Consider the following 576,716-nt stretch of genomic DNA (forward strand, 5'->3'; position numbering starts at 1 on the left):
TTTTTCTCTGTTTCAAATAAAAACATTTCCATGGTACATAAATAAGAAAAATAATGATTCAATTGTCAAAAATAAGAGTAAAAATCACATAGGTTAAAGAAAATACATGCATCATGGGAATCTTTTCTGATAAATAAAACAAGAAAATCTAAAGATGTGCAATGCCAGTAAAAGAGATAAATTGTGGTTTAACTTGAAAAATCTCCAGATGGTGTGAATTTGGCATGCTATTATTCTTTGAAAGTATGTTCCTAGCTGAGGGAATTGAACCAACTTGCTTAATTCATTAATTAAAATGTACTAATTGATAAAAATGGGGACATAGTTTCTATTTTCTAAAAGCTGCAATATTAAATAATTAGCCTCAATTTATCATTCTTCCTCCACTTCCCACCTTCCCTTGTGGGAGTGCATGCTTATGTGTGCTTAAGGACTAAAACATACGCAGTATCTCTTAGAACAAGTCTGATAAAAGAAAACCAAAGGGCACAGAGGACAGGTAACAAAAGCATGTGAGATTGCAGACCAAACAAAAAATGACTTAGACACAAGGACAAATGATGATCAAAGAAGGCAAATACAGCGAACACAAGCCTCTGAATAATAATGCCTACAGATAAATCATTTGTTTGATGATTACAGAAGTCAATGAAAGGAGTTTGACAAATGGTAAGCTCATAACGCTAAAAGCAAAATGTATCAAGAAAAGCTGAGTACTGAAATTGTCACTATTGGTGGGTGAAAGGAACTCCTGCTATGTTCCTGGTAGGAGGGTATACTGGTACACTTTTTCTAGAGAATATGATTATTTTGCGCAAATTTTATTGAAAAGATTTAACATATTTTTATACATTCCACATCTAAGAAAGATTTGTATAAATTTTCTGCTGCAAGAATGTAAATGATAGCATTTAGAACTTGAATAAATTAAGAGATGATTTAAATGTCTAATAGAGGATGACTGATTAAATTTGCTACAATTATACTATGGAATACTATGCAGCAATATCAATGATTTAAAAATGTTTTTAACAAGGAAATCTAGTTGTTACATATTGCTTAACAAATTGGCATGTTAAAAGAATGAGTAAATGATCTAAAACAACAGCTCTGGAGTCGGATGACCTGAAAAAAAGTCTGTATAAAAGCTTTTACCTCTGTCATTTACTATGCAAGATGACTATTCAAATTTCCAATTTCTTTTTCTGGAAAAAGAAGAATGAGTATACTTGCTACCTCATTGTGTTTGGGGGATATTAAAAAAAAAGGATAATGCATTCAATGTTCTTAGCATTTTACCTGTTGAACAACTGCACATAAATGCTGTTGCTAGGGGATCCCTTGGTGGCTCAGTGGTTTGGCGCCTGCCTTTGGTCCAGAGAGTGATCCTGGAGTCTCAGGATTGAGTACCACATCGGGCTCCCTGCATGGAGCCTGCTTCTCCCTCTGCTTGTGTCTCTGCCTCTCTCTCTCTCTATGTCTATCATGAATAAATAAATAAAATCTTAAAAAAAATGCTGTTGCTAGACTAGCATAAATACATCACTTGTAAAATATATACATGTTTATTGATACTACTAAGATACGCATATAGTTATAAACCTCAGCTGTTTTTTTCCTTCTCTCTTTGGGTTTAAGTATGGTTTTGTGTGTGTATGTGTGTTTGCTTTTTGGTTTGCTTTAACTGCATTCCCTAAATTTTTTACGTGGAGAAGAGTCTGAGTCAGGGGTCCCACTACAATAACTCTAATATCTCAGCTGCTTAAAAAACAAAATTTTATTTTTCACTAGTGTTACAGGTCCTTGGTGGGTCAGCAGAGGTTTCTCCAATCATCCTCATTCAGACACCCAGGCTAATGGATCAACCACCATCTCATATACTGCAAACCCCCATTTGGGGACAAGAAAGATGGCAAATCTCTCACTGCCTCTTAAGCTTCTGCTTCAAAGTGATGTACACCAATTTTGCTTCACATTTTTTTCCAAAGCCAGACACACACTCAGAAGGAGAAGCTCAATAAAAATAAAAATATATTCTTAAGCCAAAAAGAATTTAAAGCTAATGTGTAGCCTATCATAAGCCACTTTAAGTTTTGAGCAGAATGTTGATATGAGACTAGACAAAGTTGTCCCCTAGCCAATACCTGGAGGGCAGAAATTAGTATGAATAAGTGTGTGTCCATATCGACTGATGAGTGTCACCTAATTAAGTAAAAGGATATTTATAGGCAATAAGGAATAGAAATCAAGGAGCCACAGGATTAATAAAGAGTTTAAGAGATTACCTAAATTATTCCCCTGCTTTCAAGACATAATGATCACATTTAGTCATCACCAGCAGAAGCAAGTAATCTAATTTAATTTCCAGTGCACAAATGCCTTCATCTGGCCCCTGAGGTGGGCTGCACTGAGGAACATTCTACCAGGAGAATTTTTTTCTTGGCCCCAGCTAGCGAACAGCTGAGGATCTACGACTTGAGAACCGATGGGCCTTGTAATTGCTTTCCTCACTCATGTAAGCACAGCTGCAGCTGTCATTCATAAATGGCAAAGCTAATCCTTTATAAGTTTTCATATTGGCCATTTGCTTTAAAACACCCAATGCCAATGAGTTTGCAGAGGTAGCTCTGTGAGAAAGGAAGGGTCTCTGGCCACTGGTCCGAGCACTGGAATATCTCTCATAAATCCTTGGTCTTCATTCTCAAAATTCTCATATTTTGTTATGGTTCCCTGGGATATCACTCCACTCATCAATACCTCCATTTCCCTGTGAGGAAACTGGAGAAGCTTATTATTTCTCTCTAAAGTATTTTTAAAAGCTTAAATGAATTATAAAATTATAAAAAGTCTTGTAACTCTATACATATATTCAACATCTTTCTAACAAAATAAACTTTAAATATGTGTTATTGTTTAAAAATGGTGACTAAAACATTAGAGCATCCCTAGAAAGATAAGAGACAAATATGTGTTTGTCAGAGTCAACAAAGACTAATATCCACAATAATTAAAATCCACCATAATTTTATTACACTAACACCATATTTAAAAACTTAGGGACAAATGAAAAGCAACTGGTAACATATAGTGATTTTCTATGTTTGAGAGATACCTTATATGCTTTTCTTTTTTTTCCATCATATAATTTGTTATTTTTAAACAATGAATGAATGAATGAATAACAGTAGTCTGAAGGACACTAATTTTTAACCTTTGTTTCTTAAAAGCATGACAGGCTTACTCAAGCCCTCTGCCGATATTTTATTAACGCAGGTAGAACAGTAGTTATTGTTTGGGGTTGTTGGTGAAAAGGGCTCAAGTCAGAAATAAAATTTATGAAATGAAAATTTCCTTCTACCCAATTCCTACCCTTCTACTTATAATAAGTAGGGATACATATCAGAGTATGGGGAAATACCCATGGTACAAATAATCTTGGGGACTTTGTTTTCTACATAAAGAAAACTCTAAGTAGTCAAAAAGACAAATGACAACAAATACTGTTATTTGGATGTAAGGAAACTGGAACCCTTATTATGAACTGCTGGTGGGAATGTAAGATGGTATCCCCACTTTAAAGGCAGTTCAAGGATGCCTGGGTGGCTCAGCGGTTGAGTGCCTGCCTTTGGCCCAGGTTGTGATCCTGGAGTCCTGGGATCAAGTCCCATACTGGGCTCCTGCATGGAGCCTGCTTCTCCCTCTGCCTATGTCTCTGCCTCTCTCTCTGAGTCTCTCATGAATGAATGAATAAAAACTTAAAAAAAAAAAAACAGTTAAGCTCTACTTCAAAAAGTTAAACAGACTTACATACGACTCAGCAATTCCACATATATCCCCAAGGGAAATTAAAACACATACCCACACAAAAGTTTATACATGAATGTTCATAGAACATTATTCATGATGGTCAAAAAGTAGAATGTCCAAATGTCCACTAACAGATGAATGGATAAATATATGTGGTATATCTATACAGATGAGTATTAGCTAGCTGTCATAAGGAATGAAGTACATGGATAAATCTTGACAACATATGCTAAGTGAAAAAAAAGCCAGAAACAAAAGGGTCACATATTTTATTATTCCACTTATATAAAATATTCAGATTAGGCAATCCACAGGGACAGGAAGTAGATCAGTGGTTTCTAGGGGTTGACAGGAGAGGGAAATGGGGAGGAACTAGTAAGGCGCACAGGATTTCTTTTAGTGGTGATGAAAATGTTCTGTGATGAGATAGTGGTGATGGTTGCATAATTCTATAAATATATTAAAAACCACTAAGTTGTATACTTTAAAAGAGTGAATTTTATGGTATCTGAATTATATCTCAATAAAAGATACATTTTTCAAAGAGAAAACTGCAACATAAATTTCTGATCTAACATTCAGGTAAAAGGAAGTCTTTCTCTTTTTCCCCTTTCATGGGCAAAATGTGTAATAATTTCAATTACCAGTTCCTCCAAAGGCATATTTCATATTAACTTTGCCATTTCCATGTGGGAGGTAAAAATGCATTTCTTATTTTGATAAATCAAAAATAATGGAACCAGCTTTCCTCTAGATGAATTCTTCCTTCTCTTCCAATTTGTACTGATCTGGAAGCAAGAGCACACCCGAGGCTACATGCCTTCTAAAACAACATAGGCTTATTCAAAGCTATCTGTTTACGCAATGCTTTTTCAAAAGCCACCAATCTCCCCAGTGCAGTGTTAATGAATTTCAGAAATGTCAGCGGACAATTAAATGGTCTCATTCAGGGCAGCCCAGGTGGCTCAACGGTTTAGCGCCACCTGCAGTCCAGGGCCTGATCCTGGAGACCTGGGATCAAGTCCCATGTCTGGCTCCCTACATGGAGCCTGCTTCTCCCTCTGCCTGTGTCTCTGCCTGTGTGTGTGTGTGTGTGTGTGTGTGTGTGTGTGTGTGTGATGAATAAATTAAAAAAAAAAAAGGTCTCATTCAGAAAGGTTTTTTTTTTTAAGATTTTATTATTTATTCATGAGAGACACAGAGAGAGGCAGAGACACAGGCAGAGGGAGAAGCAGGCTCCCTGTGGGGAGCCTGATGTGGGACTTGATCCCAGGACTCTAGGATCACGACCTGAGCCAAAGGCAGATAATCAACCACTGAGCCACTCAGGTGCCCCTCATTCAGAATGTTTTAAGCAAATATCTAATTTTTTTCTTTACAAAGTATACTCTTAATCTCATTTATCTATTCACTCATCCCTCCACCACCTGCCCTTTGGCAACCACCAGTTTGTCCTCAGTAAGAGTCTGTTTTATTCTTTGTCTCTCTTTTTTTGTCATTTGTTTTTGTTTCTTAAATTCCACAGATAAGTAAAATCACATATTTGTCTTTCTCTGTCTGACTTGTTTAGCACTATACCCTCTAGATGCATCCATGTTGTTGCAAATGGCAAGATCTCATTCTTTTTTATGGCTGAGTAACATTCCATTGTGTACATATGCCACATCTTTTTTATTCATTCATCTACTGATGAATGCTTAGGTTGCTTTGGTATCTTGGCTATTACAAATAATGCTGCAATAACGATAGGCATGCTTACATCTTTTCAAATTAATGTTTTCATATTCTTTGGGTAAATACCTACTAGTGGAATTACTGGATCATATGATGATAATTCCATTTTTAATTTTTTAATTGCATTTCTGTTTTCTACAGTGGTGATACCAATCTGCATTCTCATCAATAGTACACAAAGGTTCCTTGCCTACATTTATTATTTCTTGTCTTTTTTTATTTTGTTATGCTAGGTGTAAAACACTGTGGTTTTGATTTGTATTTCCTGGATGATTAGTGATGTCGAGCATCTTTTCATATGTCTGTTGACCATTTGTTTATCTTCTTTGAAAAAAATGTCTATTCAGGTACTCTACCCATTTTTTAACCAAACTATTTGCTTGTGGGGTTGTTTTTTTGGCATTGAGACATATAAATTCTGTATATATTTTGAATACTAACTCCCTCTAGATATATCATTTGCAAATATCTTCTCCCATTCAGTAGGTTACCTTTTTGTTTCATTTGTTTTCTTCAAATGTTTCATTGTTCAGTTTTTTTAATGTAGCATTGAAATGACCTGAACTAAACTGAAACTGAACTGACATCAAAGATAAACTGATGGTGTAAGAGAGAGAGTGTGTGTGTGCATGCATGTGACAAGAAGAAAGAGATTATATTTCTCCGTGTACTTTCAGTAATGGAAACTGGATGTACTATTAGTTCTGAAAAGACTAATCTTTCCTTATTGAGGGATCTCAACTATCTGTTAAATAAGATATATGTAAGCTGAATGTATTTGATTCATAGGATCAGGAGGTGGTGACAAATCCTAAGAACCTTCACTTACCCCTTCCAGAGCAAGGCAGATCAGAGCTTCCTTGGCACTTCCTGATACTCTCCTCTGCTGACAGTGGGCAGGAACGTGGGTGCTCACACTTTTTCCCATACCAGCCTACTTTGCAGTCACATCTTCCACAGTTACACTGTCCATGACCTTCACAATGAGAGTGTAAAAAATATGAAAAAATAGACAATGAAGTCAGAATTAGTTTTCATTTCAACAGTGAATATCACAAATGAGCCAGGATCTTAATTAACACCATATTAAATACTAAAGCAAAGGCACATTTTTCTCAAGTTCTTAAATACTTGATTTACATTGATTGATCATGAGGGGTAAAGAAAATCAACTACTCCCAATAAGATAAACGGGTTCATAGGGCTATAAACTTGAATCCATCAAAATCCAGGTGTATGTGATTGTACTGGTCTGCCAGGGCCTAAGTGGAGTATTTGATGGATTTGGTAATTAATTCATGTGGAGAAGAGACAGGAAATTGAAAACAATTTGCTGCTGAAACATGTGTTATCTTGTGGAGAGCCCCATAATTTTTTATTACCTTTTTTTTTTTCTACACACTACATGCTCAGCCTAGAGACTCTTAGCCTAAAACCAATAACCTCTCTGGAGTTCACATTCCCTATGGATAATGTAGTATACACAAAAGAGGTCAGGAAAGATATTAAATTTTTTTACACATGGTCAGAGAGCCTGTAATGAATTGCGATAAGTAGTGGTATGGTACAGTAAAAAATGGCCTATGTATTCAATCAAATAAATGAGTCCAAATCCTGATCCTGCTTTCTACAGAATAGAGCTGGTCAAATGTCAACCTCTCTGAGGTTTAGTTTCTTCATTTTTAAATAAGATAATACATAATCTATCCACATTTATCAGGAAGTACATAATATATCTTAAAATGCTATATAAAAGTGAGCTATTGTTATTTTTGAGTCCACGTGTGTAAACAAGTAAGAAAAGAAAGAAAAGCGAGAAAGAAAAAGCATGAGCTTTTATTAATTCCTAATCAATATTCAGATACTCATTATCACAGATGCAGAACCCTGTGGATTTCTATAATTGCTGAAAAATGCATGATTTTTAAAAATTATAAGTAGGCTCCATGCCAAACATGACACCCAATGCAGGCCCAAACTCACAACCCTGAGGGTCAAGACATGAGCTGAGATCAAGAGTTGGATGCTCAACTGACTGAGCCACCCAGGCATCCCAAAAATGCATGAAAATTTGTAAAGGAAGTAGAATTATATTTTCTTTTTTTTTAGAATTATATTTTCTTTAAGTAAAATGAATATGATACTAATGGATGAAAATCTATACAATCTTGTCTTTGGCACCTGATATTAATAGAAATCATACAATATGGAAACTGTTCTTCAGTGAAGACTAGCCTGTTTTATCAAGAGTCCATAAGGTTTGTGGGCAGATATTTATCTTTTGAGTTGGAAGAATTGGACAATCTACATATAGGAAGCTTTTCACCATATATTAACCTGGTTCTTCTTGGAATAGATCATAAAATCATAGGTCAAAGTGGAATGAGATATTAGGGATCAGTGAGTCCAAATTTTTCATTTAATGCTATACTCAATTCAACATACATTTATTGATCACTTACTATGTAACAGGGTCTAAACAATAAATCCCTATCACCATTAATACTCTGCCTTTGGGCTCACCATTTTAAAGGAAAAGAAAATTGTGACTTAATAAATACGTATGACATGTCAATGTGATCATTTAAATCTTTAAATATAAGAGTTTCTCTTCTAATAGTTTAATTTATTGGCAATTATATTTCAGAGATTGTTGGGCTTTGTGGTTTTTTTGTTGTTTTCCCAGAAGTTCCTACCCTTCTTATCCATCCTCATGTAATTTAGAACAAAATTTCCAAACAGAGTTAATTGCAAATGGGTAGGTAAATAACAATTCTAAAACAGATTTTAACATTTCAAGTATGATTAATTCTGCTGTTTATAGAAGCCAATGGCTTTGAAATTCTTGGAGACAAGAGGTCTCATTCCTAGGACAGATCTGCTACAAGGATATTGGACAAAGTACAGAACACGCTGCCATTTTTGAGAGACTAGTTGACACTTTAACAATAACAGTGAAAACAGTTATATTGAAAGGGGGAAAGAAAGCTTCACTTTGAAAAGTTTAAAATAGCTGTGAATGTTAGACGAAAATATTCAGTAAGCAAAGATGCCAGGCAGTCCCCAACTACCCAGAACACTGCCACCACACACAGACAGCCAGCTGCAGTCCCGGTCCCTAGGCGTCAAATGAAGCAAGAGCCTGTGTAAAGGGAGAGCTGTGATTGAGGGCAGACGTTCCCAAGTTCTGTGGCTGGAATATAGGCTTCAGAGCAGCGATTAGTTTCTATCTCAGGTTCACTCACATGTCAACATTTAAAACAAAGCTGGTGGTAGAATGAAACGAATTCATGAAGACGGTTAGCAGTTACAAATAAGAGATTTTTAGAGTTAAGATCTGGTCCAATTAATAACAAAAGAAGTCAGATGAACTGTGGATGCATTGACATATTTTGAAAAAAAAAGTGTAGCTGCTCTAGGCCTAGAAGAAGAAATCTCTGAAAGTCTTTCACCAGGATGCTCCAAATTCACTTTCTATTTTCTATTGCACTGTTTTCTTCGCTTGGTTTTTAATCTCCTTGCTTTCCTCCATGAAGTTATGCCTTATTTCTATCTCTTCACTATTTCTGTGTTCTGATACAATCATGAGGGGGGAAAGTAGCCTATGCAGTCCTATATCTCTATTTCCTGTGCATTCATGCAGCCTCATGAACATCCTCAAAAATGAGTCTTATACATTTGTGTATCACCCCCATGCATCGCCAGCCCCAAGCACAGCTGGGAAGAACACACACAATGTGCACTTTTGCCACGTGTGTGATGAGCCCTAACCTCATGTGCCTTCCGCCTCAGCCTTAGCCTTCACCCCATCAAAGTCTCCATAACCCCACTGTAGTTCATTGCTTACACACTGGAATAAATTGATGAGACAGTGTCATTGTGATTGGCTGTAGAATGAAAGATTTTGCCTCTAAATAGGAAAATATCACAGTGGGAGCATATTATCTGGTTCAGAATGGCCACCGCTCCTCTTCAAATCACCTACTGAGGAGTCTCCTCTATATTATGGCATCTGAAGTCTACATCATTTGAACAAATTTGGGCTGAGGAAAGAAGGGTTATTAAAATATGAATGACCTAAGTCGACCATTCATAATCAATGAAATTCCTAAGAGTCAATGAATTCATGGCAACCATTCTAAATGGTGATAGCAGGGATATAGAATGTTTCTTAAGGGTTTAATTGTTTTGGGAAAATAGAAATATCTAAATCAAATGTCCCAATGAGGATCACAGAGAAGCAAATGTGGAAGTAATAAAGTAAGGTTTAAATCTAATCTAATAGGATGAAAAATTATATTGACAGTAGTTTTGCTGATCTAAATGTTTATTAGAGATGGGCTTAAAGCATAAACATAACTTTTATGGTAACAAAGATTATATTCTATATCTTTTATAACTCAAAATCACATGCTGTTCAAGTATATTTCAGAACATCATGGATCTCACTTTAAATGAAACTGTACTTTTTCTATAAAATCCTTTATGATATTGCATCAGTTGAGTTAGGAAATCACTTAAAAATGCATGGTATTGATATCAGATTCTGAAGCTGGTATTGAACCTTTCAGAGAAGACAAGAAATCATAAAATGAAATTTCAATTTCTCCCCTGGAGTTACTAGTTCCTCAATTTCAGTATGAAAGTTATGCCAAAGAGAGAGAGAACGGATCATTTTATAGGGATAAAATGAAGATGATGAAAATGCTCAGTTTTGATATATAAAAAAGAGTTTATAAATGATATCTGTTTAGCATGAAAATCCTTTTGACTGCCATAATATATGTGCCATATATAGCAAGCCTTCTCTAGATAAATAGTGAAAGACATATCAAAGAAGAAATTAGGAGATCTCTGCCTTCAGTCTAAAGTCACTGTCAACTTTCTGGCCCTCATTTCATTTTATCTTTAAGATGACATAATTAGAAGAAGTGAATTTTATTACCACACTGAAATTTTATACTTCCATGCTAGCTTGTCAAGTAGTTGATAGATAGATAGATAGATAGATTATAGATAGATAGATAGATAGATAGATAGATAGATAGATAGATAGATTTGGCCTCCAGGAATTAATTTTATTGCTTCTAACAAGTGTTACTTTATTTTTAATTTTTTTTACAAGTGTTACTTTAAAATCTGTAGGCAGAGGATCAACAAATACAGAATATTTTTTATCCCTGCTATGAAACATGTAAAGAACACACATTAGAGAATGGCTTTCAGAAGTCCTATGACCTGAATTAAACACACACACACACACACACACACACAGAGAGAGAGAGAGAGAGAGAGAGAGAGAGCAATGGAAGAACAACATGGTGTCCACTGTAATGGAATCGCAGCCCAATCCATACACATGTGCAGGCAGTTGGTATGATTGCCATGCTGGGCATGTAGGAGCTTTAAAGGCTCTCAGGCCATTAGAGGAGATGGTGTTGACACCAAAACTTATTTATTTTTTTAATCATTGTGCTCTTTTGAGTGAAGTCATCTCAGAAATATCAATCCAGGACAAATGTAGTGGCATCCATTCCAGACAAACATTCTTCTGCTGTAGAAGATATTTCTTTCTTTTAAAATGATCAAAACCACTCATGAACTGGAATCTGACTTTTGCAATTACTTCTTTTTTTTTTTTTTTTTTTTTTTTTTGCTTTTTTTTTGTTTTTTTTTGCAATTACTTCTTACAAAGGAATATGAAGACCACTGGTAGGAAAAGTTTGGGGGGAATAAATTAGCTCTAACTAGAACTTGTTATTTAAAAAAAACAAGTCCATTTAATGTATTTGAATTTTCTTTCAAGGCAATGCAAACTGAATATACTTAATCATGTCTTTCAGGTTTTTTTTTTTCCATAATGCTTTGGTAATCCACAGTGATAAATTTCCCCACACAATAGAGTTCTATCAAATGATTCCATTTTCCAAATAAAAGGAAAGCTAAGCCAGGACTAACCTTCTATTTTCATCATCTTGATAGGCAGGCAAAATTGAAAAATTGAGTTTAAGGTCACACTGTGGCGTATTTTAGCGATTACAGTATTTGGGGAAATAGACCAGAGTGTAAGCAGTCATTGGGAATAAAAGTTATTTCAGAATCAGGAGGTAGGGATCCCTGGGTGGCGCAGCGGTTTGGCGCCTGCCTTTGGCCCAGGGCGCGATCCTGGAGACCCGGGATCGAATCCCGCGTCGGGCTCCCAGTGCATGGAGCCTGCTTCTCCCTCTGCCTATGTCTCTGCCTCTCTCTCTGTGTGTGTGTGTGTGACTATCATAAATGAATAAAAAAAAAAAAGAAAGAAAGAAAGAAAGCTGTTTAAAAAAAAAAAAGAATCAAGAGGTAAACTCAGTGGAGCAGCGCACAGAACTGCAGTAACACAGAGAACAGTTGGTACACTTCAGGATGGCTGGTCATGCCCTGGTCATTTTAGTTACACTCCAATAGTTAATGTCTCTGAGGTGTGGTGTATGTGCGTGTATCTGAGTGTGCACATGAATTATATCTGTATACAAATTAATTGATACATACATATGGATACACACACATACTATATGAATGATAACAACAAATAGGAGTGAAAGAAAAAAATAAATAAAACATTTATTTAAGAACAGAGAGCAGGTTTTAAAATACCTGTCTTCTCTGAATTTACAATGTAGTAGGCACAAAATGTTTACATTTCAACGCATTATTGAATAGATAAATTAACTCGGTGGGAATGAATGAATATAATAAGACTGTCAATTAAAAGAGCAACTTCAACCAACCCACCGGGAGATTTCCCTGGGACTCAAATAAGACAAACACCCTGAGGATGGCAAGAATAGGAGCTAAAAATAAAGCTGCATTTTATCTGAGCCTTCTTATATCCCAGCCTTGCATAAATCACTAGAGAATACTGCCATAGTTGGGTTACCTCTGTCTCCCAACACAGAGGCACTAACATCCCCAAGAGTCAGCTGCTGGCATCCTTACTGTGGTGCAACTCAGATGGGCAATTAGGAAAATTGTGAAGACCGATAATTCACTAAACAGAAAGTGTAGAATTTGACAGATTTACTGAGAATGAAAAAATGCTGGAGATGGGTAATGGGTGCCTGCCCCAGATCATAACATCATTCAGAGAAGCTCGGGCTTATAAGAATTTTGAGCATCCAGAAGACAGTTCTTCCTTACCAAAGTAAAGTAAAATTGAAGATGTTTGTTTGTATCACTTGGAGATTCAATTACATAAGTACTTAGGTGCTGTATGTGTTTCCAGACGACACTTAATGCCCACGTGAACTATGTCAAGTTACTTCATTTTTCTGAACCTGAAGTTTCTTCCCCTATTAAAATGCAGGTAATAATGTCTCCCCCCGAGTTAGGGTGAACATAAGTTGGAATGAGGTGTGTGAAATGGACTAAAAGAGTGGAGTCTCTGTTAAAATGAGTTTCTTCTTCCCTAAATTCCTCCTTTTAAGTGTGGGAGGCAGGCTTGGGAACATTGGCCACACTCCACTCACTGCCACAAAAGGATAAGATCGCAATTATAGACTGGATGTCTTGTTGTCTGAACCACAGCCTCTTGCCCCATCCCTTCTCCCCACAGCCATGGGTCCACCCCCAGAGCATGGAGACCACATGTAAAGGGTTAAACTATTCTTTCTTTCCTAAGCAACTCCTACAATAAACCTGACCAACCACAGCCATAACTGCCCAACTGCGTCACTTTCCCTGAAATCTTCTAGGATAGGGATGGACAGAAAATATGAGAAATTGGAAAATAGGGCAGAAGGAAGAGATGAAGTGGAGAATTTCAGATTCCAAAGAGGCCTCCTGATGACCTTCACCTGCCCAACCTATAATGGTAACTCTGAGCCTAAATGACATGCAGTAGGAATTGTGAGCTTATGAAATAACTGAAGTGTCAACTGAATCTTCATTGCCCATCTTCACCCATGACCTCTCTCTCTCACAGTGAGACAGAATAGCACACAAGACCCGGAGTGGTCACTATTTTGTAGCTATTCTGAATTTTTCAACCCCACACCAAAACCAAGATCACGAGTTTATCAAGGAAGAACATACCTTATGTAAAAATTAATTAATTAATTAATTAAAAAACAGAAAAAAACCATTATATCAGAAAGTCACAAACTTTTAATTTTTATATATAGCCTGATTATCTCCTTTCATTTCCCACTTAAAATTGTATGAATTCATGTTTTACCTCACAAACAACTTTAAAATGGCATTATTAAATGACATTTCCTGAACTCTGATAGAGTTTCAATTACTTACTCTAAGGCTCTAACTTCTCATATTCAACTCTGACCCTTCACACTCACATATTCAGTAGGTTGAAAAAAAATATCAACTTTGTTTTGCCATTGGTTCTTTAGGCCCAGTGTGTCTAGAAATGAATTGGACAACTTCTTTCTATATTCCCCATTTCAGTAAATGGCACACATTTACCCAAACAACCAGACTGGAGACCTGTGAGTGTAGCACTTCGCTGCCTAAAACCATCATTAGTGCCCCATTGCCCTTAGAATAGTGTCCGGTTCTGCAACAAGGTAAAAAGACCTCCAGTTGTCTCTCGCCAGTTTTACCTTTTGTCACTTGTGCATTCTGGTGATAACTAAACTGATTCTAGTCCCCTGCACAGGTCACATACTTCACTTCTATTCTCTTTGCCTAGGACATGTTTCTCATCTCTTTGTATCTGCAAGCCTACCTTCTAGGTTGGGTAGGGGTAGACTATGTACATGGTGTTTGAAAACATCAGCAATGCATTAGCCATATGTTGCCTCTGTGAAGAACCTCATCACCTAAGTAAAATGTCAAAGAAGCCCATTCCTTCCCTTCCTCTGTAGGAGCCACTCCTACAGAGTTTATTCGGTTTGTTTGTTGCCTCTCTAGCCCCATATGATGTAAATTCCATGAGAGGAAGGATTTGATCTGTTGTGTTCGTTGCTATTTCCCCAGCACCATGGCCAGATGAGCAACCAATGAGACTATGCAACTCTCCCTTACCACAGTATATGAAAATTTCATGTTCATGTGGCAGTACTGTCACTGTTGTTTTGTTTTGGTTTGGGGGTGGTTTTTTGTTTGGTTTTTGTTTGTTTTTTGTGTTTTGTTTTGCTAAACTGAACTTTTTTTTTTTAAGCTGAACTTTCTTTTTTTAAAATTTTTTTAAAATTTTTTATTTATTTATGATAGTACACAGAGAGAGAGAGAGGCAGAGACACAGGCAGAGGGAGAAGCAGGTTCCATGCAGGGAGCCCGACGTGGGACTTGATCCCGGGCCTCCAGGATCAGGCCCTGGGCTGAATGCGGCGCTAAACCACTGAGCCACCCGGGCTGCCCACTAAACTGAATTTTCTGAGGGTAGAACCTGCAAGTTTCTATATCTCGTGGTTTTTTTTTTTTTTTAAGATTTTATTTATTCATGACAGAGAAAGAGGCGCAGAGACATAGGCAGAGGAAGAGGCAGGCTCTTCACAGGGAGCCTGATGTGGGACTCAATTCCAGGACCCCAGAATCACACCCTGAGCCAAAGACAGACGCTCAACCACTAAGCAACCTGGGCATCTCTATGAATTTTTGTATCTTTATACCCTAATATCTTAGGGTGCCTCTAGCACAGTTAGCTCTTGATAAATATTTGTCATATTAAATTGAAGTTTAAACAAACATTTTTTTCAGTAAAGAAAGAACCTTTACATTTCTTGAGATTCATAGACCTTGTTAACATTTTCATTCTGTCTCTTAGCTGTGAGACCTTCAGCAGGTTATGGAGCTTTCCTGAGCCTCAGTACCCCTGTTTGTAAAACAAGCAGGAATATATTCCCTACCTCATAGACTTCTACAAAAAGTAAATGCCACAATCTGGAAAGTGCTTATCACAGTGTCTGGCATAGAGAGCTACTCAAGATTTGCTGGCTGTCACATTTCCACTGGGTAGATAATGGTGTTAATAAAGAACGCTCATATATAATGAATAACAGAAAAATGTGAAGAGGGCCTTCCCTCAAGAGAATGGTGTTCACAAAACATTTAGGAAATTCTCCTGAGCATGAGGGATAATCAGAAGAGGGAAGCCCTTCTGCTGTGGGAAGTTCTAGCAGCAGGCTCTCCTCAGCAGGGCCAGAGAAGCTTCTGCAGCTGCATAATCATGATTAAATAGGGCAGCTCTTTCATCTCCCTTTGTCGGCAAACCTTCAGGAGACAGTGGAGTTTCCTATCTACTTACACGCCAATTAAGCACTCAAGTTCAAAAAGATGTATATGTATATGTTTCTAATTCCTGGATTGTCAAATATAACCGTACTGAAAATCTGTAACTCCATTTTTTGCTCACTGACACTTTTTCAGGTCAATTTGACTATCTTCTTTTTCTCTTTGTGCCTTGAGAATTTCTGGCAAGGTGTGCTTTTCCTTTGCTCTTAAAATTGCAAGCTCCCTAAAGTCAAAGATCATGTTTCCCTCCTGCACTGCTGGAACCAGTAGCCCAGACACTTACCAGACTCTGGCAAACAGGGTACCCTGGTATCTGCTCTATAAATGTTTATGAGATAAAATTTTTGAATCCACTTATTGGTATTTTTTTTTCAAAATTTTATTTGAAATGAGAGATACAGAGAGAGAGAGAGAGAGAGAGAGAGAGAGAGAGGCAGAGAGACACAGGCAGAGGGAGAAGCAGGCTCCCTGTGTGGATCCCAGTGTGAGACTTGATCCCAGGGTCCTGGGATCACACCCTGAGCCAAAGGCAAGTGCTCAACCACTGAGCCACCCAGGCATCCCTACTTATTGGTATTTAATCCTACACTAATCTGCAGAATAACTTGAGTATATAAATTATGTCAAGGAATTCATGCATGAAAATATCCACAAGAACTGTATTATATGAAGTTCTGTAATATATGAGCACAGCTGTTCTGATGGTCCCCATCATGGACACTGTCATTCAGTCTGCTGGGTTTGTATGTTCAGAGATGAGCAACAGATACCTGGAGGAGGTGGTTCTCTTTGGTGAGGAGTTAGACTAGTTTTAAGAAAGTCCTTTCATCTCTCATCTTCACCCAATGTGTAACTTCTCTGAAAGTTTTCCAAGGTACTCACAGGAGCTCTGTGACAATCAAATGCTTTCCAATGCACATATTCAGTTCATTCATTCATCTGTTCATGTTTTGTTTTTGTTTTGTTTTGTTTTGCGAGAGAGAGAGAGAGAACATGAGCAGGGGATTAGGGGCAGAGAGAGAGAGAAACAGAATCCCAAGCAAGGTCCACGCCCAGCACAGAGCCTGACACTGGACTTGATCTCACTACCCCGAGATCACAACCTGAGTCAAGAATCATACGCTTAACAGACTGAGTCACCCAGGCCACTCCACAGATTCAGTTCTCTTACAGTTTCTGTGAGAATCAGAATGAAGCTTGAAAATAGGGAAACAAATTTTTTCCTTTTTACTTAAAAACAGGAATGAGGAGAATAACGTACCTGAACAGAAGTCATCGGAGTATCTGTCATAGACAGCCCTACAGTCCCTCTCGTCACATTCACAGGTGTCCCCGTGAATATCTCCCCAGTCTCCAGTTGGGTCAACATCGTGGCAAGAACACTCACCACACACACAAGTCCCTGGATGGGAAAAAAAATTGTATATAGTTTTAGTGAAGAAAAATCATGGAAGAAAGCATCTGACATATTGCTTTTTAAAATCTTTGTTTACTGTATATTTAGAAAATACATATATTAGAAAAAAATTCTATCAAGGAAAAATACCATCTAAAGTGGACAGTAGAGATTTTTAATAAACAAAAGTCTGTATCTCTGTCTATAATTGTGTGGGATGTGTCATTAGCACAGTACTGATTTCTCTCTAAAATAATATCAAAACAGAATGGATAAAGAAGATGTGGTTTATGTATACAATGGAATATTACTCAGCCATTAGAAACGACAAATACCCACCATTTGCTTCAACGTGTATGGAACTGGAGGGTATTATGCTGAGTGAAATAAGTCAATTGGAGAAGGACAAACATTATATGTTCTCATTCATTTGGGGAATATAAATAATAGTGAAAGGGAATAGAAGGGAAGGGAGAAGAAATGGGTAGGAAATATCAGAAAGGGAGACAGAACATAAAGACTCCTAACTCTGGGAAACGAACTAGGGGTGGTGGAATGGGAGGAGGGCGGGGGGTGGGGGTGAATGGTGACAGGCACTGAGGGGGGCACTTGATGGGATCAGCACGGGGTGTTATTCTGTATGTTGGCAAATTGAACACCAATAAAAAATAAATTTATTATTAAAAAATAAAATTAAATAAAATAAATAAAAAATAAAATAAAAAATAAAATAATATCAAAACAATGAACATGAGTTAGAATCCTTGCCCTCAAGAAACTTGCTATCTATTCAACAAAAAGAAAGCAATGAAAGGCTGTAGGGTCATGTACAAAAATGTAAACTGTTGTTATACCTGGATGTTTAAAATGTATTTTAAAACACCCATATCTGTATTTTAAACATTGAATACATGTGGCTCTCATATAGAATAACCGATGCAGGAGCAAGGATGAGGATGGGTATATGCTAAAGTGAGTCCAGCATAAAACCATAGCACTGCAAGACATATATCCCACCCTTGATTAGCTGTGTCTATAACAGGTGTTTTGGCCTTGGAGATATGCTAACAAAGATGAGGTAGGTTTGTGCAGGGATTGGATTCCATTGTCCAGGAAGCAATGATGGGGAAGAGTATTAGGGGAGACATGGCCAGTACCTTTTGAGAAAAAAGGACTCCTGGCAGTACTACCCCCAGCTCATCTCCAAGAACCCCTGAGTCTCACTACTACCCAGCCTTATTTGGGCAGGCTGCTTCTTGTTTGGCTGTTGGCAGATCTCCACATTGGACAGTTCATGGGAAAGGGGAGGTAGGAGGCAAAACTGCAGAGAGGGGGCACGTAGTGTGTGTTTCTGAAGGACACCAGTCTCAGAGCCCACCTGCTGCAGAACCTGGCCCTGCACCACGGCCCTGCCTATGCCACGGTCCAACCATTTCCACTTTTCTCCTCTCTCTTTTGCAACACCTAGATGGCTACTCCCCATGGGAACACAGCACAAGCTGCAGGCGCTGACATCCTGATGGTGACTACTGACCCTATTATATTAAGAAAAAGGCCCAGGCACAATAAATCCTTATATAGTAAAAGAAAACATAACACGAATTGGTATGATGTATAGTCAGACCAATTCTGCATACATTAAAAAGACTTTTCTTTATGATTTTTTTTCTCTTTATGATTTTTGCTCCAAGGTCAGGCCTTTTGCTTTCCTTTCCCTATGAGCGGAAATATGACCCATTTTACTCTTCTGTATCAATATTTTAATGCCAATTTGTAAAAATATAAAATCTGGGAAGCCCTGGTGGCCCAGCGATTTAGTGCTGCCTTCAGCCCAGGGCCTAATCCTGGAGACCCTGGATCGAGTCCCACATCAGGATCCCTGCATGGAGCCTGCTTCTCCCTCTGCCTGTGTCTCTGCCTCTCTCTCTCTCTCTCTCTCTCTCTCTCTGCCTCTCATGAATAAATAAATAACATCTTTTTTTTTTAAAGATAAAATTGGTTATGTGTTAAGGTTCTCCATGTAGGTGTTACCTATTAAAAAGCACCATTCATTTACAGAAATGAAAAAAAATATGTAGTTTTCCAACTTCCTAGAATTTTATAATTTTATAGAAGGAAAAATGGTCACTCATTTATGTCATCAGGTTGGCTAGGAACAGTCTCACACAGCCCTCTTTTATCTACCAGAACAGCTAATAAGGGGAAAAAAGATAAGTATTTTCAAGGACTTTTTAAAAAGTGTTTAAAACTGATTTGATTTGATATGAACAATTAACTCACTTTACATTACATTTTGGTAATACTAATATATTCTTAAAATTCATGTCAGAGGTCAGCCTAAATTTTCGATGGCTACCTGACATGTGGTTTCTGTATCTGTTCAATATCATTTTTATTACTGTAGATAAAAGTTAAGCAACTCCAGATCAATTCTGAATAACAACCAAGACTTCAATTTACTCATAATTAAGATAAGAGAGTTTCTTGAATACTCTCTAGATAATTAGATGCTCATGCTGGAAATGGTTCTGTTAGTCAAGAGATGTTTAAAAAAAGTATCTACAAGAATCGCCTTTTAGCTGTCCCATGCTATTTCTGGATGGCCGCCAAAGAAATTACAGTCCCTACATTAACTATTTGGTCAGTGAAGCTTAAAGAACTATACAGTAACTTTTTTATACTTCTGCTTTGTTACTCAAGAAAAAATTTTTAAAAAGAAGATTATTGGTGTGGCAAATGGGGACTCACATCAAAGTCAAACACCATGAAAGATAATTTCCTCCCACCCCAAAGGAAATCCAAAGAAAAGAGGTGTTAACAATTAAGAGCTTTGTTCCCTCCCCCAATCCGTAGTAATGTGATTGAATGACACACCTCTATTACTGCAGATTTTGCCATCTGGAGACGTGCATCTTCGCTTGCTCTCCCAGGGGGTGATATCACACTGGAATTCACATTTATCTCCATGCCAACCAGACCCGCAGTAACAGTTTCCACAGTAACACTTTCCATGGCCTTTACCCAAAATGAATTTTATAGAGTGAGGAAAAAAATGCAACTTTTAAAAGCAAAATTAACTTTCTACCTCTTGGTGATCATTTTTGCCTTTTGAAATACAATATACCTGCTCTATGGTGTTTGCTTAAAATAATGAAGTTACATATTTGCCCCTAAAATATCATATTTGCACATAGACCTACATAATTACACACACATAGCAAGCCAAAGTGTCCTCTAACTTGTCCTCACCAAATAACTCATTAAAATGAAAGAAATTTCAAGAAAGGACATGAAAGACTGTGAAAGCTTATCTATTACCTTCTGATCTCAAAAGTACGCATCAAAGTCAAATGTATGTAAGCATTCATTCTAAGGGCATTTCTGGAACTGGTCATCCAAGTATTCCATTTGAAATCAACCACTGAAAAACCAGTGATACACATTTACTTGGATGCACATTATTAATGACTGAACCATTTCTTAAACTGGAGGAAATATTTCATCTTTCCATTCAACCGTTTCCCACATGCTGTTGTGTTCCGCCACGTGGAAAAGAGTTTTTCGGCTAAATCAGTGTTTACTACTCCTTTAAGCCAATAAAATACCATGGACCCTTGACCTCACAATTAAATTCCTCTCCTATTTGTCAATGGGACAGAAATGATAGGTAAGGATGTCCCATCATTTTGTGTTCTGATGTCACCACACTCTCTTTGGCTCCTGCCTCCTATTAAAATTTACCCTGTTCATTTGTACCTACTTCCAAGCAACCCCTAATGAACTGTCATATCCTCACTTACTACATCCATACCTAGCAATCCTACAAGTTCCCAGAAAGTGCAATTCTATTAACCTCAAGTCACTTCTTAGGTCCTCCCTTTCTGTAGTTATGCCACCCATCCATGAACGTGTGTTTGTTCTTGTAAAGAAGAGGTTCATGCTGAATTTTGCTGAGTCTATTCTTTTTGTGTCATAGAAATGTATGTTTTATCAGAGTCTACAGCTAAAGTCTTTATTCTTCCCTCTCTCTTCTCCTGCAGCCATAATTGCAGAGGGCCCATGGGAAACTGATCATCAGGCCATCTTTCTTTCTAAACATTAAGGCATTTCTGGCTCATTGCAGGAGTATCAGTAGGGCCTGTGGAATCACACAAGAAGGGAGAAATAAGATAGAAGATTCTGGTCTCTTTTGCTAGTCTCGTCCATGAGATTAGGAAATGCAAACATACATCAGAGAGATAAAGGGAGAGAATGAGAGAGAGAGAGAGAGAGAGAGAGAGCTAGAATGCAATATAAGAAGAGGCAGGGACCTAAACACAGGATGCCAAGTTCTCTATCTAAATGAACTGTAATTTGAATTTCCATGGAAAACTTCCTATTAACCTAAAAGTCAATGATCATCTATACAACAAATTTTCATTTTAATTCGTTCACTTAGGCAAATGTAAGGACCATCAATGATTTCACCAGTGATAAAATATGAAAGCTATACATGTTATTTATGAACTAAAAAATATCTCTCATGTACCCACACAAAATATCACATCCCAGTGCTGTCTCCTCAGGAACTTACACTGGAAAACAGTAAGACAACTGCGTACTAAAAGCTTTTCTAGAAGTCTGGTTTTTTAAAAGATTTGATTAACTTCTTAAACTAGAATTTATTTCCCTGTAATTTTAGGAAATTTATGTAAGGTGCTACATACATAAGGATTACCACAACATTAAATAATCCCAAATCTACATTCTTCGCACCCAATTTCCTTGTACATTTATAAAATTCAGAATTGAAATAGGGTTTTACTAAAAAAATCATTGAGATACAGGCAAATAAGGAAAGAAGAATCGGGGCAGCCCTGGTGGCTCAGTGGTTTAGCGCCGCCTCCAGCCCAGGGCATGATCCTGGGGACCCGGGATCCCTGCATGGAGCCTGCTTCTCCCTCTGCCTGTGTCTCTGTCTCTCTCTCTCTCTCTCTGATGAATAAATAAATAAAATCTTTTTTTTAAAAAAAAAAGGAAAGAAAAATCATGTAAAAAAACATTTGTTTGTAGGTATGAAAAATTAAGCAGATATCCTCACAACCCAAATGAAAATAATGTTAATAAGCCACATCTGGATAATTGAGATAAAATATACATTCCAGACAATAAATATAATTCTTTGCTTTGTGTAAACTGATGGAGAAAGAAAATCTCCTTTTAGTTGAGGGTCTGCCTTCAGCTCAAGGCGTGATCCTGGAGACCCAGGATCGAGTCCCACATCGGGCACCCTGCATGGAGCCTGCTTCTCTCTTTGCCTATGTCTCTGCCTCTCTCTCTCTCTCTCTCTCTCTCTCTCTGTGTGTGTGTGTGTTTGTGTGTGTGTGTGTCTCATGAATAAATAATAAAATCTTTAAAAATAAATAAATAAATAGTTTCACTGATGGGCTGCAGAATCACCTCTCAACAGACTGGTTTCACGCGAATGACATGTAGAAAGAGTGACAATCCCAGTCAAAGTCACCCCCAGAGGATATTTACTGGACTGCTGGTGTCTGTGGTTCAGAGCCTTTGCACCATGAAATTGCTTAAGCCTCAAACAAATGCAAATGGTACTGGTGACAAGGTTGGGAGTCAAACATTTCCTGTTGTATTGCTTTGAGTTAAATGGTTATATTTACACACGCAAATAGACTTTGCTTTGGTGGTATGCATCGGAACACACTAGCCCCAAGCATGTTCCTGATTCTTTTTTGATCCATAATTACTAGAAATGAAACATCAGGAGGATAAATATCAGGAGGAAACATAGTATTTGTGGGTGGATTTATCTAATTGTTCTGATTATTCTGCATTAAGCCCATTAACGGAATTGTCTGAGTAGCCTCTAGCTTAGGTCATTGCTTTGAAAAACGTAAATGTTTGTGTTTTCTGTTTTATCTTGGTGGATTGCACAAGGAAACCAGAGGTAATGAAGCAGACCTAAAATACAAGGGTCTGGATGACCACAAGAATTGAAGCTGCAATTTGTTTTTGTAGACAGAGGGACAGCTTGTCCTAAGTTAGTGAGACTTTATGGCTCTCTGATTTCTCCTGTCCCATTTGCCCCTTATCCTGCCAGGGAAAAATACTCTTCTGAAATCACCCACCCTGCATGCAGAATAGGAGTCCACACATTGGAGTCCTGTCAAAGATAAATGAAATAAACAATTATTTATTAATGGAGAGATGAAGCCAGAGGTAACCAGGCTGAAACGTTTACATTTATTTAAACTGGAGGGGTTCTCACTGCTGTCTACTTTCCTACTAAGCTGTGCTAGCCATGGTTGCAAATCTAAACTCTGGGAACAGGCCTCCAGATAGGTAAGCCAAAGAGAAGGACACTCTGGGTGATGAGGAGGGGTTCTTCTCATGAAGCTCCAAATTTCAGGCACTAATAACAATTCTCCAAGGGGTGGGGGCGGTAGCAGGTGTCAACAGCACAGTCTTTGGTTTCAGACAGACAAGAGTCTAAATTCCACAATTGCCAGAATGACCCTGGGTACATTACCCAATGTTTGTGAAGAACTTATTGCAATGCTTGGCACCAGGAAGTGTGGCACATGCAATAACTAGTTCAACAGAAAAATAGATTGAGCAATGGTGTTAGGAATACCCTAGAAATATAGAAAAGATCATGAAAAATGTTATCTAAGTATGTGAAGGGGAGGGATAGATTGTAGGCTAGTAATCTTTTTGGCCTCAAAGTCTCCAATAGGACATGAAACAATTTAAAGGCTTCTGATTTAGAAAGGGAAATAGAATGAAGTTAATACATGCAATTGAGAGATCAGGAGAAAAGTGACAAAATCAAAGTGGCCGTGGTAAGCAGGGAAGTTGAAGTACTGGTAGGATCACTGTGGAATCACACAGCTGGTCTGTTGCCATAATGACCTGGCTCCTCTCTGGGAAGAGTCCGATTTTGCATTTAAAAAGTACTAATCTAAAAAAAAAAATAAAATAAAAAAAATAAAAAAAATAAAAAAAAATAAAAAGTACTAATCTATCCTAAATGTCTTATATAAGGGGTTTTCTGAATAAGCATAAATTCAGATTAAATGAGTAAACTTAGTGTAGAAATGTATACAGAGACAAAAGTACAATAAAACAGGTGAAAATCAAGTTATTTACTAATTTCTGTGCAGTTAGTGTACCTACCTCCACATATTTCTTCTGTTTCATCATCTATGCATTCTCTATCGTCACACTCACAAAATTTACCATAAACGAGGCCATTTCCATCTGGATTATCACACTTACACCTGCCACAGTGGCATGTACCTAAACCATGAAAACAAAGCAAAAAGTATTTGTTAAATGCATATAAATGATCACTGATAATTTTTAATCTATTTCTTTCAGAGCCAGAGACAATTCAAGTCAATTTATTATTCCAATTTTGTAATTCTGTGGGTAGGATGAGATAGATAACAACATTCTTTCTTGATGATTATAGTACAGCAATCATATTTTATGGCACAGAGCTATTATGATTGACTTCTAATAGTTTCATGAATGTAAATTTGACCTCCCTAAGTACAGAGCTACTTTATACATGGCTATGTGATCAATGGATGAGTGACTATCTTGTGATTACACCTGGGTCTGAAGTGAACTAAAGCAGAAAATTCTAAGCTTTGTGAGGGAAGTAGTCTTGCTTATCTTCCTTGCCAGTATTTATTCAATGCTTTGCACAATATTTGAGCATACTATTCATATAATAAATATTTGTGGAATTCATCAAATGCATAAATGAAAAACCTAGAATCTCCTAATAATGTCACCTCCACGGTGTTAAACTAATCCACACATTCTTATGACAGTGGGACCAGAGCAAGTTTTCTTAGGTATAGAGCCTGGGGCCTCGCCCAAATTACAGGGTGGCTCAGAGTGACACAGAGGCACTGGAGTCACCTGGTCGACCACACACCATAGATTCTGCCAAGGTTGAGGATTTGACTGCAACCGCTGAGAGGGATTTCACTGAGAGGAAAACAGCATTCAAATGATCATGAGAGGCAGAGCATCCATTTAAGTAACTTCCTTTTGAATACTCATTTTTCCATTTTTAATTGATCATCATAGAAGCCAGCAGATATAAACTGAAACTTTACCACTCACCAGATACCATCCTAGACTTTGGAAACACAACGGGAGATCAAGTCAGCCATAATCCTCCTCTCAGAGTTTTATACGAGTAAACCAATGTGATAAAATAAATGGAGAAGTGCAAAGTGTTGCAGAAGAGCTTAGCAGGGGATTTAACTGAAACCTGGTGGTCAGGCACAGAGCTTCCCTGGGGAAGTAGCTCCAAAATGACATACTGAGAGCAAAGTAAAAGTAATAGGCAAGAGAAGTGAGATGTTGGGGAGGCCCACTTCCTGCAAGAGACACCAGCAAAGGCTCTGTGGTTAAAAAAAAAAAAAAGGAAGTAAGAAGAAAAAGTCAAAGACAGCTGAAACATAGAAAATGATGTGGAAAGTGGTATGAAATTAATAAGACACCTAGAGGTGCAGTTTCCAGAAGTCTTACAGGTCACGTTAAAGATTTCCAACTTTAATACAAGAATAACGAGAAGCCATAGAAATACTTTCAGCCAGTGAGTCAGATGATCAGATACGCATTTTACCAGATTACACTAGTTGTCATATGCATAATGAAGTGAAATGAAGGGCAGTGGATATGAGGACAGGTTATTACATTTGTCTGCAGGAAAGAAGATAGAGGCTGACCAGGGTGATGGCAGTGAGTTAGAAAGAAGCAGAGACTGTCAGGGGTATTTTCAGGAAAAAGAACAGATAACTCAGGGACTGCCTAAGTGTGGTGAAGGATTGGGAAGATCCAAAGATGATACTGATGTTTGAATTGAGCTCCTGGATACTGGCAATTTTGTATGTGATGGCCCAGAAAGGGTATGGATTTTAGACAAAGGTGGATTTGTAGCCAAATCCAGGTTTTAGTAGCTAGTATTATACCATGTATAGCCAGTAGCTATACATTTTTTAGGTCATTATGTCCATCTTTAACTCTCAAGTTGCTGCTCTACAAATAATATCAACCTCACTGAGCTGCTACAAGAGCCCAATGGTAAACAGATCACCCAGCCATCTTTCTGAAAACACTGTGCAGTTACATCATAGGCTTTCAGAAACCTTTGGGTTCTTCATCTCCTCCCATGAAGATACTAAGCATAGTAGTCATGTTCCCAAACATTTCCTCCAGACTCTCTGTATATTGACCCCACAACATCCTATCTTCATGCCCTCTGCATGATTCTGTTAGCCAGGTCATTCACAATTAGCTATTATCTTCAAAGAGTTGTGTTTTTCTTCTCACAGTCACATAGAAATGGTGATTTTGCAGAATTTGAGCTAATTCTTTTTCTTCCTTGAGAATACTCATACGAATTTTATGTTTATTAATTTTCCCTTTCTTGTGTGTGTGTTTTTTTCCCGAAAATATTTATTTTATAAAAGTTCATGTCAAATTGAAAACTACAATTCATGGTACTGCCTCATCTCATTTTTTTTCTCTAATTATCACCCTTCTTTTTCATTTTCACCTTTATTCATGCTGTCTTACAACCATCCAAACATCTATTCATTAAATTTTCTTGCTGCCTATTATATTGTTGGCAAAGTACCAGGTGCTATAGGAGATAATAAAATGAATACAATTTAAAACTAAGTAAATCACAGACTAGGAATAAAAAGCTTAGATGATCAATAATTGTTACACATACATGAGACCAGATGATGTAAAGTCATTTGCAATAGATCTGTGACAAATACTGTATAGAAAGTATAAACCTCAGTCTGGCTCTGTGAAGGAGAAAAGGCACAATAAAGGAGCAAGTTCTTGAGTTGGCACTTGATATATGGAACGAATTTCAACAGGTGGAGATGGAGAAAAGGCTTTCAATGTTGAGAAAGAAGCCTCAGCTAAGGGATAAGGATGTGGAATTAAAGAACAGTGCAGAGTTTAGCTTGATTTCGGAGAAAAGGATCAGTTGAAGGCAGGGAGTAGAGGATCAAGAATGTTGGCTAAAGACTCTAGAATTTATCTGTTAGAATACCAGGAGACTGTCATGGTTTGGAAGCGAGGTGTAACATCGTCAGAGCAGAGTACGCAGGAGCTGTTTTCAGGAAAGATGGAAAAGAACAGACTCTACCTCTAAATTCTACAACTTCTCACTGACACCGTGACAGACAGGCTCACTCACTCCCAGCCACACATCTGAACCATATCTGGCTAATGTGGGACGTTTACAACAGCTTAGAGACTTCCTGTCTCATCCACCAAGTAGAATTCACAACTGAGGCTCCAAGATATGGCAGATGGAAGCCCAGGCAAAAGTGACAGACTCCTGTGCTCATGTTATGTCATACTACTTCTCTTAGTTGCCAGTGAGCTCAGTCTTTAGGACTGGTCTGCTTTATGCTAGATTATTTTTACTCTGACTTTTCATCCTAATAAAGCTATCTCTCTCTAGGAAGTCTTCCTTGTCTTGAACACCACCCATACTCTTTTGCAATGGCAGTGGAGCCCCACGTTGCTCTGCAGGCTATGCCTTGCTTTCTGCACCCCTACAGAGTCAGCTTCTGGAACACCTTCAGTCCCCAGATCCATCTCATCCCACCCTGCAGTCTTAATGCCCCAGTCCAATTCCCTCCTCCTCTCCTTCTGCCCCAAGCTGCTTCCAGAAAACCACATCATGATATAAAGGGGAAAGGATTAGTAGAGAGAACTCAGAGCCTAATGCAGTTTCAGAGGAATAGTCCAGACAGGCTAGTAAAAATAGACATTAAAAGAAGCCATGTGAGAATGAGATTGCTAAATTCAACTTGAAAGGCTTTCATACTGAGTAGAGAGTAAGAGTGAAAAGATTAAGTGTAACACTGAGTATGAATTTACCTTTTGGTGCACCAATCCCACATATAGTAATTTATCCTGAAGATACACCTCCAAAAATATGAAAATACATATGCACCAGTTCATTTTCTGCATTAATATTTGTAATTTCAAAATATTAGAAAGTGCCTAAGTGCCCAATCATAGGAGACTGACTGAATAAATTATGTCACCTGTATAGAGCTGAGTCCTATGCATCTGAAAAAAGAATGAGCAATATTTCTATGTACTACTGATATGGAGTGAATTCCAAGGGATGCTAAGGTGGCAAAGGCAGAGTACAAAAGAGCATATACAGGACAGGCTGGGTGGCTCAGCGGTTTAGCACCACCTTCAGCCCAGGACCTGATCCTGAAGACCCGGGATGGAGTCCCATGTCGGGCTCCCTGCATGGAGCCTGCTTCTGCCTCTGCCTGTGTCTCTGCCTCTTTCTCTGTGTCTCTCATAAATAAATATAAATCTTAAAAAAAAAAAAAGAGCATATATAGCAGGTTACCTTTTGTGTAGGGAACAAATGAAAAAACAAAAACAAAAACAAAACAAAAAACACATACAACTATTTTTCTCTATAAAAAATTAACACATACACAGATAAAGCAGCCATGAAGTTGGTTACCCCTCAGGAGAGAAAGTTTAGGAAGAGAATGATGATTCACTATGCTTTTTTATATAGTTTTGACTTTTGGCGGCCTGTTCATGCTCTACATATTGCAAAGTAAAATAAAATCAATAAGGATGGAAAGGAAGGGAAAAAAATCCCTAAAACTGAAAGCAATATGAAGTAAATAAGCTGAATTGTATTCCAAATGAGTACAATAACTGCACTAAGGGGAGACAAAAAGAAAGAAATCCAAAGAACTTACAAGCACAGCAATTAACTAAGTATCCCAATCTTGAGCATGGCTTGGGTGGGATGGAAGTAGGAGAGGGAGTCAATTGCAAACAAATCCGAAAATGTTTTGGTAGACTTGTTTTGTATAGTGGTATGCATGAAACAATTCTAAAATCGATTTTAGATGTATGTAATATAGGATTGAGCAAATGAGTAAATACATCCATGATGTTGGGAGCCATATTTCTCACTGTGAAAAATAAGCAAATATGGAAGGGAAAAAGTAGGAGATAACCTTGTGGGGGTGGACTGGAGTTGGATGTACTGACATGAAATCCTGATTTCTAAAATATGTCTTTGTATCTATGTGCATGCACATGTATATATATGTTCATGCATGTTTACTAGCCTATTTACAGAAAGCGTCAAGAAACAAATTCATCCCAGTAGAAATAAACATCCCTAGTGCTCACTGTTGGGCTGGCGAGACTGGGAACCTCAAAAGGGCCCACCCAGGCCAGCAACCTCCCAATAACGCTGCCTTGCCGCCCTACCCTAACTTAGCTTACAATGACCTGTAACCCTTGCCCTAATGGAATGCCGCCCTGCACCCACCTTCCCACCGAAAACTCTTTATAGACCCCCCTGCGGTTAGCCTGGGCGCGACCTCCCCGCGCTACTTCCTCGCTCTCTCCCTCCCCTGCGGGCCCCATTAAAAGCCGGTTTCGTCCTCGGATTGACTTACTTCACTCAGCATAACACCCTCCAGTTCTGTCCACGTGGAAGCAAATGGGGGGTATTTGTCTCTTCTGATGGCTGAGTGATATTCCATTGTGTACAGAGACCACATCTTCGGAGAAGGACATTCTATGGTCTCATTCATTTGGGGAATATAAAAAATAGTGAAAGGGAATAAAGGGGAAAGGAGAAAAAATACGTGGGAAGTATCAGAAAGGGAGACAGAACATGAAGACTCCTAATTCTGGGAAACGAACTAGGGGTGGTGGAGGGGAGGAGGGCGGGGGGTGGGGGTGAATGGGTGACGGGCACTGAGGGGGGCACTTGATGGGATGAGCACTGGGTGTTATTCTGTATGTTGGCAAATTGAACACCAATAAAAAATAAATTTATTAAAAATAAAATAAACTAAAAAAAATAAAAGCCGGTTTCGGGCAGCCTGTGTGGCTCAGCGATTCAGCACCGCCTTCAGCCCAGGGCCTGATCCTGGAGACCCAGGATCGAGTCCCACGTCGGGCTCCCTGTGTGGAGCCTGCTTCTCCCTCTGCCTGTGTCTCTGCCTCTCTCTCTCTCTCTCTCTCTGTGTCTCTCTCTCTCTGTGTCTCTAATAAATAAAATCTTAAAAAAAAAAAAAAAAAAAAAGCTGCTTTCAACCAACTTTTGCCTGGCTTCTCTGTTCCACTTCACTACTGATCGGATTAAACCTGACACAATTTTTATTTTAATACCATTCTTCACCTAAAGGAACCAAGGCTCTTTAGAGAAATGGTTGATTCCAAAGCTGTGGCAAATCAGGTACAACATGACTCTGGAATATTTTGTTATGCCAGAAAAGAAAGGATTGCTGAAATAAAACAAAACAAAACAATGGAGGCATGTCACAAGGACTGAAAAGCTAGCTTGAAGGGGCTCCAACAACCTCATCTGGGACTATCTGAGCACCAGAATAAGTGTAGTAATGAATAATAATCCATTGAAATAATAGGAACTGTGATTCTGAATGGACAATAAATCACTAAGTAAATGAAATATCCAGTAATTGTTGTTGTAATAGAATGTTGAGTACCAACCAGTAAATATGGAGAGAATGTTGGAATTGATAAATCATCATTTTTCCATCGCTAGTATAAATAATGGATCAGCTGAAAATCATCAATGGATGGTAAATCAGGACTAATTTTTTTAAAAGATTTTATTTATTTATTCATGAGAGACACAGAGAGAGAGAGAGAGAGAGAGAGAGAGAGAGAGGCAGAGACACAGGCAGGGGGAGAAGCAGGCTCCATGCAGGGAGCCCAATGTGGGACTCAATCCTGGGACTCCAGGATCATACTCTGGGCCGAAGGCAGGCACTAAACCGCTGAGCCACTCAGGCATCCCTATCAGGAGTAATTTTGATGAGGATGTAATGTCTTATAATTTCTAAGAGTTTCCCAACAGACTGCTCATTTGTTACAAGGGCAAAATCAGTAATTACAGAGCTGAGACAACAGACAACACCTTGACCATGTGATCAAAATTAACCTCACCAGTGAGAGCAGATGGATATCATGGACTTCCAGATGACACATCCTGAGTATACAAAATCATCTATTTGGCAATTCAACTAAGAATGTATGACATGAATCTAATCATGAGGACACATCGGACAAAGCCAAACGCGTAATATTCTATTAAAAAAAAAAAAAAAAAGAAAGGTTGGAGACAGTTTTCTTCAAAATTTGCTATGCTATAATACCATAGAGTGTGGAAATAGTCCAGATTAAAGGAGGTTAACCAGAGATAACAGCTAAATATAACTCTGCTCTAGACTGGATCCTACAGAGGTGGGGGAATGATGTAAAGGACATTGTTTGGTCAATAAATGAAACTGGAATATGGATGGTAGATTACATAAAAGTATTATACCAATCTTTAAAAGAAGGCAGAGGCTCAGATATCTTAAAATTGTGCTTTATTTTTATCAAATATGCTTCATCATCTCCTGAAATGATTCTGTAAATTTTTCCTTTAAGGTACCTTACTACAGCAAATCCCATGTTCTTTTACTTAATGTTCAAACATTTGTGTTCCTAAATTAACCCCTTTTGGTTATAATGTATTACTAAAAAGAAAAAAAAAAACACCTCTGGATTTGATTTGAAAAATAAACAATAAATAAAGCCAAAAATAAAGAACAAAAAAAAAAAACAGAATTCAAGCTTTATTACTTATAGAAATTTAGAAAACCTAGGGATCCCTGGTGGCGCAGCAGTTTAGCGCCTGCCTTTGGCCCAGGGCTCGATCCTGGAGACCCGGGATCGAATCCCACGTCGGGCTCCCGGTGCATGGAGCCTGCTTCTCTCTCTGCCTGTGTCTCTGCCCTCCCCTGCCCCTCTCTCTGTGTGACTATCATAAATAAATAAAAATTTTAAAAAAACATTTAGAAATTTAGAAAACTGGACATTTTCAAAAGAATGAGGCTATATATGGTAAGCATGTATGTGTGTGTGTGTGTGTGTGTGTGTGTGTGTATAAGTGTGCATGGAAAGGTGGGTGTTAAGAACCAAAGGCAGAAAAATCCTACAGTCAGAAAAGACTAAGGTGCTGGAAAGAAGCAAGAATATCAGTGAACACAGAAAGTAACCAACTATTAAGACCAATTTGTCATGCTTCCCAATCTATCCACTCATATCTTGCTTTGAGTATGGCCTTGCTTCCCACTAGCAAAACACTCTTACTACACTTAATCTTCACAGAGCAATTCACTGAGATCAAAGATTGTGGAAAGATACTAGCTCTGAACAAGGAAGGACTCTATCTACAATGGGAGCTCCCAGAGGAAAGATGCTCTTGTAGTCAAATACTTGCTTTTAGCATGCAAAACAATGGCTCCCACACAAGGCTCTCCAAAAGAATTTCTGGGAAAGCTTTAAAAACCCACTGCAGCCCAGACCACACTCACCAAAATAACTCAATCAAACCTTCTACCTTGGGACAGGAGCAATCTTAAGTTCAACCAGCCTTAAGAAAAGTGGACTCTTGAGGCTCCATGTCCCCAAATATGAAAGGAGTATTTAAATATAGTAACGCCAACTAAGCATTATTGAAAACAAAGCCAGTTGCTTTGTTTTATATGGACTGGGTAGTTAATCTTAACAGTTTTACAATAAATTTCTAAAAAACATGTTTTAAAGAGATTTATTTATTCCTGAGAGACACACACACAGAGAGAGTCAGAGACACAGGCAGAGGGAGAAGCAGACCCCAGGCAGGGAGCCTCACATGGGACTCAATCCCGGATCTCCAGGATCACGCCCCAGGCTGAAGGCAGCACTAAACCGCTGAGCCACCAGGGCTGCCCCCCCCAAAAAAAAACATTTTTAAATAACTTCTATAAGATGTAAAAATATTTTGGCCAAACATAAAATCTTGATGTCACTATATTTTCCCATGAGTTTCATATCTAGTGCATCTAAAGCTTCTACCAAATTAAAAAGGTTTGGTTCTATTTGATGCTAAGGTATAAATTCCAAAGCACCCTTGATCTGTAATAGAAAATAATTAAGTCAGCTTATATAAATCCTGTTTAAAAGATTTAATCCAGCATTCAAAATCATGGCTCACAATTTACATAAAATGTTGTCGGGGTGTTGTTTCCCGTGAATATCCTGCTTGAAGAAGGCATTTGGAACAGCTGGAGAGCATCAAACTTGCCAGTCTCAGCAAGATGACATTTTCCCCTATTGATTTATCTGCATTTCATTTCAGAAAAATATACTCAAAAGCAGTCTCTCTCAGAGGTTCTGCATTTCTCAACGCCTACCTATTTCCATGAAAAACCAAAATGTGATTATTTAAGAATTTTCATAGAATAGAATTCTTACCTGCATTAGAGCAGATGACATCTTGAGAATTCTTGCACATCTGGTTACTCTTCTTCTTTGTCAGGTCACAGTGAATTGGGTACTGGCACGCATCCCCAAACCAACCTTCCTGACATTTGCACTTGCCACAGTCACACTTACCATGGCCTGAGGATTTAACAACATCCAGTTAGACTCGAATTATTTTCCAGAGAAATCCATTATTGTAACTGAAAGTCTTAAGAGTGACATTGGCTCAGGATTGAGCTATAATAAATTCAAACACGGGGTTGAGGGTAATGCTACTGTAGACAGTATAATGAAGTATGTGGATTTTATTTTAATAATCAAAGTTGATAAATCATTCTAAACCCATTAATTAATTTATAGAGACACAAAAATAAATAATAAACCAGAAGTTTAATTGTACACTTGGTCAGATAATTTAGACTAAAAAAAATCTATTAAGCATCTCTACATTTAAGATACAAAAGCCCAATAAAAATTATTTCCACTTAACTATATTTTATAACACATAAAACCATCAACTCCGAATAACAAATTTTACATGAAACTCCACCAAACCAAACATTAGCTTAGATTTATTGGAATTTAGAATGTAGTAAAGTTTAATGGATATATGAAATATCATCTTGGAATATGATTGACACAAAAAATAAATACATATTTTCTCTCTTAATGAGAAAAGTTGGTTCAAGAATCAAAACAATAAGGGCCATAGGCATCTACATCCACAGAAGTTTCTCAATTTTTCATGTTCTCAAATCAACACTGTGCTATTTTTATTGTTGTGACAATTAACTTTATTAAGTTTTAGTTGATGAATCCTACTAATGTTCTTATTAACTACACACTAGTCCTAGCAAAGTGCAGTACATGTACAATACTTGACTCTTGTCCTGAAGTAACTTAAAAAGTTCAAAGTTGAGGTCAATATATAAACAAGATGGTGCTACCTTCAGCCAGAAATGTTTGTTATACCCTGTGTTGAGCAGTATGTCTCCTATAGAAATAAGAAGGGAGAGACCCTATGAACTTCCTTAACCTTTAACTGAGTCTGGAAAGGTGAGCAGAGTTTGGGCTGCAAGGAGAGTATTCTTGTATTACTCAAAATAATAATGCTATGTCCCAATTCCTGAAGTTCACAGACCACAATGGAATGGAATCACTGATTTAGTGCCAATAGTCATTCAGTGTGGCAGCCAAAATCTACATGATGAAGTCCAGATGGTTGGTCAGAATGAATGGCTCAGAGGTGTCCCATTTGGGCATGTTCAGCAAAGCCTGACTCTATGATTGGTTGTGACTTTAAACTCCTCTGAATATTGCCCAGTCCATGAGAATATTTCTATTCCTGTTGCATTTTTCAAAGTAATTATTCTATTTTGCAAACAAAACCTTACATGCACCCTAATTGTAATTCATCTTATCCAGTGCACATTACTGTCAAATCGATTGTATCATTTTGCATTCTTGTCTGGCCCTACCTGATACTGTCAATCTCGGCCAACTTGGTATCATTTACAAGCATAAGTGATCTCTCCTGCCAACCATCCAGTCTATTTATAAAAGTATTAAGCAAAAATTCTTGAAATAGCTAAGTCTCTTTTTGTAAAGAAGTATCTTGGTAACTATAATTACTCTTCAATAATATTAGTGTATTAGGTTGAACCACATGGATCACCACTGTTCTTAGTTTAATATCAGCTATTTCTTACAGTCCATCCCAATAAAATGTGGCTTCATACCTATTGAAAAGAAAATAAAAGTAATTTAGAAGATAATGAAATGCAGTAGTAATTATTTGCTGAATCTAGAATAAAAGAATACTTGACACTTCTTTTATATTGGATGGGACATCTCAGACCCTGGCTGAAGGTATATATAACAGAAATAATGGGTAATGGTGGGCAGGCCAAAGGTTACATATTTTTTATGGGAGGGGGTAAATCTTAGAAATAAGGGGAAAATAAAGAAATGTACAGATGAAAGGGAGAGACTCCTCTATCTCAGACTGACCCAATGAAGCATTAGTAGAAGTAATATTCTAAGGTGCTCATACCCCAAAGTTAGCTCATGGAGGCCCAGGATCAAAAACTCCTTCCATAAAAGGTTCTGAGGTAAAATAAACATGGGAAAGAGAACCACTATATTCTTCTTTTAATAGATCATAATATAAACTAGCACACTGAATTTTCTTCATATCCTGTTGTGAAAAAGCTATTTAAGTTTTACTCAGAATACACAGTATTTCTTACTAGGAAGCCTCTTTTTCTTATAACCTATATGGATTTCCTATACCACACTTAGACAAACACTGTATTAGACAATGTGCTTTTAGCTTTTCATTTAGCATCTGGTTAGAGGTGAAGATGACAGCTAGTGTAGGACAGAGTCATCTGCCTTTATATTCTTGCTAAACTTTATACCCAATAAAGGCCTCCTTGATTCACTTTTGCCCATTTAGGAAAATTAATAGAAATCAATTTTTTTACTGTCAAGAATTATCAAGTAATACCCTAACCAACCTAATTTGGAGGTAAATATATAACTATTTTTAAGATAGAAAATTTTCAGACTATCTTACTCTTTCTCTACAGTTAGTAATTTCTTGAGTAGAGCTCATTTGCTACATTATTGTACTCATATAGTTCATCTTCATGGTCACAAATATGGCTTCAAAAAACATTCCATTTGTCAAAATAATTTACCTGTTGGGAATAGATGGCCAAGAGAATGACAGCAAAACTCCCGAATCATGAGGCCCATAAGAGGCTCTGATTGCCCAAGGTCGAAGGATGGTCTTTGCTGCTACATGAAATTCTACCCAGCAAAGCATTCACCATTCCAAGCTGTCACCATTCAACTGCCCATTTGTTTCTTCTCAAGATAACTCAATTTCCTCACTTACAAAATGTGGCCTTAAAATGAACAATATGCTGGCAATAAATCTATTGGCCTTCAAATAAGTTCCCAAGGAACCAGGAGAAAACACACACTTAAAACAAGTATGTCAAAGAAATACCAAAACAATTCCTACCAAAGTAATAAGGAAGAAAAAGTAAATGGCTATTCTTGTTGCTTCCAGGATTGTCAGTGGTATAGCCAGTCACTAGAAAGGAAAGACGGGCTATAGAGGAAGGTAAAATCCAGTATTTAGTTGATCTCCAGTTCAGGGGAAGCATATGGATGCCTGGCGGCTTTCCACACTCCTTCCCAGAGGTGAGCAAAGCCTTGCCTTGATCTCCGCCAAAAAGGAGAGGTATCCCAGCAAAGACAGAATGAAACTGGGTTTTGTGATTTTTTAACCCCATCACCAGCTCCACCATTACTTCCAGATCCCTTTTACCTTAGGAATGCAAGGAGGGCACTTGACGGGATGAGCACTGGGTGTTATTCTGTATGTTGGCAAATTGAACACCAATAAAAAATAAATTTATTATTAAAAAATAAAAAAAAATAAAGCAACCAGAAGAAAAAAAATGCAAAAGCTCTAACCTATCCACAGGCAGTGGTGATGAATTAATTAGTGCACGAAGGAGAAGTTGATGCTTTTATTTTTATTTATTTTTTATTTTATTTTATTTTATTTTAATTAAAACAAACTGTAGGGCAGCCAGGGTGGCTTAGCGGTTTAGCACCGCCTTCAGCCCCGGGCGCGATCCTGGAGACCCGGGATCAAGTCCCACGTCGGGCTCCCTGCATGGAGCCTGCTTCTCCCTCTGCCTGTGTCTCTGCCTCTCTCTCTCTCTCTCTCTCTCTCTCTGTGTGTGTGTCTCATGAATGAATGAATGAATAAGTAAATAAATAAATCTGTAAACAAATGGAAATACTTGACCAATATTGAAGAACTTTTTAAAAAGTCAATTAACCATTTGTATATACTAATGAAAAATAATTGTACTTTTCTTTTCCAAATAAGAAAAATACTAATAAAAACAAAGGGATCAGCACCAAACTCTCCTCCAAGTCTACAGATACTTTGGATACCTTGGATATCTTTGGATACTTTGGATAAAAACAAACTCCCAAAACGAAAATGCCCATCAGATTAGCTATACATCTTTGGTTTCAAGTCTTAGAACGTAAAAAATAGTTAGATAATAGATGTATAAGTAGGTAGGTAATAGGTATAAGATGAATGAATAAAGAAGATGTGGTATATGTATTCAACGAAATGTTAGTCACCAGAAAGAAGGAAACCCTGCTGTTTGGGACAACAAGGATGGCTCTTGAGGGCATTATGCTAAAGCAGAAAGAGAAAGACAAAAACTGTATGATCTCACTTCTATATAGGAATCTTTAAAAAAAAAAAAAAAAAAGCCCGACTAAACAAACAAAAAAACGCAAGCACATAAAAAAAAAGAGATCTGGTTTGTGGTTTCCAGAGGCAGGGGCTCAGGGAGGGAGTCAGAGGAAGGTGACATCAATAGGTACAAAGTTCCAGTTAGAATAAGTACTTGGTGTATAACGTACAACCCGAGGACTATAGTTGGCACTGCTGTATGGTATATGTGAAAATTGTTGAGAATGAATCCTAAGAGTTCTCATTACAAGAGGAAAAAAAAACATTGTTTTTGTACCTATGTAAGATGATGGATGGTCGTCATCTCCCAATGGATGTAAGTCAAGACACCATGCACCAAACTTACACTGTACTGTGTGTCAATTATATCACAACAAAACAAAAAATCCTGATTATTAATTATTATTTCATGAATCTTATTTATTTTTAACATCTAGACATTAAAAAATGATTCTTTCTGGGGGCCAAATAAGCTAGTGGCAAAGCATTCTAGAGCCTCATGGTAACCTTGAAACAGATATTTTAATTTGAGCACTCAATTGGCCCTATGAATCTATTTGCTTTGGTCAAATATGTAAATTCCCATTAACTTGCATTGTGTCCTATTTTCCAGCGCAAATGAGCTCACTTAATAAGAGACATACTCAAGTTTTCTCCTCTTCTTTCTGAGCCACTATAAGTTCCATCACCTTCTCATGTATAAGAAACAAAATAACTATGCCACATCTAGAATTCTAAGAAGAGTGTGAAAGGATCCTATATCTACTATTACAGTTATGTCACAATTTGCAATAGAAACTTGGCACTTTCAAGACAGGGCACCAGTCCCTGGCTTGATTCTCAGGCTAACAAAAAATGGCTTCTTGGATATTTCTCCTTCCCATTCCTGAGAGCATTATGATGTGAACAATGGAAGAATCCTGTGAAGAAGAAAGCTTTGCCCTAGAAAATAAAAAGTCTAGCCACTAATCAGCCATGTGACCTTGATCAGGGAAATAGAAGAGAAGAAAGGAACACCAGTAATTATTGTCTTCCAGGTACCATGATGAGTACTTTATACAGGCTAGTCTGCTTTATTTCTAGAAGGAGCCAGTGAGATAGATTTTTGTTCCCCAGTTTTACAAATAAGAGGACTAAAGTATAATTAGCTTGCTCAAGGTCACAGAGTTTATAAGCTGAAAAGCTGTGTTTTTTCCATTACAGCCAACATTGTCTGTGTAGTTGCAGTGCAAAAGACTTGAAAGGACGTTTTCTGTTCTGGGAAAAGTGGTGTCAGTAAAAGCCTTGGATTGATGGCTTGACAGTACTGTTTTTGTTTTTGTTTTTTTTGTTTTGGTTTTTTTTTTTTTTTTTTTTTTTTTTTTTTTGCTGTTTCCTTTTGGAATTCACATGCTCCAAATTGGATTATTGGTAACCCTTGGTGAAAGAACTCTATCAATAAAATTATCAGATTTTACTACTTAAAATTACATAATGCTAAAGTTGGTAGAAAAATAATTCAGGCATTCAGTCACCTAATTTCTCTAGACCTCCATTCTCAGCAGCAGAATTAAGAGATTGGATGACATAATCCTTACATTCCTTTCATCTGAAAAAAATCCACACTATAGCCTAAATTATTTTTTTTCTCATAATGAAGCAAAGTACTTTCTTCAAATGGAGCACTCAGCATATTAAAACAAATCTTGTTTGCTACTGAAAACAATTACGACACAGAATTCTATTTGTTATTCAGAGCATCCATTAAAATACTATGGATTATACTAATATGTGTATTTTTAAAGTGAATTTGGGTTACATATTGATAAAATCAGGAGATTTAAAATGAGAATTCTGGTAACTTGAGACTGAGGGATGAAATATAAATTATAGCAACGCAAGACACAGTATTTTGGTTGGATCTTAGGTCGTCAATTTCATAAATTCAAAGAAATAGTTACATAAGTTATTTCAAATCACACACACACACACACACACACACACACACACACAATTTTGGGGATTCAGGAATCCTAGCTGTTAGTATAGATTCTGGCCTTATGACCTTCAGGAGACTAGTCTTTGAATTTTTCTGGCCTGGTTCTCTGTTTTTGGTTTGGCATGTTGAATTTATGTGAACCCAGTATTTCTCAAGGGACGCAGGGTATGTCTCTTTAGGGGGCACTAGTGAAACTGTCTTCCCTCCCTGCTTCATCTACACTTCCCAGGAAGCTGGTGTTCTTCTCTACCTGTAACTCCGTGACAGTAAGAACTTGTGCAGTATTTCTCAGGTGTCTAGAGAGGGAAGGACAGAAGGAAAAGGCCTCTGGACAAGATGAGGGAAGTTTTCTCTTCTCTTTTCCTCCTTCCAGTTTCCACCCCTAACATGCTATTCATCAGAGATCTTTACAGAGATTTCTTCACTTTCTTCTGCAATTAAAAAAAAGGGGGAATAAATAAATAAATAAATAAATAAATAAATAAATAAATAAAGCCTAACTTTCTTTAGTTTCAGCCTTGGCATTTTGCCCTATGTTGGGGTATTCTATTCAGAAGCGTCTCTTAGTATCAATTATACCGAAGGACAGAAGTCACTCAGGCCTTAGAAACTTAACATCCACCAATATCTCTTAGTCAGTTGAAATGAAATGAATCACCTCAAAATGTTGTAACCAGAACAGGAGACCTGAGACCAGTGAAGTCTCCTCAGTTTTACTCATGAAGAAATGAAGCTCCACACTCACCATTGTCCCTTTCCTATTATAGATAAATGTATGTTCCAAGGAATCTGGTTAGCAGAGATGTATGTATGTATATGTACATATCTGTGCTTATTAATACATACACATGTTCATATATGTATATAAGTGCATATATAGGACTTAGCAAGACTCTAAGTTTTGTCTTTTAATGAAACACTGGATGATGAGATGGTATTTGGCATCCTTCACAATATTGAGATTTTTTTCTGAATGTGTTGTATGTGTATCTTCAATAAAAATTAATAACATTCTCCATCTGTTATTGTTAAGTTTCCTCATCTCAAGTTCTACTAATTGTCTATAGAGCAAACTCTACATGTGCCATTATTCCCATAGCCATTAAGGAACTGTGCATCAACTGGGTGATGAACAAGGACCTCTGTCTCCCTGACAAGGTAGGGTAACACAGGGCCTCAGAGCACATGTATATGGGTAAATTCAACTTTTTGAGATATGTTCAAGAGTTTTGAAACAACTTATTTAAGCAATAGGTTTGTAAAGATATAAGAAAGATTTTATTTCTTAAGCTAGATCATGGAGGCATCATATCATTTAATCTTTTACATTTTACATAATATTTTACTCAAAAATCTAAAAAGAAAAAACATATCTGTTAGAAGCAATACTCCTGTAAGTGATAATGTTAGAGTATGGTTTTGGGACTGTAGCGGCATTCAGGAGATGTGAGAATCCTTACTCATAGTCATTAGACACTGCACCAAGGAGACAGAGTACTATTCATCTTTCCAATGGGAGGGTCTATGAAGAGCTGGGTAGACTGTGCTTGGTTATCTGAATGGGAGGACACTATCATCAGAGGCTATATGCTGAGCTAGTGTGTCTGGTGCAGAGAAGAGCCACGAAGGGTCTCCAGGAAGCTCTGTCTCCTGCCCCCTACCCGTTCCAGTGGGGGTGAAGTACGGGACAGAGGGAACCAGAGGAGAGATCCCACTGCACACCCCTGGAGAAGACTTGTACATTTTCTCTAGATCCGCTTAGAACAGCTTCAGTAGGACGGAAATGTCTGTAAAAGCTGCAAGTACCTGACACAGGCCACCAATCATCCTGCTAACCCAGGAAGGTGCAGGAGGGCAATCACAATTTTTTGGAGAAGTAAGGTCACTACCTAACAAGTGCTTGTAGTAAAAATGCGTTGATGGAATTTCAAAGACTGCCAACCAGAGATCAAATGAAAAGCACAGATGTAGTAAATGGCAGGCGGGATAGAAGCCAGCAACCACAGAACAAGACATGAGCAGGGATAAGGAGCCAAAGGCAGTGCCCTGAGGGCCATGAGCAGTTGATCCCCGAAGACCCTCTACCTCCATTGACCTTGTCACTTTCACTCCAGGGAAAAAACCTCAAATGACTGAGTTACCCAGAATCATATTAAATAAAGTTTTATCATTGGTAGCTTGGGAGCTGTTACAGGTTGAATTGTGTCTCCCCCACAAATCCACAGGTGGAAGACCTAACCCTAGTATCTCAGAATGTGGTCTTATTTGGGCAGATGTCATTAGTCATTGCAGATATAATTAGTTAAGATGCTCTCATACTGCAGTATGTGGGTCCTTAATTTAATATGATGAGTGTCCTTCTAAAAATGGGAAATCTGGATACAGAGAACATCATGTGAAGATGAAGACAGAGATTGAGACTGGAATGAGGCTTCTACAAGGAAAGGATCACCAAAGACGGCCAGAAAACCTCCAGAAGCCCAGGAGAGAGACATAAAACAGATTTACCCTTCATAACTGTGCTGATACCTTGATCTGAAACTTTTAGCCCCCAGAACTAGGAGACAAAAAAAGATGCCTGTATTTTAAATTATCCAGTTTGTGGTACTTGGTTATGGCAGCCCTAACAGATTAATACAGGAGCTCAAGGTATTGTCTAGAAGAATTTTAGAAAAATAAAGGTTTATCATTTTACATGTCTGAGTTTATGGTTTGCAAAAGTAATTGCCACCCACTGACCTATTCAGCACATTTTAATCAATATGCTTCAGAGATGATGCCCCAAATAATAGCTGAGGTTTACCTGAATGTTGTGCCTACTATACCCAGGACCATCCCAAAGGTTACAGAAGAAGTCAAAAATCTCTGAACAGAAGTATATATAGTTCTTTGCTAACTTGTGTCTAAAGTCATTAGGGAAAGAAAAGCTGTAGAAGTCCCCCATCTAATGAAACACCCTGCTTAGGCAATCACTGAGAAACAGGCCAAATGACTCTTCATGGCTTATCGCTCTCATCATTCTACTTGAAATTCTTCCAGTCCCCAAACTCTGTTTTCTAGAAAATAACACCACTTCCTTAACCTGAAAAGAATACCACATGTCTCCTGTTAGCTCCATTGCATTACTAAATTCTTGGGGGCTATGCAAATCCTCCCCTAAAGCTTTCAAACTATGCCCAAGAATTAGACCTCATAAAAAGTCTGAACTTTTATAAAGAGTTTTTGTAAAGTCTACTTTTTATAAAATCTATTTTTTAATAAAGAACTCTTTTATTGCTCCATAAATAAGTCTGTGCAAGGGCTCAAACAAAGATTATCTATGATCACCTCATAATCTTCAAACGTTTTTATCAAGTAATTCTTTGGAATGTTATTTTCTCCTCATCCAACTAAAAAGCAGCAGATGGCAACAATTTATTTTTTTATTTCCTTCTCAGTTCAAAAATTAGCAAACATTTATATATTCAGTTAACTTTACTATAAATCCACTAATTGCAATAATTTCCTTTTCTACTAACTCAGTAACTCCCTAGGGTACTTCTGCTCTAAGCTGTTACAAAGTAGGTAGTTAATAAAAGTTGTTGACAATTTGGTTGAGTTAACTGGAAAAAAATGAAATCATTCTCTTCCAAGCAGGTAAAAGGACATTAAATCATGCATTTTCTACAAAACAAAGATCAGTCACCAGGAAAATACATATCAGTAGTTGGCATGGAGACTAAATTGAACTCATTACTAATAATTTTTAAAATTCTTCAGTAACACATGAAGTATTTTATACAATTTGAAAAGCAATTCATGGACAAGGTAAGAAATACTTTAACATGAGTTAAAAAAATGTTTAGATTTTAGATTTAGATTTCCTTAAAAAAATGTTTGAAAACCTAGATCAGTAGACAAAAAAGTAAATTGGAAATAGAGTCATAGGGTAAGCAATTTTTTAAAGGATATAATACTTTGTTACTCTGTTGGATTATCCCTACCTCATTTGTTGAGGAGTAAAAACTGGACATGGCTCATTTGACAAGGTAGAGCTCCTCTAGAAATCTATGAATATTAGTGAAGAGGCAAACTGTACTGAGGTGTGCAAAAAGGAAAGGAAAGGTTGCTATAACAGCCAGTTATAGTTGTTGTTTTGAAACCATTTCAAGCTAAACCATCTGGAGAAAGAGAAAAGAGTGTGACAACAGTGGTGGCCATTGTTCCAAAGAAAAGGATTCATGTAAAGAAAGATATGATTAAGTTCAAAGCTGACCCACCCCAGTCCAGAATGCCCTCCCTGTTCTTGACCATGAGCCATGTCATTCCCCATTCTGAAAGTCTGGTTATTATAATTCATGATAGATAAGCTTCACTTATTAAATTTACAAAGTATCCCATTTTTAATCATTCTAGATGATGTATCTTGTCTTCCTTTTGGCATTGGCATACAGATATTTACTTTAGAAAATAGCTTTACCAAGGTATATTATAATGCATAATAACAAATATATATTAAACTCTTGAGTGACAAATCACTTTATTCATATTATCTTGATTATCAAAATGACATGAAAAAATAAAAAACAAGTATTACCACCTTCAGTTATAGAAGGGGAAGTTCTTGGTTAACATCTTTAAATGATTCCTCCAAATGTTTAACAAGCTCTCTAGGTTCCCACTTAGTTTGGGTACCCTCAAACTCAGGAGCGAGAGTGAAATGATTTCCCAGATTTCCTGTCCTCTTTATCCTACCTCACTCTCATCTACCTTGCCTTTCTCTCTTGGCCCTAGAGGCCACATCAAAGTCCATTCCTTTTCAGGGAGCCTTGATTTCTTTGCCTTCTGGTTCTTTGGACGCCTATTTCTTTCCCTACTTTATTTTAACTTCAACGTCATTAGTTAACACCTTCCCTTTATACTATAAAATTGGACAAGTGTCTCCTTTACAAAATGTAATCAATACTGCCTCTATTAACCTCTGTTTTAATTTAAATCTCTATTCCAGTCCATTCTCCCTTTCTTATTCCAATCTCCAAAAAGATGTTTCTCTCCCAATCTCACTTTTTTGCACATTCAGATTTCAATCCCATTTATTGACATTTTTCCAACTGAGATGACTACTAAGCTTTTCACTCCTTAATTCAATTGACATTTAAATCTTTATCTTGTCATTAAAATTTTAATAGATATAGACATTTGTTTCCAAAACTCTATTAAATACATTCCCACTAACATTTGTTTCCAAAACTCTATTAAATACATTCCCACTAACAATGAGGATACACCTGCCAACAAATAACAAAGAATATTATCAAATAACCTGTATCAATCTGAGCATTAAAAATTATTATTATTATTATTATTATTATTATTTTTTTTTACTCCTGAGCTGGGGACCTTCCCTGACTACTCAGCCCAGAGCTAATGCTTGTCTCCACCCTCAACCCGTCTCTAGCACCCGCTTCCTTCCTGAGCCTCTCTACCTCATCTCCACCTTACTCCTTGTTTCCAGGATCCAACCAAAATTTGAACTTTGCATTTAGTTGTTATTTCTTTTTAGTCTCAAGATTTAGAAAAGCCAAATTAATAACAATGACTCTTTTGGAGAGTCAGGACAGTTGTGTTGTGGAGGGTCTCTCTTTCTGGATTTGTTGTCTTGTTGTCTCTTCATGATCTGACACAGGTTAGGCATTTTGGGGGAGAACACAACATGGGTGGTTATTGCATCTCCTCCTGAGGTGGGCACATTATGTCAGGTGGCCCCATTGTGGGGGCTATTGAACTTGATCATATGGTTGAAGGGTGGAGTGGATATTTTGTTGTCATCTGTCAACTGTGGATGAATTTAATACCTTTTCATTGGTTTATAAATCAATTTTTGTTTTATAAACAGAATCATTTTTTTTGGAGAAAGGAACTAATTACATTAAATATAAAGATTAATATAGGATAAATTCACAGATATACACAAATGTATAATATAAAATGAATGTTGATTTGAACTACTATATTTCTCATCAGAATAATTTTTCAGATGGTTATTTTGTCTTGTCTTGTTTTAAATATATAAGATCTGAATCAAATTAATGTTAGTAAAGTAAAAATAACTATTTTTATGTTTAGTTATTTTTTTCATTTAGGCTTTAAAATTTATATGCACAAAGATTATTTTGTTTTACACTATCAAATTCTTTTCTATACATCTAAAGAAATATTAAAGGGAAAACTTAACTTTTTGAATATCTTTAACACTGAATGAACAAAAAAGAACACAAACAAATTAAGCTTTTACTCTAAAAAAGAAGTCATAAAATAACAATTCTTAGGAAAGAATGAGGAAGGACCCATTAAAGATGAAAGTAGAAATTAATAAATTAGAAAAGTCATGCAAACAAGTGAGATAATTAATAATGAAAAGGCAAAGCCATTAGCTATCATGATAAGTACAAAAATATGGAAGACAGATGTTCACAGAATATAATAAGGAAAAAGGAAAAGTTAGCAACAAATTCTGAGAAAAGTAAATCACTGAATATGTACGTAACATAAATAGATTATACATATGTAAAATTCTGATACTGAGTATTTTGATTGTTATTATAGTCTTAGTCTGAAGTTTTGGGTTATTTTCCTTTTTTTTACAAAGTTTTCAAGTGAGAGATTTATTTTATTATTTATTTATAAAGATTTCATTTATTTATTCATCAGGGACACAGAGAGAGAGAGAGAGAGAGAGAGAGAGAGGCAGAGACACAGGCAGAGGGAGAAGCAGGCTCCATGCAGGGATCCTGATGTGGGACTCTATCCAGGGTCTCCAGGATCAGGCCCTGGGCTGAAGGCGGTGCTAAACTGCTGAGCCACCCAGGGATCCCCTCAAGTGAGAGTTTTAAAATCTATAAACAACAATGTCTTGTTTTGTGTTTTATTTGATCTAGATTGAATTTTATTTTTAAAATTATAAAGAACTACTACTCTAATATTATTTCAGAATTAATTTTCTTTCAAATTTTTATACTATTTTTTTTCTTATGTCACTTGCTGGCACCTTCAGTTAAATACTGAGTAGAACTATGTTGTGAACATCCTCATCTCATTCTTGATAGTGAACAATTTTCTATTTATTTTTTAATCAGACTGATAAACTATATATTTCTGGAAATTGATAGATTCAGCTATCTTGCTGGATAATCATTGTTCACTATATTTTTAAAACGATGCTAAATCTGCAGGTAATGTATGTATTTTCATTCATAACGTGTTTTTATTTTTTTGTTTCTTTGTTTTTTTTCATTTTTTTATTACTTTGGTTGTTTTTTTGTTTTTCCTTCATTAAGCGTGCTTTAAGTATCTAGTTTCATAAACTTAATATTGGGCTTGCTGTGTTCTGTCTACTATTTTTATTTGTTTTCTATTTTATTCACTTTCTCTTTTGCTTTTTTGAGTTTATTATGTTATTCTTTACCTTACTTTGGGGACTTAAAATTTTAGTTTGTTTCTGTTGTTTTATTTCTGCTATATGAACTGTTTGTTACACAATATCATAAATATAAATGGGTATAAGAACTACATATGGTTTAACATCTGCCAATGAAATAAAAGCCGTTGTACTCACCACTCAGATAAGAAGAATAAGATCACAGTGAGTAATGAACTCCTTATAATACTCTACTACAACTGCACCAGCTTGAATTTTGTCTTAGTTTTCTTTGCTTTCCTTTACAATTTTATTGCATTTGTATACATGTATAAACAATGGTTTAACTTCAAGTATTTTCTAATTTTTATAATAGGATCATACTGTATCGACTCTGTCACTCAATGTAAGAATTTTATAACATAACTTTTTACTCCATATAATGTTTATAAGAGTCATCCATTTTGTCTCACATAGTTGTATTTAACTCAATTTCATTTAATATATCTCATTACATGATTATTTTTTTAAATTATGCTTTCATATGTTGTTGGATTTTGGGTTTGTTTCCAGTGGCTGTCAATACCAATAACATGACTGACTATAAGCAGATGAAATATTTGAGATTTTTAACAACTAGAAATAACCCATCAGGACACAGGCCAACCCAGAAGCTCCCTGATAGCCTCTGGCTGCACTCTTCAGTTGTTGGATAACAGACAGATCCTAGATATTAGAGAGATCCCAGGGGAAGGCCTGCAGTGGACAGAAAGACAGAGGATCTTAGGAAATCTTTTCACCAACTGCTAGAGAAGTATTTCAAGATTAACTACGGTTATGATGTAATCAACACAGACCATCTGAATATCACTCAGACTGTAAACATTCTTGAACATACTGCAGAACTCCTCTGCTTTGATTCTTCTTCTCTATACCGTCACAGAACTCAAGTGTTGGCTCAATGAGAAACAAGAAAGTTTTATCATGTTCATTACTGTATCTACAGTGCCTAGGAAAAGTACTTATTAAAAATTCTTACCTGTCCTTTTTTTTTTTTTTTAAAGATTTTGTTTATTTACTGATGAGAGACACAGAGAGAGAGAGGCAGAGACACAGGCAGAGGGAGAAGCAGGCTCCATGCAGGGAGCCCAACGTGGGACTCCATCCCAGGTCTCCAGGATCACGCGCGGCCTGAAGGTGGCACTAAACCGTTGAGCCACCAGGGCTGCCCTCTTACCTATCCTTGATAGAATTTCTTTCTCTGGTACTTTCTCCAAGAAATGCTGAGTATATATTCTCCTATTTTTGATGTTTGAAAATATCTGTCTTTTGTTGTATACATATCTGAACTATATTTGCTATATAAATGTTCCTGAACAAGTTGGTGTGTTTGCTTATTTGTATTTAGCCTAGTTCTCCCTTTAAATTCTTTATCTCTCAGCCCAATAACTTCACCACATTATATTTTATTGTGGGTTGATCCATAGTTTTTTTCTGGGACATGCTGTTCCCTTATTACAGATTAAAATGAAAACTCAAATAAAATAAAATAAAATAAAATAAAATAAAATAAAATGAAAACCCGTAGTTTCAACAAAGTACTCCTGAATTATATAATTGAAAAGCATCCTAGCCTATGTTTTTTGTCTTCTATAGGTACACTAAGCATGGTTATACTGGGTATCCTTTTACCCTCCTGCATATATGATTTTCTCTCTAATCATTGGTATAACACTTGGTTATTTTTTATTGTTTTTAAAATTTTCTTTATTCCTAATTAGCCTGAGAAGTGTCTGGTTTTTTTTTTTTTTTGCCTCTATGTTCCTTCCTATGACTTTTTCTTCCTCCTATATCCTATATCCCCCCACATATCCACCACAATCAGTTCACTTTACTTTTTCAGAGGCAGCATGATGGAAATAGTCAAACTCTGTAATGGTACTGTAGGTGTACAAATCCCTACTCAATAATTATGGTGTGAACTTGAGCAAGTTATTTAATCTCTCTGTGTATCTCAGAATATTCAGCTGTAAAATGGGAAAAAATATTTGCATTTCAGGGCTGTTATATGGAATAATATGACAACTGTAAAGTGCTGAGGACAGTGCCTGTCACATAATAAAACACTGTGTAACCATTTGTTAAATCTTTAAAAAAATTCTGTTTTATTGCAATTTTATCCTTGAGTACTTGCATCTCTCCTTTGAGCTCTTGTTGCCTAGAAGCAACCATTAGCTGCTTATAAAGAAGTCTTTCTTTTTAATTTCATAACATGAAAAATTATTCATATTTTTTATCAATTCCATAGTACAATTATCTTTCAGGTGTTGTTTTATTACCTATTTTGGTTTGTTATGTTCACATTCTGTATTTATTTCTTGTATTTTTTTCACAGACATATGCCAATTTCCTAATTATTATTCATCACTGAATGAGAGAGATTTTTCCTGGAATAAATTTGAAAGGATAATGTGGAAAGGAACAGATAAGTAAACTTTTCTATAAATATTGCTTGGCACATATGTGTAAATATTTTATTATTAGTTCTAAAGGTAAATTTGATGAACTAAATGTTACGTGAATATGTAAGTTGAAAAGATATGGCCATAATATTTTCTACCAACTTTTGTTTCTGCCAATAATTATAAGTCAGTGCTTCTTCTCGCCTTGCATTGTGTATGCTTTCCTTCTGCTTGAAAAGCTCCCTGACTCACAATTGGGACAGGAATATTTTCCAAGCTCCCACTATACCACATATATATCTATTACTTCACAAACCCATAATTATTCCCTTACATGGCTCTCTCTCCACTAAGCTATTAACTTCTTTAGGATTAGTACTCTGTCTGTCATATTAATTTTATATTCTTGGTTCCTATCCAAGTTTCTGGCATATAGTAATTGCCCCTACAAAATGCTTAATAAGTACACAAATGGTGAAGGCTGCATAAAATTACTGTCCAGGTTCACACCACTTGTAAATAGTAAAAGTAGAATATGAATCCAGTTTTTCCCCCTCCGAGTCAAAAAACTATAACTTTCCTTAGTTATATCAGTATAAATTAAAGGACTCGATTCTAGGTCGAAAACCTGTTTCACATTCTTCAAGTGACTCTTGCAAATGACCCTTATTCATTCAAACACTGATAAAATAATGGTATATGGTTTGCATAGATATTAAAATACACTTTAATTCACATGAGATTTTAAAGCTTGGATCAAATATAGTTTCTATATGTGTAGCCAAAGTTTTATTTGAAATTAATAAACTCTCATAAAAGTATTGCATAATAATTTTTAATTAAGCTGCAACTAACCAACTATAGATAATTATAACTAAAACTCAATTGCTTCTCATGCAATCTTATAGAATCTCTTATTTCCTTTTCAAATGAGGATGTAGACTATATTTAGAGCCCATTCTAAAGTAAAATGCCTGGAAGTGATTATACTAATTCAATAGTTTGTGATCCATAGGACAATTTTAATTCTTCCAGACACAAGAGGAAGATTACTGTTCTGTAATCATTACATGAAAAAAATGCATAGTTTGAAATCAATATTTTTGCCTAATTAGACTCATGGAATCAACCTTGAATCTAGGAAGTTCAGTGAAATTATCATATTACTGCATATTGAATGAAATAAATTGTCCAGTTGTCAAAATTTATACTTCCACTTCAATTTAATTTTTGCCAAAGTCACATCATGGCAACCACATCCCCTAAATACCACATATTGTTAGCCTTAATAGCTAAACTCAAAGCTTTTCTTTAAAATGTTATATATCTCTAAAGACTAAGTTGTATGTAAAATTATTTTAATCTAAATATAATTCTATCCCCCTTAAGGTATATATTCTATTTTAAATATTACCTAAGTTACTTGGCCAAAATTTGTTTTAGTTCTTGTTCTTCTCAAATAAAGAGTCAGAATAGCCTGGGAAGCTAGTCTCTGACTTCTAAGATTTGCTTTCCAGCAGTCAGAACTGATATAATTTTTCTATAGTAAAGGCTGTTTATACTCAATTTGATTAGAATCTTGCGAATGTCATGATTCAGGAGACTGATCGTGGAATGCAACAAGGAGATACCACTTTAACATTGTCATCTCTATATGCTCACTATCCTAGTAATATGTGTAATCACACTGAGGGAGAAAGACCCTAGATGCTAAAATAGGTTTAGGAAATAATGTGTTGAAAATGTAGATTATATTCATCATAGATAAAAATATCTACATTAAAGGTCTAAGCGTCATTGGTTTTTTGAATATACCAAGTATCATTGTCCTAAACATTTTTCAGGGAACAATTATTAACAAGAGATTGTAATAAGTTAATTTGACCAGAAATCACCCTGGTCAAGGGTGTTTAAGATGATTTTGCTAGTGAATTACCATATAGGAAAATAATAGAGGGCTTGTATCAATTTATTTAGAAATTTTCATGTGACAGATAAGTTAAAATAAAACAAAACAAACGGTAAGATAGGAGAGTGCTAACTTTCACTGAGTACCTAAGATATACAAAGCCCTACACGGTTGTTCCCATTTGTTAGTACAGTGAATTACTTACAACCTTATGAATTAAGAAAAAGAGTGACAACATATAGGCTCAGAGAGATCAACTAGCTTTTCTCAAATCATACAATCTGATTCAAACCCCATATCCACGATTTTGTCTTTTCTACCGCATTTCCTTCCTTCAACAATCACTCTCAATTTTGCCTCTTTCAACACAACTTTGAGGAATACACATACCTCCATGACTAATTACTTTAGAATTAGCTCTGTTTAATGTAGCAAGACATTGGGACACCTGCACCCCAGTGTTCATAACATTAATGTCCACAATAGCCAAACTGTGGAAGAAACCATGATGTCCTTTGATGGATGGATAAAGAAGATGTGGTGTATATATACAATGGAATATTAGTCAGCCATCAGAAAGGATGAATACCTACCACTTACATCAGTGTGGATGGAACTGGAGGGTATTTTGCAGAGTGAAATATATCAATCAGAGAAAGACAATTATACAGTTTCACTCATGTGGAATATAAGAAATAGTGAAAGGGATCATAAGGAAAAGGGGGGAAACTGAGTGGGGAAAAATTAGAGAAGAAGACAAACCATGAGAGACTCCTAACTCTGGGAAACAGACAAAGGGTTGCAGAAGAAGAGGTAGGTGGAGAGATGGGGTAACTGGGTCACAGGCACTAAGGAGGGTACATAATGAGATGAGCACTCAGTGTTTTACTATATGTTGGCAAAGTGAATTTAAGTAAAAATTTTTAAATTAATTTAAAAAGAATTTTATCTGTATAGAAATAGTGTTATATAATCTTACCTTGATTGTTTGCTAGAGAAAATGAATGTGGCTTTATGTATTTCCTTTTTTGGAAACTTCATGGTTCCAGAAGTTTAAAAAAAAAAAGAAAAGAATACAACCTTGTACTAGTAGTATTCTTGACTTTGGGTAAAGAAGGGTAGTTAATACTGACCCTAAAGGAAGTGTAGCTTTATCTTCTGATAATTTGCTAAGGCAAAATCTTTTAAAATTTAGGATCACCAACCTTCCCCAGGTATCCACATGTAAGAACCAGGGAATAAACAGAAGGCCAAATGCAAAATATTTGTCAAGACTAAAATACATGGGATGCCTGGGTGCCTCAGTGGTTGAGCATCTGCCTTCAGCTCAGGGTGTGATCCTGGGGTCCTGGGATCAAGTCCTGCATCAAGCTCCCCTTGAGGAGCCTGCTTCTCCCTCTCCCTGTGTCTCTGCCTCTGTGTCTCTCATGAATAAATAAATAAAATCTTTTAAAAAATAAGCTAAAATACAGAACTATCCATGAAAAACATACTTCAGAAACTCCATCCCAGCAAAATTAAGCCTAATGTCAATGTCTGATTTACAGCTCCTAAGAGTCATACAAAATGATTCAGCTTGAACTTTCAGAAGCATGATTATTAAGAAAAGCTTTGAATTGGGAAATCTCACAAGGAAAATGTTTTTGTAATTCTCTCTACCTAAATTTTGAGAAGCCAAATTGTCTTCAAAGAGCTTAAGGACATCCTGAGACATATTTTGTTTTTATTCTTGTTGTGGCCACTCTCATTTGTGAAGATTATGACAATTTTGTCAACTTGTTTTCAGTTCTGGATAGATCTCAGGAGAGCTGTCAACTTGCTCTTAAGGAATGAATCTAGATCCACATAAAGTTTAGATAGTTTCCACAGAGACATGTTCTGAGTTAGCCTAGATTCCAGCAAGTCAAGAAAGTTGAGAAAAATTTCTGTAGTTGTGATTTTCATAGGGGTTCAAGGATGTTAGGGAAGAGACTAAAAGTTCAAATTAAATTAATCTGAACAGGATGTCTTTTGAAATTTGACCATTAAACTTTTAATAATTAAAACTAATATCATTTTAGTTTTAATTAGTCAGGTTTTAGATATGTTCTTGTAATTTTATAAGTTTGTTCTATAATGATGGTATTCAGCTCTGGCTTAAACTCAGTCGAATGTTGCTATTAACACACAGTTACTGAGAATATGGTACCTCAATTATGTATTGTTAACACTGCTTCCAAAAGGAGTTTTTTATTTTCTATTCCAAATTATCCTAGGTTACTTTAATTACATGTATTCAAATAACGATGTAATAAAAACTGGACCTAATGTTAGGAGTTAGGACCTAATATTTCTAGACTTCCACTGATAACTATAATCATCTTTTTGATAATGAAACACTATTATTTAGATTCATTACTTTGATCAATCTGTCCATTTTATTAAATCAGTGTTATAGAAAACAAAATATTTTGCAAGGCAATAGTCTGAAATTGTTTTATTTATTTTTATTTATTTTTTTTAATTAATTTTTATTGGTGTTCAATTTACCAACATACAGAAAAACACCCAGTGCTCATCCCGTCAAGTGTCCACCTCAGTGCCCGTCACCCATTCACCCCCACCCCCCGCCCTCCTCCCCTTCCACCACCCCTAGTTCGTTTCCCCGAGTTAGGAGTCTTTATGAAATTGTTTTACATCAATACATTCTCACTTTATAACTTCATATTCAGAGAAGAATTTCATATGTTCAACTATTTTCCTTTCCTCTTTCTAATCTTAAGTATGGGGACTGAAGAGGATTTTCTAAGGAGAAACACTATTTAGAAAATCTGCAACAGGGATGCTGTTTGTAATCTATTGAACTAACAATTTAGAGAGAAGCAAAGATTAATATGCAATCAGCATAAAATATACTAACACTGAATTCCAAAAATATACATTAACATATACTTGGAATCTATTAAAATATACCTAAGTATCATTAAACTGAGTAATTGTGAACTTGATTTTTAATTTGCCATGAATAAATGCACTACTTGTCCGATAACATATTTAATATTTACTCTGTAGGTTCTTAAAATAGAAATTAGCTTCCCAGATAAGTAGAGAATTACCACAAATGATTTTTTGTGCTTATTTATAGCTTTTGTTTTAAAAACTGCACTTAATGGTACCCAAATAATTTTTTAAAAGTTAACATTTCTTCTTCATATAAATAGCTTACTGCCAGGGGATAATTTGAAAATATTGGTTCTTTAAATAGAGGTGTATACCTTATTTTCAGGTGTACACCTTGTCTTGAATCTTTAAGAGCAAATTAAAAAGTATAAAACCTTTGAGAAAAGTCCAAATCACTTACGAAGTGCCTACATTACTTAACAGATAAGGTAAATTCTCCGCAAAACTACAAAGTAAATGGGTATCGCAGACACCAACAATCCCTGTTTATCCATATGCATTACCCTTCCAATTCTGTGAAAACCTACTCAGTGAGTTTGACTTTACATGATAATGTTGATGGCTAATTTTTATTCCTTTCAGTTTATTGCTTTAAAACATCACAGTATCTGTTAACTAGATTTGGTGATAATTTTGCAACACATACATATATTGAATCATTATGTTTCACACCTGAAACTGATATAACATTATATATAAATTATATTTCAATAAAATTTAAAAAGAAATATAGTATCTATCCCAAGAAAATAGGAGGACCTGGATAAATACTTAACAACTGAATGAGTGAATGAATAGTAATGATTATGGAAAGCTAACATTGCAAGTCTAAGCTACAAGAAGGAATTTTAGTCTAGTAGTGGACTAGCAGAAATATCAAGCCCTGAAATCTTAACATGTAAGTAATTATTTATGTTTCCTAAAAAATCTTTTAGTTACTTTTTAATTATATGAAGTAATATTAAAGAGCTCTGATTTAAACAAATTAGTATAATAAATGTTAATTAACAACTGAAGCTAAATATATAGTTCAGATATTTCAGTTGAATGTAATGAACTTGGCCATCATTTAAAGTTTATCCCATATGCCTCCAAAAGTTTTGAAAATCAGTAGAATTTTCCTGTAATATATCTTTTTAGAATTGATTGGAACTCCTCTAGTAGTTTCCATACTGCAAAAAAACAAGATAAAGAATGAAATAAAGAAGAAAGAAAGAAGAAAAAGAAATCTTCAGGGTGCTTTCAAACATCTGACGTTACTTTTCTTAGTCATTATTTTGACATGATCTCAGACCCAACCAAACACCATCATATGTGTGTTCAAGAACTTGGAATATATGGTCAGTCCAAAAAGCTCACTGGAAACTATTGCTGTTCACATACCACATGTTCCAGAAATGTGTTTTTAGGTGTTTTAGGTGTGTTTTAGGTCATTTACCACCACCAAAAATCTCAGCAGTATATTCCACAGACCCATACCTAACTTTCTAAAGAATTGCTCAACAGCATTTGTGAAATCATGTAGCTGATAAATATTCATCATATATTCTGAGTTACAAACAAGTTGAAATTTAGAGAATAAATTAGATTCCATTCTTGTGTTATTTTTTTTGTAAACTGAGAGCTATATATGAAATTATTAAACATATACAAACAATTTTAAACAAAATATTAAAAAATACCAGGACATGAAATAAAAAATAATATTGATTTCAATTACAGGGACGCCTGGGTGGCTCAGTGGTTGACCATCTGTCTTTGGCTTGGGGTGTGATTCTGCGGTCCAAGATCGAGTCCCACATTGAGCTCCTCTGCAGGGAGCCTGCTTCTCCCTCTGCCTATGTCTCTGCCTCTCTTTCTCTGTGTCTCTCAAATTAAAAAAAAGTATAAACAAATTTTACTTTCAGTCCTGGTTTTGGAGGTCCCCCATCAAAAGAGAAGGTTCTGGAAGCTAGGAAATAATGACAAAAACAATATTAGGTGAGAACCTACCTAAATGAATTCCTGTGTGGAAACAGGGGGAGGAAAGATCACCCTGATACATGGAACTCCATTATGATTAGAAAGTCATTCCCCAAAACAGGCATATAATTATTAATATTGTTGAAATTACTCTTTAAGAAGTATAAGATCTACTAATAGTCATTACTTTATAATATTCTAAAAAAAAGAATTATAAATGCCATTTGATTCTCTGGCAATACGTTATCTAAATATATAGCCATTAAATAGCATACTTTTTTCTTTTGAACCTCATTTAGTCATCCTTCTACACTAGGATGTGTTCTAATCTAGTCTTAATATGACAATAAGGCTTGTCCAACATAAGTAACTATAAATGTAAAGTTCACCATCTATCAATTTTCCTTTCTGTCATTTTGGTTATCTGAGGTTCACTCTATTTTATTATTCAAGAAGTATGCATGAGAAAATATTCCTTGAGTTTTTGCTCACATAGAACAGTCTGTGCTTTAGATATTGGAAAGTTTTGCTGGACATAAAATTATTGGGTGATGTGTTTTTTCCTTGATTATCTTAACTATATTACCTTATTCTAGAATAAAACACAGCTGTCAAAATTCTGATTATAATCATATTTTCATTTCCTTATGTCATTTTTTTTCCTAAATACCCAAAGAATTTTCTTTTTCTTCAGTACTTCAATAGTTACATTAAAACATATCTTGGTCTTTGTTGATTTAGATCAATAATCTCAGATACTTGGTATGTTCTTTCAAGGTATATTTTAATCTTTTTCTTTCTTTTTTCCACTACAGAAACTTTTCCTTGAATGATAATTTTTCAGAATCTGTTCTGTCCCTCACTTTCATTTTCTTCTTTAGGGATTTCTTATTTCAGAACTTTATCCTTCTTCAGTATTTATCACTTATTGTCAAATTCTTTTTTATCTCTTCCCTCATTTCTTTCTCATTTTCAAAATTTTCCTACTTTTCACCTCAGATTTCTCTTAGGGCTTTATCCATGTGTTTATCTGTTCTGGTGGTACTACAGGTTAAGTCTTCATTTCTAAAATATTGGGTTTGTTTTTGTTTTTGTTTTTTCATTTCTATTTTTTTCCCTGTGTCCTAGCACGTAACTTCTGGGTTTTCTACTTCTATTTTATGATGTTATTCCATGTCTTGCATTACTTTCTAAATGTCTTAGTCTTGAAGTATAAACTTATCATTTTGATTTCTTCCATTTGACATGTTCTTAATTACATCTAGGATGTTATTTATCTCCTTATTCTTTGTTCTACAATATCTTGCTATGAGATTTGGTCTCAATTTTTATAGAAAGTTACTTTTCCCATAAATTTTAAGTTCAGAATATCTTTGCTACCTTAACAGAGATCCCTCTTCTGCTCTTTTCATTTTAAAAACTACTTAAGGGCGCCTGGGTGGCTCAGTTCGTTAAGCCTCTAACTTTGGCTTGGGTCATTATCACAAATTCTGGGATCGAGCTTCAAGTCAGGCTCCCTGCTCAACAGGGAGTCTGCTTCTCCATCTCCCTTTGCCCCTCCCTCTGCTGTGCTCTTTCTCTCTCTCTCTCTCTCTCTCTCTCTCTCTCACACACACACACACACACACAAATAATTAAAATCTTTAAAAAATTTAAACTAAAAGTAAAAAAATAAAAACTACTTAATGATGTCAGAAAATGCTCATGATATAAATTTAATATCTGGAAAATAAACAGTTTATATCTAAACAAACCATGGGTCAATAAGAAATCACAAAGAAATTAGAAATATTTGAAGCAAAATAATAATCACAAAACAAAATAAAATTCGGAAAATAAAAAAATCTATAATAAACATTTCTTTTAGGAAGCTAGGAAGAGTATAAAGTAGCACAGAGAAATTAATAAATATAAGAGCTAAAGTAAATTAAAAAACCAACTATAGGGAAAATCAATGAAACCAAAAGCTAGTTTTTTGGAAAGATCAATGAAATTGATAAACAACATACACTGCTAAAAAGAAGATGCAGATTAAAATGTTTAGGAATTATAGTGGGCTTAATTACAGATTTCTTGAATGTTGAAAAGGAAAATAAGAGAATATTATGAACAGCTCTATGTCCTTAATTGAAAATGTAGATGAAATGAACAAGTTCATTGAAAGACAGAAATAACAGAATCTGACAAAAGAGGAAAAATCTTTATAACCCTATATCTGCTAAAACACTACATTTATAATTAAGTACTTTTTCATGAAAGAAACACCAGACCTAGCAGCTTCACTGGTGGTCTATCAAAAATTTAAGAAGCAAGACTTCTATACAAACTCTTTCAGATTTATAGAGGAGGAAAGAATACTTAACGGCTGATTTTATGAAGCTAGCAACACCGATAACAATACCAAATATACAAGAATAAAAAACTCCAGACTAATCTTTCATGAAAAAATATTAGCAGATTGATTCTATACATATTTTAAAAGAATAATACATAATAATAAACTGAGGTTTATCCCAGGAATGCAACTTGATTTAATAATCAAAAATATAACTAGATAATTCACCATGTTAACAGAATAAGGGAAAAACATACTACACAATACATGCAGAAAGATCATGTGACAAAAAGTCCACACATATTTATAAGCTTTCAAGATCATAGTAACAGAAGGGAACTTCCCAAACCTGATAAAAGTCATCTACAAAAACCTGTAGCTAACATAAGCATCATTGTGCAAGACAGAGAACAAGGCAAGGCTATCTATTCACCACTTCAGTTCAGCATTATGCTGGGGTCCTAGCCAGTGTAATGAGGCAAGAAATAGGATTAAAAAGCATCCAGATAGGGGATCCCTGGGTGGCGCAGTGGTTTGGCGCCTGCCTTTGGCCCAGGGCGCGATCCTGGAGACCCGGGATTGAATCCCACATTGGGCTCCCGGGGCATGGAGCCTGCTTCTCCCTCTGCCTCTCTCTCTCTCTCTCTCTCTCTCTCTCTCTCTCTCTCTGTGACTATCATAAATAAATAAAAAATAAATAAATAAAATTTTTTAAAAAAAGCATCCAGATAGGAAGGTAAAAATGAAAAATGTTTCTTTGAAGACAGCATGATTGTTTATGTAGTCACATCCTAAGGAATCTTCAGTTTAAAAAAAACTCTTAAAACTAAGTGAATTTAGCACATTTGCAGGATAATGGTCAATGAACAAAAATCAGATATATTTCCATGTACTACGAACAACATATTGGAAAATGAAATAAATAACACAATACATTTAGAATAATATCCAAAAAACATGAAATGCTAAATGCATGTATGCTAGAAATTACAAAATACCACCAGGATAAATTTCATTACATAATTTCAACATTTACCATAAAGGTACCTTAACCAAAATAGTGTGGTATTGGTGAAAGGAAAGAAACACAGATCAATAAAGCAGCATAGACGCTTGAAATAAATTCACAAATATATGGTCATTGATTTTGACAAATAAGCAAGAACAATTCATTCTTATCTCTTATCTCATAGATTCCATTCTCTACACCAAAACTAGAGTGATAAATTTAAAACAAATTAGATCCTATAACGACACATTCTTGCTTAAAATCCTTTAAAAGCCTCCCATTATTCTTGTGATGTGACACAAACTTCCTATCTTGACAGAGGCGACTGGGCTCTGCTGGATTCTCTGATTTCCTATTCTACTAATTCTCCCTTGCTTCTGCCCTACTGTCCTTTTTTCTACTCCTCAAACACTCTTTTAAGTTAGGCATGCATCAGGGTCTCCAATTTTGTTGTTCTTTTTGCCTGCACTTACTCCTTCCAAAGACTTTAGCATGTTGGCTCATTTTCAAAATTTATTTTCCAGTAAAAATAGTATCACTTCCGGGAAACCTGCTCTAACCAGTCACTTGGAAGTAGATCTTGCCAGTCACATCTCTGTCATGAAATTTCTCTTAGGCATCCCTTTCAGAAGTGTCATTCTCTGAAATCACTTTACTTAATTTCTTATTTATTCTTTGTCCTCCTAATCTAGAATATAAGCTTGATGAAAGCAGGAACTCAACACATTGCTATATTCTAGTCCCTAGAACAGTGTCTAGTACATAGTAGGTACTCAATAAATCTTAGTTTGAATTTAGTTCTAAGTGTACACAATTTCATGTGTGCACACGCACATATCACCTATCTCTACATAGAGCAAAAAGAAATTATACAAGTAAAACACAGCAGATTGCAGCCACTCTGCCTTCTAAAGAAGTGACAAATATTCATCACAATACTTAATACTTTGAAAATCAAATAAAACTTAATACATTTGAAATGATGGAGGAGTAAGAAAGAGACCTAATTTTTTTCCAGATATGAAACTACGAACCACTATATTGCAGAATAGTAGCCTCAGGACAAAATAAGGTGCCCAGGAAACAGGTAGAAAAAGGAGCTTAAGAAAATGTAGGTCTGTGTCAATTTCATTTTAATTACAATGGACAGGATGACCCCAACTGTCTTTTATATAGGACCTGTATTTTTCCCCCAACAAAATCCTTTCTTAGAAGTTTCAGCTAATTGTAATTCATAACTATACAAGCTTTGTGAACAACGCTTAAATGAAAGAAAGGAATAACAAGCAATAAAAGCACATAGATCGGGATATAAAGAAGATTATCCCTTACTACTTGTCATTCTACTCCACACGTACCTGATTCTATTTTTGAATAGTAAAGTCTATACATGAACATATTTCATCTTAATAAAAGAGAAAACTTTCTAACAGCCAAAACTGTTGAAAATGCATTGGGTACCCTTGCGAACAAAGGTACCCACCTCTGTTGCTAAAGGTGTTAAAAAAAATTAGACAAGCATTTTTAAAAGAAATCTGTAAAACTCTAATCGTAAGTAGCTAATTCATTCATTCATTCTTTAATTCAACGGACATTTAAGCAGAGAGCCAAGCCAAGTCTGCACCAAGGTCAGTGTTAGATCCTCTGAAAGAGGTGGCAAGTCCATATGCCGATGAATCTTCATATACCACCTCATACTTTAGTAGAGAAGACAGATATCAATCAAATAGCTACACAAACCCATGTAAAATCACACCAGTGGAGATACTATATGAATACATCAGTTGGCCTAATAACCATCAACATCCTTCTCAAACATGAGATGGCTTCATTTTTTTGACATTCCCTACTTTAGGTATCAAGCTCTAATGTCTTATTTTAAGTTTTTGATTGAAAAATAGTTGGAAAAAGAATGAGTAAGAAAATATCGACTGTTCCAACCCATTTCTATCTCTCACCAATGAAAGAACTGAATTATTTCCTTTAAAAAAAAAGTAAATCGTGGGGCATCTGGGTGGTTCAGTCAGTTAAGCATCCAACTCTTAGTTTTGGTTCAGGGCGTGATCATGATCCTATGAGTTGTAAGACAGAATTCTGAGTCAGGCTTCACACTCAGCAGGGAGTCTGCTCCCCCAGTAAAATATATAAATATATCTTTCTTTAAAAAGTAAATTATAATAGGGGTAATGTGAGATGTTTATATATAATCTAAAGCATATCATCAATAGTATTTGTGTGTGTGTTTTTTTGTTTTGTTTTTTTAAAGATAGGCTATGCTCTTGATTGGGAGAATTTCCAGCAAGGGAGCAACTGTTCCTGCCATATAGCTCCTGCTGAATGCATTAAATTAACTCCCAGAGTAGAGAAGAGCAGGCAAAAACAAACAAACAAACAAACAAAAGTTTTTTTTTCTTAATCTCATTAGAAAGGCATAGATTAATCACACTTAACTGCGGTAAAAATGGTTCTGTCACCTTCTTCCCCCCCTCTCGCCCACATTGGACTAGGGAGTGACAACTCATTTGGCCCACAGTCTATAATTCTCAGCCCTTGCATTTCGCCTCCACCACACAAACCCATCTGAGGAGCAGTGAGGAAAGCTTTTGGGAAAGTCATCATAGTCCCGCAGCAATTGCTCACAACAGTGTGGAATGGCTGTCCCTCCCACAAGCTGGTCCTGAATCACTGGGAGTGATACATACTGGTTCTAAGACAAAAATGAAGATCTCTATAATGGAGCAGCACATGAGCACATGGCTTTATTTTCTTTTACAGCCACAGATGGCTGATACACAACCGTTTTCAGTTCAAAATGTTGTCAAGAGAATACAAATAAGTGACCCTGAACATGAACAACACATACTCCTCCTGTGAATAAGCAAAGTGTTTCATTTTTGACATTTGAGAAGTCACCTGCATTAATAACAAGTCTATGGTTTCCTATCATGAAAAACAAGCAATCTTGGATTAGCATTAATCCAGACCAAGAGATTTGCTGTCAATAAAAGTACATGGTACTCTTGTCAATATACACTATCTAGATAGTAAAACCTCATTAACTTGACATTCAGCTAGCAAAAACACTTTCAGCTTCCAATGCAGTGGGTGGCACGCTGCGCACTCCAGGCCATCTTCTGACCCAATGTCGTTCGTCCGCCAGAAAGGCAGGGAGCCGGCCCGGGCTCCCGCAAAGAGGACCGGGATGGTCTGCCAAAGAAAGGAAGTCATGGGAAGAATGAAAAGGCTACTTTGTTTGCCATCCCCCCCGGCCTTCTCTTCTTATGAATAGGTAATTTAGGGTCATTCACAGATTACTGAAACAGTTCCAGCACTTAAGTCAATTTCCTAAATCTTGGATGTAGGTCCAAATATTTATTTCAAGGACAAAGGAACTAGGGTGAGCAATCAATCACTTTGTTTCACAGAACAGATATGTTCTAGGAAAGGTAAAGAGTAGATTTTCATAGAGCATCATAACTTCCATTTAGATTACACAAAAGGAAAAAAAAAAACCCTACATGAAATCTTTGGATGAGAAATGAATATGTGTTGGGATGTGTCCACTAGCACTATTTTGCCTGCAGCTGGACAACCAACTGCTCTCTTCCTTTGAAGACGTTGCTTCATTTTCCTAAAATGTTGTCACTGCTCTTCTTTGCCACTTGCCTGCCTAGACCAAACAACGTCTTTTTGTGTCTGCATTTAAAGCTTTTCAAAATCTGACTTTTTTGTTATTTTCACTAAATGTAAACATCATGAGCGCAAGGAGTCTTGACTTGTTCCTGGCGTCCAGAACTATGTAGATGGGATGCAGAAGATACCAGCGCATGGTAGATATTCAATAAATAATTGCTGACTGAATAAACCCCCACCAATATCCCATTTAAGAGCCTCATAACTTGAATATATTTCAGCTTAATAAAAGAAAAACATTTCTAATGGCCAGAACTGTTTTAAATGTGTTGGGCACACTTGTGAAGAAAGGTTTTCTCTGTTGCTCTGGCTTCTCAGCAAGTCACTTACATTCTCAGCTTAAACTTGCTCTCCTTTCCTGCATTTGCTAAATCCCTTGCTTCCAGTGATGTCTTGTGATGTCTCTCACATCCTGCTAGCATCCCCATGGAGTCAGCAGGACATCCTGAACAGGACAGTGATTATCCTTTAAGAACACGATTAGATGCTGTCTCCTCCATGGAGCTATGACAATGGTGTAAGGTGGAAGCTGACACATTACTTGGTGTGTTTTCCTGCCAAAAGATTTCTTCTTTAATTTTTAATCCCCTAAGAACATTGATTTCCTCTACCACTTGCCACTATTAGCTCATTTCAAGGGCTAGCGCTGAAACCCTCCAATTGTGAGATTAACACAAAATAAAGCTATCTTCCAGAAAGCACAGCTAATGGTCTATCAAAACATAGAGGACATTTCTGAAAAATCATTTCATGTGAAATTTTGATCATACTAAAGCACTTATTCTAACATGATTGTCTTCTTTCATATTAGAAAGTTTTAATGAAGTCCCACAAACATTTATATTTTTTGAGTCTTAGAGTCTTCCATGCTATGTTTTAAGAGGCAATCTGATAGTAAAGGGAGAAAAGTAGGTGAACACAGAAATTGAGAATTTGAGTGCAAGTTCTACATCATCTATCGCAAATCCTTCTCTTGCTAGGCTTTGATGTTATCACTAGGAAAATAAGCCTAATATTTCAACCCTTATCTCAAGATGTGCATGCACATGCACACGCTCATGGATGACAAATTACTTATAATTTACAGTCATAAACCACTGTATATACACATGACATACACTCATGAGACAGTCCTATATTAATGAAGAAATACACAACTTAGCACATGAGACACAGATGACACTTTCATCCCTTCTACTAAATGGACACACCATTAGCATCAATATTACTATCATCATAATCAAAGCATCATCAAGAGATGATTTATGACAGGGACACTAGTAGAAGCTTTACAGGATCATCCCATTCATCCTAAAAGTAACCATATAAATACATGTTGTTTTTTACTGTTTGCATTTAGGAAGGAAAACTCAGTTATTTACTCAGATTACTGCTAGGAATTAAACTTATATTTGTCTGACTGCAAAGCTTATATTTATTCCCTTTATTCAAAAGAAAGAGAAAGAGAGAGAGAGGTCAATAGGATACCATATTGGACAGTGTAAATAAATACCTATCACTGCATATATATCAGGCAGCTATGGGTAGACCATGCTCCCCTTAGCACAGCACCCTGTATCAGACATGCAGGTATCACAGTACTTTTTGCAGGGGTCTGGGTAGCAACCATCACATTACCTTCAAAAAGTTTATCCCAAAATATTTCCAAGCTCCTCTTTGTAATCCATTATGAATTTGAACGTATTTAGTATTAGTGCATGCCACTAATTTTATTTTCTATATTTATTACTTTCTAGGAAAAGGAATGTCTTATTATGTGTGCATGGTGGAAAGGATTACAACAGTGAGCTTCAAACATCACAAACTGTCTTCATATTGTATGGAAGTGCTGAATCACTATACTGGACACCTGAAACTAATATAACACTATGTTCACTATAATGGAATTAATTTTTTTTAAACTTGAAAAAAAGAAAAAAACATCTGTATGTCTAAGTATACTGGTTAAGAGGGTGAAGCAAGTTTTAACCTCAATTAACTAGCTGAGTGAACTAAACAAGGTGGTTGAACAGTTTCCTAATCCACAAAATGGAGACTGTCAAATTAAACAAGAGATTGTTTATAAGGTCTTCACATGGTTCCCACATATATAGGCACACAACTAATGGATATTCTTGTTACAATAATAGTAACATAAATTCTCTCTATGACTGTTTGACTTGGCCTTTGTAAGGGAGAGGCATATTTTCTTAAGACCAAGGTCTTAAGACCACACCTGCAGGTTTCTGAGTCAGACAAACTGGGAATCGGTACTTAACAATGGTGCTAACCAATAAATGTTCTTCTCCCCTTGAATTGGCTTCAAATGTTAACTAAATTGAAGTAATTAAACTAAACCAATAATTAAGGAGAGGTTCTAAATGACAAGAGACACAGCACTGATAGGATTAAGACAAGTCGGCCCTGTTCTGCCAGAAGCAGCACCAGTTGATACAATTTTAAAGGTGATTCATACTGTTTAGACAGATGACAAAATTACCTGAGGAAGAAAGAGACAAATTAGATTTATCTAGCAAAATAATTTGGAGTTGAATGTTTATGTTAATATCCTCATTAGTGATAATTTTTAACCAAACAATTCCCATGCTGAAAAAAGTTGCTTCAAGATAAGGGGCACAATTTCATGGTTTCTAAAAAGAACCTATATAACTAACAACTAAAAGAAAGATACAGGCTTTTGCCTAAAGAAGACACACTGAGAATGCCTGGGTGGCTCAGTTAAGCATCTGACTCTTGATTTCAGTTCAGGTTATGATCTCTGGGTTGTGGGATTGAGCCCGCATCGATCAAACTGAGCAGTCTGCTTGGGATTCTCTCTCTCCTTCTGCCCCTCCCCAAGCTCCTCTCCCCTCTCTCTCTCTCTTCTCAGTAAATAAATAAAATCTTTGAAAAATATATATAAAAGAAGGAGACGCCCCTAGTTTTGCTGACCAGAAGGTCCAGTTTAATATTGGTTCCTTTCTTAACATTTTCATTTAACATCATGCTCAGTCCCTTAGAAACAGCAAAGGCACAGCCATTTCCCCAAATGTAGGGAGATGGGGGAAGAGAAAATGTTATTGGTGTTTCAAGGCAGACTCCAGCCAGCTAACCTCAGTGCCTCATACCAGGACCTGGTGCAGGAGAAAGAAAGGGATGGAACAGGGTGGGAGGGCTATGCTGAGGAAACCCAGCAGACCACTGATCCATCATGGGACAGTGCTGGTGTATGCTTCAGTAGCAATCCAGAACAGAACCCTCTCTAGGCCTACAACCATGCAAACATTTTAGTACCATGCAAGCCCCCTTGGGGTTCATTTACAATCCCAGGAAAGAATCCTAAATGGGCCAGGATCAACCTTCTACCACACTGGCTGAATTAAAGGAGTTGGTATGCAACTCATAATCAAAATGAAATTAGGTTGTAAGGAGATAACCTGTGTTTTTGGAACATCTGAGTCTGGGACTAAGATCCTTGTCCACTACACACATCCAGATATATGATTATGATATCATTAAGCAGTATTGGTTTATAAAGGACAAGCAGTGTATGTTCTCATTCATTTGGGGAATATAAATAATAGTGAAAGGGAATATAAAGGAAGGGAGAAGAAATGTTGGGAAATATCAGGAAGGGAGACAGAACATAAAGATTCCTAACTCGGGGAAACGAACTAGGGGTGGTGGAAGGGGGGAGGAGGGCGGGTGTTGGAGGGGAATGGGTGACGGGCACTGAGGTGGACACTTGACGGGATGAGCACTGGGTGTTTTTCTGTATGTTGGTAAATTGAACACCAATAAAAATTAATTAAAAAAAAAGATAAAAAAAAAAAAGACAGTGATTCTTGCACTTGGCCCCATATTGTAGTCACCCAAGGGTTTACAATCCTGATGCCTCGTTCCAACCACAGACATTCTGATTTAGTTGGTTGGTGATGCAGCTGGAGATTTAGGAATTAAAAGCACTCTCAGGTGGTTGACAGGCATGAACAGCCAAGGTTGAGCCACCAATGTTCTAACGTAACGTTTATATTTTATTTTTCATTACAGAGGTCCTCCAATCCTGAGAAGATAAAGATACGCATCAACAGCTTGAAAAAAGAAGGCTTCTAGGTACCATTAGTGGCTTTAAGAACACCAATAAAAAATAAATTTATTATTAAAAAAAAAAAAAAGAAGAAGAAGAAGAAGAAGAGCTACTTCTATAGGTTTTAAGAGCTGGGCAATGCAGGTTGTCTCTCTGACACTGTCTCCCTATGCTGGGAATTCAGTTTTCTTGAAGTCTTTTGCCTGAAATGTAAATATCAAGTATTGCTAGGGGCAGAAAGAGGCAAATTGAGTTTGGTATATCAACAAGTAGTTCCTTTCTTCTCACACCCAGAACAAGTGAAGTGAAAAGCCACATTTCTCCCTGATGACCAACAAGGCTTAATGTCACCTTGGCTACAGGAATACTGGCCATAGAAACTTTTGCAAATAAATGTCAGGAGAAGCTTTTGAGTCAAAGCTCATTTTATGCCAATTTTATTTCACAAAGTCTAGAGTAGAACAAACTTTCTTTCTAAAAGGAAAATACCTATAATTGGAGCAATATCTAAACATGCTGAATTTCAGCAATTAAGTGATCTTTCAGGAAACCTAGGAACCAACCAGTTTATGTGGAACAGTTTGGGCATATTAATTAAAATATTTCCAGATATTTTTTATGCCTAAATAACAGAAAGTTAGAAGTAGTATGACAATTAATTGCCAAAACTTTTTTGAATGAAAGCTACCTAAACCCAGAAAAATTTCCTTGATTTTTAATTCAAAGACTTCTATGAGGAACATAAAAACATAGTATAATTAGCTTGTGGGTTATTGTGATATCCAGTGATTATCAAAAGAAGTTTTTCATCTTTTCTTTTGCTTGTGCCTATTCTGAGACAAAGATTAGTCTCAAAAATACAGTTAATTACCAGCTGCAATACTGTGGGTTTCCTTGAGCAGAAATGGAGTCAACTCCAAATCCGGTGAATCACAGAGATGAGCTGGACTAGATTGGTTACTCTGCAGTTGTAAATACCACTAACTCTATTTGAATTTCCAAAATAGACTTTATACTCTGATACTTTCATATCTATGTCTCATTTAGACATGGTAATCTAAGCCTGAGGAGTACAGTGTTTTGTTTTGTTTATCACCATTGTCTTGTGCAGAGAAAGAGGAGAATGTAGAAAAAGCTTGGCTAGAGAAATATCAAATTTCCAGATTAAAACAGAATTCATAACACTGTTTAAACTATTTCAAGAAGTACAAGATAAACCCAAATTAGCTCTATTTTGTTAATTCTTTCTCTAAATAAAAAGCAAAATAATTCTTAGACCAGAAGAACATGATGGAAAAGAGGGGGAACAGATTGTTTTATTTACTTCTGCAACAATATTTCAGTCTTACAGTCAAAAAGACAGCATCTAGGTGTGGGTGTATAATTGAGCTAATCAAGCCTTCCATGTTATTCTCTTTGATGCACATTTAAGTGCAGCAGTAATAACTAATGTATTCTAGAAAAAAAGGAACTGAAAAAAAGTAGAATGGTTAAACTGCATTTTCAGGGACTGATGGTAATTGAACTGTGAGTTAAAAACATCAGAGAAGACCAACCTGATGACTCATGGGAAATGCTTCACCTGCATTCAAAGAGCTCCTAAAGATGCTGCTTTCCAAGTTTGTTCTGCTGCAGACTGCAACATTTCCATTAACTGCAAACTCTACCCTTCACTGAATGCAGAAATGTGCCTGCATACATCTAGGGACAGCATCCAGGTGGTCAGGGCCAGACACATGACCATAGCAAAAGAGAGACATGACAAATGTATCTACTGCTAGAAACCCAGAGAGTCATCCTGGTAAGCATCAGCTCCTGGGACTGGTTTTCGGCTAACACGACTCACCAAGAACCAGTGGAAGGGTCCTCAAGGAAGCAATCCTTTCCTCCTTCTCCGCGGGAAATATCCACAACTCATAACATTATTCTACTACTAACGCCCACCCAAAGAAACCCAACCATTTGTTCTATAATTTTGTGTACTATCAAAAGCTAGGCTAACAAAAATACCCACAGTTTTATCTCAGAATAATGTATACAGCTTGTGTGTGACCAAAAAACTATACTCCAGTGACTAGAGTCAGCTTTATATCATTCATAAATACCCAATGGATTTATACCCAAATTGACTGATATCATTATTTCTTATGTGGAATCACTGAATATTAAGTATTTTAAGTCTTCATCATGGTCTCCAGAAACAAAAACGCAATCATGTACACAATTTAATCACTTCGTTCTAGTGAAAGTGTTTAGTTTCTCGTTTGTTTGTTAAAATAATTTTGCATAAGAACAGTGGGTTTGGGACAGTTCTCTATAGATAACAATATCCTAAAATCCCACAATACTTTTTATTTGATGGTGAACTTTATGTTGGTTGCATTTTGTATTTTTGTCCTTGGAAGGAATATGGGAGCCCTCTGGTGGCCAATATTAATGGACTCATTAGTACAACCCAGATTCTCCTGGCCTGGGGCATCAGGAGCAAAGTTGAGTGCAAGGAACTTAAGTCAACCAAGTTCAGGTACATAAGAGTGTGCTCACATGTCTTCACATTTCTAAGATAATATTTTCAAGGGCTGTTTCAGACTTGAGGTTAAACTTTCACATAAAAAGTATATCAGAGAAATTGAAATTCAAATACTGAATGCAAGGTGATTTTGACAACAGCTACAGAGAAAAAAATGGAAGATTTCATAATATTAATAGTTATAATTAATTTGTTTTTATATTTATTATCACTTGTAAATATTTCTCTCACTAGACAAATGACATCAAAATAAAAAAATGGGAGACTAGAAATTAACTCCTAAAAATGACTCCTAAATAAAAAATACTACTACTGACTAGATATGATTCATTAAGGAGCACCTTGGTGACGTGGAGGAATGAATGTACTTCCAAAAGTGATGAGTTTTTTTCCATGGGAGACATTTATTCACTGGAGGATATTAAGTCATGGTAATTTCAATGATGAAACCAAGCACGTTTTTAACAGATGTCAACAATGTTTTGGCCACTTTCAGATGCACATTTCCCTTTATCTTCAATTCAGAAATAAATGTATATTTAATTATTAAGCTCATATAAACCAATCAGCACATCTCTCTATATAACACAGAAAGATGGAGGATACATAGAAAGGGATATTTATTTATTTATTTATTTTAAATTTTTATTTATTTATGATAGTCACAGAGAGATAGAGAGAGAAGCAGAGACACAGGCAGAGGGAGAAGCAGGCCCCATGCCCCGGGAGCCCGACGTGGGATTCGATCCCGGGTCTCCAGGATCGCGCCCTGGGCCAAAGGCAGGCGCCAAACCGCTGCGCCACCCAGGGATCCCAGAAAGGGATATTTAGATACAGGCTATGTTGCTTCTAATTTCATAAGTGCCCTTTTTTATATATATCATCACATGGAAACCCAACATATATTAAGCCTTAGAAATGTTTAAAATCTCATGATACGAAGCAATAAGTAATAATGCAGAAAGTATTGCAATTTAGGGTATTAATTTCATGTAATTAAATTCAAACAAACGAATGTTAAAAATATATATGCTCAGGGCAGTATCTTATTCCCAGTTACTGCAGAAAAATAAAAATAACTGCATTATTCACTATAAAGTTGTGCTTTGAGATCAGGAAGTGTTGCATGTGAGACATTTCCCAAGATTATTTTAATCTAGAATATTGTTAGTCCAAAATAATTACTGCAGATGTGAATAATACATCCTGATTAAAAATTCATTACTTGTAGGTCAATTTCAGAACTTGATTTCACAGGGTCAATGGTTCTCCATTACGCTGAAGTACAATTATGAAAGCCTGCATTAAAAGCCTTAGACTTACAAATATAAGAGAATTAGAAAGGCACAGAAATTCTAGCCCTAACCCAAATGCTAATTTTAGTTAATAAAAATAATTTTAAGGAGTATATAATTTCCCTTTAATCAAAATGATAATATTTTCTTAAAGACATATTAAAAAATTAGGGGAATTTTGGTATTATCATCATCATGAACCATGACATTATTTGGACACTGGGTAATAATGGTCTTACACTTTCGTATACACAAGAATCACATGGGAGGCTTCCTGGGTCTCCAGACTCCTTACCCAGAAATTCTTACTTATTAGCAAGTCGTATGTCGTGCCAGCCTTATGTCACAGCAGATGTGTACCCACCAGACATCAGTGTCACCTTCCGAGAGTATTCCACATTTGTTACAGCTGGCAGGATAAAGGCAACTCTTTATCATCTTTATACCTTCCATAGCCCTTTGAACACTCCCTGGAATATCATCATTACTCACTACCTGTTGTTAAGTGAAAGACGGCGAGATTTTTAGGGAAGGAAGAAATCCCAGACAAAATGAATTCAGCAGCACAAATGAAAGGATTTCCTGCCACACACATGGGCAGGACACCAAACCACTGCTTTATCCTGGTGCAGGAAACGCCTAAGCAATTCTTTTAACATATTCAGTTGTAATATTTTCTGAATGCTAGCTTCAGAGAATGAGGCACAGATGTGGGGACTGCGAGGGACCCTGGCATGTAGATCAGCTTCAGGGAAGGTAATCATAGATGAGAAGCCACATACCTCAGAACATTCAAAACAAAACAGAGGTTGTCACAGTCTGTTCAGACTGTTATAACAGAAGCACCACAGAACAGTAGTTTATAAACAACAAAAACTTATTTTTTGTAGTTCTGGAGGTTAGAAAGTCTGAGCTCAATGTGCCAGCAGATTTGGTGTCTAGTAAAGACCCACTTCTTGATTCATAGATGGCTGGCATTTTTTTGTGTCTTCATGTGTTGGAAGGAGGAAGGTTGCACTCTGGGATCTCCTTTATAAGGGCACTGATCCCATTCATGGGGACTCTATCCTTATGACCTAATAACCTCCCAAGGGTCCCATCTCCAAATACTATCATACTGGGGATTAAGACTTCAAACATGAATTTTGGAGGATAGAAACATTAAGTAAGTGGTCAAAGAATAACCACCTTTCCCTGCAATGCCCGTGGCCCTTTAAAGATGGTTCATCTGCTAGGAATGGCCTTTATGCTTGCTCACAGACTTTTAATAATAGTCCCAAAGTTCTATAGCTCCTGCAAGATGTTGATATGTGCACAAAGGAACAGGCCAAGCTAACACTTCCGAATTTGAAACTTGTCAAGCAGAAAATATAAAATCTTAAATGGAGGTAAATTTTAAAGAGAAAAGGAGATGAAAATGTCTTGGATGCTGAGTGGCATAGGGAAGACACCAAGATCCGGAGTGGATCCAGAATAGGAATGGAAAGAGGAATTAGAGGAACCCAGACTGGAATAAGCACCAGATAGAAGTGAGAGGGAAATGCAGAATCACTTGGGAAATACAAAACTGAAAACATCTTAGTCCTTAAGCGTAGGTCACAAAATCATATATTTCAGGGCTCATAGAATTTCTCAAAGGTCATCTAGTCAAATTAAATTTAAGTTAGATTATTTCCAAGATCTATAAAGAACTTATTAAACTCAACACCAAAGAAACAAACAATCCAATCATGAAATGGGCAAAAGACATGAAGAGAAATCTCACAGAGGAAGACATGGACATGGCCAACATGCACATGAGAAAATGCTCTGCATCATTTGCCATCAGGGAAATACAAATCAAAACCACAATGAGATACCACCTCACACCAGTGAGAATGGGGAACATTAACAAGGCAGGAAACCACAAATGTTGGAGAGGATGTGGAGAAAAGGGAACCCTCTTACACTGTTGTTGGGAATGTGAACTGGTGCAGCCACTCTGGAAAACTGTGTGGAGGTTCCTCAAAGAGTTAAAAATACACCTGCCCTATGACCCAGCAATTGCACTGTTGGGGATTTACCCCAAAGATTCAGATGCAATGAAACGTCGGGACACCGGCACCCCGATGTTTATAGCAGCAATGGCCACAATAGCCAAACTGTGGAAGAAGCCTCGGTGTCCATCGAAAGGCAAATGGATAAAGAAGATGTGGTTTATGTATACAATGGGATATTCCTCAGCCATTAGAAATGACAAATACCCACCATTTGCTTTGATGTGGATGGAACTGGAGGGTATTATGCTGAGTGAAGTAAGTCAATCGGAGAAGGACAAACAGTGTATGTTCTCATTCATTTGGGGAATATAAATAATAGTGAAAGGGAATAGAAGGGAAGGGAGAAGAAATGTGTGGGAAATATGAGAAAGGGAGACAGAACATAAAGACTCCTAACTCTGGGAAACGAACTAGGGGTGGTGGAAGGGGAGGAGGGCAGGGGGTGGGGGCGAATGGGTGACGGGCACTGAGGGGGGCACTTGACGGGATGAGCACTGGGTGTTATTCTGTATGTTGGTAAATTGAACACCACTAAAAAATAAATTTATTAAAAAAACTTTAAAAGAAAAAAATAATAATAAATTTAAGTTAGATTAAATTGTAGGGAAACTCAAAATTCCCAGCAATAAGTGCTAGCATTAATCAGAGGGGGTATTATGTCAAGAATATTCTCTTTGGTGTTTTCATCAGCACCCCTTAATAAAAACAGTCTATAAAGAAAGAAGCAGCAGTACCAGATCAGTTCTTCAGACACAGACATAATTTCAGATTAGTACAGCAACATTTAAATTAACCTGTAAATTGAAAGAGGCATTGCTCATTTTGGTGTCTGAGTGAAAGAATTCTCCTTCCTTTAGCTGATGCCTTCGAGGAGTCTCTTTGCTCTAATTTTCTGTTATAGCATAACAAATTCCCACGAACAGACTTAACACACATTTATTATCTCACAATATCTTTTTTTTAAAAAGATTTAATTTGTTTATTCATGAGACACAGAGAGAGGGGCAAAGGCATAGGCAGAGGGAGAAGCAGGTTCCGTGCAGGGAGTCCGATGAAGGACTCAATCCCCAGACCGGGATCTTGATCCCCAAACCTGGGATCACACCCTGAGCCAAAGGCAGGTGCTCAACTGCTGAGCCACCCAGGTGTCCCTATCTCACATTTTCTATGCAGATTGGAAGTGTGGACACTGCTTAGCTGAGTTCTTTGCTATCAGTTTCAGAAAGCTGGCATGAAGGTATATGTCAGGCTGTGTTCTCATCTAGTGGCTCAAATAGGGAAGAGTCCACCTGCAAGCTCCCTCAGGTTTGGTGAAATTTATTTTCCTGTGGCTGTGGGATTTATGACATCTGCTTCTTCAAAGCCAATCAAGGAGGGAGAAAGCTTAGCTACTCTGAATCTTTAACTTCAGAGAAGGTCTGGACCTTCCTTTAAAGGACTAATGGTATTATTAAAGGTATTATTATTATTATTATTATTATTGGTATTATTATTATTATTATTATTATTAAAGGACTACTTTGATTAGGTGACTTCTATTTAGTAAAATCTGCCTTAATACAGTTTCAAAGACAACAAAATGGGAACAAATACATCAGTAAAATCTTTCACCTTTGCCTTGGTCATTAATATAATCATTGAAGCGACATAATCTTTGTAATATTCTACCTGTTAAAGGCAACTCCCAGGTTCCACTCAAGGAGGATGGATTATGTGAGGATGTGAGTCAGAGGGGTTCCTTTCGGGTATATCTGCCATGCTACTTTACACTCATTTACTCTTCCTTTATACTTCCTTCTAGAGTTCTCATTTATAATGCCTAAATAGATAAACTCATAATTTCTGAAACCTAAAATCATCTTCCATTCTATTCCTGGAGTTTTTTTTTTTTTAAATAGAATACAAGAGAATGACTATTTTTTAAAAAGGCAAAAAGTGAGAAAAACTAAGAAATCAACACAGGGTAGATTTAATTTCTCTAGTATTCTTTGTTCTTCCCAGGTCACTGGGTAATCTATGTCTAGGCAGGCCCATTGTTAAATTAAATTAATTATCATAGTAATTAATCACAGTTACAAAACATTGGTGATTTCACTTTGACCTGAAGTTAGCAACAGAAAACTCGAGAAGAGTACTTTTCAAAAAGATTACTCTAAGGGCTTCAGCTAAGGAATATGTTAGCATTTTGAAGGGTTTACAGGAGTGCATGTTACCTCCATTCACTGTAGGGTCAGACACTGAGGACAACTGGCTTCCTGCATTGTAAAAGTCAAATTTCACCTCATCCATCCTTGTCTATGAGAAGTCCCTGTGATCAGTTCCAAACCTACAATCAGGTCCATGTACAAATCTTACCATCTAATATGAATAACAATAATATTTAATAATAATTAATATTGAAAAAAATCACAACATTGTTCTATGCAAACCAGGTTTGATGACACCATTCCATTTATAACAGGGGCATAATTAGATTTGTGAATACAGTTAAAATGAAGGATGTGTGCTTGAATATGATTTTCATACTTGCTGAACACTGGTACAAAAATATCCAAGTATATAAGACAAAAACCCCTTAGTTTTATGGTCTATATTTTTGCCTGTGATGTGTTTTATTACCTACTAATATGAGCCACTTTCAAATTTGATAAAGAAGATAATCTTAAAAGCCCTCAAAACATAGTTTGTAAAATAAATTTGATAAAGGAAGTATCTCAAAGAATTGAAATCTTGAAGACATCAATGGATTAAAAATATAATGTTCATCTGGTCTTTGGCCAAGAACTTTCTTATCAATGAAAGAAATCACTAAGGTAAAATCAATCAGTTCAACTACACAGACATTTAAAACTTCTAGCATAGAACACAACAGTGTAAATTTTATTTCAAATAATATGACCAAGAGGGAGTATCCTTAATGTACTGAAACTTAAAAAATAGTTATAAGAAACAAATCTCTAAAATTCACTGGCAAAATATTAGAAAAGATTTAAACATGAAAATATTCAATTCCAGTGATGATGTGATAAAATGGAAGCTCTCACAATTCCTGGCAGAAAAGTGAACTGGAACAGTATTCCTAGAAAGCACTTTGGCCAATGTACAACATTCCATACTTGATCATCAGATCTCTCCTCTTTTATTAATTGATACAAGGAAATTATCAGAAAGGTAGACAGAAATTTTTGTGCAGAGAGATGTATGCATCACTGCAACTCATATGGTGGTAAATTGGAAGGAAATTAAAGGCACAGCTTTGGGTGAATCTATCACATAACAAATGTGTATAAAACATTAAACCTCTGGAAAGTGCTGGGTCCTGTGGATATAGCAATTAATGAAACAAAGTTCCTGATCTCAAGAAGCTATCCCAGTGGGGGAGAGAGCCAAGAGAGGCAAGTGAGTAATTAGATTGTCAGACATGCTAGAAAGAAAATGAACTGGGTGGTGGGACCCAGAAACAGAGAAACAGAGAAGCCACCTGTGACTCTTTGGGCAGATGAGGTCTCTCTGCAAGGATGATTTTGAACTAAATTTGAAATGTGTCAGTGGGTCAGTTTTGTGAACAGCACCAGGAAGAGGGCTGAAAATGAAATAAAAAGTACAATGGCCAATACACACTTAAGAGTTTGATGTATTAAAACTACATTTCTCAGATACCCTTGCAAGCAATGCCTCACAGGTGACCTGTTTTACGAAGCAGATTTTAAAAAACAATAGGATCAAGAGGAACTTTTTTTCCAAAAGCTTAGCTGTGTCAATGATTCTGTGAGCTTGCTATACCCATGTCTCCTTAAAATACTGTGATTAACTATAGGAATGTTGCTGTAGTTAACATCAGCTATACCAAAACATATATAAAGATGACTAGAAAGATGTCAGTCAAAGAACTAATGGTTTCCTAAGGAAGATGTAAATTGTGCTTTCCCTGCCTCACATTTTTCTGTATTTTAAAAATATTAGAGAATTTTTATATTTTTTATCATAAGGAAAGATTTGAAAAGTGCATGTACTAGAAATAGATATTACTTGTGGTGGGATGATAAGGAAAAAATAGTTTATCTGTTCAACAGAATCATATAAATAATTATATCAATAAATATAATCATATCAATAAATATATTTCTGAATAAATAAGTCATTTATTTGTTCAACAAGTATTTTCGGAGTGTTCACTCTGTGCTAAGCACTGTCCTTGGTGTTGGGGTTAAAGCAGAGACCAAAACAAAGTGTCCTTCCTTCATGGAACTTCTTGTGCAAAAAGCAGAAAATAAGCAAATAGCTCTGACTTCACATCAGATTGACGAGAAACCAGTGTCCTCCTAAAGATTTCATGAGGTCAAGAAGAAAAGGGTTTGCTCTGTACACTATGTGGGAAGCCAACCAGGGCATAGAGAAGGCACAGACTTCAAACATATCCTTTAGCCACCAGGCTTTCTTCATTTCCTCTTCTCCAATATGGATAGTAGTCTCTTCTCCCAAATCTGCCAACAGCTCCCTGCCTTCCTAATTGCCTGCCACCACCACCCTCCACCCCTGCTCTCAATCTCCCATCCCAGCCAGGGGCATCTTTATATTTCCTTTCCTTGTAAAGAAATCTTAGTTCTCCCAATTATACCTTCAAACCCATGTTCTCTACACACAAACAAATGACTCTCTTTAAAATCCAAAATCCAAAAAAAAAATAAATAAAAAAAAAAATAAAATCCAAAATCCTCACATATTGAAAGCCTGTCATGTTTTCATGTTACACTGAGTAATCAGTTCAGAGTCAAGACAGGTCTCAGGAGACAAGAATCCTACATGTCACACAAGTGATTTCAAAGGAAATCACAAATCAAATGTAAGTCATAGGCCAAAAAAAAGAAAAGAAAAAAGAAAGAAAGAAACTCTTGAACCTGAAGCAAATTTTGTCTTAGTAAGAAGAGTCTTGTTTTCTGGTTTGGAGATGTTTTGCGAAGTCTGAGGCAAAGGGTAGGTAAAGAGCAAGGAGGTAGAACAGGGACACATCGGCACTGCCTATCTGAATGTGCCCTGCTTGCCCATTTATGCACCTGCTCCTTCACCCTGAATATTTGGCACATCTTCCAAGCATCCAAAAACCCTGCTGCATGTGGTCTTTCACAGTTGGCTATGGAAAAAAATGCCTACTATCAAAATCCCAGTGTTATTCCGCCACATATGACTCTACAAAATTATCTCAAAATAAACAAAATGAAGAAAATATGGCATTGTAGTTGACATATTTTAGTTTTCTCTTTAACAATCAACTAAATTTTTTTTTCCTATCTTCAATGTCACAGACATTATATAAAAGTAGAAAGGCATGCCTCCTGGTATTTTGTCCTGAATCAAACCAAGGAGTAAAATCCAACACATCAGGAATGTCTTGTTTAGCTCAGCGGTGCATTATCACATTTCAGGACATGTGAAGTATTCTCAAATGTCCTCAGGTTAGCTCCATATTGAGCACATTGCAGTCAGCCCATCATCAAAAGAATATTCACTTGGTAGGAAAACCCACCTCTTCAGAAGTAGCTGTGCCTGTTGGTAACAGATCTCTCTCATGTCCCCACCGCACTGTCATCCTGGGGCTGGCAGGAGCCAGGAAAGGGAATTCAGACACTGGTGCTCTGCTGCTGCAGAAACAACTTTCAAACCTGCAGACGGAGTCTCAGCAAGCCCACTTTTTTCTGCCATCAGTTTAATCATCTCTGAAGAACTGGATCACTGCCTCCTGAAAGTGCCCTTGACCATGTGTTTGGTGGTTGAGTGAAACAGTGGTATCATGGCTTCTTCGAGTGTTAGCAAGCAGGAAGAGAATGGGAAAGCCAGCTACTTACTGACAGTCCTTCATACCCATCAGACCTTTAGTCGGCATCAGATGGGGTCATGGGAGATAACGGAATTAAGAATATGGTTTACTACTGTGGGTCTGGGAACACAGAGGGGGAATACTTACTTTTTTCCTTTATACACTACTGTATTCCATTTTTTAAGAATGACCTAGAGATGTCGTATTAAAATAAAATACAGATGGTGCCCAGCTTACAATGGTTGGACTTAACAATGGTGCAAAAGCAATATGCATTCAGTAGAAACCATACTTGGATTTTTGGATTTTTATCTTTTCCCAAGCTAGTGATAGGTAGTACAGTCCTCGCTGGGCAGCTGCACTGAGCCTCAGCTCCCAGTCAGCAACACGATCTTGAGAGTAAGCAACCTATACAGTGACAACCCTTCTGTACCCATATAGTCATTCACTTTCAGTACAGCATCCAATACATTACATGAGATAGTCAATCCTTTATTATAAAATAGGCTTTCTGTAGATGATTTTGCCCAACTGTAGGTAATGGAAGTGCTCTGAGCATGCTTAAGGTAGGCCAGGCTCAGCTATGTCTGTTACATGTATTAAATGTATTCTCCATTTATAATGGGTTTATCAGGATATAACCCCATCATAATTTGAGGAAGGTCTGTACAAAAATAAAAATATTTTATACATCATATATTTTTCAATTTATTATATTCTCTTAAAATCCCTTTTATTGAGAATCACGTTTCTGGGCAAAGAAGCAGGTCATTTCCCCAATCAAAAAAGCCTACTTATCAGGACAAAAGGCAGGATAGAAATTCCATTCTAAGCACTCAGAGGTTTAAACTTCTTTGTTTGGGTACATAAATGTCTGCCAGATGTTTTATGTAAACCCTTGGGGACTAATATCCATGGTAACAAATCAGTAAACAATAAGATCCATAGTGTTCAATAATTATGAATTAAAAGAATAGAAACCCAGCAAAGCTCTAAATTTAAAAAAGAAAATATAACACAAAGCCTTAATAAAATCAGAAGAAAATACAAATATAAGGAAAATAAATTGATGAAAATTAGTAAAATTGATCAATACATTCAATAATGTTACTTTATTTAAAATATAACCAACCAAAAAAAATATAACCAACCAAAGGAAGAGTAAAACTCAGATATTTATGAAGAAAAAACTAAGATCATATAAAATAAAATTATTGTTGAAAATTAAAAATGCAGATTAAAACATTTTTACCACTAATAAAGAGCTATAAAGTAATTCAATGGTAACACAATTTTAAAATGAAAGGTTTAATGTACAAGCAATTTTGAGGTAAAGTGCAAATTAATAAGATTTACTTAAGAAGCAGAAAATATAAATTCACACTTGTGTGCTCAGCATCAACTGGACCCACACTGCAATTCCCTATAAGATCTAGGGAACAAAAGAGACTGATATGAACATGAAATGTGTGCTGCCTGCTGTAATAGGAGTAATAATAAAAATCCTTTGTCTCTGATCCAGGAACCTCCTGTCTTCTGTCAACAACCATAATACTACCAGGCTCACTTGTTAGCTTGCAAGGAAGCAAAAGCCTCAGCTCCTTTCTGTTCTTGACACTGTTGTATTTTGTCACCAGTGTATTCCCAGCATCAAATACAGGGCCTAACGTACACCAAAGCACTCAGTAAAGATTGAATAAAATAATGATACTATTAGAATATTATTTTGATATTCATTATTTTAGTCCTTATCACTCTCCTAAATCTTCCAGGTAGAGCTAGACACACCTACATAGGGTCTCTAGGGCATTAGGAACATTTCTTTCTCTCAAATATTTCATCACATTGTGCTCTATATATTCATTCACTTATTTGTATCTTTTGCTAGACTATGAGCTCTTCAAAAACATACACATCTAGTACATAGTAGGTACTCAAAAAGTGTTCATGAAATTGATAAAAATGCCACTTATGTGCATACTCCCACCACAGGAATCTTCATGTTCTTGACTGTCAAAGCCAAATGACTTGGAGAAAAGTACAAATACCCATTTAGACAATTCTGCTGACAGTCCATATAACAGTGGAGACATCTCATTCAAATACATTTTCTTTGTGTGAATGCACTCACTGTTAATTTTGGCCTTTTGTGAAGGTCTCAGCTTTAAATGTTTATAATAAATAAGTAGGCAGGCTTGAGAGTTGGTAACAGCTTAAAGCACAGCATGGACACCCAAAATGTCTCCGTATTAAACACTTCATGGAGAGATGACCTGCTGCACATTCTATTTTGCCCTCACCTTCTTCCACTTACAGAGAATTATCCTTAATTGTACAAAAAGGCTGTGTGATGCTGTTTTTTCTTTGACATTATGTGAATGTGTCATTTTCTGCAAGTATAGTGCAGTGCACATTAGAGAAATTTGTCAGGTATATTTTCCCCTTAAACACACACAAGATAGAAGCAGCAGCTACCAAAGCAAGTTAAAGCAATGAGTCAGCCAGTCAGCTATCATCTGCCATATACTACTTTGGCTTCTTCAAATTCCCTGCCTGCAAAATAGGTACAAAAGGCTCCTGGCTAAGGTGGAACGTTCAAGCAACATATTTAATTTCAGTATTTATTTTAGTTCTCTCCCCTCACATAAAATGTATATACAGGATGTGTTTAGATTTGTATTTCTAAAGTAAATTTGTGAAAATGTTGATTATAAACACTAATATGTAAGGATAATAGCATTTCGATGTTCTTGATGAATACATTAATGCAGTTTTTAAGGAAATGCACAAAATACTCATTTTATTCCTTAATGGTATTTTACTTGTGTATAATGTTAAAATGCACTCTTATTACTGCATTTAATCTTCAAAAAACTCCCCTGAGATTTAATATAAAATAATAGTTAAGATATTGGGTGCCATGATTCCTTTCCATCTGCTTTGTGCCTCCAGTAACCCCATCAAGTACTGAAAGGATGAGCAGTTTTATAACAAAAATAGATCTTTTTTTAAAATTTATCTATCCTAACCATAATGCTTTTGACAGCTCTCCTGGGAATATATCTTTATAAAGCAAAATGTTTTTAATAATTATTCCAACATTCAGCGAAAAATATGTTTTCTTTTACAATGTTTTTTTTTAATTGGTTGTATCTTTTACAAGTTGAAGAAATGCCCATATTTTTAGCTCTAACCTAAGCTTTCCACATAATCCTTGCTTTACCAGGTCACAGTAGGCTAATATCACCACTAATGTTGCAATAACCAGGATTTACAGATACCCAGATTTGAATACTCCTCTTCTTCTCAGTGACCATCCACTACGTGCTGCTGTTTAATTTCTGGTTGTTGTGCTGCCCAAAGACTCTATTCTGTCACCTTTAACAGCAAAAGAGGACAGTCTCAGCACTGTCATTTGTCATCTCCCCATGGTTTTAGTTGTAGAAGGGAGGATTTTCCCCCACCAGGAACTAAACCCCCTCCCCTAGAAAAGATACTAGTTCTCTGTTTCTAGTGGTTCCTAATTTTTTTAAATAAATATGAGATACATACCCCCACAGCCATATCGGAGGTCATTTCAGGGATGCCCATCCATGTCATATTCAAAGGCATGCTCTCTACTAACCATAAATAGACATGTTGCCTCTATCCAGGTTAAGGGGTGAGTTCTCAACTCACTGAGTTCTTTCCTTGGTCCCAGACCCCATAGTAGGAACATGGTATGTTTTCCTTCATTATTTCAGAATATCACTTCCCATTTCCTGAGCCCTGATTTCCAGCTCAAATTCATTTCACACTGTTTCACCGGTCCAAGATCCCCTTCTGGGAAGCAGGTACCTGGTGAACCCCTAATAAATCCTCGTATCTGAAATGGTTATACAGATGAAAGCCTCCCACCCCTGACCATCAATACAAAGTCTTAAAAAACAGTAGGTTCACAAATTTAGAGAAAAAAGTGCATGGAGCTAACTTTATTTCTTCTGGTATTCTGGATCCTTTTGCTGAAATCCTGATTTTTACCTCCCTAAATTTTTCAGTAAAGTCAGACCCTGAAGACTTTAAAATTGATTATCCCATATTTCTTTTACCAAATATGACATCTGGCAGGTTGAAAATAGCACTTGCTTCCAATTTTGTGCCAGTCTGAACAAACCACTATCAGATTAATGCTGTTTTATTGGGTACACATAAAATAAGTTCCCAGGAGCACTGCATTTAAATCAGGGAAAGGAAATTGTTAAAGTATATAATCTGTAGATGGAAAGGTATAATGGAAAAAGACTGGGGAACAATCCATTTCACCTCATTCTCTCTCCTCTCCCAGGGAATGGCTAGTGGAGAAAAGAAATATCCCGAATCATTTTGCTTTTTCCTTCTGTCTCAAATGCTGTAACCAGGCATACAAGAATTTGGGGGAAAAAAACCTCTGACATTTTTACTAGTAACATTCTCTTTGCATTATGTCTTCTGGCCTACAGTATAGGCACTGTAGAAACAAATATTTTGATTTATTCTTATTTGTCTCTCTCATAATTGTCAACACAAGGCACTGAATATTAAAACTTATCAAAAATAAAAATAAAAAAATAAAAAAAATAAAACTTATCAATAAAAATGTATTTAATTAGTAAATAGGTAAACTGGCCTATCTATGCCCAAATAATCAAATCAACCATAAAAGTAGCAGTTCTTAAAAATGAGTTTCTAGGTCACGAGAAATAAATATAATTACAACTATGTCTTAGAAACCTAAAATGCCATTCTAAATGTTTCAAATGGAAGAGAAAGGGCTGATGTATGCTCAGTACCCTATAAATGCTTGCCAGGTCATGAATAAATGAATGACAGAATGAGCAGGAAGACGTTGGTTACTTTTGAAGCGAGAGAGTGAGGTCAAATTTGGGATGGTTTCTGGTGTGGCTTCACACTTCAATTTCTTCACCTAAGAGCTGAACCTTCTAATAATGCAATTATGCCATACATGGTTTTGTGTGATTTTCTTAATCTGTTCTTTATTTAACAACACATTTTTTAAATTGGAGAATAAAAATACTAATTTACATAAAAGTTAAAGACTGTTAAAAGCTTTAGTATTTATCTTACATACGGCCATCTGTCAAAGAGCAGCAAATTTTTTTTGAAGTGTATGCTTATGAAATCCAATCAATCCTTACACTATGGTATCCCCTTGGGGGCCAGTCCACAGTCTTACTTTGCTTTGCCCACATCCACTTGACTCCACTAATGGGACTAATCCAAGTAATCCTTTCTGGTCAGGCAGATCACTGGAGCTCTTGGGGAAAAGGATATACACAGAGTAAGCAGAACATAACTGGCTCACATCTGATCGTAGGTCCTCAATTTCTTCATCTTTATGGTAAGGGATTTCCAAAAATTAGATCATGAGGCACTCAGGAAACTGGTAAGGTAACATATGTCCCCCCCAAGCCATAGTTGGCTCACCACCCATCTAAAAGCTCGTCCACGAGACCTTGGAGAAATCCTGACCTCACGGAAGCCCAGCAATGAACAGTACAATGTATTTTATGGATGAAACCAACCCCAATAGAAGGTGGAGCCCAAGGTCATACAGCACTTACAGATCTTTCAACCAGAAATCATAAGTGAAGAGTAACTTTAGGGGCCATTGGGGGGTAATCCAATTCTCTGGAACACTTGATGGCTAATATCTAAGAGTCATTTGTCTTTGCATAAGATTTCATTTTGCTCTCCTACGATCAGTCTATTTCAAGAGAGGGTGTCAGTGTCAGGCATCTGGACTCTCAATGGGAAAATGCTTCCTCAGTTTTGCCTAGAAACTGAATCACTAGAAGAAAGATAGGACACCACATGCCACAGAGTCACATCCATCAGGACCCTGAGATCTAGAGGATGAGCTGGCAAAGTATGATTGGAAGCACTAGCTATGGATGGCAGGGACAGCCTGACAACTCCCTCCACCATGGTCAACCACTGTGGTGAGTACTCAGTAGAGAAGGGCATGCATTAGTTTCCAGAAGGCTGAGCTGCCACAGAAAGACCAGGAACTGTGAAAGTACTTCCTATCATCTCCCTGTTTCATCTGCTTTCCCTCCAAAAGAGTAATCAAATTCAGGCCATTTGAATGCTTCCTAGATCAGACTCTAGGACCTACAATACAAGTGAGGTAGGAAGGCTGAAGACATCAAACCAAATGGCAGGAGCTGAGAGGTGAACTCAAGTCAAATCAAACTCTGTCTCTGCCTTGAAACAGAACCAGAGGCACCTGTTAATAATCACAATAATAACCACTGAGATATATACCACTTTGCTGTTTAAAAATAACCTTTATTATTTTACTCACTGTCAAGAAGAAGCAGGAAGAGAAATTAAGTTAAATTGTGAGCAATTTCAACCAGGTAACGAGTGGAGTAGGATTCCATGCTTTATTTGCTTTTGTCCTAAAAAAAATCCAAGGCAAAACAAAAAAAAACAAGGCACTTCCAGTTTGGATATTGGAGCCAATTCAAATCTCTCCACTAGACACAGAGCTCCCAGAGGATTTATACATGTGCCCAAGTAGTTGTGATTATTATTTCTTTGGAAAAGGTTGTTTGCCACCAGGATGCCTCTTTTGCACCTGTGACTAATTGAAATGAAAGGTAAGTGTGGGGGATGCTCTGACCAACTCAACAGTGGGAAAGGGGACCTCCTTTTCCAATAGGTAAATCTACTCAAGTTCTCTCTACTTGTGAGATATTCAGAAAAATTAATTAGTAAATTATTTTTAAATTTTATGTAATTTGGAAGAATAATAAACTCACAAGGATTTCATGGCAGTTGTTTAATATTCAGAGAGAACATTAAGCTCCCCAGAAGAAAAGATCCACACAAATATAATAATATAGCATAATGAACCTGATTGACAAAGAGCAACATGACATTTTTAACTTGGCAATGTTTTATTTAATTGCATCCTTATAAATGAAACTTTCATTTCCAATATTGGTCAGCAGGAATTTCACTACATTAAACACACTATTATAAATAGGAATCCAAAGGGCTCTGGTCACAACTATTCAAGAAAGCAATTTATAAAGAGATATTTCATGATACATTTTATTGGACTTTATGCTAGTTTGTTGAAGCCTGCAGACAGTGGTGAAAAATTATCCTCACCATGACTGATTAAATAAAGGCTATTTTGAATCTACTTTCTTTATCCTTATGGTTATATCCTGAGAGACCACAGAGAATTTGAGTATTTAGTAGACCACTTTTGGTGAGTGGAGGTGCTGCCAGGATAAGCCTGTAGTCCAGAAATGGCATCAGAGGTAGGGAGTGGTACCAGGGAGGCCACTGGGAAAGCCAAAGTGAGGGGATGGAGGTCTGAAACAGCAGAAGGTGGAAATGTGTTCCAGGCACAAGGTTCCATCTGAGAAGCAAATTAAACTACACAGATACCAAGCCCTGAGCCACGTCTTGTCTCTTCTTCTTCTCCCCAACTACTTTTATGAAAAACTCTAAACACACATATTTTTTTTCCTTTTTCAGGGTCATCCATGAACAATCCCTATGGGGGCATTACAAGTAGAAAAATCAACTGCCAAAGTCTGTTTATTTATATGTAACTCACATTAAGGGGATAGGGACAACACGAGAAATTTACTGTCCAAGTGGAAGTGGTAACCCTAGATGACTTCCCTTGTTCTCTCTGATCTAGTTCCAAAATTCAGCCAAACCATTTTTATAATGAAAGTGACAGAGAGGAGTGCCTAGGTGGCTCAGTTGGTTAAGTGTCTGCCTTCCGCTGAGGTCTCATTCCAGGATCCTGGGATGGAGCCTTGTGTGGTCAGGGCTCCCTTCTTAGCATCCCTGCCTCTCCCTCTCTCCCTGCCCCTTCCTCTCCCCTATTCATGCTCTCTCTCATAAATAAATAAATAAATAAATAAATAAATAAATAAATAAATAAATAAAATCTTGAAAAGGTAAAAAAAGAAAATGAAAGGGAAAATATGAACATAAAGGAAAGAATATTTCAGTGCTAGCAAAGTCTTCTTTCCTGCCCCAGTTAAAAACATAAAACACTGGACAGCCTTCCACTGTAAAGTAGTCACTGCTGGAGCCTTATATACTGTTGATATGATAAATTTTGTGCCAGATGCCTATGTAATTGCAGGTGCAAAGGCATAGCATAGAATTAAAAGTACATTAGCAATAACAGGTGCAATATCCAGCAATGGCTGTTCTTTAATTCATGGAGTAGAGGTTGTATACCACAATAAAAGGTATGGGGTAGATGCAAAAGGAGTCTGAAGTTCTTATTTTTGCAGATAGCCAGGGAATGACTAGAATGTAGTTCAAGACACAAACAACACAAAGTAAGATTGTGCTGGGGGAGGACATTCCAGAAAGCTGACTAACTCATACTTCATAGCCATGCATACAAGTACACATCTGAATACATTATTTATATTATCTATATATTTCTCTTTTTACAGAGAGAGAGAGAGATGGAGACAGAGAGAGAGAGAGAGAGAGAGCATGTGTGAGGAACAGAGGAAAAGGGAAAGAGAGAATCTTAAGTAGGCTCCTTCCATGCCCAGCTCAGAGCCCAACTCAAGGCTCAATCTCACATGACCCTGGGATCATGACCTTAGTTGCAATCAAGAGTTAGACTCTTGCTTAACTAAGTCACCCAGATGCCCAAGATCACCTGTATATTCCTAAAGAGGATGATGTTCCACCTTTTAATGAATTCTCTTATTTTTGTAAAATCCTAAATCCATGATGAATCAAATTACTTGAATTCTAAATGAATCTCACTGAATGCTTCACTACAGATCTCTAGGCATAAACCAAGACAAATTGCACCCCTTCCCAAATGTCCTGGAAAAGCACACCAATGTATAAAGGTATTTCACTGGTATTAAATGAAATACAAAAGAATAATAGTCATCTATACCTTTATACAAAAATATGCATCATATTTCCACCCTAAGACACACCTTACATAATATTTTAACAGTCTTGGCTATGCATTCTATTTGAGAAATTTTTTAAAAGCACACTGAGATCTGTAAAGGAAATACAATGACCACACTTTATACAAGAGAATTCTCATCACATATGTGGAAACTAAGGCCAGCCAGTGGAATTTCGAAAGAAATGTAAGTTGAAAGTGGAAACCATTCCCAATAGAAGTCATATTCTATTCTAAGTCATATTCTCAGGTAGAGAACATTTTTTTCAGTACTAAATTAAAAGAAGTGCAAGAAAATTTTTAAGTGTTGGATTAGATCAACTAAATTAGGATGTGAATATTGATAGTACCAAATCACATGACTGAATGGAAAATCTTACTGACTGAAATCCTACAACAGAACCAGATGCTGTTGGAAAAACATTCCAATCAGAGGTTGGCATCAAAATCTCCCCCACCTCTACTGAGACTGTCAAAGTATTAAACCCTACATAAGGAACACTCGGTTTTGAACCTGACAGCAGGGAATTTTGCAGCTGCCTGAAAGGAAAATCCATCTCAGCTGAATTACTTTGAAAAAAAGAGAGGAACGCTATTTCTCTCAAGGACTCTTTAACATCAGAATCAATTCCCAGGTAATTTCTCTAGAGACCACTCAGTCGTCATCCAAAGGGACCGCCCCTAAGGGGAACTACATGGCCACAGGGGGAAATAAGGACACCATGTGCTCTCCCAGCTCAGGAAGACAAGGGCCAGGCCACGTGGGACATTGAGCATCTTTGAGCAGGACTCTCACATGGCCAATTTAAGTGAAAATGCACCAAGCAGAATCAAAGTTTTTCTTTCATTTACAGCTTCGCTCTATGACTAGTTTGCTCAATTACATAGAACTTTTGGAGTCTCAGTGCCTTCCTGGTTTAAAGGTCCTGGTCCACCCCAAAAGGAAAAATAGACAGAGCCAGTATACACTTTGGGGATGGTATAGGTGAGGAAAGCAGAAGGCGAAAGCAAATGTCTTCTCCTTGTACCTAAAACATCCATTTCCTAAAGCTGGTTCTGTCAAATGCTACCCATATGCCCACACCTTAGTTTCCTAAAACTCTCTAGGCTTTAGATTCCTGACCTATGACTTAGGAATTTAAAAAGACTTTAACTAAAAGACAAAATGTGAGGAATAAAAAAAAAATTATTTTATAGTACTGATCTTAGTCCTTGCATATTTGTGGTCAATTAATGTTAGTTATAATAATGAATATGATACTTGTCAGGTAAATTTACTTACAGAGCCAGAAGACCACTTTACACAGCCTCGGTTCTAGATTCTTCCATCTTGTAAGGCTACTTTCCTCTCTTTACCCTCCGCATCAGATCTCCCATTGGGAAGGCAGGATCCAGAGCCTTTCCTACTCTGGATGTTACCCTCTTCCAGGTTCCCTGAGGCTGCCTTGACTTTCTGGAACTCCCTGGCTGTGGTGACCAAATGCTTGAGACTCTAACCCCCCAGAGTGTCCACTCTTGTTGTATAGATCCTGTTTCCTTCATCCCCCCACGTTCCTCTCTAGGCTTTTAAGGACACCTTTGTTCAGGATAGGGCAAGAAGCTACCACTAACATATCTTCACTGGCTGAGAGTGAGGACATAGGTGAGGACCACCTACCATAGACTCAGAAGAGGGAGAATTTGTTGTGTGGGGAATATAATATTCAACATAATGGTCTTTGACATGTATGTCTATGGGTGATTACCACCATGCTAATGAAAATAATGGACAGAAAGAAGTTGAGGATGCAAGATTTCAGGGAAAAATCAAATGCCATTGACACTGGTTATTGATATTGGAAAACCCAATAAAACAAGAAGAGGAGAGACTGAAAAATACATTTCTTCTCCGTAGATTATAACTAATCATAGCCATTCATGGTAAGCCATTTATCATTCATGGCTAATTATCCTGCAGCACAAGCACAGTTATGTGTATTGTTCAATATTAAAATCATAGAACCAGGATCTTTAAGCTTGACAAAGCTTTCGGGATCACACATAGGTCAAGCCATTCCTTTCACAGACAGGGAATCTGAAGTGAGAAGTTAAATGATTCTCTGGCTCCCAGAGCAGTGCTCAAGCAAGGGGAACCCCAGCCCAGGGCTCCATTCCTTTTGGCCACTGCCCTGCCTGGGAGCTTATTTACATTTGAAGCAAATAGGATTTGTTAAGAGTGTGAAATTTCATACTGAGTACTATCTGTTATTTTGCAAGAGAAATAGGTTTTGAACCCTGATTTCAACATGTTAATTTTTAGATATTAGCAAATCATTCCAGTAGAAATCTTCTGTGAGAAATAGTAACTCTAGAGTATTACAGACTGGGAAATAGAGATTTAGGGCAAAGGTATCTGCATAGATAGAAGTTCTGGAAACATGCTGGTGGGAAAATTAAAGAGCATTAAGAAAACCAAAGAAGACAAAGAGAGCTTTTGAAAATGTTCTCCTCCATTACAAAATACACACTGTAAGATAAAAGATATTAACTTATCTCAATGAGTTTCTTTTAATCTAGAGTCATTGTCTCAAGATAAAGGGACATTATGCCCTTTTTGTAACTTGTATAAATTTACCTATCCAAAGGGGAAAGCTTCTTCCTAATCATGTCCCAGACAGTAACCATGAAATCCCACACATCCCTAGTAGCTCCAAGTACAGACCCTTATACTCCTTTTCAACATCCCTGTCTCAGATCCACCCTATGGGGGTAGGCAGGCTCCCAGTACAGTAGGATGTGAAAAGTACCAAAAAACATTTGCTTGAAAAAAAGTCTTCCTTCTGCAAATTACTTGTTTTTTCAGAAAAAAAAAAAAAGGCAGGAAGCCAGAAGATTGATACTCAATAGCAGCAGTGCCATTGAGAAGTGCCATCCACACACAGATTAAGTCCTGAGGATCCCTGAGAGGACAGAATGAGGACAGGTACATTTTGATGAGAGGACTCTAGAAGCCTGGGGAAGAGGGGACTATGTTTATGTCTGCTGGCATACAGAGAGGGCATTACCTGTGTGGGGGCTGGAAGCAAATGTGAGCTATTTTACAGTTATGTCAATAGCGACTCAGTCCCTACCATCCCTATGACTTCAGTATCACATATTTCTAGGGAATGGACTCCAGGGGATTTTATCCTCATCATCATTCCTGCCATTTAAATATTTTAGATTCAATAGTCTTCCTAAAATATTAATTTATTTGGGACATTTGGGTGGCTCAGTCGGTTAAGTGTCTGACTCTTGAGTTCAGCTCATGGCATGAACTCAGGGTCCTGAGATCAAGCCCAAGTCAGGCTTCTCACTGGGCTTGAAGCCTATCTCCTTAAGATTCTCGCTCTCTCTCCTTCTCCCTCTGCATCTCCCCATCCCTGGGTCATGCACATTCTCTCTCAAAAAAATTAATTTATTTGGAATATATGATTTAGAATTAAAAATAGTCAGAACCTTCCATGCTTCCCTGATCAATTTATGGACCCAAAGGCCCAAGTGAGGGTTCAAAACCCTCCCTGACCAACTAGAAATGTTGTCATGGGTACTAGAGAAGGATAGCACTTGCCTTGTGTCCTTGTCATCCCTCTTTAACTAACATGTTCTTATTTCCTAAGAGTATGTATCATACTGTTGTAATCATCTTGCATTATAAACCAATATTAAATCACAGGAAAATTATAAAGTAGGAAAAAAGCACTTATAATTTTACCAATTCCACCTAGTTAGTATTTCACAGAATTTTTCAAGTTTACATGTGTGCATACATACCTTTCCCATAGTTGAGTGTTGAGTACACATACAATAGTAGTTTGAGCTTTTTAGAGTTGATTTCACATGTACACATACAAAGTCATCATATTTATCATTTTAATGACTATTATCACCCTATGCAATTGTGCTATAATTTATAATTTATTTTATACCATTGAATAAATAATTTGTCTACAACTTTCACTATTTCAGGCATCAATGCATTAAATGTCTTCATGTATATAGCATTTTCCCTCTTCTGGGTTATTTCCTTAGGATAAATTTCCAAAAGAGTTTTTTTGGCTCTAAAGTTAGCGCTATGTGGGAAAGTGTATATGAAGCATATGTAATATAGCAACATAAAACATAATATAAATTTGTAAACACAATTTATTTGTGTAGAGGCGTGTGTGTATCAATATACAGGCATGTGTGTAGAGAGTGATACAGTGACACACTCTGACTAAAGCATTATATTTTTTGATCCCTTTCAAATTTTTACTAGAAAATAATGATAACTTTTTCAATAATCACTAATCAAGGAGGAAACAAAATCTGAGAAATAGATGAATAGTCACCAAAACCTTAGTGTGATGACTGATTTAGAAATTGAAGACAAACTTCATCTGAAACATAAAGCTAATTTTGAGACCTTGATAGAAAGCCACATAAGCTCGCTAGATTTCATTTTTCTCATTTAAAACAGAAACAAACAAACTACAAAGCTGTGGTCATCAAGACAGTGTGGTACTGGCACAAAAACAGACACATAGATCAATGGAACAGAATAGAGAACCCAGAAGTGGACCCTGAAATGTATGGTCATCTAATATTCGATAAAGGAGGAAAGACTATCCATTGGAAGAAAGACAGTCTCTTCAATAAATGGTGTTGGGAAAATTGGACATCCACATGCAGAAGAATGAAACTGGACCACTCTCTTTCACCATACACAAAGATAAACTCAAAATGGATGAGAGATCTAAATGTGAGACAAGAGTCCATCAAAATCATAGAAGAGAACACAGGCAACACCCTTTTTGAACTCGGCCACAGTAACTTCTTGCAAGATACATCCACAAAGGCAAAAGAAACAAAAGCAAAAATGAACTATTGGGACTTCATCAAGATAAGAAGCTTTTGCACAGCAAAGGATACAGTCAACAAAACTAAAAGACAACCTACAGAATGGGAGAAGACATTTGCAAATGACATATCAGATAAAGGGCTAGTTTCCAAAATCTATAAAGAACTTATTAAACTCAACACCAAAGAAACAAACAATCCAATCATGAAATGGGCAAAAGACATGAAGAGAAATTTCACAGAGGAAGACATGGACATGGCCAACATGCACATGAGAAAATGCTCTGCATCACTTGCCATCAGGGAAATACAAATCAAAACCACAATGAGATACCACCTCACACCAGTGAGAATGGGGAAAATTAACAAGGCAGGAAACAACAAATGTTGGAGAGGATGTGGAGAAAAGGGAACCCTCTTACACTGTTGGTGGGAATGTGAACTGGTGCAGCCACTCTGGAAAACTGTGTGGAGGTTCCTCAAAGAGTTAAAAATAGAACTGCCCTACGACCCAGCAATTGCACTGTTGGGGATTCACCCCAAAGATTCAGATGCAATGAAACGTCGGGACACCTGCACCCCGATGTTTCTATCAGCAATGGCCACAATAGCCAAACTGTGGAAGGAGCCTCGGTGTCCATCGAAAGATGAATGGATAAAGAAGATGTGGTTTATGTATACAATGGAATATTACTCAGCAATTAGAAACGACAAATACCCACCATTTGCTTCAACGTGGATGGAACTACAGGGTATTATGCTGAGTGAAATAAGTCAATCGGAGAAGGACAAACAGTGTATGTTCTCATTCATTTGGGGAATATAAATAATAGTGAAAGGGAATATAAAGGAAGGGAAAAGAAATGTTGGGAAATATCAGGAAGGGAGACAGAACATAAAGACTCCTAACCCTGGGAAACGAACTAGGGGTGGTGGAAGGGGAGGAGGGCGGGTGTTGGAGGGGAATGGGTGACGGGCACTGAGGTGGACACTTGACGGGATGAGCACTGGGTGTTTTTCTGTATGTTGGTAAATTGAACACCAATAAAAATTAATTAAAAAAAATAAAAAATAAAAAAAGTCAAAAAAAAAAGTTTCAATGCAATCAGTTATCAATATACTTAATAATGTTGCTGGAAATACAGAAAAAAACACAATCAAATTTGCAAATAATGTAACACTAGAGCAATAGCTAGAGTACCAAATAAAAGAACTATGATTCTTATGAGCACAGGGTGGTATATGGAAGTATTGAATGACTATATTTATATCTGAAACTAATATAACACTGTTAATTGGAATTAAAATAAAAACTTTAAAAAAAGAAAAAAAAAGAAACAAACAAACTAAACAAAACAGGAATCTCTAAATCCCCTGTTTGCTTTCCGGCTCTTTATTCATTCATTTAGGACTACCAAATACACACATGTTGTACGTTACATCTTCTCACCATGGATGGTACGTAAACACTATGTCCTCCCAAAATAGCTGAATCGTGAGATATTTAGGTGAATGATACTGAAAGAGAAACCTAAATATGTGCTCTTGGGTTAAATAGAAACATAATCAATTAAAATGTCTATATAAATCTAGCCTGGCAAATCTCTTTAATGGATCTGAGATTAGAAACCAGCAACAGATGGCAGCATGTTTCTCACAAAGCCAATTTCTCTATAACCTTGAGATTTTGAAAGGTCCCCAAAGAAGCAAATCAGATAGGCTCTTAACTGGGACTGTCCTTAAGACAGATGAAGCTAATGGACTCATGTCAAAGGAAGAAGATGAGATTGATGCTCTATGGACTTCAGTCCCCCAGGTGCAAGGACAATTTGCCATCAGGCATGTAGAATAAATCTTTGGGTGACTGGGAGGACAGATGTGGAAAATACATTGGCAGGAGGAGCAGGTGATGAAGGCCCAACTCACATATGACTCTGGAGGAGTGTTGCTGTGTGGTTGAAGCTTGTCCTGGACAAAGAGGAGAGTGTGAGGATGTCAACTTCCCCGCTCAGAGGTCAGAACCACCCCAGACCATATAAGTGAAAGCAAAATTTAAGTTTTAGCCAAAGACTCTCAAAACACAAATTACTGCAGTGTCGAAAATTGTAACAGTACATGACGCGAGGCATATTAAAATGATTTCATGGGACATAGCTTAATTTTTTTTCTTTTTTTTCCTTTTTCTTTTTTTATTTTCTTTTTTTATTAATTTTAGTCTTTTCATAAAGGAAGTGAAACTTGGTATCTTCTTAAAGTTTCCCAGCCTTCATTAGATTAACCACCCTTAATCAAATCATTGGATGGTGGACAAAAGATCCAAAGTCAGGAGCTCCATTGTTATTAGCTAAAGAAGAGAATTCAAATAGCCCTTTATTTATGAACTACTATATGTTCTCTTAGCTCAAGATATCAACTCCTATGAGTCAAAGTTTGAAAATTCTAAGGATGATTGGAAACCTATTCATTCCACAAAATCCATCATTACCACCACCCCTGCTACTAATTCATTCGCTTATGTATTTATCCACTTACTGTGCAATAAACTTTATAGAGCACCTATTATGTGCTTTGCAAAGGATTTGCTCCCAGAAAATGCCTGTGTAGAGGGATTATTGTTTTCTTCATCAATGCATTTATCCTTAGGCAGCCTTAGGCTTCTCCATCTGAACGTGGAAGGTAAAAGAGAAGGAAGAATTTTAGGATTATTAGAGAAGCGATGTAAAGAGAAAAAAGGAATTAATATTTAGCCTCTGAAGTTCAGATGATTGCATGGTTGGACAACATACTTCGGAGCAGGGCTCTGAATAGTGGCTTCTCTACATTCTTTTGGAGGCCACTTTTTAACCTACCAACATCTGAGGCTGGTGACTTAATCCTAGTGTTTTATATAATGGATTTCCCAGGAGCACTGGAAGGGGAAGTAAAATAGAATCTAATGCTTTCAAGCTCTGAGGAATGCTGGGAAAAGAAAGGCAAAGAAAAGCAGGACCAGAGAAGGCAAGATAGAGGAAGTAGATTCCCCTTTTCTCAAACAATAACAAAATCACATCCTAAATTAATAACTATTGAGCATGACCACAAATATAGTCCTGTATTTGAAGCAGGTGAATTTCAAAAAGAAGGCATTGTGTACATATCAGATTCTTCAATAAGAAAATTGTTTATCCTGGTGACTCGGCATGTAATCTTATAAATCACTTGAAATCCAAGTGAAATATTTAAAATCATCAAAGGCACGTGAAACCTAAGAAAATGCCAATGTATGATGAGTGGAAGTTGTTAGAATGCGTGTCCAGACATGGGTCCCCTACCAGTTTGTCTAAACTTCCCTTCAAATGCAACAATCTGAACAAAACTTCACAGCTTATACCTGCTTACATAAACCTTCTCATGATGAGAAAGGGAAAAAAAAGTGAGTTAATTGGAAGGTCTCAGCATTGTAAGGTAATAGGTGCTGTAATGGGGACTGTAAGATGGTCTAAGGAAACAGGAGAAGATGCTTGTCGAGACTGGTCCCAAAGAACTCCACCATCCTGCTGACCTGGCAGAGGAGAATGGCTGTGAAGGAGCCCAGTGCATTTTATTTACATTCTTTAGAGACAGAGAACCAGACAGAGATTCATTAATGGCAAAATTCAAACACTTTTAACTCATAATGATTTTAGCATAGTTAGAAGTTGAAGATACATAAGTGTGTACAAATGATTGAGCAAAAAAGTCTTTAGATCATCCCTATAGACTCTTCAGCCAGAAATGGAGAAAGATCTTACACCTGCAATACACTCGTACACCACTCATTAACAATGGGGCCAGTGTGAAAAGAAACTTTAAAGATCTTTATTAAATGTCGATAAATGTCTTTTGCTTTTGGGCAATGCTGATTATGGGAACACTAAGGGACTCCCAGCTTATCAACAGAAGAACATGTTATTCTATGATCCTTTCTCTAATGACCAAGAAACTCTGCTCACTTTCTCTGCAAGTCTGTCAGACTGAAATCTGAAGCAAGAAGATAAACAGAGTCAGAGCTATTGCATCTTAGATTTGTTGTATTTTGTCAATGTATTTTTTGTAGGGTCGCTCCTCTGCACTCATTTACATGTTCCTACACCTCTGAAGCTATCACATCCCAGAGATACAAATCCCTCTCATTCTTCAAGCCCTGCTCAAATAGTACTCCCGCACAATAACCCCAGCCAGAATGATCTCTTGCACTGTACATGGACAACAAATTACTCACACCTCTCTTAACAGCATTATTTTAATCAGTCTCAGCTTCACGAGCTTCAGGGTTAGACTGTTCTTTTTGCTTAAGAGGACTCTGTGTGTAACAGCAGCTCTGTAAGTGTGTCTTAGTAAGCACAGGCTGCTATAACAACATAGCATAGCCTGGGTGGCTTAAGCAACAGAAATTTATTTTTCACAGTTTAGAGGCTGAGAGGACCACCCAAGTTTTGTCTCTTGGGGAGGGTCCTCTTCCCAGCCCAGAAATAGCTGCCTTCTTACTATATCTTTACACGGTGAAGAAAGAGAGCTCTAGTGTCTTTCCCTTCTCATAAGGGCACTAATGTCATCATGGGGGATGTACCTCATGATCTACTCACCTTCTAAAGGCCCATCTCCCAATACCATCATATTGATTGTTAAGGTTTTAACATAAATTTCGAGGGAACACAAACTTTCAATCCATAATAAAATGCTAAGTGGAATTAAACATATTTACCTGATTAAATACTCCCATCACTGTAAATAAGTGCTTGAGACAAAATCTAAAATGAGAACATTTGTTTTTCACTTGTTCTAAAAGCTAGCAATCTATACACCAAGACCTTTTAGTCCACCTCTGACTGGTTTCTATTTTTTCACCAGAGTCAGACAAACTGAATGTTATTTTATCTGTGTGCTTCAGTATTTCAGTGTCCTTTGATGCCACTGACCTCTTACCCAGCAGTGCATTCAGGTTTTTTTCCTTTAATGTAAAAAAAAATAAAACAAAGGTTCACCAATTCCCTTTGTTCAAAATGGATCTTGCCAGATATCCCTCGAAAGTAGACTGCTCTAACATTATTTCCATTCACATTTTTCAGAAAACTAATCTTTCTGCTACAGATGCAGATTTCCATTTACAAACAATTATTCTGCACATTGTCGCTCAAGTATATTTCATTTAAAATATCCAATGTTTATTAATTCCCATGACGGGTCACCTTACATTATTTCACTTAATCTTCATATGGATACGGTGAGATGATTTCCATTCTTCCCATGAGAAATAGGCTTAGAAGAGGTAAAATAACCTGCTCAGTGTTGCAAAGCCAATCCAAGATAGACAAGATTCTATATATCCAGTGTTTTCTAACCCTGAAGCCCATAAATATTCAACTACACCATCTGGTCTTTCCAAGTCACATGCCAAAGCACTGAAGGGGAACTGAAATATATTGAAATATATATGCCATGTGTTAATAGATGAGGAATGATTCCATAAAAATTTCATGGGTGGCAGTTGGGGGGGAAAACCTGTCATCTCAAAGCTGTATATAGTTTATGTCTCAAAAGAAGTGGAATTTGATCCCTACTTTGGAACATGATTTTTGTTTGTTTGCCAAGTGTCATTAATTATTGCTTGTAAGGAAGAAACATTATCACTGCTGTCAGAACAGCGATATGGTATGCTAGGTACGTAGCATAATGTCTGGGTACGTGGTATATGTGCAACAAATAGCACCTTCTATTAAAATGTCCTATTCTTCAGTTTACAGACAAGGAAAGTTGTCAAGCAGGTTTAGAAGCTTTTGCATCCTGACATAGATCTTACAAGGTAGAGTTGAGAGTGAGCTTAAGTCTTCCTGGTTACAAAGCATTTAACCTAGAAGTGCCTGGGTGACTCAGTCAGTTGAGTGTCAGACTCTTGATTTTGGCTCAGGTCATGACCTCAGGGTTATAGGATCAAGCCTTGTGTTGGGCTCCACACTGAGCATGGGGTCTGTTTGAGATTCTCTCTCCCTCTCTCCCTCTGCCCTCCCCCCCTACTTAAAAGTAAAGGAATGAACACTGAAATACCATCCACTCTTTTAAGTCAAAATGTAGAGTCTGAAAAAAAAATGTAGAGTCTGTTGAATACATATGACGCTAAGAACTATACTCCCTTTAAAAGGACACAAAAGAATGAGCACTTTGCTCTGAAAAAGACTATACCTTATAATACAGAAAGCTATTGCTCATTTGACTTGAGCCTCATTTGGAATTACGTACTCTCCCACATGCCAGTGCACAGGCTGGCTCCCTGGTTTGAAAGGCATGGGTTGTGTAATCCAAATGTCAGTATCTGCATTTCTTGGGGCCCCCAATAAATTTCTTCTGCAGTATCCCCTCTCCTATCCCAGCCAAGGCCCACTTGATTTCCTCCTCAAAACTCCAGGATTTCTATTATCACCACCCCCTTGGTCTCGACCTTTCTGTATGGTTGTAGACAGCTCCTCCTATGCCAACTGCCCACTGAACATAAATTTAGTTAACTATTCATCTCTCTAGGCACTACTTGAGTTAGGGAGGTTAACCCTTCTTTCTGACCTGAATGAACTGGAAGGAAATAAAATGTGTAAGTTGATTTGGACATATTTTTAAGTTCCCCACATTCATTTCCTTGAAAAGTACACAAATTCTTCACTTTATTTAGGCTAGTGCTTTATCTGAGCATGACGATTACCCAGAACACTGGTTCAATAGACACATTTATGAAATATACTTCTCTAGAAGAAGGGTGTAGGAACTGATGACAGAAAAACACCACAGCTAATACTTAGGGTCACCCAGGCTTGGAAAACACTACTGAAATAATTTAACTATTCATCAAATATATTTTTAAAAGATTTTTTTTGCAAATATGATTATAATTGCCAACTTTATATTTTCCCTGCCAACTTTTCAACAGTTACAACCATATTTTTAAATCCTAATTTCCTCTTTTTTAGTGAGGTTGGTGCAAACCACCAATCCAGGCCCTCTATTTTAGCAAGAGGGTTGGTAATGTGGCAGGTTTGGTATTATTTTAGGTCACAGTACAAGGACAAGCTGTTATCAACAGGCTCCATATAATTTCCTGTGCTCCTCAGACGTTTCCCAGCAACTGACCTGACATGGCTCAAAATTAGCTCGAGCAATTTGACAGGATCACAACACCTGCCCTGCAGCTATAACTACACATTTCTCTTATGAAATTTAATGTGTTCAGGTAATGTGCTAAACTTGCACATTTATCTGTTAAAGATATAGTCACAAAAAGTAAAATGGGTTATCAAAATCACTGGGAATACTTTGACGCAAGATATTACGAAAATATATCATAAATAATATTTTATTATAAGTAGTAACCTTAAGAATGTATTTAGGTAGTTCTTTACATATTTTATATATATTCTTCCCCATTTGCAACTTAGAGAGCATTAAAAAAAACAAAAACAAATAAAGATGACTCTGGAAATCTACAGAATGGCCATTTTTTGTGTAAAATGAGCCTAAGTAAAATGTGGAACAGTGGATGTGTGCTTATGTCCCTTACAGTGTTAAACACACAATGATTAAATAAAGGAATAGTAACACAGAGAGAATAGCAATTAGCATGAATGATTACAGTATTATTCTACAATATCAAACATGATATTAAATAGCTCATGAGATTTCTAAAGCTGCAAGGGGGTCTAGACTTTTAACATATTAAAACCTATGTTGCAGATCTGCACTATTTACCATTATCTTTCATTTCTTACATAGTCTTTATTCCTAGTCACTTAATCTCCTGCTTTTCTCCATGTCTCCTTGCCACCACCACTTTTTTTTTTTTTTTTTTTTTGGTCTTCTTTGCAATCACATGCCTCTCCCTCTATCTCTTTTAAGGAGATCTGAATAAAATAAAAAATATATTATCTTTATTGGTCCATGTAGTTACAATCCAGATTTCTATCTAGTAGCAAAGACTCAGTTCAAGGTGAAATAATTTCTCTTGTCTACTGGAGAGGGTGTTGTGATGGGTAGCAAAAGCTGTCAATGGCCATACTATGAAGCCTATCCCAGGGGAGGGAGAGCCCGCAGGTAGATCCTGGTGGTATCCTTTGAGTTGTACCCAAAGATAGATTTAGTTCTAGATCACTGTTTCTCAGATTTTACAATGTATAACCTAAAGGGCTTGTTAAAGCAGAGAGATGACTGAGCTTCACAGTCAGTTTCTGATTCAGTAAACCAGGAAGGGGGTGGGGCAGAACTTAGAATTTGCATTTCTAACAAGTACCCAGTTGGTGCTGGCTCAAGAACATACTTTGAGAAACACTGTCCAGGTATTTCATTTAAGTGGGGGTAAATTGCAATTTTTTTTCTTAAGCATGTTTGGGTTGGGTTTTCTATTACTTGGACCCAAAAAAGATATCCTACCTGATACATCTATGAGTATCTGGAAGACACCTGCCCCCTAAATAAGCCTGAATTACTTCATCTTAGAGTTTATACATTAAAAGCCTATGAAGAAAAAAATAAAAATAAAAAAAATAAAAGCCTATGAAGGAAACTCATAAGGCAATTACTACACAGACTACCATACATTTTATAATATATTTAATATTTTGAATATTATATATTCATTGTATGTTATGAAATTTCATACCATCTTGTGATCAAATATTGGAGGTACACAAAAACTAATACTTAGATTTTCTTTTCTGTATAACAAAAAGTTTCTGATATTTTCAGAATTTTATTTTGATGAACTTAAATTGAAGCCATTTTTACATGAAAAATATAATTACCAAGACAGAGCTGATTTTACTTTGGATAGAGTAAGAATACTACACTTAAACAAGTTGCAACTAGGGTTTGTTTAACATACAACCTATAATTTCATTTCTCATTCATCTTTTGCAATCCTAATGAGAGATATGGTTATCTATGTCTAAAAAGTCAGTGTCCTAGACACCCCAAAATAGGAATACATATTAAGCAACAAGAAATATATCTGTATATAATCATTTGTGCAGGAGTCCTTACATTTTTAGTCTTCTGGGTCTTAGTACCCATTCATTCTGTGATAAACTGCAATCTTTGGGAGTGGATGTACCCTTTGGCCACCATGCCCACCTTCAGATGGCTATTCTGCAAACCATTATTCCTGCTCTTTTTGCCCTCAAAACATTGCCTTCTCAATTTCCTATGTATGGCCCAGAAGGAGCCCCTTCTACTCTCCCAGGTGACAGATATATGAAGTATTTAACCAGGATGAGAAAGAAGTACTAGTGCTTAGCATCATAGCAGGGGAGGAGTTCTCCAGGAGACCAAGACATAACCCTTTAATTTCCTTTTTTTTTTTTTAATTAATTTTTATTGGTGTTCAATTTACCAACATACAGAAAAACACCCAGTGCTCATCCCGTCAAGTGTCCACCTCAGTGCCCGTCACCCATTCCCCTCCAACACCCGCCCTCCTCCCCCCTTCCACCACCCCTAGTTCGTTTCCCCAAGTTAGGAGTCTTTATGTTCTGTCTCCCTTCCTGATATTTCCCAACATTTCTTCTCCCTTCCTTTATATTCGAAAGATGAATGGATAAAGAAGCTGTGGTTTATGTATACAATGGAATATTACTCAGCAATTAGAAATGACAAATACCCACCATTTGCTTCAACGTGGATGGAACTGGAGGGTATTATGCTGAGTGAACCCTTTAATTTCCAATTAGGAAGAGGCCCAGGTGTCTCTGGGGAAGGTGGAGAGGGAGGCTGCAGGACTTGGAATATTGGGAAACTGATATGACCACAACATTTTACATTTACCAATAAGTCTTGCCCCCACCTCCCAGCTCAACCCTCAATTCCTGCCAATTCCATCACATCAGTCTACTTAGCATCTCCACCTTCCTTTCCCTTTTCTTTCTATGGTCACTATCATAATTCAGAATATCATTAGTTTTCACCATTAGCATTTAAAATATCTTATCGTTCTGTCCATCTTAAGACTTTTCTCTTTCATTTCTTTTTTTTTATTTATGATAGTCACAGAGAGAGAGAGAGAGAAAGAGAGGCAGAGACACAGGCAGAGGGTGCAGGCTCCATGCACCGGGAGCCTGACGTGGGACTCGATCCCGGGTCCCCAGGATCGCACCCTGGACCAAAGGCAGGCGCCAAACCGCTGCGCCACCCAGGGATCTCGACTTTTCATTTATCCTAAGATCAATGTCCCTGAAATTGCCACCTGGAAAAGACAATTCTCTGTTCACTATTACAGGCCGTGGGCTGTACACATCATTGGTTTGGTACTGAAAGGCTCCCTGTGAGCGGCTCCCAATCATCTCTGCAGATTTTTCCCTTGACAACCCTTCTGAAAGCACCCATTGACCAAAGTGAGCAAGTGTCCATGATATTTTCCAGCTTTAGATTCTGCTTATTTCCTCCCTCTGGCGGGAATGCCAATCCTCCCATAGCCACTAGCTAATATCTTTCTTATTTTCAAAATAGCTTAAATTCTTCATATGCATGGTACTTTGTGCCTTTTTAGTTTATTTTTTAAAAGATTTTTATTTTATTTATTCATGAAAGACACAGGGAAAGAGAGAGAGAGGGAGAGAGTCAGAGACATAGGCAGAGGGAGAAGCAGGCTCCATGCAGGGAGCCCGACGTGGGACTCGGTCCCGGGACACCAGGATCACTCCCTGGGCCAAAGGCAGGCGCTAAACCGCTGAGCCACCCAGGGATCCCCTACTTTGTGCCTTTTTAATACTGTATTATAGTAGATTTCAAGCCTACCACTACATATTCTAAGAAAAAGGCTCCTATCTTTTCATGTCTATAGCCCCTATAGCTACCAATGCAGAGACTAATTCATAGTAATTCCTTAAAAAATACTTGGTAATTGAATATAAAAGTGACATAATAATTATATACATACAACACTAATATTTACATCTTCTGTTTCATATCTCTGGATAAATTCTTGGAACTTTATATATGAGGAAGCAGCCCACTTTCAGAGCTTCAATTGATTTTTTTTTCAGATTTTATTTATTTATTTGTGGCGTAGAAGGGGCAGAAGGAGAAGAAGAGAGAGAATGTCAAGCAGACTCTACACTGAGCCCAGAGCCCAACGTGGGGCTTTATCTTGACTTTGAGATCATGAGCTGAGCTGAAATCAAGAGTCAGATGCTTAACCAACTGAGCCACCCAGGTGCCCCCAGAGTTTCAACTCTCAAAGATAGTGACTAATTTATATGGGTACACTTTCTAATAATTACACACAAATTTTTATCAAAGATATTTATACTCATATGGACTTCCAATAAAACTGTTTTAAATTTCAAAATCAATCAAAGTTTACAAAAAATTAGTCCCTAAACGACCTACAGTTCCTCATTAGGAATAGGAAATATATTCTTCAGTAAGTTAACGATCCACCTAACAGTGTTGTCAGTTTACAATGGTTGACTGACCAATCAATACTTGTGGGACAGCTCACACAATCTAAAACTTTTTACATTCTCCTTCTTAAATAAATGAATTCTATTGTTGTTTAAAATCTGAAAAACAAAAAATCTGAGTAATACCAAATATGTTGACTGATTCCATCGCAATTTCGAAGTTCTCAGAAGATAAATTCCAAAAACAGTATATTCAAGTAACCAAACACATTATTCTACATAAAACATTTTTTAAAGTACAAAATGTGTGAAAATTGAAGTAATTTAGCAAAAAGTAGGTATGTGGCTTACTAAGTGTGCATATGAAAACAGACAACTACTGAACCTGCCTCATGACATATCAATATTCTGGTTATCATCAAATCACTGTTTTATAGTATTTGGAGCATGCATTTATGCAAAGACCCATTGGAAGATGTCATAAAATGACAGATTGGGTATATTTAAGTGCAGTGGAAAGAAACACCCTTTGACTCATAGGACATTAAGTCTATATTTAGGGAATTCATTTTTATGAGGTTGATATGAATTTCCTCACTAAAGATTAGCCTCTGGATATATCTTTGCTTTTCTCTTTTTAATTTTCTTACCTCTTCAGAAAACTCTATATAATTTACTGTATAATTAATATGGTTACATTTTAAACTGAAACATATTTACCTCCAAATTAAATTTAAATATCAGATATTTATAACCACATCAATCAACTAATTTCACTAAGGAGCCACGATATCGGAATACCTATCTATGTTAAATCTTGTGGCGGATAGAATACGGGCTGCCAACAACTGAAGCCTCTCTTGCCATGTCACCTTGCAGTGTCCAGGAGAATGCAGAGCACAGATACAGGGCTTGACTATCACGCCTTTTGCCCAACAGTATGTAGACATAATGTGCAAGTGACTCAAGGCCTTAAGGAACACCCTTTATTTCCTTTTATCCTCTAGTGCTCCTGTGACCCACTATGATAAAAGCATACCCCAACAGCGTAAGAATAACATGGGGCTCCGTCTGCACCCTGGAATTCAGCCTTGCCCAGCTGAGTCGTAGCTGAACTACACACCCAAGTAGGAGAAATAAAGATCATTTTTGGTGTTTTCTGGTAAGCCACTGAGTTTGGGATAGTTTGGGATAATTTGCAGCATTCTTGCAGCAATAACAATGAAGTCCTAAGACATAATATTAGAGAAAATTCACTACTGCTTTTGAAAAGGACATAATTTAATTGCAGTGATATGGGAATGGCCTGATGATAAGATCAATAAAAACAGTAAGAGTAGCTGCTGATGAGAGATTACAATAAGCCAGGGATTTTCCTGAATCTTTACCCTCACAATAACAGTATGAGATGAGGAAACAGTTACGAGAAAGCTTATTAACTGCCCAATATCATGTGGTTCATAATGGGCAGAGTCAGTTTTGAACCTACATCAGTTCTTCCCCTTCAATACCATTCTGCTTCTCACAGCTTCACACGTAGAAAAAGCATTTAATTATTGCAGATTAATACCACATACACTCATTGGAAATTGCAGAAAGGAAATTTAAATATTCTTGGGCATCTGTCATCTGGTGGCATTGTGCTAAATGGAATAAGTTGACACAAGGGTGATTGATGGCATAGTTTTGTGTCTGACAAAACACAATCTTAAACATTCCATTTAATCTTTCTCAGGCTCAGCTCTTTGTCTTCAAAAAGGCAAAACAATCCACCCAGTAGGTTTACTGTGAGAATTTAACAAAGAGGCATAGAGCAAATTCTAAATAAATAGTAACTGTGTTATCATTACCTTATTTCAATTCCATAATAACACTATGAGATACATTATTACAATTAAACAGATGTTTCTTAAAGTGTATCCCATATAACATTGCCCTTTTAGAAAGGAATTATTTAAAAAAAAAAAGAAAAGAAAAGAAAGGAATTATTTTCCAAACCATCATTACTTCCTCCAAATAACCCCGTAAACATCCTTCAGTTATTCTTCTAACTCATGCTTGGTTCTCTCGCTAGTTTGACTAGTATTCTTCCATGTCAAGGGCATCAGAAACTGTCATGTTTTTTGGCTTGACTATTATGGTTTTGACATGGTTTTTGATATTTATTTGGGGTACATTTCAAGATGTGCACAAATATTCTTTTATTTTATATTAATAGGCTATGTGCCAATAGTTGGGAATTTAACAAACACCAAATCTACTTCACAGAATGTTAATGCCTATATTACAATATCATGCAGGTATCATAGGCATTGGACACTCATTAAATAATTTGTGAAAGTGAGAGTTCTTGAAATTCTCAGAAAGTAAAGCTTTCAAGGTAACCTGAAGGTACTAGGACATCTCTCTGTAGGGGTCAACTGTCCGAAATGAAAATCTTTCCATCCCTTTCCTGAAACAGAGGACACTGGACTCAGCACCTGCTGCTTTCTGATGCTCCAATCTTCCAGCTACCAATGCCCTGCCTTCTGCTAGTCATCTTTCTGGAGATGTTTATTAAATGCTTGTTGAATTCAACTTCACTAAAGCTCAGAGAAGTCAAGCGAATTACACAAGGCCATACAATAAGTAACAACAGTGGAGAAAGAATAGTTTGTTTTGCTTTTTAATTCCAATTCCCAGGCATTTTCCAGAGCAGTTCCCTTTGCATTTCCATCCTATCCAAACCTGCTCACTTAGCTTTCCCAAAGGAAAGATTACTAACTTCAATAGAGACTACATTATTAACAGACCAATGCATTGCCACTCCTAAGTCTTAAAATCCTACATCTAGCATATTAGCAGGGATGAAATAAAGAAATAGAATTTCAAGAATCCTTGGCATACTGATAAGTGACATACTCACCTTCAAGGAGTAAAGTACACCCTCATGACAATCCAGTCAAAAATGTCCATATTTCTATAGACACTTGTCTTCCCTCACTGTGCATTTCTGCTAATATAGTGTGTAGTGTGTGTGTATACATATATACATAACATGTATATTTTTATATATTATATCAAAAAATGCATGTCATTTGAATGTCTGGATTTCATATTATGAGTAATTGTAAAAGAGCAAAAGATAATCTTAAATATGATGTATTCCTTTTTAAAAAAGATTTATTTATTTATTTGAGAGGGAGTGAACATAGGGTAGAGGACAGCAGAGGGAAAAGGAGAGAGAATCTTAAGCCACTCAATTACTAGCAGACTCCCCACCAAGCACAGACCCCAATATGGTGCTCAATCCCAAAACACCAAGTTCATGACCAAAGCTAAAATCAATGGTTGAACACTCAACAGACTGAGCTACCTAGGCACCCCAAAAAAGTGATTTATTCTTAATAGCCAAAATAAAACTAGTTAATGTCCATGAAAGTAACAAATATTCAACTCTCCTATCTACATTTTCTTTTGCTCTTACAGACCAGGAAAATCAAAGATTATAGAAAAGTTTCTTCCCTTGCTGACTCTGGGGAACCCTTATTTTGATAAGGGTTGGTGCTAAACACAATCATTCTAAGAATATCACTTACAGCTGAGAGAAATACTCTTTGTTGCTATGACATTTGGTCCCAATGCTTTCTGCTACACAGACTTCTTTTGATACTAACTGAATAAGGTGTTCTTCTGCCCCGTATTGGAGCTTGTCAGTGTCTTATCTCTGGCACAAGGTAGAAATGAGAATGAAAACAGCTCTTCTAAGAAAAAAATCAACATAAGATATATTTTTAAATATAAAAATGAGGTCCTTCAAATTGTTATTTCAGGACTCCAAGTTCATGAAAATATTTTCCTTAAATATGTGATTTCAGGACAACTTTAACATGCTTGAGGAGAAGCCTCCTACTGATTTAGGGGGCAAATATTTTTCAGGGTTCCCTAATATGATAGCTAGAGAAGAATAATTTTGACTACCCCTTAAAACTTATATGAGAATTGAATAAATTCACATATACAAAACTATTTTCCAGCAAAGCATACTCAAATAGAAATAGATATTTTCCCATTATTCTTGTGTATTACTAACACAGCATTAATTTTAAAGCTCAAATCCATCCAAGCAGGCAATTGAAGTCTATCCAGGACACAGCTAGAATCAAATATTTTCCCTCTTAAAACAAATGAATTATTTCATGTCAAGATGATTCTTAGAGCTTATATAACTAATGATGTTGACCAAGAAAAAAAAGTCTGTAACTCGCCTTTTTTTATTTTGGAGAGAAAAAGGCATAAGTGGCCAAGTCATTTTGTTTAGAAAAATAACCAGTTTTATCTAACTATTTTGCACAGCAGAAAATGATAGCTTTGAAAGAACAATAATGGCCAATAAGGAAATACATTTACCATGTTTTGATTGTCTGATTTTGGCTCCTTACTCTCTCCCATTGACTAAATCATGATTTACAGTTAAGGCCTTCCCATAAAAGAAGTTTCTAATAAGCAATATCAAAATTCATTGACCTCTTTTTTTAAAAAAGAGGGGTTTTGGTCTGCCTTTCCCCCAGGAAGTATCCGGATAAAATAGTAAGACAGAAAACTAGAGTGGGTAATGATTCACTTGGAATAATTTGATGCTTGAACTAGTGACTATATCCAATTAGGATGATAGGGCTCTTGGCAGAGAAACTTGTCTTACGGCATGAGTTAGGAGCGAGGTGACACAAGGTCAAGCCAGTGAGCATCCTTATAAAGGTCTTATTTTTCTTTTCCCTTTATAAAGCCATCATTCTTCTACCCAGCCTTAAGTAAGATGATTTAGAGTAGACAGAAGAATGAGTTCTATTACAAAATATAGTTTCTTATTTGCCAGGAAATGTGATCCTCGAAAAGACAAAGCACTCTTTTCCAAAGAAAATGAGATTTGCAACCTCCTTGCAGCTTTCTATCTTTATCAATTTAAGAGTTAATGGAAAATAGGTTGAGAATTTACCTGTGCGGGGGGGCCTAAAAACACCCTGGTAAATCCCCTTGGCATTCTTAGTCCTTGCTGTACCCTATTTCTCCTCTTTCTTAGATGTGACTCTTGACCTTGAATTCCACACCATGCTTGGAATCTAAATTTCCCTAAGGACAAAGGCTTCAGATCTCCCAGTTCCACCTGATTCGAAGTCTCCCTGTGCCAATATCAGCAATGCATGAAGACACTTTTATTAACAGTCCTGTTGGCTGATGACTCCCTCACGCATGTACGGGGACCCAGCTCACTCTAGTGGAAATGTCTTTGTGTACATTCAAGAATGAGGGGGGCTGCAGAACTGTGTGCACATATGTGTACAAACATGTGTGCACAGTTTTAAATTGGAGTTTGAAAATACTGCTTAAAGTCCTCCTACATCAAAAAATAAAACTGGAAGCAATCAGAATGTTCACTTAGGCAAACTGTTTAATAAAGCAATATATCTGTACTCTAAGACATCATACACATATTAAAATTCTTAATCATCTATAATCATCTATAGTAAACTAAAATGAGAGCTGTGATATTTTCTTAAGGGGAAAAAAAGGCAAGAGAGGGAGAGAAACAGACCTCAGAGAGTGTGTGTTCACATGTTTATTACACATTATAACCATGGGAAAATAGGCAAGTGCACCCTACATTTAATATTAACTCCAGAGGTTATGCTGAAAATCATACTAAAGAGGAGTCCCAGTGCACACACATTTGACTCACCTGAATTCTTTTACACGTGCTTACGCAGTGAAGGTTAATACTTGGTGATAAAGGAAGGTAGCACAGTAATTTAAATAATGTAAAGCTTCTGTCATTCCATTCAGTGAGTGGAAACCCCAAGTAGGGGCGAAGAAGAAGTGAAAGAGATGGGGGCTTCCATGGGCTGATGTTCTTGCTGTGTGTCTCCTGGCAAGCATCCCACCCACTGAGGAGCCCCAAGAACAATCCAGCTACTACTCCTCTCAAATCCAACCAAAAGCTAAAAATGGAGTAAACACAGAACCAGCCAAGGAGTAAACATTCATTTCCTAGTGTTTACTAGGCTAGACTGAGAGAGGGTGTCATGGACTGGAAACAAACAGCTTTCCTTGGAGATTTGTCAGGGTAAGTTTAAACTTCATATGTTTGATTTTGTGCTGATGTAGACTCTCATCTCTGTGTAAAATGCAACCCCACTGTACTGATTTTTATCCATGCGTTTACATATTGTGTGTCTGTAGCAGACACGCGTGATGTTTTGATGAATGTTAAGTACAGATAAATAAATGGAAAATGTAAAAAAATATTTAAATATATAAACAATGTTTGTGTTCTCTCTGGTAATCTAATTCGGTTTACCAGATTTTGAAAAATTACATCGTCTCATAGAAGATAGCTAGGCAAAAAAAAGCAGTATATGTTGAATATATTAACTGGTACAGGGAATATGCGTCCATCACTGGTCACCCAATTACTAGCAAAGACATATTTCCTTTTGCCTTAGCATAATCCCCTTAGAGATTCTAGGATTAATAATGGTAATAACAACTCTCATTTAGAGTGACAATTATGTCAGCTATTTTATTAGATGCCTCATGTGTATTTTCTCACTTAAATTCTGCAATAACTCCGCCCCAGAGTGTTAATTGTATCCCACTTTAGTGATGAGCAAACTGAGTCTTACAGAATTTACCAAAACTGCTGGAGTCCACATACCAGGTAAAACAGTGTGGAACCCAGCCCTACCGGTGTCACAAGCTCAAGCTCTCAACCCCTATACAAATGCTACCCTTGCCCTGTTTTAATAAACTTGAACTTTTTGAATAAAACTGTTGTTTCAGAAAAGGTGATATTATAGCTGCCAGAAAACCCCAAAATGACAAGAGCTTAAGCAAAAGTTTATTATTTTTATGTGTAAAAGCAATCCAGAGGCAGGCAGTCCAAGACTGGTGTGGCAGTTCCATGGTGTCTCCAGAAGGCCAGATTCCTATCTTGTGAGTGAGTCATCCTCATAGATGGCCACCACGTTCATCTCTTGATCCCAAGGGGCAGTTAGAAGTAGGTACATTCTAGGCAGTAAAAAGGGTAGACGGGCAAAACACATACCTCCCTGAAAGTCAGCTCCCTTTGAATTCATCTACAACACCTCTGCTTACATCTCTGTAACCAGAATTTCATCACATTTCCATACTTAGCTCTATGAAGGAGGAGTGGTTTCAAAAACCAGGTGTTTTAAGAACCAGAATGATTACTATTCAATATTAAGTTGTTTATAGATCTGTGATTAAACTACCCCATCTCCTCTGTTTCCAGAACATTCAGTAACATTTATTGAATACTCAAAAACTCTGCAAAGGTGAGTTGTTTTGATTTTGTTTTGTAATGTACTGCTTTTCTTACTTTTGTAAGTTGAAGGAGTGGGCTCTGGGATCAACCCACTTGAGATTAATGCTTTAGAGGAGATAAAGGAACAGTCAGGAAATACAGACATCTCAGTGGAGGTAAGAATCAGAAGCAGTTACGCAGAGTGTAAACTCTGCAAATGTGCAGAAATCTTAGGGTTTCCAGTAAAGAAAGTGACTAAAACCTCCAGATTAAAAGACTAGCCACACACCACTTAGGGCATAACTCTAGAACCATAAATCAGAGTGAAGATTGCAGGGACAAGAACACAAAAGTCAAGTTCCTAAGACAAAGACAGAAACTAGGGTCAGAATCTTAGATATCCAGTGAGCTGGAACATGACCCATTGAGAATCAGGCTTGAGATGGCCATGGCTGAAAGCTCGCCCAGCCATGACACTGTGGAGCAGACAGTTCAAAAAATTCACAGTCAAAGGAGGAAAAGCAAACATAGGCTTAAACCCAGAGGAGGATATAATATGGAAAGAAAATCAATTCTTGGGACACCTGGGTGGCTCAGTCAGTTAAGCATCTGCCTTCAGCTTAGGTCATAGTCTCAGGGTCCTGGGATCCAGCCCTGTGTCGGATTCCCTGCTCAGTAGGGAGCCTGCTCTCATTCGCCCCTACTGCTTGTGCTCTCTCTATCTCTCTCAAATAAATAAATAAAATATTTTTAAAAAAAAGAACATAATTTTGGAGGAGTTAATATCTTAAGACCAAGTATCACACTAGGATAAAAGAGAAGCATCTGACATAAGTAAGCCCATAACTCCAATGACTTAGTAATCACTCATGAGTTTTTGCATAATTATTATCCTCATTGATAAAATTATTACTTACCCCTGTCTCATAAATAAGGAGACAGAAGAGACAAATGTTTGAGTAACTTGCCCAGAGCTCCACGATTGGCAAGTAATAACATCAAGCATTGAATGTAGGACACTGCTGGGCTCTAAGTCACTCTTCATAACTTGGACCAGAAGCCTGGTGTTCCTTATCAGCAGTGGTGTAGGAAAGACTAGGGGCAGGGAAATTAGATCATGAAGATGAGCTCTGAAAGGAAAGAAAAGACTCACTACTTGCATCCTAGATGAAGGGTAAGAACAGCCAGGTAATAATGGGGTTGAAACCACTCTCTCTTGCCATTCATACACATTCCTAGCATAGCATTACACATGTACTTAGCAAGTACACATACACAGCATTCCTCTTGTACTTCACAGAAGGATGGGAGGAAGAATAGGAAGGATAAGAAGACTAACAGCCTCCAGAGATGTCCACATCCTTGCTCCTGAAACCTGTAAATGACGTGCCAAAAGGAACCCTGCCAGTGTGATTAAGATTATAGATCTTGAAATGGGAAGATTATTCTGGATTATCTGATAGGATCCAATCTAATCACATGACTCCTTCAAAGGTCAGATTTCACAACCTATGTCTGGGGCCCAGAGACCTGAGCAGATTTTTGGGGTTATGATACTAAGAGACAAGGGATGTCAGTTTTAGTATCACATCTCAAAATATATGAAAGACTTCTGAGAACCCTATGAAGGAGGTTTTTACTTTGCCAATTTAAGATTTGTAACATAAATAAATTTGCTCCCATATGTTCCCTTCTCTCTCTGGGAAAATTCTACTGGAAATAACCACTGAACTTCTCATATTGACACTATTTGATCTAAAAACCCTAATGTTATAAATATGCTCCTCTAGATTATCAAAGTATGGGGATGGGCAGCCCGGGTGGCTCAGTGGTTTAGCGCCACCTTCAGTCAGGGGTGTGATCCTGGAGACCTGGGATTGGGTCCCACATCAGGCTCCCTGCATGGAGCTTGCTTCTCCCTCTGCCTGTGTCTCTGCCTGTGTCTCTGCCTCTCTCTGTGTGTCTCTCATGAAAAAATAAATAAAATCTTAAAAAAAAAAAGTATGGGGATGACCCAGTCCAAAGACAAGGTATCTCAGTTTCTCCACAGTAGAACTGCAGAGGACCAGATCCATATAAAGCAGTACAGTTGAGAGAAAGTGAAGATGAAAATCTTTCATTCTGAGGGCACCTGAGTGGCTCAGTGGTTGAGTATCTGCCTTCAGCTCAGGTTGCAATCCCGGGGTCCTGGGACACAGTTCTGGATCAGGCTCTCCTCAGGGAGCCTGCTTCTCTCTTTGCCTATGTCTCTGCTTTTCTCTCTGTGTCTCTCATGAATAAGTAAATAAATATTTTTTTAAAAGAAAATCTGGGGGATCCCTGGGTGGCGCAGCGGTTTGGCGCCTGCCTTTGGCCCAGGGCGCGATCCTGGAGACCCGGGATCGAATCCCATGTCGGGCTCCCTGTGCATGGGGCCTGCTTCTCCCTCTGCCTATGTCTCTGCCTCTCTCTCTCTCTCTGTGTGTGACTATCATAAATAAAAAAAAAAAATTTCCAGGTAGAGGGGTCTTTAAAAAAAAAAAAAGAAAATCTATAATTGTTGTGTCACTTGAGGTAAGACAGGATGCATTTATCCAAAATGGATCAACCTACAAGTACAGAATTCACAAAGAAAAGAGGCCTGCATGCAGGTGAGCTAGTGGTGGGGAACCCCTGAGTGTATTCTCCAAAATTATGGACACTTTAAGACCATGATGAAAACACATGTGGAAACTGGAGTCTGTCTGTTCAACACAATCATTGATTGGATATGGGATGTTAAAAAACAGACAATGCTCTTATGTGCCCGGTGTCCCGCGCAGGGGCGCAGAGGGAATATAAAGAAGAAGCAAGGATGTAGCAGTATCCCAGTACCCAGGGTAGCTGGACAGAGTTAAAAGAGTGGGCAAGTGAAATAGAATATGGTTTGAAGGAAGGAAGAGAGGGTGAAAAATGGAAAATAACTAAGGCAAAACCAAAGAGCGATTCCACAAAATAGGCTAGGAGGGAATTACCCAACTATCTAAGAAAAATGCAACTGTGAGGAAAAGCAAATCAGTCCTAAGATAGACTATAAAGAACAAGAAAATCCAGTTCTTTTTAAAAAAATAAAAAGATTTTATTTATTTATTCATGAGAAACAGAGAGAGAGAGAGAGAGAGAGAGAGAAGCAGGCTCCATGCAGGGAGCCTGATGTGAGACTCAATCCCGGGATTCCAGGATCACACCCTGGGTAGGGCACTCAACCGCTGAGCCACCCAGGCATCCCCAGTAAGCCCAGTTCTCATGAAGAATCACATACAATTCTCCTACCATTTATTTAGCAGTATAAGAGTCAGAAATATCTGCAAGAAAAAAATTAATATTGATATATAAGGGATATTTCCATGTATTTTAATTATTTTTATATTATGTGTGTTTGTGTACATAAATTAATGTTTATAAGAATGTTTTATACATAGTCTGAATAAATGTATAAATGCATAATTATATGGATACTAAATATATTTATACATAAACATAAAAATTATTCTGAATAATACAATGCAGGATGCAAGGTTCTTTATATCCATAAAGATGGTCCAAAAAAAACGAATCTAAGTTTCAAAGAAATCATGACTGGCTCAAGGTTAAGGATTCAAACAACTGAACCCAAGTTGACAGTTCAGACCTGATCCGTCTAGATCCACTGCCAGTCGAGTCCGGACTCATTCTGCTAGCCATAATTCTTCATTTTACAGCAATTTCAGATTAAAAATAAGCATTTTTTCTTTAGTAAAGGTTTTTAGCCATTGATTAGGAGTTACCTGGTTCTTTCTCCTGACTCTTATTCCATCAGTTCCATCATACACCCAGGCACTGATTTAACATCTTATTCATACGTGTACTAAAGCATGTTGGTTGTACCTTCAACAATGTTTAAAATTCATCATAGTTCTATCTTATTCTCTATCTCCTGGACTACCATTTAAATAGCATTTAAACTGAGCTCCTCCCCATCAGGTGTCTACTTCAACCTGCCATGCTGTCCAGCACCCTACCCTGGTACTTTTCATGACTCAGAGTACTAACCATGGCTCTCACATTCAAATCTCACCATGGCCCCTACAAGCATAAACTTCCCATTCAGGTTCAGAGCTCTCAACAGTATGTCCAACTGTAACTCAAAATACCTTCTACTACTTTCCCCACAGCCCTAAGATCCAGCCAAGCCAAACCTAGAATACTTCGCTTCCCACATGCCTTTCTGCCTCTAAACTACTGCTTAGATTTTTTCTTCCCTCAGAATTCCAACAGTCCCCCATTTGGACCAAAAGCCTCCCAATGCATAAAGATGTATGGCAAAAGCTACCTCTTTCTCAAGAATTTTAACCACAATATTTAATCTCTGCCTCAATGAAACTCTCATAGTCTTAGATCATCCATACTGTTTTGTCTAGCCAACTCAAACTATAAACGAATCTTACATTGATATCATACAATGAAAAGTTGTAGAAATTATATTCTGCATTGTATTACATGCATTTGGTATTTTCATCTCCCTACTCAATGGGAAATTCTCATTTCCTCATCTTTATGTCCCCTTCAACAGCACAGGGTCTAGTAAATATACAGTACCTCATAAATATTTGTTCAATTCAATTCAATTAGCTCTTCCTGGTTACTAAAACTAAAACTCTTCTAAGTGATATATTTCAAAAGTGATTAGAAAAGATTTTAAAAAGACAACATTTAATTTAAGTGTAAGCATATCTGTTCAGGGGGTGGATTCAGGGACCTCTTGAAATATTAGCTTAAAGTTTGTTTTATGTAACCACTTTTCTCGAAGAAATATTCCACCCAAATTAGTTGACTTCTCATTTGACACCCCCCCCCCCCACACACACACACACAGGAATAGTCTCTGGGCCAGACCTTTACTTTACAGAAGTTCAAGGAAGAAGATTCGTGTGCCATGAACAAGTGGACACTGGATTATACATTAGTTATACATTAATATATATGTAATCACTTTCAAACAGCCTCAGACTAAAATAAGTATCTTTCTTATGATTCACAGTGTAAGAATCCCAATGGACTTAACTTTAAAAGGGCATGGTGTATCTAATACAGCTGCTCTAAGGCTGGGCCAAAACAGTTATCCTTGCTCGACCTTTTGAGCTTTGGATCAATAGCAGGCCCAGGCTACATTAAGAAAACTAAATTGCTCTCACTGCATCAAATGTCCAACAAATACAAAGCCAGGCTATCTATTTATTCATCCACACATACTAGCTCACCTTTGTGCATCACTATAATATTATATGCATATACACATATTTATATGTATTGAGCACTTTGTGAAACACTAAATGTTTTACATGTGTTAAAAAAAAACATACCAATCCTGTAAGATAGGTATTTTGTTATTCTTATTTTACAGATGAAGAAATCAAAACTCAGAAAGTTTAATTGCCCAAGTTAACACAGCTGTTAAGCGGTGGGGCTGGGATTTGACTCCTTGAAATTTCCCCCCTAGAGTCCAGAGTATTAACCACTCTCTGATACACTATCAGAGCAGGATTCTGTTTTCTTCAAAAAGGTGGGGAGGCTTCTGAGAACTACTCTATTTCTAGAAAGCACCATAGAGGTAAAGGCCCAGGTGCACATAAAAACATCAAAGACAACTCGCTATGTTTCTATCTTAGCTACAATATACAAACTTTTTGAAGAGAAACTGAGAAGCTACATTCAAAATGTACAAGCAGGCAAGCTGGCAAGGTAGCCAGACAACAGTGCTATGTATAAAGGTGTCACTGGCCTGACAAAGGCCATCAGAGCATTTGCAGGGGCAGATCCTGCACCAGGCCCAGTAGTTCAGGCCCCGATTGGCATCACTCACAAAGATGAGAATGGGAAATGCACACAGTTATTTCATTCAGCCTTGGAGTAAAAAGCAGCATTTTGCCTTCTACAGGATTGTATCCATATGCAAACAAAACCATGCATGACTTAGTGCTGCATTTGTATCAAGAGGAAAGAATGCAGTGACTAACATGTTAGGAGTAAACAGCAAATCACTTTCCAATGGAGATAAACAAGGCCACCATAGGCCATTGCATTCCCTCTGCATAGCTTTTACAGAAAGGAACCAGATAAACTTCTTCAACAGGCAAGTTTTATCTGATGGCACCCAGATAACAACTGGTTTCACCAGTTGAAGACTGTGTCATACTTCTTACTTTTTCCAGTGAAAGAACAATTCAAAAATGTCCTGAAAAAAATGTGTTCAGAACTCATGATATTGAAGAGACCTTGCCAGAGGCAGTACAAGCCAGAGAAGCCAGGTAACAGTCAAGTCTGGAATGAAATATTAGACAATACTTAGCTTTCATTCCAAAGGGCTGCCCTTAATAATACTGCACCTCGTCATGAGACTGACAACTTTAAAATAACAAGCTGTGGCATTCAGGGTGAGCTACAGTCTTTACAGGGTAAACGAACCACAGAGAAGCACCTGTGCCCCTCCAAATTACTGACACGGCTACTTTTCCAAGGCCAAGCAGTGTGCATATTAAGTACTCTCACTATGCATTTTCGGGCCCAGGTGCCAAGAAAAAACCATTTTGCTACAAACCTGTTCTTCATCTCTGTTAGTGTTGGACTCTTACTCTTAACTACATTGTGGGTAAAGGAAGATGTGATTATTTTTCCCCCTACAAATCTGCCAAACCCTGGTTGGAATGCATTGTGTTGTCCTTTTTACTAAGGGAGGGCCTGCACCATTCACAGAGACCTAACAGAAATTCTGGCCTTAAGTAAATGGTATGTTCTGGTGAAACTGGTTTAGAAGAAGGGTGTTCTCTCCCAAGAAATATCTTGACCTATTCCAGTATCACAACCTGAATCACTCCTTAAAAATGTCCAAGAGAAATGAATTTCTTTTTACTCCACCCTCACAAAAATACCAAGTTTCACTGCAGCTGAAAACTTCAGGGCAGCTGCAACAATGCAAAAGCAATCGCTTGGCTTATGTTGTCCTTGTCACAGTTTCCGGACACGCGCTCCTACCTGTGAACTCTAGAATAAGGAGGGAAATCAGAATTCAAAGACACGACCTGGGCCCCTTTTTAGGACATTTAGGAAAATGATATTCTCCTGCGTTTCCGAAGAAGAAGGAGAAGGAGAAGAAAGAAGAAGAAGAAGAAGAAGAAGAAGAAGAAGAAGAAGAAGAAGGAGAAGAAGAAGGAGAAGAAGGAGAAGAAGAAGAAGAAGAAGAAGAAGAAGAAGAAGAAGAAGAAGAAGAAGAAGAAGAAGAAGAAGAAGAAGAAGAAGAAGAAGAAGAAGAAGAAGAAGAAGAAGAAGAAGAAGAAGAAGAAGAAGAAGAAGAAGAAGAAGAAGAAGAAAGAAAAAGAAATACAGGCTTACGTTCTGCAAAAAAAAAAAAAAAAAAAAAAAATTCTTGAAATTCGTGACTGGGGCAGAAGAGCCCACCGGATCGAGTCCGTTTGGGGGGAAGCCGGGAGGTTCCGTCCACAATTAGGAGAGTCAGAATTCAAGTGAGTGCAACGTACCAGCGTGGCTTCCGCTCCCCGCGTGGGCCTGGGGCGGAGGCAAGTGTTGCCACAGGTGATTGCAGAGCCCGGGAGCCCGGGCGGGAGGCGGGGCGGGGTGGGGGCGGGGTGGGGGCGGGGCGGGGCGGGGCGGCCCCAGGCGGCCCCGGGGAGCGGCGGGAAGCCCCGGCGGGATGCGCCCGCGTGCGCCCGCTGCCCCTTACCTGCGCAGGTGCTCCCGTCGTAGGTCTCGCACACCCACTCGTGGCACTCACACAGGGGCCCGAAGTACACGCCGGGCTCGCTCACGTGACAGATGCAGACTCCGCAGTCGCACCGGCCGCGGCCGTGGCACAGAGCGCCCCCTGGGGGCTGCCCGGGCGCCCGGCAGCGGCGCTCAGACTCGGCGCGGGACAGCCTGCACGGGGCACCAGTCCCACTCCTGCGGGGCGACAGACCACAGCAGGGCCACGGTCAAGAGCCGACTCTACGGCATTTGCTCGGGGTCCCCGCCTGCACCCGGTGCCCACCCTACGGCGACATGCAACTGCCTAGTCGGAAGGGAGCGTGCGGTTCCACATCCCTCTGCCACCGCGCCCCCCCGCCCGGCCCCCGCTGGCCACCGCAAGGGAAATGACCCTGACTCAGACCAAAGTGTCGGAGGGGTGACCCGCACGCCCAGGCGGAGGACCGCCTCCCAGGTGTACAGAGGCGATCCGGCCCAGCCTCTCGGTGGCTTGCCGCTGACTCTTGCACATTTAGATTAAATGCGAATAGATGCAAAGTATGACATTTGGCTGACTTTTCGGTGCTCTTTAAAGAGTCCCATTGCTATCTGATGGCCAGGGGCAGCCGTTTTAAGAAAAAGAAGAAGAAGAGAAAAAAAAAGAAAAAGAAAAAAAGAAGAGATGAATATGGAGGACCATAGCCTAGGGCATATTATTTTTAAAAGTTGCATCAAGCAGTGCTTATAAACTATATTTTTAAGAAGTTTAGCTATGATTATGTGTCTCAAAGTCTCTTTCAAAATGCAACCCATTAATGTAGTACAGACCCTGTGAAATGATTCTGTTAGGCTACGAGCACACACACAGGTACACAGAGCATTACCTTAGCCTCAGGGCAGAAGTTCCTCTTGGGGTGGATTAAAATACGGGGAAATGGCATATTTTTATTTATTCACTGTCTTTTTCCGGAGGAAAAGTAAAAGGACAGACACGAAGCAACACACAGTGCAGATATAAGGAAAGGAACAGGAACAGGTTGAAAACAGTTTATCCCGTGTCCAGCTTCCTAACTGCTCTTGGCTTAGGGCAGCCATCCTGCAAACTTGAGCCCTGCCGCGCAAAGCAGGGCAGATCCTTCTCAAAAATAACAAACCAAACTTACCTCAGGGATGGTGAGAAGCTCTGAGGAACAGCTGACAGCCCCACAATGAGAACAGAGGACACCAGCAGCAAGAAGTTCCTGAAGCCTGCGGGACGCATGCTGAGCTCCTGGGGCCCTGCAGTCGAGCTGAGCTGCGCTCCTGTTGGGTGGGGCTCCCGGTGGGGGGCTCCGGGGGGGTGGCAGGGAGCGGTGCCACCAGCAGGCCGCCTGCAGACCGACCCACGGACACCAGAGCGGGCAGGTCCGGCCTCTCTCCGGAGCCGGGAGTGCCTTGAGGAGCTGCCTGCGAGGATTTGGGCAGAGGCACTGCTTTGGGCGGGGTGCTGGTACCAAACCCCTCAAGTGCAGAGTCTAGGCAGGGAAGTAATTAGAAACAGTTGTACAAGCAGATGGTTTATTTTGACATTAAAAAAAAAATGTCCTGTTCACAGATTTGGGAAAATCGTTTCTTTCTGCAATGCAAGCCCCAGAAATATTTGACAAGGGAATATTTGGGATAGTTGATATCAAAGAGACAGATAAAGTAATCCCCTAGATACGAAGGGGCCGGGGCGGAGGGTGACGTCAGCGAGGACACTTGGGTGGGGAATTACTTTCACCAGAGGCTTTTCAGGAAGGTGCACAATTTGGGGTATGAGTTGTGTGGGGCCAACGCAATCGACAAGTACAACTTTTTCTTGAACTTTTTGTTTTAAATGATGAATCATTCATTTCTTAAGCCTTTGAAAAGTATGTCATGCTTCTGGTTGTTTGGGCCAGTAGTATATCACACCACATTTTCCTCTTGTCTTGGATGGTTCAAATGTAGGAGTCCCAGATTCACCCCATTCTCCCTCCTGTGAACAAAATATGGAGAACAAAATAAAACATCTGATTATAGTGTTGACTACACTGAAAAATCATCGGTGTCATTGATTAAGCACCTACTATGTGCCAGTCACCTAGTATATTTTATCTCTAATATTAACAATAACTACACATTCATTTACTAATTTGGCAAACACGGGTTTCGCATCTGTCAGGTCCCAGGCTGTGTGCCAAGATAAGAGAGGACACAACTAGAGAATTAAAGAGGCATGATTCCTGCTCTTGGAATCCACTGGGCTAGTGGACATCAATCAAAAACACAAATATAAGGGCCGCCTCTGTGGCTTAGTGGTTGAGCATCTGCCTTTGGCTCAGGTCGTGATCCCAGGGTCCTGGGATTGAGTTCCGCATCAGCCTCGCCATGGAGAGCCTGCTCCTCCCTCTGCCTATGTCTCTGCCTCTCTGTGTATCTCTCATGAATAAATAAAATCTTTAACACACACACACACACACACAAAAGGACAAAGTGCCAAGAAAGAGGAATACAGTTACTTCCAGAGTAGCTGGAGGTACCTGATCCAGTCAAGGTGATGACGTTTGAGCTACGAATGAGGGATGAAGACAAGTAGTCTGGGTGGATCTAGGTAAGGGGTAGAATGACCTCTTGCTCAAAATTTGTGCAAGAACTTAGAGTGGGGTTTCTGCTGAAGTCTGTGGGACCTCAAAGCCCCATACACTAAGTGATCACCTGGAGGGGGAGGGTAGCATGAAAGGATAGAAAACATTTTTTCTTTCCTCTAAGCACCTTAGATGCAATAGTTCCTCACCAGCTAGAACCATCCAGGCTGCAGTTCTGTGGTTTTAACATCTGGATAAGCTGTTACAGGATGTTATTTCTTCCTGCTACTTACACAAACAGACATAAGACTAACCCCAGCTTTTGCCTTGAGAAGCAAGAAGGTAAAAAAAGATCCTCTGTAGAGAGCCCCCTCCTTTTCTCCTGCTTCTTCAATCTCCATTTATTCCAAGGGGGATGTGGGCCACATCCTAGCTGCACAGCTGAGCCCGTACAGTTGACCCTTTGTCAACTCTTAAGCCTTCATGGACATGCTGTTGAGGGAATTGCCATCAGGAAGACAGACTGGAGAAGGGTGTGCACTGGCCAGAAAGTAGTCTAGACAGAATTCTGGAGTCCCAGATACTTGGAGTGTGGTTGAGAGGGAGTGACATAGTCTCTGGGTTGGCTAGTTCCCTGGGTCACATGAACTACTCATCCTGGGGGTGGGGGGAGGGTTTCTGGAAGATAGACAGAAGGAGTCACTAAACCAGCTATTCTCAAAGTATAATCCGTGAACCAGCAGCACCTGCAGCACGTGCAGCACCCGCGAACTTGTTAGAAATGCAAGTTCTTGGGATACCTGGGTGGCTCAGTGGCTGAACATCTGCCTTCAGCTCAGGTCATGATCCCAGGGTCCTGGGATCAAGTCCTGATTCAGGATCCCTGCAAGGAGCCTGCCTTTCCCTCTGCCTATGTCTCTGTCTCTGTGTGTGTGTGTGTGTGTTTCTCATGAATAAATAAAATCTTAAAGAAGAAAGAAAGAAAGAAAGAAAGAAAGAAAGAAAGAAAGAAAAGAAAGAAAGAAATGCAAGTTCTCAGGCCCAACCCCAGACCTACTGAATCACAGGGTGCCTTTAACAATATCCTAAGAAATCCACTTGCACATCATGATTTGAGAAGAAGCCTTGCAAAGCACAGAGCCTGGGGCGGGGGCCACGGATGCCTAGATCTAAGGGTGATACTTACACTCACTCCTAGTTTAACTTCCGGTATTTATCCTTTCCCAGCCACGTGGAACCCTGTGAAGACATAGGAACACACTCTCCTGCCAACATCTAAAAACCTTGGTGACTCAGAGAATATGGGAAGAGTAGAAGGGAAGCATGAATTCCAAAGCCTGACAAGGAATTTGCAGTGAAAACATGGGACTTGTAACAAATGAGTCATATCTTACTTACTTTTTGCGTATTTTCTGAGGGGAAAAAAGGAATCGCTGTGAAATAGGGACCTGATGTCTGAACGTTTCTTCCACGAACTAGAACAATTTTTTTTTACCCTGTGATATTTTCATACAGTGTGGTGTGCAACAAGGAATCTCATCCTTATGAGTGTGCAGCTGTGAAGTAAAGATCGGATGTCCTAGGTAACAGAAAACATTTAAATGTTCAGATCATTATATTACTGTGACTCAGAAATAATACTCCCAATAAGTTGAAATAGTACTATCATGGCTGGCTTGGTGACTCAGTAGAAAGTCGGACACACAGAAACTCTATCAAAATAAAAAGAATAGCTTCAAATTTTCTCCTTTTAGCAAACTTCTATTTTATTTTTTTTCTGCCAAAGTAGTAAATGCCTTAGAAGTGCCTACTTTTCCTCTCTCCCCGTGTGCAGAAACCTCAAGGACGTGCATCCTAATGAGGGTGGATGCAGAGCCCAGTTTCTGCCTGGAAAGCCCTGAGGTTCTCACTGACCTTGCAGACCTCGGGGCAGCGCCAGGGAAAAGGCAGTGGTTTGGATTGGATGTTGGGAAGGAGGACTCCCGGCATCTGGAATCAAGTTCCTAGGGATTGAAAACATCTTAGTTTTGAGTCCTCGGGTCACAAAATCATAGAATCTCAGGGTTCAAGGGATTTTTTTTTAAAGGTTGTATTGGTCCAAAATTAATTTTTTTTTTTTTTACAATGTACAACATACCTGATGAATGATTAGGTAGATTCAGAAGACTACAAAAATTAAAGGGAGCACGTTTCTCTTTGAGAACAGTTCTGACATTCTCACCCCTTGGCTTCAAATCCACTCCTAATGGTCATTTAAAATAACATGCTGGCCACGAGGCTTGCTTAAAATATTTTAAGATATAATGTGTGTATTTCCCAGTCCCACCACCTATCTACATACACCCCCCAATAATTCTACACTTCTCGAGATAAACATTCTCATTTCCATCACCTCTTCTTCAAGAATTACAACTTCAAGCCTTCAAAACCCTGATTTCTTGGGGTTTTTTGCAGTATCTGGTGCGGATGTAAATTGTGACATGCACAAGTGAAACCATAGCGGAGGTGTGGTCTGATGTGTGGGCAACTTTTGTTTCATAAAAGGCCCCCAAACATAGAGGGCAAGTAGAGCCTGAGAAACAGGCAGGCCACTCCAGATTGGTAGGCAGCAGGTGTAATAAGCAGAAGAACTTACTTCAAGGCCTGCCTTGGGCAGCTGCAAGACACACAGATCTCCACACATGCCTGCCAGAAACTTAAGTGTTGATATGGAGGCCTTAGCTGGGTTCAGTCACGTACACCATCCAGATGGTCTCAAAAACACATGGCTCTCTCAAGGCTATGTCCTCAGAAATTATTCCCACTATGGGAAGAGTGAGCAGAACGTACATTCCAAGGACAGGAGAGGGGGTGATAAGCCTCTGATTGCCTGCAGTTAGCTCGTGGGTCTCCCAGCTGCCACGTCTTCACAGAGGCCTCTTCCAATAGGAACATGTTGGTGCTTTCAGCATTTTTCCTTCATATGTTTCTACTAATAAGCTGAAGATTAGCTTCTTGACTGTCTCATTATTCCAATAATGTGCTTGTACAAGTATATTCCCCCCAAATACAAGTTGATATTTACTTTGTTAAGTTTTACCTGGGCTCAGCTCTTTTAACCAGATTTTTTTTTAAAGATTTTATTTATTTATTTATTCATGAGAGACAGACAGAGAGAGAGAGAGAGAGAGAGAGAGAGAGGCAGAGACACAGGCAGAGGGAGAAGCAGGCTCCATGCAGGGAGCCCGATGTGGGACTCTATCCCAGGACTCTGGGATCACGCCATGAGCCAAAGGCAGATGCTCAACTGCTGAGCCACCCAGGTGTCCCACTTTTAATCAGATTTTATCCAAAATCATTATGGATACTGTTTTCATATTTCTCTCATCCTTTTAAAAGTAAACATGATGAGCACACTTCCTCCATCTTCAACCACAGAATTAATAAGGTAGTTGAAAAAAAGTAGCCAGAGGACCGTCAAACATAAGCAAGACCATTCTTCAAGACAATAGCAGTCCCCTAATTATTATATATTGAACAGGCAGTCCATCTTCTTACCAGGCTACAGAGTTGTCTACCATCAGTCCATGTCTTTATTTCGTTCACAAGAATGATATATAAGATCCCATCAATTGTGTTACTAATCTTAGTTTACCCCTGAAAACTTGGGTTTTCACTACCTTTTCTGCCAACACCTGAATCTATGTGAGGCAGGAACATATTAAAAGATGCAAAACATGAATACTAGGTCTACGAGCCAACAATGATGCAGAGGATATAGTGGCTTCTGGATCAGTTGTCAAATGACATTTCTGAGCTCTTGACATCATGTAGATATAACATGAATCCAAATAACACCAGCCTTTTTTCTTATATTCTTAGGTTTATTAATTATATAATTTCTTTGCCTAATTCCTACAGCCATAATTCTGTTATCTTTGATTCCTCTCTACAGTTCCTGTGGATTCCTCCTCTTAGTAATCCAACCTCCCATTTCAACATCTTTACTGTCTTTTTGTTTTTCTCTTAAGCACCAATGCCATAGCTTCCCAGCTGGCCTGGATATATCCAGTCTCATCTTTCCTGTCTACTCTTAGCCAGCTCCCTAGGAGATCCTCCTAAAATACAAATTTTATCACCTCCTTTTCTTATTGAAAAATATTTTTTTTCTTATTGAAGAATGTTTTGATAGCTCTCCATTGGGTATTAGCATAAAACTTAAGAACTCTATAATTTTACACAAAACACTCTATGTTTGGATTCTGACTATCTCTATAGTGAATGCTCAACCCAAATGCCCACTCTAGCGCCCATACACACATCCCCTGGCTGATGGCTATCCACAGCTGATAGCTCACAGCTGCACCTCCCACTGGGAATTGCCCTAGGCTTCAGGAACAGCCTTCACTAAGGCTGATCACTCAGACACAAGACAGTCTCCTAATCCCCACTTGTAACAGTATTGACATCCTTACAGCCCTCATATGGGTATTGTAGAGCTCCGTCATTGTGCTTCATGTCAACAAGGCAGAGACACTCAAAAACTGAAGGCAGCAAGGTATGTGAGATGCTAGGCTGAATGAGAAAAATTTTTAGAAATATGCACATATGTATATATGTATGTATTATTCCCTACCTCCTTTCCTTCCTACAATCCTTCCTCCCTCCTTCCCTCCCTCCTTCCTGTCTAAAACTGCTCTCCTGACCAAGCATCTTTTATTTTCTTGGCGGCTTTTACCAGGGTCTAACATTATGTTTTCCCATTTATTTACCCACTGTGTATAATCTACCACTCTCCATTTATTTTTTAAAATTTTTATTTAAATTCAGTTTGCCAACATATAGTCTAACACCCAGTGCTCATCCTATCAAGTACCCTCCTTAGTGCCAGTCACCCAGTTGCCCCATCTCTAAAAATAGGGCAGCTCTATTTTTAACTTCTTGAGGACCCTCCACACTGTTTTCCAGAGTAGCTGTATCAATTTGCATCCCCACCAACAATGCAAGAGGCTTCCCCTTTCTCCACAACCTCTTCAACATTTGTTGTTTCCTGTCATGTTAATTTTAGCCATTTTCACAGGTGTGAGGTTGTATCTCATTGTAGATTTGATTTGTATTTCCCTGATGGCAAGTACCATTTCCCATTTAAATGCAAACTCCATGAGAACAAGGATCTTTGCTCTCTCATCCTTTGCTATAACTCCTGTACTCTGCAGGGTAGAATCTCAACAAATATTTGCTTAGAGAACGATCGAATGAACAATGAATGATTTACAGAAGTTTGATACAGCTTGATTAAATTCAACAATTTGAACTAAAAGAGAGAATTTTGGGTTTAATGGAAAGAAAGAATCAATACATTGTGAAGAGATGAGTTTAGGCAAGTGAACTATAAATATCAGAAAGAAAATTATATGTCATGAAAATAATCAAGAACAGTAATCTAGAGTCAGATAAAGAACAGCTCCTACTGTATGTATGCAAGCTAATTGTTGAATCAATTAGAGTCAAGTTTGAAGTAAAAAATAACCTCATTTTCACTCAAAACCCACTTGGATAATATTTTTAGTCAAAAGGAGGCTTCCAGGTTTTCAAATGGTAAAAGGTACACCAAAGCTTAAGAAGGCTAAATATTCCCGGGCAGCAATAAAAATAAGTTTAAATTTCCAAGAAAAAGAACTTTTCAGCTGAGCCAGAGCTGTGGAATGAAAAGGTGTTTAGTTAACATCTTTTCCAGACATTAGTGCAGAACCAGAAGGCATTTTTTTTTCCTCCCACGTAGTAAAAACACCTGGAAATATCAGGAGCCCTTGGGATAAGAAATGATCTTACAGCTTCTGAGTATTTTTGCAGTTCTAATTGATGCTAAAGGCAAATTTTAGGAAAAGAAAAAATCTAGAGGTTGTTTTCATTGACTTTAGGGGGAAAGAAATTTCTCACTTCAATATTATTTAATCCCTACGAATAGACTCTCAGTTCTTAAAGTCATGCTCAGCTGTTAATCAATTAATAACAACTGGGGGCATATGATCAGGGGTGGACAAGTCAAGAGAACACTGGACTATTTGTTCAGTAAAGGGTTTCTGATGCTGGTGTTTTCATCAAGAAGCTGTCTGATCTTGGCTGGCTTCCTTACCCTGATGAATTTCAGTTTCCAAAGTGGCATGATTAAGGGAAATGTTGGTTCTCTCCAATTGTAAATTTCTGTGACTATATTTTCTTTATATATTTGTCCAGAACCTTCCAGGAATAAAGAGGAATAGGAATATAGATGTATATACATATATATGTAAGCAAATATATATTATTATATAAATATTATGTTTATATAATATCATATTCTATAAAATATAAATGATATTTAAATAGCACATAATATTTTATATGAATATTTATATATTATATTTATATATATTTGCTTACATATATACATACCTCAGAGATGGAAATAATAGAAACTAGTACCTAGTTTTCTGATAATGGGTTTTTGTATAGAGCTGGTTTATATAGTGAAGTCTCCAGAAGTTAAAAATATTTCATTTATGTGTAGTTTTACTTGAACTCTGTGCCAGGGCCTTTTCCACTTTGTGGGCTGGTTTACAAAGCTGCTCAGTAGCATTAACCTCTTGGTTTCTTCCTCGCTGTAGCAATACTCAGGGGTTTCATGCAGTGTATACCTGAGGGTACCGTCTTTTAAAACTGTTATCCACATTAGTGCTTCCATTATCTTCACTATCATTCCAATGTAAGTAGGACCCATTCTACATCAATCAGGAAAAAATAAACCCATTCTACATCAATCAGGAAAAAATAAACAGACTAAAGGGGCATTACCTACGAGATTACCTAGGTAAAAACAGTGAAAGTGAATAAAGGGGAAAGGAGAGAAAATGAGTGAAAATATCAGAGAGGGTGACAGAACATGAGAGACTCCTAACTCTGGGAAATGAACAAGGGGTGGTGGAAGGGGAGGTGGGCGGGGGGTTGGGGTGACTGGGTGATGGGCACTGAGGGGGGCACTTGACGGGATGAGCACTGGGTGATATGATATGATATATGTTGGCAAATTGAACTCCAATTTAAAAAAGAGAGAGAGAGATGCTTGGCAGGTTGTGAGCTTGTTCCTGAGCCAGGTGTCGTGCCTTGAGTATGTTATCTGAGGCAGTGATAAGTACTGAGAGAATAATAACAGCAGTATAAGATCCTGTATAAGAGCTGAACGTTTTCCCACAATAATATGCAACTTATAAACTGAAAGGATAGGTATAAAAAACATTTTGTGAACTTTGATATAATTTGTTTGACCAAACAACGTATAAGCATTTTCCTATGGTGAAGAAAATTGTCAGCAAAACCTTTTCTTTGCATAAATAATGACGAATTTCAGTCTTAACCATTTCAATCGATACAGGCCTGGTAATCAACACAGATAAATTACTGTAAATACCAATTAAATTGCTTTAGGGAAAGGGAGAGGGGTAAATGAGGCCAATAACTAAAAAGAAGAAAAAACAAGTAGCTGAGTAAGAACTGGGATGATAAGCCAGTTTTTCAAGAGTGAGCAGCTCATTATTTTGTCTGAGTAACTCAGGGGATGACTACTTCTCCTTCCACCTTCTGCTTTCCCCTTGTGTACAGCAACACTATAAATTACACTGGCCTTTCAAACTCTGGCTGCAATGGTCAAACAACTAGGTTCCTTAGTTAATTCTCCCCCTGCATCAATTGCGTTGGCATTATAGAACCAAATGAAGCTTCGTATTTAACAACTGAAAACCTAAATGTCTAGTTCCTGGTGTATGGAAAGGATATTGAACACAAATAGAAAATTGAGTTCATTGTTTCATAATTATGGTATTTTTAATTAACTTTCTTCCTAAGTCTACTTACAGTTGATTGGCTATAGCTGTGGTTAGAAGGGTAGCCTAGACTTCTTTCAGTTGATGATAAAACTATAAAGTGAAGCAATAAAACCTTAATTTGATGATTTAACTAGTGTATTTTCATTTTTATTGTGTTAGTTCTTCCAAAGCTTTATTGCAATGGCTTAAATACCTAAATTCTTTAGGATTGGCGAAGTAACAAATAATTGAAAGCTCAAGTCCATTTACTTTCATTGAGAACCTATGATGTGTCTGTCACTTCCCACGCTATCCATTCAAGATCCATCATCACTTCATGTACCATACAGAAAGACAAAATGTGGCCAACTAAACTGTGACATGTTTTATTTTATACTTATCAGTTAGCTGTTTTATTTTATACTTATTGAAAGAGATCTTTTAGGCTTATTTAGAAGTGCATTTATTTTTATCATATCTCTCTATTCTATAAATAAAAGAGAAAACACAAGTGAAATAAATTGGTTGAGATATTCCTAACACTCCTTTGCAAAATTCAACCATTCACTATTCAACTTAGAATTGCATGACTGTATTTTTTATACTACATCATCCTCTGTATCATTAAGTGTTGACTATGCGATTCTGCTGAAAACAATCTATCAAAGAAATCAAACCTCTTTGGTGCTAAGTTATTAGCATATTTGTATAGCTAGCCAAATTTCGGTTCCAGCTTCCAAAATCTTGCTAAGCTCTTCTGAATCACTGTGGTCCATACCTGGTCACCACCCCCATTTGGTTCCAAGATTGCTCTGCTACTGTCTCTGGGATTTTATTCCAGGAGGCTGACAGCACATTTGCAAATTTCAAGGTTAGAGCTTTTGACATCTGTGTATCATCATGACTGCCTTGGCCAACAGATACTGCAAGATGCCATCAATTGCCATTGATCTGATTTCAGATTTTTCTTAAATGTGAAAATAAATCATAGTTTTGGAGGTGGGTATAGAAGGAGAGAGAGAGAGAGAGAGAGAGAGAGAGAGAGAGAAAATCTTAAGCAGCCTCCATGCCCAGGGTGGAGTTCAATATGGGGCTCGATCTCACAACCCTGAAATCATGACTTGAACCAAAATCAAGAGTCAGGCATTTAACCTACTGAGCCACTCAGGCGTCCCCAAAATTTTTTCATACTTTTTTAAAGGTTTTATTTATTTATTCACGAGAGACACAGAAAGAGAGGTAGGAACACAGACCTGGGGAGAAGCAGGCTCCTCGAAGGGAACCGAATGTAGAATTTGATCTCAGAACCCCCAGACCACACCCTGAGCCACCCAGGCATCCCAAATTTTTTTCATATTTTGCCTCTGAGGATCAACAAGATTGATATTTTATCTTCATTCTTACAACTTCATGTGATAGAAATCTGTTGCTCACAAAAGTCAGGCAAATAAACCAAGATGACAATGTTAGTTAATTATAGATAAGGCATATGTGCATAAAGTCAGTTGCTTCTTTTGGAACAGAATTAGTCTTCGGTCAAATGACAAAGCAGGTGAGATTTGTCCCGCACTCTTCCCTTTTCCATTTAGCTACTTTCACTTCCCTGTCACTTGTCCACAGGCAAGTCAGTAGTCTTTGATTCACCTTGAACACTGGAACGTTCCATACCCTTGCTGTAGCAACATTCACTGCCTGTGATCATTCAGCTATTCATTCAAAAGAAACACATTTAGTGTTCATTTATTAAGTGCCATCAAGAATGATACCAGGATTGAGATCCAAGAACAAATATCCACAAAGAGGACAGATCCAAGGAATGTTTCTCACAATTTCTAATATTTCTCATGATTACAAATGTGGTTCCTATTCCATCCCTACAGTCAAGGATATTGGGTCACACGCTCCCACAACTTCTCACACCTTGCATTCAATCATAACCTTTGCTTAGAACCCTTAGCTTTCTAGCCAAGGTCATGCTTTTGTTGAGATAGCGGATCACTGACTGGATAAGTATGAGGTAAGGAGCGCAGCCATTTCTGCCCATACAGTAAGCTCTAAGGGATGATCACTGCGCAAGAGCTTCCTGCGGGACTAGCAAAGAGCAATGTCAGGTTGGCAGAGTAGTCTGACGGCTATCTGCCTTTCCTTTTCCCAGGAGTTCCTCCCTAACAAAATTTCTGGACTCCTCATGCCTTCCCAATGTGTGCTTTCCCATCTGCAAAATTTTGCTTTTTCATCCACTCAAAAAGGCCCTCTCTTCTCTTCCATGCAGTTAAATCTTCTGGCTTTTTGGAAATCTATATGACACCAACGTCTTCCACAAACAAGTCTGTTCAGTCTCCTTCAGCCCATGTAAAAAATCTCCATGATCTCAATTTATGTTGGACTTACAGTGACAGTTATTTAATTTCTATGTTGTAATATGACTGCCTTATATGTTTCGGTTACATTTTCTCAACATCCTAATGGCATCTATTACAGGTAGCAGAGCTGTCCTGCCCAGGTTCCCTTAGATTAGAAATTTTTATTGGTGTGGATGGAGCCCCTTTAGTGTACCTTCAAAGACAAGCACCTGCAGATATTCTTCTGGCCACCACCCTTGGACTGTTGGGGCCACTCTGCGAACAGGTGCCTGCAGCCAGAAGTGCCTGCTGTTCATTTTTATTCCCTCACCATCTTTCTTCCCACAACCTTGCTTACTCACCTGAAACCAGTTGGGGAAAAGCCCAGCAAATTTGCCTGATTTAGACAACTCTGAGGCAAAAGTTAAAGCTAGTATCCCTTGTGTAATCATGATAAACCTTATTCTCTGTGGGTCTTTTGTCTAAAATTGTACAGTTGTCTGCCTTCTTCCTCTCGCCGTGCTGCTTCCTCCACTTCCATGTCAATCTCCTCTGGGACCACTTGCTTTAAAATTAATTGCACATAAATATTCATTCCAACATCTGCTCCTGAGAAATTCAGACTAAGATAACATATATGTTTTCTGTGTACTACATGTAGCACCTAACGTTCTGTGGGATATGTTAATTTAAACCATAAGCAATTACTATTATTCAACTGTTTATGACCAAAAAAGGTAGTCATTTCCAGTGATCTACGAGTTGTGGCTCCATATTGAATAATTCATCAAGAAGAAATGAATTACTTAATTTGGAGAAAAAGTACATTAGGCCAACTTCAGTGACTTCCTTTTCAATTAAAAAATCATATACACATAATAATAATACATAAACATATACACAAATACATAGCAGAATTCATGTCAAGCAATCATTTTATATCCACTTGTAATATGACAAAGGCAGGAAATAAGCTTCTGTCAAAGAATATGATTTCTGATGCCTTATTTGGGAAAATGAATTAACTCTTCAATCATTGGATTTGGAGAAGACTCTTGATAACAAGAAAACCATTGCTTGAGTCCTCAAATTTAGTTACAAAGACCCATTACACCAATGGCTTGATGTAATAAAAACACAGCAAACAGATCACATCTGTAATTTTTATTTTGCTATATAACATTGGGAAAACTTTATAAATTTTTTCCAAGGAGATTCTTATATAAGAAAGCAACAGTGTTTTTGGTATAATTTAGTTATCATCCTGCCTAGATGTGGATGCTGAGTCCAATGGCCTCTGAAGGCTCTTTCCAGTCTCACAATGTGAAAATGTTTTGAAGACTAATGAGGACATACTTATTCAACATCATTCTCTATTTTATTTTCACACTAAAATAGGAAGCTTCGGTTCCCTGGTGGTTCAGTAATTAGACATTATCACGGCTGTGTTTTGAGATTGGTTTCTGGTCAGAGAATGGAAAATTTTCAGCTCCTAATATAAAAATATTCTACTGCCTCACTAAAAATACCTATTGCATCCAAGGGAAATTATTCATACAAAGCATTAAAATTTTCAACAATTGAATCTGTGAACTAATTGGCATTTTGTTAATTCATTAAATAAATACTGATTAAATATCTTACCAGGTAAAAACATACTAAACAAGGAAAAATAGAGATGCAGAGGCTTATAATATTAGATTACTTTATCTAAGTGTCTTAAAATCTAAGTGGCAAGATACATGTTTATAAATAATTTTAATAAAAAGATAGGAGACAAGAAGAATAGGTTCAATTCATCCTTTGTAAATATTAATGTAGAATAACCTATCAGGTGAATATATTTCCTGTATCTTTCACAAATTTCCCTCAGCTACTTATACTCTTTAAGAAATAGTTGTATTTTGGTAGATTCCAGATGTAAACATCTCAACACCAAGTTTGCAGGTTGCCACTAGGGTTAGTGAGGTGGAATAGTTTGGGAGACAAACTAATGACATTTCTTAAAGAATCTTTTTATTTACCTAATCTGGTTCCAAATGGCTTTGTCATTTTTTTTCCTCCCAATGATATATTTTCTCATTTCTCTTTCTCACTTGGTGGATGGATATCTTCCATAAATAGAAGGACTACAAAATATTAAGAAATCTGTGTTTTCCCAAGACTCACTGACTTTAAAAAGTAGCATAAACCTGACTTCATCTTGTTAAATTGTATTTTTTAATTTCAGCCAAAACAGATATATGTACACATATATATGTGTGTATAAATATGTGTATATTAATATATGTATATGTTAATACTTGTAGAAATAATGTGATGTAAATAAACCTTCACAAGGAGCATTGCTACTATTGTGCTGAGCTTGAAGATAACCATATTACTCACCAGGCTGCACTATGACCCTGGGAAAAAACAGATTGCATCATTCCTACCTTTGCTCACCTGAACCCAAGCTGTACAACTAGGTCATCATGTTTAAAAAAAAAATACACTTGAATGTTGGAGCAGCTGTCATTTCTGAAATAAGAAGTCCAGAGCTGGTAACATTATTAACATGTATCCCTTCTGTGTCTTGAACAAGAATTGTAACAAAATGTATAAAAACCATGCCTGTGGGATCCCTGGGTGGCGCAGCGGTTTGGCGCCTGCCTTTGGCCCAGGGCGCGATCCTGGAGACCCGGGATCGAATCCCACATCAGGCTCCCGGTGCATGGAGCCTGCTTCTCCCTCCGCCTGTGTCTCTGCCTCTCTCTCTCTCTCTCTGTGACTATCATAAATAAATAAAAAATATTAAAATAAAAAAAAAACCATGCCTGTGTGTTCTCCATTTGATAAACCTAGCAATAATTATTTTCGTAATTTTATCAGCTGTTTGTTTCCAAAGTTTTGGGAAGAATAAAACCTGAATTTTATTTATACCAGTAGGGCCTGGTATATGTGTTGGTTTGAAACCTCAGGAGTTGCCAGGTGAAATGTGGAATGGGCTCCAGCATAGAGAACAAAGCAGGAGTGAAGGAAGGCCACTCCAGAACAGTAGGTGGCAGGTGATAAACAAGGGAACTTACTTATCCAGAAGCTTGTCTGGGTCGCCACAAGATGAGTGGATCTCCACACCCTCTTGCCAGAATCTTACAAGGTTAAATAAAGGCCTTCTTTGGTTGCAGTCATGTATACTATCCAGATGGTCTCAGCAACGCTTTGCTTTCTTAAGACTGCGTCCCGGAAAATGGTTCTCACTGTGGGAATGGTGGACAGAATGTACATTCCTAGGACAGGGTAGGAGGCGAGGAGCCTCCAATTGCCAGGACCAACTCAAATGAGCAGAGGAAGGAGCCAAGGAAAGATGCAGGCATCAGATGGACACTGGTTTCTGCCAGGACCAGTGGGGAGCTCTGGGAATGAATGATACCAGAGTTGGTCCTCTGGGAAGCAAGAGGCTGGGTCTTGGTGCAAACTTATCCATTTGTCTTTGGCTTCAGGCTGCTGCTGCCAGGGAGGCAGCGTAGGCACATCTTCCAAGTGAAGTCATCCCCCATTCGAAAGAGCACCATTCTCTGAATAAGGGGGCAGCTATGAGAAGTCAGCATTAATCCTAACAGCAGCTGTGGATGGGTGCCCTGGCCTGTTAGAGAGGCTTGGGTGTGGCATTGACGGGATCTAGAACCTCTCTCCCTTGTCTTCTCTGTGTCCTTCAGATCTATATGCTTCTCGTATTGTTTATTCCCTCCAGGAACAGTTTCTTTGGGATTCTAGTTGGTTCCATTTCCTGGACAGTTTACCAGAGGAGATTATCAAGACGAGCAGCGCCTACTGTTGGCAGCTCGCCACAGAGCTCATAAGTGATGCTCAACAGCCCTCTTATCTCTCACTCCTTCCAGATCCCTCACCTGTGGGCTAGGACCTTTGGGTGGCTTGCCTTGCAAAGTGCCCTAGCCCACCAATCTGGTGGTGGTTCCTGGGCCCCTGGTTACCACAAACTTACAAGATATTTTATACAATAAATGAGACCTTCAAGGTTATTTTCAGAACTGAAAGATTTACTTCTCTCTGGTAGAAGCTTTAATTATGAAATAGTACATACATCATTTCATTACCAAGTGACTCTCCTGAAACAGGACCTTTGTTTTCAGAAATCTACCAGCTTCTCTGGGCGATTGGCTCAGTTACCACTCAGGACAAGGCGACCTCTGCTCAGTTCCCCCAATAAGTGCTTCACTGGTATTATTGTTTACATCTTATTTCACAGTCTTTACTCTGAAAACATAGTCTGAAGTGGAACAACATGGTGAGTTTTGAGTCTTTTTTAAAATTAATCTGTAAAGTAAGCATAATGTGAGGACCACACTTACTTTTTGCTGTATGATTCTCCAATTCCAGCTTGTCCTCTGGAATCCCTCCTCCATGATTAGGCAGCTTATCTTCTCATAAGAGAAATTGATTAAATTTCTTCCTCCAACATATTTCAGCCCATTTTAAGAGTTATAGCTTCTATCTGTTTGAAGTTTAATGTCATCTTTCCTTCTTGTAGTTGCTGTTGAGCCATGTGGTAAGCCTATCCCCTATGACTGATTTATAAATGCAAATGGGAACTTCTTGAAACAGTAAACAGCCTCATGACCTTGGAAAGACCTCAAATCTGACTCAGCAGATGGTTCTTGACCACCTAGCTGCACTCACATGTTTTTCAGTGCTTCAGATAACATAGCTACAACTTAGGTTCAGGGTTGGTCTGTCAGGATTCCAGAACTTGTCCAGTGTCCATATGATGATGGAGATTCATGGGGCTTATGGGAAAGGGAAGAGAGTGGGCAAGTCCATTTTGGCCTATTAAGAAAGAAATGATCAGAGATCAGTGCCAACTACCGGAATGACCTTGCTCAAAGGGATACTTGTTTGATTAAGACAGATTCTCCATAGCTGCAAGACTCATTCCAGAGATCTTTAAGCAGAATTTCCATGGAAATATTTAAGATCACCCTAGTGATCCTTATTATCAAGAAAGTTTAGGAAATCTTGCCTTAAGGAAAAAGTAACATGTAAGGTGTCTTCCAAAGCCTTACAATATTTAAGTGGTGAATGAATGTTGCGTGGTTGCCTGGAAGCTGATTCATGAGGAGACAAGACGACCCCCCAGAGACACTCAATATCATGCTTCCTGCTGGCACATCTAGGAACCACACTGCGGTAAGCCTCCCTCAGGCTTTCTATCATCAAAATGCATCTATTCTGCATAAACTAAATTCTGAACATGCTAATCTATGAGTTAGCAAGCACTAGATGCCTCCTGCTTAGCCTGTTTATATTTTTAAAGTAGGTCTTTTGGACCATCCATTTCCCTGCCCAAAGTGTCTTTAACAGAGAAAATTTAATCATATCAAAATTTAGTGGCAAGTGGGCCATATGTGAACCCTGAAATCACACATATAAACAAATGTGTACAGACTAAAATCAATCTTAACCTCAGTGTCATCTACACATAAATCTAATCTAACAGAATCCTGGAGTCAAATAGGTTCCTATATTCCCATAAAGCACATGGAATTCCCTCCATGGATGTTTATTTTTATTTTTTAATTTTTTTTTAAATTTATGTTTAGGTAAGTAGGCTCCACATCCAGCTTGGTGCCCAGTGCGGGACTTGAACTCACAACCCTAACATCAAGACCTGAGCTGAGATCCAGAGTCCAGCCCTTAACTGAGCCACCCAGGAGCCTGATCCCCCATGGATATTTAAATTTCTCTTTTAGCAATTGTTATTCTTTTCTCAGCTACTCACTATGGTGTCAAGTGGGATACTAATTTTAGGTGGAAATAAGCAGTAGGGACAGATGAGAAAAAAAATCTCATTTTCATTACATTCTTACTATCTTGAGTTTCATAGTTACTGCCATTCCAAAGCCCTTGCCAGACTATGAACACAAATTTCTCCAATTCATAGTTTACTGTCTTGGTAGTACATTAGCCTGGCTTCATCCTCTGTATTGTAAAGTTCCCTGTGTTTGACAGTTCTCTGTTTGACGGGGTCCCTTCCCTGATCCCATACTGTTGAATACAGATTTAACTGTACAGGCTCTCACACTCAAATGCCTCCTGGGGCCAGGCATTGAAACAGGCTCGTGGGTAGGAGCAAATGGGAGGAATGTGCCTCTGTAAAGGAGACACAGGACATCTCCAGTGGCTCTTTGCCATATGGAAATGTATACTTGACCCAGCCAGATCTTCCTATTTTTCAGGACAAACTAAAAACCTCATGACTTTCAATGTCGGTAATTGATTTTAATTTGTCAAAATTGTTTTGCAAGTCAAACAACACACATCTGTGAATTATACTGAACTCAGAGAATAGCAAATCATTCTCACTAAAATACAGCAATAAATATAGTACAGAGCCTGTTGGCTTTCCCTAATTTTACTTACAAAAAAACACAAGGGATGATGAGCAGATAGAGGGATAAAGTGATTTTGGAACATTAAATATATGCCTTCCATGATGATTGTCAACTTCCATATATGCTGACTTCTTACAGATTCCAGGAGGCCTGAGGTCAGCTTTTCCATTACTACTTCATTGAAGTCCATGGGTTCCCCAAAACCTTTTACACCTTTCATGGGATTGTTTGGCACCTATTGGTGAATTATAGATACTTACACAGCCGTAATTTAATCAGCGATGGAGAAAGGTCTGTAATGCCTGATTGGTGAGGAGTGGTGCTAAGATCAGTAAAATTGATGCCTTTATTACTTCATTCACATTTGTAAATCTTGATCTTTAATTATTTAATTAATAGGATTTTTTAACTGTTTATTCTGACTTGATGAATTCTTAAAAAAATATGCACAGCTATATATTTTAGAGATAGAAACTGAAATAAACTAGCATTAAATCAAACAATTGAGAGCCATGATTTAAGATGATTAAACAAATTGTTAGTTTTTCTAAACAAATTGTTTATGGATTTATTGTTGATTAAATTACTTTCCATATTGCATTGTGAAGACTATTTCCACATGGTTTCATCATTTATTGGGAACTTAGATTTTTATATAGTTGGTCTTTCTGAAATTTTCAGATATTTGAAAACATTATCCTACATGTTTTTGCGTCTCATGAAATGCCAATTATTTTTAAATTTCCTTTAAAAAATAAGGTGCTAATATTGGCCTAAAGTGAATGGATTGTGCCTAGGTTTCTTTTCTAGATGTAACTTAATTAAATATACATAGCCAGAGAATACATTTTAAAACTGTGCGCTTGTGACTTTACTTCCATCCCCTGGGCTATAATATTTTCTGATAGGGGATTTTTCTTTGTTTAGGAGTTCTGCTTTCATTCAGTTTCTCTCTCCTTCTATTTATGCCTCTGTGTGTATGATGTTTAAATCACTCCTGAAGGGTTCCTTGGTGGGTTTACTATCTCACTGCAAGGCAAGATGCCAGCGCCTGATTGGACTTTTCAGAGAGTGCAGCCCAGAGAGAAGATGTCACCTGGGCCTCAGTATGGTGTTGAAGATTACAAGATTTCCTAAACCTGGTCAGCTGGAAGCCTCAGAAGACATCAGATGAGGCTTCTTGTCCCCGTCACTTACCGTGCATGGAAGTAACCATCGATTTTTGGATGGACATCGGCGCCTGAGCCACATAGCGAAATATTTTAAGGGGAAATGCTATCATGTTTAGAAGACTATGATATAAAGACTCCTAACTCTGGGAAACGAAGTAGGGGTGGTGGAAGGGGAGGAGGGCGGGGGGTGGGGGTGACTGGCACTGAGGGGGGCCCTTGAAGGGATGAGCACTGGGTGTTATTCTGTATGTTGGCAAATTGAACACCGATAAAAAATGAATTTATTATATAAAAAAGGAGACTATGATAAATGTCACCCATACACTCGTTATTTCGCAATTTCGTCCTCAAGGGTGAAAAGTAGTCCGCATCCTCAGAAACTATGTCCAGGAAGACCGGGTCACTCACAGCCGCACGCGCTCACACGCGCGCACACGAGCCCCGCCTGTGCCCCGCGGGCGCCCAGCTCCGGTGCGCACGGCCGTGGCCGCGCTCAGGCCAAGACCACAAGAGGAGCCTGCGGGGGAGAGTTAGCTGTTGCTGGGAGACTCCCTGCAGGTGGCGGCCGGAGGGAGGGAAGGCACCTGCCAGCACTGACCCTCCCGCTCCCCACCAAGGGCGGCTCAGGCCTGCTTTGCCATTCCCTCCCTCCAGCCGGCTGCAGCTCTGATTTAAAAAAAAAAAAAAAAAATAAGAAAAGAAAAAAGAGAGAAATAAAAGACAAAAAAAAAAAAAAAAGAAAGAAAAGAAGGAGCAAAAAAGAAAAGAAAAAAAAGCCGAGAGCCAAAGAGCCCTGTCCCCGCCGTGGCCGCAGGCCCCGCGCCCGCCGGGCAGCAGCGCGCCTGCACGCCCAGCGCAGAGCCGCGGCCCCGGCCGGTGGCGCGCGCCGACGGAGCGCGGGAGGTGAGGGACGCGCACCCGCGGGGGGGCGCCGCGCCTGGGCCGCCGCCGCCGCGCCCGCGGCACCATGACCGCTGCGAGCACCGGGGTTACAGGTTGGTCGCGGCCGCCCGAGGGCGGGGCGGGGCGGGGGGCGGAAGGGGCGCTCCTGCCTCCGCGGGGAGGGGAGGGGGAGGGGACGGGGGGGACCCGGGACCCGCCGCGAGCCGCCTGCCCGCCCCTGCGGCGGGATGCGCCTTCCCCGCCTGGGCGGCGCTCGGGTGGGCGCCCGAGCCGGGGCCGCCGGGCGCGGGCCTGCCCCGCTGGGCACCCGGGGGCAGGTGGCCCGGGATGCGGCGGCTGCGCTGCGCTGCGCGGCGGCCTCTCGGCCCGTGAGGGCGGGCGCACGCGGCGGGTGGGGGGCAGCCCTGCTCCCGCAGGTCTCCGAGGGGGCCGGGGCCGGGGCCTGGCCCACCCCACCCTGCTCCTGCGGATTGCTCTGTGCTTCGGGGCCCTCATTTTATTAATGGGCCTGGTTGAGCAGCTGTCATTAGGGTGGCCACACGGGCAGCAAAGCAGTGTCTGCCAAAGCAACAGCGTTTCGTCACTGAGCCCTTAAGAGACTGGCTCGGATCTTAAGATGGGCCCAGGGCCCTGAACAACGAAGAGGGTGTCCCTCTGATTCAGAATTTTTTCCCTAAGGATGGCTGATAACTCTGAACTCAGGTCCTTATGATTCTTGAGATACCATAGGATCAATCTTTCAGTTTCACGCATAATTGTCAGGGAATGTGTTATCAAGGACGCCTACTTGTGCACACGCAGGTTTAGGCCCCTATTAAGGTGATAGTCTTCATCTCGTGTGTGTGTGTGTGTGTGTGTGTGTGTGTGTGTGTGTGTGTAGTCATCAGCTAGGCCCAGATTTCCCTGGTGCTGAAGTGGGTGTTGGGTACCAGTGACTGCTTGAAAAAGGCCAAGGATGGAGGAGACTAGCAGGGATCAGAAATTAACACGTGGCTATACTTTGACAGTTTTCTGATTCCCATTTTCATAGCTACAACTGTAATTTGACTGGAAATTAAGTAGGAAAGGACAGGGTGGAGTCTGGTGGTTATTCCCAAGGCAAGTAGAAAGCAGCAGTGGCTTTTTACATTCAAAGACCGAGTTTCAGCAGTTCTAAATAACAGTCATAGCTTCCTCCATCTCTACAACAAAATCCTGTTTCCTAATTGGTGGGGTTTTGTGCAGTGGGCCTCTCTAGTTTGGATTCTTATTCTTCTGTGGTATCATTTTGACTCAGCTGTGGCTAAAACCAAATGAAGTGAAGGAACAATCAGGCTTGGGAGAAAATTAAAAAGTGAACAGGCTCCTTGCACCCCTTTCCTGTTCACAGAAGACACGACATCGTGGCAAAACAGATGTGCTGTCCCCGAGAAGGACCATGCTAGAACCTCTAAAAACTGAAGACCAGTCATGTCTTGTGAAGTGGCGGTCATATAGTTACAACGTTAGATATGACTTGAAAGATATTCAAAAGAGGAAAGATGTACTCTAAAAAGAAAAAAAATCTTCCTCAACATTATATAATTTCCTTGCAGTTTAAAGACCTGAAGGTTTGAGTGGCATTTTCTTCTTCTTTGAGGGTGGTATTGCTTTGAAGTGTGTTCCATTTCCTTCTCTTTCCTGTATTCATTATGTGTGCACGTGCACGTGTGTGCACACACCTGGGCATGCACATACATATTTGTCTGGTCATTTATCAGTGATGCTGCTATAATTTCAGAATTTTCATGGCTGTGTAAATTTATCTCAGGGGAAGAGTCACATGTGGATTTCGAGTTTGTGAAGAAAATACATTTATCCACAACATTATATCCTCCTTGTAAGCCAGGCATTGGGCCAGGAGCAGGGGGTTCAGTGACGAAAAGAGAGCCAGACCCTAAAATCTATCAGGAAAGACAAATATGTAATCACTGGATAGACAAGGAGGTGTCTTATTTGGTGGTTTGGGTTTGGAAAATATGACCTTGAACTTAAAAAAATGATGAATTGTCCCCCCAAAATGGTATCAACATTTTAAAGGTTAACTATCATGGTTATGGTTTTTACTTTCTTCAAAGACCCACACAAGAAGCTTTTACACCTCAGAAGTCTTCATATGCAAACATCAAACATTTAAAAATTTATCCTTTGAATTTTAAAATACTCAGACATGATAGCAATGACAGAGATAATAGACAAAAGAGAATAAACATCCATAGTCCTAATAACTGAATACAAATGATTATAATATCTATGTATTTGCTATAGTATTTTTAAAACTACATGACTTTGTATAGTTGGAATCATGCTATTGTATAATTTTTATACTGGTCTTCCCATTTAATATTTAGCATAAACATTTTTTCATTCTATACAGTATTCTCACTTAAAAAATTTGAAATAGCTGTATATGACTATGCCCCTGAATATAGCCTCACTTCTATGGCCGTACCTCTGGTCATTGGACATTTGTGGTTTTCAGTTTTTCATCATTACAAATAATGTCCTGGTAGATAGGGTATAGGGATTTATTTTTATTGATGTTATTTTGTTCATAATAGATTCCAGACAATGATATTCCTGGGTTATCAAAAATATTTGATAATCAAAATTAAATGGAATCTCAAAATTATTATGGATATGCTGAGTTCCACAAAAAATAATATTCGAGTTATTTTTCCAAAGATATACATTTGAATAAGATGTTTTATCTGCTTTCTGCAGTAAATCTGCCTTCTTTTTAGTATTTGTGGATTACTTTCCCTCTTTTACAGGAATAAAGGAAGATAAAATGATATCTTGGACATATAACCTTTGCAGTATGTAAAGACTTGACCTTTAACAAATTCATCTAAAATCAGGATGATAAAATACACTTCTTGGTGTAAAACTAAAATAAGAATGTTATAAAAGTGGTTAAGTGGGGGGCGGGGGGAAAGTAAGTAAAAGCAAGGTCTTTTAGGAATAATGATTTTTGAGCCCAGGACTCTCATTCTGGTTTTTCCTTCAGTAGCAGACTTCAAATAAATGATCAAAGGGCTTTATATAGTTAGAAACCTGTACCCCACAAGCACAGGGAAGAGAAGTCCATTTGCTTATGGGGTGTGGACTCCGAGGCATTTCTGGTAGATTCAGCACAGATGGAACTGGACAGATGGGATGGATGGGCAGAGTTAAGGTTGAGGCCACAGTTCCTGTTCTACTTGTGTAAGAAATAAGGAACAGAGCTCCAGGCAGAACTCCTTCATCTGAAGGAGTGAAGTCTAAAGTTGACTTCTAAAGCACCATCTCCATGAGACCCTGGGGCAAGCACAGCCATACCCGATGGAAGATGTTCCAAGGACAGGGACTGACCCCATTGTCCAGAGAGAGGCACAGGACTGGGGCTTCCAGGGAGAGAGTCAGGAGTTGAGAAGACCAAAGATCAACATACCATGGCCAAGGAAAGCGAGTCTGCAGAGACCAAGAGTGGGACTTCTCTCCAATTATGCAAAGGAAAGAGGAGGAAAGACTTTATTTGGAGCAGGATGATATGTCTGGAAGATAGCCAACAGAGACACACAAAGAAATGCTCTTCCTGACAGGGAGATCAGAGCAAATGGAGCACAAGCCACATTCTAAGTGAAATATAATCACTGTTTTCTTTTAGATGAAAACAAATAACCCAAATATGCAGATGGAGATGGGTTATAATGGACCAGGAAAGACTAACAGAAAGTAGCTAACATGTTGTTATAGCCTAGTGAACACTTTGCATCTGAAGAACTGAAATAGGAAAAACATCCCATCAGTATTCCAATCAAGACCTGGTGGGCAAAATGGGCGAAGGGGGTCAGATGTATAAACTTTCAGTTGTGAAATAAATAACTCATGGGATGTAACGTACAGCATGGTGACTGTAGTTAATAATACTGTGTTGCATATTTGAAAGTTCCTCAGTAAGATCTTAAAAGTTCCCATCACTAGAAAAAAATTGCAAACTATGTCGATGGATGTTAACTAGACTTACTGTGGTGATCATTACAACAAAAAGAAAAAATAAATACAAATGTTTATCTACCTACAAAGGGAACATTTAGATTGCCCTCCTATACTCTTTCCAAAATTAAATCAAGTGGCAAGCAGTAAAATAATACCCTGAAATTGTATAATTCTGAAAAATACCAGAATACAATTCTCATAAGATATTAAATGTGGCTCAGAAATGACATAGAAAAAAAGATGAAGGCATACATATTAGGCAAGTGAAAGAAAAGGTGAAAGAATGTAAATAACAGTTGTTTGAAAAGTGATTAGATGAGAATAAAGGACCTTGAAGCAATAAAAGTATCTTTAATAAGGTTATAATTTCAAGTCGTCTGGCGATACCAGTGATAACAGCAATATAATCCTTTTACCCCAAAGTATTCTTATGTGTGTCTATTTTAGGAGACATGGTCCCTAGATGCAGTGTTTTCTCAAGGGTTCTGTGACCTACAATGGGATGAAAATCATCATGTCAGCTTAGGAAATAAAGAAAAGAACCCAACAGAACTAGAGAGGACAGGAAGGAGGAGGCTAGCATTGAAAAAATTGTGGGTGAATTCATTATAAAATAGGAAAGCTTTAGACGTGATAGAAAAAAACTTAAGAGCCATAGTGTTCCAGTCTTTGAGGCTTATTCATCCACCTGTGGATAGCTCGGACTAAAGAATGAGATCAAGAAAAAGGAGAAAAATAACAATGAGGATCAGTGAAGGAGAGTGTTGGAGAAATTGGGTGTGCAATCCTAAGGATGAGTGACTGGAACCAGACTATCATGGTGGAAGCTGAGAAGTGAATGGTAGATTTATCAACAGAACAAATGCTAACAGATCCTGGTGATCAAGCCAACAGAAGGAAAGGGAGGGTATGGGGAGGGTGCAGGTGGAAAACAAATCCAGGATTTCAAGCTCATGTGATTGACTGGGGGCGTATTTGTTTGTATTTACTACTCCTAGAGAGAACTAATTACTTCTTTATCTTTCAGGGAGCAGTATCTATTGGTTAAATCATTTGCTTCATTATTTTTTTAAAATCTGCTCTTCTATCTTATAATTATGAAATCCATAGGTCAGCTTCATGGATCACTTCCAGAGTAGAGAAAGGATTTTTAAAAATTACTTACTATTTCTAAAAAGGATAATTACAGAAGCCTATATCAGACAACATACAAGTCAGTGATGGCTTTAGATACTATTAAATATATATCACAAAAGTTGAGGTTAAAAAATCCTGGCTAGTGTAAAATTGGAAGAAGAATCCTAAAATAGTTAAGGAAGTTAAGGAAACTTACATAGCTATGCCTCCCAGGAGCTAGAACACAGAGATTAAGATGAATATTGTGAATAGGGGATTTAAATTTTTAGAAATAGGCCTTGTTGGATTTGGAAACACCTTTTGCTGAATGAATCTTTACATTTCTCTCAATTTGGTATGTCAATACTTCATAAAGAAAAATATATTAAACCCCGGGGAAGCTCAAAACAATTTTCTGCTGTTTATTAAGTAAAAAATCAAAGAAATTTAAAAACTCAGTTAGTTGAACTAGACAATTTGGTTTTGCTTTCTTTGTTTCTAGAAATGAATAGCCATTTTCAACGTATATCCTAGACTAGAACATTGTAGGAGAAAAGCCAAGTAAAAGATTTCTTAGTTATGTTCTCATAAGACAAAAACCAAAATCCTATTCTTGTATATAAAGTATATTCCATATAGTTATTTTTTTAGTAAATTCTGAAGGTCTCTCAGGAAAACTTAAGAATCGAATATACTGGATGTACATAGTTATAAATCAAAATTTTTGTCTCGGAATTCTATTTTGCCTCCACTTTTTAGAACTAGTCTCTCTTATTTTTATCCCCAAGCAACCAGTCTTGACTCTGAACTATAAACTCTGGAAGTGTTAAAATGCTCTTCTGAGCCTCTAGATCAGTGACCTCATCACTAATTGGGACCACTTATGGGAGAGTGTGTTAGAATTGTCTGAGAAGGGTTTTTTTTTAAATACCATTTCCCCATAGAACACCCCAAAAGGTTCTGACTTGGTATGCCTGATGTGAAGGATGCCTGGGGTGTAGAATGTTTAAGAACCTCCCTGGATGACTCAAAAGCTCAGAAGTCTTTGGAAACTACTATGTGGAAACCTTTCACCTTCTTTGTCCAAACTTTATAGATTTTTATTATCAAATCAAATAACCACAAACAAAAAAATAGGTAACTCCTTTTGAACTGCCATCCTCTTTAAGAACAGTATGGTAAAGTTTTGAAAAACATTATTTTAAACCATCCATTTTCTTTGTCCTTTGCAGATTCATTACAAGATTAAGCAACCACAATAAAAATAGATAATCTCCTTTTCTGATTTTTCATAATATTTAAATGATAATAGCAGTTTATCAAAATTAAATGCCTGTCACTGAACTCTTGGGAGATGAAAACACCCAGAGCCCTGCTGCCATGTGGAGAATGAGAGAACCTCTTTAGGACTATTTGGAGATTAAGAAATGTGACCTTCTCATAGTGGTGATTTCTTTCCTCTCTCTCTCTCTCTCTTTTTTTTTTGTTTGAAGATTTTATTTATTTATTAGAGATAGAGAACACAAGCAAGGGAAGGGGCAGAGGGTGAGGGGCAAGCAAGCTCCCCGTTGAGCAGGGAGCCCAATGTGGGACTTGGTCCTAGAACCTGAGATGGTGACCTAAGCCTAAGGCAGACTCTTAATGGGCTGGGCCACCCAGTGTCCCCCTCTGGTGTTTCTAACTCTGACATTCTTTTACTAAAATTTTCTTATACCAATACCGCACCTAGAATAAGTCACAAAATTATAAATGTATATCCTTTCTAAAGTTGGAGTGAATGGCAAGGGCTTGTTAAGAGCATTGATTGGATTTTCTGAGTAAAGGCTGGAGAGAGGCTTATTGCCTCAATTTTTACAATACAGTGATTAGGTGACACAAATACAGCCTTGCATCCTCTCCTGTTGCTGGGCCAGTTTAGTTTGGGATGCAGGGTATAACAGCAAAGGGGTGCTGGGTCATCCTAGTCAATCCTGAATTCCTTTCCAAATCCAGTGATCTTTAAAGGTCAAAGAAAATGCAATTGTCACAATTAAAAATGAAACAAAACAGAATTCTTAGTGAAGTCATGAGAGTTTTGAAGCATTCGTAGAAAGAACCAGAAAAAAAGTAATATGCTGTTTTTCTTTGGGGTTTGGGGAGCAGAGTCAGTATAAAAAGTGGGGCACCATTTTCTGGTTTTAATCAGTGTACTGACAAAAGGAACAGAGAAAGAAAGAGCTGGGTTTAGAGGTGGCATTTTGAAATGTTTCACTTCCTCTGCTTGGTGTCCCAACTTGGGTGGCCCCTGCAGTCCTGCTGAGACTGGACCATGCATATAACATTCTGTTTTTACAGGGCTACATCCTGATTTAGCAAAGGCCAAGTTGTAGATGAGTAAGCACCCAAATGAAAAGTGCATTTGGAGAGAGTCAGAGAGAGCTCGCTGCTGTGACCCCAGCGGTCAACATTTCAATGATGGCTTAGCTCTCCTGCTAAAGTGATGTGCTCTGCTGATTGCTGGATCAGACATAAAACTCAGGATACTTTGAGAGAGGAGACAACAGAGCCACCTGCCTTTTCTGCAAGCAGAAGCCCTATTAGAGGGAAAGATGTGACTGGCCCATAAAATGCATGAGCAAAGGGGACTGATGACAGGCTTGCTTAAGAGTGGCCTGTGATGACTGACCTTGCAGCTCTAGGGGCAGCCATGCTCAAATTTGGTTTTACTACTCAGACATCGAGGAGGCAAGAATTGGAGAATCTCCATCCTTGATCTCTGGGAAAGATGATTCTAATCACCAAGCCTTGGAAAAATCAGACTGAAAGAGAGCTGAAGATCATGGGGGTAAAGATCAGAAAGTGACCTCGGGCAGGGCACTTCCACCATCTCTCTCAGTTTAACCTATCAAATAGGAGTAACAGAACACCTGCCTCACTGGGGCAGGGCAAGAAGTAGGCGAGATAATCCATGCAAAGCTCTTAGCCTCACACATCATAAACTCTCAACAAATGTTTGGTGTAATTTGTGCACACTTCACAATTAATTATTTTCACATTGTATTATTTTAAAGAAGTCACAAATGAATTTTATCACTGTTGCAAAAGGTTTGAAATTTACAAAAGTTCTTGAAGTTCAGATTGCCTAGATTCAAACTTGTTTCCAACTCATATGGATTTGGCTAGTTTGCCTCAGACTTTGTAATCTGTACAATGGAGATAATACGAAAAACTACTTCAGAGAAATTTTAAGGCCTTGGAATTGTGCCTGGCACAGAGCCAACTTTCCATAAATATTTGATTTCATCTTTCAAGTGGAGAGAACAAAAGAGAATACCTAATGCTTAAGGCTTGATTCTTTTCTAATATTATATACAATGGTATATGGACTACGACCCTACCCTAAGAATTGATCACATGCATAAAATTAGGAGCTGCATCAAGAGTGTGAGAATAGATTTTGTTATTGGAAATTTCTTGGGATGGAATGTATTGCAACTCCAGATGGTGCAAGAATACTATCTGCAAGCTTCACAAAATGTAGTAATTCTCTCTGAGAACATCCATACAGCAGCCAGCCACCTCTCAGGATGGTCCAATGGATTATTATTAGAAACTTTCAGATTAAACAGCTACTACTTGCTAACTTCTGATTGATAGCTTCCATTTAGTTTGGATTTTCCTTGCTGCAAGAACAACCACTACAAAACAATATCACAACCTTGATTGTGTTCTGAGTTGTGGATTTTGAGTATGGCAGAAGGACTTCATTTAAGAAGTATATTCTCTGCAGAATGCATTTATTCTTTTGCCTAGGTGTCATTAGTGGGATCTAGTTTCTATTTTCACATCCTTAGCATATTCAGTCAACTAATTCATGAGACTAGGGGTGCCTGGGTGGCTCAGTTGGTTAAGTGTCCAACTGTTGATTTCAGCTCAGGTCATGATTTCAGGGTCATGAAATTGAGCCCTGAATCCCGCTTGTGCTGGGTGTGCAGTCTACTTGAGATTCTCTCGCTCCCTCTGCCCCTCCCCTCATTGCATTCAGATGGGTATGTGCTCACTCTCTCTAAACAAAAGAAAAGAAAAAAAAATTTATAGGACTTAAACTCTAGGAAATTAAGAAATCTGCCATCTGTAGGAAATTAAGACAGCTGTCTGTTTCCTATGAGATGTAAGATTATCAAATGAGAGTTGGTAAATGCTTTTTTTCTCATTTTTTTTGAAATTTAGAGAAACGATGATAAAAGCATAATAGAACATTTCTAGAAATCACCCTCGAGGAAAGACTGGATAATGAATAATGACTTCAGAAACCTGAAAATGACATTTAGATAGATTCAATGAGACTTTTTAAAATTCTTGCCAGGAAAAAAACCCCCACATTTTTATAAACATGTGACTCGAATGAACCATAAAATGAATCATATAATACAAATGGATTAAGAAAATAGAAATAGAAAAAATAGAAATGTCTGCACTATTTTCACAAAAAATAATTGATGCCAAGAGAGTTTATAATCACTAGGTTGTATGATGAGACTATGTTGAAAAAGTAGTTTTCTTTTTATTACCACTCTTACAGTTAATTTTAAATTTAATAGTTCTGTAAGCCACATTGTCTTGGTTAATATCTATCCCTGACTCACCTCTGTGCCTAAACTCTCTCATCTGTGAAATGGTCCTTGTAAAAATGGAATGACATGATGCACGATGTGCTTAGAACAAGGCCTGCTACCTGGCAAACCCTCAGTAAACATTGTTGGAAGGAGTCTGTTTTTACATGGCAGTTGATGGATTTTGAGAGGAAATCTACTGATGACCTCATAATCCTTATCTTCCAAATCATTTCATCACACTGTTGTGTTTTTTTTTTTCCTGTAGATTTCTGTGTGTGTGTGTGTGTGTGTGTGTGTGTGTGTATGTATGTATATATGTGTGTTTGAGGATTGTTTTCTTCTTTGTAAAGCATTCAGACTGGAAAGTATACATTCAGCTTCATATCAAATTATGTCTGTAATACTTTTCCTGAAACAGTTTTGATTATTAAGATCAAAGGCAATTATTGAGCACCACTAAGCAAGGGATGCTGGGCCGTTGGAGAATGGATGGGAAAGTGCTACGTATGAGGCTATAGAGGATTTAAGGGGTGAGCTCACAGAGGTGGCCGTGGATTGCTGAGACAGTCCAGAACACTGATCTTTGACCTTTGTTTCACAAAGCAGAGAATCAAGATGATCTGGGCTTGCTGAACTAGGGAGGAGTTTCAACCATTCAAGATGGAACGAGAGGACACTCAGCTGGCAGAGGAGGTGCAGTGCAGTGGGGCTCCACTGTGTCCTGGGATCAGAGGAAGGATGAGTGGACAGGGTGGATCAGCATGAGGCAGGGCAGATTTTGGATCACAGAAAAAAAAGACCAAAATAGCGGGGTTTGTTCCCTAATTCAAGCATGGCATAAAATGCGTGATGCTATATTCATTTGTTCTGAATGGACCCCTTCTGTTGGGAAGGAAATTTGGCCAGCCAAAATGTAGAGTCTGTATTTACAGAAATAATGGCATTTGGCAGTTCCAGCATCAGGAATAAACATCCCCTTTGTCTTCAAACTGTTATTATGATGTGCTGAAGTACAACGGAATATTTAAATATGCATATGGAAAAAGGCAGAAAACTTGTTCAAATATGGATATCAGTGGTTTGTTGTTTCGGGTTCTGCAGCCATTTAAACAAAACAACAACAAAAAAAAGAGAAATAGAGATACTTGAAATAAGAAATAAGATTGTAATGCTCAAAAATTTTGATAACATCAAATTCAGTTGTCTTCCAAAATATGTGTTAATACCTTTCTCACCTGCAAATTCAATGTTGATACCTAATCTAGAAAGATGTGTTTTTATCTGTTTACCTGGCAAGGCCTTGCACATATAATGATGTAAATGAACTTAAGAGACAAGAAAGACAAGGAAAGGCAGATGTTTGAAGGTAGTGTTTATTTACAGTTAGGATTTTTTATGCATGCTTATTTATTGACAGAGTAAGATGTTCTTAAGATACTCCTAAATGAAGGAAAAAAAACAGCTGGTTACAAGACAGTGTTTATGCAGCCATTTTAAAATAAATATATGCATGGAAAAATATATATGGAAAAGAAAATAGTAGAGGTACCGTCCATATGCCATTGGAGAATAAGTGCCCCAGCTAAAGAAGTGTCATGAGGAGAGGGAGTATATTTGATTATTGCTCTGTCTGCAGCACTTTGCCCTGGGGCTACCACAATATATGCACTCAACAGATACTTTGCAAAAACAATTGAGTTCTTAGAAGTGGAATTCCGGATGGCTTTCACTTTGTTCCTCATTTTGTTTTTATGTTTTTTTTTTCCTAATTATCCTGCATTGCTTGTGTAATGAAAATAAAATAAAATAATTTTTTTCATTTAATTTAAGATGTAGGTATATGAGATCTAGGAAGAGACCAGTAGTCAGCTGTCCTGGCTTGTCACATGAATCTCATCATGTCTGACAGTGCATATACAGGTGCATGTTGGGAATCAACTGTTTAATAAATACCCCTTGCCCAGGGAGGTAGTGTAGAACTAGCAGTAAGTAGTGAAAAAAATAATAATACCATTAGATGGGATTTGAAGGATGAGTATGCATTGGTGAGAGGTTCTCCTTTGATTAATCAGCTGTTTTGCCTTTAATTAAACATGTTGTTGCCTGTGTCAAGAGCACAGGGCATTGGAATTCTAGGAGAAAAGAGACCAAGTATGTTTTGTTACTGCTAAATTCATATCACCTAACACAATAGTTGGATCAATTTTTTTTGAATGAATGCATGTTAAGCAAGCATGGATGAATGAGAAACTTCTGCTATCAATGAAGGCTCCTCTTCCAAAGACCTAACAATAAAGCTTGGGGTGAGGAGCCCAAAGGATAGTATTGAACATTTTGTTTTCTTAATTTCCTTTTAAAAACTCTGCATGACTTAAGCTAGGGGATATAAAGAACTGATGTGGGATTGGTAGCAGACCACGAAGAGGACACAGCTGGAATAAAGGATCGGAAGTTACCGAGAAATTGGGTAAGGGGGTGATGGGACGCTTAGCTAGTTCAAGTGGAGTGTGTAGGTCTGAGTATGACTGGAAATCCAAGTAAAACTGGATAGGGCAGAGTGTCTTTACAACACAAAGTCACAAAGGCAGGCAGTCTGTGAGTTCCAAATGCCTTTGCTATTCCTGGTGTGTACCTAGCATATGTCACAATGCCTGATACCGAAGTAGATATGCTGTCTCTTCTGTGTGAATGAATGAATGATAAACTAAGGGATAGGCTGAAGTTTTCTGTGTTATAGGAGAGATCAGATCAATGTTCTGGGAAGTTGATTTCTGATAAAAAGGACAGGACATATTAGAAAGCTTGATGTTGGTGGCAATCCAGACCCGAAGTCCATGGCTGAGCAAGGATTCTAGTAATGGGGGCTTAGGCAGAAGGCCATGTTCATGAGGACATAGAATCTATGTAGTCCTTCTGCACATGTGAGCATCTGCAGTCAAGGACCCGAAGAGCTCAGGGCAGTAGGATCTGAGAATTGAGAGGAAAGGGTGAAGGAGAATGGCGGACTGATAACCACCTGTCCTGTTGAGTTTCAAGTGGTGATGGTGCTGGTAAGGCCTGTATCTGAGGGTGAAGCAGCAGCATAGATGGACAACTCAGGAGCCAGACGCCAACAGAACAGATGCTCATTTAAGGGGTTAAGTACAGAGGACAGACCCAAGGGACAACAGGTAAAGGACATACTGTAAACCATCATTTAGAAGATAGAAGATTCAAAAGAGTTTAATGCAAACCTAAGAGGGTTACAAGGAGAAGAAATGACCCTAAGTGTTGCAAGCACTTCGCAATTAAAGAAAACTAAGTATATTAATTGCAGGTGGTCAAGTGAGAGTTGGAATGTCCTAAGGAAAGTGTATGCTGATAGAAGTAAAATGTTGCTATCACAGAGTATAAAACTGGATTGTAACCATATAAAAGGGAGCAGTGAACCAAAATATCTTTTCTCTTGGCGTTGCCATTAGCTGTTTCCAAGTAAAAGATTTATCAATGAATATTCTATAACTGTGTAGCCTTCTCCCATTATTGAGCCATTAATACCAACTACTTTTAATAAGGGTGGAAAAGCTACTGGAAGCCTTGCTTTTTAAATTTAGTGTACTGCCTTATGAAGCGCACTTCTGTAAACAGAAAAAAAATATATTGGGTTATAAATACATCATAGTGATAAGGCTACGATACACAGAAGCAATTTCCTATCAAAATAATCAGCTTTCCTAGGATACTTAAATATCCCTGCTAGTCTTTATCAGGGGAATAATAGGTTTGCTGTACTCAATTATATTGATTCAACATGAATGAATGTGTAAAATCATATTTCTGTGTAGAAAGGAACATTTTTATAATCAACTGCCTCAAATTAATTTTGAGTTCTTCATATGTAATTTGAATTTACTTTACTACTTGGGCGCTTAACATAATGTTTAATATTATTGAATCAGCCAAGATTTCAGTGATTCAGGGGCTAGTTGTTGAGTTTTAGTGTATGTGTGTATTAACTAGGTTCCATGGAAGTTTGAACACATAGTTTTCTTGGGCACTGTTTAATTTGGTGGCATTTTCACAGTAGGTAAAATTAGGGTCAAAGTGTATGACAATATTATTCATCATGTGTGATTTTGGTGGGTCAAAATAGCTAGCATAGGGATTTAATAAAAAATAATTCTGGATGTCTACTTCTTTAGATAAATAAAACCATAATCAAAAATTGGCTTTGCTTCAATTGGGATGTTTATAATAAAAGGGGCATGGGATTCATATATGAAGGTATAACATTCATATATCAAAAAATTTTCAGACTATAACTTATGGCCAGATCATAAGAGCAATAAATGTCCATTGATAAGTCTCTCCACTGGCACAGCGAAAAAGGTATTATGGTTGGTGGCTAGGTCTATAAAATGTCCTTGTATCATCTTTGAACAACTTTGTACAACCACTCTTTATTTCCTTTGTATTGTATCATTTTTGAAGGATTTCTAAAAGATTCTGTATCCCATTTTCATATACATAGGAGACTGTCATTCAAGAAGCATCCCAAATTGAGGCCACCAGATGTTTCCCTCCATAGTAAATCAGAGAATAAGCATAATTTGAATATTCTGCATATATTTACATATCGATGTCAAGAGTCCCTAACTCCAATTATGTAAAATAAAATTAATTAGTGCAGCCTACTGCAAAGCCCATATTCAAATCCAATATTCTGGGTAAGATAGTGTAGAAACACCTACCACATCTTAAAGCCAATTAGCATGATTTCTCCTGGGAATCAGAGGGCTGGGCAGACATACCTACCTAGGTACCTCAGGGAGAGCCTGGACATAGAAGGAGGCACCCAAACACAGAGAATCAAAGTCAAAGCTGATTTGTTCTGAGCTGCCGGGGCTTGTTCTCTTTCCCAGTGAAAATTGCACCTGCATAAATTTACAGATACTAACACATTCTAGTTCTTGCATTCCTTTGAGAACTGAATGGTCCTCACTGTCCTTTGGTTAGAGTTCGGTGTCTAGCCCCAAGTAGCCGCAGGTAGGAGAGCCAGTGCACTTTCATGGTGGCAAAACTACTGTGTTTTCCTGACTTGGCATTTCCACAGCAGTGAGCTGCCTGGACCTCTTCCTTCTCTTTATCTGCCTTGTGAAATTCTGATCAGTCCTCAGAATCAGTTTGGTCCCTGGCAAACACTTGGACTTTGTAGTCAGATGTAGATTCTTTTATGATTCAAGTTTGCTGGAGTAGCCTTGGTTGAGTTCTTAACCACCCTGAGGCTGGAATTTCTCAGCTGGCAGGAAAAGACAAGATGTTTTCCTGTCCATTGTCAGTGGTAAAGATTTACGTAAAATGCCATTGCTAAGTGTCCCAGATATAGTATATACCCAAAAAACTGTAGCCTTGCTCCTTTCCTTTGAGACTAATCCAGGTGTTAGTCAACTAAATCTGTCTGTGGACTCAGGGTAACCAGAGCCACCTGCCTTTGTGTCTCTTCTCCATTATATCACAAGCAGGCATCTTATCTCTCTGGTGAGATTTAGATTTACTTCAAGGTAACTGGAAGAACTGGAGCAACCCCAGCATTTATAAAAGAAAAAAAAAAAAGAAAAAAATTTAGAGCAAGTTCTGCCCCATTGTCTCTGCCCCATATCCTCTACGTCAAGGACAAAATTGGCAATTCTGTTTGAAACTATCATTGGAAATAGACATTTGTGAGTGTCACATTGAATTAACCCTGGGGGAAATTCTGAGGAAAGATCCTAGTATTTCAAGTGGATCGGTAACCTGTGCTCTGGCACAGAGTGCCTCTAAGTAGAGACGGCTCTAGGCCTCAAAAAATGTTCTACTAGTATATATATTCAAAAAGGCAAAGCTATTCTACCCCAGTTAGACTAGACTAGTGCTCTCCACACGGGCAGGCAAACTGTTTAGGCAGTGCACAGGATGATCCATTGGGTTGAGAGGAAAAAAAGCTCAACTTGGATTGATATTTTTATCTTACCCTTTTATAATTTCTTCTTGCATGCGTTTATTATATTCTGTGTAGTAGAACATGTGTATAATTAATGAATGCATATGGATACACGGGGGACTCCGTTTTTGAAGTGCTCAGGGTAAAGATGGTTTAGGTGACTAACAGAACTGCCTTTCTTCCTCCAGACTGCAGTTTTGTACTTGCTCACCAAAGCTAACTTCAGCATGCTCAAAAGGAAGCAGAGCTCCAGGGTGGAGGCCCAGCCAGTTACTGACTTTGGTCCCGACGAATCTCTGTCCGACAACGCTGACATACTCTGGATTAATAAGCCAGTAAGTTTCTTTTTTGAAGAGTGGAGAAGCACATGCTGATATAAAGGAAATTTGATACATATAATTCAAAAATCACATCCCTTTGGCTTTGAAATGACTGTTTGAGGTGCAGTAGAATATGGATGAGTCTCAGAGTCTGGAAGTGAAGAATAATTCAGATGAAATAAAGAGGTACCACCGGGAGTTATTCACATAGGAAGGTCTGCTAGGTGGTCTGCTCCCTCCTTCCCCCCACTGCACATGCTGTTCTCAGAGTCATGCCATGCAGTGATAATGCCACTTCGCAGACTGATCCAAAGCTGGAGTCCCAGATGAGTAATCTGTTCTATCATGTTTCCTTTACTTAGAGATCTGAGCATGCACAAATGTGTGAGGCGATAATCACATGTTTGGAATGAAAGGTCACCTCCTGAGTCACAAGGTTTGAGTAAAAGTAAAAGTTAATGAGATAGTGGATAGTGTCTCTGAAGAATTCTGGCACCTTCTCTGCCTGATGAAGCTAATGAGAACTTGAGGCGAACATCTAGGACAGTATCACTGAACAGAGAGCATAGCAGCCAGAAGGTGGGATGGCATGTCCACAGGTCTTGGAAGCTCAGCCTTACCACAGCGGGTGGGCTCCACTTCAGTACCGAACTCACAGCAGAGGCTGAAGTAAGGAAATGAACTGCTACCCTCACACTCATCGTCTTTCCCTTGACCAGGATAAAGATCACCTGCCCATGTTCCTGGCCCTTTGCGGTCTTCTCCATCCATTCTGCCTTTCAGACTATGTGTCCAGCATGCTCACATTTTTTCCTGCATTCCCGTTTCTGTTCACATTGCCCTTCTGTACAGTCATTGAAACATCTCTCTTACCTACATTGCAAATTAAAATGTGTTTACACATTGAGGACTTTTTATAATCTGGCTCTAACCGCCAGCAGAGCAACTGTGCTTTCCTGGACGTGCACACTGACCACTTGAGCCTCATCAGCGTCTTCCCGTTCCTCCAAGACATCCAGCCAGTTCACATTGCTTCCCTGCCCAGAGGCCTTCCCCAGCCTCTGATGAGTCAAGTCCTCCTGACCCATTAAGGGCTGGCTCAAATGTCAGCCCACTCCTGTCAGCCTCTGAATGGTTCCTCATTTAACCCTCTCCACAACATGCAGAATGAACCTCTTCTCTTTCCACTTTTCCTATTTTTACATTTGTATGTAAGTAAAAATCTGTGTTACATATAAATATAAATGTATATTATGCATATCAGACTGCTAAGTAGTGATGAGTCAGAAACATATTTAACATATTTGTGGCCCCAGAGCCCTACATAATTTCTTACCCATAGTAGGTCTGTCATTCATGTTTAGAAAATGGAACAGGATGGAAAATAAAGCATTCACTAACTTTTTCTGAGTGTCCACCAAATATAAGGCTTTCTGAGAACCTCCAAGAGGTACCATTATAGATATAGCCATGGAAGCAGTAACTAAAATGATTAATGTTTAATTAGGATTCTTTCTTTAAATTCAAAATAGATTTGTTGTGGAAGAGCCCATCTTTTGAAGCTCTTTTGTGTAATTAGATCCTTTGTGTTGGAGATCCAGATCAAGCTAAATTTGCACTTTATTGAAGGTCTTCCAAATTGCATGAAAAGTGCATCAACCCTTAAAATGAATTGAATCATCAGTGACTTACATGGTATAGAATTAATGACATTATGTCTTCATGCAAATATTATAACTGTCAGATTAATATTATAACCCACTCACTAGCCTGCAAGTGTCTGAATCTCCTCAAAGTTCTTGACAGTCTTCAATTTTTCATCATGAGTGCTTCTAGCTTGCACAGCTGAGAAGACATATACCATGAAATTGTGACATCTCTTTCAGGGGGAGTATAATGTTAGAGGATTAACATGACTGCAGATACATCCAGCATAATCAATAAATAACACATTTAAATTATGTTTAAGAAAAAAATAAATTATGTTTAAGAATTGTGTTCTAATTAACTAGTAATATAAATTTTGTGGGGGTAGCATGCAGATGCCATTTACTAATTTTTTAGCTTCGGTGTTAGTTTTTATAATAAAATACTCTACATGAGGGATCGTATTTCCTGCACATACACACATGTATATGCACACACACAAACACATGCCTATACATGTTTATCTTTATGTTGAAGTTAAGGAAAATCTTCAGACAACATGTGCACTCCTAGAACTGCACAAACACTTTTTGGGATTTTAGAAAAGCTATCAGGGCTAAATTTCTACAAAATGTTCTCTAAAATGTGGAAGAAAGTCCATTTATTATCTTTTGAGAATGTGGGATGTGGTCAGATTTTTGAAGTATGTTGTTTTATTTGAGAATGCTACATATAACATACAAATGGAAAGAAAGCCTGACACATGGGAAGTGCTATATATCAAGTCATTCTTAAAAACATGGGCAATCCATGAGGATAGGCCACTGTGCTAGCTACCAGGGAAGTTATGGTAAGTATAAGTTTCCAATTCTAGGTGCACCCAATATATAAAAAGTATAAAAGTAATAAATAGCACATAACATTTCTATATAAGTAAGGTACTGATTGCCCTGTTTTAATGGGATCAGAATCTCCTTATGTTGTGGTCCGATGCCTTGGAGAGATCAGAGGCATTGCAGTAGCCTGCCTAAGTTCACAACAAGGCCCTGGCTCTCAATAACTCCAGGAGCACAGAAAAGTCTTAAGAGACTTTTAACCTTCCCATCTTAGTGTGTTCATGTGGAAATTAGGCGGCTTTCAGAATTAAATGATGTAAAATATGTGAAAATATTTAGCACGTTGTATGCACTTAACAGACATAAGTTTCCTACTTTCCCTTCTCCATGCTGGTGAGATATTTTAATCTCAATATCATATTTTCCAAATAGAGTGGTTTATAACACAAGTTTAAGATCTCATTTTATGGTGTCAAAGGATAACTTTGGACCATTTTTTTTTCAGTGGGTTCACTCTTTGCTGCGCATCTGTGCCATCATCAGCGTCATTTCTGTCTGTATGAACACACCCATGACATTCGAACACTACCCCCCTCTTCAGTATGTGACTTTTACTCTGGATACTTTACTGATGTTTCTCTACACGGCAGAGATGATAGCAAAAATGCACATCCGGGGTATTGTCAAGGTGAGTGTCCTGTAAACAAAATGCACTAAAAATCTAAATTAGTTTAATAATATTTTCATATTAATTTCAACAAAACAAAACATCTCTTTATCCATACTGAGGTTTTTAAAAATAGGGCATAACTCCAGAATTGATGAAAATATGATGTATAAGAATATTTAAAACGTCAAATAAATTGTGTAAGACACAAAGCCTTGGGATATCCAGGAAGGAGGAAGATAGTCCGACTGGCAGCTTCATGGCCAGAGTAGGGTCAGTTATGTCACCTACAGGTGAACTCATGGCCTGGCACTGTGGTTGGTCCAAGCTTGGCACCTGTGGATTTATGGGATGCAGAATAAATGTTACATGATCAAATTACAATGTGACAATATTCAGGATGTCATTAACCTGAAGTGTTCTAAAGATATAAAGGAGTGAAAAGAAAGGACATGATGTGGAAAGCAGGAGTATAAGAAGAGGAAGGTATGGCATGCAATTGGCACTATGGAGAGATAAGAAATAACAAGAAAAAGGAAAAGAAGGAAAAAGCAAAGGAAGAAAAGTTCTGTCAGAGGATATCCCTTCTATATACTACTAACCTTCACACAGAGGATAAAAATATATAGATGATACTGTCTCTCTAAAGTATTTGAAGTTATGCTATTATGGGAGCCATTGGTATAGGGAAATAGTATGGATATAAGGGTTTACAAATGATAGATTTGACTCAAATCTTAGCTTTCCTTTACTGGCTGTATCAGCATCTCTAGTTACATAATTTTGGTGGTAAAGGGCTTTATTTTGTACTAGGATTTTAAGAATCTAATGAGATGATGCATAACATGAAGTTACTCATGGGTCAGTGATTCTCTTTATACGTAATTCATTGTGTGTTATTCTTAAAAGAGAGGGATCACAGTCAATGCATTACTCTTTTCATTTTTACCTTTTAAAAATCTTTTTATTTTTTTTTTTAATTTTTTTTTTTTTTATTTATTTATGATAGTCACAGAGAGAGAGAGGCAGAGACACAGGCAGAGGGAGAAGCAGGCTCCATGCACCGAGAGCCCGATGTGGGATTCGATCCCGGGTCTCCAGGATCACGCCCTGGGCCAAAGGCAGGCGCCAAACCGCTGCGCCACCCAGGGATCCCTTATTTTTTTATTCTTAAAATTTATTTATTTTTCATTTTTTATTTAAGTTCAATTGGCCAACATATAGTATAACACCCAGTGCTCATATCATCAAGTACCCTCCTCAGTGCCCATCACCCAGTTACCCCAATCCCCCACCGACCTCCCCTTCCAACCCTTTGTTTGTTCCCCAGAGTTAGGAGTATCTCATGGTTTGTCTCTCTTTTTAATTTTTCCCACTCGGTTCCCCGCCTTTCCCTTATAGTCCCTTTCACCATTTCTTATATTCCACATATGAGTGAAACCATATGATTGTCCTTCTCCAATTGACTTATTTCACTCAGCATAATGCCCTCCAGTTCTATCCACGTCAAAGCAAATGGTGGGTATTTGTGTCTTCTGATGGCTGACTTAATATTCATATATATATATATATATATCACATATTTTTAATATTTTATTCATTTATTCATGAGAATACACAGAGAGGAGAGAGAGAGAGAGGCAGAGACACAGGCAAAAGGAGAAGCAGGCTCCACTCAGGGAGCCCAACGTGGAACTCCATCCTGGGTCTCCAGGATCACGCCCTGGGCTGAAGGTGGCGCTAAACTGCTGAGCCACCCAGGCTGCCCTATATATCATATCTTTAACCATTCATCTGTTGAAGGACATCGTGACTCCTTCCACAGTTTGGCTATTGTGGACATTGCTGCTATAAACACTGGGGTGCAGGTGTCCTGGTGTTTCACTGCATCTGTATTTTTGGGGTAAATCCCCAGCAGTGCAATTGCTGGGTCATAGGGCAGTTCTATTTTTAACTCTTTGAGGAACCTCCACACAGTTTTCCAGAGTGGCTGTACCAGTTCACATTCCCACCAACAGTGCAAGAGGGTTCCCCTTTCTCCACATCCTCTCCAACATTTGTTGTTTGCTGTCTTGTTAATTTTCCCCATTCTCACTGGTGTGAGGTAGTATCTCATTGTGGTTTTGATTTGTATTTCCCTGATGGCAAGTGATGCGGAGCCATTTTCTCATGTGCTTGTTGGCCATGTATAGGTTTTCCTCTGTGAAATTTCTGTTCATGTCTTTTGCCCATTTCAGGATTGGATTGTTTGTTTCTTTGCTGTTGAGTTTAATAAGTTCTTTATAGATCTTGGATACTAGCCCTTTATCTGATATGTCATTTGCAGGTATCTTCTCCCATTCTGTAGGTTTTCTGTTATTTTTGTTGATGCTTTCTTTTGTTGTGCAGAACCTTTTTATCCTGATTAAGTTCTAATAGTTCATTTTTGCTTTTGTTTCCCTTGCCTTCATAGATATATCTTGCAAGAAGTTACTGTGGCCAAGTTCAAAAAGGTTATTGCCTGTGTTCTCCTCTAGGATTTTGATGGATGCTTGCCTCACATTTAGATCTTTCATCCATTTTGAATTTATCTTTGTGTCTGGTGTAAGAGAATGGTCTAGTTTCATTCTTCTGCATGTGGATGTCTAGTTTTCCCAGCATCATTAATTGAATAGACTGTCCTTTTTCCAGTGAATATTCTTTCCTGCTTTGTCAAATATTAACCATAGAGTTGAGGGCCCATATCTGGATTCTCTATTCTGTTCCATGGACCTATGCATCTGTTTTTCTGTCAGTACCATACTGTCTTGATGATCACAGCTGTGTAATACAGCTTGAAATCTGGCATTGTGATACCCCTGGCATTGGTTTTCTTTTTCAATATTCCCCTGGCTATTCGGGGTCTTTTCTGATTCCACACAAATCTTTAGATTATTTGTTCCAACTCTGTGAAGAAAGTCCATGGTATTTTGATAGGGATTGCATTGAACCTGTAAATTGCCCTGGGTGCATAGACATTTTCACAATATTTATTCTTCAAATGCATATGCATGGCATGTTTTCCCATCTCTTTGTGTCTTCCTCAATTTCTTCCAGAAGTGTTCTGTAGGGTATAGATCCTTTACCTCTTTGGTTAGGTTTATTCCTAGGTATCTTATGCTTTTAGATGCAATTGTAAATGGGATTGACTCCTTAATTTCTCTTTCTTCAGTCTCATTGTTGGTGTATAGAAATGCAACTGATTTCTGGGCATTAGTCTTATATCCTGCCATGTTGCTGAATTGCTGTAAGAGTTCTAGCAATCTTGGGGTGGAGTCTTTTGGGTTTTCTATGTAGAGTATCATGTCATCTGCGAAGAGGGAGAGTTTGACTTCTTTGCCAATTTGAATGCCTTTTATTTCTTTTTGTTGTCTGATTGTGGAGGGTACGGCTTCTAGCACTAGGTTGAATGACAGTGGTGAGAATGGACATCCCTACCATGTTCTTAATCTTAGGGGAAAGGCTCTCAGTTTTTCCCCATTGAGAGTGATACTCACTGGGCTTTTCATAAATGGCTTTTAAGATACTAAGGAATGTTTCCTCCATCCCTACACTTTGAAGAATTTTAATCAGGAATGGATGCTGTATTTTGTCAAATGCTTTCTCTGTATCTATTTAGAGGATCATATGGTTCTTGTTTTTTTCCTCTTCTTGATGTGTTCTATCATGTTGATTATTTTACAAGTGTTGAATCACCCTTGCATCCCGGGGATAAATCCTACTTGGTCATGGTGAATAATATTCTTAATGTACTGTTGGATCCTGTTGGCTAGTATCTTGTTGAGAATTTTTGCATCTGTGTTCTTCAGGGATATTATTCTATAATTCTCCTTTTTGGTGGAGTCTTTGGTTTTGGAATTAAGGTGATGCTGGCCTCATAAAATGAGTTGGGAAGTATTCTGTCCCTTTCTATCTTTCAAAACAGCTTTAGTAGAATAGGTATTGTTTCTTCTTTTTTTTTAATAATAAATTTATTTTTTATTGGTGTTCAGTTTGCCAACATTTGATAGAATTCCCCTGGGAAGCCATCTGGCCCTGGACTTTTGTGTCTTGGGAAGTTTTTGATGACTGCTTCAATTTCCTCGCTGTTTATTCATCTGTTCAGGTTTTCGATTTTTTCCTGTTCTAGTTTTGGTAATTTGTGGTTTTCCAGAAATGCATTCATTTCTTCTAGATTGCCTAATTTGTTGGCATATAGCTGCTCATAATACATTTTTTAAAAATTTTTATTTATTTATGATAGTCACAGAGAGAGAGAGGCAGAGACACAGGCAGAGGGAGAAGCAGGCTCCATGCACCAGGAGCCCGATGTGGGATTCGATCCCAGGTCTCCAGGATCGCGCCCTGGGCCAAAGGCAGGCGCCAAACCACTGCACCACCCAGGGATCCCTCATAATACATTTTAAAAACTGTTTGTATTTCATTGGTATTGGCTGTGACTCTCCTCTTTCATTTGTGATTTTATTAAATTGAGTCTTTTTTCTTTTTAATAAGGCTGGCTAGGGGGTTATCTATCTTATTAATTCTTTCAAAGAACCAACTCCTGGTTTTGTTGATCTATTCTACAGTTATTCTGGTTTCTGGTTCATTGAGTTCTGCTCAAATCTTCATTATCTCTTCTTCTGCTTGGTGTAGACTTTACTTGCTGATCTTTCTTCAGTTCCTTTAGGTGCAAGGTTAGCTTGTGTATTTGAGTTTTTTCCAATCTTTTGAGGGAGGCTTGTATTGCAATGTATTTCCCTCTTAGGACGGCTTTTGCTGTATCCCAAAGGTTTTTAACAGTTGTATTTTCATTTTCATTAGCATCCATGAATCTTTTTAATTCTTCTCTAATTTCCTGGTTGACCTGTTCATCTTTTAGTAGGATGCTCTTTAACCTCCATGTGTTTGAGTTTCTTCCAAATCTCTTCTTGTGATTGAGTTCAAGTTTCAAATCATTGTGGTCTGAGAATATGCAGGGGACAATCCCAATCTTTTGGTATCAGTTGAGACCTGATTTGTGACCCACTATGTGGTCTATTATGGAGAAAGTTCTATGTGCACTTGAGAAGAATGTGTATTCAGTTGCATTTGGATGGAAAATTCTGTATATATCCGTGAAATCTATTTTGTCCAGTGTATCATTTAAGGCCCTTGTTTTTTTAGTAATGTTCTGCTTAGAATATCTGTCATTTGTTGAAAGTGCCGTTTGAGGTCTCCTACTATTAGTGTATTATTATTTAAGTATGTCTTTACTTTGGTTATTAATTGATATACTTGGCAGCTCCCACATTAGGGGCATAAATATTCATAATTGTTAGGTCCTCTTGTTGGATAGATCCTTTAAGTATGATATAGTGTCCCTCTTCATCTCTTACTACAGTCTTTGGGATAAAATTTAATTTATCTGATATGAGGATTGCTACCCCAGCTTTCTTTTAAGGACCATTTGAATGGTAAATGGTTCTCCACCCCTTCATTTTCAGGCTGGAGGTGTCCTTAAGACTAAAATGAGTCTCTTGTAAATAGCGTATAGATGGGTCTTGCTTTTTTATCCAGTCTGGTACCCTCTGTCTTTTGATGGGATCATTTAGCCCATTCATGTTCAGAGCAACTACTTAGAGTAACTATTGAAAGATATGAATTTAGTGCAATCATATTACCTATTCAGTCCCTGTTTTTGTGGATTGTTTCTTTGGGCTCCCTCTTTCTTTTACATAGTTCCCCTTAATATTTCTTGCAGATCCAGTTTTTTTTTTTTTTCAGTTTCTGCCTATCGTGGAAGCGCTTTATCTCTCCTTCTATTCTGAATGAGAGCCTTGCTGGATAAAGTATTCTTGGCTTCATGTTCTTCTCATTTAGGACCCTGAATATATCCTGCCAGCCCTTTCTGGCCTGCCAGGTCTCTGTGGAGAGGTCTGCTGTTAATGTTATATTTCTCCCCATATAAGTTGAGGATCTCTTGTTTCACATTGCTTTAAGAATTTTTTCTTTACCTTTGAAATTTGCAAGTTTCACTATTAAATGTCGAGGTGTTGAATGGTTTTTATGAATTTTTTGGGGGGGTCCTCTCTATCTCTTGGACCTGAATGCCTGTTTCCTTCCCCCAATTTGGAAAGTTCTCAGCTATGATTTGTTTAAATACACTTTGTGGTCCTCTCTCTCTCTCTCAGCCTCTTCTGGAATCCCAATTAGACATATATTCTTCCTTCTCAAGCTATCACTTATTTCCCTAAGCCTTTTCTCTTGGGCTTTTATTGTTTTTCTCTTTTTCCCTCAGCTGCCTTCCTTACCATCAACTTCTCTTCTATGTCACTCACTCTCTCTTCCACCTCATTAACCCTAGCAGTTAGGACATCCAGTTTGGATTGCATCTCATTTAATCTATTTTTAATTTCAGTCTGATTAGATCTTAATTCCGCAGTAACGAAGTCTCTAGAGTCCTTTACACTTTTTTCCAGAGCCACCAGTAGCTTTATAATTGTACTTCTGAATTGAATGTCTGACATCGTATTTAAATCCAAATTCTGTAACTCTGTGGCAGAGAGTATTGTTTTCGGTTTTTTTCTTTTGTGGTAAATTCTTCCTTCTAGCCATTTTGTTCAGTGCAGAGTGGCTGTATGAGTGGGCTGAGTCAAAAATATCAACCACGACCTAAATAAAATATACCCTAGATGATTCCAAAGAGGTTAGAGACCAGAAAATAAAAGAAAAAGAACAGAGCAAAATAAAAGGACTGCTAAAGTGAAAAACAAATTTTAAAACAAAGTAATAAAAATAAAAACACAAAACACAAAAACAAATAGGAAGAAAAAGGAAAAGAGGAAAAAGGGGGGATGGTGGTAGTGAGGAAGTGGTAGTGGAGAGGGAATGTAGTCTACCTGAGGTGTCCTAGAAGATGATCCTCTTGGCTCTTTTTTTAATTTTTTGATACTCTTAGTTCTGAGTGTGTTTTGTTTTGTATATTAGAAGATGCTCAATCCCAAATTTATATAAACCAGCAATACTTATATAAAGCCTCAACCCTGACCACAAAAACATAAACAAGATAAAAGAGGGGGGCAGAATAGGAAGGCAGAGAGAATATTATCTCACAGAATGAACCAACACATTATTCCACTTGGTTCTGAGTGCATGTTGGTTGTGTTTTAGAGGGTACTAACTTCCACCATTGTAAAACAAAACGAGGCAGGAAAACCAAAAACCAAAAAACAAATGCCCATATCTCATATATGTACCAGAATTAAACTGAATACATTGAAGGGTATCCAGAAGTGAAAAATATATCTAAGACATGTAATTGTAGAAAAATGAAAGTCAAAAAGGAAAAAAATTAAAAATGAAGAGCTGATAAAATATTGTGGTTAAGGTGGGAAAAGACAAAAAATATTGGAAATTTTTAGTCAGATATAAAAACAAGTCATAATGGAAAAGGAAACAAAAAAAGAAAAATAAGGGACCCTCTAGGTCTATATACTATTTTCCCTTGATTTTCCCTCAGTTCTGGAGCTTTCCAGGGCTTATTGGTCAAGTACTTGCTCTTCCCATGTTCTTCCAGCTGGTCTTCTGGGGGAGGGCCTGCTGTGCTCTCAGGTGTGTGTGCTGTTTACCTCATGAGGCCTCTGTTCCCTAGCAGCCCGCCACTCCCAGGTGCAAGGTGAAACAAAGAGGAAAAAAATTGCAGTGGCCAGCTCTCCAGCTCTGGAGTCAGCTCCCTGAGAGTAACTAACCACAGTCTCCCAGTCCACACTGGCCTCTCAGTAGGGGAGTGGGGGGCAGAGGTGTAGGAGCGCTGACCTGCACAGCTTGGGGGCACCCAGTGACAGGAGAGTTCTCAATGTCCTGTGCCCGATTTCCCTGCTGAGCACTTTTCTGGCAGGGAAAACTCCAGCATGGATTTTTAAAGTTCCCGCTTCTCCAGGGCCAGGCTTTCCTGCCCTGGAGGCTTTTCACTGCCCCACTTTAGCCCTGCTCCTCGCACTGCCCACTTTATTCTTTTTTATTTTTTTTCACCTTCTTCCCTTGTTAGAAGTGAAAACTTTAGTCTCTATAGCATTCTAGCTGTTCTCTCTTTAAATCTCAGGTCGAATTCATTGGTGTTCAGGATGTTTAAAAAGCTATCTAGGTAACTAGTATCTAGTTTGTGGGACCAGGTGAGTTGAGGACCCCTACTCTTCCGCCACCTTCCCCCTCCCTCCTAAAACCCTTTTTATCATGGAAAACTTTAAGTTTACACAGATGTAGAGGTTATAGTTGTCATGAATCCCTGTAACTCAGTATCAACAGTTATCAGTAGTGGCCAGTTCTTTTCATTTTAGAGCAAATCTGAAAAATCAGATTTAAAATGTCAGAAGTAACTCCTTATGCATTACTGAATGATAAACATTGTTTTTAACATAACCATCATGGCATTATTGCATCTAGCAAAATTAACAATTTCTTAATATATGCCAGTACCCAAGTCATAAAGGTGAAATACCCAATTGTCTCAAACATTTCTTTTTATATTAAGGTAGCTTCTTTGAATCAGAATTCAAACAAGCTTCACAAAGTGTGTTTGTTATATTTTTAAATTCTGTTTAAATCTTTTTATGCCAATTAGTTCTCAGCCCCACATATCCTGCAAAAAAAAAAATTGATCCATTGGGAAAATGAGTCTTGTAGAACATTCTACATTCTAGATATAGCTAATTGCGTCCTGGTAGTTCTGTTATTAGTTTATGTATACTCTATATTCTCTGAACCATTTTGACTTTGACCAGTGATGTACACAGGTGCCTCTTTCCCAAATGGTCACCACAAAATAGTTTGTAAAACTTTTGGATATTTGCCAATCTGATGGTTGAGAAATGGTAACTCAGTGTAGTTTTAAATTTCCCTTTTCAGAGTGAGGTTGAACCTGATGGTATACAAAGACCATTTTCAAATTGTTACTATTTTTCACTCAAGTTTTAGGCATTTTTTGTTTGGGAATATTAGTTCTTTGTGACATAAATTGCATTTACTTTAAGCATTTATCATTTTTCTTTGCTCATGGCTTTTTTGGTCACACACACTTCTTCCTATTCCAAATCATAAGCTGTCTTTCCATTCTGTTGAGTCTTACAGGACTGTTTGATACTTCTCCTTATATGCATTTTACACATTTTTTGTAATGTTTATATTTTGGTATTTATTTCATCTTTTTGCTGTCAATATGGAGTCTTATCTTCTATTAAGGATTCTAATTTGCTGTTATTATTTTAAATGAAGACTTTTGATTTTTATGTTAATATTATTTCCTGCTACTTTTCTAAATTTACTAAATTCTTATATTACTTATAGTAGTTTTTCCATTAATATTTTTGGTATTTCCATATCTTTATAGCATATAGAAATAAATACAGATTTGTCTTTTTATTTTCAATTCAGATGCCTATAATTGCTTTCACTTATTTAATTGGGTCAGCTCAATTTCAAATAGTATTAGAGGCAGTGAAAATCTTTGTTTAATCTGGGACTTATTTAGAACATCTCTAATATTTCCTTATTAAGTAATTTGAAGGATTAGGGTTTGAATAATGTATATTTTATCAGATTAAGAGAATATTCCAATTTTTGAATTTTGTATCATGAATAGCTTTTAAAATTTGTTGATTATTTTTCTTTTAAGCTCTTATAATAGGGTAGATTTCCTAATATTGAGCCATCCTTACATTCCTAGAAAACAATGAGTTGAGTCATGACAGTTTTATTCTAGTTTAATGTGCTATTTGATGATATTTGTTATTTTGTTCCTTGTTTTAATTTTGTCTAATCTTTGTCAGGTTTTGATATTAGACTTTCCATGTGTGCATATACTCCTATGCTCTAAAATAGTCTGAATCATCTTTAAATTGTTATAACTTTAAAAGTTTGGTATAAATCTCCTATGAAACCATCTGGTCCTAGTGCTTTTTTTTTGGTAGGACTCCTTTCTGTTTCTGTGTCTTCTGTGGAAATTGTTCTGTTGAGACTTGCTTGGTCTGTGGAATCTCTTTGGTGAAGTATACTTTCTTAGGAAGTTATCCACTATTTAGTTTGTTTCATTTATTAACAGAAGATTGCTTACAATAATTTTAATTTCTCTGGTTTGTATTTTCTCTGAATTTTGAATTTTTTGTGAGATTATACTTTCTTTTAGCTGGCTTGGCTAGCATTGTTTGTTTTGTTTTGTTTCATTTTGCTTTATTTTTTTTAAAGATTTTATTCGTTTATTTGAGAGAGAGCATGGCGGGGCCAGTAGAGGGAGAGGGAGAAGCAGACTCCTCACAGAGCAAGGAACTCGACATTCAGGGCTCCATCCCAGAACCCAAAGATCATGACCTGAACCAAAAGCAGACACTTAATCATCTGAACCACCCAGATACCCTTCATTTTATTTTAGATTAGCCAATTGGTTTATTTATCTTACTGATTTTTAAAAAGTACTAGCTTATTCATTCATTCTCACTCATTAATTTTTGCTTTTACCTTTCTTTCTTTCTTTCTTTTTTTTCTTTATTTAGTCTCCTTTTTTCAGTCTATTTCTAGATTTCTTAAGGTGTTTCACATTTTCATTTCTTGAGGTTCTTAAATATGTTACTTCATCATTTTTGGTATAATTGTGGCTGTGAGAATGTTTTTTTCCTTCTATGTGATGTGATCTTTTCTCTTAAATATTGAGAGTCTTTACATTTATTAGTGAACTCAGCAGAATTATGAGAATGTGTCTTTTGTTGACTGTTATGGAATATACTCATCACATGATATTTATTTTATTTTATTCTGCTTCATTGTTCTTCAGGATTTCTTTTAAGTCCAGTTACACCAAGTCATGTTTTAGTCATTTATTTCCATCATTTTCTTAATGTGTTTCTTTTTCTTTTTTTCCATTTTATTTATTCTGTATTCTGTTTCCCTTACTGTATGTACTCCCCATGCTGTCTTTTCAATCTTGTGTTCCTTTGAGTTTACTTCTCCATCTAAAATGATTTTTTTTCCATTTCTTTCTAATTCTGGTGATCTCCTGAACACTTCTCTGTCTTTTTTCCCAGTCTCCTGTTATTTAGACATCATTTCTTTGCTTTCCTGTTTCCAGTTTTGTGGCACTTTTTTAGCATCTATTTTTAATTTCTTTTGATAACTTTGTTATATTCTACTACAGTTTTTATCTGCTTTGTATGTTTACTTTTTTGTGTGTCTTATATTTTTATATGTTATTGGGTTCTTCTACATATTTATATGACTTGATCATACATATTATATATATAATCATAATATATGATTATGATATATTCATAAGGACTTGATCATAATCATTTTGTTTTATTACCTTTCTTGCTATTGTTCATTTGAAATGGAGTTTCTCCTGCTTAATGGGTAGAGTAACTTCCATACATTATCAGTTTGAGGGTTCCTTCCTCTGTTGTTACCATGAAGTGTAAAATATATAGCTTCTCTTTACAGCAACCATCCCAGGTCTGGGCTGTGCCTCCTCTGGACAGCTGGCCCTCTTATCAAACCCTGTCCTCCTTATCTCCTCTGTCCCTCTCATTCCTTCCCTAGCCAATTTGGATTCTACTCCAGGAATTTTTCTTTAGCTTGGGTCTCTGGTCTCCTAGAAAGGAGTTTTTATTAGATCCACTTGGAAGATTAGGATATTCTTTGTAGACTGCTATGTTACATTTCTAAGAATTTTACCATTTATTCTCAGGTTCACTCTCTGAGACTTCCACTAAGTGTTTTGCTAGTATTTGTTAGTAGTTTTGGTGCTGTGAAATTCTTGGATCAGCCACAATTTCCCTGCATGCCTTCCCTCTACACCTTCCCCAAACTGGGGTCTTGAGTAGGTATTACTATTGTCAATAGTTTGATCTTCATTTTGGAACACATTATCAGTTAGTTTCATTCAAGACTATGTCTGTGGATATGTTTCTCTATGCTATCTCACTTGCTTTGTTTTCTTAGGAAATTTGGGAAATTCAAAAAAACTCCCATCGTGATCTTACACAAATTAAAGTCAACTGCTTAACCTTTATAGTAGTTTATTTAGCATATACTTTGTGTTAGACACATTATGACCAAAACAAAACAAAACAAAACAAAAAATTCTGGCTGTACTATTTTTTTTTTAAGAAAGTGGTAGGGACACCTCCTGGGTACATTGAGTGAATGAGGCACTGGGAAATTGAGCTTCAAAAGTGTACTCCAGGAAGCTCTGAACTCAGGGCTGCAATGACCTCAGCTCAGGTCACACCTGTGAAGTGTGGTCCACATACTACCACTGCTGACACTGTGAACATTGCCCCAGGCCATCTCTGTCTTTCTCCTTAGAAGTCAATGTTCATAGTTCTGAGAGTGCATATCTGATTGGCCAGATTACATTAGGATCTGGAGGAGAAGTCTTGGGGGGAAATGCAGTTCGATGCACCTGATAGTGAAGAGATAATGGACAGGAGTGAGCTTGGAAGTTTGTCTGCGGATGCATTTATTAATTTCTCGAGCGCTGCTCTCAAAGAATTTGTTATTGCCTGACTTCTGTCCTCTGATTTCATTGTCATAGTGGCTTTTAAACAGAGATCACAAATACTTTGGAGTTTGTATTAGTTACCTACTTCTTCCATACTAACAACAAACAAGGGCTTAAAACAACAGAAATTTATTGTCTCACAGTTCTGGAGGCCACAGGTCCAAAACTAGAATGTCAGCAGACCCATGATCTTTCTGAAGATTCTAGGGGAAAGAGGAAAACAAACCTCTCCTTGGTCTTCCTCACTTTAGATGGCCCCTAGCAGTTTTTGACATTCCTCAGCTTATAGCTGTATTGCTTCAGTTTCTGCTCCTGTCTTCACATGAACTTCTTTCCCTGTGTATCCTCTCCTCCTCTTTTAAGGATACTAGTCATTGGATTTAGGGCTCACCCTAATTTAGCATGACCTCATCATAGCTAATTGTATCTTCGAAAGGCCTTATTTCCATATAAGGTCACATTCTGAGATTCTGATTGGACATGGATTTGGGGGGCACACTGTTCAACTCACTGCAGACTTAGTTTCAGCTAGCTGCTTGACCAGCCAGCTTGTTGCTATTGTCAGATTTTATAAGAAGCTTTGAAAAAAACTTTCTGAAGTTTATATGGTAATTCACAGAAAATTGGGGTAGAAATACAAAAGAGAGATTCAGTTCAGGATTTGCACTTGAAAGAAACCATCAAAGCCACAGTAATCTTAATGTATTTGCCAAGAAACAAGTAAACTCAGAGAAACACCGAGAGCCTATTGTGAGTACAGTAAGCATGAACCCCAGGAAAGGCAGCATGGCCATAGTATGTGATCCACAGCCCACTAGGAAAAGATGTTGATTTATGGGTGCAGTGGGCACCTTCCATGCCTCATCCAGTAGATTTCAGTTGTGATTTGAAGATAATCTGGGTCTTTCACAAAATTGCTAGACCAGATACTCTGAGCATTAGATTTAGATATGTCAAGTGCCCCAAATTGATAGCTAAACCAGGAGGTCAGCTCAGGGGACTTGAGATTTGTGCAGGTGCCAGAGGCGTCTTTATGTCACTGTAACTTCACTCTCAGCACAGCCTAGCCCTGTTTTGAATTCTATGATTCTCCAGAGGGCCTTGGATGACCCCAGGGCTTGTGTGCATTGGTCATTCAGGCGATGGCAATCTTTGAATATTCATTGGGATTATAAATCACCATGTGTTGATTTGAGATTCCAACTTGAATGAACAAAAGCACGACATTTCCTAGAATAAAAGTTTTGTTTTCTGAAGTTATTTAATAAATTAAGACTTGGATTTCACATCATGAGCATGACAGTAGACATTGCAATATCAGAGTCTAATGATGAAAAGAACAGAGGTGGACTGAATATATTCATACCAAGTGAACTGAGTACCAAATGAACAAAGGTTTTAAAAGTTCAAATATTAAAAGTTGCAGCAATCATTAAATAATAAAATATTTGATTTATGACCAGGTTGTTTTTGAAACACTCTTAGTCCCGTCTAGTATTTTCTGATTTCCATCAATATTTGGATGATGAGCTGTTGACTAAAACTAAAAGTGTTGTTTTAATTTTCAATCCGTAAGAATTTAAAATTGAAAATTAACATCAAATACAGTTTTTCTGTTTTTAATTTAGGAATTCTTGAATTAAACACAAATATAATGCAGATTTTAGTAATACTGTCATGCTAACATTATCTGGAAATAATCATTGCAGCCTCATATCTTATTAAAACTAATATTCAGTGTTCAAATGCCATCTCAGATTTGGGTTAAATATAATTAAATAGGAAGTCTGATTATCCTGAACCAGGCTTTAAATTTATCATCTTATTGAATTTTCACCCTTGGGGCCCCCCCTGTCCCAGGTCATGAATTTGTTCTCATTTTTGTAATATACATTTCTGCAAACCTGCATGTTATGGCAGACACAGACCAGAGTATATTGGACTTGAGATTACATTCTTGTATTTAAAACTTAACTTACTTTCCTTTGGATATATACTTAGAAGTGGGAATTCTGGATTATAAGGTAGTTCTGTTTTTAATTTTTTAGGAACTTCATAATTTAGAATGAGTGTACCAATTTACATTCCCTGCAACAGTGCACAAGGGTTCCCTTTTTTCCACATCCTCCCCAACATTTGTTATCTGTTGTCTTTTTGATAAATCCTAACATGTGAAGTGGTATCTTATTGTGGTTTTGATTTTCATTTTGCTGATTGTTAGTGAAGTCAAGTGCCTTTTCATATACTTCTTAGCCATCTATATGTCTTTTTTAGAGAAATGTCTGTTGAGGTCCTTTGCCCTTTTAAAATCAAGTTGTTTATTTCTTTTTGCTATTGAGTTGTAAACATACACCAACAACTAAGTCATACACCTTGGGCAGCCCGGGTGGCTCAGTGGTTTAGCGCCGCCTTCAGTCCAGGTTGTGATCCTGGAGACCTGGGATCGAGTCCCATGTCAGGCTTCCTGAATGAAGCCTGCTTCTCCCTCTCTCTGCCTGTGTCTCTGCCTCTCTCTCTCTGTGTGTGTCTCTCATGAATAAATAAATAAAATCTTAAAAAAAAATAAAGTGTCATACCTTTAAAAAATAAGTTGTACACTAATATATATGACTTACAATTTTGGATTATATACTAAAGCTGGAAGCAAACCATAAACTTTTCATAAAGGCTTAGTTTTAGAAAAATAGCATCTGTTACAGTACATTTGTGTTGCTAATTTAATTTTTTGACTCCATATTTTTGTATTTGTATATTTGTTTTGGTTTACAGTTGCATGAGAAAAGTGTAGGCATTTAAGTTACTCCATAATAAAACATAACAGCCTGTATAGGGGCTGTATGATAATTTTTTAGAGGATCTCATGTTACTCAAGTTTGAATTACTATGCTCTCCTCAGTTAACCCTACTATATGTTTTTAAACATTTATTAAGCACCTGTCTGCTAAAAAACTTATTTTTCATAAAATATTTCCATATGGTTTCCACCTTAATTCATTTTCCAATAGTACTACAGTTACCACTCATTCAACTTTTTAGTGTCTTTACCCAGAAATTTTGCAAATACGTGCTGTGTTTGTTCACTTGTAGGACTTCTGTGTTTTTCCCATACATATATGGGCTCATTTTGTGTGTGTGTGTGTGTGTATATATATATATATATATGTATATATATATATATATAGTTGTGTTTTAAGCATCAGGTTGCACTTTTCTTAACAAGTTTTCACATTGTTTGTAACACAGCTGTACAATTATTTTGAATGGAAATCATACTATATGCACTGATTTCCAACTAATATATTTCTGTGGAACAGTCAGATTTAGTTATTCATTTAGTAACACCAGTATGTCATATGACTTCTATGGAAGACAACATGTCAGTCGATGTACGTATATGTCAGAGATTTGGGGAATTCTTGTTTTTTATTTTTGAAAGAATGTTTTCAATGGATAAAACTATGTTAATCCATAGAAAATGCTTATAAAAGCAAACCAGTGTATTGTTGCTTATAATCATATGCAGTGCTCTAACATCATACCTAGTCTGCTTTAGCAATGTTATGGCACACCTGAAATTCATACCTAATGCTTAAGGTAATGTGATCTAATAGTAACTTAGTTTGTAGAAGCATCTATAGCAAACCAAACCAAGAAACTTTGTTTTTCAAAACAAACGTCGTAAAAAACAAACAAACAAGCAAACAAAAAAACAAACGTAGTGCAGCTAGTATTGCCCACTAATTTTATTGACCTCGTGTTTTGCCTGATATATTAAAATATGCATAAATATAAATTTAAGATACTTAAGATACAATAAAAATATAAGAGTTATGTTCTCAAACCCAAGTACAGTTGCCAAGTTTCCCTTTAATCATTCAGACGTTGATTGGAAGACTTATTATAATGAGCTTACCGCCCTCAAAGAGACTAAGAGTAGAGCCCTGTCTTCAGAGAATGGCTGGGCCACTTTATGGATCAGACTTATAAAGCACATGTAAGCACTCCTCATTATCTGTGTCTGATCTATTCCAGCAAATATATTTCAGCATATTTTCAGAAAACTGGAGCCTATATTCCATCAATTTAAATGGGAAAACTAATAATGCATTACAGAACCCCCAACCAACTTCTCTAAATGTCACTAAATCACTCTCTAACACAAGATAACAATCCATTTGTACATTTCTGTATAATAAACAGCATTTAAAACACCTATCACTCAATTATTTGTACATATTAAATTCAGAAGTGGGTGTTTTGTATGCACCAAACGAAAGCGGGAGCATGTGAACTTAATAAATAAGCAAATAAATAGTATATGAAAGGACTACCTACCATATTTGATTAAATCTATGTGGTCATCAGTAGTAAGATGAGGCATCACTTTACACCTCTTATGAAAGAGAAAGTGCTGCTAATTATACTTTGATTGTAAGATGTAAGATTGTAATTGATGCATTGATTACAAGATACATCCTAAATTTAGAAATGTTAAACTATGTTGGAGTGGGATGGGAGGGTAGTGTGTCTTAAAATTGATGAAATAAGATCAAGTGACTGAGTTGGGAGACTCCAGTCTTAGGTCCTGTGAAAAACTAACCTTCTCAGGGAAGATAGGGAAAAGGAAGATCGTGATGCACTTGACACTTACCTATTAAGTGGATGATCAATGCCAGCACAAGATTGAGCTCAAAAGAACAACAGAGCTATACATGCATTGTACACTGTACCTTCTTACAGGATTTGTGGGCAGCCTCAGTGTTTCCAGTAACACACATGCTGATTCTTTATCATGGTTCTTCTAGTTACATAGTGATTTGGGACTTCAAAAATTTTTAAAGACAGTTCTTACCGGAAGACATGTATTGTTTGAAAGATTTCACATCCTTTATAATGTTCCCCATGCTTGAAGGTATCTGCCAATTCATTCCCATTCCCAAATAATTTGTTTCTAATTACCTCCCCATTAATTCCTATTCTGACAAGCATTCTAGCTCACCAGGTCCCTGGAGATAAAAATAAACCATTTGAGTGATAGATGTTTGTGGTATTGTAGGGCATTCCATGTATTGAAGACTGCAGAATCTGCAGACAATTATCAGTTGTCTATTTTTCATCTGGCAATATACCTAGGTAAAAGTAACATGCATGCTCTGAGCACTGTTGAAGTGATAAATAATAATGCTAAGGCACAGTGACAGATGGGCCCTGGGAACTGGGAACAATAAATCATGTGTTTGGAAAACTATACCAGGGCATATCATTTTGTAACTGCAAACTATATCCCTATAAATGTCTTCAGATAAATGTGTTTGGTTTCTCTGCTTATTAAATACTTGCATGGCAATTTAAGTGACTCTCTTATACTGCATAATTGATTGGCAGCCTCTGAGTGTTTACCTTTGTAAAAATTGACAGACAGCTCTTGAATAACTCCTCAGCCACCAGCATGCTGATTTCTGCTTATAGCTCTAGCATTCTCTCCATTTTTGTTGATGGAACAAGCAAATTAAAACCTTTCTGTCATATTTAGGTGTTAAAATTTCTTGAGTACCATGTGTATGAGGGTTTGGTTACATATTTTGGAAGTAGAGAAAAGGATCAGCTTATTATTTGCAAATATTATATAACTCAGGTATTAATACAGTAGGATTTTAAAAGAATATAGACATACTTCACCAATTATGGTTAAAAGTTTTTAACAAACAATCAAAAAGAGAATTTGGTAAATGTGTCAGACAAAATGTATTATGAGATTATATTTCAAAGCGTCAGGTTCAAAATCTATATTTTATTTATTTAAAGTTATTTAGACTTATGAAGCCTTAGTGATTCTCAGTAATGATTAACATGATATAAATATCAATTCAGTCATGTTTACAATTACATTATAGTGCACAAATTATGTATGCCTAGACCCAATTCCTGTTTGCTTGGCATGTCAGCTCTGTGTAGTCAAACGGTACGCATCCAGGAAATATCCAAAAGTTAATTTTATCTGTGGTTTTTCATGATAATACAGGGGAAAAAAAGTCTTAACTTTAACGTATTACCCAGAAAGATAATAATATATCTTTCTATCTTTGCCAGGAATCAAAGAATCATTTCTTTTAAGGAACAATACTAATTTCAAAGAATGGATGTGTGATGGGATGCATTCAAGAGGCATTCTTACTATATACATTGTAATCTGCAGAAACTCTCTGAGATAATGTACAAATCCTTACCTAATTCACTCATTTAACATCTGCTATATGTCACACTCTGTGCTAGGAGCCTGAGATTGTCTAGTCTCAAGTTGTTATGAATCTTCAGAAAAGACTCAAATATTTATGATGGGGACAGACTATTTTTTTTAATGTAGCACCAGAGAGTATGTTTACAGAAGATTTAAGTGGGAAACCCAAACTTCACAACTGGAATTGATAAACAGGAGGGAGTAAACTATAATTCATTCAACAACAGGTGGGAATTACAAAGGACAATTCTATAAGTTACACAATAGGAACAGTTTTTATACACATGAGCTGAGTGGCTGCTTGTTGCATTATGTGTGAGCTAAAGCATTAATCAGCCTAGGCTATGGCCAGATCAGAGTCTGGAGGAAAAAGTTGGCACCAACTTGGGAGAATTTTTCAGGAAGACAGACAAGCATGAAGAATAATGAGCACAGACTGGGTGGCTCAGTGGGTGAAGCATCCAACTGTTGGTTTCAGCTCAGGTCGAGATCTCAGAGTTGTGAGGTGGAGCCCCATGTCAGGCTGGTAGCTCAGAGAGGAGTCTGCTTGTCGTTCTCCCTCTGCTCACTCCCTGCTTTCTCCCTCTCTCTCATAAATAAGTAAAATCTTTTTAAAAAAGAATAATGAACACTAAAAAGCAAAACTTAAAAATTAAAGTGGGGGGTGAGAATCTGAGTGTTACTGGTTTTTGTGTCCTAGCTCGCTGTACCACTGCTTATTAAAGGTTTTTATAATATTAAATGCCTCTTGGGAACATGAGCCAAAAAGTAATATACAAAACTTATGCCCAGTGGTTTATTTCACAAGTCAAAAGAAGCCAGTTCTAATTCACTATTACATACCATCTAGTGTGTGGTGGTCTTGTTGGCAACAGGTAAATGCCACAATGAATTCCTGGAAAGTCTAAAGCAGAGCACATTCCAAACAATGCAACTGAAATGTCTTCCTTTTCTAAAGATTTAACTTACTTATTCATGGAAGACACACACAGAGAGGCAGAGACATAGGCAGAGGGAGAAGGAGGCTCCCCATAGGGAGCCTGATTTGGGACTTGATCTCAGGACCTCCCGGATCACAATCTGAGTCAAAGACAGATGTTCAACCACTGGGCCACCCAGGCATCCTGTGAAATGACTTCTTAATTCAGAAATAGTTTTCTATATTACATAGTGGAAGTTTTGCTAAGCCAGTTTATATAATGTGAGCTCATTTGAGTTAGCACTTCGTTCGCATACTTTATTTGTGATCCCCACCAGGGCTTTTAAAGTGATTTTAAATAACCCAACCTTTTATATGGCTTATAATATACTTTAGGTCATTGTGGCAACATCAATTTCCTTAGTAAACAAATATATAAAGTAAGTAAGAAATAAAAGTTCAGTCAACTCTATTTTGATAGCTTTATATTCTAAATTTGTGGGGCCCCAATTTTTCAAAATTGACTTTATTTGTGCCAACTTAAGGGCAAGTTTTGTTAAAGCTAAAATGTTAAATCTTTTATAAGTTTAATTTTGAAAATCTATTTTAAAAAATATAATACTTGAACATCAGTTAAAGACATATACAGGTATAATGTGAATTTTCTTTCACAAGAACTATCATTGTTTATCACTTTTACAGTTTAAATAATCCTAAATATAATGAGATCTCATCCTGTATCTTACTGAATGTAATTTGTTACTAAAGCAAGTTATGAGGAGCAAAGGAAGTTAATTGTAGTGACACTTTGTATAATAATTTTTAATGACAAAAAATAAATAAAATAATACTGTTTGGGGAAAATACCATATAAACTCATCCTGTTAGGGGTCTGTGTACCCAGTGATCCCAGTGATCCTTTTTCTGCCTAACATTTACTTTTAATCATTCCTATTTTTAAAGTAGTTCCTTTTTTGGTCTTTTCTGTTTTTATTTCTTTTCTTTTTTAAAGTTTTTAAATTCCAGTTAGTTAACGTAGTGTAATATTAGTTTCAGGTGTACAATTTCTACCTGAAATACAACTTCTATATAACACCCAGTGCTCATCCCAAGTGCACTCCTGAATCCCCATCTCCTATTTCCTCCATCCGCCGCCCCCCCCGCCCACCTCCCCTCCGGTGATCATCAGTGTGTTCTCTTTAGTTAAGGGCCTGTTTCTTGGTTTTCCTCTTTTTTCCCCTATTATTGTTTATTTTGTATCTTAAATCTTATATGTGTGTATATATGTATACACACCATTCATCAGTTGATGGACACTTGGGCTCTCTTATAATTTGGCTCTTGTAGATAATGCTGCTGTAAACATCAGAGTGCACGTATCCCTTTGAATTAGTATTTTTGTATTCTTTGGGTGAATACCCAGTAGTGAAATTGCTGGATCACAGGGTGGTGAGGAATTTGAGAAAGGGGAATCTTCTATACTGTTGGTGGGAGAACAAACTGGTACAGCCACTCAGGAAGACAATATGGAGGTTCCTCAAAAAGTTAAAAATAGAACTACTCTAAAAGAGTTCTCTGCTGAGTCCCGTAAAAATTTCAGTTTTTGTGTTTGGAATTCTTTGCATTTTTAAAAACAATCACAGCTATGCCTAATTCTTAACGATCAAGTGATATTTTTCTCTTTCTGCCTAACATCCCAGTAAAAAAGTATATTTTTTATTAAAAGTCAATTTGAAACTACATTTATTTTTCTTCATAATACTTATCAATATATATTGTATATTTAACATTTTTTAAACTGAGAATGTAAATCACATAAGGGCAGGATTTTTTGTTTCTCTTTTCACTCCTGTAGCATTATTGCTTTAAACACTGTCAAGATCATGAAGGTATTCTATACATTGAGTGAATGAATGAATGAATGAAGAGAACATTTGCTTGGTATATTAAGAAACTCAAGGGAATATTTAAAGTGCAACCTTAAATAATTTGTATTCATTATCTTGTGGGATATCCATTAAAATTAGGCTCAGAGAAAATTCAATTTTATGTTGGCCGTATTCTATATTCAGATTCTAATTAATTTCTATTTTCAGCTAACTATGAAATATACAGGGCAAATATGATGCTTGTAGTAAAAGATGTTTTGTGAAGTTTTGAGGACAACCATCATATCCTTAAATTATTTATTTATATGTGATTTTGTGTGTGTGTGTGTATGTGTGTGTGCAGGCATGTTTTGCATGCACACACACACTCAGAACCAGTGGTACCCCGAGTGCAGTTTTTCTCTTCATGAGGCTTAAATCACCATATGATGATCATAACACTTAACAGAGTCATCGTCCTCTTAGTTACTCAGACTCCAAGCCTCAGGGCTTGCTTTCAATCTCTTTTGTGACTTCTCCAATATATGAATTACCAAATTTGGTTGATCCTCTTACTACTAGGCATTTGGGAACTAGCATTTTTTTTTCTCTAAACTCTTCATATAATTAATCTCCCTATCTCGTCTATCACTGTTTATAGATTTATTATAAATTATTCCATCTTATGCATTAGTTGGATGTATAATATCACTTTTTCCATGGAGGATTTGTGTGTGTTTGTGTGTGGTGTGTGTGTTTCAGGAGGCATTATATATCCTCTCGTGTAAAGTAGATGAGTCCTCAGTGTTACTTAGTTGAATTTATACTTCACATCTGGGTCAGATAATGTACATTAAATGGTTTATCATACTGTTAGTTTTTTGAATAATATAAACTATTTCTGAAAATTTCTCAATGAATCTTTTTGATAGCCTATTTATTACTAAAGATAGATGATTCTGGAAATTATTTTATTTTCCTAAATATCCTACAACAGATTTCATCATTTTATTTGAAATTGAAATCTTGGGGATCCCTGGGTGGCACAGCGGTTTGGCGCCTGCCTTTGGCCCAGGGCGCGATCCTGGAGACCCGGGATCGAATCCCACGTCGGGCTCCCAGTGCATGGAGCCTGCTTCTCTCTCTGCCTGTGTCTCTGCCTCTCTCTCTCTCTCTCTGTGACTATCATAAATAAATAAAAATTAAAAAAAAAAAAAAAGAAATCTTGGCTTTCTGTTCCCATTTTTATTCTCTAAGCTGCTTCATTAAGAGCTGGTAATGATAGATGTCACTGAATTCAAAATTGAGTTTCATGGATTATGATGGAGTTAGTGACTTGATGGGGAAGTCCCAATAAAGCAAAAGACTTCCTAATTAGGTTTCCAATTCTAATCTAATGAGGGTTTCCATTTTGATATCTGAAAGGATTTTTTTTTCCTAAAATCCCCACTGATGAAAATATGCATTCTAATGTCAGAGTAGATTCATTATTAAAAGATGAAAGTAATATGTCTTAAGTCAATATATGTTTGACATATTTGATAATGAAGGCAAGTTTCTCCTTCATGTTTAACTTAGCTTGTGGTGAATTTGTGGTTAATTTCCTACTAATGGTGGTTGATCCACAGGTTGAAAGGCCTTCATGCTGACCATTATTGTTCTTGGTTCTTGTAGGAAGAAAGCTGGGTTAGGACTTTACCTGCCTACTGAGTGGGATGACCTCTGGTTTCTTAAATGGTAGTATCTGTGTGACTAAGAGAAGAAATAGTGATATTTTATGTTTGTGTGAATGTAAAATTTTCCATGCATAGCTCTGCAGTTACTTGTGTTTTATAAATTATTTTCTTCATATAAAATGCCATTTAAAATGCTAAAGGTGTTCCTTTTGAAAATCTCTTCAATTGTGATACAAAAATTATGAATAGCTTATACTCAACTAGCACTTGATCCTTCTTTCCACAGATGTTTTTTGAAATTATTAATTTTGCGTGATAATTCCATGTGAAATTTATTTTTAGGGGGATAGTTCCTATGTGAAAGATCGCTGGTGTGTTTTTGATGGATTTATGGTCTTCTGCCTTTGGGTTTCATTGGTGTTACAGGTAATTAAAACTTTAAATTACAAGGGCGTATTTTCCAAACTGTGCACTGTTTTGCATTGAAAATCTAAGTAAAAATAGTAATGAATATATGTCAGATGTGAGGGTGAAACTTTCTATAATATTACATTATTTTAAATGTTTATAACTTTAAAAACATTTAATCATTGTCAGTCACATCTATGAATTATTTCTAAATCAGACATGAATTAATACTAGAGCAAATTATTCTTATTAAAAAGATGTAAGAACATACTTATTGAAATAAAGGACAGAACACAGCAATATTTATGTATCTGTAGAATAAAAAATTGAATTTAAAAATTAAAATTCCAGTCATTTATGTGACTTAGTCCTCACTAAAAACAGCTGGCAAATACAGATATATTGGGATGAACATAAAATACCATATTACAAATAGAAAATGCCTTACTATGCAAGATGGGAACATATATTAAAAACGCCTAAAGGTGGGATTTTACTAGATAATAGAATTCATTTCCATGCATTCATTCAGGCTTGATTTTTGCATTTAATTCAACTCAAGTTGCCATATTCATTAAAAAATTTAGAATAGAATAAATTCACAGTCCATCCTGCAAAGTCATCTTAATGCTTATTGATGAGCTCTCATTTTTATAAAGCTCACCTCTCCAACAATCTGATTTCATCCTGCATATTAATGTGTTCTTTTCCATTTAATAGCTGTTATATGATTGACAAAACATTTTCTAATTATCATTTTGCCTCTGTTAGTAAATGGTACAATTCCTTTTTATTTTTTTATAATAATCTTAACCCTGTTTCCATGACTTTATGACCTAGCTATTTAAAAAGTTCCACCAAAGAACATTATTCATTAGGAAGACTCTGCATACTTATTCTAAGTTGGCACTAGTTTTTGTAATAAAAAGTGTGCTTCAATGGATTATATGGAAAATGAATAAGAGTGATAGCATTTACATTAGTTTATGTATTCATTTCTCTGAAGATAGCTATAGCTTCAAGATGGGTTCAAAAGAGAATTTATTTCAGTGGAAAATAATACAGGGCAGAGCAGAGTGCAGGGTGAACCTTCTGATGCCATCTGAGTTTGTCATAAGTACAGGCAAAGCTAAGGGAAGCTCTGAGCTTGTTTATTCTTACCTCTTAATTTACAGGTATTTGAAATTGCTGATATAGTTGACCAGATGTCACCTTGGGGCATGTTGCGGATCCCACGGCCACTAATTATGATTCGGGCATTCCGGATTTATTTCCGATTTGAGCTACCAAGGACCAGAATTACAAACATTTTAAAGTAAGTGCTGCTTTTATTATAAGTTAAGGAAAAAAACTTACGACATTTTTGTTAAGTTTTGCCTACTTTTTTTCCCCCCTAGGCGATCAGGAGAACAAATATGGAGCGTTTCAATTTTCCTACTTTTCTTTCTACTTCTTTATGGAATTTTAGGAGTTCAGATGTTTGGAACATTTACCTATCACTGTGTAGTAAATGACACGAAACCAGGGTAAGTTTATCCACCAACTGCATTATAATCTACATGATTAACAAGAAAGTTTCTGCAGTTTTTATGAGAAAACTTTGTCTAAATTGAACAAAAAAAGTATTTATGTACACTGTTTTATATCCTCTATTTCCTCAAAAAATTTTAAGACAAATATTCAAGGCAAGTCAGACTGAAAAATGTAACCTCATGGGAAAGTAGACTAAGCAAATTCAAAATGTGCATTTGGAGATTTTCCTCAGTGTGACAGAATGAGGAGTGTGCTATCATAATACCATCTGAGTATTTTCATTTCTTATTTAAATAAGATGGAAATGAGAAATGGTAGAACTACTTGGAAAAACAGGCAGTTTCTTAGAAAGTTAAACAGACACCTTCCATATATCCCATTCATTCCATTCCAGGTATCTAACCAGGGGAAATAAAAACATATGCCCATAAAATAGACTTTTACATAGTGACTGTATTTGTAATAGTCCAAACTGCTAAAAACCCAAATTTCCACCAACAGATAAATGAATAAACAAATTGTGGTATATCCATATGATGAATACTGTTTAGCAATAAAAAAGTATGAGAAATTGATATATACAACATCTTGGATGGATCTCAAAATAATTATGCTGAGCAAATGAAGCCAGATGAAAAAGATTACATATTCTGTGATTCTGTGCATACAAAATTCTAGAAAATGCAAGCTTATCTGTAACAACAAAAAGGAAATCAGTGACTGCCTGGGAGTAAGGTTGGGGAGAAGAATAAAGGGTTACCGGAGGCATTAGGAAACTTTAGGGGTTAGAGTGCCTCAGTAGCTCCGTCAGTTAGACATCTGGGTCCTGATTCCAGAATAGACTCCTGCATTGGGCTCCCTGCTCAGTGGGGAATCTGCTTCTCTGTCTCCCTTTGGCCCCATCCCCTGCTCGTGCTCTTTCTTTCTCTCAAATAAATAAATAAAATCTTAAAAATAAATAAAGGAAACCTTTGGGGCTAATCAATATGTTCATTATCTTGATTGCAGTTCTGTGCACATGTTAACATTTATCAAGCTGTACATTTTAATAGGTGCAATTTATTGTATGTCAAGTATATCTTACAAAAACAGCTTAGAAATGTTTTAGTGTAAAGCATAAATCTAAATTTCTTCATACATTTAAACAGTTGTTCCAACACTATTTATTGTGTGCTGTTATGCACTAAATTTAATGCTACTTTTCTCATTTACTAATTCCCTGTCCATATTTGGGTTTGTACCTATTGTCTCTGTTGTGCATAATCGATCTCTTTGGCTATCCCTTCACCAATATTACACTCCGGAATTTATCTAGATTATAATATGGCTGTAGGCATGGGGTCACTTTCTAGCTTCTGCCTTACATAAGCTCTGGAAGGATCCAGAGGGTTTTCTGCCTCTTGTGAGCATGAAAACTCAAGCTCTTAGCTACTGGACACTTAGCCCCCATTCATACCACTATTTTGTCAATTCATGTACTTCCCTCCCTCCATTTGTAGTTCTCTCTTACCTTTTGACCTTTGGGGACCTGTTTTTCTTTCTTGTAAGCCCAGATATGCCTTTTTAAATGTTACCATTTATCCAATAGATCTAGTTGTTTGTAATGGAAAGGGTTGAATTTAATATAGCTCAGTTTGCCAGAACTAGCCCTCTGGTACTCATAGCTAATTTCCCCCCTATTTTTCTCATTACATTGTGAAGGGGAAGGGTGAAGAAGATTCTTCTTAGGGCCGGTGCCTCCTTCTAGAACAGAGTAAGTACTTAATAACGATATGTTGGAGGCATGGTGCATCGTATATTATATTTAGACAGATGATAGTAACATTGTGACAAATGGATATAGAAGAGGAAATTTAAAAAACAAAGGGAGAAGAGCTGCTGAATGGGATGATGGAGAAATAGTTAAAAAATAGAAAAGCACTGCTAAAAGTAGAGAGAAACAGCAAGCTATCACACACAGAATGGGGAAGTTGAAGGAGGAGGTGAGTATGGAGGTTGGTTGCCTGTGTGGGTGAGGGAAGAGACACATGCGTGGAAGAAAACCTGTAGGCAGTTGTTTTTTTTTTTTTAAGTGTGTGTAGGCTATAAAATCTGTCTAGATTGTTCCATGAATGAATACCCAGGTGAGGAAAAGATATTGTGTGGGTGGGAAACAATAGAATAGAAGCGAAGAAGGGAGAAAGCTTCCACATAAGAAAGCTGCTGTGTTCTAATAGCTTCGAGCACAGGAAGCTGATTTAAAGTTTCCATTTTATTAAAAATCAAGTCGGAATGTGAGAATTCTAAAGCTTGTTAGAAGTGTAAAACTAGCTGGAAGATCAGGCATCCTGCTGGCAAACTTAACAGTGACACATAAAGTACAGTACAAAACAGGGAAGAGGTAAAGGAGTGCCTCTGACCTCAGGGCCCTTGCATCACTTCAGAAACTGTTCTTTGCCATCTCCTTACCATACCCGTACTAGGACATGAATGGCTTTGAAAAAAATATTAAAAGTCCTCTTGTATTGTGAATATTAGCTCCAGCTCATTATTTTATCCTAAAAATGGAGTTTTCTGTGAAGAATCACATACAATTTGGCAGAATTTTTAGTTACTCTAGACACAGCAGTTATGGAGGAAGGTCTGCATTTCATTTTCTCTTTCCCATATTTATAAAACCTGCCCATTAGCTTTATGTACATACACATATATTTTGCCTTCCTTTTATGTGGCAATTGCTCTTTGAGAGGAAAATAGGTAACTAGCCACAGGGTAGTAATGTTGCTCATAATAACAATTTTCGTAGGTTTGATGATTCATTTCAAGGACCAATCACTTGTTCCATTTTTATTTTACTTTTCAGTCAGTAAACTCAATTTTAGCATCTTACTTAGAAGCAGAAAAATTGTTGATGCCATTTTACCATTAGTTCTAGCCAGACATTAATTTATTTTTAGAGATTTAAAAACTGTCCAGAGTCAAAATAAAATGCATAAAAGTCCCAACTAAAAAAATTTCCAACCTTTTTGCTTCCTTTTGTTGCTTCTGAACTGGGAATTTATTATAAACATCTCTGGATATCAAGCCACAGTATGATGGCAGTGTTTCCAGCAATCAGTGTTGCCTGTCACTGTCATGACCTCATTTCTCTTAATTGTCCTTTACAATTGTCCGATTTCTGCTTAATTGATTTGCATGTGCTATAGCCTAATAATGGGAGAGCTTTCAGGCAGAGCTATGTCTGTTCAGGAACCTGTATCTCCTGCTTTCAAGGCTGATCCCTGGAATTGATTATGTATAATCTGTTAAGAAAACAGGATAAATAAGGAAGCAACTCAATACACACAGTCTTGCTTTTAGATGCAACTGGTTTCTTTTAAAGAAGAAAGAAGGGAGTCTTAGCTTTGTTCATGGTAGCATTGCTAGTAAAGCTTTGGCTTCTTCTCAGATAATGAATGGCGACCTAAGGCAATTATGAAACAGGTAATGTCATTTAACTATGCAAAGCACTTCATATCCTAAAGAAATATGAAAAGACCAATGGCCTATGGCAGAAACAGGTGTTGCAAAATGCCAAATGTGATAGCAGAAATCTCCTAGAAGCTGTAAGATGAGCATGTAAAAATGATCTGGTAGGTGAAATAGAAAAGATGAAGACTTTTCTGCCACCTTATTACCATTTCTGAGAAAGGAGAGAAATTTATTCCTAGCTTAGTATCAAATAATGAAATCTTCTTCCCAAGAGTGAGATAATTAGAAAAACTCTAAAGTAAGCAAATGTAAGCATTAAGTATATGGAAGTTTCCTGTATGGAGAACAGGGTTCAATCTGGGCTTCCAGTAAATACTTATAATGGCTGAGCCATTGGTTCTGAGATGTGGAGGTAGGAGACAGCATGTCACAGATGCTCAGGACAATCCTAGTATGTCCCTGCTGTGGCAGAGTCATTACTAATAGCTTTCTTTTCCATGGGGGGTGTTTCAGGATGGTCATCCCACCCAGAGCAGCTTGTAGGACTCAGTGGTACCACTTAGCCTACAGACAATATAGAGTTGGATTTGGGTTAGTTTTCTATTGCCGATCCCAAATATTATTGGCAATTATGCTTTAGGGTACTTGGAAAATAAATGAATTATTGGCTTATGAATTCTGTTCATAACATGATGAAGTATTTTGAATGGAAAGGTCAGAAGGATTAAAAGTAGAAATGCAGTGGAACTTAAAATATTAATTTTTAACTTCTGTGGACTTTATCAAGAGGGAATTTTGTAGCATATGTAAAATCATAACTACCTCAAATTCATGCAAAGGTCTTTGAAGTCTTCTTGATTTATATTTAAACCTTTTTTGAAGGATGAAGACAGACGGCTATGTTTAACTTAACAGAATTCATGCAGAGATGTCTGCTGGGTGGGAGATGCAAGAACAAATTTGGATAAATACATGTTGGAAAGATTTTCTTTAAAATATTTATTTATTTTTTAATATTTATTTATTTATGATAGAGAGAGAGAGAGAGATAGGCAGAGACACAGGAGGAGGGAGAAGCAGGCTCCATGCCAGGAGCCCGATGTGGGACTCGATCCTGGGACTCCAGGATCGTGCCCTGGGCCAAAGGCAGGTGCTAAACCACTGAGCCACTCAGGGATCCCCTCTTTAAAATATTTAAATAAGAAATGAAAATACTCTGATGGGTGCATGTAGATTTTTAACTAAATTAATAGCATCATTTGTGCAGCACCTATTACATCTTACATATTTTGCTTCTATAACTAATATTTAGAGCAGCCTGAAAGGGATTATTTCCCCCATTTTGCAGATAAAGACACAGTCCCAAAGAGATCAAATAATATGTTCATCTGGTAGGTAAGTGAGAGCACCAAGAATTGAAGTCAAGTCTGACTTCCTAGCCCATGCTTATCTATGATTTCAGCAACTACTACATATTATAATCCCACATTCATAAATCTATGTGCACATATAGATCCACATCCATATGCATAAACTCTTTCTATGGCAGAGAGAAAATGAAAGTCCATGTGATATCTGGTTTCTTTCTATCCCCGGTAGAAGTTCTGATACAGGGGATTGTGTCCCATCCAAATCTGAAATAGTGGCATACCATATATTTATATTACTGTATTGCATCTCTTTTTAAATCATTGTGCATATCCATCTCAAGGATGTGGCCCACCTGAGCCACCAATTAAATCAACCTTTCATATGCTATGAATTTTTAAGAAATTAAACATAAGTAAATATTTCGGAATAAACTGAATTCCCGTATGAAAATTAATACAAAAGTGATTTTCACCAGAACAGAAAAAATATGTCTGTGTCTCTAGCATAAAAAAAACAAAGAAAATCCTCCATTTTGAGAAAGGGTCTTAAAGAAATTGAGTTATTTCTTTTGATCAGTTATACTATAGCAATTCTTTTGACCTTACTTACCAAAAGAAGAGAATGTAATAACATATGTCATAAAACTCTTACTTACTACTAGTAGTAAATGACTTTTACTGAACAATTGATACCTGTTATCTTCTCATTTAATACCTGCATCGACCTGTTATTATGTCATATTCTATTTCTACACTCTGTATTTTAGCCAAAGAGATAGAGCCTTAGGGAAGTTAACTAAGACATTTAAGATGAAACAATGCGTAAGTGGCAGAAGTCAGGTTGAAACCCAGTTCTCCCTGACAGTGATTTCTATGCTTTTAAACATTCATATCTATACCTTCATCAGTATACAAGATGATCTTCAACATGCATGTGTGTCCAGAATATTTGAAAAAGATGTCTAGTTTCCCTTTGGCTACAAGGCGTACATGCTTAGGAGACAAGTTCAGAACAGGGTGGATGAGTATGTGGCTAGGACAGCTTGTATTAGGACTGAATTCTGTCCTGGGACTCCTGATCATATTATGTTAATGGAAAATGAGGAGCACTGCCAATTCAGCCCCTCGCAGACAGCATTCACTGTAGTTGCCTGTGTAGAAATCATACCTAGCATCATTTTGATAGCTCAGATTTAACCTGACCAGTCTACTTTCCCTCCAATAGAAACCACAGTCACGTGCAGTGACCATAATAGTAGCACTAGCATACATTTGGGGAGTTCATTTCCAGGCTGCGATCTCTCTGATAGGGAGAATTACCTGGTGAGCTTTGTAAAATACAAACTCACAGCCACATCCATGGATTCATGTTTATAGCAGGACTTAGATTCTCAAAATCCATTGGGTTAGAGACCAGTGCTGGAAAACCTTAGTTTTACATTAAATCTCCCAAAGATGTGTTCTATATAACACAAATTTTGCATGGCTTCTTCAAAGATAAATCTGGAGTCTTCAAAGAAATGCTCAGCTTTTAGCTGCTACACCTCTACCTGTGGAGAACTTGAGTTTCCTTTCCCTGAAGGCTGTTTCTGTAGAAATGACTAAGAAGCACCAGAGGTAATCAGAGACTCTTGTCATTCTTCCAAGGAAGCAAGTTGTCCATATGTTCTGGGATCTGCAGGACAGTCATCTCAATTTTACTGATTCAGTGACTCTTACCCCCTTAGGTCTAGCGACTACGCTGGGAGGTATACTTTGTGGTTGAGGGTATCTGGGGACTGGGACTCTGGCACTTTCTACATCCTTCCCTGGTCCTCACTTTTAAGGTAGCTCCATGTTCTTAGCACCATGGAGCCCTGACATCATTTGACCCCAAAGGATGGAACCCTGTTGGGGTGGGAAGAACTGCTGCTCCCCAGCTATACAACTCAGCCAAACCATGGCCAGAAAACATGAACATATTTGGAGCTTCTCCTTTTTTTAAGATGTCATTTATTTATTCATGAGAGACAGAGAGAGGCAGAGATACAGGCAGAGGGAGAAGCAGGTTTCTTGCAGGGACCCCACGATCACGCCCTGAGCTAAAGGCAGACTGTGAATCACTGAGCCACCCAGGTGTCCCTGGAGCTTCTCATATGTATGAGGCACTTTGTATTCCTGGCTGCTAATCCATAATGTGATCACATAAGTTGGGCATGATGAGCTGTATGAAAGAGAAGAGGAAAGAACTCCTTGCCACATATTAATTAATTGGCAAAATCACCGACTGAAAATCTATAATCTTAGCCCCAAATTCTGTTTGGCCATTCTCTGCCATGCCTACTGACTTCTTACGGATAACTTCTCACCCTGGATCTTGTAGTTTCTCAAGCAAAGGGGAAAAGAGTTACTACTTAAGGACTAGATTCACAACATCAAGGGCAATAGTCTTTATCTTATGACTTCAAAACAGTTTTCACATTTCCAGTTTGGAACTAATCAGTGCAACCTCTGTGTCCTGGTACTTTATTTTTCTGATGCTCTTTGAAATACATTCATGTATTTCTCATTGCCTAATCCTTGCCTAGATCCCTGTCACACATGCTGTCCCTTACACGCATCAGCAAAGTAGTGAGTGATATAATTAAGGGAAAAAAGTTGGGGCAAATATATAATTAAAGAACTATTTGGATATAACTATTTAGGTATGGTGACCATTTAAAATATTTGTTTTCAAAAGAAAATAATGTTTTGTCAATTAAGTTACATACACTATTTTAAAAAAATATTTAGTTTTACCATTTGATGCACAATGAATTCAGTTCTTTATGGTGTGGCATTGTCTATTTAGCCATTAAGGAATGGATTAAGGAATGGAAAATCATATTAAAATACTCTCAACTTAGTAGTAAGGGGAAATTCTTAGAAAATGTGCCAGATTTACTTGTTTATAGAAAGTAGTGTGATGTCAATATTATTTCCTGCCTCAGACTATTTGTCTTGTTTTGTAGTCACTGTAAAAGTCTAGACAGAGCAAGTAAAAGTTTAAAAAAATCAATAAATAGTCTCTTCTCTGCAAATTCCAGGGTGGGGGTAAGAATTCCAAAGCATCCAGCAGTAGCAGTAGCCAGGCCAATTCGTAAGAGCTTTTAATTAATCCTGAAAGCAGAGGCCAAATAGGAGTGAAAATGAAGCCAGATGATACTCTGGAATGAACCCAAGAGGCGGGTAGCCGCCAGAGCAGGTTCACTGTCAGCACAGGAAACGGACCACCTCTAAATGCAGGTCTAAGCTTTTAGCAAGAAAACGAGCCTTGTTTTTCTGCCTGCCACTAAGAATGAAGCAAGCAATGCCCTAAGTAAGGTATCAAGGGTGCAAAAACTCTGTGTGTGTGTGTGTGTGTGTGTGTGTGTGTGTGTGTGTGTGAGAGAGAGAGAGAGAGAGAGAGAGAGAGAGAGATTCACTCCATGGGTTTAACTAGAAATGCATTCCTCTATGACTTTTCCTGAGAACATACAATATAAATAGGAGAGAAACTTACTGAAGTAGTAAATAACAAAATGCTCTTAGGTGTACAGTGTTATCTGTTGCATATAGATTTGCTATGCTGCGTACTTCCTTCTTTGTATCACTGACAGTTTCCTCATGGAATGCAAACTTCAGAAACAACATTTGTTGTAGCTGAGCCTCTATGAATATTTTCTACACCAAATGGACCAAATTTTGCTACAAGAACTCATTGTTCTGCTTATGTTCAGTTCTTCAAGGGAAAACAGTAAAAATATACATATATAATTAAAAATCCATGTATCTATCTAACTATAAATTATCATAAGTATATTTTGTGAAAATCTTGCAAATAAGTAATGACTTCTTTTGTAAATTAGTGTTTTTGACCTTTTTAGCCAGTCTCTCAGACGAGGGACAGATTGTAGTCAGCTCAAAGTACAGCAGACTCACTGTGTCAGTTTGGGGGTAGCACAGATTTTTGTCTTTTTCCCCAATATGCCAATCACTGAGAATGTAGTTTGAAAATTGTTTGGTATGGTAACAGGTGCTTGTTTACAGCCCCTGAGAAAATGCTGTGAATAGCTACACCTACCAATGAAAGGGTAAAAACATTATTCTCTCTCTCTCCTGTGCACATACAACATGGGCTCTGGCATTTCTACTTTCCAGGATGCCAGGGCGTGTATCCGCCCTAAATCGAGTGTCTGTTGATCCTTTAGTGGTCACTCCAAGCAATGACCCCTTTGAAAGCTCTTCCCCGTGCTCATCATCTACCACCTGCAGATTTATGTGTGATGTTTCTACTTGATGCTCTTGTAATGCTAGGAGCTGGTAGCTGGCTCTCAGAGTGCTCATTATGCTTTACTGTTGTCATTACTTTCCTAGCTAGTAAAGGCTCTGATTTGGGATTATCTTTTGGGTCATCTCCATTCTTAACATGTTGTGTGGCATAGAATAGATCTTTCAGATTTAATCATTTTGAATGAATGGATGGAAAAATGAAATAAAGTAAGAATATGGGGAAAACACTTCCTGAAAAGGGGCTAAGTAATGATAAGCATACTTATGTTCATAAGTGACAGTAGTTCAAAGGCCAAAACTAAGTGTGTTGCAGCAAGCAGTGACAGCAGTCTGATATTAGTAGAGAGAGATGACATTGCAAGTAATTGAGAGAACAATTTAAACACAATGTCTTAAGCTATTGCATTTGGCATTGATGAGTCCTGTGGATAGCTGAGAACAGAACACAATGGGCACATGGTTCCCTCTAATTATTACCTTTTTTAAAAAATATGAAGGTGTGAATATGAAGTTGTGGGAATTGCCTTTTTTTTTAAAAATAGGAAGGTGTGAATATGAAGTCATTGTGGGAATTGCTTTTTAATAATAGCTGAAAAGTTTCTCATTTTACAAATGAAGAAATGGAGGCTCAGATGATCGAAGTAAATTGCCTAGGGTAATTAAGTTGGTTAATCACTGAACTGAGATGATAATCTTTGTGTTCTGATACACAGCTCAATCAGTGTTCTCTACTGGCAGGAGTAATGATTAACTGGAAACCATACAACTCTTAAATACTGAGGTATTGTTTGGGACTGTAATATACAATATTAGCAACAAGTTCAGAACATATTTTCTTAGATCTCAAACTCCTACATAATGTTATTTATAAATAGGATATTTTGTTAAGAATTAAAAAATAGGAGCGCCTGGTTGGCTCAATTGGTTAAGCCTCTGACTCTTGATTTTGGCTCAGGTCATGATCTCAGGGTCATGAGATCAAGCCTTGAGTCAGGCTCCACACTCAGCTTGGAGCTCCTTAAGATTCTCTTTCTGTCGTTCTGCCCCTGTCCCCTGGCCTCTATTAAAAAAAAAAAAAATTTAAAGCATATGCCAGGCAGATAATTCTTTTGAAAATAATTAACTGCTCCAAAGCATTCCAGCATTCATTTTGAAACATGGAAATTACTAAAGCCAGAGTTTAAAAAAATGGAAAATCCATGCCAATTTTTAGATATCACACTTAAAAATTGTATAAAAACAACAGGATCCAATTGTTGAAGAATTTCCTCTGTAGTTACTTTACAAGCAAACAAACACATAAATAGATTTGCCATAGGTTTAAATAATGGTGGAAAGACACATTCCTTCAGTTAGCCAAAAAGTAATTATGATAGCATCTACTGTGTATTACTCAAGGATCTTAGAGAAACAGAACCAATAGGATGTGTATATAGAAAACAATGAGATTCATTATTTATTTATTTATTTATTTATTTATTTATTTATTTATTTATTAAGATTTTATTCGTTTATTTTAGAGAGAGAGAAAGAGAATCTCTAGCAGACTCTGCACTGAGCACAGAGTCTGCCATGGGGCTTGATCCCAGGTCCCCAAAACCATGACCTGAGCCAAAACTAAGAGTCAGACACTCAACCAACTGAGTCATCCAGACACTCCAATGAGATTCATTTGGCTCATGTGATTGTGGGAGTTAGCAAGACCAAAATCTTCAGAGCAGGCCAGCAAGCTGGAAATTTCAGAATGAGCTATTGTTGCAGTCTGGAATCCAAAGGCAGTTTGGAGGCAGGATTCTTTTCAGAACACCTCAGTATTTTTTCTTAAAGCCATCAATTGATTAGATAAGGTCCACCTACATGATGTAGAATAATCTGCTTTACTCAAAATAATTTGATTTAAATGTTAATCATATCTAAAAACATACCTGAGAAGGTAACATTTACATGGTGTTTGACCAAACAACTGGCACCATAATCTAGCCAAATTCACTCATAATTTAACCATCACAGACTATGTGTCAGGGAATATATGGAATTGGAAGTTACACTAGGGAACAGTTGAGTTTGGAAGACATCCAATGAACAGCTGGCCACTCAAACATGAATTACACACTTCTCAAATTCCAGAAATGAAAAGTATAATAAATTATGGCAAGAAGCCTAACCCAGTCTGAGGGCCTTGGAGTGGCTCCCCCTAAGAAAGTGACCTTCAGGCGGGGGCCCAAAAGCTGAAAGGTGGGTTAACCAAGCTAAGATAGCAGGAGAGATGTCTGAGCAGAGGAAAAAGTCCTGAAGTAGGAGGAGCATGCCAAGAGCTGGGAGAAGGCCACCATGGTTGGATGCTAGGACACTTGAAAGGGGGAGGAGCTAGATCCTTCAGGATCTTATGGATGAAATTTGGCACAAGACAGACCTCAGGTGCGTCTGAGATTATGAAAAGTCTGTCTATATGCTCTGTGGCTAACAGATCAGACGGTGCTAAGAGTGGCTACAGGACAACCAGGTATGGGACTAGATAGTGGTGCAGGTGGAGGTGGAGATGGTGGGAGCTGAATGAACTCAAAAGATATTTTGGAGGATATTTAGAGACACATGACAACCAGTTATGGGAGTTAAAGGAGAAGTTAGATATCAAGGAGATTCCACAACCTCAAGCTTACTCAGTACTTTGAATGAAGTCTCATGATGCTATTTGTTATGAAGGAATGTTGATGAAGGAGTCTGTGCTCAGTAAGAGGTGTAGAGTTGGAGACACGTGGGGTGTAGCTGGGTGGAGACATCTAATAGGTAGTTGGACACATAGCTCTGAGATTCTAAAAGACACCTTGAATGAGAGAGAATTGAAACTACGAAAATGGATTTGTCTGCATAGGAAGAGAACATCATGAAAAAAGAGAAGAGGCTCAGGACCAAGCTCAGAGTAACTCAGGACTGAGGGCCGGTTAGAGGAGAAGATGGAAAATGAGAATGACCTGAGAAATGGGGACAAAACTAGCATCTTCCAAGTCAGCAACATTGCATGTCTCTCCCTAACCACAACTGGGAAAGGTTTTCTGTTTTTAAGGACTCATGTGATTAGGTTGGGCCCACTCACATAATCCGGGATAATCAACCAAGCTCAAGATTTTTAGCCTTGTTCACACCTATAACCTTAATTCCATTTACCATGTAACATAATATATTCACGTGTTCCAGAGACTAGGATGCAGATATCTTTATAGGGCTGTATTCTGGCTACCACCAAAACAACTATGTGGAATGCTGCTCAGAAATCACAGAAGATAAAAACTGAAAATGTTCCAGTTGGATGTGGCACAAGGAAATAAACAAAAGCAAGTTCAGTGGATTAGAGATCATGAAAATAGGCTAAAAATTAAATCAGGGGGATTATAAGTAGATAATTTTTTCAAGAGATCCAACCGGGAGTAAGGAATGCAGGTCTTGAAACTCACTTAAGCATGAGTGAATATTTATTAGGGCTGGAAGAATCATTGTCTATATTTAGAGTTTGGCTGGTTGTAGCAAGAATTCTAGCCTCCCTGATTCCAGAGAGCCTCTTGTTTTATCATGAATATCTGAGGGAAGATGAACAAGGAAATAATTAACATTAACAAATAAGAATAAAATCTAGAAGAATCTTGTTAAGTGTGACAATGAAACTAAGATAAATAGCAAATATACATTCTGAAACTTTGATGTTTATTTCCACTTTTAAAAAGAGTAATCATCATGTGGTTTTAGATACATGAGTTCCAGGGCAATTAATCAGCTAATAAATGTGTCTCTAACAAGCATTTGCTAATAGCTTGATGTTGGCAAAAATAATATGTTTCAAATTGGCTGCCTCTGAAGCCAAAAGATTTCAACATTGTATCTGTGTTGGTGAGGGTTGTGCTTAAAATGAGAATCAGTGTTAATACAAAAGAAAAATAAATAAATGGAATAAAAAGGAAAAAATACTGTAATACTTATAAACCAGTAAAAGCATAAGCATAACTGTTAACAGTTGTTGAGTGATTAACTTTTTCCCAGTTCTATTCTGAGAGTTGTACGTTAGCTCATTTAATCATTAAGACACTCCTACAGGGGCACCTGGGTGGCTCAGTCGGCGAAGTGTCTGACTCCTGGTTTCAGCTGAGGTCATGATCTCAGGGTCCTGGGATCAAGCCCTCCACACACACTCAGGCTCTGTGCTCAGTGGAGAACCTGTTTCCCCTCTCTATCTCCCTCTTCCTCTCCCCCTCTGCTTCTGGACTCTCTCTGTCTAAAATGAATAAATAAATCTTAAAAAAAAAGAAAAAAAGACGCTCCTACAAGTAGATGCAAAGGCTATCCCTGGCTTAGAAATACGGAAACTGAGACAGCACACACCAGGACTCCAATCTAAGCAGTCTACAAATTTCAAGCTATCAACAGCAATGGGTAACATCTCACACTTAGTGTCTACTGAGTGCCCAATTTGAGTACCTTACAAATGTAAGTCACTACTGGTTTGCCAGAGCCCTGGGAGATAGGCATTTTCCTGCCATCGCCTGAGAAAGAAACTGAGGTACAGATAGGGGAGGTCACACATGGAGTAAAGGCTAAGCTAGAATTCACATCCAGCAGACTGGCCCTAGAGTCCAGTTTCCTAACCAAATCACCTGAAAGGTGATGTTTTCTGAAACTTTTTCATGTAGACAGTATTTTCTGAGATCTTGTTGCTGTTGTCTTTTTAAAGTCTGAGAAATGAAAAAAATTATTGATTTTGATGGGCTTCCCTCTCTGAACTTCACCTTAGCCTTCTTTGAGACCTGGGTGATTTATAAAGTTTCTTTCAGCTGTGGAATCCTGTGAACAAAATGCTGTTGGCATCATGTGCCTGAGTTCCTTCTGTTCTTTTTTTTTTTTTTAAGATTTTATTTATTTATTCATGACAGACAGACAGAGAGAGAGAGAGAGAGAGAGAGAGAGGCAGAGACACAGGAAGAGGTAGAAGCAGGCTCCATGAAGGGAGCCTGACGTGGGGCTTGATCCCGGCACTCCAGCATCAGGCCCTGGGCTGAAGGTGGCGCTAAACTGCTGAGCCACCGGGGCTGCCCTCCTGTTCTTTTAACACATCTTTATTGTTGTGTTTTTACATGTGTTTGAATTGTATGCTACATCATTTTATTATTGTAATGATTGCTTACATTGTTTATGTTAAGCCTTTATTGAGCATTATTGTTATTATTGAGCATTTCTTTATTGTAACATGCTGGGTGCTAGGCTGAAGTGCATTCCTTGGTTTCCTGTATTTAATCTTCACACAAGGCTTTGCTTCTAAATATGGTTACTTTGCCTAGCTGACAGACAAACGGAAGAAACACTTAGAACTTTATTCAAATCACACAACCTGGGCAGCCTGGGTGGCTCAGCAGTTTAGTGCTGCCTTCAGCCCAGGGCCTGATCCTGGAGACCCAGGATCAAGTCCCTTGTCGGGCTCCCTGCATGGAGCCTGCTTCTCTCTCTGCCCCCCGCTCTCTCTGCCCGCCTCCCCCCCCCCACCCCACCCCCATCTCTAACAAATAAATTTTAAAAATCTTAAAAAAAAAAATCACACAACCAGTAATTGGCAGATCTTGGGATCAAACCCAGAAAACCTTGTTCTGAAACTCTGAAGTCCAGTCCCCTTACCACTTTGCCCTAATGTGTGGGTTTCACATGAGAAAGAGATCAGATGTAAGCAAAGATGGATACTTACTTGACCTGTATATAAAATGGTGAAATGAGGAGGATATAAATGATGTACCTGCCTAAAATCATGTCTTTCTGATGTAGCCAAGTGGTAATTTCCAAGTGAGAACTTTCCCCTTGAGTTTTGAATGTGGGGCCAAAAGAGAAGCTTAACATATGACTAGAGGGAACAATTCTTTAAATACTTCTTCCCTAAGCCAGTAGATTATGTCCTTGCCTCTAACAGAATCCTGAAGGAATACAATTGGGATATCTGAAATGTGGGTGAGGCTTTTAGAACTTTGTTTATGACTGAGACAGAAGTGGGTGAGGTGTCACCAGGCCTGGAGTATGTGCATGTAGAGGTTGGAATGTGTGTGTGCATGGTGGCCTCAGGCAGGTAAGGGGTCACAGAGAGTTTGGTTTCAGACTCTAGAGAAAGCATATTATATATAGGGAAAGAAGTGGCCAATTGAATTTAAGAGAGTATTAAAGAAGAAATATGACCCAACTCGTCTGCCTCGATTTGGTCATAAGCTGAGGGCCTGTGATTGTCTTGAGGATGGTCCCCACTTAGGAAATGCCTAGAAACGTTGAAGTAGTGGGAAATTACTTTTAATAAAATCATGGATTTAGAAGGCTTGTGAAGTTGTCTAGCCTAAGCTTCGGCCAGTGCACAAGCCATGTGAATTGCCTCAGACAGCAGCTATTCAGCCATTCAGTTAAAGGTCAGCCCAGAATGAGATTCCACAACCATCATTCCAATGATGACCAGTACTCGCTCCCAAGAAAGCCATTACTTATCTAAATCCTTGTACGTCAATTTAATCTCCACCTTGCCCTCCAGAATGATGAAACAGGGATATATCACCATCCACCTAAAAGACCTTCATGTTTCTGGAGCTGTCACTAAATCACCCCATAATCTCTCTTTTTCCAATGCTATCCCTTTGGTTCCTTCAGTCTCATCCTTTTTGTCTGGTTTCCTTTCTCAACTGCACATCTGCCAACACAGAAGAAGGCCAAGTGTCATTTATGAGATTCATAGTAGTTGTACCAGATGGAAAATGACTGTCATCATTTACTATTGCTTAGAAGTGGAGAAGTAAAATATGTGCCCACAGTTAGGTTAAGCATTTTGTGAATAACAAGGAAGCCCCAAGCATATTAACATTCCTTACAAATTTACAGGAAAATTCTTTCTTTGTTTATCTGGGTCTTGATCCTTAATGACAAAAGCAATATTGGTAATAGTAGTCTTATAAAGTGCTATTGTGAGGATGAATCAGATATCATTTGAGGATGTTTACCACTCATCAATGCTATGAATACCATTCGTAATCAGGAACCTTACATCTGTGTCCATATGAAGCAGCTATTGGTGAAGGGCGATTACATTATTCATTTTAATCAACATTTATAATTGTCGAAATTGGCTAACCTTTTTGTAATTTGTCCACAGAAACGTAACCTGGAATAGCTTAGCTATCCCAGATACGCACTGCTCACCAGAGCTGGAGGAGGGCTACCAGTGCCCCCCAGGATTTAAATGCATGGACCTGGAAGACCTGGGACTTAGCAGGCAAGAGCTGGGCTACAGTGGCTTTAATGAGATAGGTCTGTCTGTCTTACCACTAAAACACATTTTCAGTTTCTATTTTACAATGTTTGTGAAATGGAGAGAATACTTATATGATTGATATTTTCTGTTAAGATTGGCTATATAGCATTAAAGATTTTAATCGTGCTCCTAGATGATAATATATTCCACCCTGCAGTCTGCAGAGTACACCCTGCTTATCTGGATGGTTACTCAGCAGTGTTTGTATAGAGTTAAAGATCCCTGATTTTAGATTATTTTGATTCCTAATTATAGCACTTAGAAATACTTCATTGAGCAAGGTTCAGAACTTGTTGATTCAAAGATAAATAAGACTTGGTTTCCTTCCACATGTAACTGTACCCCAGTAGGCAAGGTAAGTTTTACATCTCTGAAATAGTAGCCATTGAAGAATGCATAAGAGCTTTCTGGAATAGAAGACAGCTAAGGAAATACTTAATGAATATCCATCAACTGTATAATAGATGTGTGGGAAGTGCTTACACATGGATATGATGTTCTCAAATGTATGCATTTGTTTCTGGTTTGTCCTGTGAAGTCCTGAAATGTGCCATTATATATAGTAATGAAAGTACTTAGCATATGCTGTTTATTTGATATCATTACATTTATTACAACTCCATGCAAGTTGCACAAATTTCATTATTGAAACAAAAGAACATGGAATTCTAAACAATTGTTTTATGCTTTGAGTATTTGTCTTGGCCAGCTCAGGCTGCCATACCAAAATAACATAGACCAGGTGGTGTGAATAACATAAATTCATTTCTCCGGTCTGGAGTCTGGAAGTCCCAAGATCAGGGTGCCAACATGGTTGGTTCTGGTGAGGCCCCTCTCCTTGCTTGAACCCGGCTGTCTTCTCACCATGTTCTTACATGGTGGTGGGAGTGGAGAGAAAGAGAATGGGAAGAAGGGAGGGAGGGAGGAAGAGGGAGAAGACCCTCTGGCCTCTTCTTCTAAGGGAAATAATCCTTTCATGAGAGTCTCACTTTCATGACTTTATCTAAATTGAATCAACCTTCCAAAGGCCCCATTTTCTAATACTATGGCCCTGGGGGTTAGGACTTCAACATGTGGATTTGGGATTGGGGGGAGCACAAACATTAAGTCCATAACAGAATTGTTATCAGAATCATTTGAAAAAAACAAACAATTTTTCCTTAAAGTTTCAAGGCCCAGGTGCATTTAAGAGAGTTCTAGACACTTTAAGCCAGGGTCTTAGAGAAAAATCTCAGTGTGTAACAGGGTGATAGCTATACTCCTTTGGAAGCCAAATCTATTTTGTGACTTTTGGTGTGGTTTCATATCTCAGTGGGCAGCTGTACAATGAAGGATTTCAAGGCCTGGGAAGAGAGCATGAGTTCCTGTCAACTCTGATGGCAACTGCTATGAACCTAGCCAATCAATCTTTGCACATCAGAAACAGTGGCTAATAAATCTTCCTCTCACCCTGGCCTTCAGTCATAGCAGCTCCCAGATGGTGTCATGCAGGATGGCATAATGAGCTCTGGGCCAAGTACTGGAGTTTCAGAAAGAATATGTGAAGGTCTTGCACTGATTGAATGCTTTTCTGGTATATGAACTAAACCACAAAGCTACAGCCTTTGGATAGAAGAGAATACTGAAAAACAAGTAGTTGGTACTTGAAAAAATGAGTTTTGCAAATAACATTCCTAAATTGTTATTCTTATATTTTAATATCCCTCAGAGGTGGATTTCCAGCATTGAATTTAGATGGATAATCTTTCATCCCTTTGGCCAATGATATAATTTCTTAATGTCAAAAAATTTCGAAGCCAACAGATGTGGAAGCATTTCAATTTACTGTACTCTCTTAAACTTATCTGGCTTTGTAATCAATCTTACATTCTTCCCCTCGGCTCCTACGAGCAGAGGACTTTTATGTATTATACCAATGACTTTCAGGGATGAGCAGGAAATCACAGGTGTAGAATAGGAGATGGGATATATAGATTTGGTAAACTGATGGAACAAGCCCCAGGAATCCTAATAGCTGAGGTGCAGCTAGAATGCATGGCTTGTTAGAGCCTCTAGCTCTTTCTCTTAGGGGCTAACTGGGTGTCCTCATGTCTTAGATGGAGGGTGGCCAGCATTCAGTAGTGAGGCTGCCCTTGCACAAAAACGTCCAGTCCTTTCGAAGCATGTTTCTTAACCAAATCACTTCCTGGCCATTTTGAATGCAGCAATTGTGTCTCAATTCAAAATGCTGCATTATATTCAAGTTTATTCAACTTTCTTTGCTATGATTTATAATCACTTCAACCAATGTAGGGTACTCTCATTGCGGGAGAGTTTCCTCATAGAGTGTGTTGGCTTGAGAAGCCTAACTCAGAGAGAGAACCTCCCTGGGGGCAGCAGGCCCCCACTAAGGCAATAATCTTACTGTTTATTTGCACATTTATCTCCCAAGGATTTAAGCTCCTTGAAAACAGGAAGTACATCTTTTCATCTTCATGTCTTCAGGGCCTGGTGCACTGCCAGCCTCTATAAATATTTACTAATGGACTGAACAAAGTATATGTCCTTTTGAATTTAATGGTGACCAGTCATGTTTGTGTTAGGATATAGAGCCATAATAGAGAATTAAGTTGTTTTCTTGTTGTTCTTTCTCGCTATTTTGTCTCTTTTTGTTGGCAATACTCACTATTCCTCATGACTTGCTTTTCTATACAAGCTTAATTTGATCTGTTTGCTTCTTTTTCTTAAATGATGCTTGAGTTCAGTGCCATTGTATGACTAATGGTTACATAATGAAATGTTAACTTTATACTATAATCAAAAAAATTTTAAATGGTCACTATAGTTCAGGCTGAAATGCTCTAATATTATGCATCTCTGTAGATACACAAATTGTGAAATTTTAGATCATCTTTAAAGGCTTTATGAAAACAAAATAAAATTTTCCCCAAAAAATGAGGAAAAGAAATTATTTTCTTAGACATACATGATTATCTCTTTTTGCATGCAGTTGAATTTAAAATAATTATAGCCTAATTGTGGATATATATTTGACCAATGTACTTTATATGTAAGTAAGCATGTTTAATTTAAAAGGAGCACATTTCCTCTTCTTACTAATCAAATTGTCATACAATATATTGAATTTTAATTCACTTATAAAATTTCATTTATAAGTTGCTTTATGTCTCATTAAAATTTAATATTGATGATGTTGAGAAGCTGAATTTTCAAAATATATTAAAAGCTAGAGCCATTAAAGTAGAAAAATTACACAGAGCTCCAATCATAAAATAGCAAAGTAAAGACACCTTAACATCTCTAAAATCATCAAACAGCAAGGAGACTGAGAAACAGAAATGCAGTTTTCATATTCAAGGACTCTGAAAAATCTGTAACTAATAAACCACACATCGGAGAAGACCAGGTGTCTAACAGAATACTTCCTGAAAGGGTTCTGGCTGCTGGGGACCTCAGGCAGAGCCAGCAGAATGCTGACATTCTAAAATAAAGAATATTCCCAGAGGATCAGAACAGTCCTGTGTTTGAGTCCGGGAATCAGTGTGTGGATGACCGTGGGAGCTTCCTGGGCTCCATGTGGCACCTCAAAGTGGAGGCCCCTGTTCCTACAAGCAAGTGGTAGAGAAGTAAAGAAGAAGATAGACCCTCAGTCTGAGGGACCCTGATGATGCTGACCCATGTTGATGAATACAAGGCACAATTGCAATACAAGGCACCTCACCAACTTTGATGAATACAAGGCACCCTACACCTTAGGATGACCTGGGGAGTCTTTTAAAACACTCCAGTTCTCAAGCACCACACCCAAACCTGTTAAATGAAAACCTTGGAAGGATCCAAGTCATAGATGGTTTTTAGGAGCTCAAAGGTGTTCTAATGTACATGCACAGTTATGAGCACCTGGACTGAGACAGCTGTGGTTGGTACACACACAAACACACCTATCTTAGAAAAACAAAACAAAACAAAACAAAAAAACCCAAAAAAACAAAAACCTCCTTTCTCTCTCCCACAGTGCTACGTAACAAATACCTGGCCCTCTAAAATTGATTTCACAGGTGAGTAACAATCAAAAAGAATGAAAACCATGTCTATAGAAATGCATTTTTCGGTATGTTTAAAACTGAAAAAAAATATGCAAGAGGTATAATCTTTAAAATTGCAGAAAAAGACAACCTAAATAAATGGATTTAAAGGGCACAACTGTCTCAGTAAATGAGCAGAGGACAATCAGCACTGAGGCATTTCTTACTAAAGTTTCTGGAATTCAGAGTTAAAGAAAGCACCCAATGGGCATCCAGGAAAAATTATCGAGTCAGTTCCTTTTCTTTTTTTGCCGAGCAACGCTCAAACAGGAGTAGCCCCAGGGGAATCTGATCTCCAGTCAGTTCTAAGGGGAGCCATCAGAGACAACTGAAATTGTGTCAGAACTCAAGTCTAGGGTATGAGGACACAGGGCTCACAGAGCTCTCAGGGAAACAATGTGTCCAGCTCATTTGAGTTACTGTTGAAGAAACCAAGAATTCAGAGAACTTCATTTTACATGAAGACACTCAACCAATCAAGCCTAGTCATTTTGTGCAACATCTGAATCATATAACAGAGGTATATGTGCACTTGCACAAGAATGCCTTACAAAGTAAAACATCACCTATTTTAGAAAAAATTCAGAGTTCAAGATAATGACCTTGGGGTTTGGGTCATATCTGTACTATATAGTAATATGGTGACCTTGAAAAAGTAATTAACCTCTTCCTGCCTCAATGTCTTTATCTGTAAGATGGGGTAAAGGATATATACCTCTCTTGTAGGACTGATGTTAGAAGTGACTGAGACACTGTACTTAGAACACTTGGCACAGAATGAGCACATTATGAGCCAGAAATTGAGCTGCACTAGCAAAATGGGAATGCATCTCTGTTATTTGAGGAAGAAAAGACAACTTTAATAAGAGAGCAGAGCACCATGCTTTCGGATTAGCATAGCCATGTCTCATGTTATTCCCTTATGCCTACTCAGATTGCTCAGAGCAAGAGGGGGGTGGAGACAAGATGTACTTCACCTTGTTTTATGTTCCTGTTAACTGACAGCCCACATTTTATCTCAGTCTGATCAATGTACAGAATTCCAGAGGGCCAATTTTTGGCAGTATTTGGTCTTCATTAATCAATTATTCTTCTCTTGTTATTCTTAGAAATATATTTCCTTTTGTCCTTTCTCTCATTAGAATCTCATCCATACTTAGCCATGCCATGGAATTTTCTATAGTATCATTGAGCTCCATGCCTATACTTTCATTTATCCCTGTGCCTTTGAGTTTTCAAGCTCACATTGAGCCACTCCCTGTCTTTAGGCAGATTGCCAATAGGCTCTCCTTCTGTAGACCTCAGAAAAACATCCCTTGGCTCACTGAACAAAAGCCACTGCCATGCTATTTCTTGCATGGTCCTCGTCACTCTGTGGTTTACGTTCTGTCCTTCCATAAATCCCTGTACCAAAGGGTGATGGAGATGCTGCTTGCTTTTCTGGCCCTCTCTTGCATTTAAATACGTTTCCATCTTTATTTCTGGGCACCTTTCCTGCAACCCACTCTTAGACCCTCAACTAATGCAATCCTTTCCAAGATGTTTATCTGTTTACTTGAGACATCACATATTCCCCACATTCCAAACCTGTGGAGGAATATACATTATTGGAAGGACATATTTGGATCACAGAATCTGTTTAGCAGACATTCACATTCTGTGATTGCAGTGAGAGTGGGGGTGAGGTGAAGCACATGGTAAAAAGGTTTGGGGACAGATGAGACCCAAAACCACTATATTCTACAGGTGAAACCAAAACACCACATTAAAGTATCTGGTTTTGAAAATGTGTCTTACTTCCCTCCACTTTCTGAGTACTAAACCCTCTTTCAGGCAGCGTCTCTTTTCCTCTCTGTTGCCACATGCTTATCAACATGGGAGGCATGCAGTCTAAGACATTGTGATTTTCTGCAATGGCACTGAAAGTTGAAACTAGAGGAATTTTAACTAGAAAAGATAGTAGTCATTTGGTTCACCCACACAGTTTTATTGAGAGGGCCACTGAGCATCAGAGTGAACAAGGTCAGAGTTCTAGAGAATTCCACACAGAGGCAGGGCTAAACTCACTTCTCCTGATTCATAGACTCCCACTAAAACTTACCATTTCCTGCAGACTTTTTACAGCTTAGATCAATGTTTAATTAAGAATAAAGCTAAAAAAAATACCTTGCGAAGTTAGTTGTAATCTTAATTTTGTAGTAGAAGGTTAGCATCACTCATCTTTGGTAAGACAGTAAGTACAGAAGAAACTATCCCAACAGATGTGATATGCCAGTTAGAAAAAAAGCAACAACACATCTATCACACGTGGGAAGGAAATCACAGCAAATGCCATTAAACTGGCAATTTACTTGTCATGATCTTTCAAGAGAGGTAAGAAATTGGGTACAGCAGATGAGTACAAATCTATTCAGGTTTGAACTCTCCATTCATTGAACAGTCAGGTAAAAACAAAACATGTTCAGAGTTTTTTGTTGGTTTTTTTTTTCCTGTCTTTACTTATTTTTTAAACTTTTTATTTTGAACTAATTTTAGATGTACATAAAAGTGACAAAATAGCACAGAGAGTTCCTTTTTACACATTACCCGGGTTCTCAGAATGGTAACTTCTTACACAACTGTACTACCTCATTACAGCTAAGACATTAATGTGACACAGTGCTATTAACTATAATATACATCCTATTAAATTTCACCAGTTGATCCACTAATGATCTTCTTCTATCTCAGATCCTACCCAGAATCCTACATTGTACTTAGTTGTTAATTCCCTAATCTCTTCCAATCTGTAAGTTTGTCAGCTTTGTCTTTCATGACTATGCTTTCAGAAGCATAGTGCTTTCAGAAACACTATGTAGAATGTCTCTCAATTTGGTTCTATCTGGTGTTTTCTCATAATTGGAATGAAGTTATGATCAGACTCTTTCCATAATGTGTGGCTTCCAAGAGGGAAGAGAAGTTAACTGTCTTCTTTTACTTATTTGTTATTTTTATTTTTATTATGTAAATTTCAGGTGTACAGCTTTACAATTTGAGATTTGTATACACCCAAGTGATCAAAACAGGTTTAGTTTTGATAGAACAATCCAGGAAATGACATATAAGGATAAAATTCATCCTGAGATGTCACTTAGGAGGTAAATAGATATCAGACATTTCTTGTCATTAACCTTCAGAATCACATGAAGAAAACACAGAAGCCCAAAGTTGTAAAAATCCATAATAAACTAAATCTGATTGAAATAATTAATACAGATAGAAGAAGTCCATTAGCAAAATCAAACCATAAACAGGACATTCTGAAAATAACTAATAGAAAAAAAGTTATACATGATTTTAATGCTACCTGGACTGAATGTAGTGACTGTTTTCCCAATTCTTTATATGCAATAGTCAAAAGTAAAGCCAGGAAATAACAAACACTATGTTCTTATGGTGAATAATTACCCATAGATTATGTTTATTATTGTAATTACTGTCATAATTTAGGACAAGCACAGCTATCATTTATCGATTACTTACTATGTATCTAGCACCAGGCAAAAGGTTTGCTATCTGAGGTGTTTTTCATCCTCACAATAAACCCATAAGGTGTCATTATCTTCAATTAAAAGTGAGGAGAATAAGATGAGAAAGAACTGATTCGCCCAAAGTCACACATGGGCCACAGTTGGGAGCCAAGTCTTGCTGCCCAAGTGCTAAGGTCAAAGTCTGCATGATCTGTGAAGTCAGCAGTGGGCCACTGCCATTCCTCATGGCTTTTCAGGACAGCTGGTTCATTAGAGGGTCTCATTATGATAGAGGAAGGGACATGTCCTCCAGCATGACAATCCACCAGACATGCTGCTTTCCCCTCCCATCACCACGTCTCTGGGACAGAAGGATAAGTGTGAAGGAGGGTGATGGTGATGCCTTGGGCAAACTGAGGACCACTCAGTGCAGGTCTCTGGCTTGCCATCTGTCCTCCCCTGCCCTCCTGGCATACTATATGACAGAGTTGGCACATTATAAATCTGATTTCTATGTAAGAATTGACATATGAAAGAATATACCTGGGAGACAGTGCAGTTTTTTTTAAAAAGATTTTATTTATTTATTTATTTATTTATTTATTTATTTATTTATTTATTTATTTATGAGAGACACACAGAGGCAGAGAAATAGGCAGAGGGAGAAACAGGTTCCCTGCAAGGAGCCCGACGTGGGACTCGATTCCAGGACCCCTGGATCACAACCTGAGCCAAAGGCAGATGCTCAACCACTGAGCAACCCAGGTGCCCGAGACAGTGCAGTTTTACAAGATAATTTACGGAGTTATCAACATTTGGGCAAAGATTCAAGGCAATGGCAGCAAAAATAGCAAGTATGCTTTTGATACAAAATGAGATGATAGACACAGATGCTAGAGATGTGGGAGAGAACATTGAAATCAAGAAAAATGGGGCACCTGGGTGGCTCAGTGGTTGAATGTCTGCCTTCGGCTCAGGTTGTAATCCTGAAGTCCTGAGATCAGTCTGCATCAGGCTCCCCACAAGGAGCCTGCTTCTCCCTCTGCCTATGTCTCTGCCTCTCTCTGTATCTCTCATGAATAAATGAATAAAAAATCTTTAAAAAAAAAAAGAAATAAGAAATATGGTATTTGGTATATTGCAATCAGGTTCACACTTATTTGAGGTAAATTTAAAGTTCCATTATGATTTATGTGCTTTCTATATGTACTTTATAGCTGTGTGCATTAATTAACTTTCTTTCTGAGATTTAATATTGCTTTTTATTTTTTTAAGACTTTATTTATTCATGAGAGACATAGACATAAGCAGAGGGAGAAGCAGGCTCCCCACAGAGAGCCCGATGTGGGACTTGATCCTGGAACTGGATCATGCCCAGAGCCAAAGGCAGATAGATGCTCGACCACCAAGCCACCCAGGAGTTCCATTAATTTTGCCTGTTAAATACTGCAAATTAACCAACAAGTTTACTTAAAGTGATTTTGAAAATGCATATTAATTCCTTTATTAGATATATGATGTAAAAATTATTTACCTTATTGGTCCTTTCTATTAATAAAATCATAAAGCTTTCCTTATATGCCTTCTTTAAAATATTAGGCCTTTAAAACTACAGGTCATTAGGATCACATAAGTTACTATGTGGATTTGGGATGCATATACAAATATAAGGTGATGACTCGTAATCTTTGAAAAATTTTTTGATGATAGGTGAATGAGCCTTTTGATAAAATGAAAAAAAAATTCACAGTGACTGTAGTCTGCCAGATTCTCATATACTCCCAAGTCACTTCTGAAGAAGGCTATTATTGAATCTGGAATTCGGGACTGATATTTTTTTCCAACAGAAAATATATTTTAGCTGTTATCCACTTTGTGGTATTTTCCTTATTTGACTTTGGGTGGTATTGACGACAAGGTACAGATTAAGCTCTCTGTATGAGTCATAAATCAGTTTTATCAAATATTGATGAGAAATAGCATCAGTGGTTTCTTTCCTCACTCGTAGTGTTCTCTGCTCGAAACTACCCCATTTCTTGCTGAAATGGGATTGCTCATAAAGCCACCTATACTGACCTAATGTTTAAGTTTTAATACAGGATTTGCTTTACTTTAAAATTCCCCCATTTTTTTTCTATTGGCATTCCATTACTTTCATAATTGTCTCCTGTAACATCTGATATTAAATATGGCCATAAAATGTGATGAAAGAAAATGACTTTTACTCCAATCATAGAAGAATGTGAATTGAACTTTGCTGATGATGCTGCTAAAAATTGATTCATAGATTTAAATGATGTTAAACTGTATTTCATTCTGCAGTACGTGATATCAGAAGAAAACTTTACAAATGAATAGAGAAAGGAAGTCGTTATTTATCTATAAGTATGATTTATTGCAGAATGTACATTTTTATTGCAGTTACAAAAAGACACAGTAAAGTCTAATTTGTAATATATATGTAATTGAGATTTATAATACTTTGTGGAAAAGCACCAAAGACCTGTTTTCCCTGCATTTATCTTTATGTGCAGTGTTGCTCTTGGAATTACTTATCGATTTTTATGAAAACACATATTGAAGAGAGATCTGGGGTAACAGAATTCAACCAAAAGTGCTTACCTGAATCCTTGACAATTCTATACTTGCCCTCTGAAGGAATTCATTTGTCACAGGACAAGGAAGACCTGATATATTTTTGTTAAATAGAGGACAAAATCATGAGGCTTTATCCCTGAGAGGTTTTATCCCTGGGTCCAGGCATCAGTAAATGCTCTCAGGCTATGTGCAAAGATCTGTGCTTGAAGATTTCTTTTTTTTAAATAAGATTTAATTTATATATTCATGAGAGACACAGAGAGAGAGGCAGAGACACAGACAGAGGGAGAAGTAGGCTCCCCAAGGGGAGCCTGATGTGGGACTTGATCCCAAGACCTGGGATCACACCCTGGGCTGAAGGCAGATGGTCAACCACTGAGCCACCCAAGCCCCCCTGTCTTGAGGATTTCTAAAGGAACTAAGGCTTCATTAGATTCTCAAACAGGGTCACAGACTTACTTAAACTGAAATTAGATATACATATACTATTCAGAATATTAGGAAGGCAGGGGGTCTAAAGATAGAAATTGCAGACGTGATTTTTAAGAAGGATATCCATGGTCTGGCATCCAGCAGGTGCTTAGGAGTTCTTTTTGAATGGATTTAGAAGAGACAGCTGGGGAGGGATTTGCCATCGCACAGTGAAAGAAGGGATTTTAAAAGTGGATTTTGAGGGCAGAAGTCATGATTTTTTTTACACTGAACATGGAAGACAATTTTGGAAATATTTAGTGGTTTCCGAGAAATCAGCATGTTTATAGTTACATTTTAAATATTTGTAGATGACAAAAATAATACTCCAAATAGCATAAGAGGTTTTAATGAAAGTAATAAATTCTGCCACAGATAATTCCCTCCCTTCTTTCTCCTTTCTTCCTTCCTTCTTTCATCTTTATCAGTTTCATGGTTTTTAATAAAATGCTTTTAACTGTCTCCCTGCTAATAGACATTTACATGATTTTCAGTTTTTGACTACAGTGATTGTGTTGAACACATGCTCACACACACATACACACACATATATATCTTGTGTGCATGTTTTGTATTTTTTAAAATAGGTTCCTAGGACAATTTCAAAGTCAAAGGGTATGCTCATTCTTTTATGATTTTATTTATTCATGAGAGACACAGAGAGACAGAGAGACAGAGAGAGACAGAGACACAGGCAGAGGGAGAAGCAGGCTCTATGCAGGAAGCCCGATGTGGGACTTGATCCCAGGACCCCGGGATCACACCCTGGGCTGAAGGCAGACGCTCAACCAGTAAGCCACACAGGTGCCCCTATCTTTATTTCTCAAAAAGATTATGAGAATTAATATCTTATTGTATGAGAGCGAATTTTTAAAAGCATAAAGGATTCTCTTTTGATATGCAAACATATTGAAGTAAAAAGAAGTAGCAGATGCCATATTGTATTTTGTCCTCTTCTGAACACCAGCTGCTCATTTTCTTTTTCTTAAATTCCTTCCTCCCCTTTTTCCCTGGAATGCCTCCTCCTACCAATACATGACCCACCCTGCAGGACCTGTGTTCATGCAGCTTCCCATACCTCAGCAACACTTGCCCCTCCTCTCTCTGAACTGTGACAGTTTGTCCATGGAAGTTAATGCTTCATTCTGTTTGGTTCCCACGTCTGGTGTGTGTGTCTGTGTGTCTGTGTGTGTGTCTGTTTGCATTTTACCCTTTTCTTCCCAATTAACTCATCAGATCCCAGAAGCCTCAAGCAGGAACAAAGCTCCCTGTACTTCTTGGAATGTACTTTCTAATGCTCAATGAGCCCATTATATACTCAAGGACAGGTTGATCATATATTGATCATATATGAATTTTATATTACATACACTGCCTTTTTAAATCATTTTGTGGCAACTTAGTGATAGAAAATTTAAATAAAATTCAGATACAACTCCTGGCTTTTAAGTTCATTCCTCATTTGAAATTAAACGGCATCTGCCTTATGCCAGATATTCACATGAAACAAATGTGAACAGACTAGCACAGAAGTCTTGTGTTGACAGTCAAAGACACTCTCCCTGCTGGTCATGGCAGTCAGTGGAACAGAATTCCCTTGACAGTCTATGAAATTAAATTAATTTCACCAACTAATCGGTTAGACCAAAAAGGAATAATGCCATGTAGGAAAGCCCTACCCAGCTCTTCCCTCAAGGCCAATGAGGTCATAGGAGGGCCGACTCCTACCTCTCCTGGGGTTACATGTTCTAATACCTGAGCCCTGCTTAGCAAAACTGTGTTGACAAGTGCAGAGCCTCCTCCTCTGAGGGGAAAACTCTGTGGCCCTTGAAAATGGGTTTCTACCCTGAGCCACACAGGGCTGTGGGAAAGTAGCTGGTGTCTACCCTGAGGGAGGCCACTGGTTTGTGGAGACAGGAAGTCTCTTCCCTCTCTTCCCCTTTATGCTCCTGGACCCCTCAGCTCCCATGCCCCTAGGCCTTGGGATTCAGGGATGAACCTGAAGATACTAAAACATACTTAATATACCAAGATAAAGATACCAAATAAAATAGAAATAAATATATAAAAAATAATTTTTAAATGCCTAATAAATATTAGTCGCCACTATTAGAACAAAGATAACTACCACAGTTGCCATTATGAAAATTATTGTTGATCAGATTCATTTCTAGATAATACGGAAAAAGTGGGATGTGTTCCCATTTTCATGAAAGTATGAGAATTTTTGGTGAATACATTCTCATAATAGATAGAAAAGGAGATGTTTTCATAAATAAGATACTCAACGAACATCTGTTATGTATTTAGGCCAGGCATCCAGGGCCTGAAATGTAATGATGTAAGTCACTATAACCAAATTCCTTCCCCCAAATGAGATGTTAAAATAAAATGAGAAATGAAGGTGAAGTAAAGCTGGGAGAAAGGGTTGGTGTTTAACTGTGGTAGATCTTGCAGCTATGGGCCAGGTACAAGAGCGCATGCCCCGGTGTGCGTGCCCACACATCTTTGTTGAGTATGAGTACAAGAAAATGAAGCATGAATGCTCTAATTTGCTGCAAGTCTTATCCTCTCCCTCGCCCCCCACTTGCCTTGTATCCAACATTTCTCACATTTATACAATCTGCTTAACCTCTGAGACAAAAGCTTTTGTTATGTCTGATGATCGAAAATGCTGGCTTGAGAATTAAGTTTTTATTTTAGCTTTTGTTAAGGTTTTTAATGACATAGATTAAGTATACTGCCATCCTTTTATTCCTGGTCAGATATGCCTCCTTCTTATCCACTTTTCTGAGAATGTCTTTATCTTATTTTTTACTAATAGCTTGACTGAGTATAGAACTCTTAGTTGGTAATTAGTTTCTCCCCAAACTTTGACATCATTTCCTTGTATTCTGGAATATAGCCCTCCTGTGAGTCTAATTGTAGTACTTTAGTGTTTTTGTTTTTATGTTGTTGTTATTGTTGTTGTTGTTGTTAACATATCTGTGTTTTTTCTTTGATAGTTTTTAAGATTTACTGTTTGTCTTTGCAATGTTATGGCCTTACTTACATTTAGGCATGGCTCTTTTTTTATCTAGTAGGTGTTTTTTTTTTTGTTTTTGTTTTTTGTTTGTTTGTTTGTTTTTGTTTTTGTTTTTTGCCTAGGAGACTCATGCCTTTTCTTCCTGGAGATTTTTGGGTATTATCTTTACAAATACTGGTGTATTGTTCTTCATTCTCTCTATTCTTTATTTTCTAGAATACTGATTACAGCTTGTTAAACCTTCTTCCATTTCCCATGCTGTAGATTTTGCTTACTAACTTCTGTCTTCTAACTTTCTAACTTCTAACTTCTCTCTACTTAGTGCATTTGTCTTCTCTACCCTTCCATTAGATGCCTGGAACATCTTTTTGTATCATTTACATGTCTCATAAAGTTGTTTATATATTTTCTTCCTCAACTTCTTTGCTGAACTCTGGATAATTTTCTTCCTCAGTGTGTCTGCTCTGCTATCCACCTTATTCATGGAACTCTTTGTCCCAACATCTACAACCTGTTTATCTAGATTTTCTGTTTAACTTTTTCGGATATGGCTGTTATTTTATGTCATAGCTCTGTTCTTACCATTTTCTTTCTAACCATTTATCTCTTTAAACATTTTAAACATGTTTTTTTAATATGTATATTTTTATTGAGGTTTGATTTGCCAACGTGTAGTATGACACCCAGTGCTCATCCTGTCAGGTGCCCTCCTCAATGCCCATCACCCGGTCACCCTATCCCCCTGCCCGCCTCCCTTCCACTACCCCTGTTCATTTCCCAGAGTTAGGAGTCTCTCGTGTTTTGTCACCCTCTCTAATTTTTCCCACTCATTTTCCCTCCTTTCCCCTATGATCCCTTTCACTATTTTTTATATTCCCCGTATGACTGAAACCATATAATGATTGTCCTTCTCTGATTAACTTACTCCACTCAGCATTATACCCTCCAGTTCCATCCATGTTAAAGCAAATGGTGGGTATTCATCCTTTCTGATGGCTGAGTAATATTCCATTGTATATACATATATATATAGACTACATGTTCCTTATCCATTCATCTTTTGATGGACACTGAGGCTCCTTCTTTAGAATTTCTTTATGATTCTTCCCCATCTTCTAATTCTCCATTATAATAGTTGATTTTCTCCAATGGTTTGTAGTGTGTTTGGCTCTAGTGCAATTCCAGTGAAGGTTTCTTTCTATCTGAGGTCAGTGTTGCTGGAATTCCAGGATTAGTAACCAATTCTGGACTAGTCCTTATGTTACCTTCATGGCTTGTGGGAGGAGAGAGGAGAGACCCTTGAGCTACTGTAGTGTAGAGGACAGTGTAAATTTGGAATATACACTTTGATTGGCTCAGGTTTGGGGTCCTAGTGTCTCTTAGGAGATTCTTGGCCTCTGTGTGGATCTGGACAGAAGTCCAGCAACTTTCTGCTTGCCTGACCAGGAAAGCAGTGTTCTTCTGGTCTCCATTTAAAATGCAGAGCAGCCTTTGTCGAACTTCCAGCTTTTCAGACACACCTGAGCTCAGCATCAGCCTCCTGTCCTCCAGTAGCAGCAGAAGCCCAGCCCCCAGCCCTTAGGGTCATATTGACTCTGAGTATATATCTGTGACCCATCTAGACTTCAGTTTCTGCTCATGGCTCTCATTCTGTGTTCTGTCACACTCTTTGCCCACTGGATATTGGGCTTGCTTTTGGGCTTATTTATGCACTCCAAAATTATTTTGCTTTATTCATCTGTTTCCTTGTGTTGGTTGGGCACGGGGTCAAGAGGATGAAGGAAGGAAGTTTCTAAATAAACATAGTCCAGCAAATTGACATGAAGCCTTATTTTATATATGATGTATATGATAATTTTCATAATTATGCAGTTTTTCTTTCTCTGATATCATGCACACCTATTTTTATATTCAAAAATATACTTTATGCATTTTCAGCATGAATTCTTAAAATTTGGTAAGTATATATGTACAAGAATTTTTAATTTTTACAAAATTCTATGTCAGTATCATTGTTCTTACTTTTTTGCCTTTGAATTTTTATACTAATCTCTATGCAGCCTGGTAAAACTATCTCTCTGCACTTGCTATGTGTAAAGACAAAATCTATGAGGGGGAGAGTGGGGACTGCAAATAAGCAACAGTAGGGATTGAGCGCTGAGGTTAATTAAATCCTGATGGCTTGAAACTGGGGTTCTTAATCTTCATATTAATTGCAGCATATATTCATATGCCTTCTCCCACCATGTCAGTGCTTTAGCAAGTAAGTAAAAAAAATTAAATGAAAATAAAATAAAATAAAATAAAATAAAATAAAATAAAATAAAATAAAATAAAATAGCCTAATCGGGATTTACCTAAATATAAAACAAATAAAGGTTCTTAGGCAATTCTTACTCATGTGTGTCTAATAGAAGATAAGCTATATTTGCCCAGGGAGTTATATTACTTTATTTTGAAAGTACTAGTGACTACAAATCTTGACACCAAATTGAAATTGAACTGAAGGAGACTAATTTTAAGTAAAGACTACTTGGAGGATCCCTGGGTGGCGCAGCGGTTTGGCGCCTGCCTTTGGCCCTATCATAAAAAAAAAAAAAAAAGACTACTTGGGGCTAGGTATCACAGGTGAGGAATATCACCTCCTCATCCTATCACCACATGCATGACATTAACTCCACCTAACCAATGCTGAGATGCAGAGAAGGAAAGAAGTTCTGGGGATGAGGGGCAAGTCTGCATTCCTAGTCTCCAGTATAAAGCTACAGATGTGGGCATCCTGTGGGTGCTCAGGTGGAGATAAGAGAAGGACTCAGTTTCAGGATACAATCTGTAACTTAGTAGTGGGTGACATAGGACAAGTTATTTAACCTCCCTCTGTCTGCAAAATCAGGGTAATAATTATACATATCTCAGAGACTAGTAGATTCTATTATTCTCATGCTCATGCCTAAGAGCCCCCAGTAAAATTTAACTATAGTCATGATTGTCATTTTTTAAAATTTTTATTTATTTATGATAGTCACAGAGAGAGAGAGACAGAGAGAGGCAGAGACACAGGCAGAGGGAGAAGCAGGCTCCATGCACCGAGAGCCCGACGTGGGATTCGATCCCGGGTCTCCAGGATCGCACCCTGGGCCAAAGGCAGGTGCTAAACCGCTGCGCCACCCAGAGATCCCCCCATGATTATCATTTTTGTTAGATATGTTATCAAGTAAACGAATGAGTGAATTATAGAATACACTATTCTAAGATCACACAAGTTAGAAAGTGAGAGAAAAATCATCCAATATCTATATTCTTTCCAAGATACCAGCTTACCTTCTTTTAGTCTTGGCAAAACACTTAGGCTCATACAACATAATTTAACAATATATTCACATTTTATTGTGCTAGTGTATGCCGCATTTACTGGTATATTCTTTCCTCCATGTGCATTTTCCTGGAATTTTCTCTGGAAATAAAATGTTAAATACTTTCCTAGGGACCCCTGGGTGGCTCAGTGGTTGAGCACCTGCCCTCAACCCAGGGCGTGATCCTGGAGTCCCAGGATCAAGTCCCACATCGGGCTCCCTGCATGGAGCCTGCTTCTCCCTCTGCCTGTGTCTCTGCCTCTCTCTCTGTGTATAAAATCTTAAAGAAAAAGAAATATTTTCCTATTTCCTGAACTGAGATGCTGCCAGTAAAGCCAATTCAAAGCTGAGATGCTTTGTCTTTGCTAGGCTTCTAAAGAGTTAAAGCAGTGCTGAAGTTGAATGTTTGCCATTGACTAGAGCAGGAATCAGCAAACCATGGCTGGTGGGCCAAATCCTGCTTACTGCCTGACATTGTAAATAAAGTTTAATGCAACTCCATGCCTATTTGTTTATCTATGGCCCATGGCTGCTTTATGATGCTATGCAGGTTTCTACAGTTCCAACAGAAATCCTATGGCCCCCAGAGCCTACAATATTTACCATCTGATCTTTACAGAGGAAGTTTGCCAACCCCTAGACTAGACTAAAGGTAGGAAAAAGTGCTCATGTCATGCTTAAAAAAAAGATTTTATTTATTTATTTGACAGAGCAAGAGAACATAAGCAGGAGGAATAGCGGAGGGAGAGGGAGAAGCATACTCTTTACTGATTGCAGCAGAGCCTGACTCGGGGCTCAATTCCAGGACACTGGGATCATGACCTGAGCCAACGGCAGACACTTAACTGACTGAGCCACCTAGGCGCCCCCTCATGCTTCTTTTTTATTACATCTATTATATCTTCCCACAGCTGCCTAGACTCCTTGACAATCTTCATGTTTGCCTCTTCTTATATCCCTTGGACTTAGAAAGCCAGAGATCATAACACATCTCTGATTTTGTCTAGGTTCATGAGAGCCCAATACTGGCCTTCCTTCCCCGAATCAAAGTTCCTTAAACTCTAAACAGGAGATTTGCAAAGAAAGGTTATCCTGGTTGTATATAACTATGAAAGTCACCTCCTCTCTGTGGTCTCATAAATAAACAGGCTACTGCATCTGTGATTGGTGTTAAGAAAGGAATTTTTGAAGAATAGGTGACACACTAGATATAAAATCCAATGAATCTTGATTGGATTTAATCAGATAGGTATTCTTAATATGGGGAGAAGTCCTAATGGTTAAAGAAATCTGCTTTGAAACTCAGAATCAAAATACTGTTATTCCCCAGTGCCTCATTCTAGCCAGAAAAAGTTACTGAAAATGAGTAAAAGAAGGGAAAAAGATTATTATATTTACAAAAGACCAATAAAAACAACATAAAATAGAATTTCTGAAGACAGTTTGTCTGGGAGATGTAATTTGTTCATTGCTATGTTGCACTTACTGGGGTTTTTGAACTCAGGAATGTCTGAAAGACTTGACATGGACGGTCACCATTTCTGAGCAATGATTCAAGTGAGGATTGTAGGCTTCTTTTTTTCAAATTATTTTTGAAAGTTAAATTTAAGTTAAATTTAGTTAACATATTCTGTATTATTAGTTACAGGGGTAGAATTCAGTGATTCATCAGCTGCATATCACTCCCAGCACTCATCACATCACATGCGCTCCTTAATGCCCATCCCCCAGCAACCGTCAGTTTGTTTCCTATGGTTAGGAGTCTCTTATGATTTGTCTCCCTCTCTGATTTTTGTCTTATTTTATTTTTTGTTCCCTTCCCCTATGGAATATACTGTTTTGTTTTGTTTTGTTTTGTTTCTTAAATTCCACATGAGTGAAATCGTATGGTAGTTGTCTTTCTCTGACTTATTTCACTCAGATAGTCTTCTGATAGTCACTCATTCACTTATTGATTCAGCACATATTTATTGAGAACCTACTACATGTTAGGTACTATGTTCGCTACTTTAAGGCACCAAGTAAGCGCTAATACAGAACCGCAGATGGGTGGCATTATATTTTCATTTTATTAAAAATTCATTCTTGGGACACCTGGGTGGCTCAGTGGTTGAACGTCTACCCTTGACTCAGGCGTGATTCCGGGGTCCTGGGATCGAGGTCCACATTGGGCTCCCAAAGGGAGCCTGCTTCTCCCTCAATGTCTCTGCCTCTCTCTGTGTGTCTATCATGAATAAATAAATAAAACCTTTTTAAAAATTCATTCTTGCCTGTAAGTTAATTTCCTCATGAAAAGATTACTTGTTTCAGGCTTTGGTACTCCAATTGTGTATTTAATTTTTTTGGCTAGCCTAAGGATAGTGCTTGATTTCAAGAAATAAATTGCCTAACAGGATTTTCATTGAATTTTTTTTTTTGAAAAGAGGAAACTTGTAGGCCAAAACAACAAATAAAATCTAAACTCATGTTATTTAATAAAACAAGGTCATTTACGCATTAGCAGAGTTTGGTAAAGTCTCAAGTCTCAAGCAATTTTCTAAAATGAAACTATTTTCTTCTTTCAGTCAGTTTAAAAGAAATGCCTTGTGCTCATTTTTGGTGGTGGGGGTGAATTGAATTTTATAAAGCTCTGTAAAATGAGGCCAGAATGAACAGAAATTGAGTCAAAATAATGGATGGCACATCTTACTGCTCTTACTGTCTTGTTTCTGGCCGCGCCACATTCTAACCTAAGGGCAGACACCTGGAGGGATTCATTAGCTTGCAGCTGTCCGTGATTAGTCTGCAAAGACTAAAAAGAAAATCAGCCACAAGAAAGCCACTGGTACTGGTCTGGAAGATGAACAAAGGAAGGCAGCAGCTGGTAGGGAAACACACAGTTGGCTGAGACCTTTTACAGAGGGGTTGAGAGGCCCTAGGCCCCTGGAAATGGAACCTGGGAGAAAAGTCTTGATGGCAGACAGCCTGGAATCAAGGGGCAGCAGCTGGCTGTTTTGTGTTGAGGAGCGACATTCAAGGGGACTTACAAGTTGTGTTGTACCAGCGACCATTATCCACGTTAGTAAGGGAAGAGATATTAGCATTTATTCAGTGCCTACATTGTGCCAAGTACCACAAGAGGTGCTTTCACCTAGTCAGTCAGCTAAGCTGGTATGCAAAGCAGCCCTTCCGTGTGTTAGCTTCTACGGGTCAAAGTGTAGCCTGACAGGTGGAAGTGCCTCTGGCCATCTCTGTTTCTACATTTGTTCAACACATTTCATAAAATCAACCTAATGTTCATTTCTTATCTGTAGTCTGTACTGTTTCATGTGGAAGATGCATACCTTTTGATACCATTCTAAATTGGTCAGTCTGATACAGAGCCATCATGAGGCTCTAGACAGACAGCAAGGTGTTAGGGTTGCTAGGGACTGTCTTGTGCAGAAGCTTAATCCTTTGAAGAAAAATATAGCGTGCATAAAGGTGATTGTCAGGGGGGAAAAAGAGCTGCTGGATAAAAAAATGTTCTTAAAGTGTATTTATTACATAACCTGGTAAAATATTTTAAATTCTGGTATTACTAAGTTTTAATGGTTCCTTTTCTTTTTGCAGAAGGGAAGCCCACTAAAATGTTATTGATATTATTTTATTTACTGAGTTGAATATTTGCTGTGTGGTAGTATAAGTTATGTCATCATAATTTACTCCTCTACAAGCTGGTTGAGATGTGTGATGAGTACTCAAATTATTTTAATTGATAGTAACCCAAAGAGAATTGTGAAGTATATAAGTGATTTTTTCCCTGATAGTAAAATTTTGACCCTCTGATTGCATAATTAATAATTATATTGATAAGTATATTCCCACAATGTTAATATACAAAGCTATTAATAGAGTAAGTTGCATTTCCCTTAGATCTCTGGGTGATGAGGCATTTTGATGAACTCAGCGTTACACTTTTTATTCAGTACAGACTGTGGTGTGATACTGCACAGCAAAATGGCAGAACACAAAAGTAAGGATTGGGGAAAATACCATATCTTACCAAAGACAGATGAGTATTTCAGACAGTGAGTATGTAGATAGGCCATCCACAAAGTGAGAATCCTAGGAAAAGGATCACTTGAGAATACATAGATTCATGAGTTGCTTGTTAGTACATATGACTACACCCCTCATTTATCTCACCTCCCAGATTCATGGCAAATTTGAGGCTGATTTTTCCTTCCCATCTAGAGTCCATTAAAAGCTCTGTTTTTATAGGTTGTGAATACTAACCAATAATTGAGCTGAGCCTGCTGAGGCTATCAGCAGGATTATCGGATGATAATATTTACATGTGAGACTTTTTGTTCTATCGTTTAAATCAGACAAATAGTTTCAGGTGTATTTTTTAGTCTTTAGCTTTTTCTCCAGCTTTATTGACATATAACATTGTGTAAGTTTCAGGTGTGCACTGTGAGTTTCTCATATATATATATATATATATATATATAGCCAAATGATTACAGTATAAGGCTATTTTAAAAAACTGATTTAGGGATCCCTGGGTGGCGCAGCGGTTTGGCGCCTGCCTTTGGCCCGGGGCGCGATCCTGAAGACTCGGGATCGAATCCCACGTCGGGCTCCCGGTGCATGGAGCCTGCTTCTCCCTCTGCCTATGTCTCTGCTTCTCTCTCTCTCACTGTGTGCCTATCATAAAATAAATAAAATTAAAAAAAATTTAAAAAAAAAAAAAAAACTGATTTAAATGAGTGCAATCACCATGGACTCAGGAAACACAATCTTAGAAATAATTTTTGAAAAGATGGAATAGTAACAAGGGGCCTGTGGAAATAGAATCTAAGAACTTCTGCTGAATCAGTAAGGTTGCACTGCATTGTTCACATCCAGAATTGTGGAGTACAGATTGGTTGGTGATGTCAACAGATTATAGCATTAAATTTGTAATTTGTTTGGCAAATCTTGACAACTCAGGGATATTTATTCTATTTAGGACAAGTGGCTGTGACAAGTGACGCATAAAAATTTGAGTTATTTAAGCCTTGTCATCTGCTAAGATTCGGCAAGCTCATTATTAATAGATCTTCGTGTACTGCCTACTATCCCAAGTTAATTATTTCTTGACTAATGTTTGGTATATTGATATGATTAACAGCTGTTTTATGTTAAGTAAGCATGTATTAAATGAAATCACAATGTTACTATGTTATAAGAAACTTAAGAAAGATGGTGAATTATGATTGTTATTTTGTTGGAATACAATTTTAGAATTTTTAAAGATTCATTCAACAAAACAGACTTATCTTTAAAATATATACACTCAGACGTGTTTAACTAAATTATTTTCAATAATAAAAATACTAAATCAGCTATACTGATTTAGTATACTATACTAAATCAGTATAGCTGTTTAAGCAAATGATTCCTGCATAAATCACATACGATAGAAATGAGGGAGGAAACTATGTTAGATCATTGACTTTGATTTTCTGCTAGGATATAGACTTCAAATTAAAGGCACATCAAACATTGAACGGATGATTTCTTTGAGAGTCTATTTAAACATACTAAATTAATGGATTGAAAATATTTTTAAAATTCTTGTTCTTTGAGGTTGGTATAAAATCATATATCAAAGTAAGGAATTTTACACTGATACTGATGAAGTTACATACTTTTGAATCTAGCAGTTGTAAATGTGACATGTTGTAAAATGTATTGTGTACACTGTCAAGTAATTTACACACTATTATTTGCACATTTTTATCATCTGGACTTTTTTACTTGTATATTTGTGCATTGTCAACTGATTTTCATAATAGGGAGAATCAAGGTATATAATTATAAATACATTTGTGTGGATTCTGTATATCCCACATGCAAGTATACATTCACATGCATATACAAACATACTCCATAAAACTAGATCCAGGTAATACATACAAAGGCAGTATCATTGAAAAGATTAATTGACTGGAAAAAAATCCTATAAGCATATGGTTGTCCTGATAGTGATATATGAATAGATATTGCATTTTTTTTAACGTGTTTGACTTGTAAAGTGAAGGAGTTCTATAAAACTTTAGAGTCTGCTTTATAATCCATATGTTTCTTTAACTTTAAAAAATTCAATTACATAAGAAATAATTTTATTCTTTTTAAAAAATGTTAAAACAGTGGTCTCTTTTGATGACTACGTCCAATTTTGGTTCCCTTTCCAGTATCTCTAAGATAACATTATTATGGGTTTGAACTGTATCCTTTCAGACTTTAAATTCATCTGCATATGGATCTGCATAAGTATGTTTTCGTAAGATATACATAGTGCTGTTTCCATATTATTCTCATGAATAAATATGCATTTTCTTCATTTAGTTTAGCACCTACGTAATCTTTTGTTCTAAGACTGTCAAACATTTTATTTGGTCATTCTACAACTGAGGGATGTCTTTTTCTCTTGAGTGTGATTACTAACATTGGAGCACTAAATATTTTTGCATGATTCTTCTTGTATAAAAGATATGTGGAAATAGAAGTGCCAGGTATGTATGTTTTTACTTTTAATAGATACTTCTAAATTGGTCCTATAAATTTCCATTATCATTGAGTATGTTTTCCTTCTAACATGTCAATATTTCATGATCCCGAACTTTTAAATTTTAGCCACTCAAATGAGTGTGAAAAGATATTTCTATACCTTTTTAGTAATTGGTGAGGTTTTTTATCAAGTCGCATCTTCTCTTATGTTTATTGGCCAATCAGATTTCTTCTTCTATAAATTGCCAGTTCATATACTTTGCCCATTTTTCTCCTGGGTTGTTTGCCCTATTCTTATATATGTTCTAGATACTTGACTTTGTCTGTCATTTGTTTTCAGGCTGTAGTACTTTACAGTTATGAAAGTATAAAATGCTAGAAGCCTAGAACACAGAAATGTACAAGGGGTTCTAAGCAGAAGCCTTGTTCTAAATAAGGATTTGGCTGGTGGGAAGAAAGGAAAGAAAAGAACGTGAAGTATCATAGATGAAAGACTTAGCACAAATGGGCAATGCAGAATCAGTAATGATTTTGTCATAGTAAGAGCACCATAGAATGATATTGCCACCTGTATCCTGATTGAGAAAAAACCCAACAGGGCTGCTCCATAGACTGGCAAATCTCATTACTACTTTCTTCTAACCCTGGGGAAGTATTGCCAGAGTAGAAAAAGTTATGTGGCAAAGGATGATATTAAGAGGATGTTAGAATAAAAAAAAGGGGGGTGCCTGGGTGGCTTATTTGGTTGAGTAGCCCGCTCTTGATTTGAGCTCAGGCCATGGTCTCAGGGACCTGGGATCAAGCCCCACCTCAGGCTCTGCACTCAGCTGAGTGGGGAGTCTACTTCAGGATTCTCTCTTTCCCTCTCCCTCTGCTCCTCCCCCTGCTCTCTCTCTCTCACTCAAATACATCTTTAAAAAAAGAATTTTAAAAAAGGAGAAATAGACATAGCAAGAGAGACAGATTTGATAGCATAAGAAATAATACTGAATAAGTTCATCTTGGGCATCTGTTGGGAACAAGGATGGAGCTCTGAAAGCTAACTGCCATCGGTAACAAAAAGCCTTTGAGACAGATTCAAGAACATGAAAGACTGGTAATGGCCCATTCCTTACAATCAGTGTCTTAAAAGGCAGTAAACTGTCTAATGGGATATAAAAGTAGAGCCTTTTTTTCTTCCTCCACCCTAATATTCTCCTATAAAAAGCTAACTTTATATGGTGCTGGAAATAATAGCACACAGCAAGAACTATGCTATGTGGCATTATTGAGCATCTCAAGTGTCAAAAAGGTACAAAGCCAAAAACCAAATGACTTAAGCACAGAAAATGTCCCAGGATTTGTGATTTTACTTTTAAAACAGAAATACAGAGGGGGAAAGAACCCAACTGTAATCTAAAATCAAACCTAAAATGACAGCCAGAGATTTTCTAACACATACTTTATTTATGAACATTGAGAACTCCTAATTTCCTCATGTTCTATTAATTTCAGTAACTTGTAATTTGAGGAAGCTGGTAAAATCTTATAAAATTCTTCATAACTGAGAAGCTGCCCCACATATAGGTAAGATCTTATTTGTTCTTGTTGTAAGCTGAATACCTAAAGTATACTGAATAACCTAGTATATATGCAATACAAACAAGCACAAAAGGGTGGAAGATAGAACTTATCTGGATGCCCATAAAAGATCTCCTCACACAGGAATGAGAAATGAGATAGGCAAGGAGAACAGGAGACAGTCACTATCATGGGAAACATAAAAAGAATTTGATTTCAGGGGTTATGGCCTTGAGATTGATTTCAAAAGAAAAATGCTTGTTTACAAATACATAGATTCTCAGGGAATATATAACTATTTTTAAGAAAGTATATTTTATATTGATAAATTTTCATAGCATTGGACTATAATATAAAAGTAAAATTATAACTAAATATATTTCCTAATATTAGTAGAGTCCACATTTTAAAAGGCATCTAAATGCAGCCTTGTTTGCTTCCTATATGTACAAGAAAATCCTTTTTTTACACAAGTGAGTATTTTCTAACTAGATGAGTGCTAATGTGTACAGAAAATATACACGGCTGCTTGATTTAAAATGTTTGTCTCATAACAAGAGTAAAATATATATACTAGGAATGTTTGAAAGTGTAAAATAAAAGTGTGTAACAAAAAGAAATCCTTTTGGAAGCAAGGTTTATATATTTTCCAAAAATGAAATATAATAAAATATATTTTAGTCCAGTATTCTGAACGTGACTAAATCTCTTTGATTCTGGAAGTAATACACTTCCTGAGCATTTCACCATTTAAAGCAGAACATTTGATCTATTCGATGGTCTGGAGGGCCTGTATGATTGAGTCAAATCAGTCCTGATACCATCACAGGTCTGGCACAGGGTGAAGTGAGGCTCAAACCAGAGGGGGCTGAGAAGAACAGGCAAGAGAGGTCAGAGGAACAGAAAGATCCTCATGATGAGGTTTGCTGAATATAGCAGCTTAGGAGTGAAAAAGTCCAACTGCCAGCAAAGAAAAGAGTTTCTGAACACTTCTTATGTCTGGCTGCACACTTGGGGGTTGCCTCCACTCACCTGCTAAGAGCCTCCCCTGACAGCTTCATTATTTCCCATTCACATCCAGCTTGAGATGCATTAAGTCTGCAGGTACTTCCCCCTAAGTAGAGCCAGGTTATGATTCCCAGTCTATATAACTCATGGTAACATTTGGCCACACTTTACCCACAGTTGGGTGTGCATTTGGTTCTTACTTCGGTTCAAGTTTATTGAGTTTGAAGGGTAGTTGGAGATTTGTTTTTATGGGTCATCTGTAAGCTTTGAGGAAGACCACTATGTATGACAACAATCTTGCCCAGTGTCATAGTTATTCTACAAATGGGTTATTTTAGTTATACCCACAAGGCTTTTTTAAAAATTTAAACATTAATTTTGAATTTTAGGGATCTCTTATTGGTAAGTTACCAAAAATGGTAGTGTTTTCTTAAGGAATCTCTGATCTGGACTTCCTTAGTTCCATATAATTCTTGTCTCCATCCTGCTACTGGTAAAATGGGCATCAAGTACACAGATCTTGAATTTAATTGCATTTTTCTGCTTAGGAGCCAAGTCATTAAAAAAAATGATGTCGGATATATCTCCCTAACTAAGAATGCTAGATGCTTCTTCACATAATTAGATTTCCCTAACCAGAAACATTATTCTCTGATGACAGTGGAAAATGCCAAACACACCAGCTTCACTGTGTTCACCTAACGAGGGCCTTGGTAAGGGAGTCTTAATTTCTTCAGAAAGAGCAAATGGAACAGTAGGATGATCATTTTCTGTTTTTGATACCAGCATAATCTCATCTTGCTCTTGAGGTATATAGTTTGTCTGGGGATAGAGTCTTTCTTCACTTCTCTTTATTAGACATAGACTAAGAGGATGGGATAGAGCAGATGAAAGAATTTGCAATCTCCTTAGGCCAATAGATTTGTAAATTATGTACTTCTGTGTGCTACAAAAGGACCAAGAAAGGAGCATTTTTCTCCCCTTCACTATCACAGGGTCATCCCAGAAGAAATGACATTTTAGTGAGTGTCTAAAAAGAGAGTAGAGAATTCTTTAGCTTTTTCAAAAAAATATGGAACAATTCATACATATAAAAAGAGTCAACATAAGCGGCATATATGCTTATGTAAGCATAAAGATAAAGAAAAATAAACACTGGTTAACCCATCAACCCAACTTATTTTTTAAAAGATTTTTACTTATTTATTCATGAGAGACAGAGAGAGAGAGAGAGAGAGAGAGGCAGAGACATGGGCAGAGGTAGAGGCAGGCTCCATGGGAAGACTGGACCCCAGCATCACGACCTGAGCCAAAGGCAGATGCTCAACTACTGCCACCCAGGTGTACCTCATCAACCCAACTTAAAATATAACCTTCCTAAAGTCTTGAAATTCCTAGGGTGGCCCATGGCCCAAATAGAGATGACTATTCCAGGAGAAAGTGTGAAAGATCAAAAGAGAATTAAGCACATTCCATATTTTGGGGATAACACAACAACAGAAATTACAGCATAAGACTCTTAAGTAATTGGTTTAATCAGTTTTATCATAGGAAATCTTGAGTGATACAGGATCTTATAGATATGCTAGGTGGACATGGAGGCCCATGTTGAATAGTGAAATAGTAATCAGGGAGCAAAACTGATTACCAGAGCTAACTAGACCATATCATATGGGTTTAAATCAAGGGCACTCCCATGGGTGAGAGAGATCAGGTCTTCCAAACAATGGCCCTGGTCTTCATTTTTCACATGTAGATTAGTGAGCTAGTGCTTAACCAGGCTGAATCAGACCAAAATTCTCAACTGATACTGTAGCATCTCCAGAGGATATTTAATTCATGCTTAAAATTTCTTGCCTTCATCTCATAAAATTATCCTTACTTATAAATATTTTCCATATCCAACATTGTTATTTACATCACATTATGTTTTCTTTAAAAAGTCTTTTGTAAAATAAAGTAAGTGGAAACAAATTTACCATATCCAGAACAGCCTTTCTAAATATTTGGCTAAACAAATTCAGGTAATAGAAAGCTCTTTAAGTTCACCCAAACTACATTTGACTTTGGAAATGCATAGAAAGTCCTAAAGTGAGGATACCAAGAGGAATTATATTGAATATTGTGTACCTCAATTAAATGTTTAAGAATAACAAGAAACATTTAGGTTAATTATGGTAGGTAGTTATAACACTTATTTTAAAAATGAAAAGACCTTAAACAATCTAAAATTACATCAAATATTTTATGTTTAGCAGCATAAAATTACCTAATTATCTGCATGTGCCAGTGAAGCAATTTTTATCATAAATGTATTCTGTATATAATTTTTTAAAATCTATATAAGTTTTAAAAATCAGTAGGGGCTATCTTGATCATTTTGTCCCAACTTTTCAGAATTTTAGAAAGGGACCATATAAACTTAATGTTGTTTGTTTTTTCTCATGTGATGCATACAAAAAATTAAAACAAGGATTTTCCAGGGTACAGGTATAAAAGAGTACATTCTTTACAAGAAACCATAGTGCTGACAGATGGCTTAAATTTCCATCCAAGAAAAATTTAGTGCTTGAACTTCAGAAAATGGAAAATTTCTTTGCTGGGCTTCACATAATATTTTCAGTGCCTATTGAAAGTCAGGAAAGATGAATGTGGAAATAAGATGTTCTTGAAAACATGACATAAACAGGTAATTTTGAGAAATCACAAGAAATATCTGTCCAATTAGGTGTGTAGATGGAGAATAAATCTGGAATCCTTGGAAGACTCTCTAACCAAAGTTCTTCTCTCATTGGTTCAAATGAAATGCCTGGGTACTTCCCTAGGAGCTCCTTGATGGAATCTGTGTAGTTCAATTAGATTAGGGACCATTTGAACTTGGAAGGATACAATTTGATCTACTTGCTAACTAGTATGATGATTTTGACCATTATCATCTACTGCTGTGTAGGAGAGGAACAGGATGGGATATATACCTTCTGATGAGAGAAACATGACTGGGTAGCAACTACACTTTATAGTGCCTTTCCACACATAATCTAAATATCCTCACTTGTTATTCTTAATATCCACACATCAACTGAAAAAGTATAATTCATTTTTTTTAGTGTCAGAGTTATGGTTTCAAATTGAGTATTGGGTGGCTTAGGTTATCATGCCATTTAACCACACTGAATGACATGCAAAGAAAGCAAAGGAAAAGGTAATAAACCCTGTCTGTCCATCAGTTATTTCAGAAGAAGTGCTGGGATTTGGGCTACATAAGAGTGTAGTTGGTAAGAAGGAAAAACAAGATTGGCAGTTTTTGTTTTTTTTTAAAGATTGGCAGTTTTTTTTTAACATTTTTTTTTAATCTTTATTTATTTATGATAGTCACAGAGAGAGAGGCAGAGACACAGGCAGAGGGAGAAGCAGGCTCCATGCACCAAGAGCCCGATGTGGGATTCAATCCCGGGTCTCCAGGATCGCGCCCTGGGCCAAAGGCAGGCGCCAAACCGCTGCGCCACCCAGGGATCCCAAGATTGGCAGTTTTAAAAGGAGGAGTCAAGTCTTGCCAACTCTGAGCACCTACCTCTACAGAGATTATTATTTTTCTCCCCAGCTTAGAACAAATCTACATTGGCATTTCTAAGTATATTCTTTCTAGTATCTGCATTTATTATCATTGAGAAACATTATCATTAGATTAACTGAAATTAGTGATGACTTGGTACTATTTATTATTGATTAATCATCACTAGAAATCAATGTAAAAGCAAATTAATTTTAATGGCTATTTTGAAAGGCTGTATATTTATGAGATGGTGTGCAAATTCTTATTAGGGCTGTTTTCCTCTGTTTTATCTTAACACAGAATTTCTCATGTAATTTCTGTATGGAAACTTAGTATAAAAAAGAATATCAGCTCTGAATCCAGCCAGCCCTACTATCTATCATTCAAGAGAATTTGTCAGTATTTTCTGAAGGATAGAAATGTGAAACGGCATTGAAATTAGGTGCTACCTGGGCAGCCCCAGTGGCTCAGTGGTTTAGCGCCTCCTGCAGCCCAGGGTGTGATCCTGGAGACCGGGGTTGAGTCCGGCGTTGGGCTCCTTGCATGGAGCCTGCTTCTCCCTCTGCCTGTGTCTCTGCCTCTCTCTCTCTCTCTCTCTGTCTCGCATAAATAAATAAATAATTAATCTTAAAAAAAAAAAGAAATTAGGTGCTACCAGAGCTAATCTAATAATCCTATCAACAATCAATCAATCAATACATATACACAGTTTTTAAAAGGAAAGTAAACAAGATTGGAATCAATGTCCTCTTGGTGAGTTTGTTGATAGGTTCCATTTTCTCTTTGGAAAAGTTTGTAGCATGTCTAGACTTTCTAGGATTCATGGTTATTTTCATATTCGCCATTTTTCTTTCTCAATATCAATGTCTCATCGACTTTTTGCTGGTTTAGGAATACTTCTCCTTTTCATCAATATTCTTAAGGATTACAACTCAATTATTTACTGGCGATTTATTTGCTATTACATAGTGCTCTTGAACTCATGTGGTTAGGATACCTTACCCACCTTTTGTATCCATCATGTCCCTTAATCAGTCATTCCCTTTTGGCTGTGTCCTATCCAGGTTGATGATGGTCTTCTCGAAGCAGTAGATCAATCACTCCCTTTTTTTCTCCCCATTCATGCTCCACATTGCTAGAAGCCATTATTAGAAATTTTGCAAATTGCAACCTCATTTGCCAACCTAATGTGTTTATTTTTTTTTATTTTTTTTTGTGTTTATTTTTGGTTACATACCCAGCTTTTTGCCTTTAGTACATCTTACTTATGACATATGAGCTCCTCAGACAGTCTCTAGGTAGTTAACTTGGTTTATTTAGGAATTTCTTCAGCTTCTTTATTGGGATCATTTGTTTTTGTATTGACTAGGAGTTACTCCTAGAAACCCCACTCTGTCTCGCCCCACCCCCACCCCCAGCCCTTTTCATTTGAAAAGCTCTTCTCTTTATTTGAAAATCTCTTCCTTAGGTTTTCATTGGAGATGATTTCTAGGAAGCAAAGGTTTTGGACCTCCCCTGTGCTGTACCCTACCCACCAGTGGGAAGTATGAGGGACTAACAGGTATACCGTGGGATGAGATCTTAAGGATCAGACAACCCAACAGATCTCAAAGGCGTTGAAATGACACATTAAATGCAAAGATCTATTCACCTGCCTTTGTATGGGATCCTGCTGCTCTGGTGTTCATGGAATTTAAATGATGGGTCCCTGTCGTGTTAGTGCATTTGTGACTTAGGTGATTCACTTTGATCAGTATAATTTGTGATAAGTATTCAGTTGAAATGCATTTGTCCAAATGGAGAGAATAGAGAACTGAGTGATTCCTGGGCATATATGGGTGATGGAGGAAAGAGATGTGCTGTAGTGTGGCTGCCCCTGGTGTGGTTTTATTTCACTAGTCACTAGAAAACTCACAGTGATAGAACTATGTGGGCTATAAACTATAGACACCATCTGCCATAGAGAGAACACATGCCTCCTGCATTAGGAAAATGACTCCTGTTCTTACATTAGTCTGGCCCTGCCTCACAATTTCACATGGACTCCCATGGTTTGGGGGGCTTTTTTTTCTATTTCTCTGATTCATCCAGCTACTTAATGACTAATGAGATTTTTACACATTCCATATTCTATTATCTGGTTCAGTGCTGATCTTATTTTCTTTCCAGGGGATGTGGATGTGTTTATTTACTATTCTTCTGAGTTCCCTTCCTGGCCAATTAGTTATCTGAGAAAGTAGTTCTATTTATTCAATATTCAACAATTATTTGTTGGGGACCTGCTTTGATATAGTGAACAAAAGAGACAAAAAGTCTTTGCCTTTGTTGAGCTTACAAATTCTGCAAGAGGAAACAGGAAACAATCAAGATAAAGAAGTAAAATAAGCAGTGCATTAAATGGTGGCAAGAAGAAAAGGAAAAGCAGATGAAGAAGGAGAGGGGATGCTGTGAGATGGGATTGCAATTTTGGATAAGGTAACCATGAAGGCTACCTTTAAATAAAAATGTGATAGATGGGAAGGACCATACACGTGGCTCTCGTGAGGAGGAATGTGCAAAGCAGGCAGGAACTTTCAGTGCAAAGACCCTGAGAGGAGAGCATGCTCTATATTTTCTCTTGATATGAAGAAGCTTGTGTCTTGAGAGTAAAATGAGAATCTGATCAGAACTGCAACAAGGGGCAGATCATGTAGAACCCCTTGCCCCCAGGTCAATGCAATGCATTTGGCTTTTATTCTTAAAGCAAGATGGGAAGCCACAGGAGCAATTCTGAGCAGGGGTAAATACTGAAGCTGATAAGAAACACACTCTTACTGGGTTACTGGGTTGACAACAGCAAAGGAGGGGACCAGTCAGGAGACTTGTAATAATCCACATGAGAGGTGGTGGTGACCTGGACTAGTGTAGTAGCAGTGGGATTGTGGGGAGGGTTCTGGGTGCTGATTGAGTTAATGAGATTTACTGACAGACTGAGTATTAAAAAGGAAAGATCACTCCTGGGTTTTCAGCTTGAGTGATTAAATAGAGTTGCTGTTAACTTCCAGAAGAACATGTGTGCTAGGGGAGATGAGGATTTCAGCTTTGGCACATCTTAAATTTGAGGGATTTGAGTAGATTGATAATGTAACAGCTAGTAGAATTTCTTCAATTACCTTTTCTATTTTAAAACAGAGGCCTTAAAAAAAAAAAAAAAAAAAAAAAAAAAAAAAAAAAAAAATAAAACAGAGGCCTTGACTAAATAATTAAAAATGCACCTGATTAAAAAAAATGCACCTGATTAAATCTTAAAAACGTAAATTCTTGACTGTCCAATGACCCGGTGAGACTTGTTCAATCTTGGGCAAATAAAGTCAACAATGGCTAAGATGAGCATATTCCCTATAAAATAAGATGATCAGATTTGCAAAAGCTTGGCTGCATGATTGAAATTTCACTTAAGCCACATGACATTATTCTAAAGTCTTGCTAAAAATCATAAAAAATACTGCCTTAGGAATTCTGTGCTAATAGATAAAATGAATATAGTTTGGTTCATGTGCTAAAGTAGCCAATGAGTAGGTTGTGATTGACAGTTAAGGGAATCACACTATGTAGGGTGATTGTTCAAGCTCCTAAGCAGTTTTTTATCTCACTGAGATGGCCATCATTACTATCATCAGTTGTGAGCTCAAAATACTTTTGATGGTTTGCCAAAATACATCCTGTTCCAGTACTAAAAGGTTTCTTATATTTCTTTGCCTAGATGAATAAGGTTTAGACTAATGGTTCTTTCAAGTAAGTGAATTTCTGTGGGTGTGACTAACATTAGAAATGTTGCAGTGTGTGTGTGTGTGTATGTGTATGTGTGTGTGTGTTATTCTTTGGACTTTGCCAATATCTTAACATCTTTCAGCAAGAAATAACACTCCGTTGGCAAGTATTTTAGAGCACTGAAATGAGATAAAGTATAATTCTTATTCTTGAGAAATAATGTATTGCTTCATATTGTTGAATCATACCATTTAGTGAAACCAAAACCCTATATTTAAAAAGTAACAATCTCATGTTTAAAGTATCTCCTTTGAACATTTTAAAGAATTTTAAGCAGGTCTTTATGTGACATTAAATTGTTAATTTTACCTTGTTATTTAAGATCAGTGGTTAGAATTCATTCTTGGGCCAGGAGTATATGTAGAGTATGGATTCCTGTGGTTCAGCATGCCAGTAATTTAGGGCAGGGTTAATAGAGTGGTTTTTGTGGGGGAAAATAGAGCTGTTTTATGGAAAGCCTTTCTGAACTTTGCCTTGTTTTAGTTCCCTGAACAATCAAATCTGCTTCACATATTTGTATGAGATCCTGAAATGTCTGTATATTAAGTTTTAGATACCGTATTTTTCTAGACAGACAGTCCCCCAGACATGAGCCATTTCTGAGAACAGTGCTCATGAAATAAACTACTTTGAATTTTAGTCTGTGTGATAGTTGGGGTAAAGTAAGCTTACGAGAAAGAGAACTCAAAAATGCAATGGCGCAAGTAAAATACAAGTTCATTTCTTTCTCAAGTCATAGTCCTGGGTGGCTGAGTAGGTGAGCTCTATCTCACGAGGTCATCCCAAAGGACAGCATGTGGGGAAGCCTTGCCATCCTCACCACACATTTTCCTGTGGCTTCTCAATTTATAGCTGATAAAAGGGAAGGGAAAAATGAGTCCAGCAAAAGGTTTTTGTAGATGGCTTGGCAGTTGCCCACATCAGAGAGAACTTTGTCACAGGACCACACCCCCTTGCAGGAAATTCCAGGAAATATATTCTCCAGCTGAGCAGCCTGGGGAGAATGACAGCAGTATCTGCCACAGGCTTGAATATGCAAGGGACAAAATGCCCAGTCGATTATAAATATCTTCTAAAATTAGCCATTTAATTGAAGTAAAAACAAATCTATTTTTTATGTAAATCATTTCTCTATTTTCTGCTCTACTTCTCAAATGATTATATTTGCACCACAGAACAGTTATAGAATTTCAGCTAGCATAGCTAAATGGCCAGCAGGTACACCCGAAAACTACATGAGTCACTTTTAAATTTTGTGTCATTTTGATTTATCTAATAGATTTTCTAGGTATGTGGGAATAACTGTGCTCAATTTTCAGTGTTTAATATAGAGTGAGAAACTTTCTCCATCTACTCTTGTCAGACAATATGAAGAACAAGGTGGGTGTGGAGAGATGGTGAATGTATGCTCTTTCCTTACCCCAAACAAATATGAAAGAGCGACTATGAACCCAAAGACACAGGGAAGAATTTTCATCTCCCCTCCCTTCCTTTTCCTTGGGCTAGTCTGTTTAATTTTAAAAGCAGAATTTTGCTTTCACAAAGTATACCAGACAGGAATTTGTTCAAATTCCTCAAAACCAAGCCAAGAAAATTTTCAGAAAGTTCAGACATGCGTGGCAGAGTGGAAAGAACATAGTTGGAGGAAAGCATGGGAATACTGCTTCAGACCGTCACTTCTGAGGGAACTTGGGCAAGCTTCTTAGTCTCACTGAGTCACACTCTCCCCATTAATGAAGTGGGGGCAATAAGAATGAACATGGCAGTGTGTTGATATAGAATTAAACCATATAAAAGGCCTACTGTGTAGCAGGATGGTTCTCTCCATCTGTGTAAGTCTGTGAAAGTCCCAGGGAACTTATTGTCCCTCTGGCTTTGTGGCCAGGAATCATCTTTGGTTTCCCTGGGAAGAGCTGTCTCATGCAGCTCAGGCTATCAGCATTCTTCTGAGAGCCTAACCATCTCATGGGTTTTTTTCCCCATGAGACAGGGGGGAGCTAGGCAACCAGACATCTCCGTAATGGCACAAGAAAATGGAGCCGAGGCCTTGTTCTGGCTGAGAAGTTTGTGGTAGTGAAGGCCCAGAATAAACAGCTCATGCCTGCTTATTGCCACTAATATTTATGGAACAACCTTGTTCATGGGCTGCATGCCTGGCCCGTACTTTTAAAAAAAAAAAAGACTTTATTTATTTATTCATGAGAGACACCCACAGAGAGAGAGAGAGAGAGAGAGTGGCAGAGACACAGGCAGAGGGAGAAGCAGGCTCCATGCAGGTAGCCTGATATGGGACTCAATCCCGGGTCTCCAGGATCACAACCTGGGCTGAAGACGGTGCTAAACCGCTGAGCCACCCAGGGATCCCGCCTGGCCCATACTTAATTCTTCCAGCAACTGGAGATATCTCTTCAAAACCCCACTTTTTTAACCCCACAAATGTCAGGGAGCAGCCTGAGTTCTTAAAGGTCAAGAAAATGTACTTGAGCAGCACTTGTGTAGATCAAGGCAGGCACCACCAGGTGGAGAGGATGGACTGAAGATCGTGTGTACGAATCCCACCCTGACATTGCCTAGCCACACTACTTTGGGCAGATGACTTGACTTGTCTCTGCCCCAATTTCTTCTATGTAAAATGTTATTAATTGTACTAACAAGGCTGTGAGAAGTAAATGAACTGAAGCCTAACCTGTGCTAACTTGTCACAGGGATCAGCCTTGTCAGTGAATAATGACATATTGTAATGTTTGGAATCCAAGGTGGGGGATGCAGATCTGTGAGCACCAGCAATACCTGTCCTCAAGGATTTACCAATGTGGAGAGAAGGATGATGGATTTTTGCATCTCGCAGAGGACCCTTCCAGGGAAAGGGTCAAATGAGGCAATAAAATGAAGATCTTGCAGGGAAGAAGTAGACCTGCTAAGCTAGAGTGATGCTTAGTGGGAGGGGAGTTGGGAATGGGCAGCCACTCTGCCCAGTAAGAAGCTCTTAATGGGCGTGGTTAAGTAAGGGCCACGGAGCATCCTTTGGCAGACAAAGCAAGTCTTCTGTCCCAGTATTGGGAGCCCTGATGGCTGTTGTGGGTGACCAGTTGGTCCTGGGCACCATCTCTTCCTAGAAATTAATGCAAATGGTCCACATCTGGATCCCCTCCAAGATGGCAAATGAGTAGCCTGGCCAGCTCTCAGTCTGCTGACCTCTGTAATTGCTATTTTCTCATTGTCCAACACACCCATCCCTCTTATGCCTGTTTCCTCTTTGATGGTTTCCACAAACCCCTCTTCCTGACCTAACCTACTCTCTGCTTCATTACTTTCATGTTTATCTTTACATTATGTCCCAGACTCTGAGCTCTAGGAACATGATGGTGAGCAAGACAAAATCACTACTCTTGTGCTTGCAGTCCACAGGGTGAGGGAAAGTAAACATTAAACTGTAAAACTTGGAGAGACTTTTAAAAAGACTACATTCTACTCATAGAATAAGGTAAATAGTAGTGTGTTCAACATTGCAGAGGATTGATTAATGCATCCCTTAAAATCAAAGCTTTTGGGGAGGAGAAAAGCAAAAGATTTCTGGGTGTGAGTTTTTCATGCAAATAAGACTGAACCTTGAATATCAGTCTTTTGACTCTTGTCTCTTTTTAAAGTAAGAGGTATTCATGAATTCTAAGTCAAAATGCAGGGGTTTAAAGGCTAGAAAGATTAAATGGGCCAAATGAAAGAGCCTTTTTATCAAAGTAGCTATGTCGCTGATAGAAGTCCTTATACTCCTTTAAACTTTAGTAATTTGGGCAGCTCAGGTGGCTCAGTGGTTTAGTGCCACCTTCAGCTCAGGGCATGATCCTGGAGATCCGGGATCAAGTCCCACGTTGGGCTCCCTGCATGGAGCCTGCTTCTCCCTCTGCCTGTGTCTCTTCCCCTCTCTCTCTCCCCTCTCTGTGTTTCTCATGAATAAACAAATAAAATATTTTTAAAAAAAACTTTAGTAATTTGTGCTGGAAATGTAATATTATTAGTCCATGAAGACAATAGCAAATTTATTCAAGTTTAAGACAATTATAAAACACAGCTAACATGAGTAGATACTTATTCCCAAGCCCATAAAGAATCACCATTAATGGGAAAGGCAGAGTCATGGTGTCAGTCAGATAAGAGAGTTGAATAAAGCATCCAGTGTTGTTGAATTAATCCATGATGGAAGTTCATTAAAAACTTCTATCAATTGTATAATGCCAGGTTGTATCAGCAAATAATGATAATAACAATAATGAATGACTTATGGAAGAGTGTGCTTATACACCTGCTAAATAATGAGTAAAAGATTATTAAAGCTTTAAATAATACTCCATACTCCAGACATATTTTGCTGGGTATTAGATACTAAGTAGTATTTCCAGGGGTGATTTTTCTGCAGTTCTCCTGACTAGGGATGAAAAGTTCACCCCATCAGCCGCAGTGCAAGTGTCTAATTGCTCTTTTAATGTCCTGAGCCCAGATGCTTGCTAGAAAGGAATGATTATTGGCCATAGGAACTCTGGCCTGGTACAGCAGTCTTGCCAGTGTGCCTAATGAGAGCATAGAGAGACTTCATTCCAGGCATAAGCAGGCCAAAGCTTTTTGGCTTTGGTTAAGTTTGTTGTGCTATTATATAATGGATACTTGAACCACATCCCATGAGTGACTGTTTTTTCCTTCCTCTTTCTCCACTGTCTTATTATCACTGTGTTGTCTGTGTTTAATGTTGCCCGAGTTTGTTGTTAAAATCAAGCAGAAAAACAGGCAGATGTTAAGGTGTAAGAGAAACAACTATTAGTGAAGGAAATGACACATGGCACAGCAAGATTCTGACATAGTGACTTGAGGCCAGCCCGGGAGGCTTAATTATCACAACCTAGTCTAACTTTGTGCTAATAATGGCCTTTTCATTCCTAAGCTGATACTAGTATATGCGTCAAATTGTGATCAAGTGGACTAGCTTGTGTATAAGTAGAGAATCATGCCTCTGCACACACTAATTTAGAATTCTCATTTTAATCAAACATGCTCATTTATCCATGCTATTTCTGGCCCATATCTTAAATCAAAAAGAAGTTAGTTAACAGCTTCTGGTTTCTGCTCCACCATGTAAAGAGCTTCAAATTTGCCAATCCTGTTTTCACAAGAAAGCAAGCAAAACAAACTGAAAATCAATAATTCTGAAAATCAACAATGCTTCTTAGGTCTAACAGAGAACTAGGGTCACAGGGCAAAGCACTGCCTTCAAGTTTGAAGAGACAACCAAAACAGGGAATCATAGTTCTCCAGGAGGAGAAGCCACTAGAGCCAGAGACACTTATACTATAATTGACTAATTGCTGAAGGATGAATATAGTCTAACTTGATTTAAAAATCCCTCCAGTCTTGGAGGTGGGGAGCACATTTTCGTGACTTTTACCATCAGGAGCCCTGCCAGGTTCTTATGGTGAAGATCAGATGAAAACTCCCCCATGCTTCCCACAGGGGGAGAGGCACAGTGACCATGCTGAAGTAAACCCAGAGCCTTCTGTTCTCCATGATAAAGCCGTGCTCTTAAGGACATCTACTTTTTCAGAGTTTTGTCTGATCTAGAAGGAGAGCAGGTGGATGACTGGAGCCCCCTCTGGCTTTCCTGTATCTATCACATAAGCTGCGAAAAAATAGGTGAAGAAACTCTTCTGGAGGTCACAGCCTAGGGCTCAGCCTGAGAAAACAGAGATTTAATTATAGGATTATAGAACATCTTTCTTCCCCAATACTTTATCATCATATTAATGGCTCCAGAATAACAACTGGATTACAACTCAGTTGCAAGACATGGATGCTATTTAAGAGGTATTTCTAGGGAAACCTAAAAACAGCAAGAGACATAGAAACTAAGACAATTGAGGAAATTGAAATATCTAATGCCTTAAAGACAGCCTATTCCTCAGCCAGATTAACATGAAACCTCACACAAAAGGCCTTTCTACAGAAGTTACTGTTACCTAGTACATCATGTTCAGCTTTCAATGAAAAATTACAAGCCATGATAAAAGTGAAATAACACAATCTGAAGAGACAATGCAAGCATCAGAACCAAACTCAGATATGATAGGGATTTAATAGCTGCCAAATAATTTGGAATTTAAAATAGTTTAATTAATATGCTCAGTGCTTCATTGGAAAAAGTGGACAGCATGCAAGAATAAATGAGCAATATAAGCAGAGAGATGGAGAGTCTAAGAAAGAATCAAAAGGAAATGCTAGAAATAAAAACACTGTAACAAATGAAAGATAGGCTCATCAGTAGATTAGACTGTATTCATAGTTTAGAAGACTTGACAACTGAGTCAAGAAATGATGAGATAAAAATATCTCAATAGAAACTTGACAATGTGAAGTGCAAAGAGAAAAAAGAATGAAAACAATGGAACAGAATGACAAAGAACTATAGGACAATTACAGAAGGTCCCACATACATGTAATGGGGATACCAGAAGGCAATGAAACAGGAAAAGGACCATAAAAAATATTTGAAGTAATAATGGCTGAGAATTTTCTTAAGTTAATGTTGGACATGAAACCACAGATCAAGGAAGGTACCAAGCAGGATAAGCACCAAAATATCTACACCTGGATATATTATATTCAAATTGCAGATAGCCAATGAAAAAGAGAAAATCTTGAAAGAAGCCAAACGGAAAAAAAAAACCCACTTTACCTGTAAAAGAATAAGGATAAGAATTATGCTGGACCTCTGTTCAGAAGCTATGCAAGCAAAAAGAGAGTAAAGTGAAATATTTCAAGTGTTGAAAGGAAAAAACCCAACAACCTAAAATTTTATATCCACAGAGATTATCTTTCAAAGCTGAGGAACTTTGATCATTTCTTGCAAAGCAGTTCGGCTGGCAACAAATTCTCTGATTCTGTTTAACTTTTTCAGTTAAACAGTAACAGAATCAGAGAATTTGTTGCCAGCCGAACTGCTTTGCAAGAAATGATCAAAGTGTTTTGGAGAAGGAAAATGACACAGAATAGAAAATCAAATCTACCTAAAGAAGACTTAAGAAACAAAACAGATGAACAGAGGGGAAGGGAAGAAAAAATAAAATAAGATGAAAATAGAAAGGGAGGCAAGCTATATGAGATGATGAACTCTAGGAAACAAACTGAGGGTTGCTGAAGGGGAGGTAAGTGGGGGAAATGGATAATTGGGTGATGGGCATTAAGGAGGTCACTTGATATAAGGAACACTGGCTGTTACATACAGCTGATGAATCAGTGAACTCTACCCCTGAAACTAATAGTACAGTATATGTTAACTAACTTGAATTTAAATAAAGAATTTTAAAAGAGAAAATAAGTAAATGAAAGCAAATAATATACTTTATTTTTTATTCTTAACTGACCTAACAGATAGCTGTTTGTTCAAAATAACAATAGCAACAATTTATGAGATGATCATGGCTTATGGGTAAATGAGTTGAATAGCAACAATGTAATAGTGTACAGGAGAAAGAGGGAACATTCTATTATAAGGTACATACACTATCAATGAAGTAGTACAGTGTTATTTGAAAGTGGACTTAGATTTGTTGTAGATGTATATCATACACTGTAAGGCAACCACTAATATTTTTAAAGAAATTATGTAATAATATACTAAGGAGTAAAAATGGAAACATATAGAATGCTCAATTAAAACCAGAAAAAGCAAAAAGAGAGAGACAAGATAAAAAATGTAAAAGTGCAATGAAAAGGAAACAGTTATAAATATGGTATGCGTTAATCCATCTATATCAGTAATCACTTTAAATGTGAATGGAGTAAATATCAATAAAAAATTAATATCAAACCATATGCTGTCTACAAGAAATATATGTTGACTATAAAGACACAGATAAAAATAAAGAGATGGGGTAAATATACCATGATAATACTAGTAAAAGGAAAACAGAGGTAGATATATCAATTTCAGACAAAACTGACTTGAGAACAAGAAAAATTGTCAGGGAGAAAGAGAGGCATTACATAATTGAGGCCAGTTTCCAAGAAAACAATCTTCAGGGTGGATGCATCTATCAACAATGCATTAAAGATATTAGTCCTTCTTAATTTGAGATATAGACTGAACACAATCCCAATCATCCTACATGTTGTACTGAAGATATCAAAAACTATTTCTAAAGCTTAAATGGAAAGGCAAAAGACCCAGAATAGTCACCACAACACTGAAGAAAGACAAAATCAGGGGTCTGATACTACTTGAATTAAAGATTTAATATAAAGCTGTAGTATTCCTAATTGATAAAACAGGAAGCAAACGAGATGCCCCTCCATAGGGCATAGCTTGAAATAAACTGTAGTACATCCATCCATAGTCAGCAATCAAAATAAATGAGTTGTCAAGCCACCCAGGGAGACAGAGGAGCAGTAAATGCATATTTCTAAGTGAGAGAAGCCACTCTGAAAGGCTATGCATATACTGTATGTTTCCAACTATATGGCATTTTGGAAAAGGCAAAACTGTAGAGATAGTGAAGAGATCAGTGGTTGCCAGGGGCTCATGGGAGGGGGTGAGGGTCAAATAGGTGGAGCATAATGGAGTCTTAGCATGGTGAATCTAAACTGTATGATTCTGTAATGATGGATACATATTATGTATTTTTCAAGACCCATCTAACTGTAAAATACAAAGAATTAATCCTAATGTAAACTATGGACTTGAATTAATAATAATAACATTGGCTCATCAGTTGTAACAAATGTATCCCACTAATGGAACTTGTTAATAATAGGGGATAGTGTGCAGGGGGAGGGGATAAATAAGAATTCTCTATGCTCTCTGCTCAATTTTTCAATAAGCCTGAACTACTGAAAACTAATTATAAGTAAATGAAGCCTATTAAATTTTTTATAGTTAATTTATTACTATTTATTCACATCCTTATCTCACCTACAGAGTTCCGGTTTACATTAGAAATGCTGGCCAACTAGGAATATGTAGCTCTTGCTTCCTTAGTAGCACAACTTTTAATGCATGAAAAATGTTTCTCAATTTTAGTATAATCTTAATAAATCTAAAACTGTATCTGTGACATATCCAAATAATAAACCTAACCCAGTTGAAAAACTCCATTTTTAAAACATGTTTTTAGCCTTAAGAATTTATGGAAGAAAGTAGACAGCAAATACAAGAAAAATGTTGTGAATATTTTTGTGCACATACATCAATGTGAAGATATTTTGCAAAAAAATTCCCCATGTCTAGTTTTAAATTTTTAATAATTAGTTAAGTTGTAACTATTCAACTATAATATTAGTATGGATTATATTAGAGCATCTTCTTGGTTTTTTAAAATTTATTTTAATTCCAGTATAGTTAGCATCCAGTGTTGTATTAGTTTTAGGTGTACAATACAGTGATTCAACAATTCCATACATCACCTGGTGCTCATCATGACAAGTGCAGTCCTTAATCCCCATCACCTATTTCACCCATCCTGACCCCCCCGCCCCCGCCACCCATTTCCCCTCTGGTAACCATCAGTTTGTTCTCTATAATTAAGAGTTTGTTTCTTGGCTTCTCTCTCTCTCTCTCTCTCTCTCTCCCGCTCTCTCTCCCTCTCTTTCTCTCTCTCTCTCTCTCTCTCTCTCTCACACACACACACACACACTCTTTCCTTATTCATTTTATCTTTTAAATTCCACATATGAATGAAATTATATGGTATTTGTCTTTCTCTAACTAATTTCACTTAGTATTATACTCTCTAGCTCATCCATGTCCAAGATTTAATTCTTTTTTAATATTCTGTTCTGTGTGTGTGTGTGTGTGTGCGTGTGTGTATCACTTCTTCTTTATCCAGTCATCTATTGATGGACACTTAAGCTGCTTCCCTATCTTGGCTATTGTAAATAATGCTGCAATAAGCATAAGGGTTCATATATCCTTTTCAATTAGTGTTTTTTTTAAAGATTTTATTTACTTATTCATGAGAGATACAGAGAGGCAGAGAGAGAGAGGCAGAGACAAGAGAAGCAGGCTCCATGCAAGAAGCCCGATATGGGACTTGATTCCGGGACTCTGGGATCACACCCTGAGCTGAAGGCAGACACTCAACCACTGAGCCACCCAGGCATCCCTCAATTAGTGTTTTTGTATTCTTTGGGTAAATACCTAATAGTGCAGTTGCTGGATCATAAGGTAATCTATTTTTAACTTTTGGAGGAACCTACATATTGTTTTCCACAGTGGTCACACCAATTTGCATTTCCACTAAGAGTACACAAGTGTTCCTTTTTCTCTACATCCTTGCCAACATCTTTTGTGTCTTGTGTTGCTGAGTATAGCCATTCTAACAGGTGTGAGGTGATATCTTACTGTAGTTTTTATTTGCATTTCCCTGATAATGATGATGAGTATCTTTTCATATGTCTATTGACCATCTGTATGTCTTCTTTGGAGAAATGTCTCTTCATATCTTCTGCCCATTTGTTTTCTGGGTGTTGAGTTTTATAAGTTCTTTATATATTTTGGATACTAACCCTTTATTAGATATGTCATTTGCAAATATCTTCTCTCATTATGTAGGTTGCCTTTTAGTTTTGTTTATTTCTTCTTTTGGTGTGCAGAAGCTTTTTATTTTGATGTAGTCCTAATAATGCATTTTTGCTTTTGTTTCCCTTGCTTCAGGGAACCTATATACAAAAGTTGCTACAAAAAGTTGTGACAGCTAATGTCAGGGAAGTTACTGCCTGCTTGTGCTTTAGTTAGTACTGCCTAATTATTATATTTGGCATTTTTAGGTCTCTAATCCATTTTATTTTTGTGTGTGGTATAAGAAAGTGGTCCAGTTTCATTCTTCTGCATTTCCTGTCCAGTTATCCCAACATTTGTTGAAGAGACTATCTTTTTCCCATTGGATATTCTTTCTTGCTTTGTCGAAGATTAATTGACCTATTATTATGGCTTTATTTCTGGGTTTTTTATTCTGTCCTATTGTTCTAGGTGTCTGTTTTTGTGCCAGTACCATACTGTTTTGATTACTACAGCTTTATAATGTAACTTGAAGATTTTGCTCTTGTTTTCAAGATTGCTTTAGCTGTTCAGAGTCTTTTGTGGTTCCATACAAATTTTAGGATTGTTTATTCTAGTTCTGTGGAAAATGCTGTTGGTATTTTGATAGGAGTGGCATTGCATTTGTTGATTGCTTTGGGTAATATAGACATCTTAACAATATTTGTTCTATCAGTCTATGAGCATGAGATGTCTTTCCATTTCTTTGTATTGTTTTCAATTCCTTTCATCAGTGTTTTATAGTTTTCAGAGTACAGCTCTTTCATCTTTTTTGTTAGGTTTGTTCCTAGGCCTCTTATTATTTTTGGTGTAATTGTAAAGGAGATTGTTTTCTTAATTTCTTTCTACTGCTTCATTATTAGTGTATAAAAATGCAACAGATTTCTGTACATTGATTTTGTCCTGTGACTTTACTGAATTTATCAGTTCTAGCAGTTATTTGATGGAGCCTTTTGAGTTTTCTATAAAGAGTATCACACCATCTGCAGATAGTGGACGTATTAATTCTTCTTTACTGAGTTGGATGCCTTTTATTTCTTTTTATTGGCTGACTGCTATGGCTAGGACTTCCAGTACCATGTTGAATAAAAATGGATCCTGGCAACCCAGTAATAAATTCCACTTGATTTTGATGAATGATTCTTTTAATGTGTTATTGATATCAATTTACTAGTATTTTGTTGAGGATTTTTACATATGAGTTCATCAGATATTGGCCTACAGTTCTCTCTTTTTATAGTGTCTTTATCTGGTCTTGATGTCAGGGTAATGTTGGTCTCATACAATGAATTTGGAAGTTTTCATTCCTTTTCTATTTTTTCGAATAGTTTGAGAAAAATAAGTATTAACTCTTGTTAAATGTTTGGTAGAATTCACCAACATCTTGTTTTTAGTTTTATATTACCATCTAAATTTTTAAATCTTTTTATTGTAAATCATGGAATTTTATATTTATCATAACACAAATAAGAACTTTATTTTTAGTTAAAGCCATATGTTATTTATACTCATATTTATTGTAAATTACATTTGGTTAATATCACTCAGCTATCTTTCTTCCTTCCCACTTAGACCTGATTCAGTTTTAACATGCCTCTGTGAACAAGAATGTCAAATTATTTGTTTCTAATTTTGGTTGATCTTCTGATCCTGTGCCAATCACTAAGTCAGTCAGCCTTCCTATTAAGATTAAAACAAATTTTCACTATTGTGGCTATTCTGAGGTAGATGGACCAGGTTTACCTTAGAGTTAATTCTTATTTTTTATTGCTTATGCTTGATGATACAGAGATGTGACTATATGTGTCTCAAAATATCAAGACAAGAAACTCTTAGTCCTTTTTTCCAAATACTTGTTTCTAATTTTTCATTATTATGAAATTCTAATGTCATATCTATTAACTCTCTAAAAATTACATGAAATTCTGGCCTTTTTGCCTTCATTTCTTTTGATTGTAGTTTCCAATAAATTTTTCAAAGATGGGTGACAAAGCTAAAACACTCTAAGATAAACCATATTTTTGGCATTATATGTATTACTTGCTTTTTGAGAAAATTAAAAGGCTACTAAATAACCTTTATTTAGTATATTATTGGTGACCAGCACATATCAGCATTGCTATATTCAATCTATGGAGAGCTGAGGCTCAGAATGGTTAATTGGCAGGCCCAGTATCAATAGATAAGAAGTAGCAGACAAATGGAATGTTAGGGAAGGTAGCTAAAAGCTAATTGTGACTAACTGTAGGGTTTTTTTTTTTTTAAGTCAACTAAAAGCAAATTTCCAAGAATTTCTTTAGATCTGAAGTCAAGGCTTCTCAAAGGCAGAGGGTAACAGGTATCTGTTGTGACCTCTTCTTTGCTGCTTTCATTCCCAGCCTACATGGAAACAGCCCAGCGCCAGAGGCAGAGAGTGTTTTCATTGGCATGTGGGCTCAGCGTCCTTGGAGCCGTTCTACTTTAATACCTCAACCTTCCTGCCAATGTCAGCATCCGGCCTTGTCAACACTTCTTTTTCCATTTGTGAATACTGTAGTTAAAGCTTTCACCTCTCCTTTTCTAGAAGTACTTTATATTTAGAACTTGGAAGTTTAGAAACTTTCTTCATCTGAAAAAAATACACTTCAACCAAGAGTCTTTATTACTTATTTAAAATGTTTAACTTAGAAAATGGATGGAACATACACATGCGTTTTCCTATAGGCCCTTTGATCTACTGCAAAACTTTAGTGCTATGAGTGAGGACTAAGGTAATAAAGTGATTTCACCAGTGAGGCAACGTGGTGCCAAAAGAGTGCTTAACCGTAAAAACAAAACAAAATAACCAAAACAACAACAACAACAACAAAAACTAAGCTAAAATTTTTCAATCAAAAACATAAGGCTTTATAAATACATTTTAAAATATTTAGAATAAAAAAACATTTAGAATGAAAGAAGTCCTTTTGTGTTTGTTCCATGTTCTGGAATAGCAAATAAAATGTGTTGTTTTGTTTTGTTCTTTTCATGGCCACATGACAATTCTCAGGCTGAATATGTGTAGATTATATGAACATGTAGACAAGTTCTATGTAAATTATTATAATCATAAGATTACATCACTGTCATTCAGGCAAAGTACTTGAATTAATTATTTTGCATATACATCTTAGTAAAATCAAACATGATCCCAAGAATCATGTATACCACCACAGATCCAACTCTTAGGGTTTGCGTGTGCAGTTCACGTGAAAAGGTAAATGATGTGGGGCAGTTTGGTGGGAGAAAGACATATTATAGAAAGTTACAGTGAACCTCACAAGTGACGATTGGCCAAAATAGCTGAAATATGTGGTTAAAATGTGTGGGAAAAAGTTTACACCAGAGAGTGGGGAAATTGCCAGAAGTGACCCCAAGCTATGAGTTGTGGTTGAATCAGAGAAGCCACCATGCTATTAGAAATTCAGTCTTGGCTGCTCAGATGCCACTGTTGAGACTTAGACCCACGCGTGTCAGGCACTGTTCAAAAACCTTCTTTTCCACACTCTGCTTCACAGTCCCAACAGCCCTGAGTTGTGAGCATGGACCACAGATGAATCCATTTTTTTCTGTGTTTGTCCTTGATTATAGAAAATTCCTCCTTTTGATTCCAATGCAAAGCTTGTAAAACATGTGTTTGTGGTTTGTCTTGGAATAATTCAGAAAATGTCACTCTAATTTTTGATGAAGAAAATTTTTGTTCCATTTATTTCATTCAAAATATGTGATTTTTATTTTTAAAACTTAATTGATATCTTGTAATATATCATTCTGCAAACTAATTCCCCCCAACCTGGGATGCATGTGTGCACAGTCATCTTATAAAATTACAGGAAGTAAAAACAAATAAGATTTTTCTTCCAACAAAATTCATAAATATTAATATTATGGTACCACTGAGCTATCTACTATGTGGCAAATACTTTTATAAACAAATGGTGTCTTAGGATCTAGGATGTTAGCCTCCAAAAATTTTTAGAGATGAATAAAATATAAAATTCAAATGTAGACTATTGTAAATATAGTCCTGAAATGTATTTTTAGGTCTCTCCTTTAGCCTAAAATTGTTTAACCTCCAAACTGTCATAATAAGCCTAAGGAGAAAATTTGAGAAATCCCACAACTGTTCCTTTTTCCCCTGTGTCGAGAAAGGAAATTCAATTCAGTTCAAAATACTTAATAAAGACAAATCATGTGAGGCCCTGAGCTAGGTAGGCACCGCAGCGTAGAGCTACAGAATCAGAAAGATTGCCAAGTTAGAAAAGTGATTCTCAACCAGGGGTGATTTTGCCTACCAGGTGATACTGGGTAAGGTTTACAAGCATTTCTGGTTTTTACTACTTGGGAGGTGCGAGTGCTATTGGAGTCTAGTCGGTAGGAGTCAGGGATGCTACAGTGCACAGAACAGGCCCCCACAACAAAGCGTTATTTAGTCCCAAATGTCACTAGTGCCAAAGTTGAGGAACCCTGGTTTAGAGCATCATCCAAGACAGTAATATTTCAGGATTTAAATAACAGTGAATTCTACATAAATCCAAACTGACAAGACAACTTATCTTTCAGTGGCTTCAGTGAATTTCCCCCTGAAAGTATGCAGAGCTCTTCTTTTCCTATTAGTTTTGTGGTTTCATAAGAATATTGCTCTGTGAAGCAGTTCTAAAGTTTAAAAATAAGATTTAGTTGGAGAGCAAGTTATATAAATGCAAACATGACAAAACAAATGAACACCAATGAAGCACAACCTATCCTATCTTGAACAAGTTGTATTTCTAGTAATGGAAACATGCAAAGATTAAGCTCTTTACATGTGTTCTCTTATTTGAGCCCCTTTCAGGACCTAATATTTGATCATTGCAACCATAGTCGCTAAAATAAGGATCCATTTGGAGACTAAGATGAGGATTATATCCTTCCACAGTAAAATATACCGGTTAACTGCAGTTTATTGAGGCACTTTTAGATCACAGCATTCATGGGTAGTGGTAGAGAAACATGTCACTTTTTTTCCCTTCCAGCTGAGGGGGATGCTCAAACTGGAATCTAGTAGAGGAAAAGCCAATGAGCTGATCTCTAAAAAGGGTGGGATCCAATTAAAGTTAGCCAGAAGAACCGAAAGAGCAACTTAGAAAAGTTTGAAGGAAACTGATATTCTTGAGTAGCAAGAATACAGTCATTATGCCCTCCTAAATGAGAATCTGTGCCCTGGTAGGAAGTGAAGCCAGACAATCCGATCTATTTCATGAAAGGTACAGCAAGTTGAGAAGGTTGAGGACCAGGTAAGAAAACGAGGAGGGGGAGGAGTAGGAGGAGGAGGAGGAGTTCCATATCAGTGGAGGGATTAAAGTTCAGGAATGTTGCCCCAAATATCCTAATATTGAGAGATAAGATGGAATGGATGGTCCTAAAAGGAACCTTCATGGTTCTATTGGGAATTCTGAGCATGGGGGTAAACGTTATTGTCCGTACGAAGGCCTGATATACTTACGTATATCACCAACTCTAACTGTCCAGGTTTTTTCCACAATAGATTGAGTATCACCATCATTAGAATAGCACCACATATATTTTGTGTTTGAAGAGGAGTCTGATGGTGGGACCCCAGGTTAGTAGCTTATTATTAGTTATCACCACAATCTTGTGGCCTTGTTTTTGAAAGTTGAATGACTCAGTGGTGTTGTGTAACCTATGACTAGAAGAAACAATAGGGAATATTCCCAGAACACAATTTATCACTTTTTTTATGGAAAAAGAGCAAAGATAGCCAAGCAATAAGTGTGTTACTAAAGATGTCAAAACAATGGAAATATAATTTTGTTCAGAGCTATAAAAAAATCTGCTACTATGTCTCAATACATACAGCCTGTGGAAGGTTCCAAAGTATTTATTTTCTAGATGTAGACTAATGGGTCTATTTATCCACTGAATTCAAACTACCAATGGGAGAGGTCAGGAAGGATGAATGGAATTAGGAGAATTGATGAGATGTCATTGTGATTTTGTTTCCTAGACAACTTGAATTTGTGCTTTGAGGATTTGGGGTCCAAGAAGAAGAAGAAGAAGGAGGAGAAAGAAGGGGAAAAGGAAGGGGAAAAGGAAGAGACATATCTGTAGTAGGATGACCTACATGGAAGAGGGATGACATACTCTAGAAGTATAGGGACCACTTCCAGACTCTTGTAGCTTGCTATGCTTTACAAAGCCAAGAGCAAATTTCATAAGGACAGAGCCAGAGCCAATATCCAATGGAATGGGTTGCCCGATCTGAAATGGGGCTGCCTCAAGAGCTTATGTGTTCCATATCAGTGGAGGGATTAAAGTTCAGGAATGTTGCCCCAAATATCCTAATATTGAGAGATAAGATGGAATGGATGGTCCTAAAAGGAACCTTCATGGTTCTATTGGGAATTCTGAGCATGGGGGTAAACGTTATTGTCCGTACGAAGGCCTGATATACTTACGTATATCACCAACTCTAACTGTCCAGGTTTTTTCCACAATAGATTGAGTATCACCATCATTAGAATAGCACCACATATATTTTGTGTTTGAAGAGGAGTCTGATGGTGGGACCCCAGGTTAGTAGCTTATTATTAGTTATCACCACAATCTTGTGGCCTTGTTTTTGAAAGTTGAATGACTCAGTGGTGTTGTGTAACCTATGACTAGAAGAAACAATAGGGAATATTCCCAGAACACAATTTATCACTTTTTTTATGGAAAAAGAGCAAAGATAGCCAAGCAATAAGTGTGTTACTAAAGATGTCAAAACAATGGAAATATAATTTTGTTCAGAGCTATAAAAAAAATCTGCTACTATGTCTCAATACATACAGCCTGTGGAAGGTTCCAAAGTATTTATTTTCTAGATGTAGACTAATGGGTCTATTTATCCACTGGAATTCAAACTACCAATGGGAGAGGTCAGGAAGGATGAATGGAATTAGGAGAATTGATGAGATGTCATTGTGATTTTGTTTCCTAGACAACTTGAATTTGTGCTTTGAGGATTTGGGGTCCAAGAACATGCTATAATTCCAGTAGCTTCACAGAGATATTTTTGGAGCAAGCTACATTGTTCTGCAGTAAGAGAATGTTTTCTATCCCCACATGCTATTGTAGAATCAGTATTCATTTAACAAAATGTAATCTTTTTTAGTTCTATAATAAAATGGACCAAAAGTATTCTTGAGTGTATCTAGAAAAATATTTTGTATGTACAATATATAATATTTTCTGGAGCTTCCCACAGTGGATCAAACAATAAAGGAAGACTTTCCAGTCTGTATTTAGTGTGCACTTTGAAATGTATATACGTGTCTGTGTTTTAAATGAATTTTGAAAGTCAGCAAAACATAAAGTCAATTATAAAATTATTACCATGGCTTCCGAATAATTGGTACAATATTCACAATGAAGAAGAATTGCTTAAAAAAAAAAAGGCAGGTATTTGAGAAAAGCCTTCATATGTCTTAGTACTATGACAATTATTTAGTTTATCAACAATTCTTGAGTGCTCTCAGGTACAGACATGAAAGATAGTTTTAACTTTGAGTGCTTACCAAGTTAGCTAATTAGTGCTAGCAAGGGAGATAAATGACACACCAGGACACAGGGTAAGTGAGGTGACACAGATGGGTGCCGGGCTCCCCGGGAGGTTTGAGAACCTAGTGTTGCTTGAGGGCAACGGAGGTGATCAGGGCTGCCTCGCTGCCCAGGATTCAGCTATGTGAACCAGAGAGAAGCACCAGGGCAGGCGCCAAACAAGACAGCAGTTTGTGCAAAGTCATGCAACCCGCTCTAGTTTCCTTCATCAGCCTTGTCCACTTCCAAAGAAAATAAGATGATCATAAGCTTGATTTTTGTCAGTTTAAATGTTGGCGAATAATTGGGAAATCTTTTTAAGAGATATTTTCTTTTCACACACTTTGCAAAGTCAGGAGCCGAAAAGTGATGAGGAAAGTCTCATCCAGTTGCCTTTGCTCCTGCAACTCTTGGTAGCTGCCTCACAGCCTTTGATCCAGGATAGCTGACAGAGAGTTCTGGAAGCACTTCCTTCAGGAGTCAGCATTGCTCCGGGAGTTATTTGGTTACATTTTCACAAATGTCTCATCTCTTTGTATCAACAGACCCTGCTCTTTGAGCCACATGGTGGGTTTCTACTTCTTTCCTTTTCTGTGTGTGTCACAATAGGAAAAATGAAGGAAACTCTTTAAGATCAGAACGTACTATTTTTTTTTTTTACTTACTCCCAATGGCATCTTCCCTGTAGATTTAATAAAGAAGGACCAGAACAAATATTGGAAGGATAATTCGATGTTCCTCTCAAATTTAACCTTACATTGACAGTGCTCATATTTTACCTATAAATGCTCAATTGGTGAAATGATTAAGCTTTAATAGTTATTCATCATGGATTTCTGTAGCCACATTTCTGATTTAGTCCAAATAACTAGAAGAAAATAAGGAACATAAGTTACTTCTTTTGTGTGAAAATTGTCTTTCGTATGCAGTCTACAAAAGCAAAACATTGGACATTTTTAGTACATATGAATCATTAATGAAAAGAGTCATTTCTGTTTTCTCTTGGCATTTTATTTTTTGTGCGTGCTCTTCTTCCTGAATCTTTCCCTTCAAAGTCATCTCCTTGTATGAGTTTCTCAGTATGCTATATCCTTAGCCACCCTAGTCCTTCAAGGAAAAAAATGGACTTCATTTCAACTAAGGATAGTAGGAGAAAATATGCTCTTTTGAAAGTCCTAGTCTCAAACAAGAGAAAATAAGAGGAAGATGGTAAAGGAAAAAGGAGTTTAAGACTTGGAACCTGATGGTGTGGGTTCAGTTTCTGGTTCTAACACTTTCCATCCCAGACAAATTCATTAACTAGTGACCTTCACTTTGCTCTTTTGTAACAGGATGTGCTGGATAATATATGTGCTCTTATACACACGTACCCATCTACCTGCCTAATTAGAGGTTTCCTTAGCATTAAATATGTAAAAGAGCCTTGAAACCAAATATGATTTACAAATACTAGTTGTTATGGCAACATCTTTCCAAAGTACAAAATATGATTGTATGAAGTTACAATTAATATACAGTACTTAGCATTCACTAAATGAGAATATGCTTTCCTTCTTTCTCAGCTTTTCTTTCAAGGCTGCTCTATGTCCCATTTGTCCCCATTTACTGCTAGGCTTTTCTACTGTTCTGCACACTTTGGTTCATTGATGTTCCAATTATTCTTCCTGCATGCACAGACTCAGGCAGCTGGCCATCAGCCAACTTAAGTAACCCTCTTCTTAGTTTGGACATCTGATTGTATACATATTCTAGTTTTATTTTTTAAATTTTTTTATTGGAGTTCGATTTGCCAACATATAGCATAACACCCAATGCCAATCCTGCCAAATGCCCCCCTCAGTGCCCATCACCCAGTCATCCCAACCCCCCGCCCACTTCCCCTTCCACTACCCCTTGTTCATTTCCCATTTAGGTGTCTCTCATGTTTTGTCACCCTCACTGATATTTCTCAATCATTTTCTCTCCTTTCCCTTTATTCCCTTTCACTAATTTTTATATTCCCCAAATGAATGAGATAATATAATGTTTGTCCTTTTCCGATGACTTATTTCATTCAGCATGTAATACCCTCCAGGTCCCTCCATGTCTAAGCAAATAGTGGGTATTTGTCGTTTCTAATGGCTGAGTACTATTCCATTGTGTACATATACCACAGCTTCTTTATCCATTCATCTTTCGATGGACACCGAGGCTCCTTCCACAGTTCGGCTATTGTGGACATTGCTGCTAGAAACATCGGGGTGCAGGTGTCTTGGTCTTTCACTGCATCTGTATCTTTGGGGTAAATCCCCATCAGTGCAATTGCTGGGTCGTAGGGCAGGTCTATTTTTAACTCTTTGAGGAACCTCCACACAGTTTTCCAGAGTGGCTGCACCAGTTCACATTCCCACCAACAGTGCAGGAGGGTTCCCCTTTCTCCACATCCTCTCCAACATTTGTTGTTTCCTGTCTTGTTAATTTTCCCCATTCTCACTGGTGTGAGGTGGGATCTCATTGTGGTTTTGATTTGTATTTCCCTGATGGCAAGTGATGTGGAGCATTTTCTCATGTGCTTGTTGGCCACATGAAATTTCTGTTCATCGGTCTTTTGCCCATTTCATGATTGGATTGTTTGTTTCTTTGCTGTTGAGTTTAAGAAGTTATTTATAGATCTTGGATACTAGCCCTTTATCTGATACGTCATTTGCAGGTATCTTCTCCCATTCTGTAGGTTGTCTTTTAGTTTTGTTGACTGTTTCTTTTGCTGTGCAGAAGCTTCTTATCTTGATAAAGTCCCAATAATTCATTTTTTCTTTTGTTTCTCTTGCCTTCATGAATGTATCTTACAAGAAGTTACTGTGGCCAAGTTCAAAAAGGGTGTTGCCTGTGTTCTCCTCAAGGATTTTGATGGAATCTTGTCTCACATTTAGATCTTTCATCCATTTTGAGTTTATCTTTGTGTATGGTGTAAGAGAATGGTCTAGTTTCATTCTTCTGCATGTGGATGTCCAATTTTCCCAGCACCATTTATTGAAGAGACTGTCTTTTTTCCAGTGGATAGTCTTTCCCGCTTTGCCAAATATTAGTTGTCCATAAAGTTGAAGGTCCACTTCTGGGTTCTCTATTCTGTTCCATTGATCTATGTGTCTGTTTTTGTGCCAGTACCACACTGTCTTGATGACCACAGCTTTGTAGTACAACCTGAAATCTGGCATTGTGATGCCCCCAGCTATGGTTTTATTTTTTAATATTCTCCTGGCTATTCGAGGTCTCTTCTGATTCCACACAAATCTTAAGATAATTTGTTCCAACTCTCTGAAGAAAGTCCATGATATTTTGATAGGGATTGCATTAAACGTGTAAATTGTCCTGGGTCGCATGGACATTTTCACAATATTAATTTCTGTGTGATTAGAACATAGATAGGTGGATATTAGTTTTATATCCTGTAATAACCCCTTAATAACAATGTAATCTATTATAGTGTGAATGTTTATAGTTTTGTGAATAACAATATATATCATATTTCTCTTGCAAACAACTTTAATTCAGCACTATACTTTTTATTTATGTTTTCCCTCACAAAATAATATTAAGCAATTATTTTCATTTTTTACAATAATAGTACTTAAAATTTTTTCAGTACTCTGTGTCAATGCTTTACAGAAATGAAATTATTTAATCTTTACAGCCCTGTGAGATATTATTTACCCATTTTACAGATGGGAAAAACAAACCACAGAAATGATGTCTAGGAGACATGATATCATCATAGTTAAATATGCAAGGCCTCTTTCCAGAATGGCTGGGTTAATTCTACTTCCCCTGTTATTATCTGTATATTTTTAGATAAATTACTTATATATGCTTAAATTTTCCCATCTATAAAATGGGGAAATAATAACCTATCCCTCATAATGTCATGGGAATTGAACAACTGTCTTTCTCCTGACTGGCATTTTAGGTTCTCTGAACTGTATAAAAAATCTGTCTGCATATATTTTGCTTTTCTTTCTTTCTGTCATCAGTAGTAGCATTTTCAATGAGACAGTTCTCCCAGACAATACAAAGTGCTATTTGAATGATTTACTGTCTTATGTTTCAGTGTTCAGTAAACACCATAGAATCTGAAGACAGGCTCCGTCATATTAATTTTTGGAGCCTAAGGAACTTTAGTGTCCCTATGGGAAAGTCACTTCAGACAAAACCCAGTTCTCAAATTTATTTCATTCTGGCTAAAACTATATCAAGGGCTTTCAGCACACTCAAAGTGTTAAGCCCCAGTGGCAAGCTTAGACTGTATGCATTATTTTTTATTATAGCTTGGTTTGAATGTTCGTTTCCTTTTCCAAGCTCTTAGATGCATTTAACAGCTAAAGATAGAACATAAAGTTCTTTTATTGCTCATGAAATTGCCCTGGCTTGAAGTCAGAAACAACTTTTTTTTTTTTAAGTCAGAAACAACTTTATCAAAAATCCTAAGAATGAGAACACTAAATTTTGCATATGATTTTTGTCCCTTTAAAAGAGTTTTTGTCATTGAGAAAATGAGCATGGATGAATAGTGATTGTTTTTCTGAGAAGTGTTGCCCCATTTGCAGAGTCTCCTGTAACTCAGTCTGCTCTCCTGTGTCCCTACAGGCACCAGCATCTTCACGGTCTATGAGGCCGCGTCCCAGGAAGGCTGGGTGTTCCTCATGTACAGAGCTATTGACAGCTTTCCCCGCTGGCGCTCCTACTTCTACTTCATCACTCTTATCTTCTTCCTGGCCTGGCTCGTTAAGGTACTGCAGAAGCTCCTCCTAATAAAATCTGTTTTCTGGCAGTCTCTGCAGATCTCTTGTTTCCTTTCTATTGCGCACAGCTTCCTCATCCCCAGTCTTGAGTAAACGTGGTTTGTGATTTTCTTTCAGAATGTATTTATTGCTGTCATCATTGAAACATTTGCAGAAATCAGGGTGCAGTTTCAACAAATGTGGGGATCGAGAAGCAATACTACGTCAACGGCCACGACGCAGGTACCGTATGGGAGGATGATGTCCTTTCCCATCAGAACACAGTCATATCAGGCCTAACCCTCAAAAGGCCTTGATAGAACTTGGGAATGCCCTCTGAGAAAGGCCTTCTACAGTTATACCCACAGAGGGAGGTATTGAGAAATGCTGGTGCAAGGGCCTGAAGCCAGAACAATCAAGTTAGGCTTTCTGGGTGATAGGGTAGATTTGATAAAAACCAAGATTGTCACCACATTTGCTATGTACTTTTGATTTGATTTGGCCTTTTTAAGTCTTTAAAAGGCTTGCAGATAAAAATGGAAACTGTAGAATTTTCCATTTTTATAAATACTTATTCATGTAACTGAAAAACAATATAATGGCCTTTATGTATAGGATTAGAATTATTTTTGGAATAGAAAGTATATTTCAGGGGGATCCCTGGGTGGCTCAGCGGTTTCGCGCCTGCCTTTGGCCCAGGGCGCGATCCTGGAGTCCCGGGATCGAGTCCTGTGTTGGGCTCCTGGCATGGGGCCTGCTTCTCCTTCTGCCTGTGTCTCTGCCTCTCTCTCTCTCTCTCTCTCTGTCTATCATAAATAAATAAAAATAAATCTTTAAAAAAAGAGAAAGTATATTTCATTCAGCACGAACTCATCACGATATAGTAAATTATGAAGAAGACTCCATAATGCATACCTGTGATTTTTGAGGAATCACTACACATTCAGAAGGGTGGCCCTAATGCTTCCATGTAATTGAGATTTCCCTAGAATTTAATTATAAGTATCAGGGCAGTTGTTACATAGGAGGGCAGTCCAGATCCTATGTCTTTGTTTTTAATTTTGGTTTTGTTTTGAGTTTGTTTTTGGGGGGAGGTTCTGTTTTTGTGTTTAGAAAGAGGAAAGGTAGGTTTATATATCTTAGTCTAGTTTTAATCTTTATGACTGAGAGAGAAAAAAATTCCTGAAATCAAGAATGAAATAATTTTAATGCTTGTGACTATTATTTTAATATTCATTTTTAAGTGAAATGTAATATAACTTTGTAAATATTTTAATGTAACTTCATAAATAGTAGTCTGTTGACAAAGATATTTGTGAAAGATCCAAGGCAAAAATTTTACCCTGAAAATCTTCAAATTGAACTTTTGTTAACTAAATGCTAAAATGCTATTAAACATGCTAATATTTGAAAAAGCCCTATGCAGCATCTTTATGGTGTTGTGAAGGTTTGAATTGTCTAGCCAGCTCATGATAGATGAAATATCATTAATATTATTCAATTTTGGCAAGCACCTATTCAACCTTTTATGAGAGTTTTTTTTAAGTTATGTAAGTTATGTCACAGATGATGTGTTAAAAAAAACACATCTAGTTTTTATTTCTCCTGTCATCTCATCTAGTGAACTATGAGAAATAATAAAATTCCAGATCCATTCTGGCATGTCTTTTAAGTCAGGTGACAACCTCTGGAAGGTGTGTTTTCTGCTTTAGACTTTGAGAACTAAATGGAGCATAGATCTATGAACTCAGCACAGAATTTACATTCAATGTTCCTGAGAGATAACCTAAAATGTCTTTAAAACCACATCATGCTTATTAAGTAACTCTTATTTATAAAGCCACAGCTGTAAAAGTAGTGTTTGGAAGCTCCACCAAATCAGCCAGCAGTTCTAATAGAAAGTGAAATGTGAAGGGGACTTTCAACAAAGTTGTGCAAAATGGTTTTGATGCAAAATTATACTTAATCAGGAGGAATAAGTTGGTAATTCAGAGGTAATGCGTCTAGGTATTCAGCAGAGGTAATCACACAGAGAATCATGAAAAACCTTCATTAAGAAAAATGCTGTGGCTGATGATCCAGTTGCTAGGCAACTGAAGCTCCTGCCACAGAACAGCACTTGGGCTGCCTGGCAACAGGCCCCGCCCAGCCGGTTGCCAGCCACCAGACAAGTGGCCAAGAGGCTTTTGTGTCTGGGGAAAGGACGGGGGCATCGTCTCCTGTGATTTTGTTACATTTGTAAAATCTGAGAGAACTCTGGGCCTAGGGGCCTCTAGTTGAATAGCTTAAAACACTAAAACATTAGTTTCTACTTGTAATAAAACAGATAAAGCATTAAGGAAATAAAACAGTGATGGGGTTGTATTGCAAAGCACATGGTTTTTCAGAAATGGAGTCATTTCTGGCCATTCTTCAGCAGGTGGCACATTTGCAATTGTTCTGTATTAAGTTATCTTTACCACGAGCTAGGAGGGTCCCAGGCTTGGTGGAACTTATTGGTGTCTTGAGGTCTATGGACTTTCCAAGAGGGCTGTGTGTTTAGAGAGAAGATTATACATATTAACCAGATAATTAAAAGGCTTTCTGATATCTTAGGCAGTTTAAAAGGAATTGTCTCTGATAAAGACTGTTCAGAGGCAAAAGAGAACCAGTGATGAGAACTGGGTGGGTTTTTTAAAAATAATAATAATAATAACAAAGCAACCTGCCTTTGACTCACAGCATAGAAACAAATTACAGAAAAAAATTAATGCCAAAGTACTTGTGGAGTTCATAATATGACATGTAACAGGAAAACAAAGAGAAAGTGAAGTGGAAAATTTCAGAGCAGTCATCATCAGTTTGCCTGAGCTCTGGTGGCGAGAGTGGCTTTCTTGCCTGCATAATTATTAGCCGTGGGTCACTGTTGCCACCTGCTCAGTTATATATCGGGTTAAAGGCCAAGATACTCATGCATCTGTGATAACAATGGCACCTGCATCACTCAACCATAGGACTGCCCATGCCACAAGTGTGTATGTAGGGGGATTGCCCCAGAGCTAGATGTTGGGATGCACAGATGTGCTAGTAGAAGACGTCCTGGACTCAACATCTTTCTAGCGCAGACCTTTATTCTCACTCCTTAGATACTTCCCCACAGACATTTGTCACCAGGCATGTGGTCTTCCCATCCACACTGACTCACGGTGGGGATTCCACTTTGCCTGGAGAAGAACTGAAAGGATTGTTAAACTTTAGGGCCACAGAGTCTACATTTATGTTAGGTATGCTGATATGAGACTCAGGGCAGGCTCTGGCAATCAATGCAGATTTAACTTTATGTACTGATTATGGTCCAGTAGGGTCCTATCAAGGAATGTGGAGGGACAACTGGCAGCTCAGGATTTGAGCCCTGAGTATAGTCCTGGCTTTGACTATCCTGTTGTCTACCTCACATAAACCATGACATTAACCAATCTAAATGCTGTCTTGTAATTCAGAGGACTATAGAGAAACTGGACATTGAACATTTCTGCATTTCCTTCACTTCATTTTATACAAAGGAATGACCTTGAGAGAACACTTTTACTAACAATTAAATTGATTCATTTGATTTTGGTCAACTGGAAAAAAATAATTTGACAGAGAAAATTAGTCTGCTACTGATCAAAGCAAATATATGCCCCAGGGATCCTCTGTACTATGATGAGAAAGTATAGGATGCATGTCCAGAAGATTTGTAGCTAGTGACTGACAGGGTTGCTTTTGTCGTTTCTCCTTAAGGAGACACACAGAATTTTGACAGGAACTTTAAAAGACACTTGAAAAGGTTTGCATTTCAACCAGTGTATGGATTCTCAGAATGAGCCTATTCATGGGGATGTGCTTGATTCTACCACTAAGAATACCTGTCAAAATTCATTCTAAAGGGAATTAGAATCCTGCATGTGGGCACCTGAGTAAAACAATTTGTAATTGGCATCTTTGATCAAAGAATCTATGGGTAAATGTGCACCTCTATTTTGTCATTTAAAAATATTTACATGGTATATGGACAGATGGGAGCTACAGTTGGGGTGAGCACAGAATAATGTAAAAATAAATCAGGATAATGCTTCATGGGATAATTAAGTTGAGCAGATGTGTAAGAGTATTTTGTAGAATGTCATATAATAGGTGCTCTCTGTATATGTTTGAAAGTATGAAATAAGTAGCATACTTGGCAAGGAGCCCTTAGTGCAATCTTTGAAAGGTATTGATTCTAGGACACATAAACATCTGATATGCCATTTTTGAATGGATTTTTGTAGGTAGGAATTGTTGAGAACTCTCAATTTAACTACTAAAAAAATGTTTTCTAAATAAAAAAATACATATTATGGTCTGTGAATTTTGGCACTTGTTCCTCATCACCTCACTTATTTTATTGAAGGCAAGTTCTCTTTCTGCAAATGATCTACTACCTCTCCTCCCAGGAATTCTAGGTATGGGATTTTTGCATCATCCCATATTTTCCATCAATAATTACCCTTTTGAACACAGACTAATGTGAGGACATTAAAAAGTATGGCAAAGAAAATGTTTACTTATGTGTATGAAATTATGGCCTTGGACAGGAATAAAGATAGCTTACAGTTAGTGTCTTAGAAAAATTTTTAAAAATCCTTAATTTCACCTTATCTCACTACCAACTCGCCCCCCCACACACACACACAAACCCCTAAGGAATTGGAATGAAAATATACTAGTGTAATATTGATGGATGACTAATTTTTGAGGTGGGTAGAGTATGTAGTAAAATAATAATCCAGGCACCCAACAATCTAGTTATCCAATTCAATGAATATCAGATTTTAGTATCCTATATCATTTTGAATTTCATCACTTATATATTTTAAGACAAAAAAAGCTACTTTTGCCTTTATAAATATGTACATAAAATTTATGGGATGCCTCGGTGGCTCAGTAGTTTTAGCACTGTCTTTGGCTCAGGGCGTGATCCCGGAGTCCTGAGATTGAATCCCAGGAGCCTGCTTCTCCCTCTACCTATGTCTCTGCCTCTCTCATTCTCTCTCTCTCTCTCTCATAAATAAATAAAATCTTAAAAAAATTTTGCTGAGCAGATTAAGTTGGCCCAATTAAAATAACTTCACAGAGTCTACTACGTGATATGTCAATCTCCTACCATTAGAATAACACCACTCTTTTTCCTTGTGCCACATGCACACTTCTTATATAATTTATCCTGAGAATACTTTTCTGTTGGCTCAGTGAGGAATGTCCACTAAATAATGATAAAAATTTACCACTCCTGGTTAAAAACACACCAGAAATAATGCTTTAGAATTCTAATTTTCATTTTTTTCCAGGTCTGATATGTAATAATCAATTACCAACATAATAAGGATAAAATACCTCCTTTAAAGTCTTGTTGAGAAGAATATTTGGGCAATTATATGCAAAGCACATGTAAAGCAGAAAGGACCTGATGCATAGCAAGTGCTCAATAAATGCAGGCTAGCAATTGCCATTATTCTTGTTATGATTATTATTCACTTAAGTTTTCGGTCTTCAAATGAACATAATTGGAATGAATCATGTTCTAAATATAAATCCATAAAAAGACAAATTTTTGATAACATGAAGACTGTAAAAGCTGGAGACATAAAGTAGGAGTTCTCGATGTTCCTTATTAAGTGTCTCTGACTCATCTCCCTCTTTGTCTTGAAGATGTTTCATGAAGACGCTGCCGGCGGATGGCAGCTGGTAGCTGTGGATGTCAACAAGCCCCAGGGACGCGCCCCAGCCTGCCTCCAGGTGCAGTACAATATCATTTTTAATTTAAAATTTTTAAAAATTTATTTTATACAAGGAAATCCACAGCTCTCCAAACTCTAGGTCTGTCCAAATTTATGGTCCAGGACTCCAGGAGTCAGGGACAGTATTGTACTCCATCCTGTATTCCCAGGACCTACCTTTTACTTTTTTTAGACATGCAGCAAAGATCTGGTCAATTTCAAGTGCATGAAGGCACACAAGTAAAAATGGCATGCCAACTGTTAAATCAGTGAAGAATTTTGTTGTCATATTAAATGTCATAAAAGTAGTCTTCCACAAAGGCCTGAATTATTTAAGGGGGGGGCAGTCACAATCATAATTCACTTAATTAAGTACCTTACCAAGTACCTGGGAGGGCACATCTTTAATAGGTAGTCTGTTCTGCATCTGCAAGCTGTCTGAACAATATGACATAATAAAGATGCTTCCTTACCAAGCACACCTGCAGCAAATACAAAGCCATGGGATTGCACATTGGTCCTGGGAAGTGATCAGGGATTGTCCCATCGGGTTTTGGGCCAGTGAACTTTTTTGGACTTATATTCTTCCCTCAGCTCTACTTAAAGCCCAATAAACTCTTTTTTTTCTTTGGTGGACTACACTGACACCTTCTCTTGCTTTGTGCCCTGTGCCTGCCCCTAAATATCAGTAATACTTATTCAAAGCCATGTCACTTTTCTAGAAGCAGCATCCCTCTTGCCCCACTGCATTTTCACTCTGTCCATTTCCGTATTCTTTAAGGGTGAAAAGTCAAGCCATGCCATCATGGGGACTGAGAACTGACCCTCTCAGATAATTTTATTTTCTTCACACTCTTTGATTTTCAGTTACAAATCCTCTTCTCATGAAGGGCTGATTTTATTGTTCTTTATATCTCTTCCCATAATTTGGGAAGGCTTTGTCATCTGTTTCAGGATAAGAACATGCCTTCCTTCTTTCTTTAGGGTTGTTCTCTAGATGAGGGCTCATGGATTTTTTTACTCTGAATCATTACTGGGGTGGGGGTACATTCACATGGCCACTTAATCATATAGTTACTTGTTTCTATAAGTTAAAAGAATGGAAAGGAAAAGAAGAAGAGTTTACAAGAATATTAATGATATCTAATGTTATTTTGTGGCTCTCTTTCTGTTTTATATTGGATAGTGACAGTGCTAATAATTAACTCTTAAAATTACCCATAGTATCACCGTTGCTACTGACAGTAGAAAGAATGACAGCAATTGTAGCTTCTTGCCTAAAAAGCACTTTTATTTAAGTTACTCAGTAATCCGTCATCTGATATTTGCTGATACTAAGAGAACCCAGAACAAGACAAACAAAGCCCTTCTGCCCTTATGGAGCTTACTGAAGGGTCCTTCAGGGTGGGTGGAGAAAAACCAGCATCGAACTATCAATTACAAAATTAATGAGGATTTTAAAGAAGTAATGCAGGATGTTATGGGAATATAAATTTTGGAGTCCTTACTTCTCTGAGAGGTCAGGGAAGGCCCTCACTCGGTATAGCCCAGTGATGGAGAGAGACAGGCATGCTCCCCCTCAGCCTTCATAGATGTGGAGTTGGAGATCCAGAAGGTCTGGGTGAGCTCCTAAAGTTGCATCTCAACCAAATGGAGAAACTAGAACCTATACCTGGGTCTTCTGGTTCCTAGTCCTGTGCTTTATCCAGTGGAAAAATATGTATCAAGAAAATAAGTTTGTAATAGAAAAAATCAGGCCAGCTATGAGTATCAAATCAGTCTTACTGGGGCCCTGAATACATTGCTTTAAATGTATTCATTTAAAAGGCACCTGGGTGGCTCAGTCAGTTAAACGTCTGCCTTTTGCTCAGGTCATGATCTCAGGGTCCTGGGATGAAGCCTCGAGTGGAGCCCCCTGCTCAGTGGGGAATTTGCTTCTCCCTCTTCCTCTGACCTTCCCCTCTGCTCATGCTCTCACTCTTTTTCTCTCAAATGAATAAATAGAAAAAATCTTTAATAAATGTATTACATGCTTGTGAATAGATGCCTCAGGGTTGCAGTCTGGAATTAGAAAGCAAGTTAGCCTCTTTATCACAGATTTGAGATGACAAGAGATAAATGGCCAGGGGAGTGCAATGAGGAGACAGAACCGTACAGGGATATAGGAAAATAAAGTTCAGTGGAGAGGTGGGTAGATGTTAGGCTAGAAGTATGCAATGTGGCATCCAAGAGACCTGCATATTAGACACTTTTGTGACAATGGCAGCATGCTTGATAAATTTCATGGATGATGATACATATGGTTTGAAATGAAGGAAAATAAAGTCTGACATTTCAGCATGAAGGTAGTTCCATTTAACTCAGCTTTCCATGTTTGGTCCTAAATCAACCTTTCCAGAAGAGCCCATTTGAAGGAGTACAAATGCAAAGTGGAATGGCCAAGGGATCAATCTGTTTGCAGTGGGCATGAACTATGAAGAGAGAGAGAGAGTACATTTCCATGTCTTAATGAAAAATTGATTAACCATTCATCAATTAATTAAAAGAGAAAGAAAAAGAATTAAGTAAAGAAAAAATATTTAAAATAAAATAGTATGGAATGCTCATTGGCTTTTACTAATGACTAATGCCATCTAAAACTAGGTAACAAGGAGATTTTATATGAATCATCTTCTCACTTCTGTCTAGAACTATAATGATCTCTCACCCTCAAGAACAAACAGTAGAATGTATCACTTCTTTTTTTTTAAATGAGCAAAATGTGACATCACATTCTCCTAAAACATGTATTAAACTATAGAAATAACATTTAAAAATAAGTATTTACTTTAATTCCTCCCAATTTATCCTCCCTCATCCTCTCCCAGAGGTAACCTGGAGGTTAACAGTAAGAACCAGGTTTTCTAAGATCCATTACTCCTGCATTTACATTGTATATCTCTTATAAACCAGCATTTCTGCTTCCACGAGGCACTGTCATTTTTTCATGTTTCTTCTTTCTAGAACACTTCCTCTCCCACTCAGAATTCAGCTCAAAAGTCACTTCCGTAAGGAAGCCTTCCTCATCCTCAAAGAAGATTATCAGCTACCCTGGTTGTATATTTCCCATTCTTTTGTGTTTATTTTTTATTCTTTTTAAAGATTTTATTTATTTATTCATGAGAGACACAGAGAGAGAGAGAAGCAAAGACACAGGCAGAGGGAGAAGCAGGCTCCATGCAGGGAGCCTGATGCAGGACTCGATCCCAAGATTCCAGGATCACGCCCTGGGCCGAAGGCAGGTGCTAAATCACTGAGCCACCCAGGGATCTTTTGTGTTTATAATAACTTTAATAAAATAAATTAAAATAGTATAATTCATTATTTAAAGTCTGTTTAGAGGAAACTCCATGGCAATAGGAGCGACAATGGTCATGATCACTGCCAGAAGTATTCCTGACACATGGAAGAGGCTCAGTTGGTGTTTACCAAACAATAGAAAAGGAGAAAGAAGGACGTGGAACCTTCTTGGCTTGTGCAAGTATTCATTGGGCTTCTCATTTAGAAGCAGCTCCATCTGTCCTCTTGGTCTTGTTTCTAGCAACCAGAAATTGAGTGGATGATGACAATAACATTATTTCTATACAAGAATTTATTTCTAAGTCTAAAACAAGCAGTACATAGGGAGTTTGTAGAAAATACCCATCATAGCTGGATAACATTGGATGCTTTTGCTAGCGTGTCTTTTTTCCAATATGGTGGCAGAGCCTTGACAGATCCTAGCCTGACTTCTGTTATTTCCCTCAGCTTTCTGAAATTTTTTTTTATCTTTCCAGCATATGAAATAAATAGATCAAAATTTAGAAGAGAAGATTCAGTCAGGAATAACAGTTGAAAAGAACCAGAGCCAATTCCTATCTTAACAAAAAAAGGTGGAATTTATTGGAATGAAACATATGAATAGCTGTAATTAAATTGACTTAATAATTTTGCCATCATTGAAATAAATCAGAAAAATTAAGTATCAATAAATATTTGAGAGTTGGCAAACTGGTCACCCAGAGTCCCCATTTGGGTATTAAAGGAACTGTTGATTTTGTCCTGAGAGTGGAACTTCGTTTTAAAATTTGACGCCAGGTTTAAAACAGAATATTTTACCCAAAAACCCATATATCCTACTGCTTTGATAAAATACGTAATCCATGAAATATATTACAATATAACATTAGTTCACAAAGATAGTATAATAGTAAGTCATGCATAAATTTCAATTGTTTCAAAATAGTCTTTCCATAAATTTTATGTTTTCAAAATTTCAAAATTTTAAAACCACCAACTCAAAATAAATGGAGATTGGCTTGAATGCCTTTGTAAGTGAAGGGCATTTAAAAATCATCTCTGTCCTTGTTTCAGGTGACATTGCTTTGGATTTGCTTACTTTCTTCATTGGTATTACTTCTTATATTTTTACTATCTATTCTGTTTTCTGTATCCTACTCTAATTTATTGGTACAAACATCTACATGTATTTTCTGCCACCATAAGTAAATTAAGTAATTTAATAAAATAAGTAAATTAAGTAATTTAATAAAATAAGAAATTAAGTAATTTAATAAAATAAGATTGACTGATGTGGCTTAATCTCCCTCTTACTGATAAACTAAATATGTGGTGGGACTGATGTTTCTGTGATTCTGGGTATTTGATGTATTTTTCTCTCTCTGTATGTATGTATGCGTGTATCTAAAAGATAAATATATGTGTATATGTAAATGTACTATGTATTCCTGCAGTGTAAAAATATATATGCATGTATATATGTATGTGTGTATATATAGTTTTTTTTACATTGCAGAAATAAATATTCCACTGAGCAGTGATAGGATCTGAGCAACAGGATGTTTTTTTAATCATTTCCCTACATTGCTGAGCACACACACACACACACACACACACACACACACATTTTACCTCATTTCCAATGCTACAATCATTATAGTATCTCCGCTTCCTCTTTGCATATATTGATTATGGAGCTATCAAATGAGTTAGGAAACTTAGAGGTCTTCTTACTCTTCTGCGGAATATTAGACGCTATAGAGCCATTTGTAGAAGAAAAACTAGGCACCTTTGGTCTGCAACTAGAAACTCTACAAATTCCACTCTGTGTTCTGAGACACGAATTTTTAAGTGTAATCAAAGCTATAATTATAACCATAACAAGAGTCCTATATAGACATGCAGGGAAATGATTCAATTTGGCACCCTTAGGGTGGTCTTTTCTCGTTTCATAATAAATGAAAAGGCATATGATCTTAAATTTAATTGCAAAACCACTAGTTCAGAGCAAGACTAGCTAGGTTATGAGTGGTGAGCCCTATGGTAACATTTGTTAAAATGTTTAGTTGATTAACTTAGTGTAAACTTCATTAACTTAATTTTGCTAGGGTGTTTTTCATGTTTAGCCAGTTATTAATGAAATTCATATCACGTTTACTAAGGAACTTAGCCACAGGAAATCTATGCAATTCCTTATAAATTCATTCCTAAGCTAAGGACAAATAAATGAATCTCCTATACCCCTGAAACACCCCCTCTCTGCCTCGGCCCTGTCTAGAGTGTCTTTTTGCTTCTTTCTTTACTTCCCTGTGCACTGCTAATATGCTCTTCATTCTGAGGTCCCGCCCCTTCCTGCCATTGGTCCTTATTATGGGAACAAGATGGGTGGAAGTGACAAGAAAAAGCCTGAGAATAGGGATTAGCCAAGCCCAAGACCCAGTTTCCTTTTATTTTTGTGCTACAACTGCCTCCAGCACGTGGCTTCTGATCCCCTTCCCTCTCACCCTTGTCTCCCCAGCTACAGACACCTTTCCTTCACTCCATGAAGTAACACCCAGTACAGCATTGTTCCTGAGGGAGAATAAATCACCCTGTTGTAGTCTCTTTGAGAGTAGGCTCTGGAGACAGACATATTTCAGTTCTGCTATTTATTAGTATGATCGTGGGCATATTTCTGCAAAATAGGAGTAGTGCCTCCTTCCTCTGCTGTGAGGAATAAGTGAGAATTTATGTCCTACTCAAGAATTGGTTGCAAGGAATGGATCTTATGCTCACAGGGAGCCTTTGCATCTAGTCAGATCTGCCAGGCAGCTCTGCTTTCTTTGTCTTTGTCTCTCTCTCTCTCTCTCTCTCTCTCTCTCTCTCTCTGGGAAGACACATAATTTCTCATCTTGTTTGGTCTGTGCATCTATCTGTTTTTCTCCTTGAAGACTGGCCTTATTCTGTTTCTTGCACAGTGTACAAATGTGTCTGTTTGCAGCTGAGTTTTGTGACCTCTCATTCAAGAGCTCTAGAGACTCACCAAGAAAATATCCAAAGATGGGTTGGAAGCTGGGAGACTTTTGGTTTCCCAAAATGGGAGATAGGCCAGAGGCAGCTGATCATGGGAATGGAAAGGAAGCAGCCAGTCCACTTAAGCAAAGTATTCCTACAGGAGGAACCCAAAGTTATTTTCCCTTCTTAATGGCTTCTGAATATCTTGCTTAGTCTCTGCCTACAAGAGCCACTCCTCAACAACCCTGTGAGCTTCATGAAACAGGTGGAGGAGGGACATAACTTTTTGGCCATGTGAGTAGTGGGACTTGACTTCAGGAGTTATTATTCAGGGGTAGGTTTCCTATTAAACTTTTAAGTTTTGCAGGACTTGGGAAATCTTTTAAGGGCCCACAGACCATTATGGTCTGACCTGAAGTTCAAATCACTCTCCATAGGATAATTTCTTTGAAAAAAACACCACCTTGTTTCCATATGTTTACAAGTGAATAGTTTGTAAATCAGAACCATTTCACAGGATAATATTCAGTCACTTCCTTGCATTAAAAATATTAGGAAGTAACGTAGAGACACAGATGGGAAGATTACCTATGTATCCATTATTAGAAATAATAACAGCTCCCATTTATGGACCTCTCCCTATGTGTCAGCCACACTGTGTGTTCGAGGTATTAAATGATTTCATGTTCATAGCAATGCCACAGATGTAGATGCTGCTGTGACCTCTGTGGGACACATGAGATGGAGACCCAGAGAACTTAAGTAATTGAAGGTCACACAGCTGGTTACTGACTGGGGACTCGACCCATGCAGTCTACCTCGTATTTTTTAACTACTTCATTTCCACAAGGTGTATCATCCTCCTATAAAAATATACCACAATTTGTTCATCCATTTATTCATTCTCCTATTGATGGATGTCCACTGAGGCTGGTTTTTATTGTTTCACTCTTGCACAAATTCGAGGCCACTGCCTGTCCATGTCTTTTTGTGCACATGTGTGAGAAGTATTTGAGCCTATGTAGTTCAGAGAGCACTTGTTGGAATAGAGAAATAGCCTTAGACTTTCTGAGACATTGCATCATGGCTCCCCAGTTTCTAGTGCCACTTTTTACCCCTAGCGGCAACTTGTAAGAATTCTCAGCATTTAGCATCCTTGTCCACAGCTGATACTATCAGACTTTTACACCTGATGGTGTGAAGATATCACATTAAATTTAGATCTCCCTGATTAGTCTGTGAACATTGAGCATTTTTTGTCTAGATTCATAGGCCACTTACATTTTTACATTTTTTTGCTATTCATTCCATAGATACACCCATTTATGTGTTGATTTTTTTTTTCAAACAATTTTCAGAAGTTCCATGCAGTTCTAAAGGGCAGATCACTTCTATCTGAGAAGACAATGAAGTATTAGAAAGATACTTCTAATGGCATCTGAATGCATGTTTTACACCTCTACCCTCTTAAGGCAATAGTGTGGTTCTGTTATGCGGTATTACCGAAGCTATCTAGAAAGTTTCTTCAATGTGTTCTTCATGTGCATCTCAGAAAAGTGAAAAGGTATAGTTGAGTCTTTTAACATCAACCAGCTACTTAGCTATTTAAACTCTGTTTTAGCATAAGCAACAGCTTTACAAAGAGGTAACTCTAATGCATGGTAGAGTTCTGTTAAATTGGAACCTCGGTCCTCAGCTGCCACTGTGACAAGCAGTTTCTCTCCTGCCTCTCAGGTAGGAGTTTTCATCTCTTGACGATTGACAGATTTGGCTGCACAGTTGAGCCATCTTCCAAAACACACCCAGTGATTTATTACCGTGAAGAAAGTCACTGACAAGAAAATGAAATTATGCATGAGACCTGGCATGCTCGAGCTCAGTTTTGCTCTGGTAACATCGTGTGCCTCCATCTGTAAAGAACAGAGATAATAGGCTCTTACCATAAGTAGGTCAAATGGTGGCAAAATTATTACTCTAGTGTTTTAATGCTCTTTGAGAAAATTTCCATTGAAGGCAAAGATTGGGGGAGGTGGACTGTGCGATATGTGTGTTTCAAGTGATAAAGTGACATCTGAGGCACTTTTCAGACATCTGTCTTCTTAATGAACCTTCTCAGAAACTGGCAAACAATCTCAAGAACTGATTGAACCCAAGAGACTGTAGCTTCCATCCACAAGCAGATCTCTGCTATGTTTGCAGACCAAGATAGCAAGATGGTATGGCTCAGCTGAGACTGACCCTGGAGTACATAGGATGATTTGCTAAATCTCTCAGAGCCTTGGTTTGCTGACTTGAAAAATGGGGATAATAAAATCCCTCAGGGGTTTGTAAGAATTGGAAATGATGTCTAATGTGGTGTGTGGGATGCAGTGATCACAAGGTCATAGAAATTACTGTCATTACTGTGAGCACACTCCCCAACTGTTCCCTGTCTCAGACTACTCTGTACACTTGTAGAGAGCCCATGCTTATGCCTGTATGTGGTCCTGTGACATCACAGCCTTGTTCCAGCCCTGTTTCTGCTTCTTAGGAGCATCTGTAAGAGTCCAACAGGCATGCGCCCACTTGTCATGAGCACAACGCCCCTCTCATCTTGAAAAACCAAACATACCTCTCCCTGACCCATTCCCATGCAGAAACCAGGCCTTTCCAGCCTCTCCAGAAACTATGAGGTACCATCAGGTCCCCCCCCCCCAAAACTGACTTGTCCACAATTCTGTCATGAATTCATTCTTTTTGGTTTCTTTGAATCAGAAAGATCCAAATCAGGTCAAACAAAACTGCCTCAATACAGTGATTTCTGACTCCTCAACTCAGTTTGGTCACTTTCCTCCCTACTTCCAGTTGCTTCCATTATAGCTTTCACTTGATAAACACTTGGCAGATGTTTGGGGGATTATATCTAAGTGTACACATATACATGCTTTTATGTACAGAACTACACAATCTCACACACAGCAACACAAATTCTTACCCTCCTGTTATACAGGAGGAAAAGTTCTGGGGGATTAAAAGGAATAAATAGTATTCTATAAGAACCTGGAATGAGAATTAAGAATAGGAAGAATAAAATAGCTAAAGACAAAGAGCATAAACAAAAGGTGTAAGAAGGTAGTTATAAAGTTAATTGAAAGAGACCTGTTAATAGTCTTGAAGCCAGTTAGGGCCAAATTAACTAAAGAGAGGAGCTGATTGTATAAATTTTCAATTATAAATATTACATATATATTTAAATATTCAACATGTTTATATATATAAATAGAATATTATGTATTTCAAATAATAATTATTTTTAGAATAGAGACCAGACATAAAAAATAAAAAAATAAGATAAAATTAATACTGTTTTTATTGATTAAATGGTTTTGTGTCTTTGATTTTTAAGCCTCTCTGGAAGAAAGAAATACTCAGAACATCTTAAAAGTCTTTGCGTTTCAGGTTATCCCAAACTAAATTCCTATATTGTTGCATATTTTCATCTTCCAGTTTGCATAAGTCTCATGACTCTTTGATATTAACATTTATATTAATCAGGAGACATTTACTAACTTATGCCAGGCATTTGTAATATAGTCTTTGGAGACAAATTTCCAAGAGATATTTGTTACATTGTCACCTTTGGAAAAAATGAAGGATACGTTGCTTCTCTTCCAAATCTGATTTCTGAGGTTAAATATGCAGCCGTCCTTCAAGTCTCTAACCATGGTTTGAAATCGCTAGGTATTTTTTTCTCAGCGTTCAGCACAATTAGTGTGGATGAAGGGTTTGGAGGAGCAGTGTGACCCCCACCATGCCCTACGGCTGACAACAGGTTTGGATAGAGTACAAAAATACTTGTCATTTCCTAGTTGGCATAGTTCTTGCATATTTTTTTTCAATACCTCAAATTTGTTTTTCTCTCTTTCTTAAATAATTTAAGTATCTCAAAATGAATCTCCCACTTTGAGATACTCAAAAATTCTTGCTTAACTCTACATTCATCAAATGTAACAACCTCAGTCTTTTATTGTGTCAGATCTACAATTTGTTTAAAATGACTGCTATTTAACTTCATTTTTGAATTTATTTCCCTCTTTTTTTGTGATTTCCCTCTTGAATTAAAAAAAAGTTTTATGTTCACCTGCCCACCATTTAATACTAAAAATAAAAATAAACATATAGAAGTAAATCTGAAGTGATTCTACATATAGAAATTTTAATTAGCTTTGGGAATGTCAATTGAAGTGTCCAAAGACCTTAATATCATCATAGTTTAAGCGTTCCCTGTCTAGCAGCCTTGTTTTGGACCTTCCTGACTTTTCATTAAAGTACTCATGAAGACTAAGAAGAATTCACAATACTGATAACTCAGATTAAGAAAACACCTTTTGTCAAAATCTGGTGAGACTAGCTTGTAACTCTATGACCTGTGGAGTGCTAGTGAGAATGTAGAAAATTTTAACGCTTGCACTCTGGCATTTCACTTATAATTGACTGTAAGTCAGAATCAGAGGGCTGTGAGGAAGGGACGGTCACTAATGGACGCTTATTGCTGGAATATGTACACTGGCCTCCTAAGGCAGTCATCACTCTGGGTCCTTTTGTGTCCAGGGATAAATGGTGCAGGTCCTTGGAATATGCAAATAGAAGATGATATTACTTAAAGAGCACCTGAGTGGCTCAGTCGGTTAAGCATCCTACTTGTGATTTTTGGCTCAGGGCATGATCTCAGAGTTGTGAAATTGAGCCCCGCATTGGGCTCTGCATGGGGCATGGACCCTACTCGAGATTCTCTCTCTCCCCCTCTCTGTGCCCCTCCTCCTCCTCTCTCTAACAACAACCACAAAAAGATTATATTACTTGAACTTCAATGTCCTAATTTGTTTTACTTACTTTGCATTAATACACCTAAAAAATTAGCATCAAGAGTGAGAAGGTATATGTGAGTGTCCTTGGCATTGTGGGGAATGATGGGTCTGTAAGTATAAGAATGAGATGAGATAGATATATATATTTCATCCAGGCTAGAGTAACAGGAAGATACCAGAGAGCTGGGACAGCTGGGTGTGGGGCAGTGGTGTGCTTGCAAAGTTTAAAATGTTTAGTAACCATCTTGAAGTAGGAGAGTCCTGACTGGTAACATTTGCCAATTAACATGGTGTTCCCACTATGGCCAATCTCTAGTTAACAACATGACTTTGAACATGAAGTTAGGTAGAGATGTACACATTTGCAGCTCCAGCACACCACAGATGGGGCCAACTGTGTTTCCCAACCACCTTCAATCAGAGAGATGTCTGTGTGTGTGTGTGTGTGTGTGTGTGTGTGTGTGTGTGTGTGTAGTAAAATTTTTGATGATCTCATCTGAAGTATCTAGTTTCCAAGGTCACTAGACAGGGGAAGAGAGAGAAATCTCTGAGCCATACTATTCATTATCCTAATTTATCCTCATTGGGCCCTCCAAGGCCACAGTTTTGATTTGTTGGATGTTTGCCTGAAGAATCTTCAGAATCTTTAAGGCACTATCTTAAAGGCAAAATTACTGAACCAATTAATAAAAATAGCTCATATAAAGCACTCAAGCTAAAAATGGAGTAGCATAAGATCTTCCCCAAAATCTATACACCCTCACGGTCCCTCTCAAGATTGGTTATCTCTTCCGTGTGATTTCTCCTGTTGTACCTCCTTACCTTCCTCACAAGCAACTGATGGTATTTCTACCTTTAAATGCTTAGAGTGTTTTCAAATATTGTAGTAATAATAATAATAAGAGTCCTGAGTGCAAGATGCCAGCTTTGGGCTAGATTCTTTATATTCATGTTGCAACCTAGAGATGTAGGTGCTTTGACATCCCTTTCTCATATACGAAAACTGAGTGACAAGGAGGTTAAATCATGCACAGAGTCCATATTCGAATTCAGCTCAGCCTGTCTTCAAAGTTGAGATTTTTTTTCCTGGAGATCTTACCCCCTCTGTAAAGAACAGATCATCTTCAGCTTTCAAATACAAGCTTCACAAACTTGTTCCCTCTATCTACTCACAAACACTTAATGAAGGAGCTGCTGTTCCCTTTTCTTTAATACATAGAATAGCATCAGACACATTTGACTGCCTGTTAGAAGGCAAGAGAGCTCCTACTTTGGACTCAAAACTGCTTTAGTTAGACTACTTCTTAACTCTTTCTAACTCTAAGTCCACTTGTCCTTACCTTGTCTTTTTTCCATATGTGAAAGGGGTTAACAAAATATCTATCATGCAGGGTTGTTCATTAAATGAAATTTTTTATATCAGCACGCAATATGCTTGGAATGAAAATTGTCACAAACCAAGCACTCAAATGGTAGCTCTTATTTTGATAATATGTCTTACTGTCAATTTAAATTGAGTGAGGATCCCTATCCATATTTGGTGTAGACTCCACAGTCTCTTAAGAACATTCCTTTCATGGTAGGACTCAGAAATAATATAAAGAAAAGGGACCTTTCTCGTTTTTTCTGCTTGAGGTGGGGCTCAGTATCATGCTGCAGACCCATTGTTTAATCACACATTCTGAAACAAAGTAAGATGCAAACCTTGGTTGTCCTAATGAGTTTACATTTGTAATTAGAAAATTTACAGAGACTCCTACTGGCATATCACGTTGGGTGGAACCCAAAAGGTAGAATTTTGTAGTACTGAAGCTTGTATATAGTCAGGTTTCATAGGAGATGTTTTGAACTGATATATGTCAAAATCACAAACAATATTTGTATTAGATTCCTATTCAGCTGTAACACATTACCACAAACTTATTGACTTACAACAAACATTACATATAGTTCTGTAGGTCAGAACTCCAAAACGCGTTTCAGCTGGCTAAAATGAATATATCAGGAAGGCTGTATTACTTCTGGAGATATAGGGAAGAAACTATTTTCTTGCCTTTTCAAGATTCTAAACAGTACCTGCATTCCTAAACCTTATGAAAGAGTCTGGGGTGGTCTTCATAATCCTCCCCCCACCCAATAATGACTGAAAAGTCAACACATACTTTTGTCTTCATGAACCTAGTTTATCTGGGTTTTAATCTTGGAGAGTGGGGGAAGATAAGCATTCATTTTGTGATGATATATCCTAACATATTACCATAATATTCCAGCAGGTATTGTTCTAATCTGTTCAGTGATTATAGACTTTTAGAGTCATGAAATTGTGAATTTCTGAAAAAAATTTGTAGGTCACCCAGTTTAAACAACTATTCAAGGAGTATCCATTACAACATAGCCTCTCACACTTGAATATGCACATTAATTTATCAGTGACCTTGTTAAAAATGCAGATTCTGATTCAGTAGGTCTCAGGGATAGGGCCTGAGAACATGCATTTCTAATATATTCCCAGGAAACTCCTGATTCAGGGACCACACTTTGAGTAGTAAGTCTCCTGAACATTCCTGACAGATACTGCTGCCTCGGAGATGGTTCTGCTATAGTCTTTTATTTGTATTTTGGTAATTCCCACTGTCACATACAATTGTTATTTCTTGGATCAAAGCCAAACTAAAAATATATGTAAAACTTGTCTGATTTTTTTAAAGATACAAACCAAAGTGACATTGCAATTGAAGGGAACCTTAAAAAGTTGAATATGTATGCAGGATTCAGAGTTTTATATTATATATAGAAATATATACATATGTGTATAATATATATATATATACACATGCATATGTGTGTTTATAGGTATATATATCCACATCCATGTTAAATAATTCTGAAAAATCTCAAGTTATATAGTATTTTATGGAACTGACTCAACTTTAACATTTCCCTTTACATTAATTCTTATAAGAAAATAAAAAATTAAAGGCATAAATTAAAAAATTAAAGGACATAAATTTGTAATGTCCTAGAGATAAGCCTGGGTCTAAATGTAACATTTTTAGCCCTCCACATTAAAGAAACTGACAGCCAGCCAACATCGCTTGGATTGAGTTGAGCTGAAGTAGACCACGTCACCAGTTCTCACTTCAAAGCTAGAGTTCTGGGTCTCATATTCAGATTTAGCTACTACACATACTGATCACCTTAATTCTTATTTAATATTTGAAAGTTATTACTTTGGATAAAGTCAGCTAAGAAATGGTGATTATAGTGTATCAAAATCCATTGTAAGTGATTATTTTAATGACTCTGTACCAACAGGGACACATAGACATCCAGACAAAAAACAACCTAATTATAATGACAGCACCAAAGTGAAGCTGTGACAGTTACAAAACCAATTTAAAAGTTTTTTGACAGCCATGGCTAAAAGCTTTGTTTGGATCTTTCAGTAATAACAGTTTACTTAAGACACAAATCCACAGCCAAGGAAAATAGAGAGAGTTGTGGTTTTTCTGTCATGCAGATAAAGTAGAAAGCATTTGAAATGTTTTTAATAGAACATTATGTGGAAAAGAGTATAGAAAAGGAATAATCATTATGGAATGTAACTCTCACAATTCAAGAATGACCAAATAACAATAAAAATTCTAATAAGTATAGAAACTTGCCAACTGATTTGCTTATCTGTGTTATGAAGGTCAGTGGTTCCTGCACACAAATTGATTTGCATTTAAATATGTTGATTGGCAGTCCTGGAATTTGACTTTGTATTACCTATAAAATAAGGTCAAAGGCACATAAATGTAATACCTCCATAGCCTCAGTGACACAGAACCTTACTAAATATTTGCTTTTCCAATAGCTCTGACATCTCCCAAATTATTAGATCTTTCACTTTTATTTATCTCCCTTGGTTCTGGACTCAGTCAGATATACAACATAATTAATTCTTTGACCTTGGGCAATTAATTTCCCCTTCCTGGACAGAAAAAAAAATATGCCTGATCACAAAATTGCATTTATTTTTATTGCAATTGTAATCTTTATAGAACACTTATAATATGCAAGCACTGCTCTACACATTTTACAAAAATTGACTCATTTAAAATGATGACACCTTTGGAGTGGCCATTGTTATCTCTACTTTACTGATGAGAAAATGGAGGCTCACAGAGGCTTAGCTAACTTGCCCAGGACTGCAGAATCTATATGTGTTGGAATCTCTGCTCCGTGCAATTTGGCTCTGAGCCCACATCCTTAATAAGTGCCGGGTACTGAGGGCCATGTGCAATTACATGCGTGGATGCATATGACAGCAGCTCAGAAGAGGCAACCCTGTTTCTCTTTTCCCATCCCCAGGTTCTGCTTTAGTCAGGTGCTTTTCACTGCAAAAATTGAAGAATTCTCAGGTCAGATCAAGTGTGAGGATGGGTGCTCCTATGTGCCGAGAAGAAAAAAGGCCTCAACATGTGATGGTGCTAGTCTCTGGGCAGTTAGCACCAAGGGATGTGATTTCGTGGTTTGTTGTTATGTGCTCAGGTCCTTTCAGTAGGTTAGCTTCTCTCTCCTTTTTTTGCTGCCCAAGGCCTTCAGCCTGTACTCCCTCTCCTTTTATACATTGTGTACCCACCATGGGTGGTGGATCCCAGAATGGACTTTAAACAGACTTGGATCTGGAGCCTCCTTCTATTGTGTCCTTGCTGTGTGATCTTGGACAAATGACTTAATCTCTGAACTCACTGGAAAAAGTGAGTAATACATCCTGCTGTGTAGAGCTATGGTGAAGATTAAAAAAGATAAATAAATAACATACTTAAAGTATGGCCTGGAACATCATAAGCATTGAATACATGTCAGCAATCACAATAATAGTCAATTTTTGGATGGTTGATTATTTCATCCCAGAGTAGGCAGTAGTGTTGGGGTTAAATTGCAACTCCACCTGCAATATTTGTGTGACAGTGGGAAGGTTATTTTACTTTGCAGAGCCTCAGTTTTCATTTCTATAAAATGGGGGTAATTTCCCAGAGTGGCTTTTGTTAAGAGTCTATCTGTTTTGCCTCCTCAGCAAATGATGCGGTCATCAGTTTTCCACATGTTCATTCTGAGCATGGTGACTGTGGATGTGATAGTGGCTGCAAGCAACTACCACAAAGGAGAAAGCTTCAGAAGGCAGTATGATGAGTTCTATCTTGCAGAGGTAAGCAGCCCACTCAGATGCAGATCACCATTCAAGGTAGAGGTGAACCTCTGATGGGGCCTTTTGTAAACATGAAAATTAATATCAATTGCTTAATTACCTGACTTTGACTGAAGCTGATTCATTATCTACTTCTGAAGTGTTTCTTTGGCCACTGTGTTGCCTGCTTCATTTTCGTAACTCTCAGACTGAGTGACTTCCCCACCATGTCATGTTGCCAAGGTAACCCCCCCCAGCCCCTGCTCTTACTCTTTTGAGCTTGCTATTTTCCTATCCACCTCTCATTTTCTCTCCTTTCTCAAGTTGTGTTTAGTCTGTTTCCTGCTAAGGATGAGCAAGCACAGATTCAGAAGATTGTAAATAAGGAAGTCATCTCAGTAATACCAAGGAGAGGGCAGGAAGGAAATTGAAACAGATAACACAATAATTTCTGTACTAGAAACTGAGGTGTGACCACCTACACTAAAGATACCAAGTCAGGAGCAGGTAGGTTTAGTGATTAAGAAAGCATCTTCTAGCACCCTACATATCATACTAGAGTTTGGGAATAGTACTTCTTATCAATTGACTCATTTTGTTACTAGTTGATTCTTAAATATTTTAAAAGATTTTAATTACTCATGAGAGACACAGAGAGATAGGCAGATATAGACAGAGGGAGAAACAGACTCCCTCCCGATGCAGGACCCTGGGATCATGCCCTGAGCCAGAGGCAGATGCTCAACCACTGAGCTACCCAGGTATCCCTGATTCTTAAATAATTTAATGACATCTAGAGACCACTTTTTTAATTGTGAAAAATTATTTCTAAAATACAACTCAGAATTCATTGGTGACATTTTTATGGAAAAGCTTATTTACATATAACTCTTTAGAAACCCATTTTTCTTTTAAGTGAGGTAAGCATATATAGCTGAAGGACACTTTAAGAAATCCAAAATATGAAAAAACAAACTTAAAAACAGAAAAACAGTAATTTGACTATTTTTATTATAAAAGCATCTTCCATGTAAAAAATCCAATTTGCCATATAGTTGAGTTCTCTAAAATATCCAGAATTCCTCCAGTACATTTAAAAATGGATTTGGTTCATAAAAATTCAATCCACCCACACATAAACTTTTTAGAAAAAGAACTGATGGGATATACCTATTGAATGTTAACAAGAAACTTTTAAGGAGTCACTTATGAATTCCCCTCTTCATAGAAGTTTGTTGCCTGTAACAAAATATCAATTATATTAAACGTTTACTGTGATTTGATGCTGCCTAATTGCTATGTTGTATGTGGAGCTTACAGTTTAGCAAGAAATACAGATAGTAAACAGTAAGTGTTTTATGCTGTGGGGTACCAATGACAGGAGCTCATGAAGAAATTATATCCAGCCTGACACTTGAAAAAATGGGTATAATTTTGCTGCAGATCTAGCACACAAAGATTAGATTGTCATTAAAAACACAAGGAAACATGGACCAATAATGATATTTGCAGGTGAATTTCTAATGCTTGCATAATGGGATGGCAGCCACAGGGAGAGTCAGGTGAGAGGACATCTAACCCTGATGTAATATACCTCAAAGGAGTGTTGAGGAGCAATGGGTAGGGCATCTCTTCCTCATCCACGTGCTATCCTACATGGGCCATATAGGAAACTGGAGCATGAGCATCATCTTCTGGAAAGGACTGTGGTGGAAGCCATACATTTGAAACAGAAGCAGCTGAGGCAAGGATTTAGGAGGAAGATTAAGTGAATAGGAATAAGAGAATGTAGAAGAAATTACTTAACATGGAACCAGACTCAAAGATTAGTTAAAGGCTCTGGGTGGAGAGAGATAGGAAGATACATAAGGCAGAAGAATGATAGTATTAGGACCAGAGGTTAAAGGGTTGATGACAAAATGCCTGGAAATCAGAACAGAAATGGCTATTGGTGATTGAGATTATGCTAATCTCTCTGGAGTGAGTTGTATCTGCTGGTGAAGGAGTCCTGGATATTGGAGATTACGTTAACATTTCTTCTGTAGCCCTGCCCAAGGTGGGAACTCAATTTAGTGATACTAAATCAGTCCTGTAGAATAAACACAGGGCCATCCACTGGGAACACAGAAAACAGAATCCTCTGGCAAATTTCACCTTATTTTTTTCACATATAAAATTGATCTCTTTCCTACTGTGTTTATGTATGTTACCTAACTGATGAGCATGCAATGCCAATAAAATTTCAAATAATTTAATACTATAGAGTTCGCTGATACTTTAAATGCCTTAGGAGAATCCAGGTGTAGTTGATAAATCCTTATCATTTGCTTTTTGTGTATAGTATTAAACAATTAAAAAATAAAGCAAAAAGCCAACCAGACAGGATTCTACAGCAGAATCTAACATTTGTTGTGTCTACAAATCATTGCTCCTTCCCAAACACTGAAAATAAATTTAATTTTAGTAAAATAAGTAGCGATAATTTCTTCACTTTCAAAACCATGTGGACATTGCTTTATTCTTGAACTACTGAAGCATTCAGAATTCATTTCACTTCTACTGACTGATTTTGAGTATCTGAGCTTCCCAAAGCACATTTGACCCTTATACAATAGCATTATCACTGCTCTATATCAGAAACTTGTAAATGAATCCAAGTAATTTGTTCCAAATGAGTATTCCTAAGTTATTCTAATCACACTTACTCTTTTATAAAATACTCTCTTTTTTAAAAGTTTGCAAGGACATTTTGAGCTTTAAGTCAGGGTCAGCAAACTTTTTCTTGGAGAACCAGATTAACAAACATTGTTGGCTTTTCAGGCCACAGGCTTTTTGTCTCAACTACTCAACTCTACCACTGTTATACAAAAATGAGTGTGGGCTGAGAATGATGGTGTTCCGATAATACTGTATTTACAAAAATACAGTGGGCTCAACCTTGGGTTAAACTATAGAAACAGAGAGTATGTCAACTAACATCTTTATATCTTAAATTTAAATATACTAATACTAAACAATAATAGCTGCCATTTGGGGGAGATTCTATTATGTTGCAAGTACTTTTAAAGGATTTCATTATCCCATTTAATTCTTAAAATAGCTGTAATAACAAATTCAAGTGTATGGGCTATAATGATTCAATATTTAAGGCATAGCATAATACAATCTTTTGGAAACTTTATTTTTAAAATAGATCACAAATAGCCCTGAGCTTTCAGAGAAGTAATTTCTTGAGTTCCCACATATTCCAGGATAATTTCAAAAATTCATAATAAACCACTCTACCCATTAGAGTCAACTTGCAGTCTAAAATACATCCTTTAAGCATAAATTAAGCTGTTTAGCTTCTGTTGTATAACTGGAGACCAGTTTTGCTTCTCTGGACGAACCTAAATTTAAAATTAGTAAGAAAAAGGAAAAACATTTCTTTGCTTTTTTAGGTTATGTATAAACATAAAAAGGTAAATTTACTTTCTTTTTTAAGAATTTTTATTTTTAATTCTGATCTTAGATAATACATTATTAATATTATACATAAAATCAATTTTATAATGAACATAATTATATTTAAAATAGATACTCTCATTTTCTTAGTAATAAAACTTGAACAGTACTTTTCTAGCATTATATAAAAATATATAAGTGTATCCCCATAAGACTGTATGTTTAACACAAACTTATCAGCACAGTGTTATGCACAGAAGATTAACAATTTCAACAAAATTCCTCTTTTAAGAAAGTCACGAATTGATGGGAGAGCTAGCACAATGAAGCAAGCAATGAAGAACAGCATTTCTGGTGAAGAGAGAGGTTTACCTTTTTTAGGATGTCTCTTCGGTTTCCTGTATTTCTATGACAGCTGTGTGTTTGAAGCAGAAAGGCCTTTGTAAAGTCTGGACTGTTTGCCATCTTTCAGAAAGTCATCTTTTCTAGAAAAGTAGTTTCTGTGTCCCTCTGAAGACATTTGGCTTTATGATATTTGTCAAAATGAAATTAAATGAAAGACCCGTTTATTTTACTTCCAACAAAATCTGACACCCATATTTCACCTCATTATCACAAGAAACGACCAAATTAAGAAAGTGACTCATTTACCATAGCAGCAATCTTTCATCTTATCATTAAGTTTAATATCATTTTTGGAAATTTTCCATTAAATAATTTTTTCTGACAATAACATTTTTAGTCCTTTCTTCTAAAGGACTTGGACAGTACCGTGTTATGTGAAAAATTATATAATAATGACATTTTCAACTATTCAATGATCCATTTCAAAAGTTTGCTCTTAATGTAGAATATGGACAGTACAGTATAGATAAAGAACAAGTGATTTACAGACACCTCTAGAGTGATGCAGATAGTCATTTACTTTGGTGTAATTTAATCTGAATTTCATTTAGGAAAATAGGGTTACCTGAATTAGATTTCTTGTGACTTTTGTACTATGATCTTCTTTTGTGACAAATATGCATTCATTTTCTCATAATATCCATTGTGTTTCTTTGCAAATATGAGATAGAGACCACAACACAAATCTTGGATAATACATTTCAAATATCTTTCCTACATTTGGGCAGCACTACTACCATTTTATCTTCTCAGACCTGCATGGCACAATCAGCTCATTTATAATTTGTCACCTATAAATGTTCATACATTATTCATTGATTTAAAAGGGCAGAACGATTTCTATTGTTATATTTACATTATGCATGTCATTTTCCATTTGGTTATTTTTCTCCTTAGTGTCAGAAATTTGGCAATCATCTTACTGTTTTACCTGTTCACATCACAAATCCAATTGCAAGTTCTTTTAGAAAACAAGCATTTTAAATTAATTTCTCATGCTTTGCACTCTAAAAAATTATTTTCACGAGTGATGCGCTTTTCTGGAAACATATAAAACTGTTTTTTGGAATAACTCCTTTAATTTTTAGATATATATTCCATTATTGGTAATTTTCTTGAGGACAAGAGAGTACGTTATGGTATATATTAAATGACATAAGTATTATTATAAAATTAAAAATGTGGAGAAGAAATAATAGAATATAGTGCTTGAGGAACTCCTATAGCCTGCATTCCTGAAAATATTTAACTTTGCTATGGTCACATTAAACCAGATACATCTATAAAGTATGCATTTTCAACAGGGAGTAAAACACCTGTAAAGGGGTAAAAATTGGTTCTTAGGGAGGCAAAAAAAAAATCTTACTATTACAAGACTTTTTGCCTCCTTAAGAACCAATTTTTGCTCTATTTATAGAGTAGAAATAGATATGTGAAGTATATAAACAGATATATAAAATATCTTTGGTATTAAGATTCCATATGGCATGGTGTTGGGAATAAAATATCTAAAAAGACTCCTGGTTGGGAAGGAGGGGGTGATCTAAAAAAAAAAAGATTGGAAAACACTGATATAGGAAAATTTTTTTAAATAAATTTAGTTTTTTTTTTTGGTGTTCAATTTACCAACATACAGAAGAACACCCAGTGCTCATCCCATCAAGTGCCCCCCTCAGTGCCCGTCACCCATTCACCCCCACCCCCCGCCCTCCTCCCCTTCCACCACCCCTAGTTCATTTCCCAGAGTTAGGAGTCTTTATGTTCTGTCTCCCTTTCTGATACTTCCCACACATTTCTTCTCCCTTCCCTTATATTCCCTTTCACTATTATTTATATTCCCCAAATGAATGAGAACATTTTGAGAGAAATATTTGTGTACTGTTTCCAAGTTATTTCAAATAATGTGACAATATTTATGGAAAGTTTATCACACTTACAGATCTTACCTTCAGGGCGCCTGGGTGGCTCAGTCAGTTAAGCCTCTGCCTTTGGCTCAGGTCATGATCTAGGGGTCCTGGGATCAAAACCTGTGCCAGGCTCCCTGCTCAGGGGGGGGAGTCTGCTTCTCCTCCCTCTGTCTACCATTCCCCATGCTTCTGTGCACTCTCTCTGTCAAATTAAAAAAAAAAAGCCTTTACAAATCTTATCTTTGCTCTTGAAAAGATGAGTTTCAACTTGCAAGCACTCACACATAGCATAATGTGCTGCAAGGATGAGAGACAGAGGAAACATCCTAGGGCATCTTGTCCATGTGGCGGGCTGTGACATGAGGAAGCACAGCAATGGCACATGCACTCCCAGGCCATCTGCCTGGGATTTGTGGAAAGCCCAAGACTGGACACATTTCTAGATGATTCTTCTGAGCAGTCCTTCTAAGTATTGAGGTTCTGCAGGCAGCCCTGGGGTCTTCTCCCTTTTGTATGGCCAACAGCACAACCCTGGCAAGTTCCTCTCTGTCTAGCTATTGTCAAGGCTCATTTCGCTGACACAAGCTGGAGCCACCCATTGAGAAGTGTTGCTCTAGCTTCCCCCTTAACTGCTCCTCTCCTCTCCTTCTAAACTGAAATCCTGCACTAAACCTTCTAGCCTCCACTAAAATAGCTGATGAGCAGTCAGCTAATTTAATTTTCTTAAATCCCTTCTTTAATTCCTGACATAGTTCTTCCTTACCCCAAAGTAACCCATAGGATAAGTAAGTTACATATATTTTCATGTATAACATTTTTCATAAAATTTTACCACTTTGGGATTATAGTTTCTCAGAGAACTAGAATATTATCTTATAATAAGTAATTAATAATGTTAAAAATGAGGTATTGTTTCCCACAAGTACTAGAATCAGAAACTCCAGGAGGAATATGAGTGGGAATATGGTATTTACATATAATCACATAACAGTTTGCTAAATCCTTTTTTAGTGGCCATAAGAGGGTTTGAAAAGCATATAGGTTTTCCCACTGAGCAAATAATAATGCAAATGGATCCAGCTGCATATTTAATCATGAAGTATAATCCTTTAAAGAGATAATTCCATCTGTCCTTTTGATAGCGGATGCAAAGTTAGCAAAGTGATTAGTTGTATTTATATATAATTTGATGATCTATTTGGATATATTTCAGGTATTTATTAGTAGTTTCCAACTTTAAAAACAAAAAGACACTTTGATATGGATTTCATTCTTTCCTCTGGAATGCAAGTTTGAAACTACAGGTGAAGACTAGAAATGCATGTGTAGGTGCCTGTCATTGCTCCCTCTGTTATATGACATCCAGGTCAGGCTGCAGGTTAGACCCTTAGGTCCCATCTGTGTTTTCAGTTACTCCAGAGATCTCCAATGTCTGGAGGACTTCTTTCATATTGTTATGAGACTAAGAAGCCAGGGCTAGAGAAAACTTGCCTCTTTGTTAGGACTTATGGCAGAGATTTAGATCCCGTGGATGTCTGGGGCTGACCCTGCAAAGGAGTTACACCTGCTCAGTGGTTGCTTGTGGTCCAGAGAAAACCAAAAGAATCCCACTGATCTTGATGAGCCAGGAAGGGAGCATTACTAGAAGCTGAATTACTTCTAGGTAGAGGCAGTTGGAAATGGATTTCACCAGCCTAAGAGGAGCCTTGACATGGAGCAGCTCCCTCCCGTGGTTGCCCAGCAGATAGACCTTGAGTTATTAGGTCACTTACCATAAAAATGGTAAATAAGTAAAGAAAAAGTATTCTCCTACAAAGGGACCCAGAAATTGAGGATGAAACTCAGAAAACCAAGATGAATGAGTACAAGAGTTTCCCAATCGAGTACAATTGATGGAAGATATAATAGGGTTTGTTTTGTTTGTTTGTTTGTTTTTAATATCTCAAGCATAGGCAATTAAGGCACAAAACAAATTTTCTGAAACTTTGGTTAATTTTCAAAAAATGAACTGAAAAAGGGTATGATTATTGTTGAGAAAGAATGATAATATGGGAGATCAGGTGGGGTAAGAAAACCTCAAAGAAATGGCAGAAATCATCAGGGGAAAAAGCAAAAGAGACTAGCCACTCTGATGTGACCAATACAAGGCCCTGAAGGAAAAAGAATGGATAGAAGAAAAGTAATAATGAATGAGAGAGAGAGAAGTGTTTCTAAATTGAGGAAAAGCATAAATCAGTAGATTGAAAGGAGACAATAAATCTCAGAGAGATTAAATGAAAAAAATAAAAGGTACATTCCTAGGCATATCCTGGTGACCTTCCTTGGTTACAAGCATAAAAAAAAAATTATTAAGCCTCTGAACAGGCTTAAATAATCTGCAAAAGCAAGATAAATATACTGTTCATCTACAATATTGAAAGGTAGAAAACGATAAGTCAATATATGCACAGACCATTGAGAGGAAAGAATCTGTATGCAGTCAGGATAGTCATGTCCATGTTAAAAATGCATTTTGGTGGGTAATGGGTGTTAAGGAGGGCACTTGATATGATGAGCACTTGATGTTATATGTAAATGATGAATCACTAAATTCTACTCCTGAAATCAGTATTACACTATATGTTAACTAGAATTAAAATAAAAATTTGGGGGAAATGCATTTTGGATAGGGAAGGTTTAAGAGAGTATACAACCTGTAATATTTATCTGAGCAAACCACTCCAAAGTATGCTAATTGTAAGTATATTAAAGAAGTAGCAAAGGAAAAGCAAACATAGAGACTGACAAGGAAAGAAAAGAGATGGGTGTCAGATCCAAATGAAAGATGACAATAAAAATGTCACACCAAAATCCTTGGGAAAAACAGATAGTTATGGTTCAAGAAACTAGAAGTAAATATGTAAACAATTTTTTAAAATCGGGATTTAGGAAGAGGCATGACACCCATGAAGCATGGGGTGATAGATAAACATGCTGCTAAATTTGTAGATGGCAAGTATGTGAGGGATGGGTGAGCAAGTAAATTTGTATGGGAGAGGAGCTTATTATTATTCCATTTTGATGCAATAATTTTAAAAAAGGATAGATTGATTTATGACCATTGGGAATTGAACTGGGGGATTAGAAAAGCAGAGCAAAATGTTAAAATTAGTGGGGAGAGGAGGGAAGGTGGAGAAATCAACAACAGTTCAACCACATCAGAAAAGACAAGAAAACATTAAAAGATGAAATAACAATGACATACAAAAAACTGGAACTAAGACCAAATCTAATTATGGTACATTAAATATGTATAGGTTGAATTTTCCTCTCAAATGACATAGAAATCTGATTATGCTTAAACACAAACTCAAATATATTGATCATAGGAAACACATACAGGATGGCCCCAAAAGGTGACTGAAAATCATCTCTCAATGAAACAAGTAAAAGTGACACCTAAAATATTTAAACACTTTAAATGCTTAGCAGAACATGCAAAAGATTAAGGAATATTCTCAAGGACAAAAGTTAAATGTGATATGAGTGCAGAATATGAGGTAGGCACTAACACTACAGCTACCCAAGAACATTTGTCACATAAAACTTTCCATTTTAAGAGCTATAATCAGGATAAAAGAGGCTGTGAAGGTGAGGTGCCAGGACAGAGACCCCTGCATCACATAGGACACCTAAGGTCTGTACTTCAATGAAAGTAGGAAAAAGTCCACTCTCAGAAGAATATGATGGGGAAAGCTTCAGTCTTGACTTTGACTCCAGATGGATAGATAAAGAGTAAGATTTACTGAAAATGTGTCAACACAAGCCTGCCCTCACATGGGGTTGGATTTCCCATGGATTGTACCTACTCTCAAAGATGAGATAATTCCTTTTTTTAATGGTTAAAAAACATTCCTTTTTAATGTATTTATTCGTGAGAGAGAGAAAGAGGCAAAGGCAGAGGGAGAGGGTGAGGCAGGCTCCTCACAGGGAGCCTAATGCAGGACTGGATTTCATATATGACAATTACTACAAATAGTATAAATAACATGCTATGCAACAAAATCCAGCAAGTTAGCATTACCATCTAAAGACTTATTCCCAGGAATATATAAATGGTCAACATGAAGGACCCTTGTGATATATTTCATTGCCTCAATGAATTAAGAGCTAAAATCCTGTAAGTAGAATAGGAAGAAGAAGAATGTCCTTAAACATGGTAGCAATTAATTACCAAAACCCATTGCAACCATTATACATGAATGCTGGAAAACTTCCTTTGAAAATGGTAGTAAATTATGGATCCTTCTTACTGCCAGTTAATCGGAAGTGAGTATTACAATACAGATGCAGCATTATAGCTAATGAATTAATACAATTAATGCCAAAATAAGTCTTTAAAAATTTTATCTTCATTTGGAGATGAAATATACATATTTCTATAACTCAGGAGGTATTATTTAAAATATTAGAATTAGAAGAATCTAGTAAGGCGGTTATAGAAAATCAATATAGATAAATCAATAGCTTTTTTTCTCCACTGGAACTAACTAGGCAGAAATGGTTTAAAAAAAAAAGTAAAAAAATGCATTTACATTAGTTATCATGATAATAAATTCATAGAAATAAATTTCACAAGCAAACAATAACATCTTAATGGGGGAAATTTTTATTAAAGAACATAGTCCAAAATAAATAGAAAAACTGTGGTTTTGGATATGAAGACTCGGTAGTAGTCCTTCTAAAGTCCTATTTTGTTTTAAAAGGTAAAGAAAAAATTTGAAAAGATGAAGATAGAAATATGTGACCATATAAAATCTAAAGTACTTGTAGAGCTAATGCCACCAAATTTAAAAATCAAACTATTGACTAGGGAAAAAAAATATTTGCAGTTCATATAGCAGACAAAGATTAATGTCCTTAATATCAGCAGCTCTGAAAACTGATAAGAAAGATAAAACGCCACCATAGAAAATTGGCAAGGTTATGAACAGGCAAATTGTATTAAAAAGAAAAATCTAAATGATCAATACATATATGAACAGATAAGTAAAGGTTTGATTAAGTTTGATTACATCTGGTGGTAGTACAGATTTAGGACAAGAAACCCTTTCCTACCTTGCTAGAAGGCAAAAAACTTACTATAATATCTTGAAAGTAATCCCTTAATATTGCCTAAAATTTAAAACATGCAAAACTGTCTTTTGCTCCAGCAATGCCAGCTTTGAAAATGTATGTGTACATATAAAAGCCCAATAAAATACCAATATTACATAAAGATAGTTGGTGTAGTCTTGTTTTAGACGTAGTGAAATGCTTAATCATTTTCCCCTGATGATTCCCTATCAAGGAAGTAGTACCCTTCATTAAATCAGTAAAGAAAATGTTGAATTAAATAAACACTGAAGACTTCTGGGTAAAGATGGCAGAGTAGGAGGACCCTAAGCTCAGCTTGTCCCACAGATATGAGTAGGTAACACCCACATCAGTGTAAATAATCCAGAAAACAACCAGAAGACTAGCAGAACAGGCTCTCCACAACTAAATGGAGAGAAGAAGTCACATTGAAGACAGTAGGAAGGGCAGAGAGCTAAATGAATCTGAGGGACTGTTCATGGGAGGGAGGGATGCCTGAGTGTGGAGAATTGTCTTCATGCCAGACACCAGAGGTACAGGAAGCTCACATAAGGAAAACAAATCCCCATAATTTAACTTTGAAAACCAGAGGGGTGTAATTTCAGGAGTTCTTACAATCACTGGGGTTTAAAACCTGGAACTTTAAAAACCAGCAGGTTTTGCTCTGGGAGAGCTTAGAGGACAATAGGAAACTGAGTCCCCACCCTTAAAGATACAGCACAAAAAAAGCCCCAGGGAGATACAGCATAGAAACAGCAATTTGAAAAGCAACTGAGGTTTATGGAAGGGAGATTTGTTTATTAATCATAGAGCATGTGCTAGAGGAGCAAAGGTCCTTGGGAGACTTCAAGAATAAAAGAGATGACAGGTGCAATTTCCCTCCCCTACCCCCTAGCCAAGACATTTGTATACCTGTGGGAACCAGAATGGGGAAAACATTCTCCACCTAATATGCTAACAGCATGTCCCATCCATGAGTTTTCCTGCAGATCTGCCCCTTCAGTACACCATTGGCTGGAACCCATCCAAAGCAGTGCCACAAGCCTGGCAGTACTTAAGCAGCCCCAATAGGGGTAGCACCACCCCAAGTGACTCTTACCTTGGAGAAAAGGGAAGATAACCACACACACCAGTCAGCTAGTTCCAGCAGTGGGTTGGGGACAGACATCTGGTCTGACTACTGGCCCCAACCACCAACAAAAGTTTCTCAGGGGACAACACAGGGAACCCTACAGTTTGGTGCTACTGTATCTCTAGAAAATGCCTGATATGATTCAACTCAAGCCCAGGGTAGCCCCAGAGCAGCCCACTAACAACACAGGGACCAAACCCTGCCCAAAACAGGCAAAGAGAGTGATTCCAGATGACTAGACTGAAGGCAGAAATGACTTAGCCATAATACTAGGGCACACACAACATACATAGGAGATACCCTTGAAGCACCAAGTACTGGTGAACAGGGGACATTGCCCTGCATGGCAAAACATAGTGACAAATTGAGAATTTTAAAATCAGCAAGAAAAAAGAAAGCAGTTACATAAAGGGAAAACCCCATACAGCTATCAGATGATTTTTCAGCAGAAACTTTTCAGGCCAAAAGGGAGAGTCATAATATATTTAAAGTACTGAAAAAAAAACCCCTGCAGCCAAGAATACTCTATCCAGTAAGGCTATCATTCAGAAATGAAGGAGAGATAAAGAGTTCCCTAGACAAACAAAAGCTAAAGGAATCCGTGACCATTAAATGATAGCTCTACAAGAAGTGTTAGAAGGAAGGAAAAATAAGACCACAAGTAAGAGTAAGAAAAGCAGGAAACACAAAGACACTAAAATTAAGAACATCTATAAAAATCAGTCAAGGGATTCATAAAATAAAAGGATATAAAGTATGACACCATACACCTAAAAACATGGAGGGGAGAGGAGTAAAGAATAGATTCAAATTTAAGCAACCATCAACTTAATATAGACTATTATATGCATAAGATGTTAGATACAAACCTAATGATAACCAAAAGTCAAAAACCAGTACTATATATGCAAAAAATAAAGGAGAAAGGGCTCCAAATATGTCAATAAGGAAAGCCAGCAAACTGTGAGAGAAGAGAGCAAGAAAGGAACCAAGAAGAAATACAAAGATAACCATAAAACAAGAAACAAAATGGCAATAAGTACATTCCTATCAGTAATTACCCTGAATGAAAATGGAATAAATGCTCCAATCAAAAGACATAGCATGAGAGAATGGATAAAAAAAAAAAAGACCCATCTATATACTGCCTATAAGAGACTTATTTCAGACTTAATGTACATTAAGTAAAGGGATGGAAAAGCACATCATGCAAATGGAGGTGAAAAGAAAGCTAGGGTAGCAATATTTATATCAGACAAAATAGATTTTAAAGCAAAGACTGTACCAAGAGACTTAGAAGTACCCAATATAATCATAAAGGGAACAATCCAACAAGAAGATATAACCATTGTAAATATTGCACCCAAAATGGGAGCTGTCAAATTTTCCCAACACCAGTGGGGTTATTGAAAAGAGACTTTTTCCCATTTGATATTCTTGCCTCTTTTCTCATAGATTAATTGAGCAAATAAGCATGGGTTTATTTCTGGGCTCCCTCTTCTGTTCCATTGATCTATATGCTAATTTTTGAGCCGGTGTCATACTGTTTTGCTTACTACAGCTTTGTAGAGTATCTTGAAATCTGGCATTCTGATACCTCCCATTTTCTTCTTTTTCAAGATTGCTTTGGCTATTCTGGGTCTTTTGTGGTTCCATACAAATTTTGAGATTGTTTGTCCTAGTTCTTTTACTTATTCCTTACCAGTTTGGATGCCTTTTATTTCTTTTCCTTGTCTGATTGCTTGGCTTGTATTTACAGTACTATGTTGAGTAAAAGTGGTGAGAATGAACATTGTTGTCTTGTTAGTGATTTTAGGGGAATAATTCTCAGTTTTTCACTGTTGAGTATGATGTTACCTGTAGGTTTTTTCAAATATGGCCTTTATTATGTAATATGATTGGAGGAAAAAAATCCCTTCTGATACTCTATGTTGTCCTAGAAGAAAAGAGGGAAGCTTTCCTCTATTACTGTTTTCCATTAAATCATCTGATATCTTCTCAGAGGGATTTGTTTGACTAATTCCAGCCCTCATTCTTATGCTCTTTAATTCGAAGTTAATCTTATGTATTACAACTTAATTCCAGTTGCAAACTTCTTTATAGAATGCATTTTCTAACCCATAGGACAAGTAAAGGAAAAATAACATGCTATGTTTATAAGTGTATTTTATAACATTGGTATTTGTAATAGTAAATTCATAGAATTAATGTGATAGATTAAAAGGTTGTACTCATTAATATAGTAATATTCATTGTTAATTTTCTTAATTATTATTAAATTTCTTAATTATTGTATATATACGCACACATAAATTGCTTGATATAGAATCCATATTTCTTTGCTTGTTTATGTGGCCCAAAACATAAATGAGACCTACACTTTCTTATTTTAGTTTAATGATGCTTAGTAATATGCAAATCATTTTATAATATACCATGGGCATTATAGAAACTATCTTCAGAAAATCCAAATTATGGGAAAATGCAGCCTTTCTGTGTATATAATATTCAAAGAATGACGGTGACTTCTACATAATACCAAAAAGTGAATAATAAAGAAATAATACCACTTCCACTTTCAAACACTTAAGATTTTTTTTTTTTTTTTTTTGCAGTTAGCAAGAGGGTTTATTGGACGTTTGCGCAAACGGGCTCTCCGCCTCCGAAGAGGAAGAGAGCCCCGATTAGCAATTACAGGCATCTTTTAAAGGCAAAAGGAAAAACACTTAAGATTTTAACACATTTTGCTACTTGCTTAAGATGTATTTGACCTGTTATACTCTAGTTGGTGTTTTTCAAAACCATTTTTTATAGCATGTCATACTAGATCCTTGTGGGCTTCTCATTTTATATAATAGCAGCTGAAATTCACACATTAAAACATGTATGAAATATTTTGAAATAAATTATAGTTTTAGGTTTTAGTTTCACTGTCTCTTTGTTCCTCCAGGTGGCTTTCACAGTACTTTTTGATTTGGAAGCACTTCTGAAGATATGGTGTTTAGGATTTACTGGATATATCAGCTCTTCTCTCCACAAATTTGAACTACTACTCGTAATTGGAACTACTCTTCATGTATATCCAGATCTTTATCATTCTCAGTTCACATACTTTCAGGTAATATGAATGTCTATTTGTAGAATTTTTTTCTTCCAGAGAAAATAGCAGTCACACTATAACAACTACACAGAATTATATTAAGTAGTTATATATAATTATTATACAATAAACACAAACTTGAGATGCGCTCAATGACACCTTCAGTACCAAAAATTCATTCATAATTCATTACTGAGTTAATGAAAACTGAAAATGCACAGTAATAAATGGAGATGTTTTAGGTGTAATTTTCTCAGATGAAAAAATAAAGTGCATTTGAACTTCACTAATTTTATTTATTGGTGATTCCAAAGCTGTTATTTTCAGAGCAATTTTAACTTCAGCTGCCAGATTACAACTTGAGACTCTGTTTCTAATACCTTGGGAAAGGACCTGAGAATATAATTCACAAAAATGATAACAAATGTCCTGCATATGTAAGTGAAAAGCTGAGCTCTAGTAATCACTGCCAAACATATTGAAATCACAGAGGATACCGTGGTTCAAGCTTTCAGTATATCAACATTTTTGGACATAAATCCCTTGTCATTTGTTGGGTTATATCTTTAGTCTTGGTTATCATAAGTGAGGTGGCTGGGGCAAGAGATATACACACATTTAAAACTCTTGATACAAAATGCACTTCCCAGTCATGCCATTGTATGTTCTTGGGTGCTGCTGTCTAGATTTACAAAATCAACATGAGCATTTAGTACTTACATTTGAGAATCATTGTACATAATTATAGAAAATATGCCTGATAAGCAAAACAACAAGATATCTTTTTTTTTTTTTTTTTTTTATGATAGTCACACGCAGAGAGAGAGAGAGAGAGGCAGAGACACAGGCAGAGGGAGAAGCAGGCTCCAAGCATCGGGAGCCCGATGTGGGATTCGATCCCGGGTCTCCAGGATCGCGCCCTGGGCCAAAGGCAGGCGCTAAACCGCTGCGCCACCCAGGGATCCCAACAAGATATCTTTTATAAACCTATGAAGTCAACCAAATTAAGAAAAATATTGATGCCCATTTCAGCAAGAATATATATGCAAAATATATTCAGGCCTTTAAAATTCCTATAGTTTCTCACAGATAATTTTCTAGTAAAAAGATATAGATTACAATTTTGAATACAAATCTATTTATTCTGGAATTGTTTGTGAAAGAAAAATGGGAACTTTTAAAATGGTGAACATTTGAGGAATAGCTTCACAAGTCATATGCAAATTTGACCATAAAAATAATGACTATCATGAATTTGTGATTACTTAGAGACATGATTCATTATCTCTAGTTTTTTTTTCTACTGGTCTATGTTTCACAAAATATCTAAAATTGATATTCATGGTTCTAATGATTTTACATATAGAGAGATATGGTCAAATAATACGCCATCAATGAAGTTTGTAATTTCAGCATTGTCTTTGATCCTGGATTATAATCTATAATAGTTTAATTTATGTTAATGGTTAAATGATTTTCATTTGCATTTCCCTATATATAACCATGTTTATATTTTTCTAACGAGATAATTAAATACTACCTCAGTTATTATATGGCTAAAATATCCATCTCTGAAGAAGTTCAGAGATTTTAGCAGATTCACAGATAAGAACCCACTGTTCTGAACACAATGGCTCTTCTTGGGCCCACTTTGGTCTCCCTTGTGAGTCCTCAACTTCTCATCTGACTTGGCTGTTTCTCATTATGTTGGCAACATGGCATGAATTTCACATTTTCATATTTAGGTGAAGTCAACAGTTTAGTACAAAATGACTCCATTTATAGTATCAGTTATCTCTGAGAACAATTATTGGTGTAATTCATCTATTTATTCAAATTGATATTTACTGAGCACCTACTATGTGCCAGGCCCAGTTTCAGATGCAGAGGACAGAGATGAACAAACAGAGGAAAACCCCACCTCAGTAAGCTTCCATTCTTGAGGGCAAACAGTTCACAAACAAGTACACATAAGAATGTGGAATAAAGTGGTAGAAATGTTATAAAGGAGAAACAAGAGTAAAAGGGATAGATGTGGGGGGGGGGGTGGGTGCTAGTTTAGATCCATTGCTCATCATGGCAGCCCTCTCCGGAGAGGTTGCTTTTGAGCAGAGACTAAGAGAAGTGAAGGGGCAAGCCAAGAAAACCTCATGGCACCTGTCCTGAGGTGAAAACATGCTTGTTTTCAATGTGGCTGGACTGGAATGAGCAAAGAGCACCATTGTCCTATAGGAAGAAATAGTTTCACAAAATGCTACAGCTGTAACACCCGGGTAATCATGATGATGTTGGGTGGTATTTATTGTGTGTTTGCCACATGCCAGGCACTGTGCTAAGTGCCTTGTGCTGTTCATTACTCACCACAATCCTGGGAGACAGAGAGTATCCATGCAAACTGAGGTCCCAAGACATTTGATACCTTGCCTAAGACCACATAACTGGCAAGTGGTGGAAACTCATTACTAAGAAATTCAATTTCATATCTATATTCTTAGCCATGCAATTTCTAAAGTATCTCACTTGTAATTAACAGACTGATCCTAAAGAGACAGACTTAGAAATATGACCAGGAGAATGAGCTTTGGAAGCAACCACAAAATGTTCTACAGTGCTTATCTTTGAGAATATGTTTTACTTTATTCCATATCTGCGGGAACACAAAATCAAAAGGCTTTATTGGATAAACAGAGTGAAAAGCATATTTATCCCCAAACAAATGAAAAGGCATAACTAGAGTCATTGATAAGGATTTTGCCTTTCCAGAGATACAGGCTTACCCCTTTGAAGATGTTGATCAAATTGGCCATGTAGGAATCGTGTTAAGTTCTGCTTCTTCCAGCTAATGAAATATTAATTTATCAAAATTGCACAGATGTGCAGAGGCTGTTTTATTATAATTTGAGATAGAATTCAAAATTACTTAGACAATCTTTTAAATATGATTTTAATACATGTGGAGGAAACCTGCTATATTGAAAGTTGAGCTATAAGCCAGTTAAATTGTTCCTTTAAATGTGCCTGGACTCAGCTGTTAATTAGATACTGAATCATTTGTGTCTGAGAATAACAAATCTGATAAGAATGTGAAATCTTTCCATGTTATTATCCTGTATATTAATATGAATCTTAATATTTTAATAGCTCACATGATAAAGTTATTCACTTATTATTTGGAAAGATGACCTGAGTGTAATATGTTCTGATTTGGGAACATGTAATTTCTAACAGGAAGACTGGTGGTTTAACCATAGCATGATGCTTACTTGGAACAACATAATTTTTCAAGTAAATTTTCTTTTTTTCAATATTGCATGAAGAAATTAAAATTAACTACTAGGAAATATGCATTTTCTCAATTCTTTCAACATTTGTCCTTTAGTTTACTAGACACGTGGTTACATTTGTATTCTGTAGACAATAGGAATGATAAGGTTCACCATCAGTATTTGCTGTTAATTCAAGTTCTAGGGGAGTAAAAGTGGCTTCAGGCATGGCATGATGCAGAAGCCAAAATGGTATCGTAAGGTCTCAATCTATATGTTCACTCACCTTTCTTCTGTGTCAGTATTATTCTTAAGCTGGCTTTCTCCATGTAGTGGCAAAGATGGCTCCTGGAAGCTCGAGAGTTCTGTGGTCCTTACAGTAGTGCCCACTGGGAATAAAAAATGACACATGTCTTACAGGCCCAACAAAAGTTCTGAGGATGACTCAGGTTGTTGTGGATACTTCCAGGTGTGGATCGTGGGCATCATGGAGTCCCTTTGGGACCTCACGAACCAAGAATGGAGCTGGAATAATTTGCCAAAGGAAAATCAGGAAGAGTAGGAAGCTAGGGATGCTGTAAAAATCCAAAGATGTTATTTTATCTGTGTAAAAATTAAAATCTAGATTCTAAATCATTTCCTGTTCTTTACTGGATTGAAAATGGACAATTCATTTTTCTTCTCCTGAGAAGATTTCACAGACAGCTTGAGCTCTTACCAACCTGGCTTAGACAGCCATTTGTATTTAGCGTATTTTATATATGCCCAGACCACTGTTTTTCTGTTTTTCTATAGCTGCTCAAATGGAAAAGTGCGATTTATGAAGTCCTGTGAAAAATGAGGTTTTCGTGTGAACTTACATAAGATTCAGTGTAAAAAAAATGATCACGTATGTATGTTTTTCTGTCTCACAACAGGTTCTTCGGGTAGTTCGACTTATTAAGATCTCACCTGCACTAGAAGACTTTGTGTACAAGATATTTGGTCCTGGAAAAAAGCTTGGGAGTTTGGTTGTATTTACTGCCAGCCTCTTGATTGTTATGTCAGCAATTAGTCTGCAGATGTTCTGCTTTGTCGAAGAACTGGACAGGTTTACAACGTTTCCAAGGGTAAGAATAAAAAATGCAGTCAATTTAATTCCTTCTTGCTATTTTAATAATAATGGTTAACATCAAAATAATTTCCCTTTTAAACAGTGGTTCAAAAATATAGCTATATTTTTGAGAACTTGGAATAATTCAGTTTTGATATGTAAAATGCTCTCTTCTGCAGGGGGCAGGCATTTGAGCACATTGTCAGCATTGTCCGATTATGCATCAATTCTAAAATTCTGGAAATAGTCTAATAGAATGAGATGCTGAAACCAGACAAGATGAAAGCTAGGGCTCTTAGCACCTATAGATGAAAATATAGCAGAATTTTTAAATCATTTTTTTGTGTCTGTGAGAATTATCATTTTAAAATCTGTTTTATAGTTCATATATTTTATGTCAAGCATAATCTAGGGGGTTTTTGATTTTTCCATGTAATAAAATTCATAAACTCTTCAGATTTGAAATGCCTTTAGAAGATTATCTAGTTCATGCCTCTGCATTATCATTAGAATTCACTTAGGCTAAAAAGGAAGTTAAAAATCAATCAATTCATAAGCAGAACTCATGTAGAAAACATAGCCCTAATCAAAGATTCTGAAACTTAACTCTCTGTGGATTTAGAAACATGAAAAAACATAATGACCAAGATGAAAAATATATTTTTTACCATAAGCTGAAATAGTAAGGCCTATTATATGGGAAGGATAATTTTAGGGTAATAGTAGGATATAATACATTTTTAAAAAATAAGCCTTGAGAGCAAAAAAAAATATCTATACTGGTAGACTAATGAAGCCTGGTTATTTTTTTAAATCTTGTGCTAAGTTTGTTACATATCACCAAGCATTTTTTGAGTGCATATAAAGAGCCAGGCAGTTTTGGTGATCTTAAGACAGAATCACACCTGTTTCTAGTCTTCAAGATAAAGGCAAGTACAAGGTGCTCTGGGAACCCAGAGGTAAGGTCTATAACCAGGAATGGAAAAATCCAATAAAGCTTCTTGAAACAGGCAGTTACTAAAAAACTTGTACATAGCTAAGTAGGGGAACATGGTGGCCTAGGTTTGGGGCCAGCATATGCTAAAGGTTTGAGGTGAGCCATTCTTGTTCCAGAACCTAAAGAAGAAAGAAACGTCAATGTGAGAGGAGGACATAAAACCAAGAATGTTTTAAGTTGGGTGAAAGTGTGATTGATTGGGTTTAAATGCTGTTGAGAGAGAGTGAATAGAGGGCACGGTGAAGATGTTATCAGACACAGAGGACAGGAGCAAAAGGTTCCCAAACGGGCTGTCCAGAGCCCAGGCATAAAGACTGGCCATAGATAGATATTGACCTGTCCTTTGTTCAGGTGGTGATGTAGGACAGCAAGCCAAACTGAAAGTCATAAGGAGTCTTTGTTCACAAAGAAATTACTGCCACAGTGCAAGTAGCAGGCAGAAATAAGCACAAGCTTCCAGCATTCCATGTTCCCCACTAAACAGCACTGGGTGAGTGTCAATTGGGTCATAGATGTGGTGAGAAGAATAGAGAAAGATGCCTTAGTTGAGGCTCCCAGGTGATGCACCCTTGGAGTAAAAACACCTGGGCCAGGAATTTGGCGGCCTGGAATGGAGGGTGCTGAGTTTCTGCCTGCAACTTCCTCCAGAGAGGACCCTGCATTGACTGTGCACCAAGTCAGGTGTGGGGATGGCAGCCTTCCCGGTGAGCCCTCCAGGCAAAACTTCACCAGTGCCAGTGGTCAGGCCACATGGGATGCTGTGGGCCTGGAGCCAGAGTCTTCAACATGAGGCTCAGCTCTTCCTGCAAGGATGAGGGGATGAAAGCAGAGAGGACAGTGATGTCACTAAGTCTCTAGTCTGCCCCTTCACAGGGGAAATGAAAATTGCAGAGCGCCACTTTCAGAATGCCACAAGACTGTCATTGTCACAATCTATCTCTGAAGCCAGGTTAATTCACACAGTATTGAAAGCCCACTAAGAGTCAGCCCTTGTTCTAGCAACAGGGGAACCTAAAAAGAAAAGTACCCTCAGTCCCCTTCTTTATGTCCACAGTCTTCTCTTAATTTCTAATCTTACCTTCATCTTTTTACCATCTCTGATAATCTCATGTCACTGATTTTATATCTCTTACCCAGAACCTCTTTGAGCCAGATGGCTTTTGGAGTTCATAATATTCCAGATGTTATAAGGGTGATATCACCCCCTTGTTGATCTGCATTGTTTGAGCCAGCACCCTGTAATTAACCACTAATGTTTCTAAGATAAGGACAATAAAGAAGTCTTAGGTCAGATTGGATTTCAGCCACTAACTGAGCTACGAAAGAAAGAAAGAAAGAAAGAAAGAAAGAAAGAAAGAAAGAAAGAAAGAAAGAAAGAAGTTTTAGGTATTTTCAAGAACTTTTGAATATCAAAGTTGTGAATAAGGGCTGTGACATGTATAAGAAGGTATTGCAGATAATCTGCACGTTTTGTCTTACAGATCTGATTTCTTATCACTGCTCCCTCACTATGTAGATGTATGACACTGGCCAAATTAGTCTTTAAGCTTTTATTTTGTCACATCAAAAATTTAGGTAAAATAGTATTTTCCTCATAGCATTGTGTGTGTTGAATAATATACTAAACCAACCCAACTCTGAGCTTCTAAAGCATTTTTAAAATGTTATAATCTATGTAATACTTTTGAAGTCAGTATATTAGATTCCATGTGAAAGACCAGGCTGCTTCAAAGCCATCCAACTTAGGCCCTTGGGATTTGCTCTATTTTCCAGCCATAATAGTAATCAAGTAGCATTACGTTTTCAGGTCTCCAATTACTCAATTGTGCCTTTCTGCCTGATTACTTTGACCATCTTAATGAAAGCAGCCCAGCGACTATGGGGCCCCCTAATCAGTGATTCTACAGCTGACAGGGTTGACAGCCTAAATGTATGAAATGACTAGGAGTAGATTTTTCTTTGCACATGAATGCAATTATGAGTTAAATCCCTGAAAAATAATCAAATTTTGCAAGAAATGTTAAAAACATTGCAGCTACAAATAAGTAGTCATTATCATTCCCAGTCACATAAAGCACCATTCTTCGTGCTACTTGCCTGATAGGAAATCATCAGAGAAGATGGTTAAAAACACCTGACAGTTGATCCTAGATTTATGTTAGAGCAATCATCTGAGGGGCTTACCCCCTTCGCTTTTTATAGGACATCTCCCTTGTTACCCAGTGGTTGGATATTGAAGTGGGTTTGTTAACTATGGTATTAGCTAGAGTACACAACACATCAGTGGTGGGAGCCAGCCTCCAAGATGGCCCAGACTCAAGTAAAGATGATAGAAACAAGTGCTGATTTTTCAAGTTCCCATTTTACTTTGGGATGCATCATGTGACCTTTTTTTACACTACTTAGAGCTATGGGATGCAGGAGAGTAAACTGTGCACACTTGAGAGATGCTGGGAGAGCACCCACCATGAAGAAAAGAGTCCAGCAGAGGTAGGACCAGCCTCACTTGGCAAAACAGCCTCAGTCTCTGCCCAGGGGAGAATTTTTCTGTCACTCTTTCTTGAACCAGATCCTGACTCAGCCATGCAGGTGGCATGGGCTCCCTAGAGAAATAGGACGGGTATGAAACCGAACACTGGACTTGATTGCATCCTGGGCCCAACAACCCACTGTGAAATCCTCTAAGAGGACCTGACATGGACACATGGATGGTTTCCCAACCCACATTCCATAAGAGGAGTGCAGAGGGGAAGAGGAAATAGCAGCGTGGGCACATTAAGTGCCTGCCCACTGCTCGGCCCTCTGACAGAGCTCCAGCCACAGTGAAAGTTCCCAGCTACTTTCTGAAATACTTGAAGGTGATGAGGTCCTAAAGGATCTTTCACTTGCATTATTCCACAAGTTCTTTACTGAGCCTTCCTGCCTCAGGTAGCTGCTCTTCAACCATTCTCCATTTGCAGCAGAAATTAAACTGTCTCATGGCACCCTCCTGTTTAAGATGTTTCAAGGTCCTCCTCTCCCTCAAGATAACAAACATTTTAATATGGTTTTCTGTATCTTTTTTTTCCTCTATCTCCAGTTATCTCTTTGACCTCCTATTTCAGGATTTCCCCCACCACATCTTTCAAAGGCAGAGAGGGCACCTATCTTGCTCAGTAAATCCCCCCTCACTTGGCACAGCATTTGCTAGTGAATAGGCTTTCATTGAGGAATGAATAACAGCTCCAGACCAAAGCAGAGTTCCCTGATCCTTCCACACTGCATCAAGGTCAGCATCCCAGATTCATTCTTACACTGCTGTTCCCCTCCTCCAGGAACCACCCTACCCACCATCACCCTAACCCTTAGCCCATCTGAAATGTCTTTATAGTTCTGTCAGAGAGCTTTGACAGGAAGTAGCAGAAATCTTGAGTTCAACTGACTTGAACAATTGGGAAATTTCTCACAAAATTTGAGATTAGGTAGATAAGGTAGATGAGACAGAAGGCCACGACTCTGAATCTTTCACCAAAATTCTCTCAGTTGTGCGTTAAATTATGTGCCCCCAAAGATATGTCGAAGTACCCCAAATGTGACCTTATTTGGAAATAGAGGTGATAAAGTTAAAATGAGGTCATTAGGGTGGTCCCTGATCCAACATGACTGATTGTCTATAAAGAGAGGAAATTTGGTACTAGACACAGATAGACATGGAGGGGGGATGATGTGAAGACACACATGGAGAAGATAGCCGTGTGATTGGAGTGGCATCTGCAAACCAAGGACCTCCCATGATTGCTGGCAATTGCCTGAAGCTAGAAGAGGCTGTGAGAATCCTTCAGAGGGAGCATGGTCTTGCCAACACTCTGACCTCACCCTCCTGAGCTGTGACATGTTAAATTCCCTTGTGTTAAGCCACGCAGTTTTGGTGCTTTGTCAAAGGCAGTCCAAGCAAACTACCAACAGTTGCTTTCTTGGTGTGTTGTCTTCAGCACAAAACAGATGCTAACAGTGTTAGCAAAATGGATGCAACATTTCCAGAATTTTTGAGAAAATCTCAAGGAAAAAGAGGGTCATCTCCACCCAGGTCTCCTTCTTAGGAGCAAGGACACCTTTCCCAGTACCATTTTCCACTTGCCCCAGCAAACTTGCTGTCATCACTCACTGACAGGATCAGGTAACTTGGTCATTTCTGAAGGAATCATTGACCAGATGACCAGAGTCAACAGGATTGGCTTAGCTTAATCATGTGGGAAGGAATGGCTGTTGGAGAAACAAGCACAAAATCACTACAATGGTCAGACCCAGAGTTTGGACAAAATTTCTCTCTCGCATCTTTCATCTCCAAAGCTTTTATACATCTGGTGCAAACAGATTGTGTAAATAGACGTGTGTTAGGAGGAGGGCTGGTGTTTAATCTCTCCTAACAGAGGCATCTGGGCCCCAGCTCTTTGTCCACATAGTACCTGCAGAGCAGCCAGCAAAGGGCCTGGAACAGAGTGGATTCCTGCTCTCCCTCTTTTGTGGCAGAGGTCACTTTCTGTTACACCACCCACCATCAACATTTATGCAAGCTTCTTTTGCCTCCACAAGACCATGAGAACTTGAGGGTGTCAGCTTTGTGCTCTCCTCTCTCAAAGCATTAACCAGGATGCCAATGCCATGGGATCCAAAGCATCAGGAAGTAGTCAGGGCAGAAACAATGAGTGGAACCTCAGCATACAGTCCTGTGAGTTGGGGAAGAGAAGCTTGAAATTTGTCATTGGGCGGGGGGAGTGAAGGAGGATATATTGATAGAATTTAACAAAACAGCTTTGTTATCTCAACCAAGAACTTCCTCTCAGAATTTGGACCAAACAGACACTTCCCTGCTAAGACAAATCCCAAGGAAGATCAAGCCCCACTGTGAGGCAAGATATCCCCCAGTTTTTGTTTTGTGGGGACTAATAGCTTGTGTTACAAGGAGGATAATTAGATGAACTTTTACAGCTTGTACAGGTCATAAGGACTAGTTGACATAAGCAAGAGCCACCAATCTTTCTTTAACAAGACAAAAGCAAATTGCATGTTTCTCGTAGTTGACTGGCAAAAGCTTATGCATGCAGTTTCACTAAGGCTTTGTTTAGTTGATCCCTCCACTTATTGTACAGATAACTTGCCTCTAAGTTACTACAACATGTGCAGTAAACATCCACTCTACATCTTTCACCAGCTCAAAATCGTTATTCCTTTAAATCTCCCGCTAAAGTAGTAATGTACAGGCCTCATTTGTTCTCCAGTTCTACAAATGGGAAGTTTTTAATTCATAAGCAATACATTACCCTCTGTAAGAACAGGTACTTGAATTTTAATATATTATGCATTTCATATGTTTTCTTAATTTGCATTCTCTAAATGCTAATTACTTGCTCTGTTGAATTTTCACTTATAAAATCATACCCAAAACAGTTATACAATATAAGCAGTAAATGCTATAAAACACTTAATTACAAATTAATTTTCCTGTCTCCTCTCACCACCAAAATGGCTAATCATGCCTTTAGTTGTACTGGAAGAATTACTGAGAAACTGAAAGAAACAACTTGTTCCTTAATTTTTTTTAATTTTTTGCCAGATAGTCTGACTATATTTCAAATAAATTCAAGGTATGTTTTATCTTCAAAAGTATAGTTATTAGCTAAATCTTTATTAATTTTTGTTTTATTCTTTTCATGTATTTTTAATTTTTCATGGAATATTTCAGAAATGCAAAGGTATGTAAATAATAATGAAATGTATTTTTCTGTGGACACACACAACTTGATAAGCATGCTAGTAGTGATCTGAAGTCCTTGAGTGTCCCTTCTTCATCCTCCCTTCCCTTTTCCATGGAGAAACACTTTTCTGCATTTGATGTTAATATTCTTAGTGCATTCCTTTATGTTTTTAGTGCATATAGTGGCATCAACTGAAAATCACATCTTTTCGCAAGTACAAATGAGTACTTGTACTGCATGTTTTTTCTTTCCCTTGTAGTTTAATATGCAACTATATATTGCATTATATTTATAATGCACTATTAATATAATCCCTTCACAATTAGTTTCCCCATTCTTCTATGTGGTAGGTGTATTCCCTGTGGGTTTCAGTAGGACTTATGGATATGGTGGAATTTCACTTCTTTGGGGCACCTGGGTGGCTTAGTGGTTGAGCGTCTGCCTTTGGCTCAGGTCATGATCCCGGGGTCCTGGGATCAAGTACCAAATCAGACTCCACTCAGGAAGCCTGCCTCTCCCTTGCCTTTCTCTGCTTCTCTCTCTCTGTGTCTCTCATGAATAAATAAAATATTTTTTAAAAAAAAGAATTTCTCTTCTGTGAATAAGCTACTAATCAGTTAATTTGGAGTCCATCAAAAAGTCCATTATCTTGATGTGCCTGACCCACTCAGAGGGACGGGGCTCTTGGAAGAGGCATTGATGCAAGAGTCTCTTGTTGGCTTTGATGACGTAAGCTTTCATGTTAAAAGGCAATGTGGCTAGGACTTGAGCCTTTAGGGGCTGTGTGCTTCAAGAATGCAGGATCCTCAGTCCTACAACCATAGGAATTGAATTTTGAGAACAATCTGAATGGGGGTTGAAGAAATTCCAAATGAGACCACAGCCCAGCCTATACCTTGATTTTGACTTCTGAGATTCTGAGCAGAGAACCCAGTTATATTGTGCCCCCATCTCAACCTACAGAAACTGCAAATAATAAATGACTATTGTTTTAAGGTGATGAATTTGTGATAATTTGTAACACAGAAATATAAAACTAATGCATGCAGGTTTTGGATGGCTGCTCATAATATTTTGTAACTCCAAATAGTGCTCCTCTGAACATTACAAATTAAGCTGTACACATGTGAAATTCTGCACATGTGGATGTTTTGGGGGGATATGTAGCTAATCATAGAATTACTGAGTCTTAGAATAAAGGTAACTCAACTTTAGCAGGTATTGATAATCTTGCATTCCAGTGTAATTTCTTCAATGTATCTGCTATCAGCAGTACATGAGAATGTTCTCTGCTTCACAACTCAGCAACATGTGGTCTTGTCAGGCTGTGTTTTGCTTTCAACATTTAGCTCTTCATTTAACCTAAATTGATTTTTGTGGTTGCTGTGAGATAGGGAGCAATCTTATTTTATTTCCTTTGGATAACCCATTGTCGCAGTATCATTTATTGACTAGTCTATCCATTCCCCATGGTTCTCCTGTGCTGAGTATGTCAGAATAGAATTCCATATGTGTGTGTCCTGATCAAGACACAAAAACTTTTTGATCTCCTTTTGCCATGGAAATTCTTTTGGTCAATCTCTGATGAAGCCCAGTGAATATCCACCCTTACTCAAGTATCTCAGTTAGCAGCCTCCAGCTTTCAAGGGTGACTTTGCCCCTTGTGCCTGACAGTATATGAAAAACTGAAATCTAGTAGAGACCATAGATTCCCCCTAAGATTGCCTTTTTTTGACCCAAACTGCTTATTAGCTTTTCATCCTAGGGTTTCCATTATTTCTTTGGGATCTTAACTAGGCCCTTAAAAGGATGCATTTTAACCAAATGCGTTTGTTGCATTTTAACCAAAATTTGGACGGTTTTTTAAAATCAGTTTTTTCTTATATATGATCAGACACTGAGGTTCACTAATATATTTTTGAGAATAAAAAAGTCATTACATTGACTGTCTTTGAGATGGATAGATTTCTTTTTTTCCTAGAGGTGCAGCCTGAGGCTAGGCCATCCCAACATCAGCTTTCACCATCTGCAGCCTCATATTTGTTTGCATACAGATATTATCTCCTCTTGATTCTTGTAACTTCCTGTTGATGCTCCTCTAATCTGCTACACCATTGAAATCCATTTTCCACAAAGTATCAGATGGATCCATTCACAATGAATCCTAGGTAAATTGTATGTGTTTTGTTGTTTATAATTCAGCCCACATCCTCTGTGTGATGGAACCATGAGGCACACACACATAAACAAACATACTAACTGCCCTCTTTAACTTGTAACATAGTCAAGAGTGGAAGGAAGAAGTCAACTTATCCCACAGTAGACACATAAGAAAGAACTCACATAAGCCAGAAGGTGAAATATGATATCAAAGATGTTATGGAGAATTTTAAAATTCTGAGAACCTACTGTGTGATAATCACTGAGCTTACAAATATCACCTCATTTTAATAAAAGGAAGAGTTTGCTTCAAGGATGGAGGTTTGCAAAGCTTTATGAAGAGTGGTCTTTAGGGCTGCATATGGTCTCAACAGATAAGAATTTGGGTAATGGCATTAGATGAGAGTATCCTTTATCAGGAAGACAGAATGAGTAAATCAGAGATGGGGAGAATCACAGGGCCTGGAAGGATGGATGAGAAAGGAACCACGGTGTTGGTTTGGAGCCAGACAGTAAGGTGTTTTCAGAGGTTGGAATTGTGACACGGGGGAGCTGTTGAAGATTTCACTCTCCCTCATTTTCTTACTGAGGATAAAAGAAGAGCTATTTTAAGGAGGGTTACACTGAAAAAATGTTACTTCTCTAAGTAGTTATTTTCAATGAACAACATTCATTTTTATTGACCAAAGACAAAAAATTTATAATTGAGGACTTTGTAGTGCCATCAGGGGAGGGGAGGAAGGGAGGTAATTTTTTATTTTTTCTGTGTGGGTGTTACTGGTCAAGTCTCCTACAATCTCTTAAAGTTGGTTCCATCTGAGGCTTTAGGCCAAATCCATCCTTGTCTGGATCTAGATCTGTTATAGAATCTAGCACTCTGCTTTAAAATTTAAAGTAATTTAGTGATATAGCTTAATGTAACCATCTCACCATCAAAACTGTAAAATTAACTTTATTCTCTTTCCACTGTAACATCAGAGGGGTTGGTTGGAAGATTTTTCGTTTGTTTTTTGTTTGGGTTTTATTGCTATTTTCTCTCCTAGATGAATTTCTTTTTTTTTTTTTTTTTTATATTCATTTTTTTTTATTAACTTTTATTGGTGTTTAATTTACCAACATACAGAAAAACACCCAGTGCTCATCCCGTCAAGTGTCCACCTCAGTGTAGATGAATTTCTTTTTGTGGGTGATTCATCAGTGGCATAGTGATAAATTAATATTCAGTGCACTTTCTTTTAAAAGACGATTTTTTAAAAAATAATAAATAAAGGGCAATTTTAATGCAGCATGAATCACACAGAGATGACTGTCTTTCCTGTTGTGTGTTGACATCATTGGCCCACTGAACCGCAGTTATCAGAATTATTCCTTGAATAACGCATCCTCATATTCCAACCCTGAATCCTAGATGAGCACTTCTTGGAGAGTACCTTTTTTGTACCTCATCATGTTTTGTTTTTCTAACAATCTTCTCATTTGCAGTTTTCCAACTATTCATTGCCATGTTACATTAATATTATTTTAATAATCAATTGACTGCATTCCACCAACTTCAAAAATAAACGAGAGCCATTAATGAGGAACATTTGCCTCAGGATGAACTTCTATAAGGATATTTTCTGATGAAAAGGTGATTGTATCATCAAATACTTTGTTGAGCCTTGCCTACAAAAAAATACAGTTTACAATTAGACATTTCAACTGTCCTCTCATGACTACTTACAATTCCCCATAAGTAAAAATAGACTAATAGGACATATTTTAAAGAATAAGCTGTAATGTAATAGGCAGTCAACAAGTAGTATAGTCAGGGGTGTTCTTAAATGTCATGAAAACCCAACTTCTTATCATGACACACTAAATACCTAGCAGTAATCAGATAGCCCGATGTACAAGGGTGCTTTAGAAAATGAACACTAAGTACTCAGTTTTCTGTATTGCACAGAAAGTTTAAAAATAGGCCCCTTTTATTTTGTGAATCCCTTGATTGATTTTCATAAGTATAATTGATTTTATTGCTTTTGTGTTTTCACCTCCATAGTGGTTTTATTAGTGATTAATCTGCTACATTTATATATGTTAGCATTTACCTGTGAGGGGTTTTTTTTCCTTTCATAATATTCTTACTTCTAATTATAGCCTTTTCTTTCACTCAAAGAACTTCCTTTAATGTTTCTTGTGAGGCTGGGTTAGTGGTGATGAAATTCTTTAACTTTTGTTTGCCTAAACAAAGAGAAACTCTATCTCTCCTATTACTTGTTGCAAATTTCATCCTTTCAGTGCTTTGAATATATCATGTCTCTTCTTGATTGCAATGTTTCTGCTGAAAAATCAGTTGATAGCCTTATGGGGTTTCTCTTACTGCTTTTAAAATTCTCTCTTTATCACTACTTTTTGCCATTTTAATTATTATGTGTCATCTTGCATTAATCTTGTTAGAAACTCTCTGTACTTCCTGGATGTAGATATCTGTTTCCTTCCCCAAATTAGGGGAAATTTCAGTAATTATTTTTTCCAAATAAGATTTCTGCCCCCTTCTCTTTCTCTTCTTCCAAAATCCCAATAATGTAAATATTATTATGCATGATGATGTCACTGAGTTCCCTAAGTCTATTCTCATTTTTTTATTATTATTTTTTATTTTTGCTCTTCAGCTTGGTTACTTTCCATTACCCTGTCTTCCAGATTACTGATCTGTTCTTCTACATCCTCTAATCTGCTAGTGATTCTCTCTAGTATATTTTTTATTTCTGTTATTGAGTCTTCATCTCTGACTGGTTCATTTTTTATATTTTCTATCTTTCTTTTTTGAAGGTCTCTGTGAAATCTTCCATCTTTTCTCAAGTCCAGTGAATATCTTTATGATCATTACTTTGAATTCTTTATTAGGCATATCGCTTATCTCTATTCATTTATCTCTTTTGCTGTGATTTTGTCCTGATCTTTCATCTAAGACATATTCCTCTACCTTCTTTGACTAACTTTGTGTTTGTTTCTATGTATCTGGAATGTCAGCTACTTCTCCTGATCTTGATAGTAGTCCCAATTGCAATTTTAAATATTCTTCTTAGTCCTCTACACAAAAACACAAATAAGTATATATATGTAATACACAGATACACACACACATATCAGAGAGATACGACGAACTGCCAAACTATTGCCAGCATCTGAAATCACTTATAATTAACTATTCCATATATGAGATTAAGCCCAGGACCACTTAATGTGATGCCTAGATCCACTCTTCCTCACTGCCCACCCTTTGGGTATAACACCCAGCATGTTAATGAGCCCTGAGCGAGGTGTCTACCCTTGCAGACGACTCTCTCCAGCCTTATTGGACATCTTTATAAATCAATTTTTAAAACCCTAAATTTTCAGGAAACATGATGGGATAAAGTTTACATATGCATCTGAGTGAGCCGAGTACATGTGTGTGCAGACTGAGGACTGAAGAGATGAGGGCAGCTGTATTAGACAAATGAAAGTAAATATCTTACATCTTGTTATCTTGTATTATGCAATATATAAAGGGAAAAATAATATAGGCCAGACAGGGACTAGATATAGAAAGAATCATGGTAGCTAGTTCAGGCTTAGGTCTGTCATATTGCTTCCATTTTCTTGTTGTTGTTATTTTAGTTTTCCATATGCATTTAATTCAATTCAGAACCCCAGGAAAAAAGCAGTGGGCAAAGGACAAAAATCACACTTCAAACCAATGAGATGTACTAGATACATTTCTGTAAGAAAAACTAGAAATTTGATGAAACGTATGCATATTAATATAAATGACCAAGAAAGTGTAGACAATACCACATATTCTTTCTCTGGATAAGCCACATTTTTCAGACTGAGTGAAAAGAGATAGTAAAACCAATGGGGCTTATAAAAAGACATGGCAAAATAAAGAAAGGGGACACTGTATTGGAATATAAGAAAAGATATATTTCTGCATTATTCAACTATATAAAAATTATTAAAGTAGTCTTAAAATTGCTTCCATTTCAATAAGACATGCAAAGAAATGTTTATTGTATTTTGCCGTATTCCAAAAAAAAACATGATGTATCCATTAAGGATTATAGCCAGGTCAAATAAATTTAAGCCAAATTTAAGAGAATTAATCTAAAAGGAAAATAAAAACAAAATTACAGTGAACACAGAAACAAAACCCAAACACAGATGTGCACCACGAGGACGTTCATGTTTGCTGGAGTTCATGTACAAGTGTGACTCCCGTTTTTCTAGCAATATAGACTTAGGTAGACAAAAAATGATTATGAAGTAAAAACAAACTACTTTGTAGAGAAACATTATTATTCCTGATTAAGTTAAGAAAGACATTTCCCCTGGAGTCATTATTATCAATAGTAATAATAATAGTAATAATAATAATTTTAAAATAGTCACTATTATCAATAGTGATAATAGTAATAGTGATAACAAATTATCAATATTATCAATAGTAATAATTGTCTATGCAACTTTTTACATTTGAGGCCTTCTGACAATAAGTTTTCATAAAGAGAGAGCAAGAGGGACATCTGGGTAGCTCAGCAGTTGAGTGTCTCCCTTTGGCTCAGGGTGTGATCCCAGAATCCCGGGATCAGTCCCGCATCAGGCTCCCTACATGGAGCCTACTTCTACCTCTGCCTATGTCTCTGCTTCTCTCTCTCTGTGTCTCTCATGAATAAATAAATAAAATCTTTAAAAAAAGAGAGAGAGCAAGACGTACACATGTACACACATAGATATCCACATATATCTAATATAATCTCCCAAACATCCTATTAAGGAAGTATTTTCCCCACATTATAGATGTTATAAAATAAATAAAAAGCAGTGAGGAGCATCATCAAAAATTGATGAGAACCAACAAGAAAATGTATCAGGCTACAATAATAAAGAGTGTTATTTAGGGTTAACATACAAATGAATAGGCAAACATGCACTAAAAAGACCTTTGGCAAAGAATGTATCCCAATGAATGCTTACAAGACTAATTATTATCAAACAAGCAATATTGGGAATACAAGAATCTCCTGGTACTATGTATCAAAATACCTTCCAGATGAATTAGAGCAAGGGTATTTGAAGTGTGAAAATGTAAAAAACAAAGAGAAAGTATCATCTTTCACCTTGGATGGTCAAGAACTTTCTAGGCCTAAAAGAAGAACAAATTTAACTTTTCAAACAAGTCAAAAATAATGTCCATAAATAATTTTTAAGAACAAAGGAAAACATGACAATACAACGTTAATTTATAATGCATGTCAGGAAGAAAGTGTTGAATGGACAAGATCTGTTTTGGTTTTTTTTTTTTCTTTTTTGGTTAATGGTGATGTGCACTGCTGGCAGAAAGTCCTCTTACATATTGCACGTGGCAGTGAACATTTGTGTAACTCTTCTGAGAATCCGTTTTTCATTATATATGAAGACACCAAAAAGCATTTTTTTCTCTTTGATCTAGTGATTGCATTTCTAGAAATCTACTTCAAGAAAATAACCAAAGATGCATACGAAGATTGATCTTCAAAAAAATGCTCTTTGTAACATGATTTACCATTGTGAAAATTTTGAGACAACTTTAATGTCCAATCACCATGCAATATCTAAAGTTTTAAATATGGTGGCATGTCACACAGTTATCAAAACTATATTTTTACAGACTAACTTATGAGATAAACCATACGTGATGCTAATGATGATAAAACATTAAGCAAAAAAGCATAATAAAAACTATGTTTATAGCTGAATTCAGTTTTATTTCAAATACACATAAATGCCCAGAAAAAAAAGATAATGTACCCCTTTATATATCTATTCTTACCAGAGCCATAACAGTTGAATAAGACTAATTTTAGTCATATAATAAGACTAATTTTAGTTCATGACTTGTAAAATCAGCTTTATTAAAGTCAGATCATTTCAATTAAACATTTATTTATGAACAACTATCAAATCTATTTAGAAGGTATCAGAGTACTAAACAATACTATCTGGAAAAAAGCAAGGCTTTGAAATCTGTGTTTGTGATAGAAAAGAAGAGACAATATAATTTGCAGTAAAGCCCATTATTTGTGAATTTAGTGAAGAAAAATGGGAAATCGAAGCCCAGTCAAAGAGAACCAAACAATGGCAAAGTCCTTCTAAAGTATAGGGTTTGGGTTTTGTTTTGTTTTTGTTTTTTTTTTTTAATGCAAAACTAGAAGCTCTTTCTTACCATAGTTGATTTCTATTCAAAGCCAAATAGAAAAACCTTGTTCTTGAGCATTAGTATACAAACCAACAGCTAGAAAACACTGAAACTTCCTGTGTAGGCTCCGTGGTATTTTCTTTACAGAAGTTTTCTTAATAAATCTCCAGCTTATTTAACAACAGGACACACATCAGCCCTTTCAGGAGCCCTGTTTCTTTTGTATACATTCCTAAATCTTTTTTGCACCAAAAGTAAAATGTCAACTTTCATCTGCAATTTTGTAGCACATATATGCCAATGAAACGCATCATTTATATCATGAAAATTTAATGACTGACATTAGCAAAATCACTAATTAAGAAATAGGGCATAAATACTCCCAGAAACTTGACAGTCTGTTCTATGAAGAAAATTAATTCAGAAGTTTCCTATTTGCATAAACCTCCAGGTCTCATTTTCACAGCTGTTTGTTCTGTCAGCTAGATGGTTGCATTTCAAAATTATTTTAACATAATCGGTGGGAAGTATACCTTTCAACTAAAAATATCATACTCTGCAAGAAAGATTGTTAGGGAAAAATTTAAGTTCACTCAGTTCATCTTAATATTTTTTTCCTTAAGATAAATGCTCCTAATATAGGAACTTTAACATTTAAATAATAAATGATTAATATATTTTTATTATTAAAACAAATTAAAATTCTGTGATTTTAGATTCTCATGAAAAGGAAAACATTATGTCCTTTCCATATGGAAAAATGTTAATGAGTGGAGCTATTTTTAGCAAGGAATAGAAGATCCTATGTTTCATTCATCAATCGAGCATAATATGGAGTTTTAGACATGTACCCAGTACTATGTTAGACAAAGAAGGTAAAAGTTTTAAATATTACATTGTTTGGTTTAGTAATTTCAGTTATGAAAGGAAATCAATTATTAGAGCTTAAGATGTCTTGGACCTGCAGTGTTCAAAAGGACAGCAGGAATTTAAAAGCAACAGATCCCAGCCTAGAGAGCCACCACCAGCATTTGCTCCCTGCAGGCCTAGGTCAATCAGTAAGGCTCTGCTCTTCAGTGGGGGCTACAATATGTACCGTAATAATAATTCACAGGGTTATTGTACAAGTTACTCTGCATAATGGACAATTAACTGCTTCAGGAGCTGTAAAGCACCATGTAAATGCTAGTCATGGTTCAGTGTCTCTCCTTATGTCATTTTGATCTTATCCTGAAAGAAATCCCAGGAGACTACAAATCTGTGATTTTGTCTGCTTTGTCATTAATGGTATTATGTGTAAAAGTGAACTCAGGCATGGCCATTTGAAAGAAGAGAGATGTTTGGATACACCTACAGACACTTTTAAGACTAGAAAAAGATTCACAGGCTTTTGCAAATGAGTTTTTGCCATCCTTCCTTTTACTCTTGAAATTATATTTAAGTGTAGGCTCTACTTAAAGTAATTTGCTGCCGGAGTAGGCATAACGTTCTGATGTCTGCTTTGCTTCTAATTACATTCAAGCTCATTTTGACATTTAAGGCCAATTACCTTAGTCTCGATTCAGTAAGGCTTTTCCATAGTGGTCTAAAATTTGACCAATAACAGGCCTTTTCTCCCTCCCTCTCTTTTTATTCATTTAAATGGAATGCTTGGCAACAAGTACATTTTAGGAATTATAGAAGTGAAATAAATAATGTGGGTTCATTTTGGAAAAAAGCAAATAGCTGCTTGACCTTTTTTTGTCAATATAAAAGGCAGTCACAGAATTAATTAAAACCTTGTTTTAATTTTTATTTCTTTCTCAATGACAAGGAATAAAGCATAATCATTTTACAGAGAGATTAATGTCTTAAATATTTCACTTCTATTAAACAAAGGTAACTGGTTTCAACAAATCTCAAATTCCAAAAGAGTTCGTAAAAAGAGAGACCTTCATGGTCTAAAACCTTTACCATTTAAAAGTCAGTGGTAACAAAACTCTCCATAACAGGGCCCTGCAACAAAACCCAGTCAGTGTCCCATTGTGTTTTCAGATCTCCATGTATGTGATAACTTCAAGCACAGCTCCTATTTTATTTAGCGGTCTGTTATCAGTCCATTTGCTAACAACATGATTTTTACTGTTTATTCAATAAATACATGGATGAATTAGCAGCACCAAAAGGCAATTTATCAGCTCTATTAGTAACAAAACACTTACTGTAGCCTTTTTCTGTAATTTATAGGTAAAATATAGTCTGGGAAGATGGACTAGAAAATATACTGTGTTAAAACAAAGTTTTCAAATTGACTGCCAGTTCCAATTAATAGATCATAAAACAGAGACATTTATAGCTATTGAGGATATCCAGGGAATCATTAAGTTCAAAGATAAAATAAAATGATACCATCCAAACAGTCATACTTTCAAAATCACATATCTAAAAGGACATGTATTCTTAAAAACATAGCTTATCCAATGTAATTTTGAACTTTATAAAAATGGAATCACATTGTAACATAAAGAGTTTTAAGTCCTAGAAACTATATGCGAATTCTGAAATCCAAACAAGGGTTATTAAAGTTGTTTTTCCATGGGAGAGATTTTTTTTTAAAGATTTTATTTATTTATTCATGAGAGACAGAGAGAGAGGTAGAGACAGGCAGAGGGAGAAGCAGGCTCCTGGTAGGGAGCCCAATGCAGGATTCGATCCCAGGAACCCAAGATCATAACCTGAGCCAAAGGCAGACGCTCAACCACTGAGCCACCCAGGCATCCCATTTGAGAGAGATTTATTTTTATTAAAAATATTACTTGTATGGTGCTTTCATGATTATAAAGTGCTCACACATATTTTATTTTGATTCTCAAAACAGTCTTTAGAGTGATGCTATCACACATTGGAGGAAGCTCAGTGTCAGGATGGCTAGGTGTTTCACCCAGAGATACTAAACTGGTCAGCAATTTAATCTCACACACAGGCCCAGTGACTGCAGAGCTGAACATTTGGTTCTTTGCCTTACTGCTCTGCCACCAAGAGCAGGTCGAGGTCTTATACTCAGCTCATTCAACTTCTATTTTAAACGACCCTCTTAGCTCTCCCCTCTAGGAAGGTTATCTCTTAAGAGTGAGGGCAAAGATGAGATGGATGAAGTTAGATGACAGATGACAAGAAGTTTTGGAAAGCTTGTGGCTAGAAACAGAATCACCGAAACACAGGAAAAAGGCTTCCTGAATGGTATTGAGGCACCTTTGAAAGCCAGGGGGAGGGGATCCTGTTTTCCTAGGGGTAACTGTCTCTTTAGAGCAGCCAGAAGGGTGGACACAGCCATGAGGAGTCAGACATCACCTTGGAGCTGCCATTTTTCCTGCCAAAAACCAGAGCAATGAAGTATGGGGAACTGGGAAAAGTGTAACTAAATTGATGAACCACAGAATTCTGTCTTGACCATTAAGGAGGAATCTGAAGTAAAGAAATGGCTACTGTCAATGGCTTTGACATTACAGCGCTATGTCTTCACTCCAGATTTCAAATCCACAGAGTTTTTATTTACGGATAACTTAGTTTAGCCACAGTAAGTGGTTGCTCTTAGAGCTTTATTTACTGTAGATTTTAAAATACATTGGAAGTGTCATTTTTATTGTTTTTTTCCACCCCCACCCCCACAATTCTCCATAAGACCTTGATCTTGTCAGTCATGATTTTGCCAGCCAACATTAGGTAAGTCCAACATTTACTATTTATTGATTTCATTTTAAACATTACAGATTTTAGGAGCACCTGGGTGGCTCAGTCAGTTGAGTGTCTGACTCTTGTTTTGGCTCAGGTCATAGTCTCATGGTTGTGGGATGAGCCCCATGTCAGGCTGTGTGCTGAGCAGAGACTGCTTCAGATTCTCTCTCCTTCTCTCTGCCCCTCCCATCCCATTCATACACCCTTTCTAAAATAAATAATCTTTAAAAAATATATTACAGCTTTGAGTTGTTGAGCAAGTTTTAAATAAAATATAAAACAAAATATTAGAGGATCATGATGTTAGTGAGTTTTTCAGAGGATAAAACTCCCCAACATATGACTACCGTTTGAGTGGGGAGGAAAAGGAACAAGGACATTGAGTAGGTGACTAATTAAGGCAATTAAAATGAAAGGAGGTGTCACTTTTATGCTCCGTGAATACCATCAAGTCAAGTCTTCTATTTTAGGGCTGACTGGTAGTAAGACACAGCAGGGAACACTCGCCATGAAAAGGTTGAGCCACTATATAAGCTGTCAAGTGTATTTCATTTCAAAAGCAAACCTATTATAGAGAAAGAGTTCTTGAAACTAGATAAAGATAGATAAAATAAATGGGTGGTATTCTTCTCCAAGTTTTAAAATGTTTGATGTGTATCTTTTTCAAAATAAAATAAGTATCTGTTTTTACATATATTTGAACACAAAAGGTGAAAGGCATATCAAGTCAAAGGGAATTTTTATGTCCACACAGAAACCTGCATGAGAATGTTCAGAGCAGCATTACTCACAATAGTCGAAAAGTGGAAACAGCACAAGCACCCATCAACTGATGAATAGATAAAATGTGGTATATCCTTACAGTGAAATATCAGTTGGTAGTAAAGTGCTGATAACACACTACAACGTGGATGAACCCTGACCACAGATTGTATGACTCCATTTATAGGAGATGTGCAGAATGAGCAGATCCGTAGAGACAGAAAGAATATTGGTTGCTGAAGGCTGCAGGAGGGAGGAATGGAGAGTGACTGCCAATGGGTACATAGTTTTTGAGGGAAAAGGGAAATAATGTTCTTAAATTAGATTGAGTAATGTTGTACAACTCCACAAATAAACTAAAAGCACTTAATAGTAGACTTTATTGTTTTAAAGATTTATTTATTTCTTTATTTTAGTGGGGAAGGGGCAGAGAGAGAGGAAGAGAGAGAATCTCCAACAGACTCCCCACTGAGTGAGGAACTCAACACAGGGCTCGATCTCAGGACTCTGAGATCATGACCTGAGCTGAAATCAAGAGTCAGTTGCCTAACTGATTGAGCCACCCAGCAGCCCGACACTTAATTGTACCGTTTAAATGATGAATTTTATGATATGTAGAATATATCTCAGTAAAGATATTACTTTGAAAAGTTCAAAGGAGAATATTTACCCCTTTCCTAGTTCTTCAGTCCTCCTCATTCCAGTCTCCAAAGTACTAAGAAGTTTATTTTATAGGCTTTCAATCATTTTAAGGCACACAAGAAAACATCTAGATTTGTATATTACATATGAGATCATACTGTGTATTCTGCTCACTATATGTTGACCAAAACTTGAGGTACTTACCCATCCTACTTTTTAAAATTATTTAATTATTTTTTTAACCTAGACTGATACCCACACATACTCAAAACCCAAAATATACATTGGGGCATCAAGTTACCAAAGGACATCCATGATATCTTTTTAAAGGGTTATGAATTGCTTTGCAAGGCCTAGACAAAGACATAGCCTATTTATTTCAGTAAAGGGAAATACTCTTGCTTTGCTTTCACCTAACTCTAATAAAAATAAATAAATAAAACAGCTAATTATCAGCCAGAAATTTTACACCAGTAATAACCACACAAAGGCAAGGCCACAATTTCATACCATTATCTTTTAATAGCAGCTACTTGAAAGGAGGGAGGCAAGGGGGAGAGAAAGAAAAATATCATAGAGAGAGGATTCACTCTCTAGGCTCATGCCTCAAGCCTGTTTTCCAGATGTTGAAAAGAGAATAAAATTGGAAAAGCAAATCCTAAACATGTACTCATCTCCCTCAATTTAAGGAGACCGGGCCATGGGAGCATGACAGGCCTGGAAAAAAGACAATGAGAAATCCCCAAGTGTAGAAGTGACTTGTTCCAGCTGTTTTACCAGAGGCAAAATAAAATGCTAGATCTCACCATTTTATTTTTCCCATCTAGGAAGAAAGCTTGAGAGTGAAAGCAAAATAATCCTAACTTCCAAAAATGAATTGTTTCTCACAATAAACAGAAAGTTAGCACAACACAAGTATGAAGAGGAAAGAAGAAAACAGAAGCCAAGAGGGGACAGGTGGCCCTTGGGGCAGGGTGGTAAGGAGAGCCCCTCTTGTCCTCTCCCTCCACACGGAGAACCAAAACCAGCAGAATGAGCCTATCTACCCTACCTTGGAGATGGCTGGAAGCACCGGTGAATCAGAGGATGCCAGCACCTAGGGACTGATAGGTCTGGCAGCAATAAACATTTCTGGGACCTATCTGAATTGAAGAAATGCCTGAAATTTGATATTCCAAGCATAACTTCCCATAGCCCCAGCTAATACTTCTGTCTCTGCAAAGTATTAAGGGGGGATGAGATTCTGCGATCACTTTCTGACACTACAATAGAGAGAACAAAAGATCTAGATAAGAAAGCTAAAAATGAAGATTCTGACAACTGTGGAGCAGATCTAGAAAGCAATTAGTCTAGATTAAAACAATTGATAAGACTCCCAAAGAAAAATATCTGAGAGTAAGAATCAAATGGTTTTGGGGTAATCAAAAGCTTTAGGAAGAACAGCTATAGGGGCGGCCTGGGTGGCTCAGCAGTTTGGCGCCACTTTCGGTCCAGGGCCTGATCCTGGAGACCTGGGATCAAGTCCCGCGTCGGGCTCCCTGCATGGAGCCTGCTTCTCCCTCTGTCTGTGTCTCTGCCTCTCTCTCTCTCTCTCTCTCTCTTTCTCTCTCTCTCTGTCTCTCAGGAATAAATAAATAAAATCTTAAAAAAAAAATGAGGAACAGCTATAGGAGTGTAACAGTGGAATTTATTCCAAACAGTAGATAAAAACCAGAAGAATCTGGAAGCTATAAGAAGTAGAAGAGAAAAATAGTATCTATTTCTTTTCTGAATGAAATGTGTGAAAAACAATCAGAAAATCTCAACCAAAACTAAACTAAACTGAAAATCGTGTAAGAAAACAAAGATTCAAATAAACATGAAACTGAGCATGACTTCTGAGCAATTAGCAGAAAGTGAGAAAGAGAGCCACTCGACCTGGAACATTTTCCCTCTGCCATAGTGGTCATACATTGGAGCACTGGAGGAGGAAGTATGATCTGGGAACAAAACTGGATTCAAAAAAAAAAAAAAAAAAAACTGGATTCAACAGTGAACAATATTTTCATAGTCTACAGATTGACTATCAATCTGTTGATTAACAATGTATTGACAAGCATGAAAGACCAATTAGGAGTGAAAAACATGCTTAGGCATACAGCTGTTGCTTATCAGTCATTAAGAAACCAATCATCAAGTTTCTTTACTATGCAACATTTTAATGATATGGTATCACCTTGATTAAATTTGAAAAGTAATATTAATCATCTTAACCAGAAATATGTGGAAACTATATAAGAAAAGATATTTGTTCAGAATCATGAATAAAAACTTAATAAATGGAAAGGTAAACATTCCTGTGAGATTGGAGAATAAGAAATATCAATTTTTCTTAGATTAATGTGATCTCAACAAATAAAACAAGATGTTTTGAGGAATTAATATTTAAAATTAATAAAGAGTTCTAATAAAGAGATGTTTTGAGGAATTAATATTTAAAATTAATAAAGAGTTCAAAATATTATGAAAGGCAGCTAGGAATCCTACCAGTTATTAAAATGAATGTACAATTGTTAGGCAATCTGGACATAAGATAGATTAATGGAAAAGAATAGACATTTAGAAATGGAGCTGAAATTTTTTTTTTATTCATTTATTCATGAGACTAGGAGAGAGAGAGAGAGAGAGAGAGAAAGAGAGAGAGACAGAGACACAGGTAGAGGGAGAAACAGGCTCCATGCAGGGAGCCCAACATGGGACTCGATCCCGGGACTCCAGGATCACGCCCCGGGCCAAAGGCAGGCACCAAACTGCAGAGCCACCCAGGAATCCCTGGAGCTGAAATTATATGAGTATTCAGTATTTAATAAAGGGGGTATTCCAAATTAGTGAAAAGTTAGATTTTTTTTCAATTATTTTGTGCTGAGTCAGCTGATCACCTATTTGAAAAAATAAATTCCTTATCTCACTTCTTATACTAAAATAAATTCCAGATTTAGATAGATTTAAATAGTGACTTTTGGTTCAGCATGTTAAACATAATAAGAGAAATAAACTAAAACTACTTCATAAAAGTATGAGTACATTTAAGTCTAATCTTCCAGTGAGAGAAGTTTTTTAATATTAGATAAAAGAAAAAAGCATATTAGACCACAAAGAAATTAAAATTCATGTTTGAAAAAAATACCAGAAATGGATAGAGGAATATACCTTAGATATATGTGGCAGATAAAAGATTAGGTTTCTTAATTTATTAAAGAGCTGGTGGAAACCAATAGAGAGAGGTCAACAGGATAGGAAATTGGCATTATGTAAGAATAGGTAGCTCAGAGGAAAGAGATGACTTCCTCCAGGCCTTTTTTCCTTGCCCTCTTCATCATATACTTCTCTTCATTTTTATCATGATAATTACTTGCCATAATTTTCCCCAAACAGTTCTTGCCTCACCCAAAAGGGATACATTGTTACTTCTAACTTGCTCCTTGATGGCTTTACCAATAGTACTCTTATACACCATATTTTCCATTTTGCCTTTTCCTAGAATTGGTCATTTTCATCCTTTCCTATCACTCTTGATTATAAATTTCTTAGTAGAGGAAACCATGTCTTCCTCATCTCAACTCCTGACACATCAAGCCTCCAGAAACCACTAATAATCCATGTTTAAATAAATAAGCTAAGCAGACTCCAAGGGACACACATTCTCTGGACAATATAAATATAAGTATACTTGAGTTACAGCTCAATCTTTGGGATTTAAATTTCTGGATAAAATCTCAACAAAACTGTCATAGCAGCCTTCAGGTAAGGCACAGATTAATTTTCGGCCTATAATAGAAGTATTTCATGGCATTACCTTTCAATGGTTTATCCACATAAGCAGGTAGAAACATTCACATTGTTAACAAAGCATTGCTCTCAAATATAATTCATGGCATCTTACAACATGCACTTTCAGGTGGCTAAGCTGTGCAGAAATGAGATTTTTTTTCTTCTGAGACTCTGAAAAGAGTAGAAAATAACTCCAGTGTTCTTGCCCACATTGCTTATCTGCCAGCAACAGGTTACAATCCCATAGTTCCACGTTCCCAAGCATTTACTGAATGTGTAATAGCTGAGTATTCATGAAAGCTAATGCAGTGGATGAAAAAAAAATTAACTTGGTTAGTGCCCAAGGCAGTTGAAAGGTACACCTGCATATTTTCGGTCTCTAGATACTAAGAATAAATGTTGGATTTAATCACAAGATTGCCTGTCATTTTGGGGCAAAGAATCCATGTTAGGTAAAATTCCCTTTATACTGGTGGGTGTTTTGATCTGCCCCTATTGCTGTTGAGCCTTTAGGATTTACACACACTTTCACACTGGTGACATCTTCATTGAAGAAAATACAGCAGTTTGATATTTTTATATGAATTGCCTTTGGAACTTGTCTTTGGATGTAATACATATTAGAAAAAAAACACAGAAAAAAATAATTGCCATCAATGATAAGTGCTGGCATACTTATGAAGTTAAATGATGTGTTGCAAAATCTTCTGAAGCATTTTTAGGATGAGTTAGAGCTAATGTTCTCTTAGGCATCCTGGCAACAAAAGCATTATATTGTCCTTGGCAATGCTGAGTTCAAGCATCAATAACAGCCTACTTCATACTTTCATGAACAAAACACATTGTAGGGTAATGGGATTATAGAAAAATTAACTCAAAGAGATGTTAAGTGTTTCAGACAAAGACAAAAGATAAGTGGAAAACCTAGCACAAGAATCATTTAACAATTAATTGCTCCTTTGTTCAAATGGGCCCACTATGTGCTAGGCATTTAATGTTGTACTTCTAAAACAGTTCATTTAAATGTCCCTAGCAAAGCTAACTGCTAAGAGAGTTTACTGTGTGGGGTGCAGCCTGGAAAGCAGTGGTTTCAAGACCTTACTGCAGATAGAATGCAATACTTGGAAAAGGACTTACTTCAGAGTCATAATGACTCAGTGCTACCTGTTAGTGTACACATTAGTAGAGTGACTTTGGCCTGATCACCTTATCATCTCTAAGCCTCATTTTCCTTATCTTCAAAAATAAAAGAGTCAGAATAGATTGTCTGTAGTGTGCATTTGTCTCTAAAATTCTATCAGTGTAACAGGGCTCTTATCTTGGGTTCTATCCATTTTGTATTATCCTCGACCTTATTTCTTGGAATCTGAGAGTCCAATTTACATCTTCATTGTACTAAAGCCTATAAAGACATTTTCAGAGAGTCACTAGATTCCAGTTGTCACTTTCTTCAGACATCATCATCATAATAAATTCTCATTAAGGAACGTATATTGACCACTAATGTATACACGAATCAAAGCTATACATCCCCATATTTAATAAGAAAAATGTGTAAGAATGGAACTAACCAAAGATCTTGGCAGAGAAAGTATCAGCTTGGCTGGATTGTATGTATCCATGCTCTGTATGTATTTATTTACTTACTTACTTACTTACTTACTTACTTACTTACTTACTTACGTCTTGGCCCCTTTCATGGTCTTGACTCTGTGCCTTGAAAATAAAACAGAAAAAATTATGAAAAACATGTTTAGAAATCTTTCTTTCTTGGAGTGCCTGGGTGGCTCTGTTCCTTAAGGCCCTCACTCTTGATTTCAGCTCAGGTCATGATCTCAGGGTCATGAGATCAAGCCCCAAGTCCTGCTTGCTCTGGGCACAGAGGCTGCTTAAGATTCTCTCTCTGCCTCTCCCTCTGCCCCCCCTCTCTCTATTAAAAAAAGAAAAGAAAAAGAAATATTTCTTTCTTAAAGAGTCTAGTGTTTTTAATATAACTGAAATAATTTGATAGATGGGTACTATAAAAGTAAAATTAAGGCTATTATTCTCATATGCCTTTAGACAGTCAAATGGAATTCACTATAAAAATAAGTTGCACTTAGCAGCAAAATAAAAATACAGTTATCTGTTGGAAATGTTAAATTGTTAGCTTGCTTAGAGGAAAGAAAAAAAAAGGAAGTCAATTAAAATTTTTTTTAATTTACTTAGTAGTATTTACCCACCCACAAGGCTAATGTTAATCCGGGGTGATTATTTTAGTTTTCCACACTGAAAAGTTAGATATCAGACTTTTAGGATCTTTAGTTCTCAACTCTTTCCCATCTGTTGAATTAAGGCTGTTCTTCCCCAAGAGTCAGATAAAGATCAATAATATTGAGATCAGAGTCCTCCAACATTACATACTACTTTTAAACTGGATGCACATGCACGCCTGAGCTGGTGTTTCACACTTCCCTTGTCTTCCTCCCCAGGCATTTATGTCCATGTTCCAGATCCTCACCCAGGAAGGATGGGTAGACGTGATGGACCAAACCTTGAATGCTGTGGGACACATGTGGGCACCTGTGGTGGCCATCTATTTCATTTTGTACCATCTCTTTGCCACTCTGGTGAGTTTAGCCCTTATTTTCAATTCTGTCTTAAAACCATAATGGGGTGAGCATCAGCCGGTTTCTGTGGCCTAGTTTCCATTTCAGAGCAAGAGCGGGAGAACCCATATAGAGTCTGGCCAGATGAGGTCCCTGCCAATCTCAACTCCTATGAATCAAGCTCCTTGAGGAACTAGATTTCAGATTTAAGGAAGGTGGCTCTGTCAGATGTCTGCATAAGGGAAAACAAGTCAAGACAAAATGGAAACACATTTGTATACCTGTTTAACTATCTCTAAGCATTTCCCACTCTAGATAATCTAAGGATCCAGCCGGACTACATTATTATTATTGCTGCTGTTATTATTATTGATCATGTAGAGACACATTCTTTAGTGTCACCACTTCCTTTTCCAAACTGAGACTAAACTGAAGACAAAGTGATCCCAGGGCACAGTTAGAAGTCAGCTCAGTGTTTTGGGGCTTGTGGCTGAAAGAAGCACGTGGGAAAAAATTAAAACTCAGAACTACAATTATCAGAAAAAGCATCATGAAAATGAAATATCAAAACCCTGGAAAAATTGACTTCTGTCACACATGTGGATATTTTCTTTTCAATGCATTTGTATTAAACAGAAAGAAAAACAGTGTGAAATGTGCTCTTGACATATGAAGGGATGTAATCCTCAAGTCTGTTCCAATGGCAAAAGCGTATCTCCTTTACAATAAATGTGTGTGTGTGGTGTGTTTAAGAAGCAGACTTAAGGGCTATTATATTAAAAGTTCCAACATAAGAATCCAAAATGTTATCCTGTATCAGAGAGACATGAAATTGAAAAAAAAACAAAAACCTGCTGTTCTTTATTGAAAAGCAAAATGTTTTATAATTTTATTCCTAGTATTTGAAACAACCAAGGTAGTAATGTTCCCACTTTACAGATAATGAAACTGAGGCTCAGAGGAGTTAAGAAATCTGCCCAATGCCATGTGGAGTATAAATGCTAGAGCCAGAATGTTCCACATCTTCCTGGTCTTATAGCCTGTGGGCCATTCAGCTAAGTTGCTGTTTCCTTAGATTGTGAAGTCTAGTACTATTGCTGAAAACGTCTTCATGGAGTCAAACCTCTGGCCAAGAGTCAATGAAATAAAACAGATTACAAATGAGCATTAAGGGCTCTTCCAATTCTAAATATGAACTAAATAAGTGCTTCAGAAACTAGATGTGTTTGAGGTTGCGTTTGCTATAGGCAGAGCCTTTCTTTCAAAACTGAGATTCATCCGTCAAGAAGTATCTGGGGATGCATTGTAATGTGGTGCAAAGTTTTAGAGTTAAGCAGTAGAATCACCTGGAAGTAGTAGTTTTGGCACTTTTTTTTTACATGGAATGACTTTTAAAATATGCACAAAAGGAAAGAACATTCAACAGAGGGAATGGAGGCCCAGCTTCCAGAGCCAGATCTGCCTGCACTGTGTGACACGTGGCCCCCGAGGGCTTTGCCTCCTCCCTTCCAGAACCTTTAAGTCTATGTCATTCATTCATTCATTCATTCATTCACTCATTTGTGAATTCAACTAATGTTTACTAAGCATCTACTATGTGTTTAAGTTCCTTTAAAACTATGGAATAGCTTAACTACTGATCATGGGTTAAAGGTAAAATAGATTTAAATGAAATCATCTATCTATGGTTATAACCTATCTAATTATTTTTCTATTAAAACAGTATACTTGTTTGCTAATCCTCATGGCCGATTTTTCACATAGATTTGATCCTTTAGTGAGTCTCACACAAAATGAAAGCGAGAATAAAAATGATTCAGGCTAGTAAACTGTTTACTAAAGCAATTTTTTTTTCAGGAGAACTTCTACAGAGATCACTAATATGATGAAATAAAATATCAAATCTGGTACTTTGACTTCTTGGGCAGTCTAAATTTTCCTTATAGGGCCAAAAACATGGAATACTGAAGCACTTCCAAGGACTCCCAGGGGCTCACCTGCACACCTAGGAATCCACAGAGCACATCTGGAAACCCCATATGTAATTGTGCCTTTCATTCTACTGATTCAAGTATCTGCCCAAAAAAATTATTGTAATTTTTTCACCATGATTTTCAAAGAGTGGTTCTAAGTTAAAACTTAAAATTTTTTAAAAAAGATTTCACTTACTTATTCATGAGAGACACAAAAAGAGAGAGAGGCAGAGAACACAGGCAGAGGGAAAAGCAGGCTCCATGCAGGGAGCCTGACATGGGACTCAATTCCAGGTCTCCAGGATCAGGCCCTGGGCTGAAGGTGGCGCTAAACCGCTGAGCACCCGGGCTGCCCAAAAACTTATAAATTGAAATAATTTCTTCTGTTATTCATAATCTTTTCCAAATCTGTAAAGCAACAAGGGCACTTTGGTAAATAAGGAGGAGCATAGCTGTGGTGTTCAAAGTCTGGAGTCAGGCTCTAGCTCTGCTGGTCATGAGATGTGTGACTTTGGAAGAGATGTGTGACTTTGGAAGATTCAGACAACTTCTCTTACCTCTCTGTCAGGTTGTATCTGAAAATGAGGATAATAATGCCTCACATGCCTATTTTCCAAGATTGCCATCTACATGTGAGCTGTATTTTTGAGGATGTATTAGCCGTGGACTGTGAAGATGATCACAGCTCTCCCCAACACTGAGTTTAAATAAGATGATGTGTGCATTTAAAGGTATACATTAATAAATGTCAAAAATTTACTATGTTCAGATGTTTTTAATTTCTAGAAACAAAGGATTATTGATCAGTTTAAACTGTCAGTGATGCCCCTTCCTGGACCAAGGCCTTCGCTGCCTTAATCTTTCCTTCTTTCCCCACACCCCTTCTCCCAGACAACGATTAGGGTGCATTTGGTCTGAAGCTACCAGTTTTATTTTACTGAATTTAACGTGCTATCAACTATAGGAAGATTTCTTTTGTTTGACATTAAGAAAAAAAAAAACAAATAACCAGACACATAGATGAGAAGTTGCATACCAGTTTCAGAGTTGTTAAAATTTGAAAATAAATGTCTTAAAATCAATGAAGTGCATTAGTTCCCCACATATTTATGTATCCATCCAACACATATAATGCTTTAAGTTTAAGATTATGATCGACAAACATTTTATACCATTAGCTTTTAAGATTCATATTAATTTTCTAGTTTGAGAAGCTCTGCTCCAGTGCCCTGATGGTAATCCCTGGGGGAGATGTCCTTGTACACTTCTTTCGCTGCTATGACCACATACCATTCTGAAGCCAATTTATATGTGATCATTGTTTCCTTCCCTCAGATCATTAGTAGCAGCCATTTTCCGAATAAATGGTATCAAACTCTACATACACTCTCAGCTAAGTTTATGACCAAATACTGTTTTTGAAATCTTTTTATCTTAAGACCCATAAAATTCATTTGGTCTTTAGCACATATAGCCATGAATATATAGAATATGACCAACTATGCCATATTTGTTCATTGGGCCTTCTTAGTGGATATTTAGGTTGTCTTCCAATGTTTTGCTCTCATAATGTTGCAACAAATATGTTTGTTGTAACTTGTGTCCACTTGTGTGAGAGTTTCTCTAGGATATAGGCCAGAAAGTAGAATTCAGGATCCTGGATCCGGTCCAAATGGCTCTGTGGCATGGGTCTGCAAGCCCATATATCAAATCTGGCCTGCAAGTTTTATATATATATATAGCGTGTGAGCAAGAGATGGTTTGCACGCTTTTAAATTACTATGTAAGTATGCACAGAATTTCATCAGTGTTGCCTCTTGGCCGTCAAAGCCTAAAATATTTACTGTCTGGATCTTATATCCACTATCCTAGTTCTTTGCATGAGCTGCACTAATTCACCCTCTCAAGTGCAACAGTTGAGAATCCCTGTGTTCTTACATTCTCACTTATAGTTGATATCGTTAGACTTAAGATTTTGACAGTCTGATGAGTAGGATGGTAGTATCACTTGGCCTTATACTTGCATTTTTGAATTTCAATCATTATTAATAAGGGAGCACTTCTTCATAAGTTTACTGGCCATCTTTGTGACTCACCCAATTGTATTGTAGGCTTTACCTATTTTCCCAATATCCTCTGGGTAGTAATCCCATGACTACTGTAGGTGTTGCAAATCTCCTCCCTTAGGCAGCATTTTGCTATTTCAGTGTGTCTGTGAGGGCTTTTGACATTATATTTTGATGTGGTCAAAATGATGAGTTTTTCAGTTACGTTCAGTATTTGTTCTGGATTCATGCTTAAGAAATTATTTCCCACCCTGAGGTAGTAAAAATGTTCTCCTCTGTCTTTCCCTAACTGTTTTAAATTTCTACCTTTCACCGTTAGGTCTTTAAGGAATCATAACATACTATTTGTATGTAGTGTGAGACAGATAGAATACACTGTTGCACTAAAACTCAAGTTGGTTTTTCTTAACCAGATTTATGTGAGATTTTTTTTTAAGATTTTATTTATTTTTTTTAATTTTTTTATTTATTTATGATAGTCACACACACACAGAGAGAGAGAGAGAGAGAGAGAGAGAGAGAGAGAGGCAGAGACACAGGCAGAGGGAGAAGCAGGCTCCATACACTGGGAGCCCGATGTGGGATTCGATCCCGGGTCTCCAGGATCACGCCCTGGGCCAAAGGCAGGCGCCAAACCACTGCGCCACCCAGGGATCCCTATGTGAGATTTTTTTAAGTTTTGAGATACTTAGTTGGGTTCACCAATTGTGATAACCAAAGCCAAAAGGTCAACTACACAGATTTTTTAATTTATAAGTGATTTTTTTTTAATGAGAACTAATTCAGTGAAAGAAAATGTTCAACATAACTAAATTAAATCTGATATTTCCACCTCCATACTATACTGCCCAAAAAGTCTTTGGACTGAGGTCACTTCCCAGTACCCTGGAAATTGTGCTTTAAGCATAATCAGCAGTTGCTGTGTTTTTCCTGACATCTTCCAAACCACAGTCACTATCCTGAGCTGATCAAGTTAGCTCAATCTGATTCAACCCAGTTTTTCTGAGTCTCAACTGCCGTATCTAAGTACTAACCTACAACCTGGCCAGATTAGGCAAGAGCATAATCCCTGCCCTTTCTGAGCCTACAACCAGTACAGAAATAGGACTAGTAAACACAAACCAACCAACCAACCAACCAACAAATAAAACCTATCATTCAAAACCAAATGATGCAAGTGTTAAAAGGCTGCGGATTGCTGTGTGATCAGTGCCCACATAGTAAACTTCTGATTCTCACTCATCCAGCCCTACCTGCTCTGAAATAGTTAAAATGCTGACAGTAAAAGATCTGGAGACCGTTTGTGGATTGACATATAAATATGTGGATGGAAGCCCTAGGCCTGTGAGACATATGCATCACATTCCCTTAAAAATTGAACACTAGGGGCAGCTAGGTGGCTCAGTTGGTTGAGTGTCTGCCTTCGGCTCAGGCCATGATCTCAGGCGCCTGGGATTGAGCCCAGCACTGGCTCCCTGCTCAGTGGGGAGTCTGCTTCTCCCTCTCCCTCTACCTGCTGCTTCCCCTGCTTGTGCTCTATCTCTGTCAAATAAATAAAAAAAATCTAAAACAAAACAAAACTGAACACTTATAAGTTAAAAATCTCTATTCCATAAGCCTGTCTTTAGGCTTGAACTTAATTAAAATGAGCATTTTTCTTAAATTGTATGCTTCTTTTTGCAAAATACTACAAAGCATTCTAAGCCAAAGAAAGAAAGAAAGAAAAAAGAAAAACAGTCCACATGAATATACAAGCTCTGCTTTGTTTTTATCCATGCTGGCCCAGTGGTGCCGCACAACCCAGGGAGTTCCTGATTTAGTCTTTTCAAGGACAGGCATATGCCAAGCAGCAAAACAAGAAAAAAAAAAAAAAAAAACATGTTTGGCTGCAGTTTGTTCTGGAATAAAAAACAGCGGGCTATTCCATCGCCCCCTGGGGGCACCAATTTGTCAGCCCACAATGAAAATCAAGCTTAAGTGTATAGCAAATGCATATTCATAACCATTATCTATTGTCTCTTTAAAATATCTCCCTCATCCGCCAGGTACGTATTGTGTATTTCAGTCCTGATTGCAGTTTGCAGAGTGTTTGTGAAATTCGTCTTTTCCCCCACTTTGCCTATGATTAGGGGATAAGGACTATGGAAGACTTACTTATCCAGTTGAAAGACTATTTTTTTCCCTCAGTGTTTTTCCCTTTATTATTGTTTCAAAGGAAAGCCCTGTGATGTGAATACTGAAAGAGTGAAAATGTAATTAAGCGTTCATTGTGGATAGTCTTTTTGTTACCTTTGAAGTGCTTGAATTAACACAGCAATCTCTTGATTTTGCTTCTGTGGTGACAGATTTCTGAGAATAGTCATATTTTGCTGACAAAAAATGGGCACTCCAAAGTATAAATTAAATAACTTGATTTTATAGAATTCATTTAAAAGTGCATCTGTGTTGAACATACCCCGTTTTACATTGCTCTGATTACATTTGACTTTTTGTTGACCTGTGTAAAAAGTGAGATTGTTTCCAACTACAGCTCACAAGACAACTTAGGATAGTGTGATTCTAAATGGTAAGAAGGAAAAAGAAAAACCGGATTACAGGATGTTGACCAGATGCCTGTTGTGCTTCTATTGTATGCTTGAAAATAATTTTTATGAAGGAAGTATTGATAAAGTTCACTGTAGAGAGAGATGAAACTGAAGGTGACATTTCAGCTAATGGGCTGTCGTTAAGCTGTATCACAAGGAAAAAAAATAGTAAAAGTAAACTTTAAAGAAGTGGGAAGGGAAAGGGGAAGATGTATAAGACAAGGAGATGACTGTATGCAGAGTTAGAGAGAATGCAAAACAGAGGTAGAGGTTCTCAGCCAAGAAAACCCAGTGTAAAATGGTAAGGTCACCCTCTTTCAATCAAAATAAACTGTGACTTTCAGCAGCCTGAGTCATGTTGATCCAAAAGTTGAGTGTCAGGTAGAGAGGATGAGAAGCCTGGTGAGCAGAATAGTTATTTCACAACCAAACTGGAGGGATTAATGAAACTAGGAACACACCTGCTTCTACATTGTGTAATTTACCAAACTGTGCTGAAATGTATTCTGGGTAAAAAGAAGGAAGACAGGGGATCCCTGGATGGCTCAGCGGTTTGGCGCCTGCCTTTGGCCCAGGGCGCAGTCCTGGAGTCCTGTGATCGAGGCCCACATCAGGCTCCCTGCATGGAGCCTGCTTCTCCCTCTGCCTGGGTTTCTGCCTCTCTCTCTCTCTCTCTCTCTCTCTCTCTCTCTCTCTCTCTCTGTCTATCATGAATAAATAAATAAAATCTTTAAAAAAAAAAAAAGAAGGAAGACAGATTGTCTATAGCTGAATGTATAAAACTTAAAAAATAGCAAATACCTAGCAAACCCTTAGTTCAAGAGAATCTGGCTTTTTCAGTAGAGTCTAAGGAGTGAGAGGAGCAGTCAGAGAGGGAAAGAGCAGTCATAAGATTTTGTGGTGGCCAAATACCGACACTGGGGCAGGAACCATATAGAACCTGGAAATGGATGCTTTGAAATTCACTCAGCTAGAAGGTCAGAATACCACCAATATATTGATATGTCATTCATAAAAATTCTAGGAACAAGATTTGCCAGGCTTCCAGAGACTTAATATGTGGCATTTCCCCCATTAAATTCATTGTCAATACTAAAAATATCTTAAGAATGGACATTATAATCTGAGCAAAGTAGAAGAATTAGACACCTGTGATATTTTAATCATTATTCTGCAGTTTTTCTTTGAAACTGGTGATTCACAATGTATCAATATTGCTCATAAAATAAGAAAGTAGTTGTATTACATCACTATTATGATGGTAGAACTATCTGCAAAATGGTAGAACAAATACTTGTGTTGCATATTAATATAATGGAATGTTATAGACCTATTAAAAGTGGCTGGTAGCCAAAGCATAAATATATATGAACTTCTTTTTTAAGGCATTGCAGAAAAAAAAAAATAAGGCATTGCAGAAATTAAATACCACTGCATTAAAAGTCTATATGTGCCTTAACAAAGCTCAAGAGGAAATGAAGGGCTATACCATTAGCCTCTTTCCCCCCTGAAAATGCACCATTTAAAAAATTGTGATGTAGTATTCTGTGCCACATAATTCAAGTATTATGTAAATCTAAATTTTAAAAAAATAAATAAAGCAGAGCAAGTTGACTGCATAATTTAGAATTGGCCAAGTGTAAAGGTAAAAAGAGTGTTTTATGGAAATGAAGCTCTTGTGACTCAGTGTGGTGAGTCCCTATAGAAAGTATATATTATATCAATCACATTTTAATATAAACCTATAAATCACATGTAATGGCTGTGGTAAACCTTGTGGTACATGTACCACCTGTAAATAAACACTGGAAGTAAGATTCAGGAGTCAATGTAATGGGTTCAGAATATTCATGACCATTATTTCAGCTTTCTATAAAAACAGAACCAACAAATGAAAAAAAAATTGAAGGAATCGGAGAACAGTTCTTGCTTTCAGAACTAAGACTCGTCCCCCAGTTCTATGACTTCTGGACGAACACCCAGACCAGCACGCACCCTCTGCCCAATATGCACAGCACTAGGTCTATAGGAAAAGAATGTCTCATTGACACTGTAAATTAAATAAGACGGGAGTGGACCTGTCAGCCTCCCTTCACTTCTGTTTCTTCATCACAGTAGTTACTGCCACCTTATTAGAGTCTGTGAAAGAACTACAAAGTAATTCTCACCTCTTCTCAATCGCAGCAGCTAATCCTGCCTCTCCTGCACCCCCTATTTCCATTCCAAATAGGCAAAGACCCAGACCTGATTCACCTCTCACTCTGAGTGCTAAGTCACCGCTGTATCACGATGCTCGGTGACGGGGACCAAGCTAAAAGTCCTTGTCCAAGTGGAGTTCCCAGAGGAAATGCCAGCTCCACACAGATTTTTAAATACAGCTTCACATGTGTGCCATCATGTTGTCAGGTTAATTAAGCAGTGATTCCTAAACATGCAAAGATATTTGTTGAATGAACTCAAGTTTAATGATAATGAAAAGCAAACTTTGAACTTTCTCTTATATTCATTTAGTGACTGTGTTACCCAGACTCCCTCCCACCTGCTTCATTCTGTAGATGCAAGGCTTTCAAACCACACAACCCCTTCCACATTTTTCCTAGCAAAGCCAAAACTTTTCCTTTTTGTGACTTGCCTTCTTTCTACCCTGAAAACTTTTCTATCTGCCTGGGAAGTAGAAACTGTAGGGAGCATCCTATGTCTGTCTCTCTGTCCTGCTCTGAGAGGATCTTTTCTTTCTCTCTCCTCTGGGAAGAATGTATCAAATGACTGTTTTTTCTCTTAAGTAACAAGACCTTATTTATTTAATAGCCCTTTGTCAAACTGTACTTTATACTGTCTAGACACTGTTTCAGTGAGCCAATTTCAAATAACTACATTATGCATTAAAAAATTACACTTGGGAGGAAAAAATTAACAGAGAGAAAGCTAATGTCATTACTTAGTGATTATTACAACCTCACTCTCACACCTCCCAAGCTCCCTTGGTGGCATTGGGGTAAACTGCCATGCCTCTGGTCTACGTCTCTGGTCTCTGGGAGCTGAGCTCTGTGGTACTTAACCACCCACCAGGCCCCTAAGAAGCCACATGCTTCCAAGGTCTTGTCATCACATGTGCCACCTGGAAATCCTTTCTTATAATTCTCTTCCTGCTAAAATCACCTTTCTCCTTGGTATCTTGATAACTTGGTAGTGCATGGTTGGACTTTATCAATGCCTCACCATCTTAAATAAGTAGCATTCAGAAGACACACTTGGGCCCATTGGCCCCAATCAGCTCTCAGAAGTCTAAGTGCTCAGGTGGCACAGGACTAAATGTGTTGATAACTGATTGGGTTGACTTTCTGGTTGCCAGTCTTCATACTCGTGTGAGCCTCTCTCTCAGCCCCCACTCCAGGTTCCCTTCACATTCTTCCTTTCTGATAAGAAATAACATTTTCTAGGATGGAACTTGAGGGAAGCAGGGCGGTACAGTGTGTGTCCCAGGTAGGGGGGCAGCCACACTTAGAGCAGCAGCAGTATTGGTGCCAACCTGGATGTGTTCCACATCTATGACTTGACACCATTTTTCGTCAGAACTTTGAGGGGAAGGAGCCCTGCTGGAGGCCCCACATGGATGAGGGTTGCCCTGCGCAGAGTTGAAGGTCTATAAAGTTCTAAGAGAAAGGGGCCTGAAAGATGCTCAAGAACAAGTCTGTCTCCATTCCCACCTGGCATGGCAGAACTTTCTGACTTCCCTGAATGTTGACAGCCAGTGTGTAGGAACAACACTAGAGTGAGAACAACAGCCCAAGCTAGAGACCAGATGGAGAGTTGAGGGATTTGAATGAGGAGCCCAAAAAAGATGTGTCTACTTCTTAACCCCCACACCTGTGAATTTGACCTTCTTTGGAATAAAGGTCTTTGCAGATGTGTTTAAATTAAGGTTCTTTGAAATGAGACATCCTGAATTATCTAAGTGAGCCCTAAATCCAATGACAAGTGTCCTTATAGGCAATAGATGAAGACAAGATATGGGAAGCAAGAGAAAGCCATGTGAAGACAGAGGCAGAGGCTGCAGGGATGCCACCACATGCCAATGACAACCTAGGGCCTCTGGAAGCTGGAAGAGGCAAGGTTGATCCTCCCCTGGAGCCTCTTGAAGGAGCATGGTCGTCCTGACAGCCCAATTTTGGACAGCTCACTTCCAGAGTTATCATAGAATACATTTCTATTGTTTCCAGCCACCAAGCTTGTGCGGTTCACTATATCAGCCCTAGGAAACTAACACAGAGGGTGTCACTATGAATCAGTTCTTAGCAGGAGCTGCAGCAGCTGAATTGGTGATCAAGTCAGGGAGGCCCCAAAACAGGCACTGTCACTGCCCATGATGGGGGACAGAGGACAGGCCACATGGCCCAGTGGACCAGACACTGATGACAAGCACACCCTTGACCTTTGGCCAGCAAAAGGAGCATTTATTCAAATGTAACTGAGCTTGAAAGGACTAAATTGAATTGATATAGCAAGATTCAGTTTTCAGCCATCAAGCAAATGGAGGATTTGTGGACTAAATTAAATCCATTTGTAGAAATACCAAGAAAATTATTTTAGTTTTGCATATCTAAATTTATGTCTGTATATCTTCATACAGGCTGTACCACACCACAGGGTTGTCAGAAGATTAAATGATAAAGGGGATAAACTGCAACTCACTCATCTCTTGTTGTTATTATCCATAATATTTCACAGACAAGGACCCCAAAACTCAGTGTCTGGTGGCTAACTGAAGTCTCCCACCATGGCATTCTTTCTTCCCAGCTGCCAACCAACGGCTGCTCAATTTGATTGTAAACTTCATAGCAGTGAGCCCAATATCTTATTTGTGTTCCTGACCAGTCAGTGTCTGACACATCGATGGAGCCCAATCAACTGCCTGTCGAATTTAATCGAATAACATAACCTCACTGTCCTTAAGTAGCCTGCCATCTGTGTGGTGTTGGGAAAATAATTAAAAATAAAATATCCTGCCAACCCAGAAAACCTCTCCACCACGGTAGATGAGGAAAAAAAAATAGCTTTATTATTGAATCAGCACTAATCCAGACTGCAGTGGGCATCACAGGCAACCCGCTAAAGAGACCGCAAAGACAAAGCAGTCTCACCTTGTATACATATCGCCACGTTACATCTGTGTCCTCAAGATGAAAATAACTAGGCCTCACATAAGAAGGCTTGACAGCACCATTTGTTAGAGTTCCCCCTAAATTCACCTGGTAATTGGGGTGGCCATCTGTGATAGCTAATTACCTTTTATCCAGAAGAAAAAGGAAACTGATCTCTTCAAGACAAGTGGGTAGTTTTGCAACATGGCACCAGGTTGCTAAGTGACACTCCCCTCCCTCCACGAGAAGGGTAAAGGGAAATAGATAGGGTGCTGTCTGCCAGACATTCATATGTCAAAGACATTGCACCCCCCCGAGAAAACCATTCCTGGGTTGTAAAATAAGTGAGACTTATTTTGCTTTTATTTTATTTTTTTAAAGATTTATTTATTTATTCATTCAGAGAGAGCAAGAGAGAGGCAGAGACACAGGCAGAGAGAGAAGCAGGCTCCATGCAGGAAGCCCGATATGGGACTCAATCCCAGGTCCCCAGGATCACACCCTGGGCTGCAGGTGGCGCTAAACCGCTGCGCCACTGGGGCTGCCCTTATTTTGCTTATAAAAAGATCTCAAAGAGGCAAAGGAAGAATTTGCAAAAGAAGACAAGTTTTCTAAAGAAAATGCTCTAAGAAAAGGAAGGAATCATCACTTTCCCTCTTATCAGGGATAGATAGATGATGATAGATGATAGATAGATGATAGATAGATAGATTAGATAGATAGATAGATAGATAGATAGATAGATAGATAGATAGATAGATAGATAGATTTGTATGTATCCTTTATTGGGAAGATAGGAAAATTGGTTAAATTAGGACAGAGTATTGCCTGGTCAAATACCCGATGAGTGATGGAAATGGTCTACAACAGCACTTACTCCAGGCAGGAGACCTTCAGGTGGACATCTGAATTTGGGGTGAGACTATAGGGGAAGGTACACTCTTCTTCTGCTACTGCTGCTGATGAGAATATCAAGGTCATGCAAGGTGGACTGTGAATGGTCCTGTTGAGAATAATGTCTGGTTAGAGGAATGCCAAATAGATCTGTGCCTAGATGTCCATGCTGTGGCAGACATGGTGACATCAGTAAAAATCTGTCATCTAGACTATTCTGTATCTTCTTTAAGTTCTGGTAGGATCCCAGAGGACCTGGCTTTTAAATAGAAGGGTACTGGCACTTGTCCCAAGGCAAGCATATATTGTCAAAGTCTAATAATATTTGGTGGCTCATTTTCCCTTTATTATCTACTCATTGAGTTTGGAAAAGTGCTGGCTATTTACTTTTGCATAATAAATCTCTCTGGTACTTAAAAGTCATGACTAAATTGCCTTAACTTTCTTACCTTCATGCTTAACCATATAATATTAACAAATAGGAATAATTTCTTAAGAGGGAAATTGAAAGGAGGAACCTAAGTTCAGAATGAAAAAGATTTATCCAATGAATGTGGAACCTTAGGAAATTCAAACCTCACAGGCACTGAGGAGGGCACTTGATGGGATGAGCACTGGGTGTTATAGTATATGTTGGCAAATTGAATTTAAATTTAAAAATGTAAAAAAAGAAAAGGGACTAAAATTAAATATTTTTTAATTCTACTTTTTTGTTGCTTGCTTTCTTTTACCCTTTTTTACCCATTCCGAAAGAAGCCTAAGCCTTTTTTTTTTTAATTGTGAAATGTGGTGAAATACAAAAGGGGAGAAGTCTGTTTTCCACAAAGGCAGGCTCCATTAACATTTCTAAAGTACCTCCTTCTAGCATTTGCTCTATTTTTCTTTTTTGTACCCCCTTGCACTTCCACCATGTACACTCTTATTTAATATTGCAATGTGAGCGTTTTCTTAATACTATTAAAATTTATGAGTGCATTAGTTATTTAGCTGTATAACAAATAATGGACAATAAGAGCTTACAACGATAAACATTTATTTCTCACATATTTTCTGCGGGTCAGGAATCTGGGACAGGCTGAGCTGGGTGTTTTTAACTCAGAATGTCTCATGAGTTTGCAGTCAAGATGTTGGCGGGATTGCAGTCAGCTGAAGGCTTGACAAGGGCTGGAGGATCCATTTTTAAGATGGACCCAAATTCACAGGGTGGGAGACCTTAGTTCATCACCACAGGGACCTCTCCCTAGGGCACTTGTGTGCCCTCATAACATGGCACCTGGCCTCCACCAGGGTGGGTGATCCAAGGCAGCAAACTGAAAGCCACAATGTCTTTATCACCTAGCCTCATAAGTCACCCACAATCATTTCCGTAACCAATTACACAGACCAAGCTGTATTCAATTTGGGAGGAGGCTCACAAGAGTGTGAACACCAAGTCTCCTCTCGGAGACTAGCTACCACAATGGGAATCTTTAATGGCTGTGTGAATTTTATTACCGAGATCTGCATACTGTGTTATATATTTATGTAAGGTTAGACGTTATTTGTAATAATGATATATTTCTAATATATCATTATTACAAATAACTATCAAGCACCTTTGTATATAAAGCCTTTTACTACCTAAATTATTTTCTTTGGATATAGTCTCATAAGTGGGACTGTTGAGCTATTAAAAATTTTTCTTAATTTCCATTTTACATCGGTTACATAAAGCAAATTAATATTTTATATGTTTATTTCAGGTAACATATGCATTTCCTTTAACATATTTGTGATAAATACCTTAAAATCCCTATGCAATGCTTCACAACTATATGTTCATTTTTTATTTAATGCATTCTATATAGTATATATTTTAGGTAGATATTCTATATCATATATATATAATATTTTGATATTTACGGCATGTGGGTTTTTTCATTGTTATTTAACCATTTTATAGATCCTCCTGAGTTTGTTTGTTGCGGTTATTTTGGACAACTTAGAACTTGATGAAGATCTAAAGAAGCTTAAACAAGTAAGTAATGTGTGGGGAATTCCTTAAATCTCCATTTAAAAAAAATAAGGGTAAAACATGCTTACAGATACTGTTAAAGAGAGCTTCAAAGTAAAAAAATAGATTTTAAGAAATTAAAGCAGTCTAAGTTGGCAAAATTTTTTAACTTTTGTCCATTATCAACAAAGAAAATTTTCTATTGCTCTATACTTATCTTAGGAATATTTTCATATTACTATTTTGAATAAAAATAAGATGGATATATGACAGGAAATTGGATTGGTGACTATTCTTCTGCCATTATGTGAAGGTTGTTTGAAAATGAAATGCCTCAGGGCCAGATTGCCATTTTGCATAATTATGTGTAATACTTTTGATCATCATCATAAAAATATTAAGCATCAACTTGCCTGACCTCTAGACACTAAAAGAGAATTTAGTCTTGGTGCCCATAGTCATCATAAGAAATTGAATAGAATAAATGATCAACTGTGTGTGCCCAGTTATGCATGAAAACAGATTGGATATTATAGCATTGATAATCATATCCAAAAAATGGAAATGAAAATGTGTGTAGGTTATATGAGATGGCAGAACAATACAGGCATGATGGACCATTCTCATAGTTTCTGTCGCATGGAAGATACTTGGCTTAAGTATTTGGCTCTATCAAAGAGTTAGAGACCCTTTGAAAGGTAGAGTTGGTGTGAGAAAAGGACACTGGATAAGATATTCTTTTTTATTAAAATATAATTGACATTCAATGTTATATTAGCTTCAGGTGTTCAACATAGTGGTTCAACGATTCTATATATGCAATGCTCACCATATGTGTACTCTCTGTCACCACACAAAGTTATTACAATATTATTGACTATATTCCCTAGACTCTGCCTTTCATCCTCATGGCTTATTTTATAACTGAAAATTTGTACCTCTTAATTTCCTTCACCTATTTTGCCTTTCCCTACCTCCTCCTTGGCAACCGTCAGTTTGTACTCTGTATGAGTCTGTTTCTGTTTTTTTATTTGTTTTGTTTTTTAGCTTTCACATATAAGTGAAATTATATGGTGTTTGTCATTCCCTGTCTGACAGGTTTCACTTGGCATTATATCCTCTAGTTCCATCCATGTTGTCACAAATGGCAAGATCTCATCCTTTTTATGCCCAAGTAATATTCCAGTGTGTGTGTGTGTGTGTGTGTGTGTGTGTGTGTGTGACCTTTCCTTTATCCATTCATTTATGGATGGACACTTGGGTTGCTTCCATATTTTAACTTTTGTAAGCGCTCCAGTAAACATAGGAGCACATATATCCTTTCAAGTTAGTGTTTTTGTTTTCTTTGGGGAAATAGTAGTGGAATTACTGGATCATATGGCAATCCTATTTTTAATTTTTTGAGGCTTCATAGTATTTTCCACAGTGGCTACACCAGTTTGCATTCCCACCAACAGTGCACAAGGATTTCTTTTTCTTGACATCCTTGCCAATACTTGTTTGTTGTGTTTTTTACTTCGGCCATTCGGCCAGGTGTGAGGTGATATCTCATTGTGGTTTTGATTTGCGTGACCTTGATGATGAGTGATGTTGGGCATCTTTTCATCTGTCTGTTTGCCATATAAATGTCTTTGGGAAAATATCTGTTCAGTTTCTCTGCCCTTATTTTAACCATACTGTTTGGGTTTGGGGGGTGTTTAGTAGTTCTTTGAATATTTCATATTTAACCTCTTAGTAGATACATCATTTGCAATATCTTCTACCATTCAGTTGGTTGCCTTTTCATTTTGTTGATGATTTCCTTTGCCATACAGAAGCTTTTTAGTTTGATACAGTTCCAATAGCTTATCTTTGCTTTTGCTCCCCTTGCCTGAGAAGGAGGATAAGATATTCTTGGATCACCCTCCCCATCACTAACAATTAGGATGTTAACAAAGAACGAAGGCTATAAAACAAGTCTTACCTAGAATTCTAGGAAGACCCTACACATTCAGAATTTTCAAATTGCATATGAGTTTTCTTTTTTAATGAAAGCAAAGACATAACCTATTTAAATGGCTTTGTTGTCATTTACATATCTTAAAGTCACTTTAGGCATTTCATCTTTGTACTTTTGTTTATCTCCAAAGTCTGTGCTTTTAACCAAGGGTAGTCAATAAAAGAAAAAATATATATTTGATAAAAAGGATGCCCACTGTGAGCATATCAAGGAAGGATTTAAGTGCTTTCCTGTCGTTTAGCTACACAGGCAAAATGGCCCTCTGGGCATAGTGGAAATGATTTCTTCCAGATCTTTTCAGTTTGCAGCAACAGTGACAGGTTATTCAAATGAGATTTGGGAACTTCTTTTATGCCATTCATGCAAATGCTTTATGCAGCTTCTAGTTACAGAAATACGTAATTAGGGAGTTCAAAATTGAAACTGACCAACCATATCATTAGACATAACTAATAAAAATCTGTTGTGCAAACTACCTTAGTCTTTGCCTTACAAATTTGGTATTTAGATGTGGATTTTCCTGTATACCATGTTTACTGTGCATAGATTTTTTTAATATCCCCTAAAAGAGGTCATTAAAATGTGTATTCTATGGATAAAATGAAAAATATTCTATTTTTTTTAAACTGGTGATACAACCAGGTTCTGTATGGTTTTAAATAAACATTGGCCAATTAAAATTCCATGTCATTCCAGCCCACATTTGTAAAATAGTTTTTCCACTAAAAAGAAGTAAAATAAATCTATATGGCAATTTCTTTTCAAGTTTATGAATTCAAATGTACTAATATTTGATATTATATGTAATATATACATAACATATATATTTTTTATCTGACCCCAGTGAAAAACCAACAATTAAAAAAACCAAGACTTTAATTGACATGACTTTCTTTCTGGGCTATATAGTTTTAATATATGAGCTTTGCTTTAAGCATCTGTCATTAGTTATAAAATGGCTTTTGTTTAATCACTTGCTGTATATTAGAGATGCTTTGTATTTCTGGAAATCCTGTATACCAGAGCTGATTATTGAATTATGTCAGCCTACAAGTTGAAATATCTTCTTTGAATATTTAGAGATATTTGAACATTGAAAATTTCAACCATAAATAAAACAGCAAATTTATTTTCATTAGTACTTTTCACATTGTTCTTTGGTCATGATTAGACTAGCACCACCTATCTATTAAATTCACTTACTAATTCATACTTGAAACTCACCAAATATTATCATACTAAATTAAAATGTCCTATTCATTTTCTTCCATTTTGTATAAGAATATTTTGTTTCATGAGTTTTTACAAACTGTGTCATTTTTTTATATCCCCCCTTATTTCCAGTGATCTTGGCCTTTGAGGTGAGTCTTATTTACATAGTTTCAAGAATACACCCCACACACACACATACACACACGTGTGCACTTTCATACACATATGCATATAACTGTGTGAATACCTGAAACTTCAGCCTGTTTTTCACAGCTTCTTGCAGACCTCCAATAAAAATATGACCCGAAATACTTTTTAGTTTTCTGTGTGCAGGCTCAGCCCTTAAGGATTTAAAAGCATATACTCTATTTTTACTCCCAGATAGAAAATAGAATGGGGAAGATGTAAAAGTGATTTGATTTTCTTAACATTTTAAGTTCCAGACAACACTATATATTTCATAATATGTCCTTATTCAGTACAAACTTTTTTCATCTTTTATCCTTTCACCAACTAATCTGTAGGTTCTTATAGATGCAGTAACATTTGTCAGACCTGTTCAGTGCTAGGTGCTGTGTTATTTTTACTTATTTAAATTTCACAGCAACCATGTGATGTAGGTATTATTAATATATCCATCTTACAGATGAGGAAACCAAGGGACAGAGAAGTTAAGTAACTTATCTTAGGTCACAAAGCTAATACGCAGCCAAGTTAGGACTCGAACTGAGGTAATTCGGACCTAAAGCCTAGGATCTATTATTGAGTCACAATAAAGTTGTGAAAATGCCAAACATAAGTCATGCCTATTGTGGAGGCTCACTCATAGGACTATCAATTACCCGTCTAAAAATAATCATATTTTAGATAACAGAAACATCATTATATTCATGAAATAACTGGTGGTGTGAGGGGCAGTTTTCTGAGGAATGAAGGTGAATTAAGCAACCCAATCACTAAAATTATCCCAAATAGTTCTTTGTTTCCCCTGCAAAAGCAGAGGATTTAATCAGAGCCACTGGAGTTAGGACTTTTGCAGCAGGTGAGTGCTCAGAGGCTTACCATACACTCCACATGATGGCAGATGCTGCCCAAGGCACCTCTTCTCTCAGTGACTTTCTGGAGCAAGGAGCCTCTTTAGACACAGACCCAATGCACTTGCAATATACTACATTTCAGTGAGGCCTCCAGAGACTTTTAATGTATTTTATTACGATTGTGGTAAAAACCAGTTGTGTTAAAATATAAATGTTTGGTTCATAGACATTTTTCAAGAGTAATCGAAGCCAGTGCGAGTCACCTCTAAAATGGAGGGGTTAAATATGAAACATTACACAACGCTGTTAGAGAAAGTCTGTTGTCACACTTGGCAGAGGAGGAAATATCCTGAAGATGAGTGGGATAGGAGAGAGCTAAAAGGTACAGTGAAGAAACTAGAACAGATAAGAAGCAACGAGTGAAGTAGGACACTAGGACAGCATTCAAGATAGGAAATTAAAGGAAAGAGCACTTATGACCATAACCCAGTGATGGAGGGGGAGCAGAGGGACCAAATCCAGAGTTAGGAAAATAATAAAGTCAGGCTGCCAGATGGCAAAGGACACCAGAGCCCTCCAGGGAGAAGCTCCCTGAGGGCCGGTGCAGTCTGCATGATCAATTGTTGGTGGAATCCTGGAATCACATTCTTCTTAAGTAGCAGCATGCTGCACATCTTTTCCCCATCACTTTCTGGCCACATCCTTGGCCTCTGAGACAGTGGTTTCCACCTGAGGACTGCTGACCTGCAGAACTCTTCAAGAGAAAGTATGAAGCCAGCTGCCTTGTTTTTTTTTTTTTAACACTCCAGGAAGCCTAGAAGAAATCATCCGTGCACCCAATGTCAGGCCAGGTGTGCCAACTCAAATGCCAACTTTAAAACTTTTAGCTAAAAAAAATAAAAAATAAAAAAAAAAATAAAACTTTTAGCTGGAAATCTGCAAATTCTAGGTGGCGGTGTAACTTCCCTTATGCCAAAGCTTTGAAGTCTCTTCATATATGCCTTCTTGTAAGGGAAAAAAAAGAAACATTGAATTATTTATTGCTTAATAAAGGCATTTTGAAGGAGAAAAGTATTTTAAAAAAAATAGGATTCAGAGGGGCATACTAAAAGGGCTCCTTTGGGACACATTTTGAGAGGTTCTAAAGTACCTGTTCCCACCAGCACTACCACCACCACCACCCCCATGGTATCACCAGTGTCATGCCTTAATAGCCACTAAGGTAGCTTTTCTTTTGTCACTCTTCAAAATAAACAATGTTCTAAAAAAACCATGCCAATGATGCTCCATGTAAAATTCATCTTTTGCTTTCTGGGTGTGTTGTATATAAGACTCAACTGGTTCCTGGCAGCAATATAGCAGTAGCATTCCTTTCATGGCTCCCATAGCTAATTAAATAGAGATCTTGCTTCTCTTTTCACCACCCTAAACCCAACACTGGCTCTGGAAATGGAGATAGACATAGATACAAGTATAGATATAAATAAAGATACAGGCAAGTAATGATTTTCTACATAAGATCAGAAAATTGACCAGAAATGAGGTTGTCTGTGAATGTGTAATTTGGCTACTGAGAAGCCAAATCAGTTTGCATACAAGCTAAAAATTTCCTTGACCCAGTGCTGTCCTCTGAACAGTGACAATGACCTTGCAAAGACACTGGAGAATGTAGGTGGGGTTTTGCAAACTTTGAAAATGAAGAAAATCCTCACAGCTTTAATGATTTTTGCAAATTCAGTGCAAGACAGCTATAAAGGGTCTTCTTTCAAGCAGTATAAAATTCATTAAACTAAGGGAAAAAACCCCACAGAGATGCCTCGGGGAAAGAATCATTGAAAGGGGAAGTATAGATAGTCTATTTAGATTAAATTCAAAACTCTGAAATTAAAACTGTCTCCCCAATGCTGTAACAAGTCTCATTTGAATCCTGGTTCAAATTTGATGATGTTTGGTCTTTGGTAGTATCCACTGCATAGTGAGGATGAACATGTAAAGGAGCTTTTCTCTCTTAGGCCTTTGTTTTTTTAAATTATATTCCTTTTAAAATATGAGCTCTAGGGGAATGTTTCTCTTCAGCCTTACCTGGGAGCTTTTGTTTTCATCTCTGCTCTGTGTCTATATTGAGGTGTTTCCAGATGGAGAACAGTTGCATAGAGACACATGGTTGGGGATTGTGCCATTCAGCTTAGCCCTGATTGCTGTCTCCTGATCTGGGTCAAGCCTTCAGTCTTCCCAGCATTTTGCCCATGAGTAAATTCATTAAACTTAGTGTAACATAAGTGATGTAACTCTGTGATAGTAAATACCACCCATCGAAAACTACCTCATGCAAGGCACCACATGTTAAATTATTGGATTTTATGCTGAATATTAAAGACACAGAAACTAACACTCAAAGGACATTTCTTGCCCAAGTTCATATAGTTTGTAGATACCTAAGTTGGAATAACACAGGCTCTCTGACTCGAATCCAGTGTCCTCACCAAAGGACATCACGATGCCTGTGCAGAGAACCAGTTCCTTCATTCATTATGAGATGCGTGTCTAGAAAGTAGGTTGGATGATGTGCTTACATTTGCAGATTAGCATATTCTCTTCCTGTGTATGTATAGACTGAAGGTCAAATTATAATCAGAATATAGCGTAGTGCGCCAGGAATCATGGGGGGGGGGGGTGGAAAGAGGAGGGCTGCGTGATTCAAATATATAATAGCATCAGGCTAAGGTCATATGAGGTATCCCTTTCATAGATAGGATGTTACTGCTCAGAAACTAGATCTGTTTCATAATCTGGGAGTCTGACTGTTTATCTTCTGTGCTTCAGATATTGTGGGTCTGAAGGGGTAAGGGACATAATGATGACCAAGTTAGGGGTAAGGGACATAATGATTACCAAGATACTGTTCCTGCCTTAAGTTACTTATAAGGTGGTGGGAGAAAGTAATACATAAACAGATAATATAGGGGCTTGGGAGCACATAGGAGACACAACCAACTTTGAGGATGAAATCAGAGGTGTTTTCTCACAAGTATGGTGTAGACTGAAATCTGAAGTAATGCCTATCTGAGTGAAAGGCATTAGAAGAAAATGGCATAAGGGAGGATATTCAGGACCAAGAGAACAGCAAGCTTCTACTTTTGGCAAGAAAAAGTATAGTGGTTTTTTGGAGACCACTATGAATGAAGGAACTGGTTCTCTGCACTGATACCATGATGTCCTTTGGCGAGGACATTGGATTCAAGTCAAAGAGCCCATGTTATTCCACCTTAGGCACCTACAAACTGTATGAACTTAGGCAAGAAATGTCTTCCTTTAGAAGTTCACTGTGTATTGAACACCAATAAAAATTAATATATTAAAAAAAAGAAGTTCACTGTGATTCAGGTGTTCAGCAAAGGAGAAATGGCATGTTGGAAAAATGAGCAGGGAACTACAGGTGAAAAGTTATGAGCAGTGCTGAGAATTTAGATATTATTCTAAGGGCATTTAAGCCCAAGAGTGACATCATGTCCCCTATATTCCAGCCTCAGAATAGAAAATAGACTGAAGGAGCCCTACACTGATGATAAGAGCATCAGCCCTGAGCCAGGTGGTGATCACAGCCTCAACTAAAGGAAACTGAGACAAGAGAATATACAGGGGTGGTGGAATATAGAGAAGGGAATACAGAGGGTAAGATTTGGTGACCAGTTGGAAGTAAGAGAAGAGCAAAGGCAGGAGACCAGGGTATCACTCAGGTTTCTGGATTGCCCGAGGTGTGCCAAGACAGAGAGCACAAGAGAAGGAACAAAGAGAAGTTTGGTATGTTTTATTTTGGCAGCAGGAGGGCAGGGGGAAGCTGTCCATGTTTACCACGAGATGCCTGGGATATATTTATGAGACAAGGTCAGTGGGTAGATAGAAGGTTGAAAGCTTAAGCAGAGTGTTGGAGCTGAAATAGATATTACGGAGAAGTAAAAGTCAACATGAAGGTGGTAATTTAAGCCTTTAGAATTCCTAAGTTTACCCTGGTTCCTGAGGAACAACAAATGAATCATATAAGCCATGAGGAGGAGCTTGAAATATGGATGAGAAGTCATAGCCCAAGCGTAGGAGAAAAGTTCAGAATGTGTTTGTCATCAAATCCAAAGGTAAAAGTGTTTCAAGAAGGAAACTGGTCAACAATCTCAAAGACTTCAGAGAGGTGAAAAAATGTCACCATAGAAAACACTTCTATTTATAATAATATCAAGAAGGATGAAATACTGAGCAGTAACCTTAACCAAGGAGGTAAAAGATTTCTACACTAAAACTGACAAAACATTGCTGAAAGAAGTTACAAAAGACACAAGTAAATAGAAAGACATCTGTGTTCATGAACTAGAAGAATTAATATTGTTAAAAGGTCCATACTACCCAAAGTGATCCATAGGTTCAGTGCAATCCCTATCAAAACTCTAATGTACTTTTTTGCAGAAACAGAAACAACAACAAAAAAAACTAAAATTCATGTTGAATCTCAACAGTCCCCAAATAACCAAAACAAACAAACAAAGTCCCAAAAAGAACAAACTAAGTTGAGGCCTCACGTTCTCTAATCTCAAAACATACCACAAAGCTACAATAACTAAACAGCATAGTACTAACATAAAGACAGACTTGTAGATCAGAAGAAAGCCCAGAACAGAAGAAAGCCCAGAAATAAACCTTCATGTCATGATCTTCAATAAGGATGTCAAAACCACACAAGGGGAAAAGGAAAGTCTCTTTAATAAGTGATGCTGGGAAACTGGATGTCCACATGCATATGGGAGGGACCCTTACCTTAAACTCTATACAAAAACTAACTCAAAATGGATTAAAGAACTTAATGTAAGACTTACAACTATAAAACTCCAAGAAGAAAACATTCCAAAAAAGTTTCATGACATTGAAATTGGCAATGACTTTTTGGATATGACATCAAACATAACAAAGGCAAAAAAAATTGACAAATGGGACTATATCAAACTTAAAAGCATCTGTGCATCAAAGGAAACAATCAACATAATGAAATGACACTCTATGTAATGGTAGAAAATATTTACAAATCATTTATCTGATAAGGGGTTAATATCTGAATGTATAAAGAATCCTACAACTCAACAGCCACAAAAAACAAGTCGTGAAAGACTTGAAAAGACATTTTTCCAACGAAAATAAAAGAATGTCCAAGAATCATATGAAAAGATGTTCAGCATCACTAATCATTAAAACTACAATGAGATACAACCTCACAGTCATTATTATGGCCACTATTAAAAAAACTAGGAAATAAAAAGTATTGGCAAGGATATGGAGAAATTGGAATACTTGCGCATTATTGCTGGTAATGTGCAGCCACCTTGAAAAATAGTATGAAGGTCCTCAAAAAATTAAAAATGGATATGATCCAGTAATACCACTTCTGGGTATATATGCAAAAGAAAAGGGTCTTGAAGAGATATTTGCAAACCCATGTTTGTTGCAGCATTATTCACAATAGCCAAGAGGTGGAAGCAACTCAGATGCCCATTAGCAGATGAATGGATGAAGAAAATGTGTAGGCATACAATGGATTATTATTCAGCCTTAAAAAGGAAGGAGATTCTGACACATGCTACAGCATGGATGAATCTTGAGGATATTGTGGTCACTGATATAAGCCAGTACCATATGATTCCACTTCCGTGAGGTTCCTAGAGGAATCTGGTTTGTAGAAACAGAAAGTAAAATGGTGGCTGCTAAGAGCCGGGAGCTGGCGGGGGGGGGGGGGGGGGGGGGGGGGGGGGGGGGGCAATGGGAGGAGGCAGAGGGGAATTCAATGTCTACAGAGTTTTAGTTCTGCAATATGAAAAAGTTCTGAGGGTCTTTTGCACAAGATGAATGTACTTGCTGTAACACTACTGAACTTTTGATCACAACTTAAAAAAAATTAATGAAAAAATAGCAACCATATTAGCAGTAAGGAGTTGGTAAGTAACAGTGAAGACAGCAAGCTCAGGCACTTGAGTGGAAGTTGGGTTCTAGGAGATGAGCAATGTATTACAGCTAAGGAAGTGAAGACTGATTACCAATCCTTTCTTCTTCGACTTGTCATCCTCAATGCTTCCAGACAGACACTACTGGCCAATTCTTAATGTTTTTAGTTATGTCAACACTGTTTACCATAGGGCTACGCAACCTTCTTTTCCATGTGGCATGCATGGAGAGTGATGTTTGCCCAACTCACAAGGTCAACCGCTGGGAATCCCAGGCAGTTAGAGGCATCAGATAACCAGAATTCCTGCTGCTCCAGGAAACACTGAGCTGCCCAGGGGCCAGAGGATCAATCCCCTCAAGAAGCTACAAATCATTAGCAACTGGGGGTTGGGAAATGGTCTTTCCTGGAAACCTTTGAGGTTACGTAACTCCACTTGAAGCCACTCTCCATCTTTTGGTCAGAAATGACTCTACAGTCATCAATTTACATATTGCTCCCCATAATTTTCCGTAATTTAAATCTCAGGAGGTCATCTTACATAGTATTTGCTCTGCTATTTCTGAAATTACTTCATTGTTAGGCCTTTGTTTAATAATAAATTCTTATGTCAAGAAAGACATGAACAGCAGTAAAATCAATTCAAAGAGATGAAGTGACTAAGGCTGCAAACTGTTCAGATCAGAGTTCAAACCAATAGGTCACAACAGAGGCTCAGAATTTGGGGGCATTAATTATCAGCATTAGACATGGCCTAGAAATCCAGAAGTCAATGCAAAAAGGGGAAACAGCTGACCAGAATTTTGGAGTTAAACCAATGATAGCTAGGGATCAGAGCATCAGACAGAGAAGGTACGTCTTAGAATTTATGTCCTCTGGTTGTGCATTCAGTTGTGTACCTCAAAAAGGTATGTTGAAGCCCGAACCTTTAGTATGTGTGAGGGTGACCTTATTTAGAAATGGGGTATTTGCAAATGTAATCAAGTTAAGATGAGGTCTTTAGGGTGAACCTGAATCCCCTATGACTGGTGTCCTGATATGAAAAGAAGAGACAGACAGATGGGAACACCACGTGATGACAGAGACAGACACTGTGAGGTGTCCGCAAACTAGGGAGCATCAAGGATTGTTGACCATCACCAGAAGCTAAGAGAGAGGCACGGAATAGGCAGACCCTCAGAACCCCCACAGGGCACCAAGCCCCCATACACCTTGATTTTGGACTCCCAGCCCCCTAGAACTATGAGACAATAAACTTCTGTTGTTTTTAAGCCACCCAGTTTTGGTACTTTGCTACAACAGCCCTCAGAAACTAACACAACCACCAGAGCCTTGTTCTCTGGCCTCAAGAAGTGTTTCCTTTTTGGTGCTGGGACGTAAGTAGCTGAGAGCATGGCACAATGGGGGGTAGCGGGTACTCCTCAGGACACAGGCCAGCTGTCACCAGCCAAGAGCAGCATTCTCAGCAGTTGGAATCTTTACCTTCACCCTTAATCAAATAAGTCCATAAAAAGTGAGCTTTATGAACTTGAAACTTTCTTGGAAGAAGAGTTCTTCTAAGCTTTTTCAGACTTTCATTCTGTGAATGATTGACCCAAACCAGATCACTTTTAGAAACCTTGATCTTTGTCTCATTCCACTGGCACTTGGAACTTTTTATGAATTACCTTAAGGCTCTCTTGCCTTTAAACAAATATGAAATGACTTGCCTATATTGATGAGTTGTTGGTTGTACCATTCTACAATTATGCTAACACAAAATTACTTTCATTACATTTTTTTCTATAGCACTCAACAAGGCAACCCCTCAATTTTGAAAATGGGAAGGTTTGTAGGGAAAACATGCCCAAACTGGAGGAGAAGCTCCGCCTTCAGTCTGCCCAAATTCAGCACACCCAGCCTTAGGCCTGTTGCTTAGCTGTGTGGACTCTATCTTGTTTGCTTTCTGTAATCAAGAGAACAAATTTTTTTTTTAATGAACAGCAATTTTTTTTCTTTAGATCCTTTCACAGTATGGAAACTGGATTGTTACAGTTTTCAGGAAAAAGCATGACAGACAATTGGTTTTCAGTTTCATGAATTGCAAAGGGATTCTTTTGTAGCTATGTTAGGACTATAAGGAGTGGAGACTATAACGAGTGTTAACCGATATGTACCTAAACTCAAATCTGAGTACACTGGAAGGGTTGTCATTGCCTCAACTCCTTTTGGACTTAGGTTTAACACAGTCCATCTGTTCTTTGTTCTGAGTCTCAGCCTATATACTTTTCCATTCTTTCCAAAGCATTATTATCTGCTTATTCATTTGTTTCTCAAATCTTTGAATCCCTACATTGTTCAAAAGTACCCAGGCTGGGTACTAAAGAGATAATAATAAGCAGTTAAATTCTCTGCTCTCCTGGACCTTATGGTTTAATGGAGGAGTTGTACATAAATCAAATAACCAAAGTAGTGAATAAATATTTACAAACTGAGATGAACATTCTTCAGAAAAGAACACCATTTGAGTGAGAAGTTCATAGAGGACACTGACCCACATGGGAGTGAGAGCAGTGAGGGCGGTGAGGAAGGAGAAAGAAACACTTGAGCTAAGTTATAAAGGATGAGCAGCAGTGATTTCATAAAGGTGTTGACAGGGAGAGAGGAGAGGAGAACATTGCAGAGAGAAAGAAGAGCGTTCAGCATGACCAGAACATAGAAAGTTCAGGGTGAAGTGGTTTAAAGTGAATATGGAAAAGCAAACAGGTCACATACCATGCAGCACTCTGAGAAACATGCAAAGAATTTTACATTTGACCTAAGAACATGGGAAGCCTCAGAAGGCTTGAAGGTGGGAGGTGATAGTAAATTAGAGAGCTGTTTGGGAAGTAAAATCAGCAGGGACATGGTGAGAGTTTGGATTTAAGAACATAAGTGAGAGTCTTGGGGTAACTCTTGGATGAATGATGGTAACATTCACTGAAGAAGGAAACATTAGCACAGAGCCCTATCTGAAGGAAAAGATTGACAACTCCACCTTGGGCATGTTGTGATGAGTTTGGGCCTAAGCAGAGACAGACACCTAATGGCTGCATATGCACATCAAGAGTTCAGGAGTGAGGGCTGGCTGGCTAGAGATACAAACATGGATAGTCAGTGAAATCTTCACATACCCAATGCCTACCATGTGCCAGGCACTGTCCTAGGCATGTGGGCTATGTCATTGAAGAAACCAGCCAAAAGTCCTCACCCTCTCTGATTCTTCTTCAGTCTTAGTGATGTTCTCTGTATAGACAAAATAGTGAAAATTGTGAATCTGGTGAGATAGTATAGAGTGGAAAGAAAATAGATATTATAACCTTGTAGAAAAATGTTTAAGAACTCCAAGTGATTTACCATTAAGGCAGCACAAATAATCTCTCTCTGATTTTCTCCATGTCAGTTTGGCTTATGGTTTTGTTACAAATAATCAACTCTCTCTCTGTCTCAAGTTCAAGCTCCCAACAAGAGAAGATCTGATTGGTCCAGCTAGTCAGCCTTATTCCTTCTAGGCCAGAATTTCATGTCCCTGACTGCTTACAATGCTTGTCATCCATACAGAAAACCATCATCTTTCAACAGGTCCATATCTAGACCAAACCACAAAGAGAGCCACCCTGAACTGTGGCTGGTTTCCTAAGGCAATCTATTCTCCTAACTCTCCACCCTGGCCTCTGCTCTGAGAAACTAGACCCAAAAGGAGATGTGGAGCTGTAAAGGATGGGACTGTGTTCCTTCCCTAGTTCTAGAGCAGAAGTCACACTTGTAGCTCTGTGGAGTAGGGGTCAGGGGAAGATTTGAACCAGAAGACCTAGGAGACTAGATCTAACTGAACTAATTTTTAATAAAAGGTGGCCAGAAAGTTATGGAATTTGTCTAAGAGCAGCAACCATCTTCTTTTGATTTATTCATGATTCTGCTTCCACATGCTTGAGGGTTAATGAGTTCATCTTATCCTTTCTTTACATTCCACTCAGTGTGCTTGCTCAATAGTAGGTACAGTGAGAGGTGGAGCATGTCTGGCATTCTCACACAGCCATATGACTATCGAATATTTTTTACTCCGATATTAACAAAAGAATGACTTAAATTATTTCTAGGAAATGAGAAATATACGTGCATGCTATTTGGTTTGATGTTATTCCTATTTCCATTTTGCTTTGCATAAAATATGTTGATTAACGTGAATTTTCATAGTGCATCTAATAAGCCCTTTTTATCAAAGTCTGCAAAATTGAATAACTCTACAATCTGCCATAAGCATATTCAGGAATGGTACTTGGAAAATGCATGAATTGCCAAGGAAACAGAGCACAGCTGAGGTTCAAGACCCCAACGTGGGGACTACAATATATGTGTCTTCCATACCTCCAATTTAATGTGTGGTATTTATTTTATGACAAATACCATTCCTGATACTAGTTATATATGCACTAAGGTGGAACAAATAAGGAAATTTACTGCAGATCATGTCACGCTGTCGGAGAAAGAAGTTACAGATAAGGAAAGCGGAGATGTCAGATGAACCCTAAAGCATCAGATTGGAGTAGGAGTATCAGTATGAACTCAGTTTAAGATAGAAGATGGATGGATGGATACATAGATACATAGACAGATATATAGATACATGGATGGATTCATATATATGATCTAAGGTTACATAAGACCATCCATACATACATAGTTGTTAGGTATAAATATGTATGTATAACATCATTTTATATACATACATGTATTTGCTAGCTCTTTCTTTACTTTGAGTAAGCCTAGGAGCAGTGACATACCAGTGGCAACAAGCAAACCCAGTGCCAAGATTTTCATTTCTAAATGCCATACTCCAGGAAAGAAAATCAGGACTCTTTGTGGAGAAATAGTTGATTGTCAAGCTCAGTCTGAAAACACAAGATAAGACTTAAGTATTTTGTGGAGCCCAGAAAGTAAGGAAGAACCTTTTAAAAAGAAAGGAAAATAAAAAGGTATATCAGAAGAGTGGAGAAGCCAACTGAAAAAGCCCCCAATAGCCAAAGCAAGAGCAATTTGAGCAATAAAATAAATAATGATAGTATTAGATTATTGATCCAGAGAGTGAAATAAACAACCAAAACTCACACTTGTGTATAAATAAATGATTGAATTTAAAACTAGAGAAGTGGCAACTCTTACTCACAGAATAGTGGCAAGTAAATAGAAATAGAAATAATAGAATAATAAATGAGGGAAATAGAAAATCACCATTAGAACATTACAATTATAATTGTGGCAGGTGGGATCTACTGATGGATGCTGAAATTAGTGTTAAACTTGAAGAAGAAATAGGATATTTGCATGACCTCCAAGTTCTCCCTTCAAAACTTGTTTTTTTTTTAATTATTCTGATGGTTTTGATATGTGTCTACAAATTCGTAGACATGTGTCTACAAATGTGTCTACAAATTGATGCTCCTCCTTCCTGAGAGAAGAACCTTAAGTCTTCTCTCCTTAGCTGTGTGCAGCTTCTACCTCATGGTTTAAAGAAAGAGTAGTATGAGGACACTATAACATTAGAGAAACCAGAAGACACACCTTACCCTTGTTACAGTTGCCATCACCAACATTAAGACTATTGGTGTCATGTTCCCCCTGATATGATGAGATAAGCGCATAATCTCCCTGATATTATTCCCCCCAAAATCCATAACCACAGTCAAGTCATGAGAAAACATCAGACAATCCCAAATTGCCCTCACTCTACAAGGGACCTGCCCTTGTACTCCTTAAAACTGTCAGGGTCATTCACAAATAAGGAAGATAGGAGAAATCCACAGCCTCAAAATACATGACAATGAAATATAATGTGGCACCCTGTATTGACTCTTTAAAATGATGCTGACACAAAAACCAGGGAATCCCAAATAAGTTCTCCACTTTAGTTAAAAGTATTTGACCAAGGTTAACTTCTTAGTTTTAATAAATGTTCTATGGTTATATAAGATGCAAACATAAGAAAAAGCTGGGTCAAGGGCATCCAGGAACTCTCTGTACTATCTTTGCAATCTTATGTAAGTGCAAAATGATTTCCACATAGAGTGTTATTTTTTTTAATGGGGTAAGAATTTTCTATGGTAAACTCCAATAACACAACATATATGTATAAATTGTCTGCTGTGTGGCCCTGTTCAAAGACATATACATCTGTGAACCTTATACTGTGAATATGTCATATAGAATTTATAGTTAATTATGATGTTTTGATCTTAAAAAGCTGAGGGCATATATTTCATCAGGAGCCAAACACTTTTTATGATTTTATTTCTAATGCAAAAGCTGATGAGACTTGTCATTTCTCTTTCTTCCTCTTGATCAGTAAAATAACCCATCTGAAATTGGGAGACTTGTTTGTGCTGGTTAATATGGCTTCTTCCACCTTGTAAAGAGCCTGAGAAGAGGATAATAAAATGAGGAGAAACTTCACAAATGGGCCACTTTGTCCCGTTCATGGGACACCACCGATGCCGCTTTTTTTGTTCATCTCATCACCATTGTGTTATCTTTGTCCTATGTGTGTGTAAATGTACAGTGTGAGGCCACAGGGCACAGAGTCCTGCTCTTAATTTAGAATGTGTCACCTCAATAGGAGACAGATATGCATAATTAGGAGATGATGGCATAAAGCCCTGAGCACTAAGGCTGAAGAAATTGCAAGAAATGATGCGGAAGTCATGCCCAATTCAGATGGGAGGCAGGTAAGGAAGATGTGTCTGAAAATGATGAATTTAATGTTGTTAGCAAAGTGGGAGAAAATATTCCATATTTAAGAAATGGCAGGTACAAAATTGCAGAAGGAGGGATCCCTGGGTGGCGCAGTGGTTTGGCGCTTGCCTTTGGCCCAAGGCGTGATCCTGGAGACCCGAGATCGAATCCCACATCAGGCTCCCGGTGCATGGAGCCTGCTTCTCCCTCTGCCTATGTCTCTGCCTCTCTCTCTCTCTCTCTGTGACTATCATAAATAAATAAAAAATTTAAAAAAAAACAAAATTGCAGAAGGAAAATGCATCGATTGCTTTAAAATGTTGTTTTGATGAGGCAGTATAAAACAGTTTGTAAAAGCTCAAGCTCTGGAATCAGAAACGTTGGAGTCACACCCCAATGCTACCACTTCCAGCCATGTGACCTTGGGCAGCTGTTTTAAGCTCCTGTGACCTCAGTTTCCATATCTGTAACATGCTAGAGTATGGAGCAACATCCAGGGCCAAACTGGGGGATTGAGTAGTGTTAGCAATGCAAAGTGTTCAGCCTAGTGTCTAGCACTCATGTTTAATAGCTACCACTTATTGTTATTCCGAGAAATCTTCCTAGCAGGGATGATTTTTAAGGGAGTTAACCAAATGTAAAAGGGAAGTGTGTTGCAAGCATTGTGGGAGGACAATATGTTTGTATGTTTGGAGGCACACATACATCACATCAAGTAAGACTGTGGGAGGGGCCGGCAAGCCAATATTGTTGGAGTGTAAAGAGCAAGGAAGGCATGGGGTGGAGGTTGGGGGGTGGGTATCATTTCTGTCATGCTAAGAAGATTCAAATTTCTTATATACACAATTGACCACCCTTGAATTACTTTAAGGACCAGGAACATGATTATGTTTCTTTTTCGAGTGTTCTGAAAAGAAAAATGGGATTCAAGGAGCAAGACTAAGATGGAAACGCAGTTAGGGAGGATGGAACCCAGTTCAGGAGTGGCAGTGAGATAAAACCAGGATGCATGGGGGGGGGGGGAGCTGCTGACTTCAGCAGTGTGGGAAATATGGGTGGCTGGTGAGAGCAGCCCCTCGGTGCCGCCGGGAGAGGATGGAAGATGAGCAGAGAGTTAGTGCAGAGGAGCAGCATACATGGTCCGTGGAGAGTGCAGGCAACTCTTGTGAGAAGAAAGTTTGAAAAGGGAAGGAAAGAGGGAAAAACACTAGATCAGGAGTAATGTTCGCCACTCTCTATTTAAATCAAGAGTCTTAAGAAAATAAATCAAACAACACTGCAAAGGGGCAGAAGGTAGGGAGTGGCAAAGGTTGAGGGAGTCCCACAGTGGATGGAGGAGAGGCGCTGGACAGGACAGCATGTGAGCATCCTCTGCACTTCTCCCCACTGGCTGAGATGAGAGCATCTCCATGCAGGGCCAGCAGCTATGGTGGCATAGTGAGAGCTCTGGTTTTTATAGCACATTTTCCCTTGAGGAATTCAAATTACAGACAATATGCTATCTCACTTATCTATCTGGCATTTATATGAAGGAAGGAAGATCCTCATTTCTCATTTGAGAACACTGAAATCCAAAGTGGTTAAGGGATTATAAAACTGAACAAAAATTGAAATCCACATCTTCTTACTTTTTTTTAGACTATGTTTTCTCCTGTGTTTTCTAAATCAAAACAGGGAGGACAATTATGGGGGTATAAATATATGTATACACACACACACTCATATATATATATATATTTTTTAATTTTTTATTTATTTATGATAGTCACAGAGAGAGAGAGAGAGGCAGAGACACAGGCGGAGGGAGAAGCAGGCTCCATGCACCGGGAGCCTGATGTGGGATTCGATCCGGGGTCTCCAGGATCGCGCCCTGGGCCAAAGGCAGGCGCCAAACCGCTGCGCCACCCAGGGATCCCCACACACTCATATATATACATACATATACATACAGTATACATATTCTAAATTCCCTTTGGTGTAGCCTTTTCCTATTACTTACTGAATATCAGTCTCCTAACAAGAGCCAACTATCTAGTTTACATGGAATTCTAATATAATTTCATCTGAGGTAGAGCAAAAAAAATGCATTTTTTATCATAATGAACATGTTTCTATGACTCAGTAAGTTTCCTAATGGAAACAACTGTGTCTCAGTTGAATAACACAAGAGAAATATAATGTAAAATAGAGGGACCTAGGCAAAAACAAAAAACAAAAAAACAAAACAAAAAAAAAACACCAAAAACCCAAAACATACAAAAGCAAACTGTGTTCATTACAATTGTCTCTAAGAAATCATTAAGTCCATTAATGGGATTTCAAGGGACAATCATATAAGGAAAACCTATCCATTCAATGTAATTTGGTATTCTTGTTTTGAATAGTTTCTTTTCCTCTTACTAACTTGTTAGCATTTTCCTGTAGTCTAAGCCTTGTAACTGCTATTCACATTGTGTCACAAAGTAACCTTCTGAAGGACATTTCAAGCTGTAAGATCTTAAGTTCCATGCTATGTACATTTTAGAGATGTCATAAGGTGAGGTAAGAGTAAGAACCCTTCATAAATGCCCTGCTAGTCTCCCAAATCAGGAAGCACAGAACAGCCACTTAATTCCCCAGGGCACCAGCTCCTCCAAGAATACACCTCTTCTTCCTATTTTCTTCAGGGTCATGCTGTAAGGATGAAGGAGCAACACCTCTGAATCTATTGAGAGATGTAGGAAAAGAAAACCACCTGCCATTAATCAACTGATGTTATAAAGTTACTTTGAACAAATACTTTGGGGTTCCAGCTGTTATATTACAATGTATCTTTTATGGCCCATAAGCCAAGAAATAGAGTCCTTCAGTTTGTAGTAGTAAAACCTCGATGTGACCTTGGCAGTGCTGGATGTATTCCAGACTTTCTGTAAAAGGGGGGAGAACTGGCAACTTGAACACTTTTTAGGGACACATTTTTAAAAGTATATAATAGAGCTGTCTTACATTCAGTCATGTGGCTGACAGCCTTTTGCCCAGAGCAAAAAAAGAAAATATCCTCCCTTCTAAGAAATTCTTGCTTGGACTCAAAAGCCTAGTGAGGAATATTCTTTATATTTCTTATCAAGGTTTTATAGTAACACAGGGACATGGATATTAATAAAGACCAACAATCTGATCATTACTCCAGTTATCCAGTCTGTCTTCACCCAGACACCATGCATTTGGGGTTGTAAAATCACAGGTGCAAAATAGCAAGAGAAACTTGCTTGAAAAATAATAGTTCATGCTTTAGGAGGAGTCTCCGTTCTAAATTACTGTGTCATATATAGATCCAGAAAAGCTGGATAATGCCATTGTATAAAGAAGCAAAGAGAATTCAGCCTTAATTTACTCAGGTGACAAAGAGGAACTTCTTTCCCCAGATTGCACATAATGTGGCCATTTTTCATATATCGAACTCTGCCAAAAAAATACTCTTCAGACACATCAACCTACAGGTCTGTGCACATTTTTCAAACAGCATGGACTAGATTTTAAAACGAGAATCTTTCCCCCATCTGAATGCTTTTTAAATTGTTTTCTTTTCCAAAGTCCCACCAAAAATTACCGAAAAAAATTATTTAACATAATCCTTCAATTCACTTATTTGTTGCAGTGTTTAGCAAGGGACTGAAAACTGAATAATGTTGGAATATTTTAACAGAAGAGAACACAGGCTGGAAGATGGAAGGTGTAAGCAATGAGGCAGAACAGGGTATGTGTCATGCAGAGCAATTACACCTAACTCTCTTGAGAAGCACAAGGAAAGCAAAAGGCTTTCAGCCGCCCAATGTGTAATGGTATCTCCACAAGACAGATGCTGAGCCATAGAATAGCACTGAGCTTAGATGATTTATATATTTTAAAGCTCAAGGTTTGAATTTTTCTCTTTGATTCTGATTTCTTTTTTTGCAAATGTGGGCTTTTTTTTGGGGGGGGGATTCTTTTTTAACCATTTGAGTCTGTTACAAATCTATCATCTGATCCATCCATTGCAGCCAGACTTTGTGCTCCGCTGAAGCCATTATAGACTTTCCTTTGTGCTCTTCTTTACATTAGCTTTTTCAACATAAAGACTAAAATCTTGGGTTCACTACACTAGGTTCCTTCCATTCAAGCGTTTTGATCTTTGAAATGATTTTTAAGTGAATATTTACAAGTACAATTGCTATACATTAGAAAGTCTGCTTTTGTGGCATAATATAATGATCTTAAATTATTATCCTGTATATTCAGTGTAACCCATATTACACTGCATCCCTTGCATCACAGTACATTTAATCTTGGGACAATCTGTGCTTAAATGCAAGAAGGGGAAAGAATTTGGATAAAAGGTACAATAGGGTTTATCGTGTATTAAGTACTTGAACAGTGGCTTCCAAGTACCAGGCAGTACTTTTCTTTACCCTGGCTGCCTCATCTTCATCCTCGACACACACTCTAGTCCCGTCTTGCTCTTTGGCCTTTTTCCCCCTCATTTTGTATCTTGGCCAAAATCATGGACCAGGGAAGGAGAATTGGTTCTCGTTAAGGTGATTAATAGCAGTGGAGTAAGAATTTGATGATTTTGCTTAACTCCATCATCTTTCCTTTTTTCTTTTTAACTTTTTACTGGATTCTATCATCCATATAGAAAAAGGCATTTTGCTAAACTTTTACTGATTGAACACACCCATTACCCAAAGGAATACCAGCTATTCCTCAAAAGCCCTTCCCCATATGCCCTCTGGGTCATGATGCTTCACCCCACCTCAGGATGACCACTCTCCAGACATAAGCAGGATAGAGTAGTGTTGCCTGCTTTTTAACTTTATATAAATGGAATTATTTGGGATGTATTTGTTTGCATTGTCAGGATTCATTCATTCAACATTAGTTTGTAAAATTCACCCTAATTCTTGTGCTTGGATGGAGTTTATTGACTCAAATTCATAAATATACCACAGTTTACTTCTCCATCCAGCTGCCAGTGGGCATTTGAGGAGAGTACCATTTTGCACAGCTTTGGGCATGCGAGGCTGTGGTGTGCATGTGGGCATGTTTCTGGTGAGTGTGTGCCTGAGAGAGGGTTTGCTGAGTTACTGGATGTGTACATGTTCATCTGTAGTCAGTGCTGCTTAACTGTGAACAGCAGAAAGAGCACTTGGCAGCTGCCATTCACAAAGAGGCCTCTTCCTGCTTGTAGAAGATTCTATCCAGTGCCTCCATAGTGAGATCAATATATCTGCCACCCATGCATCCACCCATCTTTGTCTGGTTTAACTGGCCCTTCTGCACATATGTGGAGCCTTGACACCTGATGTTTGAGAGGATTTGCAGCATCTTCAAGAAATTTCTGTGTCATCAAAAAGAGCTTCTCGTTTGCTGTTTATAGTTTTAAAGTTCTATGATCAGTTCATTATGAATTCTAATTCATTTATTTACAAACAGCTATTATATTTCTACTCTCTGGAAAGGACTGTGAAAGTGAATTAAAAACAGAATCTTGCCCCTGAGTAGTTTACAAGTTTGAGGAGGTATAAATAACTCTAACACAAAGTAGAATGAGATGAGCTCCATTTTAAAGACATAAAGTCAAGGGGACTGTATTTTAATACTGGTAACCGACCAATGTTAACATCATATTCTAGCATATTTGATAAGATATTACAAAATTTTGGAATGCCTGGATGGCTCAGTGGTTGCCGTTGGCTCAGGTCATGATCCCAGGGTCCTGGGATCAGGTCTCACATTGGGCTCCCCACAGGGAGCCTACTTCTCCCTCTGCCTATGTCTCTGCCTCTCTCTCTGTGACTCTCATGAATAAATAAATAAAATCTTTAAATAAATAATTATTAGAAAATTTTATGTCTAAACTTATTCTAAACATTTCTCAGTTCACTCAGTTCACCAATGGTAGATGTTAAGTTCAGGTTAAGTGCCATAGAGTCTATTTATATTCTATTCTGTGAATCCAGGGATACTTATACTCCATGCCAACAAATGTATTCAATCAGTAAATGGGTATTTTCTGCTTCTCTCTCTACCTTTAAGAATATACCAAAAATCCTTTCTTTTATTTCCAAGTTATCTGCTAAAGAGTTTAGTTCTGCTGATTATTATGTAATTATTCATTCAACATATGTTTGTTTAGCTTACTTTGTGCCAAATAGTATATCAGACTCTGAATATGAATAATGAAACCCACCCAACCCCTGCAAGGATCCTTGTCCTCCTAGTGTTGACAGTCTCAAGGGTGGGTGGGGGAAGAGAAACAGTGTCCAAGTCACCATATGCTGGAATTTCAACTACTCTATGTAGTGGATTTAATAGTATGGCCCCGGGATCCCTGGGTGGCGCAGCGGTTTGGCGCCTGCCTTTGGCCCAGGGCGCGATCCTGGAGACCCAGGATCAAATCCCACATCGGGCTCCCGGTGCATGGAGCCTGCTTCTCCCTCTGCCTGTGTCTCTGCCTCTCTCTCTCTCTCTCTCTCTCTCTGTGACTATCATAAATAAATAAAAATTTAAAAAAAAATAGTATGGCCCCAAAATTCATGTCTACCTGGAACCTCAGAATGGGATGTTATTTGAAATTAGATTTTTTCAGATATGATCAGTTAAGATCATACTGCTTTAGGGTGGGCCCTAATTTAAATGATTGATGTCTTTGTAAGAGAAAAGTGAGGGAGACTCAGACACAGAAACTCACAGGGAAGAAGGCCTTGTGATTTCAGAGGCAGATGACACAGTGATGGAACTGCAGGTTAAGGAACACGAACATTGCCAAGAAATTGAGTCAAGGAAGAACTCTTTCCTAGAGCCTGTAGAGAGAGCATGGTGCTGCTGATACCTTGATTTAGGGCTTCCAGCCTCCAGAATACTGGAAGAAGTCTCTAGAAATAAAAGTAGCACCATCATTTTTTTTTTTTTTGAATTTTCTCCCTTTGCTCCTCACCTTGAGCTCCCAGCGCTTTGTTTGTATCTCAGCTAGAATAGCTATTATATTTGTCATTATCTGTTTACGGACCGATCTGTCCATTACAACGTGGGCTCCATGAGAGCAAATACTGTGTCTTAGTTATTTTTATATTCCCAGAACTTTGCAGGGAATCTGGTCTCTAGGATTTGATTTATAAGTGACTACACCAATACATAAGTAAATGAGTCAGCAAAGTCATGAATTAAATCCTTCATTTCTGCTCTATCTTCTTGGCCTGTCTTTGGCCTTATATAATTGCCTTTCTCTCTAGTCTGACTAAACAAACCACCTTTTCTTTTTCTGTGTGCTCTCCTTATTACTGACAAATATCTTTTTACAAGTTATGCCAATAAATTTTTGGAAAACAAGTCTCTTCCTCATGAATTTCTTTGTTTATATATGGAGCCATTTTTCTTTTTTTAAGATTTATTTATTTGAAAGAAAGAGAGAGAGAGAGAGTACACATGCTGGGGAGGAGCAGAGGGAGAGAGAGAATCCCAAGCAGATTCCCTGCCAAGCACAGAGCCCAACATAGAGCTTGATCTCAGGACCCTGAGATAATGACATAAGCCAAAACCAAGAGTTAGACACTTAAGCAATGGAGCCACCCAGGCACCCCTGCAGCCATTTTTTAATTGCTTGCATCTCATGGAAAAGCTAGGAGTTTTGTACCTTGGGAGCTAAGTCTTCATCACTGTCACCATCACAGCCATCAAATGATTGGGAGCGTGTTGTGTTGTATTCCACTTGGGGAGACAGGAAGGCAATGAACAACAGTCAACCCTTCTTATGAGGTCACTGTCTAAGTCAGAAATCCACAGACAAGCCCCCAAATTAAATAAGACATACAGATGGCTACAGTAAAATATTTATATTATATAAAACAAGAATTTAAGAACAGTTTCTGAGTTTTATGAAAAATGAGGCACATTTTCTGAACTAGAAATAAGACCTATAATCTCACTCTGAGCTCACACCAATTGGACAACTGAGCCATATATTATATTGAAATTGGATGTTCCCCCAAATGCAACGGTCATGTTCTCTCTGGCTGGTTTGGATACCCCTACTTGGGGAGGAGGGAAGAATTGCCACCCTTCTTCCTGTTATAAAAGTTATAAAAATATTCTCAGCCTCCCATGCTAATCTTTTCACAAACCAGAGACAGGTTGTAATTAGAAAGTAAGAGCATACCCAGCAAGGAATAAGAAGCTGCTGGTTTTTGAAACACACTTCCCTAACCCCACCAGAGAGGCTGTCTGAATTTGGTGGACTCTTTGAACGGGTTCAGTGGTCAGAGGTGCAGGCTAGAGAGCAGAACAGGAGATAGGTGGATATGGAGAGGTTATCCCGTCTATAGAGAGCTCTGAGAGGAGGGAGTAGTAAAGAGACGTAAGGAAGGTCTGCAAGAGAAGTCAGCCTAGGACAGGAAAGAAGGTGGAGTGAGAAGGGGTAGAAGCACCCTACTTCATTTTTCAGGCCAAATCCATCCTTATGATGGCTCCTTAGCTAAGCACCGGTTCCAGTTTATGTTGTCAAGTTTCTTTCCCTGAAATCTAATTTGTATAACTACAAAATATATATAAAAAATATAAAAACCATTGTAGATAGATGATACATAGATGATGAATTCCATTTGCTTGTCATTTCTTGCAAAGATATGTTATGGCATATAATGTAATAATTCATCTTACAACTGAATAAAGAACTCTTCCTGTAGGTACCAAATGTGTTGTTTCCATTTTGAGCTTTTCTCTTTAATCTGCTAGAATAAATGACCCGTTTTCCTGACATTTTCCCTCTTTGCAAATATTACCACTCAGGAGTTTCATTTCTTTTTATTCTTTTTGATTTTGTATTATAGCACACATAAAACAGATTTTATTGTTATGTTATTATACATGCTAGTGATAAATAAGCAAACAAAAATAATGTTTGTTATGAAAGAGGGTTTGTATTTGGGAATAAAAGAACATAAATTTTTCTTCTAATTTTTTCTGCTTTAGTTTTTTGCTTGGTTTAGTTGTGGTTTTGTTTTCTGGGTGGTTAAAGTTCGAACACACACATGGAGCATAGATGCCAGGTGACAAAGTGCACTCGATGGGGCTCTGCTGCCATCTACCGTTCGCCACGTACCAACTCATTGTTTTTCTGATTCCAAAAATCCAGTCTATGACTTGATAGTACAATAAGTTCCCCCCTTTCCTTCTTTCTATTTTTTCTTTAGTTAAAACAAAGTGAAGCGAATGCGGACACCAAAGAAAAGCTCCCCTTGCGACTTCGAATCTTTGAAAAATTTCCAAACAGACCGCAAATGGTGAAAATCTCAAAGCTTCCTTCAGATTTTACAGTTCCTAAAATCAGGTATTAACATATTTCTTTCATCGTATATATCACAGACACAGTCAACGATTTCTCTTAAATCTGATTCAGCCCTTTTTTCAAATTCGTGTTTCAAAGAAGGGTATATTTTTAAGTTATGTATACTTCTACTCTCTTTATCTATTTTAAAAACCATTCACCCCTTTAAGTGGTATATTCAGAATGGTCATTCAACAGCGGCATTAAGCTGAGGCAAGAAGGCTGCTTCCCCCTGCTTCTCCCTGAGATTCCCCTCAGGGATTGGATCCCCAGATAACTGTCACAGGTACTCAAGGTTGCAGTAGACACCAAACTCTGACCTTCAACCCTATAAGGATAAACTTGTCTTTTGAGGCCTTTTATTGTCAAGTAAATAGAGAAATGCCACCAGCCAGGTTTCTGCACTACTGTGCTTGTTTAGAATGTCTGTCTAATTACAGTATCATTTGTCTTCTACCTTATTTTGAAGTTTAAAAATTCTTTAATGCATTTAGACAAAGAACAAGTGTTGCATTATAAAGACTTGCTTAAAAGCATGTTAAGTCTGTTGTCATTGTTTCTTTATGCATCATAAACCAACATAACCAATCCGGGGAGAATGGTACCTCGTTCCTTCTCATCTTTAGCTTGTTCTTAATTTAGCATGGAAACAACCTTGGAAAACCCTGGTGAAAGTGTTTGCCCAATACTCTTACCTCCGGCTCTGATGGCTCCTTGTCTTCCACTTTTATAAGAAGAAACATGGCATTTGCCACATATATTAATTTGATTTTCTACCACTTTGCCCTTCAGTTGAACATTTGCATAAAAGATGCTTTAAAACATTTATTTTTAAAAATTAAAAGACACTATTTCAGTTGTAGCTCAAAATTACAAATAGAACCAAAATAGTTGAAATATGCCATTTTAAAAGATTTTGTTTATTCACTTGAAAGAAAGCGAGAGAACACATGTGCTAGTGGGGGGAGGGGTGGAGGAAGGCAGGGAGAGAAGGCACAGTGGACTCCAACTGGGTTGGGACTCTCTCCCACAACCCTGAGATCATGACCTGAGTCGAAATCTAGAGTCAGCCGCTTAACCAACTGAGAATTCCAAGTGCCCCACAATATGACATTTTTATGTAACCAGTTCTAAAAACAATTCTGTGGGGGGGGGGTATAAAAATATGAGACTGGTTATGGTGCCATAATATTTAAAATTCAAATGGAAATATATTTGCATTTCTGATTTTTAAAAAATTTTAACTTAAAAATAGGAAGTATAAAAGAGCCACAAATTAGATTCAAGATTAGGGGTTATTTGAAAAGCTGTTATTTGAATTCTCACCATGCTTCAGAGATCAGATGAAACAAGTTTCTTTTGAGTTATTTTGAGTCCTTAAATGTAAAATTATCTCTTGAGGATTCTTATGATGAGTAGAAGTCAGAGAGATGAACTAATCCCTCTAAGTCTTAGAGGGAAAAAAAAGTATTACCACAATGAGATTCAAAGAAATACCATCAATGACTGAATATTATTTCTTAAAAGTTATTTCAGGGACATTACTTTTTTTAAACAAAACTGAAAATTCAGGAAGCTTTCTCTAAGTTCATTGTTCTGCTCATTAAATCTAAACACCACTCTTAGCATGATGGGTCTTATTTTCTGTGAACTTCTTTTCTGTTACTGTTTATCGGAGCTCAAGCACACGTGTCATTGTAAAATGCCATAACTTGCTCTGGTTTATTAACAATGCTTGACGCATGTGTGTCTACTTCATTTGCAAAGGGAAAGTTTCATGAAGCAGTTCATTGATCGCCAGCAACAGGACACCTGCTGCCTCTTACGAAGCCTTCCGTCCACCTCTTCCTCATCATGTGATCACTCCAAACGGTCTGCAATTGAAGACAACAAATACATTGACCAAAAAGTAAGAATCTTAACAGTAGAGAACAAACTGAGGGATGTGGAGGGAGAGGGTGGAGGATGGGTTAGATGGGGGATGGGAATTAAGACATTTGCTGTAATGAGCCCTGGGTGTTGTAAGTAAGTAGTGAATCACTGAATTCCACTCCAGAAATGAAGATTGCTCTCTATGTTAACTAACAAAATTTCAATTAAAAGAAAGTAAGAATCACTGCTTTAAATGAGCAAAGTTTTCATAAACATATATGTTAGAGAAAAGAACTATGTAACTGCAGGGTATGGTGGGTCCTGAAATCTGATGTCTCAGGAGAATAATGAAGAAACTAATTTTGTTTGTAGAAGAAATCATGAAACCTAACATTTGCAGTTATGAATTTAAATTTTGCCTCTGTACACGTCCGCTTTTGAGCCATACCAGGTATCAGCCCTGTGACTTCGATAGGTAGCGAACCTCCCAACACTGCATTTCCTCACATGCAGAAGGACTCTGGTTGCTGGCATTCAGCCAAGGCTTAATAGTGGCCTGTATGATACCTTTTGCAAGAGACCATTTTCTCTGGGGAGAAAACTCAGAGCAGGTTTCTCTAAAATCAGTCAAAATACCACTTATTAAGTGTTTAGTATGTGGCAGGAATTATCTCTATGTATGTTGTCTTATTCATGTTGTGATTTATCTATTTATCATTGAAGAGCAGATAGTGAATGTGTTCCCTCAGATTTCACAGTTAGAAAATGAAAGATTAGGGCATCTGGGTGGCTCAGTTGATTAAGCATCCGACTCTTGATCTTGGTTTCAGGTCATGATCTCAGTGTTGTGAGATCCAGTCCTGTGTAGGGTTCCATGCTGGGCATGGAGCCTGCCTAGGATTCTCTGTCTCCCTCTCACTCTGCCCTTCTCCCACCCTTTCTCTCTCCCCCTCTCTAAAAAAAAAAAAAAAAATGAAAGATGAATAGCAGAATTTGTAAAAGATCTTGAATGTTAGAGTTTGCAAAAGCATCTAATTTACATGCAAGTGTTTTACTTTGGAAGTCCTAGTTTATTTTTTATTCTTTTGAATTATGGCTGCCCTTTTTCTGTTGCTTATGATGAAATATGTATTTCTTTATTATCATGGAAAATAAAATACCAGTTCCTTCATCCTTCAGATTCTCTGTTCCCCACACTGCACAAAGATTAGGCTTTTGCTCTATCTGTGCCTCTCTCCTCTGCTTCTTTTCTCTTACCTCCTCCCATCACCCCATCTCTCTCCCCAGCATCTGGTCTTCTGCTGCAGTTCCATGATTTTGTTCTCAGCTATGATCATGATGATTCCCTTATAGTGTATCTCTTCTCCTTCAAGGGTTTCCATTTATTTATTTTCTTCACATGTAATTTCTCTCTCTTCTCCAACATCGTAGAGGACAAGTCTGATACCAGTGTCATTTTTTTTTCATTTGAATGTAATTAGGTGTTTGTTTGATGGTTGGTTGGTTGGTTAGTAGGTTTTCTGGTTTGGGAAAGCTTTTGAAACTCTCCACTGTCCTGGTTGTTCAGAAACCTTACCAGGATATGCTGGTATGTTTTTTTTCCTCAGAACTGACCTGAGGGTCCCTGGGTGGTTCAGTTGGTTAAGTGTCTGCCTTTGGCTCAGGTCATGATCTCTGGGTCCTGGGATCAAGCCCCATGTCAGGCTCCCTGCTCAGCAGGGAATCTGCTTCTTCCGCTCCCTTTGCCCCTCCCCCTGCTTGTGCTCTCTCTCACTTTCTCTCTTTCTCAAATAAATTTTAAAAATCTTAATAAAAAGAAAGGAACTGCCTAACTGGGGAGTCTTTTCAATTTGCAGACTGATATATTGTCAAGGAAATTTTTGTTTATTATTTATTCAATAATTACTTCTCCATCTGCTCCCTTATTCCTCATACTTTTTCCTTTATGATTGCCATCTCTTTTTCTTCTATGCTTTGAAATATTTGTTTTACTTGATTTTCCAAACCACTAAATTGATCTCAACTGAGAGCTTCCTTTGCTTTTAAATTTTGAGTAGAGAATCACAAAATGTGTGCGTAGGCATGCAATATTCTTAACCCTCCTTTAAGAACTTTCACTATTTTTTAAAAAATTATTAAATTTGTCACATTTGTTGTCCACAGTTATATTTCATTCATTCTACTATGTACAAGGCATGGACATGAAAGTGCATGTGTTTGGTGGTGGATAATCAAGTGGGAAGATAATGGCCTGATTTCAGCCAATCAGCCCGAAATGCAGTTTACATACCAGAATTCAGATTGTTTATTTTCAAAATTTATTTCAAAAGCAGACATTAAGCCAGATGTATAGAATGAGCCCCCAGTCTAGGCTGTGGTTCTGACCAGCTATCTCTAGGAAGAGTGCCAAGAGCTGGTAGCACTTATGCCCAAAGTGGGTGTAAGTCTACAGCATGCTTTTTTAAATCCCTAATAACATTATCCCACTGGAAACACAAAATTAGCTTACGAACATTTATTTTCTGTCTGAAACCAAAGTGATGTCTCTCATACTTCCTGAACAGAATATTTTGAAGTTGATACAGAAAAAAATTAAAAAGGTTCTTGGCAGGCACATGGGGATTGAGGAGTGGTCTGAGGAGAATTTAGCATACCCAGTGCTCCCCTCTGGATGCCCACCATCATCCCTCCTGCAGCAATCCCTGTGCTAACTCACAGTCGGAGAACTTCAAATGCCATTTCTGATTTCTTTAATGTCCTTATATTTTGTGGCTTCTTTCTACCTTCTCCTTTGACAGTTGTTTCTTACTAACTGAAAGGAAGATAACAGTATGGTTTTATTCTGTAATCTTATAATTGAGCCTTTCTGATCGTCCCCTAAAATATAATGAACTAGCAAAGACACTGCTCCTCAGTGCATCCAAGTCACTCAGCATCTTAAGAGACTAGAATTTTCTGAAGACTGCAGGCAGTCCCCACACTATAAGTTTCATTGATTCCAACAAACCGTATGTGATGTTACATGAAGAAAATTATCCATGATGGGTAGGCTATCCTTCATCCACTGCAAGCCTCATTAGCCAATATGTAGGTACCCTACAATTGGGATAATATTATTTATCCCCCTATGAGCTTCATTCTCTGGATCCACACTCCAGTTGGGAAAGTGGGATGTAGAGAACATATTTTCTTTTCATCTCAGTAGCCACTGCCCTGGCATGGCAGCAGCAAGAAGACTTGTTATGTGCTACCATTCCTTCTTAAAGCTTTGTCTATATTTAGGCCTCTGAGAAAGTCACCTTCACTCTTTTCAAGTTCCCAGTGTCTCCAGCCTCCTCTGCCATCAGTTCCTAGCATCCTTCATAAATACTTGGAACTTGTCTTTGTTGAGTACCGTTAGCCAGAAAACCCCAAAACTGAGAAACTCACTTCACGAATTTCAGCCCGAGGATATATAAGGGGAGCAGAAATTGAAGAGGAAGCAATCTGGTATTTGTATTTTTAAATATGCCAAGCCTTTTTTATTTTTATTGAGAAACCCCAAAGCCATGTAAAATTATATAAACACACAACAAAAATCCCGAACAAAGACCATACCCCTCTTAGCTCCTCTGAGAAAGTATTTTTCAGCGAGCACTTAGAAATTTCTTATAGAGCTCCAGCTGCCTTTGGAACTGCCCCGCAGGGTCAAGTGGACAGCAAGGTTTTTCACTCAATGTGAAGAAACACTCCCAGCACTCTACAACACAAATTGAGGCTGTTGTTCCTCAAAGAGTAGTAAGAAATAAAAGGAAAATGAGAGTCTGACTTATCAGTGATTTCCATGACATGAAAGAAAAGAACACTAAAATAAAGCTTTTCCCTTAATGATTTCCTGTAAGGAGAAATTTCTGACACCCACTACACTGGAGGGAATCCCTTACCCTTGCCAAGGAAAATGCTGAGTGCCCAGGAACTTGAAGATCATAAGGTATTTTAAAGGGATTTTTAAAAAGGGATTTTAAAAAACGGCAACAACCTGACAACAGAAGGTGAGGGTGTTTTTGAGTTGGCAATGCAGGAAATGTGAAAACTCAAATAAGCACCTGTCAGGCAGGATTTTCTCTCAGTCATCACCCTAGGTTCCAACAACCATAAGGAACTCCATAGCAACCTCACTTTGCGGAAACCACGTTCTTAAAAATAGGTCCAATTACCTTTATCGCGTAGTTTAAAATACCTGTCCTTCTCCCCATAAAAAACAAGCAAACAAAAACATAAAATCTTTAAGTTGTTGTTGCAGATCCTAAAGGAAAAAGGCAGGAAATAGTGCTTTCAAACTTCTTCCTTAGAGGGAATGGCTGCCCTTCGTGACTCCATAGAAATGTTATTCCCAAGGCTAATTCCCCGTCCCTTTCTCCTCCTGCTGTCCCTACTGGGGCATCAGCCAGGAGTTCCCTCTCCTCCTGATTATAGGACAAGCCTGCATCTCTCTCTCTCTTTTTTGTTTTCTTAAGATTTTATTTATTCATGAGAGAGACACAGAGAGAGAGAGAGACAACACAGGCAGAGGGAGAAGTGGGCTCCCTACGGGGCACACCATCCCAGGGCCCCAGGATCACAACCTGAGCCAAAGGCAGACGCTCAACCACTGAGCCCCCCAGGAGCCCCATGCCTCTATCCCTTGAGAGGAGTTTTTCTAGTTTCCAAGCAGAAGGCAATGGCTTTCTACTCATTTTTGGTCCATATTATTGAAATTAAACCCTGAGTTTTCTTAAGTAGCATGCTTGTCAGTAAATTGAGATGTAAACTTACTTTTCCAGTAACCATGGTAATGAAAACAGCCCACTCAGTCCTCACAAGTGAATCATCTTAGCAAAGTCAGAGTGTCCCCCCTGCTGTGGTTGGATCTGGGGACTCTCACTGCTTTTCAGTTGAGCTCCCCAATATTTCTGCCCTGCTGTCTTGTCTGCTGTGCCGTTTCAGGGGTCAGAACCTCACAGAGTCTGAAAAACATGAGGGTACCACACAGTCACATCAGCCTGAGACAGAGGGACAAGGTCTGTCTCAGCCACCCCCTTGTGCCCTGTGCACTTCCTAGTATAGTTTCAAAACCCATATGATTAAGAGCAGGGAGTATTTCTCTGACAGCAGGGCAGTGTCTGTCCGCTTTCTCACCTGCCTCCTTTCTGCCAAGCATATAGCAAGTTCCACAGGAAGCCTTCACCGTAGTCAGCTAACAAATGTACAAAAGGAAAAAAGTGATAGAAGCAATTACTAGGTTTTCTTTACTTTTCCCATTTCTATAAGTCTTCACGTTCACTCAGTCATTCAACAAATGTCTATGGAACACCTGTTATTCATCTGGCGCTCTTCGGGGCCATGGGATTTCAACAATGAGCAAGATGTGAGTGGTGCCCTTTAGAAGCTTTTAGACTAATGGAGAGGACCATGAGTAAATGCATGAAAGTAAAATGTGTTACAGGAACCTGAGACAGGACTCCCGTAGGCCCCGTTATAGGAGCAGAAAGCTTGAGCAGTGTAGGAGGAAAGGTGCTCCAGACAGAGAGTGAGACATGCAGAAAAGTGCAGGACGCAGAAGATGCTTGACCTAACTGTTCGTCGTGAGAAGCAGAATAGTGATTATGACCAGTCATAGTGATAAGTGATGCAGGTTCCAATCCTCATCTATGAAGTAGAAATAACTCTTATTTTCATCGCTTGCTATGAGGATTAAATTATATATGTTAAATGCCTCCCATTGCACTGGCATAATGTATGTTATGTGCCTCTAATACTAAGTAAGATAGGATACTGATTCTGAACCATACCATGAGTTCAGACTCAGCAAATAGACTTACATTCATCAATCAAGATGAAGGACTTTTACTTAAACAAATTAACCTTTGATTGTAACAGTCTAGTTAAGCACAGTATATTAATTACTGATTTATTTTCCTTATTGTTCATGAGTCTGATTTTTTTATTTTCATTTTTTTATATTTTAGTAACAACCCCCATTGCCTATATAGTGTCTCAGGCTCTCAAGAAGTAAATTAAATTTCTCTGGAAAGATGTCCTCTTCACAAAGCCTTGTTGATTGCCAGACAGCATTTTGTATTTTTCTATGTGATTATAGAGTGTTTGATGATTTGCTTCAGTAACTCTGTACATAGCAAGTTACTGATCTATAATTTCCAGGATAAACGTCTACTCACCAAAAGAGAGAAAGAGAGAGAGAGAGAGAGAGAGAGAGAGAGAGAGAGAGAGAGAGAAACCAGCCTATTTTCATCTTTAGGGCTTTTGCTCTTCTGAAAGAATTTTCTAAAATAATAGCTTAGCATCTCTCCAGGGCCATTCAAGATGTCTCTGTAGGAGAAGAGTGGGAGGTTACACGGTGCCACCACTCAGAGGGGCTGGATTGGCAGAGTTACAGACAGTGTGGTCCAGGGGAGGGAAGAAACGGTGTTCATCAGACCAAATGTGAAAACCTATGTATTCTCTTCAGCTTAGAAATGCTCTGGTGGATAATTGATCTACTCACGATAATAGAGAGGAAACAAAAAGATACAAAATACAAGTGAAAACTTTTTCTTACATGTTTATTGATCTTTGCAGTATTTGTTTGAGCTCAGATCAAAATATAGCTGAGTTCCAGTGCACATTTTATCATTTGACATTTATTTCTTGAAGGCCTTTATATGCAAACAGTGTGCAGGGGTCTGGGTAAAAAGTGCACTCTGCTGCTTTTATTCCCTATCAATGATTTTTTTTGCATTTTATTTGCATATTTAGTTGAGTAATCACTCTTGGTTTGGGATTATAAATAATTTTCTTGGATTCCTTCAGTGTACATCCACTGAAAGTCAAAAGTAAATGTGTCTTAGGATAGAGATCTTCTATAAGTAACACAGAAAGCTTTTAACCACAATTTTTCTTCACTGTCTCCAAAACAGGTATCAGAGCGCTGAGCTTGCAGCTAATACTATATGTGAAATTTACACTTTGCTCTACTGTTTCAACATTCTTCTCTTTGGAGTATACTTGTACTCATAAGTTTTACTTTCCATTAAGTATAGTGCCAATCTCAATGTGTTACAGTTGTTGCTGGGGCTGGTGTTCTTGTTATTCGTTTTTTGTGTTTTTTTTAAAAAAGATTCTATTTATTTACTCATGACAGACACAGAGAGAGAAAGGCAGAGACACAGGCAGAGGGAGAAGCAGGCTCCATGCGGGGAGCCCAATGTGGGACTTGATCCCGGGTGTCCAGGATCACACCCCAGGGCTGAAGACGGCACTAAACCACTAGGCCACCGGGGCTGCTCTGTTCTTGTTATTTGGATCTAAAGTCCAAATACCATTGAATCAATTGGAGAGTAAGCCCTATTCCCTTGTATTATCTGAGGGGCATGGATTTTAAATTCACAAACAGCTGCATGGTTATAAGCATCTGGTATTTTCTCCCAAAATCATAATCCACTCATATTTTTTTTAATCTCTACAAGTTTCAGCTTTTGTCTTTCTGTTTATGTGAGCTATAATCATGAAGTGTTATGCTAAATATATATTACAGCGGATATCATAGCTTCTTACCAGTGAGCACTGGATATTTAGCATATCTGTGAAGATACTGCTTCTCCTTCATCTTTTGCATCCTTGGCATCATTACACTAGGCTAGCTGATGTCTGAGTTGTTGGATATTTGGCCAAATCGCCAACACAAACCTTAGTGACTAAAGCATTGTTGGGCAATTTAATTCCATAAAAGGCAAGCCAATTAAGTTTCCAATCATTTAATTTCTAGTTTCACAAGATTGTCCTATATATCGAGTGTATTGATGCATTTCAAAAGTGATTAGTCCTCCTTTGTAATTTTTACTTGATTCACATTTGTTATTTCAAGGATTCACTTCATAAGGGGAAAAATTAGAACAGAGAAAAGTTATCTTTAATATTAAGTAATGAATTCATTCTTTAAATATATTCACTAACAAGTTACAGGCAGTACTGGACAGTGGAGGAAAATATAGTAGATAAGGAGTATACCACCCTTCTCATATGGAGCTAATGATCTACTGAAATTCACAGAGAAATAATAAGTTGTTTCATACACAGAGCAAAAAACAACATGTAGGGTGCCCTGGAGCCCAAAGGAAGACTCTGTGTGTGTAGGCATGCACACGTGCATACGTATTTATATATTTTTTGACTTTTATGACTGGTGTATTTTTAGGGTTCAGAATTTATAATGTTGAAATAACAAGATCAAAAATCTTGACCCATCATCTAAAACTCCCTTTTCACAATTCACATTCTAAGACAATTTCAAAGCTCTGTAGCATGCTATTATAATGATATTCACCTTTTTATACATTGTAAGTGACTATTTTAATTTTGCTGCCACCTAATCACCTCTTAAAATTATTATTTCTTTCCAAGCATAATGTCAATTTTATAAAAAGTTTATTTTATAGAAACATCTTGCTATACACAAGATCTATCATATGCACTTTGAGGTTAGTTTTCAGTTCATAGGTGCATGAAAAATTAAAATACACTTGAATGACGTACCTGCCACCTTCAACCTATGTAATTTTAAGTAATTGCTTATTTCCAATTATGACATTTTATGTGGGAGACTTACTCAATAAGGCAGCTAATTACAATAATTACACTACACCTTTCTAGAAGAAATGACATTCATCAAGCCCTATTCATTGGACCATAGTTTTGTGCTTTATGGCCATATGTTTTTATAAATGTGTTTCCATTTATTATATTTAATATTTAACCTGTTAATATTTTCAAAATGAAAAAAGAAAAATATGGCTCCCAAACTTATTCTCATTTATAAACAGAAATACATTGTTAACAACTCCAAATCAGAAAAAGTTATTCAAATATTTAGAATATGTATGATTTTCTGTCTCAAGTAAATTCTAATGCCTTCATTTTGAAGGAGGGTATCCGAGTGAAACTATTACTCTTCAGACCAGCATTGCAGCATCCCAGAGGAAGCGAGTATCCCTTGCTAGCTCTAGGGTGACTCGCAGGCTGTTGAATAAATTGAATTAATATTCTGCTTAATTGAAAGTAGTGATAGATCCCAGATTTCAAGGAATCAGTAGATATAAAATGTAAATACTCTTATCATACTGACATTAATAGCTTAGAAAAGTTATCTATCTCCTTTAGTGCTTTGGGGTCATTATTCTGAAAATCAGGTATGCATATATAGAACAAAGGAAAAACATAGCTAGTTTAGATTTTGTATCAGGATTTGGGATAAGAGCAAATTCTATGGAGGAACCAAATTTGAGTTCAAGCAAAAAATGTTGCATCATGATATAGTTTGGAAAATGCTTTTTTTTTTTTTTATTGTTGGGTCTAATGACATTTGACATAAACATTATGTTTAGTGACAAGATTTGAACACTGCAGGTATACGTCTAGACTTCTAATTGTGTTCTTCAGTTTGCAATTTGGAAGGCCAAGACAACATAATTTCTATGAATATCAGATTTCTCACCTGTAAAAAAAGAATAGCATGTACCTATGAGGATTAATTTGAAAACTCAATTTAAAATGTGTATAATACCTCAGCATGTGATCAAAGAACCAAGAAAATTAATAAGGATTTAGAAGATTTGAAATACAGAAACCAAGAAAATTAATAAGGATTTAGAAGATTTGACCAGCCTTCATTCAGTGACTAGAGAATGCACATTCTGATTGAGGGACACCTAAATAATTTACAAAATATGGCCACTTATGTACCACAAAGGAATTCTAAATATAAACCAAAGCAGTATCCTAAAGAAGACATTATTTGACAAAAGTGTAATAAAATTAGAAACTAAATAACAACCACAAAACACCAACACATTTCAAAATCTAAAAATCACTTCTAAATAATTTAGGAAGCATAGAAGAAACTGCATGGAAATAAAAAGTTTCTAGAACTGAAAACTAATAAATACGAAGTAGCTCAAACTTGTGAGAAGCAGCTAAAGGCATGTTTAGAGGGAAAACTATAGCCTTGAATGTATATTTAATAAAGGAATAAAGGCTAACATAAATTGTCCAAATATTAAACTCAAGAATTTATAGAAACACTAACCAAGAAAACATTAAGACAGCAGAAGAAAAAAAGAGATAAAAGTAGATACTAATCAAATGGGGAAAAAAGAAGCAGTAAGTAATATCAGTAAAACTAAAATTTTGTTCTTTGAAAGAACAAATAAAAAATGATAAGTCTGGGCAGCCTGGGTGGCTCAGTGGTTTAGTGCCACCTTCAGCCCAGGGCGTGATCCTGGAGACCCAGGATCGAGTCCCATCTTGGGCTCCCTGCATAGAGCCTGTTTCTTCCTCTGCCTGTGTCTCTGCCTCTCTGTATCTCTCTCTCTCTCTCTCTCTCTCTCTCTCTGTCCCTCATGAATAAATAAATAAAATCTTTATAAAAAATGATAAATCTACATCAAAATTCAAGAAAAAAATAAGGAGTCTTCTGGAATGATGACAGAGGCATTGGCATAGTTTTTTAATCTTGAATTCCCACATGAAAGTAAACAATACTTAGTAACCAAAATCGATAGACAACATTTAAAACAAAACTAGATAATTCACAAACCACAAGTCAAAGCAGGTATAGACAAAACAAATAACCCCATGATTTGCATGGTAACTTAGTCTGTTTGGGTTGCTATAACAAATACGACTCAAAAAATAAGCATTTATCTCTCAGAGTTTGGGAGGCTGGAAAGTCTCAGACCTAGGTGCTGGCAGATTGAGTGTCTGGTTCCTCTTTCTGGCTCACAGATGGCTTCCGTCTTGTTGTGTGCTCCTATAGCAGAAAGAGGAAGGGCTCTGGTTTCCTCTTCTTATGAGGGTACAATTGCCAACATGGGAGCTCTATCCTCAGGACCTCCTTTAAATGTAATTACCTGCCAGAGGCCCACCTCCTAATATCTTCTCTTTGGAGGGCTAGAGTTTCAACATATGAATTTGGGGGTATAAAACATGGTATTGGTGCCTGTGGGAAAGAAGCTAAGGTTAGTTACAGGACATGTAATGCCTTTGAGAACAGGAAAACACCTGCCTAGCTCCATCCACACTGAAAAAAACATCCAGGAATGGAATCAAAATTGAACAGGCCAGCAACAAGAGTGATGAAGGGAAAAGTAGATCCAGACAAAATCAGTGGTGTCTGTTATCCATAACAGAGCCAGGAAATCTCAGAAAGAAGGCTGCCATATGGACCACTATGTCAAAACAACAGAAGAATCTCTGAAGCTAGCAAGAAATACTGAACTGTTCAGAAAAACTGTGCTTAAAAGTGAGCAACAGAAATTTATCAAAGTCAAATTTCCTACAAAAGTTGTAAGAAAAAAAGAGTAGGAGCAGAATACCATCACAATAGACAGTGAAAGCTTACCATAAAGACATACTCACAAATGGCTCAAATTGTAGCATACAATGGCAAAACGAGTTAAAAAACATACAGATTGCATAAGACTAGAGTAACAACCAAAGTAATAAATTCGTACATAAGGTGATAGAACTCAGGAAAGAAATACAGTTGACTCTTGAACAACATGAGTTTGAGCTGTGTGCATCCACTTATGTGCAGATTTTTTTGATAAATACAAAAAATACAGCACTATAAATGTATTTTCTCTTCCCTATGATTTTCTTAGTAACGTTTTCTTTTCTCTAGCTTACTTTATTATAAGAATACAGTATATAATACTTATGATGTACAAAATATGTGTTAATTTACTATATTATCAGTAAGGCATTCTCAATAATAGCCCCTTAGTAGTCAAGGGGTTTTTGGGGGAGGGTCAAAAGTTATATGTGCATTTTCAACTGAATGGGGTGTCAGTGCTCCTAACCCCTGCATTGATCAAGGGCCAACTGTATAAATAAAAGCAATGAAGACTAAACTGGAAAGAACATAAAGTGATCACATACATCAGATGATACCTAAAGAAAACTAGAAAGTGAAGAAGAGAAAATTTTAAGATATGAAGAAAGATGAAAATGATTTTAAAGAAAATGACAAATTGAAGAAATCCAAAGAAGGTCCAGCATCTAACTTATAGAGAGCCTAAAAGAAGAAAACCAAAGCAATAGCATGGAACAAACATTAAACTTTTCTGAAATATAAGATTTGAAGCTACATATTGAAAGTACATGCCATGTAATGGAAAATATCAACCACAAATGACAAAAAATAAGACATATTCCAGACAAATTACAGGACTTTATATATAAATGTATATTTAAAAGGCTATCGCTCTTAACTATAGAGAAAAAACTGAGAGTTCCTAACAGGGAGGTGCATGGGGGATGGGTTAAATGAGTGATGGGCATTAAGGAGGGCACTTGTCGTGTTGAGTGCTGGGTGTTCTGTGTAAGTGATGAATCACTAAATTCTACTCCTGAAACCAGTATCATGCTATATGTTAACTAACCAGAATTTAAGCAAAAACTTGAAACCAAAATATAATAATAAAAGAAAATAAATAAGTATTCAGCTCAAAATAAACAAAAGTCTTACAAAGGAAAGAAGGAATGCTTTATGTCAGAAAAAATTAGAGTTATATATATGGGATATCCAGAGAGAATATGTGAGCCAGGTTGTTTTTATACCCAGGAAAACTGACTCTCAAGTCTAAAGAGGGAATTAAAAACAACTGCTATTAAGATGCAAGGATGTATGTTGTTCCTATGAGCCTTTCCTGAGGAAACTTCTAGAACACGTTTCAGACAACCCCAGTGAATTCCAAATATGACTCTATGACAATGACAAAAGAACAGGTGCTGAACATTCTTAAACTATGTATAACTATGACTTATGAGGATTACAATGAAGAGAAAAATATGTAATAGCTATTTTCTGAGTACAGTACAAGTGTACAAATGAGAGGAAAATGAAAAGAATATATGCAAACGCTTTTTAAATATCCACTAATTGTATTGTGTTAGAACAGGTTTTGTAATTCTAAGACTCCTATCCATGAAATATGAAATAAAAATGAGTTATTATCAGACAATCTAATGTCTGTCATCCACTATGTACTTGAAAAATCAAGATGTAGGGTGGAGGGATACAGATACAGAAGAGATACAGATGTCATATGGAAGAAATGAGGTAAAAACCCTATGCCCTGAATTTAAATTGAAAATATCAGAATAAACTCAGGCAAAGTCTTCAGAACAGTGACCAACTCAGTAGCAATGAGAATCACTGGCATCTAAATTATGTTTTTGAAACCCATTTCTCAATAAATAAACCAGGGGTTTTTGGAGAAAATTGTTAATTTGGAATAGGAAGCATATATAAGATAAGCGTGGGATATCTTGCCATATCTAACAAAGAAACCTAGACAATAGAGTCAGGGCAAAAGAATCCATGTGCCATCTTGAGAAAACTCCCAATGAGCACAGTTGGGATGCTTTGACCTAACATGAGGATAATGATTGTAATGGATTGAAACCAAATATAATCCTTGAGTTCATAATGGCATTTTTAAACTAGTAACTGGTTGCCTTCAGAAGATGATAGAAAATCAATTAATTATATAAAAATGAATAAGTAAAGGTAAAGAATCAACATTTATCTTACCTTTTCCATATGAACTATATTACTGATTAACCAAATAGTACATGAAAGAAAGTCTCTTATTATAAAAAGTATTCCAACTAGCATGTGAGAAAGAAGTGGCAATTTTACAAACTGAATGAATCAATGATCTAAGCAACGAATATCAATACTACTAACATCACAAAAAGAGGAACCATCTGGCATTATATGCCTTGCGATGAAAGATACCACCACCTATGGCCTTGCCAAAGCAAGTAAGTGTGAGCCTGATGAGGCTCTGGGTCCGGCTGCCAATTTGCAGGAAGTACAGAAGACAGAGAAACATGTGAAGTGTGCCATGAATGTGCACTTGGGAAAATCCAGACTCTTGGAAAGTACAGGTCATATGGCCCAGGTCCTTCAATTTAGGGTGGGCGGGGCACTGTAGATTAAAAGATGTTAAAGAAATTGCCAGAAAATCAGCAAGATCCATCCATTGCTGTGCCCTTCAGCTCCAAGTTGTTCAACCACAAATAACTGCAAATTTGAACCTCCTGAATTTCATGTTAAAGGGCACAGTTCTAGAAACTTTTTTTTTAGAAACACCTTTCAAATTAAAATTTTAAGACCAAAAAAAAATCATCTCTCTATTGTTTGAATATTTAAACTTATTTTTTGATAATTCAGCCAGAGAATGGTTATCTTCTGTAGTTGGATGTATTAGGTTTAGAAACAAAATAAACCACCAGAAGAACTCCCTATGATGTCACCCATACTCCTCCTTTTAAGTCCTGCATGTCTGACATGTTTAGAACCAGAAGAAACAATTGCTTCCTTAGCTGTAATCAAAAACTTCAGATCTAAAATTACTTATCCTGAAATTGATTTCTGTATTCCTTGTTTTGATCATCTCTGATTACTGTCAGTATCTTTGAGAGCCACAAGAGAGCACTGCAGAGCAGCGTAGCTCTGAGTCCTTGGGACTAGCAGACAGTCTCCTTTTCGGAAAAAAATGTGCAAAGCTTTACTGTGGAAATAAAAACTGGAAGAATAATAGATAATCACTATAGGCCTTCTTTATTTACTGGGTGAAGAAGAACAGTTAAAATATATAACTATCTAAATACATATCTAGGCTATCAAATATGCATAGACATAGATAGATGATAGATAGATAGATAGATAGATAGATAGATAGATAGATAGATAGATATGTAGATATTTCTTCTTTTAAAACATCCTAAGGCATCTGGGTGGCTCAGTGATTGAACAGAGTCTGCCTTTGGCTCAGGTCATGATCCTGGGGTCCTGGGATCAAGTCCCACATCAGGATCCCCACAGGGAGCCTGCTTCTCCCTCTGCCTGTGTCTCTGCCTCTCTTTCTGTGTCTCTGCCTCTCTTTCTGTGTCTCTCATGAATAAATAAATAAAATCTTTTTTAAAAAAAGGATGAAATAAGAGCGATGGGGTCCAGTCCTCTCCCAAAACCTGCTGTCTCAGGGCCCCCATAGCCTGGACCTCTCCCATGACCATGCATGTGCCTAAGGTATCAAAAGGCAGAAGCACCATCATGATGGGACCCTGCAGCTGAGTCTTCTGTCTCTGAAAATGACTTTAAATAACATTCTTTGGAACACAGGCTGCCAGCTCTAGGAGGTCAAATCAATGCCAAAAGTCACCTCTTCAGGGCAGGGGAGGAGATTTAAGAAAGTTTCATGATACATCACAGTAAACAGCCTTTCTTATACAACCCTGACAGTATAGTTTCTGGAAAAATTACACCCACTTTTAGCTCCTTGTCTATGCATTAGTTTATTCTTCCAAGAGTTCTGGTGAATAATGAAACCAGTTCAGCTTTTCATTATTGAAAAAAATAAGAGTTTACCATCTTTCCTCTTATGAGGAAAATTGCCAATGTGTTCAATGATCTTTCCCTTCATTGCAGATCTACTGTAAAAAATGAGTTATATTGCTGGTTATGATGTTATCTAGGTCATCAAGTGTGCCTGAAAAGGCCAGTTTTGTTCACCACTTCCTCTCCAGCTGTGGCCATGTGGACATACTAGTTGACAGTACAGCAGTTGTTTATAGGCTTGTTTGTAGATCGGAGCTCGGTGACTTTGCACCTGAAGTCACTACCTTGTTTAAAAGAAACTGGATGATCTATTTTTAGTGAACACAGAGTTGTTCTGCCTCTTGCTTATCCCTCAGATCTGTTTGGAACACATTATGCCTGACACTATTTCCTCCACCTAGCTCAGCACTTATGCAAATAGTCTTCACCAGATTACTTTGCCCCATACAAGCATTTCCAACTGCAGTCCTTTGCCCATGTACTCCTTTGCTATGAAAAATCTTAACCATTCTTAAAGTCTCCATGCGACTTCTTCTTTAATGACATCTTTGCTATTTCAGACACACCTATTTCTCTCCCCACCTGAGGTCTTATAGCCTTCTTATCTTTCCTACTAGACATATCATCCAGCACTTTACTATCTACTTTTTACTGGTAATGTCATGCGTCATAACCCTGCCTTTGTAACTCTGCTTTTCAATTCTGATAAGCAAGAATTCTGAATTAATCCTAGTTAACCCGTATATCTAATAGCCACTAATATACTAAGCACTTAGTAACCTAGTCTATTAATCAAGATGAGCAGGTTGTTGTCCAAGTATTATCTTTGGTCTGACTACTGGAGTTACACTTTCTAGTAATTTGTTATTATGAATCTTCTAAGGATGACATGCTTCCCTGTTCTTTCTGTCCTGTTCTTGCTCATTTTGGTTCTCTGTACACCTGTCACCCCTCTGACTTCTGCAACTATTTAGCAAGACAGGGCTGAGTTTGGAGAATCTTCTGGTTTGTAGGCAGCCTCCAGGATTTTGTTTTCCTTAGTGCTTTTCCTTGGAATAATTTCACCCTTCTTAACTAGGAAGCAGCCTTGAAAGTTCATCTCATTTGTCTCCATGCCTGTAGGCAAAACAACTCTTGAACTCATCCATCAGATTAGTATTGGGTCATAGGCCAAGAACCTGCAACAGTTGTAAGGTGGATTAGAGAACGTTTTATTGGACAATAGCAAGAAGGAGTCCAACATTTGTTTTAATTCCTTATTTAAATTTAATGTTAAATTCCCTGAACACTGAAAAGCCTGTTTAGAGTAAGATGTTATTTATTACTGGTAAACATAGCCAATGTATCACCGCCAGCCATATGGCCCCACAAGCTTGTTTACATTTCTGCTCAAATAAAAGTAAAAATAAAAGATAAAATTAAATGATAGAATCAAGGTGCCTGGTGGTATGGTCCATTAAGCATCTGACTCTTGGTTTTGGCTCAGGTCGTGATCTTGGGGTTCTCAGATGGAGCCCTGCATTGGGCTCCATGCTGAGCTCAGAGACTGCTTAAGATCCTCTCTCCCTCTCTCTAACCCTCCCACTTGTTCTCTCTGTCTCAAATAAATAAATAAATCTTAAAAAAAAATAGTATCAATCATATAGTGATGTTTTAGTGAAAAAATCATGTTTAATGTTTTAATAGTATTATCTATGTAATATATATAATGATTTGTCAATATATTATCCCTTTACATTACAAAACTAAAGTCACGCTTCTAATTTTTTAGCTTCGCAAGTCTGTTTTCAGCATCAGGGCAAGGAATCTTCTAGAGAAGGAGACTGCAGTCACTAAAATCTTAAGGTAACACCATTAAACATTAGTACATATGTAAACACAAGCGGGTTTGTATTAAGCAAAGAAGGGCTCTTTCTTTTTAATGAACTAATATTCTGAATATAAATATATATTCTTTCTGCTAGAAAGTAGGTTTGGGTAACTATATATTTATAAATAATGCCAAATATATCATTAATATCTTTCCTGAGAAAAGTAATGTTTTATTACATCAATTGTGCATTTGTTTTCAAGTACTTACACATAAATTGTAAGTATAAGCATTTAGATGAAAATAACTTACTTTTATTCTTCCATGTTTTATGTCTTTTGTGATACCTAAAGGACAAATCACAATCTAAGGGGAAAATAGTAAAAGGGTAAGCTTTTTAGAAGTTATTATCATTTATTAATCTATGAAGAATAAATGTATTTAAAATCTGTAAGAATCAAAACCATATCCCTTTTAAAATGCTTATGAAAATGTCATTTAAAAAAAGAAAATATGTCATTTTAATGCTACTTTCTTAAACCTGCCTTCATGAAGTATCAAAGGAAAAACAAGCTAGCTACTTAGGAGTATCTTATAAGACTGGCATAATATGAAGTAACATGATCTTTATGAAAATGTATAAGCATTTGGAATGTAATTTATCGGTGCACATATTCCACAGATGTGTAATGATACAACTAAATACTAGGAGGCTGAAAGGAGAATGGCTGACAAGGTAAATGGATGAATTTATACTGGGAAGCCTCCCTCCACTCTTGTGCCGAAGAGGAGTTAAACTCTCTTCTACTCTACCTCTGTTCCAAGAATAGTCATTAAAGAGTTTTTGCCAGAGTGTATATCACTATAACCTGGGTAACTGTAATGAGGAAAGAAGGCTAACATAATGGACTTGAGAATCTATTTTGAGTTTATAACAGTACCTGAAATTCATAAGCCAAAAGTGCTCCTAACTGGTCAAGACAGTATTTTGCGTATTCATTATTTCCTCAGCTGACAGTTCTTGCATAGATATGAGTATGCACCAGAATACCTTTCCTGAGAAGAAAAGAAACATTTCTGGGGCTTGTATGTTATTACCACAAAGTATGATAAGATAATCCTAAAAGGTCTGGTTTAATAGAGAAAGGAAAACTTCTCAGGAAATTTGTAACCTGTATCTGAATTTTGGTGTGCTTCCAGCTGGCTCCATCCTGGCACTGCCATCAGATATTATGGGGCTGGCCTTAAGCACTATGTGGTACTCCAGGGTCTTTATCAAGCTGTAACTACTATCCTAGACAAATTTCTGGTAGTGTCAATCCCTAGCTTCTTAAAGACACTCCCCTGTTCATGTAAGACAGACCCCGTGCAGGTCCAGCCCTGCAAGAGTGCCCCTGCACTCCGAGGGAAGAGAATTCAGCCTCAAATGCACCATGATCCATGAGGGGATTGTAATGCACTGGCCTGTATTCAGAGTCTACCTGCCAAATTAGGCACCACGATGACATTACCCACCTATGCAGAACAACTACCTTCCTGAATGTACACCAGGGACCTCTGAGCAGAGACAGACAGGGATACTTGCAAGAAGCCATTTCCGGAGCCTCACTTACCTATGAACTCTTCTTAAATTTGGTCTCCTGGTTTTCCTTTTTCACCAACTCTTCCTTAGTCATCTGCTCCTAGTTTACAAAAGAAATGTGAGGACTCTCATTCACACACACAGGAAAGTGAAACTATGGTGTGTGTTGATCTGGGTTGCCAAACACAGGGACCATTCCCACACAGTGTTTTCCAGAAGGAGGATCCCACTGGGTGGCATCTTACTGTCTTATTGTCTATCCAAGTGACAAGTTTTTGGAAAACCTCCTTCCAGGAATTCATCCACCTTAGGGATAGGCCTTAGAAATAATGCAGATGTCACATGGTCATGTGTTAACGTGTTATTAGATTTAGAACATAAAGTCAGGCTTTTTCTGGCAGATTTGGCTTATCCACATGACACTGAAGGCTGACTTCATGATGCCCAAAGTCATAAACGTAAATGCATTAGATGGAGAAGACTCTCCAGTGTTTTCTCAAAGTCATATTGAAGCACAGATATGATAATGCTAGGAATCACATCCTTTACTGCTAATTAACACTGTAAGGGGGAAATTTAGCTGTTGATTTTCAAATGTACAGAAATGTTTTGAAAAAGAGAAAATTTATTTAAAAGAGAGAGAGAGAGAATTTGTAAGGGTACCTGAGCCAATTTTTTTTTTCTGAGCCAAATTTTTAAGACCATCAGGGAATAGAGACACCCTCAGACTTGCCCAATAATTGTGTAGTTTCAGGGACACTCAGAGCCATTTTCACTTTACGACAGCCCAGCCAGCACACCACAAAATGAGAGGCAGCTCCCTGGGGGTGCTGGAGCTGTTAGCCAGTCAATCTCAGGAAATACAATGCTACAATGAGAAAAAAAATTAAGATTTTTTTAAGAATATAAATTTAATCTTTAGAAAAGCCCATTTAACTCTTTTCTCCTGTGAAAATGGTTTCCTTGTTGGTGCTACATTAGTCTCTGTAAGAACTAAGGATAGGATGTCAAACTGAGAGTTTCTTTGGGTAGGCTTATCTCATTTCACTCATAATATAGTAGTAGCAATAATAATAATATAATAATATTATACCTGCATTATAATGTAACCTGTAAGTAAAAAGGTCAAGAATAGATTGGATCCATGGGCATTTTTCATGCTGTTTTCCAAGGAGTAACAACAACTGAAAAGACAAGGAAAGAACAGATAAGAGAAATTAAAAAAAAAAAAAAAGGAAAACATTTACAGTTACAGTCACCTCAGGCCAAAATAGGAAAGAAGGAGAAGTTTCTAACATTCTCTCAGGGTCTTCTTACTCCCTGGGGAGACTCTCCTCCCCTAGGCTCAGCCCTTTCTCTTTGTTCATTAAGCTACAGTGTTCCTGGGTAAGTTAGAAGTAGAAAGACAAATCCTCCATGATGTCAATTACATGTGGAATCTAAAAAAGTCAAACTCATAGAAACAGTAGATTGGGGATTGCCAAGAGGTGGGGGTGGGGGGCAAATAGGGAGATAGTGGTCAAAGAATACATATTTCTAGTTTTAAGCTGAATGGGTTCAGGGATCTAATGTACAGTCTGGTGACTCTTGTTAATAATACTGTGTTGTATAGTTGACACTTGCTAAGAAGAGTGAATCATAAATATTCTCACCACATACACACACAAAATCATAATTATGGGAAGTGATGCATGCGTTAACTACCATCATTGTGGTATCTTTTTACAATACATACACACATCTGTGTGTATGCCTGGGCGGCTCAGTTGGTTAAGCATCGGACTCTGGTTTTGGCTCAGGTCATGATCTCAGGGTCCTGAGATAGGGCTCCAAGCTCAGGGTGGAGTCTGCTTGAGGCTCTCTCTCTCTCTCCCTCTGCCCCTCCCATTAGTGCTCTCTCTCTCTCTCTCTCTCTCTCTCTCTCTCTCTCTAAAAAAAAATAAATCTTAAAAAAAAAACATATACATGCCTCAAATCATGCTTTACACCTTATATTTACACAACACTGTTAATCAGTTATCCTTCAGTAAAGCTGGGGAAAGAATGGCCTCTCCCATGACTATTTGCATTTTGAAAGGGAGATTTTGAAAAGAACTTTAAGACAAGGAGGTGGGGTGGGGGGTGGATCCCTAAGTGGCTCAGCGGTTTAGCACCTGCCTTCAGCCCAGGGCGTGATGCTGGAGTCCTGGGATTGAGTCCCACGTCAGGCTCCCTGCGTGGAGCCTGCTTCTCCCTCTGCCTGTGTCTCTGCCTCTCTCTCTCTCTCTCTCTCTCTGTGTGTGTGTGTGTGTGTGTGTGTGTCTATCATGAATAAATAAATAAAATATTTTTAAAAAAGACAAGGAGGTACAGATTATGTATCTTCGTGGATGGGTCTGCCTTGTTATGGAAGAATGGAAGTCCACCAGAGACTTGCTGTAGCGCTGTATCACTCTTGATTTTCCTTAGTCTTTTATTTTCATAGTCCAAGTATTTACTGTCCTTAATTTCATCTAAGAGGTTCCTCCCCAGGGAGGCAGGCAAGAGCGTTATGGGAAGGCATAGAAAGAAGATCTCAGCTGAACCATTTTAGCAAGTATGTCACAGGTGAGCATGTGTTTTGAATTGGGTGCGGATAGAGATAAGTCACATAAACTTGAAATCCAATGTGTTATGAGGAAGATAATATGAAATATTAGTGTCTTAGAAATAACTTTTAAAAATAACAAATATTTGGGGGAAAGGATACAAAACAAATCTCTGATCTAATGTATCTAGAGACCTGGCTGTGTCAACAGGCAAATTATTTAAATCCTCAGTTTCCTAAGAATTTAAAGATTGGAAGAGGTGATCCTCAGGGTCCCCCCTAGTCTAACACAATCTACTGAACTTGGTGTCAGCATCTGGCTCTGTTCCTCTCTAACCTTAACTCCCTTACGTGCCTTTGCAGTGTAGACTGCCTAGATTGGTTGTCTGAGTAATCTGTTGATTAATCAGAGTGAAATTTAATACTTGTCACAGTGAGGGAGGCCACCACCTCAGCACTCTTACTAACATCTCAAAAAGGATAGATCAGGAGTGGATATTTATAACGTTTGGGGTTTAGGTTTAAGTGTTTTCAGTGACTGAGATTGAGCAGAATTCTTGATGTAAGAGTTAGATCATTTCACAATATATACAAACATCAAATCATTTTGTTGTATACCTGAAGCTAATAGTGTTACACGTCAATTATAGCTCAATTTTAAGGAGGGCACATGATGGGGTGAGCGCCGGGTGTTCAATGCAGCTGATGAATTATTGAAAACTACCTCTGAAACTCATGATGTACTATATGCTGGCAAGTTGAATTTAAATAAATAAATAAATAGTTGAGGACTCTTAGGGATACATAAGTCATAAGCAGCTGTTATGGACAGGTAACCATTACTGTGCTGGGGGGGGGCAGCCCTGGGGGTGGGGGCACAGTAGGGGGGACACCCCTTTGCCTCCCTGTGCCCCCAGTGTTCTTTCCACCTGATTTGGCTCCACATTTCAATTGTCAGTTGTTCCAAGGGAGTCTGCACATCTGTTTTTTACTTTCCTTCCTGATGTGGGGTGACTTTCTGTTGTCATCTTCAATCTAAGTATCTATTCTCTTCTCTCTTGAATTTTTAACCATGTACGTGCATTGCCTTTAAAAATAAATTACAACTAATTTTTAGAAACAGCATTTAGGGGCACCTGGTTGGCTCAGTTGGTTAAGTGTCTGCCTTTAGTTCAGGTCATGATCCTAGGGTCCTGGGATCAAGTCCTGCATCCGGCTCCTGCTCAGAAAGGAGCTTGCTTCTCCCTCTGCCCTTCCCCCTGTTTGTGCGCACTCTCGCTTTTTTATCTCTGTCAAATAAATAAATAAAATCTTTTAAAAAAATAGAAAACGGCATTTAAAAACGTGTTTAGGTTTGATGGACTGAACTGGGCAGGGTCTTGGCCTGAGTCTTGATGAGAACCAATCATTTTTAGGTGATTGGTTTGACCAGTTGAATGACATATTATCTAGACATATATGTCTAGAGACATATTATCTATAGACAGTCCCTCAGTCTATAATTCAGATAAGTGGTTTTTCAGAAACTTCCTAAAGCTAATAATGAGATCACTTATTGGTTAAGAGCCTTAAATTCTTGGACAGGAATTTCCTGGAATGAATAGTAAAGTCATATTGATGGAGGGGCCTGAGTTCTTAGTACTAATTAAGTGGCAGGGCTGCCTGGGGTCTCAGTGCTCAGGGGATCCACATTTCCATTTGAAACAGGATAACGTTATTCCAGAAAAGAGTATGCCATATACCTTTACTATGAACAGGAAATTCAAGCCGACAAAGAAAAAAGTCAGAAAGAAAGAGGCCTAGAGTCTGAGATATTTGAATCACTGGAGTCACCAGTGACTTCTATACATAATCATCTTTAATTTGTTCATTTGTGTTCTTCTACATAGCACTTTTTAAAAAAAATTAATCCGTGCTCTGCAAAACAGAAATGAACTTCTCCATCTATTTGGGAACTCTCTGATAGAAACAAAAGTGGGGCATTTCAACAGAACTTGAGAATACAGTCACATGCTTGCCTGTAAGGGATTCAGTTGGCACAAATGGGCATCTGTATTGTTTTCTTCAAGACTTATCTGGAGAGGACTGTAAGAAGGAGGATGTTCCACCACCTAAATTGTAAACTCCAGGGTTGCTATTAAATTCACTCTCATTTTGACATGGCCTACACTGTTCAGCTCCACTAAAGAAAGCTTCCTTCAAAAGGCAGTGACCTTTTCACTACATCAGGAAGAATCAAAACAAATAGCAATGTGCTTTCAGCAGCCTCGCTGCCTCTACTGAGATTTCTCCCATTCAGAGCCCTGAAATTCAGCACGAATGCATTATCATTCCTACCAGGCGGAATGCATAGAGAAATGTCAAAATAAAATAATTAAACGTTTTACATTACTTTGGAAAATTCCATCCTTTGCCATCAGTACCTTGCTAGCTAGGAAGTATCTTAATAGCCTTTTTGAATGATTGGTCTAGGATGATATTTGCATTCTGATATTTGGATTGGATTCTGATATTTGGATCTATGATGAAATTTTCCTTGCTGCACACTCGTATTAATAATTTTTTAAAGTCTAAGGAATGGTCATTAGTTGACTGCCACTTACTAAGAAAGAATTAAATATAAGTAATGATATGGGGGGTTAGTTTTTCTCTGCAAGAATCATTTTTTATTGATTAGAAATACAATTTGGATACTACTTAAATATAAATAAAATAAGAATGTATTTCTTAAGATACAGATTCCTAAATAGCATTAGCTGGATTTTCTTCCTGAAAGGACTCATTTATCCAAGAAATACTTCTGTAGCATCTTCTATGTGCCAGGCATTTTCTGAGAATCTGAACACATAGATTATTCCCTCAAGGAGTAAATGTTTGCCCTGAGAACATGCTTATGACACCGTCAGGTGTGAATAATACCTTCAATAATACCTCTAGTTCTGTGAACACAACTGTGACAAGAAAATTCATACCGAGCATAGTCACGGTTCCCTTACTGAGTGACTTTGATAATTAAAATAATTTACCTGAAATGTTTCATAAAACAAAGTGTTTTCTACCTTAAACTTATTTCCATTATGCCATGAAAATGCTTTTCCAACATGAACATAGGAGTAGGAAAAGGGAGATGGGAAAAGAATGAATAATGAGTATTTATGAAGACCCACGTATGATGCTAAGGTCTTAATGCATATTATCTCAGCCAATCTGTACAACACACCTATGCAGGAAAAAATGTTATTATTACCCCCATGGTATGTATGACAAAACTGGGTCTTGGACCAGGTGAGTACTTTTTCCCAAGATCACATACCATAGAAATGGTTTTGGCTATCAGACATCATCTACAACCTGATTTCCCAATTTGGTAGCCATATTTATGTATCCCCAACAACTTATGCAACTAAATTCTCCCATCTACTGGAGGGTGACTGTGTGCTCAACACTGGACTCCTTTACCAGCTCTGTCTCACTAGGTCCTCTTAGCAACCCCTGATAGACAGTGATTATTAACTCTGTTTTTGAGATGAAGAAACATAAGGCTCAGGAAGCTTAGATGAATTACCTAAAGTCACCCTGTTTAGTGAGTCAGGGAGCCAAGGAACCAGGAATCAAACCCTGGTCTGTGTAATTCCAAAACCCGTGTATTAACTATGACTCTATGCTTTCAAATTATAGAGGATCCCTCATTCTTATTGCTTCTCAGGGTACACATACAGATTATGCATCATACAAAGTGGCCAAGTCAAGGGGCAATTAGAAACTGAAATCTAGCCTGCACTTTCCCTGCTAAGACACACCTTCATTGCCAGGCAGTGTCCCTGGCATAGGACTACATCCCTCAAGAGGAAGAGGCATCCTTTTCCAATTTATGCGAAGGTGCTACTAGCATCCTTGCTCTCTGGGGCAGCCTAAATCTTTAGAACCATAACTCTCTCTGGTTTCTTCCTTCTCCCTCCACACCCTCCATAAAATTTCCCATTGTAGAGGGGAGCCAGCCCTGAATTATCTTGGGGGTAACAGAAGTGTCTTCATGGAAGATCTTTTGCTGGACATTTGTCACAACTCAAACCCCAAACTGTGATGGAAAAGCCAGTCAGGAAAGTTCATACCTGGACTGAAATTGTGTGGTCTTCTTGACACTGGCCTACAAAGGTCACCTCATTTCTGTTCAGGTCCAGACAGTCATAGAGAGTATGTTGTGTCGGTTTAGGAGAAAGTCCTGGGAATGGAAATCCATGATCTTTGAAATACCTGAAGTGCATCTGTGATGTTTTCCATTCTGCTTGGATGGACCAGGAAAAATTGGTCATATCTCAGAATTAGGAGACCTAGCCAAACAGCTAGAGACCAGCATGTTGCAAGACCAAAGGGAGAGGTGTGGGCATGCTCACAGATGTTGGCAAAGGTGAGCCTGATTGACCTGGCAGGTGGAAGTGGTTGGAGCAGGAGTTAAATCAAGATCACTGGGGAGGAGGGGCTTGATCAGGTCCTTGATCAGGGCCCAAGGACCAGCTGGAAGAAAATCTGTACCTGCGATCAGAGGCACCGCCCGCAGAACAGCAATGGCTAGTGTGGCTGAGACAAGCATGGCACTGTCTTCTGTGTGGGTTGTAACCACCTACCTGGAACATGGTGTGCACCTCACTTCAGAGCCCTGTAACTTCTGGGTGGGTGAGGACTTAGCCAGGGGTGCTTTTCCATGGGCTGTAGGCTACAGGAATTTGTTTTTGCCCTGCGGCCTCTTCCAGGTCCCTTTTGTCCCAGCTCCACCTTCCCAGGGTGCAGGACAGGTGAACTGACACCTGAGCTCTTTCTAGAACATAAGCATCTAGGCCACACTCCTCTGGAAGACAGATGAGCCTGATTTTGCAGAGACTAAGGAGATCATGGAGTGTTCTAGAGGAAGGAATTCAAATTAAACCCCCATGATGCTAAGAGGCCACCTGCTCCTATGCACATCATTAGCTATAGGACAAGGGAAATGGAGGAAAGGACAAGCAGCTCCTTCATTCCTATTCTGTTCTCTTCTGTCTAGACCCAGAGCTTCCAGTTCTCTGAAGCAGGACCTATTAAATGGAAATCTAAGAGAGCTTAATAATGCACAGCATTAGCATGTTACCCGGGGTGCTCCTTCCCATTTGACAGGCTCTCCTTTTCAAATTCTTGTTTCATCATTTAGCCTCGCAATTCAGCAGCTTTGGAGAAGGTCATCTGAGTTCTCTGCAGCTCCATATTCTGGGCACGACTAGTAAGATGCACTCAGCCCCACCCAGAGGACCTGAGTGCCTCGCAGCCACTCACAGACCTGCGGATTAGACTTGCCAACTGCTCAGCATTATGTGCTCCAGCTGCGGGAGGGGAGGGGACCCGAAAAGACCCTGTGGATGAGAAGAAGCAGATACCCCTAAAGCTGGGTTTGGGTCAATCTCCTGACATAGCAGCCATTTTTCATGACAAGCATTTGGCAAGAATAACCTGAAGTCTTCAAAAAACAGAGTATCGGGTGTTAATATACTCAACATTAATAAAATAACTATTAACATCTGATTTATTAAAGATATTTGTTAACATGTATCATGTATTTATAGATGTTAATATATTGAATACTAATTATTAATATTGAGTATATTACCATCTAAACATTAAATATTGATCAAATATGTAATCAAATATTAGATATCATAAATATTTATCTGTGATTCTATTTAGGCTGCCTAGTTTTTGGTTTCTCTTATTCATAACATTTAAAAACTCTTATAGATTAATTGAAAGACATTTGCAGAAACAGATTAAGTAAATATATGAAAAGTAAGTGTATTCAGAGAGCAATAAGAATATCTGTGGGTGTAAGCATTTGTATAAAAGGTAAAAGGTGAAAATTTCAAAGAGGCAAAATATAACTTAATTTAAGCAAAATAATATATATTTTTTTGCTTTTTTAAAACCAAACTTTCTTTCCTTGAACTTTTCTTAAATTTTTTTATGAGATGCAATTGACATATAGCATTATATTAATTTCAGGTATACAACATAATTCAAGGGAATTTGTGCATATTGTGAACTGATCATTAAACTTACACCTAGTTAACATCTGTCACCACACATAGTAAAATAATATATCTAAAGAAGTTTTCCTAAGTATTTCCCGATTTGCGGTAATCAAAATGTTATATTACATTGAGATTGTACATGATTTGTACATTATTACAAAGTGACTACGAATCAGGAGAGCTACTATTAATTTTGCCTAACAGAAGCAGCAATATATTTGAACAGGATTTTTCTTTTACTATTTTATCGTTGGAGCATAAGGTAATAAGTAGTATAAGAAAATCCGTATCTGTATAAAAATTGGTTCATATGGTTTATGCAACATCTGCAAAATTTCACTTTTGTTATAATAAATAGTTCAATCTTTGCACTGTAATTTATGTTTTTCTGAGTCAGATGGAGCATTACTAAATTTTAAATCCCAAATGTGGTGTGCAGTTTCAGACATTCTATTTCCTGAATTATAATAGATGTACTAAAGGCAGAGATTTCCCATGAGCTGATTTCCTTTTTTATTTATCTTACCTACTTATGATATAATGCTTTAAAGCTTCCTTTATGTTTCAATCTACAATGAGGTTCTGGTTGCCCATGTATTTACATGTGTATTTATGACAACATTTTGATGAATAGCGCAAGATTGAAAAGAATAAATCGGATGTCGCTTAATAGTAAAGAGCTATATCCATTTACTCAGGACTGGGTTGATTCACAAAGGAGTTGGGTATTCACTACGATAAAAATGCAGCTTTTTCCTCATCTCAGCAAGAGGCCATTACAGAGGAGCTCACCTATTAGCATCTGCTGTTGTCTCCCCTTTGGAGGATCTCATTGTCACTTTCCTGGAGTCAGGTAAGAGCCCTGCCTTCCCAGGAAATACTCATTACCCATTCCCTTACACCATTCTACAGCCATAGTTTCATGTAATTACCACCGAAGGACTATTTTCCTGTTTTCTGTTGGTGTGATTACATTATATTAACCAACATTCAATAATACTTTGCAATGTGTAACCTTGTGGAGCTCAAGATTTGAGTAAAATTCCTCAAATTTAACGCTCTGCAAAGTCACATTGAAGTTCCTTTAGACGGTAATTATGTTTAATACCAGATGGTTTCATGCGATCTAACTTTTCTATAATGAATGAAAATAATTTGAAGACTCATAGGCCTCTCTTTCATTACAGAATGTACAGGCTTTTCCCACACCCTTGTTCTGGAACATTAAGAAAGAAGATATGGAGAGAGAGAAAGAAGAAAGAAACCGAGGACCCCCTGCTACTATTTCTATAAACAACTAGTGGTGTTTAAAGGCTAATAAAGCTCCAAAGATCTCTCTTATAACCATAATCTTTGGGCCAATTTTAAAATATTTTAGATGGAGGAATGTCAAGAAAAATAGAGACAATTTCTTAAGACCTGATTCTCTTCCCTCAACCTCCATAAAAGATTATATATATATATACATGGCTGTCATATAAGGGGCAATTGAAATTCCACAGCACAAAGGCAATGCAGAGAGAAGGAGAAGAAAAAAAAAGAATCAATCTTTCATATGTTTTTTTCAAAGGCTTGGCAAGAAACCAGGGGTAATATTTTTGCAACTGGGAATGTGTGTTTGCTGAAGAATATTCCCACATTTGAATCATCATCAGGGGTCCTAGTCTTGTTTTACTTTCAAAGGTAGAGAGGGCATAACATTAACCCCAACTGGGAAAAGGAAAGTGCCTCACTGTAATTCCCCTCCAGGGAGCAGGAATAAAGGGATTACATATGCCTGCATAATGGAGAATTTCCTCACTCAGACAAGACAAAAGACTTCATTATTTTTCACCAGACACTTGAAGCCTTGTGCCTCTCAGTTCAAGACAAGCAGGCAGAGCAATTTTCTCTACTAAACCACTAGGTGGAGTTTCTAAAAAACTGGCCTTCTAGTACTTGCCATTAAAAAGAGATATGGAAAAGACATTGTTAAAACCTTAATATCAGGACTCTCTGGTCTGGCCCCTAAGAAAAGCCAGACTGTGCCTGAAGTTCATAGTGTGTGTTTTCAATATTAGCAGCTTCACTTTTTCTCTAGGCAGCAAATAAATGAATGTTTTCGTCCTGCAAATGTATTCGTCTTCAGGTGAGATCAAAAAGCATCTAAATTCTAATAAAAAAAATTTCAAGTGGCAAAATATAACATGGAATATCCAAATACTCTTCCTTCTGACTAGGTCTGTCACTGAGTAACTTTCATGAAATATACACCTCACTTCTTATTGGTATATTAGTAAAAGCCTCAAATTCCTTACTTACTATTTCAGCGCAGTAGTAGATTCCTATAAGGCACCATATATAAAGATCATGTTCCTTCCAAGTGACGGGTCAGATCCCCCATTTAAGAAATTTAAATGAATTCAGCTCTGCTTCATATCGACTTGCAGGTTTCCCTTAATAGCTTAACATAGTATATAGATAAAGATTTGTACATTTTCGGTTTGCAAGAAGCAATGTCTGATTTTTTATTACTGTCTCATCTCCTATAGGTGTGCAGCCCACTTTTTGAGTGGTATAGCATAGTGTTCTAACTGGAGATAAAATTAAGATCAACTTCCCCTTTAAAAAACATATTTCAGGGGCACCTGGATGGCTCAGTGGTTGAGAGTCTGCCTTTGACTCAGATCGTGATCCCAGGATCCTAGGATCCAGTCCCACATCAGGCTCCCTGCAGGGAGCCTGCTTCTTCTCCCCCTGCCTGTGTCTCTGCCTATCTCTGTGTCTCTCATGAATAAATAAATAAAATCTTTTAAAATGTTTTAATTTTTAAAAAGCATATTTTGAACACATGCTATTTCCGCACTTCATAAGCCTTAAGTGATCAAAAGAGACATTAAAATATTTGATCTTGGGCAGCCCCGGTGGTTCAGTGGCTTAGTGCTGCCTTCGTCCCAGGATCAAGTCCCACGTCGGGCTCCCTGTGTGGAGCCTGCTTCTCCCTCTGCCTGTGTCTCTGCCTCTCTCTCACTCTGTCATGAATAAATAAATAAAATATTTTTAAAAAAATAAAATAAAATATTTGATCTTCACAAAATTTCAAGGTTTACTGGTTTCACAAAATTTGTTGAGCACCTACTGTGTGCAAGGTGAAGTAATAATTGAGCAATGAGTAAGTCAAGCCCTGCTCTCCTGGAGCTCTTTGGAGAGAGGTAAACCAAAAGGAACCATAAGGAACCAAAAGACCAAGGAGAGTGACACAGTGGGAGTGCTGTCACCCTCTTTGGTCTTTAACCCTAATGGTGAAAGATGAGGTGGACCCTACAGGACTTTGATGCCGTGCTGAGCTTCTAGTCTTAATCTTTCTCTGAGGAGCAATAAGATGTTGAAGATTTTAAGACAGCAATGATAACGGTATTAGTTATCATCACTCTTAAATTGCCCGGTAACAAGTTACTCCAAAGCTTGGTGATTGAAACAATGCAGATTAATCTCGGAGTCTGAGTCGGGGACCTGGGTGTGGCTTGGCTGGGTCTCTCACTGGGCTGCAGGCATTTTGACTTACTCGGGAGGAACCCCCTACCTAGATCACTCTCCTGTTCTTAATAAGATTTAGCTCCCCGTGAGCGGTTAGATTAATGCTTCCATTCCTTCCTCGTGCACTTAGCAGAAGTCCACCCTTGTCATTCCTTAAAGAGTGGATCTCTTCATTCCACAGAGAGTCCTCCACCCTCTGTAGAATGTTTTAATACCAACCATGACATGGGACAACATGGCAGCTTGTTTCGGCAGAACCAGCAAGTGAGGAAGATGGAATGCATTTGTTTTGTGATCTATCCCATCCCATTTATTTACCTTATATTTGTTTGTTTTTGTTTTTGTCTTTTTTTCCCTTATATTTAAGAGCACATCATTAAGTCCTGCACACATTCTTGGGTTATGCCAAAGCATGAAAACCAGGAGGCAGGATCATTGGGGGCCATCTTAGAAACACCTGCACGGTAGCATTGCAGGAGTTCATTTCAGAGATCACTTTGCTTGGGATAATAACGTACCACGTTTATTGAGAGTGGCTACATGGAGACAGGTTAAGAGATGGCAGCTGTAGTCCATGGCATATATCGCTGTTGATCAGGTTCAGAACAGAGAAGACTTACCTTCCTGCATGACCTTGTGTCACAATTGCTCTTCTGTCTTCCACCCTCTGTAGAATGTTTTATTACCAACCATGATATGGGACAAGATAGAAAAGTAAATAATAGCAACTAAAATGTAAATGAAGTGTCGGTGTTTCCAAAGACTGGCACATTCATAATCATAGTTGATCTTCCCTACTCCCTATGAAGTTGGTGGAAAAGGTGCTATCATTACCCATTTTACATATGGGACACAGAGGCTCAGGGAATGCTCGTCACCTGCCGGAGGTCCCACAACCAAGCAAAAGCTGAGGTTGGAATTGCATGATTCTAAAACTCGTGTGTTCTCAAACTGACTTCACCTTAGGCATCCAGCTGAAGGCAGAACTTTGTATCTGAGCTATGCTGCTGGGTATGAAAGTACTAACCTAATGTGCTGTTTGAACTTTGAGACTAGCAAGTTCCAGATCCAGCCCCATACCTCCCTCAGCCTCCTATGTTGTCCGTCTCCCTCTTCCTCTCCACCTAGCACCTACTCCTCCTGGCCATCGCTCTACCTGGGAGTATGCCAGGAGCTGCACTTCCTGGGAACATAAGGATGAGCAATTACATGGTGCCTAAAGAACTTGCCATCTAATGAGGGGGGTGACCAATGATGACAAAATGCCATAAGCATTGAACAACTTTGGCTCCATGCTGTAGGAACATGGGACATAAAACATTTGTCTGTGCTTTCACGTAGGTGAATATTCATTTCTCACTTTATATTACTTCTCCGAACCCATTTGTGTCAAAGTGTGTAATTCTGTTATACAGGTCGGAAATACTAGTTCACAGTTCACAGTTTGGATTACAATATATACTTGTATATAATAAAATTATATTTCCTTTTAAAAATAATAAAGCAGGGGCAGCCTGGGTGGCTCAGTGGTTTAGTGCCACCTTCGGCCCAGGGCCTGATCCTGGAGACCTGGGAACGAGTTCCACATCGGGCTCCCTGCATGGAGCCTGCTTCTCCCTCTGCCTGTGTCTCTGCCTCTCTCTCTGTGTCTCTCATGAATAAATAAATAAAATCTTTAAAAATAAATAAATAAATAAATAAGCAAGCAAGCAAGCAAGCAAATGTTTACCATACTTTGATGTGAGCCTTGGCACATTGTATTAGAGAATATGTGACCTCTTCATGGAATCCAGTTGTGCCTGATTGAAGTGAATAATTTTCTCCCAAGCCTGTTATTTTCCAAAGTAGCAAAATATTTTATTTTATCAAAGAATGTGACAATGGCTTCTGTATAAGGCTGTTTTATTTATGCAGAAATGTCCTAATGTGGCCTTCTTTCTATACCTGCTTAATGTCCAGGTATCCTCAGGGCAGAAGTATTTTGCAGCTTCCTTCTCTTGCTCCCTGCATCACTCCTCCCACCCCAGATTTATGTCCTTCCATTGAGTTCCTGCCTTCATGCAAAGGAAACTCATAGTTCTTTTGTATAATGTAATTAGGTTTTTCCCATAGGTTTTTTTTAAAGATTTTATTTATTTATTCATGAGAGACACAGAAAGAGAGGCAGAGACCTAGGCTGAGGGAGAAGCAGGCTCCTCATAGGAACCCCAATGCGGGACTCAATCCCAGGACCCCGGGATCATGCCCTGAGCCAAAGGCAGACGCTCAACCACCCAGGTATCCTGCCCATAGGTATCCTGCCCATAGGTTTTTTTCAGACAGATTTATGTATCTGTAGAAAAAGTTTCTCTTATACCATTACCTGTTATTTTTGTGTGAAAACTATTATAGATAAATAGCTAGTTATTAACCATAATAGATACAGTGCCTAGAAGAGAATTTTGAGTTTTAATTTTGGTAAGATCCACCACTGTCCTCAGTAGGGGAAATAAAGCCTGCAGGAGCCTTCAAATGAACTGCCCTTCATGTGCCCCCCACCCACCCCAATCTCTGCAAATTGCCTTCACCCAAATGTTTATTTAGCAGTTTGCTAGATGAATGTTGCTCCTAGTTTTCAGCTAAGAAACTCTAGCACATACCTAGAGAATTTCCTACTTCAAAAACCATTGGACACTCAAAGGAAAGAGTGAGACATCAGAGCATTTGGTCTAAGAAGAGACTCAGCAAGAGTTGAGCTGCTAAATGAAGATGGAGATAGTTGTTGACCATTGTTCTAGAACAGATATAAGAGCAGCACTGGGGTGTGGGGCTGGCATAGGAGCTCAGAGACATCACACCGAGCCTGAGACACCAAAGGTGACCTCATGGCACTGAGGGAAGGGGCCACATCTGCCTGACTTCACTTTGCTCAGGTTATGTGGGTACCTTTGGAATTCCAGGGAAAGAGGTGGTGGATAAGCAGCCTCTGCTCAGAGAACACAGGCTCTGGCAGGTCCCCTCAGTAAGGAGTTGAAGACCACCAAGGTGTATGCTTGGCTGGAGCAGAACTCTGAAGTCATTTGTTACATGATTTAACTTTTTCTCATTATTCTGATTTGAAATTTTACTAACACTGTTATATCCACAGGAGAAAGTGATAGGAAAAGGAAATGAAAGCCACTGCTTTTGGGATGCCTAGGTGGCTCAGTAGCTGAGTGTCTGCCTTTGGCTCAGGTCTTGATCCCAGGGTCCTGGGGTTGAGTCCTGCATCAGGCTCCCGCTGGAGTCTGCTTCTCCCTCTGCCGATGTCTCTGCCTCTCTCTGTGTGTCTCGTGAATAAATAAATAAATAATCTTTTAAAAAAATAAAGCCAGTGTCTTTATATATTATGCACATAGGAGTGGCCATCTCAGTCTGATTAAACACATTTTCTGATTGCAGGGTAGAGCTAAAAACCCTATCACCCTGACCTTCTCATACAGAGAACAAAGATTCATATGTCCCATGTATAGCTGAAACTCCAGCTCCTTTTCCTGTTATGTTCTGATTTTTCTAGACCCCAACGGGAAAGAAAGGGCTGATCTTGAGCCAAAGAGGAAAAAGGGTTGCGTTCTCACCACGCTTCAGCCATGTTGATGGTGGAGGTGATTAGAAGAGATGCCACAGGGTGTGGAGTCTTACCAATAGTGGATCTGCCTCCACCCACCTTGGAGACCTTCCCTGTTCAGCCAGAGAAGGGAGTCTCAACAGGATCTGCAGAGCCGCCCCAGTGGGTGCGGGTGTGTTAAAATGACTTGGATGTCCCAGCTCTTATATCATATGAGGTTCCGCAATCCATAGATGCAGTCCTGACTTTTCCCCAGCAAGAATGGTGGGGCATGCTTAGCCTGAGCTCTCAGGCAACTTCCAACAGACCTTTATCACAGGCAGCTCAAAGTCAGTGATATTCTTCCATTTCAAACAGAGCAGGGACAGCCAGCTCAAAAAGATGTACTGTAATTGAGTTGTATGTGTTTTGTATGTAAGGAGTAGGGGCTCAACTACTTTGGGGGGAGTCTTGTGACAAAAAAATAAAGGTTACTAAGAGAGTGGCCAAAGGTTAAGCCTTGACATTTACACAAATGGCAGAGATCTCTCCATCTGTGCCAGGATAACACTGTTCTCCAAATAGGTGTTCTCCAAGGATGCTTGGTTGGCTCAGTGATTAAGCATCTGCCTTTGGCTCAAGTCATGAGCCTGGGGTCCTGAAGTCAAGTCCTGCATAAAGCTCCCCATGGGGTGCCTGCTTCTCCCTCTGCCTATGTCTCTCTCTGTGTGTCTCTCGTGAATAAATCAATAAAATCTTAAACACACACACACACACACACATACACACACACACACACACAAATAGATGTTCTCTGGATGCTTCGTGATTTGCAGTCCTTGGTCTAAAGAACAATTCTTAGTATACATACATCATACATGATCGTGCTAAACCTTTGTGAACTCAGCCTAACTTATAAATGTGTCTTCCTGTGGGATGCCATTCTAGTCCTGGAAATAAGCACATTCTCTGTCTATCATGCCATGAATCCTTGGTGTTTCATAAAATTTTGACTTTGGATTTCATCTCGAAATGGTCCATGGTGCTTATTAAACTAAGAAGAGTGATTTGGGGAACGAGGGATTGCTTCCTATAATACATTTACATTCACTGAATTTGCATGATTTACAGAGGTACCGTAATTATCTTCATTGGCATCAAAAGCATTTTTAACTACTTGAATATACAGGTGATATCATAAGAGCTGCTTCAAAGTATGCTAAATAGATGTGGATCTCTTTTTTAAGATCTTAACTCCAAGACAGTGATAATCTAATTCAAAGCCAGTCTAGAGATGTGTTTTAGGAAACATAAGTATGAAAGATCTATCTAAGGCAATAACAGAAGTCATGTGTTCTGAACAAATCATTGATTAATTGAACAAATACAGCATCATAGGATTTGCATATTGTAAAATCATTGCATTTTAAGTCTGTGAGTTTTCCTTGAGATCAAGGTCTTGTCCTCACTTTACCAATAAGAAAACTGAGCCCAAAGGCCCCTCACCTAGTCTGTGACAGTGTCGCCTGTGGAACACAGATCTCTGGGCCTCTGTATTATTTTCTTTCCACTTGACTACAACACCAAGGGAATTGCTGTCATTTCCAGTTGGAGAGAGCTTTCTGGAAGAGGAGTTTTGTTTTCTCTTCCAATCATTCACACCCCAGGTGTTGAGTCACCCAATTATCTTCCCTCATTAGCAAATCTGAAACTATAGCAGCCCACATATGGTTTCAAGTGGGCATGTTTTAAAAAGTCTTCAGAGTTTCGTGGTTGCAAAGAAAGTGGTAACTGGTTACCTGTAATTCACAGGCTTCGGACTGAGGTTCCTCTAGTTATTAATCTCAGCTTTAATTACTTCTCTTTACACGTCACTTTTGCTTCTAGTTTTATGTTCTCCTATTTACCTGGAGTTCCGCAAAATCTCTTTGGAACATATACTCTATCATCCCAGAGGCCTGGGTAGACAAATCCTTCCCCAAAGGGCTGTTCTTAGAAACCTCCTCGTCTAAATTCAAAAGGAACATCATACTTACCTAGGGTTAGGCTAGCCCTACTGCTTGCAGAATCCTGATGGGAGCTCTCTCCTTGGGTGGGGGCAAGCAAGTCGTGGCAGGCAGGAGCTTTCCGTTTATTTTCCAGCACCGCCCGTAGCTGTGACAGTTCTGCTTTGTAAGTGTTCTTGACACAGAGCCTCAAGCCCATTTTCCTTTATGGTTATGTGTCATTTGCTGTGCTTTGCCCTATCATTGCTGTTTCCTTAATAATAATAAGAATAATGAGCAGTTGTGTATTATTCAACCCAAGTGTACCGATCAGGCATTTATCTCGGGCTCCTTTTTTTTCCTAGAGCTTGCACTCGACAGCGCATGCTGAGCGGATCATTTGAGGGGCAGCCAGCAAAGGAAAGGTCAATTCTCAGTGTGCAGCATCATATCCGCCAGGAGCGCAGGTAAATACACCAGGAGACAAAGCTGCAGAGAAACCAAGGAAAGGAGTTTTACAGGAAATGCTCTCCGCGCACAGCCCCAGTTAGCAGACAGGGGTGTGTGAGGAACTTTGTTCTATTTGCTGATGGCAACGATAACAAAACTCACAATCAGAGTCAAAGATTCAAATATTCTTTCAAAAACTTTTTCCTTGGTGATGACCAAATTGTTTTAAAATCAGAAAGAAAAATTCTGAAATTTGTTAGGTGAGAACAAAGACATTTGAATACATGAAAGCTTTCACTATGAAAAGAAATAATAAGCATTTGAGATGGCATCAGAAAAGTTACTTTATTTTGGACTTATAATGGTCATTGCTTAAAAGTTAAGATTTGGTCTTGGAAGAAAAAAAAAAGATTTGGTCTTGGATGTAATGAGCAGTTGGTTGTGGTTGTTTTAGGTCACTAAGACATGGATCCAACAGCCAGAGGATCAGCAGGGGCAAATCTCTTGAAACCCTGACTCAAGACGTAAGTTCTAAGCAATGCTTTGGATTTGGGAGACATTATGAAAATGCATTTATATAGCTGCTTAGACTATTCTAGAGCATGGGTCCTTCTGTAACATTGTCCTGTCTCCATAAGACTTTATACCAGAGGGAATCAGGAAACTCCGGAAGCAAATTAGATGGCCAGTACAGAAGAGTGATCAATAACCTTTCAAAAATCCAGATATTCCACAAAGCACCTGTCTTCATTAAGATAGCAACACAAAAGTGATGTCATTTGCCTTTGATTGGTGTTCAAGATATTTAAAGCATTTTATAGAATTGATTTGTATCATTAACTTTAAGCCTTTATTAATTTCCAAATATTCTAGAATCTAGATCCAGTAGATTTAGATAACTTTAAGGCTTTACATACTAGGAAATAAAATCCTATTTCTAGAAGAATTTTTCCATCAAAGACTGCATACTATTTCCCAAGAATTTCTTTGCTTTTAGACTCCAGGTCATTCATTGATTTATTAACTGACTCAAAAAATATTTACCAAGTGTTTATTATGTTCCAGGCCCTGTTCTAAGTGATGAGGAGCAGTGGGGAAACAAGACAAAAACTCTGCCTTCCAGGAACTTAGATGTTAGTAAAAGAGATCAAAGACTAAGCAAGGAAACAAATATATAATCATTTCTGGAAGTGTTTTTTTTAAAGAACACTTATTCTCCATCATGTGTCCATTGCTGTGACAGTTTTGCTCTGCATTATAAAGAAAACAAAAATGATGTTAAGAAATCAAAGATGTAGATTTGGAGGCAGGAAGTGTTTGAGAAGATAGTGTTCACACATCTGTATTAGACCATAGACTCAAACAAAGAGAAGAAACAAGCCACCTGAGAACCCAGGGAAACCCATGGAGGCAGAAGTCTAGCCTCTGAGTTAGACTCACCAGCAGCTGTGTCATGCTGAGGTATCTAAGAGACTTACAAAGTGCATATTAAATAATTAACATTAGTGACACCCTCATTAAAATAGAGGTCTTCAGTTAAGTCTGGCTAAATTCATTAAGAAAAGAGTCTCGAATGTTCAGAGCCAAGGATGGCATTTGAGAAATGAGGTCTAGCAAAAGAAAAGCCTTAGGGTTTTGGGGTTTTTGTTTGTCTTTTTCACTACTTTTTCCTCATATTTCTTAAGAGTTTCTGGAGTTGCCAGAATAATCCAACTGCTTTCAGTCTGTAGAAACTGCTATCTTAGAGTAAACTATCCTAAGTGTTCCAGACACAACTGACAACAGAAGAAGTTGGTGATGAGAACACCTGATACCATCATTACCCATTTTGCTGGGTTCTCATTGGTGCACACATCTGTTAGTGCCATGATTTTTAAGCCAGAGGTCTGTCTGATATGATCTACCACATGGTCTACATGGAATTGTGATCAGTACATATGGCCTAAGTACGTATAATCTGGGGGCCAGGCATGTTGCATGGAGAAAATTTCTAGAAGCAAATTCAGAGAGGCAACTACTAGAGGTAGTATCAACGCTGTGAGGATCAGAGCCCCGCAGATTGGAGGTAGCTTTGCAGTGTGGGGGGGCCTGTTCTCCACCATCGACTGTGGCCTGGTGCGCCTGCGGGGCAAAGAAGATCCCTGGAATTCCATTACCAGCGGAGCATTGACTGGGGCTGTGCTGGCTGCCCGCAGTGGCCCATTGGCCATGGTGGGCTCAGCAATGATGGGGGGAATCCTCTTGGCTCTCATAGAGGGTGTTGGCATCCTCCTTACTCGCTATACTGCCCAGCAGTTCCGCAATGCACCCCCGTTCTTGGAGGACCCCAGCCAGCTGCCCCCTAAGGAGGGTACCCCAGCCCCAGGCTATCCCAGCTATCAGCAGTACCACTAAGGATGTGACTGTCTGTCATCACCACCGTGGGAGCTCCTCCTCCGTTCCCTCCCCGATGATCTACCTCGAAGGGAGGGCTGGCTCCTAGTTGGCCCTGGGACCCTCCAGAGAGGGCCTCTACTCTGTTCCCTTGTCCCAGGGTGGGGGGGTGGGGCACCCCAGCTGCTCTGACGGATGGGTCCCCTTCTCTCTCAGGGCACCCCAACCCCAAATTCACATGTAACAAGTTCTCATCCCAGTCCCCTTTCCTGGCACCCTGATGAGTATTTAAAGCCAATTTTGAAAAAAAAAAAATTAGAACATGGCTTTGAAAATATGTGTTTAAATATACACAACAAAAGGCCTTACCTGAATAGTCCCAATTCCAGAGGCTTACTTCTTCTTCAAAGACTTTTTTTTTTTTTTTAATTATTTGACACACACACACACAGAGAGAGAGAGAGAGCACAGTCAACGGGAGCAGCAGGCAGAGGAAGAGGGAGAAGCAGGCTCCCCGCCGAGCAGGGAGCCCAATGCAGGGCTCGATTCCAGGATCGTGGGATCATGACATGAGCCAAAGGCATACATTTAACTGACTGAGCCACCCAGGCTCCCCCAAAGATTTTTTTACTCTATTTATTACACAGACATATAATAAATGTGTGATTGAGGTGTGCTATCTTCTCCATAGCAAAAGGTGATGAGGCTCTGCTAATTTCCTAAGAAATCACTCCTGATGTCTTTTTCTCCATAACAGAAGCAATTTAAAATAGAGAGTTTCATCTGTCTCACTCCAATGACAGAAGATACAGATAATGAAATCAAAAGAATCCTTGATAATATCTACCAGGTTATTTGAGCAACATCCATGTCCCATGGAGTGAAAACCAGAGTCGGAGTCGTTCATCATCAGGCCCCTCCCATGCCTCTGGCCTCCATGTCTACTGGTGCTTGCCCTCTTGACTCCACCCACAGGGCATCTTGGCTGTTCCAGGTGCACGCAGCTGTTCCCTACACATGAGGACCTCCCTTCCTCTGGAAAAGCACATTTCTGCAGATACCTAGCGGCCCGCAGATCCTTCTCATCTTTGCTCAAATAACAGCTTCTTATTGAGGCCTGCTGTGACCAGTCTGTTCAAAGTTGGAGCCTTCTAGCACTCTCTATCCACTTTGTTGATAACATAGCACTGGATATCTTCTAACAGCATCCCATATTATGATTGAATTTTTATCTGTCTCTCCTGACTAGGATGTCAGCCCCATAAGAGCGGGATTTCATCCTCTGTTTTTGCTTTTTTGCCATATTCCCAGCACTGCAAAAGTGCCTGGCACATAATAGGTCCTCAACAAATTTTTTTTTGAAAAAAGAAATACCCTGTACAAGGAAAAAAAATGCCCTAAGATGAATGTGGCCATTTAAAATATATGTTAAAATAAAGATATTAACTTCAGTTTTTTTTAAATGATCTTTTTGGGCCTTCAAAAAAGTCTTCCTTTTATTGTATTTCTAGCACTCCAATACAGTGAGATATAGAAATGCACAGAGAGAAGACAGTGAAATCAAGATGATCCAGGAAAAAAAGGAGCAAGCAGAAATGAAAAGGTACGGAGTGCTACAGTTGTTTCTGGGCCCTCGTGCTGGAATGACAGCCTTTCCCTCAGCATTACTGTACATAAATTTCCACTTCCAGGAAAGTGCAGGAAGAGGAGCTGAGAGAGAATCACCCATACTTCGACAAGCCACTGTTCATAGTTGGACGGGAGCACAGGTTCAGAAACTTCTGCCGGGTGGTGGTCCGGGCACGCTTCAATGCGTAAGTACACTCCATTTCAGCCAGGTGTTTGGCCTGAGTCATACAAACAGCAGGAGAGGTTGTCATAGGAGGGAGAAGGAGCATGTAATCCTAATGGGGTCACAAAATAAACCGTGGGCTAATTAATCATGCTGCTCCTCTTTGCCGAGTGGCCGACCAGGTGGAAAACAAACAAAGGTTGCAAGTCGTTAACATTTATATAAAACTCACGTTTATGAACCACTGAACAGCCACCTTTACGTGCTCATTTTAACAGTCACCAAATACATTTCTGTCAGTGTTACTAACTCCACGTTTTGTTTTGGAAATACTGAACCAAGCATAGACTGAATGACATAAGGAAGGTCATTGCCTACATCTTCTTGAGTTTCTTTGTGGCTAAAATACCCTAATTGGTTTACTCTAGAATAATGTAAAATAAAAATAAAGTTGACTAGTGCTTCCATTACTATTATGAGAATAAACTCACTGGCCAGTGTCTCTTCCCTACCCATGTGGAAGACATGTGTAAGAGGCAGGCAGTCTGGTCGACCAGGAGGATGCAGCATTTGTGATGACCCAAGTCAATTTTAGAAGGCAACCAGTGGATAAAATGGAGTTTTTGTGCTGCATAACTTTAGTAAACATCCTGAAGACCTTCAGAGTCCTGGAGGAAGTGTGAAAGCTTTCCATCTAAGTTGGATCTTCCTCGATGCTGTTATTAGTATCATATGATCATCACTATCTGTTTTGGACTGAACTATGTGTGTCCCCCTGCCCAAAAAAAAATTGTATGTTAAAGCCTTAACCCCTAGTACCTCAGAATGTGACTTTATTTGGAAATATCCTCTTTCAAGAGTTAATTAAATTAAGATGAGGTGATTGAGGTGTGCCCTAATCCACCACTGTCCTTAGGACTACTGTCCTAAGAAGAGGAGGACATGTGGACACAGACACCTAGAGAGGGCAGACAGTATGAAGACATAGGGAGAAGACGGCCATCTACAAACCAAGGAGGGAGACCTAGAATAGATCCTTCCTTCACAGCCCCCAGAAGAGACCAACCCTGCCCACACCTTCATCTCGGGCTTCTCCCTCCAGGACTCAGAGAAAATGTTTCTGTTGTTTAAGCTACTTGGTCTATACTACTTTGTTACAATAGCGTGGTAATATTCAGGGTTGGAGGACACCTGGCAAACTGTTTGGTGTCATTTGTATGTCCTCCCCCTCTGCTCCCAACCCCCAACAAAGGAGAACATTTAAATTAGCAGAGGTTAAGGGCCTGGCTCTGCTCAGAGACCCCAACTAGTGCATGGCTCTCTCTGACTGACAGTCTAGTGTTCTCTCAGCCGTTCTGGAAAGACCCTCCCAATTTAAGGCACCTGAGTCCTAATGATTAAAAACCACCCTGAGTTTTCACAAAGTAAAAGAAAGAAGCAGGTAGTTTAGAGTTTATTTGATCAGTTCCCCAAGTGAGTGTTTCATCTGGATTTATCCTGTTGGCTGCCTCCATGCTAACATCTAATTGCTAATTCTCCACCTCATTTAGTGTGGACTTAGCCTCCTTTTGTCAGCTCTGCAGCTGATGTGGATGGAGGAAGACTTTACTGTAATTGGGAACACACACACATCCAGACCATCAGGGGCTTCACTGAAGCTTGGGCACCGGCTTCCTGAAAGCAAAACTTACAATGTGGGCAGGAGGACAAGAAATTCTATATAAATCACTCAAGATCATGGTTCAACACAGGGGAAAGAGCTCCATCTAATTTCTGGAAATTTAACTGAATAATCATGAGGGAAATTCTTTTTTTAATAAATTTATTTTTTATTGGTGTTCAATTTACCAACATACAGAATAACACCCAGTGCTCATCCCATCAAGTGCCCCCCTCAATGCCCGTCACTCATTCACCCCCACCCCCCGCCCTCCTCCCCTTCCACCACCCCTAGTTTGTTTCCCAGAGTTAGGAGTCTTTATGTTCTGTCTCCCTTCCTGATATTTCCCACACATTTCTTCTCCCTTCCCTTATATTCCCTTCACTACTATTTATATTCCCCAAATGAATGAGAACATATAATGTTTGTCTTTCTCCGATTGACTTACTTCACACAGCATAATACCCTCCAGTTCCATCCACGTTGAAGCAAATGGTGGGTATTTGTCACTTCTTTTTTTTTTTAATTAATTTTTATTGGTGTTCAATTTACCAACATACAGAAAAACACCCAGTGCTCATCCCGTCAAGTGTCCACCTCAGTGCCCGTCACCCATTCCCCTCCAACACCCGCCCTCCTCCCCTTCCACCACCCTTAGTTCGTTTCCCCGAGTTAGGAGTCTTTATGTTCTGTCTCCCTTCCTGATATTTCCCAACATTTCTTTTCCCTTCCTTTATATTCCCTTTCACTATTATTTATATTCCCCAAATGAATGAGAACATACACTGTTTGTCCTTCTCCGATTGACTTATTTCACTCAGCATAATACCCTCCAGTTCCATCCACGTAGAAGCAAATGGTGGGTATTTGTCGTTTCTAATTGCTGAGTAATATTCCATTGTATACATAGACCACATCTTCTTTATCCATTCATCTTTCGATGGACACCGAGGCTCCTTCCACAGTTTGGCTATTGTGGCCATTGCTGATAGAAACATCGGGGTGCGGGTGTCCCGGCGTTTCATTGCATCTGAATCTTTGGGGTAAATCCCCAACAGTGCAATTGCTGGGTTGTAGGGCAGGTCTATTTTTAACTCTTTAACTCTTTCTCACTGGTGTGAGGTGGTATCTCATTGTGGTTTTGATTTGTATTTCCCTGATGGCAAGTGATGCAGAGCATTTTCTCATGTGCATGTTGGCCATGTCTATGTCTTCCTCTGTGAGATTTCTCTTCATGTCTTTTGCCCATTTCATGATTGGATTGTTTGCTTCTTTGGTGTTGAGTTTAATAAGTTCTTTATAGATTTTGGAAACTAGCCCTTTATCTGATATGTCATTTGCAAATATCTTCTCCCATTCTGTAGGTTGTCTTTTAGTTTTGTTGACTGTATTCTTTGCTGTGCAAAAGCTTCTTATCTTGATGAAGTCCCAATAGTTCATTTTTGCTTTTGTTTCTTTTGCCTTTGTGGATGTATCTTGCAAGAAGTTACTGTGGCCGAGCTCAAAAAGGGTGTTGCCTGTGTTCTCTTCTATGATTTTGATGGACTCTTGTCTCACATTTAGATCTCTGATCCATTTTGAGTTTATCTTTGTGTATGGTGAAAGAGAGTGGTCCAGTTTCATTCTTCTGCATGTGGATGTCCAATTTTCCCAACACCATTTATTGAAGAGACTGTCTTTCTTCCAATGGATAGTCTTTCCTCCTTTATCGAATATTACTTGACCATAAAGTTCAGGGTCCACTTCTGGGTTCTCTATTCTGTTCCATTGATCTATGTGTCTGTTTTTGTGCCAGTACCACACTGTCTTGATGACCACAGCTTTGTAGTACAACCTGAAATCTGGCATTGTGATGCCTCCAGCTATGGTTTTCTTTTTTAAAATTCCCCTGGCTATTCGGGGTCTTTTCTGAGGGAAATTCTTGAACTGCTAGGGCAAGGTCTTTAACTGAGTGTTTTTAAATGGAAGTCTGAATTTTGTCACATGCATGTCAAAAATTGTTGGAGTCATGAATTCTAAAATCAAGGATTTTGAGAAATTTTAAACTTTACTTTCACAAACATCAGCCACAACCTCTTTGGATTTTTCTGTCACCTAATGTTCTCTGCCTTTGAAAGTCACACAGTTCCTGGAAGTGTAATTTTATAGAGGATATAAAAGAGATTTTAGGTAGATAAGATGGTTATAAATCCCATGCTGCCAAGTGATAACACGCTTGCTATGTTGCAGAATTTTGTGTTTGTTCTCTCTTCCAGATCTAAAACAGATCCCGTCACAGGAGCTGTGAAAAATACAAAGTACCATCAACTTTAGTAAGCATTACAAAGTCCGTTTTCCATGCACATTTGAAATCTCCATGTACTACTTTATGCTGCATAAAAATTTAAAGATTCTCTTTATTTTCTTGCCATATCCTGCTATGAAATAGACAATTGGGGATTAAAAAAAATGCCAGTCACATTTCTAGAATCACAGAAGGATCATCTCTGACATACACGGCCTTCCCTGGAGCCTTCGTTTCTCAATCTTGTTTGGTCTCTGGCAGTGATTTGCTGGGCTTGGTGACTTACCTGGACTGGGTCATGATCATCGTAACCATCTGTTCCTGCATTTCCATGATGTTTGAGTCCCCCTTTCGAAGAGTCATGCACGCCCCAACTTTGCAGGTATGGCTGCCAAATCTCAGCCCACAGCTCAGCAGAAAACACTGGGCTGTAGTTTGTCCCTTCTTGGTGACCCAACTGCCTCTTGCCCATTTCAGATTGCTGAGTACGTGTTTGTGATATTCATGAGCATCGAGCTTAATCTGAAGATTATGGCAGATGGCTTATTTTTCACTCCAACTGCTGTCATCAGAGACTTTGGTGGAGTCATGGACATATTTATATATCTTGTGAGTCTCTGTTATTTCCTAAATGTGAGACACTGTGGTTTTGTGAACTCTCCGCCTTTCTCAGTCCAAGAGAAAGATATGTGAGTATCAGAGATTTAGATGCCATTACTGAGTCGCAGGTAGTCTACTACAGGCAAATGAAGGCATGCACAAAAAATCTAAATAAAAAGCATTAAGAAATTCCATGGATATGCTTCACATACATCAACCACATTCCTATCCACGTAAGACATATATTAATAAGGCCTAAGATAGAAATCTCATTCACACCTCACAATCCTGTGGCTCCCATACTAAAAAACAAAAACAAAACCTACATTATAATTGATTGATGAGCTCCTCATTGCTAAAACCAACCTAACATGAGAGTGGTTGGACCTGTGTTTCAATTCCAATATACAAAATAACCTGGCTAGACAAGGTGACCATTCAACTGTTCAGTTAAACTAAATTGGGAAACTATAGGAAGGGACTTGAAGAAATTTCATTTTTTCTATATGTCCAAGAAGGCATAAAATCAATGTCTTTTCCAACATAAGAAGGAGAATTGTGACCATTAACATGTAGTATCTTTAGATCGTCAATAAAATAGTGAGAATCAGGTCAAGCATGAGGGTGATCAAATTCCTTGATCAAAGGAATTTCAATCTGAGCCTCCAGCGTATAAGTTAAAATAAGGAGGAGAATGCACTGGGGTACACATACACATGATGGGGGCACTCCCACTTCATTTCTGCAAACAGCTGACAACTTTTCCTTTGGCACCCCTGGCAGGTCTAGATTGGGTTCAGAGTTAAGAGATTGCATATATAGCTTGTGAATCCTAGTTCTATAGACCATTTGGAATCTCTCAAGGAAAGTTGTCTGCAGTTGGCTCTTAGACAAGTGTAGATAGTGAAGGATAAATTATATAAATTCTAGAGATTTTTTTTTCACTTGCTAGGTAAGCTTGATATTTCTTTGTTGGATGCCTCAAAACGTGCCTGCTGAATCTGGAGCTCAGCTTTTAATGGTTCTGCGGTGCCTGAGACCTCTGCGAATATTCAAACTGGTGCCCCAGATGAGGAAAGTTGTTCGAGAACTTTTCAGTGGCTTCAAGGAAATTTTCTTGGTATGTTACACTTACCCTCTGCTTCTGGTTCATACAGCCCCACTCTGTGATGAAGCTAACAAGGGGGTACAGGGAGTCTTGATTACCAAGGGTAAGTCTCCAATCTTATTTATTGCCAGAGGACTATAAAGATGCTAAGAAAAACACAACACACATTTTGAAACTTTTACCGATGGATGCCCTGACTTGTCAGAATATCTAATTCAACTGAACATTTTTAGTAAAAGTAAGATGAAAGGAAGAGCCCAAGAGGTCATATTTGCTAACACTTCCATTCCTAACTCATGACCCTAATTTTTATTCTGGGTTTTAGTTTCCTTATCTAGAAATCAAAGATAAGGTTCAGCAACACCTTCACGATACTTCACAATACTTCACAGTACTTTGCAATACTTCACAAATATTAGCAGTTAACACATTTGGACTCATTATTTCATTTTATATGTCCTCAGTTTCTTACAGCATAGACCTTGTCTCTGATCTTTGGAGCGTTAACATAAAATAACTTAAAAAAAACACTAACATACAGGTAAAGCCCACTTTAAGTAGCCTCAGGATACAGTAATGAATGCTTGGAAACGGGGCAAAAACATTCTTTATAGTTAGACGATGCTGATTTAGGGTCTTCCAAGACCAGGGTTGCAGAAAAACGATGAGTAGGAAGCTCATTGCTCACAATCATTACAGAAGGATCTGTGCCTTACAAAGGAGTGATCAAAGGATTCTTTTTATTATTGATGAGTTCTGCTCATGCATGGAAAACACGAATTAATTTACATAAGCTTATTTTATATCTTGCTTTCTAGAAACATACCTATGGGGAAAGAACAGCAGTAGTTGCTGTTGATTCAAGGGTATTTTAAAAGACAGGTTGTGATGTTTCTATAGGCACAGAGTTGCTAATATTTTTCTAAAGATGTATTTGAAATCCCGTATTTTCTTTGTGCTAAAGCCATAACACGGTGGCTTTTCACACAGCTGGAACTGAAGGGAAAAAGGGTATCACCTGACAGCTAATGTATATGCATCTTGGAGCCCTGATAGAATTTAGCAGAGAAATCTATTTGTGCCTTTCTCCTGATGGTGTTTCTGTGGTTTTGGTATATTTAAGGCAGACATTTAGATTATTCAACCAGCACAGACCAGTGGTTTGGGTCAGTGTTTTTTACCCTTTGCCATTTTTCTCTGCTGAGACCAAGGCACCGTCCAGCAGAGGGAGCACCAGTCAATTCACAGACTTGCTTTTTAGGACCAAATGATCTCACCTCCTCTGTGTGCAGCACTTTGGTTTGCCCTCATTGCTCACAAGAAACCAAAACCATTTATGCTCTGCTGATATAGATAGGAATCCATTTGGAGACAATGGGGAAAATATAATTATTCAAACATATTTCTTTTGTTCCATTAACGTGTCGATTTCAAAACCAGAAAAACCCAAGTCATATTAAAAACACCTTAACCCATTTTCTTACATGAAAGTCATATGTTTCTATTCTTAAATATTCAAAACCGGTTGTTAATTCTCTTCTCTTAACATCCCAGCAAGGCTAAATTGAATGACCTGTGGTGAAAAAGATGATATCATGAAAAGAACACAGATTTCATACCATGTTATCTGAAGAGTCATGTCCCTGTCACTGTTCAAATCAAGCCTACTGTAGAATTTCTTACCAAGACATGTGATGGCTCACCAATTTTTTCCAGGTCTCCATTCTTTTGTTGACATTAATGCTTGTATTTGCAAGCTTTGGAGTTCAGCTTTTTGCGGGAAAACTGGCAAAGTGCAACGATCCCAACATTATTAGAAGGGTAAGATACTGCTTTCTGTGTTTTGGGATTAAAACTGGAGTAGTTCGCCACCTCTCTCCTCCCTGGTCAGCACATGGTGAGACTACTTTGAGAAACCCTTCACAAAACTAAGAATTCTCTTCCCACCAATTCCTTTGGCTTAAGGCAGGCAATGTGTATCTTCTGGCTAGCACAGGTTATTCTGCTCTCTCCTACTGTTCCAGTGTGAACCTCTGTTGACACCTCTGGCAGAGCCACCTGAAATTCCAGATGCTTGTAGCTGTGAGCCTCAGACACTCTCCCTTTGGGCCTCCCCTAACTTAATCCTGCCTCTGCTGTCACAGGAGACTCATATCAGCAACCACCACCACCACTACCCAGAAAGGACAAGAGACAAAGTTTGACTGTCATAGCACTGTTCATTGCTTTTCCACTTCAGCAGTTCTCTACATGGGCAAGTCTCGAATCTTCCCCACTAAGAGAGCTAACAAAGACCCAAGCTTGACTACTTCTGCCACTGTCCTTTACCTTATCTTTCTTCAGGCAATGTTAGTAAGAGGAGGCCAGCTCTTGGACAAGCCCAGTGTTTTGGTAGCTGAACATAATGAAATGAGCACATTGCATCTTGGACAAGGTGAACAGTTCTCCTCCAAATGACCTCTAGGAGACTCAAAATTCCATTCCTTTTGTCTTCCTCCTTTGTCTACCCTTTGATGTCTTCAAAGTCTTCTCCATTTAGCTGGCAGATAAGAGCACAGAACCACCTGTGCTTTGAGGGTTACGGGCTGAGCCTAGAAGGAGCACCCTCACTTCAGCCAATTTCACCGGAAAGAGCTTGGCCTCCAAAGGCCAGATGGGAGAATGCAATAGGTATTTCAGTGATGTATCCTGCAGAAAAACGGGGAAAGTGTAGTCACAATTAGCCACCACTGCTACACTATCCAGTGCCCTTTCTCTTAGGATTCTTCCTCATGTTACATGTAGATTAATGAAGTGAGGCAAGCACTGCTTATGTACAAACAGCAAAAACATTTCCTCTTTCATCCAAATAAAATAACACCTTAAGTCCATTAAAACGCATGTACCCAAAAGGTCTAATAGAGCTTAACTATAATACATATTTCTATTTCCAGCAAATATGGCTCTTGAATATTGATTTTTCATTGGCATGAAAATTTCTACATTTTTAGGGCTATTGATTATAAAAATTATTTGTTTCCTGATGGTTATAAAATACAGATAACACCTTTGTCCAGTCCAACACATTATCAGTTATGTTAATAGTGAGGATTTTAGGAAGTGGCAGAGCAGAAGGGACATTCTAGGTTGAGTAGCACCTGCATTGCCTGAGGTTGGGGAACTTCCATAAACCTCAGAAGACAGAATAAGGAACATGGTATAAAGGTCATGTGTACCGATCAGCTAACAAGGGAGGTGATAAAGAGCTGGTGCATTAATCCACAAGCTCTAGTAAGGAAAGAGGAGTTATTTTGCATTCATACTGAGTAGAGGCCAGGAAGATGAGAACAACATTTCAAGATGAAGCCCAGAAGGAATCTTACAGAACTCAGTATATTAATAATGACCTAAGCACATTGTGATTTTATACTATCTACTCATACCCAGACCACGCTAAAGATAGAGGTACGAAGGTTAAATAACTTATCCAAGGTTACCCCAAAATAAGTGGGAAGCTATGATTCATGTCTAGGCAGCCTGGCCTTATTGTCCATGCTTTTAACCAGGATGCCAGGATGCCTCACCCAATCAAAGGTGGGCTCCTGCCGGGCTCAGAAAGACAAGCTGGGAGAGGCCATAAGGCCAAGTATATCATGGGGCCTCTATTTGATCCACCACAACACAATCAATAGGAATAATGTCGTAGATGAACGTGTAAAGTTACTATGAGACGATAACTGCAATATATTTTAACTGCAAAAGTGGCCTTTGGAAGAGTAAAAACTGTACCATTCCATATATGTATAGAAAAAAGACTGGAAGGATATTCACCAAAATGTTAACTGTGTTTGTCTTTGGTAAGACAACTGTGTTGTCTTTGGGTAAGTTTGTCTATGCCTTTTACGTTAAAGGGTTATTATTTGTGTAAGAAGGCTTTTGTTTTAATGGATTGTATTGGTAATCCAAACAGAAGTGATGTTGGCATTAACAAAACCTGTGAAAATAAGAATGGAGAGGAGACCCAAGCAGGATAGGGGAAAGCCACAGACAACTCTGAGATCTTTATACCAGAGTTGACAAAGTACTGGTTCATGGACAGCAATGGAAAAGGTGGGAGGAAACAAGGTTAAATGTTGAAGGTGATTTTAACCAGGCTAAAATTTGAAGTTCTGTTGAAATATCCGAGTATGTACATATTATACCCAGGAAAGGTGTTTAGGTTCAAAATACAACAATCACGGACAGCCAAAGATACAAAAAAAAAAAAAAAAAGACAAAAAGGAGAATAAAGACAGAAAATGAGTGAAAAACTTCTTACTCCTGTTTTAAAATATTTTTAAAACAATGTTATTGGAGATAGAATTCACCTACTACACAATTCACCCACTGGAAGTATGCAATTCAGTAGTTTTTAGTGTATTCAGAGTTGTATAATAGTCAGTCTTAGAATATTTTTATCACCTCAAAAAGAAACACTGTCTTTTAAACTTGTCCCCTCTACCCTTATCCCCCTTGCACCCCCACCCCCAAACAACCACGAATCTACTTTCTGTAGACCCTATTTTTTTATATGAATGGAATCATATAACATGTGGTCATTACTGGCTGGCTTCTTTCATTTAGCACAGTGATTTCAAGGTTCACCCATGTTGTAGCAAGTGTCAGAGCTGAATAATATCCCGTTGCATGGCTGCACCACATTTTATTTAGGTATTTGTCCATTGATGGGCACTTGAATTGTTTCCATCTTTTGACCATTATGATTAATGCCATTTACAATGATAATGGCATAAACACTCATGAACAGGTTTCCATGTAGATATCTGTGTTCATTTCTCTTGAGTAAAATCCTTAGGGGTGGAACTGCTGGGCCCTCTGGAAATGCTTTGTTTAATCATTTGAAGACCTGTCATACTATTTTCCAAAGTGACTGCACCATCCCACCAGCAGCATGAGAGGAATGGGGATGTCAAGGGGGTTAAGGGTAGAAAAGGGATTCCAATTTATGCACATCCTTGCCAAAGCTCATTATTTAACTTTTTGTATATTGCCTTCTTAGTGGATGGAATGTGGTATCCCATCATGGGTTTGCTTTGCATTTCTTGGCTGACTAATGATGCTGAGCATCTTTTATGTGCTCATCATCGGCCATTTGTTTGTCTTCCTGGGAGGAATGGTTCTTTGGATCCTCTGCCTACTTGCAAATGTTCCCAGTGTGAACTTTCACTACTCATCTCTGCACTTCTTGTCCCTGTTTGCTGGGTAGCTATCCACATCACTGTTGTCACATAAAAATCTTTGCTATCCTAGGTTAAAAGTGTTTATCTTTTATCTTTTAGGAGTTCACTGTCTGACCAGGCTTCCCCCTCCTTGTATTTTTTTTTTCCTATTTTAGGAAGATTGTAACGGCATATTCAGAATTAATGTAAGTGTGTCCAAGAACTTAAATTTAAAATTAAGACCTGGAGAGAAAAAGCCTGGATTTTGGGTGCCCCGTGTTTGGTAAGCATATCAGAAAAAGATCCTGAAGAACGCTATATTTGTCAGTATAAGGTTTTAAATCAATATAATATGGCATGAAAAGTAATTTTGCTAGAGGTGCCAAGATTATTTTAAGTATTACAAGGCAAAGCACTGAATTACCACAGGATGCAAAAATACAGTAAATGAGCAAGCAAGTGGTACACTGAGTCCCGTGTTGCTTCATGAAACTAATGGATTATCACCCCAGTATTTTTCTAATACTTTGAAGTATGTATCTCGATTCACATGGCATTAAAAATTAGTGAGGCTTAAGAGACAAAGATTTTCTATCAAATTAAAACTAAACTCATCCTGAGTTTCTATATTTAAGGGAGAATCTGATATCCTCAAAACAGTTGTAGAGGAGCCCAAATCATAAAGCTGTTTCAATTTTAAAACTCATTTACATTGAAGGATTTCCATTATTGAAACACTGGAAAGGAATAATCAGTAACACAAATGATAATATCTAACTTTCCCTTTAAAATTCATTTTTCTTGAAAATGAGTTTTCAAAGCATTTACCTCAAAGCTAGAAGTGTCTAGTACCTTCTTTCTCATCCACTTTATTAATGACCATGAATGAAATCTCTCAGTAGGCTTTATTGATGAACTGAGTGTCCTATTAACTTCGTTCATCCTTTTAAATAGTCATCTGTTTTCTTTTTATTTCATTTTACCTCTTAGAATAACAAGTGAACTATGGCAATGACTCTGCTCTTGTCACAATTGGTGTGCTCTATTAAATGTCAAAACTCTTTAAAAGAAATTGCATTTCACCCAGTTGTACCCTTAGGACTCATTGTTACTAGCTTTGGCATTTCTCTAAAGTGAAATTCACTTTTATAAACAATTCAGTACAATTTTTACTGGGTTTTAATTTTTTAATACCAAAGAATTATGAGAAAAAAAGATGAATTTGGATGTGTGACTTGAGCTGGAGAAGGAAGTACATAGCACATGGAGAAATCTTTAGTGCTAAACTAGAAAAGCAATCTAATTTACATTAAAATAAAATATTAAAGCATGTAAAGTTTATTTTTGTGAGGTGAAAATGCATTATTACACCTTAAATAATTTATTCATATCAAGACATCAAATGAGATTTTTTTTCCTACTGTTTTGGAATTTTGGCAAAAGCCTCAAAGCTAAAATGAAAAAAAAAAGCCTCAAAGCTAAGGTCACTAGGAGATAAATTTGATTATATTCAGAAGAGAGCAATATCCCAGTCCCAGCAGCATTGACTAAAAGGTTATCCACCCCCATCACCCAGCTCTTGTAAAAGAAACACTACTCTCAAAGACAGGGTCATAGAAGTAAATGAATTCAGTAGGCAGTGCTGTGGCATCTCTCCCTTCACTATGGGAGGAGATCAGGGGTGCTTGTCTTCCCAGCCAAGTGAGGTCCCCCACAGGGACTGTCAGAGGCTGGCAAGGCAAGAAGAGATGCTCATGTAGGCAAAAGGCTCTTCACCATCTGGCAGGGCAGAGTTATTGGGTGTTCATGGAAGCTCCAAGTCATCACTGCCTAGGGCCACCTGTTCTGAGCCATCTTGATGGAACTCTGCTGCAAAGGGCTATGGCTGGGGAGAGGGTGCTCCTACTGGAGGGGCTATGGGGTTGTTTCCAGGAATGAGAACTGAGGAATCAGCCAAAGACTATCCTTAGCAGGAATGACACAATGAGGCACCCTCATGCTGAGGGATGTTTCAAAATATAGTGTATTAATAGAAAATTTCAAGTATAGTAAAGCCAACGGATTGAGACAATTACCATTGAAGAGCTAGTTTGTTACTCATCGTTCCCAAGAGAATGGGGAGGCCACAGAAGGAAGCACCAGAGTCAGTCACCAGTTACTGTGGGCAAGAGCCTTTATTGTGGTTTCCCTGAGTTGGGATTGATGAGTCCAGGCAACCAAGTTTAGTATTGGCTTGTTGAGTAACTTCAGTGGGCTCTGGGACACAGGAGCTGTCCCCAGTGGTCTGGTAACTGGTGATTAGGGCAGGTGGATGATGGGCTAGAGTGTGAAAACCTGATAAAAGAGGTAGTCGAGGGGATCCCTGGGTGGCTCAGCAGTTTAGCCCTGACTTCTGCCCAAGGCTTGATCCTGGAGTCCTGGGATTGAGTCCCACATCGGGCTCCCTGCAGGGAGCCTGTTTCTCTCTCTGCCTGTGTCTCTGCCTCTCTCTGTCTTTCATGAATAAATCTTTTAAAAATCTTAAAAAAAAAAAAAAAGAGGTAGTTGGGGCTGTGGACTCTGGGTTGATTGGTCTGTGTTTGAAAAGCAAGCCCTAAAAACACTTCCCAAGGAGGTGGGAGGGTGATAGGAAGGTAGGAGGCCAAAGGCATTTTATCAAGTTGTCCAGAACAACGTGTGTCCACCGTATGCTTGTAGGACAGATGTTAAATTATCAAGTTTACAGAAGCTAAGAACATGGCAGACAATGTACTCCATGAAAAGAATAGCTTTTGTGATCAGAGCAGCAGTGGCCAGCTTTCATCAATGTAAGATACCTGGACTTGAACTCCATTTCTAAGTCCAGTTGCATCACATCCCCATCTTGTAAGAATCAGATGGTGGCCTGAAGGGGAGGAGGGAACAGAGTGGCCAGCACTCTTCCCTCCTTGTCTCAGATTGGGCTGAGTGGCTAAGGATGGGGTTCTTGTACAGGTTATGAGAACAAAGGTCTAATGTAAAACAGAGTGGACTTTTTAGAATGAAACTCATCTAATAGAACTGAAAGTGACCAAGAGGCTTTGGGATCTCCAAGATGTCAGGAAAGGAGCTAGGACCCACTGGAAGGCAGTGTTGGGAGAAAAGTAAACCTGTTTCCAACCATATCCCTGGCATTCAGCCTGTTCCATAAAACCAGCTACCTGTGATTTTAAAAATTCAAATGAACTGAAATGCACTGTTTCATGTAAGTTATTATTAAGGGTTTCAAGTTTGACGGCACTTTAAAAGCATAAGCTGATAGAGGGGCGTCACTTGAACACCATTACAATAGGGCTTGTCCATTTGTTCAGAATATTGTGACTTGGGTTAGTTTTGGGAAAATAAAAATCTTCTGTCAAATGAATGTCGACTATAACCATGATAATTTTCACATTTTCCTTCTTTAGTAAGCTCATCAACAGCAGCCAAAATGTTATAATTTTATATTGGCAAATTTATGATTAAGAAAATAACTTATAGCTAGGGAACTGGCATTGGAGAATACTTTGATAATTATAATTAAGAAAGACATAAATATGCACCACCTAATTCAGGAGACAGGCTTCTATATTTCTGTTCAGATAAATACATTCATTTTCTTCTGAATCACTCAGACTTGATGAGATAAAAATTACCTTGGTAAAAAGTATAAAATATACATATTATAAATATTGTGTGTTTTGTTTAAGCAGAGGCCTAGGACATAGAATGATGAGAGAAATTTTTTTTTAAAAAAGGCACTCAGTTTCAACAAATATATTTATTGAGTGCTTACTGGTCTTCAGAACATTACGCTGTCACTGGGGACAAGCTATGACCCCCAAACCCTAGGAGCTTGAAGTATATTGGAGAACAGACATTAATATTACAGATAATGTAATATAATATGATAAAGGCTTTGATGCTACATAAATAAGCCCCTAACCTCACCAGAAGCTTTCCTGGAGTTTACCCCTAGGTAATTTTAAGTTATACTATAATAAATTCTGGCAGAAGGAGATGAGATTTTTGTAATCTATAGTTCAAACAATTTGAGTATACTCTTTAAGGAAAAGAACATAAATCTATCTTACTTCTGTTTTTTGGGTTTTGGTTTTGTTTTTTAGAAGATTTACCCCTTCATTTAAGAGAGAGAGAGAGAAAGCACGAGAGCAGGGGGAAGAAAGAGGGAGAGAGAGACAAGCAGATCACCTGCTGAGCGAGGAGCCCAATGTGGGGGGCTTGATCTCAGGACCCTGAGATCATGACCTGAGCCAAAATTAAGAGACAGATGCTTAACCAACAGGGCACCACCCAGGCGCCTCTTCCTTACTTTTTTAAGTCTAACAGAAACATGACCCAGGGTCTTAGAGGACCATGTGGAGAGTGCCTCCATCCAAGGGCATAGCCTGAGCTCCTCCCTTTCTGGAGCTCCAGCTCTTCCCAGAGGAGGAGCAACCCTCCTTATCATGACCTTGGGACCTTGGACCACTTTTACTGGAAGATAGAAGATTAATGAAATTGTGAGGTTAGAACCCATGTCTTAGTATTCTAAATTGGATGGACAAGATTATAATATTTTTTAAATTAACCAGAAAAGATTATATTTAAACAGACTTCCAGATCAAGGAAGGGCAACAGGAAAGCTGACAACAATGGACTGTGTTGGGATTTACTGAAGTCGTCTATGGTTATGCCTAAGCTTAAAACTTTACAATTTTAGTAACATTAACAAGGCATAAACAAACATCGTAGATGATTAAAACTGATGCCTATTTTTTTAATGTGATGTCCTCTTCCAACTATTTAAGTCTCTGTAATCCTCAATTTTATTTTTCTTGGTTTAACCTAAAAGTGTATTTTTAACATATTCTAACTTCTAAAGGATGTGGAATATGAAAGTACTTCGGGTTGCTGCAAATTCAGCTAAAAAAGCACTTTTACATAAAGAAAGGGATGGGTAAGAAAGTTCAACATCAGATCTGAGAGCTTGCTCGCTTGGCTTAAAAAAAAAACCCTTATTTGAGAAAACTGTGGCATCTGCAGAATTCTTACAGCTTCTGTCTGCTGTAAAATATATTAAATTTAATGGAAACCCCCAAAGGAAAGGATGTGGGAAATATCCAAAAGAATATTCTTGTACTTTCATACTTAAAAAATATAAATCAGAATCCCAAAATAGGAATTTCTGAGTGGGGCTTTTGCACTCTATGGAAAACGTTTCTACCAATCAGCCTGAAACCTTTAGGAGGAAGTTCGTTTAGTTATATGGTTTCTTATTAGGTCCTCATTTATTTAGTATTTAAAAAAGAAAACTTATAAAGGTGCATTGAATGATTATTTCTATGATTTTAAAAATATATATATAAGGTGGTAGAAAAATACTAACCCAGATTTCCCCAGAGCGTTGCTTTTTGTGAAGGTTAAATTTTGATAAATGAGCTAGCAGGAAAAAATGATCAAAATATAATGTGGCTATGCTTCTGTAAGCCTACTCTTTATAGTAGTCCCAGGGCCAGTTCTCCGTCAAATTCCAGAAATACAGGGATAGTCATGACTTTCCAGTGCATAGTTGTCTAGATCTTGTAATTATTTTCAATAGTCTAGTGAGAGGAAAAAGAGAAAAACTCAGAAATCTTTCTACTTACAACAAAAATTTTAGCTAAGACCCATAATGACTAAGGGAATATAATATGGTAGAGAAGATCACTTTTGTTTGTGGGAAGAAAAAGGTAAAAATACGTCAGAAAAACACGAAATGAGACATCCCCCTCCAAAAAAAATTAACAGTGAAACCAAAGTGTTTTAGAAATCATGAATCAACTGTGGGTGTAGACAGCATATTGCAATGTTGGGTTCTACAAGAAGTCTCTATTGAGAACACCCAGAGGTAATGAAAGAAAAAAATCCCACTGGGAGAGAATGTTCTGGAAACATCTAGGCTATAAGCAAACATTTCTTGCCACTCAGTGACCTCTAAATGCATCATTACTTTATAATGTGATAATCCCATGATGTCACAGAATTAAGGAAAGTGGCCAGATTCTACTCTTTACGCTTTCTTTTTTTTTTTTTTTTTTTAATTTTTATTTATTTATTTATGACAGTCACAGAGAGAGAGAGAGAGGCAGAGACACAGGCAGAGGGAGAAGCAGGCTCCATGCACCGGGAGCCCAACGTGGGATTCGATCCCGGGTCTCCAGGATCGCGCCCCGGGCCAAAGGCAGGCGCTAAACCGCTGCGCCACCCAGGGATCCCTCTTTACGCTTTCTATATTAACATCAGGAATTGTAATTTACACCTTTAGAAGAGTTTTCGATTATAAAACTATTACAAAAGTCACACCCAGGGGCGCCTGGGAGGCTCAGTCAGTTGAGCCTTGGATTCTTGGTTTCAGTTCAGGTTGTGATCTCAGGGTTGTGTGTTCAAGCCCCATGTCAGGCTCCATGCTCAGTGGGGAGTCTGCTGGAGAGTCTCTCTCTCCCTCTGTCCCTCCCCCTTCCCTAAAATAACTAAATAAATCTTAAAAAAAGAAAAATTCACACCCAAACTCCAGCACCCTTTTGTGAGAAGTTCCCATACAGTTTATAACTAGGAAGTGGTTTCCAACCCTCACTATAATCAGGACGAGCCAGGACATCCAGAGCTAGAAGTTGTGTTGCCTATTGTTGTCTTCTGCTAAGAATACCCCATTATTACCTAATAATTAATTACATTTTAAAAAATTATAACATATTCATTCATTTTTATGATTGAGCAAACAAATGCCATCTAGCCCACCATCCAAGTGGTAAACATACCTCCCACCCAAGAGGGGAAAGAGTTACAGATCTACAGATATTTGCCCTAGGGTGTTTCTGCTCCGAATTTCACAGAGCATTCCTCTTTCTGACTTGCAGGGCAAATCCTAGGAATTTTAATTTTGACAATGTGGGAAATGCTATGCTGGCATTGTTTGAAGTGCTGTCCCTGAAAGGCTGGGTGGAAGTGAGGGATGTTATCATTCATCGTGTGGGGCCGGTAAGCAAGCACATAGAATCCTCTGAATGCTTCAACAGCTGCTTTCCTTTGCTTTGATGAATAACCATATTTTTCATTTATACAGATGCATGGGATCTATATTCATGTTTTTGTATTCCTGGGTTGCATGATTGGACTGACCCTTTTTGTTGGAGTAGTTATTGCTAATTTCAATGAAAACAAGGTAAGCTTTCTTGGTTTGAATACCACAGGGTTTATTCTGTTCCAGCCACTTTCTTTGAGCTCTCTTTCTCTCCCACGGCATGAAGTCACATTAAACCATAATGTGACTGGTGTAAATAATCTCTATAACTATTTTATAAGCGATCTTATCACTGCCTTCCCAGCACATTATTTAAGAGCACAGTTCTCTTGCTAAATTTCCCCTCTTGGTAATGGTCTCATTAATTCTCTGACAACTGAAAAGCACATCTCCTATTGTTCAAACAGAGAGGAGGTGCAGCAAGTTATGAAAATACAATGGCTGAACTAAGGGATGTGCTGATTGTAGGTAATATTACTTGCACACAATGTAAATTGGATGCTTCTTTGTAACTCCAGAGGTGAACTCAGAATTTTGATGAGGTTGGAGGTGCAGTAGAAAATTTTCAATCCTAATTCACTGAATAAAAGGAAGGTTTTCTAACTTCATGTAAAAACTTTACATATTTTATGAACTCAGGCAGCATGCTAAGATCATGACAGCTCTAATGATTAGTATAAGAACTCACATAGTACGAACTATGTTCCAGCCAAGCCTAGTTTCCTGTCAAAAAGTGAGCTTGGGGGAGAATATTCTATGTCATTCTTCTGGACATGGCTGATATGCCTTCTGTTATGTTAGGGTCAGTGTTCTGGAATCCTAATAATGGAGATGCATACAGCTTTTGAGCACTTGGGTGCACTAAGTTTCATATATGCTACTTTCACATCTCATGATTCTGAAATGCACAGTGAAAGAAAAAACAGCTTACAGAGGTGACATAACTTGTCTGGGGCTTTTTTTTAAAAGACGTTTTATTTATGTATTTGTTTGTTTATTTGAGAAAGAGAGAGCGCACATGAGCAAGAGAGCAGAAGCAGTGGGGAGAGGCAGAGGAAGAGGCAGGCTTCCCACTGAGCATGGAGCCCAATGCTGGACTCAATCCCAGGAGCCTAAGGTCATGACCTGAGATCATGACCTGAGGCAGATGCTGAACAGACTGAGCCACCCAGGCACAGCCCCCTGTCTCGGGCTTTTAAAGTGTAACAAACCAGGGCCAGAATTCAGAAGTGGTGCCTCCTCTGCAGTCTGAGAGTCTTTCAGTTCAAGAGTATAAAAATGTCCATCGTTGTTCTGCATTGAATTAAAGCTAGATGTGCTGCTTCTGTGTTCAGGGCTGGGACCAAATCACACACATGCACGTCAGAGCCTGCTGGCTAGGGTGGCTGAGCATGTGACTGTATCATTCCTGCCCCCCACCCCACCAGGCTCCCCATGTGTGGTTCCAGCTACTCAATCAGTTGCCACCTTTGATGTGTACCTAATGAGGATGTCACTTCATCTGGGCTTTCAAAGGGTGTGATTTAAAAATCCCCCCTTTGGGCCCCAACACTACTCCAACCCACAGAAATAGGATTTGAGAGTAAAAAAGAAGGATAGTGAGATCATATTGCCCAGCCCCCTATTTTACTATAGAATACATTCATAAATGAGTGTCTCTAAGCTCTATAGTGTGTTCAATTTAATACCAAGCAGAAGGAGGAAGATGGGTCTCTATAGATGCCTTTGAGCCTCACCGTGGAGCAGACACTGGAAGTTCCTGAGCAAGAGCAGAAGCTAATCAGTCAGTTAACAGGAAGCTTAGGCTCTGCTCACTCAGAACACCATGCTAGGGAGTGCCTGGGTGGCTTGGTTGGTTGAGCATCTGCTTTTGGCTCAGATCAGGATCTCAGTGTCCTGAGATTGAGCTCCACATAGGGCTCCTGGCTCAGCGGGGAGTCTGCTTCTCCCTTTCCCTCTCCCTCTCCCCCTGCACTCACGCTCTCTCTCTCTTTCTCACTCTCTCTATCTCTCTGTCTCAAATGAATAAATAAAATCTTAAAAAATAAATAATTAAAAATACAACACTATGCTAGGCCCTCTGAGCAAACACCCAATTTCAGGAGGATCAAATCAGCGACTTAAATGAACAACATAAAATGTTCAACAACTAGAGGTAAATATATAATCAATCACAGCTCTTAGAGGAATGGCTGAAGTAAACAGCATGGCAGAAGGTCTTCTCATAGTACTGCTTGTATTTATGTTCTGAGGGAAGAAAGAACCGTCTTGGCCTGAGTAAGGGGAACGTGGACATAAGCTCAAGTGGATGCTTAGAGAAAGAGGAAAAGTAGAAGAAATCATGTTATCAAACATTAAAAGCTTGATTATTTAGAGATCCAAATTTGAGATCCATTTAGAAGAGGTTTTGGTTTTTTTTTCCATAAGTTTTTCAGATGGTAGCACATGAGCTGCTGTATAACAGCATTTATTTCTTTTATCATTCAGTCATTCAACAGATTTCTTTGAGCACTTACTGGTGCCAGACACTGCTCTTGACCCTGGGAACACAAGGAGCTAAATACACAAATGAAACACTAAACACATACAGATTTCTGTCCTCATGGAGCTCACATTCTAATGGTCATACCCAAAGGTATGTAAGTAGATTTCCAAATATATAGGCAATAGGCAACTTTTTCACAATTCAGAATTATGCAAAATTATGTCTTCCCTAGAAGATGGAACCCTGTCTAAAAAGTTCAAAGTATGTACTACTAATATATATTTTTTAAATCTCAATTATGAGGTAACAGTTTGATTAATAAACTTAGTTTCACAATAATAAACTTTCAGAGGTTTTCAAATATTAATGATCACATGATACCACTATGCTTAGTATTCTTTTAGATCATTTCAGAGTTCAGCATTCTAAAATAATTGGTTTTGTATAATAAAGTCATAATATGAATGTATATAGCACCCAGAGAACCCAAAGTAGATTTTTGCAGTTAGTAAGAAAAATGATTTCACAATATTAATATCAGAAAAATTAATTCAAAACAAATACCATTATTAGGAATAAACAGAGTAATTAAATAATTGCAAAAGAAACTAACCACTAGCAAAGTATAGAACTCCAGAACCATAAGATATATGAAGCAAAAATTAACCAAATTATTCTTAAAAGCTAGCAAGTCCAAAATCATAGTGAAAGATATTAACATATTTCTCCAAGAAACACATAGAAAAAAAATATGAAATTTGATGCAGTAAAAACATTTGACCTACTTGACATAAAAAGAACCCTGACCCCAACAATTTTCAAGTATAAAATGTACCCTCCACAAGGTCGTAAAATAATAGTTACAAAAAAATTGATAAAATTGATAATGCAGAAAAAATCAATACTGCACAGAACATGTTCTCTTAATAATAAAAAATAACAAAAATCCCTCATAAGTTGAAGATGTTAAGACAACATTCTAAATAATTTGAGTTACAGAATAAATCAGAGTAGAAAATCACAAGACATTTAGATAAATCATTTATAAAAATCATATATGAAATGTCACAAGATAAAGATAACTCAGTAAAGAGAAATTTACAACTTTAAGTGTATAAAGATTAATCAATTAGTAATAAGTCAAATATCCAAACCAATAAATTATAATAAGAACAATAAAGTAAAGTGGAAGAACATAACAAAGTTAAGGACAAAAATTAATGATATAGAAAGCAAAGATACTACAAAAGATTTAAGAATGACAAAAACAGATGCTTTAAAAAAATTAAATTAATAAACCTCTCTCAAGGTTGAGCATGAACAAAAATGTGGAGAAGGAAAATAAACAAGCTATAGTGAGTCAAAAGGGTGGGTAATGATACAGGGACAGAAAGTCAGACTTACAGAACAGAACCAAAAACCTCAGGAGGGACCAGGTATATATAAAAAAGAAGTAGTGCAACAAATTAGTGGAAGAGATGAGACCATAAATAAGTAGCACTGGGGTCATTGAGTGTCTGGATATGAGAAACTAAACAGAGATCTCTACCTTACAGCATACTCAGAAATGAATTCCAGAAGAATGAAAGACCTAGCTATGATAAAACCACTGTTCAACCATGTAGGATTTATGTTTCATCTTGGAGTAGTTGTGGATTTCTTGACTTTAGCCACAAAGTAGAATCCATAAAGAAATTTACAGGTTAGATTACATTAAAATGAAAAGCTTCTGAAAGACAAGAGTAATGATAAGCAAAATTTTTTTAAAAAGCAAGCTAAAAGAAAATATTTACAACTCACATAACTGACAGATTAATACCCAGAATATTTCAAAAATTTCTACAAAACATCTAAAGGTAAATATCCAAATACAAAAATGAGCAAAGAATATGAACAGGCAATTCACATAGGAAGATACAGGAGTTGCCTCCTCATTCACACACATAAAAAATGTTTCACCTCATTGATATTAAAACTAAATTAGATATATTTCCCACCCATCATGGCCAAATTAAAATGTCTGATAATGTCAAGTATTGACAAGAATATTAGGACATGGAAACACTTGAAGATTGCTAGCAGTGAATTTTCTTAGTTATTCCTCTTTGGACAGCAACTTCACAATATCTGGCAAACATAAAGATGTATAAATTCCTAACTCCAGCAATTCCTCTCCTAGAGATTGGCTTTCAAGATGAGACAGTACATGTTTGCTTATTGCAGCATTTTTATAGTACATAAACCTAAAACAAATAACTTCTGATACATTTGTGCAGTGGGATATTCTATGAGCAGTTAAACCAATTAGGCTTACTTTTTAGTTATATGCAAAACATAGTACTCAAAGAAGATAAAAACAAACTGCATAAATAAGCACAGATTGGATACCATTTATATACATTCTTTTAATTCAAAACAAACATGTTCTTATGTATTGATACATACACCAACAGCAAAAGTCTGAAAACATAGTGAGAAAGACACACTTCTTCAAGAACAGTAATTAGCTCTGTGGAAAGAAAGGAAGAATGGGAGGGAAGAGTGGGTGCATTTTTTTTTCCTGGTCTGCCTTTATAATACAGTATAATTAAATGTCATGTAATATATTTATATGCATTTTAATGAAGTACTGTAAATATATATAATAAAGAATATCTGATCTCATTTAGCCATTTGTCACAGCATTAATTCTTAAAGATTCAAATTCTGTGATTTCATACCACTTGAAAATAGTTTTATGATTATATATCAGAATAATTTTTTTAAAAAAGACACAATCCCCTTAACCAGAAGCAGCAGGTTGACAACCTATAATTTTGTTGCAGTGTATCCCACTATGAAATAAAAGCAAACTAACCACTATTAGAGTGGGTATCCCCTTTTGAAAATTTGATTGTGTAGAGAAGCTTCTTTAGATTTTTTCCAAACCCGAATATTATACATGTTCAAAGATGCCAGTTGAAGGCCACCCTTTTTGGGCCTCCTCTCAAGACCAAATTTGAGAAGTCTGACCATGTCTGTCGAACCATGATGGTATTCGAAGAATATCTTTATTTTACATCCCCAAATTAGCCCTGTTGGTATTACCACCCCATTTGCAATGTCCTTGGTGTGGAGTAGACGACATAAGGCCTTTTTCTGCTTTCCTTTGTTTATGAAGGGGACAGCTCTGCTGACTGTAGATCAGAGAAGATGGGAAGATCTGAAGAGCCGATTGAAGATAGCCCAGCCTCTTCATCTCCCACCTCGCCCGGGTATCAAAGATGCTCTGATTTTATTCATGTTGGGCACCAGTGTTCGTGATTCCCCAGGAGTCTAAGATTTCAATTAAAATAATAATCGGGAGACCACTAGGCGGTTGTGCATAAGTTAATATAGAAACAGGCTCCAAACTACAGATCTCTCCATAGGCTATTAAAATCAACCACCCAAAGGCTGTGCTTCAGTGCTCTCAGGATAAGCCCTAATGAAAAAATGAATTTTTAAATAAAATATATTTGTGCTGGCCTTTTAAACCTATGAGCGGAATGTATTAAAATGACAGAAATTGAATGATACGGTTCTCCTTCCAATACGGACGGCGTCATGCCCTGTTGTTTTAAATATTCAGAGCCAGCCATTCCTGCAAAACACCACACAATAGATGGAACTATAGGAGGAAAAAAAAGTAATGAGTTTTAAAATGAGCATTAAAGGAAATGAAAGACAAGAAAGTAAATGTGACCTATGTCCAAAATGCCCTTGCCTCCACCTCTCTTTTGCAGATAATGATGGTTTTAGAGCTAAGATGTATGACATCACCCAGCATCCGTTCTTTAAGAGGACAATCGCATTGCTTGTTTTGGCCCAGTCGGTGCTGCTGTCCGTCAAGGTACTTTCTTTCACACCAAAACTCTGGGAAGGACTTGTTTGTTCATTGGGGCCTCCAAGAACATCGCAAGGGGCCATATCCATTTACAGTCTACATCCCTTAGTGTAAAAATTTAAAATTCATAGTCATGTTCTAATGAGAGAAAGAGGGGAAGGTCCTGATATGTCTGATGGGTGCGGACAAAGACCAGTGTGCTATTTCTCTTCCAGTGGGACGTGGAGGACCCAGTGACCGTCCCTTTGGCAACCATGTCGGTTGTTTTCACCTTCATCTTTGTTCTAGAGGTATGGTAACGAGCCAGCTGGCTCTGGGGGCTGTGGTGGGCTTCGTACAGTAGAGCAGGGTCCTCCGTTGATGGCACCCACCTTCAGCTCTGTGTTCTGTTGTTTTTGAAACCTTTTTTAGGGGCGAGGGTTGGCATGCTCATAGGACAGTTCCCTTTTTAGGCCGTTGTGCTTTACTTGAACAAAGATTTCACTTGCTATTTCAGCTTTTTCTAACTGCGGAAATTGCTAACTGCTGTTGATTATTGTATCTGAATGTTGGCCTGTCTGGTTTTGTGAGTTCAAATATTTTGACTGAACTACACAAACTACTGTAATTCAGGAACTCAAATTGCAATGTAGTGGCCGAGGGAGTTAGCCCAGATAAGATTATTTTAATATACGGTCTGTATGATATCATTTTCCTGCGTAATCTTCTTTGAGATACAAGCAGATTTTTATTTCACCCTGTACTGGTTGATGTTTCCCAAAATCTATGGTCTTTTCCTTGAGGAAGAAAAACATCCTGCCAACAGAACTAGTCATAAAACAAGGAGAAAAGAGCATGGAGAATATAGATTTGTAACCTACCCAGCTTTAGAATTTAAATAGATCAATCTAGATCTAGATCTCTAGATCTGTATCTATCTATGTATCTATCCCTTGGTAATAAAATCTTCCATTTGGGTTCTACAAACTTTAAAAAATATGCCTCGAGTTTGCACATTTAAATATATGCTAAACACTCAGCCTCTATTTACTGCCTTCAATATCTTCCCCCAGGTTACAATGAAGATCATAGCCATGTCGCCCGCCGGCTTCTGGCAAAGCAGAAGAAACCGATACGACCTGCTGGTGACGTCACTTGGTGTAGTCTGGGTGGTACTTCACTTTGCCCTCCTGGTATGCATGTAATTAGAGTGTATTTTAATTGAGAACTTGGGTTCAGGTAACCCTGTTTCCAGTCTCATTTCAGTGCATGCAGCCTACCCTCAGGTGTCAGATTAACCTCCATACATCCAGCCTTGACCATGACAGGCCTTCAGCTGTGCTTGTGTACCCCCACAGTCTTCACACAGACAAGATCTGGCCCCTTGGTGTCCTAGAGTGTGAATCAGAACGTTAAAGATCTCTAGTTTAATTCTCATTTTTCCAAAGGATAAAAATAAGAGAAAGAACAATGGAAACAGAGGCTAAAACCTGCCTAACTTCACGTACAAGCAAGTAGCTGAAGACTCAAACCCAGTTTTCTGAACTGAAGTGTAGCATTCATGCCACTCCGTTATAGTCAGTAGTATTTCACAGTGGGATTCTCAGGCACTTTTGCTCCCTTATTTCCTACTAGATGTCCAGCTGTCATTTCTCTAAAGCCTGTCATTCCCAGTGTCTGAGTTTTCACCAGTTTGCTTAAACTGAACTCTGTTGTCCAGTTAGAACAAAATGTGGCCACGGGTGTAATTTCAAATTTTCTAGGAGCTGAATTAAAAAACTAAAAAAGGAAATTGGAGAAGGACAAACATTATATGGTCTCATTCATTTGGGGAATATAAATAGTGTAAGGGAGTAAAGGGGAAAGGAGAGAAAATGAGTGGGAAATATCAGTGAGGGTGAAAGAACATGACAGACACCTAACTCTGGGAAACCAACAAGGCAACAAGGGGTAGTGGAAAGGGAGGTGGGCAGGGGGATGGGGTGACTGGGTGACGGGCACTGAAGGGGGCACTTGACAGGATGAGCACTGGGTGTTATGCTATATGTTGGCAAATTGAACTCCAATAAAAAAAAATACAAAAAAAAAAACTAAAAAAGGAACAGATGATATTAACTTAGTAATGTATTTTATCCTACCATAGCCACAGTATTATCATTTTAGCATGTCAACAATATAAAAATTATTAAGGAATTTATATTTTTATTGGTACTAAATCTTTGTGTATTTTACATTTACAGCACATCTTAATTTAGACTCACCACATTCCAAGTGTTCAGTAATCACAGGTGGCTGGTGGCTGCCGTACTGGACAACACAATTCTAGAGGCCCCTACTCTGGGCTCCACCATTTTCCAGTCTTGATTGAGTTATTTGTCTTTGGTGATCCTTTGTTCCCTGCTCTGTACTGGGGGATATAACTTCATAATCTGTCCATTCCATATGGGCATCATAGAGATCATATGAAGTTCTTCTAACTGTAAAGAGTACACAAACCCATGGTATGTTATTATAAGTACCTTCCCTTTTTTGGTTAATCTTCTTTGATCACAGACAAAAGTAATACTATCAGATCTCCCTGCACTCTTCTATCCATGCTTCGATCTTCTCCAATGTTAGAGTCATGCTGGAAAAGATCCATCACACAGAGAACCCATTTACACATCACAGAAGGCTTCAGTATGAATTGCCATGCTCAGGCAGGTAGGCGTTGAATGTCCTTCCTAAAATAACTGTCACCTTCAGCATCAGGGGCTGTGCCAAGCCTAGGTGGGCTCTCAGTCACCCTAATCCATTTTCTCCCACAACAAATGGTTCTGAGCACTAAAGATGTATAAGTCATCATGCTGGGAATTGAGAAGAATACAATGAACCAAACAAAGGCATTCACCACTCTCATGGACATCACAGCCTGGAAAGTTGGTGTTTTGTCTTATTTTAAAGTGTAAGCCAGAATATTTAATCTTGATCCAAGAGGTTGAGGAGAATTTGAGACTGCTACAGGTAGGCATTCATGGAGTGCTCCCACAACAATGAGAGTTACAGCCAGAATGAGGCAGAGAGACACATTCCTACAATGACATGAAATAGTGGAAGGTGGCTCATCAGAGAGGTCCTGGAAAGGGTCCCTGTGGAAGTGATGGCTTGGTTTAGTCTGTAGGAGGAGAGGCATGTCGGCAGCTGTCCCTGTGATGGAACGCTGCAGGAAGGAAACAGTTCTGGAGTAGAAGGACAGAGGGAGACATGGAACAAAATCTGGATGGAACCTCTCAGCACCAGGCAAAGGATGGGGATCATCCTCCTAGAAACTACTGGGGGTCGTCATTTCCAGAATGCAAAGTGAGAAGTCATCTATAACAGATTGGAACTAATGAAGAAAGAAACTGCAAGGTCCATGTTTCTTATCTTTCTCTAGACAAATGGAGTCAAAAGCTACTTAGTCCAAGCAGAAGAGTAGAGCAGGCTTCCTAATTCCGGATGTCACAGAGAGGACATTTCACACTGAAAAAATCAACTTGCCTCTTCTGCCTGACTGCTGACGTTCCCCTCCGAGAACCCCCAGTCCTGGAAGGATGCTCGACCTCCACTCTATTTTGCAGTGGTCTATTGTGAAGGCAGATGCAGTCCTTGCTCCCATCCCAAGTTATTTCTGTGCAGACACATTCATTTCCCTGTACCTCAAGGATATCACCAGACCCCTTCCTGGGGGCCCATATGTGACTATTGTCATTTGGCTAGGCAAGGCTCCTCGTGAAAAATCATGCTTTGGCACGAGTTTAATGCCACAGTTGTTATTGCAGTTCTAGCTGCTAGGATCTCTGTTTCTGAGATCAAGCTTTCTTAGTCATAAAACGCACCCAGTCATCTCTTGCTGCTGATCACACCCTTGAAGAATGAGCTGGATGTGTTTCTGGGTGGGATAGACATTTCTGAAGTCAGCTTACAGGAATGTGGCCAGCTGGTCTCCAGAGTCTCTGCAGTCCTTCTTCAGAGAGGGGGAAGCTGGCCTCCCTCCATCTCTTCCAACACCAGACCTCCTTCTTGGCCAGGATTCCTGCATTTCCGGTCTCACTTGACTTCCTCATGTTGCATTGTTACCCTAAGTTTTTCTTGCTCCTCAAAGGAGCTGGTCACTATTTTTATGTAAAATAAGTTTTAAAATACAGAATTCAGCTGAGCAAAACAGGGAGTGAAGTTTCATTTAAGATTTGATTTTATAGCTAATATTTATTCATGAGTTTTGGCAGTGACCTTTTCAGCACCTTTTAAAGATAAATTTCTTATAAGAATTTTCACATTTTATTAAACTAATTACTCAGTAGACTTCACAGAAGACTTAAAATGAAAAGTGGAACTGTAACAAGATCTTCTGTGCACATTATGAGCGGCTCTCTTCTGTTTAAATTTCAGAACGCATATACCTACATGATGGGTGCCTGCGTGATTGTCTTCCGGTTTTTCTCTATCTGTGGAAAGCATGTGAGTACGTCGTGAAGGATGCTATCAAAGCTTACACCTGCACAGAAGAAAGGAGCGATGCCCAATTGACCAGCTGTCCTTCTGAGTTTTCAGGGTGGAAGTTAACAAATTGCTGGTCATCCAAAGTCCAAATGAGCAAATATCAAATATTAAAAGGAATCCGGTAGCTTAGTTATCTTGTAATATGTTTCCTGACATTTATGTTGTTTTATTTATTCTTCATACTTGCTAACTGAACTCAATCATCAAATAAGATAACATCGGGCATAAAAGCAAAAACAATGGTCTTTCTTAACACTTCTTTATTTTCATTGTTTTTATTTGTAGTAAAGTTCCTTTGCTGCAGAGAAAAATAATCTTTAGGGATCCCTGGGTGGCGCAGCGGTTTGGCGCCTGCCTTTGGCCCAGGGCGCGATCCTGGAGGCCCGGGATCAAATCCCACGTCAGGCTCCTGGTGCATGGAGCCTGCTTCTCCCTCTGCCTATGTCTCTGCCTCTCTCTCTCTCTCTCTCTCTCTCTGTATGACTATCATAAATAAATAATAAAAAAAAAGAAAAATAATCTTTAATGAAGCTTCATGATTCTGTGATCCCAGGTTTCTTTATATTCTTTTTTTGTTCATGCATACACTCTGCATATTTTTTCGTTTCTTAAAGTTGCTCCCTTTTTCATGACTGATATTATTTCATATACATTTCATAAATGCATATATTCAGTACATTCAACGTTTGATACTATTTAGTATTTTGTCATTGTTTAGGCTTGTTTTGGTAAACATCTGTCTGTGGAAGAATCCTGAGTCTACTTGGTGGTACAGGCCAAAAGTGTACAGCTCTCCTTATAGAGACTAAGGCAGCAAGAGAAGAGAAAACAGAATTTTAGGCTTTTATTTTGGCTAAAAGGGCTGAATAGTTTGAAATACAAATTAAATTTCTCTCTAATGTCTTTTTTGAATAATAGATTTAATCCCCTTTAAAGCAGTTGTTAAATGAGGGTGCAAACTATCTTGTGGCAGTCTGCATACTTGTCATTCACTTCCCTGGTTAACAAAACAAATATTTATTTTCTCCTCTCCACTTTCATCTCCATATAGGTAACGCTAAAGATGCTCCTCCTGACAGTGGTTGTCAGCATGTATAAAAGCTTCTTCATCATAGTAGGGATGTTCCTTTTGCTCTTGTGTTATGCCTTTGCTGGAGTTGTTTTATTTGGTACTGTGAAATATGGAGAGAATATTAACAGGTGGGTGTACATTTATCTTTTTATTCATTGTCAAGCAAACTTTTTTAGTCATGAAATCATGAATAAAAATCCGAATGGCTTTTGCCTATTAAAGATGGAAAGGGGAAGTGATCAATTGGAAACTGAAATGAAATAAAATGTCCAAGTTTTAAATGATATTTTTCTAACTAAAAACAGACTACATATTGACTTTAGAAAACTATTTCCATAATATTCCCATAATGAAACATGAATCCATAATTCCAAATCTACCATCATGCGGGAATAACCACTTCTAAATATCCTGGTGAATTTCTATCCATCTACTGCCAAAAAACAATATATTCTTTATTTAATTACACTTTAAGATGACTTTGGGTTCTCCTTTGTTTTGTTTTGTTTTTTTAAATAAAACATGGGAAGTTATAACTCCCAAAATGGTTACTATATATGAAAAACATTTTTCAAAGATTATCTTAAATTTTAAGATAAAATTTGGAAGCAAAAGTCTTTTTTAAAAAAGTAATAACAGAAAAAAAAAAAGTAATAACAGGGTCGCCTGCATGACTCAGTGGTTGAATGCTGGCCTTTGGCCCAGGGAGTGATCCTAGAGTCCCAGGATCAAGTCCCACATCAGGCTCCCTGCATGGAACCTGCTTCTCTCTCTGCTTGTGTCTCTGCCTCTCTCTCTCTCTGTGTCTCTCATGAATAAATATATAAAATATTTTTTAAAAGATAAAAAATAAAAAGTAATTACAAAACTTTTTTGAGAAAGTAATTACACAACAAATTAAATACAAATGTGTCTTGTTCCAGAAATGACTTAATTGATTCATGGCAGCTCTATTTTTTATAGCAAACTCCATGTGAAAGAAGGAATCACTCTTACTTGTCAAAGCTAAAACCCTCAGTCATTCAAGATGCATGGCCATAAATTGGTGGCATCATGCTAGGTTTGGGTTATTCAGACAGCTATGCTTGAGGGCAAGTATGAATAACAAATTAAGAAGGTACAGCCTTTAGACAAGGTAACCTAGCAGCCAAATTTTCTCCAAAAGCTACCTGTTTTCGTGGTGACACCTTACTACTTCTTGACAAACTATATTACCCACATTCTGGTTTTTCTTCCTTAATTAGGCATGCCAACTTTTCTTCAGCTGGCAAAGCCATCACCGTACTGTTCCGAATTGTCACAGGCGAAGACTGGAATAAGATTATGCATGACTGTATGGTAAACTTTTCTTTTCATCACTAACAGTGCCTCAACTTAGAACTGAATGAAACTCTTTGCAATGCAATATTGGCAGCGTCATCCTTGTTAGCATCAAGACTTTGTGTACAAAATACATATCCTGGCCGTTTAGTTCATAAAACTGCATTCTTTTGCATTACGGAGTATGGCCATATGCAGGAAGAATATCCAGTGAACCCAGCTTGAGCTACTGCAGTTCCATTTGGCAGATACACATTATGTGGGCATTGGTCTTTCCCTCCCACCTTTAACATTTTGGCAGTCAAGTACAACCAGGTGTCCCCCGCTTCTTTACCTGAACTTATTCAATAGATATTCACTGAGCACCTGGTTTATCCTGGGCCATATGCCAGATGCTAGGTCTCCCGTGATTTCAGGGCATTCTCAAGGAGGTTAGAGCCAGGCTCTGAGCTACACCCGCCCTTAGGTTCCCCTCATCTCCTCACTGTGCCCCCACCCCATCTCCCTTACAACATAGGCTCCATCAGGAGTCCCGCCTCACACTAAGACTGCAGTGATATGTTCCTACAGCACTCCGTATTTCTCCTTTGTAGTGTATTACCCAACTGTAGTGAGTTACTGGCTTGATTATTTCATCTCTATTTCCATTTTCACAACCTCAAGAACAATGCTGTCCAAAAACAATGTCTGCAATGCTGGCAATCTGCTCTGTCCAATTCAATAGCCATATGTGGTTACTGAGCATTTGAAATGTGACTAGTACACTGAGCAACTGAATTCTAAATTTTATCTAACAGTGTTTGGTATTCATTAACAGACATTTACATTTTAATAGCCACCTGCAGGCCATGGCTCCTGTAGAGCTCTAGACTGTCAGCAACATGAAGGAGCCACAGAGTATGTCTTGCTTAGACTTGTCTGTCTCTAACACTGGGTAGAAATCTAGCATGTAGTAGAAGCTAAAGAACCCTATGCGTGAATTTACCAAATCAGATATAATATAAGGCAGAATTAAATAAATTCTAAATAAAGAACAAGCAGAGTGCTATGGGAATGCAGAAGAAAGAGCTAGTCTCTCTCGCCGAAAGAAACCAGGTCTCTGAAAAGTGTTGGCATTTTATTGGGGCCCCTGAAGATGGGGAGGCTTTTGATAACCTGAGCCTTATATGCTCTTCTGTAATGTCCCATAAAGGTGTCCCAGGAAGGAGGATTACTGGTTTCTTCTTACACAATTCGAATGTGACTGTGCTACATATAACAAATCTTCATAAATCTTAACCCATTTGTTAGGTTGGAGAAGATTTGTAAATGCCTTATTGACTTTCTGTAGTTCCCATTAGAGTGACTACTCACCATAGTCTGACTAGTCACTTAAGACTAGGAGAGGTGGCCGAAAGAATGTCTCTTGCAAGAAACCGGTTCATTTTCATTATGCTTCTAAAATGGCAATGAACCTGGGATTCCACAGGGTTGGAAGTATAGAATAAATGAAATATTCTCTTTGATTTTTGCCATGGATGGTGTCCTCAATGTATGTGGCTTCTGAGAGACTACACTGAAATTAATTCTGTTTTCTGTGCAGAGGAATAGTTCACTAACTACAGTGGGCACACAGAAATTTGTATTGTTCACTCTTACCCCTGCTCCCCCTCCCTCATGACCCTGTAGGTCCAGCCTCCCTTTTGCACGCCAGATGAATTCACATACTGGGCAACAGACTGTGGAAATTATGCCGGGGCCCTTATGTATTTCTGTTCATTTTATGTCATCATTGCCTACATCATGCTAAATCTGCTTGTAGGTAAGTGACGTTTGCTAAATATGTTTTAATATCCTTAAGCTCAGGTACTTACATAATTATGTACAATTTGCAAGTAATTATCCCAGATTGCTTGGGGTGGGTGTTTCACGGCATTAATTATAAATTGTTGCCTCTCAATCCAGAAGCTGAAAAGACCTTTGAAAGGCATGTAAATGACAGTTGATTGCAATTTCAAGAGTTGTCCTATTAATTATGATCATTAATTTCGAAAGAGCTCTTCACACAGATTGAGTTGAACAAATCTCAGGGAGGGCTACCTTTATGGCCTCAAAAGATCACAGTTGTGTTTTTGAAAGATACACAGTGTTCACCCAGGTGTGGGGCCACCCAGAACCCAATCTGACCTTTAAAAACTGCCTTGGAACTGTCAGCTAGGAGTGGAAGCCAGCTGGCATGGATATCTCTACACACAGAATGTCTGTTTATGCCCATGACCCTCATGTTTTGGAAAGGCAGGAGCTGGATAAATAGCTTAGTCCAAATGTAAGATATGCCAACTTGGAAAACACACTAAAAGCACTTTAAAAATTTGGCTTATAATATAGGTGATAAAATCCATTATTTATAATAGATATTTTATTTTTTTTAAAAAATGTCAGATTAGCATAATTATCTAAATTCTCCATTTTTATTTTTTCTTTTCTTAGCCATCATTGTGGAGAATTTCTCCTTGTTTTATTCCACGGAGGAGGACCAGCTTCTAAGTTACAATGATCTCCGCCACTTTCAAATCATATGGAATATGGTGGATGATAAACGAGAGGTAGGAAAAGGGGCTGCTGCCTCATGCCCACCCTCCCAAAGAGACTCATTGCCCTCCCTCAGATATTTAAGCAGGATTTTGGTCACCAGTGGACATCTACTGAATTTGGAACAGCCATGGGTGAATTGTAGAAAGCCACCATTGGCCATTCAGCAGAATATGCTGGGAGGAGAACGGGACAGAATGGTTGCCCTTGTGTCCTGTCCAACCATGGATGTCCTTTTCTTTGGACATTCTTAAAGTCACCAAGGAAAGGAAACCAAGGAGCTCTGAAGAAACCAGCCCTGGGCTGGGGGCAGGAGGAGTGAAATTCAGATCACCAGCACAATGGTATAACACAAAGCCACAGGCAGCCACCAAAAAGCAAGCCTGATTACAAGTGCAAAGGAGTTATTTAGAGGTTTCTGAAAGTTATGATTTTTCATTATTTTGGACTTATTATTTGAATGCTTTCATCCTACAGCTTACCCAAGATTTCCTAGAATTAGCCAAAGCTCCAGCACCTTCTTCTGCTACTCCTCTTCTTGATCCTTCTTCATGCTAGCAAACACTCAGGCCCAGTTCTGGGTGCTGGGGATAGAATGATGAGCACAATGGAAAGGCCCCCATACTCACTGAGCTTCTGTTCTAATAAAAAAAATCAAATAATAATTATAATAACGATTACTATCTCAAGATGCTATAAGTACTTTGCAGAAGGCAATATGGTAGAGACTCGTTGAACCTTGGGGGGCAGGCTAGTTTGGTAGGGTGGCCATGATGGTCTGGCTGAGGAGGTACTGATAGACCCCACATCTGAAAAACAAGGCAAGTTCTGCTGTGGAGAAATCTGGGGGGATGATCCAAAAATAGCTATAGGAAGAGTTCACAGAGGGCATGAGGACCAAGCAGCCAGAACAGGCTGAGGAAAGGGGCATGCCGAGCTAGGCCAGCACAGTAATGCCTGGCTTTCCCCACTCCCTCTGTCCCCCTCTTCCTAACACACCCCACTCTCCCAGGCACCAGTCCCTGGGGGCTTTCTCTGAGACAGTGGCCTACACATGTGGCCTTTGGCCTAGCTCTTCCCATTTCGATCCACCTGCATCTCCAAGACTGCTGCCTGCAGGAACCGGCTTTCCTTGGACGTACAAGTCAATAGTAGCACCACAGCGGTCACATGTTAAGGAGTTAGTAAGTGACAGGAATTCATGGGTTGCTCCTGTGCCTGCCTCTTGCCCAGGACCTTCATTCAAAGACGCTAGGTGGTGTTGCCCATAAGGGAGCAACGTGTATTTGACTTTCAGAACCTGGGGCTGCTCTGAGCAGATTCTCTTGTGTGTAATTGTTCTGATCGTGGAGAAGAGCTGAAACAGGAGTGATCATTCCTTAGAAGAACCGCTTATCATGAACATTTAGAAGTTTGTAGCATCCAGGCTAAGTGAAGAGGAGGATCCCGTACATGTGAATGTTCTACTTTTTGTGGTAACACATTACCAGCCCACTCAGCATGTGTTTTAGAGAAATTGATGAGCAGGGGCTGAGTCAGTGAAACAGACCAGGAGGAGAGTAGCCTGGTAAAGCGAGGGTTGAGGCCAGGGAGGCAGAGGGCCTGCTCTGTACCCTCCTAGGCTCCCAGTACTGCCAGGTTATGAGGTCCCACAGAGCCAGAGAAACACCAGCAAAAAATGCAAGTGTGCTCAGCCTTCCATGTGGTGATGCTCTCAGTGCCCACACCACACCCAGGCTCCAGGGAGGCGAACAACTTCCTTGCTGCCCAGTGCTAATTATGCTACCTTTTGAGAAAAAGATCTGATGTTTCGGGTTTGGGTGGGGTTTTTTTCTGTGAAAACAGAATCCCAAGCCAATCATTATGGCCTCAAGATGATTTACCAGTTACTGTGCTCTGCCTCCCAGGGGGTGATTCCAACATTCCGGGTAAAGTTCCTGCTGAGGCTGCTGCGGGGGAGGCTGGAGGTGGATCTAGACAAAGACAAGCTCCTGTTTAAGCACATGTGCTATGAAATGGAGAGGCTGCATAATGGTGGCGATGTCACTTTCCATGATGTGCTCAGGTATGAGGGGGTTTTCCCAACTGTGTGTCCCAGAGCCCATTGCATCCAGAGCCTGAGGCTGTGGCCATGTGCAGGGCCTTGCGAAGTAGCACCCGCCAGGAGGTTTGTTAGCCAGCCGCCACATCCACTGAGGTTAGATGGTGCGGTCTCAACTGCTCGGGCTCCAGTGGCCTTTGTCGCTGTCTCATAAGGACGGTGTCTGAGTGCAGGCCTCACACAGGAGCAGGGGAGAAGCAGCGGCCTGACATCCCCAGGAGGAGTCTCCCTTACTGACTGGGGAGCTGCTGACAGGAAGAGGTGGGGGGCAGTTAGGGGGCCCTCAGGGAGCGTGGCCACCCCTTGTGTTGTGAGGAAGGAGCTGGTCCGGCAGTCGAGAGACCCACTCAGTGATACAGCCTCAGTGGTCAAGCTGGGGCTAACGTCCAGTCTTCCTACTCATGGGGCCTCTCTCTGTGATGGTTGCCCCTGCTTGGGTGGCAAACCACATTTTCCATTCAGTGGGCACCTAGACAGGACAAAAGCAACAAAATACTATAAACTAAGTGGTTTAAACAAGTTTATTGTCTCATAGTCCTGGAGGCTGGAAGTTTGAATTCAAAGGGTGGGCAGGACTGGTTCCTTCTGAGGCTGGGAGGGGGAGTCCATTCCAGCCTCTGGGGTTTTGCTGGTGATTTTTATAGAAACATCCCCCCATCTGTGCCTTCATCTTCACGTGTCAGTCTCCCCATGTGCCTGCATGTGTGTTTGTGTATGCATGCGTGCATGTGTGTGTGTGTGTGTGTGTGTGTGTGTGTCCAGATCTTCTTTTAGAAGGACACCATTCATATTGGATTAGGGACCCACCCCACTCTGATATGACCTCATCTCAACTAATCACATCTGCAGTGACCTATTTCCAAATAAGAACACATTTTGAGGTACTGGGGGTTATGACCCCAACATCTATTTTTTAGGAGGAAAACAATTCAGTCCATAGCAGCTGTTTAAACAGGAATCGGTGGATCAAATCCAGAAGCCTGTGGACTTGGAAACAGTTACATCTTTATTTTCATGAATCACTCTCTGAAATATTGCATTTTCTACAGTGATGAATGCAAGCAACAAACCACAGTGGTATTAACAATACGTGCATCTTTGTCACCAACAGAAATCACAGATATTTTCAGAGCCCATCACTGATGTGGCTGGTAATTTAAATATCCTCTATACTTACCAGTACTTCTAAGTTATAGTGGTCATTTGAGCTACTAGATGTTATTATTTAATGCAACAATAAAGGAGCATTCATGTTACTATGTCACCATCTTTTTAAATTTTTTCTAAAATTAATTTTCTTTTATTGAAGTAGAGTTGACACACAATATTACATTAGTTTCAGGTGTACAACACAGTGATTCAGCAGCTCCCTATATTATGCTATGCTCTCCACAAGAATAGATAACATGAGTTACCAAACAACACTATTACAGCATCATTGGCTATATTTCTTATGTTATACTTTTCATCCCTCTGACTTACTCATTCCAAACCTGGAAGCCTGTACCTCTCCCTCCACTTCACCCATTTTGCCCATCTCCCCACCGTCCTCCCCTCTGATAACCACCAGTTTATTCTCTGTGTCTGTCTCTGCTTTATTTATTTTTTTTAGGTTCCACATATCAGTGAAATCATATGGTATTTGTCTTTCTCTGTCTGGCTTATTTCACTTAGCATAATACCCTCTAGGTTCATCCGTGTTGTCACAAATAGCAAGACCTCATTATTTTTTTTTATGTAAAGCTGAGAACTATTGTGTGTGATATAATATATATATCATCCTCTTTACCCATTCTATCATCACCTTTATAAATAAAATAATATGAAAACTGTATACCTCAATACAATTGGTTTCCTTTGTAAAAATGCATATTTTATTTTATGTGTTTTAAACGTTCTTTTGTGAAAAGTCCCGTAGGCTCTCAGAGAGGTCTGTCCTCAGGAGAAGTCAAGGCCCTTCTCTAGCGGTACCTGTTTCCATCAGGTTGCAGGTACTTGACAGGTTCAGTGTTGGTACAGTGGCACACATTCAGAAGCACTCAAGTATACAGAAATACACTTGTGACTGAAGTTTGAAAAGCGATCAGAACAGGAAGGACCTGGGAGATGTTCTCTCAAGTTGTTTTCCTTCCCACTATTCACTTCTTCTAGGAGCAGGCTAAAGTGCAGAAAAGGAAGAGGCACAAAATATGTATGATTAGCAAAGGATGTCATCTCTAGCAGAATGTCACCAAGTCATTCCTCCTGGTGACAAAAATTGGGGGGCTGAAAGTGAAGCACCTAGACATACCGCCATCCTTAGCAGTTATCCCTCAGCCTCTCTGGAACCCAGTGAAGCATCTTAATAAAATGGATCTGGGCTAAAGCCAACGGGGGCACTGGTTGCCCCTCCCTGTCTCTATTGCTCAGTGAATGATAGAAACAGTTCGGCAATAATGAGATTCTGGATGAGGCAGGGACAAGAGGAAGAGCCAACACATTTCCTTCCTCCATAGTGAGAAGAGCCTTGGCAAAGAAGAGAAGGTCAACTACCAGTGCTGCATGGGGAGCACCCCCCCCCAGCACCTCTATGCCGGGATGTAGGCTGTGGAGGTGGTACTGGGCTCACAGATGGGGCAGACAGGGGCTGAGTGCTGACCTGGGGTCCCATGGGGGCAGCAGGGAGCACAGAGCCACAGAAAGGGCTGCATTCTCCTTTAACTGTGGACCTCTCAGCCCAGATACGGAAAGAGTATCTTATCGCCCCAGGGCCCTGAGGAGGCAAACCCATCAGCTGTGTTGGTTTTATTTGCCACTGACTATACCTGCTATGCCAACGTCAGAATGGGAGCGAATATTGTACCCTGACTTCACATCCACCAGAATTATGAGATCAGTGGAGAGGGAAATGTGGGGAGGGGAAGGAGCAGGAAGCATGACCTTTGGCCAAGCATACTAACCATCCCCAATTAGAACTGAACCTGACAAAAGTATAGAGAGAGCACTCTTCCTTCTATGGGGAAAGTTCCAGAGCCTTAAGCAGCTGAGAATGTAGATCAGGGCCCTGCCTGGATCTTTTGTTTTACAGACACTTACATGGCACTTACTGTTGTAAGCACCTCACAAGTATTAACTCAATCACTTAATAAGGTGGGTACTGTGACTATCCACATCTTACAGAGGAGGTGACATAACTAGCCCAGGTCCCTCAACTAGTCCAGTGGCATAGGGACACTACCTTGGTTGGACTGAGTGATGTCCTGTCTGGAGTTTGAGATATCTGCTGCCCAGAACTCCAGCTGAGTCAGACCTGGAATACTTTTCTGTCCCCCCGCCCCCACCAGCATGCTCTCTTACCGGTCAGTTGACATCCGGAAGAGTTTGCAGTTGGAGGAGCTGCTGGCCAGGGAGCAGCTGGAGTACACCATCGAGGAGGAGGTAGCCAAGCAGACCATCCGCATGTGGCTGAAGAAGTGCTTAAAGCGCATCAGAGCTGTGAGTGAACTGCAAATATCTGGGTTTTTATTTCCTCCTCTCAAAGGAAAAGAAGGAAGAGGAACAAAAGAGAAGAGCTTCATGGTGCCCAAGTGGCTCAGTCAGTTAAGCGTCAGCCATCACCTCAGGTCATGATCTTTGGGTCCTGGGCTCAACCCGGCATCAGGCTCCCTGCTCAGCAGGGAGTCTGCTTGAGATTCTTTCTCCCTCTCCCTCTGCCCCTCCTGCCCACTCATTTCTGTCTCTCCCCCCCCCCCTAAATAAATAAAATCTTAAAAAAAAAAAAAGAAAGAAAGAAAAGGAAAGAGCATCATGAGCAATGGAATGTGATCCCTCCTGTGATTAAACTTGTGGCCCTTCAACTCCATCAGCTTCATCCCTCATGATGGCCATATGATTGAAACCTTAGCTCCAGCCAGACCCAGATGTGCCCTCTTGAGCAGAGTCCATAGATGTTCCCATTGAATCACATTTTTATAGTAAGCACTTTGTTATAAATGTTTAAAATGTTTTAAAAGCACTTTGTTGAGGAGCACCTGGGTGGCTCAGTCCGTTAAGCATCGACTTGATTTCAGCTCAGGTCAGGATTGTGAGATCGAGCCCCATGTTGGGCTCTGTGTTGGGCATGGAGCCTGCTTAAGATGCTCTCTCTTCTCTCTCATGCACTCTCTCTCTCTCAAAAAAAAAAAAGCAGTCTCTTGATATTAAGATATTTGTGATCTCCATTTATCAAACTCAACTGTTCAAAATGCCCAGAATCTCTACATATTGAGTGGCAACTGAATTTACAGAAGTACTTTTAAATTGTTCATAAAAATTCCACCGTACTGTTGATAATGTTGTTTGGTCTTTAACAAAGGCCACCTCTCCTGGGAGTTTAATGATCTGTCTGCTGTCATTAGAACTATAAGCTTATAAGATTCTCTGACTCATAAATCAATGAACATGTAGTATGTTGGCATAGACTGTGTTTACAATAGGCACTTCTACTAGATAATTCCTTTTATGAATGTTTTTGACTTATGCTTCACACAAGAGGTAAAAAAATCAAATTAATCACTAAATATTTATATTTAACAGATTTTTAAAATCCTGTTTCTCAGAACATCAGCTGCAGAAACATGTCTTTCTACTGGAGGAGAGAAAGTCCCCAGAGAAACAAAACAGCCCAACCTCCTATAGCAAAGCAATAGCCACAGCTGACCTATCATAGCCCTGCTCACTCTGGGGATCCAGCCTACCCCTGACAGGCCTCAAGAGGCCTCGATTTGCTGGATCAGCACCAGACCATGCTCCTGAGTATATGCTCTGTCACAAGACAGACTGGCCCACTCCTATCCAAGAACCAAGGCAAGAGCACGAGTTCTACTCATCCACCCAAGGCTCTCTGCCTTCAACAACCCAGAGTAAAATGGAGATCCATGTTGGCTTAATGAACACAGAGCAGAATAAGAAGGGAAAAAATAGAATACCTACATTACCAGTTTAAAAATTCTATTTTAAATACAACACAAGCTGTATCAATGGACCTACTTATTCTCTTTGTTAGGCAAATGCTATGGGTTGGGAAGTCTCTAGGCCCTCCTTAGTAGCAGCGTGATACTTACTAGGGAAATTAGTTAAGCATCCTTATTTGGAAGCTCCTAAGAGGTCACCAAGCATACAGGTGCTGTGGAGAGGAGAAAAGAAAATATGATTTGAACGGTGGGGGACAGGGGCACGTTGGGCTTATTTTTCTGTTACCCAGAGAACAATCGTATTTCCATAGAAACAGCAGCAGTCCTGCAGCATCATCCACAGCCTGAGAGAGAGCCAACAGCAGGAGCTGAGCCGCTTCCTGAATCCTCCCAGTATCGAGACCACCCAGCCCAGTGAGGACGTGAACGCTAACAATCAGGATAATAATATGCAACCTGAGGTATGGGTATGAGGTGTCCTTCCTCCAAGGATAGTACATGCATTTTTAAAAATAAAAAATAAATTGGTACTGTTCACACAGCCATTTCAACCAAGGTGCCAGTATTTCTAATTGGAAGTTTTTAGTTTCAAAAAATTGGAACATGTTGATCCAGACTATGTTCGGATCTTTGCAACTTGGAATCTTTTGGGGTTATTTCAAAAGATTCTGATTCCGAGTTGTATGAATACTAAAAAAAAGTGCCTGAACTCACTAGTTCTGTGGGGGTTTGTCTAAAGAGTTAACACTGCATCTCTATGGTTAATCAGAGTCCAGTACTAATGAAGAACATGGTTTGCTTGAAGCTCTGCCCTAAATGCTTTCTTCTACCAAGTCATAGGAACTTGCTGTAGAAGTGAAAGTGTTTGTAATTGGCCACTAACCTCCTTATAGTCAGACTCATTAAGGATTTGTCCTTCCATAGCTTGGAAGAGCATATGGAATTCAGGAGGATTAGCCTGAGGACCTTCTTTTTACTAGGACTTAGCTTATTTCCATTTCCAGATTGAATGTGCATGTCCATAAAAATGCAGAGAGAGGCACAGGCATCCCAGAGAGCCTTGTGCTGTGACCAGCAGCTGGCAGGAGGTCCTGCCCTTTATGAGGGTGCAGTGTGGACCAGCTGGAGTTGATCAGCATTCTGACATGAGCCCCCTGGCAGCATCAGCCTTCGTGGTGTGTAGTGACACAGTCAGGGGTCAGTGGTAAATAATGAAGCCTGAGACTCCACAGCCCAGCGGGATGCTCCAAGGGGACCTCTTGCTCCACAGCCCAGTTAGGGATGGATTTCATGTTGTTGGCTCCCCAACACATAGGAATCACTTGCCACCGACAACAGGAACTTGTGCTGGGACAGTCACCAAAGGGAAGAGGGACATAGAGGCTTCTACGATGGCCCTGCCACCTGTCTGCCTGCCATGAAGATGGGTAGAGCAGGGTAAGACCAGGACAGCCAGCCAGGCAGGGCTGATGAGGTTGGCAAAGCAATGATTGCAGAGCTCTCTGGTTTTAAGTAGAAAAAAAAAAGAAAGAAAAGAAAAAGCCCATGAAGGAGGAAGTGGCCCTGGGTGGGGGAGGAATCCTGGAGGGATGCCAGGAGGAGGTGCTACCTGGAGACCTGGGCCCCCTCTCCTCACCGTGTGCAGTTGTGACTCTCACTTTCCTGGACCCTCTGAACCCATTTCTCTTCTCTCTTCCCCCTTGTGGACTCTGTGGCTCTGGTACTGTTTCTGCCACTTGTTTTCCGATCGCGTTTTCTTGCTTTCTTAAAATGAGAGGGCGGACAGGTGCAGAGGGTGGAGGGGCGCCCTGCGTTCAGGAGGAGCCTCACGCTGCCCTGTCGCCCACGCAGACCAGCAGCCAGCAGCAGCTTCTCAGCCCCACGCTGTCGGACAGGGGGGGCAGCCGGCAGGACTCCGCAGACCCTGGGAAGCCCCAGAGGAAGATCGGACAGTGGCGGCTGCCCTCAGGTGTGTGCGAGTCCTTTCTCCATTGAGCCAGGCGTCCTAGGCGCATCTACACCCTGCGGGTTTTGGGTCTCAGATTCCAAATTCAGGTCTGCCTCTAAAGTTAGTTAGACCCCCTTCATTATTGCTTACACCATCTGCCCTTTAACTTTGTTGTTTTTTCTTTCTTTGTATATACCCATGAACACCTACTCACCCATATTTCTATGACACTTATATTGATTGGAACATTCAGTGATTTTGTTGTGTTGTTGTTGTTAAGTGTTTGTGATTATCTCAAAGTGTGGCAGCGGGCAAATAGCTTTTTTTCAAATGGTATCCCTAGTTGTCCGTGAACATAATTTTGAAGTCTGTGAATATAAAGTTTGTGAATATAAAGATCCAAGAGCTGGAAAGGTTTCATACCGAACATCTATGGGTAGGACGCATGTAGTAGGACTTGTCTAATTGTTACTGCTGGGAATATCAGAGCTTTTGAGGAATGGCTTGCAAAGGGGGGAACAGCTCCGCAATGCTCATAGGACTCTTGTCAATTCCACAGCACCAAAACCAATAAGCCACTCAGTGTCTTCGGTCAACTTACGATTTGCAGGGCGCACAACAATGAAATCCGTAGTGTGCAAAATGAACCCCATGACCGACACGGCGTCGTGTGGTTCAGAGGTTAAGAAGTGGTGGACGCGGCAGCTGACAGTGGAAAGCGACGAAAGTGGCGATGACCTCCTGGATATTTAGGTGGACTCGGCGCAAAGCAATGTCTAACGGGGCATGCTGCTTTCCCACATTTTTTCCTATGGTCTCACATCCACTGGTGAGCCGTCCGTACTTGAGACGTCATTTAAGGCCACCTTGTCACAAGATTTTTTTAAGTGGATTTTTGTCCTGCCATAGGAAGGTGTAAAACTTGATCTGTCGCAGTTGTACACATGAGGGGTTGTTAATCTGTGTTTGAGAAATGTGCGTCATGACGGTATTTGTAATATTACCCGATATCAGATGTAGATCTTTCAGACATTTCATATATCCTGTCTATGGAAACTAAGGTGTGTATTCCTATATGCTCTTCTGCAGTATTACCACCCCCTGAAAGAGTGCTAAGCCTAAAGTGGCTGATATTTATGGTACAGAAGCTATAACTTTAGTTCATGTTTTTCCCACTTCCACTAGAAATACTTCCCTCGGGAAAATTTATTATTTATGATTGATCTGCAAAGGTCAGCACTGAGCTCATAACTAAAATAATAGTGGTTTTACAAACTACAGATTCCGAATTTTTAAAAGTATATTCTTTTTCTCGTGTTATTCTTAAAAATATGCACAAGATATTTAGAAGTCAGAACAAGTCAATGTCTGTCCTCAGTCACTCTAATGAAACCATTGCCTGCTTCCTAGAGAACTCTGTGTGCAGGGACCAGGCAGAGAAATGGGCCCACAGAGCCAACTGGTTTAAAACAAATATGTAAAGTAGATCGCTTGAGGGATGTGGTTACATAGAGATGTTGAGTTTCTTTTATCTTTCAAAGCCTTTTAATAACTAAGTGTAGCAAAAAGAATAAAACTCTATGATTCAGCTTATGAAAGAAATCTTCACGTGTGTGATGGTATCATTGGGTTCATTTCTTACCCAGGGTATGTATGTTCATTTTGCCATAAAGTCGGCAGATATATTATGAGTAGATCCCAACACACCTGTACCCTATTCAATTCAAATTGACTCCCTGCTGCCAGACTCCTGTGAGAATAACGGTAACCCTGTAAAATCCTGCTTGGAACTCACAGTGTAGGGACCCCAGGACTCAGCTATATTTGTTTCACACACCACATGCTCTGGAAAATAAAAATGCAAAGTGATTATAAAGTTCCTCAGCCTCTTATGCTGGATCAACCAAGGAAAAAATGCATCCAGGCCCCTAACTACAATATTTTTGATTGGAGATTTGCTCTTTAAATGATTTCTTTTAATGGGGTGATTATCTCTGAGTCCTTTGACACCCCAGGTTACTTAATGATCCTTTTTTTTCTGTATTTAACATTCTTAAAATAGCCGAATCCTTTCTGTATAACAAATGTTAACATTGTGGTGCGATCTATTGTTTATAGGATTAATTGTGAGTCTAGGATAATGGGTAATTGAAGTCAGTGCAGCCAAAAGGATTTTATTTGGTTTTATGTTCCATTGGAGTTTACTTTTTGTACATAAGGAAATCAAATAAATATTGACTTTGTAAAAGAATTTACTCTTGAGTTGATGGTCATTTCTAAACCCTTTCTCATGTGTGGAAGGAAGAAAGGGGGTTTGGGGAGTGGGATCATTAGGAATCAGGCACTTTGCAAACTCTGTATTTGAATATTCTGTCTATAATTAGTTGGCAAAAGCTCTGTCCCTGATACTCATTTCAGTTCAGTTCCTAAACCAGAATGTTCCTTTCACGTGTGTACCCGTAAGGCTGAGTGAATACCTTCCAAACCCACAATAAAACAGAAAAAGCTCTTACATGACTGGGGCATGAGCCTGTACTCATGCTGCATGAAAACGAGATTTTATTTTTTTGGCTCATTACACTTGAGTAATACAGCTTCATTCTCACAAAACTGCTGAACCCTTCCTACAACGTCTGTTAACTGGTGTTCAGCAGAACATCATTGTTGTTCATTCTGCAGTGAAGCAAAGGGCCAAATAGCAATGCATTTAAAGTCATAGCACCCTACATTTTCAATTAAGTGAGACAGCCAAGCAATTCCTGTGGGGACCCATCTCTACTAGTTCCTGAAGCCAGTAGAGAGGACAGCAAGCCGAGAAGATAAGTGCTACCCTTCTTAGATTTTTTTCATCAACATATAAACAGTCAGGTTATGCAGATGGGAAAACTTCAGCCACAATGTTCCCTGGTCCTTAGGGAGCCAGACACTGATACTAATCCTGTCATTATGCCACCCACTGCCTTTAATTAAAGGACGCTGTTGGTTCCAAGCTCACCAGAAAGCATAAGGGGCAGAATAGTTGACACAGAGCCCCCAATGGGCATAGACCACACATGCATTGCACATATGGCAATTCAAGGGGACTCAAAGGGAACAGGGATGGAGAGAATGGCCAGACCGATGCCATTCACTCTATTCTCAGTGGTCAATTGAGAGTAGCACCCATCTTCAGTGACTGGCCATTTGTGCCCTGTCCAAGATGAATAAGATAAGGGCATGTAAAAGAAAAACCAGTTATAAAGCCCTAAGCAAAATCATTTTCAAAGCCAGTTGATTGATTTCAAAGCCTGCTTCTTTGTAGGAAGTGGCATACTCTAGATAGGTGGCTTTCAATAGATTAGTTGGCAGTGGCACTCGTTCTCAGAGTCCTTCAAAAGTTCCTAAGATATTAACCAGGCAAAACCAGGGTGTCCCTAATTGAAATTAGGATGAAGATGAGAATCCCACTCACATAGTGTCTTTTCACTGCCTGGTATTAATTGAATTGTGCCCCGCCCCCCCAAAGTACGTTGAAATCCTAACACCCGGTACCTACCTGTAAATGTGATCTTTGTGGGGGAAAGAGTCTTTGCAGATGTAATTAGTTGAGCTGAGGTCATACTAGAGGAGGAGGGACCTGTAATCCAATATGAACTGCTGTCCTTATTAGAGAGAATCACCAGGGAAGAGAGTGCCATGTGAAGACAACACTGAGGTAAGATGGCCATGTGAAGACAGAGGCAGAGATTGGAGTGATGTTGATACAAGCCAAGGAACATCTAGAGCCCCAAGAAACTGCAAAAGGCCACAAAGGATCCTCTGCTAGAGGCATTAGAGGGAGCGCGGTCCTGCCAACACCTTGATTTTGGATTTCTAACCTCCAGAACTGGAACTGAGATGATACATTTTTGTCATTGTAAGTCACCCAGTTTGTAGTATTTTGTTGTAGCAGCCCTACAAAAGTAATACACCCCCAAACCTACTCCAGCCCCAAAGACGACCTGAACCATCCTAGTGCTCCCAAGAACCTAGTTGGAAAAACACTAGTACAGATCAAAAATCCAGAGTTTGTAGTTTGATAGATGTTTCAAGTCCTGGATTTACTGGTTATTCCTTATGCAATCTCTGATGAGTTTCATATTCTATCAGGGCCAAGACTTAGCCTCTTGCTTTTTAAAAAAAGGCAGGAGAGAAAAAAAAGGGGGTGGCAGGAGAGGTGAATTTATTCACTTAATTTACCTAACAGTTTCATGAAATCTTCTGTGTGGGCCTACTCTGAGCACATGTGCATCATACTCCAAATCATTAAGTAGCTGTCTGACCTCCCAACCAGAATCCCTAATTGGCCAGTTGTCCAGCCAGCCACTTTTTCTGTCTACCACTGCAGATTTCCAACCTGAAGCAGGCCTGAGTCTCTGGAAGAGAAAAGATCTGACATTAAATCAAGTTGGATCATTCTAATTTCTGATTCAAGACTGTACTGCTATGTAAGGTGACCACTGAACATTTCTAATATATGAGGATGACCAGAAAAATTGCAGGGTGGGTTGAGGTTCATATTTGGGACTAAGGGAAGGTTACGGAATAAATTTTAAAGGGATAGTATAAAACTAAAAGTGACATCTGTTTTAACTATGGCCTGAGTTAGGCTTATTAGATATACAAGTTACACACATTAAACAGAAGATGTCTCTTATACTTCCGGGGGGAGAATGTAGATTGGGCTGTTGAATAGACAAAGCTGGAGGTCACAGAGAGGGATTCACATCCAGGAGTGTCAGCACAGAGATGGTATTTAAATCCCTAGACTGGATGCGATTACCTAAGGAGGCACCATAGCAAAGAAAGGAAGTCTGAGGGTCTGTAGGAGTCTTCCAGGGCTGCCATAACAAAGTACTACAGGCTGGGAAGCTTAAGGAACCAGAATTTATGTTCTCAGAGTTCTGGAGGCTGGATGTCCAATGTCAAGGCATCAGCAAGGATTAGTTTCCTCTCCTTAGCTTATAGATGGCAGTCTCCCTTTGTCTTCACAACATCTTCCTCCTGTGTGTGCCTGCATCTTAATCTCTTATTATAAGGACACCAGTCATATTGGATCGGGGTGTACCCCGATGACCTGATTTTACCTTAGTAACCTGTTTAAAGGCACTACCTCCAAATACAGTCTCTTTTTTGGGTACCAGGAGTTAGGACTTCAACATGAATTTTAGGGGGACACAATCCCGCCCATAACAGAGTCTGTCTCCCTGGTACAGGGGCGTTGTAGAATAACCTTTCATAGAACAGTAATGGTGAGCCCTGTGCCTGCCTGAACCCTAACCAAGACAATCAATTCTGAGTATTCTTCCTTCCCAAAGCTCAGAAACACACAACAGCCATGCATCCAGAGTTTCAGGGAGGTCCACTTTTCTGAATCAGCTTGTGGAAGGAAGGAAACAGGCACCACAAACATTGTTACCTTAAATTCTAGTTTGCAGCCTGGAAGCTCACAGCTAGAAAACGTCTCCAGCCATCCCAGCTCAGCAACTTACTTTCATGAAAGATCACTACCTCCAAAAAGTATGTTTTGACCTCACACTCGTTAGGATGGCTGCTACCCAAAATGAACAAACAAAACAGAAAATTTATAACATGTTCATGAGGATGTGGACAAAGTGGAACCCTTGAACACGGTCAGGAATGTAAAATGGTGCAGCCGCTAAGGAGAGCAGTATAATAGTTCCTCCAAAAATTAAAAAGAGAATCACTATTTGGTTCCAGCATTACCACTTCTGGGTATATATCCAAAAGAAATGAATGCAGAGTCTCAAAGAGATATTTTTTATGCCCTTGTTTATGGCAGCATCATTCACAATAGTCAAGAGTGAAAGCCCCCAAAATATCCATCAATAGATGGGTGGATTTTAAAAATGTACGTGCATACAATGGAATATTACTCAGTCTTAAAAAGGAAAAAAATTCTGATATCGGGAACAATTTGATGAACCTTGAGGGCATTATGCTAAGTAAAATAAGCTAGTCACAAAAAGACAAGTACTGTAAGATGCCACTATATGAGATATCAAGAGTAGTATAACTCATAGAAACAGAAAGTAGAATGGGGGTTGCCAGAAGCTGGAGGGAGGGAAATTGTTGTGCAATAGGTATAGAGTTTCAGTTTTGCAAGATGAAAAAATTCTGGAGATTGTTTACATAGCAATGTAAATACACTAACACTATTAAAGTGTACATTTAAAGATGGTTAAAATGGTAAATTTTATGTTATATGCATTTTATCAAAAATAAAAATAAATTTGAAAAGCTGATCCCGAAAGCTAAATGACACAATTGAAATAGCAAAGCACTTTCAATGCCATGCTTAAATTATGTTTCCATATCTACTTGCTTTCTGTATTTGACCAGTATACCTGGTTTAAATATAGTATTTTATATTAAATTATATCCCAAATGCTTCATATCACTCATTCAATTAAAAAAATCTGCCTGTAGTATGCCTAGTAAATATCTGAATCCCATTTGAACATTTAGAGGGCTGGCACACTGGCCGTTGGACTAAGTTATGGATGGTTTGTTAGAGGCAGACTTGAAGTGGTTTCTCATTCTCCCTTTGTGGGCAATGATTCAATGACACTGTCAATTTTAAGGCTTGGTTACAGAACCAACCAACCTACAAGAGGAATTATGTAGTTTTTATTGTGTTCCTTTCACAAATGGGTATCTACCACTCCATTTCCTCTACAGTGTGGCTAGTAAGCCCAAATCACACTAAATGGAACCTCTTGTTTTGCTGCATCATCCGTTACAGTATTCCCAACGCCTGACTGCCACCAAGATGTTTAGCATTTAAACGAGAGCAAACACTACTGTACATGCAGAAATGGGTGAAAGCCCATGGGTTCTCTGCAAATAAATACATTTTAAAAAATGGTTCTTTTACATTCCAAGCCATGTCAAAACCATCTAAAAATAATAAGTCAGCAATTTGACCAAGGACTGCCAGGAATGGCAGAGTAACATTTTCCAGAAAAGTCTTCTTTGGTAAAGATCTCAAGGAAGAGAGTTGTACCCATTAATTACAGCCATGAAAGTTAGCTGTTTTGATTTGAATTATCTGAATATTCTTAGGAACTCTGTATTTAATTTTGGAAAGATAAGAGTATAATGCAGGTAACACTCTTGTTGTATAAGAGTAGGCTGGAAAGATCAAAATAAGGACAGAAGATAGGGCAACAAGGAAGATGGGGGAGGGGAATGTCACCTCTATTCTAACCCTTTATTCTTGGAAATATTATCTCATGTTTGTAGGCAACTAGACTAGAATTTTAGCTCTCCAGGGAGAGCACTTCATCTAGAATAGACAAAATGAGTATATTAAAATGAGAGTCCTTCAGAGGTATAGACACAATAGGATAGATGATAGATAGAGAGATACATAGAAGGAGAGAGGTACTGATTTTATGGAACTGGCTAATGTGATTTTGTGGGATGATGACAAGTCCAAAGTCTATACAGCAGGCTACCAGATTTGAAATGCAGGCAAGAATTGATGTAGTAATGTTGATCCAAAATCTACAAACTAGAAATTCAAGCAAGATTTCTATGTTTACAGTTTTGAGGTAGAATTCCTTCTTCTGAAAACCTCAATCTTTGCTCTTAAGGTCTTCAACTGATTGGATAAGACTCACATATACTATGGAGGGTAACTGGCTTTACTCAAAGCCTAGAGATTTAAGTGTTAATCACATCTAAAAGATGCCTTCATGGCAATGTCTAGACTAGGGTTTGACCAAACAACTGGGCACTATAGCTTTGCCAAGTTGACACACATAAATTTAAACATCATAATGAATATCATTTTGCTACCCATAGTTGGTTAGGGCAACCTTAGGTCTACTCACTTGTCTGCCTACAGAATCCAACCGATTGTCTTTTTTCTCCCAGAACAAGCAGCAAAGAATGTTGATTTTATTCTCTCAGCTTCTTGCCTAACTGAGAAGAAGGTAAAGCAGACTGAGAAAGAGAAAAGTCATACTGATGTTTTTAATATGTTTACTCGTTGTCAGGGTGCTAACTCTAATTCATAAAGCTGCGTCAATGGACTTGAGAGAGACATCACTTCCCACAGGTACAGCCTTGACCTCCTCTGTTTTATTGGCCCCAGGAGTATTTGGACAGTTGTCTTAGGATAGACCAGACTCCAGGCACTGTCTTCTCTTTCAGAATCTGCATTTCATATTACAGACATCATGTAGGTCCTACCCAGGAAAACATTAGAAGCACAAGAAAACAGTCAACCAGGGAACAGCAGGCTGGCAATGGGTTGATGGTGTCTTCTATACCCATCACAGGAAGCACTGTGAGAGGCAGCTCAGTTCCTTCTTCTGGTGCCAGGGGACACTCAGCAGTGGGTTCTCCCAGGTACTGAAGAGAGAAAAGCCCCCTTCTGTTCCTGTCTGAGCCAAGAGACAGGGGGATGGGAATGGGAAGGAGTAACCACTCTCCTGACATGGTTAGTGGGACTAAAAGATTAAGTGAAACATCCCTCAGTGATTCATTGCAGGGAGTATGTTGGCCTCTTCCCCTAAACTGTCTCCTCCCTGGCATTTGTGCAGGGCACAGAACTGCCCCCCCTACAGAAGCCTGCCTCTGCCTCCATCTTGCCTCTCATCCTTCCCATGGCTGTCAACTGGCCACAGAGAATGCCACTTTCCTGTGTTCTACCAACTTAGCTTCAGAGCCAAACCCATGTAGAATTTCAAAACATTTTTTTTTAATTTTTATTTATTTATGATAGTCACACAGAGAGAGAGAGAGAGAGGCAGAGACACAGGCAGAGGGAGAAGCAGGCTCCATGCACCGGGAGCCCGATGTGGGATTCGATCCCGGGTCTCCAGGATCGCGCCCTGGGCCAAAGACAAGCGCCAAACCGCTGCGCCACCCAGGGATCCCACCATGTAGAATTTCAAATTGGGTGTTCTTTTTGATCCATTGACTCCTTTTTCAGGGCAATGAAAGGGGCCTAGCTTAGGGCCAGGTCAAAAGATAATTAGGAATTCTGTGAAGTCCTAATGAGCACAGCCTGAAGGTCCAGGCTGTGTTCTCACTTCCAACAACTACCTTGTGTTGACACGTCACACCACTAGCCCTGATTGTCTTATCCAGGGGTCTTCCAGCCCAGGCAGGGGTTCCACTCCCCTTCTGCAACTGCCTCACACCCTGGTCTAACTGCTAATTAGATGCCTCATTTCTTGGCATGTGTATGGGCTTGAACCATCTGCTTATTGATCACATCCTTCAGAATATATTGGATTTTGGGGAATCCAGCTACAAAAGCAGGTAATGTTGCATGTGGCACATTGAGAAGCTTTCTCCAGAGCACACTTGAGAGTATAGAACGAGTGGTAACCCATAGCCACACATGTGAATCAACAAGCTACAGAAATACTGGCTGCAATGTCCATAAATTATCCTTATTATAAAGTGATACAATGATGAAACTCAGAATTTCTACATGAAATCCTTTCACTATAGGTGGCATTATGGAAAAGAAAAATGTATGAAGTGGCCAACAAGCTGTACAGCTATGAGACCTGAAGCCTAGTATAAAATGCTGATTTCCCACTTTGCAGGTAATTCTGCACTTGCTTCCCCAGTCCGGGTCATGTGTATGAATCCTCAAGGAGACCATAAAACCTTTGAGGAAAAGGATGACCTGTCCATCCCTGTACCTCCAGCATCTCTAAATGACATGTTGGCACACATGTGGTTCTCGGCTCTGCTCTTTGAGCTGAACAGAATGGTGCTGCTTTGGATTGTTTTTAAACTCACCTCCAAAAAGAATGTCTGACACCCCTGGCATTCATCCTCAACAAAATACAACCCCCGGGAAGATGACTCACTTTTCCATCCCAAATTCCTGTCCATTCTTCCTTTTAACTCACTTCCTTGTGGGATATAGACAGCTTATTCTCAGGTTCAGGTAAGACACAGCAACATGAGCATTCCCTGAAGCACCAGTGTCCTTTGAGATTGCTCTTCATTTCTTGTGAAAGAGTTTTATTCCAGAGACCTCTACAGAGCACAATGCTGCAAGGGCCCCCAAGTGAGCCAAGAGAACCAAGTCTGAAATAGGCAGGGCCACTATTCAACCACTCACCCCAGCAAGTAGACCATGAGAATGACCAAGGCTGGGTGACAGGAGGCCACCTTGGATCTTTACCCCGCACCCCATCACATACAAAGATGTACATGAGGAGGGACTTCCCTCAAAGTGACAATTGTGACAGAAGAACACTCTCACCCAAGATCCTCTCAAAGGCCAGGCAAAAAAGAATTTTCTTTTCTGGAGAGGGGTAAGCTAGGTTAGAAGTACCAGAAAGTGAGATGACTGGATGGCTTGATCAGATAGCTGATCAAGGAATGTCTTTTCCTGAAGTCAGCCTGTTCTTACAGGGAGCAGCTGGTCCACATTCTGATGCTGGCTCAACCTCTGGGGTGGGGGGGGAGGGGGAGGAGATATCAATGTTCAGAAGTCAAATCCAGGAAAGAGGGACGTCTGGTAAGAGTTTGACCAAGTCAAATTAGCAGGTATTTTGTCTCAGTTGGTCAAACAGCTAATCCCTTATGAGGCAACAACAGGGAGGTAGAGGGTCTGTGTCTGGACCCTTCACAGGGGAAACAAGGAGACACTTGTGAGTCATGTATAAGTCACATAGGAAGGATGGCTCTTTTTGGTCTGTTTTCCAGAACACAAGAGGGTGAGGATTCTGGAGCACCCCTGTTTTCCAGGAGCGCAAGGGAGGTGTCACCCTAACTGCCTCACTTCCCCAGGGTTTCTCTTTCCTCTTCTGTAAAATGAGATTAGAATGATATATGCCTTACCTGCCTCTCATCAAGAGTGAGAATCCAATGAGATGTGTTGCTGAGTAAATAATGCCAGCTATTGTTATCTCTGATAACAGCCATTGAGCTCCATGCTCACAATGAGTTTCAGAGATCACCCTCACTGTCATGACGTTCATGACATTCTCCGTTCCTCACAGAGAGAGGTAATAAGTTTGCTATGTGGAAAGTCATGGTGGGACATGCTGAGGGCCCCTTGGTATACCTCACAATGAGGGAGGTGGGACACATTTTCCCCTCTGAGCCCATTCCCAGTCTGCAAAGAATCATGAAGAATTTAGAACCTCACAGAAGATGCCTTCTAAAAGGCAGTGGTGAGTAAAGCAAGCACGGGTGAGGGTCTTTACACCCTCAGAAATCGGAGCTCTTAACTCACTTTCCCTCAAAGGCTTCTCATGGCCCCTGTCTTTCAGAGGGAGGAGCCTGGAGCCCCTAGAAGCAAGTGTCACATCCTCATGGCCTTGGGAAAATGTGAATAATGCTTCAGTCAGCAAGCTAGGATAAAGATGCCTGGGGAGCAAAACATTCTCAGAAACCCAAAGAAGAAAATCAATGTCTCTGGAAGGGAGAGGAGAGAAAAATCTATACAAAAGGGAAATGAATGTTATGGAATGGAATTTGAAGATCCCTGCCTCTCAAAGCAATTGACTCAAGAGATTGAAACCTAAAAATCTCTGGTTGGAAGGGGGAGGACTGACTCAGGAAGAGGAAGAGCCAGCTGATTCTTGTATTGACTGGCCACTGGTTCATGGGCCACTACTGGTATCTGGGCTAATATTTTCTTTGTCTCTGTTTTTTCTGATTTATCAGAGTGAAGCTGACATAGATCTTCCAAAAATGGGACATCGAGTTTAGATTTGGAACAAATGCAATGTCAGTTTATTAATTCTTCTCTCTGCTATAAATAAAACCCAAATAAATATGACAGTTTTTACATTTAATTTCCTGAATGAAATGCCCAAATTTGTTTTTCAGTAGGGTTTTGAGCACCAATTTGCATCCTTCAGAAGCAATTTCATCAGAAATACCCTAGAGGGGAGATCCATTTTATCCAGTTGTTTAAATGATTGTGCTGGAGATACATATGGCCTTCCCTAAATTATCAAATCTAAAATATTAATTCTAGAATGTTAATCCATCAGTATTATATTATTGATGGAGGGTATCATGTCCTAATTATCTTTGCGTGTACATTACTAGGCATGAATTCTCTCATTCTCAGATAATGACATCCATTTCACCATTTGTCACACAGACTACTGACCACTTTGGCCCACCTTCTATTTCTCCATCAACATCCACATTGTTCTCACAACTAATTCTCCCTCCAAAAAAATGGTTAGAAAAGACCAGGCGCTCTCAGATCAACATGAAGAGCCAAAAGTTACTTTTTCCACCTGTTCTTCCTTTTATATACCTATTTTTCTGCCTGGGAGACCACAGTAGTCCATCAAAATGACGGACAGATAGTGCTTTCTATCAAATATGCTAGAAATATCCTCTTAGGAAAGATTGTATTGTAAATGACACATTGGGTATTGACTGTTGTTACCAGCATTTACTATTAAAAATAACCCTACTCTATTAAAAAAAAAGGGGGGGGATAAAAGTCTCATCTAAATGGAGATAAGGAAAGAGTCCCATGTTTGTAATCTGTTCATGTTTATCATTCCAAGTCTCTTGAAATCAACTTAATGTAGCAACATCAGAAGTTGGCCAAGGGAACAAGGTGATTCCCCCTTTGATGTGTTTGCTCACCAATCAGGAGCCCTTGGGGTTAAACTTTCTCTTACTTCATTGATCCTCCAAGATCTGAAGGCTTTGAATAAAATTGACCTGACTGAGGCCTAATTCTTTCCTTAATTTGCTTAAATCATAGACTGCATCCCAGATTGTGACAGAGCTCCTTACATCTATAAATGATGACAAGAAAATTGGCCCAGGATACGATTGAATTTCTAGCCTTCTTTATTTGAACAAATGATTGGTCATGCTTTAAACATAAAATAACTTCTGAACTGGCAGTGGAAGGATAGTTTTTCACTAGATACAACTTTTGCCCCAAGAGAAGATGAAAAAATGATCAAAGTATATGGGGGTTCAGGTGAGAGATGCTCTGTAGGCCTGCATCCTATTTGGCCATGCCCAGAAAAGCTTAACACGTAGCCATCCTTCTGACCTCCAAAAGAACCCTAGCATTTTAGCTGTAGGTACATTCTTTCAGGCTACCCTGTTTTCTCTGCAATAGAAACAAGGGAATGCACTGAAAAGAGTCACTGGCAATAAGATGTTTCCATGATCTCCTCTTAAGCTTTTTCTGTGGGGGGGCTAACTCCCTAATCACAAAGTAGATATATCCAAGATATATCCAAGATCCTGTCATTTCTCAAAAACAATTGCTTGATTGACTTGCAATTTCAGTTATAAGTTTTTGTTTCATGAATTGGTTGTTTTCTAAATTATGTCTGAGAACTCATTGACTATCTTAAGAACAATAAGTTTTAGGACTTGAATGAAGTATTTCTCTGCATTTGGGTAGAATTCATCTTCAATTAGCATAACAGGTGGGCCCATTTTTCTGCAAAAGATTCACTATAGCATTCAAACATTGCATCCAATTGGAAAGTACTTTGCTATTTTCTTTATTCTGTACCAGTAAATTTGTTTCCCAATTGGATAATGAGAATGATCTAAACAAAAAATTAAGTGACTGTGATGATTTAAAGAGAAAAGTAAGGGATTTGGAATCCGAGAGCTGTTCTTCAGTCCTTAATTTGCTTTTTTCTGCCTTTAGCATCTTGAACAAACAGACATTCTCAAACCCTGGTCTCATCATCCACAAAAAGGAATAGCAGTGCCTTTTAAGGACTTTCTTATGAAGCCAACCATACAATAGAAGGGAATGGTCATTGATAACTATAAAGTTCTCTGTAACACATATGTTTTCCCCACTGAAAGACAAGTTATAACGTGGTATTACTGTGGGTTTGGGGGTCAGACAAACCTAGATTCAAACTCTGTCTCTTAAGACTTACTTGTAAGCCATGTGGTCTGGGCAGTGTGGAAGGCAAAATTGTTCAATGGCCCCCAGATCTTTAGCCCTAGCCCCCAGGACTGGGGGACTATAGTGGAATATCATGCCCATGACAAAAGGGATTTTGGAGATGTTAAGCTTACTAATCAGTTGACTTTGAGTTAGTGAAAATGAAAGTTATCCAGGGGAACTTAATCTGACCATGTAAGCCCATTAAATTTAAGCAGGGAGTTTTCTCTAGCTGGTAGCAGAAGGGGAAATCAGAGAAACTGGAAACATGAGAAGGAATTTGATGCATGTTTGCTATCTTGGAAGGGGAGGGGGACAATGCGAAAAGGAACTCAGAGTGGTCTCAAGAAGCTGAGAACAACCCCTGGCCAACAATCCACAAGAGAATAGGGACCCCTGTCCTATATCCACAAGGATCTGGATTCTGCCAACAGCTGGGATGAGATTGGAAATGGCTTCTTCCCCAGAGCCAGCCCACCAACACCGTAATTTGGGCCTGGGAGACCCTAAACAAAGAGCTCAGCTGCCTCTGCCAGACTTCTTACCTACAGAACTGTGAGATAATAAGAGGGTATGGTACGACTTAGCTATTAAGTCGTAACTTGTTAGGGCAGCAATAGAAAACTAAGACAAGTTTAGGAAAAAATGAGGTAAGAAGCCTGTCCAGTGCCTGACACATAGCAGGAGAAAAGGAACTTGTAAATGTTAAGTTTATCCTTTCCTTTAGAACCCATTTCTCAAACATTAATATGTACATGAAATAGCTGGGGATCTCATTAAAATGCAAACTCTCATTCAGTTGGTCAAGGAGAGGCCTGGGATTCTGCATTTCTAACAAATTCCAGATGATGCTGATGCTGCTAGTTGGGGAGCCACATGAAGAGTGCAGAGCTTTGGAACTCCATTCCACCAGTGGATCTCAACCCTGACTACACGTTGGAATCTTTTGGACGACTTCCAAAATGGTCAGAAGCTTGATTCTACTTCTAACTGAATTTGTCTCAGGTAGAGAGAGCAAAGGCATCAGTTCTTAAAGAAAATCTCCTCTGCAGCCAATGATGACAAGTATTGTCTCAGACCTTCACTACCTGGAAGTCTCTGGATCAGCAGCATCAGCTCCATCAGGAATTACGTTAGATACGTCCTCTCCAGACTCTTCAAATCAGAATCTCTAGGAGGAGTGTGCAAGAATCTGTGCTTTCACTAGCTTTCCAGATGATCCTGATGATTGCTTAAGTGTGAGAAGCATTGCCTGAGAGCAATACTCTCATTCTCTCAGTGTAGAAATGAAGTCGGAGAGACTGAATGATTACTTAAGACAGATGTTGGCACAGTGCAGCCTGTGGACCACTCCCCTGCCTCCCACTGATTCTGCCAAATGCCAGTGATGGTGTCTGCCTTCCTGCTATCAGAGGTTCTGGATAAACAGCCCATACTTGTCCTTGTTTGGGTGATCTTGGTTTATTTCCACAGACCCATGGGGAATCTTATTGATGGGAAATTGAGACAGGCTTCTTTTAAGATTTTCCCATTGCTGGAGGATTCTAAAGAGGAAGCAAAGGTGGTTTGAGCCTGAATGCTAACAGGAAGGTGTACAATTCAATGACCGGGCACCTTGGTAATTTTTAATTTGTAAGCAGGGACCAAGTAACAATCATATTAGTTGGAAGACCAAGCCTTTCATGTTAGTTGGAAGAGTGGAATATTTACTTGTTTGGTGTAAGTTGCAGAGTGTCCTTGTCTCTATGTTGTTTCTATATGGTCCTGGAGTGCTCTTGCCTCTGTCCTGTTCTACAGAGCTGAGTGGCCTTGTCTAAATATTGTTTGTATTCTGTGAGTGTTGTTTATCTTCATTGGTAATGTCAGGAACTAGCCACCATGGCTGTTTTCACTTTCTCATTGTTCAGGTGGCACAGTATCTCCTAAGCTGGGGATCAGCAAACTTTGTAATGACAAGGTAGTAAATATTTTAGGATTCGTGGGATACACACCACAGTTTCTGTTCCAAATTCTTTATTTTTCATAACACTGTAAAAATATGAAAATCATTCTTGGCTCCCAGGCTATACAAATGTAAGCCATAGGTTATGGTTTGATGACCCCTGAGCTAAGCCAGTGCTTCACCTTCCATCTGTAGCACGTCTCATTCAGCTACACTAAGGGTAAGGTGAGAGCCCTTGGAATGTGGAACTATTGCCCACCAAGGATGATCATCCCTCCTCTTATCACCTCTTATCCTTATTGCTGTCTGACTTGAGAAATCCCACTCTTCCCAGACTGACTCTCTTAGTCTCAAATTCTCCCCAGAGCTGTTGCAAGAATTTTACTGGAGAGGATGATCCAAGAAGCCAGCAGAGAGCAAGCAATGCACAAAAGAGGTGAATCAACATAAAGATGAATTCTTAGAGTTGGAGTTGGTCACCACTATAGGAAACTGGTGGCTTAATTCTGCAGGACTCTTGTCTCAGGGAAAGAAAGGAGGAAGCATTTATCCATTGGCTGCTTTCCACCCTGCTCTGATCAGAGGATCCCCACAAGGAGATCACTCCTGTGCACTGAGTTAACTCAGCTGATCAAGTCCTAATGGCTCCATCACATGCTAGAACAACAGAGAAGTGTAAGGCCCAAAGCAAGAGCCATGTGTGAGGATGGTCAGGCTGTATCTTCTGGAAGGTGGCTAGAACTGGTACACAATAGGTTGCCCTACAGTGGCCAAAATACAAGATGAGGTCCAGAGGGTCATCATTCCCCATGAGCCAACTACAAGATGAAAGCATCAAGGGAAAGGCCCCCCTAAGGGGAGCCCTTAGGAACATCCCCAGGAAATGAGGCCGGAGAAAACTAGATGAAGCATTCTAGAGATCTTTGCCTCGTCCTAGCTACTCAGGAATCACAGACTTGACTTCTCAGCAGCTCTGGTCACCGTTGGCCACTCCCTCCCTGAAAACCTTGTTCTACACTGGACCTCCATGGCTCCTCCTAGCTCTCTGGCTTCTGCTTTCCTAGCTGTTTTGTAAGCCCCTTTTCTGAATCTGAAATGTTGGTGTTCCCCAGACAATATTGTTTCCTTTCTTTTTTTTTAATATTTTATTTATTAATTCATGAGAGATACACACACACACACACAGAGAGAGAGAGAGAGAGAGAGAGAGAGAAAGAGGTAGAGAGAGGCAGAGGGAGAAGCAGGCTCCATGCAGGGAGCCCGACGTGGGACTCGATTCCGGGACTCCAGGATCAGGCCCTGGGCTGAAGGTGGCGTTAAACCACTAAGCCACCCAGGCTGCCCTCTGTTTCCTTTCATCCCAAGTGTTCTCCCCAGAGAAACTTTCATGTTTGTCTATACTTCAACTAGCATCTATGGACAGACAACACTAAAATGTACATCAGACAGACCACCAGGCAGCTGATGGTTACTCCACTTCCACATCAACAAACCTAGTGAAGCCCTAACAGAGTCTATCTGCAAGAATAGGCTTAGGTTGACATCAGAAATACCTGACCAACTGGTAAATGTTGTCCTCAACTTTATACAGCCCCCAACGAAGGAGTAACAGGAGCATCTTATTAAATTGTCACTTCTTCTTGCAGTAACCTATGGCCAGGCTACCTTTATCATTGATGGGGGGCCACAGCCTCCGCCAGGGCCTCTCTCTGTGAAATATCCTAAAGGAGGTAACAAAAGAGATCTTTTATGGAACTTAAGGATTTTGCTTTATTTAGGCATGACCTAATAGAGTTGTTTGGCACATCTTTGATTCCAGCACCCAATGAGAAATGGTAGGAAGGTGTATATGAAAGAAGAATGAATTTTTGCTTTCTATAATCAGAAATGGCTTAGAGGGAGAAAGACTGTGTGTGTGTGTGTGTGTGTAAGAAATTGGGAGGAAGAAAAAGAGCTGAAGATTTGAATTATAATTGCACAGGAAATGCAGAAATGGTGAAAAAGGGAATAAGGTGCAAAAGGAAATATCTCTGTAATTTTATTTTGGAAAATAAGATACACATCTCTCCCTTATGGTGTCCTCCAAAATTCAGATGTTGAAGTCCTAACCGTCAGCACCTAAGAATATGACTGTATTTAGAGATAAGGCCTTTAAAGAGGTCATTAAGGTCAAGTAATGTCACAAGGGTGGGCCTTAATCCTTACAAGGAGAGATTAGGAAACACACGCATGGAGGAAAGACCATATGAGGATACAAGGAGAAGACGGCCATCTATGAGCCAAGGCAGGAGGCTTCAGAGAAAACTAACTCTGCCCACACCCTGATCTCAGCCTCCAGAAGTATGAGGAAATGAATTTCTGTTGTTGAAGCCCCCTAGCCTGGGTACACTGTCAAGGGCAGCCCTTACAAACTATCACACTTCAGGATCCTAGGGCTTCTCCAATTCAGAGATGGTATTTGACAGGATGTTTCTTTTCTAATTCATTTGTGTACAAGGAAGGATTGGTTTCCCTTTTGAAGGGTTGGCTGAAAATGGAGTCCCCAGAAAAATCTAATATTGGAAACTTCCAATTAAGACTTCCCTCCCTAGTCCATGACTCCACACCGTCAGGTCTGCAATTGGGAACTCTTCTCTAGGAGGCAGATTCTCTCTCCCACAAAACCAGGCAGGCTAAGAGGCTGCTGACCTCCCAGGAAACTCCTTGGGTGCCATGGAAACTTCTGTCTCTTTGTCTTAAGTAGCACTTGTTTCCACCAACTTCTACAATCTGAAAACCTAACTTTTTGCAACAAAATAGATTAGAAAGGCAATGTGGAAAATGTAACAACCAATTACTGCAAGAAACTACCCCCCCCCCATTTCCCTTTTGACTTATCTCATTAAATCAGGCAGTTTATACACAGAATCTTCCAATTTTTAAAATTAATTATAAGTGCCTGAAGGTATTAAAGCCCTGAGTATTTACAAGACTGCACAGCCAGACAAAAACAGAAGGACTGCTGACTTCCCAATCAGGCAACTTAATTTCCCAATTATCTTCCTTAGGTAAATTGTGGATCTAAATATAACATATTGTAATCTTTGCCATTTTTCTGCAGGGCTGATGCATCAGTGCCTTGATCTCTTGTTTTCTCTCTTTTGCTCAAGAAAACAGGGTAAGGGTGATCTAGATGCTTGTCAAATAAGACATTGCTAAATTAAAAGGGAGACCTGCATGACATTACCCAGCCAGCAGCAGTAAGGGGAAATGGGAGGACTTGAGCTCCCCATGCCCTGGACACTGGGAAGGAATTAATTAATGGTTCTGAATTTAGACCCTTCAGGCAGCATCTCTGAGTTGAATGGCTATAGCTGACTCACAGGAAGCCCAGCTTGTTATTTCAAGGTGACATCAACTGACTGACAATGAGCCCTCTCAATAAGCATAATATTTATGGCAGCTGATGAGAGCCCACAAAGCAAGCCAGAAGCAGCCCATTTCCCTGAGACAGGCCCCCCACACTCTTGGAGGTAGGAGTGAGATCCAGAAACATCTGAGTGTGGTTGAATTCTTTATCTGCACTCTGGGGAATATCAGCTCAAACTCTGGCCTCCAACAGCTTTCTAAAAATCTCCAACTGCAAATCCTAAAGATACCTTTCCCTTAACAGAATCCAGAGCCATCAAGCCTGGTTCCTCAGTTGCTCTATGTTCAAATAGTTCTTGATTACCTACAATCAAGGAAACTATTTAGGGTCTGGCACTCTACCTGGCACTCTAGCTCCTAAACTCCTCCTGGCCACCCTTTCCTAGCCCCTACTGACCTTCTCATCTTTCCTGATACTGCATTTTTATTTTGAACCTGTTTTTGCCAATGTTTTTTGAATTTACATTCTAGTCTTTTGCCTTGTCCCCCCTCCTAAATTTATATGTTGAAGTCCTAACCTCCAGGACCTCAGAATGTGACTTTATTTTAGAGGTAATTAAGATTAAATGAAGTCATTGGGGGTGGACCCTAATCCAATAGGACATATCCTTATAGGAAGAAAAGATTAGAATGCAGACACCCACAGAGGGAAGACCACCTGAAGATACAGGGAGAAGACAGCTATCTACAAGCTAAAGAAAGAGATCTCAGAATGAAGCCAACCCTGCCGATGCCTTGATTCTCGGTGTCTAGTCTCCAAAACTATGAGAAATTAAAATCCTGTTTTTTAAGTTACTTAGTCTGTGGGACTTTGTTATGGCAGCCCAACCAGACTAATGCACCTTGACACCCTTCTAAGACACAGATTTCTTTTTTTTTTTTTTCTCCTATACCAGCCATGGACATCCTCCCCACAATGCCCTCATCCCCTGGGACCAAGGGTAATGTCCGAAATATTTTAAAACTGTCATAACATGAGCACTACTCAACCAAAACAGATTCTAGTTATAGCAGTGGGGCCACCACTACCCACCTATTAATAAATGGTAAGTAAATCAAGGAACCCCAAAGGAAACAACAGTGGTTGGGAGGCTTCAATGACATTGAATGGAATGGGGGCATTTAATGGAAGCTATTCGCCATGGAAATATGTTAGTATTTCCATAACCTCTACAGCCATCACACCCAAACCAGCTGCACATCAGCCTGCTTCGTCCGTGCAACCAAGCAGCTAAAAGTACTCACACACTCTATCTTCCTCTGATGGGAAAGAAGCACCATCATTACTAACTTCAGTAAGCTAGAAATCTCCACATCACCCTTGATTCCTTCCTGTTTTTTTGTATTATTGGTGACCACTGCAATAAGATTGAATTTCTGAAGGTGCCCCATTCCCCCACCAAACTTCACTATATCTCTCACTAGTAGGCAATGTCTCCATCCATCAAGCTCCAGCAAGCATAACCTTTGTCCTTCAATATCAAGGAATGGGGACAACAGGCTTCCTCATAACTGCTTGGGCATCATGGTTTCTAAACCTCTGGAAGTTTTGAGGCTTACACAAGCCCTTAGGTTCACACAACAAAACTTCCTAATTCTCTCAACCAGAAGAAAACTAGATAGGTATTGTGGACATCTTACCAAACCTTATTGAGATACCTAAGATTCTTATAAGTGGAGATAATTGGACTTTCCAGGATGTAGTGGACCTTCCAGTGGAAGTCTTCCTCTTCCAACCCAGTGCTGTCTGAGTGGGCCTTTTCTCCAGGCCAAAGAGAAGCCACAGCAATCCTGTGGTCACAGTGGTCGCTCTGAACTCTGGGAGGCAGTTTGTCCTTTTTATTTGAAGTCAGAACACAACTGAATGATCTGGGGAGAGAAAGTGTAATGTCCTAGAGGAAACCATAAGGTATCTAAAAGGATGCAGCCAGTACTCATTTCTGTTGCAAGACAGTCCTCAATAGTTGTGCCTCCTGGTGTTTGGTGTATTATTCCAACTTCCACAAGAGGTAGGGTTCCTTGGGCAAGCTGATGTCCTCCACTCCTTCGTCCTAAGCCAATCTCACACACCCCGCACTGCTGCAGCAGCTCATTTGCTATAGGAACATGGCCACCTCCCTTGGAGCCATCATCTCCATTTCTATCCTCAAGAGCAATTTTCCAGCCCTCACCTAGAATGCCCATCACACTGATGAACAAATTCCTTAACAAGATTATGTTACTGCTCTATGCCACTTATCATCTGCTAGCCTATTTTGGTTTTTAGCCATCATCTCCTCATTTTGCCACCAGCACCCAGCATTTTCATGTTTCTTCCCACCCATCCTAAGATGAGAGGAACATTGAATCCCCTCTTGCTAATGGCCAGCAGTCCAGCAAGATGCAGCCCACACAGAGGCTCTGGGAAGGTAAACCCAAGGGCAAGTCCTCTATCCTAATTTCACATGGGAGATCAGGAGGCCTCGTCAGAGTTTGAGAGGTAATTGCAAGGGGTGACAGAGGTCAGCAGCTTTTTGTTGTTGTTTCACTAACTCTCTTCCCCTGCCCCCTTGAGAAGCAGGAATTTAAATATTCCAAGACATCCATCAGCAAGCTAGCTTCCTGTCACTTAGTTCCTGCTGATGGACAATATGAAATCCCTTTTGGAAATAGCATTGGGATTTGGTTATAGCTGGACCCTTCTATTGTTAGAGACAGTCTGGGGAGTGGCCAATTGATTTGGGCCATAGTTTTGGTCTCAACAATGAAGAATGTAAAAAAAAATACATAATACAACATAAATACCCCTTTTCTTTGAAAGAAAAACACAGAGAAACTTATAGAAGCTGTTTTAATTGTCTGATTTGAGTCTTCCCTGGGAGTTATTGCTGTTATCATTCAATCACAAGATGACACCTTCATGGATTTATATCATGAAATACATCCCTACTAGCAGTTGATTTAGTGACTTTCAAGTGAAATTCACAAACAGAGTTAGTGTCCTTGCAAAGTACTTTCATGTCTTCAGAGGTCTCATTCAGGGAGGGAGCAATAGAAAGCCCCCACTTTCCTGATTTTCTTTTCTCTTCAATTCTCAGGAATAGAAGTTCTTTACCCTGCAAACATTGTCTAAAGGCTCTGTCAGCATTGCCATATTTTGAATACAGGTAACAAAGTTGTTTGGATATTTTTATTCCTGAGTAATAATATTTCTTACTCAAGAACTGTTGTCTCTTCCTTCTCCTAAGTGAGAGAGAGAGAGAGAGAGAGAGCGCGCGCAAGAGAGAGCACGAGCTGCAGTTTTTTTAGGCATGGACCTCAAAAAATAGATTTGTATACATATTCTAAGAGGCCAAGGGATGCTCACTCCAGGCATAGTATTTCAGGGACAGCTAAAATAATTATATGTGAAATGCTCGCAGAAGAATTTGGGGCTTCACATGAAGATACTATAAAGCAAGGGAACAGTTGAAAAAGCAATTGTGAAATTTAATACTATGGAAAACATCTATCAGATCACAATTCTACATGAAAAGAGAAATCTAGCTACACCTAGAGTTGTATGTCCTGCTGAAAAGTAGGACAAATTTAAATTAAGCAAAAAGAAAGCAAAGGTACATTGGGAAATATACAGGACTCTTGGGGGAATTGTTTCTTTTTTTTTTTTTTCTTTTTAATAAATTGGATCAACTGGAGAATGAGTCACAGATGCAAAGAGAAGTATGATCAAGGTAAGAATTTTTAAGAAGGTAAAAGGAAATTCAAACACAAAATAGGACTTTGAAAGAACCAAATACTTGAATATTTCATTGGCCAGATCAAACTACAGGTCATGGATTATAGAAAAGACTTGCTGGACAGAGTTAATTTTTTATTTGCTTTTAGTTGGAGATCCGTTTGTGGTAGGCAGTAGAGTTTATGGTTGATGTGTATATGAGGCCAAGTCCAAGACCAATGTCATCCCTAATTTTACACTCTGTGTTGATGTCTGCTCCAGCAAAAGTGGCAGAAAAACTGAATTAAATTCAGTACATGCCATTCAACAGAAACATCTCCTCAAATCTCTCGAGAAACAAGATCCTCCCTCCTATCTAATTCTTGCACCTCTTTTATAAGCCCCTTTTTTGGTCTTTCCATTAATTAATGCCTGAATTCTGTCTAGTGGGCAGGTTTCCTAAGGTCACTGAAGAATCACTGGAAGGGAAAAGCCGCAGATAATTTTTTTTTAATTTTTATTTATTTATGATAGTCACAGAGAGATAGAGAGAGAGGCAGAGACACAGGCAGAGGGAGAAGCAGGCTCCATGCACCGGGAGCCCGACGTGGGATTCGATCCCGGGTCTCCAGGATCACACCCTGGGCCAAAGGCAGGCGCCAAACCGCTGTGCCACCCAGGGATCCCAGATAATTTTTTTTTATCATGTGTAGCTCAGCTTAACTTAGAGTGGGGCTAAAGCTCTACACCCCCTACTCTACTGGGGCTACCCAGTCCCTCTCGCTCCATCGCATAGCACCACACAACCACACATCAACCCCCTCACCACCCCCAAAAGGACACTTCCTATAAAGTCAATAAATAGTTCTTGTTTTAAATTCTATGTAAGCTTCCTCTAGTCCCTTGATAAATAGAAATCATGAAGATAGCAGTCTTTAATACTTTTGAAACATGCATTTACATTTATTAGCCTTAATAAAAAGTAACAAGTAATCAAATGTTTTGTTCTCTGATCTGATCCACTAGCCTGTAACTAGTTTTTAAATGCTCAGAGACAAACTGTACCCCCACAAGTCACACTGTGGTGAGCAAATGAAATGCATGACCATAGTTTTACATAATATTCATATGCAAAAGGATGGCTACATCTCATAGAAGCACAATTTAATAGACTGTTCTAATAATATGCTGGGGGATTTAAGTGCACAGTAGTCCTCCACTTATTCGTAGTTTCAGTTGCCAAGGTTTCAATAGCCCATGGTAAACTGTGGCCCAGAAGTAGAAGAACATTTTGGTGAATCATCAGAAGATCAGTCATAGCCTAACACTACATGATGATACCTATGTCGTTCATCTCATCATATGGGCACTTTATCATCTTACAAAATCACAAAAAGAAGGGTGAGTACAGTATGGTAAGATATGAGAAAGCCTACATTCACACAACTTTTATTACAGTATATTGTTTTAATTGCTCTATTTTATTATTATTGCTGTTAACCTCTTACTGTGCCTAATTTATAAATTAAACTTACCATAGGAAAATATGTATAAGAAGAAACATAGTATATATTTAGGGTTCAGTACTATCCATGGTTTCAGGCATCCACTGGGGATCTTGGAAGGTATACCCTGTGGTTAAAGGGAGTCTACTGTACTACACAATAGCAATCCCAAATTCAATAAAACAGAAAAGTAGATAGACTCTCTTGAACTAATTGGCAAAATAGAATTTAAAGGTTTTTTGTGAATTTTTGTGTAAGAGGTTTCTTTTGCCTTCACCTCCGACCATAGGATATGAAGAATGATAAATTACGTGATTCTACATGCAGCTTGGAAATAGAGAATTAATATTACATGAATGTACAAGATATCATATGATGTAAAAGAACATAATGAAGGAAGGAAATAAGCTCTATATATGGTTAAGAATTCTGAATGTCTGTGTGAATGCCATGTTCACAGGGATACCAGGTGTGATGAATTTAGAAGCCAGGTTATTTTTCAAAAGGATATTTTTCTGTTCATTTCCCAGCCACATAGGGAATAATTTTGAAGATATGTTATCATATACCCTTCATATGGCCTTCATTCATAGCCAACCACCCAGTCTTTGCTCTTTGCTGGATTTTTTTATTTTGTTTGTTTTTATTGTGATATAGTCTTCCGAGTTTCATCCTGCAAATTTTCAACTCTCATTATAATTGTTACCAATCTACTGTTATTAGTCAAGCATATTATGCTAAGTAATCAATTGGATACCACATAGAAGAAAATATTTTGACCCCTGCCTCACACCATAAACAAAAATCAAGTTCCTATTACATTCATTGTAGAGCCAAATTTGAAAAGAACAATTTCAAAGTTGTAGAAAATATCATAGGAGATATATTTTTGATGTTGGAGTAACCAGAAGTAACCAGAAGTGCTTAAACAACTAACTCTAAAGGAAAATTATTGATAAATTTGACTTCATTAAAATTAGCAACTTCTATAAGTAAAAAAATCAATCAACATTAAGTATATGAAGAGACAAAATACAAGCGGGAGAAGATATATGTAATACATATAAATTGGCAAAAGACTTAAATCCTGTCCATTTAAAATATTCTTACAAAGAAAAACAGATAAATAATAGAACATTGCATGTAAGACTTCAATAGGCACGTCACAAAAGAGAGCATCTAAATTGGCAATAAACAACCTCACTAATCATCAGAAAATGAAAATTAAAACTACAGGGATGCCTGGGTGGCTCAGTGGTTGAGCATCTGCCTTTGGCTCAGGGCATGATCCCAGTGTCCTGGGATCGAGTTCCACATGGGGTTCCCCATGGTGAGCCTGCTTCTCTCTCTGCCTATGTCTGTGCCTGTGTGTCTCTCATGAATAAATAAATAAAATCTTTTTTTAAAATTAAAAAAAATAAAACTACAATGAGGCACCACTACATACTTGTGATTATCAGTAAAATTTTATAAGACTAACAAATGTTAGCAAGACTATAGAGCAATTACAACTTCATTTCATGCTGGGGGGAGTCTATAATACAAGTGCTTTTATAAGCTTTTAGGTAGTACCTACTGAAGCTTAAAGTGTACATATGCTCAAGAGAATTGTATCCACATGTGCAACAGAAGACATTTCCATCCATATTAAATTAATTTTTAAATTGTGGCATAGTCATTCAGTAGAGTAGTATACAGCAGTGAAAACATGCTGCATTTACCTCTATTGAGCTCAAAAACAAAAGTAGACATACACACAAAAATTATATATTATAGGATTCCATTTATATCAAGGGCAAAAACAAGCAAAATTATCCTTGATGTTACAAGTCAGAATGGCGGTTACCTCTGGGAAAATAATAACTAAAAAGGAGTATGAAGAGACCTTCTGGTTGCTAATGTTCTATTTCTTTATATAAATTGTGTACACACAAATGTGTTATGAAAATACATCAAACTGTGTGCTTTTATTTTTTCTATATGCATACTGTACTTGAATTAATTTTATTTTAAAAAAGAATGCATGGCCACTATGTTTCCATATTTAAAACAGGGTAGATTTCTACAACTGCAGACTAATGACATTCATATTGGTTTCAGAGGGAAATAGTAAATAGAAGTAGAAATCACTTCTGTATCATAGGATGCTCTTAATTAAAGCTATTTTCTGATTCGCCTTGTATATGTTCCTCCACACAGTTCCATTTTAAGCAGTATTATGAAGCTGAAAATTAGCCTAATGAAAAAGAATTAAATTAGTTTAATTTGTACAACATGATGCAATTAGCTCTAAACTTCTATAGAATCTTAACTCCTCAGAAGTTAACATTAGGAGCAATATATACCTGAAGTATGTACAGAACAGAGAAAGTTGAAGGTACAGCCTGCTTTATACCCGCCAGTTCTCCTTCATTGCAAACTAAAGCCAAACAGTTATTTTGAATATCTGCTATATTGCTTCTGATTTCTTCTAGTAGTTCTATTTATCCTATAAATGTTGATTGTCTGAGATTGGAGATTAGGGGGCCCTATAACTCACCCCCTCTCTTCCTTACAAAGAAAAAGACAGATAACTAATGGAAAACCAGACAAAAAAAATTGAAACAGGCACTTGACAGAGACAGGGAGGATCACAGCTGGAGTGTCCAGGTCCCCCCAGGGGAGAGCATAAGGAAAAGGGGTTCATTCAGCAAGAGCTTCGGCCTGAACTAGTAAAAGAAAATGCGTGTGGGAATATGGTGTATTGACTTGAGATGCAATGATATACGATACCAAGAGCTTTCTTTTCTTTTCCGTTTCTAATTTCCTTATACCACCCTTGAGTGTCCAATGGGCATGGTGAGAAAGCTGCTGGTGACCAGAGAGAACCAGGAGCTGGACTAGTCAGGCACTGGGAGCTCATAGAATGCAAGCCAGGCGTGAAGACCATCCAAAGAGCATAGGGAGAGAGGGTGACTTCTCAGTCATTTGGGACAGGAGTTCACACTCGACTGCCATGTAGGAAATGGAAGGGGTCACAAAGACTTGTTTACATATACAGAGAATCTTGCCCATAGTAGGTACCTAAAAGCAGGTAGCTAATATTCTTTCCATATACTTCTTGCCTCAAGAATGTCATGAGAGCCTCCATAACACTGTTCAGAATGGAAGGGTCTGCAGAACATACCCAAGCTCTGTCAGAAAATAGCTTGGATCAAAGACATTTTACAATAAAGGAGAGATACTATGAAAAAAGAACAATTGCTTGAGATCATGCCACCTTCGAACTGTCTCCTATTTGGACCATGCCTCCTTCTATTCTATTTGCTTGCTTCAGAAGAAAACAAGAAAGCAGAATTAATTTGAATGTTTTTCCTTAAGTTGCATGGAGGTAATGACATTGGAACCCAAAGAAGGAAATGTAATCAGAAGATTCTCAGTTCTCAATAAACAATGTTAATATGATCATAATGATAGAAATTCTACTTGTTCATTCAACCAACATTTGTTAACTATCTGCCAAGTGCCAGGCATCCTCTGGGCACATGGGCTAGACCAGCAAACAAGAAAGAAAACAAAACAAATGAGCCTTCTCTTTGTGAGCGTCATTCGTATGATGTACATCCTAGGGGAGAAGGATAACATATTTTAGGTCATCACTGAGGCAATTATATAGGGGTGCATGTACTGGGGAAAGGAAAGATCAGGCTATAAGGGATAGAGTGTGGATCATAAAGCAAACTGCATATTAAGACGTCATTTGAAGAAAGTCTGAATCTGGTGAGAAATAAACCTCTGATGCCTAGGCTTTCTTGCCCAGCAAAAAGGCCACGGTGGCTGATCCTGAGCAAATGAGGAGAGAAAAAGTGCTGGAAGGTGGACAGGGAGTTGGGCTGAGAGAGGTGGGCAGTTGTGTCTAGCTTTCTAGGCCCTTCAAAGGACTCTGGCTTTCACCCCTGGTGAATGGGGCCCCGGCAGAGAATGGGGCCAAATGAGTGACATGATCATTCAGGCTGTGACATCAAGAACAGACTGGAAGGGGCAGAGGCGGGAGCAGACAGGACAGTTAGGAAGCTACTGCACTTTCTTGTTTTTTAAGCATTCTGCATCCAAGGCACAGAAGACTTAACCACTGTTAAGACCCAGGCTGTGAATGTCAGCAAGTTGGCAAGATCCAAGTAAATGCAGAGCTCCGAAAATCAGGAGGTCAAGGCAGGGGAGGATATAGAGAAAACTGTGACAGGAATTACTACTTTTCATGACAAGCCCTTTATACTCTCTTGTTTTTTAGCTGCCTTCAGAATAAATGATTTTTAAAATGTAGGTGACATATGCCCACTTTAGCCTAGAAAGGAGTTCTGACACAGGAGTATGTCAGAATGACACAGGATTGTATCCAAATTGCTCTTCAGCATTTGGAGCAGAACTCATTCCTTATAGTAGTTTTCCAAATGATTTTTAAAACATTTTATCACCTCCTTGAGGTGATAAGGTGAGTGTTTTCTGCCATCTTCATTTACACATCTGCAATAGCTAGCTTTAAACAGCTGACATTTATGCAAAGCAAAGAGCTTGCCAGACTTAAATATTCAGCACAACATGGTAGGAAAAATGCAGAGATTCCAGGCTCTGCCACTTAAGAGTAATGTTTGGAATACTTTCCTTAATAGACCTGAGCACCTGTAAAACAAGTCGAAGAGAAACGTCAGCTCTGAGGGTGGCTTTGAGTGTTTGATAAGCTAAAATAGATATGAAGGACTTTGTAAAGTAAAAAGTGCTAAACATCTACATTTCATATGCCGTTGCTCAGTGCTTCATACATTCTATACATTTTATTCCTTCTTAATTCTTTATAATTGTTGGTGAAGGTGTGCCATTAAAATAAAATGACAATAACCTCAAACTTTGATTCAGTTTTGACAGGTGGCTGGTCCCATCAGCCACTTTGTGATGCTTCAAATCCAATTATTTCATCCTCTTCCAATTTCAGGTAAACATAGCTTCTATAATAAGTTCTTCATAGTCAAAGGAAATATTTTAGGGACTTTCCCTTATTCCATGCAAAATTTTTCTTGATGAGAATAGTTTACTTTTATCACATACCTCAAGTGTTGAACTTTATGATATTTTGACATACATTTGAAATTTAAAGAGAATTATGTCAATTGCCATGAAACCACTCTTAAATAAGAGGCTCCCTACAGTCAGAATGCATATGTAAAAAGAATAACTCATCCTCCCAACACCCTAACCATTCATGATGGTTAACCTATCATCTCACTGAAGGTTTAGAAACCAAGCTTTTGCTAATATTGGAATCATATAATCTTTGGCTTAGTTGACAATCCTTTTGTCTAACATATTTACCAGAAAACAAAAGAGATGGCCTGATATTTCCCTGAAACTTCATTATGGTGCTAACCTTTCAACGAGAAATGGCATTGTGAAATGCCACATGCATTTTAACTCTTGTTCTAGTTACTAATGGTAAAGATGACCTATCAAGAAGATGGGGGGGAAAGAGCATCGTTAACCATCTGATAACCTCAGTCCTCAAGTTTATTAATACCCTCTTTTTCAGGAAGGCCAGTGTTATCTTATTTGTTAATGCACTCCAAGAAATAGTGCTTTCTATTATTATCAGCAAATGAGGGATCCGGGGAGATGTGATGTTATAAAGTCCTGTGAGAATGTCACTTCCAGCATCTGCCTCTCTCTTTTCCTGAACTTTCTCTTGTCAGGTTGACTGGCAGAAATTGATTCTGATTATCAATTTCTGAGCCCAAATTCACATATCAGACAATAAAGGATGGAGGGTAGTTTTTCTTTTAACTCATCTAAAATCTCTCTTCAAAACAGTTTCAGAGATTCTAAAAAGAGAACAAATCTTCTTGTCTATTCTAGTTTGAAGAACAATCTACAGGCAAGATCATCTACCCTGCTGGACCATTCAGATTTGGGAAAGATATAACTGGAGTAATGAATAAATAAGAAAGCCTCTTGCTGAATCATGCCCATTGGTCCAATTAACCTGGACTACTTACTGGGGTGGTAATTGAAGCTTTTGATGTGGTCAACATTTGGAGCTACCAAGGATTCAAGTCCAAGGTCTTCATCTTTAAATATACCCAAATGCATTCATATTTTTTTCACTCATCAGATTATCAGTTGAGGCATAAATATTTATGCCAAACACCACTGTAGGTGGTAGGAAAGCAGTGACCAAGGAAACAAGTCCTCACCTTCATGATGCTCCATCCCTGATGGGGCTTAGAGAGAAACAGAGTCAGGTGAGGGAGCTTTGGGGCACCTGGTGTTGGGTGGATGTTGGCGCCATTTTATGGTGAGAGATGTCCTCTCTGGTCAAAATGACTATCTTAAGATTTTTAGGCTGCTATTACAAAAATACCATGAAGTGGGTGGCTTAAGCAACAAACTTATTTCTCACAGTTCTGGAGGCTGCAAGTCTAAGATGAAGGCAGATTCAGTAACTGGTGAGAAGCCGTGTCCTGGTTCATAGACAGCAGTTTTCTCACTGTGTCCTCAGGAGGTGGAAAGGGCAAGGGGTCTCTCTGGAATCTCTCTCCAGAGAGATAAAGGCACTAGTCCCATTCATGACCTACTCACCTCCCAAACGCCTCATCTCCAAATACCATCACACTGGGGACTAAGGCTTCAACATACGGATTCTGAGGGGAGACATGAACATTCAGCCTATTGCAGGAAGGGAATGAACATTTAATAAACACCTATGACATTAAATGCCAGGAAATGTGGTATACATGCTCTCCATAACATTTCCCTATCAATTCTCTGAATAGTTATGTGAGATAACTATCCATGTCTGCATTGCATGAGGAAAATAAGTCTCAGAGATGGTAGGCAAGGTGGGATGACAGAGCCAAGATTCAGACCCAGGATTGAGGGGCAACTGAAGTCCATCTTCATCATGCCTTTTCCCTCTAATGATGAAAGAAGGATCCAATGTAATAACTGTAACCAAACAACTCCTCTCACTAATCACCATACTTCCACTATTGACCCCTCCTGCTGGTTCTCCACAGCACAGCCAAAGTGATTTTTTTGCAAAATCGCACATTTGTTCACATCCCTGCTCACCGCCCTCCACCCCTATTCCCTCACCCAGAATACGGCCTCAGCTCTCACCAGCACCTGCAGATCCTGCTGGCCTGGTCCTTCTGATCTTCCCCTGCTTCAAGCTCTCCTTGCTAACTTCTCTTTGCCACATGAGGCTTCTTGCTCTTCCTGGAGAGAAAAAAGCTAGTCTTTCCTGTCCCCAGACTGCATCACTTTCTGGAACATCTGTCCCTATGCTATTGTGTGGCTCATTTCCTCATTTGATTTGGGTCTCTACTCAAATGCCATCTTCCCAGAAAGGGCTTTCCAGAGACCCTGCCTAAAATGGTACCAGCCTCCCATTCTGTAAGACCTTCCTCTGCTATGATTTCCTTCCTAGCATTTGTCACTATCAGAAATCAAAGTATTTGTTTACTCGCTCATCTGTTTATATTCTCTCATCTGAAAGCATCGGCCCCATGAGGGAGGAACCTTACTTAGCTCTCCCTTTCCTTCTCTTTGGATCTCATGCCTCCATTTCAAAGGTGTTTTTGGCTTTTTTTCCAGGACATTACTAATTCTGTTACCTGTTGGCTAGCTCTTCAGGCTTCAGGAGACAGCTGGCAGGCAAGCCTCTGTTTGTGTCACTGTCACCGTCCACCGGGCCACCTCCCTGAGTATTTTGCAATTTTGCTGAAGCATCACTTCAGCGTTGCTTTTCAAAATGTGCTCACAGAAACTTGCTCTTTCCTAATTGGGGGAGGGGGTACATTTCTTGTGTGTTTCTGGTACTCTATGACATTTGGATCTCTAACAGTCTTCATTCTACAATGAACTGCTTTGAAAAACCAAATCATAACCATTCTCAGAGATTTACTCAGTCCTAAAGTTTGGCATACAAAACCTGGGGAGGCCCATGTGTGATCACTTTGTCTTTAAATTGCCTCTATTTGACTGTAGGTCTGTCAAAAATACTTGGAAATGGGATTAAAAGTTGCTGGGACCGTGAACTTTAGGAATAAGCCCAGGAAACATTTCTCAGCCTCAGCACTATTGATATTTGTTCTGGATAATTCCGGTCTAGGGGCTATAGCACCCTCCTGCCCATGGGGACACTTGTGAAAATGTGGCTAAATATCCCATGGGGAGGGTCAAGATGGAGATCACTGCCCCCTGCCACTTGTGAACCACTGGCCTATGGTCCTGCCATTCTACCGCTTACCAGCTGAATAACCTCAGACAAGGTGACCTCAGGGTGCCCTAGTCTCTCCTTCCTAATGTTGGAATTAGTACTACTCCTTTCTTGGGGCACCTGGGTAGCACTGTCAGTTAAGCATCTCTTGATTTTTGACTCAGCTGATGATCTCAGGGTCCTGACATCAAACCCCACATTGGGCTCTGTGTTCAGGGCAGAATCTGCTTAAGATTTTTTCTTCCTTTCTCTGCCCCTCCCACTTGTATGTGCTCTCTCTCTCAAATAAACAAACAAATGTTTAAAATAATAATAATACTCTTTTCTTTATGTGGTAAGTGTAAGGATTTAATAAAATAATACACGTAAAGTGCTTAAAGCTGTGCCTGGCTCATCATAAGCACTCAATAAGTGTTAGCTATTCTTTGGAAAAGGAATTCTAAAATATCTCACAGACTGACTAGGCTTGTCTAATGAAGTGAACTCTCAGATCAAAGATTTCAACACAGAGTTTTATATACAGTGTTACATAAAGCAACTTAGTAAATATTAAGTAAAAGAATTATATACTTGTACAAAAAGACTCCAAGTAGGTGATAAATTTTTGAGTTCTTTCTAGCTGTCAAGTACTATACTAAGAGCATTACATATATTTTTCCCATTTTATCCTGAAAATAAAGTAGGAAATTGATCATGTTAGTCCCATTTTATAGTAGGAGGACTTCAGGTTCCTGGTGATCAAGCAACGTGTCCAAGCTCACCCAGGTTGAAAGTGGCAGAGCCAAAACTTGAACCCAAGTTTGTGTGATGCCAAAACCTATGCATTATGTTATAGAATTTTAAGGCTAGATGGGAGCAGAAAACGTGCTTTTCTGAGTTCCACAGCTAGTCAGAGAACCAGAAGGCAACAGCTGTTTGCAATGATTATCACACTTGTCATGCTATCTTATTCATAGGTTTTATCTTTAAATGTCCAAATCCCAGTAAATGTGACAGGGCCATCTCTTTTAATATGCCACCTAAGGTTTCTCCTTTCTAGAAAGTGTCCTAGTTACAGACCACAGAATCTGGTGTTCTATTCACATGTAGACCATGCCAACAGGAAGAGATTCTGTGATTTCTTTCTAGCCATCCACAGGGTCAGAGCAAGGCTAACTGCCCCATCTCTTGTGGGGTTAGTCAGTGTCTCCAAGGCTTTCCTAAAACAGATACTACTGTAGAGCTTGCACAAAATCTAACAACAAAAACGAAATATTTCAATTCCCAACTCTCAATCCATTTCAAAGGAACCTGTTAAAGTTAAGGACTCAAAATGGGAAAGAACTCCAAACTACTGCAGCAAACATTTTGGTTGCTACTTTGGTAAAAAGAGCCCTAACAAGCTGTCCAAGGCAAGAATCATTCTGCATACACCAGCTAGTTCTGTGTCTATAATTTAAATATGCCCACATTAACTGGATCCTGGTGATACATCTATGCATTGCAAAGTTGGTGGGCAATAATAAAAATCAGGAGCCAAATTTGTGAAACACTTGCTTATCAAAATTTTTGAAGCTCATCAATGGGCCCTGATATAACATGAATTACCACTGAAATTTTGGGAAGTAGTATTTTGTATAACCAGGCTTCAAGAGGTCTATGCTATTATACAAAATATACACTTGGATATTGCCTCTGGAAAACATATGAGAAGGAAAAGCAAAAGCTCAGCCTTGGCACACTCTGCTGTTTGCCCTTCTAATATCCATTCTTTCTCTTTTTTCTTACTGACAGATCCCCAAATTTGGTCAGGTTTCCAGTGCACCCAGCTAAAATAAGGTGACACAGTTCTTCTCATTGAGATATAAGCTGAGGGATTCTGGAAGGCTTCTAATGAGCTGATCTAGGTACCACTTCTCCTTTCTTCCCCTTCCTCTTTACTTTTGTCCAGAATGCAGTCACAATGACTGCAACAGAAGCAGTCATGATGAGTCCATGATGACCAAACCATGCAGTAAGTAGGTGAGTTAGGAAGGTAGGAGGTGGTAGTAGAAGGTCAGCAAATCTGACCTGCTGCCTGTTTTGATATAGCCCACAAGAGGGATAGTTTATATGCTTTCAAGTGGATGGGGAAAGATCAAAAGAAGAATAATATTTCATGAAACATAAAATTGTATGAAATTCAATTTCTCTGTCCATAAATAAAGTTTTATTGGTGGACAGCCATGCTCATTTGTTTACATTGTCTATAGCTGCCATTTATTTGTCTATTATTTATTTGCCTCTTGTCTATAGCTGTTTTCACATTACAAGGGTAGACTTGAGTGGCTATAACAGAATCTATACAGCCTGCAAAGCCTAAATATTCTCTGGGCTTTTACAAGTTTTGCCAACCCCTCCTCAGACAACATCCTTGGCCACCCAACTCCAAACTTCGTGTTGTACGAGAAAAATAAACCCTCTGCTGATATAATTCACTATTTTTTCCCAGATTTTATGTCTCTTGCAGCTGAAGGCAATTGCATTGGTGCACAGCTAAATCAGACTTGATGAACTGGAAGAACCAAGGGTGGGTAATGAGGACAAGTGGCTGGAGGACATTCTGCAAATGTCAGGGCTCTTACTCTATCTTCCTATAATTCCCTCAAGAACTTTAAATCTTTCCTTGGAATAGGCTGTGGCTATAAAACTAGAGACAGGGAAGGGTTTACCCCTTTAAAGAAAGATAAATCCCTATAGGATTTTGCAGCCTAGTGGATGTACAGAGTCAGAGAGAAGCAGATTGGTGAAGTAAAATACTTTAATGTGTTAGGTATCTCTTGCTGCACAAACACTATTTATTATCTCACATTTCCTGTAGCTCAGGGGACCCGGCAGAGCTTAGCTGGGCCCTCTCCTTCACAGCATTGCACAGACTGAAATCAAGGGAACAGTGGACTGGACTCATTGCATGGCTTGCCAGGGAAAGGATTCACTCACACAGATATTGGCAGAATTCAATTTTTCAAAGTGTGTTGGGCTGAAAGCCTCAGCATCCTATTGGTCATTAGCCAGAGGCTGCCTTGCTATGTGGTCCTCCTGGTGGGGCAGCTGGCTTCATCAAGCATGCAAGTGAGAGGACAAGCAAGAAGTGTAAGCAGGACAAAAAATCACAGTCTTTTATAAGCCTCTCCAGAAGCAACCTCCCAGCACCTTTTCTGTGTTCTATTCATCAGAAGCGAGTCACTCAATGCAGCCCACTTTCAAGGGGGAAGAGATTAAGCAAAGGTATGAATTCCAGGAGGTGGGGATCCTTGGTGGCCCTGTCAAAAGCCATGTACCACAGTCATTAAAGTTAGCACTCAAAAAAGCCATGGATTAGAAAGTGGACCCAGGACACAATGGGATACATTTGAATGGCACCTGCCATGTTCACACCCTAACAAGGGCAGTGCCTGATGCCTGCTCCTGAGACACACATGCAGCCCAACTCCACCGACCCCATTCCCACCTTTAGAGTTCCTCATCTTAGCCAAACAAACAAGAAAAAAATTCTAACCCTGTAACCTATAATCTAGATACATTAGGAAAAATTTTTCCCTGTGGGTAGTATACCCTTTACCTTTTGCCTTAAAAACATTTGTTGGGTTTCCCATGATCTGAATTGAGACTAGTTCTCCTGAGTAGCTAGCTACCTACCGATTAAAGGCAAACCAAGAATCTTTGGCTTATGCATTCTTCCCCAGCCTTGACTGGGTCTTTCCCACCATCCCTGAGTTTCCTCCTTAACTTTCCTCCAAAAGAGGGCTCCCTCACTTCACATTCCCTCCTCCTGGTGGGAAGCACTTTCTGAAACAAAGAAGCCCTTGCCCACCCCCAAGGCTCCTCAAGTGGCCACTTCTGACCAAATAGGCTTCAAGTTGGTGCTACAACTATCTGAGGGCCTGTGAATTAAACTCTTTAAAATGTGCAATGCTGCTTTGATCTTGGCAGACAGAATCCCTCATTTGAATGCCCCCTACCTCTTCTTCAAAGCAGATACTTTGAACCAAAGAGTTAATCAAACTCCTGAAATGAGTCCCAGGGAGTTGGAAACATGGCATCATGCCCTGCCTGCCTATTTTGCAAATTTTAAAATGCTGGGCTTCCAAAGAGCTAATACTTGAGAGTCTTTTAAACACATAGAATACTAAATGGGTTGGGGGGTTTTCTGTCATTAGCTTTGAGCAGCTAAAAGGGGAACATGAGAAGGAAATGTAAACTATTTTATTTTCTTCTTTTGGCCAGATCCATTTCTGATTTAAAACAGAATAAACCAAGAGTCTCCAAAAGAAAAATATGCATGAATTTATACAGACCCAATAGTTATACCCACTTGTTAGCACAGTTCTTTATATTAATTCATCTCTTCTTTTTTTAATGCAGCATAATGGGAGGCCTGCCCTGCCTGGCCACCCAGGAGTGGGTCACAGGGGGCAGCCACCAACAGACCAGCTTACATGAGGATGCCACAGCCCCCAGGAAAAGCAGGAAAAAAAATTTTTAAGGTCTGATGAAATTAAAACTGTTAAGATAAATTCTACCCCAAAATCTTTATGGGAGAGGCACCCCAGGAGGGCAAAGGGACTTGCCCCCATGTAGAGAGGGCATTGAATTTCCTGGTACCCATCCTTGGGGACAGATTTATGATCACCTGGGAGGGTGGCTTTTTAATATGACAGTGGAAAGGGACAATCAGCTGTTCTCTGTAAGGAAAGAAGGCGTTTGTTTAAAAATAAATCATTAAAATAAATAAACAAATAAGAGACTGAATATACAAATAGGCAATGGCCAGACATATGTAAAAACACAGATTCTGACCCACAACCTGCAGCAGCCTGCCCCCGATCTATAGGAAACCAATCCTCCTATCTGCAACAAATAGGCCAGGAAGGCACCAAGAAGCCAGAGTGCTAGCTCTAGTGATGATCCAAGAAGATAACCTACATAAGAATCTACCCCCCAAATGGCCAGGACTTAATTAATATCTGATAGCTTCTATAATACTTTATCTCACTTCCAACTTGGGACTAACAGAGAAAGCCAAGTATGTACCCTAACCCAACCGCATAGTCACCCCTGTTCTGGTTAGCCTGTCTCCAGCCTTCTCAGGTTAGCAGCCTCTAATCAGAGCACCCTTGGAGCCGTCCCTTTTTCCTCCATGGAGTTCTCCCATCCTCTGCCTGCTTCTCAGTCTCTACCAAACCTAAGTGATGATCACTCCCTCTCCTGCTATAACAAGCTCAGAACAAACAGCCTGTTTTTTCTGATGTGATTGGTCTTTATTTCCACAAAAACACCCTGAAAGAACTAAGGGATGTCTGGGGAGCCAAATACAAAGATCTTCTGGTAAGAGTCTAAGAGGACCTCGTGGGTGGGACCTTGGGTGAAAAGCACTGTGACTCTTGCCATAACTGTCTCTGTCTGGTTCCCATACCTGAGACAGCCTCAGAAGAGAACCTAAATCAATTCAGTTCCAAGAGTTCAAGCACTGGTTCCTCAGTTTGGTGCAGTCTCAAACTCCCCAGTCCCTCTGAGAACCCTTCTTCCTGAGTTCTGAACGTTAAATTATAGAGTGTGTGTGTCCCTTATTCAGTCATCCTGAATAAGGTATCATATTTATCCTATAACCATTGTCCCCACCCAATGCCTTCAAGAGCGCTGTGCATACTCAGGCCTTCTGATCACTAATATTAACTGACCTTTAGAAAACTCTTGTCTCACAAGATTTTGGAATCCATAACTGTCACAGATGCATTGACCTTCACTTGTTTTAACAAAGGTGAGTCTAAAATTGCCCATCATGGTGAGCCAAAATAATGTCAGTATGCATTAAATTTAGACATATGCTGGTTTGGAGTTTTAGCTAAGGAAAAATTAAGGATGTAACAGATAAAAGTCTAAGTCTCAGTGGCTTCCAGGAAAAGATGTTTATTTTTCTCAATAAAGCTTACTCAAAACCTGTGGACAGATGGCCTCAGAGCAATGATTCAAGGACCTAGACTCCTTCTGTCACATGGCTTCATCATCTTCAAACACCAGGTTCCACAAGTTACCATGTTTGTCTGTATCAAGCCAGAAAGACCATGGAGCCAGGCCTGGAGGTGTGAACATGACTTCTAGCACATTCTATCAGGCAGATCTTGACCATAAGGACACCCCTAACTGCAAGGGGTGCTGGAAAATGTGCTCTAATTCTGGACTCCAAGGAAAGAGAAGCAAAGAGCTAACTAGTTTCTGCTATATTTATTAGGGCAAGAAAACCTTTGCTGTGAAGACCTTGCTAATACCACTCCCTTACCCAAATACCTGGCTTGGTCTCTGGAAAATGTGCACAGGCCAAGCTCTAAATTGGATTCTTCATACATCAAAGGATACAGTAAAACTCTTGATAGCTCAGCCTTCTCAGACATGAAGGACAGCTAACAAAGCCTACAACAACAACAGAAAGTCCTGCCAATTCTCTCTGCCTTTTTAAAGGAGCTCTGAGCTTTAATTTTATTGCTTCCAGAAGCATTACAGCTTTCATGAGCCAGTGAACTAGTTAATTGGCTACAGTAATAACTGAGTCTTAAAAGGTGGCACTTAACCAAATATTAAGAAACTGTGACTCTGGAGTACAAGCTTTCAAGGATGAAGAGTGTGTCATGGATTGACATGATATCACATGTGACAGTTAAGGACAAGAGAAGAAATAACAGTTTATAAAGGGAAAAATTATAGGAATGCTTAGATTTGTTTCACATTCACTCATTAAAGCCATAAGCTCCTCTAGCTGATCTTTGGGCTACAAATAAAATAAATACAAAAGACTTAAAAAATAATTAAAGGTTTCTTTGTTTGATACTGTGTCTGACCTTTTTTTTCTTTTTATGTATGGACAGCCCCAGCAAATCTGATGGAAAAAGTCATCGAGATTTCACTTCTAATGCAGATCATGATTTATTTTGACTTATATGCAGAATCTAGCAGAATGACCCACGCCTTCCTCTAGAAATGAGATGTCAGGGCAGAAAAAATGTAGTGTGTTATCCATACACAGCCACAGCTTGCCTCCCCATTTCACATATGCGTCCTCTAAGGACAATCAAGATTGAGGCCCCTTCATCAGGCTGACACAGGCCACGCTGTATGTCCATTTCTACCAGCATAAAAGTTGAGAGCCATACTGCACCCGAATTTTCCCTGGTGCTCACCAAAACATCAAGGCTACTTGCAGGGGATTCAGAGGAAAGTCAGTCATAGAATAAAAGTAATATGGCCATTTTTTAAATGAGAAAATGAACATGATCTAGCAACCTGGCTCAGATGTACTTGTCTGCTTTCCATTGTAGTGGGCCAAAAATTAGCTCTCAATTTTCTGCTTGTTCTCTTCTCTAACATGGCTCTCCCTGCCCTGCCGATGACCAAAATGCACACTATCCCCAGGTAGTCTCGCTCCACCACCTTCCCAATCCCAGGCCCCAGGCATTCTAGTTGAATTCCAAAGTTATCAAGGTAGATATTTACAATATCTAAAAAGCACATATGCATATATTGCCTTTTTCCTACATTTCTCTTTTACTTACAATCTTATGTATCCAGTGCCTCTTCTCCCCTCCATTAATGCTGATAAATTGCATTTGATTATAATTCAGTTCCTTTTCTAGTGGGTTAAGTGCAGTAAAATGAGCAGAAAAGTAGCAAACAAGGCATCAACAGCCTATAATGGCTTATTTTTACCTCCAATATTTTCTCAGATGATTCTGCCTAAAATTCTCCAATTTGGGGTAATGATGCAGATAGTGTGTAATATGAGAAATTGGGGTAGAAGCAACAGATGATGATGATGGTGACAGAAGGGTTATATGTGAATAAAAACCTAGCTCTGTGTGAAAGAGCTAATAACCCAAGTGCTAAAATGAGCCTCTATTTAACAGCTCCATGAGTAAATACAATATATTTTCAAGTTTACTTTTTAAAAAACAAAAAAAAGCATACCTAATGGTATTTTTAGAAAAGAAGGACCTGGCTTCTGGGTTAAGAAAACCATGCTAGCTGCAGGTCTCCAATAGCACAGGGACCTTTGATTGGAGTCAACTAACCTTTTAGAACCCTTTTTGCCTTAGAATACTAGATAAAATGTCAGGGCCTTTTGGGGCTGATAAGATCTCCAGATGTGAATCCATTCATATACACCCATGAAGACCACCACTACAGGACATAAGGGACTCATCTCTTTATTTTAAAACAATGTTTAGCTCAAGTTTCCATTTCTTTTTTTTTTTTTTTAAGATTTTATTGACTTATTCATGCGAGACAGAGAGAGAGAGAGGCAGAGACACAGGTGGAGGGAGAAGCAGGCTCCATGCAGGGAGCCCAATGTGGGACTCGATCCCAGGTCCCCAGGATCAGGCCCTGGGCTGAAGGCAGCACTAAACTGCTGAGCCACCCGGGAGACCCCCAAGTTTCCATTTCTTAAGGGGCTTTATACAGAGGGATTATGACCACAATAAAATGATTATGGGATGTGGGATAAAGAGTTGATATTTAGGAACGACCGGAAATCTCTTCCAGGGCCACAGCAGGCTTGGCCTGCCATCTCTCTCATTGCCTGCAGGGACTGAATGCAGTTCGCAACCCCTAGTCCTGTGGACCCTCTCTCCTATGATACTCCAACTGATCACTGCCAAACAACAACTCTGGGGACTGTGCAGAGCTTTTTGTAAAGATCCTTCCTGACACCTTGGAACTGCTCACCTTTTAGGTCTTTACTTATGCCCAGCATTGTGTAGGCAACCCTTCTGACCACTATCTCTCCATTTCACTCTGAACTCCAAAGTATTGCACCACAAAACAAGGGTAGCACGCTAATGGGACCCCCTACAGATGCATGCAAAACATGTATTCTTCTCTTGTTTCACATAAGAATGTTCCCTGCTGACATGATTGCTAACCTTCCACTCTTGATAAGACCCAGCTCCACACCTGCGGCCCACATTTAATCTCCTACACTAGACTTGGATACCTACAGGAACCTCAATTTCCTCTCTTGCTGTCCATCCTATTTCTAAGGAAGAGGCCTTGATCCTCCTCTAAGGGCCCATACTTTCTACCTTTGCCTCTAATCTCATCCTCATGCCCTCTCCAAGACTTAGTTTCATCATTCATCCTCAACGGTACTTCATATTTCTCCCTCTTTGATACTATAGGAATCCAGAAGATGCCACCCAAATATGCCTTTTTAGCATAAGGATTATTTTGAGAAATAGCAGGCACAGGAGAAGCTCTGAAAATGGTAAACGTTACCCTTTAAAGGGAAATTTACATTTATAAAGGATATCTCCATTTGTAAGGGTATCTCCCTTTCTGTACCAGAAAGAGAAGGGTAGCTGTAAGCCACAAGAAACTCTTACCAATGGAGAAAACATAAATCTTCATAACCAACTTATCCTTGTTCACTGTGCTTTTCTTAGTCACTTCCCCTTAACTGGCCTCCCCAACGCTCTTCTTTGAGTTAGTTGAAGATAATTATGTCAGCCTGAATTCTAAACCATGTCTGTCAGCCATACTCATTTCCCATATCTATGAGATACACATGTTGATAAACTTCTGTTTATTCTTCCCTGGTTATTCTGTATTTTGTTATATGGGCCCCAACCAAAAATTTAGAAAAATAGAGGAAAAAATATTTTTTTCTTTCCCTGCAATACATTCCAGTTTTTTAGTTAGTCCCCACTTTAAATCAAAAGGAAAAAAAAAAAGTGAAATGAACTATCTTTCTTTGACCCAGTTATGCTTATGTTGCTCTGTTTTACTTCCCCAGAAGTAACTGCCAAACGTCTGGAGTTAGACAAAAGCCCTCATAATCTGCTGCTTCATTCCACCAACAAAATCTCACAGTGTCCTTTCTGCAGTAAATCTTTCTTATACACCAAAACTTTAAAATTTCTTTTCCCCTTACTTCAGACCATCAGAATATTACATTACTTCATTATTTACTGAATTTTAATCACTTTTTAAAATGTTTATCATAGAGCAATATTCAACAAATGTTTATTGAAAAGTGGACAACTCGTGAGAAAGAAGCTCATTGAATGTATACAAACTGAACACACCCATATACCAGCACCCAGACCAAGACTCAGAACATTACCAGAATTCCAAATTTTCTATTCATGTCCTCTTATCACTTACTTGTCATGTCCTCTTGTCACTCCCTTAGCAAGTGAACTGCTATTATGACTTCTGGAAGCATACAGTAGTGCTGATTTGTAAACATCCTATAAATGAAAGCATACTGTATGCATTATTTTGCATGAGTCTTCCCTCACCCAACATTGAGATTATATGTTTATCCACATCACTGTATGGAGTTATAGTTCATCCATCGTGTTCCTGGAACTTTCCCCTGTGTGGATATATTATCAGGCATTATCTATTCCAGTCTGGGAAATTTTACAGACAATCCTGCTGTGAACATCCTAATATAGATCTTTCAATAAACATATGTACATGTTTCTGTTGAGTATACATTTAGACATAAAGTGAGGGGGGCCATAGAGTATTCATATCTTCAATTGTAATATTATAGATACTGCCCGTTTCCAGAGTAGTTATATAATTTACACCCACACCAGCAGTGGACTGATTTCTGGTTGCTCCATATCCTTGCCAACACTTGGTATTATTTTTAAAATCTCTTTAATTTTAGCCGTCCTGGGGGAGGGGTGAGCATCAATAATTTTTATTATTAGATCAACAAACTCATCCTCCTTCAATATTTAATGTTGCAAACATCCTCCCTTACATCATAAACTCACTTCTTCCAGGTTCAGTCTATGTCATTCATAGACTCTTTCGCCAAGTCTCATCTCTTGTTAACTCCTCCCGATTTGCAGTCTTGCTCTTCTTTTCTTCTGTATAAACTCTCTCTATCTCTCTCTCTATCTCTCTCTCTCTCTCTCTCTGCGATTATATCCTTTACTACAACTTCAGTTGTCAGCTCTGCAAGTATCTCCTCTTAAGTCCTGATTCCTTCCAACCTTGACAAAGCAGTCTTGCATTGTTTTCCTCATTTATTTATCCACTTGTTATTGATCCTTTACTGAGTGTTGATTGCTTACTTACTGGATATCAAGCAGTTTGGTAGAAAGCAGAGATATGAATTCTAATAAGAAATGGACTTGGCTCTCATTATGGACCGAATTGTGTTCCCGCTTCCCCCAAATTCACGTATGTTAGAGCCATACCCCCCAATGGGATCATATTTGGAGATAGGATCTATAAAGAGGTAATTAAGGTAAAATGAAGTCATAAGTGTGGGGCCCTAATTCAACATGACTCATGTCCTTGTAAGAAGAGTAAAAAACACCAGAAATGCTTTTGTACATAGGGAAAAGTCCATGTGAGGATACAGAAAGTAGGTGTCCATCTGCAAGCCAAGAAGAGAGAGGCCACAGTAGAAACCAACCCTGCCAACACCTTGATCCTGACTTCCAGCCTTCAGAGCTGTAAGAAAAAATATTTCTGTTGTTTAAGCCACCCAGTCTGTGGTATTTTGTGATGGCAGCCCTAGCAAATGAATATATCCTCAAACAGCTTACTATCCCAGGAAGACAACAAGAAGTAAATCAACATTTATAGTATTATGTGCAATACACTGTGATGGAGGTTTACAGGCATAACATGAAGGCACAGAGAAAGCACCAGGGCAAAAAAGATACCTTTGTAAAAAGTAGCAAAAGACATCTTCCCCTAGAAGATGACACTTAAACTAAGTCTAAAGAAATCAGCAGATACTATCTGGGCAAAGAATGCAGGGAAAGGTATTCCATAGAGAGGAACAAATACTTGCAAAAGTGTGTGAACAGCATGACACATACAGTAAAACTGAGCAGTTTTGGATGGGTGGAGGGAAGACCTCGAGAGAGGGTAGACTCAAAGGAGAGACTGGAAACATATACTGAAGGGGGTCTATACCTTGCAAAGAAGTGACTGAACCAATAAGTCAAGGAAACCATAAATGCCGTGGGGTTCTGCTGTTTAATTTGCTGAAAAAAGTCCTGTCTGAGTAAGGGATCCTATTTTAGTACCAAAACTAAGGCTGCCATATGTCCTGGGTTTTCCAGGACTCTACTGATTTAAAATATTTTGCCTTATCAGACCATGTGTCAGAACACAGCCCAATTTAGGGTTAGGAAAATTTTGTTACCAGAACTTCATTCCATCCCACACAACATATTGTTTTTTTCCAAATAACGGGTGACATTGTCTATAGTCAGTCTCCTCTTAAAAGCTATCCTGATTTGAGTTTACAATTCATACTTATGAATATTCAAGTGCACAAGTCCAGTTAAAGTGAGCTGAAAGCCTATGCTACCAGGATTTTCTCAAAGCTACATTTATTTTAAATAAAAGGTTGTAGCCTGAAGGCCCAAGAAAAAAAGAATTAATATTATATTATTACCTTATTACCTTGCTTCTAAACGATTTTTTTTCTTTTTTCATTTAGTAATTATGAGGGATTAAGCTACTCTAATAGCAGAAATTTGAGCTACTTTGGCCAATTCAGGTGTAAATCTGATGTATCTTGGGGCTTTATGTGACTCTCTGCAGAGAATCAGATGTCAGGACCCAACTCAGCAGCTGAGAAAAAAATGTAAGAGGAATTCCAAACTTTAAGTCTATTTAAGAACAATTAGCAGTTACAACTCACAACCCACAGCAGGAACACTTCTTAAAAGCTTCCTTCCTCCGTGTCTTCTGTAAATGCTGCAACCGTTGCCAGTGCCTCTCCTTTGCCAAGTTGCTGACACTCACCTCCTCTCTCCTACCCCAGATTTCTTATTGTGGAGATTGCCTTAGTTCTTGGCTTTATTTCTGCTTGCCTTTGCTCATTATCTGCATTCTCCACCACAAAAGGACATCAAGAGCTTAACTGGACAAGTAGGGACACTTTCCAATTTCTTCCCATCATTTAATTCTCTCAATCCATGATCCTCCTTCTACTTTATAATCACCCTGGGAAGTGGGAAGACAGAGGTCAAGCACTCCTTGGAGGATGAGGAGAATTAAATGTTATTAGCAAGCAATAATGAAATTTTATTTAAAAGCTGGCGAGAACACGGTAGTTCCTTAAAACAAACAAACAAAAAAATCAAACAAAATTAAGCATAGATTGTCCACATGTTCTTCTACTTCTGTGTATATACCCAAGAGAATTTAAAGCAGGGACCCAAACAGATATTATACACCCATGTTCACAGCAGCATTAATTACAATAGCCAAAAACTGGAAGTAACTCAAGTGTTCATCAACAGATGAATGAACAAGATTTGGTATATCCATACAATGGAATATCATTCATCCATTAAGAAGAATATAGTTCTGATGCATGCTACAACCTGGGTAAACCTTAAAAACATTTACACTAAGTAAAATAAGTCAGAGGAAAGGACAAATATAGTACAATTCCACTTATATGAGGTAGCTAGAATAGTCAAATGCATAGACAGAGAGTAGAATAATGGTTGCCAGGGACTGGAGGAAGAGGGAATGGGAGTTGTTTCATGGGTACAGAGTTTCATTTTTGGAGACAGATGGTGGTGATAGCTGTACAACACTGTGAATATACTATGATCAAAATATTTTGCCTCCATCTCCACTAACAATTGTAGAAACTTCAGCCACCCTAAAACATATCCCAAACAGTTCTAGGAGTCCCCAAGAAGAATGAGCAAAATCATTTCTCTACTTTCTAGAAAAGTCTTAGATATATGGCTAAATGTCTTACTACTTTTATCAGTAAAAATTAAAAATTTCATTTTTAAGCTGCTTACAAATCTTAGGATGTATAAAGGCCTATAACACAATACCTAAAGGTAGGAAACCCATTAAAAATGAGCAAGAACTCTTTAAAATAGGATTCTTAAAATTCTATGCACCAGTTAATCTGCTGTAATTACAAATCATCAGTTTTAGGAAATGTGAAACAATTCTGACGCAAGTATGTTTCATAAAGAACTTACTTAAACTTAAAAAATTGGGGATCCCTGGGTGGCGCAGCGGTTTGGCGCCTGCCTTTGGCCCAGGGCGCGATCCTGGAGACCCGGGATCAAATCCCATATCAGGCTCCCAGTGCATGGAGCCTGCTTCTCCCTCCGCCTGTGTCTCTGCCTCTCTCTCTCTCTGTGACTATCATAAATAAATTTTAAAAAAATTGTAAACTCCAGGTAGCAGTATTTTTGAACTTCAGAGCACAATTATTAACCCAGAGTTGAGTCACAAAGCACATAACTTGAGATGTGACTTTCAATACTGCCAGGATTGAGCAATATCACTCTGGCCAGTCACTCTCAGAATGCTATACATGAAAAGCAAAGTGGAAAGGCTCCATAGCAATGGCTTTTTTACTAAGAGTATGTAAACACTGCAGCTGCCTAGTCTTCCCATGGTCCAAATTTTCCTGGTTCAGTTAGACTGCAGCTCCACATAAGCCCTGAGCTGGCATTTGAAAAGATTGCAATGATAATTCTCCAGAGGAGCACTACGGAGCATGTGGGCTGGCAGCCAAGGCAGCTCCGGGGCTGGGTGTGAGCCCACTTGTGCCATCCACAACCTCTGCATCTTCTACCCTTTAGCCGTATCACAACTGCATAGTGATGTCTGTATTTTTAAATGTTTTCCTGGAAATCTGAGAGTTGCCATCAAGTCATGAAGTAGGAGTTGCAAACCATAGTTTCTCCATGAGTGAAAAGTCCAGACTTTAAGAGATTGGAGTATCTTGCCTAACGTCCCACAATATCAAATCCAGGTCTAAAACTAGGGCTTTCTGGCTTAATCATTCATTTAAGTAATATGCAATGAGTGCCTACTATTGCCAGATAACTCTTAGGATACATGTCTAGTTTCTATGCTCTTAGGATACATTGATTTAAGAACAAAAGACAATGATGTCTGCTTTCATGGAATTTACATTCTGATACAAAAATATACTGGTTGTAATTTCAAGTAGAGTAGTCAAGATAGGCCTCCTTGAGAAGAAAATATTTGAGTAAATACTTGAAAGGAGGTAAGGGAATCAGCCGTACAAATATCTCTGGGAGGTGAGTCCAAGGAGAGAGAAAAGATAGAGCTGGAAAGCACTAACCCAGAAATAAATAATATTGGCAAGGGTAGGGGATGGTAGGCAGTGAAAATGACCAAAAACAAAAAACAAAAAAACAAAACAAAACAAAAAACATTAGCACATAGTTTGGAAGTAGAGTTGATTCATCTCACCGATAAATTGGATGGATGAGTTACATTTTCTCCAGAAGGTATTGAGATGATTTTTAGAATCAGGTCAAAAGATACTAGTTGAGGAACTACTCGATGGAACATCAGTAATGAATCCAGACTCAGATCGGCATTGAGTCTGTCACTGAGACCAGGAGCAAGGGAGCGTCTGGGGCTGGAGCACAGGGAGGTGGGGAGATAGCCAGAGGGAAATAGAGAGGAGACCGTGGAGCCTTGTACATAGATCATGAGAAGGACTATGGCTTTTCCTGTGAGAGAGATGAGGAACCAGTAGAAACCTTTGAAAGAGGAGGAGAATAATCTGGTTTTGATTGTAACAAAGCTGCTGGATTGACAATAACCTATCCAGGACAAGGATGAGACAGGAAAGCCAGCAAAAGGTTATTGTAGATGATGGTGGCTGAGACCAAGGTATTGGCAATGGAGGTAGTGACAAGGACCAGAATCTGGATATATTGTGAAGACAAAGCCAACAGAAGATGTTGAAGGGTCAGATGTGTAGTGTAAGAGAATGAAAGGAATCGGGGGTAACTGTAAATTTTTTGGCCTAAGCACCTAGAAGCATGGCATTGTCAAGCATTGAGGAAAATAATACTAAGGAGACAGATCTGGGGAGGAGAGACAGGAGGTTGGTTCTAGGAGAGCTGAGTAAAAGAAGCTCCCCTAGGAGGAGATGTCAAGAATGCTGTTGGACTATAATTCTGGACTTCAGGAGACACTGTTTGGCTGAGACCCGAACTCCCGGTGCTACCCCAGCTTGATGTCCTTCCCACATCCATCACTTGGACTTTTCCAGGATGAGAAACACATGGTCAGGTTGAATCTTCAGTACCCTCCTGCTGCCCTCAAATCTGCACTGGCCTCATTTCCAAGAAAAATAACTAGTCACCCTGCATTTTACTTAAGGGGGTTCTCAATCGAGGGGCTCCTTGTCCAACTTCTGCTATTTCAAATAGCAGAAACCCCTCACAAGATGCAACTTTGTGCAAGATGGACCTTAACAAATAGACTTTGTAATTGATTGAATATGGCACCATTTCTCTAATGTCTATAGTACATTTAATCATTTTCCCTACTTTATCAGAAGGATGCAATTTTATTTTTTATATATCCCTGTTGCATAATTTTTTTTAAAGCCTGGGGAAAATCATAAGTAGCTGAGTGATCCAAAAAAGCCACACTCAATGCATCTAAATAACCTTGTGTCTGGTTAACAATGAATTGATGCCAGTGGAATGATATTTTAAAACTTTTCCTATAAATGTGACATATGTATCCCTGTGCATCAGCATAATCTCTGCTGAAAACATTTCAGTGAATGACAAGTTGATTGGCCCCAATTTGAAAAGCACAGTGTATAAAAACATAATTTTGGGGGTGGCCAACATTATGACAGATTCTATATTCTGCTCATACACAGAACTGGTTTGAACTGTTTGGGGAATTTTGATAGTCTGTGAATGCTTTCAACAAAGAAAATTGGCCAGATAGGAGAGGGAGGAAATGAAAGGAATGGAATTAACAACTGTTGGGCCACTATTATCAGCCAGACATTATTTGAGAAAAAATAGTGGGGTGAGAGATTGATTGATAATCATTGTTTTTACAACCAAAGGCAATAGCATGATATGGATGGCGAGAGCACCAGCTTTGCAGTGGAGAGTTCTAGCACAAATCCCAGCTTTGTCTCTTAATATGAGATGCCACACTAATTACTACATCATATCAGTGACCTTCAGTTTTTATATCTCTTAAAGGAGGACAACAATAGATAGTTTCTTGGTAGTGGTGAGAATGGATTTTATTTATATTCACATACACACACACAGTCTGGCTTAGCTCTAACTTTACTCTATTACAAATGGGACATTAGGAAGGATGCAATATGTAAGGTACCTGAGCTACTCAGCAGGGGACACACATACTTTGGATGACCACAGAAAAAGCGCAGGTAACTTCTACCAAGCAAGGTCTCGTTGATTCTAGAGCTCAGAGACTTAAAAGGATAAGCAGGATGCAGCACAGGTCCCCCTCCTCTGGCCAGAGTATAACATCAGCCACATTGAGACCCTCTCCTGTGGTCTCCTCATTCAGTTTAATGAGTTTATGTCAAAAGCTGTGGCCCTGTCAGTTAAAAGCCACCACAAGAAATTATGATGGAAAATAATATATAGTAGTGAAAAACATATCTTGATTCTTTGGGTGAGTGTAGGTCATAAAGAATCTATACGGCATTTTTTTCAATAGTTTCCTAACAATGTACATCTGGCCCCATTTTAAAGAGAAGCAAGGGGTCTGTTCTGCAAAACTGCTGACTCGTAAGGGATTGGAATCCCTTTATTATTTTCATTTTCTTCAACCTGCTTTGAATAACAGTAAGGATGTGGGCCAATTCTAAATCCTGATCCCAAATAAAAAGTCCAGGAAAATGGATGGCATATGGAGGCTGGGGATTATGTGGGAAGGTGAGATGACAAGAATTAAAGTCCTGGAGAGAGAGAGAAGGGAAGTGGGCCGAAAATGAAGGAAGCCTGGATTTCCAATTTAATCCCAAGGAGACCTTAACTTTCAAATGAAAATGGTGCCTCCAATTTGCTCTTTAAGCAAATATCAATTAGGTTTTTCAGATTGTCTTTACTGTGAGAAATTCCATGGCACTGTTAGAAGTGGAGAGATCAGCTCCTTTTCTGTTGAATTTGCTGTCAGAGCCAGAAGATATAAGAAATAGTAAGCAAACAAGAAGGGAGGACTTTTCTTGAAATGTGTTATACTAATCTTCTCTTTCATAACAAACTCATCTCAAGAAATAGGTCTATATTAGCATCTTTATAGGGGCAGCTAAAGAAAGAATACTGCAGTGCGAAATTGCAATGTACTCCTTGAAGTGTTTTCATTTTTTAAAATCTGAGCTACACAAGGCTAGCCTCACTGGGGAATGTGGGACAAATCTTGTGGGACCAGGAGGGCATCCACATGACCCATGCAATGGCATACATGCTGGGAGTACATAAGAGCCCAAGGCCATGCACCTGCAGGCACACCTGGGGAGAAGTATCTTGAGACAGGGACAAGGTCAAGGACAAAGAGCTATGGCACAAGTGCTGAAGCTTACCTGTGACCAGAGAAGACTTTGGAAATTTGGTCTCTACATGCAAAGGCCTCTGAAGCATGGCCTCAAGTGGTCTCCTGGCTGAAAGAGAGAAGGGGGCCATGAGCCAGCTCTGTTCCTGGGTCTCATAGGACAATCTTTACCCTTGGTGCAGTTTTCCTTGGAGTCCTCTTTCCAGTCTCCTTTTGTCCTCAAAGGACTAAAAGTCAAAGGTAAAATCTGGTGTGAACAGATTGGGCAGGAGCCACATTGGCAGAGATCCCGCGTCAGAGACACAAAAGGAATCCCCATAACTCACAGTGCTCTGGCCCCATTCCCTGGGGCTCTCTCTGCACCTGCAGCAACCCTCACGGGGTTGGGGAGGCAGCCAGAGGCCTGGGGTGGTTCTCTTGGCAAGGAGAGGGATGTATACTTTTCACCTGGTGAACTGGCTACACACACATTTCTGTGCTTCCCCTGTTTTCTACCACAAACATTATTTTGACATCACAAAACTATGATAAGTGACATAAAAATGAAAACTAAGAGCTAAAACACTGAAAACCTAAAGTAGAGTTACTTCAGGTTGCTTACTCGGCTCATCACACTCCACAATTTTTCAGAGTAGCATCTTTCCTGCTGCATCTGAAAGTACCACTCACGGTTCATTGTGAAATATTCATTTATTACCCTTAGGTTCCGGAGCAGAGACACCCTATCTTAATATTAGCAAATCCTTTACTACAAATCAGTAGAAAGTACTACATGGTTGCTTTTGTCTTATTCTACTTAAACCCACTTTAAGCAAATATTGAAAACTATGTTTTAAGTTTAAAGATGTATCCAGATGGGTATCTACCCAAAAGAATTAAAAGCAGATTCTCAAAGAGATATTTGTACACCCATGTTCACAGCAGCACTAATCACAGCAGCCAAAAGATGGAAGCAATCAAGCAAACCAAATGTCCATTAACAGATGAAGAGAACGTGGGGTGTATCCATATACCACTAGAATATTATCTAGCCTTAAAAAGGGAGGACATTCTGACACATGCTACATCACAGATGAAGCTTGAGGACATTATGCTCAGTGAAATAGGCCAGACACAAAAGGACCAAGACTGTATGATTCCACTTACATGAAATATCTAGAATTGTCAAATTCATAGAGTCAGAAAGTGGAACAGTGTTTGCCAGAGGTTGAGGGTAGAGAAGGAATAGGGAATTGTTGTGTAATGGGTGCGGAGTTTCAGTTTTGCAAGATGAAGAGTTCTAAAGATTCACTGCATGACAATGTGAATCTACTTAACACTAGTAACTATACACTTAAAACTGGTTAAGATGCTAAGTTTTATATGTGTTTTACTATATTCAAGAACAATGAAATATACAGAGTACAATATATTTATTCTATTAGCTGAAAAAGACTTTGAGAAAGAAGAGAAATCTCAGCAGATAATCCTTGACAAAGAGTAGGGTTAGAGGCTGGGAGTCTTGGGAAGAAATTTTGAAGCAAAGGGAGCAGCATTCAGAAATCCATTCAAAACCCATTGGCATGCTCCCAGTGGTTTATGTACATATTGAGGACTGGTGCTAGGGCTAATGTGAATGCATCCACAACAGCACACTGGGTAGGTGCTGTTGGGAGACTCGAGAGAGTCAGGGTCTTGAAGTTAAGGGCACAGCTTTGGGTATGGATGGACATAAAGGGTAATAGCAAGCCACAATAGGGGTTTGATGAGAGGGGTGACACTGTCAGAGCAGCAGGTGAGAAAAATGAATCTGGCAGCTGCATGAAGGATTGACTGCAGGGGAGCCATGCTAGAAGCAGGGAAGCCGGTGAGGAATGGGTTGTAATTATTGGTCTTGGAACATAAGCATTTCCTTGCCATTAAATTGATCTTACCACAATAAGTCACAGTATTTACCCAGTCCTACGATAAAATGGCTCAGTATTTTATAGTAAGGAGTCGCCAGGGAAACCCCAATATTCAAGTCCCAACAGATGCAAAAGGAAAATATTGAAGGCGGGGGGAATGAAGGAGAAATATAAAGACTAACATATCAGGGAAGGAAATTGCAAACTCAACTGATTTGTATTAGAGAGCTAACATTCTTTTCTTCAAAAATAGCTGGACTATTTAACTCTAGCAAAAAAGCAATTTATTAACATTCCACACATTAATGAGCATTTCTTCTTAGGACTGTTAAATAACCAAAAACTCTAATGAGAGCGAATGGCATGCACAAATAAAAAAGCAGAGAGGAAAGAAAGCTCTGAACATCTTATGGATGAGTAAGGGTCCCATTCCTGGTGGAGCGTAGGGTATGAGTGAGTGAGAAGCAGAGGAAAGAGTGTGTGTGTGTGTGTATGTGTGTGTGCATGCACATACATACATGCGGTCCTCAGGATCCATATGGTAGGAAACATACATAGAGCCAAACAGACCCAAGGAGAATATAATGGTGCTGACTTACATACAGACTTTATTGTCAAATATATTTGCTGGCAAGAATGAGCTGGTGAAAGATCATGAACATGGCTAAAAATAAACCTATATTCAAACCTCACATCAAGACACAGGTAATTTAACCTCATGAAGTCTCAATAAATACATGGCTAAAACAGGATAAATTGGGGCGCCTGGGTGGCTTAGTCAGTTAAGTGCCCAACTCTTGATTTTGACTCAGGTCATGATCTCAAGTTTGTGAGACCTAGGCTCTGCACTAGGCATGGAGCCTGATTGAAATTCTCTCTCTCCCTTTGCCACCCTGCTTGCACTCAGTGCTCAATCTCTCTCTCTCTCTCTCTCTCTCTCTCTCTCTCTCTCAAAAAACCAAACCAAAACACACAAACAAAAAACAAACCAGGATGAACCCACTTAATGAAAGTGTTGAGAGGATTAAGGATAACAGAGAAAGTGCCTGGAATAATGCCCAACACACAATAGGTACTGAAAAACAACAACAACAAAATGAAAACAGGATTGTACTATATGTGTGTCTATATAAAATATTGTTAATGATTGTTTCAAGAAAATCTACCTAGGCAAATATCCTTATAACAGCATACATTTATTGAGCATCTATTATATGCCAAATGCTAGGTACTAAAGGGATATGGCAACGTCTCTGCCCTTAAAAGTAGATATAACCTGACATAGTTATATATTAACTCTCCAGAGTCTCATATATTGTTAACAAGGTCAAATGCACAGGTGAAAATTGCAGCTGATGGAGGATGGGAGAACCATGGTAACCACTCTCAGCAGCCAAACCAAGAGGCTGGTCATCCTGTGGCAGTGCAGCACTGCCCCCTACTGGAAGGAGGACTTGATGAGCAAGAGGCCTCAATTTTCTGAGTACCAAGATGGGCTTCCAGATTGCTCCGCCTTACCTTTTCAGGAACAGAGAAATAAAAGGAATATAGCCATGTGAAGAAGTGTGTCCTTGGATAAAGTCAGGGGCAGTCAGCTGACTGAGGGAAAGAAGATATCTTCTGGTTCTCCCTTTGTAGGCATAAGTCATACCCCACACCAAAAGCAAAGATCCAGACTCCTTGTAAAAGCAAGATCCAAAGCATGGAGAGTGCTGCTGCCAGAACAAGAGGACCAATGTGAATAATGAATGAGTTTCCCCACCTGCACAGGCCAGCCCACATCACTACTTTGGATTTCTTTGTTGTTTGTTTAATTTTTTAAAATTTAAATTCAATTTACCAACATATAGTATAACACCCAATGCTCATCCCATCAAGTCACATCACTACTTTGATCTCATGTTGCAAACAGATACTCAGCAACCTCCAGGACCCTCTGATATGGACTACTCTCCCTTCAGCCAACCATATTCACCTCACCTACACATGACCACCCCCATCATGTCAGCCCCTATCTGTCAAACAAGATAGGACGTAGACATAGAATAACATGCAATGCCACAAGGAATTGCTCAGGGGACGTTAACGCTAGATTGGTTATCAAGGAAAGCCATATAAGGATGGAGAGCTTTCAAACAGGCCTCAAAAGAAAAGTACTCACAGACAAGGTGGAGGAATGGAAAGGGCCCCAGGGGATTAGTGGGTTCATGTGGAAGAGCAGGAAGACAGAGAACAGAAGAGCGGGTCAGGAGTCAGTTCTCAAAAATACAAAATTCCAGGCCCACTCTGAACAGTGAGGTGGTTCATGCAGTAAATAGAATTTAAGAAATATTCATTGGGCAATTCCAACTCAAGGTGTCCCTCCCCATTCCATATCCTCTTCCACTGAATTCATATCTCCCTTAATAACACCACCCACTAATTTCCCTAAATAGAAACTTGAAGTCATCCTTGTCCCTGATCTAGCAGGCACTAATTCCTATCTATACTGCCTTCCCTAAATATTTCTCAAAACCTTCTCTTCTCCATCCCTGCTACCACCTTTACAATCCAGGCCCTCATTATCTCTTGGTCATCTTGCCTCAAATTCAATGCTCTTCAGTTTATCTGCTTGTTGCCACCAAATTGATTGCTCTCAAATTCAAATGAAACCATGCCACCACCTGCTCACACTATTTACCAGCTCTCCATTGCCTTCATAAGAAAGTCCTGGTTTGTTACATGAGATCCTTTGTGGTCTAGGACTTACCTGCATCCCCTGGCTCACCTGCCCTTCCTTGTGCTATACCACTTGTTCTCTAGCCATATAAAACTGCCTGTTTGGGTCAGACAGTTTCATAACTCCAGATCTTTGCATATGCTGTTCCACCTTCAATGGGCCAGAGTGTTTCATACCTCAGGACCTTTGCAAGTGCTTTCCATTTGCTTGGACAACAGTTTTATTCTCTGCAAGTCCTTCAGCCACCTAACATTTACCTATTCCTGGAGACAGCAATTCAGGCATAAGCATGACCTCTTACAGGATGCTCCTCTGGCAGTTCAGGCTGATTTTAGAATTGTCCTCTCTCTTTTCATGGTTTCCACTGTCTTTGTTATGGCACACACCACAGAATGAACTGGCCTTAAGTGTCTGTTTCTCCACTCAGCCATTTTATCCAGCTCTGTCCACACCTGCCAGAGTGCTGGGTTTGTGGTAGATATTCGATAATTGTGTTACATCTAATACAAGAAGAACATAAACAAATGATAAAAATCTGTGCTAGACAGAAACTTGAGACTCTTGAGATCTTATAATCTGAGCATCCCTCTGAGTGAAAACCTCCAAAGCAAAAGGGAGCCATAACCAGGAAAGAAGTTTTGTTGAAGCCCAGGGGATTTGGCCCATTATGTACAACGACTTGTAGGGTCAGAGTATGAAGGTGGAAATATTTATGGGCCAATGTATATGTGAGTTTATTTTATTCTTTTTTGAATGACTTTTTAAAATATTTTATTTATTTATTCATGAGAGATACAGAGAGAGAGGCAGAGACATAGGCAAAGGGAGAAGCAGGCTCCCTGCAGGGAGCCTGATGTGGGACTCCATCCAAGGACCCTGGGATCATGCCCTGAGCCAAAGACAGACACTCAACCACTGAGCCACCCAGAAACCTCGAGTTTATTTTATTCTGATTATGCTCAGCCTTACTGGACTTCGCATGGCCCCCAAGTATTTCAGTTTGGCATATATAAGGGAATTGAAATTATCTTGCAGGTAATCGAAGATGTCTGCTCAGTGTCTTTCATCTGGCCAAATTGGGCCCCCACTGAGTCTGTGCTCCCACCTCTGCCACCAAATGCCCTTCCCATCCTTGGATGTGGAAGTACACCAGAATGTCAGGACAGATCTTCCCCTACTAGGCAGGGCTCTGAGCCATCCTGCTGTTTTACAGAGCCAGCGGGCTCCCTGCATTGCCTCAAGTGCTTCAAAATGAACCCAGAAAGACAGGTGGAGGGCAAACATAACACGAATATGCACCTATAAAAATAGCCCTGTAATAACAGCCGCCCAAGTGCTAGATGGGAGCAGTAACAGATGGCTACGTCTGTCTGATTTTCCAATCCCTGAGGTTGTACCTCTCTGCTTCCCTCCATCTCTTTTCCTGGAACATGGTTTTGGCAGGCAGTGGGTCCCTTGGAATCAACAGTATCCTTCAAAGTCATTCCAGAATGGCACAGTAATTGAGGCCAACCTACATGCTACCCAGAATGAGAAACCCAGAGTTATAGACGTGAGCCATGCCCAAAACACATCAATGACCTTGACAGGACATTCCTGCATTTTAACAAAGTACATTCATTGATCAAATGTTCCCTTTTAAAGTAAAGCAGAGGAAATTGGGCTCAGATGAGAGTCAAAAGATTTGGACAATGTTGTTTGCTGATTACCTGCTGAGAGCTGGGCACAGAAGGGTAATGCCACCCTAATTCCTGCTGCTGCACTGGCTCCCGTCTGCCTGCCACTAGGGCACCACTTTCCTCACTTAAAGAGTCTGCAACTTTGGAGAATCATTGACTAAATCTGATCTACTTGTTAGGTGTTTTCCAGAATAGACTACCAGTGTCCTGGCAGTTATTAATGTCTGCAAATATATTTTTTAAAGATTTTATTTATTTATTCATGAGAGATAGAGAGAGAGAAAGAGGCAGAGACACAGGCAGAGGGAGAAGCAGGCTCCACACAGGGAGCCCGATGTGGGACTCGATCCTGGGTCTCCTGGATCAGGCCCTGGGCTGAAGGCGGCACTAAACCGCTGAGCCACCTGGGCTGTGCCAATGTCTGCAAATATTTTATAGTGATTTAAAAATGAAAAACACAATATTTTCAAAATTGACCAAAATTATTTTTTCTAATTTTATCTTGATGGCACCCTCTATAAACTTCCTGAGTCCAATAATTGAAAGAGATTGTAAAGTTTTTTAATTTTTTTATTTAAATTTGATTTGCCAACATATTGTACATCATTAGTTTCAGATGTAGTTTTCAATAATACATCAGTTGCATAAAAGTTTTATCGGTGAAATATTTCATATATTTCTCAATATTTAATTTTCCTTATCATAGTTATAGAAGATAAAGGAAAAGTATTTAATACTTTCACCAAGCCCATATTGATGCCCCTAAAGCCCCATTGGGTGACCTCAGTGTTCCATACCAATATCACTTTCCACAAATACCAGCAGGTGAACAAAATCTGGTAGGTAACACACTAAGAAAATCAGGCTTAATATGTTAAACATTTATTGGGCACTTACTAAACATTCCACTAGGCTATGGATATGACATTGACAAGGGCATCATCCTGCCTACACAAAGCTTTCTATCTAATAAGAGAGATAAACAACTAACTCTAGCACCTGGCAGGTTGCAGTGGGTGGGGGTACCCTTACAGAACACGTGCAGAAAGCTCAATATTCTTTATTTCATATAATCCTCACCACAGCCTTCTGATTTAGGTATTATCACCTTTCCAAAGGTGGAAATACTGAGGCTCTAGGAGGTTAAACTACTCGCCCAATATCTTACAGAGTAAATCACCAATTCTGCATGAGCACAGGCCTATCTGACTCTACAGAGCTCATGTTCTTTCTCTAAAGCAAACCATGTTCCTTCTCAATAAAAGCAGTATCATTCTGGAGTGACTAAGCAAGAAGGAGAAGTTCATTCCACTGGGGTAGCTGATGTAGAGCTCAGAGAAGGCTTCACAGAGGAGGTGGATTTGACCTGAGACTTGAAGGAATATGAATTCAATAAGAAATTCATGGGGAAGAAAATGTCAGACTAGAGGCAGTGAGCTGGCAGTTTGATGTAGTATTACTTTTGAAATCAGGGAACATGGAGGGAGAGACTAGTAAAATTATGCTGCCAGCAGAAGGCACTATGTGCCAGCCATGGTATTTTCTACATAGCAACCAGACAAAATGCATTCATCTTCCAGATCCCCTCCACCATGAATCTTCCTCTAGCTTTCATAGTTCCCTTCTTCCTCTTTCCAAATGTTTCCCTCTCCTCTTTTCTCCCTATCCCAACCAAGCAGATGTAACAAATGTGTGAAAATCAATTCTTAAAAAAAAATTCAGTTGAGTTTGCACAGCATTTTTGTCTCCAAGCTACTCAAAACATCTATCTCCAACCAGTTGCAGCAGCTACTTCTGAACATCTGGAGTAACAGCTTAAGACATTGAGGACTTCATGGCTTCTCATGAGACACGCATAGAGCCTGGACAACTTGTGAAATCTACCAAAGTGATAAGAACAGGAGTTACTTGGCTGGTTTCTGTGAGAATTCTAGATCATTATTCTTACTACCAGGTCCTTATGGGAAATCTAGTGGTGCAAATACAAGTAAAACCATTTGCCTCTCCCACATCCTGAAAAACAGAGCTTAGACAATGGTCCACACTTAATGGTACCTAAATCCATCAGTATTATATGATAGTGACCTAGAAAAAGAAGGGTTCTTTACTGTGGTGGGGGTGTAATAAGATTATAGAGGGTTAGAGTGTGAATAGGACAGATGGAATTAGAGGAAATACATAGAGAAAATTGGAAAAAAATGATCTAAAAGAAACTATAAGGGGAATGGTAAGTTTGGGAGGTTATGTTTTCAATGCTAAAGTGATATGGTCACATTTAGATACTGATGGCAAAAAGGCAACAAGAAAGAAGATACTGAAACTACAGTAGCAAGGCTAATTGATGGATGGAGGTCACTGAGGAGGGAGAAAGCCCAGGGGAGGGCATGTGCTTATGTAGGAGGGAAGTCCATTCTATATTGAAGTGAATGGATGGTATGAAGATGAATGAACACCCCACTTAATATCTTCCGTTTCCATAGTGAGAAGGCTGTGGAAACTGAGGAAGCCTTGAAGCAAACACTGTGGGAAGTGGGGAGAGATGACTGAGGGCCACAAGAAGTGCTATTGCCCTCAGCTGAAGGTGGGGATCACTGTCAGGAGTGGGTAGGAGCTGCAATCCAAGTGTTGCACCATTTTCTCCAACAATGCTCAGCAGGCACAGGGAAGGTAGATGGACAGATGGACCAAGATGGCCTTTTGGATAGGGCAGAATTTAGGGCCAAAGGTATGAGGGTATGGCAAGAGGGTTATTGAAATGTATTCATTCATTCAGCAAATATTTACTGAGGGACTGACTGGTGCTAAACATTATTCTAAGCATGAGTGACACAGTGGTGAACCAAACAGGCAAGGGTTGTTGGTGGTATTGTGCTATGGAGACAAATAAGACACGAGTAGGGAAGCAAGAAAATCAGAATTGCTGACAGCTGTGGTGACTATGGATGAAATGTGCTGAGGAGGAGGCTGTGTATTTGCAGTAGCCCAGAAAAAGCTCTCTGAAGAGGTTAGACATAACAACCCATAAGGTGTAGGCAGGACAGGGAATGAAGGAAGATTCCAGAGGCTGGTGGATAAGGAGGCTGAAAGTCTTGAGGGGGTCAAAGAGGATGAGAATGTTGGGAGCCTGGAGAGCTGAGGTTAGAGCAGAGTATTTATTTTATCGTTTCAGAGGTTGCACAGTTCCTGACAATTAGCTGGAAGGAATGACATGGGGGCTCTGTTCCTTCTCAGAATTGCAATTTAGATCCAAAGCTGAGTACAAAAGTACTGAGGGCCTCACATTTTAAGTTCAGAGAAATTTCCAGTTATTGAGCAGTTACTTTTCCTTTGGGCTTTCTGAGAGGCATCTTTGCAAACAGAAGACTAACAAAGCAGACAGAGGCCAACAACCATGATACCAGCTGTCAATCACATAGGTCTGCCTCGTTTTCCCCCTCACACAAAAAGCTCTACTTGTTCCTGCCCAGTAGAGAGGGGAGAACACATAGGGAAAAGGCCACACACCTCCCTCCAGTCTAAACCAGGTGTTAATCACTAAATGCTTTGTCCTCCCAAAAATCTGTATGTTGAAACCTAGCCCCCCATGGGATGGCTTTGGGGGTGGGGCCTTTGGGAGGTAGTTAGGATTAGATAGAGCCCTCATGAATGGGATTAGCACCCTAAAGAGTTGCCAGAGAGCTTGCTTCCCCTCAGCTCTCTGCCATATGAGAATATAAAATGCCAGCAGTCTGCAACTCGGAAGAGGGTTGTCAGTAGATCCTGACCATGCTGGCATCCTGATCTTGGACTTCCAGTGTCCAGAACTGTGAGAAATAAATTTCTGTTCCTTATAAGCCCAGTCCACGATACTGTCCTAGCAACCTGAATGGACCAAGACACTGGGACTAGAGTGACAGGCTGGTAGGAAGGAGGTCTTTAAATCATAGACAAACATTAGAAAGGATAAGACTAGAATAAGCTTACTAAGGCCTGAGAGTGAGCACACAGCTGTGAGTCATGCTGAGAAAGTCTGCTTTTCAGTAATAACACTTTTAGGAGAAGAATTTGTATTTTATGTCTATACCTCAATGAGTGAGATTCCACAATAACTTGTTTTATGGACTTAAGACATGGTGAGTGAAGAAGAGCTTGTTTATTAATTTATCCAACATACATTTAGTTTTCAGCACATATGATGTGCTGAGCTCAACTGTAGGTATTGAGAGAGGTGAGCAAGACAGGCATACACTGTTCTTCGATGCACTTAGGTTCCAATGTAGGAAAGAAACTAACACAAATATGAATGGACATTATAACTGTGGTTGTGTAGTGTGCACAGCATCAAGCTGAGAGTGATGTTGGGGGTAGGGAGAAGAAGGGACTATTCTAGACAAAGAGATCACGGAGGCCTCTCTGGGGCATTGACATGCAAACGGAAGCTGAATGGAAGAAGGAGCCTGCCATGTGGATGTCTGGAGGAGCTCATCAGAGGCCAGGAGGAGGGAATGAGCTTGGGAGAGTCAGAGCATTCCAGAATGGGGGGAACAGGGTGAGGAAGGGGGACATGGTAGGAGATGAAACGGGGAGATGAGCAGAGGGTCAGCCCCAGAGGGCTTTGGAATTTAGTCTCAGCATGATGAAAAGTCCCTAGAAGAGCTTTGAGTAGTGATGTGAATGGTGTGATCTATTTTAGGGAGATTCCTTTGGTAACCGAGTAGAAAATTGACTGTGGGGGGCAAGAGGAGAAACCAGAAGCTGATTTATATATTTTTTTAAAGGTTTTATTTATTTATTCATGAGAGGCAGAGACACAGGCAGAGGGAGAAGCAGGCTCCCTCTGGGGAGCCTGATGTGGGACTCAATCCCAGGACCCCGGGATCACACCCTGAGCCAAAGGCAGACACTCAACCACTGAACCCCCAGAAGAGCTTCAGGTGCTCCCAGAAGCTGATTTATGAGTTGTATGTAGCAGCCCAGGTAAAAGACTGTGGTGGCCTGGACAGGGTGAAAGCAGTGAAGGCAGAAGAAGGAGTGGTCAACTGTGGGAGAAATTTGGATGATAGGTCCTACCAGATTCCTAGTCTGTTGAGGATGAAAAGGAGCTAAGAGCCTAGGATGAAGGATGGATTCTTCACACCTGAGATGAAAAGATTGATAGTGAGCCCAGAGGCTCCCCATAAGAAGGGGGTGGCCAAAAGGTACTGTGGAAGAATAAAAAATCTGCAAGTTACTCAGGGAGCAAGGAGGATCCCAATCCAAATGTGGTCACTTGAGAGGGAAGTTTTCAGGGACAGCCAGGAAATGGACGAAGCATCTGTGTGTACATGAAGTGATTTGCAATTAAGTAAAGGTTGTGAAGACTATAGAGGAAAAGGTTAGAAGGAGAGCAATCACATCTGGTTCAGGGAGACAGAAACAAAGCCACAGGGAGCTGGGATTTTGGAGAGGATGATGACTGGAGGACGTTTTTCACTTTGGAGGAAAAACATGGATGAGTCATGGGGAAAATAACTGGCCTAGAAATTTTCACAGAACTGGGCCTGGAAGTCTCTGATGGATTGAGGTCTCTGATGGATTGAAGGACTTGGACCTCTCTGGAACAAGCCAGCTGCTCCTGGAAATCTTAGACCAGGTGGGCTGGCAACAAGATTGTTTGGTTCCCAGGAGCCTCACTGAGTGCTGGAAATAGCATTAGCTCCAGATTGATGGGAGGCCTTTCTGGATGGAATCCTTTACAGCTTGTCTTAACTGTGACTCCAAGAGAACAAATGGAAAATAGCATCATTGATTTTAAAATAACTCTAGGTGAGAGAGTTGCCTGTACTTTCTGTCTCCCCTTACTCAGCTCCCACTCACTTCTCAACCCACAGGGATCTGATTTCCATCCATTGCATTTCACTCAAACAGGTCTGGCCAGGTTCACTACTGGTCTTTGTGTTGCTTGATCCTACAGGCATTTTCAGCCCTTATCTTATTTGACATTTTAATCCTACCAAGCAATCCTTCTTCACGAAACACTCTCTTCTTTTGGATTTCCCCAGTGACACCACTCTCTCTTGATTGTGCTCCTACTTCTCTGGTCATTATATGTTTGTTCTGTTTCTAAAATCCTCATTGACTTAGCCTTTAAAATGTCGGGTTTCCTTAATCGTTGACTGTAAGCCTTCTACCTTTCTTACTTTATCTTGTCTCTTTAGGCCAATCTTGTTCAGACCCATGGTTTCAAATGGCTGATATAGAAGTCCCGTGAAAAACGCTATTGGAGTGTTCAGAGGCAGGGGCAGGCACTCCTGAGGCACAGGAAGGTTGTTTGAGTTGAGTCATTGCTACCCAGATGGTAAATTTAGGCTTTGGGCAGATAATGAAGCCCAGGGAGAGTGTTTATAAAGAGAGGAAAGAGAACCCGTTGACTGGATTGGAAGATGAATAAACACCAATAAATAAAAGTAATTACTATTATTATTTATCATGATTACTATTATTCTACAAGTGCTTGTTTGTTCATTTCAAGACCTGTGTATAGGACTCACACATTAACTTTTTAATAGCATTTCCTACATTCCACCCAGAAAATTCATGCCTACCTTTCACTCAGTATACCACCAGGCTTTGTTTGGCTCATCCATTCAGTCCAGCATCGGTAATTTTTACTGATTGCCGTTAGGATGTATGGTGATGTCTAAAGCACTATAATCCATTTCTATCCTTAGAAATTTTGATGGAGTATTGCAATATTCCTACAACTTGCTGTTGTCAGCTTTTCCATCAGCATCAATTAGAAAAGACATTGAGGAACCATATGTTAATTATTTTACCAAGGGAACAAGTATAGAAGCATCACTTGTAATAATGTAATAATCATTATTGCACGCAACTAAAAGGAGTACATTCTATTGTTTTTCCCTAGAAAATAAAACACAATAGTTTTATAATTCATTTAATGGCAACTCGTGATCATCAAATTAACAATGGTTATCTTTAAAAGTTATTACACTAGCTGTGCTGTCATTTCTCAAGGATGATCAGATACCACCTAGAGTAATAGACATTTCCCACACAAGATGCATCATATAAATCAGACTTGGTTAATCACCAGCATTGATAAAACCAGACTAGGGAAAGAACTAGATCTAGGAACACATGCATGGTCTTGATATACAGAATGTTTAGCCTGCCACAATTATTACAAAATCAGAACAGCAAGAATATTCACAGAGTACATTCTATGTTTTAAAAAATCTACAATATAGCCAACTGTCATGTATTCACAAGGCAGTTATATTCAGTGTGTTCATGGCAACCCTGCTGCTAAGCTTATTGATCTTCTCAAATGAATTACCTGCTTTGTTGACATCTGCACCCTCCGATTCCAAAGTCAATCACACATTTCCTCGATAGTCCACCTCTCCATTTCTATTTATTTGCAGACTGTCCAGAGACACAATCTACTAAAAAGAGGACAACACTCACCTTGGAACCAGAAGGCATGGGTCCAAGCTTTAACTTGTAATTTAATCAAGTGTGCACAAAATCTGATTTTCCTCATCTCTGTTTCTGTGTGAATAATCTTATACTCCTTCCTCACTTTCTCCAAACAAGCAGGGGTAAAAGTATTACCATTAGGAAAAGCATTGGAAACCCAACATAGCCATTGTCTTAGCTCAGTGGAAAGTTTAAGAGACAGTCATCTGTTCTCAGTAGATTTATGGTATAAACTATGGGACCTGCCTCACAGAAGCCACTATTAACTATTACAAGTACATTTGCAGAATATTAGACACACTCAACTTCAGGTCTAAACCTAAAGACATGTTTCATCCAGTTGGATCCTCAAAATTGCCAAGGAAGATAAGAAGGCAAGGGACCATTCATCCCATTTTGCAATTAAGGAAAGGGAGGTTCGAGGTTTAGCAAACTGGCAAAGATCACATAGCTAGAAAAGGGCCAAACCAGAACTTAATTTTTCAACTTCTCTAATCCCTAGTTGTTCACCTTGCAACACCTTTAACAAGAAAGAACAGAGCAGTGCACAAATCCCTTCTCAGTGCAAAGAATGACAATTTAATAACCCAAGCAAGTTAATGTACCTCCAAAAAGATTTAATTCTCCCCTACTTACATTGAAAGAGTCAGATTTATTCCACTTTCTCATAAATTGATTTAAAACAATCAGGAGAAGGCTCATTAAGCTTCACCTACACAACAAAAATGAAATACTTGGCATTCATGCATAACTTCACATTTTATAGATACTGACAAGGAGCTATCAAGAATTTATTTCATAGATGACTATTATAATCATCTCACAACACAGGACACCTAGACAAGCTTCATTTTTATTGGAAAAAGAGGTTTTAAAGATCAATTTAACAATACCACTTTCAATGTGAGAGCTCTGAGCCTTAGTCTGGTGAGACACATTCTTGAAGTCTTGCACATTTAATTTACAATGAACTTCAATAAATTGTACTCTTTACCTGTCTCACGTGATAGGGGTCATGCACACATACTGATACTTAGCTGCAGATAGACACTATACAGTGCATTCTAGTCATTTCCAGCTCGAGACACAGAAGACTCCAAACTCCTACTGTAATTAGACGTTGACAATCTCTTTGACTCAGTGAAATGAAATGCTATCAAACCCAGTTTAAATTCTTAAGTTTTCAGAGATTGAGTGATTCCAAAGCAGCTTTTGCAGGTATATGTCTGCAAGAATAAGACACTAAATGACCTGACCACAACTCTGATGCCTGCAATGTGAAGGATGGATTTGAAACAAGAAGATTTTATATGTTGCAAAGTGGTATGAACCAAGAGAGCCACATATGCAAGCTCTTCACGCATGTCTCACCAGTAGTGGCTTGGCTGCACTAGCTGCTTTTTATGAGTGTTCAGCTCATCAACAAATGGAATAGAAGATCCAAGATCACCTTTTTAATTATAAAATGCTTCCCTCTCCCCCACAATCAGACTTCTACTCATTTCAACACTGAAAAAGAATGTCATCATAATTCCTAGTAGCTTGCTTCTGTTTCCGCTTCAGTAGATACCCTGTAGATGGGAAGTCACATAACAGCTTTGCATCCCATCAAGTTGCCTCCACCCGAAAACAGCTGCAATGCTTATCTAATTAAACCCCAGCACCAAACTGTGAGCTTGTGCATCAATCATTAATATTGTATTTTGGATCACTTTAAATTCTGACTGAGGGTACGTGGCTCCCCACACACTGGTCTCTGAAGGAGATTTTTCAAATAATCTTTAAGTGGCATTGAAAAAATAAAACAAGCTGCCTGCTGTTTGACGAGAGCTCTACCACCCTGCTGCACCCTGATTAGCTGTTAATACTAATTGAGAGATGAATATTGCTTATTCCAAAATGCTAAAGATTTTTTTATTATTATGAAAAGGAAAATACAATTCTTTCTGCCTCAGAAATGTGGCTCCTTGCCCAAATTTTAAACAGCGCCGAAAGAATTGTAGTTTCTGGGTCTCTCATCTACAGCGTGCAGAGTCATTATACTGAATCACTTCTTTACTCTGCGGGGCCATCCACAAGTTAGTGAACTGTGATCTCCACGTGGGATTTGCACATTCATACCCTACATCTGGAACGTGGAAATGGTCTTTGCAGAGATCTGATAGCCCAGAAATATTTATGTAATCTCTGTCCTGCTAAGGCACATGTTGATGCACTTGGGTTCAAGCTCATAAACCAAGAGGCACAGTTTCCTTCATCACTATCCTAATAAATGAAAGCCAACAGGATAAGCCAAATGGGACAATTTAGACAAAGACAGACTGGCAAAACCAAATGAATGTCTGCTTCCTTCTACCATTCTAGGAAAAATACCAAGCAGCTGTGCCAAAGCATACTGCTCTTCTTTGTTAGGAAAAACACTCTGACCCACTAGAAATCAGGGGATGGAGTCGGCACCAGGTTCAGGAAATCTGTATGTAAGACAGACTTCCTAACGAGGCATGCTTGACTGCAGAAACACAAGGCACACCTAGCTCAGCATAAGCACAGCTTAAAAATCATAAGGACATAGAACAAAGCATGGGAACCATGAGGTTCTCATTCCGATAAGCCAAGATGCCTGGGCCTTTGCCAGGGTAGTGCCTGGCACTCAGCCACATTATCTACAGAGTGATGGGAAGTCTCAGAGAATACAAATAAGAGATAGAGGATGGTTTGAGAGTAGCAAAAATATAAGGAAAAGACAGAGGCTTCAGATGGCATAGTGCAGAGAAGACTAAAAGATTTATAAACAGTCTGAAAGCTCATATGAAAGACCTTAGTGATGCCTAGAGGCATCTCCTGAGTCTAATTCACACAGATGAGGGCATGGGGCTTAGGATTGTCAATTCAGCTAAGCTAAAACTACATTTCCCAGAATTCCTGTATGCGTGTGTGTCTAGATGTGTGTGTGTCTGTGTGTGTGTAATTCTGTGGGGAGGTTAAGAGACATTTTGCAGGTGATTTGGAAGATGGTAGTGAAGTAGCATCCATATTGCTTTGAAGGCTTTGAAGGTCAGAACCAGGCTAGAAGCCTTATTGATCTGCCTGCCTACTTTGCTGGCCTATAGCAACTCTAGCTCCTGCTGCCTCTTCTCCTTCAACTTCTGTGACTCTGTGACCAAGAGAACGTTTAGGTTGCCAGCTGCTCCTGGTCAACACTCCCATCATCAAACCTGGAAGTTAGAAGGCTGTGAGAGACCAACACATATTCCAGCCCATTCTCTTGGATCCCAGCTAATACCTGTAGCTCCTAGCTTATCCTTGCTTTCTCTACTTCATACCCATCTTCCCTCCCCACTCTTAATTCTATCCACACTCCTATCAGTGAGACTACTGTGACCACTCAGAAATAAGAGTAATTTTCTTTGGCCTGTAGTGATTTAACTACATTTTAGGTAGCTCACCATGCAGTTCTGTAGGGATGGGGGCTTGGAGATCCATGCTCAGGGCTTTGTGAGTAATAAACAGTCTCTGATTCAGAGACCTCATGTTTGCTTCCTGTCAGCATATTTATAATTATGGCAAGCTGACCTGTTAACTCAAAAAGAAAGTGAAATCTCACACTCTTCTGTTTCAAACTTAACACTTTCTACATAGAATCTCATAATTTCCACATATTTAACCCTTTCTTTGATGAGACATATTCCAGCAGAGCAGTTACAACCCCCTCCTCAATTCCTCTACTTTCTCCAATTTCTCTGCTTTTACTAGAAGGCACTTCCCAGAAATGTCTGGAAAATGGAAGACTTCCATTCGTGTTTGCCTTTCCTCTGTGCCATTTCTGCACTCCATATGAGAAAAGAACCACCCCCCTTCTTCCAGAAAGGTCTTCCACAGTGCCTTACCAGCATAACATCACTCCTCACCACCTGTTCTGCAGCAATGCAGAGTGCATCTCAGGTGAGCGTAGATGGATTTTGAATCTAATCTTGTCACCATCTCAATAACTTGGACAAGTCCTGAAACATTTTTGAACCCCAGTTTTCTCATATGAAAATTTGAGGGGTGCCTGGGTGGCTCAGTCAATTGAGTATCCAACTCTTGGTTTTGGCTAAGTTCATGATCTTGGGGTTGTAAGATCAAGCCCCCAGTCAAACTCTGTGGTCAGCCTCAGGGAGTCTGCTTCAGGATTCTCTATCCCTCTGCATACCTCCCACGCTTGCTCTCTCTCTCTCTCTCTCTCTCTCTCTCTCTAAAATAAGTAAATACATATTTAAAAAAATTTTTTTTGAGATAATGTTTCCTCTGCCCACTTACAGGGTGTGAGCATCCAATGAAATCATGTATGGGCAATTGGTCCATAAATGTAAAGTGCCGAGGACCTCACTCACTCTAGTTACCATTAAAAAAAAAAATCTTGATTTAGTTAAGAAATAAATGTGGAGTCTCTGCTTAATTATCATGGTTATACTTGGGCCCATATGTTGGTGATGAGCTTCACTGCTGTGACAGTCCCTGCCCTTTTGCCTCCCCATTTTCAAGAGTCCACTATTTCTCTGCCAAGTTCTCTAGTTTCCTTCCACTAAGGATAAAACCTAACTTTGAATCTTAACTAGCATACGTAGGGCCTTCATACCCTACTGGTTCTTATTAGTCCTTTTTCTAGTAGACCAGATTCTGCTCCCAACATCCGTTATCCACTGGATGAGTTCTTTTCTGTGAAAAGACAAATTATCCAAAGTCATAATATCACATACTCTCCTTACTTTCATTTTGTTGTCCTGCCTGTCTCCGTTATGGTCATGGTGTCCTGCTCCTAAATTGGACTCTCACTTTCTCTTCTGATATAAAAAAGTTGATTATCTCTTCTGATTTGCAAAGTTGTACTTGATTCCCAGTTAAACACTAAACCTTGACCCTGAATGTCCTTCATGAGTCAGCATTAGAGGTAATGTCTTTTCTCACTTTCCATCTGTATCAGTTACACAAATGGCCTTAATTCTTTGCCTCTCCCTATATCCTTACCTTTTATTTCATTTTTTTATTTTTAAAAGATTTTATTTATTTATTCATTATAGAAGGGGGGGTGGGCGCAGAGACACAGGCAGAGGGAGAAGCAGGCTCCAAGCTGGGAGCCCGACATGGGACTCGATCCCAAGACTCCAGGATCACACCCTGGACCAAAGGCAGGCACTAAACCACTGAGCTACCCAGGGATCCCCATCCTTACCTTTTAGTAGGCAGGGTATAATTCCCCAAACCTGGACTTAGTATGCATTAGATTCATTGTGGCTAATGGGATGTTAGTCAATGTAGTACAGAGTCTTGAAAAGCACTCACATGTTGGAGCTTGCTTGCTTTCCAGCACTTCCTACCACTATGAGAACATAACCAGGCTAGCCTGCTGAAAGACAAGAGACATATGCAGCAGGGCTAAGTTGCTCCAATGATCCCAGGAAAGGCTGTCCTAGAACAGCTGACAGTCAATCAACCTTCAGGTATATAAGCCCACCCAAGAACCTGCATGCATAAATAATAAACATATTATTTAAAGCCATGAGTTTTGGGCTCGCGGTTATATACTATTACTATGGCAATAAATAACTGACTCAGAAATTGGTAGACAGGTACACAGATATTCCTATAACCAAAACCCCCAAGTACATGACATTGGCTTTGTGACTAGGTGGCAAGGAGAGCCTAGAAAAATGAAAATAAAACTGCTGTATAAACCTAGAAAAAGTGATCTAAAAAAAAACTGTTTTAGGAGGATGGAAAATTGGTGACTCATGTTATCATAGTGACAAACTGTGTAATATAAGACAGAAATGTTCCTGATGAAATTCTAGACTTGAGTAAAGAAAGTTGGAGACCAAATACTAAAAGTGTCAGCTGTTTCTAACTAGCTGTACATAATGAAGAATTTTTTTTTCATAATGAAGAACTATAAGGAAGAAATGAACTAAAAAAAAAAATAACTGAACAACTTGGGAATTAAACTCAGAACATAGATGGGCCACACTCTGCTAGTTGGACAATAAAACCGATTTTCATCTCCAACCTTTCAAGCCAGAAAAGATTCTCAAATTAAGACACGGCAATGGGTAAAGACCAAATTAAAGGTGTGTCTGTGAGACCTTTTGTTAAGACTTCTTGAATTTGATTAAGATGGTATCTTGCAGACCCACAAAGCTCAACAAATGTGCTTTCAAGATTTTTTTTTTTTTTTTGAGAGAGAGAGTGAGTGAGGAAGGAGGGCTGGACAAAGGGAGAGGGAGAGGAAGAGAGAGCATCTCAAGCAGGCTCCATACCCAGCGTGGAACCCTACATGGGGCTCTGTCTCACAACCCTGAGATCATGACCTGAGCCAAAACCAAGAGTTGGACAACTGAGGTACCCAGGCACCCCTCAAGATTCTTAAGGGTATTGTCCCACAGCAATATAAAATACAGAAAACATCAATGATTACATAGAGAGAGAAGCATGTCTCAAAAAAAAATTGTGAGTTTTATTTTTAACACATAGAGTAACCCTAAAAGGAACCAAGACTGCTCAAGATGCAAGAAGCATGTTGAGAAAGTTGTTCAAAGGGTACATCTTCTGATCCCTTTTCAGAAATAGCCAAAAAGAAAAACAAAAATGAGGACATCTCAGATGGTATGACAAGAGCTGTGGGAAATAGACTGGAAAATCACTCTTAGAAAGCAGAATCTACGTCCTATCAAGGCAATATGCCTCACTCCCAAAGCATGTCTGGCCTTGCGACTTACCTTAACCAGTGCATACTAACAGGTATGATGCAAATACATCCTGAAAAGCCCTTGTGCGTTGATGCTTGCTCACTCCTGCCCTTTGCCATCATCAAGAGAGTGTGCCTGGGTCAGCCTGATGGAAGGTAAGACATGTATGGAGGAAGGACAGCCTAGAAAAACAATGGAGCTCCCCTCAGTCATCCCAGCTGAACTCATTCCAATCAGCAGACAGCTAGCCAACACCCCAACACATGGGCAATAAATTCTTACTATTTTAAGCCACTGAGTTTTGGAGTCGTTTCTTGTACATCAAAATTCTGAAATAAATAACTCATACACCATCCCTCTTCACTGGTTCCACTTGCCTTCCATGTGGCCAAAGTCCCAATGTGCCTCCTACCTGTAGTCACTCTCTTCTATTATTTTATTATCCTCACTTCTGTTCTCAGGAATTCTGTTACAGATTGACACTTGCTTCCTACAGAGCCCTACCTGTGCCACCTTCCTGTTACTAAAGATGTTTCTATAATCAAGGTACATCCCTCTCCAGGGCATCTACCTTTGCTACCACATTCCAAGCATGTACCCACTCCTAGGTAGCTGAGGGCCCTTAAGCATGTCGGTGAAACTCTCTAGGTCTCATTTCCCTCATCTGTAAAATGAGAGGATTAGAGTTTGACTAGATACAATTTACGTTTACACAGAATTTCCTATGTATCATGTTAAATGTGTTTTTATATGTCATCTAGACTTCTAAAACAGGATGTGGTAGATGCTGTTATTTCCACTTTAGAGATGAGGAAATACAGATGACAAAGCTTCCCCAGATCTCTCAAAGTCATCTAGTAGGAAGCAGCTGGATTAAAGTCTTCTTAGCCTTGGAGGGAAGGAAAGAGACAGAGACAGACAGACAAAAATGAAGGAAGGAAGGAAGGAAGGAAGGAAGGAAGGAAGGAAGGAAGGAAGGAAACCAAAATGTAACAATAACAGCAACCAAAAAAAAAAAAAATTGGTAAGTGCTTCTATAATAAAGAAGCCTAAATTTAATTTATTCCCCTCAGAATTAAGGACAGTTTGTCATATTTGTCAGTAAGGACTCTAATATGCTTGAAATTTAATAGACCTAGGATATGTAATAGAAACAGCCTTGCATTTAAGTGACTACTTTCTATGAATCAAGAATTTTTCTTCTGGACACTTTTTCCCCCTCTACTAACAACTGAAACTCTAAAGTTGACAAACAAGTCCTTTATACCAAGTACTGCTCTTTTACTCGATTGTTCATTCAACACAAATATTTATTGATTAATGCCCATGTGCCAGGCATTGTGCACTCACTTTGCCAGGCATGCAGCTTAGATCCAGACAGTCTGGTATCTGAGCTTTTAAGGCCAAGAATCAAACACTTATATCTGGCATTTTCTAATTAAGCAGACCATTTTTATGCAATAATTGCAGGGTCTTGAAATACAATGCAAATGTTGACAAGATGACTGTACTCAAAGAGAAGTTTCTGGGAGATTTCCCACAAGGCCGGGCTCTCAGATGAAATGATTCCCAAATCTAATGTTTTCACTCCCAGGATGCTGGGCACCAAGCATGATGCCTGGCCTACAGCTGGCAGCTGTTTTTTTTCCCACTTGCCATGCATTTGAATCTCCTAGGGAACTCCAAAAACAGAGGTGCCCAAGTACCCTCTCCTCCCAGGAGATGCTCATCCAGAGGGTAGGAGTCGTCTGTAGCGTTTCAAGCTCTGCAGGTGATTCTCATATGCAGCCAGCGGTGAGAACCACTCAGTGTGAGCCCTATGCATATTTTTCAATGTATGAAAAATGAATGAACAGATATTACTAAAGTAAAGGGGTTCCACACTCCTAAAACCATTTGGCACACCACTGGGTATAAAGTCTAAAAGCAAGAGAGGAATAGGAGGGAATGTAGAATTAGTATAGCATAAGGTGCAGGTACAACAACACATACTGTAATACGGTTAACATTTTACAGAAAGAAGAGAAACGTGGAGGATGCTTTTAACACCAAAACATTTCTTAGGCCCTTATAAGATAGTAAAAGATTATAAAGTATGATACTAAGAAAATACATAAAAGACATACCCCTATGAATTTGTTAATGCTTTTAAATAATTTGAGTTAATTAATTTCAAGTGCTACTTACATTAAAAAATATTAATCTATACATATCCAGGACATTATTCAGCTTACAGACATATTTAGTAGCTATATGGACTCAGGAAGTAATTCAGTGACTCACTGGAATTTGTGGTCTGCAAATGAGGGACCTCAGACATAGACCACCTACCAGCAATAAGACTAGAAGGAAATGTTTAAGCACCTTGACAAAGAGGTGAAATTAGACATTTAGTGGTAAGGAATATCTTAGATTTCTACATGACAGCAAAGTAATTCATCAATTACATCAAATTTGCATCAAGCACAAAATTTGGGGGTTCTTTGATAAGTTACCATTCCATAGAATGGATAATTTTGGTATACCAAAGAAAAATAAAGAAATTAGACAAGGCTCTGAGAAATAAAAAATGATGCAGAGAATATCTGGGGTAGAACAACTCTGTAATATTTTCTTACAATAGGGTCAAATTTAATATAATAATATCAGGATGGACATGACCAGGGGGAGAAAAACCATTTGATTATTCAATTTTGGGGAAAGGTGCTATTATAAACTAATAGCATTGGTTAGGGAAATAATATCAAATGCATAGCTGAAAAAAGTAAAAAAGAAAAAAAATCCCATAAGAAGTCAAAAGATCATTTTTAAAAACTTATTGAAAGTCCAGGAGAAAAATGTACACCCAAGATCAAGGTCAAAAGGTGGTTCTTAAATAGAAAGCATTGTGATTAAAAAAGCAAAGTAAAAGGGACTGTCATAGAAAAAAGTAAAAGGCATCTTATTGAATGGATACACTGCTGACATATGAAGGTCACAGAAGTTCACAATATAAAAACAGAACTGTTGCTCTGGCTTTTCTTGTCTTCATGCTTTGCCATATGACCCTAAGCTGTTCTCAGGAAATCATTAGGCTCAAGAAATGAACAAGGTGGTGAGATTTAGGATTCAATCATACTCAAGGCTCACATACCACAATTCCACCTTTTCCCCACATCCACTCCCCAATGTTATTGGCCATTTGACATGACTTACTTCACTTGAAGGAGCATATCTAGTCTCCTGAAATGTATTCCAATGTATACGGAATCCAAACCACCACTCATCCCAAAAAACAAAATTGTCTTTGTTTTCTTTTTCTTTTTTTAAGAAAGAGAGAGAGAACACGCAAGTGGGAGGGAGGGGCAAGGAAAATCCCAGGCAGGCTCCACACCCAGCTTGGAGCCCTGCATAGACCCACACAGGGGTGGATCCCACAACCCCAAGATCACAACCCAAGCTGAAATCAATAGTCTGACCTCCAACCAACTGAGCCACCCAGGCACCCCATGTCCTCATTTTCTATTTAGCAACATTTTCCAAAGTCTGGTGGCTCTGAATATTGGTCAAGATGCTTTTCAACAAAGAAGGCTGTGGTGAGATAATTAGGTTTTATAAAGATGCTCAGAAATCCTACATTTACTGCATCTGTTTCACTTTGTTTATCCCATCATTTCCCAAATTTATTTGGCCTCAGATCCCCTTTATCATGTAATATTTACTAAAATTCCATAGAAGTGATCTATTTAAACATGCAATTTGGAAAAACCTTGCTCTAAGATATTCTGAAATCTACCCTTTCAGTCAACAAATACACTGGGCTCCCACTAGATGCCAGGAGCTGGTCCAGTAGCTGAGATGCTATGGTGGACAAGCAGGCATTGTGTCTGAGTCCTCATGGAACTTGTTTCCTAGCAGAGAAAATGCCATGCACTTGCAATCCGATGCATACTCCGGATCATTTATGGTATGCTGAGTGCTATGGGGAGAAAAAAACCTACCCAGTCTCGAAATAGAAGTTAGTTAAAATGGGGGTGGGACAGTCAGAAAAGGCTTTTTCCAGAAGTGATATTTCAGATTATGTCCACTGTCATTTTAATACTAACTATATTTTTCTAATTTTCAAACAATTAGAATTTCTGATAATTAGTGATTAAAAAGTAGTAAGGTAATTTTCTATTAATAAAAAAAGGTCAATTAAACAGAGCACTCAGGGATCCCTGGATGGCTCAGTGGTTTAGCACCTGCCTTCAGCCCAGAGCCTGATCCTGGAGTCCCAGGATCGAGTCCCACATCGGGCTCTCTGTGTGGAGCCTGCTTCTCCTTCTGCCTGTGTCTCTGCCTCTCTGTGTGTCTCTCATGAATAAATAAATAAAATCTTTTTAAAAATTAATAAACAGCACTCATTCCCCATCTATTCCACTTAAATAAGCATATATAGCATGTGGGTTAGAAAGTTGTATCTCTCGGGACCTCAAACCCCATTCTCAGAGCAGATACATCTCTGAGGCACACCACTTAGTGGCAAACTCGGGTCTCACACACTCCAGAAGAAGCCCATCCATTTTCTGGGTGAGCACTGCAACAATTCTGCCCTTTATCCCTCTCTGAGCAATGCACACACACACAGACAGACAACCAGAAACTTCTGTATGACACAGGATAATCATCCTAATGGCTTGTAATTAAAGAGAGAGGTAATGTTGAGAGTCAAATTTGGCAGGACTTAAGCTACAAACTACTTTTCACTAGCCTCCATGCCCACTGACTGCTCTTCAAAATGCCTCCTGACACTCCAGCGAAAGCAACATAGAAAGCTGTGTAGATGCTCTTGCACTGTTGACGTAGTCTTTAATGAAATACTTCTTTCCCACAGCAACAGACCTCTTTGAACCAGGAAAATGCTTTTAATAATTGCCTTTGATAAATGATCTTCATAACGATCATTGTGTTATAGGGTAAAATGATGTTGAGTAACAAAGTTTCCCCCCCAAAAAAATGCCTCTAAAAGATAAAAAGGCACTAATTCAAAAGGAGGCTGTTGTTTTTAATTCCAATGTTTCTGAGAAATCCACTTAAGCATCTTCAATAACAGTGGAAAATCTTTAAGTGGACAAGTGAAAATTTCCCTCTCATTGTGTTTTGAGTAGTCAAATTGCACCCAGTATTGTAAAATGAAAGTGCTTTGTTGCTAAGTAATTCCAAGAATCATCCCAAATCAGGTTTTTACCAGATTGATGAACACGTTCCCCCTTTAATTTGTTTTTTCACTAGGACCCAATTTTTGCTTGAGTAACAAAATATGTGAACTGATCATATGAGAATAGAATTTGTGTAGCAATAAATAAATCTTACCTTAACACTAATATTTAATGATATGCATAATTATTGTTATGATGCATGAAAATCAGATATAACACAATGTTTGCACTTGGCATTATGTTAACATTGTAGGTAAAAGTAGCTCTGACACCAGCCTAGAGGAAGAAAGAATGGGAAGAAACTGAACTGCCTCCAGAAATGCTGAGATTCATGGGTCAAGGCACCAGCTTGTTGGGTCTCCCTGACTTGAGAAATGGTATCATTATTGGCCTAGGTCTCCAAGGAGAACACTGAAGGAGGCCACATTCCATTGGTTTGTAAGTTTTTATATATTTGCTAAAGGTTAATCGTGTAATTGATAGTCATTGCTCATAATGAGAAATTCACACCCTTCATGTTACTTAAAAACAAAGTAAACAAATATTTAATCACACTCAATTCAAAGGGAATAAAGGTGACTCTAAGTGCTAACAGCATGTAAGTACTTACAGAGCCTTAGTATTCTTCAGTATCTGCAAAGTTCACGTATTTGAGGATGTAGACATCAAGATTCATGCAAGCTAATAAAAATATATACATACAGAGGGCAGCCTTCAATCTTCAATTAAACTTAAAGCTCTTATAAGTTTATAGTGTAATATAATTCCTACTATGTATATGTTTATGTAAATATCTTCAATAAGTGGTCAATGGGTCAGAAATCCACTTCTGTTGAGATTTTACTTGGTGACAATACAAATGAAAGAGTATGGGCCATTCTCCTAAAAACAGGGAAGCTCTCAGGCTCTCACACTAGCTTTCAGTCGGATTTGGGTTTTAACTCCTAGTGTCTATGAGCAATAAAGGAAAACTAGAGCAGAACATTTCCAAGGATATTAGGGGATTTAATGAACAAGAATAACATTTAAAGGAAGAGGGGAAAAGAGGAGTGAAAATGAACTTTCCTGTGCTCTTTCTGGTGAGAAGTCCTCTTGTAATTATGCATGTATCTTAATTAAAATCACATATCCATGTTTTGCATTTTCAGTTGGCCTTGTATAATTAAAACTGCATCACATCTGATGTATTTATAATTATAGCCAAATGGTTATGTTAATGTTCATCTATTCCATGCTGAAAAACAACAAAAAATATGAAGAACATTTCTGTAAGTTATTTCTTACCAGTAATTCAGTCTCCAGATACAAAAGCTCAATGACCATGTGTCTTGAGAATAAAATATCTTTGAGATCAATAGTCACAGCTTTAAGTGCGAAATCCAAATATCCTGATGCTTGCAAAAGCACAAATCCAAACTGCTTTTAAGAGATAATCTACAGCAGAAGAAAAAGAAAATGAATCATACAAGGTCTAATTAAGGTCTTATAGAAGATCTCTCACTCACCTAAAAGAATTAACAGGAGACAATCATATCTCCTCAGACTATAATCACTGAGCTTTAAATCCCCAAGTCTTTCCATTTAAAAAAAAATTATTGTGTTCCTAGATCAGTGCTTTCTGTTCTGAACTTAAAAACCATGACTAACTTGAATGCCCATTATTAAATCTTCACTGAAAAATCCTTTCTTAACTTTTCCCAGTAAAGGAATCACAAAAATGAAAGCACTGTAGAATATAAAAGTTTGTGCTGGAAATAGTAACACATGGCTTCAGACCTAAGGCTTGGCTATTTGGAAATATTACAGATAAAAATCCCCCGAGCAAACATTTAACACTTAGATATTCTTGAATCATGTCCTTCAAAAATGAAATATGGAAGTCCTAACCCCTGCAATCTCAAAATGTGTCCTTATTTGGAAATGGAGACACTAAAATATAATAGTTAAATTAAGAGGAAGTCATTCTGGAGTAGGGTAGGCTCTTGATCCAATGTGACTGGTGCCTTTATAAGAAGAGGGGAAATTTGGACACAGAGACATACAGGAAGAAGACCACATGAAGACAGAGGCAGAAATTTGTGTCACGTGTCCCCAAGCTGAGGCATGCCAAGAATTGCCAGCTGCCACCAGAAGCCAGGCAAGGAGCACAGAACAGATCCTCGCTCAGAGCCTCCGGTGGGAGCCAAGACTTTCTACATCCTGCTTTCAGACTTCTGGCCTCCAGAACTGTGAAAGAATTGACTCGTGTTGTTTGAAGTCTTTCTGAAGACAGCCCTAGGAAACTAATACAGGTGTCTATGAAATGTGGAAGTTTATCTTCCCAGAATTTCAACTTGTATCCACATTCTACAAGCTGTATTAACCAATAGTTTGCTTTCTTTTTTTTTTTTTTTTTAAATCAATTCAAGCAAGAGACTTGGGTTCCAGGAAACTTAGTAGCCACCTTTCATTTCTTTGTTCTCAAAGAAACAGGAAAAAGGAAAATGTTCTTTCTACAGAGAGAGGGCTAAAGTCATACATGATATATGCCTAAAAGATCTGTAGTTTGAACCACAGGAGCTAAGACCTGGTGTCTGAGATGGCATTGGATCCTGTTTGCTCTCCCTCACACTGGAGGCCATTAAGGTGCAGCCACTTGAAAGGGTAATGAGTGTCTGGGTGCCTTTTCAGGCCCACGTACCAAGTCTGAGAGAAATTGTCTCATGAACATGTAAGGAGAACAAGGAAAAGAGAATCTTTAAAATTAATATGCTTGTTTACAGATATTCATGCAGAAACATGCATACTACGAACATGATCTGGAAACACAAACACAGAAGAACCACACAACTTATACTTGATTGCTATACATAGATCAACATGTCAATGGCTTGGCTGGCCATCAGCACCTGTATTTTCTTCATAAATGTTGTGCTGCTAGGTCACAGCAGGGCTGAATATACAAGTCCATATCCTAACCAACCCTAAGCAAGGATACAGATAAACAAGACTTTGGGGAGAAGGTGGCAGGAATCACAGATTAAATTCTGTAGCTTTTTGTATTCTACAAAGCATTCTTGGTTAGTTCTCAAAATGGCTCTGCTAATTTCACTATTTTCCAGGTAGAAAATTTCACTATTTTCCAGATAGAAAGTTCAAGGTAAATGATTTGCCCATGGGCACACAGAAAGTGTAAATCACATCAGGTCTTCTAACTCCCTATCTCCAGGATCTGTAGATCCCTGGAAAAGAGATTCTCATTGTCGTAGTTGACCCAGGGTACACCCCAGTCCAGTTGCCTGGAGCAGACTTTGCAGGCATAAGCATGGTTAGGGCAAACAAAATGCTGGACCACTTGTAACCAGCTCATGGTTACAAGTTCTCTGCTCTTCTTAACATTATTATGTGGTCCTATTACTGTAACACCACTATTTTTGCTCTTAACATTATTATGTGGTCCTATTACTGTAACACCACTATTTTTCCTCAAGAGATCACCGTTTATTGTAAAAGAGTAAACCTCAGGAACAGGCAGATGGAAGAGATGGACAGGGCAAAGTGTGTGGGAAGGGGTGCAGAGCTTCCATGTCCCCTCCCAGAACTACTTTCCCCACATCTCCATGGGTTCACCAATGTTGTTACAGAAGCTCTGTAACACTGCTGATCATGTCCTTTGCAGGGAATGTTTTTCATCATCACCACCAACAAACTATTTTTCCTTGATTACATGAGAAAACTTTGTATTAACTTGTTTTCTTCTCAAAGTAAAATTCTAAGGATCATCTAACAGAGGTATTTAAAAAAAAAAAAAAAAGGAAAAATTGCAGTTAGGGATGATCCAGTCTTACTGTGATGCCAGATACCACCTGGGGTACCAGAAACACCAGGGATCCACCTACTCAAATTTGACTTCCTATAAACCATCCTATAAACCAAAAGTCTCAAACTTGGTTGCTGTAAATATTATAAATTGTAACACACCCCCTGAAATTATTTTGAAAAATTAGGTGCCACCTTGAACACTTTCAGGTTGACATTTAAACTTCTTTCTTCACAAGCTTAAATAATTGTAAAGAATGTGATTTTTAGAAGATTGTAAATGCTGAAGTTTAAAAATGAAAGCTATGGTATCCTTTTAAATATATGCAATGGAATCTAAGTTGCATAATGGTTTGAAAGCCATCTGTTGGGAGGCAGTTGGCCTCTTATTGTTGCTTCTGACCCTGGTGACAAAGGTATCCTGCAGAAGCCAGGGTGCTTCATCACAGAGATGAACCCTCAAACCTGACTCAGGAATCAGAGAAGCTAAAAGAAGTTCCAGGAGAAGGTGAAATATCTACTGGCCCAGCTACTGCCTCCCACCAATAAGGTGAATTAGCAGATCAGGAACAATGTGCATGAAACACAAAATGCCTGCTACTTCCCTTTGGCCCTGCAATCTCCCACCCTAACCAGAAACATACAGAATAGAGAATTCTGGGAGGTGTGCTTCAGCTAAGGCAAGTAAACACATCACAAACCATACTCCTTGCTGGTCATGGGGTGCCAGCCTAGACATGAGATGCATGCTGCCTGCTGTATATTGAATAAGGAAGTCTTCTATCTCTGACCTGGGAGTCTTGTGTCTTCCATCAGCATCCATAAAACTATGGCAGGCTAACTCACTAGCTTGCAAGGACAGTAAAATCTCACTCTTCACAGGTCTTGACACCACTATTATCAATATAATAGTACTTTAAAGCTTTAAATGAGCTTTCCAACCTTTCAAAAAAGTTTATATTTCTTCCTCTTTCTTTTATTTCTATTTCCATTACTCTTCCTTTGGACTGGTACCCTAATGTAATAAAGCTTAATGCTTGGAAGTCTTTTATTGGTCACACCATTACTCTCTATTCAACAAAAATATGTTTATAGAAATGAAGTTTTAAAAATTTGCTCCATTTCTTATGATCATAATGCTCTAATTTAAAAATTCTTCCATATTGTGTGATCATTAGAATTGGCAAACAATAGATAAAAAATGTAGATGTATTTCAAATTTGAAAAAATAATTATTAAAATAAAAATTTTATTGGAAATTAATCATCTAGTAATGCTACTGCTAAAAATTAATCAATTATACTATATATTGATGTTAACAAGAAGTTGAAAATATGAAACCTTCTATAACATGGAGTAAGATTAAGACTGACTACACCTAAAATAAATATTTTATAATATGATGCGATAAAATAATTTTTAATCATCTAATTGAACACATCCTGAATCTAAAGGAAATTGCATAAAATTTCACCCAAGGATTCTATGTAATGTATCCTACAAATTTTAGTAGTTCTAGAAGCATTCCACTTATATTAAAAAGATTCTGCAACACTGATACACTGTTGGGCTGTTCAAAGATCTCTTCTTTCCAGCTAATAAAACAGACTAAGGATGAATCCTAAGAATATCCAAAAAGAATTGCTTACAGTTAAATACACGAGAAGGTCATTTTTAGTACTCAATAGGTCTTAAAGTGCACTTTGCTCTCATAGAATCTTACGCTCTTTGGCAGAAGGAAGAGAATGGAAAAGACAAAGTCATTAAATAAAAATTGTCATAACTCTCACTATTCCAAGAGCTGAACCAGAACATTCCAACCCAAGTCTAAAACACCAAATTTCGCCCTCAATAGAATAGTGATTAGGATAGAGAAATACAGAATCCCTCTGGGTTTCTGAACCCTCTTTAACACTCTTAAAAGGCCTCCCTTTGTTTAAAGCCCAAGAGATCTTTGCACTTCCAACCCATGGGTAAGATTCAGGATGGCTTAGTAATCTGTTTTCAGTTTACCAATTGGAAGGACTACTGTGAACTCAGATAAATGCTCAGGAATGAGTTGCAGGAAGCCTCTTTCCTATAGAATCTAAGGATCCAGACACTGATTTCCCTGAAAATTTTCCATACTCTTATACTCCTCGAAAAGCATATTCTAAGTGAGACCACTTTCATAAACCACCTTGACTTTCCACCAAGAAGCTCCACCATTGGGTTACAAATATCAGAAGGAGAATTGAAAGGAGGGAGATAAAATAGAAAAATACTAAGCAAGAACTAAGCAAGAGTGCAACCATCAGAAGAGCAGACAGATGGCTCTTAGTTGGTCAAGAACAGTTGTGAGCTGTAAGTGCCAAGCATCCCAGCAGCTGGAGTATAGGTGCACCAGCCCAGTACAGGGGCCTAGGTGGGGGTCTCAGAGGCACTGGACTAAAGGCCAAGGATGCAAACATAAGACCTAGCCCATGCTTCCAGATGCACTCAAACAAAGGATATATACATGTAGATAAATAATTCCTCCTAGGTTTAACAACAACAACAGAACAGTGTTCTTTCTGCCCTGCTCTTTGAGAACAGGGAGCCTATCTTTTATTTCATTCAATAAACATTTATTTGCCCATTGTTAGCCAGGCACTCTACTCAAAGCTAAGGAAGAATTGTAAGAGAAAGCAGATATAAGAAGGAATTAAGGCAGCTGTCTGTTGCAAAGAATCTTTACCATTTCCTTACAATACCTGGCATAGTGTTCCTGCCTAACCGACATTTATTAACCCTTGTTTACTTGCTTACTCATCTTTTCCTGTTTTTCTTTTATTGTGGTAAAATATATATAACATAAAATTTACCATTTAAACCATTCTTGCTTACTCCTTCTAAAAGCAGTGTTCTCTTCTATGAAGAGTCAAACACATGGCATAGTAATAGGAATCAGATGACCCTGTCTTTGATCTTTGGGGAAAAACAAATCCCCTAGCCTCCAGAGTCCTTAGTAGAAAAAAGTCTTCTGCAATCTTAACAGTTACGATATTTAATGCAAATATCTCAGGCATTCAGCATGTCCATTTTCAGAAGGGAAAAAAATTAAATTACCCTTCTCTGGGCTAACAACCTTGGCACTGCATTTCAATCCTCCAGTCTCCATACATTTACTATCATCACAATGGATGGAAGTTCTGTTTGCTGAAAGAATATAAATAATTAAAATCCTGCGGGGAGCAGATTTTTATTTACAAGGCTCCATCGTCATTCTTGTACCTGGTGGGAGTATGGCAAAATTACATGAGTTTATTAAAAAAAAAATTGATGGTTCCAGCTTCCTGCCCCTACCCCATGGAATGAGATCAAACAGCGGCTGCATAGAAGAACTGTCAGTATTTAAAGCGCTATCACTGGAATGAAGGGGGGAGCTAACTAACATTTGGTGGGATAGGTTCTCAGATGTGCCAGCTTCCCATCATGCCCAGGGCTTCCTGGACATCGCCACATCTTGGAGTTCAGATGTTCACACTATGAAACGTTGCCAAGCCCAACCTTAGCCCTCGTTGGATGTTCTGTTTCATCATTCCCTTTTTATTTATGATTCCCCCACATTTCTCAAGATAAAAGCTTACACTGCAGAAACAGTCTAAAGCATACCCCCTACATACAAACTGATCTCCAGATTACCAGTGAAATTGCTGCCTTTGTATACTTATGGACTGACGTGATAACTGAAAATAACTTCCATTAGCACTATAAAAACTCCAGCTGATACCAAATGAATTTCATTTGATACCAGCAGAGAAAAATATTGGCTACTGAGATATTCTTTGTTCATGGTTATTTACAGTTAGCTAGAATCCATGTACAATTCAGCCAGCCAGAAGGCGCCAGATGATTTTCCTCACTCAAGGACCCTGTATGGATGTTCTTCCACAAAAGACTGGCTCACCTTCATTTACTAAAATCTGGGGACCATGCTTGTCACCCCTAGTCTACTGCGATACATGGAAATGCCTAGCTAGTAATTAAATTCTTTGGAGTAAAAAAGATGTAAACAGATGTTTTAAAGATATGTAGCACCTGGCATTCCCCTCCTCTGCCTCCACCCTAATATAATTCTATTTTGTAAATTTTAGAAACAGACAACAAAATTATCAGAATATCCCCCCAAAAAACTGTACTTCTGTACTTTTTTTTTCAATGTAAATATTTCAAACATACATGTATCACCACAATGAATTAAGGGTCAACACTGTGTTATTTTCTTCAGGAACTTTTATTCTTTAAGGAAATATCACAGATACCATTGAGGCCTTCCATTTGGCGCTTCCCCACTATGGATGAGACTGTTCTCTTGAAGCTGGTGCAAATACTGTCTATTTGCTATGCTTTTGTATAGCATGTATCATAAACAATTTTACAAGTCTTCAAGTAGTACACATACCTATCTTTCTACAAACTGTTTTCTCCAACATTACAGATTTTTTAATTCCTTATTGTGAATATACACACAGTTTACCATTTTAACAATTTTATGTGCACAATTCAGGGGCATTGATCACATTCACAATGTTGTGTAACCATCATCACTATCCATTCTCAGAACCTTTTCATCATCCCAGAGAGAAGCCCTGTCCCCATTAATCAATAACTCCCTCCTCCCAGCTCCTGGCCACCACCATTCTACTTTCTGCCACCATGATTTCACCTATTCTAGGTAGCTTATGTAAGTAGAATCAAACAGTATTTGTCCCTCAGTTTAGCTTATTTCACTTTAGCAAATCAACATTAGGTCTTTGATCTCAACACATATTGATACATTCACATCTAGGTAAGTCATCTTAAATGTTGTATAGTATTCCAGTACATTAGAAACATAATTTATCCATTACTCTGGAGATGGAAATTTAAATTTTGAACTCTTTGCTATAACTAAAGCAATATTACAATGAATATGGAGGGAATTCACCTGGAAGTGGAAATGCTGGCTGTGTGCATCTTCAGCTTTAGCAGAAAGCTGCCAAATTACCCTATAAGGTCATTAAATCGATTTACATGGCTACCAGCAGTCGATCCAAGTTCCTGCTTCCCCACATCCTTTCTTGCTCTGACAGATTTTCATTTAGTTTTTCACAATCTGATGGGTGTGAAATATTATATCAAATTTTTTAATTGGCATTTTCCTAATTAGTAGTGAAGCTGAGCATTTTTCCATGTTTATTAACCATTTCATATTTTGCTTTATATATGAAATGCTTGCTCATAACCTTTTTGCTCTTTTAGGATTGGGGGGTTATTGATTTACCGAGGAGACAGATACATAGATTATAGAGATGGATATTCTGCAGCCATTTGACTGCTATATAAACCAAGTAGCTTTGTTAATCATCTCTATTATTTGTCTTCTAGCTCATTAATTTCTGACTCTATCTTTATTATATTTCCCCTTCTACTTTGGTTTACTCTGTTTTTCTGTCATTTTCTTGATTTGGAGACTTTTTTTTTCCCCCCTCATTTTCTAATTTGATCATACAAGGCTACAAATATCTCCTTAAGTAAATGCTTTAGGTTTCTACAAGCATTAATAGTGCTTTAATTTAATTGAAAAAATTATGTGATGTTGCTACTGCAGAATCCTTTCTTGTAGCTCTTTCAGCAGAGGTTTGAAGGTAGGATTTTTTTTTTCTTTGTAGATCTGAAAGTATCTAGATTTTTGCCTTAATTCTTGAATGAGTCAAATGATGCTTGTTCTCCCTCAGTCTCTTGAAGACAGACTTTAGGCAGCTCTTGTTGCCATGGGGAAGCAGCTGCCAACCTAGAATCCATCAATTCTAAGTCATCAGTCTTCCTTCTCAGGGAGAGTATAAGATGTTCTCTTTGTCTTTGGTTTCTTACAGTTTAATTTCGATGCATCTGGGATGACTTATTTATTATTATCATCTTAGGACTTGTGTGTTCTTCACATTGAGAATGTATAACTGTCCTGAATATGAAATGTTCCCCACCATTATGTCTCTCCTCCATTCTTCTTATCCTGTCCTTCAGAAATGTCTCTTAGGTCTACACTGGAGCTCGTAGACCTTATACATTCTCTTTCAAATTTCAATCTCTTGATCTCTCTCCATTTACTTTCTGAATTTTTGTTTTTGTTTTTTTTCAAATCACTTGTTCTTTGTTACAATATCAAATTCCTACTCTGTGATACTACTCCTTCCTTTAAATCTTTTATCCTTTAAAGTACATTTATTTTAATTTCTCTTTTATATTATTCTTTTATCTTTTGTTTGGATATTAAAATGCTCCCTTTATTTTATGTCTGCTCACCCTCCCTCTTTCTTCATATGATTCATAATTTTGGCTGTGAATTCATATTCAGAGAAAATTCATTTCCATGGAAATACCCAGCACCTGGTTAGGGAGGTAGTCCAGGCTACCCTCAAATCAATTAAATCAGAATCTCTGGAGATTGGGTCCAGGAATCAGTACTTCAGTAAGCTCTCTGGGTGATTTCAATGTGCAATTGAGGCTGACACCACTGCTTACAATATCAGCTGATATCTGGCTTTCACTATCTTTGTTTTGCATGCAGGCTCTGCTCCTTGTTCCTAAATCTGTCTTCAATTTTGACACCTGCAGATTTCTCTTTCTTGTTTTCAGGTTGGACACATTGTGGGGGAGATTTTTTTTTTTATTGTGGTAAAATCTACACAATGTAAAATTTGCCATTTTAATCACTTTAAAGCATACAGTTCATGGCACTGAGTATATTCTAATTGATGTATAACCACGATCACCATTCATTTCCAGAACTTTTTCATTATTCCAAACAGAAACTTTATACCCATTAAACCAAAACTTCCCACTGCCCTCTCCTCCTAGTCCCTGTAACTTCTCTTCCACTTTCTGTCACTATAAAGTGTGCCTATTCTAATTACCTCATATACATGGGATCATATAATATTTGTCCTATTATGTCTGGCTTATTTCACTAAGCATAATGTTTTCAAGGTCCACTCATGTTACAGTATTTATTAGAATTTCTTTTTTTATGGTGAATAATATTCCATTATAAGTGTATATCACATTTTGTTTATTTTTGTTTGTTGATGAACACTGGGTTGTTTCCACCATTTGGCTATTGGGAATAATATTACTATGAACACAGGTGCACAAGTATTTGTTTGAGTCCCTGCTTTCAATCCTTTTTAGTATATACCTAGAAATGGGTTGTATGGTAATTCTAGGTTGAACCTTCTGCAGAACTGCCAAGACATTTTCCACAGCAACTACATCATTTTACATTCCCACCAGCAATGCACAGGAGTTCTACATCCTCGTCAACACTATTTCCCATTTTTTGGTCATTGCCAGAACAACAGGTATGAAATGTTTGGGCAAATTTTTAATTGCTGCCATATTTTATCCATCATTTCTGTGTGTCATAGAGGGAGGGGCCTTTATTTTTGCCCAGACCTCTCTATTGGCCACAAGTGCACATTTACCTCTTGAATTAAAAATAACAGGAATCACTTCAGTAGAAGGTCTTTAGCATAGATTAAGGGATTAATTACCTCTCATTGCTCTCAGAGACTCTGAAAAGACATTTTAGAGTGTATACAGGATGGGTCAAAGGGAATGAATGATGCGATAAGTTAACCACAGTGAGTTTACTTTTATGTTTAATAAAGTAAATAATTATAGAATGTATAAAACATAATGTAATTTTGTACTGTAACATACCAGCCCTGATACTAACAAGATGACACACTCATAGCAAGACAATCTGAGGAGGCTAATTTAGAAAGAGTCTGTTTACAAAGAAAGGACTGGGCCAGGAAGAAGGGAACTTTAGGAATAGTATAGTAACCTGGTGCTAACACTCAAAGCTATTACCACACTTAGGGCAAAGGCATGAGTGGAGAAAGCAGACACCTTCACCCAGAAGGTAAGCGATGTGTTGAGAAGCCACTTTGATATGAGCAACGGCCTTTAATCAATGGACACAGCCAGCCTAGAATGACCTCAGAGGGAGAAAGTCAAGGGTTTAAAAAATGACCTCAGGGCACCTGGGTGGCTCAGTTGGTTAAGCTTCTGCCTTCAGCTCAGGTCCTGATTCTGGGGTGCTGGGACTGAGTCCCGAAGCAGGCTCCCTGCCCAGCAAGGAGTGCGCTCTCGCTCTCGCTCTCTCTCCCTCTCTTTCCCTTTCTCTCTCAATCACTCACTCTCACTCTCTCTCAAATAAATATTTTTTAAATGACCTCATTAGGGAAACCTGGGTGGTTCAGTCAGTTAAATGTCCAACTCTTGACTTCAGCTCAAGTCATGATCTCCACACAGAGCATAGCACTGAGCTTGCTTGAGATTCTGTTTCTCCCTCTGATCCTCCTCACCCTGCTTGCACATGTGCAAACATACACACACTCTCTCAAAAAAAAGAAAAAAAAATTCTCTCTCCCCCTCTCCCTAATCCTCTTCTCCACCCCTCCCTCTTACTCTCTGTCTCAAAAGAAATGGCCTCATTATCATGCTTCCTCCCATGACTTACCAGCTTCTCCATTGGTCAAACCCAAGTGGAAGCCAGATGACAAGGAAGCCCTTAATACTATTCCCATGGGTCAACTGTCCAAGGCAGAGAGCACGTGCTAAATGGAGAACAAACCTAGAGAAACAGGTGGAAATTATGCACTAATGCACTTATTTTATCCCCTAGAGGTAGATAAAGCTCCCAATGTATATTTTGAAAGTAGCCTGTAATGAGAGGTTACTGATTTCTATGAATCTGTAATCATGGAAATTAAAAGCAAATTGTCATGTCTATATTCTGCATCCCTGAGCACATATAAACCTAGTTCACATCTTATCACTTTGAAAAAAACAGGAAGGGCTGCACTTGTTTGGACCAATTCTCCACTGATCTCAGCAAGCTGTTTCTGAGAGGCAAGAGACTTTTAGACATTTTGTAGGATAGTACAGTTGCTCTCCATGAAAATAATCTCCAAAATTTAGGGCTATGCTCCCCAATCATCCATAACATGAATCCATCCATAACTTTCTCTTCGGCTTTCATCATTTCAGTCATGGTATATAATCAAGTAATTTTTGCTGAATAAGTTAATAGATAGTTTAAAAATTCCTGACATTCTTTTCACTCTTTCTTCCAATGGATCATCATTCATAGCCCAGAATTCCCAACATGGCTTTGTAGGATTAGAAACCCAAGAAACCACAGAAATATATCACTTTGTAAAAAGGATTTTTGTTATTATTGTTGTTACTGCAGATGAGAGAAAAGAAATTCTGACCTAGTAAATAGATAATAAATTTTCCAAGAAGGGGATAATATATTACATTACTCCTAGATTTTCCATTCTCCATAAAAGCAGTAACATTTTCCTCAAAATATTATTATCTGGTTAATTGATTTAGGTGTCAGTATGGCCTCTAAGAACCTAACTTAGCACCCTGAGACACCTTAAATCAACAACCAAAAGGTGAATAAAGTTATTTTTTCTTCTCATTATTTACTAAAACTTTAATATAGTGATATTCTGGAAACTCTGATTTTGAGAGTATGCAATTTGTTCAATTCCCTAAAGCCAGAATACAATGGTATAATGTCTTGTAAGATATCTGTACTTCCAAATCTGCACAGACTTAATGAACTATTTGGAACTATAAAATAAAAAGGCATCGTGAATTGGTAGAGAAACTCTGTGGATGAATAAAACTGACTCAACATCTCATCTAAAATAAAAGGAAGAAATTGCAAATAGCCAACTATACTGAGTGAAGAAACTGAAAGAGGATCTTCTCCAAAGCCTCCTATTTAGAGGATTTCTACCTTAAAATATTTGCACATAGAGGGCTCCAAATATATTTGCACAGCACTGTTTTAGATGCAGTAAGGAAAAAATAAGAAGCATGCCTTGTCCTCAAGGAGCTAACATTCAAGACAAAACATGCAGATAAAGAACATGAATATAAACAAGGTATCTAATGGCAGGCAAACATGAATGCTAAGTGTAGCTGCCAATCAGGAAAGAGACCTAGGGGGCCAGGGTAGCCAGGCATCCAAACAGGTGAAGCCATAGAGTGAGCACAACACTTGGGAAAGCTGAGGAGGAAACCAATTTGATGGGAGCAAGAAATGTTGGAGAGTGGAGAAAAAATGTCTACAGACATTGGAACATGGCAAGCAGTTTTTGAGCAGAGGAATAAATAAGCCAGAGATTGGGAAGGCATATTTGCAAACACCTATATCAAAAAACAAAAACAAAAACAAAAACACCTATATCACACAAAAGAGCTATATCTCGAGTATATCACGAATTCCTACAACTCAAGAATAAAAAGACAAATAATCCAACTTATTTCAATGGGCAAAGTCTTGAACAGGCATATCACAGAAGAAATACATTTACCAATGGCCAGAGGTAGAGGGAAAAGTGGTTAACATCATTAGGCATGAAGGAAATGCAAATTCATAGGAAAATGAGATGCCACTTAGCACCCACACAATGGCTAAAATAAGTTAGACTGACAACAGAAAGTGTAGGCAGATGTTGTGAAGCACCTGGAATCCTCATACATTGCTGGTAGGAACAGAAAACAGAAAACCCAGTTTTGTTATCTAAAATTAAATATACACTTTCCTTTGCAAACCAAGTGTTCCACTCCTGGGCATTTATCCTTCCAAAATTGAAAACTTATGTCCAGGAAAAGATTTGTACACCAATATTTATGGTGACTTTATTAAGAGTAACCAAAAACTGGGGAAAAAAACCCTCAGATTTCCATCAATAGGAGAATGGATAATGGTGATATATCTACATAATAGAATAGATGCAATAAAAAGAAATCAACCCTCCCCCAATACAGAGGAGTTTCAAAAATGCTATGCTGAGAAGGAGTCCAGAGCAGGCAGTTACTAATATTGTTCAACAGTTCAGTGATGCCTCCAGGACCCAGGTTCTTTTTTCTCTCTCTGTTCCACCACTCCTACCATCCTGACTTTCATTCTCATGGTCACAAGATGGCTGCTACAGCTCTAAACATCACATTTATGTCAAGGGCAGGGGAAAAGGGTTAGGACAACACCAGCTCCGTCTGTCTACTTCTCATCAGACTTTCATTCCACAGTTCCCTTTTCTGGCTTTCTTATGCTTTGCAAGAAGCAGGTCACATAACAACCCCAATGAAAGTCAGAAACGAGAACTGTCAATCTTGATTTAGTCCAATTTTTATTTCTCTTCTTAGAGCTCGGGCATATTACCACCCAGAGCAAAATCAGAGTTCCTTCAGCAAGCCAGACAGGAGGGATGGATATTGTACAGACAACCAACAGTGTCAGCTATACAACTTCAAAGTGGAAACAAATTAATCTAACTCCCTTGGGCCTAGTCTAGGAAGAGACAGCAGGGAGAACAAATGGCCTAAACCATATTGCAGGACCCCACAAGAACTCATAGTACTTTCTCTCAGGCAGAGACACTAAGAAATTCATTCAATACCGAAGGAAGAGAACAAGTGGTATGGCTAAATTAAATGTTTTGGAATAGCTGCTGAGTAATGAGAAGCAAGAGTCAAGATGTCTGAAGCTCCAGGGCTATTCATTGACATTAAGAAACAAGTTAGATTAAGGAATTTAAAGAAGGAAAAATAAAGGTGCATTAGTGAGCTCAGGCTACCATCACAGAATACCATAGACTGAGTGGCTTAAAGAACAGAAATTTTTTTCTCACAATTCTGGAGGCTGGGAAGTCCAGGATCAAGGTAGCAGTCAGAACAGTGTTTGGTGAGGGCTTTCCTCCTGGCATGAGACAGCTGCCTTCTCGCTGGGTCCTCACTTGGTAGAGAGGGAGCCCTGGTGTCTCTTCCTCTTCTTATAAGGGCACCAGCTGTATCAGATTAGGGCCCCTCTGATGATCTCGTTTAACCTTTAGTGCCTCCTCACAGTCCCTGTTTTCAAATACAGTCACATCAGGGGTTAAGGCTTCAACCATATGAATTTGGCAGGGGACACAAACATTCAGTCCAAAACAAAGGGCAAACAGTGAACTCCTTACGGGATATGTCCCATTTCAAACAAACACACGATCATGCACATCAGGGCGTTTCTCCAAATTGAACATCTAATTCTGTTGAGAGAAAAACCATGACAAGCAGCACCTAATGTGGAATAAATCCCAAGTTTTTATTTCCCCACTGGAGTCAACAGTCTCAATCTGAGAAATGGGCCTGTTTGTTCCAAGCTTTTGAATGCTCACCTCTGCATTAACCTGCCTGCTGTGTATTACTGTAGCAGGGCTCCCAATGGCTGCCTGGAGCAAATGCATTGTTTATAAACAAAATACATTGGCTGGCATATAAGCAGCTGCAATTAAGTTAATGACTAAGGGCTGTTTTAAGATGGCAACTATCTGAAACCCACATATCTTGCATGCTATTATTTGGTTCAGTAAATGTTTAGACAGCTGGTGGAAGTTTGCCCTGACACTGGCATTAAAACGCACACTGGTAGAGTGCACCATGCCTTCCCAGCAACTGAGGAAGAAGACACTTCTTTCTTCTTCTTTCATGTGGGAGACACTTGGATCTGCTGTTGAGAGGCAAAGCCTTCAGAGCTCAACCTCTGTGCTTGTGAGCCATAGTTTATGGGCATACGATGAAAAGAATATGACTTGCCTTCCATCATTGCCTCATAAGAAAGAACATACACACATGTTAGCTGAAACAGGCAGTAGTAATCTAGGCCAGTGGTATTCAAATGCCCTTTAAGTAGCAGAACGCTGTTTTTCAAGTGAAATATTCCACAAAGTCCCAGTATTTAAAAGAGATAAAAGTAGGGCTGCTTAGCTAAAACACAGATGCAGGCGATTCTCTCAGCCCCCTTGGGAGGCCTTAAGTGCCTTTGCAGTACCCTAGATCTCAAAAGAGCCTGATTTGCAAAATATTTTTCTAGTCAGTTTCTGAGATTTCTTGAGCTTCTTTTGACTCCTCATACATCTTGGGAAACAGAACCAGGCCTTTCCTGTCAATCTTCAAATTCAGGAGCCTAATGGGAAAGACCAGGCAAAGAGAAAAAGCCTGAAAATTTTCCTTTATATCTTAGCTGAAATGAGTTGTGAACTCTGTGGGCTAAAATAGTTTAAGGGGAAAGTAGGACCTGTCTCTCCCAAGAAGAACATTGAAAAATAATAATAACATGGATGGATTACTGGCTTCGATGGGACAGGTGTGAATCCAGGCTTGAATCCAGGGAGGCACACTGGTTGAATAAAGGTAAGAGGCCTAGCATCTCATTCACTGATCATCTGCTGTCCCCACTCAACAAGAGTTGAAGTCTCAGAAGCCCCTCTAAGAAGGCAGAGGCTCCTCAGAACACATTTCAAAATCTGTCCTTCAACACAGATGCCTATAATAATCAGTGTATTAAATTACTAGTAAGAAAGAACGTGTCTAAGCAGGGCTATCCAAGAAAGACCATGACTCAAATCAAGTCAGTCTTCAGTATTATCCATCCCTCCTCCTGTCCCCTTTGCTCACTCCCCAAACACCAAGTAATCTCTCCTCCTGAGAAAGGCTACCAGATGAACCAGCTCACACTAAGGTATGGAGGAGTCATGACAGTTCTAGAGAAACCAAAAGAAACCAGTTTCTAGAGAAACCATGCTTCACTTGCTTGTTTGCCTTGTTTCTAGGCAAACAAGCAAGTGAAGCATCTAAAGAGAAACTGAAAACACCAGGGGGGTGAGGAAATTCACAACTGTCCTCAAATCACAGCCTACAGGAGAGACAGTCTTCACTTACTGGATAAAGTAGAGTTTAAAAAGCTGGTATGAAACAGCTTGAAGGAGACTCCATTCAAGTAGATCTCCATGTGTTTAGTTTAATCAATAGTCCAACAAACATTTATTGAGCATCTACTATATACCAAAACTTCTATCAGCACTGGGGAAACAAAGATTAAGGACACTGGTCCCCTCCTTAAATGAGCTCAAAAATCCAATGAAATAGATGAACAATTAAAGGGCATAGAATGTGAAGATTTATTTTTAAGGAGGGAGACAATAACTCAGTTGAGGCCCTCCTCAACTGAGATACAGCTCACAAAAGGGTAAGGAGAGTTTTGGATAATAAATGAAAGTTTTCCATTGACTAAGAAAGTATTCCAGAACCAAAAACATGTGGAAATGGGAAATTTTTGAAAGCATGCTATAATTTATTTGGATAGATTATCCCAGTGGAAATGTGGATCATGTATTTGGGAATGTGGAAACAAACCCAGGTGCAAGGGTTCTGTTTAGAAAGCCAATTTAATAGTACAGGCAGCATATGATGGAAATCTGAACTAAGGCAGCAGCAGAGGAGTTGGTTTGAAGATATATTTAAGACTTAACATTAAGGAAATTGATGACCAAGAGGGTATGCATGGAAGAGAAATTGAAAATATCCCATGGGCATCTCCTCCATCTGCCCATCACATCGAATTACTTTAATCTCTGTCACTATCTTCATTTGTAGACTATAACTCACCCAGACCCCGAGCCAGAAACTTGGGAGATATTCTTAATTCTTCTCTTTTCCTTATACCGGCATTCAACCTATCAGCAAATCCTATGAAATCAACCACTCATTATTTCTTAGATATGCTTACTTCTTCCAACCCACTTGACAATCTTGAATTTTACCTGAGCGCTGTAGCTCACATAAATCATCAATGATTAACAACCTCCCCCATCCTCTTGTCTTCTAGGAAATAGCTTATTGCAAAGAACTCCCTTTTCTCCATATGATGTAGACAAGATTCATGGATGTCCCCACGTTCACCTGTGACAAGACAAGACACAAAACTTCCACGTTTCTGTTCTTTGCCTCATAGACAATTAGATGAACAGTTTGTCCTCACTCATCAATCAGAATAAAATGTCCATTCACCTGATTTGATCAAACTTTAGTTAAGCTTCTGTCCTTGGGACGCCTGGGTGGCTTAGCGGTTGAGCGCGTCTGCCTTTGGCTCCGGGCATGATCCTGGAGTCCTGGGATCCAGTCCCACGTCAGGCTCCCTGCATGGAGCCTGCTTCTCCCTCTGCCTGTGTCTCTACCTCTCTCTTTCTGTGTCTCTCATGAATAAATAAATAAAAATCTTAAAAAGAAAAAAAAAAGCTTCTGTCCTTTCTCCAGACCCTTACACTGAACTCACCCTCAGCCTAAGTTGGCATAGGACCTTACTAGCCCCTCCCCCAAATAGGCTGACCTTGGGGTGAATCATTTCTCTCTTCTACTGTCCTATCAGGCCACCCGTCTCATTTACCCCAACACCCATACCTGGTCTGGGTAGGTGTTCCACCTAGGTTCTAGGTTCTAGCCTTATTCACTCCTCCCTGTAGAAGAGAAACCTTTTCTGCCTCACCTTGGAGATGCTTGGAGATCTCACAGCCAAAGACATCTCCCTACTGCAATAGCTCCCTTTCCTCCCTTTTGCAATAATCCAGTCAAGTCTCTCCTTATTTTATTTGAATTGGTTTTACTTGGCACAGTGCATCACCCTTGGCCAAGTCATCATTATCTGTCTGCTGATAAACCACAATGGGCTCCATACTACTCTAGCCACTTCCCTTCCCTTCTAGCCAACTTCCAGCTCATTTTCCAAATTCTGGTCATAAGACTCCTTTCTTTTGGTGAGATGCCTAATGATTCTTGGTGTGTGGTTTCCTTCATTGGAGGAGGCCAATGAACCTGATTTTGTCAGACTACAGGTCTCACAGGGAAGCTTCTCAGGTACAGGTACACAAGTATTCATTTTATTATTATTTTTAATCTATACATATATGTTTTTATCACTTTTCCATTGAGGTTTATTTGATGTGTAAGTAAACTATGTTATCTTTATTTGCTAGGAGAAGATCAGCATAAGCATATCTCTGAAGTAGGTATTCAAGTATATTGTGACTTACCAAAAACTTCTAATGATCTCATATTTTGTTCTCAGTTCATGGAATGTTTGACCCTCCCAAAGAACAATACCTCTTCCTTTGCTGACAGAGCCTGGCTGTGAGTGGCCAAATCAAAGCATTCAGTTCAGCCACAAGGATGCCAATATCCTCAGGCAGGTGCATTCTCATCTTATAAAGCAGGTGATAAAGCTATGGAAATGGTCCCCATCACTCTGTTCCTATTCCATTATGTCTTTCCAGATGTTTCTGCCAGATTGATGGGGTGCACATCCCTCCTTATGTCTCATATTCCTTTAGTAGTCATTATACCAATCTATGTACTTTTTAAGAAAAAAAAAAACTGTACCATTAAGGGCCCAGACATTGCATACTTATTAGACACAAGAGTGTCTCAAAGATAAATTATACGTATTAGATTTTTTTTCTGGGACTACTTTGAGTCTTGGTGAGTGATAGTAACAACACAATAGGACAATCCTTTAAATGAATCACTGCTTTGTTGAACATCTGTTGACTTTTAGTCAGAATTCATTTGGTGCCATAGTAGCCTGTAATCTTAACATTTTTTCATCAGAACTTAGCATGTTTAACTAGAGAATTCCAAGGGCTCCCAACACCCCCCACCATGAAATAAGCAGCTATTCTTCTTCAAGAAAGAATTAATAAATTTTACTCAGCATCTTAATGTTTGGATTATTTATGAAAACTTTCCATGGGTCCCTGCTCCCTGGCTGAGATTATCTAGGAATCCAGTTTAGAAACCTTATTTAGGGGCAGCCGGGTGCCCCAGCGGTTTGGTGCCGCCTTCCACCCGGGGTGTGATCCTGGAAACCCGGGATCAAGTTTTGTGTCAGGCTCCCTGCATGGAGCCCTCTGCCTCCCTCTGCCTGTGCCTCTGTCTCTCTCTCTCTCTCTCTCATTCTGTGTCTCTCATGAATCAATAAATAAAAAATCTTAAAAAAAAAAAAAAAAGTGGTGTGGGCAGCCCAGGTGGCTCAGCGGTTTAGCACTGCCTTCAGCCCAGGGCCTGATCCTGGAGACCCGGGATCGAGTCCCATGTCAGGCTCCCTGCATGGAGCCTGCTTCTCCCTCTACCTGTGTCTGCCTCTCTCTCTCTCCCTCTGTCTCTCATGAATAAAAAAATAAAATAAAATAAATAAAAATAAATTTTAAAAAAGGTGGTGTCATGTATCTAATTCTTTTCAGCAGTAATGGGTTATTATTAATAATAATAATAATATCTAACATTTGCTGTGTATTTAGGAAGTGCCAGCTAATTTACATACTTGCATTGTCTGTTTAATCCTGACAATCCTGAAAATGTAGTATCCTTATTGCCATCTGAGAGTAAGGAAATGTTGGCTGGCAGAGAATGGGTAACCTGCTCAAGGTACAAAGCTGAGTTAGGATTAGGACCTAAGTCTGTCTGACCCAAAGTTTACATACCTTCTGTTATACTCAGGCTTCTGTATAGATGTTTCAGTTAGTGAGCTGGTAGCTAAACCTCTGCCTAGAAAAAAGCAGGAATTTATTTCCATTTTTTATTTCTATCAGTCATTAGGACATTCTCAAGCATGAGGCATGCAAAGACTTCTGAATTATGAGTTAGAGAAAGTGGAGAGGAAATCAGGACCACACGGAATGGAGGTGAACAAACTTCCAGGTGCATGGAAGACTAATTCTTATCCAGTACTCAGTGTCTGGCACAGAGAGGATGTAGGGAAAGAACAAACTTAAAAGGGACAGACAGGCATCAATATGTAAAATCTCAACAAGCCACTATGTGTAGTTAGCCTCACCAGACCAACAGCACATAATATGTAAGTCAGATGGTGGCTTTGAGATCTCCAGGGCAGCAGCCATCAGCTGGAGGTCATGAGGAGCAGGGGTGCCAATCTCCAAGGGTGCCAGTAAGAAACTAGAGAATGAGCAGGAAAAGTGAAGGATCCTGGTGTTGTGAATGCATCTGGCCAGCGAGAAGCTCTCAATGCGTATTTGGCTCCAGCTGGTGAACTGAGATCTTGGCTCCATTCCACTGGTCAGAACTGGCTTGGAGGTGGGTTTAGGGTAACAGGTGAAGGACACCTGAGAATTGAGGTAGGAGAGTGAGGAAGACCAGCAATTGACCTTTGGTGGGGTGGATGGGGCAATTCTTTCATTGCTTTACATGTTAGAGAAGAAAAGACTTTGAAATGATGCACCAAGAAAACATTTTAAAAGGCAGTGGAGGGATCCCTGGGTGGCGTAGCGGTTTGGCGCCTGCCTTTGGCCCAGGGCGCGATCCTGGAGACCCGGGATCGAATCCCACGTCGGGCTCCCGGTGCATGGAGCCTGCTTCTCCCTCTGACTATGTCTCTGCCTCTCTCTCTCTCAATCTCTCTGTGACTATCATAAATAAATTTAAAAAAATTTAAATAAATAAATAAATAAATAAAAGGCAGTGGAGGCAGCTTGAACCTTCCCACTCCCAGGTACTTGATGTAATAAAGACATCCTCCAAGCCCAGCCCAGGCCCCAGAAGCCTGCAGATTGGGAGAACCCTGCATCAATTCCAAAGTAAGCAACAGCTCTCTGAATTATTTCCACAGAAATGCCCATAATGGTGAAAGTCTCCGCTGACTCCCTCAATCTTTCCCATCTCCACCTGCTACTACGCCCAAAAAAATCAGAGGTATTGATGAAAATAATTTTCCTTATTTTGGTGTGATACAAGTTTTAGGTCTGGAAACAAAGATACAATTATTATTATGTTATAAATATTCATCCTTCAAAGGACCAACCCCAAAACCATCTGGAGGATGCCCCCGAATGCTCCAATAATAACAGCTACTGATAACTGCATGCGCTTGTGCTTTTATGTGTTCTTTCATGTAATTACCACATTTTATGAGCGCTCTTTCACTTTCCAACACATCTTGGGGGTAGGTTTAATTATCATTCCTTGTTTACAGAGAAAGAAACCCATCTCCAGAGACACTGATTTGCCCCAGGTCACACAACCAGAAAACTCAAAGCTGGGTCTAAGCCCCATTTCTCTGAAACTCTATAGCTTCTGCCTTGCTCCTCTGTACCCCAATGCACTGCCTCCACCCTTCAGGAATCTCTATTCTGAAGAAATAGAGGCCAGGCTCTGTGCCTACCTCAAGCCTACTCCCCAAGGTAGAATGGGCCTTTTTTGAAGTTCCTCAAGAAAACACTATCAAAGCCCTATGGTGTGGTTAAGACACAAATATGATGTGTGAGCCACAGAGATGTCTGTGGAGCCTCAGAAGGAAAGAAGCATCCTCGATTTCAATTGTGCCATATTCATTCTGTGATCATGCTCTTCTGGTCTGGTATGTTGTTCCTCTTTAATCTCCACATAAATCAGAATGTCACAAGCCACAAAAGCTGTGAAATTTTGAGCCTGCCATGGAAATACAACTCTTAATGCATGTCAAAAGAAATTGGCCAAATCCTGAACAACTTCTTCCAAAGAATGCTTTGCATTTTTCAGCCCATTGTTCTTATCTCCATATTAACTGTGTTGAACATAAAATTATGGGTTAAATGATTACTTTTACTTGTATTTGTTAAATAAGTCCCATTTATCTATCTGTGCATAATTTTGGTTAAAGAAATTACTCTATCCAAGACTCTCTCTGTTCAAGAGTCTTTTTCCATTACATGAGACAAACTGTAAAAATTGTCATTTTGCCATGACCATACCATAAAAATCTACTGTCTTTCTCCATGGTTTCCATCTTCTTCCAACTTTATAAATAAGATGAACTTTTCCTAGAAATGTCAATGGAGTTATATTAGTGGTAACGCAATTCATAATTTCATACTTTTGGCTAAAGAAAAAGGCTAAGATGGGGACGTGACTGTGTTTCCCTCCTATTAAGGTGGTTTGGCTCTAGATAGGGGAAAATATCCTTGATTAACAAGATACACACTCAGATTCAACCTCAGAGATCTACAGATGAAGTCACAGGCTAATGAAAATCAAATGGTTCAGAGCATCAGCCTTTCTGTCATCTGAGAGTAGTTTCTCCTCAAGGATATATTCAAGATTGTAACTGCCCATAACTCTGTTAGCTATGAGACTTTACTCACATGACGCTTTTGCCTTATCAGGAGCAGCTCTGGCACAAGACACAGCCTTAGTCCAAAAAGCAACCTCACAGCTTTCAACAATTAATCATCAAAGGTGCTGATTTTGAGATAAGAATCTATCTCTTTGTAAATATTGTGATAAATGCTGAGGGTAAATTCTCATTTTTGCCATGTGTTTTACTTACAAAATATCTGAAACCAATTAGAATCTTTATTTCTGTCACTGTAGGACCTGAACTGTTTACTTTTATTTACAGAACAAGGAAATTTCCTTTAAGTTTCATAGGGAAAGAAAAAGGGAGAGCCATCAGGGTAAAGTGGTCTCAACTTCAGAACTTGATCTTGAACTGACTGGGCAGTTGCTCATCCACACAATCATTTGTTGATTGATATGCCAGTTACTCACTGTACCCAGATGATGCACAAAATTATATTAATCTCCAGAGTAGGGGAAAACAATAACAGGGTCAACTCCCAAGGGAAAAGGGATAGTGTTTCACTCCTTTCTGATACCACATACAAGGTAGCAGTCCAGACTGGAAGAAGAGGGTCCTCCCTTAAGCCTCTCTGGCCCAGTATGCCTAGGTCTTCCCCAAACCAGAGGATTCTTGAGTCATTGCAAAGCAGTCCCAGGTCATTGGATGCTTTGTTGAAGTTACTTGGGGTAACATCTAGAAGGACTAGACATCCCAGTTTCCTGGAAGACTTTAGCATACATGTGCTGACCATGCCAAGTCATTAATAGCACCCGCTTTTACTCTCAGAAGTGAATGTTGGCAAAATATTTGGGCAACATATTATTTAGTCACCCTATTAATGACAGAAACACCTGATTCTATTTGGATTTAATCTGTAGGAGATGCAAATTCTTTATACCATTATAAGAAATTAAAAAGATCAAGCACTATAAAAAAATATGAAATTCTCTGCTTCATGTGTTCAACAAATATTTACAAAGCATAATACGTACTTAGTCTTATGCTAAATATGAATATGTGTACGACTGTGTTTCTTGCCCTTTATAGGAGTTTAGTAAAATTTATCCTAGTTCATAAGATCTTGTTTCACATCTGTCCTTTCTGGCTGTTTGTACAAAGCCCAAATTCCTGTGAGTTATTTTTTTCATGATTAGGCTTTCAATTCTCCATATTTCTTTTCTTTTTTTTTTAAGATCTTATTTATTTATTCATGAGAGAGAGAGAGAGAGAGAGAGAGAGAGAGAGAGAAGCAGAGACACAGGCAGAGGGAGAAACAGGCTCCATGCAGGAAGCCCGACACAGGACTTGATCCCGGGTCTCTAGGATCACACCCTGGGCTGGAGGTGGTGAAAAACTGCTGAGCCACCCCGGCTGCCCAATTCTCCATGTTTCTGCTCTTGTGACTCTGCTATTCCTATCTTGTTCTGCCTTGATATGGTGGGAATCCTCTAAGATGGCCCTCAATGATTCTATCTCGTGGTAGACACATCTTTGTGTGATCTTCTCCCCTTGGATCTTGGCTACACTTACCAACTCACTTCTAAGGAAAAGAATATGGCAGAAGTTATGAGATACCACCTGTGAGATGAGTTTACAAAAAGACAGCCTGCCATCTTGGACACCCTCTACTGTTCTCTCATTTCTTCATTCTGAGGAAGCCAACTGCTCCATGGAGAGGGCCATGTGGCAAGAAACTGAAGGAGATCTTTGGCCAACAGCCAGCAGGAAACTTAGGTCCTTGGTTCAATGGCCTATGAGAAACTCAGAAATCCAGCCAGCAATCCCATGAGTGAGCTTGAAAGCAGATTCTCCTTCATCAAAGCTTTCACATGAGATGGCTGCCCCAGGGGACACCTATATGGCAGCTTTTGGAGAGACCTAGAGACAGACACATTCAGCTAGGCTTTATCCATAGAAATTGAGAGATAATAAAAATGTTACTTTAGGACACTACAGTTTGGGGTAAATTTTTACATAACAATAGATAACTAATACACATGATCCTTGTCTATTCCTATACCCACTGCATAGGCCTCTCATCTTTCTAGCCCTGACCTTATTCTCAGCATAATCTAGTCATTAGGAAGCCTCAGCAAAATCCTGTCCTTCAAAAAGAGAAGATGACCAAGGAAACCTGTTGCACAGCGGACTCATGACCATAGCCCTTCCCTGTTTCTTGCAGACCCAAGATTCTGGCACCACTTCCTGGAATCAGTCCAGCCTCTAAGGCTACTGGAACCTAGTAGCCAGTGCCTGAATCATCTGTTAGGATCCCTCTCTTCCTTTTTTACTCTTAGAAAAAAATCAGATTTTAAACCCATTTTCTGTTCATCTTAGCATTTTTTAAAGATTTTATTCATTTATTTGAGAGAGAGAGCATGTGCAAGGGGAAGAGCAAAGGGAAAGGGACAAAAGGACTCCATGCTGAGCATGGAGCCTGACTTAAGGCTCGATCCCACAACCCCAAGATCATGACTTCTAAGCCAAAATCAAAACTCAGATGCTTAACTGACTGAGCCATTCAGGCACTCTCTTTTTTGCATTTCTAATGCAGATGGCAGATGGATGGCTGATTATATTGCCAGATCAATCTACAGACTTTCAAATTAAATTCCCAGGAGTTTTCTGGTACTTTTTCGTGAAGATAAATACATAGTCAACATGCTTGTACATTTTTACAGTGCTGTGGTAAATACAAAACCAAATATGTGAGAAAGATACTATTGTTTTCACTCAGGAGTTCATGTTCTTTAAAAAAATAAAGAAATCACCTCAAGAGCATACATAACAAAGAGAAAACAGGGAACTGCAAAGAGACAGCGCCTCAGGAAGAGTACAAGTGAGGGAGGTGTAGGTGTTTACATTGTGTGGAGCTTTGGTGTTGACAGGTTTCATACTGAAGACTGGGCTGACTTCTGTGAGGATCGTTACATCTTATCCTCCTATGAGAACAATTCTCCAACCATGTAAAAGTGTTTCTGCATCTATTAACGCTTCATTCTGAAAAGTTTGACTATGACAGAAGAAAAAGCTAGAATCTCATCTCAGGCTGAACTCAGGCTACTCAGCTAGAGATCAGAAAACAAAGATTTCTCTTCATGAGAGCACAAGGACTACAGCTTTGATACTCTTAGGCAAAAGCAGACTCAGAGGCAGAAAAAGTTTCCTTTTGGGAAACAAATGTCTTTTACCTAACTATCATAAACAATTCTACATACTCTGTCAGATTTCATATCCCAAGCCTGGTCCAGACACAGAGCCATTGGGAGCCATCAACAAGAGCAAGAAGGTGGCTACTCTGAAAAAGGTATAAAACAGAATTCTCCCTTTGCACTGCATCCCCCTGGGATAACTCTGGCAGCTCTGTTCTCAACAAAGAACTCTGATTATTATATGATCTTTGTCAGACACAACGTGCTTGTGTTTTGAGAACATAAAAGGTGACTATATAAACTGCATAACACTCAGCTTGACTTTTTCTAGAATTCATATCCAGTGAGCATGGCAAAGCTGAGACATCCACTATCAAGATGTGTGTCCATTTCTGAAACAGAAAAATGAGACCCATGTCACAGTGTTTTGCAAAATCTCAGAGGAGAAGAGGCAGTGGTGGAACTCAATCCAGGCTTTATGATGTTCCAAAGTTCCATCCTTAGGAAAATGAGAAAAGAAGCCAACTTGTGACCTCTGTCTTGTGAGAATCCAACACCGCTCTCAGAGACTTGGATTTAGATCTTTGCCTAGAAAGGTCATTTAGGTCAACAAAGATGGTCCTTGGTTTTCCTTTAGTGGGTCTTCCTCCCCAAACCCACCCCACCTCAGGCTTATTGCTCCTCCTAGGTCATTCATTATCTCTGTGCTCTTGACTTGCCTATCTCAAACACTGACTACACACACATACACACACACACACACACACACTCATACACAAACCCAAAAGCCTATTCCAAATCCTTTGTTCTTTCCATTCTAATTCAATCAAAATCAAATGTGCCCTCCATATAGCTAGTGACACAAAAGGGCAAGTATACTGGCCTTTGCTTATAATTTATACCAGGTCCTGTGAAGAATATGAGTCACTGCCTCCAAGTCCCAACTACCCACTCATGTTGCCATTTTTATTCAATTAACCTCTAAATAGTCCTTTGAGGCAGGAAGAAGCAGTGACTCAGAGAGTTGATAAATCAAAATACCCTAAGTCTATCTTTTCCATGTATCCCTGTGTACACTGAAGAAGAGGCAGACATGCCTCCATGCCATGGGTATCATTACTAGGTGGCGCTTCCAAGTTCAGCCGTAAAGAGGATGAATACAAACCAGACACAACTCAAACGCTGACTTGGCTACGAATTCCAGCCAGAATCAAATAAAGACCACATCCCTAAAGTAAACAATAGTACAACTTCTTAGAAAACCAAATTGATTGCATACCTTTATGGGCTAAATTGTATCCCCTCTAGAACTCATACATTGAGATCCTAACCCCATACCTCAGAATGTGACTATGTTTGGAAACAAAGCCTTTGTAGAGGTGATTAAGGTGAGCCCTAATCAATATGACTGGTGTCCCTGGGAGAAGAAAAGGGAAGAAAAATGTGAAGACACAGGGAGAAGATGGCCATCTACAAGCCAAGGAGGGAGACCTGGGACAGATGCTTTCCTCACAACCCTCAGAAGCAATCAACCATACTGACACTTTGATTTCAGATTTCTGGCCTCCAGAATGTCTGTGAGACAACAAATTTCTATTTTTTAAATAACCCAGTCAGCAGTACTTTGTAACAGCAGCCCTAGCAAACTAATACAATAACCATTTCCACGTTAGAGAGCAACATGGTTCCCTCAGTAGAACCATCTGTTGGAAATCAGATAAAGCTTGGTTGGAATTGCCACACCACCACTACCGTTTTGAGTGAACTTGGGCTAGGTACTTCATCTTTTGGGGACCAGTTTCTTCATCTGTAAAGTGTGGATAATAATGCTTATGATGATTGAAGGAGGAAACACCTATGAAATGCTGGACACACAGTAAGTGCTCAATAATAGTGACTCAGCATTGATGGTTTCACAAGTCTTTGACCTTGATAGAACATGACTACAAACAGCAATGACAATAAAATAACCTCTCTGGATGCTGAAAACATCAATCTTTGTAGTTTATAAGCAGTTCAACATCAAGGGAACACCAGTGATCATGAGTTGAAGGTAATCCCAGATGAATTATGAATGGGTTCTGCTGATAACCTCATTAGTTTCAGAAATAAATTGATACAATGGATTCAATAAAATTTTACAACCTTTTCAAGAGATGTTGAAAACTGAGATAGGTTGCCTTTAATTGCAAAACCATTTAGGTCCTAGATCCTTAGACATTGTGTCTTATTGGATTGTTGTTTACAGTTAGTTTTTGTCCAAGAGCTTTTCTTTACTTTATGGATTTTTTGATGCTTCCCTCTTTTATATTTTACCCAGTATAGCCCAGCAAACATGATACTCAAAACTAGAAGTGAATGTTACACCAAGAGAAGGAGACATCGGGGCACAAACTTTCTTCAAGTGAAATCATCATTGGTAAGTGGCCAGGATCCTGGTGTTCTGAACCTCATCTTGGATTGCTCCATTACATCCAGCAGAGAGGACATCATCAGGCTTGGCACAGTCTTTAGTCACACCAATATTTCTGGGTTAAGGTCACTTTAGCTGGTTGGTCCAAACTCCCCATGTTCTTCTGGTCCCTGGAGGAAAATGGCTCTTCTCATTGTGTCCCTTCACTCATTCATTCACCAAAATCTGTTATCACTCTATTAGTCAGATAAAACTAAGCTTTGATGTCAAAACAAACAACTCCAAAATCTTAGTGTCTTAACACAACTGAAGTTTATTTCTCCCCTTTGCAAAGTCCAGTGTATCTCTAGGGCAACTACCACCATGTGGCAACTTAGAGATCCAGGCTACGTCAACTGTGCCTTCACCAACATAACACAGGCCTCTTCAGTTGACACAGCAAAGGAAAAATCTAAGAGGGGGTGGTTCTCACTGACAGTTAAATGCTTTGATCCAAAAATGGCATATGTAACTACTGCTTACAGCCCACTGACTGGAACTAATGATGTGCTCTCCCCACCAGCAAGAGGAGCTAGGAAATGTAGTGGAGCACATGGAATATCTGCTGAGCACCATTGTCTCTGCTCTAATCACCTGCTAGATTCTAGACCAGCACTGTAATATAGTATGTAATATGGTATCTAATATGGTAACCACTCACCACATTTGTCCTGTGGCTAATCCAAGTTGAGGAGTGCTATAAATATCAAACACAAACCAGATTTCAAAGATTTAGTAAAAAAAAAATTGAAAAACATCTCATTTGTAATTTTATATTGATGACTTGTTAAAGCGGTAATATATTTTATGCATTGGGTTGAATATATTATTAGAATTGATTTCACATGTTTGTTTTTCCATTTTAATGTGGTACTAGAAAAATTTAAATTACATGTATAGATCTCATTTTATTTAGACTGGATGGTGCTGTTCTAGACTCTACTCCAAGTTCTGGGGAGAAGAGTTTTTGTTTTATTTTTTAAGTAGGCTCCACACCCAGCATGGAGCCCAACACAGGGCTTAAAAACTCACTATGCTGAGTTCAAGACCTAAGCTGAAATCAAGAGTCACATGCTTAATCAACTGAGCCACCGAGGTATGCCTGGAGTGAAGAGTTTTAAACCAGGTACTGCCTCTACCTCCACCTGGTGTTCTGTGTTCCCAAGATCATTAGTAGCTCTTAGCCTTTCTAATGTTCTTCTTCCTTATCGATAAAACCTGGGTTATAATTGTGCTTCCTTCCTAGAAATGCAGTAACGATTAAATGAAATCGTGTATATGAAGCATTGTGCTGGGCATATAGTAAACACTCATAATTCTTAGTCGTTTTTCTATTGCTATTCTTGCCTATGGAAAAAACAACATATTAAAACCTCCTTTACCCATTTTAGACTAATCCTGTGGTTCTGCCCTTGCTCCTGTCAAGTAGCAAGACAACTATCTTACACATTTTTAAATGTGTGGAAGAAGGATATTGTTAAGAACACATGGGGCAAGGCTCAGTCTTGGCCAACCTTGGAGGTTTTGATGTCCTACTGGGATGGGAATGTGGACCAAGCTAGATGACCAAGAGTTTAGCAAAAGTATAGAAAGAGAGAGTCTGGCTAAAGGGACACATAAAATAAGAATTTGAGGAATGTTGCTTTATGTCATATTTTAATCAATCACTGTGATTTTGGTAGTCTTAAGGACATTACTAATATAAGTATAGTAAAAATTTGGATTAAAAAAAAAAACAGGATTTCGGTCAACTCAAGAAAAAGGGGACTTCTGGAAGAGGGAGTGTGTGTGTGTGTGTGTGTGTGTGTGTGGTAAAGACAAGAGCCAGAGTTAGATATGTGGATAAGCTGGAGGGTAAAAAAAAAAAAAAAGCCACATATTTCGGAAGCCTGCAAGCCAGCATTCTTTAAATATTTGTTCACTTGGAGGAGAGAATGGGGACCACCTTTGGGAGGGCAGGAGAATAGGAGCTCTGATGGGTGCTCTTCACTAGTAAAACAGTTCTCCCTACAGCTAACCTAAACACATCTTTTAAAGAAAGTTTATAGCTTGTTTTTGTGATTAAAGTATGCACTTCAGGGGTCTCAATTTTACTTCTAGAAAAGCATTAAATTCCCAAAGAAACTTCTAGTAAGGACCAATTTCTAAATATTATTACATTTCCACTGAGGTTTTAGAATGCCCCCCCCCCCCCCGAAAAAAATTGCCTGTCTTCTCCCTTAATCCAGAGAGACAAGGTACCAGATCAAAGAGCAGGGTTGACAGAAGTAAATCTGCAGTATGATGCACAATATGTGAATTCTGACTGGATGCTCTCTGGTGGGAAACACATGACCCACACATTTGAGAGCATAAAGAACTCTCAAAATTCATCTGGGATATTGTTAAAGACAGTCTGGCCTAGAGCCCCTCAAAGTCTTTAAAATCCTTGGATGGTGAGGAGAGGTAAGGCAGAAAAGACTGCTACCCAAGGAGGAGGAGGAGGTGGTGGTAGGGACATGATAGGCAAGAGAGAACCATTCCAATGTATTGATCTGGCCTGACAGCTGCCACAGTGTTAATGGCACAGAAAGGCTAAGTTGAAAAGTTTCCAAAAATGCAATGAGGCAGGGCAGTTATGTAGAACACACCCCTCGGACTGTGCATGTACTACAGACTGAATTGTATCCCCCCAAATTTCGTATGTTGAAATCTTAACCCCCAACGTGACTGTATTTAGAGATACAGCCTATAATGAGGTAATTAATGTAAATGAGGTCCTAAGGGTGGCACCCTGATTCAAAGGATTAGTGTCCTAACACTCTTACAAGAGTTCCTGCTCTCTCTTTCCCTGCCATCATCTGAAGGCACAAGGAGAAGGTGGCCATCTGCAAACTAGAAAAACTAGGAAGTGGGTTCTTACCAGGCACCAAATTGCCAGCCCCTTGAGCTTGGTTGGACTCCAGCGTCCAGGACTGTGAGAAATAAATGTCCATTGTTTAAAGCACCCAGTCTATGGAATTTTGTGATGACAGCCCACAACTAAGGGTATAAAATTTGATTTAATTTGAAATAAGAGGCATATTTCTCGCTGTTGAAAATAATAGAAAAGATCCTCCTCCCTTCCTTCTTAGAGCATTTCAAAAACCTAAAATTATAAGTAATTTTTCCTCTTTAAAACGGAGATAAATCCTCTTGAAAACTAGATAGGTCTTTTGTCAGTTTTATGACCCAGAAATGTCTTTCTCAAAGACCGGAGTCAACTCTTTGAAATGCAAATAGCTAGATAGATAGCACCCCTATATCCCATTTTCTGGGAGGGTGGGAATAGGAACCTAACTTCTGTGGGTGCTTGGCTCTGAGCTGGTACAGCTACCCTCCAGTCATAAAGATAGGAGAAGTTTATTTTTCCTCTGGATAAAGCCAATTAGCTAACACAGATGGCCACCCCAATTACCAGACAAAGTTAAGAAGAACTATGTGTGACAAATGGTGCTGTCAAGTCCTCTTACTTGAGAGCTAGTTATTGTTTATCTTGAGAACAAGTCTGTCATGAGTTGGATCTCCTTGACTATAAAAGGGTGCGATTGCATTCTGTGTTTACAATCTATTAAGGGTCACCTTGATGCACATCACATTCGGATTTAATGCTTACTCTATAATAAAAGCAGTTTCTCTCTCTATTACCTTCGTGGAGAAGACTTCTGGATTGGGAGATTTTGTTCTTAATTCTGTTTCCCCAACAGAGTGCAGTCCTGGGCACCTGCCTATAGCCTGAGAGATAACAGGCTATGTGGAATAGAACGAATCGGGGGAGGGAATAGGACTAGCAAATCTACCATTAGAACTGAGCTCTGGAGGTGCCTTCTGTCCTCTCACCATCCCTCTGCGCTGGTAAACCCTGGAGAAACAGAAGCATCTAGTTATTATTATTCGCTCAGAGTATGCAGCCAGATGCTGCCTTGTGCCTTTGAGGCTAAGAATGGTATGTTGACGCATTAGTTGACCTTTGAGCTACTCTAATACCACAATGGTCTCAGGCTGGACCCAGATTTCCCTCCTCTAGGGCTGTGACTCTCAGAGATTAGCATCAGAATCACCTGAGGAAGTTTTTTTTAACCTGCAAAAGTCCACTTCCCACCCCAGACCTACTGAATCAGAAACTCTGCAGGTGGGACCAGCAAACAGGTTTAAAAAGCCCTCTGGATTATTAAAATGTTCATTAGAGCTTGAGAAGCACTGCCTTTAAACAGTAGTTCTCAAGCTTTCAAAAGGACTGATGTCTGGGTCTCCCCAACAATTCTGATTTAATTAGCTTGGAGTGTAGCTTGCTTAAAATCCCATGATTTAAAAAAAAAAAAAAAAAAAGACCAGATGTTTCTAATATGCAAGTTAGAGAGACTGTCTGCCTCAAAACATCTATATAAATGGACTCCTCCTGTATGGACCCTCTGAAATTTTGTATAAAATATCGTGTAAGTGCATATGTATATTTTCCTAGAAGAGGACCCATAACTTTCATCAAATACTCAGATAGATCTGTTATATCAAGAGGGGCTAATAATAGGGCTTAAGAGATAATGCATTCCTCTTATTTATTTACTAACTAGAAGACTCATGGGGAAAGTGGTTCAAATTTAATGAGCGCCAGAAATGCTAAGTTAATAGGAATTAGCCTTTTCTAATCAACAACAATATGGTTTCTTATATCTTAAAGCAAGAAAGGGAAAAGAGAGGATACCTATTATTCCATAGTGGTCTCTATCATTGTCATCATTAGAATTTATTCAACACTCTAGAAAACAGGCTACCATTTTGTGTAGTTTATCACATTTGACCCCCACACAAACTTGTGAGCTATGCCAGGGCAGGTAATCTGGTCTCATTTATACATGAGAAGTTAACTGACTTGCTCAAGGTCATGCAGGTCATAGCAAAACAAGAACTTGAAGACATTCTTCAGTGTTTGGTCTTAACTATAAGAGAATGAATGTAAAATAAACAATGGCCACACCATACATGAAAATGAACCTTAGACCCAAAACCTGCAGTAGCCTGCCCAGGAAATCAGCCCCCTATCTACAATAAACATTCCAGGAAGCCAGCCTATCAGCCAGGTTTACAGGAAGCCAGAATGCTATCTTTAGTGACAATTCAGGAAGCTAAACAATAACTTCCCTAAAAGTTGGACCCAGTGGCCAGGACCTTTTAAGTGCTAGTTTTCCTAATTTTTTTTTTTTTTTTTTAGCCTTCCTAATTTTTGACCTCACTTCCAACTCAGTGCCAACCAGAAAAAGCCAAATATGCACCCTAACCAATCACATGAAACCCCATTCCGACTTAGCCCACCTCTAGCTTCCCCAGGTCAATAGTCTCCAATTGGGGCACCTGGAGCCTTCCCTTATTTCTTCTCTGAAGCTCTCCCACCCCTTGGCCTGCCTGAGTCTCTGCCAAACACAAGTGACAACAGCTGACTCTCCAGTATTCTAGCACTACAAATAAATAGCCTTTACTTTTCTCATGAAGTTGATCTTTCTTTTCTTTCTTTTCTTTCTTTTCTTTCTTTTCTTTCTTTTCTTTCTTTTCTTTCTTTTCTTTCTTTCTTTCCTTTTCTTTCCTTTTCTTTTCTTTTCTTTCTTTTCTTTCTTTCTTTCCTTTTCTTTTCTTTTCTTTCCTTTTCTTTTCTTTCTTTCTTTCCTTTCTTTTCGATTTTATTTATTTATTTGAGAGAAAAAGAGAATGAGCAGAGGGAGAGGAAGAAGCAGACTCCTCACTGAGCAAGGAGCCTGACTCGGACTCAATCCAAGGGTCCTGGGATCATATCTTAAACAGAAGGAGGACATTTAACCGACTGAGCCACCCAGGTGGCCCCGTCTTCATTTATTTCCACAACTATCAACTCAAGGTTGTCCTTCACAGTTTCAAAAGCAAGGACTATCACTGACAATTAAACATGGCATATACCTTCATACTGATACAATGAGAGGATGACACTTTTACAAGTTAGCCCAGGGTAGGGCCTTTCCCAGCAGACATTCTATAGACTAGTAGTCTACAGTATGTTGGGCAATACAGTAGATAGATTCATGGAATAGACCTAATCCCAAAGTGGTTCTCAGACTGAGGACCTAAATCAGATTTGGGATGAATTTTTCAAGTAACACCTTCCTCTCCTTCTTCCCCCAAGGTCATATCCAATTCTGACTTTCACTTTTATACCTGACTGTGTAATTGTGATGATTTCTTATCTATATAGGTTTTTTGTTGTTTACTTTACCAAAGCATTATTTATCATCATCTCCTCTTATTGACTGTGAGGAAGGTGGGGCAGAGAAATGAAAGGAAACTGATCTACAAAAAGCTTGCATGGCTTGCTCAAGGTCACATGAGCAAGGCCTAGGCCTTTCAGCAAGCCTCTTACCCAAAACACATGGTGCCTGCTCAATGCAAGGACACAGAACACTTATCTTCACATTGCCAGTCACAACTTGCTCACGAGGCCCTTCTTCCCCAAAGGAAAGGCATTCTCTTCCTTCATTACCTGCTCGGCTTGTCCCCAGGGAACCTGGAATAAGTTTCCTTCAAAACCTCTTAATGACACAGCGGGGTTGGAGAAGGACATTGCTGAGTCATTTCCAGCCAAAGGAAAGTGTTATTTATAGCAATCTGCACAAAGAAACTTTGGTGTTAACTGAAATGACTTCCTTCTGGCACAGGATAAGTACCAGGCTAATTGTCACCAATACCCTTTAAAACAGCCCATTAAGTATATATAGGCTGCTAATTGCCTCCTCCAGGTTTTCCCAATTTTCTACCCTGGACCTAATCAGGTTCTTCAGCCTCTCCCAAAGGGGTTGCATTTCAGACAACTTCAGAGGGTTATTCTTCCAACATAGTTTAAATCAATACTGTGCATTCTACATAAAAGATGACTATGGGGAAAAATGAAAATTTTGCAGTATTTCCATTTTGTGTGTTTACAATTATCATTTGAATCTCCCTGGCATTTCTACCATACAGTCTTTCACTCTGCTTCCTTTCTCTTTTATTTATTTATTTATTTATTTATTTATTTATTTATTTATTTATTTATTTATTTTTGCTTCCTTTCTTTTGCACATCATCCTCCACTGTACTCACTAAGTCTTTCATCTTTCCCAGACACCAAATCATTGTTGGCCTCCTGGGAGACAGAACTCCTTCCTTGATCTGGATCTTCCCATAAAAGGGCCCAATTAAGGTTTATGTGCCATAGCACAGGTTAGAATTAGCAACAATAGATGTTCTTGACATTTACTATATTACCCAAATGAGTTCTGATTACATACTGCCTTGCTTTTTACTCTTGTATGATTAAATACTCAGAGATATCATATACCAAGACCTATCATATCTTCCATTTATGTAAAAGCCTGTTAGCCATCACTGAGTTGGTGCCTAAAGAATTTGGTTGAATCAATGTCTTTTGTATACAATATGCCTAGTTTCCAGTATGTGAGAAATAAAACTGTATTTTTTTTCAAAAGTACAATAAACTCTCAACACACACTTGTCTATTTTTCTTACTTACCTGCCCGCCAATTTACTTGTCCATTTCTTATTTTTCTTGCTTGTTCCCAGAAGCAGGAGTGAATACTAAGTTTAAATTTTCTCTCACATTTAACCCTTACCAATAAGAAATATCATCAAACTCTTATCTTTGAAAAAAAAAAAACTCTTATCTTTGAAATTTGGAGTACACACATACATTCAGTTATAAAACTTCACTTGAGACTTCAAACATAGTCAAGTGCTTAAAACTTCCTTTTTCACATTTGTACGCAGATACTACAAAACCCACTCTGAGGATGGGAAAGTGAAAAAAGGAAATAATCATTGAAGTAAGCGTTTACCATGGCAGTGGTAGATTAATGTTTGAAGTCCTTACAATGTCAAGATAAAGTGTTAAAAGGGGTTTACATGAATTCTGTAAGATACCACCTATGGAATGATATTATATATTCTATAACAAACACACATACCTATTTATGCATGGAAAATGACTTTTATCTTCTCTTTTTGTAGTTTTCCTGAAATTGTACTATGACCATGAACTACACTTAAAGAAAAAATACTGATTAAGAAATCACCAATCTCTTAATATAATTTTCAAGACTATAGTTGGTGCCTAGATCTAGATATCTCTGGATTGTCATGACTGCTTTTTCTAATGTTCTACAGATCTACTCCATTGAACATTGGTCTCCACCAGAGTTGGCAAACTTTTTCTGTAAACATTTCCATAACAAACATTGGGCTTTGTGGATTCGTCTGCATTATAACTACACAACTCTGCTGTCTTTCAAAAGCAGCCAAAAACAACATGTGAATGAATGGGTGTAGTTAAGGTTCAATAAAACTTTCTTTACAAAACCAAGCAGCCTGGATTTGGCTCCTGGGCCATGATTTATCAATCTCAAATCTAAACCAATATTGTAGCCACTAGCCACATGAGGCTTTTAAAATTCAAATTAATTAGAATGAAATAAAATTTAAAATCCAGGGATGCCCAGGTGGCTCAGTCAGTTAAGCATCCAACTCTTTCATTTAGGCTCAGGTCATAATCTCAGGGTCATGAAATTGAGTCTGCATCGGGCCCTGAGCCTGCTTAAAATTCTCTCTTTAAAACAAAACAAAACAAAAACAAAAACAAAAACAAAAACTCTCTCTGCCATCTCCCTCTCTCCCACTCTCTAAAGAAAAAAAAATTACATTCAGCTCCTCAGTTGTGCTAGCCACATTTCAAGTCCTCAATGACCATATGCAGTCAGTGGTTGTCATGTTAGATAGCACGTAGAGAACATTTCCATCATCACAGAAGAGTTAAACTCATCTCTCAAGATCTTTGAACTACATTAGAATTCTTTGGATAGGAGTGAAAAAAAAAGTATATTATTCCCTAAGCTACTAAATCCTAGTCATTTTTGACATTTACTGAATATGAATGATTCATAATAGCATCAAGTAGTGTGAAAGCTTCATATTCTGCACAAAATTGCCATGGTGTGATTTTTAAGCAGCATTTAATTTTCACTAGAGACAATGTGTTAAAAAGCATGTTGAAAGTTTATTTTGAAGATTTAAGAATGGAAAACCAAAACTGTCTATACAATAAAGATTATGGGGTTGGCTGCTGCTTACTTTAAGAAAAAAAAAAAACTTAGGAAACTCAACTCTAAAATACAGTTGTTTCAAATAACCTTAAAATGATGAATGAGGAGGGCAGCGGGGACAGGTAAGATAGAAAGATATCTGACATAACCATGTCTAGGAAATGTATCATTAAAAACTACCATCTGGTTCCAAAAGTATATCAAGGGGCATTGTCAAGGTATTACTTCCCATTACTTCTACCCCAAGAAATCACTGTCATTTCCTTAGGAATCAGAGATGGATGCAAGTGGGGACAGGGACACCTCCTTTTTAAAATGGTGAGCTGTAAGAGTCTCCAGATGATCACAAGTCAGCTTGGGAAAGTACACAGGGCATAAAGGACACAGGGAAAGACTCCAAGAGAAAATAGTACCATAGCATTTTCCACTTCTTCACAGGATTTACAGAAGCTTCCATGCTTCTTGTGCGTTTCTTGGTAGTTTAGGTAGACACGCTACTCTCTGCCTACTTGTAATTTCTTTTATAGAGGGACAATTCACATTCCAAGGAAAACAGATACCCAGAACCAATGGCCTGAGGGAAGAAGCTCAGGTTCACCTACTCACCTACTGGCCAAATGAAGTTTGTCTTCCTCCAAAGCCCATTTGAAGTGGCTGTGGAAGCAGCTGGGCCACAGCAGAAACAATCAATGTTTGTCCTCAAAAAATCAAGACTGCCAGCTACAGAAAAGGGAATCAAGAGTCTGAGAGCAAGGCGGTTTGCTTTTGACTTTGAAGCCCACACCACAACAAGAGACCAGAGAGAAACATGTTCAGTTAAACTTGGCACAGGTGGGGAGCCAAGAGTCTCATTCCAAACTGTGTAATTTTATAATTAAAGAACAGGGGTGGCCAAACAGAATGGCATTAATCAAGTGTTAAAAATACTAGTGTACAAATTTGTCTCTTTCATTTCAAAGGAACTTCGATGACTTCCAAAAAGCATCATGTTGGGCAAATGACACACGCGATTCTGTTTAACTAGCTCAGGTAACAAAAGGCTGATAAGGCTCCAACGGGAATCCCAACATTACATCCAACCAGCCAGGAGACCACAACAGCTGTCTCAATGTGACTGCGCTCATGTTCTCTATGTGACAGTTATCAAGCCCAGTCCCTTAGCAATCCCTCTTTAGTCTCTGACTCAGTTTCCCTTCATAAAAATGGTCTAAATGTGAGCCTCCTCATGGGGATTTGATGGGATTTGATGTGGATTCTGGAGACACACTTTAAAGATCAAAGCAAAAAATAAAATAAAATAAAGCTCAAAGCAGTGAACTCGCACACACAAATAAAAGCGAGTTGCAGTTCTCAAAAGCAGTTTCTCAAACTTTAATGGGATACGCATCACTTGGGGATCCTGTTAAAATTCTTATTATGGGCAAGGCCTGAGATTCTGCATTTCTAACCAGCTTACCGGTGATGGTGATACTTGCTGGTTCATGGACCACACTTTCAGTAGCAAAGCTAAGTAGCGTATATTAATTCTCCATGGTCAAAGAATGATCTTTAGGCTTGGGATTGAGAGAGGATAATACTCTTTAAATGCAGAATTGGAAAGTGTAAGAATGAGATGAAACTTAAGAAATTATCTGGAATATGCTTCCTTTTCAAAAAATGTTTAAGGGACTTGCCCACCATCACACTATAGAGTAGTGGCAGATGCTGGATCTGGCTTCCTTCTAACAGCCACAAAAACACAGATCCCAATTACTACAAAGTGGGACAAGTGTGTGCACTGTGGTGGAAGTGGGGGTGGTGAGGGACCAGGGGAGGAGAGGAGGAGATGTAGAAGGTGATTTGTTTCTCTCATGTCTGCACAAGTATACTAGCCAAAAACCTTGATCCACAAGTTTAAGGGCCATTGAGAAAAATTGTCAAGCTAGCTAGGTTCCAATAAAATGAATCAATCCACAAAGACTTTTTTTCGTTTCTAGCCATACTTTCCCTTGTAATAATACTATCACATTCTGAAAAACCAGGCAATGTGTATGGATCCCATGCTTAGTGTCTAATGAAAGTCTCCCTACTAGTGAGGAAAGAAACAGACCAATTTTGATAGCACCTATTCTGTACCTAACTCACTGCTAGCTTTTTTTTTTAATTTTTTTTAAAATTTATTCATGAGAGATGGGGGGGCAGGGGGAAGGGAGAGAGAGAGAGAGAGAGGCAGAGGGAGAAGCAGGCTCCATGCAGGGAGCCTGATGCACACTCAATCCCGGGTCTCTAGGACCACATCCTGGGCCAAAGGCAGTTGCTAAACCACTGAGCCACCCAGGGATCCCCCACTGCTAGCTTTTTATATATGGTTACCTATTCAATTCTTGTAAAAAATCTGTAAAATGGATACAATTATCCCAACTTTTCAGATGAGAAAACTGAATTTGAAGAAATTAAGTGCCAAATCTGTGGTCATACAGCTAGTAAGTGGCTTAGCTAGGATTCAAATTCCTGGCTACCTACCCCCAAATCCTGAGTTATATCTTTGATTATAAGCCTGAAATCATATCAGGCCCATAGCTTAAGTCAACTCACAATTAGTCTCCAAATTTATATGTGTTCCATTCTCAAAAGCTAAAGTTATTTCTTAAAAAACTTCCTGTCCCAGACTTTCTCAGCTTGTGGACTTAGCTTTTTAATAAGGAGTAAACCAATTCCATCTTTCAAACCTCCAGCCCATAAAAGTGTCCTACACACCTGAATGCTCAACTACCTTTTTGCAACAGTTAGATAAGAGCTTTAAACTCACCAAGAACCAATCTCAAAATTGGTCAATAAATCAATTTCTGGAAGTCCACTTGATCATGAAGGGTGCAAATAAAAGGTAAAGAGAACAGGAAGTATTGCATGTCTGAAAATGCAGGGTCCTCAATGGGAAAAATAGTATGGGTGGCTTCTTAAAGATAAGTGCTCAGTGGTACCAGTAGTGAACATGCATTAGCTTGTATCATTTGAGAGCATAAATAGACTATTCTGGTGAAAGTGAATCCATAGACAGAAAATGATGTGCTACTTTGCCCCTTACAACACTCTCCAAAAGAAGCACAGAAACAATAAGGAGAACTGAGGGTCAACATAGCTAGTGAAAGGTGATCCAGTAGGTTTCCAATGGGGAGCACTTGGTGATAGTCCATCAGTGAAATCAGGATCCTGAGTCTCAGATGGGGTCTCTGAAGGACCAGATGAGGAGGGACTTGTTCAAGGTCACTCATTAACTAATTCCCTTTTTTCCTTTAGGATATTAAATACATAGATTTGAATTAATCATACCTCTGTATTCAGAGCATCTTATAATAAATATTTCATGCAGGGACCCTCTCATTTTCTTCTGTTTTTGTTGGATTTTTACTTCTGTGTTATACCTGACCCACATTCCTATTTCCCTCTGCTCTGTAGATGACCAATGTGATGTCTTTGATATGCATCTTGGATGCTTTTATGGATAAAACTGTCTTAGCGCGGGCTGCCATAATAAAACACCATAGACTGGGTGGTTTCAACAATGGAAGTTTATTTTCTCACAGTTCTGAAGCTGGGAGTCTAAGATCAAGGTGCCAGTATGGTCAGTTTCTGTTGAGAGCTCCCTCACTGTCTTGTAAAGAGCCACCTTTTTAAAATGTCCTCATATGGCAGAAAGAAAGAGCAAGCTCTCTGGTATACTTCTAAGGTCACTAATCCCATCATGAGGCCCCTACCCTCATGATTTCATCTAAACCTAATAACCACTCAAAGACCAATCTCCAAACGCCATCACATATGGAGGTCAGGACTTCAACATATGAATTGAGGTGGACAAAATTAGTCCATAGCTATATGTAAATGTTAAGTTTGCATACATTATATTATTTTTTAAAACAAATGTTTCCCAAAGTAAATGCCCTACTCACCACCACAAATGCTCCCAGTGAGCAATTTTAGCCATTTGAACTGGAAAGCATGTACCTGAAGAGAAGCAGAGAAAGGATGCCCTGGAGTGTGTGTTACATTTGGGCCCATCTTAGGAGTTACAATCTCAGAAGGCTTAGGGCTGGGACCTATGGATCTGCCTTTCTAACGAATTCTCACATGATACTACTGTTGCTAATCCAGGGTTCTTGCTTTGAAATCACTCTTCTGTGCCATTTCAGGATCCAAATGTGTCAAAATATTAAGAAAATGGGGTGCTTGGGTGTCTCAGTTGATTAAGCATCCCACTCAATTTTGGCTGGTTCATGATCTCAGGGTCATGAGATTGAGTCCTGCATGGAAGTCTGATTGGAGATTCTCTCCCTCTGACCCTCCCCTACTTGTGTGCATTCTCTCTCTTTCTCTTTCTCTCTCTCAAATAAATAAATGTATCTTAAGGGGAAAAAAAAAGAAAGAAAATGGACAGGGATTTTCAACTGACACTTCATGCTTAGATAATGTATATACAACAGATGGTTATTTTTCATCATCTCCACATATGTCTCCTTGTTTTTTAAATCCTCATGATTCTCTAGATATATATTTGGGGCATAATTTTCACCCAGTGTACAAGAAAACTTATAATGGGCTATTTAAATACTCTGTGTCCTCATTTTTTATCTACTTGATCTGACAGTTTCTGATAAAGGGATGTTAGAATCTCTCACCATGAATGTAGATTTTCAATTTATTCTTTTGTTTATTTATATTTCAAAGCAATGATGAAGATTGTAAATTGCTTTATGATTCTTCTATTTCTTGGCAGGTGATTTATTAATATAATGCATCTTTCCTTTTTCCTTCTCAATGCTTTCACCCTTGAGTTACATTTTGTCATTTTAACATTTTTACTCCCGTTTTCTTTTTATTAATGTTTGCCTAGCATATAATTTTCTTTCTCTTTATTTTCAAACTTTCTGCATCATTTGGTTTTATATTTGCCTCTTGTAAACAGCTCATAACTGGATTTTCAAATGCAGTCTGAGAGTCTGTGTCATTAAAAACTGGATTGTGATTCCTGACATGGTTCTCCTTTTTGCTGTTCTGTTTTGGTTTTATGTTTGGTTTGTGTGCACAGTTTTTACTTTCCTTTTTTTTCTGATCTCTTGTCAGCAAAACATTTTTTATTTTTCTTTTCTGATTACTTGAAAATTACTTGTCTTACTGTTCTTCTTTAAATAACCACCTTTAAATTTTTAATATGCATCCTTAAATATATTTTCCAAAACTGGAAATGAATTCATTTGTTTATTCAATAAACATTCAATGCTTGCCTACCCTAGGTACTGTCTTTAGAGTAGGGACTCTGCAGAGAATGAGTAATAATCTCACAGAATTTAGAGTCTTGGCACATTTAGACCAGTCTTAGCAAAAATTCTGCTGCGTTGGTTCAGTGAAAAACGCCAACTTTGATAACTGTATGGACTGAATATTAGTATCCATTACCTACCAAAAATTCATATGTTGAAGTCTAATCTCCAGTGTGGTGGCACATAGTTAGGACATGAGGGTGGAACCCTCATGAAAAAGGCCCTAGCACTTATAAAAGTCATTGAGAGAGCTTGCTTTCCTTCTCTCTGCTGCCTCCACCATGTAAAGGATAGGATGTAAGAAGCTGGCAATCTGCAACCTGGAGGAGAGCTCTCACCAAAATCCAAACTTTCTGGTTGCCCAATCTCAGACCTCCAGACTCCAGAATTGTGAGAAAGGAGTCACTGTGGTTCACAAGCAACCCAGTCTCTGGCATGTTGTTCTAGCAGCCTGAACTAAGACAATATCACCCTAGCTTTCCTTTAGCAAGGACCCTGTTGAGCTGATCTAGCATGAATCCTCTTAGCCTTGATGTTTCCTCTTAGTAATTTCTACCCACATTTTCCCACCCTGCTCCTTAGCTATAAATTCCCACTTTTCCTTGTATTTGGAGTCGAGCCTGGCCTCTCTCCTCTACTGCAAACACTATTATAGGAGGTCCCAGGAATAGTTGGCCTTACTGTCTTTAACAAGTGTATAAGTAATTTTTTTAAAACAAAGATAGCACTGGGATGTTTTGCCTGAATGACTGAAAGGACCAGAGTTGCTATTAATGGTGAGAGGAACTAGTCATTGCAAGGCCTTTTGAGAAATATTGGGAGTTAAGTTCAGAACATGTTCAATTTGAGATATCCACTATACATCCAAGTGTAATGAAAAGTGTGCTGTTATAGAGAAAGGTCTACAAGCTATGGGAGGCAGCAGACCTAGAGATAAACTTTCAGGAGTTCTCTGCATAGAGACAGTTATTTAAAGACAAGAACTTGGATGAACTCATAGAGGTAAGCAGAGTAGGATGAAAAGAGTTCCAAACACTGAGCCTTGGGACAGAGAACATTTAGAGGTCAGGACAAGAAAGAGAAACCAGGAAAAATGCATAAAAGATTGAGAAAACAGAATAATAGGAAGGAAATCAGCTGGCGGCATGTCCCAGAAGCTAGGTAATACAATATCCAGAAGGAGAGAATGTCAAATTCTGCTCATGGTTCAAGTACCATGAAGCCAGAGATTGATCACTGGACTCATTAATGTCATTAAGATCACTGGTGACATTGATAAGAACAATGGTAGTGAAGACAAAACCCGCTTGGAGTGCTTTCTAGAAAGAATGAGAGGAGAGAGATTGGAGGCAATTATGGACAATACTTTCAAAGAGCTTTGCTGTGAAGGGAAGCAAAGCAAGGAGTTGCATCGGTAGCCTTGGTCAGACCAAGAAAAATTTATTTTTTTAAGTTGGGAAAAATAATAACATGCCTGTCTATTGATGGCAACAATCCATTTGAGAGGAAATGGATCAAAACCAGCTTTTGCAGAAGAAAGACAAGAATTGACAGAGAGAATGTAGACTATATGGACACATTTTACCCCTTGGAATACATCTAATGGAGACACCAGATCACTTATCCTATAAAGTCTCCCACAGTCTGGACATTGTTGTTCACATCTCCATCGTATAGTTTAGAATATATACAATGGTGGTTTCTAAATATAATTTTTAACATATATAGCAAGACACTCTTTTTAAGCAAAATACTATGTAAGTAATAATTCACGGTGGATAAAGCATAGGAAGGTATGCCTTTTCTATTGGAATGAAGCAGGGTGGGAGAACTGGAAATGCCCATTCTCACGTGACCCTCTCCTGCCATACCAGAACAGGCAGGGAGGGCTGCACTGCAGTTACAGTGGAGCCTTGGGGCTGAATAACTGGGGTGAAGAATTGGTAGAAAAGAAGAATTTCTGTTCAAAGCTCTTGAACACCTTCAGTTGCTCCAACTGGGATGAGATCAACATGTTATTTCTTGAAATAAAGTGCAGGTCTTTCATGTAAAGCTATCACCATGACTGGATATTATTTTCCATAGAAAGCAACCAGAGTTAACAATCCTGTTTTGGATCGTACAGCTCTTTGCATTTTGAGAGTTTTTACAGACAAGATATCATTAAATCCTAACTGCCAACTTCCTGATAAGAAAGCTGCTCTGAAAGGTCAAGGAAGAAAGGCTATTATCACACAGATAATAAGTGGGTTTCTCTCCATATAATGTTCTCTTCTTTGGCTATCAACATTATGACACTGACCACAGATATTAGAAGGGCTTGCACGTTAAGTGCTTTTGCCAGAAGTGGCAATGCATCCACACTCAGACATTCTGTTTCCAAAATGATTAAAGGGACGTGTTCTCCAGATGACTGCAGAGCCAGAGCTACAAGCTGTGGCTACTGAACTAAGCAAAATTAACTGGCCCGTGGGAGGGTCAGGACGTGAACTCTGCAGGGTGCTCTCACTAACTGAGCTAATCAGCCTGGGGAGCCTTCTACTTCTAATTAAAATTAGAGAAGGGGGTATTTTACTTGCCTGTTGTCCATTCCACATAGAATGTAGAAACCATTTCACTGTGTATAACATCATCTCTGATTAGAGAGCGTATTGGTTCTGTTGAAACACAGCTTTGGGGTTTATTAGAAAGAACAGTAATGGAACAGAAGGGAGTCAGGCATGTCAAAAAGGAGAGACTCTCCAACGGGAATGTTTCTGTAGAGGCACAGAGACCCTGTTTAGGACTGTGGTTTTCTTCTCCAGACTTACGGTAGCTGCTAATATGTAATCAGGAGTTATTTTCATACCCTCATATTAAGAAGCAGAAAATTCATAAATATTTACCAGATTGCTGCGTGTGACATATAATTTCTTCTCTCCCCATAAATTATAAAACGTGTTCACATTTTATACATCACTAGGTGGAGAAAATGTAGGACGACAATGAACAAAACAGGTAATTGAAATGGCTGGCTGCATATTGGGGACTGCCTGATTCTTTTCCCCCAGAAAACTCCACAATGGAGAAAGAAAGAGATTCTCAAAGCTCTGGAAGGCAGTAGCTTAATGAAGTATTCACATTCCAGGATAAAATTGATTGATCCAGGTGACTTCCAAACTCAGTTCTCATAATTACAAAGATTCAAATAATTAACTATTAAGCATGCTCCTTAATATAAGTTGTAAACTGGGCATAAAGTCACATTCAAGCTTCCCTTCTTTTTTTTTTTTTTATAAGATTTTATTTATTTATTCATGAGAGACAAAGAGAAAGAGAAAGAGAAAGAGAAAGAGAAAGAAAGAGAAAGAGAGAGAGAGAGAGAGAGAGAGAGAGGCAGAGACACAGGCAGAGGGAGAAGCAGGCTCCATGCAG

At 38.4% G+C, this 576,716-nt stretch overlaps 3 protein-coding genes and 1 non-coding gene across 9 annotated transcripts in view; 2 read left to right on the plus strand and 2 right to left on the minus strand.

The window, feature by feature from the left end:
* The window catches only part of ITGBL1 (integrin subunit beta like 1), a 213,760-nt gene extending 92,642 nt beyond the window's left edge, over nucleotides 1-121,118 (minus strand). The window contains exons 1-7 of the mRNA XM_041731270.1: nucleotides 120,701-121,118; nucleotides 119,536-119,753; nucleotides 33,530-33,676; nucleotides 24,341-24,463; nucleotides 20,039-20,179; nucleotides 17,030-17,170; nucleotides 6,371-6,517 (exon numbers count right to left, since the gene is read on the minus strand). Coding sequence (XP_041587204.1) covers nucleotides 6,371-6,517; nucleotides 17,030-17,170; nucleotides 20,039-20,179; nucleotides 24,341-24,463; nucleotides 33,530-33,676; nucleotides 119,536-119,753; nucleotides 120,701-120,798 — 1,015 coding nt within the window. The 5' untranslated portion in view covers nucleotides 120,799-121,118. The remainder of the gene's footprint in view (nucleotides 1-6,370; nucleotides 6,518-17,029; nucleotides 17,171-20,038; nucleotides 20,180-24,340; nucleotides 24,464-33,529; nucleotides 33,677-119,535; nucleotides 119,754-120,700) is intronic.
* Nucleotides 121,119-140,578: 19,460 nt separating this feature from the next.
* Nucleotides 140,579-454,990, plus strand: NALCN (sodium leak channel, non-selective). 6 transcript variants are annotated; one of them, XM_041731318.1, is made up of 44 exons: nucleotides 140,581-140,846; nucleotides 156,612-156,758; nucleotides 159,732-159,914; nucleotides 183,463-183,546; nucleotides 184,704-184,843; nucleotides 184,926-185,054; nucleotides 201,328-201,482; nucleotides 257,773-257,915; nucleotides 258,045-258,149; nucleotides 263,616-263,702; nucleotides 279,908-280,039; nucleotides 294,972-295,139; nucleotides 299,302-299,493; nucleotides 325,971-326,108; nucleotides 340,689-340,763; nucleotides 366,918-367,054; nucleotides 368,819-368,960; nucleotides 386,116-386,189; nucleotides 405,787-405,888; nucleotides 406,326-406,395; nucleotides 409,756-409,847; nucleotides 409,936-410,058; nucleotides 413,952-414,008; nucleotides 414,242-414,362; nucleotides 414,458-414,589; nucleotides 415,533-415,700; nucleotides 417,405-417,509; nucleotides 421,063-421,169; nucleotides 427,783-427,903; nucleotides 427,989-428,087; nucleotides 433,592-433,685; nucleotides 434,196-434,302; nucleotides 434,512-434,586; nucleotides 435,349-435,468; nucleotides 438,686-438,754; nucleotides 439,848-439,996; nucleotides 441,113-441,206; nucleotides 442,857-442,989; nucleotides 443,658-443,773; nucleotides 445,667-445,824; nucleotides 449,184-449,334; nucleotides 451,103-451,252; nucleotides 452,643-452,760; nucleotides 453,350-454,990. In XM_041731318.1, exons 2-44 carry the CDS (start codon nucleotides 156,651-156,653, stop codon nucleotides 453,490-453,492), a joined length of 5,166 nt encoding a protein of 1,721 aa, XP_041587252.1. In that variant the 5' UTR covers nucleotides 140,581-140,846; nucleotides 156,612-156,650; the 3' UTR covers nucleotides 453,493-454,990. The 6 variants fall into 6 exon arrangements, with proteins under 6 accessions (XP_041587253.1, XP_041587252.1, XP_041587251.1 ...); XM_041731317.1 differs by having other exon boundaries at nucleotides 451,109-451,252; nucleotides 453,299-454,990; XM_041731315.1 differs by having other exon boundaries at nucleotides 140,582-140,846; nucleotides 453,299-454,990.
* LOC121476979 (mitochondrial import inner membrane translocase subunit Tim17-B-like) lies at nucleotides 407,849-408,531 on the plus strand. Its single transcript, XM_041731136.1, has one exon. It carries the CDS (start codon nucleotides 407,849-407,851, stop codon nucleotides 408,263-408,265), a length of 417 nt encoding a protein of 138 aa, XP_041587070.1. The 3' UTR covers nucleotides 408,266-408,531.
* A 62,174-nt stretch (nucleotides 454,991-517,164) lies between the features above and the next one.
* LOC121477228 lies at nucleotides 517,165-517,295 on the minus strand. The gene has a single exon (XR_005984152.1). It is a non-coding gene; the product is annotated as a small nucleolar RNA SNORA72 (small nucleolar RNA).
* Between the last annotated feature and the right edge of the window lie 59,421 nt (nucleotides 517,296-576,716).

The sequence above is a fragment of the Vulpes lagopus genome, chromosome 16, assembly GCF_018345385.1.
Source record: "Vulpes lagopus strain Blue_001 chromosome 16, ASM1834538v1, whole genome shotgun sequence".
Lineage (NCBI taxonomy): Eukaryota > Metazoa > Chordata > Mammalia > Carnivora > Canidae > Vulpes > Vulpes lagopus.

Bases quoted from the DNA above. Each gene is read 5' to 3' on its own strand.
- NALCN (XM_041731315.1), top strand. From the start codon at position 156,651: ATGCTCAAAAGGAAGCAGAGCTCCAGGGTGGAGGCCCAGCCAGTTACT. The intron at 439,997-441,112 runs GTGGGTGTACAT...TTCCTTAATTAG, and splicing joins TATGGAGAGAATATTAACAG to GCATGCCAACTTTTCTTCAG. The intron at 449,335-451,102 runs GTGAGTGAACTG...GTATTTCCATAG, and splicing joins GCTTAAAGCGCATCAGAGCT to AAACAGCAGCAGTCCTGCAG.
- LOC121476979 (XM_041731136.1), top strand. From the start codon at position 407,849: ATGGAGAAAATTTCTAGAAGCAAATTCAGAGAGGCAACTACTAGAGGT.